General features: G+C 36.2%; 28 protein-coding genes across 57 annotated transcripts in view; 16 read left to right on the top strand and 12 right to left on the bottom strand.

The window, feature by feature from the left end:
- The first annotated feature begins 1077 nt into the window (after positions 1-1077).
- Positions 1078-10831, top strand: LOC306842691 (uncharacterized protein). The gene is made up of 13 exons (XM_079373700.1): positions 1078-1220; positions 4500-4693; positions 4780-4920; positions 5052-5190; positions 5540-6593; positions 6677-6818; positions 7571-7714; positions 7805-7860; positions 8253-8431; positions 8515-8915; positions 9031-9127; positions 10082-10265; positions 10356-10831. The coding sequence occupies exons 1-13, from the start codon at positions 1101-1103 to the stop codon at positions 10502-10504; spliced, it is 3000 nt and encodes a 999-aa protein (XP_079229826.1). The 5' UTR covers positions 1078-1100; the 3' UTR covers positions 10505-10831.
- A 5557-nt stretch (positions 10832-16388) lies between these two features.
- LOC306842948 (uncharacterized protein) lies at positions 16389-23194 on the top strand. The gene is made up of 13 exons (XM_079374164.1): positions 16389-16535; positions 17465-17670; positions 17747-17884; positions 17994-18132; positions 19309-19828; positions 19923-20064; positions 20151-20294; positions 20391-20449; positions 20534-20709; positions 21076-21476; positions 21588-21684; positions 21821-22013; positions 22333-23194. The coding sequence occupies exons 1-13, from the start codon at positions 16416-16418 to the stop codon at positions 22473-22475; spliced, it is 2478 nt and encodes an 825-aa protein (XP_079230290.1). The 5' UTR covers positions 16389-16415; the 3' UTR covers positions 22476-23194.
- Positions 23195-28759: 5565 nt separating this feature from the next.
- Positions 28760-30674, bottom strand: LOC306842802 (regulator of G-protein signaling 9-binding protein-like). The gene has a single exon (XM_079373876.1). It carries the CDS (start codon positions 30194-30196, stop codon positions 29468-29470), a length of 729 nt encoding a protein of 242 aa, XP_079230002.1. The 5' UTR covers positions 30197-30674; the 3' UTR covers positions 28760-29467.
- Positions 30675-43583: 12909 nt separating this feature from the next.
- On the top strand, positions 43584-54418 carry LOC306842650 (palmitoyltransferase ZDHHC7). Its single transcript, XM_079373612.1, has 8 exons — positions 43584-43767; positions 45195-45271; positions 48231-48524; positions 48612-48736; positions 49567-49663; positions 50328-50409; positions 50977-51107; positions 52361-54418. Exons 3-8 carry the CDS (start codon positions 48237-48239, stop codon positions 52535-52537), a joined length of 900 nt encoding a protein of 299 aa, XP_079229738.1. The 5' UTR covers positions 43584-43767; positions 45195-45271; positions 48231-48236; the 3' UTR covers positions 52538-54418.
- A 1939-nt stretch (positions 54419-56357) lies between these two features.
- Positions 56358-59026, bottom strand: LOC306842649 (60S ribosome subunit biogenesis protein NIP7 homolog). Its single transcript, XM_079373611.1, has 5 exons — positions 58515-59026; positions 58053-58139; positions 57748-57886; positions 57383-57523; positions 56358-56914 (listed from the first exon to the last, which is right to left on the bottom strand). The coding sequence occupies exons 1-5, from the start codon at positions 58568-58570 to the stop codon at positions 56795-56797; spliced, it is 543 nt and encodes a 180-aa protein (XP_079229737.1). The 5' UTR covers positions 58571-59026; the 3' UTR covers positions 56358-56794.
- LOC306842647 (conserved oligomeric Golgi complex subunit 8-like) lies at positions 58601-66136 on the top strand. The gene is made up of 5 exons (XM_079373609.1): positions 58601-59038; positions 61104-61311; positions 63215-64033; positions 64867-65035; positions 65132-66136. The coding sequence occupies exons 1-5, from the start codon at positions 58710-58712 to the stop codon at positions 65530-65532; spliced, it is 1926 nt and encodes a 641-aa protein (XP_079229735.1). The 5' UTR covers positions 58601-58709; the 3' UTR covers positions 65533-66136.
- On the bottom strand, positions 65604-71118 carry LOC306842648 (RNA-binding protein NOB1-like). The gene is made up of 9 exons (XM_079373610.1): positions 71020-71118; positions 70473-70605; positions 70233-70366; positions 70088-70159; positions 68405-68545; positions 68055-68315; positions 67022-67119; positions 66767-66911; positions 65604-66613 (listed from the first exon to the last, which is right to left on the bottom strand). Exons 1-9 carry the CDS (start codon positions 71074-71076, stop codon positions 66347-66349), a joined length of 1308 nt encoding a protein of 435 aa, XP_079229736.1. The 5' UTR covers positions 71077-71118; the 3' UTR covers positions 65604-66346.
- Positions 71119-71157: 39 nt separating this feature from the next.
- On the top strand, positions 71158-87099 carry wdr59 (WD repeat domain 59; the record flags this gene model as incomplete). 6 transcript variants are annotated; one of them, XM_079374057.1, is made up of 27 exons in its annotated part: positions 71161-71227; positions 71785-71834; positions 72005-72140; positions 73073-73158; positions 73505-73585; positions 73665-73702; positions 73793-73881; positions 73994-74110; positions 74213-74290; positions 74925-75081; positions 75177-75256; positions 75331-75463; positions 76173-76285; positions 76764-76928; positions 77019-77120; positions 77194-77338; positions 78173-78242; positions 78354-78507; positions 78891-78947; positions 79848-79981; positions 80144-80225; positions 81072-81184; positions 81288-81438; positions 81643-81721; positions 84483-84603; positions 84691-84833; positions 86138-87099. In XM_079374057.1, the coding sequence occupies exons 1-27, from the start codon at positions 71174-71176 to the stop codon at positions 86371-86373; spliced, it is 2964 nt and encodes a 987-aa protein (XP_079230183.1). In that variant the 5' UTR covers positions 71161-71173. The 6 variants fall into 6 exon arrangements, with proteins under 6 accessions (XP_079230184.1, XP_079230183.1, XP_079230182.1 ...); XM_079374056.1 differs by having other exon boundaries at positions 84480-84603; XM_079374058.1 differs by lacking the exon at positions 78891-78947 and having other exon boundaries at positions 71158-71227; positions 84480-84603.
- Positions 87100-90930: 3831 nt separating this feature from the next.
- Positions 90931-136685, top strand: LOC306842568 (Golgi apparatus protein 1-like). The gene is made up of 26 exons (XM_079373508.1): positions 90931-91416; positions 103232-103261; positions 104455-104541; positions 105973-106188; positions 108329-108532; positions 108837-108908; positions 109163-109349; positions 109732-109946; positions 110235-110356; positions 111296-111397; positions 112747-112900; positions 113195-113332; positions 113420-113506; positions 114108-114170; positions 114255-114368; positions 114996-115084; positions 115362-115479; positions 115680-115772; positions 117107-117244; positions 119625-119748; positions 119985-120127; positions 121023-121124; positions 129827-129934; positions 130835-130955; positions 131329-131435; positions 132917-136685. Exons 1-26 carry the CDS (start codon positions 91102-91104, stop codon positions 133082-133084), a joined length of 3417 nt encoding a protein of 1138 aa, XP_079229634.1. The 5' UTR covers positions 90931-91101; the 3' UTR covers positions 133085-136685.
- A 12649-nt stretch (positions 136686-149334) lies between these two features.
- LOC306842561 (zinc finger homeobox protein 3-like) lies at positions 149335-175682 on the top strand. Its single transcript, XM_079373501.1, has 9 exons — positions 149335-149423; positions 157247-159988; positions 160658-160883; positions 163839-163928; positions 164209-164330; positions 164655-164855; positions 166429-166525; positions 166760-172060; positions 172175-175682. Exons 2-9 carry the CDS (start codon positions 157262-157264, stop codon positions 173485-173487), a joined length of 10077 nt encoding a protein of 3358 aa, XP_079229627.1. The 5' UTR covers positions 149335-149423; positions 157247-157261; the 3' UTR covers positions 173488-175682.
- A 25583-nt stretch (positions 175683-201265) lies between these two features.
- Positions 201266-203378, bottom strand: LOC306842573 (glycine cleavage system H protein, mitochondrial-like). Of its 2 annotated transcripts, none has more exons than XM_079373516.1 (5): positions 203202-203378; positions 202961-203043; positions 202816-202879; positions 202520-202651; positions 201266-201780 (listed from the first exon to the last, which is right to left on the bottom strand). In XM_079373516.1, the coding sequence occupies exons 1-5, from the start codon at positions 203323-203325 to the stop codon at positions 201683-201685; spliced, it is 501 nt and encodes a 166-aa protein (XP_079229642.1). In that variant the 5' UTR covers positions 203326-203378; the 3' UTR covers positions 201266-201682. The 2 variants fall into 2 exon arrangements, with proteins under 2 accessions (XP_079229642.1, XP_079229643.1); XM_079373517.1 differs by having other exon boundaries at positions 202961-203040; positions 203202-203356.
- A 1690-nt stretch (positions 203379-205068) lies between these two features.
- LOC306843050 (otogelin-like protein) lies at positions 205069-249475 on the top strand (the record flags this gene model as incomplete). The annotated part of the gene is made up of 56 exons (XM_079374285.1): positions 205069-205091; positions 205180-205225; positions 205529-205607; positions 206804-206896; positions 207707-207861; positions 207941-208062; positions 208793-208998; positions 209772-209896; positions 210036-210142; positions 211333-211439; positions 211518-211643; positions 211868-211976; positions 212173-212219; positions 214428-214573; positions 214649-214781; positions 215201-215378; positions 215641-215765; positions 216127-216336; positions 216431-216596; positions 216712-216786; positions 217510-217553; positions 218144-218318; positions 218423-218530; positions 219519-219657; positions 221394-221528; positions 221679-221825; positions 221911-222030; positions 222630-222746; positions 223092-223248; positions 224228-224254; positions 224350-224523; positions 225208-225486; positions 225777-225894; positions 227526-227605; positions 227720-228423; positions 229644-229821; positions 230631-230773; positions 230866-230889; positions 230991-231083; positions 231303-231486; positions 231930-232147; positions 233490-233631; positions 233737-233922; positions 234004-234216; positions 235015-235119; positions 235204-235311; positions 235880-235981; positions 236092-236196; positions 241366-241406; positions 241521-241584; positions 241679-241857; positions 243287-243391; positions 244320-244439; positions 244525-244570; positions 248072-248151; positions 248293-249475. The coding sequence occupies 56 exons, from the start codon at positions 205069-205071 to the stop codon at positions 248491-248493; spliced, it is 7539 nt and encodes a 2512-aa protein (XP_079230411.1). The 3' UTR covers positions 248494-249475.
- Positions 249476-250709: 1234 nt separating this feature from the next.
- Positions 250710-301313, top strand: ptprq (protein tyrosine phosphatase receptor type Q; the record flags this gene model as incomplete). Its single annotated transcript, XM_079374284.1, has 57 exons — positions 250710-250799; positions 251667-251777; positions 252476-252617; positions 252704-252961; positions 253823-254040; positions 254171-254351; positions 255356-255646; positions 255723-256007; positions 256556-256825; positions 256910-257170; positions 258238-258368; positions 258596-258725; positions 259422-259575; positions 259654-259760; positions 260746-260843; positions 262239-262404; positions 262581-262841; positions 263548-263708; positions 266783-266897; positions 268538-268758; positions 270922-270991; positions 272540-272739; positions 272873-273113; positions 274792-274920; positions 275152-275298; positions 277114-277274; positions 277954-278347; positions 279389-279550; positions 279628-279807; positions 280805-280912; positions 281000-281281; positions 282604-282885; positions 287346-287657; positions 287747-288022; positions 288574-288725; positions 288818-288959; positions 289221-289502; positions 291109-291432; positions 292975-293093; positions 293177-293363; positions 293456-293697; positions 294256-294322; positions 294409-294567; positions 295792-296011; positions 296112-296185; positions 296941-297040; positions 297153-297281; positions 297899-297925; positions 298186-298267; positions 298470-298560; positions 299106-299182; positions 299295-299429; positions 299932-300057; positions 300308-300456; positions 300798-300933; positions 301043-301166; positions 301276-301313. The coding sequence occupies 57 exons, from the start codon at positions 250710-250712 to the stop codon at positions 301311-301313; spliced, it is 9777 nt and encodes a 3258-aa protein (XP_079230410.1).
- Positions 301314-308415: 7102 nt separating this feature from the next.
- LOC306843361 (IQ motif and SEC7 domain-containing protein 3-like) lies at positions 308416-331639 on the bottom strand (the record flags this gene model as incomplete). The annotated part of the gene is made up of 15 exons (XM_079374805.1): positions 308416-308829; positions 311586-311626; positions 311707-311796; positions 312287-312445; positions 313214-313313; positions 313409-313534; positions 314358-314497; positions 316106-316272; positions 316412-316534; positions 317651-317812; positions 323173-323828; positions 324864-325172; positions 325269-325386; positions 328878-328952; positions 331194-331639. 15 exons carry the CDS (start codon positions 331637-331639, stop codon positions 308416-308418), a joined length of 3126 nt encoding a protein of 1041 aa, XP_079230931.1.
- A 1068-nt stretch (positions 331640-332707) lies between these two features.
- On the top strand, positions 332708-342812 carry LOC306842811 (WASH complex subunit 1). Of its 2 annotated transcripts, none has more exons than XM_079373888.1 (11): positions 332708-332787; positions 333284-333424; positions 336165-336276; positions 336600-336746; positions 337742-337878; positions 337982-338117; positions 338207-338414; positions 338628-338807; positions 339497-339655; positions 340973-341041; positions 341126-342812. In XM_079373888.1, the coding sequence occupies exons 1-11, from the start codon at positions 332780-332782 to the stop codon at positions 341272-341274; spliced, it is 1446 nt and encodes a 481-aa protein (XP_079230014.1). In that variant the 5' UTR covers positions 332708-332779; the 3' UTR covers positions 341275-342812. The 2 variants fall into 2 exon arrangements, with proteins under 2 accessions (XP_079230014.1, XP_079230015.1); XM_079373889.1 differs by having other exon boundaries at positions 332726-332782; positions 341126-342811.
- ddx11 (DEAD/H (Asp-Glu-Ala-Asp/His) box helicase 11) lies at positions 342708-353211 on the bottom strand. Of its 2 annotated transcripts, none has more exons than XM_079373886.1 (26): positions 352867-353211; positions 352585-352791; positions 351650-351736; positions 351332-351468; positions 351206-351257; positions 351027-351134; positions 350175-350262; positions 349865-350073; positions 349632-349784; positions 349502-349548; positions 348869-348948; positions 348737-348778; positions 348567-348634; positions 347698-347736; positions 347494-347620; positions 347283-347411; positions 347091-347203; positions 346845-346917; positions 346654-346757; positions 345765-345914; positions 345627-345695; positions 345421-345521; positions 344677-344761; positions 344530-344605; positions 344180-344334; positions 342708-343104 (listed from the first exon to the last, which is right to left on the bottom strand). In XM_079373886.1, exons 1-26 carry the CDS (start codon positions 352993-352995, stop codon positions 343069-343071), a joined length of 2664 nt encoding a protein of 887 aa, XP_079230012.1. In that variant the 5' UTR covers positions 352996-353211; the 3' UTR covers positions 342708-343068. The 2 variants fall into 2 exon arrangements, with proteins under 2 accessions (XP_079230012.1, XP_079230013.1); XM_079373887.1 differs by having other exon boundaries at positions 342873-343104; positions 347283-347402; positions 352867-353204.
- Positions 353212-353651: 440 nt separating this feature from the next.
- LOC306843118 (peptidyl-prolyl cis-trans isomerase FKBP4-like) lies at positions 353652-359485 on the top strand. The gene is made up of 10 exons (XM_079374404.1): positions 353652-354088; positions 355033-355177; positions 355993-356135; positions 356242-356362; positions 356577-356733; positions 356822-356912; positions 357184-357267; positions 357362-357541; positions 358015-358254; positions 358363-359485. Exons 1-10 carry the CDS (start codon positions 353999-354001, stop codon positions 358456-358458), a joined length of 1347 nt encoding a protein of 448 aa, XP_079230530.1. The 5' UTR covers positions 353652-353998; the 3' UTR covers positions 358459-359485.
- A 3357-nt stretch (positions 359486-362842) lies between these two features.
- LOC306842575 (beta-1,4-N-acetylgalactosaminyltransferase 3-like) lies at positions 362843-384095 on the top strand. Of its 2 annotated transcripts, none has more exons than XM_079373519.1 (20): positions 362843-363152; positions 368574-368629; positions 369718-369807; positions 370662-370757; positions 371283-371373; positions 371475-371575; positions 371665-371732; positions 373236-373314; positions 373387-373453; positions 374368-374511; positions 377126-377235; positions 377338-377438; positions 377964-378031; positions 378393-379851; positions 380652-380905; positions 381057-381210; positions 381413-381485; positions 381646-381799; positions 382061-382187; positions 382387-384095. In XM_079373519.1, exons 1-20 carry the CDS (start codon positions 363020-363022, stop codon positions 382493-382495), a joined length of 3534 nt encoding a protein of 1177 aa, XP_079229645.1. In that variant the 5' UTR covers positions 362843-363019; the 3' UTR covers positions 382496-384095. The 2 variants fall into 2 exon arrangements, with proteins under 2 accessions (XP_079229645.1, XP_079229646.1); XM_079373520.1 differs by having other exon boundaries at positions 362858-363152; positions 373402-373453.
- Positions 384096-387037: 2942 nt separating this feature from the next.
- Positions 387038-390053, bottom strand: LOC306842574 (troponin I, slow skeletal muscle-like). Its single transcript, XM_079373518.1, has 7 exons — positions 390006-390053; positions 389542-389577; positions 389382-389423; positions 388642-388773; positions 388335-388424; positions 388068-388250; positions 387038-387340 (listed from the first exon to the last, which is right to left on the bottom strand). The coding sequence occupies exons 4-7, from the start codon at positions 388654-388656 to the stop codon at positions 387239-387241; spliced, it is 390 nt and encodes a 129-aa protein (XP_079229644.1). The 5' UTR covers positions 388657-388773; positions 389382-389423; positions 389542-389577; positions 390006-390053; the 3' UTR covers positions 387038-387238.
- A 3053-nt stretch (positions 390054-393106) lies between these two features.
- On the top strand, positions 393107-429678 carry LOC306842839 (C2 domain-containing protein 5-like). Of its 17 annotated transcripts, none has more exons than XM_079373959.1 (29): positions 393107-393339; positions 394199-394295; positions 394419-394505; positions 394588-394759; positions 394840-394935; positions 395104-395259; positions 395763-395967; positions 398182-398336; positions 402417-402617; positions 403988-404076; positions 405066-405174; positions 414208-414322; positions 414554-414724; positions 416955-416972; positions 417286-417477; positions 418038-418224; positions 418316-418480; positions 418598-418738; positions 418848-418911; positions 419007-419068; positions 419399-419494; positions 419635-419724; positions 419914-420001; positions 420090-420176; positions 422569-422604; positions 422988-423059; positions 426043-426236; positions 428465-428611; positions 428700-429678. In XM_079373959.1, exons 2-29 carry the CDS (start codon positions 394206-394208, stop codon positions 428823-428825), a joined length of 3411 nt encoding a protein of 1136 aa, XP_079230085.1. In that variant the 5' UTR covers positions 393107-393339; positions 394199-394205; the 3' UTR covers positions 428826-429678. The 17 variants fall into 17 exon arrangements, 16 of the variants coding, with proteins under 16 accessions (XP_079230085.1, XP_079230076.1, XP_079230089.1 ...); XM_079373957.1 differs by having other exon boundaries at positions 393109-393339; positions 422958-423059; XM_079373950.1 differs by lacking the exon at positions 402417-402617.
- Positions 429679-430754: 1076 nt separating this feature from the next.
- LOC306842682 (lipase maturation factor 2-like) lies at positions 430755-443784 on the top strand. The gene is made up of 14 exons (XM_079373685.1): positions 430755-430945; positions 431593-431846; positions 434074-434102; positions 434360-434550; positions 435445-435623; positions 435708-435846; positions 436566-436700; positions 436780-436885; positions 436950-437046; positions 439014-439196; positions 439694-439862; positions 439984-440095; positions 440433-440541; positions 442326-443784. Exons 1-14 carry the CDS (start codon positions 430852-430854, stop codon positions 442731-442733), a joined length of 2205 nt encoding a protein of 734 aa, XP_079229811.1. The 5' UTR covers positions 430755-430851; the 3' UTR covers positions 442734-443784.
- A 134-nt stretch (positions 443785-443918) lies between these two features.
- On the bottom strand, positions 443919-447370 carry LOC306843264 (inositol oxygenase; the record flags this gene model as incomplete). Its single annotated transcript, XM_079374636.1, has 10 exons — positions 443919-444044; positions 444171-444283; positions 444396-444445; positions 445201-445268; positions 446020-446129; positions 446220-446287; positions 446519-446681; positions 446913-446993; positions 447099-447170; positions 447353-447370. The coding sequence occupies 10 exons, from the start codon at positions 447368-447370 to the stop codon at positions 443936-443938; spliced, it is 852 nt and encodes a 283-aa protein (XP_079230762.1). The 3' UTR covers positions 443919-443935.
- Positions 447371-451132: 3762 nt separating this feature from the next.
- On the bottom strand, positions 451133-458678 carry LOC306842871 (protein ADM2-like; the record flags this gene model as incomplete). The annotated part of the gene is made up of 2 exons (XM_079374021.1): positions 451133-451508; positions 458608-458678. 2 exons carry the CDS (start codon positions 458676-458678, stop codon positions 451133-451135), a joined length of 447 nt encoding a protein of 148 aa, XP_079230147.1.
- A 7028-nt stretch (positions 458679-465706) lies between these two features.
- LOC306843239 (MOB kinase activator 2-like) lies at positions 465707-472149 on the bottom strand. Its single transcript, XM_079374593.1, has 5 exons — positions 471772-472149; positions 468076-468227; positions 467325-467421; positions 466604-466728; positions 465707-466515 (listed from the first exon to the last, which is right to left on the bottom strand). The coding sequence occupies exons 1-5, from the start codon at positions 471879-471881 to the stop codon at positions 466283-466285; spliced, it is 717 nt and encodes a 238-aa protein (XP_079230719.1). The 5' UTR covers positions 471882-472149; the 3' UTR covers positions 465707-466282.
- A 1900-nt stretch (positions 472150-474049) lies between these two features.
- LOC306843238 (serine/threonine-protein phosphatase 6 regulatory subunit 2-like) lies at positions 474050-492621 on the bottom strand. Of its 5 annotated transcripts, none has more exons than XM_079374592.1 (23): positions 492373-492621; positions 489839-489971; positions 488181-488440; positions 486965-487151; positions 486741-486878; positions 485469-485534; positions 485169-485281; positions 482658-482771; positions 482432-482558; positions 482196-482348; positions 481382-481558; positions 480905-480969; positions 480670-480785; positions 480476-480561; positions 480282-480379; positions 479941-479992; positions 479717-479844; positions 479484-479638; positions 479239-479401; positions 479082-479155; positions 477072-477276; positions 476853-476942; positions 474050-476778 (listed from the first exon to the last, which is right to left on the bottom strand). In XM_079374592.1, exons 3-23 carry the CDS (start codon positions 488405-488407, stop codon positions 476748-476750), a joined length of 2565 nt encoding a protein of 854 aa, XP_079230718.1. In that variant the 5' UTR covers positions 488408-488440; positions 489839-489971; positions 492373-492621; the 3' UTR covers positions 474050-476747. The 5 variants fall into 5 exon arrangements, with proteins under 5 accessions (XP_079230718.1, XP_079230716.1, XP_079230717.1 ...); XM_079374591.1 differs by having other exon boundaries at positions 474057-476796; positions 492373-492617; XM_079374590.1 differs by having other exon boundaries at positions 480282-480561; positions 492373-492617.
- Positions 492622-493749: 1128 nt separating this feature from the next.
- Positions 493750-500265, top strand: LOC306842778 (dnaJ homolog subfamily A member 2-like). Its single transcript, XM_079373840.1, has 9 exons — positions 493750-493920; positions 495620-495679; positions 495768-495997; positions 496737-496817; positions 496922-497055; positions 497135-497331; positions 498157-498301; positions 498384-498511; positions 499258-500265. Exons 1-9 carry the CDS (start codon positions 493843-493845, stop codon positions 499444-499446), a joined length of 1242 nt encoding a protein of 413 aa, XP_079229966.1. The 5' UTR covers positions 493750-493842; the 3' UTR covers positions 499447-500265.
- LOC306842779 (uncharacterized protein) lies at positions 499658-504686 on the bottom strand. The gene is made up of 8 exons (XM_079373841.1): positions 504152-504686; positions 503775-503915; positions 503209-503275; positions 502569-502758; positions 502161-502454; positions 501235-501339; positions 501070-501161; positions 499658-500374 (listed from the first exon to the last, which is right to left on the bottom strand). Exons 5-8 carry the CDS (start codon positions 502305-502307, stop codon positions 500302-500304), a joined length of 417 nt encoding a protein of 138 aa, XP_079229967.1. The 5' UTR covers positions 502308-502454; positions 502569-502758; positions 503209-503275; positions 503775-503915; positions 504152-504686; the 3' UTR covers positions 499658-500301.
- A 10875-nt stretch (positions 504687-515561) lies between these two features.
- The window catches only part of LOC306842754 (uncharacterized protein), a 10032-nt gene continuing 3570 nt past the window's right edge, over positions 515562-522023 (top strand). Inside the window, exons 1-14 of the mRNA XM_079373811.1 lie at positions 515562-515789; positions 517083-517182; positions 517593-517801; positions 517903-517959; positions 518046-518138; positions 518688-518774; positions 519218-519328; positions 519416-519586; positions 520240-520330; positions 520422-520528; positions 520700-520900; positions 521046-521177; positions 521470-521548; positions 521948-522023. The exon at positions 521948-522023 is cut by the window's right edge and continues 118 nt beyond it. Coding sequence (XP_079229937.1) covers positions 517089-517182; positions 517593-517801; positions 517903-517959; positions 518046-518138; positions 518688-518774; positions 519218-519328; positions 519416-519586; positions 520240-520330; positions 520422-520528; positions 520700-520900; positions 521046-521177; positions 521470-521548; positions 521948-522023 — 1508 coding nt within the window. The 5' untranslated portion in view covers positions 515562-515789; positions 517083-517088. The remainder of the gene's footprint in view (positions 515790-517082; positions 517183-517592; positions 517802-517902; positions 517960-518045; positions 518139-518687; positions 518775-519217; positions 519329-519415; positions 519587-520239; positions 520331-520421; positions 520529-520699; positions 520901-521045; positions 521178-521469; positions 521549-521947) is intronic.

Here is a 522023-nt window from a genome sequence, read left to right as displayed (position 1 = left end):
TAATTTTTCAGGTTTCTTTGGTAAATAGAATAAATTGCATTTTTTAAAAAATTCAAAATAGAAACAGTTATTTTAAATAGTAAATTTTTACTGTACTTTGGATCAAATAAATGCAGGCTTGGTGAGCAGAAGAGACCTCTTTAAAAACATAAAAAAATCTCATTGTTCGTAAACACATGCATGTATACATATAATTTTATTTCAGTTCATGATTATTTTATTTCATGTACTAAAAGTTTTTATGGTTTTAATTTTAGTTAACTATAATAACCCTACTGTGCACTACAATTACTGGCTAAGAAACAATATGTCTAACTTTGATTTTGCTTTTATCTGTTTTCAGATACTTACACCGAACCAAACACCGCCACTGCTTCCAAACCATGTTTTACATTTAGATTTTCATATATTGTTAAAAGCACAATAGTACTTTTTAATCTTAACAACTGGTTTTCTTAACAGAGAAATGGAAATTTAATTTAAGATCAGAACATGTTTCATTCACCCTCATGGAAATGTGATGATTGACAAGCGGCCTGGTGAAAATTACACAAAGATAAGCTGCGGATTCAAAAGAAGTTCAGCATCATTTACTGGCTGTATGGAAAATCATTTGCTCATCCAGCTCAACTGGTTCATTTTCTTTCCTTTTCAGGGTGTCATATGTAAACATTACCAGTAAGAACAGAAATAAAAATCATTTCAAAGACAATGACAATGAAAAACCATGAAAAATGTTCAAAGAAATGTTCAATGAAAAAAACAAATGAGACAACTGCGAGTTTGTGGTCGCATTCTTTTGCATATGCAATTAAAATGTTTTTGCAAATAAAAGAAATTAAATGTTATTCATTCTAAGATATGCAAGTCCAAGAATATGTTTGCATATGGTACATTAAAATAAATATATTTCAGGTTGAACCTAAATTTGCGGTATGTCCAACTAAAAAAAAAATGTTGGATGCTATTCATTCTTTATCATTCATTCATTGTTTTCCTTTTCTGGAAATCAGGTCAGATTATAGACTGTCATTTCCTCAATCAGATACAATAAAACAGAGAGCTGTTCTCAGATACAGAAGACATCTCTTCTGATCAACATGTCTATCACCTCTCTGCTCTTGGCCGAGCTTCTGCTGGTCACCACGGTGACAGCTTCACACTTCTATGGAGGCTCAATGACCTTCAACCCAAGAAGGAATCATGATGGATCATATAAGGTGAGAACTCCTGAATTATAACTGTATCAATAGCAGCCATAGTCCTTGTTGAATTAATTATAATACACTGTAAACAAACTTTTTGATTTATTTGCATTTTACATTTATGCATTTGGCAAAAATAAATGCATTTTAAAATTTACTTAAGTAGTTATGCCATTTTGTTTTTGAAAGTTAGATTAACTTAACAACCAAGTTAATATTTTAAGCTTTGTAACCTTATTAAAAGTTATTAACCACTTTCAGAAATTAGATACATGTGCCACATCTTTGTGTTGCAACACATTCTCTGACAATAATTCCTTAATTGTTGTATGCTAACTTAACATCGTATTTTTATATTCGATAAACATGCATTTTGAAGTTTGGTTACACATATGCTTGATAAACAGTAATTTCTACTAAAGCCATGTGTCAACCTCTCTCAAGTACTAGCTATTTGGATTAAAAAATGCTTTTTTAATCTTAAAAAATTAAAAAATTAAGAAATGTGCAGTAACTATCGACCGATCTCTAAACTGCCTTTTATCTCTAAACTTTTAGAGAAAGTAGTTTTCTCACAGCTCCAGTTTTATTTGAATTCTTTTAATATTTTGGACATGTTCCAGTCTGGCTTTAGATCGTTACATAGTACTGAGTCAGCTCTGTTCAGGGTTACAAATGATATCTTGCTTTCTCTAGATTCAGGCTCTTGTGTTGTGCTGGTTTTGTTAGACCTGAGTGCTGCATTTGATACCATTGACCACAACATTCTTCTTGAAAGGCTAGAATATATGGTAGGTGTCAAGGGCACTGTACTAAAGTGGTTTGCTTCCTACCTCGAAAAGAGGACTTTTTCTGTAAATTTAGGAAATTGTTCCTCGCCATCTGCGCCTGTATTGTTTGGTGTGCCCCATGGATCTATTTTGGGACCTTTATTGTTTTCCCTCTATATGCTCCCCTTGGCCCTCATTTTTCAAAAGTACAACATTTCATATCACTGTTATGTAGATGATTCTCAGCTTTACCTCCCAGTAAGGCTTGACACCACTGCTCCATTTGATGTGTTATTGGAATGTGTAGATGATATCAAGAGGTGGATGACAAATAATTTTCTGCAGCTAAATGAGGATAAAACAGAGGTTTTAATTCTGGGTTGTCCGGCAGATTTCTCTCCTGCTTTGAAAGCCCAGTTAGGTCCTCTCTCAACGAATGTATGCAAACAAATCAAAAACCTTGGGGTGATCTTTGACTCTTCACTATTCTTTGATAAACAAATTAGTGCGGTTATTAGAGGAAGCTTTTTCCATTTAAGATCTATTGCAAAGTTGAAGAACCTTCTTTCAAGCAAAGATTTAGAAGTTGCAATTCATGCATTTGTAACATCACGATTAGATTATTGCAACTCTCTTTATTGTGGTCTTCCTCAATCTCCTCAATCTCGATTACAAATTGTTCAAAATGCAGCTGCAAGACTGTTGACTGGGTCTAAAAAGAGGGATCATATTTCTCCTGTTTTGGCATCCCTTCACTGGCTTCCCATTAAGTTTCGAGTTGATTTTAAGATTCTTATGTTTGTTTATAAGGCGTTGTCTGGCTGTGCACCAAGGTATATCTGTGATCTTATTGTGCCATATTGTCCTGCTAGGGCACTTAGATCTTCAGATCACTTGCTTTTAAATGTGTCACGAAGTCGCTACAAATTAAAGGGTGATCGGGCCTTTTCTGTGACTGGGACTAAGCTTTGGAATGCTCTTTCTTATCATGTGAGGTCTGCTTCTTCACTGGACATTTTTAAATCTACTCTGAAAACACATTTTTATTCCTTAGCTTTTGGAAATTTGTAACTGTTGTTTTTTATAGTGTAGTCCTGCTATGCACTATGTACAGCACTTTGGATACATTTTTATTGTGTTAAATGTGCTTTATAAATAAAGGTTGTTGTTGTTGTTGTTGTTAAACTTGAATATAACTGCAGTTTGTTAAATGCAATCAACAAAACTGAAGAAACTAATCACCATAATGGTGACATAAGAGGTGGTTCAAACAAAACACCTCTTTATACACTCTTTATAAATGTGAGGATTAATACAAAATGCGAATGCAGATTCTGTCAGTGAGCACCTCAGAAATCCAGCTTTCTCCGCAGTGACGATTCAAAAATGGCTCTGATTAGACACTGCGTTCATAAACTCAACGGAAATGTGTGTAATTGGTTATAATGCTCAACGGTGCGTAAAACGAAAGCTGATGCAACTTAAACAAATCTACTGTAAATTGCAATCCCGCAATCAACACTTTTTATTCATTTCACATTCCACTTTAATCATGACAGCCATAATAATAAAGCCCTCGTTATTTCCGACCCTGCAGTGTAGTGTTTTATAGTACAATTCAGAGATGTTTGCACTTCTTAGAAGCTAATTTTGACAGCCAACACATAAGTTTAGAAACTTACTTAAAGGGGTCATCGGCTGCAAAATTCACTTTACAAGTTGTTCGAACATAAATGTGTGTTGGAAGTGTGTGTTCACATCCATCCTATAATGATAAAAATCCACAGTGTGTTTTTTTTTTAAATCCCTATTTAAATCCCTAAAATCCCCTTTCTCAAATCAGGCTGTTCTGAGACTCCTGTCAGAATGACATAGATCTGTACAGACCGCTCCCACGATAGTTGATTGACACAACCATCTTACCTTAGACCGCTCCCTGAGTGAGCTGTCATCAGTCCACCATTGTGTCGATTCAGGTGCAGGGGAAGACAAGAATGTCTCAGATTAAGCGATTGAGGCGTTTTGTTGTTGGATGTAATAATGAACATAGCAGTCGTCATTTACTCCCGACATCTGAGCCGCTGAAGACGCAGAGGATTATGTTTGTTTGTGAAGGGAATGCGCCCCCGATCTACCTAAATGCATCTATGTTCACACGAATCATTCGTGATCCAGCCTCACCTACAGAATAAGTGAATATAAGGGTTTTTAATGAATCTTTGCAAATCACCTTTCCTAATAATGTGCTAATTAGCAAATTTCACGATGAATGCGGCTCAAGTAAACAGTCCCTCAGAGAGCGGCTCGGAAGAGAGGGGCGGAGTCAGCAGAGCGAATTTGCATTTTAAGGAAAATGCTACAAAAATGGCTTTTTTGGCAGGTTTAAAAAGGTGTTTTTTTAACACTACCCATTGAGAAATTTTAACCAAACTATGTTACAGACTTTTCATTAAGACCCTAAAGAATCATATCAACTTGGAATCCGATGACCCCTTTAAGTCAAACTATAATTAAAACATTACAGGTTGAGCTTCGCTTCAAGACGACCTACCATTCCTGTTATGGATATGATTACTGGCCGTGCAGCTCTGGAGACTGTGGAAATGATGTCAGGACTGTGATTGGTAAAGTAGATTCAAGTTCCAACGGCGGCAGCTGGTGTGAGTCTGAGGGAGTGATAACAAAGATGGTTTCCACCAACAGCCCATTCCAGCTCCTGTAAGTAAATATATTTTCAAGAACAGAATCATTCACTGCAAAATATCTAAACAAAATGTGAATATGAAATGTCCATGTTTCAACAGCAAAAATGGTTGTTGCTGGATCTATAACACAGTCTCATATTCTGGAGACTGGAGTCTTCTCACTTACATTGACCTCGGTGTGAGATCGGACACCTCAGAGCCCAACCGATCACCTATATCCACAACCCTACCATTTGTCAGGTAAATCAGCTGTTTAACAGAATTAATGGATGCTTATAGTGTCAATTCATTTATTTTTCATGATGTGCATTCAGCATGAAAAAGTAATGCATTTCTTCACATTAATGTTGCCGTATTGTTTTGTGTTGCAGAGTTCCTCAGAACTGCCCAAGGAGGTACAATCTTTTAGCCTTTGATCCTGATGGTGACCATGTTACATGCAGATTTGGACTCAGGCAAAACCAGGAGTGTGGAATCTGCAACCAACCTGCTGGTTTTACACTGAATCAGGTGAAAAAAATATATATAAGATATGAGAATGACTAAACCAGGCATATAAAATTTATTCCAGATGGGAGGAGGGCAGTATGGTCAGTGTAAGAACTATATGCATTTATAAACATACATATATGCAGTAAACTATCAAATCCTTTGAAAACATCATTTAGATAAAATACTGCAAGTATATTAATACCTTTGAGCAACTATTTCAACTCTTGATAGCTTGACCTGTTGTCTTATGTCTGGGTTTACACATGTACATATTTGCCCGATGAACTACACACAAGCGTTTTACTTAAATATTAAAGTTATACATTTAATTTTTCATTCACACTTTTTTATTTTCTTCAAAATGCAGCATAACTGTTCTCTGTCATATTCGCACACATCGGTCCGTGGAGTTTATTCTTTTGAGCTTGTGCTGGAGGATTTCCCCATTCGCAAGATTACTCTGTCCTACACCAACCAACATTCAAAGGAAAAATTTCCAATCAGTTTCATCAGAAACCAACGTGCTATCAATTATTATGGAACTGCTCCAACAACAGATTTTATAACAACCACATTGTTACCTGATACAACCACAACAACACTTGAGACAACTACAACACCACCTGAGACAACGACTATGATACCTGAGACAACTACAACACCATCTGAGACAACAACTATTATATCAACAAGCAACACGCCACCTGATGCAACTACCACAACACCTGAGACAACCACCACAATACCTGAGACAACCACCACGACACCTGAGACAACCACCACGACACCTGAGACAACCACTACGACACCTGAGACAACCACCACGACACCTGAGACAACCACCACGACACATGAGACAACCACCACGACACCTGAGACAACCACCACGACACCTGAGACAACCACCACGACACCTGAGACAACCACCACGACACATGAGACAACCACCACGACACCTGAGACAACCACCACGACACCTGAGACAACCACCACGACACCTGAGACAACCACCACGACACCTGAGACAACCACTACGACACCTGAGACGACCACCACGACACCTGAGACGACCACCACGACACCTGAGACGACCACCACGACACCTGAGACGACCACCACGACACCTGAGACAACCACTACACCACCTGAGACAACCACTACACCACCTGAGATGACCACCACAACACCTGAGACAACCACAACATCACCTGAGACAACAACCACTACACCTGAGACAACCACCACGACACCGACACCGACAACAACCACAATGATACCAACGACCACGTCTGAACTTACTACAACCACAATAGCCACTACTACACAAACAACAACCACGTTTCCAATAACAACTACTGCAACAACAACAACAACAACAACTTTGGCACTGAGCAAAATACCTCTTCAGTTTTCGCTTCAAGGTATGTTTGGAAGTTTAGTGTAAAGTATGTTTCAGAATTATCCTACTATGTTTGATTAAATATATACTGTGCATATGTTTCAGTTGATGGTCCAGCACCATCTTGCACTGAGGGTGAATATCTACCACGGTTTCTCCATCCAACGCCACATCACGGAGAACAACTCCAGGCTCGTGTAAATCAAGAGCTTGAGATCCGAGTAAAAGCTTCTGCATCTTTTTCAAGGTGTTAAGAAAAAACTTTTTATTAAAAAAATTAATTAAATCTTAGTTTTTAAATTGAATTTTGAATAGCATATTATCATACTACTACATATCTTTGCTATGCAAACTACTTATATTATTTCTGGCAGATATAAAGCTATGACAGTAAGAGCAGTAGTATAGTATGTTATTCCAAATTCAGCCATGTATTGGTGTGCAGTGCTCTGTGCCGCCTGCCAGAGGGCAGGAGGTTTTGGTGTCTTTGATGGTTTTGCCCAGATATGGAAGTCCACACCAATATTCTGTTGTAGCCTATTCTTGTCCAAATTAGTAGCTGCCCAACAGTGTTGGGGAAAGTTACTTTTAAAAGTAATGCATTGCAATATTGCGTTACTCCCTAAAAAAGTAACTAATTACGTTACTTAGCTACTTTTTATGGAAAGTAATGCGTTACATTACTTTTGCGTTACTTTTTAAATATGAGCAGTGCTTGATTGTTTTTAATACAAGTTCTAATTATAGAAAATGTAAAAGCCCTTTCACACCAAAAAGTGTAATGAATAGGCCTCAGGCTGAAGGAAAAGTAAATTCCCGTCTGTAAATTAGAACGCAGGAGAAGAGGGTTCAACACTCTTCAGCAATAAAAAAAACAATGAAGCACAATTGTTAGTTTATCTAAAGTCATTTTTGCTTATTAGTATGATTGAACTGGATCATCAAAGGTCAGCAGCAAAGACATTGGTTAATAAAATGGGTTTTTTTGTTGTCATCTAGAATCATTGATGTCATCATTAGTGGACCTCTAAACAGCACAAAGTATGAAACCACCACTGGAGAATACGTGATTAACTGGACACCAACTGCAGAAAACTATGGCCAACACTTTCCATTTTGCTTCATCGCTGAAGGACAGCATGGGTATATTTTACTAAGCGAATGTACTTTTGAATTTTTTTACGACTTTAAAATCACATTATGATAGCTGATACAAAACCTTTCTATTTTAAGATCTAATATTTACCAGTCTGAGATGAGGTGCGTTGTTGCAAAGGTGAATGCTAAAGGTAGGTGAATAAGTTCATTTAATTCCGTTTTATGATAATGCAGACCCAAATGATAATGGCATTCATGGGTGAAATGAAATTAATTAAATTGTGAAAGAAAAATGTCATTAACTTTTTACATGAAATAAAAATTGACATATAGTGTCTTTTAGTCCATATTATTTAAAAAATCATCAATAGTGTGCACCTAAAAGTTGACAAAATTAACCTTTAGTAAATATACACATTTCAAATGTACAATATTTACCTTCTGGGAAACCAGAACACAAGTTTTAATGGCTCATCTTGCACAAGACACTTGTCCTCTCCCATTTGAAGAAGGTGTTTAAATATCCTGCTCAGAAGAAATATGTACAGTACATTTTAATAGCTATGATTATTGCTGTTTTCAGGACCTGAGGCAAATGTAACCTGCACTCAAAACTCAATGTCAGTGACAATTAAGAGATCCTCCATCAAAAACCTCCATGGGGACCACTTGAGACTGATAAATCCGTCTTGTCGGGTTTACACTAACAGTACCCACCTGTTCACCAACACACTTCTAAACGACTGTGGGACTCGGATTGAGGTGAGCAGTTTATAATCAACATTTACAACCAGATCTTGTGGATTCCAGAGCTAAACTATTTCACAACTTCTGTTTCTTTGTAGGAGAACAATAATGAACTCATCTTCAAGAATAAAATCATTACATTTGATGATCCCAGGGACATTATAACCAGGAAGGATAACCTAGAAATTGAAATCCTGTGCAAGTATCAGAAAAGGAGCAATGTTACGCTGGAGTTCGATACTCACAGACCACCAATCAACATCTCGGAAAAAGGTTTTGGCACATTCAACTATCAGTTTGAGTTTTATGCTTCTGCAAATTTCCAGACCAGCAGGGGTCCAGAATCTTACCCACTTGAGTACGATGTGGGTGATAAGATCTTCATGAAGATCGAGCCCGTTTCTCCAGTCCTAAACACTGAGATCTTCCTCGAGTCATGTGTGGCTACACCTTACGATAATCCCAGTTACCCAGTCTCCTATCCCATCATCAAGAATGGGTGAGATTCGACAAACATTACTGATCATTTACACTTTTTACTCATGCCAGTGTTACATAATGAACTTGTCTAATCAGTGTATCACACAAATTAATCAAGTACTTTTTTATTTCAGATGCATTGTGGATGAAACGGTTCGGTTTTTCTCAAGCCACCAACCATATGTCCAGTTTGAAATGGAGACCTTCAAATTCATTGGGTTTCATGACCAGGTTAGAGTGGCATTTAGTCCACACACACACACTTAATAAAAAATACAGTAAAAACAACAATGTTGTGAAATATTATTACAATTTAAAATATCTGTTTTCCTTTTGAATATATTTTAAAATATAATTTATTCCTGTGATGCAAAGCTGAATTTTCAGCATCATTACTCCAGTCTTCAGTGTCACAAGATCCTTCAGAAATTATTCATGCAGCTCAAGAAACATTTCTAATTATCAATATTGAAAATAATTTTGTGGAAACATAACTTTTTCAGGATTCCTTCCTGTATGTCAAAAGAATAGCATTTATTTGAAATAGAAATCTTTGATCAATATAAAGTGTCTTTGCCAAATAAAAATGTTAATTTGTTAAAAAGAAATTACTAACTCAATATTTCTGGTTGATTGATTAATTAATTATTTTCCATACAAGTGTGGGGGTGATGCATTACTAAGAACTGAATTTTTATATAGGCCACACATTTTTTTTTTTTTTATATATATATGTGAATGGAACATTTTACAACAAACTTTTGGTCGCCCCCTAGCTCATTTTTTTATGAATTTTAATCATATTAAACATTTCATCATTCATTCTGACACCAAATGGACTATTGACACTGTATTTAGCATGCGGTGACTTTTTGCTGGCATGCAGTTGCATAACAGGCCATTAACATGATTTTAAAGGGACAGTTCACCTTCAGTTGCTGGTCCCCACTGACTTCCATAGTATGAAAAATAAACACCATGTAAGTCAATGGGAACCAGCAACTGAAGGTGACCTATTCCTTTAAGTGTTTTTTCTGAAAGTGAGGTTTCCTCTTATATACTCTGATAGAGACTCCATAAGAGAATTTATAAGTATCTATAAGTCAAATAAAACAGAAATATTTGTTTAACCCTGCCTTCTGTCACTGTCTCTTGTCTTTTCGTCTTTCTCTCTTCCCTCTCTAGGTGTTCATCAGCTGCTCAATCATCATATGTCAGGCCAACAATCCCAGCACCCGCTGCTCTCAGGGCTGCTTCAACAGCACAGTCGCTCCACCGGCCCACCACCATCACAAAAGAGATGCTCCCATCCAGACCGGCAATCACTTCATCTCCCAGGGGCCCCTGCGGCTGAAGAGGAGCGTATCACGTAAGCCAAATCATTCATTCATCTTATGGAACAGATGATTGTACACTAAACAAATGGTGTTAACCGTTTCATCCTTTACTCACATTTCAGAGGTCAGCGTAACCCCGGGTCTGAATCTAAACCTGGTTGTCGTCGCTGTGTGTCTCATGGCAGTAGTTGTGATGGTGTGTGGAGCGATCGTCTACAGAGCCAGAGGGCAAAGGATCAGATACAAACCCCTGCCATCGCAAGACTTTTAGTCATGTCAGCTCTGTTATTTATTTTTCAAAGCTTTTTTTCATTTCAAGCTGTCCGTTTTAGCCATCAATTTACAACCAATTCAATTCAGTTAATTTGTGTAATTACTAAAAACTGCACAGAAGTGTCTGTGTTTTTTGTGTGTTTTTTTCTTTTCATATAGTCCGATGTTTTTGCAGTTTTATATGTTGGTAAATACACTTTTTATTTCTATGTATTATGTTGGTGTACGGGGAAAAAACCCAGTGGAAACGTGTCTCGTTTCTTTTACACTAGAGTGTTACTATATTTTACTTTCTGCATTAAACATTTTGATTCATCATGGCTACAGTTATTGTGTTTGTTCAAATTATTAGGTTCTTCTGATTTACTTTTTAAAGCCATTTCAGAACAAATGCAGGGTTGTTTCAACCCAACTTTGGGTCAGATAGGGACTAACCCAATTTGGGGAAAAAAAAAAAAAAAAAAAAAAAGTATTTTAAAAATTTAACCTAACAGTTAGGTGGTTAGTCCATATTTGACCCAACGTTGGGTTGAATCAACGGAGCATTTTTTAGAGTGTGCACACAGTAAATTGTCATATTACTTTGCTATATTACCCAGCTACTGTGTAATAATATAAGCACTGACACTAGATCTAGTCTCACAGAACCAGACTTGCAATAGATCACAAATTAATTCAAATAATAGTGCAATAGTGCATTAAAATAATGTCTCCATGAAAGGTTATAGAGGTGAAACCAAACAAATGTACCGTCCAAACATGCCAAAATAACCACATTTGTTTGATTATTGAGAGACCTTTGGTTGTTAAACACTGTGAGCATGACTTTGTCAACCACGCATGTGAACAAAGCTTATCTTCTGATCTGCCTTTTAAATAAAAACACAATAACTTACTAAGAAAAAATGTTTAGACAAATGAAACAACCACGACAAGATACATTTCTTACTTGATAAATCTAAGTGTGACTGTACAGTTCTATACAAGAAACCAAATAAAAGAGCCATACTCACAATACTGAGATAAAGAAAACATTAGATTGGGCTTCAGTAATCTCTGTGTCCTGGACAAAGGACAGTGTTATGAACCAAGTCTTCACCTTTTTTCCCCCCCCAAGTTCAAGAATTTTGAACTTGACAGTCAGTATGCATTTTAAATCTTTAAGACAGATTAAAACAGTAATTTGCCTTTTTACAATGTCAGGCAAATGCTTTTTTTTTGTCTGCCAGTCTGGCTAAGATAACTAGATAACTTTGACATAGACAATGCAACGCAGGCTCGGCTTCATCCAGCATGTTTGCATTTTAATTGCTAGACATTTGGCCTCTGCGCATGTTAAATGACAAGATCACAGAATAGGTCATGATGAATAATACAACCTATGAATCATTAATTATTATTGTGAATTGCAGTACTACTTGATACTTGGCATGCAATTTATTTTTAAAAAACAATTTTGTTGTTGCTGTTAGTTTTATTTTTTCTATGCTGTGTTGGCGCTTACATCCAAATCAGTTTTTAATATTTGTCAAGTATAACATTTCTACATGTTCAACAATTCAGTCAATTTGAATTTGATGTTGTACAATTTAGTTTCTGCAGTAAAATAAACCAATCTTTCTGAAAAAAAAACTTGTGGTGTTTCTACCCATTATGGTGTTTTAGCCATGATTTCACTATTGTTTTTGGAATTTTTTGACCCCAGAATCCCTGAATTTGAATAGTCTCTCTCAATCTTTTCTGACCTTACTGTCCAGTTTCAGTGATTTTTTTTAATGCAAGCCACTGTTTCACATTGAAACATGTTTTCAAAATGAAGCATATGTGATGATTGAAAGAACAGAACTGAAAAAACTAAAAGAGTTGCTATGTAGCACTCCCTCATGCAAAACATCAACATCATTCAGTTGAGCCGCAGAAATAGGACACGCAGCAGGTATCTGACAACACACCTGTTAAAGACAATGGTTACTAATACATTTCTCCGGCCGGCATTACAAAACGGCTTGGTTTTTATTTTAAGACCAAACAAATCAATCCAACAGCTGAGCCCAAATTTTATGCATTGGTATTTGTCACATTCTGTTCCGGTGTTTGTATGTTGACCTAGTGTTTGCCTGTTAGTTACCAATTAAGTTCACCTGTTTTTCATTTAGTTTCCCTTGTGTATTTAAACCTGATTTCTATCTGTTCATTGCTCCGTGTCATTGTTATTTTACGTGGTGACGCTTTACTAATGTTCCCGTTATCCCCTGGCTGTTCCAGTTGGATTTATTAGAGACCATTTCTGTTTTGTTCTCTGCATCATGCGCTTACTACAAATCTATCCTGCGCTTACTATGCACCTATCCTGACCAACTTTACAATAAGGTGTGATTTGTTTGCATTTAGGCATCATAAATTGCTCTGGAGGGCGAGTTTGACCGTCGACCTCAACATCTTGTTCAAAAAGCTTCCCAAAAGTTCTAATGCATTGAAAAATGACTTCATGATAATTGATAATTAACTTATTGTAATTTGTCAAGTTCATATTAGTTAAGTTCATTTATAAAATAAAAAAAAATTAAATATATTGTTGGTTAATATAAATTTCTTAATGTACAGTTTTAAACATTTCAAGTTGTGCAAATTAATATAGATATTGGGTGGTGATGGCGCATGTGGATAAGACATGCCTTTGGTGTGAGAGACCCGGGTTCGAGTCCACTGTGAGACACCAATGTGTCCCTGAGCAAGACACTTAACCCCTAGTTGCTCAAGAGGCGTGCGACCTCTGACAGGTATAGCAATTGTAAGTCGCTTTGGATAAAAGCGTCAGCTAAATGAATATTGCAAATAACATTATGAATGAACAGGAATTAACAATATTGAAAGTACAAATTATGATGTAGGAAAAAAGGTGATTGGTATAAAAATAATATACATATAGCCTTCATAACCCAAGTCAAATAAAGTAGAAGTGACTGGAAATAAAAGCAAAATTAAACTGTTCTTCACATGGTTATTGTCACAAACAGAAGCGGAAACAACAGGCGAGTGAAACCGGATGATTTACTGAACAGAGGATGTTGATCGTGCGGAGAGACTGGCAGGTAAGGAATCCGGAGAGAGAAAGTGCAAAAGGGTCTTAGCTGTAAACTGATCAGAGTCCTTTCTTTGCAGGAACAACGGAGAGCGGGAATCAGGATCAAACCAGGAACTGAGACGGGGAAACGCAGGAGGATCGCTGGAGAATCTGGAAGGTAAGTAGCACAGGTAAGTATAGCTGGGTCTGGTGACTGTTCAAGGTCATGACCGGTAGACTGGACAGTGAGTGTCTATGGGAAGCGTGTATTTAAAGGGAGCTGATGAGTGCTGATGAGTGACTGCAGGTGCGGGTGATCAGAAGGCAGGTGATTGTTGTGGCCAGTGACTGAGGTGGCTGTGACTGTGAATCCCTGACAGTTATTCAGTTTACACATGATAACAATAATTGCCTCAGGCAAATGTGGAGGGTTGGATTTACTAAATATTGCATTGTGTGCAATTTTTCAGGATTAATCACACACCATCAAAAATCTAGTTTAACTAGGTGCTATTCACCGGTAATCGCCCTGCAGCAAGCCTTTTTTATTAAATTATCATCATTCATTTCCGCACAAACACACTTTCAATCTATGTATCTAAAACAAGCATATCTAACTGAATTCCACTTATGAATAACTATCAAGGAAATTATGTGAATAATGAATAACCTGAACACATGCAGTTCTTTCTCAAAAGCACTCATCGTTACAACCTGTAAGATATTTTACATGGCAGGTTGTCAGCAAATGGACTGAAGCAGTCTGTGAATATGATGCTTCAGCCGTGAGATTGAGAACAAAGTAACTCTAATGTTTAAAACAGTCACGTACAATTCTCTTTATGATTTATAATGCTGTAATTCTATTGTCATGAAAAAGGCTTGGCCCAAGCTGTAGTAACAGGCTTATTATTGTTATGTCAATCAAAATACATTGAAAAGACTTCATTGTTAATTATGTAAAGAATCAGGTTTGATTTGTTGACAGTTTGATAATGCATATCATAAACTAACAATAGACAAGTACTTTTACAGCATTTAAAAATATTGTTACATACACAGTTTTGTAACTTTTCAAGTTGCATAGATTCTGATATGAACAATGAATACAGATAGTAATTGTGTAAATTATGTAAAAAAAAAGTTTATCATAAAACTAATGCATCAACTAATGTTAACAAATTGAATGTTATTGTAAAGTGTAACTGCTATTTTTAGAGATCGAATGCATATACATAAATAAGCAAAAAAATAAATGTTTATATGCCGTGACACTATTAAGCTATATGACAACACTGTGCCTGAGCAGGTAATTAATTGAAGTGAAACTAAAGTAAAAATAACTAAACACAATACACTTATTGCTTAAAAGGCTGAATAGGACAAAGGACTAGTATTCTTGTCATCATATGGCATTCATCAGATCTCATTAATATACCGCTTATAAGATAACCTAAATACTCAAAATTACAGCTCTGTATTCTGCCATGAACACAGAAATTCTCAAAAGTTGTTTTTTTTTCCTGCAAGATCCGTGTAATTAAATGTAATTAAATAAGAAGGATTTGGGACGTCTCGGCATAAATTTTGACAATCGGCATAAATCTGGTCCACTTTGCAACCTATTTTTGGCTCACATAAAACACGCATAGATAAAATGTAATAAAATAGGTGTTAAAATTCATTAAATGTGTGTACACTTTATGAGCATTTATTTCTTTCAAAAAGTATAAAATATCAATTATTTTACTGCTATTAAAGCATTAAACACTGAAAATAGACATGGATAAATAAGAATTGAAATACTTATCATTTTTAACAGCACACATGTTCATAATGCAACATTTTGTTTATAAATAGTTATTATGTATGTTAGTGTGCATTTGACAGTGCTATCCGAGTTTCATTTCTAAATAATAATAGAAACGGGTTATTTCAGATCTAGATCATTTCATGTACCCTTGAACCTGTAGTACTTTTACCAAATTCTGAGCAATCGATAGTGAAAGACTCTTTGACCTCTCCGGTCTGAAATTATCAGATTACAGGTTTTACCTGATTGTATTTACATTGTTTTCTGCAAAAAGCTTTTGCTGTTTCATCACTGGCACATCCACATATTCTTCCCCTCAAGCTGTATTTTTAATATATGATTTTGATTTTAATACAGTCCTGTCTTTCCAATTGTTATACATTTATCAGCAAGTACTCTGCAGTGTTTGAAGTCCTGAGAAATCCGTTTCAGATCGCTGTATGTTTGAGATTTGGTCTTTCACTGCACTGTGGGTAAGGCAGGTGGCGTTTGAGAAAGCAAACAGCTATTGTTTAAATGGATGTATATCTTACGTCAGGTCATTGTTATGTAGGAGTGCTGGCATTCAGGGCAAAAACTAATAGATAATAATAGAGCTAAAAAATTCAATAAGCTACTCAAGTGGTACTTAATAAGGGAGAGATATCCATTTTTGTGATGATATTTTATTTTTAACTCAAGGAAAATATTATACAGTATTTGACATTGAAGCTGTGCAATAAAAACAAAATGTAATTTTCTAGAGCATTTTGCCCCTAGTGGACACTCATCAATGTCATACTTTACATGTGAATGAAGAGGTGTGTGCTTTGTTAAGTGAGTTCTGATCAATGGCTAGTTTCAGATTTGAATCATGTGACTTCTCAAAAGAAGCAAGTAACTACCCTCTTATTTTTGTGTGTGTGATTCAATGCATCGCACGAGAATGCTTTTTCAACCCATCCCTGAATTCCTGCTCACCTGAGATGTATAAAAGCAGGTGCTCAGCTCCATTTCAGCAGGTGAAGTGAGATCAGTGGCTCAGGTACCAAGATGTCCTTGGCTGTGGTGTTGAATCTTCTGCTTCTGGTGTCCATTGCTTCAGCAGGACACCATTATGGAGGCTCAGTGACCTTCAGCCCTAAAGGGACCAATGCAGATGGGAGCATGAGGGTGAGAATTTATTTCACATTTACATTTAAAAAGTGTGGAATTAAGCAATGCATTATACGACACCTCTTCATTTATCAAATTAATAAAAAATAAAGGGTTGTAATTTACTAAACATATTTTACAACTGCTTGTTTGTAAACGTTTTATTTTGTTTTAGTTATATTGATTTTTAATCATTTAATCATTATTTTATTATTCAAAATGTATTATCAATTCACTTTTTTCCATCCCAAAAGTGGTCAAATAATAAATGTATCCTCATGCATTCTCAACCTACATAGTAAATCTTTAAAAAATAATAATAGTTACCGCACAATATAATATTTCTGAAAAATAAATTCCACACTTGTTTTGCTCCTCCACAACATATTTCATAAATGTTCAAATTAAAATCATAGTTGGTTATTTCAGGCCAATAAGCTAAAATAATATTTATTATATTAAATTCCATTTATTTTCCATGTTCATAAAATAAAATAATTAAATGAAATTCTTACTCTTAAGCTGCACTGAAATGTATCAGTCAAAAGATGTGGAGAAGCAATCATGCAAATAAATCAGATAGAGAAGGTATAGAAATATTTAAAATTTGATTGGTTAAAATAATGTCATAATATTTATCGATGAGTGTATTTTTCGCTGAACTTTAACATGCATTGGCCAAACAGATATATAGATATAGATATATCTAATGTATAATTTATACAGATATATATAATTTGATAAATTTAATTGAAAAAATATTATATTGAAAATGACATTATGATTAGTTTTTGTGCATTTTATTGATGATTGATCTATATAACTCCTAACATTAGGAGTTATATAGATCCATCATCAATATATATATATATATATATATATATATATATATATTATATATTATATACATACAAAACCTCTACCAACAAGCATTCTTCTACCAACAGGTTGAGTTTCGATTCAAGCGAACCTATGACTGGTGTATTTCTAGTTGGTGGCACTGCGCCTCTGGAGATTGTGGCTATGAATCCAGCAGTGTAGAAGGTGAAATCGATCACAGCTCTAACGGCAGAAGTGGTTACAGCAACAGCTGGTGCCAATCAGAAAATGTTGTCACAAGAAACATCCACGGAAACACACCCTTTGACCTGCAGTGAGTAACTGATTTTTTTTTTTTTATTATTGAAATGTTAATTCAGCATATTCTAAAATACATTATTGTATCACAGGGACTCCTCATGCTGCTGGGTGCCCACAGTGAACGGTGTTGATTATTGGTTCCTCCAGACACACATAGATCTAGGCATAAGAGCTGATACCAATGAACCAAACCGATCACCTCTCACCACTACTTTACAACTTCTACGGTAACCCATATATTTATTCAACAGGTTTCTATGAACAAGATTAATCACTACAAAAAATAAATATATATATATATATATATATATTTATTCATTTATTTATTTCCATTAGTATACCTCAAAACTGTCCACGTAAATACCACCTGATGGCCTATGACCCAGATGGTGACCAGGTCAGATGTAGATATGGAGCTCAGCAGTATGTCGAATGTGCTACATGTGACCAGCCAAGTGGTTTCCATCTAGATCAAGTAAGAAACATACAAAATATTGCCAGAATAATTTGATATATACTGGTGTGTTTTCATAATTTTGAACCGGTGGGGAGGACAGAAATCTGTGGCTGGATCTAGGGTGAAATAGGGTTATATCAATCTGGCTTTTTGAATGACAATCCTAATCAGAATGAAAAATTTGGAAAAAATAATACTATGTTATATAATAATTATAATATAATAATATATATATTAATAATATAATAATACTAATATGTTCAAATAAAACAATATTAAATAAAAATCAGAATACGCCCTTTTATATAAAGGATTCTATGACATACCGACCGAGGAGAACATAAAATGCTTTATGCGTGAAATGCGTTAGGAAAATGTTAAATCGTTTTAAAATCTGTTCATTTAACCGTTGGAACAAAACATTCATCAGAATGATTCGGTCTTTGCAAGAGAGCAATTTAGGAGGAAATCATTCACTAGAATCAAAATTTCTAAAGCTACAACTGAAAGAAGGAGAACCGTTTTAAATGAACCAATTCACTAGAAATGCATTGGAAATAGTGCTACATACGAGAGAGAGAGCATGTGCAGTTGTTTACCTCCACTCACTCTGCAGTAAAGTAACGCGAATACGGTATTAAAATAGTGATCGTTGCACTACCCCGTTATTCCTTCCAGATGCTGCATTCATAGAAATATGGTTAAATACATTCGTTGAAAAAAAACAGCTAAAACCAGCCTAAGCTGGTTGGCTGGTTTTAGCTGGTTTGAACTGGAAGTAGCTGGTTTTAGCTGGTTTCCACGCCTGGCTAGGCTGGTCAGGCTGGTTTTAGCTGGTTGTTCCAGCTGGTCTCCAAGCGTGCCCAGCTAAGGAAGTGGCCAAAACCCCTGTAAAACCAGCCTGCTGACCAGCTAAAACCAGGCTGGATGACCAGCTGAAACCAGCCAACCAGCTTAGGCTGGTTTTAGCAAAATTTTTCAGCAGTGTTACATGCGCGAAAAAGGATTACGCTAGACAAAAAATATTTTTACACAACAGATGTGATTATTTTAGTCATCTGATTTAATTTCAAAACCGTTAGTAACATATATTCTAATTTCTGACAGCTTTTGACCTAATAAAAGCTTCCAGAATGGTTTTGAAATAAAACACAATGAACATCCACTAATCTGAACATCTCAATTCTTCATTAGCTTGCCTGCACACTGGACTACAGCTATGCCTCTACAACAGGCGTCTACGGATTTGAGCTGATTGTGGAGGACTTCCCAAGGAAACACACCACTCTGGCCTATACTGATGGCTCCAGCTCGTACAGATGCGCTCTGAGCGGTGGAAGACACAGTAGCTCAATTAGCGTGACACCGTACCCATGGTATTACCAAAGTTCCACAACTGTACCATGGTGGCAACAAACTACTCCTTCACCGTGGTGGTGGTGGTGGCAACAACAACAGTCCACCACCACTGCACCTACAACTCCATCATGGTGGTGGCAACATCAACAATCTAGTACCCCTTCACCGTGGTGGTGGTGGCAACAGCAACACACAACCACTGCTCCAACTTCACCGGCCCAATGGTGGTGGTGGCTACAGACCACGACCACAACCACAACAACAGACCCATCTCAAGAGTACACAACTTCCATGACTTCACATCAGCGGTCTTATGAACCTTTCAGCAAGCTCCCTCTGCAATTCAGTGTTCTCGGTAAGGCTTTCTCAATGACCAACTAAACTAAATCACAAAGTCATCACATTAGTAGTGTGCCTAATGTTGGTCGTTCTAATTTGAATCATTGCAGTTGATTCAGCTGCTCCTTCCTGCACCGAGGGACATTACATACCTCGCTTTGTGTCGCCAACTCCACGCAATGGAGATGAAATCCAAGCTGTGCCACTCCGTGAAGTGGAAATCCGGATTAAGGCTGCAGCAGCTTATGCAACGTAATGCACATGTGAATGCAATCAATGCATCCAGTTATTTAAATTATTAGATGGGTGTATAACACGTGTTTATTTTTCATTCTCAGGGTTACTGATGTCATCATCAGCGGTCCTCTGAACATAACTAAGCATGCTTTGAGCACTGGAGAGTACGCCATCAGATGGACACCAATGAGGAATGACCTCGGAGATCATTTCCCTGTGTGTTTCATTGCTGAGAGCGTGAGCGGGTGGGTAAACTATTAATCATATTCAAAATCTAGCAACTAGAAACCTTTCAGTTGAACTGAATTTCAAAAAATATTCTGTTTATTATTCAATTACAGAAGCAGCATTTATCAGTCTGAAATGAGATGTATCATTATCACCGTTGGACACCAGACTGGTTAGTAATTTGCTTTTACTTGGACAACTATGTTTTGCCAGCACAATTTTGGTAATCAATTCTAATGATTGATCTCATTTACAGTGGAAGCAAATGTGATTTGCACCGCAACCAACATGGTTGTTGAAATTGAGCAGCTGTACTCCGTCAGGCTCCACAAGGACTATCTGCGACTCAATGATCCTGCCTGCACTTTGGACTCAAACGGCACTCATGTGTTGGCAAACATCTCCCTCAATGCTTGTGGTACCATGCTTGAGGTAAAGCTCTTCTCATGGGCTCAAAAGAAATGAAGAAATTAACAAAAAATTAAATGTTTGTCATCAATTACTCATCCTCGTATCCTTCCAAACCCATTTTGTTTCCCATCTTCCATGAAACACACATCAGAACTTCTCTTCTCCAAACAATGAAAGTAGAAAAAAGCACCATTAAAGCATCATGTATGGTCCATATGACTTAATTTGTGGTATTTTTTGGTGCTTTTTTGGTAATAAGTACCATCCGCTTTTATTGTATGGAAAACAGAAGCTTAGATATTCCGATTGGAATGGCATTGTGTGTTTAAAAGTTTCATTTAGGCACAGTAAAACCATTAATATTTCATACTCCATTTCCTTCTGCAGGAGGATGAAGAGTTCATCATTTTCAGGAATGAAATCTTCTCAACCGATGACCCAAACAGCATCATTACCAGAAAGCATGAGGTGGAGATTGCGTTCTCCTGTCGTTACGAGAAGAAAAACAACATCTCACTGGAGTTCACTGCTCGGAGACACATAACCACCATCACCGAGAAAGGCTTTGGTACCCTCACCTACAGCTTCGGAGTCTTCACAACAGCAAACTACCACACAGAAATAGACGTGACCGCATATCCAGCAGAGTATGACCTTGGGGAGATGATTTACATGCAGATTGAATCCCAGTCTACAATCAACAACACCGAGCTTTTCGTCGAATCGTGTGTCGCAACACCATACAATGACCCCAACTACCAAACATCCTACACAATCATCCAAAACGGGTAATTAACCATGAGCTGCAGACCCATTAGCACAATCAAATAAATTTTATATATTTATATATATATATATATATATATATATAAAATGTCTACATCAATTATGTTCCTCAGGTGCATCTTGGATGAAACTGTTGAATTCTACACAAGCCACCAGCCAATGGTCCGCTTCGGCCTGCAAGCCTTCCAGTTCATCGGAATGCATGAGCAGGTAAGAACTAATTGATTGCATCATGATGAAAGCAGTTTAGCAGTGAACATACTGTACAAAAACATAATGCTGCTCCTGACCAATCAGAATAGAGTATTCCAGACAGCCATGACTTCATCTCTCTCTTTCTCCCTAGGTGTTCATCAGCTGTTCTGTGATTCTGTGCGAGGCCAACAATCCCAGCACCCGCTGCTCTCAGGGCTGCGTCAGCAGCACAACCGCTCCACCATCCCACCATAATCACAAAAGAGAGGCTCCCATCCAGACCGGCAGTCACTTAGTCTCCCAGGGACCCCTGCGGCTGAAGAGAAGTGTAGAGGAGCGTGAAGGTAAAACCTCAGAAACAAGACAACATATTCATTTTTTAGAACGTAATAATATTTGAAAGGGGCATTAAATGTAGTGTTACATTTCTGAAGTCTTTTAATTTAATATAAATTAAAATATATATATTTCAAATAAATTCATTTTATATTATATATTTATTATATAAAATATAAATAATATTTCATTTATTTAAAAAAAAGATTATATGTATATATATATATATATATATATATATATATATATATATATATATATATATATATATATATATATATATACATTATACAAGATGTATTAACCACACCTTTGTGTTTTCCACAGTGTCCTCCACGATCTTGAACCTGAATCTGGTTTTCATTGCCGGATGTGTCCTTGCAGCTGTCGGCATGGTGTGTGGTGTTCTCATCTACAAAACCAGGAAATCAGACGTCAAATATCAGCCTCTTAAATCAGATGAAATTTAATATATCTTCTCAAAGTCTACAAAAAAATGTGTCCTCTTTGCTCTCTTAGGGAAGATTCTGGCTTTGAAACACTTGGTTGATATTTTTTTATTATTCTGTTTCCTTTTTAAATATTGTATTATAATCCACAATGGTTGTTAGGGTTATTTTTCATAACTGTCTATTAGTGTGTATCTCTGTATTGCACTTTTTAGATTGCTGATGCCAATAAAAAATATAAGGAAAATAAAATAAGTGTGAGATTGATTTAAAGAGAGTCTAGATGATGCATACCCACAAAGACAAACAAATGAACATACCTCTTGTATTTTTATTTTAGGCTATTTTCATTATCGCCATTTTTTTAATGCAAGTAACATTAGAAATGCATGTATAGAGTTGCATTCTAGAACTAGAATGCATAAGAAATGCTTTCACACCAATCGAATTAATCAAAATCAATGCCAAATGAGCTCAACAGATAAAATAACCATGAAAATATTCAACATATAGCATGATATTTATAGAATGTTGTAGTATTTTAAAGTGTTATCCTGACTGAAATGGCAGCCTTGTGTTGTACTGATATTTCTGGAGTCAAAATAAAATAAATATATTTAAATTGAATGAAAATATTTATGAGACTGATGACTGATCCATTGAATCTTACCTGTTCAAAGGAAAACACCTTTCACACCAATCAAACAAATCAAAATCAATGTGAAATGTATTCAATATCCAAAAGAAAACAATATAATATATTATGTGTGTGTGTATGTATGTACATATTTAATTCAGTAAGGCTTTTTTAACCCTAATCAGCATGTGACCCAAATAAAACAAGTTTTAACTATAACAAATGTGCCAGTTCAATCCCTCACAAAGAAAGCTGTAATTAGTTATGGGGCAGATCGTCATCAGGTTGAAGCGCTGATGTTATGCTGAGGCTACAGAACAATTGTTAAAGCAGCTTCTAGGGTGATGGCGTGACTGGGAAACTCGAGGTTGTCAGCACAACACAGCATTGTAAGGAATCAATCAATCAACAATTGTTACAGTATGTTTATGTCTCCATGACGAAACGATCATACCTGATCATACGAGTCCTTAAAATGAAAGAAAAAATGACCAACGACAAATTTTTTTTTTTTTTGTCTTTTTCTTTTTCTTTTAAATGCATGGCAGGAAAGCACAGTCTACAGACAGGCATTCCACTCACTTGCATTCAGGCACAAAACACTATCAACACGAAGAATCTGTGCACTCTATTTAATAATATTCACAGATGGTATGGCAAAAATAAGTTATGATCAGGGTGAGAACTGCTAAGTAAACTTACACTCACTTAATAGCAAGTCCTTATGCAGACTGGCAATCGTTTTAGTTATTTTCCATCAAGGTGGAATTTTAAACTGGATCTATTGTATTGTTTTTTGTTCTATTATTTTTCATTTATTAAGCTGTCAGTCAATGTCAGACACCGAAAAGACTGTCACTTACTTTATTATTACTGTATGTCACAATGCCATTCTGCTAGTGAAACGTACTTGTAATGTATTAAATAGAAATGTAAACTCAATGTTCTGAGATTATGTAAAGCAGGAAATCCTTTCGTCTTATTTTGGATTCATTTCAAACCCAATACACATCTCAATAAGACTCTCAATGTAAAATACAGAGCTTTTTGAAACTGCCTGATATAAGTACAGGCTTTCTTCAGGTTTTATGAAGGCAAATCCTAAAGAGTTTTTAAGACCAATTAAAGAAAAGTTAAAGAATAAATTGAAGGGAACACAATACATCAATAGGGTCTCTGTGAACACAATCAATTCTTCACATTTCAAATTTGAAAAAAACAACAACTTACAACTAATCGTCATTACTTTTTATACAAAAATAGCTTAACTAGAATATGGAAATAATACTTTTATCTTGTTTGCCAGTGAAAATGTCAAAAACAAAAATTTAAATCAAGGCAGACGCAAAATGATAAAAAGTCTTGTTTTCTGAGAAATGTATCAAAATTAAAAAAAATAAAAATTTAATTCAAAGGGAAAACAAGTTTTCGTTTAAGACTTTCTGCTCCAATTTAAGATCTTTTAAGGCCTTAATTTGTGGAAGGGTAAATTAAGGCTCACGGAAACCCTGCAAGTAGGGTTATTCAGGTCCAAAGGACAATTAATTGTAGTTAAATCAATTGTAGTTGTGATCTCAATCTTCTCTGAAAACAATAGTTTTCCACCCGTTCAGTCTGAAATTCTCGGTTTACAGGCTTTACCTGATGCTTTCCATGATATTCCATTTCATCACACAGTTCCATCACTGTCATGCTGCATCCTTCATGCAAAGCAAAAAACAAAAGTGTTAGTTTCATCTAGTACGTTTAAAATTAGTATTTGATTTCAAGCCTAATGCAATTCTATGCTTCCAACTGTTATGTCAATGCATCAGCAAGTACCTTTCATTGTCTGCAGTCCAGAAAGAATTTCTGCTTGTTTGTTTTCAAGTTTTGAATTCTTGGTAAACCTGATGATATTTCAGAAAGCAAACAGGCATTGTCTAAATGGATTTATATCTTATTTCAGATAATTCAGTTCCTCACGTGAGAAACTGTAAAAAGAGCAAAGAAAGCAGGAAACGCTCTCATATACAATAACCTACAATCAGAGATTGTAGATTTTCCAACCCACAGTGAACTTTGCTGTCAGACACAGGACATTTGGCACTGGACTGCAATAAATGAAAGAAAGAAAGCAGGTAGTAATTCTCTGAACCTGTTAAGCTCTACTGGAGACAATAACATGCTCTGCAAGTGTGTGAGGAGGTTTGCTTTGATGAGTGTGAGTTTCACATTTAAACCATGATTTCTCAGAAGAGGGTTTAAGTTTTAATACCCGATTCAAAAGACAGGTATACAATACTGTTCAAAAGTTTAAGGATGGATGAGATTTAGGTATTTATTTATTTTTTGAAAAAGTAGTCATTTATCATTATTTCTATTTCAAATAAATGCTGTTCCTTTGGAATTATATATTCCTCTGAATCCTAAAAACTATATGGTTTCCCTGAAAATATTAAGTAACACAACTGTTTTCAACATTAATAACAATAAATATTTCTTAAGCAGCTAATCAGCATTTTAGAATGATTTCTTAAGGATCATGTGCTTTAATCGTATAAATTGTATATGATTTAATTCTATTATTGGGCTAATATTGCATGGTTTAATCCCTAAAAGAAGCAAGCTATGAGATCTCTATTATGTCTTTGACATTTAACCCTGATCCACACCGCAGTTTATTACGGTAAAGAACTGCCCAGTTAAACAAGAAATGAATGCATGACAGACAAATGAAGTGAACTATTGTTCTTTTTATTTTCACATGCCACTTAAGGGCAAGTAAATAGCTTTACAACAATAGATTGGTATCAGGAAACCACTGTCAAATAAACATATAAAATGTGACGTGCAAATGTGACCTGAACGTCTGTGCTGATTTCATAGAAGAAGAAAAAAAAAAGGTTCAAATATGAACATATCAACATCTATTAGAGACTGCTAGAGACGTTTATGAGAGGAAAAAAAAAATTCCTTTCAGTGATGATAACTATTAGCTCTGGAAAATTATTTTTGATTAAAATACTGATTAAGGTTTCAACTCAGTCAATTAAATTTTCTCCTTCAGTGAACCTATTAAATTTTCAGTCAAATTAAGTCCTTGTATAAGGAGAAAGTTCAGTTTTACAATCTCTAGCAGTAGCCCCTCACTGCAGAACAAAGATCCAGGGGGCGGGGCTGGAGCCACATCTAGGGGGATGGAGATTGGTTGGTTTGGGGGTGGAGATGGGGTGGGTTTAGGGATCAGGGGGTGGAGATGGGTAGGTTTGGGGGTGGAGATGGGTGGGTTTAGGGATCAGGGGGTGGAGATGGGTGGGTTTAGGGATCAGGGGGTGGAGATGGGTTGGTTTAGGTATATGTAAGGTAGGAGGAGTTGGATCTGGATCCAACCTCGCCCCCTGGATCTTGTGTTCTGTAGTGAGGACCATCTCATCTCTAGGACCCATTTTTCAACAATTAGGTTCAAAACTGAATAAGACAGCTATCTGCTACATATCTACAGTAATACTGTACTATATTTCAAATGTAAAAAAAATGAAATACTATCAAAACAACTAGATGAAGTGTTAGCATGGACTGTGTAAGATACTGCAGTGAATTCTGAACAGTATAGAGCTGTCATTCTTGTTTTGTAAATAATTTTTCATATAAGGAATAATGCTATCTGTTGTAAGTAATTTTAGCTCAGTGTTTTATGAACGACAATGTTTGCTGGGTGAAAACCTTTGCTAGTGTTATTGAAGAGTGACTTGAAACCTGTATGAAGTGATTTGATAGTTTTAGTGCATTTTGGATGCAAAATGTATTTTGGATAAAGGTTAATAAAAATATATTTTTTAAAAAGGTGCAAGTGCACTATTTTGTATTTGTCCACTAGATGGCAGGCCAGCATTTCAATGCTTTTAAGACTAACGGTACATGCAGCAAAAACAAAATCTATAATAAAAAGTGTTGTCATAAATGGCACTGAGCAGCCATCAGTACTTTGTTAATATTATCATTTTAAGTAACTTTTTACAGAGTTGTAGACACAGTTATCACACTTGACCAATGGATATCAATCTATGACCTTTCTTGACACATAAAGGTTTCAGATTAATTTGTTTAGAAAAAAAGCATATCATCTAAAAATGTGCATGTTTTTTTTTTCCAGGTCTGACAATCAAAATATTACAACCCTCTAAGATTTCCTGATTTTTCCGCATGCATATGACCCTATATTTAAACTTCTATCAAACCTAAAATTGGAATGATATGGTAACGAAGTCATCTTTTAGGCTTATGACATTTAATGCAATCTGAAAGCATGTGTATATTCTGTCCACCTGTTTCAAAAAAAGTAGGACAGCAGTTATCTTTCTATGGAGTTTCAAACTAACCTGATTTGTTATTTCTGCATTGTAAGAGAAATACTGTTCAGCTCATATACTGGAAAACAGTAAATTGGCAATATCAAATCAGCAGAAGACCAAAAGTAAGATTTCACTTGATTATCAATCATCATTCTTATTACACGTGAGTATATAACAAATACAAAGTAAACAAAACCTATGTAAAGTAGTTGAATACCTATACATAAACTGATGCATCCACTGGGATTTATGCCCAAACTTCCAAAAGCTGGAAGCTTTTGCAGATTATTGTGATCTCAATGTGCACTAGCTAAGTATAAAAAAATGAGTTGTTTTAATGGTCACTAAAAAGAAAACTGCAAAAGTGGCTAATTTGCCTCCCATTTGTTGACCTAACACAAAGACAAATAAAGAAATCATCATATATACGGTATATACCATGTTTACATGCATTGCTGCAGTTTCAATTCTCTCAGTCTTTCCTAATGAATGTTTGATACCTGCTGGATATGTAACTTGGCCTTTAAATGGCATCGATTTTCTTACCTGACGCTCCATTCTAGGGCGCCACTTAACAAGCAGTTGTTCCAATCATTATGGGCTCCTGAGCCACACGGCACGGCGGGAGACTAATTAATCGATCAAACTTGGGTAAAAGCTGGTTATATTGTAGATGGAGATGCTGATGATTAAATTAACAGACTGAGTTTCATCACTTTGGAAAATTTTTAGACAGACTACATTTTTCATGCACTTAACAGACATATAATTTAATTTACATGAGGAATGGTTTTATGAACAGAAAACACACAATATTAGCATTAGGCAGTAAGGGATGCATTGTGCACAGCTCAGTACAAATCTTCCTTTGGTTTAAAGAGGACTAACTGCTAATCACATTAAAGTCAAAAATCAAATACAATGTATGGTCTGTGCTGAGGTTACGCTGTAAGACCATGCAAGTAAATTGGATTTTGAATTCTTCTATAAATACCTTTTTAATTAGTTTAGCCAGAAGTATCTGCCAGCAATACTTAATCATGAAGCCTGAAAATAAACTAAGGGGATCAGAATTTAAAAATAACAATGACTAAATAAATTTCACTCAAGATCTGATTGCATAAGATAATCAGCTTTAACATGGTTTTCTAAAGTGCCTCTGAGACACCAGAGACCAGTCTATATGCTTAAATAAGGTTAAAGAAAAGATACTATTTAAGGTACCAGAAGGCAGTATGGAATATGACACCACCCATATTGTGCAAAGTATTCAACATTAAAGGTGCTTGATTAACAGAACAGCCTAAAAACCCAAACAAAACACAAGCATCATTTACTTCATTTATTATAATAAATATATTGTATAAACACTAACATGAGTACAATTCATATACAAATAAACTATAACAGACTGTTTTTCAGAACACACCTAAGGCCCATTTTCAAGAGCACAAGCAGTCAAAGATGGGCCATCTTCAGATACAAAAACCGAAAGCTTGCAGTTGGACTAAAAAGAATATCTTGGTGTGAAACCTCAGGAGGTCAGAAACACAAGGAGCAACTTTAAATATATCACCTATACCTACATAGACTGTGAAACAAATACCTTTAAATGCACAACCCTCTGATACCTACTCTGAGGGTCACAAAATTTGTAATCTTCAGGTTGTAGGTATTTGCCAAGTGGTGAAACTGCAAGATAGTGAGTGACAGTTAATTTAGGATTCAAATTTGCTAAAATAAAAGCTTTTATGAGACAATCCCACTTTTGATTGTGATATGTCCAGTTTTTACATTCATGGGTTGAGGAACCAGTCACGATGGACCACCAGAAGAGTTTTTATTCCTTTTGACTATTCCCTTTAAACACTGATGCATGTACAGCATCTAATACCCATCATCGAGGTGATCTGCTTATCTCCACACCAAGAGCCTCAAATTACATCCACAATTTCACAGGCCTACCATAGCAACGTGTTGCTTCCTCCATAAGAAAATCTAAACATCTGAGCAACAGTCATCCAGATAACTATCGTCATCCATTATAGATTAATCACCAGATACCCCAGAATTCCAGCTATGAGCAAAACAGCGGTGAAAATGATCCCTGCAAATACTTTCATCAACCCAGTTTCTCCTTCCACCGTTTCCTTGGGTTCCTCCTCGCAGATCGAGATGACACCAACCGATGAATTCCCAACGCTGACGGTGGATTTCAACTCGGCTCCCGCCTCTTGCTTCGCCTCGACTGCCCACGGCGCCACCTGGACCTTCATCTCCATCTCCTCCATCATCTGGTCCACCTGAGCGATTTCGGTCTCCAGCTCTTTGAGGTCCACCGTGTCGATGTTCGCGTCGGCTTCGTACTTCATGTTTTGGACGCTCATAGCTCGAGCCGCGACGGTGGTGGTGCTGCCTGTCATTCCCGTCTGGATGAGGTGTCTCGTCGGCACTTTGAGAGGGAAATCCTGCCCGATCTCCAAGGACCGCTTCATGTCCACCTCCAGGAGCTCCATGCTGCTGGTGAAGAGCACCCAGAGGCGCTCGTATTCAGCTCGATCATCTTTATTGATGTTTTTGTCCTTCAGAAGCGCCGTGAGTTTAGTCCTGTTGGCCACGGCCAGCTCCTGTGCTTTCTTTCGGGTCTTTTTAAGTTCCTCTCGGAGGTTTTGGGAATCAGATGTGCTCCCCAAAGCGATGACCAGATGCCTGTAGCAAGCTGTGACTTTGTTGAGTGCGTCCAACATGGTCTTGCATTCGTCTTTGCCCATGTTTGCAGGGAGATACGGATAAGTTTTCACCGAAATCCACAAAACTAGTGAAAAACGCGCTGGATGATAGTGTCTTTTAATTTCCACGGGAGCAGAGCGGTCATACGAGTGCACTCACCATCATCATCATCATCGCAAATTCCTCACCATCCATGTTCCCTGTTGATGCAGACAGACAGCAGCAGTCGGGCTTATCACTAAATGGATCCCTAAACGGCTTTAGTTGCGCTGCCGGAGATTAGAAAGCTTCAGTATGCCCGCATCAATTTAAAACGTCGCCTCTCTTCTTCTTTTTGCGCAACGTGCATGCATTTGAAACATAACAGGTGTTCATTTTAAAACTCCAAACAGAACGTTACAAAGGCAGCGCGATGTAAACAAACCCCCGAACGTTCTAAACGCGCCGGAGCTGTTGTCGGTGATGATGCTGATAGTGATGCTGATGAAGATGCCGAGATTTTCAGATGGCAGCGATCCGTTATTCGCCCGTCATCCGTGATACGAGCTTAAATAGGAGTAAATGCTTGCCAGTGAAATAACCTAGCACTCACATCCTGGAAGATCAGCTAAACCTGTCGCGATTGGTTGGCCGATACCATTTGATACCGTTTTTTATAGGTCTCTTAAAAGTATTTATAAGCACTGTTTGGAATTTAGTTTTTTATATACCAGCAGCTTTGTTATAAAACAATTAATTAAATTAGGCTATTTAAAAAATGCTTTCATATAACATAATATAGAATAGCCTATAATAAACAGTTCGTGATGCCTCTCCACTGTAAATGTGTTGTATTACCATTACACTGATGGCATGGCTGAAAAGGTCTGAATCAAATATAGTTGTTCCTTTACTCATTTGGATACATCTCAAGTAGTTTTGGAACACCTTACAACTTAAACCCAGCTTGGAAGTGTTGATGCTGAGTGGCTTATAGGGTTTATTTTGTTAACAAGCAAAGCTTACTAGAGCTTAAATTCGGGATTTAACTGAAATTGTGATTTTTATTTTAGATGCTGCAAACAAAATAATTAGCACTTTAAGAGCTGTGTGCATCACATCAAATAGACCCTAAAAAGAGATGTTTTTAAAGAGATGCACAATTTTGACTGAGTTCCCCTCTGAAGCAGCTGTCCCATGAGGACTACACAGATGGAATAGCTTATACTTTTAGATACAGGCTTGTCCAACAACACTAGTACAACAACCAAAGCTTTTAAAAAGTCTACGTTCAACTTTTGCTGTATTTTAAAATAAAAGTATTTTCAAGCCTATTTCTGGTCCTTTCTAGTCTCTTTGTTTATCTCAAGGTTTTAGAAGCACTGATTTTAAACTTAAAGGTATGTTACCCAAAAAACTAAATTTTGAAATCATTTACTCACCCTCCAAATCTGTGACCACAAAATCAGTCATAAGTGTCAATTTTTCGAAATTGAGATGTATACATCATCTGAAAGCTGAATAAATAAGCTTTCCATTTATGTATGGTTTGTTATGATAAGACAATATTTGGACGAGATACGACTATTTGAAAATCTGGAATCTGAGGGTGCAAAAAAAATTGCCTTTAAAGTTGTCTAAATTAAGTTCTTAGCAATGCATATTACTAATAAAAAAAATATGTTTTGATATATTTATGGTAGGAAATTTACAAAATATCTTCATGGAACATGATCTTTACTTAATATCCTAATGATTTTTGGCATAAGAGAAAAATCAATAATTTTGACCCATACAATGTATTTTTGGCTATTGCTACAAATATACCCCAGCGACTTAAGATTGGTTTTGTGCTGCAGGGTCCCATTTGAGTTTCTTGCTTTTGTTGAACACTAAAAGACTATATTTTAATTAATGTTGTTAACCAAACAATGTTGTTTATGGTAGTCATTGTAGACTTTTTTCCATACCATGAAAGTCATTAATTTTCTTTCCCAATGTACAATGTTAATTAAGATTTCTCACACAAAAATGTGATGTTGTGATGTAGCTTTCTTTACCATTTCTTTCTGACCATAGAAAATTATTAATGTTATATTCTAACTGTGTGAGTCATTCATTCCCATGGAAGAATTTGTCATGTTCATTTAGGGTTCTTTAAAAATGGAAAAACTGAATTGGACAAGTTCTAAGTTTACTAAAACTAGAAATATGATTTTAGATCATCATATGTGTTTTAAGTGCTGTGTCTACCATTGTATGATTTTCAGTTAAAGAACTAGGCTTTGTTTTCAATATGGGTCACTTTCACTTAATCACCATTGGCAACCACTCAGCCATGTGCTACTTTCAAAAGCATCTCATTTCAAAACATCTTATGTCAGATTGTGTCTCTCATTAACAGACAACCACTTGTTTGATATAATGAAACCAGAGCCAGAGTACTAGATATATTGCTCTCCATGAGTACTTGTGCATTGACAAATAATATGGATTTCATAAATAGACAGAAAGATTTACATAAATCAGTCTATAATCTATCTATCTATCTATCTATCTATCTATCTATCTATCTATCTATCTATCTATCTATCTATCTATCTATCTATCTATCTATCTATCTATCCTATTTTATCGCACATTTTTGTTCAGTTATCCCCATGTTCAATAAGATTATAAGTATTCATAGAAATAATTGGGGTGAGTATTTCCTCTAAACTGAATGAGAGAGCATGTGGAGTTGAGAATGCCAAATATATTTGAATAAAGGATTAGTCATGCATTAATAAGAAGGAAATATTGATTTTTGTTCTCATTTTACCCTTGCCTCAGAGCATATGTGCAATGGGAAGAATCTGTGCTGCTATCACAACTGTCGTGAGCAGGATCCCAGACTGGGGCAACCCTCAGCTGCAGCTTTGCTTCTGTTATGTCACTGTTGTCCCTGTGAGAAAGACGCCTCACCCCAGGTCTGCTCCAGCGGGACTGTCTCTGCAATTAGCTCACTGGGAGATGCTCTGAATAAAAAGCCACTGCCAAATAACAATTAATTTACAGACTGCCTCTGCCTCATTTTAATTGATAATCATAGTGTCTTTAACATGTTTGTAACACTAATAGATATAGTTCCCTTCCAGTCGAGTTGCATATTGTTCTACTGTACTATAAGAGCCGTGATGAGACTTCACCTGCTGGGAGACCCAGAGGAAAAAACCTCCACGTTACCCTGCTGTGTGAATGCAGAATAGTATATGCCATTGCAACTGCTGCCCCATAGGGTGAAAAACAGCACGTCCCTGAGTTGGCCTCCGATCACATCTGCCAGCTGTGCCACCACAATATGCCCACCCCAAGAGACTTCACATGTAGACTACATATACAGGCCTAATGTATCATGGTATTCTTTAAAATACCATGCAAACACCATGAACATGGTAATTATTCAATATTTTACCAGTTTGTAGTAGAAAAATACAGAAGGACCACAAATTTAATTCGAATGTAATTTGTTAGAGAAATGTTTTTATACCTACTTCAAGCAAAATGTTAATTAATATGCTACTGTTCAAAAGTTTGAGGTCAGAACATTTTTTGGAAAGAAATTAATTATTTTATTCAGAAAGGATGCAAATTGATCAAAAGTTTCAGTGAAGACATTTATAATGTTACAAAAGTTTTCTATTTCAAATAAATTAAACTTTAAAGAATCCACAAAAAATATTAAGCAGCACAGCCATTTTTAAAACATTTATAATGAGAAGAATTTTTTCTTGATCAGCAAATCAGCATATTAGAATGATTTCTGAAGGATCAAGACTGGAGTAATGCTGAAAACTCAGCTTTGTGTCACATTAATTAATTCAATTTTAAAATGTATTCAAATAGAAAACAGTTTTTTAAATTGTGATAATATTTCACAATATTATGCAGTTTGTAGTGTATTTTAACATTTCAATCAAATAAACACAGTCTTGTTGAGTAAAAGAGATTTTTATTTATTTATTTATTTTAAATCACAGATTTAGCTTAAATAAAAATCTATAATGATTTGCATTCATATTAATGGGTGGTTATTTAGATGTTAAATAACACTTTAATTATTATTTATTTACTGAATGCATTTTCCTAAATGTTTATTTTATATTTGTATATATGTGACCATGGGCCACAAAACCAGTCTTAAGTCGCTGGGGTATATTTTTAGTATTATCCAAAAAATACAAAATTATTGATTTTTCTTTTATGCCAAAAATCATTAGGGTATTAAGTAAAGATCATGTTCCATGAAAATATTTTGTCAATTTCCTATTGTAAATATATCAAAACTTAATTTTTGATTAGTAATATGCATTTCTAAGAGCTTCATTTGGAAAACTTTAAAGGCAATTTTCTCAATATTTAGATTTTTTTGCACCCTCAGATTCCAGATTTTCAAATGTATAAATTTCAATTTCGAAAAATTTACCCTTATGACTGGTTTTGTGGTCCAAGATCACATATACATATATATACTGTATATATATGTGTATGTGTGTGTGTGTGTGTGTGTGTGTATGTGTGTGTGTGTGTGTGTGTATATATGTATGTGTGTGTGTGTGTGTGTGTGTGTGTGTGTGTGTGTGTGTGTATATATATATATATATATATATATATATATATATATATATATATGTATGTATGTATGTATGTATGTATGTACAACCCGAATTCCAGAAATGTTGGGACGGTTTTTAAATTTGAATAAAATGAAAACTAAAAGAGTTTCAAATCACATTAGCCAATATTTTATTCACAACAGAACATAGATAACAGAACAAATGTTTAAACTGAGAAATTTTTCTCACTGAGAAATTGAGCACAAAATGAGCTCATTTCAAATTTGATGCCTGATACAGGTCTCGAAATATTTGGGATGGGGGCATGTTTACCATGGTGGTAAACCACATGCTCAGGGAAAATGTTGCTTGATGTTTAATAGCTCTTCTCCAGTGGATGGAGAAGTGACCTGAAATACACCCACAGCAGGAAACTCTTAGCCTTGGAGAGAGCAAATGAGTCCACAAGCTTCCAGCTGCTTTCCTGTCATAAGCAATAAGGTTCGTATTTGCAGGTTCTATCCTTGGATGTATTGAATTTAAAATGCACTTTTTAAAGGGATAGTCCACCCAAAAATGAAACTTCTTTCATGTTCAGCTGCTTTAGAGCAGTTGCTAACAAAACTGAAATGAAAACATGGACAAAAAACACAATGGAAGTTAACAGGAATTGAAACTGTTTAATGCTTCAAAGTATCTTTTTTTCATGTTCCGCAGAGGAAAGAAACAGATTGAAACATGAGGCCGAGTAAATTGATGGAATATCTTTTTTTGGTGGACCATCCCCTTAAGTTTTTTGACCTGATCAGCAACCCTGTAAAGAACTTCCAGTAAATTCGCTATGGAAAGTATGGCACATTTGACTGTGCCGAGCCGTAGAAGCGTGTTTACTGGCCCCTTGGGGCACTTAAACATTTGCAAAGGCTTACATATTAATGAGAAACACAGAGCAGAGGAAGGCATACGGTTGTGAGTGTTTACTCAAGCAGCTTCACAGTAGATCATATATTGAAACGGTACAGAAAACATGCTAATGCACTATAAAGATGGACTTTGACTGAGGAGTCACCAGCCCAAACCACAGCATGATCTGCACATGCTGTAATCCAGATTACAGGTTACTAAAGGCCCCTGGATTAACACTATAATGCTTACTAATGCCCCTTTTAATGGAAGTAGCCTTTTCCTCACTCATCTTCTGACCATGTGAAATGGCTTCTTCAGATCAAAGTTTTCAAAAGGGATAGAGCACTTAATCTCAGGCCGGAGGATATCAACAACCAGCAAATACATTTACGTGAATTTACAGTACATTCAAGTGAATTGACGTAATGATATGCAAACACATCATTGTTTTCATGTGGTTGAAAACACTCAAAAACTCTGTCCAAAATATGTATTTAATATATATGAGCCTTCATATACCAAAATATATTTCAAAATGTTAAATATTAAAAATCATGGCTGATATGAATTCTAATTCATTTGTTACATGGAAATGCAGAAGTTGATTGCATTGTGGGAAATGGAAATGAAAAACCAAGCTGCACTGATGATCTCAAATGCAGTAGTTCTTCCGAATATTTCATGCATACAGAAAATCCACATACTATGCACAGAACTTTAGATTAAACATGTCCATAAAGTGCTTCTAAATATTCTGTTCCGAGTTTCTTCCTCTAGATATCCACATAGACTGCAGTGAATATTTAGAGTTCCTTTTGGAGTTTTTGAGCGTGCATTAAAAAGAGATGACTGTTTTAAGAAGAAAAAATAAAACAGCACACCAGTCAGACGAAAAGAACGGTAAAGGGAGTGCTTGTCTTCTTTACTGAATTATTGATGCCACACTCCAGAGATTCACAGACTGTGTAGTTCCTGGCAGAGTCCTACACGCAATATCTGACCTGGCGTAACCGGAGATTCACGTCACCATACAGTGCCATGTCTGGATGTCTTAATGACAAGCCTCATCGTGCCATTCAAACCCAAGGTAAATCTCGTTTGCTTTTTTAATCTATTGTTAACTCATTTTGTCTGTTTGCACAAACCCTTACATACCCCCTTATATTCATACTCTAACTTATACTTTAATGTAAATCTGTTCTCACAGATGACCTTGATGCCACCTGCAGTTGCATTATGAACCTTGACTTCTCTCCACTAAAAGGGATCATCTGGACGGGAGACGAAGCATCTGTCAGTGCCAGTTTTAGCACTAATCCGATCTCATCTTCACCCGCAGATAGCTGAGAACTTGAGGAGAGAATGAAAAGCCTCCTCTTGCCTCATTCCATACTATCCAATGTTCGTCTTGCAACAAACGGATATGGTTTATCCTGTGTCATTCCAATCACATGACAAAAGATTTCAAGAACAACCTGTACTTACGCTCATAAAAGATGGGGCATATTACAGTTTTTCTCAGTCGCTTTGGTGCATTTCTCAGATCAGAATTGAAATTCTCAAAACTACCTGTTCGATCTTCATATCATTGTGTCACTTGTGCATATCATAAAAGCAGTTTCTCATTTCTTTGAACAAGTTGCAAATGGTACATCCATGCAAATGATTATGAACAATTATCTGCTGTTTCCTACATTATCAATTGCTTATGTCATGTTGCTCAAAATGTATCATATAGATCTCTGTGCTATTGTCTTACCCCTCAAAACATCTAGTCATTAGGTCATCGCATATGTCATTAAATGCAAAATGGTTGATCCTTAAGTTGTCATAAACTGTCAAGCATATTTTCTACACATCTCTATTAGACTTTTTGTAAATGTGCCATGAATTGTGCAAGTGAATCTTGACTCTCACTAACGAAGAGAATATAGATCAACCAATTATAAACCAATTCTCTGAAGGAGTATCTCATGACCCTTCAATTGGCAAGCATATAAAGACAGAGGACAACACAAAATGTACAAATTCTGATGATGGATGAACATCCAGAAAATGATCAGGAACAACAGCCGAGAGGAAGACGAGGAGTAAGGATGCATGGAAGTGTACAGAGGCAAAACAGAGGAAGAGGAAGAAGAGGCCAAGGACAGAGGTGCATATCAGATGAAATAATGTTGTCAATCATGGCCTTACGATGGCTGAAGTGTGCAGCTAAATATTGGGAGATCGACCATATCCTCAATAATTCAAACATGTTAAAACAGTCTCTTTCAATCAATAGCCCACATACAGTAATGTGTAAATTTGTACTTTTGAAAGGAAATATGGCATAAGATGTGCAGCCTTCTGCATTTCAGTAAAGTAACTGTCATCCAAACTGTTGCCATAGTTTACATCAGAACATCCCTCCAGAGTACACTGTTATATTGACAACATGACTAAGCAATTTGACTGTCTTATCCGTACACAATGACACAAGGACTTGTCATTCTGATGGCACTGACAGGTTCATTGACACAGATATTTATTTTTGAGAGATGAACTAAGTATTTTGAGCAAGAGACTGGCTTTTGCAGGTAATCCATGGTGTTTTGCTATTTGTACGAGTTGTTTTGAGAAATGCACTTACTGTTTTGCAGATTTTGAACTTTTACAGATTTTACAGATTTTGAACTTTTTTAAGAGAGAGAGTTTAGAAAACATATCTAACACTGTGCACTAACCAAATGTGATGCAATAAGATTCCAGCAACAAGCAATTTGTTTGTCCACACCAGATGCAAAATGTCCATGATGCCCATTTGTGACTTTTTATCTTACAGTTCAGACATTTTTCTTAGTGTCATTTCATTTATGTGTTTATAACTTATGATTCTGGCTTATTTTTTCATAATTCTGACTCAGAAATCAGACTTTCTTTCTCTCAATTCCGAATTTATGTCTTGCAAGTTTGACTTTTCCTCTCTGCATTCTGAGTTAACATCTCAATTTTTTCCATTACAGAATAGAAAATAAAATTCTGCCTTTTTTTCACTGGGCTTATATAGGCTATCCTTTTTTTTTTTTTTGTAAAATAGCCAGAAAAAAATCTTAACTTGTGAAATAAAACATGCTTTATTTTTTATTATTTTATATAAAATAGGCTACAAAATCAATCAAAAATCACAGCCAATTAGAACAGCGTGTGGGCAGAGTCTGTTTGCAAGCACACTGCACTCGCACCTAATTCATAAATATTAAACCATTTTAACATTATTTAAAATAAATATACAGAGTGACTGATGCAATCATTGTTACGGAATACATTGGTTCATAATCACTGTTCATGTTTCCTTTCATTAACGATCTGAGGCCTAGTATATGATCCATTGTTGCTTTCATTGTGTAACTATAAAGGTTACGCAAAATTATATTCAAACTCACATTAGATACAGTCACATAGCACATAGTCAGTACCTGACATTGTCATTGTCATAAGGACAAATCCTCTGCCTGTGGGCTATAAAATGAAGGTTTATTAAATACAAAATGCATACATTTAAATACAAATTTAAATAGCATTTAATATTTGATATGATAAGTATGAATCTAAAATGGGTTTGGTCAATAGTCAGTAACATAACTGTTAATTCTGGTTTGAAGCACATTTGCTGTTTGCTGATTTACAATATAAAAACCATGTTTGGTTGTAAAAATCAGTGTACATATCCAATCTAGCAGTTTGAGAGACCATAACAAAACCTGAAATATTAATTCAGAGGGAAACATGATGTAAGTGTCATATTACTCAAGAACTGTCACTCAAATTATTCACTGCAAAAACGGCAAGCATCTCATTTACATGAAAGAAAAAGCAGGGCATAACTGCTGGACCTGAATTTTGTGCACTTTTGTTTGTGCACGTGCGTTCAGTTCTGAGCACAGAGAATTAACTTTGTCCACAGAGGCTGTTTTTGAGAGGTTTATATAGGCTTTTAAAAAAATAATTAGCTCTGACTCGTTCTTCTAAAACCCAGGTTTTTCATGCAGAGGGGCTTGTGGCATTGGTGGGATGTTTAATAATTCAGGTTTAGTCAAAGATGTTTTGTGCAGACTGTTACAGCACTGCCACCTGCCACGCCTGCTGTATCTGAGTCATTATGAGCAGAAGCACTCACTGCTCACTGCTGCTTCAGTTTGGCCAGGTGACAAAAACATTATCACTTCAATGCACCAGGCATACTACAAGCAGCATGAAACAAAAGAGCAAGATGAAGAGAATTATGACGTGCCGTTAATTTCACACAAGATTTTAACATAGTAAATTAAATATTTTAAAACTGAAATGACCTTTGATCGGATCCAAACACACACACACACACGCATGGACGCATGGACGGATGGATGGATAGACAGATAGATAGATAAAAAAAAAATTCACAATAATTTCAATATAGTCCACTTTAGATAACTCTCAGTAGGGTAGGTTTAGGGTTAGTAGAATGAGTTGACACATACTTGCAAAGTTTCTCATAGTCAGTATGTTATGTTGTATGTAAAGTGTTAGAAGATATTAAGCAGACAGTCTAATACTCTAGTGACTGCTAGTTGGCATGTAGTTGCAAAGTTACTTACTGTTAGTAGAATATCTAAAGTGGACTATCGAAATAAAGAGTTACCCAATAATCATGTAAATTCTAATATGGATGTTTTATTTATAACAAGACCCATATAAGTGTATAATATAATACACATAAATTAGAATGTTTTATTTGAGAGTTTTCTAGGTTTGTAATTACTCCTCTAAAGAAATGATTTCAGTATGATCATTTAAAAATACAAAAATAATTTAAAATCATTATAAATTAAACACAACCATTTAAATAAGTATTTTAAACATTTTAAATGTTATTTTATATAGAATAGAATAAGATTTTATATAGAATAGAATAGAATAGAATAGAATAGAATAGAATAGAATAGAATATTCTAACACGGGTGTTTTATTTAAGTTTTTTTTAGATTCTAATACTGTATTAAAGCAATTACTTTAACATGATGTCTTTTTTTTAACAAAATATGTACAAATAGTATAGTATCATGTACAAAATACATTATGATTTAAATTGTATTATAATACTATTTTTTTACATTACAGTAACAAGATTTCATAGAATAAATTATCTTTTAATTAGATTTTTTTTAATATATATATATATATATACAAATATTCCACCATCATGTGCAAATACTTCCCAACTAAAATAAGTATTGTTTATTTATTATTAAAATATAGTTTTTTGTACATTACAAAAGAAACAGGCTACTATATTATACAATATATTTAAATTCTAATAATGATCTTTTATTTGAGAGTTTTATAAATTGTAATTAGAATTTCATATGATGATTTAAAAAATAGATCAGTAAATAAAAGGCTGAATTATTATTTGGACTGGACTTGATTTTAGGCTGAATGATGTTCTGGTCAGGTTTCATAAGATTACTGATAGAACCATGATAAACTTTTATATAAATCCCAGGGTGATATTGCTAATATATGGGGTGTGTTTTAGTGGGTGCATGTCTGTGAGCTGGATGAGCTCTGCTCTGATTTGAAATGCACTGAGGATGATGTTGTGTTAAGCCCAGCTGTTGCTCATGCAGACACTGTCAGACGAGGCCTGACTGTTCCTGAGCAGAGGTGCAGTCTGGGAAACGGAGAGAGCTCCTGTCCTGCTCGCATGCTTCAGCCTTTAATCTGCTTTAGCCTCTGCCAGCGCGTGGCTGTTGACTTTTATTTATTTGGTGCGACAGAGCAGAGGATAACTGTTGGGCCACACAGTTTAGGGGTGGAAGAGGAAACGGTTTACCAGGAAACGGTTTAAGGGAAATATTCATAGAAGGACACTAGTGATAAGCCTGATGAGGCATTAAAAGCACCAAGAGGCTATAAAGGACATGAAGAGGAAAGATCACGAAGCATCGTAATCATACCCATCACCATTACATGATATCTCGATGAGGTTATGATTCATTGTTATTTAAGATGATCTTCATCGATACTCGAATGAATCTGAGAAGTCATTATTTAAATTATACATGGGTTATGCTTGTATATATGTGTCTATCAATACAGTGACTTTTCACTTCGACAAATAAAGGGAAGGTTTATGAGATGGAGATCTGTAGCGCCACCGCGTGCTGAATCAAGTTCATTCACCCATAGGTCTTTCTGAGTAGGCTTATTACCAAGTGATAAAGTACAGAGAAATTAGAGGAGAAATGGGAATACTAGGTCAAAAGTGTATTTAATTAAAAGTGTATATCTAAAAACATGCTTTAAAAAAGTAAAAAACCAAACCAAACAAAAACATTTGTGACAATATTTGTATATTAGCCTACTATTAATTCTGTTAAATTGCTTACGTTCCTGTATAAATGTACATTAGCATTTTAAATGCATTTTTTATTTAAATAATATTTTACAATTAAGCTTTGATAACTGTAAAACTGTAAAGCACCCAATTTTGCACAATTGTCTCATTTCAGTGACTGTGTTCACGACACATGTCAGTTAAATTTAACAGTGTTACATATATATATATGTGTGTGTGTGTGTGTGTGTGTGTGTGTGTGTGTGTGTGTGTGTGTGTGTGTGCGTGCGTGTGTGTGTGTGTGTCTGTGTGTGTGTGTGTGTGTGTGTGTGTGTGTGTGTGACCCTGGACCACAAAACCAATCATAAGGGTAAATTCTTGTTAAATTGAGATTTATACATCATCTGAAAGCTTAATAAATAATCTTTCCATTGATGTATGGTTTGTTATGATAGGACAATATTTGGCTGAGATACAACTATTTGGAAATCTGGAATCTGAGGGTGCAAAAAAAAATAAAAAATACTGAGAAAATCGTCTTTAAAGTTTTCCAAATGAAGTCCTTACCAATGCATATTACTAATGAAAAATTACATTTTGATATATTTACAGAAGGAAATTTACAAAATATCTTCACGGAACATGATGGCATAAAAGAAAAATCAATACTTTTGATCCATACTATGTATTTTTGGCTATTGCTACAAATATACCCCAGTGACTTAAGACTGGTTCTGTGGTCCAGGGTCACACACACACGCACGCACACACACACACACACATATATATATATTAGTGCTATCAAATGATTAATCACGATTAATCGCATCCAAAATAAAAGTTTTTGTTTAAATAATATATGTTTGTATACTGTGTATATTTATTATGTATATATAAATGCATGTATATATTCAAGAAAAATGTTATGTTTATGTATTAAATTTATTTAGATACAATATAAAATATAAAAATTTGAATATATAAATTTAAATATTTTGTAAATATATACTGAATGTGTGTGTATTTATATTAATATATACATAATAAATATACACAGTACACATACATATATAATGTAAAAAAACGTTTATTTTGGATGCAATAAATCGCGATTAATCATTTGACAGCACTAATATATATATATATGGATTTCAAATGAACAAAAAAGGTCAAATGTAGGAATTCAAATTAGGTGAGAATAATTCAAACAATGCTATATTGCTCATTTTGACCAATTTGGTCCCATGAAAAGTAATGCTGAAATAATAATTAGCCTTTTACTAATTGTTATCCAGTGGCAGACTATGGTATAAAATGTATTACAGAAGTTCATATAGTTGAAAATGTCACTTGTCTTAAATTCAAGTGTTGAATCCACGTTACAATACATTATATTAATTTGGTCCTTTGCACATTTGTCCCCTTTGAGGCCCTTCTCTTAAAAAAATAAAAAATCATCGTAGAATTTCCACTGAGACAGAAAGTGACCTCCCTGGAGGTCCTTATTAAATCAGGAGGCTCCCTGCGCGCTGCAGCGCTCCGTATCCGCCGGTAGGGGTCCGCGGCGAGCGGCGTGTGTTCAAGCCCGTCACTCATCGGACAGCAGAAGCAGCAGTAATGATCGCACTGGACTCCGGAAGTGTGTGTGACCCTCATCAGTATTTCTCACCTAAGAAACCGTTTAAACAGCTCGAGAAATGAAATGATCTCTTTATATCTGCCCATCGCTCATCTGAGAATCGCAACTGGCGGATAAAAGCTGATTTCGCAGGCGGTAAGCGAGAGAAAATGCTCAGTATTTCGATAAAGAAAGTGAATCATGATGATGTTTGTATGGCTGCGATTTAAATGTGTTTTACTGCTTTATAATGAGACTGTCAGAATAATTAAAGAGTTTATTGCTAATATATTACTTATAATTAAGGCAGGTTGAAAATATTATAACCAAACGATGAATTAGATGAAGGGTGTGACGGGAGATTAATCTTAAAGAGAAATAAACACATATATAAGCGTGTTATTATGATGGTTGCTATGCGAGTTTACCAAATAAAAACAAGTAATGATAGTATACAGGCTGATTTTGTGCCTGTTTATTATTTTTAGCTGCCTGGAACAAGTATTGCAAATCAAAACACATTTCCTCATAACAGGCCAGCATCACTTTCACTTTGTGTGTGAATGAATGAATATATTTGAACGTTTATGAATGTTTTGGGCTTTCAGGAACGTGGATCCTTTGATATCAGGGCAGATTTTTTTATTTAGTTGCGTCTGGCTGAGGGAAACTGTGGGGTTTTAGCATTATCTGATCTGTTAAAGAGGTGGTAAGTGAAACTGAGGTTTATTTATCAGATGGTAGGCTCTTAAATAAGCATCTTTTTAAACTAACTTTACTCATGAAGGACTTAAAAAGATCATTTACATGAAAATGTCATTATGTTATGATTTGCACACTCTTATATTACTTTTTTCAGTCAATAACAACAAGTTTGTTCTGATATAAACCTTCATTGCACATTTACTCAAGTATATGTATGTATATATATATATATATATATATATATATATATATGCATACATACATACATATATGCATGCATGCATGCATACATACATGTATGTATGTATGCATGCATATATGTGTATATATATATATATATATATATATATATATATATATATATATATATATATATATATATATATATATATATATATATATGTATGTATGTATGTATGTATGTGTGTATATGTATAAGCGCAACATATATTTCATGACCCTTGGTTAAATGCAGTATTTTTCAAATTGCATGTGTGAGACATTGTGTAACCTAGTGTTAAAAGTCACTAAACAAAACAAATTGTAATTATGTTTGACAACATTTCAATTAATATAGCCATAGAAAGTTTTTTGCAAGAAATGATCAGAATTAGTTAAGGACATTATTAGAAAATATCAAATTAAACCATGACGCATAGTTGAGCCTGTGTGTTATTTTAGGTTGCAGATTTGACTTTGTAAAATATACAGCTTGTTTAAATATATATATTTAGATGATTATTAGAGATGAAGTCTAATTTTGAGTAAGGCTGAAAATAAGGCTCTGTGCATTGCCCCGCTTTCTGACATACTTTCATTTCTTGCCGTAGGTATAATCACTTTTCCCATGATTCTCTGTATGTGTGTGTCCTCTACAGGCTCCAGACTGTGGATGCCTTTGAGTTCAAACCCAACAGGGTTCGAGAGGATGTCATTGTGAGGGACGCTCTGCTTGGTGAGTCATTTGCATCACTTGAACAAACCCCTTACACTAAGTAACAAACTTTTAATTTGTCAGAAAAGCAAATATGCGCAGGTGAGCATTTAGTGTAAAGAATTTCCCAGTATTTTAAGTATGTTTTCTGCTTTGGAATGAGTGTGCATTGTCATTTTTGGCACTGACCAGTCACATCTTGCTTTTAGGCTGTTTGGCCTTTTGTTTTATAAGCGATTTGCATCTCAAAAGTATTTATGTAAATTAGATGCTAAATTTCAGCCCAAGTTGAGGATAGAAACTTCTTCCTTGTTTCTTTAACAAAAGACACCAGATTGGCAGTGAAGTTCCAGTGATACCAGGATTATAAATGGTTTCCACAGCATTATAAGAGAGCTTCATTTTGAAGGCGACACCCCCCCGAGCCTTTTACACACTGACAAAAATATGAGGCTTCTTAGATTTGGACTTTCACTGTATTTGTGTCTGTTTCCAGTGGTTGGATTTGGGAATTTAAAATATTTAGTGGGTTATTATATTATTTAGATATAAGTGCATGCTTGATTCAAAGTACATTTCTGTTCAAAAGTTTGGGGTTGCTAGTCTCTTTCCATCACCAGGGCTGTGATTATTTGATGAACAATACAGAAGAGTTTTCTATTTGAATATATTTTCAAATGTAATTTATTCCTGTGATGCAAAGCTGAATTTTCAGCGTCACACAATCTCTCAGAAATCATTGTGAATCGAGGTTATTATAGTTAACTTAAACTAAAAACATAAAAAAAAAAAAATTTTTGTTGCTTAAAATAAAAAAACAACTTAAAATAAATTAATAAAAAAAAATAAAAAATAAAAAACTTTTTTTGCCAGAGCAGTATAACTTGATGTACTGAAAGAATTTACTTAAACTTTATCTTAAAATTTAAGTAAATTCAAGTCACTGTGCTATTCTGGTCTATATATATGGCACAAGTCTTTCCTTAAATGGAAGGTAATGGCATTTTTGAACCCATTTTTTAATTTGCCATAAAAATGTACATTCAATCATTTGGAAAAGTAATAACTTATCTTTCCTTAAGACACAATTTGAGGTATAATTTTATGTCTGTTGCAACGTCAATTTCAATTTATTTATAAAGCACAACTAGTACAATTAAAACACAGACAAGGTCACAAATAAAAATGCAAAACACAGGGCAAAGCAAATGCAAATCATGAATAAGCCAGATAAAATAAAACATATTTTAACCTAGATTTAAAAATGGATAGTGCATTTCAGATTTGTGTAGGAAGACTATTCCAAAGTCTCGGAGCAGCTACGGCGAATGCTCGATCACCCCAAGACTTGAGTCTGGTTCTAGGACCCACTAAGAGCCTTAAGTTGGCAGACCTAAGTGCTCTTGCAGGTTGGTGGTCTATCAACAGATCCAAGAGGTATGAGGGTGCTAAACCATTTAAAGACTTAAAAACCAATAAGAGCACCTTAAAATTAATCCTGTAGCGCACAGATAACCAATGTAAATATACAGTGTAATATGCGCTTTCGAGCTTCCGTCAGGACTCTGACCACTGCATTTTGAACCATCTGGAAGCAGTTTAAGGAGGACTGACTGATCCCCAAATAGAGAGAGTTACAATAATCAAGCCTCGTGGAGATAAAATTACAATAATCAAGCCTTGTGGTGATAAAAGCGTGGATTACTCTTTCAAATTAATTTTTACCAGGGTCTGCAGCTGATAGAAGCTTGACTTGTCTATCAAGCTTTAAGGCACTGTTCAGCACCACACCCAGATTTTTTACGTACGGCTTTACATAAGGTGCCAGAACACCAAGATGTAGATTTGGTATACTGTGTGTATCAGAAGAGGTAAACCCCACAATCTCTGTTTTACTCTCATTCAGACTTAAAAAATTTAGGGACATCCATGCTTTAACATCCAAGAGGTAGGCGGCCATCGGGTCTAATCCATTCTTATGTTTCAAAGGAAGATATATTTGTATGTCATCTGCATAACAATGATAATTTATACCTTACTTCTCAGAGATAGATCAGAGGGAAGCATATACAAGGAAAATAACATGGGAGCTAGAGTAGAGCCTTGAGGGACCCCACAAGTGTAAGGTACAGAGGAAGAGTGAAATTTGCCAATATTAACTGAGAAACTCCTGTTCGTAAGATAAGACTGGAAACAATTTAAGGCTGAACCTCCGTCCACTACCTGTTCTAAGCAGGACAGAAGAACATTGTGGTCTACAGTATCAAAAGCAACACTCAAGTCTAAAAGTGCCAGTGCTACAGAATCTCTAGAGTCGGTAGCTAAAACAATGTCATTAAACACTTTTAAAAGAGCCGTCTCAGTGGAGTGAAATTTTCTCAAGCCTGATTGGAACGCATCAAAAATTTTGTAAGCGACCAAGAAACTTTGGAGCTGATGAAAAACTTTCTCTATAATTTTTGCTAAAAATGGAAGATTAGAAATGGGTCTAAAAATTTGATACATCAGAGGAATCTAAATTAGACATCAAATTCTCAAAATGGGCAGTAGTAAATGTGATATTCACTGTAGTAGATTGTTACATTTATGTTTATGCATTTGGCAGATGCTTTTATAAAAGGTCACTTCATTGCATTGAAGGATATAAATTATATCAGTTCATGCATTCCCTGGGTTGCATTGCCTTGGTGTTGCTACAGTGTAAAAAGAAACTAAAATTATTGGAGTACGTTTTACAAGAAAACGTTTCAGTTTTTCTACTTCAAAATGATTTAATATCTTACTTGGCATTTGTATTTGTAACTAGCAATGTCAAAAAAAAAATCACTGTAGTGCCATGCGCATGTTGTATTGCTTTCCAGTTCTCCTTTATCTATACAGTAACATTATAGACAAGCATGTGAAACAGTGTTATGTCAGGCTGGAACGGCGATCCAATGGGAGTCTTGCTCCTCCTACTCACCCATTCCTCTCTTTGCAGGTGAGAATGCAGTCTTCAGGACACCGGTTGAGGGATGTGGAGCAGCACCAGCCCCTGCTCAGCGGAGGGGAGGAGGAGGTGGCAGCAAACCGCGTTTGGTTCATTCAGGACAGCTGCGGGATGGTGTGCGCCGTCATTACCTGGTTTCTGGTCATGTACGCAGAATTCGTGGTGAACTTTGTCATGCTGCTCCCCTCCAAAAGCTTCTGGTACTCTCTCATCAATGGCTTGGCGTTCAACTTCCTGGCCATACTGGCGCTGACGTCGCACCTGCGAACCATGCTGACGGATCCGGTAAGAAAGGGCTGTTATTTTAATTAAATGCGGTAATGTACATTTTATGATGGGTGTTATTGATGTGAGGTGTGCCGTGTTTATCAGGGAGCTGTTCCCAAAGGTAACGCCACTAAAGAATACATGGAGAGTCTGCAGCTGAAGCCAGGAGAGGTCATCTACAAGTGTCCAAAATGCTGCAGCATTAAACCAGAGAGGGCACACCATTGCAGGTATGACCAACATCTGATGTATTGCAAAGCTTTTGCTAACAGTATTTTATCTGTACATGGTCACATTCTACTGTGCACATTTGTGGCATTTTTTTCCCCTCTTAAAATGTCAGACCAGGTTCTAGCACCAAAACCAGTTCAAATGTCAATTTTGCACCCTCTTTTTAACACTTTTTACAGTACTTAGTTCCTGTATTATTTTGACTTGCGTGTAAAATTACTTATGTTATGATTGGCTGATCTTTTTCCATTTGGAAAGAATAAAATCCTCCATTTCAAGTTACTAAATACCACATATGCATTAATATGAAATATGATTGCAGTTTAAAGTAACTTTTTCTATTTGAATATATTTTAAAATATAATTTATTTCTGTGATCAAAGCTGAATTTTCAGCATCATTACTCCAGTCTTCAGATATCTTCACACGATCCTTCAGAAATCATTCTAATATGCTGATTTGCTACTGAAGAAACATTTCTTGGTATTATCAGTGTTGAAAACAGTTTAGAAACCTATCAATTTTTAGGACTGTTTGATTAAAATAGAAATCTTTTGAAACATTGTAAATGTCTGTACTGTTACTTCTGGTTAATCGAATGCCTCCTTGATGAATAAAAAATATTGTTCTGTTTAAAAAAAAAAAATCTAGTAGTGTACTGTTGACTAGGGAGGAATAAAAAAAAAATAAAAATTATTTCAAAAGAGCCAGAAAAATCCTGTTTTGCCTTACATATCAGTGGCATATTAGCCAAGCATCAGTGATTTCTAGACGTTTCTCGTCTTGTTTTATAACTGCCATGGTCTTTTCTCCTGTTTGTTTGTTGTAGTATCTGTAAGAGATGCATCAGGAAGATGGATCATCACTGTCCTTGGGTCAACAACTGTGTGGGCGAGAACAATCAGCGATTCTTTGTCCTCTTCACTGTGAGTGTGTCTGATACTGCTGTTTCTTCTTTTACAATATTTTGTGGTGGAATTGCTGACCCTCTTTTGCCTTAGTTTCAGAGAAAATATGATTATGAAACGGATGATCTGTTTGCATGAGCATAATCATTAATCGGTTCTATATGTCCAGTGCAGTTATTTGTTTATATTGTGATCTTTGGCCGTTACTACTTTGATAACTGTAAAAAAAAAACTAATTTTATGGATTGGCTAATGTACTGTATTACTTTGAAACAAATGTTTATTGTGATCATTACTAATAAAAAATGATTTAATTAGTGTTTTATTATTGTAAGGCTTAATGAAGGTCAGTGGACCGAAACGTCACTGTTTTTGGTTAAAAAAAAAATCTACATTTAGCATGGACTGATAGTGTGCGGGATAATTTTTACTGATTGGATTCCACATCGTTGTTGGAGCGTTTTTCCAATTTCTCAGGTGTGCTGAGTTTGTGTTGATTGATTATTGTAAGGCTACCATTTATACTCCATATTGCTTTATTGTCCTTAATCTTACTCTGATAAATGTTACAGGCATCAGTGTACAACAATATTTAGAGGTTTTAATCATAAGGAACCAGCATTTTAAAGCGTTTCACATCATTTTGAACTATTTAACTTCAGTGTGTTTTTCTTCTTCCCAGATGTACATTGCCTCCATTTCATTGCATGCACTGTGTCTCTGCGGTTTCCACTTCTTCACCTGTGTCAAAGTCCAGTGGAATGGTGGGTAATAGACATTTGAGATTGTCAATCCATTACTGGAGGACAGATGATATCATGTCATAAGGAGTCAAGTGCAAGACTTTGACATTCAGTGTGCTGTGTCATTGCAGGCTTCTTTTGCTCTGATAAGCCACTTTAAGAAAACACTTTGTAATCATTTTTGCCTACTATATGCTGTTTATAATATTACAGTTATATTCATTGTTTCTAAATCTTATTTTCCTTACATATATTTACAATAAATGTATTCATAATTAAATTAAAAACATATTTTATCAAATGAAAATATAAAAAACTTTTTCACCAAGAATGTATACTGTTTTTTTTTTTCTTTTTATTTGCATGTACAGTATCTACAGTATGTAGTTGTTTTTTAATTGCATATCACTAAGAATGTATTTGATACTTTTTTTTCTTCTTCATTTTCTTTCCACTAGAATAAAATACATTTTTTTTTTTTTTTTGTAATCTGTACTACTGTTCTTTTACTCCTCATACAAAGCACTTGAGAAGTTGATGTCCAGCATTGGCTTTGACCGATGTTGTTTGTTCTCCTCTGTTCTGTAGAGTGTAGTGATTTCTCTCCACCTGTGGCGGTGATGCTGCTGATTTTCCTGTGTCTGGAAGCACTGCTGTTTCTCACCTTCACTGCTGTCATGTTCGGCACTCAGCTTCACTCCATCTGTAACGATGAGACGGTAAGTCGACTTCCACAAACCTCCAGAAGTCCTCTGACCTGGTTACTACCATTACTTCTGATGGAACTGAACTTTTACAGCCATGGTTGTTTTATTATTTATTGCTATGCATTATACTTATTGAAAAAAGCAACCCTGCAGAATTATTTATATTAATATTAAATACGTGACCCTGGACCACAAAACAATAGCAATAGCCAAAAATACATTGCATGGGTCAAAATGATAGATTTTTCTTTTATGCCAAAAATCATTAGGATATTAAGTAAAGATCATGTCCCATGAAGATATTTTGTAAATTTCCTACTGTAAATATATCAACTTAATTTTTGATTAGTAATATGCATTACTAAAAACTTAATTTGGACAATTTTAAAGGTGATTTTCTCAATATTTAGATTTTTTTGCACCCTCAGATTCCAGATTTTCAAATATTGCCCTATCATAACAAACCATACACCAATAGAAAGCTTATGTATTCAGCTTTCAGATAATGTATTAATCTAAATTTAGAAAAAATTGACCCTTATGACTGGTTTTGTGGTCTAGGGTCACATATGTATATATTCAAATATTATATTTTATTTTCATTGTTTTAATCACAAAAATAACAATTACAAATAATTGATGTATAACGAAGGTACAATATTTCTCAGCTCTACAGTTCAAATTTGCTGAATTTTAGTTCTAATTTATTAATAATAATATATTATACATTTATAGAATAAAATATTTTTTTATTTTATTAATCAAAGAAAATAAAATTTTTATTTTAAAGCAGTAAAAAATATATTTTCAATTTATGCTACATTATTTCTCAGATCTATATATATATATATATATATATATATATATATATATATATATATAGACACACACAGACACATGAATATAAAATATTTGTTTACTTATTATGTTAATCATATAAATTAAAATGATCTATTTTATGTATAAAGCATAAAAATATATATTTTTTAATTTTATGCCGCATTATTTCTCAGATCTAGTTCAAATTCACAGAATTTGAGTTAAAAATTATTTATACAAATATATATGTATATATTAAAATATTATATATTTTTTATTATGAATCATAAAAAATAAAAAAAATTTATTATGTAAAATAAAGCAGTAAAAGTAAGATTTTCATTTTAGGCTACATTATTTCAATTAAATTTCTCTGCTTTTGAGTTCTGTAACAACGCTCTGACTGTACTAGCCTTAGCTATACATTTCTCGCTTGACCCGCACAGGAAATCGAGCGACTGAAGAACGAGAAGCCCACGTGGGAGCGGCGGGTGCGGTGGGAGGGGATGAAGGCTGTTTTCGGCGGGCCGCCCTCTCTGCGCTGGTTCAACCCTTTTGCTGGACTCCGCCTTCAGGTTCTGATGGTTCGCGCCCGGAAGAACGGGGCCGAGTTCTCAGTCTGAGTGAAGAATGCTGTCTATAAGGCACTGCCGTCTGCCTTCATGCCTATTACCCCCCTCACATAGGACATAGGACTCCTTCCTTTAATGCTGAAGCAGGTTTGGAGGTACTACGGTGAAAACCTGTTAAATAACTGATGTCGCTCCTGGAACAATGAGGCTACGTCTCGATACAGCCTGTCTGTGTCCACACATTAATACCTCGGATGGTGGATCATACTTATGCTCATATTGTCTTCATGAACATTCACACTCACGGGTTTCTGATTTACTTTTCTTTTTTTTTTTTTATTGTTGTTGTTCGGAAATTTACAGAACATTTGAAGGGTGTTGATATCCGTTATCCAGCCTGAAGTAATTGCATCTAGAGCTACCGTGCGGCAAAAATAATGGTTGCAATAGTTGTTTAAAGAAATAGATCATAAACCAAAAGGAATGTGTTTTGCCAAAAAAAAACAAATTCTTATGTGAATCTCACAAAAACTGTCAGGAAATGCCCAGGTGGTCATACATCACCTCAAAATCAAAAGAAAAAAATAAGAAATTATATTGTACTATTTTTCTTCACCTAGGCTATTATTTTTACATTGAAAGTAAATATTTAATTTGCATTATTGTAAGGCAAAAAATATATAATCTATTATTTAATATGTTAAGTATTTATACATCATGCTTTTTTGCACTGAACATAATTTATGCTAATTTTAATTTCTTTATTATACAAATGACAGTGAGATTTGTTTCACACTACAGTAATGAGAATTTGTTTAGTTGCTTGATGCACAAAAATCTTAATTGCAGATAAAATGAGCTTTGTTTTCTTTGTGAAATATAATATTTATTTCTTTTGATTTTAGAGCAACTGGTCGTTTCCTTGTGAGATTCACTTTCTTAGGTGTTAAGAGCTTGCGGCTGCTTTAGTCACCTTGTCTTTAGCACATACCCTAAACGATAAAGTCGTTTTTAAATATTCTCATCTTGTATTGTAGAGATAATAATAGCCTCATTCTGTAGTCTTGAAATTAATGCTGATCCCACAAAGAACTTGAATGGACGGCGTGACTATATATAATTCTCACATTGACCTTAAGCTGCTCTGTGAGATAAATAAAGACAAATCACATTATGGCATACATAATTAAAGTACGTCCTCTGTGCACACGAGGCCCACGGCTGAGCCAGGAACTCTAATTAACGTGTAGATTACAATTTTAACACACGGCTGTAAATGAGCTGACGTGGATGGGCGCCATCCATGTGGAGCTCGTCAGTTTGCTGCACAATTCACTGAGGCTGGCTATCACTTTGTGTTTTATTCTGTGTTTCTCATTGCATCGTGTTTTTATTGTCTTCTTCACTTTTATCGGTAGATTGCTTTTACCTTTAGTTTAGAGAATCGTTTCATGGTGACCACTAAGTTTTCCTGGTGGAAAATATTTTCATCATATAAAGCTGGAACTTGTTTGGCAGGGTCGAGACAATCTGTGTGTGTTGCTTTGTTTTTCAAGGGAACCTCACAAAATCTATCAAGAACAACTTTTTGACCCCCAAATGAAATGATAAAAAACAAGAAATTATATTTTGCATAAAGACAATCAGGCCCTTTCCCACAAATTCTCATTAATATAATATACTATACTATAATGTAAATTATGTGCTTATATATATACACACACACACACACAGGTGCATCTAACAAAAAATTTGAATACGGTGAATTTTTTTTTTTTTTTTTTTTTGTAACTTATTTCAAAAAGTGAAACTTTCATATATTCTAGATTCATTGCATATAAAGTAAAACAGTTTTTTTTTTTTTTTGATGATTAGAGCTTACAGCTCATGAAAGTCAAAAATCCAGTATCTCAAAATCTATCTCTCTCTCTCAAATAATAAAATCTATATAAAATATTGCAAAGTAATACATTTTAAAATATTTTAAAATTAGTGATCAAACTCCATCGCACACCTGCAAGTAATAGGTGCGTAGGACAAAGGACCAACCAGGTGGATCGCCTCAACAATATTATTTATTAAAAAATATTTTAAAATAAAATAAAATTACATCTTAGTATTTTTATTTACTCTCATTAATTTTTGCTGCTTAATTAAAAAAAAATCATCAGCTATCAAATATAAAAATCATCATCAGTCAGTCCTGATGTTCCTAAATATAGACTTCATTTGCTTTATGTAATATATATATTTTCTCTTTTGATTTTGGTGTCATGGATATGTTTTTGACTGGCGTTGTGAGGTTCGCCTTGCTGTATGATTAGAAAATTTGTTATTTTTACTTTAAAAAATATATATAAAATATTAAAATAAATAATGGCTGTACATGAGGATTATAGCACAGCACTAAAAGGCCAGTTTGGATTGGTCTAGATAGATTTTATGAGGCGTAGAAAACCACTCCATTTACCAAGCAGAACAGATGCATATGTGTGTTAATGCTCTCGGATATTATGTTTACAATATTTGAATATGTATTGATGCTTTGGTTCTAGTATCACAGCCATTCAAGAAGTCCTGTGTAAAAGATGAAGCCAACTGCGTTTGAACAAAAAAGACTAGAGATAAATGGATATTGAAAATTTGAGCAAGTGTGACATTTGATGCTAGATAAATGATTATAGATTAAATAAAACTACAGAATTAGTAATGCTTTTGTTACTCTGCCATAAATATCAGTGTAATTCCAGCATTATATTTATGTTGCAACGAGTAATGAGTTTTTGTGCCAATTTTGTTATTCAGCATTAATATAATGACTGTCATATGGCAATGAAACCTTGTTTTAGACATTCCCTTCTCATTATTATGATTGGCTTTTCATGCATCGTAACTCTAGACTGGCTTTGTGTGACATTTACTTTAAAGAAACGTTTTGAGCCTTTCTAAACAAGTCTACGAGTTACTCGTTTTTCTGTAAAGGGAATATGTACTATATGCAATCCCTGAAGATCATGTTTTGAATTTGATAAGAGAAGACTTGCCTTTTATCAGCACATCACTAAGAATGTATCTCATGCTTTTTACACAATGTGTTAATTGGGTAAAAGAGGGAGTTTTCTTTGCATTAGAATAATTAGAGTTTTGCATTCTGTGCTATTATTACTACTGCAACAGTATTTGCCTGACCTCAACTATTTTTAAAACATGCTTAGGTAATTTTAGATGATACTTGACTGTAAAGAGGGATGTTTGCTCTTAAATGACCTTCATTAAACTCAGAAGAATAGCATTGGGGAATAAACTATTAGATATGTTATTTCTTGGTGGTTCGACCAAGCGTATTCCCATCATCAGTCTGATACGATCAGCAAAATCGGGTAACTTTGTCTCCAACTTTCACCTTTTCCCCACATTAGAGCTTTCTAGTGCTGCAGGTCTCACCGAGCGGGAAACGGGTCATTAAATGTCTCAAAGCTTCAAGCTCCTTTTAGCAGTGTCTGAAATGTTGGAAACAGGGTTTACAGCCAAAAAGCAAAGATTCTGTAAAATTGTCTGTAATAAATGGTGTAAACAAATATTGTTCTGATACTTTCAAGTGTCATAAAGTTATGATGTTCTTTCTTATGTAAAGTTATTTTACATAAAGTCATTAGATTTAAAAGCTATTCAAGCCTAAACCTGTTTTTTTTTTGTTTTTTTTATAACTTTTTTTCTATTTTAATATATTTTAACACGTAATTTATTCCTGTGATGCAAAGCTGAATTTTCAGCATCATTACTCCAGTCTTCAGTGTCACATGATCCTTCAGAAATCATTCTAATATGCTGATTTGCCGCTCGGGAAACATTTCTGATTATCAATGTTGGAAAAAGTTCAAAATAACATTTATTTGAAATATTTTATTACCAAGAATAACAAACATCTGGGGGGAAAACGCACTTTTCATTATTTGTTGCACCCTGTTTAGCAAATCAGTTTTCCTTTGTTACTAAACACATTTTTTTAACTACTTTGTATAAGATTGGTCTGGTTTGATCTGGTTTTGTATGGTACTACCCAGCCGCTCTGTATCATTTTAAAAATCAAAAGCATGTAATTCATAAAATCCCCAAAAATACTGATATTTCAAAACTTTGAAGTTTTACTTTTTTTGTATTTCTTTGATGCAGACATGTCACAAACAAAATATGTTTAAACACTGAAAACTGCTTGGAATTTAAAGTTGGGAAAGTCTGTCAAACTTGTGTAAAAGAACATCCAGTCACCAGAATGTAATGAACTGTCCATGAGCATTTTATATCCTCTTATGTGAGCGTGTCTTCACTTCTGATGTACTCGCCAATATCAGCCTGATGGAAAACCACTATGGACATGGGGTCGACCTTCCTACACTCCTGTGTGGTCTTCGCTGCCACTCCAAAGCCCTGAAGAGAGATCAAGGTGGTGAGAGCACCATACAAAATAACAATACTTTTCTTAAAGGAACAGTTCACATAAAATTGTACATTTGCCTCCCCCCAGGTTTGAAGAAATGTAGCATTCCTTCACTTGCTCACCAATAGATCCTCTGCAGTGAATGGGTGCCGTCAAAATGAGCGTTCAAACAGCTGATTAAAGCATCACAATTTTATTCCAAACATGCAGCTTTTGGCTTCACAGGACGTTAACCGATGGACTGGAGTGGTGTGGATTGTGATGTTTTTATCAGCTGTTTAGCACCCATTCACGGCGTAAGTGATCTAATGCTACGTTTCTCCAAATCTGTTCCAATGAACAAACAAACTACATCTTGGAGTAAATTTTCAGCACATTGTTTTATTTTGGGGTGAACTATTCCTTTAGCATGACCACTGTTGCTCCCTCTTGAGTATTTTCAAACAAAATAGTCTCACCAGCGGTACATCAGCCATGGAATACACCACCACTCCTTGGTACTGTGTTGTGTTTTCTGTGATTCTCCCCAGGCCAGACTTCATGATGTGGTTTCCGTACAGGAATGACTGCTCTGATCCCGGTTTCACCCACACCTTAAACTACAATGGCACACATGAGGTGCATTACATTATGAAATATGATATACTGTATGCACATAACCAGTCAAAAGTTTGTTAGTGTGTACATATATACAGACATAATCAAGTCACATTTACTTATATTGTGCTTTATACAATACAGATTGTTTCAAAGTAGCTTCACACCAATAAAAAAGAAAATAACTGTTAATATTGGAAAATACAAAATCAGAATTAATATGTACCTTAGCATATGGTGCAAGGAAATCGAGAGCAGTGATGTGCAGACGGAACTTCTGTGTTTTTGTGAACTTTCCGAAACACGTGCCAACTGATACCAGTTTATCTCGGGAGATATTTGTAGCCAACTTCAGAATTTTTTCACTAAAATGGAAAAGATGACACAAATAGATTACCATTCAGTTTAATGCACATTCATATTTACATTAGCATTAAATCAAACTGGCTACAAATGAATAGGAAACTTCCACAGGAAATGTTTATGGAGACCATATTTAATAGGAATATTAAAAACAGCTGACAACCTTACCTCATATAATATACTCGATCATTATGAAGTCTGAAACAGTAAGACCCATCTGGTCGATCAATAAGAAGTTTGATATTCTCCCCAATGCTAGAAACACAAAAATTGGGCGTACTTCATGCAATTGCTATTAAAACATACTTTAAATCTCATTTAAAATAACCCTGGGCTATATTATGCAGCACACATACACAATACTTATATATACTTATATAAATAAGACCTGTAAATAAGTAAACATTGCCAAAAATAATACAAATAACAGATCATAAATATTATACAATACATATAAACAACGATATCTCCTAATATTATACAATAATATAATACATTTATGATAAATAAAATAAAATACATCTTAAGAGTGTAGTATAGTTTTTGTACATGACATGATGACACAATCAAGCTAAACTGTTGTTAATACATTCCTGCTCTAACTGAGTCTTCCCGAAACATGCCACTTACTATTTGGAGAGTTTCTCAAACATCGTTTTTGTCTCTTCGTCTGTTAACGGACGCATGATGAAAGTAATAATTATATTCCTGCTAATGAAGCTCGAAGCGCGTCAGCCACGTGGGTAGGGTTCAGTCCGTCGCACACCAGTGACGTCGCGCCGTTTAAATAAAGTTTTTGTATTGTTTTGAATCAACGCTTCGATCATGGCTGCCGTAGACGTGGAAGATGAGAGTATCCTGGCCTCGATCTTTAAAGACAGCTTTCCTGAGAACTGGAGGGAGAAGCCGGACTTCGCGGCGTATTTGTCGCAGCTGAGCTCTTGCGGCGTGGATGAGCTGAACCGGGAGCCGGAGCGTCTGGCGGAGGAGCGGGCGCAGATCCTGCAGCAGACCCGAGAACTGGCCTTCACCAACTATAAGACGTTCATCAGGACCGCGGACTGCACACAGCACATCTACACCGACTTCAGCACGGTGGAGAACTGCCTCTCCAAACTACTGCACAAGCTCCCCAGCTTCACCGAGAGATGCAGGTCTGTGCTTCAACTCTGTCTGTGCAGGAAACAATGGAGGAAGGAAGATTAGACCGGTTATACGCCGTTTTAACATTTAATCTATAAGCCATGCCAGTATCTATTTTCATGCTACTAGTACTTATTCATTAGCTACTAGGCCTAGTACTTATTCTTTAGGAACTAGTGTTTATTCTTCAGGAACTAAGTTAGTGTTTATTCTTTAGGAACTAGTGTTTATTCTTCAGGAACTAGTGTTTATTCTTTTGGAACTAGTGTTTATTCTTTTGGAACTAGTGTTTATTCTTCAGGAACTAGTGTTTATTCTTCAGGAACTAGTGTTTATTCTTTAGGAACTAGTGTTTATTCTTCAGGAACTAGTGTCTTTTGTGAAGTTACTAGTACTTATTCATTAGCTACTAGGCCTAGTACTTATTCTTTAGGAACTAGTGTTTATTCTTTTGGAACTAGTGTTTATTCTTTTGGAACTAGTGTTTATTCTTTTGGAACTAGTGTTTATTCTTTTGGAACTAGTGTTTATTCTTCAGGAACTAGTGTTTATTCTTCAGGAACTAGTGTTTATTCTTTTGGAACTAGTGTTTATTCTTCAGGAACTAGTGTTTATTCTTCAGGAACTAGTGTTTATTCTTTAGGAACTAGTGTTTATTCTTCAGGAACTAGTGTTTATTCTTCAGGAACTAGTGTTTATTCTTCAGGAACTAGTGTTTATTCTTCAGGAACTAGTGTTTATTCTTCAGGAACTAGTGTTTATTCTTCAGGAACTAGTGTTTATTCTTCAGGAACTAGTGTTTATTCTTCAGGAACTAGTGTTTATTCTTTAGGAACTAGTGTTTGTTCTTTAGGAACTAGTGTTTGTTCTTCAGGAACTAGTGTTTGTTCTTCAGGAACTAGTGTTTGTTCTTCAGGAACTAGTGTTTGTTCTTCAGGAACTAGTGTTTGTTCTTCAGGAACTAGTGTTTGTTCTTCAGGAACTAGTGTTTGTTCTTCAGGAACTAGTGTTTGTTCTTCAGGAACTAGTGTTTGTTCTTCAGGAACTAGTGTTTGTTCTTCAGGAACTAGTGTTTGTTCTTCAGGAACTAGTGTTTATTCTTTAGGAACTAGTGTTTTAGGAACTAGTGTTTATTCTTCAGGAACTAGTGTTTATTCTTTAGGAACTAGTGTTTATTCTTTAGGAACTAGTGTTTATTCTTTAGGAACTAGTGTTTATTCTTCAGGAACTAGTGTTTATTCTTTAGGAACTAGTGTTTATTCTTTAGGAACTAGTGTTTATTCTTCAGGAACTAGTGTCTTTTGTGAAGTTACTAGTACTTATTCATTAGCTACTAGGCCTAGTACTTATTCTTTAGGAACTAGTGTTTATTCTTTAGGAACTAGTGTTTATTCTTTAGATACTATTGTCTTTTGTAAGGTTACTAGTACTTATTCTTTAGATTGGATACTAGATTAGTTACTAGTCTTTTGTAAGGTTACTAGTACTTATTCTTTAGATTAGATACTAGTACTTATTCCAATAGTGACTAGTATTTTTTTAGTGCCGTCAAATGATTAAGTGCGATTAATCGCATCCAAAATAAGTTTTTGTTTACATAATATATGAGCGTATATTTATTATGTATATATAAATACAAACACATGCATGTATATATTTAAGAAAAATGTTATATATACTGAATGTGTGTGTGTTTTTTTTTATATATATATATATATATATATATATATATATATATATATAACACTGAACACAAACATATATTATGTATTTTGGATGCGATTAATCGTTTGACGACACTAAATATAATTTTGTTAAGAAAAATTACAACTAGTACTATTACAGAAAATAATGGAGGAAGTAAAGATAAATGATTGACATATTAGTTTGACAGGTTATGTGTTTATTGATTTGATAGTGTATTTATGTTTGTTTTTTATTTTATCCATTTAAAAAAAAATTGATTGCGTGAATGAACAACATTATAGCTATTGTAACTGAAAAGGAATATATATATTATATAAAATATGAACAATACTTGAAGCAACTGGTTTCTGTTTTGTCATTTCTTTGCAGAGGTTTTATAAAGGAGGCAGAGGAGATCAGCATCAGCAGGCGTATGAACAGCCTGACACTGAATCGACACACAGAGATCTTGGAGATTCTGGAGATCCCTCAGCTGATGGACACGTGCGTGCGTAACGGATACTACGAGGAGGCGCTGGAGCTCGCCGCTTATGTGAAGAGACTGGAGAAAAAACATTCATCACTTCCTGTCATTCAGGTACATCTGATACTGTTCTGCACCAGAAATCCAAGATGATTCATTGTGTTTTACTATCACCTTTTTTCCAGGAAAATCAGTCACACTGGGTTAAAACTGCACTCAAAAAAATGATTATCCAACACTGTTCAGTTTATTTTAAAAAATAATTTTCATTTAACACCAATATGTTAAGTTTCCCATTTATACAATTGCATTGTGTTAAACTGACTTGAAACAGTTACGTTTTGGCTCAACTCAATATTTTCATTTTGAAATAACAAATGATTTTACTTGTGTAACTAGGAAGTGGATTTCCCCTCCCCATCATGCTTTGCACAGGGCTGGATAAGCAGAGTAAATCTTGAAATAAAATGTTATTTTAGGCATTTTTTTATTCAGATGATAAAATTGGGAGACTTGTTAATGTTTAATGCTCTTTTATGTTTGTATTTAAAAGAGTTTCTGGTATGTTATTGTTTTGAGGGGTTACCATTGTAGTAAAGTGTAGAGCATGTGCTTGAGTGGAGGACCTCCTAACATGAAGCAAAGTTGTTTTAATAATAAAAAAAACAACTATGGGCATGCCATGGATGAAACAATACCAGCTTATGCTAATGCCTAAAGTTAAGTAAATCCAACAAATCTTTCTTTTTTTTTTTGAGTGTAGAAGGATGTCTGCCTGATAATTTATTTTCCAGTTAAACGTTTTAGTTCAACAAGAATAAAAAAAATAAAATAAAAAAAAATCACTTCAATGTATCAATTTCATTTACACTATATTTGATAAAATTGAGTTGGCCCAACTCAATTACATTTCATCGCATTAATTAGTTTTTTATGAGTTGGGGCTACACATATTTATTGGATGGAAATCCTGCCCTCAATTAAATTGAGTTCATAGAATGAATAATTTTTTTGAGTGTGCATTGTTGAAAAAAAACCATAGTTAAGTCGTATTGGTGTCTTCTAGGGTAAATAATGTAAAATTGTGGTATCTAAAATGTTTACAAACACTATAAACATTTTAGTTTCCTTCACAACAAATGCTTTAAATTTAAAGAGAGAGTTCACCCAAATTTGCTCACCCTCATTTGTTTCAAACCAGTAAGACTTTCTTCCTTTTGAACACAAAATAAGATATTTTGAAGAATGTTGGCAACCAAACAAATGATGGTAGCCATTGACTTCCAAAGTATACAATAAAGAATTCATTGACTTTGGTCAACATTCTTAAAATATCTTCTGTTCAACAGAACAGAATGCATACAGGTTTGGAACAACTTGAGGGTGAATAATTAATTACACAATTAAACTTTTTGGGTGAACTATCGCTTTAACCTCTATTCAGAGCAGGATTGAAAAGTATAGACAAAATTTGATATAAATGCCAAGCTTAAACAGATTTAGTCAAAAGTGCCTCTGAAACTATCAGTTTGTGAGAAATGCACTATACAAATAAACTTGGGCTCACGTATATGGAGGACCAAACCTGCAAAGATTTTAAAGACATAAATGTGACCCTGGACCACAAAACCAGTCATAAGGGTCAATTTTTCAAAAGAAAAATCAATAATTTTGACCCATACAGTGTATTTTTGGCTATTGCTATAAATATACCCCAGCGACTTAAGACTGCTTTTGTGGTCCAGGGTCAAATGTAACAGTAGGAAAACAAATAAAGGAATAAATGGCTAGATAAAACAAACACAATTCAATTAATTTTAAAATAAATTTAGTCATTCATTAAATATTGTGTATATATTTTCCATCACTTATGATAATGTAACAACTTAAATTCCAGAAAATATGATACATTTGTTGTGCTCTTTTATAAGTGATAAGACTATAAAATGGACAATATAAATGACAAAAAAAAGGCAAATATTTCTACTAAATAATATTTCTGTTTGTGTTCTTTTAGGGAATTGTGCACGAGGTTCGACTGTCTGCTCAGCTCATGCTGAACCAACTTCTTCAACAGCTGCGTAGTAATACACAGCTGCCGGTTTGCCTGCGCGTGATCGGATACTTGCGCAGAATGGATGTTTTCACCGAAGCCGAGCTGCGCGTCAAGTTCCTGCAAGCCCGTGGAAGTTGGCTTCGATCCATTCTCGCCGCCATCCCAGGCGAAGACCCGTACTTCCACATTACCAAAACCATCGAAACCTGCCGTGTGCACCTTTTTGACATCATCACCCAGTATCGCGCCATATTCTCCGACGAGGATCCGTTGCTGCCGCCCGGCAGTCAGGCGTTGAACGAGAGCGCTATCTTTCACGGATGGGTGGTGCAGCAGGCGGCGCAGTTCTTGGAGACCCTCGATCGGGACCTCCAGCGTGGGGTGGGAAGCCGTTTGGACTCTCTGCTCGGCCAGTGCATGTATTTCGGGCTTTCCTTTAGCCGGGTCGGGGCAGATTTTCGTGGCCAACTCGCTCCCATATTTCAGCAGGTTGCCATGGAGACGTTCCGGAAGGCTATTCGGGAAGCAGTGGACAAGTTCCAAGAGGATATGAACTTGTACACACTAATCTCTCTGCCATCGATACTTGGAAGCACCATTCCGCCGGCGGTCCCGAGCACCCAGCCGGGCACACTGCAGCCCCCCATGGCCCTGCTGGATTTCCCACCTCTAGCCTGCTTCCTCAATAACGTCCTGACAGCCTTCAATGACTTACGCCTGTGCTGCCCTATTGGACTCGCACAGGAAGTTAGCAGATGTGTCGAGGAAGCCCTTATTAAGGTAATTAATTACATGAATAATATGTTAGAAATATACACTACAGGTAAGTTGTTTCTTATGGTTATAAAGGCTGCCTTTATTTGATCAAAAATACAGTAAATACAGAAAAATTGTGAAATATTATTACAATTTTAAATAGATGTTTTCTGTTTGTATATATTTTTTTTAATTCAGAAATCATTCTAATAAACACATTTGGTTATTTTTCTTATCAATGTTGAAAACAGTTTTCTTTTGGAAACCATTAAACATTTTCTTCAGGACTCTTTGATGAATAGCACGTTTGAAAGAGCGCCATTTGTTTGAAATAGAAACCTTTTATAACATTCCTTAACCTTTACTTTTGATCCATTTAATGCATCATTGATAAATAAAGGCCTATTCACACAAAGAACGCTAACTATAAAACTTATATATTACTATATTACCCTCATAAGTAATGTTATGTTTATTATAAGCATGCTCTGTAGTTTTGTAATCTGTAAAGCAGGATGGATTCTGATTGGCTGTCAATGTTTTTTTATTAATCCTGCATCACTTGGAAAAAAGCACTCTGGAAGGGATTCCAACTTATTGTTCCAATATTGTATTCCAGTATCATTCTTCTTTGTCGTTATTGTTAAAGTTGTGATGTGGACTAGCATGTTCTCACAGTAAGATTGTTTGAAATTTTATAGTCACCATCCTTGGTGTGATTTTTAATAATTTCTTTAAAACAAAAAATTGAATTCAAATGGACTTTGAGAAGATGGAGACATATTTACTTTGCTTCCTTGAACAATTATTCTCCTGTTTTGAAGCATTCTGATGTAGCAATGTTATTCTATTCTCAGGTGACCAAGCTGATCCTGGTTTTCCATCGAGCTGAGGAATCTGCCTTCAGTAGCCGTGAACGAGAGTTATTCGTTCAGTTCTGCAGTGCATTTGCTGAAGACATGGTGCCTTTCTTGAACCGATGTTTACAAGTTCTCTTTCCTCCAGCCCAGCTTGCTCTCATACTGGGTAAATATCCTCAGGATAAAATAATTTTTGTCCCATTCCAGAAATAAAAACCGGTTGCAAACACCATTTGATGTTGATCTTGTATTTGTATTGTAGGCGTTCCGCCAACCCAGGTTTATAAATATGGCAGTCTTGGCTGCATCAATGTGACCGTGGTTCTGGAGCCGCTGGAGTTTGTTCTGCCCCAGAAGGAGCCCGTGACCTCTGTCCTGGATCTCTGCACTGATCTGAGCAGCCTGACCACAGCTGAATCAGATCCCTCGACTGCACTCAAACCCGCAACCCCTCAAGAAGAAAAACCTGTACTGTCTGAACAACAAGAGCCCGTGTCAGCATCTGATCCTCATCTTTCTCAGAAAGAGAACATTTCTGCTGAAGCAGTCAGTACCGAGCAAAACAACCCGATCCTGGAGCCTGAAATTAACTTTGCTGTACAGGACTTGACAGAACCAGATGATTTGTCCACAACAGATATTAATGTTGAGATGTCAAAATAATAAAAAAAAACACTACATTGCAGGGTGTTTTGATAGCAAATAATCATCTTGACATACTTTTACCAGGGCTTGGTTTGCAGCTTTATTTGGAGACGGTAATGTAAGATGTGAAAAAAGTTCATTGAATCACATTTTCTATGACTTACAGAGGTCCCAAAATGTATTTGGACACTTAAGTCACAATTAATATCTGAATGTCATTGCATTAGATAATAAATGCCACTTCTGTTGATATTTTATTAACAAAGAAAGATGCACTTTTAAGGAAAACATTTTACATGATGACATGAACGGAATAAAAATTCATTTTGGATTAACCATTTTAACTGTTTTAATGATCTATGGATGAACTGTCCTTTTAAGTTTAACTTAAGTGCACATAAATCGTTGTGGCATCTGTATGTTCTTGTAATGTATTGCATTTGACTTCTGTTGTATGTTTTTTTTTTTTGCTCATTTTCCAGGGTGTTTGGGGGGGGGTTATTTAAAAAAACTGGAAAGAAAATATGCAGCTTGTTTCTGATATTTTGATATTCTTTATATTATAGAGTCAAACGTATTCTATTTTTCCCCATAAAACCTTTAGCAGTCTGCATGGAATCGCAAATAGTCTTTGCAAATTGTGTCTTTATATCACATAAATTAAGATTTCCATATCCCAATTTCAACTGGTACAAGGGTAGAATATGGAAAATATTTTGTAATATAGAGGTCAAGAGAAAACTGAAGTGGATCGTTCAAATAAATCACCAAACATTTTAATTCAATGTTTAGGGCATCCAGTCCACATTCTGCAGGTAGTGCGAGTACACAATCACTTCTTAACAAATTTTTTGCGTGCTGCGTTAGGATTTGTTCGCCGTCTTCCTCCTCTGGTCTGGGTGTCCTGCAGTTGTAAGCTCGCTGACCTGCTGTAGATATCATGCTCGGAGAACGGAGAGCTGCCAGCCAGGTAATCTGGGTCAAACACATTAGTCTTCTGACGAGCCTTTTTAGACAATCTCTGCTGGGGGAAATGCTGATCGTCCACCAGGTGTGGGTTGTTGGCGTGTTTTCCTCCTTGTGGCAAAGGCAAAGAGTACTGCAGAGGATGAGAGAAGAGACAAACCATAAGTACATGATAACTAGCAGAGATTTACATGACACTATTCAAGCAATACCTTCCAAATACCTAAATTTCTAATGCATTTAGCTCATAAATAATGTAATAAATAACATCCAAAGCATTACTCACCCTCTTTCCCTTTGGATTCAGCACTTTGGGATTCCTGGAAAAATGCATCTGCATGGTGCCGTCCTCATTAATGCTGACTGCAACCTTCTTCAAGGTGTTGTTCCCACAATTTGGACAGAAAGATTTGTTCATGTTTGTTGTTGTCCTAAAAATATGGAAACAACAGTGTCCATGTAACACGCATCACTTATTAGTATAAATGTGTAATTATTCCTGCTCCAAAACATTATTTACCGAGGTGAATCCATCACTCACTTGAAGCAGGCATGACAGCGCAGAATGTAACTCCTGGTGTATTTAATAAGCATCCCATTAACAGACAGCACATGCAGTCCAATCTGAATGAGAACATTCTGTCAGGAAAACAATGAGACATTAGGTGTTTGTTACAAAATAATGGAAATAATTGACTACATTTGCTTAATGTGCATGATTAAAGGAATCATTTTGCTTTATTTTACTTGCTCACAAATGGATCCTCTGCAGTGAATGGGTGCCGTCAGATTGAGAGTCCAAACAGCTGATAAAAACATCACAGTAATCCATATGCCTCCAGTACATGAGTTAACATCATGTGAAGTGAAGCTGTGTTTGTAAGAAACAAATCCATCAAGGCGTTTTTGAGTTCATAATCCATAACACTTCTTCCAGTGAAAAACTCCATCTCCTGTTGTCCTCTCACATCAAAACCATAGACATATTTGTTTTGAACTGTTTTTGCTTGTAAACGCTGCTTGAGTGGTGCATATATCTCTTTTCATTCAGATGAGTTAACTTTTTCACTGGAGGAAACAATATTATGTATAGAGTACTTGTATTCTACATGGAAGCAATGATTTGAAGTTAAAAACATCTTAATGATAGGTTTCTCACAAACACACAGCTTTTTGCTTCACAAGACATTGATGTACTAGAGTGGTATGGGTTACTGTGATGTTTTTGTCAGCTGTTTGGACTCTCATTCTGACGGCACCCATTCACTGCAGAGGATGCATTGGTGAGTAAGTGATGTAATGCAAAATTTCTCCAAATCTTTTCTGATAAAGAAACAAACTCATCTCCATCTCGGATGGCTAGAGGGTGAGTACATTTTCAACAAATTTTAAGTTTTGGCTCAACTATTCCTTAATTACGTGCACATAGTTTTAATGAACAATAATTGCTTTCTTAGCTTTTCTGTGCTAATGTAAACAAGGTTCACGATTGTGACAATATGATATTATAAAATATGTGAAAAACATGTTTTAATAGATTGTTTCCAATATGTCTAATCAATGACCACAAGTACCTGCATGGCAAAGTCAGTGGTCACGCAGCCCACTTTGACATCTGCTGTCGGTGCCCAGTTACCAGCATCCATCTGGACTTGCTTTATGTTGCTGGGAGTAATCCAACCTCCACCATCATCCTCCTCCTCCTCATCGCTGCTTTCTTCTTCCTCAAGTTGGTCTTCATTTGAGCCATCGTGTTCTTCAGATTCAGCCAGCTGACTGTCAGCGGACAGGTCAACAGACTCTAGTTTGTCTGTGACTGTGATGGCATCTGCAGCCTAGACAGAAAGAAAGAAAGAAGGAAAATATGATTTCTTCTTCTCTAAAGTGACTCTGGCAGCGTTTTGGATGTTGTAAGATTCCTCACCAGCAGTTCCAGAATGTCATTCTCAATGCTGGGCAGAGGACTCCTCCAAAACTGAAAGCTGTTGAATTGTGAACTATCGGGGTCTTGTGGCTCGTTTGTTGTAGGTGGGCTTTGGACAACTGTATTTGGATTATTTGATGACTTTTGGAGAAAAGAAGCAGAAATTAATAGGGGCCCTTAAGGTAGATCAACATGATTATTATTATTATATTAGCCATCTGCTGTCTATGTACAGTGGGGAAAAAAATTATTTGATTCCCTACTGTTTTTATACGTTTGCCCGCTAACAAAGAAATTATCAGTCTATAATTTTAACGGTAGGTTTATTTGAACAGTGAGAGACAGAATAACAACAAAAAATAAAAATAAAAAACATTAAAAAAGCTATAAATTGATTTGCATTTTAATGAGTCAAATGAGTATTTGATCCCCTATCAATCAGCAAGATTTCTGACTCCCAGCTGTCTTTTATACAGGAAAGGAGCTGAGATTAGGAGCACTGTCTTAAAGGGGTTGTTACCTGAATAAAAGACACCTGTCCACAGAAGCAATCAATCAGATTCCAAACTCTGCACCATGGCCAAGACCAAAGAGCTGTCCAAGGATGTCAGGTACAAGATTGTAGACCTACACAAGACTGGAATGGGCTACAAGACCATCGCCAAGCAGCTTGGTGAGAAGGTGACAACAGTTGGTGCGATTATTCGCAAATGGAAGAAACACAAAATAACTGTCAATCTCCCTCGGTCTGGGGCTCCATGCAAGATCTCACCTCGTGGATTTTCAATGATCATGAGAACGGTGAGGAATCAGCCCAGAACTACACGGGAGGATCTTGTCAATGATCTCAAGGCAGCTGGGGCCATAGTCACCAAGAAAACAATTGGTAACACACTATGCTGAGAAGGACTGAAATCCTGCAGCGCCTGCAAGGTCCCCCTGCTCAAGAAAGCACATGTACAGGCCCATCTACAACTGCACCGCATCAAAGGGACGATGGACGGGGCCATGTACCGTCAGGGCCAGGGCATTGAAAATGGGTCGTAGATAGGTATTCCAGCATGACCATGACCCAAAACACACGGCCAAGGCAACAAAGGAGTGGCACAAGAAGCAGCACATTATGGTCCTGGAGTGGCCTAGCCAGTCTCCAGACCTTAATACTATAGAAAATCTGTGGAGGGAGCTGAACGTTCAAGTTGCCAAAACTACAGCCTCGTAACCTTAATGACTTGGAGAGGATCTGCAAAGAGGAGTGGGACAAAATCCCTCCTGAGATGTGTGCAAACCTGGTGGCCAACTACAAGAAATGTCTGACCTCTGTGATTGCCAACAAGGGCTTTGCCATCAAGGACTAAGTCATGTTTTATGAAGGGGTCAAATACTTATTTCACTCATTAAAATGCAAATCAATTTATAACTTTTTAAAAATGTTTTTCTGGATTTTTTGTTGTTATTCTGTCTCTCACTATTCAAATAAACCTACCATTAAAATGATAGACTGATCATTTCTTTGTCAGTGGGCAAACATACAAAATCAGCAGGGGATCAAATAATTCTTTCCCCACTGTATATTTGCTTTTTGCTATAAAAACACCAGCATCAAACTGGAAAAAGCCATGGATATTCATTTACAATAACATTACTCAAATACAATACTCGCATTTGCAAGTAATGTCTTACTTTTGATGGAAAATGGAAACCTGCAATGCCAACAGGAGTCTCTGGATGTCTCTGTGTACTGCATATTTGGACCTGAAATGCAAACAGAAGAATAACAATGTTGAATGAATGTGAATTAAGATCTGAATTAATCAATCATCAGTACCTTTTTCTCAGGTTCTTTCTTCAAATGCTCAGTTCCCACATTCTCAGTTTCCAGTTGATAAGTCAGAGCCAAGACCTTGATGTCTGTGGCTGAAAGACTGGGATAGTCTCCTGTCTTTTTAGCAAATTCTGTAACTGGGATTCAAAGTAAATCTTTTTTTTTTTTTGCATAACACACTTTCAGCATTCAAATAAAGGCATTCAGCATAAGAGCATTAGTAATAGAATAAGTCATTATTACCAAATTTGACGTGCTCTGGAAACGGTTCTTTTAAATTGAGCTTGTATGGCAAAAAAGCCAAACTCCTTTTTGTTGGTTTATCCCGAATTTCATCAACAACATCCTTCAGGGTATAAATGTTCTTTCCAATCTCCTAAAACAAAACACACACACACACACACACACACACACACAAACAATGTGATAACAGACACAATTTTCTAATTTCACAAAAATATTATACATATTAAAAATATTAAATTATAAATTATTATGACTGAATTAATTGATGCACCACGGTAAACTGCAATCCAAACCACTATAAAAACACACCAAGATACTACAATGGTAGAAAACCACGATTTTTTGTTAGTGTGTCGCCTTTATGTAATAAAAAAAACACAATCGTGCCTACATACAATTTATTAATTATTTATTATAACTCCGCAGTACAGCACACGTGCCAGTTCTGTCATTTATCCTGCGTCACAGTCATTAAAATTGACATTTCTGAGCAACAGTGTTAAAATAATCAAATAAGAAGCCAATGTCATCAACAATAACTCACTTGCAGAGGAGCCCTTTTGAGAAAAGCGCCAGCATCAGCCACAACATGCTCCACCATGATCGCCGCTGCACTGTATGACAACAGCGAGTTCTCGCGAGATTACACGGTCGTCCCGTTAGTATCACGTCATTTGTTGACGTTCTGGTGGGTGAAGATGGCGGCCCGCTGGAGCAGTGAGAATGTGGTGGTGGAGTTCCGAGATGCACAGGTACACAGTCACTACACCTGCATGCATGCATTAGATGCGTCAGAGGAGTAGTTTTCACGAGCATTAGAGCAATAAACGTGCACAGCTGTCATGTCAAAACTGAGCGACGTCTATTAAACTTAGATTTGAATGACATTCTTTGTTTATCAAGGTGTTACCTTATAAACCTACCATGGTGAACATAGTATTTTCAGTATTACAATAAACATGTTGTTAAAAAACCTGGGAAATTGCATGGGATATCATTAATAACTGGTTTAATGTAGATATATTGGCTTTAGAAAGTATATGGGCACACTTAAAATGTCTGTATACCATTGCATTGATATAAAGTATCAAATCAAGTGTGATTTTTTTTTTAAAAGATAGCACAAGTACAGTTTACAGTTATAATGTTTATAAAAACTGAACCAGAATATGCAGCGACAAAAAATGCAATACATTTACAGTGGCATGCGAAAGTTTCTGCAAGGGGTTCCCAAACTTTCGATCCCCACTGTAGAAAGGCCAGGGTAAGGAGAAAATGACTATTTGAGGGTGATGTGTTGTGTTTTCAGGCTACAGCGATGTCAGTGGACTGTCTCGGCCAGCACGCTGTTCTCTCTGGGTTTGTGCAGCCTCGGCTAATATCACATCCTCGTGTGGAATTATAAACACCATCTGTAGCTTAGCTCTATACGCTGAATCTACATCCTGTTTCTTATCTGTTTATCATTTTGCATGCATTGTTTCACCACACAGTCGATTTACTCTTTCACTTGTGAATGCTTTGAACAGGAGACGATTCTTATATGTTGTAAATTTGGAGACGCCGTCCGAGGCTCCACGCAAAATCAGCCGCCAGAGCAAATGGGATGTTGGGACAGTCCAGTGGAATCCACACAAAACCGAGGCCCATTTATTTGCAGCATCTGTACGTAAAGAAGATTTATGACTGTCATATTTATTGTTTCACATGCATGCATAATATTTATTTAGTAACACCCTACAGTAAGTTTCCATTAGTTAACATTAGTTGATAGTGCTTTCAAGCGATTAATAATTTTGTTTACATAATATACGTGTGTGTACTGTGTATATTTATTATGCATATATAAATACACACACATGCATGTATATATTTTAGAAAAATGTTATTTATATATGAAATAATTTATATGAATATAAATATACATGTAAATGTTTTCCAAATATATGCTCGTGTGTATTTATATATACATAATAAATATACACAGTACACACACGTATATTATGTAAACAAAAACTTTTATTTTGGATGCGATTAATCGTGAGCACTAATAATGCTGGGCACACACCACAAGATAATCGGGCTGATTTTGGGCCGATTTCTCCCCTTCCGACAATCCTAGGTAATGATTATCCTGGTGGTTCTGAAGGTTATCTTATCAGATTCCCCAATCGAGAATCGTAAATATGCAACATGTTGAATATTTACGATCAAAAATCCTGATGTGGGAGAGGGAGGGGGGGGGGCTCCAAGGACACCACACACTATAGCAGCAAAATGCTTAAATCTAGGATTTTTTTCCCGTCATGTTTGTGGTCTCACATTTTCACATTTACAAATCTTTTAGTGTGTACCCAGCATTATTTGACTACACTTCTTAAGAAGAACTAACAATGAAAAATGCTTCTAAATCTGTTAAATTTACAAAATATCTTCATGGAACATGATCTTTACTTAATATACTTAATATATTTTTAGTTTTGACCCATACAGTGTATTGATGGCTATTGCTATAAATATACCGGTGCGACTTATGGTCCAGGGTCACATTTTATGAATTTTCTGTATTGTAAAAATACATTTTGTCATCTCTGCAGAGTAACCAGCGTGTCGACCTGTACGTTTGGCGTGATGGATCCGGTGAACCACATACGTCTTTGCAAGGCCACACACGTGTTATAAGGTAACACAGATGGCGTCAAGCTACTTAAGAAATGCTGCTTAAGAAATCTGATGATTTTGTCTTATCCAAACAATGACAAGAAAATGAAAGGTGACTTTATATATTCACCAGATGTAAAATATACTGTTGCTCAGCTCTAAGCTGCTAAATTGTAGACAATTAGGCATTAAAGTAATATACTGTAAACATTGAAATTATGAGACTCAGAAAAAGCTGCTTTGAACAAACAAAGTGTATTGTGAAAAGCATTATATAAATGAATTGACTTGAACTGAGATTGTTAATATTCTATTCTAATATGACAAATAATTATAATAAATAACTTGCCACTCTTTTACGATTTCAGTGATTTGGACTGGTCGTGGTTTGAACCAGAGTTTCTTGTCACAAGTTCTGTGGACACATACATCTACATATGGGACACAAGGTGAGTGTGGACAAAGAGTGCATGATGAAGCCCCCCCCCCCCCCCCCCATATTTTACACTTTTCTTTTTTAATTTCCAGGGACACTCGAAAGCCAACAGTGGCTCTGTCTGCTGTGGGTAAGTGGAAAGAGTCCAAATCATCAATTTATGCAACGTCCATTCTTATATTTATTGTTTTTATTTAGTCACAATTCGTCTGTATAATAGCTGGAGCCTCTCAGGTGAAGTGGAACAGACGGAATCACTATTGTTTGGCGTCAAGTCATGATGGTGATGTCAGAATCTGGGACAAGAGGGTGATTATTTTACTTGCTGCATCATGATTATAAAATCATCATTGGTATCAGTTATCAATCAATCAATCTTTGTTTGTCTGTTAATCTGTCTGCTTACTGTTCTGTGCTACAGAAACCAAACACAGCTGTGGAGTATGTAGCCGCCCACCTGTCAAAGATTCATGGTCTGGACTGGCACCCGGATAACGAGTACATCCTGGCTACTTCCAGTCAGGACAACTCTGTTCGGGTGATTTCAATCACAATTGTTGATCATATTGTTCACATTCTATTATTCTTCTGCAATTTAACGTACATGTGATTCTGTGTTTATAATGATTTACTCCAAAAGTTCTGGGACTACAGACAACCCCGGAAGTACCTTGATATCTTGTCATGTCAGGTGCCTGTGTGGAAGGCCAGATACACGGTACAGTTTGAACCATTATTTAAATGTTCAATTTAGGTATAATAATTTTTTTTTCCAATGTTGCCGTATTGTTTATTGATGTTATGACAGTTACAGTTTTTGAAAGATATGACTCATGGTCATCAAGGCTGCATTTGTTTGATTAAAATACAGCAAAAAAAACTGTAACACTGCGAAATAGTATTATATTTTAAAATAACTGTTTTATATTTGAATATATTTTAAAATCGAATTTATTCCTGTGAGGCAAATCTGAATTTTTGCAGGATCATTGCTCCATTCTTCAGTGTCGCATGATCCTTCAGAAATCATTCAAATACACTGATTTGCTGCTCAGGAAACATTTTGCATTGCAAACATTTTTGCTATAATAATAATTAATTGCAATAATAACTGAGCATCAAATCAGCATATTAGAATGATTTCTGAAGGATTGTGTGTCACTGAAGACTGAAAAAAATTACTGTATTTTTTTGACCAAATGAAACTTCTTGCAAAAACATAAAAAATTCTTAATTTTTGTCCAGTAGTGTACTTTTCCCCCTTACACTTGCATTATGTGTAATTCTAGTAAACATGAATCAGCATATTATAAAGTACTGCACCTGCACCCTCTTCCTCTCGTGCTGTTCAGCCCTTCTCTAACGGCCTGGTTACAGTGATGGTTCCTCAGCTCCGGCGAGAGAACAGCCTCCTGCTGTGGAGCACACTGGAACTGAACAGTCCTGTTCACGCGTTCGTGGGCCACGACGATGTTGTGCTTGAGTTTCAGTGGAGGCCGCAGAAAGAAGGTGAAGGGAGAAACCAGTAGATGGTGATAATTCTGTGAATGAGTGCTTCATTTTGACACGTATTATTGTCTTCCACTGTCCATTCTGTATTTTAGGTTCCAAAGACTGCCAGCTGGTCACGTGGTCCAGAGATCAAACCCTGAGGATATGGAGAGTAGATCCTCAACTTCAGAAGGTGATGCTCAGAAAATGCTTTCAGTACAGCTGGTGACTTTATGTTTGAGACTGATGGGCTCATGTGATCTGTAGCTGTGCTGTGCCAATGACATTGTGGACGAGTTGATGGAGGGCTTGACTCTCAACACAGAGACGGAGAAAACTCTACGGTCCCCAGACTCCGAACCTCCGCTCAGCCCTGGATTCACAGCGGACAACTCACAAGGTGAAAAAACGGATAGAATAAAATAGACAGAAATCTGCACAGAAAGTAGATTTGATGGATTTTTATGACTTGAAATGAGTCAATAATTATGTACTGTATAACATATAAAAGTGTGCCTGTCTGTCTATACCTTATATGTTATAATATATAATATTTTTACTTTTATTTATACTATTCTGTTATATAATATAGACATACTGTATAATACTTATCAAAAGTTTTTTTCTAAATTAGCATATTAGAATTTCTGAAGGATCATGTGACTCTGAAGCAATGACTGCTTAAAATTCAGTTTTCCATTACACAAATAAATTATAATTTAAAATATATTCAAATAAAAAACAGTTCTTTTAAATTGTAATAATATTTAACATTTTTTTTACTGTATTTTTGATCAAAATAAATGCCACCTTAGTGAGCATAAGCGACTTCTTTCAAAAAACATTTAAAAAATCATACCGACCCCAAACTTGAATGGTAGAGTGCAGAATGCAATATATGAGATGCACATAAAGTCATTTGTAATCTTTTTTTTAGAGCTTTTTAACTAATATTAAAAATGTATTTTGGATTAAAATTATGGACTGAATATTTAAATAATTATAATTGATTATTTTTCATCCCATTCTCCACATATGGTGATGTGAAAAAAGTGGGTGTTCCAGTCAGATCCTAGTTTTATTGAATATAAATTACTGTCTGTTCACAGATCAGTTTGATGGCCCTCAGTCTGGTGGTAAGAATGACGTACCAGGTTTGCCTCAGACTCTGCAGCAAGAGTTTTCTCTAGTCAACTTACAGATTCGCAACGTCAATGTGGAGGTCAGTCACTATGATTCCTGTAAATGTGGTGCAACAAGGAATGTTTAAACTAGGGCTGTGCAATTAATCCAATTCGATTATCATGCACTTCTCAGTAAATCGCCATCACCTGCTTTCAGATGGAGCGACATTTACTACACAGAGCCGTAGCTAGGCAATATCGCGTTCATAATCACAGACGAATCACCTTCGATTATGAACGTGATATTGCCTAGCTTGTCAGTGAACTATGGCTCTGTGTAGTAAATGCCACTCCATCTGAAAGCAGCTGATGGCGATTTACTACTAATCATGAAACCGGCTTTACTGACGAGATGCGCATGATTATCGAATTTGATTAATTGCACAGCCCTAGTTTCAGCTAAATATTGAGATTAATTGTCTGTTATGTGGTGTGTCATGTTGCACAATTCTAATAAATGGCATGCAATTATAACTGTTAAACATAAATATAACAGTGAAATTATTATTCTTGTAGATGGATGCTGTCAACCGCAGTTGCTTTGTGTCGGCTGACTGCGGAGCCAATCGCGTTCGTCTTGTGGTAAAGTTTCCTGCCCAATATCCCAACAACGCAGCTCCATCTTTTCAGTTCGTCTCTCCGACGAACATCTCATCTTCCATGAAGACCAAGATACAGAAGGTTGAAACTCTAACGCCCATCAAGCTATCCTTGACATTTACTCAAAGCTTTAGACAATGTCATGTTGAAGCAGCGTCATCTCTTTTGTAGATCCTGACAGATACGTCACTTCAGAAGGTAAAGAGAAACCAGAACTGCTTAGAGCCATGTGTTCGACAGCTGGTGTCTTGCTTGGAGTCAGATGGAGTCATGGTGAGTGAGAGTTACTTTTGTAGTTATTTTATGCAAACACTGTTTAAATCACTGTCTACTATTGGATGTCCAGGAGGATGGTACAAACCCTTATGTGCTCACCAATCCGGTGACTCCTGCACTTCCTGCTTTCCCTCGAGTAACCAACACTTACGGCTCGTATCAGGACTCCAACATCCCCTTCCCACGCACCTCAGGGGCGCGCTTCTGCGGGACAGGTAGTCTGGGATAAGATTTAATTGTTGTCCATTATGCATGAAATTTTGTTCATATATAAAATGAAATGTGTAAAACATTATATATATATATATGTGCTGTCAGACGATTAATTGCAAAGTTTACATAATATGTGTGTACTGTGTATATTTATTATGTATATAGAAATACACACACATACATGTATGTATTTTGAAAATATTTACATGTAAATATTATATTCACATAATTTATATTATATATAAATATATTTCTTAATATATAAACATAGCATATTTTTCTGAAATATATACATGCATGTGTGTGTATTTATATATACATAATAAATATACACAGTGTACACACATATATTATGTAAACAAAAACTTTTATTTTGGATGTGATTAATCGAGATTAATCGTTTGACAGTACTAATATATATATATATATATATATATATACACTACTGATAAATAGTGTGGAATAATAAAACATTAACATATTTTTAGTCTCACATGCTCACCAAGGCTGCATTTGACCAAAAATACAGTAATATTGTGAAATATTATTGCAATTTAAAAGAACAGTTTTTTATTTCGGTATATTTCACAAGAATTAATCGCATTTTAAAATATATTCAAATAGAAAATTGTTCTTAAATTGTAATGATATTTCATAATATTGCTATTTTTTTGTTACTTTTTTATTGTTTGTATTGTTGATCAAATAAATGCAGCCTTGATGACCATAAGAAACTTCTTTTTTAAAAAAACATAAAAAAATCTTAATTATTCCAGACTTTTTTTTTTTTTATATGTAAATGAAAGACATCAATTTCAGCTTAATGTGCTTATTAGGTTCCTTGGTTTATTTCACTCGGCCCATATCTATGCATCGTACGGTCCCTCCGACTGAACCTACTCCCAGGTGAATATTCAATCCAGTTTGCTTGCTGTGTCTTAAACGTGACACGTTATGTTATATTATTATATGACAGTTTAGCACGTGTCCTAAGATGAAGTCTGTGTGTATGTGCAGGTCTCTGTCAGCTCTCTCGGCGTATCACAGCGGAGTGATGACGCCCATGAAAATGCGAACGGAGTCTCAGACCACCCTGAGGTTGTACAGCGGGAGCCCAACACGCACAGACAAAGACCAAGTGTCTATATCGTCCTTTTACTACAAAGAACGGGTGAGACTTGTCACATAGGACTGAAATCAGACCTGGCGGGAAGCTTGTTTAAGCTCATTTATATTCAGATGATTTTATTGTATTTTATCTATTTATTTTTATTCTGCCTGTCTGCAGACAGGTTTGCAAATGTGTTTTACTTTCAAGACCTGACTGTATTGTTCCTCCTTGGTTAAATAACATTTTTTTCTACTTTTTGTTCCATTCTGAGTTGTTATTCTTGCTTTTCACATCCCACCCATCCACCCGCTTGTTCCACCTGTTCAAAAGCACCATTTTCACAGTTCATTTGCACTGTTGTTCTCTGTGCTGTCTTTCTCCTGTTGAGTTTTGGTGGCATGTGTCCCTCACTTACGGTGCTGTGGTCTGTTTTATCCAATCAGAAGCCCCCTCTGTCTGCTCCCCGCCGCTGGTCTGTGCAGACTATTCATGACTGTCCGGTATTGACCTCCGCCCCTCCCTCCCACTTATTCTCTCTCTCATCTACTTTCTCTAATGCCAAATGTTTTGTTGCTTTAAAGCATTTCATTCACTTGCTGTCATACATTTCATGTATGGCACATCACAGCTCACCATCTTGCCCTAAATTTTCTCTTTTGAAAAAATTCTGTACTAATTTAGCAGGTGTTTACAGATCATAAAAATGAAATATCATCCCTTTTTTCTCTCTTTCAGTGAAAAGTACAGCAAAAAAGTATATTCGTTAATAAATATATAAGTATATCATTTAATAAATCAAATATATGATAAATCAAATATTTAGTATTTATTTATTACTTTATTAAAGTTTTATTAAATATTTTAATTTCATGGCTGCTACTGAATATTCATGGTTAGTAGATATTCTTGATTTACCCACCTTTGGCAAATAATTTTAGACCCTAATGATATTTCACAATGAAGCTTTAATGTCTATGTTGATCTTAACAGCTTAATGTTTTTTTAGTGCATTTAACAAATATGAAGCATTTAGAAAAAGATAATTTAATAAATAATTATAGTAATTCTAATGATAACATTACATGCATAATATATAAATAATAATATATATATATATATATATACATACAGTGCCCTCCAATAGTATTGGAACAGTAAAGACAAAATTGCTCTGTTGGCTGTGGCATATTTGCAAATGTCTTGACTCCACAGCCAACAGAGCAACTTTGTCTTTACTGTTCCAATACTATTGGAGGGCACAGTATGTGTGTATATATATATATATATGATTTATAATTATATTCTCAAAAGGGGTTTTTCTCATACTGAAAACCATAAGATTTATTTATTTTGATCAGAAAGTGACTGATCCTGTTGTTTGTCATTATTACGGTGTTCAGAAATCCCGCCGCTGGAAAGGCAAGCGAGAGGGAGGAGACTACAGCAGCAGACCCATCAAACTGGCTGGAAAAGTCATCATCCAGGAAATCTCGTGTCTGCTTCCTGTGCACAAAGCCCTCGGGGAGACATACGTGTATGTTATGTTTTCTTAGAAATACATTCCAGGTCATATTTAGATGATATCTGTCTCATTAGTAACAGCAATAACTCACAGCATCAACTGCCAATACTGTGACATACTTTTGTTCAAATGTCATCTTGATCCTCAGGGTCTTTTTGTTTTTCTTCACCTTAGGCTAAATGTTAATGACATACAGGACACGTGTCAGAAGAATGGGGCGGCGGCCTTAGCTGTGGGCCGCAGGGATTTAGCAAAGGTATGTAATATCAGTCAAGTGTTTGGAATGATTAAGATTTTTTTTAAATGTTTACACCAGAATAAACACAAAATATACACTGTTTAGAAAGCATAACAACAAGATTTAAATATTATGTGTTCCATGAAAGTAGTGTGATAAAATCACCTACATATACTGTACTACCATCAAAAGTTTGGGGTTGATAGGATATTTTTATGAAAAAAGTGCTCACCGAGGCTGCATTTATTTAATCAAAAATATACTAAAATCAGTAATATTATGAAATAATGTTACAATTTAAAATAACTTTTTTTATTTGAAAATATTTAAAAAATAATTCATTCCAGTCTTCAGTGTCACATGATCCTTTATAAATATGCTTATTCTTATTCTTATTAATGTGCTGCTTAATACTTGATAAGTCTGGAGTCATTTTTTTAAAGAAATTAATACTTTTAGTAAGCAAAGATGCTTTAAATATCATTAAAGATATTTGTAATGTTACAAAAGATTTATTTTTTCAAATAAGTGCTGTTCTTTTGAACTTTCTGTTCATCAAAGAATCCTGAAAAATATATATGAAGGTTTCCACAAAAATATGAAACGGCAAAAAGCTGCTTTCAGATTTGCATCACAGGAATAAATTACATTTGAAAATACATTTATTATAAATTGTAATAATATTTCACAATATTTACAGTTTTACTGTATTTTTAATCAAATATATGCATATGCTTTGAGCATAAGAGAGTTCTTTCAAAAGCATTAAGCATTCTTAATTATTCCAAGGTTTTGATCTGTAGTATATTTGTGGGCACAAGCCATTTTTACAGCTTTTTTCATTTCTCCATGCTCTGTCTCTAGGTATGGGCGCTTGCCTCGGCAGCCACGAATCTTGACCTCAGTCCCGACCCTGACCCTGATGCTGGAACTCCCTGGGCCAAACACCCATTTGGGCGACATCTGCTAGAGACATTGTGAGTTGCAGCTTTTAATCGGTGAAACCATCAGAAGTGCATTATGTACAGCTATTAATTGATGAACGTGTCCTTGTTTTCACATTGTCTCTTTCCTCCACAGGCTTGAACACTACAGTCAGATGAGTGATGTTCAGAGTCTGGCCATGTTGTGCAGTGTGTTCAGAGGTCACGGCAGTCCTCAGGAATATTTCACTCTACACGGACATCAGCAACCTCGACCGGCGATCTTCACGCAACACCACTCCCGCTACGTAAGTTTGAAAACCTAACTCATCAATGTTTGGATTCTGTAGGAATTCATTGTGTCTTTTCAATTAAATTAGGATCAGTTTTATATTTCTTTCTTAAATATGTTGGAAATATTCATGTTTATCAAAGAGGTTGCTTTCAGCTTAATATCTGTGACCTGCATCTGTGTTTATTTGTTTGCTTTTGTATTATTAATGCTCCTTTAGCCCAGTTTCACCTCTAGTTCTATCACATCCGGATCGTGTTCAAGTACATCAGACTCTGCAAACACTCCGTGGACCCTGGGTGAGAGATCATGAGTTTATTCTTAATTACATTTCAGTGTTAAGTGTTTATGAGAGAATCATCATGTGTCTATTCAGTGTGTGTGTGTTTGACTATTCAGAGTTGTCTATTGCTTGGTTTAATGTTTTTTGAATAACTGAAATGTTTCTGATGTAAGAAAAATCTGTGGTATACCTAAATGCTGGTCAGCATTCATCAATATACAAAAAAAAAAAAGTTTGGAATAATTAAGATTAAAAGTAGTCTTTTATGCTCAACAAGGCTGCATTTATTTGATAAAAATTACATTAATAGGCATGTCATTAATACAATTAATTGATTCATTGTAATTAAAAAAATTATGATTGTTTTATTATTTATAAATAACTATAATACTTATTTGTTATGTGGTGTGATTAATAGAATTCATTTATTTCATGTTAATGATGATATTATTATGATGATGCATGAAATAAATATTATATATATATATATATATATATATATATATATATATATATATATATATACATTATAGTAATTATTAATAATATAGTAGTATTTTCATTATTTTTATTAGAAATGATGATAACAATTATTATTAGCAATTTTAGAATTTTAATACTAGTAAACATTTATCATAATATTAATAGTGCTGTCAAACAATTAATCAGGATTAATTGCAACCAAAATAAAAGTTTTTGTTGACATAATATCTGTGTGTACTGTGTATATTTATTAAGTATATATAAATACACACACATACATTATATATTTTGAAAATATTTACATGTATATATTTATATTCATGTAATTTATATTATATATAAATATATTTAATATATAAACAACATATTTCTCTTGAATATATACATGCATGTGTGTATTTATTTATATATATATATATATATATATATATATATATACACATAATATACACAGTACAAACATCTATATTACGCAAACAAAAACTTATTTTGGATGCAATTAATCATTTGACAGCACTAAATATTAATATTATTTATAAATAATAGAATATTAATAATAATCTGAGAAATTGAATAATTTACTAATATAAAATTTACATTATTATTCTGTGTAATCTATCAATACTATATATTTACTGATTTCTTATAAATAACATTAATATTGTTTTCACAATTAATGAATACATTAATGCCCAATCAGTTACACATTCAACATTACTCACCCAAAATGCAATTTCCCCCTGTTAAAACATAACTGTTGTTTATCACACCTGAGTTCAGTTTCTCTAGCCACACCCAGGCCTGATTACTGCCACCTGTTCGCAATCAAGAAATCACTTAAATAGGACATGAAGTAGACCAAAAGATCCTCAAAAGCTACACATCATGTTGAAATCCAAAGAAATTCAGGAACAAATGAGAAGGAAAGTAATTGAGATCTATCAGTCTGGAAAAGGTTATATAGCCATTTCTAAAGCTTTGGGACTCCAGCAAACCACAGTGAGAGCCATTATCCACAAATGGAGAAAACATGGAACAGTGGTGAACCTTCCCAGGAGTGGCCGGCCGACCAAAATTACCCCAAGAGCGCAGCGACGACTCATCCAAGAGGTCACAAAAGACCCCACAACAACATCTAAAGAACTGCAGGCCTCACTTGCCTCAGTTAAGGTCAGTGTTCATGACTCCACCATAAGAAAGAGACTGGGCAAAAATGGCCTGCATGGCAGAGCTCCAAGACGAAAACCGCTGCTGAGCAAGACGAACATAAAGGCTCGTCTCAGTTTTTCCAGAAAACATCTTGATGATCCCCAAGACTTTTGGGAAAATACTCTGTGGACTGACAAGACAAAAGTTAAACTTTTTGGAAGGTGTGTGTCCCATTACATCTGGCGTAAAAGTAACACAGCATTTCAGAAAAAGAACATCATACCAACAGTAAAATATGGTGGTGGTAGTGTGATGGTCTGGGGCTGTTTTGCTGCTTCAGGACCTGGAAGACTTGCTGCGATTAAAAGGAACCATGAATTCAGCCGTCTACCAAAAAATCCTGAAGGACAATGTCCAGCCATCTGTTCGTGACCTCAAGCTGAAGCGATCTTGGGTTCTGCATCAGGACCATGATCCAAAACACACCAGCAAATCCACCTCTGAATGGCTGAAGAATAACAAAATGAAGACTTTGGAGTGGCCTAGTCAAAGTCCTGACCTGAATCCTATTGAGATGCTGTGGCATGACCTTAAAAATGCGGTTTGTGCTCGAAAACCCTCCAATGTGGCTGAATTACAACAATTCTGCCAAGATGAGTGGCCCAAAATTCCTCCACAGCGCTGTAACAGACTCATTGCAAGTTATTGATAACGCTTGATTGCAGTTGTTGCTGCTAAGGGTGGCCCAACCAGTTATGTTTAGGGGGCAAGCACTTTTTCACACAGGGCCATGTGGGTTTGGATTTTGTTTTCCCTTCATAATAAAAAACTTCATTCAAAAACTGCATGTTGTGTTTACTTGTGTTATCTTTGATTAATATTTAAATTTGTTTGATGATCTGAAACATTAAAGTGTGATAAACATGCAAAAAAAAAAAAAATCAGGAAGGGGGCCAACACTTTTTCACACCACTGTATGTCTTCAGCTAACATTTTAAGAATAATGCAGTTGAATTGTACCAAAATTATTCCGCATCATGACAAAAAGTTTTAGTTCAGAGTCTGTTAGTAATAGAACTGTTAGAGCAAACATCTCCATAACTTCTGATCATTGTTGTGAAATGGATCTTTATCTCTTCCAGTAGGACGTGAATCAGAGCATGCTCCTCCCTGGGGAGAATCGTCTACAGATGACTATCGCTATGCAAACCAGATATACACCGACCCCCGAGAACGAGAAAAAGAACAACACGACATGAACAAAAAGTGAAAGTCCTGTTTAGCCAGTGACCCTTCCACACATCACATGAACACTGCATCCCCAAATTCTAAAGCGGTGCTTCTGATCCACAGATTACTGGACCCCTCCAACTCCTGGCAGTTTGACGACTTCAAGAAGTGTTACGGTGAAATCCTGCACCAATGGGGCATGAAGGACAAGAGGGCAGAGGTGCTCAAATTTGTCTCCTGCCCTCCAGAGCCACACAAAGGCATAGGTATGTTAAAGATCAGGGTTCCAAACAGCTTCTGGGACAGACTCTCAGACCGCCACAGAAAAGGGTTTCAACTCACGTAATGCACGTATAAGTGAACGTAGAAGTAGATATGTGCATTTTCTATTGTTGTAAAAGCACTTATAATTAATTTAAAGATAATATGAGATATAAAGATGTTTAAATTGTAGACAGTTCTATAAAAGCTTCTGGTTATTTTTATTTGTTTTGTGACAAAAAAAAAAATCCAACCTATTTTTTTTTTTTTTTACCTATATTTACCCATAAAAGACTCTTAGATTAAAAATCAAAAACTGATTGAAGCTGATTGTATTGCTGGCCAAAATGGGCAGCAATACAATCAGTTTCAACACAGATTTACACTACACAGACAAATTAAAAACACTTACATATCACAGAGTCATCTTCCATTTCCCAAATAACTGTTTTAAAATTATCCAAAGACAGCAAATTTTGCAATTTCAATTTCGATTGAAGAAGATTCCAGTCAGACGGACCTAAACAGCCACAATTAAAAAATTATATTATTATTATTATTATTATTATTATTTGGTGTGTAATTAATACAACTGATATACTATTTATTAGACAATTATTGTTATTTATAAACAGTAAGAATTATTATAATACTAATAATAATTAAGAATTTTTATAATACTAATTTATTATTATTATATTACTAGTCATTTATAATTTAATAATTATAACAGTGATAATAATAATAATTTGAGTTTAATTTCTAATAGTTAATTATGTTGGTTTGCACAAAAATATGAAGCACAACTGTTTTCGACATTCATTATAATAACAATAATAATAATTGTATGCAATAATACAGTTAATAATCAATTTATCAGATTATTATTGTTTTTGTTATAAATAATTGTAATAACATTATTATTATTATACGAATTGATTATTATTTTAATAACAATAATAATAATAATAATTATTATTATTATTAATAGTATTAATAATGTTAGAATATAATTATTATAGTAAAAATTATTGATTATAATTTATATTAACTATGCACAAAAATCTTATAAGCATCACAACTGTTTTCAACATTGATAATAATAATAAATGTTTCTTCAGCAGGAATTCATGTGAAGTCTTGTTATACTTTCTAAACTGTATGTTTTACATTTATTCTGGTGCAAACTATTTTCTGTGGCAATCCATAAGCATTCCTTTAAGGAGCATTTCTGGAATGTCGATCAATGTTCAACTCTTGAACAAATGTTTAACACTCACATGCATCGCGTCTTTGCTCTCGTATGCAGAGTTTGGCGTTTACTGCTGCCACTGTCGCAGTCAGGCCCGTGGCACCCAGTGCGCCGTCTGCAAGCGCTTCACCTTCCAGTGCGCCATCTGTCACGTGGCCGTACGCGGCTCTTCTAACTTCTGCCTGAGCTGCGGGCACGGAGGACACACCAGTCACATGATGGACTGGTTTCGCTCTCAAGAGGTCTGTCCCACCGGATGCGGGTGCCACTGCCTGCTGCAAAGCACTTTCTGAACATTACAAACAATAAAAACGTCAAGATACGCCTCAAAACTCTTAGTACTGTAGCAACTCCTCTGTAGAGAAACGTTGAGGAACATCAGCGTCATTCGGGATGGACTAATGACTCTTCAAGTGTAGAATTATGTTCTAACGAGGAGCTGCAAATATCAACCTTATAATAGGTCAAAACCAGCCTAGTTAGTAAGTGAAATTGTTATACAGTGCTGTTTTTTGCGCTTTTATACCTGTTGATTTGAGTAGAGCTTATATTCGCTCTCTAAGGTGCCACGGAAATCGATCTGTGAAAGGGAAACGTTGCTGATTTTTATGGTTATGAAAAAATCTATATTTTTTGTTTTGATTGCTCTTTTCAGTTGAAAAGAAGATTTCAAAAGTTTTGTTTCCCTTCAGAAGAGAATTGTGGTGTTTTGAAGGATGTACAGTGTGTGTGCCATAAAAATATTAATAAATTTGGCAATACAGTGATTATTGTTTTATATGCCATTGCTGGAACTCTTTTATGAAATGTGCTCATAAAAATGTATTAACTGTCGTGACTACCTCGTAAATAAATTACATATTACATTTTTTAGCTTAATAAAGCTAGTAAGATTGTAACAAATTAGTTTACTTTGAATTTCTGTACTGAATATTGTCAACAGCTAATTTTTGAATAGCTTCTTATCATTTTTTCCACAGAAATCAATAGTCAAATGACTTATTAAAAAGTGTTTATCCAAAAGGAGTTTTCCTCTTTGAGTTTGAGGAAAAGGTTGTTTTTTTTAAGCCTCAAGCATGATTTAAAGCAGGGGTGGGGAAACGTTGATCCTGGAGGGCCGGTGTCTCTGCAGAGTTTAGTTGCAATTAGGGATGTAACGGTATGAAAATTTCTCATCACGATTATAGTGACCAAAATTATCACGGTTATCAGTATTATCACGGTATTGTTAAAATGTGCTGGAGATGTTCAAAAAGTACCGATACATAAATCACTTCACCAAGTTTCATACTTAAAAATCAACAAACAGCAAATAAAATGACTTTTTGTTTGCATAATCACTAAAACAATAACATTACCAATGAGGTCTGGATTTTAAATGACAATTTGACTGACACCAGTTTAATAGCATGTTCAAATAAATAATGTAAATGTTCAAATAAAGCTTTGAAAAAGTTTAACAAAGGTAGACCACACATTTCAGCCTTTAAAGAAAAGGGTTAAGTTAAAATGATAATTGATTAATAAATGATTATATGTATTTTATCTGCTCCATAAATAATTCTATATAGCTTATCTGAATTGTTTAAATGTGTAGAATCCACATAAGCTTGTTTTTCATCAACCGGTTAAAATTTACAGCAGGTCATGCAAATTTGGTCAATTTTTTGGCCAGACAGAAACTGCACACAGGCTGAACGTAAATAAGTGTCTGTAAATCCACTCTCTGGCAGCAGGTGGCGCTTTATATGGAAAAGCTGAATTACAGCTGATTCCTGTGAACTCCGCGAACACTTCCTTTAGGTATTACATGGAGCGAAGATGAGAACAAAATGCCATCAAATCGTTTCTGAAGACAGTCCGAACCTTCAGAGGTACATTCATATAATTAATTCATTTGTATAATTCCCTTAGCACTCTTTTAAAACCTCCCAGCTTTTCCGCCCTATTTTCATTCAGAACGAAACTACTCTGCTGCCGTGCGCTCGTGAGACTGTTACTGAAAACTCTGCTTTATGCTGGACAGTATTTATTTATCGCGAGTTGTTCAAATCACGGTAATCGAATACGGTTTTAATGATAATTAAAATATGAAACGGTAATACTAACCGTGGGGAATTTTATCATGATTTATCGTCAAACCGGTTATCGTTACATCCCTAGTTGCAATCCTAATCAAACACACATGATCCAGCTAATCAAGGTCTCCAGGAGGCAATTTTTTCCCAGGGTTTTTCAGGGTTATGAACGTTTGGTAATGCAAGAACATTCTTTACAAACGTACATCATTATGTGGCTTCATTCAGGCTTTTTTATTATGCTGTCTTGTGTTTCTTACTCATGCTAGCTCTTATTGATGTCAGCTTGTTTAGTGTGTGTGAAGTGGATTAATATGGACTCTGTCATTGATTTACAGTGAAGCAGCTGACCTGCATGCGACCCTTTTCATGCAACGTCATACTGCGAAACAGCAATATTAGACATCAGGAAGGACAAAGCATTAAGATAATGCTGGTATCCAGACACATGCATACTGGATGGGAATAGGTTATGTGAACTTTTACCATTATTTGGAAACTGTTCAATTTTTTATAATGTACGAAATGTATATTCGATTTTTTAAATCTAGCTTTATCATCCACTTAGAATGTTTATTTTAAAATGAATAAACACAGAACATATGCAAACATGTTTGGTAAATACCAAAAATAGGGAGAGAAAGACACAATATGTATTTTGTCAGTGCAAATATTACACATGTACATGCATTCATATCAATATACTGTAAATGCAAAACAATAAAGAGTGCATCATAAACTACAATAAAGTATGCACAATAAAAACATTTATGCCATGCATAAATAGCATATTAGCTTGCCAAGATTAGTCATAAATAATGTAGTGTTAAATGCTGAGGTAATAAAAGAAGCTAGATATAGAGAAGTTTCTGCTGGAATTATTGATAATAACAGGAAACTGCATGTGCTGTGGGAAAATCTGAAGAAATTATGCTGAGGGGAGACATTATAACTTTTATTTTCTCCCATAAACCAGAGGAAGTGTTTTGAAAAGATGACTCATATCAACAGTTATTGATTTCTTGTTCATGCAGATTCATGTTTGTCATCTGAAATCAGCATTTTCAGGAATAGAATAGACAAGTGACATCTGACTCAATATATATATAATCTTAAATAAGGTTATTTGTTATTATTCATTTTATTATAATTATTATTTTAAATTATATATTTATTATAGTAACAACAACTAAAACAAGCTATACAATATAACAGCAAAGAAAAACATTTTAAACAAACAAACTTAAAAATTATAATGCAGATTAAATTATGTTTTATATGTAACATCTCGAAATTACTGATCCCACTACTGCGAAGGACTAATTGATGAATATTAATTTAGTCTTGCAGACATTGCTTGGTAACCTCCTTGGAGAGTCCGCTTGCTTAACTTAATTAATATTCATGATCCATGCCTTCCTCACAGTAGGATTCGTTTATTGGACAGGTGTTCGAGGCTTATTTACAAACGTCAGTAGTCCAGCCAATCAATAAAGCGTGCTGGGCTCGCGTCACGTGGCGTCATTAATATTCATGAGCAAAGCCTTCGCCGTACTAGGTTCTCCCGGTCAGCGCGGAGTAGTGGTGGAAATTTTGATTCTTTCCAGAGACTCGTTCATTTTTCGTTCGTTCACCAAAATGATTCGTTCAGTTTCGTTCACTAATTCGTTCAGTGACCATTTTTCCATATTACACAAATACGTCAGCATGTGCGGCAAAATGTGTTGTTCAACTAACGTATTTACTTGTTACAAAATAAAAACCGATTTGGCTTCATTAAAAAGTGTGCCCTTCTCATTAAATGAATAAAATAAGTCTAAATAAGTGATCAAAGTCATTACTCTTTTTATCTTTTAAATTACACTCTTTTCGGATGACCAAAGCACAAGTGTTTTTTTATTTGTTTGCATACTAGGCTAGTTAACATTTAATTGTTTAGGCAGAGATTTACACGTTCAAATCTGAGATTATGTTAAACGAGGAGTTATTCTGTATGTAAAATATGAATATAAACAAGCGTGCACAGTACGGATACCTGTGCTTTGCATCCGCTTTCTGCTGATTGATGAACTAGATTGACAGAATGGCCGACCTACCCGGTCAACGAACTGGGTATAGCTACCAGTTCGTTCAATTCGTTCACGAACGGGAGATCTCTCTCTCGTTCAGACTCAAAACAGAGCCATCTCGGTCAATGATGCTATTATATTCGTTCGTTCGATCCAACCAATTACATGCCCCTTCTAAACCCGAGCTGAAATGCTATTTGCTGACGTGAGTCACGTGACGCAAATGAGATGGGATGACGTGACGCAAATAATCAATACTGCCATATTTTTTTATGTTTCACAGTTTTTAAACAAACAAAAGTGCATGACATGACTAACATAATGAAATATTTTTTTATTTAAAAGTATGTAACTGTTCAAACATAAAACAACAATAATATAAATAAATAAAACAAAATGATAAATAAAAAAAAATATATAAAAAAAATAAAACAATAATATAAAAAAATAAAACAAACAACCAGTTGTTCGAACGACGAACGTAATAATGAGACGAGATGTATGTATGTAACAGTTCATTTGACTCTTTCAAACTCAAAGCAACTCAATGAAGGGCGTATTCGTTCACTAGATTCAAGAAATCACATGCTCCGTCCTCGTATCATACTCGAAGGCTATTGGCTCGAGGTTTAGTCATTCTTTGACACATGAAACGGTCCAGAGCTACGCATGCGCGAAATAGCGGCGCGCTGCGGTGGAGGGAGGAATTTCAGTGAACGAGAAATATGAGTCAATGGATTACGTGAACGAGAATGATTCATTCACCTAAAAGATTCGTTCAAAAAGAACGATTCGTTCACGAACGTAACATCACTAGCGCGGAGTCTTCGGAGGCAGAGTGAGTGGAGCTCGGTTCAGCTGTTTGTGGTTGAAGATGGCGGCGTGTAGACGTGTTCAGCTGCTGCTGCTCCTCATGTCTCTCTGCCTGCTAACCGTACAGGCTCTTAAACCTCTTCCAGGTATCGGGAATGTCCATCCTCCGGCTGCCGCCATGCACATGTTCAGAGCCGCGCTACCGAACCCCGGGAATAACGCCGCCGCCGCGTCCTCCGGTGCTCAGTCTAGAAGATCCACCGGCTGGAAGCTGGCAGAAGAACAGGCCTGCCGGGACGACATGACCCGTCTGTGTCCAAAACACACCTGGACAAATAACCTGTCTGTACTGGAATGCCTGCAGGACAAGAAGGAGGTGAGCAGCACCCCTAATGATGTTGAGTGTGTATAATATAGCTAATACTTAAATAATAATAATAACAACACAACAGTAAAAATAATATAATAATTATTTAATTTTAATTTATCATTTATATATTTGATGTATAATTTTTATTATACATTTTATATGCATGAATGCATTATTTATTTGAATAACTATATTAATATTTATTATAATATTTTAATTTAATTTATTAATTATTTAATGTAATTCATTTATTATTTTAATGAATAATAATACTAGTATGTATTATTGTATAATGTATAATAAATGCATTGTATTTTTATTATTGTTTTTATTACTAATTATTATTATAAAATTGAACGCGGGGTGGGTACTTGTACTTCCTTTCATTAGGCTTTGTGAATTTCAGACCGATAAGTGAAGTAGAGAAGACACAAGGCTTTCCAGATTGAAACTATATTGAAACATTTCATTAATTATCATCTATGTATCTATTCATTTTATAGCTGAATTTAAAGACTCTGTGAAATGTCTTGTTGTGCATGGAGGTCCATAATAGCCTACCTGATGATAAACTATCATAGCATCTTAGATCCTGTTGATCTCAATTTCGGTTTGTCAGGTCTGCTGCCAGGTTGTTTTCAGCCAATCATTTGAGCTGTAAATACCATGTGACTAATTACTGTGGAGCTGCAGGAAAATGACATGATGATTGGCTCTCACAAGCTTGACTAGAGTCAGTTTTGTCATGGAGTCTTTAATTGCAGGTGCATAAGCTCGACCACAGCATCTGAATTTAAATGTAAATGTATATATAAGCATGCAAATGTTCTTATTTTTCTCTGGCTTTTAAACAGCCGTACAAGCACAGACCTTTAATATTGACTAATTTAAGAACAAGCTGAAAATCTTCTAACCACATTTGTCTTTTGTAATTTTCTGTGCCGTGCTTGTTGACACAGTGACCTAGTTGTGCGGATGAGGAAATTATTATAGGAGTAACTTTTGTTCAGACACAGCAGATGCCCTGTGAGAAGCTTAATTTTTAGAATAAAATGTGATCGGCATGATCAAACTTTCAAATAATCCAATAAAAGTAAAAAAGTCCATCTAATATGTTAAAAAATCCAAATAATAATGTAAAAAAAGAAGACCTTTTAAACACTTTTGAAGGACTCCGTGACCACGGGGAGTGCCTAGCACCAAAAATGAGTGCTTTTCTGAAGCCATGTATTTTTGTGTTATAAACCAATAATTTTTCACTGAAAATCGGCTACTACACATGCAATAACCAATGGTTTATGACACGTATCATTGACGTGTTTTGATGCAATGCATTTGAATATATGCAAATTAATTTGAATTCGAGAGCTACTTTCTCAGTGGGTAATATCTTTACACTTTATACAGTCTTTGCACAAACTATATTTGGCTGTAATATAGTCTAGTGCACAAGTCAGACTGTCCTTTATTGATCATTTTTGGAGTCCCTGGTTACTAAAAATGCAGCGCATGCATCTTTCTCATTTGTGTTCCACAGAAACAAGAAAGTCTGGCTTTATCTGCGCAGTAGATCTAAACTGTGTCTGCATATTAAACCTGAGCCATATTTCTTAAAGATTTGTTTTCTGCTGTTTTGAGCTGCTCCTCCCTGACTTCTTGGCTCTGACGGTGCACCACTTTTCATCTGGCAATCACAAGGGCCAAGGTTCATTTGCAGCTAGACATAAATTAATTTAGGCTGAAAAACATCTTAGAGCAGCAGTTTTCTCTACTAGACTTTCACAACCTGTTTAAATGTCTCTTATATCAGAGTCTCTCATTACAGTCACAGCTTTAAACCTGTATTGATGGCACTATGCCTCTCTCTCTTCAGTAATTCCGGCCTCTCATTAGTGTTGAAGCGAGGTCTTGCTCTCTGGTCCGTGATAACTAATTTCAACACCTGAGGGACATTTCAGATAGCGGTCTGTCTGAAACACGACTATTATGCGTGTCCCATTTAGGGTGTCAAATCTTTGTTTCGTTAGCCTTGAAATGCAATTGGATGTACGCTTCGAGTTCATTTCTTTTTAATCATCCATTCCTGCCTCTGAAAATGAAAATGAGGGTGGCTGAATGTCTTGCTCTGATGTATTCAGTGGTAATATGCTGGTATTAATTGGACTAAATGCTGTCTAAAATGAGCAGTATGTGCACTTTGTGTGTAGCTTGCAGAGAATCTCTGAAATAGTTTCAGATCATTTCAAATGAAGGTTAAATTTCCTTCATAAGTCCACAAATGAAAGTGATGAATACATTTACAAAAAAGGACAATTGTATTCTTCTGTGGACATAGTGTTTATATATAGAATTTTAGTGTGGTAATATATATGTATAGTATTTATTCATTAATTATTTACTTTTTGGTGGGGATTGCAATGCATGTTTGGACAAGTGTCCAAATACAGTATATATACACACTGCTATTTATTGATTTTTTTTTTTTTTTTAAAGAATTGCAATACTTTTTTTTTCAAGTATCATAGTATGTATATATATTTATAGTACTAATTTTATATTTAATTGAATTTTTTGGGAAGAATGCAGTGTTTTTTGGACAAGTAATGTAGTATTATATTGTTTTGGGGGGAGGGGTTGCAATACATTTTTGACAAATATCATGGTAATACAGTATGTATAGTATTTATTTATTTTTATTAAATTTTTTTGGGAGGATTGCAGTAATTTTTGGACAAGTTTCATGGTATTATATATGTGTAGTATTTATTAAAATCTTATTTTGTTTTTGGGGGAATTTTCAATACATCTTTGGACAAGTATTGTGGTATTTTATATGTGTAGTATGTATTTTGTTCATTTTTTTGTGGGGGGATTGCAATACATTTTTGGACATGTATTGCTGTAATATGTATAGTATTTATTTAGATTTTATTAATTTTTAGGATAATTGCAATACATTTTTGGACAAGTAGTACATACAGTATAATATTTATTTATTCATTCATTTATTTGGAATTGCAATAGTTTTTTAATTCAATTCAAGTTCATTTGTATAGCGCTTTTCACAATGTGAATCGTTGCAAAGCAGCTTTACAGAAAATTGAAGTTTCTACATTATATTTATTAGTAGCTTATCTCAAGTTGATGCCCATATGGCTGAAATGTACAGTAAAAATCAAGCAGTTTGACATATAATCAAACAGATGGTGAGCACTATTAACAACAGTAATTTTTTTTGTTTTGAATATTGTATCTTAATACGGTTCAACCCTTTGTATTTTTCTCAGTTAATAAAAAATAAACCAAGAAAAAACCCCAAAACAACAGTAATTTTATGTTGCGATCAAAATTTTAGCAAAATTTGGTTGTTAGTTTTTTTTTAACAAGTAACTTAATATGCATAGCAATCATACAGTGCAATATGATATATGCAGAGAATCCACTACAAGCTTTCAAGCCAAAAGTAACCCATTGATTTTGGCATTGCAGCAGATAGAAGATGATAATTATTCTAGCATGAATGAAACATCAAGACAAGCTGTATACTCGTCTCGCAGTCTCTCCTCCTGCACCGCATGCCAAGTTCATTTGCCTGCGAACGGTTGCTTCAGCAGTCCTGACCGCGGCTCTAATTATTGGGATAATTGCTTTGCAGAGGCTCGGTAACAGCTGTGGCCTTCTGAAGAGGTAAATGATGTCCATAAATCTCTTCTCCATCTCCCTGAGGTCAGACCCCTCCGGGTCGGTCTTGTTTGCGAAGGAACCCTTGCAAACGCTTAAAGGCGGGAGGTAAGGTGGTCGTGGCACAGCTGCAAGCACGTCTGTCTTACTTTAATTTGCATTTTTAGCAGGTTCCTCTACTGGTGGGACGCCACGGTGGGATTGTTGTAAACAAAGCAGCTAGCGTGACTGATATGAGACCCTCCCGTGGGGATCCGGGGCTGAGATCCTGATAAACTAAACCAAAGAGCTTAGCTCTTAATCAAACATTTGTTTCATATAACAGAATCGAATGAATGAGGCGATAAGCTATTGTGTCTTTGCATTTTTGCAGACTAAACGTAAGATACCATGTTTTTTGTTACCATGTTTTTGTTGGCTGTAAAGCTGTTAGTGTGGAAATATGAGTCTGAGACGCTAATGAATCTAAAATGAAGTGGAATGAACTCATTTGGTGCACCGCTGAGAGGGAGACCGCATGTTTTATGCCTTTGACTGCTTTTTAAGACACCATAGCGTGATGTTGATGTTGGTAGATGGTTACTTATTTAGATAAAACATAATGTGTTAACTGAAAAGTCTAAAAATCACAAAGGAAAAAAAAGAAATTCTATTTTGAGTTAGAAAAGGATGCCTGTTTTGTGACCAATATGACATTATTTTCATGTCAATTGAAAATGTTTTCTGATTTCTCATGAATGCTTATGTGCAAGTTTATTGTATTTAATTATTATTCTCAATTGTGATTCTTAATAGATTTTAATTTCTCTAATTCAGTAGTTTTATTTAAATCAGCCTAAATAAAGGCAATATAACAAATACTATCCTAATGTATTTTACAAAGATTTTACCATTTAAAAAAAAAAAAAAAAGATAATTTACAGATTTTACTCACATTATTGCAATAAGATTTGGTTGGGAAAATGGGATTATTGTACTGCAAAAAAAAATTCTTATTTTTTTTTTATATATCAATATTTTTTTTAATTGCAGTTATTGCAATGATTTTGTATTTCATTGAGATTTTCTTGCATTATTGTATTATCACAAAAAGATTCGGGTGGTAAAATGTGATTAATTGTAATACAAAATAATGGCAGTAATGGTTCTAAAATAAGTTGTTTTTTTTTAGCAAAATCCATTTTCCTTGTTCTGTCTTTGGAATTTTGCAATGATATTTCTTTGAGGTTTTTATCCCCTTTTTTGCATTATTGCAATAAGATTTTTCTTGTTTCATAGAGTTTTTTTTTTTTTTTTGCATCATTGCAATAAGAATTGGGTGGAAAAATGTAAATAATTGTAATACAAATTAGTGTCAATAATGGTTCTAAAAATTGGGCTTAATATTTAAGAAAAATCAAGTTCCATTTTTCTTTCTGTGGAATTTGGGTATGAAATATGATTCAGAGATGTTCTTGACAGGTTTCATAAGATTCACTTTGTAATTGGTGAGGGTCAGTGTTGAATAATTGCTTTCATTTTGACTAATGGTGCAGAAATCCTGTAATGGCTTGAACAAAGGCTGGTCACTGACAGCTGTTGTCAGAGGAAAAGCTATCAGATATCATCGTTTTGATTTTGACTGTCAGTATCAACTGTTGCAATCACAAAAATGAGCTTGCAGGACTGCAATCATGTGGTTGTTCTTCAGCCAGTCTTTTTTTAGGTTGTCATCATCAATCAAAGGCATGACATGTTTTTGACCTCTCAACTGATGTTTTGCCAACTTTTGTTGCTTTTGGATGACAGTGAAAAACTTTTTAGAATTGCCAGCCAATCTTTGTCTTCCCTGGTAAGGACAAAGGTTGCTGCTATTCTCCACCGCGGCTTTGATCCAGTCATTTAACAGACTCAAAACATTATTAAAATAGAAGTCATGGGACTTTTCTTTTAAGGGCTAGAATTCTACCTGATGTGAAGATTATTATACAGAGTGACTTCCAATTCTTTGAACTAAGTTGTCACCTAAAAATAAAAATCCTACAGGCTGTTTTCATGTTGCTAGCTTTGTCACATGAAAGATTTAGCACGCATGGCAATGAGGAACGTCTGTTCTTGTTTACCTCTGTAGTGTAAGAACAGGTGTAAAGCGTGCAGCACTCTAAATGATTTTCAGAATATTTTCATGTCGTCTTATAGTGTACGTGCAATATCAGTATGACATACAATCTGTGTGTGTGTGTATATATATATATATATATATATATATATATATATATATATATATATATATTTTTTTTTTTTTTATATATAATATAAATAAAATCATTAATCTGATCATTAATATATTACACACACACACAACAAAATGTTAACACAAAAAATGCATAAATTGTACATATATTACAATTATATCTACACAATTATATATTTTATTTATAATATAATATATACACTATAAATAAATAATTAATTCAAAACATTAAAATTACCAATAAATTACCATAGTTTAATATTCAGTCATTTTACACACACAAACACGCACTATATATTAGTATTTGTGTGCATGCATGTTTATGTGTGCATGCGTAAATGACTCCACCAAGTAAGTCTGTTTTCTTGAAAAAAAAAAAATGAAATTATAAATATGCTATATTCGTAATATACTTATTTTTTTCATTTGAGTCAGTAAAACAAACTTGGTTTTGAAAAAACAGACGGAATACTAGTGAAGGCTAGCTACAACATTTTTTACACAATAATTTTTGTTTGTACTATAATTGATAAAACAGTCTGTCTGATTTACTAGCATGCACATGATGTTATTTTGAGTCTTTATATGCAGTCTCGTTGTCTGTTGCCATTTACAATGGCAAGTTGAATGTTTTGTTCGTTTTTTCCTGCAAATGATGTCTGATTTTTAGTGTATTACCGTTCAGCAGACATATTTTTTTTTTATTTGTTGCATAAACATTCAGCTTGATTAATGGACTACAGACAGAAGCCTTCATTTGTATATTTTAATGTAATGTTTTCTCTCTTTCCTGCAAGTAGATAAAGAGAATGAGGGACCTGCTGTTTCTCACTCAGAATACAGATAAGCTCCCTGTAAAATCACTCACTCTGGTTTTCTCCACTTTCACTCTCACACATGAGGACGGATGTTTTCACTGAAACTGCAGTGAACAGAAACCAGAGCCCGTTACAGAGGCGACAGCACTAGTAGTCCTCTCTGGGCTTTTCACGTCTTTCAGAGTCGTGCTGTGATTACTGCACTTGGCAGGCCGTTAAGTGGTTGTGCTACAGCATATACTGTTAAACAAACGCATTACCACTGTTCCCACTGTGTCTGCTTCTCCTCTGACACTGCACACAGTCTGTTTAGATTTGCAGAAATGGTTTCAAATAGCGTAACAGGAATATACCAGGTTCAGTACAAGTTAAGCTCAATGGCATAATTTAAAGCATATTGTTCTCAACCACAAAAATGTATATTTCAAAAAGCAAAAAGCATCTGGTTAATAATAGCGTCATTTTAGTACTATTTATAAAATGTAATATTATGTTATTTATTAATATTTTGAATTAGCTTTTATTTTATGTTTTCAGTTTTTATTGTTTTATATAATTTTTATATTTATAATGTAAATTTTTACATGTTCACATGTAACTATTTAGGGTTAATTTATTTTTATTTCAGTTATTTTTTTTTTTTTTATTTCCGGTTAATAATTTTAGTGCTTGAACTTAAATGTTTCAGTTAGTTGCCAAAGCAAGATTTCTCATTTTTGTTCAGTTTCATTTTCATTTAATATACAGTGTATTTTATTTAAACTTTATTTAAATATAGTATTAATACAGCCTTAAAATAAAAAAAATTCATGTTTTAGTGTGAAATCACTTACTAAGCTAAATTATATCCAATTTTACAACTTGACAACAAGATACCATAAACAAAAAAAATAAAATGTCTGTGAAAACGATGAGAACAACTTAAAGTACCCCTATTATGGATTTTTGAAAATGACCTTTCATGCAGTGTGTAACACAGCTCTAAGTGAATGAAAACATCCTGCAAAGTTTTAAATCTGAAAGTCCACCTTGTATAAAGCTATTGTCTCGCAAAAGAAAGCGTCGACTCTGAATCATTAAAACGAATCCCAAGCCATTTCATGTTGAGGTCAAGATGAAACATTAGCATGTTACCCGAAACGCCCACTTCTTGGTCTTTTCGGGTTGGTCTGAATGAAAATGTAAATTCATTCTTTGCCACAAGGTGGCGCTTTTGGAGCGGTAAAATAGCTGTTTGCCCGGTAATGCTGTACTCAAAGCAGCACTGCGCTCACAAACGCTGCTTTATCAGGCATTACAGGCATCTTTATTACAGGCGAGTCGTTTGGGAGTCGTTGAGCAAATAAGGTCAAAATAAATGCATATTATAAGACAATGAAAGTGTTTTTTGACCTTGCATGCATGTCAACCTGTTGTTGGGGACTCCCAAAACCAAAATATGAACCTTTCATAACCCATAATAAGGGCACTTTAACAGCTCAAAAAATACACAAGTTTGAAATGCTTTTAGAAAATTATAAATGGTAAATTTCTGCTGTTAAATCCTTTTGAATCAGACATTTATTTCCACTTTAAATGCTTTACTGTAATCTAAATTTTTGTTTTTTAAAGGAAAATTAATTTATGGTAATCAACATTTATAATTGCAAAGAGTTTATCATAATTTGAATTTCATAATCCAGTGCAAACAATCACTGCTCTGCTCTCCTAGGTGAAATGTCTTTAACAATATCACTTCTGATCACACAATGACTGTTGATAGATGAATATTTCACGTGAAGCAAGTGCAGAAGGTGGTTTTCCGGGAGGTGAAAAAGTGCTAGAGGTAGTAAGGCTAATATGGTAGCAATGCTCTTGGGTTTCTCTGAAGGCAGAGATTTCAAGGGTGGTGTCATGAAATCACTCATCTGTGCATGAATGAGGTGAGAGAGTGCTTAATGCGTCTGCTGCTAGCAAATCCCTGACGGAGTGAAACTTCGCCTTTTTATCAGGTCTCAACCTGACTGAAGCTGGGTCTTGTTGACGATGCTTCACCCATGGCTTGTTTTCCTCTTAATACTCATGACAAATCCAGACCCTGTGCTCTACACAGAGGAGAGATTTCTGTCCCTCACAGTTGCTTTATTTACCAGAACATGCAAAAAGACGTGATTTATAAACTTTTTCAGAAAATAAATATGTATATTTTAGGCAAGGTGATGAGTATATAGTCAGTCTTTTCATAAGAGATTCATTCAGAGCAAGAAAATGTTTTTATTTTTTTCAAAAAATAGTAGGAAACGTTTTTTGAGCAGCGTATCAGCATATTAGTATGATTTCTAAAGGATCATGTGACACTGAAGACTGGAGTAATGATGCTGAAAATACAGCTTTGTTTTTTTTGAGCAAATAAATGTAGCGTTAGTGAACATAAGAGACTTCTTTCAAAAGCGTTATTAACTTTTAAATGGCAGTGTAGAGGAAGTTAACATTGTCTTACTAGTTTAAGAAGGAAGTTTTACTATTGTAAAACATTGCTCTTCCCTTTTAATTATTTGTCAGAGCATCTTATTCTGTAGTGCTGCAGTAAAACTTCTTTCATACTTAAGCGCTGTTTGGCTTTTTTGAAGACATTTGTATCAGAGCAGAATCTCACCAGGGACTGCGATTGTGATTAAAAACTCCAATAGAACAGAAAAACCTACATTTGATCCAGAGTTAATAAAGAGCTGAAGAGTTGGTTATTGTTTTTTTCTTTTGAAAGTCATAAGAAACTCGTATTAGGATGTGAGCTGTGTAAAACCTCAGCTATGCCTCTTCATTGATAAGAAGTAAGATGGATGGCCAAAAACAAGCAGACATCTTTGAGAAGCTCCTAAAAAGTTTGCATTCACAGATGTTTACAAGCTGAAAATTGTTGTGTTATGGGCAAAAATGGTTCAGGGGTTTATAATAGATTTCCTCCCACTTCTTAATGAAACAGAATGACTTCCAAGGTTTAGAAGATATATTGTTTGCATGGAGACCATTGACATTTCAACTGTTCCACCCGCCTGACTACCTCTCATTGATGTGTGATTCAAAACACATGCCTTGATATTTTTATTTCTGTAATTAATCTCAGGATGCATGAAACAAATGATCTGAAAAAGAAAAAGTCACTAAAGATTGATGTCGCTAATAAAAGCCGTAGTGATTTTACTGTGGGTCCAACAAGCAAATCCCAGCAGACTTCTGTGAACTCTTGTGAGCGATGATACAAACTCTGAATCGATAATACTTTATTGAGCCGGTTTATTGAACCAAACCGTCCAAATTCAACCTTTATCACATTAATACAGGAAAGCAAGCAATGTGGAATCTCACAGAATCAATAGATGATCCATGTACGCCCCGACTAGCCTGTAATCACAGAGCCCTGACGTACAAATAGAAATATTCTGTTCTGGCTGGCGACGAGGAACCGGATGATTGATCTGGGTGTGGTTCCTGAGCTCAAATATCGGCCTGTTCCTATTTAGGGCCTGTGCTGTGTTATGTGCTTCTGCTGTGATATCATCTTCTGATCCCCTTCGAAAACACTGACCATGAATCTGTTTAGTTGTTTTATGTCTTCTATGAAGATTTACTTCACGTTTCTTTATCTGTGTGTCTGTGTGTGTGTGTGTGTGTGTGTGTGTATACGGTTTCTTTTGAAATTGGGATGAAATATGACTTGCACATGTTTTTGACAGGGTTTGCAAGATTTACTGTAATGTTGTCTCTGAAGATGCTTTTTAAATGTCAGCTTATGAATCCCATTTAAACCCAGGAGCACATACTCATCAGTCTATGCACCAGACACCTTTACATAAAAATATTTTTGCTTTGTAAGATTTAAATTAAGATTTATTTAAAAGAACCTGTTCTTATCTCCACTAACATTAAACATATTGTGTTGTGGCCAGACTAGCAAAATGTCTTTGCTTTGATGTTCGTCTTATCGAGGGCAGCTGAAGGATGATGCATTATTGTCAAGCCATTGTTAGGGCGTTGTATGTGAATGCACATTGATTTTTGCCTGTTTGACTATGTTGTTGTCGTCCCCTGACAATTGCTAATTGCATTTTCATGCTCTATGAGTCACTCAGCAGTTGTTTACTGTGCTCGGTTAGAGACTGTGCTTATTGACAGTTAGCAGTCAGTGGTCTAACCCAGCCAGAATGAGAAGAAACAGACAGGCTGTATTGAGGGAGGAAAACTAAAGGTTTGAGAGGTCACAAGGCATTCTGCTTGAGACTATTCTTTTATCAAAGCAGATACTATATTGTGTTTTTATTTATGCTGTTTTCTGGCATTTGTGCAAGTATGTGGTTTTGTTGGTTTATTTTCTTTGTAAAACAAATGTGTTTGTATTGGAAGAGATCTAATAAACTGTTTTTGTTTGTTTTTATATTTGAAAAAATATATTTCATAAATTTGGGATTTAAAAAATGTATCAGTATCCGTTGATATTTGACAGTGTATTGGATTGTCATTTCTCCTATTTTTTTTTTTTTATCAGTTTTAGCATGTATGTTTATGATATTGTAAATAAAATCAGTCTATTCTTAAAATACATTTGGGATTTTACAAAATGTGTAAGTATTGGTGGCTGTTGGCAAGTGCATTGGATTGTGCCTTTATTTTATTTTAGTAGTAAAAAAAAAAATCTATATTTTATTCATTTGTTAAAACGTTTGGTAATTTGGCGATTTAGTAAAAGTGCATTGGATTGTGCCATTATGCCTTTATTTTATTTTTGTTTTATTTTATTAGTAAAAAAAAATCTAGATATTTTATTAATTTGATATTTAAAATGTGTTAGTATTGTTTGATATTGGGCAATTTAATTTATTTTATTTTAAAATAATATTTTATTTTATTGTTAATTTTATGATTATATTTATAAATCTTTTTGTTGTTGTTTTTACCTCCATTTACTGCCAGTAATAAAGCTTTATTGGCATGAGTAACAATTACAATTCTCAGAGCGTAAACTTCAGTATTGGAAGTCATACAGAATTAATAAAGAGAAGGACATGAAGAGAAAATGAAAAGATTATAAATTCCCTTTCTCTTTCTTTTACAGGACACAGAAATTGCTGCAGACTGCAACCATGTAAGTACTCAAAAAGGTCTGCGTTTAATGATAATTATCATCAACGTGACTCCTCTTCTTCATAGCGCCACACATCTTTTAGGGGGATGTTCCCTGTTTACCCTCTGCGCGCACTCCATTCTTTCAGAGCGATTCTTTATAGTTTTACGAGAGAATGCGTCAGTAGGATTTAGAGACCAGTAACATCAGCAAGTAATTTGAGAAGAATAATGGCCTAATCACCATCTAATGCTGGCTGCAGCCCGCAATTAATTTGGTGGGGTCCCGAGAGAGGTATCTGTTTCTGATCTCCTTCGCTAACATTCGTGGCTTTGATGTTCTCATTAAGGCCGCAGCGCGAGACCTGGTCCACAAATCAGAAACGAGGAAAATTTAGGCGTATGATTCAGGCCTGAGTCACCAATCTCATTACGCAAGACTCATAGTTGAGCAATAATTAATATAAAGAAATTATTCTGGCATTTTTGGATCTTACATTAATCAGCACTTTTAGTTAGTGTCACTGTTAATGTGCAATCACATACAGAGAGCTTTCGAGCTGTGGAGTGAGATACAGTAACTACAAGGCCATTTACTTTGACATATTTTTGTTTTGAAGAGAAATTTTCATTTTTCTCTCTGAAGGGAAATCGGTTACTTCTTATTGAGCAGTTACTTGATGCTCAAACCATAAAACGAAGAAAGTATTACTTTCTATCTTTTTAACTGCATTTCCAGACTTGACCTTAGAGGTTGACTAGAGGTTCTGCACTGACTCAGAGGAATAGTTCACTTGAACATTAAGATTGTCATTATTTACTCGTGCTTATGTCATTCCAAACCTGTACAGTGGAACATGAAGGGAAGAAATAGACTGAAGACTGCACTAATATTTTCAGAACTGAAGCCTTCAAGCTTCAAAAAGGATGCAAAAGCATCATACAAGTCATGCATACAACTAGTGTGCTCTATTTGGGAAGTCTTCTAAAGTCATACAATAGCTTTGTGTGAAAAATAGATTCAAATTTACAACTTTGTTTGCTGATAATCATTCTTTACAGTCAGTTGAAACAGTCTGATTCATAAAGGAACCATTTATACCTTGAACTGAATCAAAAGATTCACTGAAAAGATCACACTCGGAATGAATTCACAAACACCAAAGTCACATTATGTATATTTCTAATGTTTCATATTTTTAAAAATGTTTCCAGCTGTTGTGGAACTACAAGCTGAATCTGACCACAGATCCGAAGTTTGAGTCCGTGGCGCTGGAAGTGTGTACAAGCACCATGCTAGAGGTCAGTTTCTGCTGTTGTTTTGCTTTTGGACCTTTTGCTCTTTAATTCCCAAACAGTTCCCCAAGCAATCATGCTCTCATGCTTTCATGCATGATTCATGCAATCATGCTTTCAACTCATGTGTACGTGATTGTGTTGTGATTTCAGTTGGGGCTGCACAATATAACAAAATACAGTTGAACTCGCAATATGGCTTAGTGCTGTAATTTATTAAATATACGAGACACTTATTTCAGAGTGATTTCAGTTCATGATTCTGTGATTATTTAAGTGATTCAGAGTGTTTTGGTTCATTTACTGTGAATTGAGACACTGAAACACTGTTATCCTGAGCCGTGCGTGTGTAAATGAAGACCATGCCGCATTTTGAAATGCACAGATACAAAGACTATTTATTTGGCAGCAAACAATTAAATTAAAAGCTTGACAGTTTAAACTTGGAAAAGAAATTTGTTACATTTTTGAAAATCTTTTTTTATTTTATTATACAATTGTGTTATTAGTTTTATTTAACAATAATCTTAATAAAAATCATAGCCTAATTATTATTTTAGTCCTATTGACTCTTCACGGTTGTTCATGGTTACTGAAAGAGGTTTGAGTTTGATTTTGTAAGTATGAACTACCATATTTTTCAAGTTATTTCCCAAATAGAGTCCTCAAAGGAGAGTTCACACTCAAAAAAGGTTTTATTATTATTATTATTATTATTATTATTATTTTCTATACATTCTCCAACAAAATCAGCCCAATCATTCTAGAATGGTTATTCCCAATTAAGAAATTCTGGTAACACTTTGCAATAAGGTTCTATTTGTTAACATTAGTTAATATAATCTAACAATGAAAATACTTCTAAAGCATTTATTAATCTGTAGTTAAGGTTGATTCCATCATTTACTAATACAGTATTAAAATCAAAAATATCTGTTATTTAATGGACCTGAGCCAACAAAGACTAACAATAAACAGTTGTATTTTTATTAACTAACCTTAACAAAGATTAATAAATACTGTAACAAATGTAACCTTATTATAAAATGTTACCACAAATTCCTTTATTTTTTTTACATATACATTTCAGTATATATTGCTGAAAAATGCCTTTTTCCAATATCCTGCAGCCCTAATTTCAGTGCAGAGGAACCGACGTCTACATTTGTAATGCAGTGTGATTTTATGTTTGACTGCACTCTGAGCTGCCATAATGTAATTAAAATCAATCTCAATAGGCAAAAGTTTCCCACTAACCTCTTCACGAATGCGTGTGTGTGTTTTGATGCGCATTTGTGGTTGAATACACAATTTAATTACCATTAGTGAAATTGACTTGATATTAAATAAGGAATGTAAATTCTTCATGTCTGCAGCATTGATCCTTGACTGCTTCTTCTCATGGATAATGAAAAGAGCCTTAAATTTGTTTCTCAGCTGAAAGAGTGTGCAGATGAAGAGCGGGGGAAAGGCTATCTGATGTCCTGCCTGGTGGACCACCGCGTCAACATCACAGAACGCCAGTGCCATCAGTACATCACCAAGATGACCAGCATCATCTTCAGCGACTATCGGCTCATATGCGGCTTTATGGACAAATGCAAAGAAGACATCAACACACTGCAGTGTGGAAGCATCACTGTCGGAGAAAAAGTAAGCTTGCGTTCCAATAATAGCTGTGAATGCTTTGACTCCTTGCCCACTTAAAACCGCAAAGCTCTAGAATATCCCTTTGGGAAACCATAGGATGTTGGCTTGGTACCAGATGGCTCTGTGATGTAGTGACTCTGCCGTTCCCGAAATGTCCACATTCCTCCAGGCGTGCTGGAACATGGGCACCCGTTCACCGCACTTGCTTCGTTCCCCGGGTGCACTCTGCTGAAATTAAAAAGTTAACTTTAGACTTGTCTGCTCGTTGACTTAAAATAGCCTAAATAAGCTCAGACTGCCAAACATACAAGATGGCAAGTGAGGAATGAAGATTATATTTATCTGATTAGTGAGTTTAGGCATCTTTTAGATGTCTTTTAGATCACGGGTTATGCAGTAATTAAGTACTATTATGTGGCTGCCAGCTCTCATTCTGTGGTGCCTTTTGCCTTTAAATATCACTCATTATTTTGTCATTAAGTTGCATGCCTTAAATTTTGACACTAAATTACTTCGAGTGGGCATTTGAATATCATCATCAACACTATTTGACTGCATTATTTGTTTACAGTCACCTTGGATGATGTTTTCTCCCAGGCCTCAGGAAGTGTTAGTGGTTGAACGCATGGCTGTCACTTACCTTTACAGACCAATGATCTAAAATTGGAAATGTTCTTCAGCTGACTTTTAATAAAAAGTCTTTTTTTTAACTTTTAATTTTAAGTACAAAAAAAAAACTTATTTATTTTGATATATTTATATTTTTATATATAATTTTTTTATTTATTTGTTTGTTTGTTTATTCATTTTCCTCATTCTCACAGTGTTGTTATATTGTTATTAACTAAAACTATTAGTTTGAAATAAAAATAACAAATAATCGGATGAAAAAAATAAATATTAGTGTAACGGGGCGAACGAGACGAGCGGATCCAAGTGCAAGCTTATTTAAAAACAGTCAATAAACAGGCAGGGTCAAACAACGGCAAACAGGTATGGTACGGGCAAGACACAGAGCAATCCTAGGGCTAGCAAGAGTCGACGATCGGCGAACAATATCCAACAGGGCAAGGCAGAGAGATAATCCAGGTATACGAGCAGTAGTCCAAGAGAGGAGTCCAAAAGGCAAGGCAAAGGGGTAAATCCAGGAAACACGGGCAAGACTCAAAACACTAGAAAAACACACAAGGCAAGACTATGACAACAAAGTGGGTTCCGTATCGCAGCTAAAACTAGGAGAGTTATAAATGCAGAACAATACTGGAACTAAACAGAAAAACACAGAAGGCTCGGTAAGGCAGCTAACACTAGGGGAGTGATAAACGCAATACAATACTCGGCAGAGAGGAAGAGGAAGTACAGGGTTATGTAGGGTGTGTGATCAGTGCAATCAGCTGTGTGTCGTCAGTGCAATGGATGATGGGAATTGTAGTCTGAGGTGGTGTGCAAGAGTCCATGTGGTGAGCGAGTGACCTCTGGTGGTGAGTTAACGGAAGTTCATAGACCAGATTCATGACAATTAAAAATGTTTCCTTGGAAACTAGCTAAAATTATTTTATGTTGAACTACTAATATAACTACAACGAAAATAAAAATAAATCAAAGCTAAATGGAAATGTAAAAAAAACTAATAAAACTAACAAAAGCATATAAATTATTACTAAACCTAAATTATAATTAAAACAAACTATAAAAATATAAAACATATATTATTAATTATTTAATCATATTTTATAAAATATTTAACTAATAAAATTCTAAGTAATAATAATAATAATAATAATAATAAATACTATAATAGTATATAAATAATACTAAAATAGCACTGCTCTCTCCCTGCTCTTTTCTGTCTTTCCTATATAAAAAAAAAAAGCCAAAAAGCTCATAAAAAATTTTAAACAATTTTTTTTTTTTTTTTTTTTTATAACAAAAACTTTCATTCAATCATTCATCATTGTTAATCTATTTGGTTTTCACATTCTTTGTAAAATATCTCATTAGTTTACGTTTTTACTTTGTGATTCATTTTTCCTTCCTCCCTTTTATCCCTTCAGTCTAACATATATGTTGTCCCAAAACAAACCCTAACCCAAGCGGTCCCAAGGCCAAATATTTTGTCTTTTTTTTTTTTTCTTCCGGTTAGGACCTGCATTCTCAGGGTGAGGTGATTGCGTGTCTGGAGAGGGCTCTGGTCAGGGAAGCAGAGCAGCAGGATAAGACTCATCAGATCAAGGATGCCTGCAAAAAGTCCATCATGAGAGTGGCTGAACTGTCAGCGGACGACTTCCACCTCGACCGCTACCTCTACTTCTCCTGCCGAGATGACCGGGAGCGCTTTTGTGAAAATGTATGTGTCAGCTTCTTTAACAGTTTCCTCTCATCCATCACGATAACTGCAGCTTAATTTGCATACTTCTACTACTTACTACTACAAGTATATACCTTACTGGAAGGCGGTGGGTTGGTTTGATTGACAGCTGCCTCTCATGAGTCAGAATGACAGGATTAGACCACACAGCTGCTTTGTGTAGGAGGAGCCGTGGGCCGATGTGTTGATGTGCGAACATGAAGCATCGAATATCTCCCGATTGACCTGAATTGATCTGTCAATGCTTAACATTTTATACATGTTCTTTTTTTTGTGGTTGCAGACCCAGGTGGGAGAGGGCAGAGTGTACAAATGCCTGTTCAACCATAAATTTGAGGAAGCAATGTCAGAAAAGGTGTGGCACATCTTTAGTTACCAATATATTGAATTTAATACCACGGATTATGTGAAATAAACTCAAATTGAATGTAAACGTAAGCAGTTTTTTGTTTCTCAACCAAATCCATGCAACATTATGTGCATAAAATGTCAGTTTCTGATCTGAAAGTCATAGCCTAGAAGAAGCCACAGGAATGTTGGTGGTCAGTTTAGTGTATGTGTTTGTCCTGTCTGAGTGTCTGTGTACTTAATAAGCATCTCTTTCCACAGTGCAGAAACGCCCTGACCACTCGGCAAAAGCTCATTGCTCAAGATTATAAAGTCAGTTACTCCCTTGCAAAGGCCTGTAAAGCCGACCTACGCAAATACCGTTGTAACCCGGACACCAACATGCCTCGCGCACGAGAGGCCAGACTCTCCTACCTCCTCCTCTGCCTGGAGTCTGCTGTTCACAGAGGTTTGTTCATGTCATTCAGTATCATACTACAGTTGTACTCTGACATTGGCCAATATTGGCAGTCGTGGCCTAATGGATAGAGAGTTGGGCTTGTCCGGCAGGAATTGTAGGCGGGGGGAGTGAATGTCCAGTGCTCTCTCCACCCTCAATACCACGACTGAGGTGAGACCCTTGAGCAAGGCACCGAACCCCCAACTCCCCGGGCGCAGTATACTGTATATTCTGTGCAGTAAATAACGCGCTTGTATTCTGTTCCAGCCATAGTCTTTGCTCTCATTCATGCATGTTCCCCTCTTCAGGGCTGTTTATTGATTTTGCTGCAACCTAATAAGTTTGTTCATTGTTACGTTCCTTCCTGTGGGTTTTACCGCTGTCATCTCAGGCCGTACGGTGACCGGAGACTGTCAGGGTGAGATGCTGGACTACAGACGCATGCTAATGGAGGATTTCTCTCTGAGCCCTGAGATCGTGTTGCATTGTCGAGGGGAGATTGAGGCGCACTGCTCAGGACTGCACCGCAAGGGACGAACCCTGCACTGCCTCATGAGAGTCACCCGCGGGGACAAGGGCACGGTGGACAACCTCTGCCAGACAGCAGTAAGAACCCTTGGGATTGTGGGAAATGGTATTGGATATTTAATTGTAGTTTTTGTACTGCATTTATTTGATCAACAGTAATATTGTGAAATATTATAATAATTTAAAATAACTGTTTTTATTTTGAATACATTTTGAAATGTAATTTATTCCTGTGATGCAAAGCTGAATTTTCAGCATCATTACTTCAGTCTTCAGTGTCACATGATCCTTCAGAAGTCATTCTAATATACTGATTTGCTCTAGAAATCTGTTTTTTATTCATTTATTTTTTTTTGCCTCTTGTAGCTCCAGACTCTTATCCAGTCAGCAGACCCCGGTGCTGATTACCGAATTGATCGTGCTTTGAATGAAGCCTGTGAGTCTGTGATCCAGACGGCCTGCAAACACATCCGCAATGGAGACCCTATGTGAGTTATGTCCATATAGTGTAAATACTTGCATGAAAGCTTCAATGAGCGTGTTGTATTGTACTCTGTCATCAGTGGAAACTACTAAGCAGTAGGTAACTGTAGTCTGTCTCAGGATTTATTTGGGTGAGATAACACTCCTGTAGAGATTTAGACTCATTGCTTTGTTTAAAGCACCAATGCTGTCTTTCTCTCACAGGCACCATATAAAACTGCAGTGGATTTAGAGGAGAGAGTCAAATCCAATTAAGTGTGTGTGGAGTGTGTCACTCTATTTTTCTAAGAGGAAGAAAGATGAACAGGGATTCAAGCTGTAGAATGCAACTTAGTCAAGTTTACACCGTGTCTGCATTGGAAAAGGCTATGTAATACTCAAAAAAAAGTTATTTTTATTTATTTTTATTTTTATGGTGTTTGAAAATGTTTATTTATTAAATAGTTTTTTTTTTTCTAATTTATTTAATTTCTAATTGGTTGTTTTAAAATTATTATTCATTTTTCATTGATTTTTATAATATTTGTCAAATAAAATATAAAAAATGATCCTGCATCAAAATAGACTCAAATAAGGGATTTATTTGTATTAAATAAAATTATTTATTATTAAATTATTATTTTATTTATTTTTATTTTTTTTACTTATGTTTTATTTAATGTATTAATTTTAATTAAATTTACATTTATTTTCAATGACATGTTTCATGTAGTGGCAATATTGTAGTATGTGCCAGCTTATTGTTCAATCATATTTTACAGATAAAGCTGATTTGTTGAATACAAATGTACTATTTCAGGTTTTTTCTTTTATTTCTGCAGTAATGCCAAGCAGTGTTTTGTTATATGACGTTATATTTTGTTATATGACGTATGATATAAAGTTGTTTCGTTCATTTTATTTGGTGGATTAAATATTAAAAACATGTATTTGTGTGTTTGTAGGATTCTGTCTTGTTTAATGGAGCATCTTTACACAGAGAAGATGGTTCAAGACTGTGAACACCGTCTTTTGGAGCTACAGTACTTCATTTCAAGAGATTGGAAGTAATCAAACCTAACCTTTCCTTTTCCTTTCCTTTTTCCTTACCTGAAGACTAATACAAAATAAGACCCTTGAAACCCCCTCAAGTTGATGTTTTTGAGTGTGTTTGTGTAATAATAACGTTCGAATCGATTCAGTCAGTCGGAGGTCGTCATTGCACGTGTTTAATAGCTCAGCACTCGTCTGCAGTTTAATTTGTGTGCCTGATGCGACCTTCACTGTGTGTCTCTCATCTGTTCAGTTTGAAAAGGATGCCCACACAGTGCCATTATAATAAAACCATTAGATGGTCATAACTTCATTCACAGCCCATTAGATTCAAGTGGTTTTTAATTAGAACAGTTTGAAGCAGCAATTTGGTTTGATGGTCCATTGTGACAGGCTGGCTGTGTGATGCTTTGTTTGTTACAACCCTACAGAGACTGATATTCTCTTCTCTTCTCTGCTGTGACCAAATCTTGGCAAAAGGTGGATTTTTTTTTTTTTTTTTTTTTTTTTTTGGTAAACTGGTTTTAGATGCTGATTCATGCAACTAGCACTAAATGTATACAGTTAAAAAGTTTGAGGTCGGTAAGATTTTAAAAATATTTTTGAAAAGTCTCATGCTTTTATTTGATCAAATATGCAATATAATAGTAACATTGTAAAATATTATTACAATTTAAAAATGCCAGTTTTCGGTAACACTTTCGGGTACCCTTTATGTATAATGCATTAATTATGCCTTGTAATGCACTTTATAATGCATTGTATAATCTCAAATAACTAACTAAAGTTAATACATTGACACTTATCAATTCATTGTTACACTCTGCATTTTAAATTCCATTATAATTATTTAAGACAAAATATAATGTATTACAATGCCCATTATGAATAATTATAATGCATTGTACCCTTTAATAACCCTTTGCTGAATTCTCAGCATCATTACTCCAGTCTTCAGTGTCACGTGATCCTTCAGAAATCATTCTAATAAACTGATTTGCTGCTCAAGGACTATTTCTGTTTATTATCAATGTTGAAAACAGTTGTGCTGCTTCATATTTTTGTGGAAACGTTACATTTTATTTTTCACGATTCTTTGATTAATAGAAAGTTAGAACAGCAGAAATATTTTTAATGTTGAAAACAGTCATGATGCTTCGTATTTTTGTGGAAAGCAAAAAAGTTTCTTTTTTGATGATTCTTTGATGAATTGTTCAAAAAAACAATGCTATATGTGTATATATAGTTATGATAACAGACTGATTTCAGGTATTTTACTTTCATATCACAAGGTCAGAGGTTGAGGTTAAAATCCGGTTAGGCATGTGACTCATTTCTGTCTCCTGTGGATTTTTTCCTCCAGGCTTGATCCTATCTTATACCGTAAATGTCAGAATGACGCGTCCAGACTGTGCTACACACCTGGCTGGAATGAGAGCAGTGAGCTCATGCCTCCTGGTGCTGTGTTCTCTTGCCTGTACCGCCACGCTTACCGCACAGAAGAGCAGGGCAGACGGGTGAGAAGCACAAACAATGTGCATTTTAGACACTAAAGAGACTATCAGCACGAAGTCTGGTCCACCTTACAGTTTATTCTGACTAGGAGCTACCTACTACATACAGAGAACAAATAGAAAAGTCAACTGTCTTTGGTCATTTTATATGAACAAACATGTAATAGAGAGAGAGCATGTGATTTTGCATTCATCCATTGAATTTGCAAAATTGATAATATCAAAATAAATAATTGGACTGCTACTTTGTCATAATATTCATAAGTGATGTGGAAAAAAATCACTTCTGCTGTGCAGCTCACCAGGGACTGTAAGGTGGAAGTCCAGAGAATTCTCCACCAGAGAGCTCTGGATGTGAAGTTGGACCCTGAGCTCCAGAAACGCTGCATGACTGACCTGGGCAAATGGTGCAGTGAGAAGGCAGACACTGGACAGGTACAAAATGAGTTTTGGGATGAAATCCCTCAGTACATGATGAGCATATCTAGGTCATGGATTCAGAGTTTATTTTGTCTGTTTCAGGAGCTGGAGTGTCTTCAGGACCATCTTGAGGACCTGGTGTCAAACTGCAGAGACGTGGTGGGCAACCTGACAGAACTGGAATCTGAGGTACGTTTCCTATTTCACACCACAGCATGTACATAAACCTTAGAGAGGATAAGGCCATAAAGGGTGAGGGCGGACAAAACATTGCTTGTAAGATAGGATCTTCTGTACTGTTTACTGTTTGTATTTATTATATATAACATGAAAAAGTTTGGGGTCAGTAAGTAGTTTTTTTTTTAAAGAAATTAATACTTTTATTCACAAGGATGTGTTAATCTTTGATAAACAATGACAGTAAAGACATTTATAATGTTACAGATTTCAATTTCAAATAAATGCTGTTCATTGGAACTGTTTATACTCAAAGAATCCTGAAAATGAATGAATGGCGTAATGCTGCTAAAAATTCAGATTTGCATCACAGGAATAAATTTTTTAAATTGCATTAGATTAGAAAACATTTATTTTAAATTCTAATAATATTTCACAATATTAGTGTTTTTACTGTATTTTTTTATTTTACTATCTTATGCTCTCCTTGGTGAGCATAAGAGACTTCTTTCATCACATTAAAAGATCTTATATTTAAATGTATAGAATTTCAGAATTTAGGGATTTTTGGGACAAATGATCTTGATTTATGGTCATGCTGTTGTGTTTACAGGACATTCAGATCGAAGCCCTGCTGATCCGAGCCTGTGAGCCGGTCATCCAGAGCCACTGCCGCGTTAGTACTGACAGCACACACATCTAATTATTCCCTTTAGTTTTTTTAACTCTGAATTCCTCATGTCGGTCTATTTTCTCCCAGGACGTAGATGATAATCAGATAGACAGGGGGAATCTTCTGGAATGCCTGGTGCAGAACAAACATCAGAGGGAAATGAATGATAAATGTGCTGTGGGCGTCACTCATTTCCAGCTGGTAAGCCAGTCACACAACCAATTTCCCTGTTAAATTGGAATGATGACAAGTAAATGTTTTCCCAAATATCATGCTGTCCCAGCAGAGAGTGTACTGAATGGTTTTGGGATGGTTTGGGGTATTGATGGATATGTTGACCATGCTAATTAATCAGCCAATATTTGCCATTTTGAGATTGACATCACATTTTTTGAGTGAATTTTGCGTATATAGATAGTGAAAATTAGATGCTATCATTGTTATTATAGTTAACGTATACTAAAACTGAAATAAAAATATATCTATTTTAATGCACAATATCTATCCTATCTAGCCATCTAAACTATATAAACTACTAATAAATGATTAAATTACTAAAAATTTAACTAAAATCAAAATGAACATGAAATATAAAAATTAAAAATATTAATAAAATATTTAGCATGTCATTGATGCTATAATAACACTACTATCACTTTCAATAAATTGCATTATATATGATATAAATTGCATTAATTTATATAATGTTTATATAATGAAGACAGGCTGAATACGGACTTCACAGTGTGCTATCCAACAGTTCATATAGACTTTGAGATATGGGATGTATTTTTGTGTCTACTGTGTTTTTGCTTGTCTACCCTTCAGGTTCAGATGAAGGACTTCCGCTTCTCCTACAAGTTTAAAATGGCCTGTAAAGAGGATGTACTCAAACTCTGTCCCAACATTAAGAAGAAGTGAGTTCACAAATTGTGCAGCTGTTTCGAAACGTTCTGCATAAACTCTGTTTGGATTTTGTCATTCAATTTTGATGGTGATTTATTTGTTATATAACATCTTTTCATGGAGGCTTAAATCATCATGGCCTGTCTGTGTGTCTCCTCTTATTTTGGCACTTTTGCGCTCTCTCTCGCTCACACAAATTCATCCTCTTGAACCGCATATTTTTTTATCCTCTGCCTCAGTGTCTCTTTCACCTTCTTCATGTGTCATTTGGTTATTCTTCCACCTCAGGGCGGATGTGGTCATCTGTTTGAGCACCACAGTGAGGAACGACACACTACAGGATGTGAAAGATCAGCGAGTGTCTCTCAAATGTCGGAAACAGCTGAGGGTGGAAGAGCTGGAGATGGTGAATTCACTTTTCTCAAGTTAAATCACACACTCCACATTGTTCAGACCCTTTTTACTGTACTGGACTGTAATTTATTCGATCAAGGACCTAAAAGTACCATTCAAATTTCATGAAACTTTTTCATATATTACTCATGCGCTATAGTCTTCTGAAGCTATAAGCTCAGATGTCACACTCTCTGTCCCTTTCATTTGCAGTCAGAGGACATTCGACTGGAACCTGAGCTGCATGATGCTTGCAAGAAGGATATCAACAAGTTTTGTTCCTCTGTCGCCTATGGAAATGCTCGGGTAATGGTTTACTTTGATCTTTTACTTTTCTAGATAGCTTTATGCACCCACCTGCAGCTGCTACATACAGACGCATGATGAAACTTGTCCAGTTAGAGAAAGAAGATTCATATAACAAGATTCCCACAGTCGTGGAACACCTGGAGATAGTAGAAAAGTTTAAAATTGAAATTTCCAGGTCATAAAAATGCCTTTCAGTGTCATACATTGCATCTCTACCTTTTTGACTAGGAGTGGCAATTTATATTAAAATAACTAATGCAATAATTAATACAATATTTTCTAAAAACTTCGTTAAAAATGATAGAATTAGAATTAAGAAATGTCAGCTTACATTTTGATTTCTATCTGTTTTAGCTTATTTGAAAGTTTTTGTCTTATTTGAATTAATTTCATGCCATCTTGAGTTCCACTTAAATGTATAAACAGTTGCTTTAAATTTAACTTAATTTTCATTTTTAAATTAAAGTTAAAATGAATTATCGGTACCTAAAATACAGCACAAATGGAAAACTCCTCCATCAGTCTTTATAAAATAATTAAAAACACTTATTGAGTGATCATGAAAGACTGATCTATTGATGTAGAAACCCTGGGGAAAATCCTACATTACAGCCAGATGGTTTAAACCACATAGCAAATTACAAAATGCATATTATACAGAGTGGGATTGTTAAACGTTATGCAATGCCAGGTGGTTTGAAGCATGTGTTTGCACACATGCAAAATACATGTTATACAAAGTAGGATTTTCCTTGCATTTTATGGAAATACATTTTCAATGTGTAACGCTCTTAACTTTCTCGCCCAGTCCATTAAAAACCTAGTTATAGAAATGATTCGGCCATAAATCATGTTGACACAACCGTGAGCACATTAACATATGACCACACGTTTACATAATTACAGTTATTCAGTAGTCAGCAACATGGTCCTGTTTAGTCAGGGAACAGCTTAGGTTAGCTTGGGTTATTCAAAATAATAATAATGTGATCAAATATTAATGCATCTAATCATGCCCTCTGACCTACATGAAAATTCCATAAGATTTTTATTTTTTACTTTCAACACAATTCTAGCTTTAAGCACCACATAAGAAATGCATTGAAAATGTGTAGAGCTGTCTGTTTGTAGTGTTAATTTAGTGTGATTTTTATTTTAAAAATGCATTTAATCACGACTATTCACAAGAAACCTCAACTCACCTTACCTTGACAGCATAAGTGAAAAAATAAAATGCTGCAGCAATGAAGAATAGAGCCTATTAACTAACTATTGGAGAAGACCTTCATAACCTGTTTTCTTCAAGCCTCTATCTGTCCTCTTCTTCTCAGATCACTGAATGCCTCAAAGAGAACAAGAAGCAGCTGTCCCAGGTGTGTCATCAAAAGGTCTTTAAGCTTCAGGAAACTGAAATGATGGATCCAGAGCTGGACTATCAGCTCATGAGAGTGTGCAAGCAGATGATCAAGGTGAGTTGTTTTAGCAGGTAACTAACTTGGGGCAAGTTCTGCAGTTCCCTTAGGTCGTATCCTGACATTTCTTCCATTACCTAAAGCTTTCCTGTCAAACAGAACAAGCTGATGGTTATAAACGTACTCTGCATTGTTAAACATCAATAGTAATGGCTCAACCCCCATGTTTTAATGAACTTAAACTCAATAAGATCAACATGGGGCCAGAGTGAAGCGGCTGGTAGATCAGACCTGATTTGGAAAAGTGTGTTAAACATTTAAACCACATAACCTAGTCTTTGAGCTAAATAGCATTGAATGAACAAATACGCTTCCGTTCAAAAGTTTGGGGTGAGTAAGATTTATATTTTGAAAGAAATTAATACTTATAATCAGCAAGCACACATAAAAGTGAGAGAAAATACTTTTATAATGTTACAAAAGATTTCTGTTTTAAATAAATACTGTTATCTTGTACTTTTGATTCATCAAAGAATCCTGAATAAAATGTATCACGGTTTCCACAAAAATATTAAACGACACAAACAATGATATTATTAGGGACCAAGCACCGAAGGTGCGACGGCACCTATTGTATCCATTAGATTTCTTCTTATTATTCTTCTTCCGCTCTTGAGTCTATGGCAGCACACTGATAGAGGACAGTCTCAATGTTAACCGTAGCAAATTTGGAGTCTCTAACTCAAACTCTCTAGCGCCACCACTTGTCCAAAATTTCACTCATGTTTATGCTAATAACTTTTCAACCGTAAGGCACAGAAGGAAAATTCCTCTGAATCCTTGCCTCATGCCGAGTTAAATGAACTCCAAAATTAAAAAATCATAAGGTTTCGTTTTTTCGCTATTATTAATTGTTCGAAAAACCTACTTTTTCAAACTCGTCCTAGACGGTTTGTCCAATTTTCACCAAAATTGGCTCAGATCATCTTCAGACCATGCTGGCAAAAAGTTATGGAATTCAAGTCTATTCATGAAACCATTCTCGAATAACACACTAACGAATTTGACGAAAAGCATGCAAAAATGGATCTGAGGCTGTATCTCTGCAACGGATTGGCATATTGAGACCAAACTTGGTGTGTGTTATAACAAGCATGACCTGAGGCTACCTGCAGTGTTTCAGCGCTGTGCCACCTAGTGGTCTGGAGCTATGAAAAATGTATATTTTTGCTTATAACTTATGAATGGTTTGGCCAAAAATCACAAAACTCTCTTTAGATTCGGTGCATCATGGTGGCGCTATAATTGAACAAAACATGAAATTGCCATTGACTACAATAGAATATTATGATGATAAATGCTATGTTTTACGAATGCATTGGTGTACTATTACGAAACCTTGTATGTACCATCGAGACCATGACCTGAAACTACTCAAAACGTTTTAAGACACCTTGTGGTCAAAACACTTCAAATAAAGGCTAATAGCTTGCTGTGAATTTTGCCTATTGTATTGAGACTGGTATTAATAGATTCCTTGGGTCATGTTGAGAACAGTGATACCAATGTTGCCATAGTCAGCCAAACTTCCTATCCGCCATTTTGATTTTCTTTAAAAACCTACTTTTTCAAACTCCTTCTAGACCGTTGGTCCGATTTTCATCAAAATCGTATCATATCATCTTCAGACCACGTTGACAAAAACTTATGGATGTTGTGTTGATAGACCAAACCGTTTTCACATACCACTACAACGAATTTGAGGCATGATGCAAACTTTGTGTGTGCCATTGTCAACTCACACAGAACACAACACATCGATTTGATAACAGCACCACCTATTGGTCAAATGTGATAAGCCAATAAATCATATTATTGGGGGTAATATGTATTTATGATTTTTTTCCAGCCGTTTTGACTAAAATCATCGATTTTAATTCAATTACTCGTTTCTGCAGTTGGTCTGATGCTTGCTTCTGTAGTGCTTGGCCCCGTAATTGCTGCTTGCAGCTATATTTATTATTATTATTATTATTATTATTATCGTCATCATCAAATCAGAATATATGAATGATTTCTAAAGGATCATGTGTAGTCATAGTGTAGTTTAAGAAAATAATATTTTTACATTTAGCTTTTTTTTGCCACATTATATCACTGAAGAGCAGTGGTGTGATGTAGCAGTAAAGCCGAGGGCTTATAATCACAAAATTGCTGGTTCATTTGCCAAAATGGCTGAGCTATTAGCTATCTCTATTTTGCTCTTGAGTACAGACATTGTAGAGGGATTGAATCTGTCTTATGTTTGTTACATGCTAAGTGACTACATACTTGCTTTTCAAAGAGTCTGTAAACTTCCATTTGTTTCCCATAGATAGTCCAATCAGCAGTTAAATCTGTTTCTCCGTTTCTTTGTCCTTCGCAACCCTTGGTTTAGCGTTTTTGCACAGAATCGGATGCTAAAAACATGTTGCAGTGTCTGAAGCTGAACAAGAACAGTGAGCTAATGGATCCCAAGTGTAAGCAGATGATCACCAAGAGACAAATCACTCAGAACACAGGTGAAGACCAAACACATCTGCACTTCATTTACACTTAACTACAGTTAGTTGAGTTAGTTCATTTGAAACTGACATCTGAATCTCCCAGTTTTGGTTCTGAAACACTCTTTACCTCATGGCCTTGAATCTAATATTTAATGGCCTCCTTGTTTTTTTCTTTTCTTAAAGTATCTTTGAATTATTTGAACTTTTGTAATGCTAGGGTTTTCGTTTCTTTGCTGTCTATGTGTTTTCAGACTACAGATTGAACCCAGTTTTGAGGAAGGCTTGTAAAGCAGATATACCCAAGTTCTGCCAAAGCATACTCAATAAAGCCAGTGACGCCAACGAACTGGAGGGTCAAGTCATATCCTGCCTCAAACTCAAGTATGCAGACCAGGTATGTGTCTCTCTGAATATTAGCAACAAATATGTTAAGGATAATGTACAGTCAGCCCAGTATTATAACACAATTATAGTCTTGAATCATACTGAAGGGGTTTATGTTGCGATAATGACCATCTGACTGTACATTATCCTGCTTATTGCGCAACTGCTTACTTATATCATCGCTGTTACTGTTATTTATTTTAAACTAAAACTATTAAAAATTGCTTTTGGTAATTGAAATAAAATAAATATAATGAATAGATGAGAAAATAAAAAAATGAATAATCACTTAATAATAATAACAACAACAGAAATTAGAAATGTTACCTAAAGTTTTTGCAAAAAAATACTCAAATTAAAACAATAAACATATAAAAAAAATATATTAACTTTAAAAATATGTTTAACTTGTAAAGAAATAATAATTTCAGCTTAAATGAAATAAAGCTAAAATAAATTTAATTTAAGTATTACATAAAAAATATTAACTTACAAACTTGAAATATAAAAAACATAAATGATAAACGTTGACTAAATGTTTTGTTAAAATTACTATAACTAAAAATAAATTAAAGCTATATATAAGTTTTTTTTTAATTACAAAAATGACAAAAGCACATAAAATTACTAAAATAAACGAATTATTAAAAAATGCTTATTCAAAATATTAATAAATAATATGATATAGAAATAATACTATAGTAATAATGACTTTTATGGATCCAAAATATTCATATGTAAGTTGAAATACAGTTATTTTTGGCTAAATATTCTACAGAGTTGTGTATTAAACACATGCTGGTCTTTGTGTGCAAGTCAGACATGGAGGTTCTTTTATTAGCATGTGAGTGGGAGTGTTGTGATGTGGAAATGCAGACTGTGGTTAAGATTGTCTTTGTTCCCAGCGGTTGTCAGGAGACTGTGAGGATCAGATCAGAGTTATTCTTCAGGAGTCAGCGCTCGACTACCGGCTCGATCCACAGCTCCAGGTTCACTGCAGGAACGAGGTGAGTAGACACACGGGCTATGTCCGAAACCCTAGTGAGCCGTCTTTATGTGTACTGTCTACAGAGGTCAGTGTAGCATCTGAATCAAAGTTAAACTACATGAGTGGCTGATTTAAAGCATTCTTTTCTTTATCTAATTATTCATATTTTTCATTACTGAGTAATATAGAATGGACATTTCCTTTGATTCTATCTGTCAGCTCATTGCAGTGCATTATGGGATTGCATTGTCAGCTAAGGATACATACTATTTGAACTTTAAACTTCTGGCCAAACTGCTGATATAAAGCAGTATAATTTTGCTGCCTGGTGTTTTAGTGATGCCTAAAATGCTGTCTAGGTAGGGAGCTTGCAAGTGTTTGGAACGGAGCCCTTGGCCTTCAATACATAGCATCTTTATGAGATCTAACAATCTGTTTAAACATGTCACGAGTCCGGGCTGCAGTTCTTCCTTTCACCACCAGAGGTCACCATCTCCCTAAACTACACACAGCTGTCACTAACTGCACACACCTGCCGCATCATTCACGTGACACTCAGTATTCCCCATTGCCACAGACTATATAGTAACTATAGTAAACTAGAGCAGTGGAAGAGGACGTGTGTCTTTATCCTCCTAATGCACGGTGAGGAGGAGAGTTTGAGTGGCTAAAGACACTCCAAGGACCACAGCTGGAGAATTTAAGAACATAGTTGTACCTAGGGGTCAGAAAACCTTAAAAGAAAAAATTGTCAAACAGCACCTACATCACCACATGTTGTTTGGGAGAGTTTCAATAAAAAATATAGCTGCGAGCAGCGATGACGGGCCCAAGCCGTCAGCATATGCCACCCCGGTGGCATCGATAAAACGGTGCCCAGCGAGCACAAGCATCACAGTAACCCTCTGGCAGTTTGGTTTTAAGGGATACGGCAATTAAAGGGTTAATCCAAACCATCAACTCTGTGAAACACACACACACAGAACATATAAAACTTTAAGTTCTGTGAAAATATATTTTTCATTGGTAGTTGATGTTAGTTAATGCATTTACTAATGCTAACAAATGAGAAATTATTATAGTTACCAAAGCTTTTAATGATTTATAAGCATTTTTTAATGATTTATTTTTCCATTAACTAACATGAATAATTTTTTCTAACACAAATTAATAAAGTAAAAAATATATTGTTAATATTTAATGTTATTTGTGAATTAACCAATGTTAAAAAACAACATTATTTAACTGTTGTTAATTTACATCATTAATAAATATATACCATTTAATGTTGATCAAAATCAATTCCAAAATGTGTTAATATATTATTAAATTTTAAAGTTTTATCTTTTGAACATGACTATTTTTCTAATATAAAAAATATTTTGTTCATTGTTAGTTCATTGTAAGTTCATACTATCAATGAAGAATTAACATGCTGTAAAAAATATATTTCATTGTTAGTTCATGTTAATTAATGCATTCCCTACTGTTAACAAATGAGACTTAATTATAAAGTGTTATCAAAACCTTTAATGCTTTATAAGCATTTTTTAAGGATTTTATTGAGATGTTTAAACAGACCCTCTCTCTCTCTCCCTCTCTCTCTCCCCCTCCACACTCACTGAACTCACACAGTCAGTCACCCACCCAGTCACCTACCGCAAACATTAGAAGCACAGAGACAGGAGAACTCTGATAGTTTTTAAATTTTCTCCTCCGCATAGTGTATTGTAAATTCATGAAATTAATCACATATCCTCAGACTGTATTGTTCTGTGTATGTAATTTTTTATGAAGTGTTTGGAAGCTGCTCTTAAAAGAAAAAAAGAAAAGAAAAGTTTTCTCTTTTTTACTGTAACTTTAATAAATTGCCATTAAATCATCGTTCAAGATATCCTAAATCCGTCCGCAATTTAGCATCTTCAGTATTTTGGCATCATAAGAAAAAATGTTTGGTGTGATTTCCGTGTTTCTGTTTGGAGGAGCATGAATTTGTTTACAGCCTGTTTAAAAACAAAACCCACATTAAAATAAATATAGCCGACTTCCTGTTGGTCGTAGCTAATGACTGTAAATTAGAAAGTTGTCCGGATTAATAAGAACAATTTATGTACCGAGTTTGGTGTCTGTAGCTATCATTATATATATATAAACATTAATAATTATATACCATTTAATGTTGATCAATATTAATTCCAAAATGTGTTAATATATTATTACATTTGAAAGTTTATCTTTTGAACATGACTATTTTTCTAACATTAAAAAGATTAATAAATGCTTTAAAAAAATTGTTCTTTGTTAGTTCATACTATCATGGAAGAATTAACATGATGTAAAAATATATTTTTCATTGTTAGTTCACGTTAATTAATGCATTTCCTAATGTTAAGAATTGAGACCTTATTTAATGATTTATAAGCATTTTTTAAAGATTTTAAAAAACAGACCCTCTCTCTCTTTCTCTCTCTCACCCAGCTCCTCAATCCACACAGTCACTCACACAGTCACTCACACCCCACCCCACCCCACCCCTCACTCAGCTGCAGGCTGACAGGGATCTCTCACTCAGAAGCAGTCTAAGAGCTCTCTGATAGTTTTTAAATTTTCTCCTAAGCATAGTGTATTGTAAATTCATGAAATTAATCACATATCCTCAGACTGTATTGTTCTGTGTATGTAATTTTTTATGAAGTGTTTGGAAGCTGCTCTTAAAAGATAAAAAAAAAAAAAAATTATCTTTTTTACTGTAACTTTAATAAATTGCCATTAAATCATCGTTCAAGATATCCTAAATCCGTCCGCAATTTAGCATCTTCAGTATTTTGGCATCATGATAAAAAATGTTTGGTGTGATTTCCGTGTTTCTGCTTGGAGGAGTATTAATTTGTTTACAGCCCGTTTTTAAAAAAAACCCACATTAAAATAAATATAGCCGACTTCCTGTTGGTCGTAGCTAATGACTGTAAATTAGAAAATTGTCCGGATTAATAAGAACAATTTATGTACCGAGTTTGGTGTCTGTAGCTAAAACTAACCCCCTCATTTTTGACAAAAGGTGGCGCTATAGAGTGTCTCTTCCACGCCCGTTTATGAGCTTTTTCCAGTGTCTAACTATCATTAATACTGATATGTGTGTTGAGTTTCATGACATTCTAAACATGTTATCTGCCTCAAAATCACCAGAAACGAATTTTCAACTTTGACACGTTGCCATGGCAACATAATTTTAGATATCAATATTCCCTTCACAGTTTTACATCGGCCGTGTTTTGACATTATTCTGGTGAAGTTTGAAGCAAATCGAGGTAAAAGAAGATGCTGAATTCAAAGCATTTTGAAAACGACACACTTCCTGCAGCCAGTTGGTGGCGCTATAACTTTCAGTCATAATAGTCACATCTATCCGATCGGCATCATACAACGAACAAATCACTGAAGTTTGATATACATCATACAATGTATGTGGACGTTATTAGGCATTTCCTGGGTCTCATTTTTCGCCATAACTTCATCGCCTCGCCACGGGCAAACCGTTCGACATATCAAAAATATCTTCGCAATTTAGCGTCCCCAATGTCTTGAGATCATGTTCACCTAGTTTGGTGGCAATCGTATGGAAATCCTCAGAGGAGTATATCAAATTCCAGAGCATGCGCTTTTTAAACAGCCCTGAATAGCCGACTTCCTGTTGGGCGGAGCCTATGACATGCTGCGCGGAAGTTGTTCGGCTCAATGAGTTCTATATGTGTACCGAGTTTCATATGAATACGTGCAAGTATGTGTGAGCTATACATCAAGCTTTCTGACAATTTTCCAGGGGGCGCCGTAGAGCCCCTGTGCCACGCCCGGGTCCCAGCCTCAGCGGCGTCCTAATGGCCGCAGGTTCCAACGTGCGTGCCAATTTTCGAGAGTTTTCGGGCACGTTAAGGCCCCCAAAAGTGCCCGGATGATTGAAATAAAAAATAAAAAAAAAAAAAAAAAAAAAAAAAAAAAAAATAAATAAATATAGCTGCGAGCAGCGATGACGGGCCCAAGCCGTCAGCATACGCCACCCCGGTGGCATCGATAAAACGGTGCCCAGCGAGCACAAGCATCACAGTAACCCTCTGGCAGTTTGGTTTTAAGGGATACGGCAATTAAAGGGTTAATCCAAACCATCAACTCTGTGAAACACACACACACAGAACATATAAAACTTTAAATTCTGTGAAAATATATTTTTCATTGGTAGTTGAAGTTAGTTAATGCATTTACTAATGCTAACAAATGAGAAATTATTATAGTTACCAAAGCTTTTAATGATTTATAAGCATTTTTTAATGATTTATTTTTCCATTAACTAACATGAATAATTTTTTCTAACACAAATTAATAAAGTAAAAAATATATTGTTAATATTTAATGTTATTTGTGAATTAACCAATGTTAAAAAACAACATTATTTAACTGTTGTTAATTTACATCATTAATAAATATATACCATTTAATGTTGATCAAAATCAATTCCAAAATGTGTTAATATATTATTAAATTTTAAAGTTTTATCTTTTGAACATGACTATTTTTCTAATATAAAAAATATTTTGTTCATTGTTAGTTCATTGTAAGTTCATACTATCAATGAAGAATTAACATACTGTAAAATATATATTTCATTGTTAGTTCATGTTAATTAATGCATTCCCTACTGTTAACAAATGAGACTTAATTATAAAGTGTTATCAAAACCTTTAATGCTTTATAAGCATTTTTTAAGGATTTTATTGAGAAGTTTAAACAGACCCTCTCTCTCTCTCCCTCTCTCTCTCTCTCTCTCTCTCTCTCTCTCCCCCTCCACACTCACTGAACTCACACAGTCAGTCACCCACCCAGTCACCTACCGCAAACATTAGAAGCACAGAGACAGGAGAACTCTGATAGTTTTTAAATTTTCTCCTCCGCATAGTGTATTGTAAATTCATGAAATTAATCACATATCCTCAGACTGTATTGTTCTGAGTATGTAATTTTTTATGAAGTGTTTGGAAGCTGCTCTTAAAAGAAAAAAAAGAAAAGAAAAGTTTTCTCTTTTTTACTGTAACTTTAATAAATTGCCATTAAATCATCGTTCAAGATATCCTAAATCCGTCCGCAATTTAGCATCTTCAGTATTTTGGCATCATAAGAAAAAATGTTTGGTGTGATTTCCGTGTTTCTGTTTGGAGGAGTATGAATTTGTTTACAGCCTGTTTAAAAACAAAACCCACATTAAAATAAATATAGCCGACTTCCTGTTGGTCGTAGCTAATGACTGTAAATTAGAAAGTTGTCCGGATTAATAAGAACAATTTATGTACCGAGTTTGGTGTCTGTAGCTATCATTATATATATATAAACATTAATAATTATATACCATTTAATGTTGATCAATATTAATTCCAAAATGTGTTAATATATTATTACATTTTAAAGTTTATCTTTTGAACATGACTATTTTTCTAACATTAAAAAGATTAATAAATGCTTTAAAAAAATTGTTCTTTGTTAGTTCATACTATCATGGAAGAATTAACATGCTGTAAAAATATATTTTTCATTGTTAGTTCACGTTAATTAATGCATTTCCTAATGTTAAGAATTGAGACCTTATTATAAAGTGTTATCAAAATCTTTTAAAGATTTTAAAAAACAGACCCTCTCTCTCTTTCTCTCTCTCACCCACTGCCTCAATCCACACAGTCACTCACACAGTCACTCACACCCCACCCCACCCCACCCCCACCCCTCACTCAGCTGCAGACTGGCAGGGAGCTCTCACTCAGCAGTCTAAGAGCTCTCTGATAGTTTTTAAATTTTCTCCTAAGCATAGTGTATTGTAAATTCATGAAATTAATCACATATCCTCAGACTGTATTGTTCTGTGTATGTAATTTTTTATGAAGTGTTTGGAAGCTGCTCTTAAAAGATAAAAAAAAAAAAAAAATTATATTTTTTACTGTAACTTTAATAAATTGCCATTAAATCATCGTTCAAGATATCCTAAATCCGTCCGCAATTTAGCATCTTCAGTATTTTGGCATCATGATAAAAAATGTTTGGTGTGATTTCCGTGTTTCTGTTTGGAGGAGTATTAATTTGTTTACAGCCCGTTTTTAAAAAAAACCCACATTAAAATAAATATAGCCGACTTCCTGTTGGTCGTAGCTAATGACTGTAAATTAGAAAGTTGTCCGGATTAATTAGAACAATTTATGTACCGAGTTTGGTGTCTGTAGCTAAAACTAACCCCCTCATTTTTGACAAAAGGTGGCGCTATAGAGTGTCTCTTCCACGCCCGTTTATGAGCTTTTTCCAGTGTCTAACTATCATTAATACTGATATGTGTGTTGAGTTTCATGACATTCTAAACATGTTATCTGCCTCAAAATCACCAGAAACGAATTTTCAACTTTGACACGTTGCCATGGCAACATAATTTTAGATATCAATATTCCCTTCACAGTTTTACATCGGCCGTGTTTTGACATTATTCTGGTGAAGTTTGAAGCAAATCGAGGTAAAAGAAGATGCTGAATTCAAAGCATTTTGAAAACGACACACTTCCTGCAGCCAGTTGGTGGCGCTATAACTTTCAGTCATAATAGTCACATCTATCCGATCGGCATCATACAACGAACAAATCACTGAAGTTTGATCTACATCATACAATGTATGTGGACGTTATTAGGCATTTCCTGGGTCTCATTTTTCGCCATAACTTCATCGCCTCGCCACGGGCAAACCGTTCGACATATCAAAAATATCTTCGCAATTTAGCGTCCCCAATGTCTTGAGATCATGTTCACCTAGTTTGGTGGCAATCGTATGGAAATCCTCAGAGGAGTATATCAAATTCCAGAGCATGCGCTTTTTAAACAGCCCTGAATAGCCGACTTCCTGTTGGGCGGAGCCTAAGACATGCTGTGCGGAAGTTGTTCAGCTCAATGAGTTCTATATGTGTACCGAGTTTCATATGAATACGTGCAAGTATGTGTGAGCTATACATCAAGTTTTCTGACAATTTTCCAGGGGGCGCCGTAGAGCCCCTGTGCCACGCCCGGGTCCCAGCCTCAGCGGCGTCCTAATGGCCGCAGGTTCCAATGTGCGTGCCAATTTTCGAGAGTTTTCGGGCACGTTAAGGCCCCCAAAAGTGCCCGGATGATTGAAATAAAAAAAATAAAAAATAAAAAAAAAAAAAAAAAAAAAAATAATAATAATAATCCTTAGAAGAACAATAGGGCCCTGCGCCTTACTGGCTTGGGCCCTAATAATCCTTAGAAGAACAATAGGGCCCTGCGCCTTACTGGCTTGGGCCCTAATTATCCTAGCTCATCCAAAAGCAAACTCCAGCATATTCAGTTATCAGCAGGGGCGTGCGTGTCTACGTGGTGGCCAGGGGTGGCACCGGCCCCCCCTGAAATTTGCTTGGCCACCCCAGGTGCCCCCCCTACCAGATGTCTTGCGATAGGCTTGTTTTTAGTTAATTTCTAACTGCATCTGGCGTATCTTGGCATGTGTAGGCAGCTGACTAGGGCCGCTTTCTTCTCTTCTTTATTCATTTTAGGCATTTTAGCGTGATCTAAATGATAGATGTCGAGAGCGCATAATGTTAACGCGATCATGTAATGCGCGAGCACGAATCTCTCCACTCGCAAGCGGATTTCCTTTTATTTAAAATGCTCTAGACACGCCCCTGGTTATCAGACACGACTGGAACTTCAGATGGGACTGGCTTCTATGGTCAGATGAAACAAAAAAATTAGCTTCTTGCCAGCAAACACTCGAGGGGTTTGGTAAACATAGGGATAAAAAGTACCCCATGTGTACAACGAAATATACTGCTGTATTTTTTATGTTGTGGCCCTATATTTCTGCTGGAGGTCCTGGATATCTTGTTTAGACACATGGCATCATGGATTCAATCAAATACCAACAGATAAAAAATCAACAAGTGACTGACTCTGTTAGAAATCTTATAATGGGCCATGTTTGGATCTTCCAACCGGACAATAATCCAAACACAAACCTCAAAAACAACACAAAAATGGGTCACTGAGCACAAAACCAAGCTTCTGCTGGCCATTCCAGTCCTCTGACCTGAACCCTGTAGAAAATGAGTGAGGTGAACTGAAGAGAAGAAGCACCGTCATGGAGCTGTGAATCTGAAGGGTCTGGAGAGATTCTGGATGAAGGAATGGTCTCTGATCTCTTGTCAGGTGTTCTCGAACCTCATCAGGCATTATAGGAGAAAATTTAGAGCTGTTAAACTGGCAAATGGAGGTTTCAAAAAGTATTGAATAAAAAGCTGCCGTTAATTGTGGTCAATGTGTATTAGAGAAGAACATTTATTTCATAATGATATTTCCCCCCATTTTAAATTCTTATCCAATGAAAGGTTAGATTTTTGTGAATTTGTTTCAAATAAAAGATCAAAAGGATTAACAATGCAGATTCATTTTCACAGCCGCCTTTGATCATATTACCAAGGGTGCCGATATTTTTGGCCATAACTGCCATGAGCAATCAAGCAGAAATGGTGTGAAATGGGTCTCTTGATGGGTCAGTAAAGAAAATTGACCATGATCTCTGGGTGGTATTCTGCTGACTGAAGGCCACATGAACAAAGACAAGGCAACCTTTAAAAAAGAAAATGGATATTTTATGTTTAGTCACTTGGTAACATGTCTGTGTGTGTGTTAGCTCACGCAGCTGTGTGCAGAGGAAGCTGCCGCGCAGGAACAGACGGGTCAAGTGGAGGAGTGTCTGAAGAACAACCTACTGAAAATTAATCAGGAGGAGTGCAAGACGGTACAGAGCACATCCTTAAACATGCTTCATCTGCTACACACTGCTTTCATCTGTATCTGTTGCTATAGAAACACCATCAGTTTTTTACCTATGGTTGCATAGGTATTAACATTAGATGTTAGATTTATATATAATACATCTACCTCCGGTTTCACAGACGAGGCTTAAAGGGTTAGTTCACCCAAAAACTTTCTTTTTTCAGACTAATCCAATCAGAGTTTTATTAAAAATGGTCCTGGCCCCTTCAATGGGGTAAGCGGGTGTTTGTTGTCAACAGTTCAGAAGACATGAAATAAAGTGCGTGCATCTGTAATAAAAACATGCCTCACACGGCTCCGGGGGGTGAAAAAAGGACTCCTGTAGCGAATCCATGCGTTTTTGTAAGATAAATATCCATATTTCATACGTAATAAACCCTTTTTTTCCAACATTGATAATAATAAGAAATGGCAGCAAATCAGTATATTAGAATGATTTCTGAAGGATCACGTGACACTGAAGACTGGAGTAACGATGCTGAAAATTTGATCACAGGAATAAATTGCTTTTTAAAATATATTCAATTAGAAAGCAGTTGTTTTTTAATATTAGTTCACAGTATTACTATATTACTGCTGTATTTTTGATCAAATAAATGCAGCTTTGGTGAGGGTTTGAAAATCAATAATAAACTTACCGCCTTTTGAACTGTAGTGTACTTATTTAAACATCCAGTTAAACAGAACAATCATAATCTAGTTTTTCATCCTCTCTTTTTTTTGCTGCTGTCTCTTTAAGAAACACCTTCACATGTGAAATAAGCAACAGTCATTGCACTCACACACAGCTATATTAATCTGACTTATCCAGGTTGAGTGTCTGCATTTCGCTCTTTCATTTCATCCTCTTCTCCACATGTAGGAGGTGTTGAACATGCTCAAGGAAAGCAAAGCGGATATATTTGTGGACCCTGTCTTACACACGGCCTGTGCTCTGGATTTGAAACACCACTGTGCAGCCATCAACCCTGGAAGAGGCAGACGTGAGTGCGGCTATTGTTTTTTGTTTTTTTGCATATTACACAATACATTGACACTATCAAAATTTTTAAAAAGTCAAAATTCAAAACTGAGCATTTTCTTCTTTATTAAATATCTTGCTCCACATAGCTGCATATTAAGCCTCAAATATCTTCTTAATGTCACTTCTTACATTATTTCTCACTGAATTTTCTGTTTCCCAGTTAAATGCATTGTAAATACATTTTGTGTTTAATTCATGATGCCCAGTTAGGATAACTGGGTTGAGGGTCTATTTGAGACTAATGGAAAGACAGAGAGATGGTGTGTTTACCATGTGTTTTTTTTTACTCTGTAATTTGGAGCTCCTGACTCCCTGTGTTTGTTCTTTCCCAGAAATGTCCTGTTTGATGGAAGCTCTGCAGGACAAGCAGGTGCGTCTACAGCCTGAATGTAAGAGAAGATTACAGGACCGCATAGACATGTGGAGCTATGCAGCGAAGGTCAGTACACACAAACACATCCACATCATCCAGATGGATAACTATTAAGAATTTTTCTTAAATATATTTACCACATAACAGACCAACATCTAGCTGTAAAGGATGTCTTTTTTTGCAATATCATTAATAGTAGTAGTAATGTGATAATAACAAGAACTGGTTATATTAAGATAAAATTGTCTATTAATAATAACAATAAACAAGAAATTACAGTAAAATAAATAGTAATCATTAGTAACAGCATTCAGACATTATTATTATTATTATTATTATTATTATTATTATTATAATACAAATCTCTATAATAAAATCATTGACATAAATTATTATAATAATTATTAATGCAATAATAGCAAGAATAAATTATTTAATTCAAGTAAATGTATCGTTATTATTAATATTATGTAATATTAAACTAATATTAATGCTGACAGATGCAATTGTATTAAATAAATATTTATTTTTAATATTATTTTACTATTAATATTAGTATTGAAATTTGTTTCAATTGTTACTGTTACAATTACATATTTTATTAGAATTATTATCTAAATCAAAAAATTATATTGGAATAATTATTGTCATTATTATTATAAATAACTTAAGAAATTATATCAAAATAAATTCCTGTTCTGACAAATATATGCATGTACTGTAACGGGGCGAACAAGACGTGAGACGTGCGGATCCATGTGCAAGCTTTTATTAATAAACATTAATAAACAAAAAACAGGCAGGGTCAAACAACGGCAAGCAGGTATGGTACGGGCAAGACACAGAGCAATCCTAGGGCTAGCGAGAGTCGATGATCGGCGAACAATATCCAGCAGGGCAAGGCAGAGAGATAATCCAGGTATACGAGCAGAAGTCCAAGAGAGGTGCAAACAGAGTCCAAACGGCAAGGCAAAGGGGTAAATCCAGGAAACACGGGCAAGACTCAAAACACTAGAAAAACACACAAGGCAAGACTATGACAACAAAGTGGGTTGCGTATCGCAGCTAAAACTAGGAGAGTTATAAATGCAGAACAATACTGGAACTAAACAGAAAAACACAGAAAGGCTCGGTAAGGCAGCTAACACTAGGGGAGTGATAAACGCAATACAATACTCGGCAGAGAGGAAGAGGAAGTACAGGGTTATGTAGGGTGTGTGATCAGTGCAATCAGCTGTGTGTCGTCAGTGCAATGGATGATGGGAATTGTAGTCTGAGGTGGCGTGCAACAGTTAGTGTAGTGCAAGAGTCCATGTGGTGAGCGAGTGACCTCTGGTGGTGAGTTAACGGAAGTTCATAGACCAGATTCATGACATGTACAAACACATTTTTAGTTTATTTTTATTATTAAAAATGTTATACTTGATATTTAGTAGTAGTATTATTATATTTATGAACAACATTTCACTTTGAGAATGTACCCTAAAGAATGTTATCCCAGGTTTAGCTAAATTCCTTTTAATGAGCTCTATTATGTGATTTCCCAGGTGGCACCAGCTGAAGGTTTCTCGGACCTCGCTGCACAAGTCATAGCGTCACCTTCGAAGAACTACATCCTGTTAGTGATTGCGCTGGCCGTGTCAATCCTCTTTCTCTTGGGGCTGCTGTGTGGCCGCATCATCAAACGTGTGATCAGAGAGCTGAAAGACAGGTAGAGCGAGGATGCCGCCCATCTGCCATTTCACGCATCATTTCCTGCCCTCGCTGTTCTCTGTACTTACACCTGCGAAGACTCTGGGAGCCATCAGTGGACCTTCTGTGGGCCGGTGCCATGTTTGGAACCCTCTCGAGCCCATCCTGCCACTGAAACCCACCTCAATCCAAACATACAAACTTTGAAACACTTCTCAGACAGGATCAAGATCTTTTGGGGACATTATGCCTTGAGTATATGTTTTTTAATTTTGTTTTGAGAGCGACAGCCTTACTTCTTGACTGTAATATGGTCATGTGTCAATGCAGTATTTTTATCGTTTTGTCTTTTTCCGTTTTTTTGAGAACGATGGGGCTTTATCAGCAGCTTACATGAAAATTCAGAAGCCGTCTTTATATTTGTTTTTCACTTCAGTTTTTTAAAATCACAAGGTGGAATTCACTTTGGGTGGGATTAGTTTGTGTGTCTCCTGAATGTTTTGGCACTGGGGAGGAAAGAAGGTTTTTCTATATGAATATGATGAACTCTAATGATCCTGACACATGAAACGCTGGTCTGTATTAGTCAGGATAAAGACGTTTAAGATACATTAGACATCAAGTGCTAAACTTGCAAAGTATGACATATTAATAGACGGTTTGACAGTCAAGGCGGAAGGCGGTTTGATTATCAAGGGCGAAGACAAACAGAATAATATTAAGCACGTTTTTGAGTGAATCTCATTAAAATATGTTCATGCTCTAATAAATAAATATATATATATATATATGTATATATATGTATATGTATGTATTTATATTTGTTCATGACATCTTCCCCCCCAGAATTCCCATTACATCTGCACATTTCACTTGAGTTATTGTAATTCCCATTATTCACAATATTTTTTTTTTATTGTTGTAATGCATTACTTTCACTGTTTTGTTTTTGGATTTATTTAAATCAACAGAGGCAGTACAACAAAAGAAAATAATGTTATGTCATATAATTTTCTTTGAGCACAATTTATTTTTATTTTGGTCTGAAATATGACAAACATGGTCTTGGACTGGTTTTGTGAGATTCCCCTACTGATATGAGAATTATAAACGTCTGGTTTGCACAATAATAATGCATTAGATATTAAATGATTAATATACGAAGAGTACAAAATTCAAATAGACCTGTACCTCTGTCAGAAGGTTTAAGGTTAAAGATGGTTTGATCGTCCAGAGCCAAGTTTCCTGCGGACCAACATTGTGACTGAACAGGACTATATACCCTGTTACATGTATTTTTTTCAGAGGTACTTTGAATGTTCACAGGACGATTGCACTTTTTTTTAGGTTTTGTTGTGTTTGGCTTAAGCCTTATTTATTGTTTACAACAAATGTGCTGATCTTGGTTTCAAATTTGCGTGCCTCTGTGCGTGCGTGCGTGTGTGTGTGTGTGTGTAGAGATAAATGTATTTCAGAACTATTTCATAGCTATGTTCTAATGTTGCCTTGTCTCTTTCTCTGTCATACCAGTGAAAGGAAACATTCATTAGTCCCCATGGATGGTGGCTCTGTATTTTTTTCAAAGCTGAACCCACAGACATCTCTAGTATGAAAAGGAATGACATACTTATCTTTTAAATTTGTTATTGAGTTACAATGACAATAACTGTGATGATTATATGCATAACATTTGCTGAATACAAAAGGTTTTTCTAAAAGTCGATGCATGCTTTTTCCCAGATCTCATTCTGTATAACCTCATATATGCGTTGCTTAGGAAAATGTAATTGGGTGATTCTCTTGAAATCCTGTTCAGGTCATATTTTATCCCAAAATTATTTTTTAATCAAAGTATTTTTACAGTTAAACCAGTTGTCATGAAAATAATAGTGCAAAAACTGATTTTATACACACACACACACACATGAAATATGATCAAAATTTCACTCCAAATTAATAACACGAAACACATTTTGCACTATTATTTTGATGGGTTTTGTTGGATTCACCCTTTCATTTTCTTGACAAGAGCTGTACCACTATAGAGAAGTTTTCTATGGATTCAGTTTTCTAAATCCATGCACGTTTTTATGTGCTGTCTCTCAAAGTGTGTAAAGCTCTATGAAACTAATTTGTCCAAGGTCCTTGTATTAAAGGGATAGTTCGCCCAGAAATGAAAAATCTGTCATCATTATTCAACTTCATGTTGTTCCAAACCTGTATGCATTTATTTCATCTGCTGAATGCTGTATTTTGAAGACGTTTCAGTTTGTGTTAACTTGTTGTATTTTTGTCCATACAATGGAAGTCAATGGGTATCGAAATGGGTATTCTTCAAAATATCTTCTTTCGTGTGTCTCTGAAACGTTTGGCACAACACTGAGTGTGAGAGTAAATTTAAATTTCATTTCTGAGTGCACTATCCCTTTAATAGACTGAAAAATATCTCAGACTCCAAAATTTGGGAACAGAATATTTCGCTTCAGAGCTCGAGAGGCCACAGGTGCACTGCTTACCTCTAGCATTGATGACCTCAATGTTATTCTGTAAATAATAGATCTAATGAGCAAATCGCAGTGTCTGAGATTTCTGCTTGATTGAAATTTGAACTGTAAAATTTTCTACTGATCATATGATCATGTTTGACTATATATTGTAGATAAGTAAATGTTAAAAGTTACGTTATTCCAAAAATATTTCTCCAAATTCATGTTTTTTGAGACTGGTCATGATGGTCTGTTTTGGTTTGACTGGTTCTATTCATTCTTTTTTGTTAGGTTGTTTCTTTACTATTTTACATATAACTGGTTTATAGTGGAGTTTTATCACATTGATTTGACTGTAAAAAAAAAAATCACAAAGCTGACAGTGACGGGTCATAGATTAAAACTCAAAGTGAGCCTGTGTTCCGTTCCATCTAGACTCTGTACTAGTGTGGAAAATAAGTGATCCTTAAACGGTTTTGGAGGAGGTGCATGGCATATCAAGTCTTTCCCACTTTCTCTTTTAAGAAAAAATATTTTAGCTTGGACAGTGTTTTTTTTTTTTTTTTTATACGCTTTTTTTTATTATTATTATTGTGCACAATTCACGTTGCCAGAGATTTTCGGATTCAGGCGAAATTTTTTGTTTATTTTTTTTCAACTTCAGCTGAATGTCACTTCAACTTTTGTTTCTTTGGGTGTTTTGAAAGCATCTTTTGAAGCCACAAGCGAAAGCAAAATGACATTGCAGATCATAGTGCAGAGCCAAAGATGATCCTGCTGTGTTTAAAATGGCCTTTCTCTGCTCCTCTGGACTGGAAGCGGCTCCAGCGTCTGCTGGACAGCAGTTTGTCATGTTTCACATTAACTGCAAATGGACTAAACATCGTAAAAGGTTATGGCTGTGATATTTTCTCAGTTTCTTCATTTTGCCATGTAACATTAATGTGACAAATCAGACTTTTTGTTGGCTTCCCTAATTCTGTACAGATGAATTATCAGTTTAATAAAATGCTGTAGATTTTCTTAGCATTCTGTTTTGTTTCCAGTTTTGTTTTATTCATACGGTATGTGACTCAGAAAACATGATTATTAATGCAGTTTGTTATCAGCTACACAAAAATTATAAAAGCACTTTCTAACTGGCCTTGCGTTGTTAATTCTATTTAATTCAATTCAGAGTCCATGAAACATGCTATATGTCGACACTGATTTTAGAACAAACTTGTTTTCTAAAGCAAATTCAAGGGATTGTTTTGCTGAGAATGTACTTGCCCTCAGGCCATTCAATATGTAGAGGAGTTTGTTTTTTCATTGGAACAGATTTGGGGAAATGTAGCATTACATCACTTGCTCACCAGCAAAATCCTCTGCAGTGAATGGGTGCCGTCAGAATGAGTCCAAACCCTAATCCACAAGTAATCTTTATCTGCTGTTTGGACTCTCATTTTGACGGCACCCATGCATTCACTGCAGAGGATGTAATGCTCAATTTTGTCCAGATTTATTCTGTTGAAGAAACAAACTCATCCTACATCTTGGATGGCCTGATCTTGAGCTTTTCTCCTTACATCAACATGTCAGAAATGCCACCTATTTAAAAGAAGACACGATAAAAGAACATCTGCATTGATCTATGGTTGGTGTCTCTGGATTACATAAAATAACTAATTAATAATCACAGATGAGAAGTTTAGGATGCCTCATTACAGTCAGTATAGCGGCAGACACTGCAGAGATGTTCTCTGGAAGATCAGCAGTACAGTCTTAAAAATACAGCTTGCAGAAAGTAAAAAAAACATGACATTTCAGTTCATATGGTTAAAGATGACCTATTTCGACTTTTTTTTCAAAAAGAATTCAGTTCGAATCCAACTGAACACACGATGATTGCTAATACAACTGTACCAGGCCTCAGGATTGCTGTCGCTTGGGCTGCTGCCATCAATTATTATGATAATGAAATATTCTATGCATAAAATAATGAGGCACTTGTCTTAGTCAAAGCCAGTCTTCCTCTGCATTAAGAGGCTTATGTAACCCAGGAGGGCCTGGATAATGAGAGTCCCAGAACTCAAAATGGCAAAACATGAATATCAGAATGTCTTGTGTTTGTCTCCTTTGGCTTTAGCAGCACTGGAGCTGCATGAACAGAACCTGATGATGATGTTCTCCAGCATGATTTGAGATGATCCACAGAGCATCAGGGAAGCAAGAACATCTGATTATCTGTACAAAGAGTCACATGATCATGAATGTGTATTTTGCTTTACTTTACGTCGTAGTGTTTCTTTGCTTTATGTTTCAAAATTCTAAAACGGTTTAGCCTAAATTTGATTTTGTGATATCGAGATATCGAACTTGTGATATCGAGCATCAACCAAAGGTTGCTTTTACTGTCGCCTAGTGGTGTTTGGACTGAAATCCTTTTATAAATGTGGCCAAGGTTTGTGATGGACCAATGGGCAAAGATTAATGACATCAATCCAGAACGGCTTAGATATAAATAACTACTGGACAGCCATAAACATCAAATAATTTATTACCCACTAGTCATCTGTCATCCATCCATCCAGAATTACCAAGAGCTCAATACTGTCTGTCCTGCAGTCTGTTCAGCCTTCATTGTTTTCTTTATTTTTTGCAGAACGGACATCAAGAACAGATTTAGCCCATATGATGAAACGTGCAATTTTGCTAACTTTTTGTTATCGGTGATAAAGTGTATGAGCTAGTTAGAAGAATATATCTATATAGTGCAAAATCTGAGATGATATTATGAATATATACCCAGGTAATATTCTTACAAAAAATAGGTAGTAACACTTTTTCACTGCATTATCTAATATAAGAGAATCTATGCAGGGTGGACACCAAAAATAAAGATTTTTATTACAAAAACTTGCCAATACACAACAAGGCAGCTATACTGGCTTTCTTTTTTTTAAGGATTTGTCTTTTAATTCAATGCCACAAGAACAAGAAGTAGGTTTTACACAGTCACTTTATTAACAACATTAGCTGACATGGAAAAAAAAAAACATTCATTTCTAAAACATTGTGTTTCTTTCTTTCTTTTTTAGTTTGTTCCAAAAGGTTAATGGTTAATTTAAAGGCATTTATAAAATATAAAAAGAGAGCGATTTGCAAAGGTATTTTTATTGAAAAACAAATAATAGCATAACAATTGCATGTATTGTTCTTTACTTTGCAAAATGTCTCTCAAAAGAAAAAAACATAAAATACAAAGATTTCTATCTTATACCCTATAGTTTTCTGTTACTATAGGTTTCTAATATATTTAGTCTTTTTGGTTCATGTAGCCTTCCCTTTTTTCTAAGCATGACACTCTCTCAAAAGCCCCGCCTTCAGAAGACATGTCAGCCAACCCGATGTCTGCACAGCAATGACTGACAGGCAGAGAAAGCTTCTAATTGGCTATGAACTCTTTTGTGTTGCATGCAATACTTTGGCCTGTAGCAGTGGCAAGTTTGTTTTGTCAGTACACCTATTTCAGTGATATCAGTCAGGTAAAAGGGGCATTTTATGTGTGGTGCTTCAAAAAAACAGCATCTTTAAGACATTACCTTTGGTTTCCCTGGAGTTCTCAAGTCACATTTATTTCCAAACATTTAAATCTGGTTTAGGATGCACAGAGAAGCATGGCAGGTGTGTTTATCTCTGTTGTATGGTTTCAACATGCATCTCAATCAGTCAAAATAAAAATGAGTCTTTGTGATTTTAGCTTGTAGTGAGCAAGCTAACTCATTAGTCTAGATCAGCATGCTGTTAAACGATTGATTACCTTGACAACTATAGCTTCATGGATGACTTTTCATGGCACTTTTTTGACTTTGACAGTCTTCACCTTCTAATTCCTTGCACATTTTTGGTGCCCAATGGACGAAAGAAAGTTAAAGGGTTTGGAACAACATGAGGGTGAGTAAATGATGAAATTTGCATTTTTAGATGATCTATTATTTTATTATATTTCATGCAAAGTAGTTTATTTTACACATTTTTGGTGTATTATGTGAATACAGTTTTAGATTGATGCAGTTTTGCATATATGTGACCCTGGACCACAAAACCAGTCTTAAGCCGCTGGGGTATATTTGTAGCAATAGCCAAAAGTATATTGCATGGGTCAAAATTATCAATTTTTCTTTTATGCCAAAAATCATTAGGATATTAAGTAAAGATCATGTTCCATGAAGATATTTTGTAAATTTCCTACTGTAAATATATCAAAACTTAATTTTTGATTAGTAATATGCATTGCTAAGATCTTCATTTGGACAACTTTAAAGGCAATTTTCTCAATATTTAGATTTTTTTTGCACCCTCATATTCCAGATTTTCAAATAGTAGTATCTCGGCCGAATATTGTCCGATCCTAACAAACCATACATCAATAGAAAGCTTAATTATTCATCTTTCAGTTGATGTATAAATCTCAATTTCGAAAAATTGACTGGTTTTGAGGTCCAGGGTCACATATGTCCCCTTCATCCACTTTCCAGCATGCACTGGAGTTTGAATAGTTCATATGATTACATTTTGGCCCTGTTTGCTGGTTTTATTCACAGTGTTGTTATTGATTTTGTTGGCATGTTTAATAGTCTGGTGGTGTCAGGTAGAGTTGGTTCCTTTCTACAACAAAATGATCATTTATTTGATTGTTAACTTTGTGTTTCATGTGTAACATGATGTGTTTTTTGAGTATAGTATATTAAGTGATCAATGTTTATGTGTCGTTGGCTTAATGCTTTTTGAAATCTATTAGCATTTCTAACAGAAAGCCCAGAAGACACAAAGTGCAATTGTAATTAGTCATTGAAAGCCATTCAAAGTATGTGACCAAGAATATGATCTACTTGCAGTTTTAATGACTCACTTTTATGAACCTTATTTGATTGCTGCCAAATTGTAAAGTGTTGAATTATACTATACCATTTTAGTGACAAATTATGAGTTCAAGAAAAAGGTCATTTATTATTCAACAAAACAGTAAAGAAAATGCATTAAGCGTATTGTGACAGGGTCAGTTTCAGTCTTTCCTCCAGCAGATGGAGCTCTGTGTACAGATTTTACTCACTTATTTTTCTCCACATTTTCATGTGAAACAGCAGCTCGTGTAATTTCTCACTCTGTCAGTGAGTTTAACATATAGTTTATCTTAGATGCATATAAACCCCAAATTCTGCAATAAAACGTTCTCGGATCCATTCTCATCTAATTCCAGTCCTATATAAATCTTCGCCGTCTGTAACATTTGCTTTCTCAATTTTTTTTTTTTTTTTGGATTTATTTTTTTGGGGGATTTAAATCTGTAATCTGATTGCCATTGTTATTGATGAATTGGCTGAATCTAATTAAATAAATTATGCAAAAAACAAAAATGCATGTTTATTTGCTTAAGCAAATCATGTCTGCCCTTCTAATTACTATTTTTTACACCGTTTTTATTCCTCTGCAGTGCTGCTTTAATCTTAAATCATAGGACATTTATTTGTTTTCTTTAAATAGGCTAATAATTTGAGCATGCATGTGTTTGGAGATGTTGCATTTGGGGCAGGGGCGCAGTTTACTTTGTTCAGATATCCTATTCATCAACAAGAAGTTTAATTTAATTCCGCCTTTATTTCTAAAGAATTAATATTGAGAGAATGCAATGGATGATTTGATTTTGTAAAACCATCGGAGTCACACGTCGGTGAATCAAATGTCTTAATTTGATTCGTCTTCATAAAAAAACTTTTAATAAATAACATTTTGAGTACACAACAGAAGGTGAGAAGAACGGGATGAAGATTAACTTTTCAAATATTTTCCAAAGGGTACCAATGTGACACACAAGACATACAAAATATAAGCTTCAAAATAGGCTAAGAAGCGTAGCGTATTAGTTATACAAATATAATTATCTATTTATTTATTTTGAATTATAATTATCTAAAGCATTTGTAAAACAGAATTAAGTTGAAGGTGTTTAAAGAACGAACGAGCATTTTATTGACAGGTTAGATTTATTCTCATTTCACCAGCTGTTAGCAATATAGTTATAATAATAATAATAATAATAATAAAAGCAGAAGAGCATCACCTGTTAAATATAGTTAGATTTGCCTAAAATTTGAATGTTAAAATGTTAATTGCTGAATCAAAGGCCCGATATCAAATTATAGTAATGTTTGAATCGTAATTATACGCTGCATTTTAATTCATTACATTTCAGCACGTGGCGCAGATGTTAAAATGCATGAACATTTAGCCTAAAATAAGATGAAATTTTGCAGGTAGAAGAAGAGGATTCCCAAAGTTTGTTAACATCTGCCTCTTCTGTTCTTTAAAATTCCGATTTTTCCCCGAAAAGCTGATCCTGTCATTTATAATTAGGCTACATAATATAATTCGATCATATACCAAAACACAACGGGCTGTATCCAGATTTCTGTCCTCTTCACGCGCAAAATCCGACAATTAAAAATATGGCTTGATAGTCTCCAGATATAAAATATAAAAGAGAATGCAGAGCTATGTATATAATATAATCTTCATATATATGTGAAGATGATATTAAAATACTACAGTAATGCAATGACCTTTCTGATCCTGTCCGATCAATGCATGGTGATTTCCAGTCAAGTTCATGTTCACAGCACCTGAATCTCATCTAGATTTTTATAGAAGCAGAAGAATAAAAGCAAGAAAGCTTAAGAACTTACTGTGATGAAAATAAAGATATTTTTTTCCAAAGGTTATTTTACGTCATCTATTTTTTCAGGCTGTTATTAATTTCACATGCTGCATCAATAAAAGCCAGACATAAGGCCTGGTGTTAACACAAATAGGCTATCAAATACACATAAATGATGCAACAGAAAACAGTGTAATGTAAAAGGACATTAAGAAGCAATCAAAATGAAAATAAATGTAGCCTTCTACAGGAACCGATAAATATATTCATAGCATGGACATTTATTTACAGTTTGGACTTACCTAAAAAAAAAAAAAAAAAAAAGCCAGAGCAGAGCAGAGGGCTTGTGGTTGTCCTTTCTGGTGATTTTTGAGAGGTTTGAGGAGCAGACGCTGTGAGACCGGGTGTCGGGCTGCTGTTTGAGGTTAAGGTCACGGGGTCAGCAGACAGACAGCAGTCAGGGGCTTTAACCGCACAGCACATTGGATGTCATATGGAGGGCAGAAATTGGGTGGGTTAAATAAGGATTTACAATTCTATGAATAGCATCAAGATGCTTCAATCTCCACAATTTGACATTTTGAGCAGAGCTGTGAAGATAAGAAGTAAATGTGATTTTTGTTCCATTAATGCAAGATTAAGATGAATTTTCATAAATGTGTCCGTGTTCACCAGCACTTTCTTTCTGAATTTCTTTCTCTGAATTCTGAATTAAATAGTACATTTGCATAATAAATATCTGAGTTAAATATAAATTCATATCTATAAACAGCATCTGCGGCATACAATCAAAAAGAATTGTAAGTTTGTATAAAAACAGAATTTCATATGATTTTCTATCTGCATTAATTATGTTAATTTTGAATGTTTGAAGTGTTTATATTTTGCTCTGACTTTACTGATGTACTTTCTATTTCAATAGCTACACTGAAAAAAATGGTGTAAAAATATTCACTCAATAAGTTTGCTAGTAAATTTTACAAAGAATGGCAAGGAACACATTCAATTAAAAAGGAAATTTTAAAGTAGAAAACTGAAGTAGTGCATTTCTTGTCAAATGTATTACAATAAATAAAATACATATAAGTACATATAAGAAATATATTTGCCAAAACAAAAATCATCAGTCAGTCAGCAATAAATGCTAATAATAATTTTCAATCCAAATGACAGCGAATATTCATTATAATACAGATCAATCTAATGTCATTCAATATAGCGGTATTTGACAGAATTTAAAGGCCTCATTCTAGATATAAAATGTGTGAATAAACCTATAACTAACATCTTAGAAAGTTAATATATGTCTAGACTGGACTACAGCTTACAGTTGACTGAATCATTTATACATGCATATGTGTTATTTTTAGATGTGATTTTGTCAGTCCATCTTTTTCGATTTTAGAGGCTCTGTGTTGAACCCCAGTCGTTCTCTCCAAAAACTCAAATAGAGGACCGTGGTTGCCATATCAACCGGCCACCTGACGTGTTACTGTGGCAACAGCAGTATTAGACAGAAACGCTTATTAGATGTCCCATCTAAGGGTGAGAGGGAGGAGTGAAGGTGGTGGGGTGAAGGGACATCTAGATTAAAAAGGAATGAAACAAGGAATAATACTGGCTACTAATGCTATAGAGGAGTGACTGATAACAGCTAGTTTCAAATTGTGCAGCGGATATTAATTCCTTATAAGAGTATTAACCCTTTCACTGCAGCACTGCTCTGAAGTAGAGCATCTTAAGGCAGCGAGAGGCTCGCTGATATGGAGAGGGTGACATTTGTGTCCAAAGAAAGAGGCAGTGGTGAAGTGTGTTGGAACAAATACATGTGTTGGTCACAGTGCATATTGCTTGTGTCACTCCCACAGTTTGAATGATTTTTAATAACTATGACAATTATATTGCTGAACAGTACGTAACCGTGGTTAGTACTTCTGTTGTGAACTCCAGTGTTGGAAGCATCTTCAGGGGTGATCTCTCATTGTCAGCATAATTCAAGAATATTTTATTTGATTTATCCCAGAATATTCATTTATTTATCATTTAAAATATATTGACAGCAAGGTCACAGTCTGCAAAAACATTAACAGTTTCACACTTTGACTACCATTAGGTGTATTCTTAATGCATTTTAAACTTCTGGATGATTCAATTCTTTTTGATTGACAGCATGCTAGATGCTGCTTATGGATATGAATTTATATTTAACCCAAGTAATTCGTATAAAAATGACCCATTTAAGAGAGTTGTGATTCAATGCCATATTAATGTCCTTGTGATTAAATGCACCATTTTTATTTTATTTTTTTAGATTTTTAAAAAATATTTATGTGTGTAGATAGATAGATAGATAGATAGATAGATAGATAGATAGATAGATAGATAGATAGATAGATAGATAGATAGATAGAGATTGTATGATTGTATATATTAAGATTGCACTAGTATAATCTTTCCTTTAGAAAGGAGCAAAGATATTCCATTAATTAATAAACATTGTTTCTGTAATTGATTATTGCTTTATTAGAAGAATTCTATAATGATAAAAGCTACATATGCACTAGACAAGGAAATCAAATGTAAATTGAATAATGCAAAAGATACTTATATTAAACACATAAAAGCAAGTTAGCTTTTTAAAAGTAGCAAAGATAGTTCATTATTTAATATACATTAATGTGATTGATTAATATTTTATTAGAAGAATTTTATAATGGTAAAGGCTAAATATGCATTAGACAAGGAAATCAAATGTATATATAATAATGCACATAAATAATGCTGCTAAAAAGGCAAGTAAAGAATTAACATAACACATCAAGTACCCTGAGTGTGTGTGTGTGTGTGTGTGTGTGTGTGTTTAGCCTGTTGGGGTAATTAACCCACATTAGATTAATCTACGAGGGTGGCATTTGTATCACAATGAAAACGGTGACCCCCAGCACTGCCGTGGGGCACACAGACATATAGAGGTCTGGCAGCGGGCCAGACACACACGCGTGCATAAACAAACACGCATGCATACGCACACATTCACACAAGCAGCCGAGATCCAAGGCTTTATGCATTCAGATCCATCCACTACAGAGGTAAATATAGCGTGATTGATTTCACTTCAAAACATGCAATTTTATTCTCCTAAAATGGGAAAATGCATAGTGTTAAGTCTAATTTCATAAGAACAATGCATCAGTGTTTGTACTGATTCCCAAGGCAACATTCAGTAATACAGAATCTAGCAAATCTGGGGTAAACATTCCCACTTGGATTATCCTAATAATTTCCTTCCAAAAGATTCAAATCCACAGTAGGATTTACCAGCTATTGAAACTTTACCCCGGATCAATAGCGACTGGATTTAGGGCTCTTGTGTTCGGTTATCCTCACAACCTCTGAAGATCCCGAACACAGGTATCACATCAGGAACATAAATAGGATTTCCCAGCAGACATGTATTATTCCAATTCCTCTTTTCCAGCTGAGAAATAGTGTTTATGCAAAGAGGCTCACGCCGTGGCCCACATTCCAGAAATGATAACTGCTTCTGGGGTGTTGAATTGTTTTACAAATACATATATATTCAGCGTGAGTCATGTTATTACAAATTTTCTTCAACAAGACCTGGCCTTGCTGCTGCCACCCACATTTATGTAAAGCACCTTTGGCTTAAGCATATACATTTACACATTTTACAGACTAGTCCCTATGAATAATTTAGCAGAATTTTTGATTTACCTGTTCCAAATAAAAGATTTAAGCAAATCCTTGATTTACAAAGATGGTTATGTGATAGAGCTCAACATGTTCTAATCACCAAGATAGAATCATAAACAATAAGAAAAACTGTATTTTAAAGATGCTTCTTTTTGCAGGTATTGCTAGATGCAAATAAATACAGTACACTTTCTTTTTAGCTTAACAAAGTGTGATTTAAATGATCAAAACGAAAAATTGTGTGCAATTCTGTATCAGTGCAAAAAATAAGATTTACAATTAAAAACAAGTACTAAAATTGCAACAGCCCTGGGATATGTGCTGTTTTTCAGTCTGTTTGTTTTGATTTTTATTGACCTGAGGGTAACAGATGATATGCCGGATGGGATGCTGCAAGCTTTTTTAAGGCAGCGGGTCCTGCACAGCTCCTCTAATGAGAGGAGCTCACAGCCAATAATCTTCTGTGCTGTTAACCACCCTCTGAAGCGCTGTCTTTTCCTTGGCCTTGCAGCTAGCAAACCACACTGGAATGCAGTAGGTCAGCACACTTTCCATCGAACTTCTGTTGAAGGACACTAGCAGTTCTTTACCTAAAGCATTGTTTTGCAGGACTCTTAAAAAATAAAATCACTGCTGTGCCTTCTTAATCAGCATAGCTTACAGACTTGATGTTGAAGTATAGCTAATAAATGTTGTTACTTTAATGTTTTACATATTTAGATATCCCAAAGAGTCTTGTTTGCTTAATGCATTTTTACACATTTGTTTTCTGTGATGTATTGTAAATCGATTAGATTTTACTGTGCTGGCTTTGGCATTGTTCAGTAAGAGAAATAGAAATGTTCTGTTCTATAAGCCATTGAAAATGATTGCAGCCTTTAGGTGGCGCTGCAGAAGCACCTGCCGCTATCATCATCACCTCATTCTGCTCATATGGTCATCGAGCACATTTGTATACTTTGCCAGAGTCCTAGAAACATTCAAGTTGATTTGTGACTACATGAAAAATAAATTTAAGATGAAAACCTTTTAATCATCACACTGACGATCTGCGAGCATGTGGCAAAAACTAGATGTTGCTTTTTTTTACTCCTACTTAAGAAGTCTTTCAGCATTTCATCTTTTTGCTTGCGTACAAAACACATGTGCCTGTTTTGTTTTACTGGATATGTGTTCATTCTAAGCTTGCATATTGCTCTAATTAAGAAGTATTATGAAGCAAAAAAAAGCACAAACCCAACATCTCTCTGAAGCAGCAGTGAGTGGTGTGTTCCTGCAGATGGATGAATGCATGAATCAGAAGTTGTTGGTCCATCTGTGGCTGATGAATTCTGTTCTTTTGTTCATAAAGGCTGTTCAAGGAAACGTCATTATATGGGCTTGAAAATGACCATGATTCTGCTGCTCAGCTAATGCACGTGTATAAATAATAAAAACTCTCCTATTTTATATAGTGCATGGAAAAAACGGTTACTGCACCTAGATTTTGTGATGCACAATATCTATAAATGCATAACATTTAAAAATGCACAAATATACTGTGTTTATATTATATAGGCTACGGATTGTCCCCCGTGCAAATATGAAATTCACGCATCATACTTTGGATTTATTTGATTATAATAAACTTAGAATATGACAATGTGTGTGACCGATAGTACATGACAATCATATTTTTGTTTCCCTTTTAATAAAAAATGCTTTAAAAAATCATTTTCATTTGCTTCTATTTTTTTATTTCTATATTATAGTAATAATAATAGTAAAATATTTGCATTCTCCACTGGATTCTCCAATGCATAAGTTTAAGGAAAATATGCAATTTCACATTTAAGTTAGAAAAGACCACCAAATATATTTCGTGCATATTAAGTAGCAAAGATCAATTCTTTATGTAATGCAGGGTCGGTTTTTATGACAAGACGGAAACGTTGACCATAACAGCTCGACAGCCATTCAAGCACGCGCGTGCACGGACACTCACTCACACACACACACACACACACATTCACAAAGAACACAAAAGAATTATCATGACAAAAGACACAAGTAGAGTGAAAAACACTTCAACACTCGCTCCTTTCATGTAGAAGTTTTAATGGAAACAATTTTCTTCCTGCTCGTGCACAGATGAAACATATGCCATGTGCTACTGGTAAAATATTGATGCGATTATTATTGAGATGTTGTGTATAAATGCCATGCTTCTTTTACTCGACCTTAAAGATGTTTTTCATGCATGCTATTTATATACGCATTTTAAATGTGTTTTACACGAAATTGTAATACGCTGGACATATTATTTCCTTTTGAATATTTTATGAATTTGTTGTTGCTGCTGTTATTACTGCAATTATTAAAAATTAATAATAATAACATCACTTATTTATTACATTTGCATTTCTATTTACACAATATAATCTCCGAAACCCACTAGGCTATTTAAAATAGGTTCAGAAAAAAATAAATAATATATATATATATATATATATATATATATATATAGGCTATATATATACAAACATTTCTTTTACGCAACGCTTTAATGGAGAGACGCTGGGAATCAACAATATACACTCTTAAAAGCGATTTTTACATTTACTTAATTTAAACATAAATATGAAATTTAGTAAATGGAGGCCTGTTTATATTTCTGTATTCATCTCCGAACAAACGACGACTGCTAGAATAATCCGCTCTGTTGTGAAGCTCAAGTTTACAACTAATACATTTGCATTTATTATATTAAATATCGTATTTAGCTACATTTCTATCCAAAGTACAATCAATAAATCTATATTATATTTTAAACATAGCCTAAATTAACTTCTTAAACTTTCCACGAGCCCTATTGATTGACAGAAACATGTTTATATATATATTAATAATATAATTTTTAGAGCATGCATAATTATATGATTATAACAAAACACTGCTGTCCCTGCATACTCATCATGTAACTAAGTATTAAATATTTCTGTGAATGTTTCTTCCCCCCTCTTTATTGTTTGTTGTTTATGTGCAAATGTAAAATTGTCCTATAGTCTAATTCCATCACCCCCCCCCCCCCCTCCCCTCTCTCTCTCCTCCCTACATCTCCCTCCTCTCTCTCTCTCTCTCTCATCCTGGAATCTTATTGATCCAGGAGGAGCTAATTATCTCTTCCCCTCGTGACTGTGTAATCAGCACATGCGCAGTGTGTTAATTCCAGCCATTTTTTGCACGAAAGTAATTAGCAGGAATAAAGACCGGACAGATTTTTTTTTTCACTCTCTCCTCCTTCCTCGAACCGAAGCCAGGGCGCGTCTGTCGTCTGCGGTACAACCAAAAACAAACCCTTTTAAATGCTTTAAGAAACAGTCAAATACCTCGTTTAACTTCAGCAGCATGATGTGTGAACGCGTGCATCTGTGCGAATGGGATCTATAAACCTGTTTACTGGAATACAAAGCGACGCGTCCAAATGTAAGTTAGTCTCCGATGACTGTTCTTCACCGATACAGTTGATTCTCTGCTCACTTTACGCATTTGTTTACGCAGCATGTATAAACAGTAACACTAATGAACTACATAAAGCATGCTTATTTTGCACGACTGCTTGTTTTTGCTGTTGTTCTTTACTAGTTAGTCATGACATATTCGCGAATGGAAAGCGCGTCCTGTTCACTTTCTTCGATGTCACTGTTTTTCGCGAGTTGAGTTTGAAGTTAGAAAATCTCTTCTGGTGCTCTCCTACCTGTTTTCTCCCAGAGTTGTCGCCCTCTTGTTAGTCGCATAAGAAAAAGACCGAAAGGCGTAAAGTAACGTCCTTTGTGTGTGTGCTTTTGCTTTGACGAGTGCTCTTGTTGCTGTTGTGCATGTCAGCACTGATGCATCAGGCTCGTTTTCAGCGAATGCATCAGTGTTGGTTCGCGCTACGAGTCCAGATCTTCCGTGCAACGATACGGTACGAAGTAGCTGCCCGAAGCCTCTGTGCGTCCTTCGCGTAGCGACGCACTTGCGCGCGTGTATTATTTATAAAGATACGCGGACTCAAAGGTGCAACTTTTTGGTTTTGCGTCTGAAATGAAGCGAAGAGCGAGTAAGAAGAAGAATTAAGGTGGACCTGATGTCCTGGGCATGTTTGGTCAAGCCTGCTTGGACTTTTTTCTTCAGCTGTGTGTGTGTGTGTGTGTGTGTGTATGTGTGGGTGTGTTCTCCCAAGAAGTTAGTTAAATATAATAAAACCTAAAAGTGACTTACAAAGGAAGAATATATTTTATTACATTCTAAAATGCAAAAATAAATTATAATTTTATGTAAAAGTTTATGGTATGTTTACAAACACAGAGGAGGAAAATGTTTCTGGAAATTATCAATGATAAAATGATTCATAAACTTAACGTTTTTTATTAGTTGTGTATGTGGTAATTTTAATTATTATATTTATTAAATCTGTATAAATATATAGTATGCCCTCTTTTAGATAAACGTGTTGTTTGAGTGTGTGTGTGTGTGTGTGTGTGTGTGTGTGTGTGTGTGTGACCGACTGACCATGTGTTTGGGTATTGTTTTCTGTCCTTTTGTGAATCTGTCACAGTGTGACAAATAGTTTCTTTTTTATTCATTATACAATAGTTTTTGGCTTAATAGTTGAATAGTTTGTTTTTGAGCAGCTGGGCTCATAAAAGCAAGCACTGATTTCAGGCTTGATTTAGAAACAAAAACATTTTGAGAGTAACTTATTTAGTCATTTTGCTTCCTTAATATTGGAATATTCACTTTTAGAAATGAAATAAATACAACTTCACATTTCTAGGTATAAAATCAGTGCTTGGAGTGAAATGGCGTGCTTACACTGGAGTTCTACAGCGAGCTTCAGGACCAGATACAAATGAAGCGAGCACAGACTCTTTCTTCTGAGAACGCACACAAACACAAGGAGATGGTGTGGGGTGAAAGAGGATTGGCTCACAGGTCAGAGTTCATAGAGTTAGGGAACCGGGTGAAAGGAAGAAGATGGGATGAAAGGGCACAGAGAGAGAAGAGAAAAGTGGACTCAAACAGATAGTGCTGAGCCAATGAGAGGGTTTGAAGGAAATTGTTCACGATAGGGTTACTGCATTAACCAAATTTAGTGGATGCACTGTAAAATATCAGAATATACATGATAAATGTGACCCTGGAGCACAAAACCAGTCATAAGTAGCACGGGTGTTTGGGTCAAAATTATAAATTTTTCTTTTATGCCAAAAATCATTAAGATATTAAGTAAAGATCATGTTCCATGAAGATATTTTGTAAATTTCCTACCGTAAATATATCAAAACTTAATTTTTGATTATTAATATACATTGCTAAGAACTTCATTTGAACAACTTTAAAGGTGATTTTCTCAATATTTAGATTTTTTTGCACCCTCAGATTCCTGATTTTTTATTAGTAATATGCATTGCTAAGGACTTAATTTGGACAACTTTTTAAAGGCAAATATTTATTTATTTATTGCACCCTCAGATTCCATATTTTCAAATAGTTGTATCTCAGTCAAATATTGTCCGATCCTAACAAATCATACATCAATGAAAGCTTATTTATTCAGCTTTCAGATGGCAGTTTAAAAAATGAACCCTTATGGTTTTGTGGTTCAGGGTCACAAATTTTTATTTTTGTCACTCATATACAATCAGAAAAATATAAGTCATATTTTAAGGTGTGTATGAAGGTTGTTTTATTTATTAGATGTGTTAGTGTAGTCTCTAACCTTGCAGGAGAGTGTAAAGATTGTGTAGACGTTGTTGGGTTTGTAAATAAGGTGTTGCCACATCTGAATAATGAATTGTGTGTGTACGTTTGTGAGTCTGTGTGCACACACTGCCTTCAGGGTTTGACTTTTTCTGTTTATCATAATAATAGCTGGGGTTGTGGAGAAGTGAGGCACATCGGCAGATCAGTCACTAAGGCCTCTCAAACACACACACACACGCTCACTCGCACACATGGAGACACTCACACACACACACACACACACAGCCAGAGAACAATGCAAGGGGGCCCAGCCTGTCAGTTCAAATTCTGCTCTCCATCCACACCTTGAACAGACTCTGTGTGTGCGTGTGTGTGTGTGTGTGTGCATGTGTGCGTGTGTGTGTGGAGGGGAGAAACGAGGGTGATCAGTGATTCTGCCTCACCTCCGCGTTACTGTCAACTCTCACCAGAATTCACTGCAAATATTGAACTATTACACTGTCTGCTTTAGTCCAGGCAGAAGGAGGTGGGCGCTGTTTGCCGTGGCTGTTGAATATATAGATTGAAGGAATAGTTTATAAAAGGTGCATAAACCGCAGTCATGCAAAGGTCAGTGGGATTGTTGAACACCTTTTCTCGGAAATGGACTGGAAATGGAGACAGACGGCGCCTGTAGTGAGCAAGAGAGATTTTGCAGAGTGTTTTCAAATAGTTTCTGTAGGGGTTCTGTATATGATTAGCATTTTTCTTACATTTATGGTTGGTTTTATTGAAGGAGAGAGGGAAAACAGCTCTGCATGAATATTTGGTCTCTTACACACATCCTTAAATACTATTGTCACATTATGTTTTTGCAGCTTGTATTTTCAATAGTTATATTAGTATTTGGGTAGTTGACATGTTAAACTACATCTGAAATTATACAATATATACATAATAAAAAAATGTGTATAGTATAGATATATATTTATATAATATGTATTAAAAATGAATTATTTCTAAACAATGTATATATTGTTTAATTTTTTCATGCTTCAGATTTCAACATAAAGTCAAAACTAGCCCTGTTTACTTAATGCACGAGCTGTTGTATTGTTAACCAGTAGTTACATGGTTATTTAATTATTGTTTATAGTTTAGCAAAAAGGCAATTCTGAGTTTTTGCAATCAATTAATTTCTAATGGATAATATGATGTTATTTGTCCACCAGCCATTTTCAAGTCAGTAATTATCCTCCAACAGAATGTAATCTCTTGTCAGTTTGTGAGGTTGCATAAATCATGGGTTAATACCACTGATTAAAAATATACATATAAAACATATTTCTTTCCAGCTAGTCTATTCCATTTTTGTTTTGCATGTTATTCAGCTCGACAGGATTATGATCTGTTAAAAGGAGTTAATCTTGCACAAACGTTTTCTTTTCCTTTCGCATTTCACAGTGCTTATACTCGGGTAATGAATGCAGGATATTTACATGAATAATCCTTACAGATAAAAGCTTTAGTGCACAGTGCCACTTTCCATGAGATGTGTGTAACAAGTGCTGCATTTTGACTGTAGAAGAGCAGCGTATACAAGCGTTTCCCATGCGTCGTCAGAGGCACAAGATCAAGTCAAATGAATAAGAACTCTTTCAGTGTAGCATTGATTTCATAATCCCGCTGGATCTTGCTGCAGTTTAGATCAATACGTTTACATCACGCTCAGACTTTCACACTAGAAACTGAAGCGTGTGTGACTTACTGTAAGCATGCTGACAGAATGCATCAGTGTGCATGTGTGAAACATTAGCCTACGTTCCTGCCTGTTGGAAAGTGATATTCGCAAATGCAATTATTAATACATGCCTAATTTTTAAGAAGACAGCTGTCACAACACTGTCACGGTCCTGCTGTATCATCAGCATTACCTTTTGACCTTTGACCCTACATTTTTGTCAGTCACTTCCTTTTTGTATGTCATATAGGAAGAGCATCAGCATTTTACTTCCTGTTAGCGTATTTGTTCTTTGCTGGTTGACCAATCTAGAAACATTTTAAAGCCTCGGTTTTCTAAATTATATAAGTAATACATTTACTCTCACACTTTTTTTTTCGTCCACTCTTTCTTTTTTTTCCTCACTATCTTTCTCTCTTTCTTTTGAAGTTTCGCTCCTGAATGGGCTAGTGTCTAATGGAAATGGGGCATTAAATCAGAGATCAAAGACAAGCACACAGCAGAGAGGACAGCTGTCTAAATACAGTGGGAGAAAATGTGTATGTGTTTGCGTGACTGCGAGAGAGAAGGGAGAGGGTGTGGGGTTAGAAGGTTCAAGTTTGGTTTCATTTGATACTGTCATTTTAGAGTTCGACCCTTGTAACAGTTTTCATTCTTGTCTTCATGCATTCATGCATGTCCTTAAAAGGATAAAAATAAAGCAAAAGCTGGCATGAAGACTGAGCACACACAGTGTTTCAGGTGTTGTTGTTTTTTACGATGTTTCAGGTACTCTGTAGTTTAAATATGTGCTGTGTCATGTTGTAGGTATGTAAAGCATGTTTCATGATTATTAGTTGTCCTGTATGGTTGTATCTGTACAATAGTATGTTTGCTGTGATACTGAGGCAACATTAGATTAGCATTAAAGCAGGAAGCCGAGCTCCTGAATCAGCAAACTACCCTGTGAATGTGAAATCACTCTCTCCAACAAAACAGCAGTGCTTCCCACACAATATCGTCCTTTTTTTTTTTGTCTGTCAGATTAAGCACTTCCTTTCAATGGTCAGAAAGGTCAAGCCAGGAGGTCAAGCTAAATATTAAATGAGCTATTTAATTTATATGAAGTTTGCAAACTTTCTTGCAACTTTCTATCAGTAAACATGTAAACATCAAATTAAAATGAATAAAATAATACACTTATATGAGTAACATTAGTGACCAGTTAGTTTGATTAGTTTGGTAACTTATTTATCACAGAATATATTTTGGTTAGACTTTATTTTAAGGTGTTATTGTTACAGTGTAATTATGCATTTACGTACTGAGTAATATTAATTAACTACATGTACTTACTATATGGTTAGGATTAGGATTAGGGTTTGGTTTAGGGTTACTTGCATGTAATTATACATAATTAATTGTTAGGCTTATAGTGTTACCTATATATATATATATATATATATATATATATATATATATATATATATATATATATATATATATATATACATACAGTGGTGTGAAAAAGTGTTGGCCCCCCTCCTGATTTTTTTTTTTTTGCATGTTTGTCACACTTTAATGTTTCAGATCATCAGACAAATTTAAATATTAATCAAAGATAACACAAGTAAACACAACATGCAGTTTTTAAATGAAGGGTTTTTTTATGAAGGGAAAACAAAATCCAAACCCACATGGTCCTGTGTGAAAAAGTGTTTTTTTGGCTGAAGGTGTTTGGTGATGAGTTTTTGGCTCAAGGTCTGCATATAAAGTCACACCAGAGGTGTTCAGCTGGGACCAGGACTTGGCTTTCTGCAGACCAGTCAAGTTCTTCCACACTGACTGAATCAATCATGTCTTTTTGAACCGTGTCTTATACACAGAGGCACTGTCATGTTAGAATAGAAAAGGGTCCTGTCCAAACTGTAAACTTAGAAGCACACAATTCCCTAGAATATCATTATATGCTTAAACATTAAGATTTGTACTCATAGAAATTACTAAAGTAGCCAAACATGTTCATTAGAAGGGGGTGACCCAATACTTTTGGCAATATAGTGTGTGTGTGTGTGTGTGTATATATATATATATATATATATATATATATATATATATATATATTTGTAATTAGTTTTTTAGTATTTGATAAAAAAAAATACAGTACATGAAGTGGGATTATTTATTTAACATTGTAATGTTGCAAAAATTATCCAAAATATATATATATATATATTTTTTTTTGTGAGTGCCATCAATGTTAATTTATTTTAGATTCATGTAGTAACAGGGATTGCCCACAAGATGTGGATACATTTTATGCTAGATAATTTAGTCACTCGCAAAATGATTCCTGGTCTCAGTTCAATGCAGACAGTTTTCCTGTATATTTGTGTGTGTGTGTGCATTATGGTTAGTGCTGGTACTGTTAGTGTCAGGGTTCATTTTAGGGTTAGTGCTGTTTTGTTTAATTCTCAGCCAACATCTTGGTCTTAATCTACACACGCTTCTAGAGAGTAATTGGTTTAAGATGTGTCTTGATTCCAGCTGTGTGCCCCCTATCAGGTATCCCAGAGAGATGGGTAATTAACCTAGCAGCTAATGAGATACACCACTAATTACACCACACACACATGCACACACTGAGCAAATAAGACTGGATGTTCATCGATCTGTATAGGAAGTCTAGTTTGTTTCAGCATGGCAGTCTGTTTATGAATATGTATCTCCAGCACTCCGTGTTTGCGGAGTTCATTTTTGAAACATTGCTTTTGGCCTTTTAAGCCTGTTGTTTTAGGTCCTGTTTGATGTTAAATCAGTGAACACATCCTTTAGCCTGGTGTGCTAGCATCCTGCTCTTGCTTCCAGTAAGATGCTTAGCATTCACACTATTGATTTTCCCATTAGCACTTTAGCCCCCTCCAGTAGAGAGGATCAGAGAGAGCTCAATATAACAGCTTGAATCTGAGTTCAAGAATCTGCACTCTTCAACCTAGAAACAGAGCAATTAGCCCCCCAACTGCAATTCACAAACCCTATACTCTCCTCAGACACCTTCTGCGTACATGCTTGTTGTTTTTACACTATTTAGGTGACTTAACTGTAGATAAATCCAGTAATAACTGTAAGCACATTTTAATTATTTAGCTGTAGCCCATGGTGTAACCGCAAGGCAGGCTTACGTAGCAACATCATATGTTTGCGCATTTGTAAAATGTACCAGCAGCACAAGCTTACACAATTAAAATGCCTGTCCAAATGTGAACCTGTTTCTACTTAGCATTAATGCAAATTGCAATTATTTTAGGTACCTAATATAAGGTGAACCCTGTTGTGAAAGGCTGCATTAATATATTTCAATTGAATTCACTTCAGTTGCTTTACTAATCAAGGCCTGTGGGGGCCGTGTCTCTGGAGAAACCTGGGACTAGAGTCAATAGGGAACTTATTCCGGAGGCGCTGTCACGGGGCAATCCCCCGTAGACACGGCCCTATGTTCTGCTCAGTTGCCTAAAGGGAAATATAATGCAGATGGAGGGGGGATGGGGGGAGCCGAGACAGACAGAGACATTTAATTGAGCAGATCTTGGTGATTCCAGGAATTGTCTCTCATGTAATATTCAGCTCTCGGTAATACAGCTTGGCAAAGAGCTATTGATCACAGTCTAGACCTCTTTCTTCCTCCCTTCAGCATTCCAGGGTTGCTTGTCTCTGAGTGGTGACACTAAAGTTTGTTATGCTGCTCAAATGTAAAATACTTCATATGTTGCTGTAATTATGTAAAGTGCAAAGTGATTTTGAAAATCTAAGTTGTGATTTGGATTCAAAATTTTATACCTTTTCTCTTTCGTTCTCTCTCTAGGCCAGGGTGGGATGAATGTGCTCAGTAGCTCAGAGGATGGAGTGTTGTGACTCTGTCTCCAACAATGGAGCCTCTGGCCCCCACACACAACAGCCTCCTGGGCTCTGCAGACCACTGGCCCCCAGTCCACTCCTACTGGCCAGAGATCAAGCCATTCATCGGAGCACAGCAACTCTATCCAAGCAGAGTGGACCAGTGGGGCGGGCTGAGGAGGAGAGACTTGCAGGGAGGCATGAAGAAAGAGTTAGGAAAAAACAGGTTAATGAATGTTCAACCAGAGAGATGTTAAAAGATGCAGCGGAGAGGGAGAAGGTAGATGAAGAAGAAGAATGTGATGATGTGGAGAGGCCTATTGAAGAGATCCTGTACCAGCCTGATGGGTCTGCCTATGTGATGGAGAGTAAACTTACAAGTGGTGTGCCCTCCTCCTCGTTAGGTGCCCCTTCCTCCATCGTTAGAACCTGTTACATTTCTTCATCTCAAAGCCCCACTCCACAGATTTTTCGTGTCTTCCAATTACATAACCCTGACAACAGTGATGGTATAGCTCTGGTGACCCGCCAATCCAAAGATAGTGCTCCTGACATGGCAGGATCATCAGAGACACGAATGACATGGTCCGGTCTAACTAAACCCATCCTGATGTGCTTTCTGTGTCGGCTGTCCTTTGGCCGTACACGCTTGTTTAGGGCTCATGCTTGTCGGCAACACAATATCACCTTCAGTGATGAAGAACAACATCTGCTCTCTTTAAAACACACCTCTGCCATTTTACAGCCTGCCGGCCCAGGCAACCGGCCACTCCTCTGTTTCATAGAACCAAAAAGGAATTGTGAGTCTGTGGTACCATTGAACCTGGCATCTTTGGCCTCTGGGAACAGCACAGAGGACACGGCAAGACGGAAAGAGAATGAAGCCTCTCTGACCTCTAAGCCAGGTCTCCCTCTCCTGCCCTCTCCACCCAGAACCTCCCCTGCTACCTCAGTACCAAGCCCTGCCAAAGACCCTTCAACCCTGGGAAGAGAGGGCACACAAAGAGGCAAGGAGGACGAGATAAAAAAGAATGGAGGAAGTAGTGAGGGAGGAGAGAGGAGATTGTTTTTAGAGGTAGGCAGCACTGTAGATAACGGTGCTCACAGTATTAGCAGCAGTAGCGGACAAGAGCACATTACTGAAGCTGCTCTGTCAAACCAAAGCATTTCAAAACCTCCAAACTCTGTAACAATAGCAACCAGCTTTATGAACAACACCAAAACCCTTACAGACTCTGAGTCAGAGTGTGGAACAAGCTTTAACTGCCACGACCCTGCACCTGCTTCCCTTGTTGTGGTTAACCCGTCCACTGTCACTATTATAGAACAACTTGCTAACCAAGAGAGTGCCACAGCAACTGAACCAAATGACCAGTTAGAGAATGATAGCGCCATAGCAATGGAACCAACCGCCAGGTTGTCTGAGGATGACAGACATTCTGTCACTCATTCTGACCTGCCCAATAATCATAGCCATTCCACGTCCCCTACACTTAGTCCAAACTTAACCCAGACTAGTCAGCCTATTCTTGAAGAAGGACACTCAGACACAGCCTCTAGAGGAAGGTTGGTGGTGGCCGGTGACGGAGGTTTCGTTGCAGTCGGAGACGATGTTCAAGGATCATCTTTCACTTTTGGCGTTCAGGCCTCTCTGGTACACACCAGAAACTCCTGCAAGACATTGAAGTGTCCGAAATGCAACTGGCACTACAAGTACCAGCAAACTCTTGAGGCCCATATGAAGGAGAAGCACCTAGAGTCAGAGTCCGAACAGTGCCCGTACTGCAGCAGTGGGGAGAGCCACCCACGCCTAGCAAGAGGCGAGACGTATTCTTGCGGATACAAGCCCTTCCGCTGCCAAGCCTGCCAATACTCCACCACCACTAAAGGCAACTTGAGCATCCACATGCAATCGGACAAACACCTCAACAACATGCAGAGCCTGCAGACGCAGTCACATGCGCACAGCCCAGCATCCCAGCCCAATCCTTTAACCCATTCGCATCCTACTCTCACTCACCCCACCCAAGCCAGCTCGCCCTCTCCATCAAAGCTCCGGGGACATGCGTCATGGCGATGTGAAGTCTGCGACTACGAAACCAATGTGGCACGGAACCTTCGAATCCATATGACCAGTGAAAAGCACACGCACAACGTGCTTCTACTGCAGCAGAACCTGGCACACATGCAACGTCAACGTAAGCACAATGCCACCGAGCTTTACCGCCACTGCCAACCTCAGAGTAAACTGCCCGATGCCATCACTCCTCTGTCCTGCAATGAAACCTCTTCACAGAAACTCTTTGAATGCATTTTATGTGGCTGCTTTTCTTGTGACACTCACGAGGAACTTAGTCAACACCTGACCATGCAGCGGTCATTACCCAATTCCTACTGGAGGAGCACAACAGGAGACACCCATCATTGCCGCCTTTGCCATTACGCCACGCCTCTGCGAGCTAACTTCCAACTGCACTGCCAGACAGACAAACACGTACAGCGCTACCAGCTTGCTGCACACCTTCGAGAGGCCAGTAGTCAACATGGAAACACAGAGGAGGAGGAAGAAGAGTGGCGTCTTAGGTGTGTTGCTGCTGGAAGTCAGGTGCAGCTCAGGTGCAATGCTTGTGACTACGAGGCCAGCAGCTTGGAGAAACTGAAGCTACACACCATGAGCTCCAGACACGAGACCAGCCTAAGACTATTTAAGGTAAATCTCACAATTCAAAACCAGAAACTCTTGTGTAGAAAAACTCAGGGGCCTGATATTCCTGTCAGTAGAATTCACAATAGCCCAAGATGCCCTGAGTGGCGCCATTCTTCCCAAGGCCTTTAAGGCCTCTTTGGTAATTGAGATGGATTGCATGTTATTTTTTGCCTCCTGCTAATGTGGTCCATTATCTCAGCACATCTCTAATCAGTTTAGAGTTCTGTAAAACAAGTGGACTGGTGTTTGTCACTGTGGATGTGCTTTCGTGTCTTTAGTGTTTGCATGTGATGTTTCACTGGGTTCATTTGCTTTGAATCTGTCTGCTCCGTTTTCACCAGAGCTCAAACATAGGGAGAGATTTAACGTTTATTTGAGCAAAGCTTGTTAAGTAACATCTACATAGGTGTTTTTACAGGGCTGTATTGATCCTTCATTGATCTATATTGTGCTGTCCACATTAGAGGAAGCCACATATTGATCATTTATGACTACATGGTCAATATATGGTTTCCGCTAAAGTACTTGAGTATGTTTATTTACTGGTGTTGAAATGTGAGCTGGATGAAGTAGAAGAGTGTTTTATTCATTGATTTAACTTCTTTTCTTATTTCCTTCCTTTCACTGTCACACATGCATACATCTTTAATGTTTATCTTCACTTTCTCTCAGTATTTGCAGCAGCTGGATGGAGTGGAGTCTGAAGATGTCTGGCTGCACTGTGTGCTGTGTGATTTCTCCACTCAGAACAGCCTTTCTTTAGTGCAGCACTCCCATTCACTGAGCCACCAGAGAGGGGAGGGGCTGCTCAGACTACAGCGAATCCAGAAGGGTCTGCAGGATGAGGAGGAGCTTGGCGCCATCTTTACAATCCGAAAAAGCCCTGCTCAAGAAAATGGTATGAGACACACATGCACAGTCGCTTTGAAAATCATAGAAAACTGAGTAAAGTTCAAGGCTTTTGCAAAGCACCAAAAATGGTCTTTTCAAACCAGTTAGTTTAAAGTCACATTTTAAGGGAGGAAAATGAGCAGAATCCAACACACTCATATGCTGCGGCGCCCGGGGAGCAGTTGGGGGTTCAGTGCCTTGCTCAAGGGCACCTCAGTCGTGGTATTGAGGGTGGAGAGAGCGCTGGACATTCACTCCCCCCACCTACAATCCCTGCCGACCCGAGACTCAAACCCGTAACCTTTGGATTACGAGTCCGACTCTCTAACCATTAGGCCACGACTTCCCATGCATTTGTGTGTGAGAGAGAGTGAAAAAGAAAGAGAATGAGTGGTGTGCTTTTTGTACAGAATGGTGGGAATTGATTTTGTTAATTGACTTGCCAATAATCACATTTGTAACATCTTCACTGGCAAGAAAGAAGCTAAACTAGAGGGTTAGCCAGTCAATGCAGCCAATAAAGGCGCAACCCACTAACGAGCCATGAGTTAATTAACATTCTCCAATTAACATTTTAAAGGAAAGGCACAGTAAAAGCCTAATATAGATTTTTTTGTTATTCACATATGTTATTTTATGTGTTAATGTTATATTTGAATCTTTTTGTTCTGTGTTCTCAATTCTAACTTTTGTTATATTTGTTTAGTAATTGTTAAAATCTTTACTCTGCAAAAAAAAAAAAAAAAAAATCCTAAAGATGAAAAAAAAAAAAGAAAGGTTAAAAGACAGTATACTAGTGTTATATTCACGATGAACAGAAATGGTGACATGCAGGGTACAAGAAAAGGTTAGCAGCCAGTGTGTCGTGCATAATCAATGCTGAAGTCAGTGAGTGAGAGTTGAGTAGCTGTTTTAGTGTGAATTTGAACCTGTAGGAACATCGGATCAGTGCTGCTTCCGACCTGCTGGAGCACCGCAGCTGAATGGCTGGTTATTGATCTCTGTAGGAACACCAGGGCATTGCCTAATTTATAATCAATACTGGATCAATGCTGCTGAGCATTTGTATATTGATCCCCGGGACGAGTAGGAAGTGCTGATGAAGTGTGTGTTGAGTGTGTTAGCATGTGTGGGTGCATCTGATCACTTCATTACTGGCCAAAATGACCTCACCACGCTGAGCCATGGCCATCTGTTTTGTCCAAGACGTACATGCGGGAAGAAGCGCGCACAGATGCATCATGGCCATTCAGAGTGAATGAACGTCCCACCTTTGAGTTTAAAGTGGATTTTGCAGCTTCAAAATTAAAATATTTATGCATTTGATAATTAAGTTTTCGTGATTGGATGTAAAACATGTTTGTCTAAAACAAAATTCGGTTACATTTGGATTATTTTTGCATCATAAATTTACCAAATTTAGTTGTACTATTTTTCATAAAATGTATAAATTGCCATTTTGTCACTATTTGAACATTACATGCAACATAATATGAATTTTCACTATTTAATGATTTTCTTCAGTGCTATGTATATTTGGTTACTGTTGTTCATTAATGCCTATATTTATTTTAAAATTTTACATTTATTTTCCATCCTTAAGCTTTTTTGTTGTGATTTTCCCTGTGCTATGCTTAACAATAGACTAATATTTTTGGTCAGGTTCAATGCGGTGTGTGTGACTTTGAGAGAATGACTGAGCGAGAGGGCTCAATGGGGCGGTTGTAACTAGAGCGGATTTGACAGTTTCAGGTTATGTGTTCTGTGTTTATGGGTGTGTTGGTTTGATAGGAAATCAATAGCGTGTCTGTCAGGATAATTGGTGTTCAGATGGCCTTTCTCGCTCTCTCTCTCACCCTCTGTCATAATCACCTTCTCAAAGAACCACCAGAAGATACCTCGGCCTGCCTTTGATTGGTCTGTTATGACAACCCTCATGCATTTTTTTTTTTGTTTCCACTTGCCCCCCTCCCCTAGTACCACAATCGCCCCCCTTCCCAAAACCCACCCAAATCAACTCTGTTCTTCTTTTCCCTTCCCCCACATAGCAGAACAATTACTCTGCTAAGAAAGCAGAAAGGCAGAAAGCAAGAGAGAAGAGGATGAGGAGAGGGAGGGAGGGCGTTGAATGGGGTATCTGGTTTAGTGTGTCCCGAGGCTGTGTGTTTTGTACCTACGGAGCTCAGCCGAAGCTTTTAGACGCTGCAAAAGAACAACAGAGCATCATTGCGCTTTTTGAATTTCCAGCTCTGGATTCTTTTTGATTGTAGAGTTTCGGAGCTCATCTGCAGGATTAAAAAAAATAACAAGCCAAAACTGAATGCTGTTATCAAAATACTGTCGGTAAATGTTTTGGATATGCAGTCAGTGCAATTTTCAGAAAAAAAGCCTGTTTTTGCAAGAAAGCTGCAACTAGTCTCAAACTGAGCACAATGCAGAGACCTATTGTATAAAGATAATTTTTTAAAGCCTGTCATGCCGGCATTGTTTGCCAATTTGTGCTTTGAAACGGACTCTTTGTGTGTGACCCTCCTGACCTCTGCTGCATTATCTTCCTCCTGTGACTTTTCAAATCCCCACAGGTCAAATGAAGCTCTGCTGACACTGCCGACTTTAACGCTTCCTCCTGATTTTCTTTTCTCGTATCTCTCTTTGTATGTTTTACTGTAGAGGATCAATATTTTTAACTTTTGTGTTAATCTAAAGTAGATTGTGTACATCATTACTGTATTGTGTCGGTCTGTCTTTGTGCTAATATGTTTGAGCAGGTTGGTTGGGTCTCTCCGAGCTAGTGGAGACTGACCCCTATAGGTTTGAATGTGATTCTGCAGTCAAACTTGTTTTACAATAGCACATGTATGCAAAAGATTTCATGCAATGACTAGTTGTCTAGTAAATCAAATGGAGAAATGTGATGCACTCTGAATTTCTCGCTCTCTTTCTCTTTTTTTTTATTTTTAAGGAGATAAGAATGGTATGGACTCTCCCACTGAGGTTACAGCTAACCACGAAGACAGAAATAAACATGGAGACAGAACAGAAAAAAAATCAGGTCCTTAACAAAATCTCCCTGGCAAAACAATAAAAAATGAAAAGATTGCAACAGTGGTTTTGCATTTGTTATTTCTTCAATGCCTAGATTTTGCATTGGATTAATTATATTTCTTGTTAAAATCCAAAACAGTAACTTATTAATATTAGCATACAAATATTATTATGTTTTCCCTGCTGTCCATGATCCCAATTGGGAACCACTGTTTTACAATAAGCTTAGTGTTGTAAATAATGTGCGCCCCTTTTGAATGATCTCTGTTTGCTGCTGCTACTCACAGAGGGGTTTATTCAAATGGAAGTGGAGCAAAGTGAGTCGTCTTCCAGTCCTAAGCGTCCGTCATCTGGATCTGACGAGTCAGTTGAGCCCTCTCCCTGCAAACGGCCACGAATACATCAAGAGGTCTGCTGCAACACACTCTGCGCTATTTTTTGTTTTTAGTAAAATGTACCATGATACTGCCATGTTATTTATCTTTACAAGTTCTTTAAAACCACGGATAAACAACACTGGCCCATCATTACTTTTCTGTACAACTAGCCGAATAATAAAAATGAGTAGCTGTGCATAACTGTGCATTTAATACCACTGCATATCTGATACAATCACTATACATTGTGCACGAAAAAAACAAAGCCTAATATTATTTAAAGGAAGTGGATACTGCAAAGACAGTATGTAGTTATTGTATCTCTGTAAATATTTCTGTTTTTTTCTCTCATTCAGATGCGGCAGTGTCCATTCTGTCGGTTTCGTCATACTGATATTGAGCGTCTAAGGAGTCATGTGATGAACCAGCATGCAGTTCAGCCTGCTGTCCGCTGCCCACTGTGCCAAGACACACTGCACAGTATTGCCCTCTTGCGTACCCACCTCACACATCTGCACAGTGTCACTGCAGACTGCACTCAGAAGCTCATCAACACGGTGAGGACAAAAAAAGAAACACAGTCTGCATGTACTATGTAGATTTAGAATTTTTTGCTTCTATGTATAGTTTGTAATTTTGTAAAAATTTTAAGCAACCTGGGATTTTGGAACAAAACATGTGTCCATTCCAGCCACAATCCTCACTGCCTAGTAAAAACATCTAAACTCCCTTGAAACAAAATAACTTAAGAATTGATTTAAAACAATAGATTTTGAATCACATTTTTTATTACAAAAATGTACAGATATAAAAAAATATATATTTGTACATTTGTTCAGTTTTAAGGATTTGTATGTTTACAAGCGGCCAAATAATTAGCTACTTGGCTATTTTTGATTTATTGAGAATTTGTATTACATATTGCATAGTGCTTGTGAAATTGTTAAATTATGCAATTTTGTGCATAGGCCACATCTTATTTGCTATAATTATTATTTTGGCTGTCAGCCATGCTGCTTTCTAGATATTAAAAAAACTCAGTCTAACACTATTTCTATATAAGGTGTAAAATTGTTTATGCAAGAAAATGTTCAGCACTGCGTGTATGTATGTGTGTATGCGGAGGGGTGTTCAGACCCTCAGTGACTCCAGCACGAGCGAGCGGAGACAAGTAACGACATTGAGTGGGGGAAGGGAGAGGTAGCTGCCTCAAATCCAATGAATATTAAAATGAGCTTTTTTTATCTGCAGAATATAAATTGATACTAATGCACCCAGAGCTTGTTTGAACCCCAAGCAGACATGCCTCACTGTTTCTGAATGGTTGGACATTTTTTGGCAATTCAGTCAGCTTGCGCTGAGTGCTTTTTCTTGCGTAAAAGGCTTTTCTGTCTTTCTTTCCATTCATGAGTTCTCCCCTCTCCTATCTTTCTTGGTCTTCCTTGCCCTCTGTTCTGCCATCTCTCTTGATTTCTCTCTTCGGCACTTTGCGTTCCTCTGCCCCCTTCCCCAGACGAACTGAAATACAGTAATGAAAATAATTGTGCTTCATTAGTTCTGAGCTAGTGCTAGGTGATTTTCGTTATGAACCGTGCCTGGTAATTATGTTCTAAATTAAATGTGACCTTGAGGAGGACTTGTGTGCTTTCCTCATGTCCCTTTAATACAGCACTTTCCTGAAATGGTGTGCTTTGTTATGGAAATAGCAGCCATTTTGTTTGGTTGCTCTCCCTCCCGCTCCCCCCTTAAAGTTGCATTGATTTACACATTTTAAAGTTGAGTGGGTACAGAAGGAGCGAAGGAGAGGGAGATAAATAAAGTGTCTTTTTTTACATCCAAAGTTAGCTAATTGTTGTCATAGACCAAAGAGGGCTTCCATTCATACTTAACCTTTGAACTCCTTTAAGTGTTGGTTCATGACTGCGATTCCATTTTGCCATCTGAAGTTAAGGGTCTATTCTCTCGCACCATGCATCGTTAATGCACACATGTAGCAAGAACACAGCATAATGATCAATCATTTTCAGAGATAACAATCAAATGACTTAATAATGAGATTTTGTGGATTAATTAATCCACAAAATGGATTTATCAAACCTATTATGATTTCTTTTTTTCCCTTGTGATCAGGTGATTGCTTCAGACGTGCTGCCAGAAAATATGTTTTTACCAGAACACAACTCGGATACACAGCCGATAAATTCTAATGAAACAAAGAGACTGGATGGTTAGTATAAATCTCATTATGTGTTTGATCTTTATTTTTTAATCTAGGTTGAGCATGGTTCTTTATTTGTCATAATTTTAAATAAGGGCAACAGTTAATATCTGACTAAATAATTTGTTCGAAGTTAATTTATCAATATTTGTGCTTGGTTTAATTACCAAATTAAATTAAAGATTTTCTTAAAATTAATTTTGTCTCATGAAAAATTCACAACTATCCTTCTTTTTTCTTTAGAAATTTCAACCGATGCTGAACCTGAGAGAGGTACAACACCTCACTTGGAGACAGCAAAAATTTATAACCAACCGTCAGAAGATGCAGAATCCACAAAGGAGAACAATGCTGCTTTTCCTTGTTGGCAGAAAGGCTGTAACAAAGTCTTTACATCCTCAAGTGCACTCCAGACACACTTCAACCAGCTCCATAGCCAGAAATCTCAAACAGCAATATCTGATCGCCACATTTACAAGTACCGATGCAATCAATGCAGCCTAGCATTCAAAACCCCTGAAAAGCTGCATCTGCATTCTCAGTACCATGCTATCAGAGCTGCGACCATGTGCTGCCTCTGTCAACGCAGTTTTCGTACAATGCAGGCCCTTCGGAAACACCTTGAGACAAGCCACCTGGCGCTAAGTGAAACCCAGATACAGCAGCTTTACGGTGGTTTAATGATGAATGGTGATACCATGATCTCCGGAGACCAAACTTTTGGTGAAGAGGAGGGATTGCCAGAAGAGATTGGGATGAAAGATGATGAAGAATGTGATTTGGAGGAAAAACTAAGTCCTACAGACAACGATTCAAGTTTGGTTAAAGATAATGTTGAATGTGACCCTAAACAGCTTGTTTTTCCTATTAGAAAAGGTCCAAATATCACAATGGAGAAATTTCTGGATCCATCGAGACCTTTCAAATGTACGGTTTGCAAGGAATCTTTCACCCAGAAGAATATTCTCTTGGTTCACTACAACTCAGTTTCACACTTACACAAACTTAAACGATCTCTGCAGGACACGTCAACTGGCTTGCAAGAGCCTGTCAACAATGCAGACCACAAACCATTCAAATGTAGTATTTGCAATGTAGCATATAGTCAGAGTTCAACCTTAGAGATTCATATGCGCTCTGTCTTGCACCAGACCAAAGCTCGTGCATCTAAGCTTGATTCATCCACTTCTAATACTGAATCTGTTGGCCCTCCCCCAGGCAAGGCATTGTCCAACACTTCTGCAACCATGAAGCCTGCTACTTCCTCGAACAATGCTGGTCTAAGCCACCAACAAAACATTGAACTCAGTGGCACACCTCCAAACCCAGACACCAGTCATCCTTCAACATCTGACATGAGGAATAAGTTGATAAACATGATTGATTCAGCTACCAAGCAACAACAGATGTCATTACAACAACAGCAGCAGTTAGCCCAGGCTCAAGCCCATCTCCAGCAAGAGCTCCAAAAGAAGGCTGCTCTTCTTCAGTCCCATTTATTAAATCCTGCACTTTTACACCCTTTTCCTATGGCAACAGAGGCTCTTCTTCCATTCCAACAGCAACAGCAATTGCTTCTTCCTTTTCTTATTCCAGGAGGAGAGTTCCGCATGAATCCAGAGGTAAACCTTAAAGGCTCTGGGCTAAGCATAAACACATTAAAACCTACTGTAAATGAGGATACTGCTGAGTCTTCAAAAAAAGATGTCCTAAAAAATAGTTCTAAACAGAAACTAAATGAAGATCTTGCAATTCATCCTGAAATGGATGAACAGAAATCCAATGATCCACCACATGAGAAGGACACAGATGGACAGAACATTAATGAGGAATCAAAGGAAATTGATAATGTAGGCACCAGTGAAAAAACACATGATCATAAATCTCAAGAAAATGAAGACCTAAACAAAGAGATGTCAACCAATGGGGAGAGTTTTGACAAGTTTCTTCCACCCAGAATAGCCCATGATGCAGCCGGGAATGCTTCAAAGGCTTTGCTTGAAAACATTGGTTTTGAGTTAGTCATGCAATACAATGAAAATAAGGAGAGATATCAGAAAAATCTTACAGAACCAATACCAAATGATGGGGATGTGTCTGACACTAAAGAGGTGGATCATTCGGATGATATGGAGAAGCTAGAGTGCGAGTCTTGTGCGAAGCTTTTTTCAAATGCACTAATACTAAAGAGCCATAAAGAGCAGATTCATCATTCCATATTCCCTATCAAGTCATTGGAGAAATTTGCCAAAGACTACAGGGAGCAATACGACAAACTCTTCCCATTGAGACCTACCACTCCAGAGGCTTCTGCTGTCTCATCTCCTTCACCTTCCCCTCCTGCGATTTCTAATTCTTCAGTGCAGCAGCCACAACAACTACAACAAGCAGTGCAACCAATTATTCCTGCCTCTACACTCAGTCCTACTCCTGCTACTGTCTCCACCCCTCATGTTAAAGCTCCATTAGCTCAAATTCCATTACCCATGGAACTGCCACTCTTCCCCCCACTCCTAATGCCTCCCATACCTTTGCAAGCTTTAACTCCTCAGGTCCCTGTCCATCTGCCCCCAGTGGAGGCTGGATTGACTCCTGATTTGATGCAGCTTTATCAACAGCAGTTAACTCCAGCCATGTTACAGCAACAAAGTAAACGACCTCGAACCAGAATCACAGATGACCAGCTTAGAATTCTGCGTCAGTATTTTGATATCAACAATTCTCCAAATGAGGACCAAATCCATGAGATGGCCAACAAATCTGGTTTGCCACATAAAGTTATAAAGCATTGGTTTCGGAACACTCTATTCAAAGAACGCCAACGCAACAAGGATTCTCCCTATAACTTTAGTAACCCCCCCATCACAACACTGGAAGAAGTAAAGGTGGATTCTAGACCACCCTCTCCTGAACCAACAAGACAAGAGATTTATGGGAGTAAGAGGTCCTCAAGAACCAGGTTTACTGACTACCAGCTAAGAGTATTGCAGGATTTTTTTGATGCCAATGCATACCCCAAAGATGATGAGTTTGAGCAACTGTCTAACCTCCTTAATCTTTCTACCCGTGTAATTGTAGTATGGTTTCAAAATGCCAGACAAAAAGCTCGGAAAAATTATGAGAACCAAGGAGAGGGAGGGAGGGATAGTGAATGTCGAGACCTATCTAATGACCGCTACTTTCGTACTTCCAACAACAATTTCCAGTGTAATAAATGCAACATAGTCTTTCAACGCATTTTTGATCTTATTAATCACCAGAAAAAGCAGTGTTACAAAGATGAGGAGGAGGAAATGCAGAATGATCTGAATGAAACCGCAATGGATTTTAAGACTGAGTGTCATAGTCCAATATCTGGACCCTCTTGCTTTACACAAGCAGCTTCTTGCTCAAGCCCCTCCAGTTCCTCTGTGTCTAGTTCTAATGTGAAGTCCACTGATTCTGATCCCATACACACAACAAGTCTCACTGGAGAGCTTAAACAAACAAATGAAGCATCCTTTGACCCAAAACAGGCTGTTAGTATCGACTCTGAGTTTGAGGAATTAAAGAAAAGAACGCAGCAGCCAAAGCCTCTCTGTGAGGAGAACCAAAATGTAAGCACAGAGATTCCCTCTCACCCACCTCCTAAACAACAACAGATTTCCTGCACATCTGAAACAAACCCAGCTCCATCACAGAGCTCCAAAACTATTTTAAGTCCTTTAGAGATTCCTTCAACTGAGCAACAACAGAAACCGGCCCAGGATATGAGCCCTTACCACTGCATCCAGTGTAAATTAAGCTTCCCCTCATTTGAACATTGGCAAGAGCACCAGCAAATGCACTTTTTTACCCAAAGTTACTTTCCCACCCCACCGTTCCTAGATCGTCCTGTAGACATGCCTCTTATGCTGTTTGATCCTGCTAATCCTCTACTTGCAAGGCATCTGCTTTCAGGAACAATTTCCAAGATAGTGGCAAATCCACCTGCAGTGACCACTATTCCTGATTCAACCATAAACTCTCTGAAGAGGAAACTTGAAGAGAAAGCAGGATCCAGTTCTATGGAAAATGATTGGGAAAACAATGGGGAGGAACCCCAGCGAGACAAACGTATGAGGACCACTATAACACCAGAGCAGCTGGAGGTTTTATACCAGAAATATCTTTTGGACTCCAATCCAACACGCAAGATGCTTGATCATATCTCCAGTGAGGTCGGTCTCAAGAAAAGAGTGGTTCAAGTCTGGTTCCAGAACACCCGAGCTCGTGAGAGGAAAGGCCAGTTTCGCGCACTGGGTCCATCTCAAATCCATCGTCGTTGCCCATTCTGTCGAGCTCTCTTTAAAGCACAGACTGCTCTTGCTGCCCACATACGTTCACGTCACTGGCATGAGGCAAAGAATGCAGGCTATAGTATGGCAATACCTAATACTCAAGATCAGGACGGTTCTCAAATAAAATCTGATCTCTTTGATTTTGCCAATTATTCTCAGTTTTTTAACTCCACTGATGATGTTGACTCTCCAGCATGCAAAAGCAATGACCTGTCTTCACATCAGCAGCGTCTGAGCCCAAAACCTATTAAAGGTGAGGGTATGGAAGATTTTGAGATGCCTTTCGTGTCAGTTTATCAGAATCTTGAACAAAGCAAGCTGAATAACTGCGACGCAAACACAAACACGGCCCATAACCTTACAACTGATGAAGGAAATGACTCTCTAGAGGCTAACCATGGCAGTATTGACCACATGTCTCCCAGCACTGAAAGAGAGGCTTCTTCTGAAAGTGATGAAAAGATGTCTTCTGGATTGGTTAGCCCTGCAATGAGCTTTAATGCTAAAGATTTTGATAATGATTTAGTCTTAGATTACAGTGAAAATTCCAGTCTGGCTGATCCAGCTTCACCATGCCCTGGAAGCTCTAACAGTCAGAGCTTTGATAATGACAGACACAGTCAAAAACGCTACCGCACTCAAATGACCAACCTACAGGTAAAAGTGCTCAAAGCATGCTTTAGTGACTATAAAACCCCAACAATGCTTGAATGTGAAGCCTTGGGCAGTGACATTGGACTTGCCAAGAGGGTTGTTCAGGTGTGGTTTCAGAATGCTCGTGCCAAGGAGAAAAAGGCCAAGCTTAGCCTTGCAAAGCAATTTGGCACAGAGAGTACTTCTATTGATAGACCTAAGACAGAGTGCACTCTTTGCTCTGTTAAATACAGCGGCTGCTTGTCTATTCGTGACCATGTCTTCTCCCAGCAACATCTTGCTAAAGTTAAGGAGGCCCTGGGTGGCCAGATGGAGAGGGACAAGGAATATTTGAGTTCGGTATCTACTCGTCAGCTGATAGTGCAGCAAGAAGTGGATCATCTAAAAAAAACAAGTGATGTTCTGGGAATTGTCCAACCACAAGCTATACTGAGCTCAGTGGGCTTCAACCAAACTTCTCTTCACTGTCTGAGCCAGTCTTCAATGTACTCAGGTCTGCAGATGCAGACCACTGCAAGCCTACCAGGTGGTAGCAGCACAATGACTGAGGATTTTTCTTCCATAAAAACAGGTATGTGGCTAACCTACACTTTGTTTTTAATTTACTTAAATTTCTTATTAATTTGCAGTACAACAATTCTGATCTCTTGTAATCCATACTTTTATGCATTCATTTTTATGTAAGGTACCAGTGACCCTCCTGTAAATGAGCTGAACTGCAAGCCAACCACGATGCTCTCTTCTGCCATATCAGCTATGGATGACAAAGATGTAGTTAGCACAACCAACTCTGTCTTGACCCCAAAGACCACGGAAAAAGAACTCCAGTTTCCCAAAGAAAATGACACGGAGAGTAACAGGATTCCCACAAACAAGCTTGACAGTACTCCATTGGGAAATGGTACTCGTGCAAATTCTTCTTGCAAAAGTAAAGAGAAGTCAGACACTTCCAGACCAACAGTATCTACTCCAAGTAATGGAAGAGAGTATGCCATGGACCCAAGTCAGCTACAAGCTCTTCATGCAGCAATGAAAACTGACCAAGCTGCTCTACTCCCTAGTCACCTCCTGCCCTGTCTGATGCCCGGTTTTCCTCCACTTTTTTCTCCCCATATTCCCACACCAATGCCTGGAGGCCTCCTGCAGCCCATGTTTGGCATGGATAGCATGTTCCCATATGGTCCAGTCTTGCCACAGGCTCTAATGGGGCTGTCCCCAGGCTCAATTCTCCAGCAATATCAACAAAATCTGCAGGGTGCACTGATGCAACAAAGACTGCAGCTGCAACAGAAACAGTTAGTGCAGCTACCAGAGAAACCAAAACCTAGCCCAATCTCTGCTCGCCTCAATGCAGAGGACACAGTTTCATCCAAACATGACAAGAAGCAAGGCACACAAACTGGCACAGATTCCCCTTCCATAAACTCTGTCAATGCTAAGCAGCCAGAAGTGGACAATAACTTTCTTCTAAGCCACTGTATTGTCTCCAAAACAGAGTGTAGAGCAGAAGGTAAGGATGGTCACCTTTATGACTGTCTCGCCTGTGAGGTGTCTCTTACTGGGAATGCAGAGCTCATCAAACATCTGGAGTACCCTCAGCATAGACAAAGAGTGGCAGAGAAACTGAATGCCAAAGAGCATGCTTCTCCTCGATTACCTCACATCAGTCCCTCATCTACCTCTCAGTCAAACCCATCCAGTGAACAGAGGTCTTCTACAATTGCCCAGTCTTCTTTAGGGACTCCTTCAGAAACCTCCATCCCCAACCCAACCAACTCTGACCAGCCCGATAGATGTCTCCAAAGCTCGCCCCTGACTTCAGCTTTACCTGAGGCTTCCCAAAGCTCACCGGCTTCTCCCTCAAATCATGTTCTTTCGCCTTCAATTGTTACCTCAAGCCTGACAAGCCCTGCAAAGACTTGTCACGTAAAACCAATAGACTCTGTGGATGGGCGTTGCGACAGCAACGAGTCAGAGGAGGGACAAGACTTGACATAATATATTAGAGCAAGAGGTTTGATGCTTTCCATAACCATTGTTTTTATGGCTTGGACAGTCTCAGAAAAGACTCCATGGAAAAAAAAGGAGGAAAGTTGAACAAAACGTCTCCACTGTAGATTACACTTGGGGAAAGCTATGACCCAGAGCTAGTTTGGCAGACTGTTTTAAAAGGACTGAATACTGTAGGATCCAACTTGCATTAACAGTGCTTGTAACCAAAAACAAGTGTCAGTAGAATGTTTTTTCCATTTCAATATGCTGGTTTTTAACTAAAACGTGAGTATATGTAAACTGTTTGGAAACTAAAGGGTGCACAGCTAAAGACTGGTGAAGAACCTAAGATGGTTTCATGATTACCTAACTAACCAAAAGTCTGTTTATAACATGTATGTTTTAACAGACACTCATAAAACACCCACACTATTTTTTGCCCTGTCAAGTGTTAAGATATTATATTATTGGCTTAATGAAGTGATGTAATGTATTTTGATGTTGTCTTCTCTCAGGTCAACAGCTCTCAATTTTGTTCTGTTACAAGACATACCAATAGAAAATATATGAAGCCCAAAAGAAATGTGTAATGAATGAAAACGTCCAATTCTGATTTGTTTTCAAAGTCCTGAAATTGCAACTAACTTCTTTTTTCTTGGACATGTACTTGTCCAGACACAAAGCGCATTGCAGACCGTTGTAAATTGTCTGAAAATATGATTTAGTTGTTGTTGTTTTTTTGTTTTTGTTTTTTCGAAAAATGACAAAAAACATTCTGTGTTAATGATAGATACATGTATGAATATTTTGGTGTTGCGTAGATTGTTGAATTCAAATGACTTAATTGTATGGTAGGTTTAAAACAAATTACTTGTATATTTAACTTTTGTATTGTCCCAGTCAAAGACACTTGAGGCTGTTTAGCCATGCTCATGTTAAAACATAGCATTTACCCTCTAATGCTGTTGAAAATGGTCACTGTACAACCAACTTCCTCTCCTGCACTGAGCCAAGTTGAAAGACCCTATCTGTGTATGAATTAGATCGATGCACATCTATAAGATATTTTCTATTTTTGTTGTCTTCTAAACAGAACATTTCGATTGTGCACTTATTTTTTTTTTCTTCTTTTGCCTTCAATACTGTAATTTCACTTTTAAGACAGTAGGTTTTTTTTTTTCATTTCTTCACTACATGGTTATTTTATTTCTTAACATTTCTGCACTTGCTGAGACTAACAATAATTACAGTGATGATATTATGAAACAATAATAACTTACAGTATTGCTTTAATGGAAAATCCAAAGATAAAGTAGTCTTACCATTGGTGCATACAGAGGATGGGAAAAAAACTTTATACTTTAGAAAATATTACTGTTTCTAAGGAATGGAAATCTTTTTAGATGATGGAGCCAGCTACAAGAAAACTGTTTTAGCTAACTTATTAGAACATTTCTGACCTCATATATGAAACAACCAGAGAACCAAAAATAAAAACAAAACAAAAAACAGAAAGCTTACTCTGAAGATATGGGACAGCACTGTTGTGCAGCCATTGTAGTTTGTATTATAGAGGTGGAGATTACACAGTTTGCTTCTCTGTCTGGCCTTTCTTTTTGTCTGGTTATCTCTTTTGATTTTGTTTCTTATTGTTTGTTCTACTAAATGTACTGGGTCTAATTGTTGAGAAAATAGAGTGTGCTGCTAATGTAGGTTTGTACTAAGATGCATGCTTGATTTTGCTTTTCGCTGAAGCTTTAATGACGACCGTCAGTAGCCACAAACCCTGTCCCCGTTCCACTGCAGTTGTGTCCACACATGACTGTGAAGACTGTGACTCTCCATGAACTACATTATGTTCTCCTCTTAGCCAACCAATGTTGAAAACCAATGATGTTATATTTATACAAAGTTTGCATTCCAAATATCACATTTGTCATTTCAATTGATTTTGTGTTTTTTTTTTCTCTCTCTCCATTGTATTCTTCTAAGGGGACTGTAACGTATGCTCTCACTCCTGAGTCTGGACCTGCTGTGAGAGACTGTTTACTCTGCGTGTTCCTGGAAATGTTATTACTGTAGCGATCGCCAAATAATGTATGTTCATGATGCACTTGTGTTTATTCATGTGACTCACTGGGCTAATGTCTCCTGTCCTCTTATATACAAGCATTCAAAGTTAATAAAATCTGTTTCCTTTTAATAATTTGACATGTCTTTATGGTCCTTGGAGCACCCAGGGAATCTCCGTCTTTTTAAAAGACTTTTTGACTCGCGTGCCTGACAGATTGTAGGTTGCAAGTAACACATTTTCACTGAAAATGCACACCAAATTTGTAGTGATCGAAGTTCTGTGATTTGATCATGTGCGTTTCTGCTATGTCCTTAATCTGATTGCATGCACCCTACTATGCTGAGGCAGTGTAAAGGAGACGGGCAATCAGCCAAAGCACTAGAAATCAATGGAGGTTAAACGAGACAAAATCAATGCAGCTAAAGTTCAAACTGAGATTCAAGTTCATGTGTATTAGCAAGAGACCGCATTGATAACAGTGTTGACTTGTGCTCAATATATGTAATGCACAGGGTTAATCAGAAAAGTAAAAAGCCGAGAGCTTGTGTGATTGCGTATCGTGCTGGGAGATGAGGACTAAATCACATCAAGTCTCTGAATGATTTCTGCACATCTCATTAAGAGAGGTACAGGAGGGTGATGGGCAGCACTGTATAGAACCACGAGAGCTTTTGATTGCGTTTCGAGGGTTCATTTTGGACAGTTATTATGGCCACTATTCCAGGGCTTCAACATATATTTTAATTAGGCTTTGCTGCATATTTAAAGCAGGAAAAGGGAACTCGAGTGAGGTTTTTTCCAGAGGTATTCGCACCCAAAGAGCTTCACAGCCGTGTTCATATAGCACTTACCTGTACTGCGCATCATAATCCTGACTGAGCTGAGGTAAATCACGGCGTAAACGAATCAATACGCACTAATTGTTTTTTATTGTACAATTAGTCTGCGGCTTTGCGGAAAACAGAGACCATTTCCTACTAATGACTCGTGCATCTGCGTATTCCTTCATCAGGGTGGCGTGACGCAGGTTCGAGTGGGGGCTGCACGGCATTGGCTGCCGACGAAGGTTAATTGACTTTGCGTTTAACATGCTAAATTATTCCAGTTTGCCTGCATGGCATTAGGGTCTGCAAGACTCCCTCCTCCTCAGCCGAGGTCAGCCCGGACCAGTCATTAATTAAACTTGTGACATTTAGCCAGATGAGTTTCCTCTGAGTGAGGATGATATTATTAATATTAACGGCCCTGTGTGAATAGAAGCTGTAACCGACCGTGTTTTTTTATGGCATCAGAGAGATTGGATCTTTCTCGAGCAGCAGATTTTAAAATGAAAAAGCAGGATGGGATATGGAGATCCTGCCTCGTGCATATTTGGCGTCAAAGCTAAATGTGATGCGTCAGGCGTTTTTTGTGCATGAAAGCTTGTTCTTTGGAAGATGACTTGAAGAGGTTTTCTAGTTTTTCTCTTTTCTGTAAGGCACTTTGAGAGAATGCTATGCAAAACTACTTGCGTTTCATGCGTTTTTAAACAGCGTAGTGCAGCAGACCACGTGTTTTCCTGCTTAATGGAGAATCATTTCTGTAATTGCCAAGACCTAATACATTGAAGATGCAATAGCGTCATTGGTTTTGCATGTCGACATATTAACACGGAGATCATTTGTAAAAATTGCATGAAATGCCAAGCCCACCCGTGTTTCGAAACAAAGTGGATTGTGGTACCTTCAGAGAGACCCTTCCCCCATCTCATTGGTTTTAATGCTGGGCAGCGCAGGGCCGTTATGAGCATTTCAGCTCCTCTTGTGTTCTGATAGATGGGCTCTGCTGATACATGATCTATGATGTATGCGGAGAAAGGCCAGCTCATCTTTATTCATGAGCTCGGAGCTGTGATTTCCTCTTAAAGAGACAGAGCCTCACATCCGCTGCACCTTTCTCTGGCTGCTGCTAATGTGTTAGGACGTTGTTGTAATTTTAAAATATCACCAAGCCTCTTTAAGAGCAAAGACGATAATGAATAAATGATTCTTGTTAAATAGATATTGTTTGCTTCAGATTTCATGAATGTTTTTCACAGAAGATTAGCCTGTAGCGGCATTATCATTATTTTTCAGTTGAGCCATTAAGAGATTCACTGACTGTGTGTCATGTTGTCCCTCTCCAGTGAAGCAGGTCGAGGCAGCTATAATGGTCTCCCAGAATCAGAGAAAGTACGGGCTAGTGCTCGCTTCCGATTCATTAAAACCACTACGGTGTTCCTTAAGACAATTCGCTCCCTTAGCATGGGAGCGTTGAGAGATTGGAGCAGCAAATTCTGCCGTGGATACATGCCATCTTCTATCTGTATTTCATTTAAGAACCCCATTAGATGCAAAACCGCAGGACATCACCTGTTATCTTTCTATTTCTGGAAATAGGCTATATTGTTTCTGTTTTCTCGCGCGCGCCATTAAAGTATGCTTTCCCGCAGTAGACATTTAGAGGGGAACCTGCTAGCTATCTGTCTCTGAAATGACTTTTTAATGGCCGACTAGATTTGCTCATCTATCACAGGTCTGCGGCGCTCTTGATTCTCCGATAAACTCAAATAGATTCAGTTACTAATGTTCACACAGCCGCCATTGCACTGTTCCACATGCAGTTCTTTACTCGACATGGCAGAGAAATTCATCTGAGTGGGTTTTTCTCTTATTGAATCGTTCGCTCACAAAGTCAGGTTGCAAAGTAACAATAAATAGCTGTGAAACCAGGGCACGCTCATAAGGGAGATGTTGCTCTAGCAGTTTTATCCCCCAAAAAAGTGCTTTAATGACATTCTGTCAAAGCCTCAGCAATACTTCAATACCGTCAAATCTGTGAATGACTCAAAACACAAAAACATAGCCATATTTTATATATTTGAGTTTTTTTTATATATATTGTAGAGATATTTTTAACCCCTTTATTGTAAAAATATGGAAAATAGTGCATAAGTTGCATGGCATGTTTGTCATTTTTCAGGCTGATACTGAGAATCACTGTCCGCTGTCATTGTATGGAAAAGAGTTTGTGTTCCACAAAAGACAGAAAAACATATGGGTTCCATATGACATGAGAGTGAGTAACTAATGAACAACTTTAATGCTATGCATTTAACCTTGGGTATGGCATGTAGGTGATGAAGGATAAAAGTCACTAAAATTCTGTTTTCTTTGGAGATTATATTATTCTTTTGCGATTATATAATGTAAGATTTGTTTTGAAAGAAACTCAAAAGAAAGAAACATTTTTTTAGAAAGGGGATTAATTAAACTGATTAAAAAATTGAGTGAAAGGACAGACATTTATATTTTTGCGATTTATCAAAGAATCCTGTTTTTAACATTGATAATAATAAGAAATCATCATATGAGAATGATTTCTGAAAGGATCATGTGACACTGAAGACTGGAGTAATGGCTCAGGAAGCTTTGTGATCACAGGAATAAATTACATTATAAAATAAAAAACTGTTCTTTACATTTTAATAATATTTCACAATATTGCTGTTTTATTTTTGACAAAATAAATGGTAAGCATAAGAGAGTCTTTAAAAAAAAATTAATCAGTAGTCTAGGTTAATATTTACAAATTGGTTGCTTTTTTTGCATAATCAATGCTTAAAATATAAATAATTGTATAGTGTATTTAAAATATAATTTATTTATTTTTTAATTTCATGTATTGTGTCTCGAAAGTTGTACTGCAGCATAACCTAACTGCAACCAAAGTTATAAGTCATAATGCTTAGATGTTATGAGCATGTTGTTTGTAATATTGTGAAACGCAGAATGCCACATCCAAACATTTGCTGACTAAGACACCTTTCCCCCCTGTTGTGGTTTGCGCTGTCAGTTTGACACGGTCGCTGTATAATATTTTGGGTGAGCATCTGTTTCTACAGGGCAGGAACTGAGCCATCATGTTGGTGGAAAGGGAGCGTAAGGGGGGCTTTTTAAGAATCAAGCCTGTGAAATGAGATGCTAATCAGAGGCAGCAGGAGCATGAACGGGCTACGCGTGGCTGCCGTGAATATCTCGCACTGATATGATAAATTATGCTAAATCTTTGACCCTTTGACCTTGGGGAGTCTGGCATATGAAGGTTGGTTATATGGTTTTTGAGACCCTACACCCTGCGTAGGCTGTTGTTAGTTTAGGATTTAGAAAGTGGTACAGGTGGGCATGCTACAGGAAAAGGTGGGCAGGATGGAAAGATGTACAGCAACAGTGAGGAGGGGTCTATCCAAATGAAGTCATTAGCATAAGAAAAGTATGCAGTGTAGTGGTTGCGCTGAGCTGTCCGCACTTGATAACAGCATGAAGTGTGCCAGACAAACACACACTTAATCGTACATGACATCTCACCAGGTGGTGGCCAACACCACATGTCTTTCCCTCTTTCTATTTTTACCCCCTTTCTTTTGGTTTCTTAAAAGAGAATAAATCCATGAAGCACCGTTTGTCCCTCAGTAATGCTTTGACTCGGTCCATACAAAAGCTTCGGATTAGGGCTTATGCTGGCTTCTGGTTTCTGTCTTATTGTTTACCACATCACCGGCTAGCCTGTGCCATTCGCCGCAGCAGAGCTAATATGAAAATATTTTAAAACAATTTTATATTAGAACCCCCTGCATACACACTCTGTCACTTCTTCATTATATATGATGGATAGCCCAATTTAAAAAGCTGCTGAGGGAGTCTAATTTAGGCATGAGATTTTTAACGAGATTAAACATTTCACATTCATAGCGGGTAATCGATGCAGACATTTCTATCATACGTAGACCTTGCTGCTCCAGTGTTTACATACAGATTTAAATATATACGTCACAGAGTAATTACATTAAAGTCACATTGGAGAATGGTCATTCTTGGGTCTGGAGGTCGGACGCTGTTTTGCACTTTATTTACAAAATATTTAGACGTTATGATGAACGTAGGTGGTGAGTGGGAGTAATATTTAAAGTGCAATTATTAATTTCCTTTCACTTTCCCTTTTCCATCCAGTCTTGTTCTTCTCCTCTCCTTCCCTTCCCATTTCTGTCCTCCAACTGTGTTTGTCGTTATATTTCTGTAATGGAAAATTTCTAATTTTCCTAATCTCTCCCCAACGCCACGTGCAGTCTTCTCTTTTCTTTTATGGAAAATATTGCAGTGGTCCTCTGGTGGCCTGTTGGCTGGGGCATGATTTATTTGAGTTATGTGTGGATGTCCAGTGTAGAATAGCCCATTGTGCGAAACACAAAGAGGAAGGCCAGTCTCTGCAGCCAGGCAGATGGCACATCCTGGAATCAGAGACAATAGTCTTTACCCTGAGTTCTATTAAAGAACGCTGCATACTAATCATGCATACATTAAACTGGTGGCCGGTGCTGGACTTTACATCCTCTGAAACATATGGATTGTTTTATGCCTCAACATCTTAAAATCTCAATTGTATTCTCCCAGAGTGTTTTTTCTGAATTTAATGCATTGGCAGAGCATTGGCATGGAATATCATAGTACATTATGTGATTAAAATGATGTAATATACATCATAGATCATTCACTTTTATGAAAGAAAACAAATGCAATACATTTTTTTAAATATTCATAGAAAATATTGGTATTAAATAGAAAAATGGAATGCATCATCAAAATAAGACCAAAAACAGCCTTTTAATGTGCAGTGTACTGTGCTTTTAAAAAAATATATTCTTATAATTAAACATAAAATGAAGTAACTGCTTCAGAAACAGTGTGCTTATTGAAACTACACCCTCGTTTCTCGTTGTGCCGTCCTCTGCCCCTCTCCCCTCTCTCTGCAGGTGCACGAGCAATTTAATGAGATGCAAATGAGATATGCATACAGCCAATCTCATGTGCCATGATTAAGCGCAGGATATTAACCATTCTCTCTCTCTCTCACTCTCGCTCGCTCTTTCTCTCTCTCTTTTCATCTAGTAAATCCCATCTTCGTTTCTGTCACCCCATTGCAGGATTGCTGCAGCAGAAATATCTACAAAATTCAATGCGTTTGTCCTGCGTCTTGGTACGTGGTGCATTGAGGAGAAAGATCCTTTCAGATTTCTGTGCAGTTTCTTGCATTTTGGTGCTGCTGAGGGAGCGTATCCTCCATTTTCTGCACACCCCCCTCCACTGTTGCCTTATTCCCTCTTCCTTTGACACACCCCTTTTGTGTTAGTGTAAGAGTGTGTGTGTGTGTGTGCAGTTTTTTTTTTTTGGCATAATCCATTTACATAATAAAGATGAGGTAAAATTAAGATCCCCCACAGGAGTAAAGAAGAGAATCCCAGCGATACAAACCTCATTAATACAGCGCCATTAGCATATCCGTACATAATTGTCCGCAATCGGTACAAAGAAAGACGTAAAAGCAAAAAACAACAGGAACCGCAAATTAAACAGCCCATTTCACAAGGTTATTAACGTCTAATTTGAGCTTGATTATCGAAGGTTACGCTGAAAACAATGCCCGTTTCGGAACCAATCCTGCGTCGCTTAACGAGAACGATACCAACGAAGGATTCAAAGCACAAAGGTGTGTAAATCCCTTCCTTCGGAATGCACAAGAAGGAAGAGGAGGAGAGAAATCTGCATTATTTATACTCCTCTACAATGTCAAACGCATCCAGTGAGGGACTGAATTCTCTCACTCACTCTCTGAGCGGCATCCTCTTCTCTCTGACTCAACAGGAAGTTTTGAACTAGCATTCAAGCACAAAGTCACTCATTACTGTGCATGTGATGGTTTAAGGTCCTCTCCTTGCTTTTGGAAAGCTCTAGTAGGTCCATAAAACTGCAAAAGTAGTGCATCCTCCTGGTAAAGATCATCATGGTAGCACCCGCCAACATGTATCCTTTTGGTGTTCCCGACGTACTACAAAAAGTAGTTCATTAGTGCAAACCATTCTTTTTTTGCAATAGAGAAAAGCCATATTCCATAATGACTTCGCGTTTTGATCAGTCTGTTGAGTCACTGTACGGTAAGTCAAGGCCTGCGGTTTCTTTAGCTCCTCCCTCTTTGCTTGGATCCACAGTTGTTTTGTCTTCTGCCTTGTCCAACAAACTTGTTTTTGAACAGCAGACTGTTTTTTGATTCTTCCTTTTCTTTCCATTTAACCTTATTACAAACCCTGTTGAACGTAAAGTGCCATCGGCACAGAGTCGGTGGAGTTACTGCTGGCATGCGTATCGCTGGCATCCGCTGACATTCCTTCAGTCTGGGTTGCCCATCACTTTTGTTCTCCAGTTCCTGACACATTCCTCCTCACCAAATCTGTCACACTAATTAACCCAACAAACTCTGCGAGTGTTAATTAAGCTGTCGGATCACTGTGTTTTTCAATCTTGTTTTGTATTTCGTCCCTAGGGCTCTTTGTCTTTGCCAAGTGGCATGCGTCGGGGGCTGGTTACCGCAGGAGCATGCTGGCACTCTGCCATTCCCGAGCCACCGCCAACTTCCCAGCGGCATACGGCGGCGCAGAGATCCTGGCATGCTGCCGAAGGTTGGTGCGTGCCAACGAGAATAACAAGACAAGTCACATATCTCCATTATGACAAAGCATATGCCGTCGTACCCACGTCGAGTGGCATCGACACTGGGGCATGTGCTGCTTACTCTCAAGGGGACGTGCCTACTTATAGCCTGGCACGGTCACGAAGGAAACGGTGAAACATAGGATGGCGAAGCCTGCGGGAACCGAAATTACGAGGTCTTGGCGAAGAGATCTGTGCTTTTCTGAAACAACAAGAGGATAAAAGGTTCGTTAAGAGGCACCGCATCAGTTTATCGCAATGCGTTGTTCGCTCAGATTTGCATACTCACACAGTTGCCATGCTGACGAGCTGGCGGACGGATCTTCAAAAAGCTCCAACTTTTTGATGCTCGGGAACATTTAATTTGGAGAATTGGCAGGAGGGTGATGCCTCTCTTTTCTCTCGTTATCTGTCTCTCCTCCTCTCTCCTCTGTAATGCCACCCTGTCTACACGCCCTCTTTGGCACCGGCGCTGAGTGGATGGCACTGTGCCAACCTCGCAAAACCATGGTGTTCATTCGCCACTCTGCGTCGTGCCCTTCCCCCCCACACACCCTCCCTCTTCAACTCTTCAACCTTTTTCTCTTTCCATCCCTCATTCAGTCGCTCTACTTTGGATCCATGTGCTCTCTTTGATGGCTGAGTGGTAGAAATGATTTCTGATATGTCGAGCACTGTGTTTACTTCAGCATTCATGTCCGTAAAGTGTGCTACAGTAAATTTCTATAGCGTTTTCTTGTCGCTGCTCTTCAGCTCTGATGTGCCTTTTATTTCTTGCTATTCAAAGATCACAAGTGTGCTTTTATGTCCCTTATGATACTCCACTTCCAGAGGCACCCAAGCCTGTTCGCTGGGCCCCAACAAGTTGTTCTCCCTTCTGTTCTGTTTTCTATTCTTTCATTCGGTGAATCTAAGCATGAAGCGTTTCGCAACAGGAGGTCAGTGCGATGCAAATCAAGCGGATTAGCATATCATTTAGTGGAATGCATATGCAAAAATGTGTTTTTAGCTTTGAACAATTCAAAAGTCTCTTAATGTGTTTCTTGATACCTCTTTCTTTTTACAATCTCTAATCTCTTCTCTCTCTTCTCTCTCGCTCCTTTTTTCTCGTTTACCCTTCACCATTTGTCTCTAAGGGTTTGTACAGGGGAAATGCCATGCCATCAAGATTACCAAGGGGTATTGAGAGTATTTCAAGGTAAAATAGTCTGCCTTGTGGGCATGTCTGCCCAGCTGGGCATCAACTCCCAGTACACAGAAGAGAACTAATGGATGTATGGCACACATACTGGTGGAGGAAACACTCATAGTTTTGTTTTCTTCTTGGCAGTAGAATGTATTTATATTAATAAGATTTTTAAAAAATTGAATAACCTTGGAAATTATGATTTCCAAAGGAAGGGGAAATTGCAGAGAAGTGCAACTACAATGCATCAAACCAAATTTTGTTTGCAATATGTACTTAGAAGTGCATATTTTTCTCTCTCTTTTGTATTGATTATAATTATCCATCCATTGTATTAATTTTTTTATTGCTTAACCAATAACAAAATATTTTTTCATTTTTACAATTCTGTACAGTATCTTGCATTTTTTTTCTTAATGTTTTATTTTTTTATATTTTATGAGCTATGTAAGATAAATAACAGTAGAACTGGGTTATTTATCACTTTGATGTAAATGGTTTCTCTTAAACATTGCTTTTACTATCATAATAGACCCTCAAATGCAAAAAAGATGTATATTTTGACGCGATTAGAAAAATGAGGGCCATCTAAAATCTTGAATATGAATGAATAGATGAGAATATTAAACACAATTTAAAATTCCAGGCATGATTTATTATGCCAGTTTAATTGCATCAAATTGATGATTTATGTCCATGATTCAAGAGATGTCTTTTAAAATGGCTAATGAGGTCATTATATTGCACGTTCATTTCTGAAATCTTTTGGCTAATTTGATAATGCCCAGTGTAATATTCTCAGTCCCATTTAAGACATTTGACCATACTTGCCAGATTTCCCTTCGAAAATATTAAAAGTACACAAAAGTTGTAATGTGACACGTACAAACATATATATATATATATATGTGTGTGTGTGTGACCCTGGACCACAAAATCAGTCTTGGTCGCTGGGGTATATTTGTAGCAATAGCTGACAATACATAGTATGGGTCAAAATTATAGATTTTTCTTTTATGCCAAAAATCATTAGGATATTAAGTAAAGATCATGTTCCATGAAGATGTTTTGTAAAAGTCCTTCTGTAAATACATCAAAACTTAATTTTTGATTAGTAATATGCATTACTAAGGACTTCATTTGGACAATTTTAAAGGTGATTTTCTCAATATTTTCTTTTATTTTTTTTTGCACCCTCAGATTCCAGATTTTCAAATAGTTGTATCTCGGCCAAATATTGTCCGATCCTAACAAACCATACATCAATGGAAAGTGTATTTATTCAGCTTTCAGATGATGTTTATTTCAGAAAATTGACACTTATGACTGGTTTTATGGTCCAGGGTCACATATATCTGTGTAGCTCTATAAATTAATAATTGATAATAATTTATATAATTGTATATGTGTGTGTGGTGGGGGGGGGGATTTTAATATGAAAACAATTGCACTTTGGTTCATTATATTAAAAGAGCTCCTTTGTGTTTATTTTAGTAACTTCCTGTCAGTGTGCACTTGTTCCCTATGCCATTTGCAGTGCCCTTCGGACTGAACGGATGCACTTCCTGCGATTTAAAACGATGACCGGATATGATGTTTGCTTTGGCAGGACACTGCTGGGGGAACGAAACATATCAAATTCTATGTAAGTTTACTCATAATGCCACACGCATACTACCATATTTGTTGCATAACCAGTACATACAAGTTGCATTAAAAACTGGGGGGGGGGGGGGTGCTTTAAATATGGCTACTGAATGAATGCAAATTGAGATCATCCACATACACACTTGCTATATGCACACACATTTAAGTGAGTAACAGTAATGGGAGCTGGAATATAAATGGCCATGGCCGCCTTGGAATATAAATCACATTTCCCATCAGCCTCTGCTCTGACCTCTGACCTCCGCTCTGATATGGTGTTCAAGAAAATGTATTTGTGTGAGTGCGTGTGTGCGAGTATCTCTTGGTCGATAACTACACGATCTCTGCTCTTCTACACTACATTATTCTCACATCTGTCCATTAGCAGGGCCGCAGAGAGTAAATCTCCTCACCTACACACACACACACACAGAGAGAGGTGTGATATTACTGTAAGATCACCGTGGAATAAAACTTACCATGCATGTCACGGGGCTGTCAGGTAGCGTTTCCATGGAGATCACCAGCAGGTGTCTTTATTATGTGCCGGTATCATGTTTGTCAGGCTCTTGCATGTATGTGCGTTGGCATGTTCGCTCACTCATGCACAAATAGATGTGAGCTTGCAGTGCTTTCTATTTTAAGACAAAAGCTTTCCACACAGGACAAGCAAACCTCCCGCTTTTATTTATTACTTCATATTCCTTCAGAACAAATGTATAATTTCGGATCCATCTTGCATTTTATTTCATTCTCCTTCCATTTGCGGTGGAAATACTTCAGGGCAGTTTTGTTTATTGGAGTTAATGGCTGAATATTAGGAGCTTCCCTCTTTCAAAATGTATTCCGCTCCGAGCTATGGAGTGTGTGAAGTCAACCTAAACTCAAATGAATATCATTAAATCGGTCTTAGCTCTATGAAACAACAACAACAAAAATATTCACAGAGAAAAATAGCATTGCTTATTCATCAGCCATTATCTAGCTCATACTGATGTTCACTGGTGGAACCAAGAGGAAACATGCAATATTAACAGATCATCTACAGCACCAAAATATCATAAACCCACCTGGTCCTGATTACAAAGAATAGAACAGAATAGAATAGAATAGAATAGATTAAGAAAATGTATGCAATTGTATGCACACGACTAATAAGTGCAGGAATTTCATCAGCCATTATCTGTATTCTACTGATTTTTGCTGGTAGAACCTAGAAAAACATGCAGATTATTAGATTATCTGGAAAATATTTCCAGATAATCTAAAGCACAAAATTATCATGAATCCACCTGGTCAATAGAATAGAATAGAATAGAATAGAATAGAATAGAATAGAATAGAATAGAATAGAATAAGAAAGTGTATGCAATTATATGCAAATGACTAATTAGTGCAAAATTTTTACAGTCATGATCTATATTGTACTGATATTTACTGGTGCAACTGAAAGGAAACATGCAATATTACCAGATAATCTAAAGCACCAAAATATCATAAATCCACCTGGTCCTGAGAATAGAATAGAACAGAATAGAATAGTATAATGTATCTAATAAGTGGAGAATTTCATCAGCCATTATCTATATTCTAATGATTTTTGCTGGTAAAACCTAGAAAAAACATGCAATATTTACAGATAATCTAAAGCACATAATTATCATAAATCCACCTGGTCCTGAGAATAGAATAGAATAGAATAGAATAGAATAGAATAGAATAGAATAGAATAGAATAGAATAGAATAGAATAGAATAGAATAGAATAATGTATCTAATAAGTGGAGAATTTCATCAGCCATTATCTATATTCTAATGATTTTTGCTGGTAAAACCTAGAAAAACATGCAATATTTACAGATAATCTAAAGCACATAATTATCATAAATCCACCTGGTCCTGAGAATAGAATAGAACAGAATAGAATAGTATAATGTATCTAATAAGTGGAGAATTTCATCAGCCATTATCTATATTCTAATGATTTTTGCTGGTAAAACCTAGAAAAAACATGCAATATTTACAGATAATCTAAAGCACATAATTATCATGAATCCACCTGGGCAATAGAATAGAATAGAATAGAATAGAATAGAATAGAATAGAATAGAATAGAATAGAATAGAATAATGTATGCAATTGTATGCATATATCTAATAAGTGCAGAATTTCATCAGCCCTGATCTAGATCGTGTTGATTTTTGCTGGTGAAACTGAGAGGAAACATGAGATTATAACAGATAACCTAAAGCAGTATAGAATACACAAAGGGAATATAATGTTCACAAATGTCTAATAAGTGCAGAATTTGCATATTAAAAAAGGAATGCGCATTTATGGAAAGTTGTCCTGCAGTGTGATACGTTTTAAACAATTTTAAACAGTGTTTTTCTAATTCATTTTTAATTATGCATGCAGTGTTTATGTCCTCATGTTAATTGAGAACCTACATGAAATATTTGTACTTTTAAAAATTAATTTGTCACACCGCAGGATTATTTAAATTGAGCTAGTGAAGGCAGGGAGGCAATTAAACTGGTGGGGGGGAGAAAAAAATGAGCAGTTACAGCACCTAAGATATACACTTTGTCTTATATCTAAAAACATTAATAATAAACGAACACTTAAATAATGTCATTGTGCCACATACAATTTGATTCTCTAATTGGCTATGAGTACAAACCACAATGCTATAACCACAGAATGATGACTACTTTTTAGCTTTATTTTATTCTCTTTTTATTTCATGCATTTGGAAAATGGCATTAACCAAAGTGACTTGCAGTGAGTTCAGTCTTTGCATTACTTTCCCTAAGAATCAAACCCATTACTTTGGCTTTCTTTCCACATTTCAAAGTATACGGAACCCTTTAAATTATTATCATACAGTCAATGTTCATGATTCCAAATCCCGGTACTCCTTCAAATTTATTTTTGGTTTATGACTTGCTCTCTTTGTCCTGCGTTGAAGCAGAAGCTTTGATTTGATCTTCTGGTCTATTTATGTGAGAGCACTGCAGATTTACACCGGCCTGAGGTTAGGACCAAAGCAATGAGAATATAGCTACTTAAATACATGCAGAAACAGCACTGGAAGTGTGTATGTAATCCATGTTTAATCCTGATCTTTTCGTGACCTTCTCAAAAACTTCTAATCAAGAATCTTACATCAATGACACGTTGTTATTATTCATGCAGGCATAAGAAAAGAAATTAAGGGAAAATAATATTACTTGTATCACAAGGAAACCCCCAAAATAAACTTAAAGAGGGTCTGCGCTCGCACACTTCGTCTGAAAAACACAGGCAGAAATACAAAAAAACATAGTGTCCCTGGAGGGCAAATTACATGGTGTTTGAGTGTGTGTGTCTGTGAGATGCTGCAAAATGAAATTCCGCCTATAGGGAGTCAGACACGCGCTCCAAGTGAATAGAGGAGAACAAAGGATTACGCTCTCCCCTGATTCCTCTTGTTCTGCCTACAGTTGTTACTCTGTTCATTTTGTTCTTGCTATTTTTTCTTTGTCCATTTGTCCTTTTCTTGCGTCTCTAACAGCGCCTCTCGAAAAACACAGAAAAATGAGCACATAAACACAAACACATACTGCTGTGACAAAAAGTCACAAATAATGTCTGACATTTTCTGTCCTCTCTTTCTCTCTCTGTGTCTCCGCAGGCTGTGATTCAGCTGCTGTCCTGTGGATGCTGCACTCACTGTCAGACAGTGACCTCCAGAGGACAGATAGAAAGCTGCAGCCTGTGCTAGTTGGGAGTCGACTCTGCTGCTGCAACCTCATTATTTGAGGAATAAGCATTAAACTAATGCCCTGAGACTGTGAGGATAAGTATACCGAATGCTTTTTTATGTCCTAGAACACTACCTCTAGATGTTTTCTCCAGAGATGCTATACGAGGTCACATCATCAGCTCCACTGAAAGCCAAAACTTTAAAAAGCATGGTGGAAAAAAAACACAAGGAATGTTTCCAATGTTATAATAAGAATAAATGTTTACATTATGTGACAAAAGGCTTCTCAAATTTATAATTAATGTAGATTAAATTGTCATTCAATTATGATACATTTTAAGAAACACAAAACCAAGCCTATTTGAGTATAATAACACAATACCTAATATAATTAATTCAGCACATTATTAAATAAAATACATTATTAATAATAATGATTATTGTTATATTAGTAGTAGTAGTAGTATTTTTACTATTTTATTATTATGTTAATAAAGCTATTAAAAATAATATTAATAATTAGAGCTTATAAGAGACAGATACACAGACATATACTTACTGTGCATGAAAACATGCATAATAATAATATACAGTCTGTTTCAGCAGTTATAATATTATTATTAATAGATAATATGTATTAAAGCTGGTGACAACTATATTATCAAACAATGATAATCATAGTAATTTTTATAGTTATTATCATTCAGTCTATTTAAGCAGTTCTATTATTATTATTATTATTATAGATGTATTACAGCTTGTGTTAACTGCAAACTGTAATACTATATATTTTTTTGTTGCAGTCTACACAAGCTTTTGGATACAAAATCCTCTGTTTTCCTCTTTTCCAGATCTGTCACTTTAAAGCCTCATTTAATATGACTCTCTCTCTCTCTCTCTGTCACCTTCTCTCTCTTTTCCCCTTCGTGCGTCCTTCCTGAAAGGCAGCAGTAATGTGATTTCAGTAATGTAATTTGTCTGCATGTGTGCGTGTGTGTCAGTGTGTGGACAGTGAGGAGGAACCTGATCCAGGCTGGATGATTTATGATGTTCGTTCCACTGTTTTTCTAAAACACGTTTCTCTTCATTTATTTTTAATCTTCAGAGCGATTAGTTCTCCCTGTCACCTGCTATACAGCGTCTGAGCGGAGCGTTAATGAGAGAGCCAGAGAAAGAGGCTTAAGAGAGACAGATGCACAGACATTAACTTACTGCACATGAAAACATGCAGAACAGAATGCATAGGAAATAAAGAGCAAATAGTATGATTGTTTTTGTCCAAGATTTTGGGTTGAGGCCATCCAGCACTGGAGAAAGATGTCACCTCATATGACTCTGAATCAGCATTCACTCAAATCAGAGGTCAGACTCAAAGCAGCCATTTGAAATCACTCCCTGCGTTTCCATGGCAACATGCTCCATATATGACTCCACTTACACGCCTTGATAGCTTTATTTCCTTTACTCATCTTTTTATTTCCCTTGATTCCTTCCACTCACTGCAAAGCGTGTTGTTTGACAACCAAGCGTTTTCAGATGTGTTCATGTCAAGTCGCTTGTGTCAAAGTAGCTTTACAGTGATAAATAGAAAATAATATTTTCATGTTGCAAAATTCATAAATTATGAAATCAATTCAATTTAATATATGAAGCAGTTCTAGATAAAACAGTAGTCAATATTCAGCTCGATTCAGTTCAAGTTTTGTTCTCATCTAATAGTGTCAGTGCAGTCAATTTGATATTATTACAGAATATTAATTCAGTCGTTAAAATGTAAAGGAATCTGCACATTGTTACGTAGTTGCTAGTTGCTAAAATGTTGTAAATAAGATTATTTGAGTAGGTTTTACAAGAAAATACAATTTCAGTGTCATGTTTACTTGCTGTTTATTTGTAATTCTTTACTAAATTTAATAGCAAAATTGTATATATTTAATGAAATACATATACACATATAAGAGCATCTGCTAAATGACTAAATGTGTGTGTACACACACAAACACACAAAAATTATGATTTAAGCAGCTTTATATTTAACGTAGTATTAATATAGCGTTTTTTTTCACATTTCTTCTCATAAATCCTTCAAAATTGTCCCTGTTTACTTCTAGTGCCTCATTATAATCCTGATTTTTTTTTTTTTTATGGTTGGCCTACTAGCCACAGCCATATCACCCTGCAGCCCAAGACAGGTTGCCCACTGAAGCTAAGCAGGGTTGAGCTGGTCAGTACCTGGATGGGAGACCTCTTGGGAAAACTAGGTTGCTGCTGGAAGAGGTGTTAGTGAGGCCAGCAGGGGGTGCTCACCCTGTGGTCTGTGTGGGTCCTAACACCCCAGTATAGTGACGGGGACACTATACTGTAAAAAAAAAAGCACCGTCTTTCGGATGAGACGTTAAACCGAGGTCCTGACTCTCTGTGGTCGATAAAAATCCCATTCTCGTAAAGAGTAGGGGTGTAACCCCGGTGTCCTGGCCAAATTCCCTCCACTGGCCCTTATCAATCATGGCCTCCTATAATCCCCATCCATTTGATTGGCTCTATCACTCTCTCCTCTCCACCTGTAGCTGGTGTGTGGTGAGCGCACTGGCGCCGTTGTGCTGTGGCTGCCGTCGCATCATCCAGGTGGATGCTGCACACTGGTGGTGGTTGAGGAGAGACCCCCACATGATTGTAAAGCGCTTTGGGTGTACAGCAATACACAATAAATGCGCTATATAAATGCATCATTCATTCATTCATTCATTCATACTAGTGGCATATATTTTGTAGTAATCAACATCTGTCGATTAAGATTAACTTGTGTTTAATCCACTAACATTTTCTTTAAAAAAAATATCCAAATCTAGTTTATTTGGGGTTATATGTGACATTTCGATTTTTGTTGTCACCCAATGAAGTGGTGAACTCTCAGTCTCTTTCTCTCTAATCGGCCCTTCACTCAGCAGCTGCTGAGCTTTAAATAAAGAGCTGATCAGATCATACGATGAGGTCAGTGGGACAGAGCGGAGGGAGGTGGTGGGGGGGGGGGGGGGGGGGGGTTCGTCTGTATTGATCTGCTGTCTGTTAGACTTGTTCTACCATCTAAACATTATTGATTACACTGTCCTCAAAGCTCCCTGTTCAATTTTCATTTTAAAGCTATTTGTTCCTCTTTAGAAAGGCTTTAGTCCACTTGTAAGTCAATACACATGAAAGAAAAAGATAGTAACACATTGTTTTACTTCAATTGCTGCATATGTGTGTCTCTGTGTGGGAGTATATCTATGTCTGAGCTTCAAAGAGAGTCAATGGATATGTTTTAAAAGAGCACTGAAGCCACTAAGCCATTTTTATTGCTTAATTATTTAACCAGTAAAAATATGTATTTGTACAGTATTGAAGGGTTGTCATCTATTGAATAGAAATAAAAATTATATGAAATAATTCTAAATTAATTTGAATAGTATTGCCTCTGTGGCTAGCAATAACACTATCACTTCACTGCACTTTTCTGTCTCCGCAAAACACTTCAAATATCAAAGCTATAAAAGCTGTGAAATTGCAAGCCAGCAAGCAATAAATAAATTACAAAATTAAAATAAATAAACAGATCCCAACAAATAACATTCTTAATCATATACTTTATTTATTCGATTTTTTGAAATTGTATATTAATGAGAATAAATTAGGCCCTTTAGAAAATAAAATGTATTATGATTAATTATTAATTTAACTTATATTAAAATATATTTTTTAAATAAAGGGATGAAATGTTATTCGGGATAGACTTTTTTTTGCTACTGATTATTGGCAAATTAATGGATGAATACCCAAATGTAAGCTTTTAAAATTATGTTTTATTAAATCTACTTAAGTCAAAGGTCATCGTGTGTCTGTACAGCATGAGAGAGACACTTACAAAGATAATTATAGAAAATGTTTTTGAAAAGTCTGTTTCTCTTCCTAAAAATGCCCCTGATTGATTGGCTCTCGTATGTTTGGATTAACACGTGCCACACTTGTGGGGGAGGAGCAAATGTAAAATGCTCGATCATGATTGGTCAGACAGCTCATTTAGCACCGCCCCTCTAAAGGCTCTGGAGACACTGTCATCATGCTTCTTCTACTAAAGTTTATGTAGTTAATGTAAGTAATAAATTCATCATTATAGCCAGTGTCGGAAATTAAACAAATGGGTGTGATATAAGCTAAAAAATAAAGCGGTGTTGTTGATGTTACAGTCGGTTATGAAAGCCCCGCAGCAGCTGCTTGTGTAACCTGTCGACCATCATTCATTCATTCCTTTCGTAACGCGGCTCGCGGATACATTGTATCTATCAGTTGATGTTTACGACGCAAACTGTTACAAATGATTATTATATATAATATATGATGTAGTTTGTATATTCACTGCGGATTTGCTCGAAGAGAATGTCTACAGGCAGAGATATGAAGTCTCAGGTCCGTGAACTGCTGAGAGAGCTGATGTTGGGTCGTGAGGATCCGGATGGGTTTTTCTGTCTGTGTTTGTCTCTGCTGGGGGACACCGACACCCAAACACACTTTCTGGACATAATCAGACCCCTTTTATCTGGACATGAACATATACACAGTCAGCTGACTACAATCTTCCTGCAGTACTTCTCTAAGGTAGTGTGGATTTCATACTGTACCAGTCAACGTTTGGATATCTATCTATCTATCCATCTATCATATACACTAATAATATATATGTAGCCTATATATATATAATTGGAAATGTTTCTTGAGCAGCAAATCATGATTTCTGAAGGATCATGTGACACTGAAGACTGGAGTAATGATGCTGAAAATTCAGCTTTGCATGGAGGGAATAAATTGGTTTTTAAAATATATTCAAATAGAAAACAGTTATTTTCAATCAAATTTTTGATCAAATAAATGCTGCCTTGGTGCGAATAAGACACTTCTTTCAAAAACAAACAACAAAAAATCTTACTGACCCCAAAGTTTTGAACAGTTTGTGTGTTTCTGTGAATTGCTATTACTTTTCTAAGCTAATTAAGATTTATAGACTTCATCCACTTTTAGGAGTCTGGGGCAATTAAATAGCCACCGTAGCAATTGTGCAGTAAGACACCAAAGAATACTTTAGCAACCATATAGCAGTGCCCTGACAGCCACTTACTAGCCCCTAGCATGATGGCGGCAATGTTTGCATGGGCAAATACCACCAAAATCTTCTAAAGTGTTAGTTTCTTAAAAGTTTCTACATTTATTTGCAGGTATCGGCTCTGTCTCTCACTTCATGAGTTGTTGCCAGCAGAATCCTGGCAGTGGACTCCACCCCCGCTGCCCTGCCTGCTCCCTCAACATGGCCACAGGGATGCCTGCTTGTTGATCTGGGACTGGCACGCATGCCACGCAGGAAAGATGGCACAGAGGTGAAATATTCAAACCAACGCTAACACACAACGCTTATGTTCATCTTTCTTATGTTAGACAAGTCAGTGTTATTTTAGTATCGTTGAGATACTATTATAGTTTTTATTAATATTTGAATCTTTTTGTTTTTTAAGTTTAGTAAAGGTTTTAGTAATTTTATTGAACTTTTGTTGGTTTTTGTCATTTTTTGTAGTCTTGTTATATATGTCTATATAGTTTTTATTATTATTTTATTATATTTAGGTTTAGTATACATCAAGTTAAAGTAAAAGTTTTTTAATATTTTATTTCAGGCAAAAAAAATGTTTTTTAAGATTTAAATTTTAGTTTCAGTATAAGTTTTAGTTAACTATAATAACTCTAGTTATTATATTGTAACTTCAGTATACTAATTAATATCACTATTTTTTATAAATATTTATGCTTATTATGTTTATATTGTTCATGTCTTAAAATAAAGAATTTATACTGATGCTGAAATGTGTATCATGTGTCATATAAAACAATATTTGGATAATAATTTGAATTTACTAGGATGAATTTGTTTCATTATTATCTAACCATCAGAAAGTACTGTCTTTATGTAACAGTTTGTTAGTTTACATTCACACAGAGTGCATTTTTCTTGAGACTTGAGAAACGTTTTTTGACATTTAAACTTATTTGAACTTGAGCACTGCATTGTTTTTAGCGTTGTGTTGTGTGCAGGACATGCAAGGTGTAATTGTAACGGTCAAAAACTACCGTCTAACACGTTTACATACTGTAGAAAAGCAATAGAAAAGTAGTGCAGTTGGATGCAAAAATTGTGTTCTGAGTCTGCATGTTGCCATTTTAAATGATCAAAGTGCTTTTGTGATGTGGTATTGACAGATTGACTGGGCCATGAACATTCGGAAATCATGGGACTTCAGTGAGGAAGGAGCTCAGGCCCGTCTTGAGGCCTTCCTGCGAGATGGTAAGACATATTTTTAGGCCGCATGTTTTAATATAGCCACATTACAAGCACATCCATCATTTTGCATTCATCAATTGACTTCACTGTAGGTGTGTACCGTTATGAGAAGGAGTCAAGTCGTGCTGATGAGCCCAACACCAGCTCTCTCCATATCTGCATTTTGGGCAGCTCAGTGCACGCAGCCTATTATGGGATGCCCGTGGAGCTCGCTGCAGACCTCCCAAATTCCAGCGCAAACTGGTCTGGAGGGACCTGGCGTACTGGCAGCTGTGCCTTTTCCCAGACCTGCCCTGGGAGTCCCTCAGGCCACCGTACTAGGCAAGATTCATATTTATAACACTGTCCTGCTTCATATTTGCTGACTGAAATCCAATACTGGTTTCTTAATAGTTTTGGGCTGCTGATTCCAAAACTTGTGCCTGTTTTACAAATCACACTTTCTCACAAAATGTGATGCATTTCATAACATTTTTGCTTTCGACAACCATTTGTAAGGTGAAGAAGTCTTGTATTATCCCTTAATCAGCAGAAAAAAACGCCACAAAGACATGATTCCAATAAGAATGGGATTCTGGCTTCAAACCAAGTTACTTGCTGAGGAGAGAAGTGCTATTACTTGATCAGATTTATGATTTTTGCCTGTCGGATAATAAAACAGGCACTCACAACCTCATCCTAGAAACTTAGCGCCATCAGAAAATGTATATATTTAGTTATGGGATTATTGTTACATGTTACGTTTGTAATTACATTTGCATACTCAAATGTTGACCCATGTGTAGGCGCTGTGTTGGAGTTCAGACCCTGTCCATCTGAAGGCATGGCAGCATGGAAGGACAGGATACCCGCTGGTAGATGCGGCAATGAGACAGCTGTGGCAGACTGGCTGGATGAACAATTACGTGAGACACGCGGTGGCCTCCTTCCTCATCGCTTATCTGCATTTTCCCTGGCAGGCAGGATACCGCTGGTTTCAAGTGAGACATACAGAAGACATTAAATCCTTATTCTTATAATTATTTAGTGATTTTTGTTTTCTTGCAATTGTGAGTTTGTGTCTCACAATTCTGACTTTTTCCTCATTATTGCAAATTTATATCTTGAAATTGCATTTATTATTTCTGAGAAAAGTTGCAAGATGTGAACTTTTAATTATGAGAAAAGTCCCAATTGCAGTCAGATTTTTGAGAGAAAAGTCGTTATTTCAAGAGTTTATAACTTGCTATTTTGTGATATAAACTTGCAATTCAGAGATATAAACACACAGTTCTGAGAAAAGAAGTCAAAACTGTGAGGGAAAAAAAATCAGAATTGTGAGATAAAAGATGTAATCTTTTATTATATTTAAATTTTTTGGCCAAAATAAGCTTTCATAATAATGTGATGCTACAGCTAATGCAAAACCTCTAACCATAGGTACTTTCACGCCAGAGGAACCTTTTCATTGTTCCTAGAACTATTGGCTGAAGTTCCCGATTTTTGGCGTGTTCGCACTACAGGAACATATTTAGTTCTAGGAACTTTGTTTGGGGGAACTAAATTAGCTCCTACTTCAAAGTAGTGTCTAAAACAGTTCTATAGGAACTACCAGTGACGTACATGTACACTAATTGGTCAAATGCATATATAAACACAAATAATCCAATTGCTCTCACTTGGGAGAGGGCTATTTTGACTTTTTATCCAGTAAGAAACCACCTAGCAACCAGCCAAAGTACCCTAGAAACCAAATAGCAACATCCTGGCAACCATCTGCAACATAGAAGCGTTGTGCCACCGAGTTCAGCATTCAAACACTGGATTTCTGGTTTGTTGATAGAGAATGTGTCGACTTTATCAGAAATGGCCTGTAATGATGACCATCCAACAAGGCATCGCAACACTCTTTCTCCATTTTACAGGACACGCTGGGAGATGCTGATGTTGCCATAGATGCCATGATGTGGCAGAATGGAGGAATGTGTGGACTGGATCACTGGAACTTCGTGATGCACCCTGTTGATGCAGCGCTGACCTGTGACCCCTATGGCACCTTTGTGCGACAGTGGTGTCCTGAACTGAAAGCACTTCCTGATGACTTCATCCATAAACCCTGGAAGTGCCCAGCATCAGTGCTGCGTAGAGCAGGTTTGTTATACTACGTAATCTGTTCATGGTTTTTGAAACAGATTAAATGAGATATACTGATAATATCACATGCAAATGCTTCAAGGTCATTTTAGAGTTTCATATTTATAGTGGTCAAATAACTCAAAATCCACAAGAATCCAGCAAAAATGCTGGGCAATTTCCAATTAAACGTGTGTTGATATACGGATAAACCGGTAGAAATTTGACAACCATTTTTATATGCCATTTCAGTGTTGCACCGTTACAATTTTTTTCTTTTTATGCTTATTAAGCTGTGCCCATTTAAACATTCAAGTGATTTTTTTTTTAGCAGTTTTGGCTTGATAACACATAAAAGACAATTCAGCTAGCTCACACCATCTTCTAACAGACGGTTTTCTGTGTGCACATGTATATAAAGTTGCTGGTTAATAGATAGCATGTGTGTTGTTGTTGTTTTTTTTTTGCATTTTATTGAACTTGAAAGGTGATGAATAGGTTTAAAAAACCCTTTAAAATTATTTTAAGCAATTTAAGCGCAAATACACACAAAAGAGAACTGTGTTCGCACACTGTTTTGAAGGACACCCAAGTGCAAGCACTTAAAGGCCCCTGACTAGGGATGTTCATTTCAGTTATTCATAACCGATTATTAACCGTTAACCGACAAGATTATTTTAGATTAGAATTTAATTAAATTAGAAAGGATAAGTGTCTGTGACCCGTTAAAAATAGGCTACTATAACGTTTTTTCTGGGGGATTAATTTTACATGCGCAAAAAGAAGCAAACAACAGAACAGGAGGATTCACATTACGCACCTGCAGCGCTTCTGCAAACTAAAATAATAATGCACTGTGCAGCATCCAGTGTAGACAGCATCATTATAATGACATATATAGTGTTTTCATGGTCGTGTCCGGTGTAGACACGGTGTAACATTGGTTTTACTTTGTTTCACAGAACTAATCGTTGCCTGGGTTGTGTAGGCTACGTATGTGTGGGGCGGAGCTATCAAAATAGGGGCGAGAACCTTTTGGGGTAGGGGCGTGTTTGTTTTGGTGATTTAAAATATCAACATTGGCTTCCAGAAATCGCTTACCCCACCTTTAAAGCGAAAAGTAGAATTTGGGAGAAAATCAAAGAATTGTGAAATATTAATGTCATCTAAAATATTTTTAATATTCATAACGTTACCTTATTTCCAGCAAAAATTACTTTTGTCAAATAAAATTACTCATATTGCAATATAGGATTTTGGTTATATTGTCCACCAGTAAGTTTTATCACTTGGAAAGACATCACATTATGGAGATAAAATGGGTTGGCTTTAATTAAAAACTAAATCTCATTTATACTATCTGTCCTCACTTTCTGTTCGCAGGTGTGGTTTTAGGCAGCAACTACCCAGAGCGGATCATTATTGACCTTGAGGAGCGACGTGCCCAGTCTCTACAGGATGTTGCGTCAGTGAGAAGGCGTTTTAGGAAGTTTGTAGACCAGCGATCAGGCTGTGACATGGTACCTGTTCCTGCAAGGCTGGTTCAGGAAGCTCTGTTTTCATTGTCACATGACCTACTGTACCAGTGTCAGTTGGGTCACTTCACTGCTAGTCTCAGCCCTCAGACGTCACGCCCACAGAACGTTGGCTAAACGTCTAATGCATATGGCACACTTTTCTGGAAACACAGGAATGTCGAAGTCGTAATCTGACTGGTTGAATTAAACCAGATTTCCGGGAGACGCAAGTGTCACGTTTATATTCGGTCCGCCAGGAAACAAAGATGCCGTGGCGCCAAACCCCCTCACGAAAGAAGAAACAACGTGAGACTACTTCACTGCCATTCACAAATCCTCTCCCGTGGCCTCATGGGATAGTAGTGTCCATCAGATGCACACCTCACAATGGCTGTGTTCCACTTCACTTTTAGACAGACACTCGCAAACTTCCCTAAGCACATCCCCTCGGGGGAATCCCTGCTGCCATTTTGAAGTGTGCTGTGCTCCACTTCCTGAAGTGGATGAGGGAATTTTATATGGACAGACCCATGACCCCTTGATTTCGACTGAGGGAGCAAGTCTACTTAATATGTACTTAAGGCCACTCCATATACCCCAATGGAATATGATTGTGACACCACCGCAGATCACGTTTAATTTACCCATACCCCAAACAACTCTATGATATGTGAATTATTTTTTAAATATATAAAACAGCCCAAGCATGCCTGTATACATATTGAATGCTGCATCAAATAAATTTGTAAGGGAAAAAATGTAAATAATAAATCAACTCTATAGTGGATTCCAAGGGATCAAGAGCTTAGGACGTACCAATTCAAATGTTACACAAATAGTGGTCACTCATGCAATGTAATCAGTCAATCGAGGGAATGGCATAAAAAACAAAGTGGAACGGTGGAATTGTCAGTCATCTGGATACTTTTCGTCTACTGTTTTTTAATTAATATCAAACCGGACATGCATACATTTGGCGTACTGTTTTTGTATACTATATAGTATGGAAGTAGGTATATTTGGACGCAGTTACATTGTTTTAATTTGGAATATTTGGTTGTGTAGTGTATTCCAGCCCTTAGTGCCTTTAACTTTACAAATGTTTTACAGACTTAAGAAAAATAAAAGTAATACAAAATGACCTATTTAGATGGACTATTATTATTGCTTATGTGTTCATATAATGTATCATCACTTTTCTAAGTTATCAGACTTATTAGGTAGATATGACAAAGTTATTTTACTAAAATCTAGAGATCAGAAGACCAGACTTTTGACTTGTTAGCAACTATATTAAGAAGCAAGTATGATCTGTTTTGATTTAATGTTGGCTATAAAAACAGCATGAGCAAATTTCTTCTCCTGTACAAACACATCCATCATGGTCTTGGAAACTCTTTGATATTGAACATATTTATGACTTAAGCTTTGTTTTCTTTAAAGGTATTTTATGAAAGTGTACTAAAAATAATTCATTTGCAGACATTGGGTTCTTTATATTGTAAATTGGAACTCTGTGAGATGCACATTTGGCATCAAAAAGCAATATTTCTAATGTAATAAAACCATTTAAAGCAGATAAGTGTTTTAAATGTTTAATGTTGTTAATTATGTTAATCACTTTAACTCAGTTACGAGTCCTTTCATAGCTGTCCTCAGACTGGACATTGGGTGACATTCGTACTTCCACATTTTATTTGTAGCTTATTCCAAGCAATGACAAGCTTTTATAGGAACAGTATAACATCTACAAAAGAGATGAAACTGTTACATAGGATGTGCCTCATACAGTAACTGGCTCAATCCAACCAGGTTTGCTTGTTGTTTTGCAAGCGAAGCGCATCATTTTGTGTCCATGTGGTCCCCTCCAGTGGCTGGGTGTGGGTGGATTGGAAAATGCAATTTCGGAGAACATGTAAACTAAATCAACTACTATAAACATTCCTTAATTGACTGTTTTTAAATTCTCCCCCATATGCAACATGCCAGCAGCACACTCTAGTCCACTATAGATTTGATGTGTCTCTCATAAGCAGCTTCATCCATCAGTCCATCCAATTCCTCAGGAATAGATACGGTCATCTTCATCAGCCAGCCTGTGAACAAAACACACACTTAATAAAGACAAAATGTATTTTTTTATAAATAACTATTACTTAAATCTGATCACAAGACTTAAATGTACTCACCCTCAGGCCATCCAAGATGTAGATTAATTAGTTTCTTCATCTAAACAGATTTGGAGAAATTTAGCATTACATCACTTGATCACCAATGGATGCTGTGCAGTGAATGGGTGCCGTCAGAATGAAAGTCCAAACAGCTGATAAAAACAACTAAATAATTTAAGTCCAGTCTATCAATAATATATTGTGAATCAAAAAGCTTCATGTTTATAAGAAACAAATCCATCAAAACCAAAAAAATAAGAGGACAACAGGTGGTGGATTTGTTTTCCTGCAAGAGCGTTATAATGGATTATGGACTCGTATTTTAGAGTTAAAATTATATCTTGATGGATTTGTTTCTTACAAATATGCAGCTTTTTGCTTCACAAGACTGATGACTGATAGACTGGAGAAGCGTGTATTATTGTGATGTTTTTATCAGCTGTTTGGACTCATTCTGACGGCACCCATTCACTGCAGAGGATCCATTAGTGAGCAAGTGATGTAATGCTACATTTCTCCAAATCTGTTCCGCTGAAGAAACAAACTCATCTACATCTCGGATGGCTTGAGGGTGGGTTCATCTTCATTTTTGGGTGAACTATTCCTTTAAGTTGAAAGATTCCAGGCCAGTTTGAGTCCAAATGAGTTTGAAGTAATGTCTCACCATCTTTATAACAAGATTTGTTGACCAGTCCTGGGTTGTCTGCCAAGGCTTTATTGACATCTGTCACCTCCCCCGTCAGAGGAGAGTACAACTCACTCGCTGCTTTTACACTCTCCAGAGCACCAAATTCATCTGGTACAGATATCAATAATAAACAATCAAAATAATAATTGAGTACAATATGTGCTTGATTTACTACTAACAAATAACTGTATTTTGTTATAAATAGCTGCACATTAATATAAGAGCACATTTGCAGTAGGATACAAGTTTTTCAAAAGCAGCAGAATAGTTACCAGACTGTGATAACTTTGTACCAACTTCAGGGAGCCCACAGTACACCACGTCCCCCAGTGCCTCCTGGGAACATTATAAACCCATGACAATACGGTCCAAAGACAACTCTTCCTATAAAAATTAAGCTTTAATAAGCAGTCTAACCTGTGCAAAATTACTGATGCCCACTGTTGCCACACCACTGTCCACGCGAACCCACTCGTGTTTGTCTGTGAACTTCAGTGCTGCTGAATGACAGAGAAAAGGAATCAAAGGTGCATGTAATACAGTTCATTCTGAGTTCATCACTATCATAGTATCTGATCATGATTGCAACATCAGTGCACCGATAAACAGATCTAAACTTTCACGCGAGTCGCCTGTAAACATTCATAAGTTTGAATACCTGCGCAGAATCGAGTGGTGGTGCTCAGGGGTCTTTTATAGCATGTCCTCGCCAGCAGTCTAGCTGGAGTCAGAGAGGAGGTCAAACTAACAGAAGCACATCGTAATATTGTGCACATCGCCATTATTCCCCGTGCGCAAACATTAATGGGCCGGCGCGCCTCGATGATGTCATTATTCGAATGGCATATGCGCGCCAAAGTGTGTTTGAGATTGTGTTGGCGGGAAAATGTATCTAGTGAACAATAATTTGTCTTATACGTGTCTTGTCTATCTGGATAGTCGAAAAACAACATAGGCGTTATCTTTTTAGGCAACAGCATAAGGATATAGCGTTTATGTATAACGTAAATATTGTAAAAAAGTGTATATTTCTAAATTTTGTAACCGGGTACTATTTTAATCACATTTTGCGAAATTCACATAAAAAGAGCGTTTAGTAACGTTACAAATAATCCATATAGCATCTTAATTATCACAAAACTATAGATATAAAGTTTTGAAATCGCATTATTTCCTAATTAAGGACAGCATGCTGAAGTAGAAGGAAGTAAAGCAGGCCTACCCATTTATCAGGATTCATATAATGCAGAGAAAGGATGATAAAATGTATTTTGATATTTTAACTATTTAGCAAATCTGTTTTCTGAAAGATTAATGGGTTTGTACACAGTTGACCTGCTTGTTTTGTTTTAAATAGGCGCCAAAGACATGTTATAATTAATTATAAAGACAGAAATTTCCTTAAAATGTTGACCCTTTGAAAATTAGTCAGTAAAAAGTGTTTGTTTATTAAAAGACGGGCACTACTTGGACAGTCTCGAGAAACCCCCTCCTTTCATCAACTCTTATGGGAAAATATAGGCTATAGATAATCATCTCCATTGACTGTGCTGTCTAAACCATTGTGAAGTTAAACTAAAGTTGTGTTCAGATCTATATGTCAGGTAGATGAGTTACCTGCGCGCAGGTGCGCTCCGTCCTCCTGATGCAGGTACATCCTCCTCCTCTGACTCTACAGAAGATGGACGTGTATCCTTCACTACTCTGGGACAAATCACTTTAGTTTGTTAATCGTACCTCAGAGATTTGACCTTCATTAATCTTATAAGAATCTGTTTCTGAATCGATCCTCCTAAAATGAAACAGATTTCTTGATCTTTGAAGGACGCCCGTCGCTCTGAGATGAACGAACAGCGGGACATTCATCTGCTTTCACTCTGTACACTTTTCATTTTCAAGCTATTTGTGCTTCAAGGTAAGTGTCATTTTAATTTTGAATAATTTAGAATTTTATGAATTAATAATGTACACATTGCAGTTAGCCCTTATAAAATCTACTATAGTACCATAGTTTTCCTGAAATATTATTTTTTTTATTCTACATTATTTTAGTCATAATGCATTCAACAAAATGTCTTACATAAATCTTAAGCATTGAAAAACTTTGAAAGTGTACTAAGCATAAAAAAAATGTTTTGATCCTGCTGTATTTACAGACTAAACTTGATTGGTTTATAAATATGCATGAGTTTTATTTATATAATTTTGCTTTTGACAGGATTTATTTGCCAGGAATCAAACTCAGAAAATAAACTACCCAGGTATGTGGTTTTAAACGTATCCTGTTCTGATGCTGATGATGGCTAGGTGTATGATCATAATGATTTTAGATTTTTTAAACATGTTGAGCATAGATTGCTGTTTGATTATACCTTTAAAAACCGATGAACCCTATCAAACATCCGCTATTACATGGAGGTTTTGAGCAGAGAGACAGTGTCAAGTTCTACGTGCAATCACTGATAAGATGTTAAGTGTTTGGTCTAATGTTTTACGGTAACCATTAAACCAGTTCCTTGAGAATCATGCGGTCCATCAGCGTGACTGTGTCTGTATGGCATCTTAAGTGTTTCTGAACCTTTAGTCTCAAAGTCGCCGCACTTTTAATACTGCTCTCTTTGTGCCACTTTTAAAAGGAGGGTTAATGCACTGCGGCAGAAACGGGATCTCTTCCGTGAAGAGGTGAGTACACCTAAGAGAAAGCGACAAGGGACAGAGTGGAGTAACTACACACACACACACACACACACTCACAAATACTGAGATACACTCTCAGTTCTGACAAAGCTGTCTTTGTGAAGTTTACACAAATGCTACAGCCACTGAAAGCTCCACTCCCAAATGTCTGCAGTGGCAAAACCATGTGAAGGAATGCCAAGACAAGGTTCACCAACATGGCTTAGTGGCTAGACATGGTACTGTTGCCACTATAAGCCAATAGACCTACGCACTTGCAATTCTTAGTACTGTTTTTTTTCTCTGCAGACCCTTAGCACTGTGCTGTCTGATTCAGCTCTCCCACGAAGAGTTCTTCATAATTATACAGCGAGAGATGCATCAACAGGTATTTTGTATACTGTGCACACACAAACACATACGATTTGCAGAGATATGTACAGTTTGCATGCTAGAAATATCAGTTATGAAGTTATATTTCAATAAACTAATGTTTTGTGAAGTTACGCCATTGTCAGCTTCATTGTGAATCAAGCTTTGTGTGATTTGGTCATCTGAAGCCAAATGATTTTAGATTAATTTTTACCAATAATTAATCAAATTTAAAGGATAAAGGATCGTGCAGGGTTATTATAGTTAGCTGAAACCATTAAAAAATGTTAGTTGAAATAAATGTTTCAATAAAAATAAAAAACGCTGAAAGAAAGTATTGAAAAAATCTTCAAATTACAGTGTAAATAGAATCTATAGCGATTTGCACCTAGTGTAAATGGCATATCGCTAAGAGAATACTGCTATTTTATTGCTATTTTCACTTGAAAAATAGCATCTAAGATTAATAAATGCTGTAGAAGTATTGTTCATTCTTAGTTCATGTTGACTTAAGTAGTTAAATAGGCTAATGCTATATATTTATAAAACTATTATGAAACTAATGAAATATTATTGTAAAGTGTTTCCAAAATATTGTTCAAATTGTTACTGCCTTTAATTATTATATTGGAATAAATAAAAAAATGCTTATAAACACCGAAATGTATAATTAGTATCTAAAATATTTAATAAAATAATGTTAATAAAATACTAAATAGATTTATATTTGTTAATGTGACAATATTAAGTGTAATGGGGACATGAATTTATATATTATAATTTACTATAATGGTATACTATAATAAGCTATAATAGTATCTCAATGATGCTAAAATAACACTGTATCCAAAAACTAGTGGTCAATTTAATGGTTAGATATTTAAATTAATTATTTTGCTGAACTCTAGATGAACAAAGAAATAAAAAGGAGCAAGAAACAAAGGGTTCAAAAGTACAATTAAGTACAAGTTAATTAAGTTCAATTCAAACAGTTGGAGGCTTTGAGTAGGAGACCCCAAAATTGAACAGTGAATTAGTAATAAAAATTAAAAAAACGACTATATGATTCTTTAGACTGCCAAGCAAAGGAAAATCAAAAATCTGTCCCAACAAAAACACTGGAGCTATTCACCATCAGTGCTTGGCCTATAATTTTATGTTTCATATTAATGCTTTGTGCAATGTACCCTTTTTTGTTTGTTTGTGTTGTAGAATACTGTGGGTGTCTTAATGGGGGCTGGTGCCAGGAGGAAGGGCGCTGTGATTGTGCTCAGTTCCAGGGTCTCGGGGATCGCTGTCAAATCAGTAAGAAGCACACATATTAAATTCAAAATGAAACTTGTCTCCATGTAATTATAGGAAGGTACGGTCTGATATTATCACCTGCCACCCAGTGCTGACCATTAAATGTGGATGAAGGAACCCTGAATTTAATTACTAGAATTCAAGTGGCATTACTCACTGGTTCAAGTTAATCTACGTGACTATATCTTACTGCGTTTGGTAGCATTGGATTACAGATGTTCTGGGAATAGATTGCTTTTCACAAAGAGCTCTGTATGTGTGTTTAATTAACCATGCACTATAAAGCCAGGCAGCTGGTATGACCAACAGATTACTACGTATACAATATTCATATAAGCTATACTGATTACATGCCCAACAGGACATTGATTAAATGGGGCACAAATATCGAATTAAATGGTTGAATAATCACTAACAAAAAATATTTGTTTCCATGAAAATATTAAGCACAACTGTTTTCAGCATTGATAATAATCAGAAATGTTTCTTGAGCAGCAAATCAGTATATTAGAATGATTTCTGAAGGATCATGTGACACTTAAGACTGGAGTTAGGGTTTCTAAAAATACAGTTTTGTCATAGAATAAATTACATTTTAAAATATATTAAAATTTCATAAAATAATACATTTCATAGTGTTACTATTTATACTGTATTTCTGATGAAACAGATGATGAGCAAAGGAGTCTTCTCCAAACCAGTGCACATATTTGTAATAATTCAGTGCCATAATTTTATAGTATTACAAGGACCTACCACCACAATATTTTTCTTTTGTATAGGAGATTTTTGTCTTTTTTTGTGTGTCAGTTCCCAACCAAGGTCAGGACAGGGATGGGATTTGCCGTTCATGGGGTCAGCATCATTTTGAGACCTTTGATGGAATGTATTACTACTTTCCTGGAACCTGTTCGTATATCCTGGCCAAAGATTGCCATTCCACAGAGCCCCAGTATACGGTGTGGGTGAGTTACAGCTGCGCCAGGTCTGTTTGCTATGTTTTTCTTTTGATACCTGCATTGCTAATTTATTTCTCTTTGGCAGGTTCATAACAGTCGTTCATGTAGAGGTTCAGTGTATTCATGTCCACGTGGTCTGAGTCTGTTCTTCCCAAATGAAGAGGAAATTTATATTAGTAGTTATCAGGTGCTAAAGGGAGGACATAGGTGAGTTTGGACAGTTTATTCATGTTAAATTAATACTTTTATTTAGCAAGGATGCATTAAATTACTCAAAAGTGATAATGAAGACATTACAAATTATTTCTAAAATAAATGCTGTTTTTTTTGGTCTTTCTGTTCTTTAAAGAGTCATGAAAAACTTTATCACAGCATCCACAAAAATATTAACCAGTACCTTTTTTTACATCGATAATAAGAAATATTTCTTGAGCAGCAAATCAGCATGATCAGAATGAGTTCTGAAAGATCATGTGACCCTGAAGACTGGAGTAATGATGCTGAAAATTCAGCTTTGCATAACAGAAATAAATCACATTTTCAAATATATTAAAATAGAAAACTGTTCTTTTAAATTATCATATTTCAAGGTACTGTTTTTACCATATTTTGGATTAAATAAGTGTAAGAGACATCTTTTTAAAAACCATTAAAAAGTCTTAACGACCCCAAACTTTTTGAAGAGTAGTAAATCATGGATGCATTAATGAAAAAACTACAGGTATTAAAGAAAAAATATGCTGATGGAAAGATAAATCATTCGGTTTGTGTATGTTTTGTCAGGGAACATTCGAAACCTTGGCCACTTTTGGTATTAAACAGATTTTAGGTCATGATTGCATTATGATGATACAATATCCAAAAATGTCCCAGGCACATTTCAATATTAAACTTGATCAAATTCTTGTTTTTGTCTGTTTCTTGTGCATTTATTCAGACTGACTCTGCCACAGACAGTGCGTAATGTTTTCATTGAGCGCTTGGCTGACTATATACTGGTGAAGAGCACGTTTGGCTTCTCTCTGGCGTGGGACGGGAGCTCTGGAGTCTACCTCAAAATGACCGAAGCACACAAAGGAAGGCCTTGTGGTCTGTGTGGAAACTATAATGATGACGGATCAGATGATCTCAGCAGCAGCCGCGGTGAGACAAACAGGCCCGGATACACACTCATCATCTCAGTCAGCAGCAAATTCAGGACAATTATATCAAAGCTGAGCAGAGTTGGATACTCAGTCTGAACACTGCCATCTCACTGTTGTCTATTTAGAGATGAGTTGTTATAACCCGAATTCTGGAAATGTTGGGACGGTTTTTAAATTTGCATAAAATGAAAACTAAAAGACTTTCAAATCAAATGAGCCAATATAATCCGCACTGTAGATTATGAGATTTGCAAAGCCTTTTTAATTTAATGTTGAGGACCGCGTTTTTTAAAAGTATTCCACAATCTTTTTATGCACTCTTTCACTGATTGGAGAGCCTCTGCCCATCTTTACTTCTGAGAGACTCTGCTTCTCTAAGACATCCCTTTTATAGCTAATCATGTTACAGACCTGATGCCAATGAGCTTAATTAGTTGCTAGATGTTCTCCCAGTTGAATCTTTCTTGCTTCGTTGCTCCCGTGCCAACTTTTGAAAAATTTGAAATGAGCTCATTTTGTGCATAAAATTGTAACATTTCTCAGTTTAAACATTTATGTTATCTATGTTCTATTGTGAATAAAACATTGACTCATGTGATTTGAAATTCTTTTAGTTTTCATTTTATTCAAATTTAAAAAACGTCCCTACATTTCCGGAATTCGGGTTGTACATTTTAGGGACAATTTAATTTTTAAGAAACAGGATTTGATCATTTCTGTTGGAACAAGTGTATTATGGTGTCCTTAATGCTTTGCATTTTGCACTGTTAGGTATAGTCTCTGATGACATTGCTGAATTTGGGAACAGCTGGGCAGTAGATTTGCCCCAAGAGAGACCCTGTCCTGAAGTTGATGATGATTTCCCTGGACCTTGCTCATCTGAGTCAGATATGGATGTACGCTTTCACGCACTGCATAATGGGTTTGAGCTGAGCTAAATGGGTCTTAGAATGTATGATAGTTAGAAAATATTTTTGATTATTTAACTTAAAATGCGTTTTAGCAACTTTTCCTGTTTGTGTGTTATCTGGACAGGATGCCATTGAGAAGTGCAGCGCATTTCTTTTCTTTCCTTTCATCTCCTGCCATGAGAACATTGACCCAAATCCATTTGTCGCCAGCTGTGTTTCGGACATGTGTGTGTAAGTCAAGTGTGGTTCTTTTGTCTAAATGGTGTAACTGAAGTTGAACCCTGCTGAAAAAAACAAGCTAAAGGTGGATTGCTGATCTTAGCTGGATTAAGCGGTACTAACTGGTCTCCCAGTCAGACCAAACTGGTGTTTAGCTGGTCAGTTTGCTGGTCTAAAAAACACTCAGGCACAGGCCTTACCAGATTTTGCTAGACTGAGAGATCACCTTAGACTTGTTTGATAGACTTTTTTCATCAGTTATATCTTATTTCTATAATATTATGGGACTTATTAATATTAATTTTCAGTTTTCAATAAATATTTTAGACATTTTTAATTTAAGTAATTTATTACGTTTTTAAATATTAATTACATTTATTTTTATTTCCATTTTAGTTTTAGTCATTTTAGTCCTTCGGTTTCAACTTATGTGACAACAACATTAATATTTTTAATAGTAATAGATCCTTAAGAACACTGATATAAAACTTCTTTTAATTTTCAGCAATCTTTGGATCACTGGAACTTTAAGGCCAGTTGTCTTAGAACTAAATTCAGTAATTTGATCTTTTGCAATTATTAGCTTAAAATGTGGGAACGTGACTGTAGAAAATAAACATAGTGAACTTAAAGTCAGATGACTAATTGTAGCATACTAACAGTATTAATATTAACCTTTGTGCTAATGTTAATTTTGAACATTTCTGTTTCTTTAATTAGAATAAGCATTTCTCTCTGTCCTTCTCCCTTCTTGAATTTTTTTCTCCGAAGCTTATTTCCAGCATTCCACACCTCCCAATTCTAACAGGATTATGTTAATTATAGTAATGAAAATACCTTGCATATGGCAAAAGCCGCAGAAAGAGTACTTGTTAATATATGTAGCCTATACTATAGGTATGTGTGTGCATGCATGTGTTTGTGCTTGTACTAGAATTTGTAAGAGTGTGTGTGTGTGTGTATTGATTACAGTGATGAAATAGCTGCTGGAGTTTATGAACAGATTCAGACTCAACTGTTGATTGAAGAGATAGTGAGAGGATCATGTTGCAAGAGCGTGTTGAACTTGCAGCTGTAGTGCTCTTACAGTCTCATATCACCATATTGAAAGAACTGACTTTTCCACTATGTTCTTTCTTAGAACCGTTTGTACTTTTGGATGTTTAGTGCTTATTAACCTTTAATTTTTTTTAAATTTATAGGTCTGATGATGAGGAGACATTTTGTCGGACTCTTGTTGAGTACACCAGGGCCTGTTCTCATGTGGGATACCCTGTCAGAGAATGGAGGGACAGTTTTCCTACATGTGGTCAGTCAGCTTTCATGTCATAAAGGAAATGCATGCCATAAACTTTGCAGCTTGTGATGTGATATGATTGTATTTCAGCGGACAGATGTGAGGATAGTTTTGTCCACAGAGACTGTATCAGCTGCTGCCCACCTAGATGCACGTTTGAGAAAGAGTGTTTGGGAACCAATCTACACTGCCTGGATGGATGCTACTGCCCAGATGGTACAGTAAGACCAATAATCACATGCTTAAATGGGCATAAAAATCGTAATATTTGTGAATGTTTGCTATTATAAGCACTACACAAATAAGCAGTTTAGGGCACTTCAGAATGCATGTTGCAGTTATTTGTTGAACAATTTAACTTTAGTATGATTTTAGAGACTCCTTTATACTACAGTTAACTTCTTTTACTCATGGCTCTTTTTCTGTCTGGCTTTTCTCAGGTTTGATCTTACAGAATGGCACCTGTATAGCAGTGTCTCAGTGCCCCTGTGTGTACCATGGTACACCATATCCTCTTGGTCATGTATTGGAGCAGGGCTGCACTGTCTGGTTGGAAACATCACATTTTTACTCTTTTACATCTAAAACACCAAACAAAACTTATTTCTTTCTTTTTTTTTTACCTATAGTTAACCGTAGTAGCTAATAATAGAAAACTTCCATAACAAATTAACTTGTCATGTGTTAAATTAATGAATCATTTAAATCAATTAATGAATTAATCTAATGTGAATTACATTTTCAGTATCTGTATGGGAGGAGTGTGGAACTGCACAGAGAACAATTGCACTGGTAAATAAAAGCCTTTGTATACACAGTTTTACAGAATACCATACCAAAACAGGCATCTTTGTATTTTAAGTATAACACAACTTCTAAGTTCTTTTTACCACGATGTTTTGATTAGTGGTCGACCGACGTTGGTTTTTTGACAGCCGATGCTAATATCATGGAAAGCAGGGTGACCGATGGCCGATATAATTTTATTTATTTTAATTAATATTTAAGAAATTTGAAATAATTTGAACATGGATTAAAATAATAAATGTGTAAAATAAACATACTTGTACTTTAGACGACAAAGTATTTTTTACAAATAAATAAATATATAATTAAAAAGGAAGTAAACACTGTAACCAACTGGGCACTCAGTATTCTGGGAAGTTTGTGTGCATTGGGAATCATATTTTTTCAAATAAAGCCAAGGTAACACTCCTTTTACATACAGCACACAGTGAAAATGACATGAATATGACAGTGGGCAAATGCATAAAGCACAGCATAATTTGAAATCACGAGTTTAAAGTTTAAAGCATTCAATTCGCACGGACCGACCGTCACGCAGAGAACACGCAATCATGCAGGATACAAATGCACACTTCACAAGATCTCACAACTGGATTCGACTAAGTTTGCAAGGCTTGTGAAATTAAATGTTCATTAGTCATTCAAAGATTTGTTTAAATGATGTAAATGCTTATTTGCTAAATGCTGACGGCAAACGAGAAAGTATTATAACGTTTGCCTTTCTATTACTACTAATATAAATGGGATCGTTATAATACTTTTTTGTATACATTTAATTCCTTTGCTTAACAGTTCTATCTGATTATTAGACAGAACTGTTAACGACGACAGCGAACAAGAGGGAGAACGTGAGCACTGTGTGCTCAGGTGCTGCCGCTCTCAGCACTGTCAAAATAAAGGTCCCGCCTCGAACGCATCGGCCAAACAGAAAAACTTATCGGCTAATGCCGATATTTGAAAAATGCCCAATATCGGCCGATATATCGGTCGACCACTAGTTTTGATATAGCTTTCTACTGAAACAGTTGCGTTCGCCCAAGAAACTTTCTTTGCAAGAAAATGGAAATGCTAATTTTTTTGTGCAAATACAAAAGTTTTACGAGCAAACAGAACATTTCTCAGGTAACGCAAAACTTTTCTTAGTAAATGCAAAGTTTCACATGCAAACATAAACAATTTTTTTCGAGTGAACACAAAAGTTTTGTGTTCAAATACAAAGTTTCTTGGAGGAGTGCAAAACGTTTGTGAGCAAACTCTTTGGGCAAATGCAAAGGTTTTGTAGGTAAACGCAAATGTTTCTTGAGCAAACACAAAAGTTTTGCAAGTAAACCCAAAGTTCCTTGGGGTTAACGCATTGTACTGTATATGCAAAGTTTCTCAAGGGAGCGTAAAACGTTTGCAATGAACACAGTCTATGGCAAGCCGTTTTGACTTTTTTTCATTCTCAGGTTATGAATTCTTGATATCAATAATTCAGTTTTACTAGTGACAATGTTAATTTCTGATATCAAGAATTAAATTGTTGATAGCAAGAATTCAATTGTTGATATCAGAAATAAATTTTCACACATCAGAAATGAACATTGTCACTAGTGACAATTAAATTGTTGATATCAAGAATAGACATTTTTACTAGTAAGAATTGTATTTCTGATATATGAAATTGGAATTTCAACTAGTAAGAAATTAATTCTTGATATCAACAATTGATTTTGAATGGCAGCCTATGGTGACATTTAACTAGTGAAAATACAATTACAGATATCAACAATTTAATTCTTGATATCAACAATTAGCATTTTAAGTAGTGAAAATTGAATTGCTGATATCAAAAATAGCCATTGTCACTAGTAGAAATCTAATTCCTGATATCAAGAATTAGCATTTTAACTAGTAAAAACTGAATTGTTGATATCAAGAATTCATATCCTGAGAATGAATAAAAGTCAAAACGGCTTGCCATACACAGTCTTTTTGTGTGCGAAAGCAAAGGTTTTGTTAGTGAAAACAATGTTTTTCAGGGAAACTCAACTTTTGTAAGCAAACATTCAAATATAATTTTTCCTCCCATCTCATATTTTTGTCATCACCATCTTCCCTTTGGGGCTACATAAGCTAAAAAGTAAGCGTGTTTTCAAAAATTATTATTATTTATAATTATTAAAATTTTTATTTATTTTTTTTAACCCCCAGCGGAATGCACAGTAATGGGTGATGCACATGTGACCACTTTTGATGGGCGGATCTTCATCCACATGGGCTCTTGCCAGTATGTGCTAGTGAAGAGCCGTGGCAGCACCAAGTTTACTGTGACACTGCAGTACACCGCCTGTGGAGAGGTAAGAAGAGTGTTTCTGGGGATGTTTGGCATCAAGAGGTTTTGTTTGTGTTTAATGGAGTCTCTCGTCTCTCAGTCTCAGGAGCACTCTTGCATCCACTCAGTGGCTCTGGTGGTGGATGAAGATGTCACCAGGCAGGTCACTCTCACCAGAGAGGGGGAAGTTGTAATTGGGGCCAGTATGGCTGTCAATTTGCCTTACTCAGATGGTAAGGTTCTCAGTTTTACATCAGCATTGGGGTACTTTAATAGTAAATGTATTCTAATGGCAGACAGCCTATTCATTTTGAGGAACGCAAAACTGTGAGGGACAATCCTAGAGTATATCTAATTTTCTCATTTATACTAAAGTCCATTATCTTTTATTTCACATATCTAGGTTCAGTTCTGTACGTAGAAATGCAGTAATAAATATACGTTTAGTTAGTTAAAAATGCTTATAAATAGTAAGATTAAGTAATAAAAGAATACAGATATAATTAAGAATAGTAAAAAGCTATTAGTAGAGCAATAAATAAATGAAAAAATAACCAAAAATGTTACAATTACACATTTAAATATTTTATGTTACTTGAACAAATATTGGATTAAATTGTATTTCCCATTTGTTTGTTTTTTTGTTTGTAAGACATGGTAAACGTTCGCCGGCTGACATCTTTGTTTGTGGGTCTGCGGTCTGTCTTTGGCCTGAGGTTTCAGTATGATTGGCAGGGTGGACGAATCTACCTTCAGCTAGACAGCACCTGGATGGGCTCCACACTCGGCCTATGTGGGACCCTCAATGGAAACCTACGGGATGATTTCCTGTGAGAAACGGAGGCTGATCCTCTGAATTTCTTTCAGCAAAACATTTTAAATGTCTTTCAATAACTTCCTGGGTTGCATTATGGTGTCTCTTTTATTGACATGAGTGTGTGCTTGACATGAGTAGGTTCAATTCCCAGGGAGTGCATGAACTCATAAAATGTATACCTTAAATGTGATGTTAAGTCATTTTTAATAAAAGTGTCTGACAAATGCATAAATGGAAATGCTTGATGTGTAAGTAAATATGTTATTATCCTCCAGTTCTCCTGCTGGAATGATTGAAGGAACCCCACAGTTGCACATCAACGCCTGGAAAGTGTCTTCAGCATGCATAAGCCCTGTTAACATTCCTATTATCGACCCCTGTGAAATGAACCAACAAAATGGTACTTATGCTGTCACTTTGCTTATTAGTTACAATATTCATCGTTGTCCCAAAAATTTGCTCTGAGGGTACAGAAGAGACCAAAACGTACATATGTGCAGATGCTTAGTTAGAATTTATTTTACTATAAGATTTTCTTAATTCTACATATTTAATTTTCTACTTACCGGGAGCTCTTGGAAACCATACCAAACTCCTTGTGTGTTTGCACACACTTAGTGATTAAAGTCTATTCTGATTCTGATTGTTGTTAGATTCTGTGGCCTCCTAATCAAATTCTAATTAATTTATCTATCCTTAGCATTTAATCTGATGTTTCATTTCTAGACTTTCATGTGATGCTAAAAAGGATTTTGTTTCAGTGTTTTATGCTGCCCAGTGTGATGTGCTTTTGGAGGAGGTGTTTGCGGCATGCCATGCATATGTTAGTCCCAGCGTGTACCACCAGCAGTGCCGCTTCCAGGCCTGTCGATGTGGCAGTGCCTGCCTCTGCACTGCTCTGTCCCACTACGCGTACATCTGTAACAAGCATCATGTCACCATCAACTTCAGAGCACATGTCTCTGAGTGCGGTTCGTTGCTCATACCTACATCTCTCTGTCTGCCTATCTCTCTGTCTATTGCATGAGTATGTTTAGGAGGTCATTTGTGAATGCGTGTGTGTAGGTATGGTGTGTTTAGGAGGGATGATGTATCACCCGTGCACATCAGCATGCGGGAAGACGTGTCAGTCAATCAGCAGTGGTGAAGTGTGTGATGGCGACTGTGCTGAAGGATGCAGCTGCACAGAGGGAACATTCTACGATCACGCTCGCCAGCGCTGTGTGCCGCTGTACGTCTGAATACACCAAATGCCAACAACCCCACCCTTGCCTTGTAATTGCTGAATACTAGCTTATAAAAGGGCATAGTTTCTCCTTTTCTAACTGGGTCTTGTTTCCTTTCAGCTCCCAGTGTCACTGTTATTTCATGGGTTCAGTCTTTCAGCCTGGTGAAGTGTCCTTCAGCTCATCTGGACCATGGTGAGTGTGTGGACATGGAGGATTTTGTTGTGTAGGTGTGCATGTTCTGAAGAGCTGAGTTCATATCCTAAACGAATCATTTCCCAATCTTGCCATTTTTAATTATAATAATATATTGCAATATGTGACCCTGGACTACATAACCAGTCATAAGGGTAAATTTTCAGAAATTGTCATTTATACATCATCTGAAATCTGAATAAATAAACTTTCCATCGATGTATGGTTTGTTATGATAGGACAATATTTGGCAGAGATACAACTATTTATTATATAAATTATTAACTATATTATATAAAATCCAAATATTGAGAAAATCACCCTTAAAGTTGTCCAAATGAAGTTCTTAGCAATGCATATTACTAATAAAAAAAAAAAAAAAGTTTTGATATATTTACAGTGGGAAATTTATAAAATATGTTTATGGAACATAATCTTTACTTCCTAATGATTTTTGGTATAAAAGAAAAATCTATAATTGTGACCCATACAATGTATTGTTGGCTATTGCTACAAATATACCCGTGCTACTTAAGACTGGTTTTGTGGTCCAAGGTCACATATTATTGTTTTACTGTATTTTTGATCATATAAATGCAGGCTTAGTGAGCATAGGAAACTGGTTATCCATATATAAGAATGTGTGCTATTTTTTTATTTTTTATTTAACCTGTATATTTTTTATAATTTATTTTGGATATTGCTGTGTTGATTTTTCTTTAGTCTCTGCAGAAATGCTCGTATGGAGTGTGTCTCTGAAGAGAGAGGTAAATTTAATTTTTTTTTATTTTTTATTTTCTCCATTTCATCAGTCTTTTGACCCTCTATTTACTTTCACCTCTACTTTCCCCGGGAAAAAAGTGTTTTCATCTTAGAGGGTCAGCAGTACATTCCTCAGAGGTAGCGCATTGAGCGGACTGAATGCTGGAGAGATCTGAACCTCAGATACACATGCACAAAGAAAGAGGGAGACTTGGGGGTTGGAGATAGCAAGTTCCATGGTTTTCTTTTTTTTTTTTGTCTCTTTGACTTTTTTCCAGACTTTTTCAAATGACAAAATACTAAGACATTGCTCATTTGCTAGATTGACTGTGATTTAAAATATTTTAGATTGAACTGGTTGCCTGTTAACCCTAATTCCTTTTGATAATTATTAGTTATCATCAAATGCAATCATGCAATCATCACTATTACTCATACTCGTGACTATAGATTTGAACATAGCCCTAACTCAAATTGCTAAGCATTGACACATAACTCGTTCCGCATTGTTTTAAATGCCACCTGAAGTCATGTGTCTTGTTGAAGAGAATGGAAACTTACTTTCAACCATTCTCTTGCCATCCATTTTTTTCAGAGCCTGAGAGAGGAGATTGTCCCAATGGAAAAGTCTACTATAGCTGCAGGGGTCAGAGTGGGCGTGGATCTTCAGGTATGGGCGTGGCCTGTGAACTGACCTGTCGAAACCTGATGCTGAACCTGACCTGCCCTCCCATGACCCCATGTGTACCAGGATGTGGATGTCCTGCTGGGTAATCGCTGTTGTCTTTGCATTTGGAACAAATGTTTTGAAAAGTATGCGTGTCTATTGACACCAGAGCATGTAATGTTACACCATCTTCTTCAATTGGTGCAGGCTAGTGGCTCATAATGGAGAATGCTATTACCCGGAGAACTGCCCCTGTGCATGGCTCGGTCTAGAGTATCTCCCTGGAGAGACAGTGGACACTCCTTGCTACCGCTGGTCAGTTTGTTTTAGTGTGCTTAGCTTCCATAATTCTGTTTTCTGTTAATGGGTCTTCAATTAGTGGAAATTTTCTTTTCCCTGTCTGTGTGTCTAATTACTATTTCCAAATTAAGAGTGTTGAAAGGTTATAAATGACAGAATCTCTTTTAACTTTTAAAACATGTTTTGAGCACCAAATCAACATATTAGAATGATTTCTGAAGGATCATGTGACACTGAAGACTGGAGTAATGATGATGAAAATTCAGCTTTGCATCACAGGAATAAATACATTTTTACATTACATTTTTCCTGTTTTGATCAAATAAATGCAGCCTTGGTTAGCATAAGAAACCCAAACTTTATATTCTCCCAAAAATACATCATCTGAAAGCTGAATAAATAAGCTTTCTGTTGATGTATGGTTTGTTATGATAGGGCAATATTTGGCCGAGATACAACTATTTGAAAATCTGGAATCTGAGGGTGCAAAAAAAATCAACATATTGAGAAAATCACCTTTTAAAGTTGTCCAAATGAAGTTCTTAACAATGCATATTGCTAATCAAAAAATTAAGTTTTTATATATTTACAGTAGGAAATTTACTAAATATCTTCATGGAACATCTTTATTTAATATCCTAATGATTTTTGGCATTAAAAAAAATCTATAATTTTGACCCATACAATGTATTTTTGGCTATTGCTACAAATACAAAAGCGACTTAAGACTGGTTTTGTGGTCCAGGGTCACAAATGTCATTACCATCACAAGTCATAACAAAAAAATGCACACCATGATGCATTATAACGAAATTCAATTTATGGTTGGTAAAGGCCATGATTACATCTTTATTCCACATTTGATATTTGTTTTAATATAGATGAAACACAGTTAGAAAAAAATATATAAATAATCAGGAAAGCCACTAATTGAAGAATCATAGTGTACAGTAAGTGTGTATATTTAAGTAACATTTCACTTGGTTTCTCTGGCTCTCTCCAGCGTGTGTCATCGTGGGTTCTTTAACTGCACCTATTCGCCATGTCCAGCGGTGTGCACCATTTACAGCGACCGACATTACCACACATTTGATGGCCTGGAGTATGATTATGTCAGCGACTGCCAGGTCTACCTGGTCAAGGTACTTCCTGAGTGTGCGTGTTTGTGATTTTGGGTACACTAGCACAAAAAAAAGCCAAAATGCAGACCTATAAATCTAATATTTGTTTATTTTGAAATTAGAGACTTTGTATGAAAGTTTGGGGTCAGTAGTAAATTCAAATGAACAGCATTTTTTTGATGTAGAAATCTTTTGTAATCATTATAAATGTCTTTTTTTATCGATTTTAAAGCATATAATACTTGGGTATAATGTATTTTACAAAATCATATTCACCCCAAACTTTTAAATGGTATTTACCATTTTTAGGTTACAGGCATTAATGTATATTTCCCACTCTCCACTGTAGATATAACCATTGGTCATTTAAAAAACCCACAGTGGTCGACAGATTTACCATGGTTTCTGGACATGTACCATGGTTATAGTGCTTTTTTGTGTGGGTAAGCTTAAATGTAAGAGTAAGCATATCTTTGTGTACAAGTGCTGTAAAACGGTGATGATTGTTTGCCTTGTGTGCTGGTCTTAGGACCAAGTGGAGAGGTGCTTACCAGTTTGCCTTCAACAAAGGGTGTGTTTAACCAGTTGAACGTGTTGCACCTTTAAACCGAAGAATTTTTAACGAAGGGCCAAAGAGTGTGTGCTCTCACACGTTGCAGACTTCAGTAGGGACGGATAAAGTAGCAGGAAAAGAGATCTGCTTTTACCGCCACTAATCTTGGGAAAATCAGAGGGGATTTTTAATTAGAACAGGGCTGTGGTAATGGAGCCAGAGTTAATGTCAGTCCCAGCACAGAAACTCAGCAAAGAGCCGCACATAACAAAGAGCAATCTGTTCCCTATCAGCCTACGCAATGCAACCTGCTACTGCCCTTAATGACTGAGAAAGTGTGTGTGTGTGTGTGTGTGTGGATGCTTAAGATGCAGGTGAATAGACTTTGGTGTCTCCTAAAGGCCAGTGATTCTCTGAGGAGTCTACTGATCTACCCGGGGGACAGACTTTTCCATCATGACAAAAAGAAATGGCTTTAGTCACACACACACACACTTTTCAATGTTAAATGACTTTCTCTTGTCCTTGTTTAATATGCAAATATACAGATCTATAATTAAGACATGCATTGGTAGATTTCCTGAAGAGTGTAAACAAAGTGGCTCTGTGGTGCTTTCAAAACATTGTTTGTTTGAGAGGTCTGACATAACATCTTCTTGCTCAACCAATGAGATGAGACTGGGGTGGGATTACCATTCAAAAGATTAAGTCTCTTATACTCACCAAAGCTGCATTTATTTGATCAAAAATACAGTAAAAACAGTAATATTTTGAAATATTTTTACAATTTAAAATAACTGTTTTCTATATTAATATTTTTTAAAATGTAATATTCCTGTGATGCAAAGCTGAATTTTCAGCATCATTACTCCAGTCTTCAGCGTCACATGATCCTTCAGAAATCATTCTAATATGCTGATTTGCTGCTCATAAAACAATTTTTATTATCTATGTTGAAAACAGTTAATATTTTTGTGGATTCCATGACTTTTTTTCAGAATAGAAAGTTCAAAAGAACACTATTTATTCGAAATTGATATCTTATTATAAATGTATTTTTGATCAATTTAATGCATTCTTGCTGAATAAAAAGATTAATTTCTTTAAAAAATCTCAAAGAAAGGTGTTTTTCAGAGGTAGAAATGATAAAGTGTCATGTATCAATTGCACACTATAGTTGCGTCAATCTTGTATCTAAATGTAGAGTGTTGGTGAGACGGAGGTGTCCATCATGGCTCAAAATAAAGATTGCTACGAAAGTGGCATTGTCTGCATGAAGTACCTGCTCATCTATGTTGGACTTACTAAAATCTACTTCAGTGACAACTCTGGTAAACCTGTGAGTAAAAGACATATCCCATCTATAGCTGATTAATGGCACATTTGTCCTTCCATAAACTAGGAGACTGGTAATTGTTTCTATGTTATCTTGTAGTCTGTATGTACTGTAGGCTGTGTTGATTTGAACTGGTTTGTGTTTGTCCTCCAGAGCACATCTACTGTTGTGGGAAGAGGATATGAGTTTCAGCTATGGGGTGCAGGATACTACACTGTGGTCCACTTTCCTGCTCAAGATCTGACCATTTTATGGGACCGCAAGACCACTGTCCATATTCGTGCTGGACCCCAGTGGAAGGTCAGAGTCGTTCTCTCTGAATCAGCAGTATAGTTTAATACTCTATAAACCGTTTTTCTTATAATGTATTTGACTGTGTTTTTAGGGTCAGGTGAGTGGTTTATGTGGAAACTTTGACATGGTAACAGTTAATGACATGACCACTGCTGGACATATGGAGGTCAGTAACGCACAGGCCTTTGGAGACAGCTGGGCTGTTGGACAGGTATGACACTTCAGGATACTATGAGACTGGATTGCACTAAATATACACTATTGTTCAAAAATTTGGGGTCAGGAAGATTTTTCTTGAAAATAATTTTTTTCAGCAAGAATACATTACCGGTAAGTTGATCAAAAGTAACAGTAAAAAAAATGTATGCTGTTCTAAAAAAACTGATTTAAATGAAAATTAATTTTCATCAAAGTCAAAGTTGCATCAAAGTTTCCAAAACAAAAAAAAATTAAGCAGTACAACTATTTTCAGCACTGATATTAGTTCTTGAGTAGCAAATCAGCATATTAGAAGGATTTCTGAATAAATTAGATTTTAAAATATATTAAAATAGAAAACTATAAAATTGTTAAAAATTGAAAATTATTTTAAATTGAAATAATATTTCAGCTTTTACTGTATTTTTGAACAAATAAATGCAGCCTTGGTAATTATAAAAACCTTGTTTTAAAAAAATCTCACTAACCCCAAATTTTTGAACCGTAGTGTAAAATGTTACTAGCGTAAAATCATAGTAAACTGTACTGTACACTGGAGTTACACTTGAAGTTTAGATTGACTAAACCGCTTTCATGTGTTTGTGTGTGCAGTGTGAGAGCGACTTTGTAGTTCGCAGACCGTGTGAAGGAGATCTCAGTCGGCAGCCGTATGCTAAGCGGGAGTGTGGCCTTCTCTACAGTGATGTATTTGCTCCATGTCACAATGTGGTGAGCAGCTCTCCTCTGGGGTATAACAACACATTTGGCCTACAGATAAAAAGGCCACGTCTTACCCACAGCCGCACACAGGCTGGAAAACGGCATCAGATAGACACACACACTGTCTGCGATGAACCATCTGATAGAAAATTTGAGATGTTTTATGCCATTCACAATCTGGCCACTCGGGGGCTGTAAAGGTTTGAAAAGATAGAACATTCCACCATCAACACATTCAGGTGGAAGTCAATAGTCCTGAGTGTGTGTTGTATAACCAATTGTGTGTTTGTGACAGGCTAATTGGGATTTTAGAGATCCATGTGTTGTGTGTAACTAATCCTTGTGGTCCCAAAGGTGGATGTGACCTGGTTTTATAAGAACTGTCTGACGGACACCTGCAACTGCAACCGTGGGGGTGACTGTGAATGTCTGTGCACCAGTATTGCAGCATATGCACACAAATGTTGTCAAAATGGTGTGACCGTGAACTGGAGATCCCCCAGCGTGTGTCGTGAGTACAAGCACACACATGAGGAAGCAAATTAACTTTTGACCCCTTTGTGCTGTCTGTCATGAAGGTTAATGGGTCAAAGACGAAAATGGGTTTTCAAGCATCAAAACAATTAATGTTTAATACAACTTCAAATTAGAATGTGTCCTGTTTAATTAAATTTTTATCTGAGCAAAAATTTATGACTGTCATACATTTTTACCTTTTATTTCTAGAAGACACCCACTTAAATGTCATTCAGTGTAACAATAGATCATATACCAAGAAATCTTGTCAGGCATATTTAGAACCAGAATCATTAGATGACATTAAAAGACTCACAGAATCACAGTGCAGCCCCCAAAACTAATAAATTGTCATTTTAAATCTTTACCAATCTTTGCCACTATCCTACAAACCACTAGGTTTTACCCATTTGTCAGGAGTTAAGTTTTTAATCATTTAAAATATAATGAAATTTAGTATGTTCATATTTTCTTTTGTATATTTTAGTAAGTACAAGTCAGAATGAGTATGTTATTTCATTTTTACATAAATCTGTTACGCTGATTGGCGATATGATACCCATATTTTCACCCAATTTCATGTTCACAAAATTTATTTAAAGTAGACACTTAACTTGCATTTAACGTGCTTTCTGTTTATATAAAATAAGTTTTTAAATTTAATTTGATGAGGACACCAAAATGATATGTCTTTGGCCCTAATACCCACAGACAAACAATCTTAACACTCCTAATGCAAAACTAAACCAGCATTCAGTTTGTGCTTTTCAGAACTGTTCCTCTTTGCTGTCAGGATCTGTTTACATAATCCGACTTTGATTCCGTATTCTGTTTCAGTTGCAGATTTGTCACATTAAAAAAAGTTAAATGCTCCGCTAATGCTGTTTCATGTTGCTTTTCAAGCTGGTAATGTTGAAATGAAAACTCATAATACAACATGATTGCGGCTAATATAAGTATTTTTCTTTTAACAGCATATGACTGTGAATATTACAACCAAGGTAAGAATGATTTATTCTGTTTATTTGCCTAGAATACTTCTGTAAGCACCAGAAGATCTTGGCACTAACCTTTTTATTTATGTATGCTTGTTTAGAGTTGGGAGAGGGTCCGTTCACTCTGTCCAGCGCAGAACAGAATGACTCTGCATGTGTGTTTGGGGCAAATGTGAGCAGTGGTGAAGTGTTTCCCCTTCTGAGGACCAATGCTCAACCCAGCACCATTTTCCACTTCATGATCACAACTGGACTATATAAGGACCGAGCTTCCAGTAAGCACATACTCTTCACTTCAACAGCAAAACAAATAAGTGAAAGAAATCACAGAAGAAAAAGATTAAAACTAATATGCAATCAAACACATGCTTAAATGCAAAATACAATGACCTGGTGTTGTCATTGGATTGGAGTGGATCTTTTTGCATTAAATGCTGCTTCACACAACTCTATGAGCTATGAGTCACTTACGATGTGGATTTGAAAACGCAATGCACAAACCACATTCCCAAATTTCTGACGAGAATCATTTATTAATCCCTTGTCAGCAAAAGAGAATTCTCTGCGGTTTTCTGTCAAAATAAAAGCTCTATATTTATTTGAAAGCAAATAAATTAATATTATATTAGTATATTAATATTAAATAAAATAAAACAATAATATCAATAATAATATTTTTTTATTTTACAGTACGATAGTATTAATTGCTATAGTAATGTATTTCTTAGTTGATTTCATTTTTATAATTGAAATTGAAATTTTATTTTACATTACAATAGTATTATTGCAACTGTAATATTTCTTTATTGATTTATTATTTATAATTTAAATAATAATAATAAACAACTGAACGAAATCGACCAGTTTCTGAAAAAAAAGTATACATTATCTCTGCCATTTATTTTTAGGCTGAATACTAGCATCTATTGATGTTTTTTTTTTATTTTGCACTGTTTCAGGACTTCCTGTTGTATCACTGGAGTCTGCAGAGAGGCCCAACTACTTTCTGTGTGTTACTGGGAACCGTGGGTTACGATTGGAACACTGGCAGCCTGGGGAAGAGTTCAGACGGAAGGCGACCTTCATCCACCACCAGGGTCTGTGGTTACCTGGGCGATCGTCTTTTGAGTTGCAAAGTCAGAAGGGTGTCTTCCTCACTCTCTCTCATACGCATACACGTGTTCAGAACTACGACCACTCACACACCTTCAAAATCAGCAGCAGTTTTATCATTGAGGGTAAGACCGTCTGCAAATATCTATATATCAAATACGCTGTGCAAATATACATTTTCTTATCATCAGGCCCTACACTGATTGTGGAATGGATATAGATATAGTGCAATGTATTAAAGAGAGCAGGCACACTTATTGGAAATGTGGAGTTTTGCTGATGCATGTCATATAAGCTCATATTACACCAAAAATACACTCGAAAAGCTCCTATAAAACAACAAGCTTACCAACCTCATTTGCAGTGCTTTCTCTAATGTCTCTAACGTTGTGATGGCTGTGTTCCTGCATTTTAGAGAGCAGTTTTGTGATCCCCTACCGCTTGATGTGCGAGTGGAAGTATCATGCATGTGCCAGTCCATGTGTGAAAACATGCAACGACCCCGATGCCACACACTGCCAGTTTTTACCTCCGTAAGATCATGTGCATATGCCAATACAATAATATATGTGACAGTTATACGAAAGGTGCTTGGTAAGGCAGGTGTTATACATTGTCATGTTTTACTACAAAATCAAAAGGAAGATATTTATGAAAATGAAGTTTTTACACTGCAAAAAATGCTTTTCTTACTTAGATTTTTTGTCTTGTTTCCAGCCAAAATATCAAAAATACTTAAATACTTAAAAAAAAAAACTTATTTTGAACAGAAAACAAGATTATTTTGCTTACCACATTGTCAGATTATTTAGCTTGTTTCAAGCAAAAATTCACTTAAATTTGACTTGTTTTTTCTGAAAACAAGACAATAATTTTTACTTGTTCAGAAAATCCTTCTTGATTTAAGAAATTTGAGATATTTTGGATGGAAGCAAGACAAAAAAATCTAAGTAAGAAAAGCATTTTTTGCAGTGTAGGACTAAGAACGGGGCCTCAAGATGACAAAAAAGATTTAAATTAATAAATTATTAATATATTAAAATAATCAAACTAATCTAATTTAAAATGCAAAAAACACTTGAAATCTAGATGTACACTGAAATTTATATTTATGACATATAAATAAAATATAATAAAGGTAAAATAATTTTATTTGAAAAATTAATAACCTCAATAACTTGTTTTCAACTGAAGAACACACAGTACAGTTCTTGAAACTTTCGAAGTCGATGAATCATGGCTACTGAATTTAATTAAAGTCAACACTCGCAGATTTTGTTAATGAAAAAACTTAATATAAAACAAGTCTCTTTATCATAGAGCCTTCAAGTCAATAAGTATGAGAACCACTGCTTTGGGAGCATTAAGAGTTTTGCTCTGTGACATTATCATGGCAGTTAATCACTTAATACACTTAAAAGCATACTTTTGTTACAGTAATGAAAATCATCAATGAGGATTATAAAGTAAAATAAAGACTAAATCAAAAAACTAAATTAAAACATCTGGACACACTGCAGTAATGTTGGAGTGAGAATGTTTGTGTTTGCATGCATGCATGCATGTTTGTCATTAAAATCAGGTCACAATGCATAACAAAATGTTAAACAGGCTACATGTTCTTGATCAAAATCCAATTTGTGACCCTGGACCACAAAACCAGTCATAAGTGTCAATTTTTCCAAATTGAGATTATACATAATCTGAAAGCTGAATAAATAAGCTTTCCGTTGATGTATGGGTTGTTAGGATATTTGGCCGAGATACAACTATTTGAAAATCTGGAATCTGAGGGTGCAGATTCCAAAAATCTAAATACTGAGAAAATTGTCCAAATGTAGTTCTTAGCAATGCATATTACTAATCAAAAAATAAGTTTTAATATATTTATGGTAGGAAATTGACAAAATATCTTCATGGAACATGATCTTTATTTAATATCCTAATGATTTTTGGCATAAAAGAAAAATCAATCATTTTGACCCATTCAATGTATTTTTGGTTATTGCTACAAATATGCCCCAGCGACTTAAGATTGGTTTTGTGGTCCAGGGTCACATATTAGGAGGAAAATATGACCTAGACATATTATGAGATTCACACAATTTCTTCAGAAAAAGTAAAAATCCACAGCTTTTGTCTTTCACTGTCTCATCTGGTTTAGAGTTGAAGGTTGTTTTCCACGTTGTCCCAAGTCTATGCTGTTGGACGAAGTGACCAGGCGGTGTGTTTACAAAGAAGACTGTACGTGTGAAACAATCATTCACATCACTTTCATCATCATCCTCTCTTTTAGAAACATTTATGCACACTGTTAGATTTGTCTTAGCACCTCTGTTGTTTCTGATGTGCTTGCAGGTGTGATACTATCCCCAACTCCGACTCCTTACATGTTCGTGACCCAATCAAACAGAACCACAGCGGCTCCATCGTCTGCTCCTACAACCACAACTACAACCACAACAACTCCCTCCACCACAATGGCAACACCAAGCACCTCTCCGAGCACAACTGCCAGTACTACAATCATAACTACACCTTTGGAAGCAGAGGATTTAATTGGCAGCCCAACTACACCCACATTACCACCAACCACAGTCTCTTCAACTTTGGCCACCACCACCTCCACTGAAACTCCCACAACTTCCTCTCCACCAATCACAGAACCTCCTCTAGTCAGCACTGCCCCGCCAACCACCACAGCCACGCCCACTACAGAGCCCATAACAACAGTTTTTACCACTTTATTATCTACCTCAACCACAGAGGTGCCAACCACACCCGAGCCCACCACTGAACCAGAGACAACGTCTCCAACAACCACCGTCCCGCCTGCTACAACCACCACTGTCATTACAACCGAGACCACAACTTCAGAACCGACTTCAACAACCATCACCACAGAGACAACATCTGTCTCCACAACAACCGAGGAGCCTTCGACTACCACAGCAGCAGTACCAACAACCTCTGAGATATTGCCTTCACCCTCCCCTTCACCTGAGACCGCAGGAATAACAACAGTGCTTCCTCCGTTCCTTCTACCCACAGGGCCCTGCACGGTAAGAGTTTGTGTGCTAGGGTTGGTCATTCTTATTAAATATTAAAATTTGATAGTATTCAGTGATATTCATGGTAAAATATACTTTAAATATGGAATGGAACGATGTTTGTAATGTTCAGTTCTGTTAATGGTTTATGAATAAGCAGTGAATGAATGAGAGCCATAACACAAATACATTCAAAATGATACACAAAATCATTTTCATGAATTTAAATAAAGAAAAAAAATTGATTAGTTTAAATATTTTAAATCGAAATATTATAAAATGTAAAACTAATAAAAATTGCAAAAGCTCATAACAAAATTAGTAAAACTTAAACTAAAATTAAAATGAAATCTGACAATGTAAAAATAAAAGCTAAAAATGAATATTATAATAAGTATATAAATAATACTAGAATCACTCTGTTGTAAACATCTCAACAGTAAACATCATGGCCAGTGTAGTTAAATTGTTGAACGAATAATTCTGTAGACATTCTTTTTAATAAATCGGTCAAAAACAACCACACAAATCAGTCTCGATGTCGTGTGTTGATTAGTTTGAATCAGTTGAATAACTCACTAACTGAATCAGAGAATCGCTTGTTGACTCACTCCTCATTAAAATGAAGAAATGAAACTGAATAAAAGCTTTTACTTAACTGTACGTCCACCTAAGACTTGTCAAGTCTCGTTACACCCTTAAATTGGTGTAATTAGTCAGTGGTTCAGACAACAACTTGCAGGTGAAGACTAATTCCTAGTATGTCTGAGTGTTCTAAGAAAAATATGTTTCGCCAATGATATGTTTTGACTAATCTTTCCTGAGATATCAGTGATGAATTCAACAGAGTTGACGTCTCCCATCTCCCTCCCTGACCTGGATACCTCTCTGACACATTTACACACACATGCTCATAAATATTCACATCTTCAAGATTAGTCGGTAATCCACATAGGGTGAACACTACTTCCAGTCTTAACTCCTTGTTCTTGAGTCATTCCTGTCCAATTGCCAAGATACTGATTTCCTGAGGGAAGAATCATGAGTTAAGATGCGGTACAGTGAATAATTGATGAATCTGTCATAATACAACACAAGAACAGGCATCAGAAAAGACAACTGATCAATGCGTACTACCTGAAATCACCCCAAGATGCCTTATATAGTTTTTGGTGGTGGAAAGGTTTATGTGCTGTCTGTCTCATGAACGTCTCTGTTTTGTATCCATACAGCCTCCATATTCATTACGTGTGGATGAGTGCAGTGAGTACATCTGCTTTAATGGACAGCTGATGCTGCATAATTCCTCTCAGCACTGCAGATACAACATCAGCCAGCCACAGTGCAACCTGCTGGGTACACCGATCCAGATCAACACAGACCCCTGCTGCCCACTGTGGCAGTGCCCATGTAAGACATACACACAGAGCTTTGAGCTTTGCTCTAGATGGGAGGTGTTTATATCTGTGGTATTTTAGTAGTAGTTATATACTATTATAGCGTTATTTTAAGTAAGCTTATACATATATATATATATATATATATATATATGTATGTAATTTTATTTTTATTTTTTAGTTATTTTATTTAAAAATATATTTTTTTTTAGCATTTTTTTTGTTTCTACTGTATGTAGATTTTATTTATTTTCAACTTCTTTAAGTTAGTTGCAAAGGCAACATTTCTAATTTTAATTTTTTTTAAAGTTTAAAAGTCTGTTCACACCAAGGATGGTAACTTATAACAATAACACTTAACATTAACACTAGGCTATACAGTTTTAAAAATCATTCTAAATTGATAAGAATATCCACAACTATAATGATAATACCACAGAGAAATTATATCATTGGGATCACTTTCAAAATGATTATTTCCAGTTGATGAATGCTATAAACCTTGACAGCCAATCAGTCTCCATCCTGCTTTAAAGAGCTCAAGCATTTAAAGCGGCAGATGACAAAACTGCAGCGCACGATTATAATAAACATGATCATGCGTTGGTGTGGACACTAGTAAAATTATCTTTATAGTTTTCGTTCTTGGTGAGAACAGGCCTTAAGTTTTTCCATCTAATATTTATATTTTATTTTAGTCACTGAAAACTATTTCATAGTTTTAGTTAACAATAACAAGACTGATTAAGTTTAATAAAGCATCAGAAACATTAAATGCCTTATTGGCTTTTAATGTTTGACTGTGTTTGTGTGTGCTGGCAGGTCGCTGCTCTATAATCTCTGACCTACGTGTGATAACGTTTGATGGGAATAATGTGGCTCTGTATGATATCGGTTCTTATATTCTGGTTCACCTGCCCAGAGAGAAAATAGTCGGGCACATTGAGAAATGCCCAACCAGTGAGGTAACCCCAAGCTTTCACTCTCCCATGAAGAAATGTACTGTCTTCTATATATGCTTTTCACATTTTATTAAATGCTTGACTTTTGCTTCCAGAGTGTGAACTACATCAGAAGACCTGTAAGTGTGTTGTTAGCTTATTTATGTTAAAATGTTATCTACTGTATTATAATCATCCTAATGAGGATCACAAGCTCATTTACCTTCTCTCTTCCTGTTAGACACCCTCTGGTGGAACCTCTGGTCTGTGTTTTAAGAAGCTTAACATTACATTACAATCGTACAGAATTATGATCAACCGCTTGGACCGGAAGGTAATGCTGGCAAGATTTTACCTGTTTAGTCATGAAGTTATGTTGTTCTAAACACAAAATGCAAAGCTGTATATTTAGTAGCTATTGTTTCAGCAGCCAACTGAGAAAAATCCAAGAAAATGGATCAAAACTGTATCATAATTCATGAATGCATCTATGCTTAATTGTGGCTCATTAAAGTGATTTATGTTGTTGAGTAACAATGGTTTGATCTGACAGGTTTCGGTGAATCAGATTACGGCACGGCTTCCTCTTACAAGGCAGAACCTCCATATTGATGACACTGGGACCATGTACATCATTAATACACCTGGTGGGATCAACATAAAGTGGTACCACAGCACTGGCATCATGGTCCTTCAGTTCACGGCTCCTGATAACACCTCCACTAGGGGGCTCTGTGGTCAGTGTGTTGTACTTGCACTTTGTAGATAACTGTGACCATGAAATCATATATGTTCTTGTTTACTTTCTTAATCAGTATCTGTGATATTATTGTGCACAAATCATCAATGCATGTTTGTGCTAAAGAAGAAAAATGCTTTTTATAATCTTTCATCAAAATGTAAACTTTTCTGCTGATGTAATCAGGTTTCATGGGTGGGGAAAAATATTCATAAACAATAATATAATATCCTACTTTTCACAATATGTCCAAACCCAGATAAAAAAATGTCCCACCCAGCATGAATATTTATTTAGTTTCATTCTGAAATATGTCACATTCTAGAAGCTAAATGTGTTTTTTCATGTTGCTTTTAATAATTTAGCAGCCTTCGGTCATTTGTGGTCATGTAAGTGTGTTTGATGTATATTGTTACCAGCGTATTTTGTTTTCTTTCTCAGGATGTTGTGATGGTAATCCAGCTGATGACCTGCGGCTGCCCAACGGTACAGTGGTCCGGGATATTGAGGACATCCCAGCATTTCTGCACGGATGGATGGTGGATACGTCAGAGGATACAGATTACTTCCGCAGAGTGGGAGACAACTGCACCACCGGCAACTGCTCCAAATGTTTCACCATGCTCAACCAGAGACCTTTCTCTAAATGTCACCACAAGGTACTACACACAAGCTTGAATACATATTCATGTGCAGGCATTGCTTTTAATAAGCAATTTGTAAATACTGTTGATCAGCGTTAGCTATAAAATCTAATTTAGCTTGTTCACATTTTAAATAATTCAATAATCATTACATTTTCCATATACATAATTTGGCCCGTATACTGTATTAACTCTATATTTTACCCTTTGTCCTCCCATTTTCAGCTATGTTGTTATTGCGGACTAAAACTTTAAACTATTACAAATCAGTTATAATAATTCAAATTCAAAAGCTGAAATAAATATAATATAAATATTAGATTAAAAACTTATTTAGAAAAAACTTAAAAATTGTAAATGTTGCATTGGCAACTGAGATAAGTTAATACACCGAAATAAAAGTAAATACAAGTTTGAAGTTTAAAAAGTTGAAGTACTGAACTTACTAAATCTTTACCACAAACGCTGCCTAAGGAGAGTGAGAAGTATCATCAAAGACTCCTCTCACCCCAGTCACAGACTGTTCACTCCTCTCCCATCTGGGAGACGTTATAGGAGTCTTCGCTGTCGCACCAGCAGACTCAGGAACAGTTTCTTTCCATCAGCTGTCAGCCTACTGAACTGCAATCTCAGGCGCTGAACACTACATCCAAGATGGACCACCTAATGGTTTAAAAAACAAAACAAAAAAAACTGCACTGTTCAATAAGATGTCTGCACTCCTCACTCACAATGTTCTTATTGTTTCCTCTGTTATTTTGCACATTTCTGATATTTTGCACATTTCTACCTCCGGATGCCATTAAGGTCATTGGCCATATATAAACATATGCTACTTGCATACCTCACTTTATAATGCACCTTCTGTTTATACTTCCTTGCAACCTAAGTTGTATGTATAGTCATTTGCACTGAGCTATTCTCTCGCCCTCTACCTCATAACTTGCACTATGTCATAAAACTTAATGTATATACACATATTTATTTATATACTTTGTTATTTGCACTTCTGGTTAGATGCTAACTGCATTTCATTGGCTCTGTACTTGTACTCTGCACAGTGACAAAGTTGAATCTAATCTAATCTAAAAAATAAATCAAAGCAAAATAGAAAAACAGTAACAAGCTCATAACAAAATTACTAAAACAAATTAAAATGAAATATAAAATAAAAGCTAATTCATAATATTAATAAATACTATAATAGTATATAAATAGTACTAAAACAACATACATTTTTACTTTAATTTTAATTTAGAGAAATTTCATCCCCACAGGCTTGTGAAAGTTCATACATACCTTAAATGTGACTTGACAAATTTTATATTGGATTATTTTTCCAAATGTTGTTTTGAAGGTTTCTCCAGAACACTTCTGTGATAAGATATGGGCTGGTGACCTACATTATAAAGAGCATGAGTGTGACTTCCTGGCTGCTTATGTGGCCATTTGTTACACGCATCAGATCTGTTTCAGCTGGAGGAAAAGCAACTTCTGCCGTGAGTGTGTTTACAGATACTGTTTGGATGCATTTTCAATGCTTATTTTTTGACTGGTAGCATATTTTTTCACTTTTGCATATTTGTATGTGTTTGTACATGCAGCACTCAAATGTCCTCCTGGCAAAGAATATAAACCCTGTGTGAATACATGTCAGACTCGGACATGTCAAAACCGAGATTACTATGAAGAGAGCACCTGTTCTTCTATCAGAGAGGAGTGCGTTTGTAAAAGTGGTTCCATCCTGCACCGAGCAGACTCTGCCTTCTGTGTCACCGAGGACCAATGCGGTGAGAATGCCACTCTATAAATTTGCTCGCATGAAAAATAAAGTGCTGTTGTGATAATGGCTGTTATTTCCATGTGATCAGTGTGTACGGATAACGATGGTGCTCCACGCGCCCCGGGTGACGTGTGGAACGGTTCTCTGCGTGGATGCTGTCTGTTCAAGTGTCTGGAGAATGGTAGTGTTGTTCCTGTGGAACCCGAGTGTAGTTATGAACCTGCTTCGCTGTGTGAGAGGGAGGGAGAGTATGCAGTCGATGTGCTGGAGGAAGGAGTCTGCTGTCCTAAGAAGATTTGTGGTAAAAAAAAAAAAAACACATGGATGTATAATTCACAAATCCATCAGAAATAGTATACCATCCTGGCACATTTGATGTACTATTTATTTTTATTTATTTTTTATATACTATGAGCTGGAAAGCTCTAATCTCTCATAATAATCGCACATACAATATGTACTACAGTTCAAAAGTTTGGGGTCATTTAAAAAAAAAAAAAAAAAAATTATACTTTTACCCTGCAGTTGTGCATTAAGTTACTCTAAAATGGCAATGAAGAGAATAAATGTATCACAGTTTCCACAAAATAAAAAAAAATTGATCAGCACAACGGTTTTCAACACTGATAATAATCAGAAATGTTTCTTGAGCAGCAAATCAGCATATTAGGATGATTTCTGAAGGATTATGTGACACTGAATGCTGGAATAATGATGCTTAAAATTCAGCTTTGCGTCACAGTAAGTAAAATTTTAAAATGCATTACAATAGAAAAAAATTAAAACATATTTCACAATATTACTGTATTTATTGTATAAGAGATACAAGAGACTTCATTCAAAAACATTAAAGTTGACAAAAATCTTCATTAGATACACGCAAAACATTTAGATTTTATCTTTCTGCATGAAAATTATTTATCCTGTTTGTTTGTTCCCTTTGTCTTTTTATAAATGTTTATTAATTTTATTTTCCTGTTTTTGTTGATGTTGCACAAAACATCCTAATAAATAATGAAACAAATCAGATATGCACATAAAAAATGTACAGTATTTCCTAGAAAATATGCATGACTGATGCTCGTGTCTTTGTGTGTAGAATGTAACCTCACCATCTGTCAGACTGAAGTGCCTAGCTGTGAGAATGGAGACAAGCTGATGATTGGCTACAGCGCTCTGTCCTGCTGTCCTGAATACAGATGTGGTAAGAGCTCATGAAATCCTTCTTCTGATTGGCTGTTTATTTGGTCAGTGGACAAAGGTTAGACTTCTGATTGGTCTCTGTTAGAATGTGATCCGCTGGCATGTCAGAGTGTTCCTGCCCCAATCTGCAGAGAAGATCAATTCCTGGTGGAGGTCAGAGGGGCACACGCTTGCTGCTACAGCTACATGTGTGGTAATAATATATTATAAATACTCAAATACTACAGCTGACATTCTCATCTCTATGCTGACAATACATTAATTTTTGTATTCAATTATAATTAATAATAAAATAATTATCAGGAGGTTATGTTTTTTTAGTATTTAATTATACTGGTACACACACACACATTTAATTTAGTACTAAACATATGTACTAAATATATGATTTAAAATAATTCAAAATAGTAATTGTGAAGCCTGTATATAGTTGTCACGGTGCACACACAAGGAGGATACAGGGCCATGCAGACGAGGAGTAGCTGTGAGAACAGACAGGAACACCGGGGAGTAACGAGTAGACCAGACCAAATCAAACTGAATGGACAGGACTATAAATACACAGGATAATCATAGATAATGAGACAAACACAGCTGGACAAGAATTAACTAATAATCACACTAGACAAGGACAGGAAACAAACCAAATAAGGAAACATGAGGCGGGAACACATGACACACACGACAGAGGTCTGACAATAGTATATATAAAGATATAAAATTATTTATAATTCAAATAATAATTTGAATATGTTTTGCAGTGTGCGAGTCCTGTATTGACCCTGTACCAGTCTGTTTGCCTGGAGAGATACTGGCTGTGGATGTGAACACCACTAATCACTGCTGTCCACAGTATCATTGTGGTAGTTATAACAAACACACTAGCAGTCACTGTACTGAAGTGCCCAGTCATTTTGTTTCGTAATGAAAGTAGAAACATGACGTGTTTAAAGGATGTGTTTTGCTCTTTCAGTGTGTGATATGAGTCTGTGTCCTGAGCCCAGTGTGAGTTGTGCTCCTGGAGCTGTGCTGGTGAAGAGACCTGTGCCGGACAGCTGCTGCCCAGAGACACACTGCGGTACTGGACACATGCACACTTACATAGATATCTAAACAGTGACTTCCCGGTGACTTCTTTTTGTTTTTTAAGATAATCAAGATAATTTATACTTACTACAGAATAACCCTCAAATTCTCCTTTTGACGTTTTAGAAGACATTATTTTGTCCCTTTCTGCACTATTATTCCTTTTGTGAATATTTATTGTTTTTTGTTGATTTGGAAAACCTCTGTGGACATTTTTTCAACCGTTCTCTCCTAAATAAAGCTAAACTAAAACATGCACAAGCACACAGATAGAGAAATATTACACTAAAAAGTAACATGCTTGTGTTTTGGCACGAGTATAGTGTAAATTGCAAGATACTCTTAGTACACTACCGTTCAAAATTTTGGAGTCTGTAAGATTTTTAAAGGGGTCATATGATGCTATTTCAATTTTTCCTTTCTCTTTGGAGTGTTACAAGCTATTCATTCATAGATAGGATCCCTAAAGTTGCAAAGACTAAAGTCTCAAACCCAAAGAGATATTCTTTATAAAAGTAAAGACTTGTCCACTCCCTCCTAAAACGGCTCATTCAAACACGCCCCCACATGTCTGCTCACTGTGTGGGAAGATTTGCATAGCACCGCCCAAATGTATACACAAAGAAAGAGGGCATAATTTTTATTCTCGCTGTAGTATTGTTGCTGCCGCCGGCGCCATGTCCTGGAGATGCCGTTTCGTCGCGAAAACGAAAGTACTTTGTTTGGGCTTCCAAAAGAGGACACAACTAGAAATCAGTGGTGAAGTTGTATTTACAACACTTTTTCCAGAACAGTTCAAGCCAAATATTAGAGTGTGTGCAGCATAATTTACGGAGGACTGTTTCCTGAACCTGGGAGAGTAGCCTACAATGCCAGGTGTGCACAAAGGCTGTTTCTATAAAGTGGGGCAATTCCAACTTTGCAAGGACAGTCTGACTCACAGCCTGTAAGTGTTTTCTTATTTAAAGAATTTGCCACTGACAATTCAAACGCGAGTTTTGAGCAGTGTAGAGTAGCATTTGTTGTTTGTCGTTTCTCCGATCACAAATGCAGACATGGTAATGTTTACATGGCGCGATGCAATGCGACGTGTAAAAAGACAGTATAAGCCATTAAAATCTGTAATTATGTCCCCACTGGATGCAACAAATGCCTTGTTTATAATGGGTTTGTAAGGTCCACACATTTGGCCCAAAGAAGGTATCCAATGCTGGATGAAGGTTTCCTGCGTGTTTGGTCTTTTCAATGCGCAAAGTTCTTTAAAATTCTAATCTAAATCCATTTTATTATTTAATCTGACTCCATTTTATTATGATCTCGTATTTAGGTTGAAATGTAAATTGGTTGTTTGTCTATTTCCAATTAGTATTCTTCTGATATTTGATTATTCTAGTTAACTCTTTACTTTATATTTACTCGTTTATTTCGGGTGCTCATGTCTCTAACAAGGATACAACTTAATCTACTAGTGTCAATAATTACAGAGTAAAACAGAATAAGATCAAATGTAACAATTTATTATCAGTCATGTAAATACTGTATGCATTATGCCAATTACACAGCACTTCAAAGAGATCAAATCATATCAATACAAAACATCAAATAAATCTACGAGTAGAAGATGCATACCTGACATTATAGAAATACATATGGCTCGTTTCCACTGAGCGGTACAGTACAGTACAGTTCAGTACAGTACGATTTGTTATGGGTAACCCTGATCAGGCTTGCGTTTCCAACAGTACCCTTTACTTGATAGGCATGGTGTATGCCCGAAAGTAGCGATCGACAATAAATTGTGACAATAAGCAGAACTCTGCCTCTTTTATGTCAGTTTTAATGAACAATAATAGCCATTATAAAAGTATAAGTACAAAGTATACAAAGTAACAGATGAACATATATTGAGAAACAGTTATTATCTGTGTGAAAATATAAAAGTATAAAATACACTGTTATATTTTTTGTGTGTGTTTGCGCACTCTGATGTAATAAGCAGAACACAGCGGAACGAGTGAAGGAAAAGCTTTATCCCCTAGTATAATGCAAAAGTGACTGATTCTGGTAAACCAATCAACTTCTGCAGTGAGTTTAGCTCCACCCTTTTGGTACCCTTTGCTGTGCTAAGTACACCAACAAAAGGGTACCAAAAAAGTGGTACGGTATGGTTCGCTATTTTGGTACCATTCACAACTTCTGACAATGGAAACGGACATAATTGCGTACCGTACTGTACCGAACTGTACTGCTTAGTGGAAACGAGCCAATAGTGTGAAGTATAGAGACACACCACAATACGGGCTTCTGGCTACAGAATTGCCCGATCCTTTTGCCACATTTCCTTAAGTACTTCAGACCAAGACCCCCGAGATGGAGACAGGAGCTAGCAATTGGAATTTGCATTGATTGAGTTAACACCTTTTGGGACAAAAGGTAATTTTGCATGAAAACCACTGGGAACTGACCCGCCCTCTACAGTGTGCAAAATATCTTTGAACTCTTAGGATCTGTATTACATTTTAGTTTACTTATAAGAATGAGACCATTGTACCAGTCGCCCTGAGACAATTCAAATGGTACCAAACATGACTGTAAATATCACTTGCATTAATGTAGAACATTACATTCTACTATTGACCATTCTGAGTGAGTTGAGTGAAGGGAAGGAAGGGGATGAAAAGGAACTGATCCATATGTGAGAGGCGTTTTCCTGCATTTTCTCTCAGTGGGATGTGGAGACAGATGTCTGTATGTTAATACACTGTGTGTGTGTTGTCCATCTCAGAAGTTCAAAATGTCTGAAGTTCTGTAATACTTACAGGTTTTATTGTTTTTGTCTTGTCGTCCCGGGACACAGCATCACAATACGGTAAGGGGCGTAACATTTGTTACATGCTTGAGGTATTCGGCCAATCACAACGCACTGGATAGCTGGCCAATCAGAGCACACCTCGCTTCTCAGAACGATGAGCTTTGTAAAAAATCGACACGTTTCAGAAAGGCGGGCCATAGAGGACCAACAGTAATGTACAAACCCGATTCCAAAAAAGTTGAGACACTGTACAAATTGTGAATAAAAACAGAATGCAATGATGTGGAAGTTTCAAATTTCAATATTTTATTCAGAATACAATATAGATGACATATCAAATGTTTAAACTGAGAAAATGTATCATTTTAAGGGAAAAATAAGTTTATTTTAAATTTCATGGCATCAACACATCTCAAAAAAGTTGGGACAAGGCCATGTTTACCACTGTGTGGCATCCCCTCTTCTTTTTATAACAGTCTGCAAACGTCTGGGGACTGAGGAGACAAGTTGCTCAAGTTTAGGAATAGGAATGTTGTCCCATTCTTGTCTAATACAGGCTTCTAGGTGCTCAACTGTCTTAGGTCTTCTTTGTCGCATCTTCCTCTTTATGATGCGCCAAATGTTTTCTAGGCTGGCCATTTCAGTACCCGGATCCTCCTTCTATGCAGCCATGATGTTGTAATTGATGCAGTATGTGGTCTGGCATTGTCATGTTGGAAAATGCAAGGTCTTCCCTGAAAGAGACAACGTCTGGATGGGAGCATATGTTGTTCTAGAACTTGGATATACCTTTCAGCATTGATGGTGCCTTTCCAGATGTGTAAGCTGCCCATGCCACACGCACTCATGCAACCCCATACCATCAGAGATGCAGGCTTCTGAACTGAGCGCTGATAACAACTTGGGTTGTCCTTGTCCTCTTTAGTCCGGATGACATGGTGTCCCAATTTTCCAAAAAGAACTTCAAATTTTGATTCGTCTGACCACAGAACAGTTTTCCACTTTGTCACAGTCCATTTTAAATAAGCCTTGGCCCAGAGAAAAACCCTGCGCTTCTGGATCATGTTTAGATATGGCTTCTTTTTTGCCCTATAGAGTTTTAGCCGGCAACGGCGAATGGCACGGTGGATTGTGTTCACCGACAATGTTTTCTGGAAGTATTCCTGAGCCCATGTTGTGATTTCCATTACAGTAGCATTCCTGTATGTGATGCAGTGCCGTCTAAGGGCCTGAAGATCACGGGCATCCAGTATGGTTTTCCGGCCTTGACCCTTACGCACAGAGATTGTTCCAGATTCTCTGAATCTTTGGATGATATTATGCACTGTAGATGATAACTTCAAACTCTTTGCAATTTTTCTCTGAGAAACTCCTTTCTGATATTGCTCCACTATTTTTCGCCGCAGCATTGGGGGAATTGGTGATCCTCTTGCCATCTTGACTTCTGAGAGACACTGCCACTCTGAGAGGCTCTTTCTATACCCAATCATGTTGCCAATTGACCTAATAAGTTGCAAATTGGTCCTCCAGCTGTTCCTTATATGTACATTTAACTTTTCCGGCCTCTTATTGCTACCTGTCCCAACTTTTTTGGAATGTGTAGCTCTCATGAAATCCAAAATGAGCCAATATTTGTCATGACATTTCAAAATGTCTCACTTTCAACATTTGATATGTTATCTATATTCTATTGTGAATAAAATATAGGTTTATGAGATTTGTAAATGATTGCATTCCTTTTTTATTCGTAATTTGTACAGTGTCCCAACTTTTTTGGAATCGGGTTTGTACAGTATGTGGGAAATAATGTGTTTATAATAATGTGAACCTTAAACCACATAAATACATTGCATTACACCAAATACACAAAATAATGTTCTTTTTAGCAACGTCGTATGACCCCTTTAAGAAATATTTTAAGAAATAAATATTATTTAGCAAGGATGCAAAAATTTATCAGAAGTGACAGTAAAGATATTTGTAAATGTTCTATTCATCAAAGAATCCTGAAAGCACAACTGTTTTCAACATTTCAGCAAATCAGCATATTATTTTTCTGAAGAATCATGTGGCACTGAAGACTGGAGTAATGATGCTGAAATTTCAGCATTGGATCACAGGAATAAATCACATTTTGAAATAAATTACAATAGAAAACAATAATATTTTACTATATTACTGTTTTGAGAAGTAAATGCAGTCTTGGTGAGCAAAAAAATGAAACCCCATACTTTTAAATGGTAGTTTATGAATCAAAGTTCCTTGTAATGCCATCATTTTACCATGGTATTGCCATACAAGTATTTTCTATATACTTACAGTTTCATTTGTAACATTTGTTTTTTTTAGAATGTCAGTGTCACAACGTTACACTTCCTGTCTGCACTGCGGTGAGTGTTTTAAAATGTATTCTGTGTGTGAATACTGTGTATATATAGTGTATTTTGTTGCCATAGTGAATTCTCCTGTAACCACAGTGTTATAATGTGACCTTTGTGTTAAAGGGTGAAATGAGAGTGGAGGAACCAGACCCCGGCGGCCCGTGTGGATGCCCACTGTATCACTGCAGTAAGACTCACTAACACACTCCAAATGCCACACTATTCAATGAAACTGAAATACAAGTGCGTTTTTATGTGTACCTGTGTGTATGTGTGTGTAGAGAAGGCAGAAGTGTGTCTGTTTCAGGGCGTGACGATATTGAATCCGGGCCAGTCTATGGTGCAATACTTTGAGGGGGAACTGTGTTACACCGTTCAGTGCCTCACACATAAAGACCCCAGCACCGGGTTCTACGCCATGGAAGTCACCACTGCCAACTGCTCTGAGAAGTGTGAGCCTGTAAGTCACATGACTAATGCAACTTTCAATATATGTATTAACAGATACTTCCAAAAATATGAAAAGTGTTGCATGATTTTCCATTAAATTCATGAAAATGAATTTGAAAAGGGATGTAAGATGAAATAACATAGCTCTTTTAAACTTTAAAATATTTCAATGTACAATATAGACTAGGGTTAGTCCAGTGGCTCTCAAACTTTTTTGGTCACGCCCCCCTTTAAACCTATAAAAAAAATCTGGCGCCACCCTTTCCCGAATCCCCATCTCACCTCCGACTGCCAAATAATTTCAATAAACCTTATGAAAAATTAATGCTTTTTTAATTTAAAAAATCTACAGTGGAAAAAACACGTGCAATACTTGAAACATTGAAAAATGGCATATAGAGAATAACTGTTATTATTATTATTATTATTATTATTAGTCTCCCTGTAAGTTTTTTCATTTGTATTTATTTATTTAGTTGTTTTTTTGTTTTTTGTGGGTTTCATGCTGTCCGCTGAGGCATAGGACACTCACAGGCCTTTCCTCCTCACCAATGAAATTAACACTGTATCTGCACCGGATGCGAACGGCAAAATACATTATAATCAGTGACACTCTTTACACTGGATTTTTCTTTTATACCAAAAATCATTAAGATATTAAGTAAAGATCATGTTCCATGAAGATATTTTGTAAATTCCTACTGTAAATATATCAACTTAATATACATTGCTAAGAACTTCATTTGGACAACTTTAAAGGTGATTTTCTCAATATTTAGATTTTTTTGCACCCTCATATTCCAGTTTTTCAAGTAGTTGTATCTCGGCCAAATATTGTCCTATCATAACAAACCATACATCAATGGAAAGCTTCTTTATTCAGCTTTCATATGATGTATATATCTCAATTTTGAAAAATTTACACTTATGACTGGTTTTGTGGTCCAGGGTCACATATTTTCTGCATTTAGCTTTTGAATAACCAGCACCTGCCTGGGTCTGTGCGACTTCATCTATGGCTTTTCTCTTCTCTTTCACACACCGATCCATCTGCCATTCAAAGTTACATCCTTTGGCTGTTTACAGTTTTATTTTTCTGCTGATGGCCCCCCACACTTTGAGATCCACTGGGTTAGTCATAACAGTGGTGCAGCACCAGTTTCAGCCATCTAAGGGTTTTGGTGCAAGAACATTTTAATAACATTCAATAAGTGGATTTTATGGAATAAACAATGCTTCTGAAATGTAGAATATGGCCTATAATATATTTACATTGAATTTTCTTCTATAGTGTTATAAATTTATTATTGATGTATTTGTTTTGCATTTACATTTTTATTTATATATATATATATATATATATATATATATATATATATATGTATGTATGTATGTATATTTTTAATATTTTAATAATTTTTGTGTTTTTCTTACTGTAGCATCAGGTTTATGTACCATCATCTGATCCACATGTGTGCTGTGGCTCCTGCAAAAACATCTCATGCTCATATCCCAGTGAAAACGGGACTACAGAAGTATTTATGGTAATTGCACTCACTGTCTGGTGCTTTTTGTTAACATATAAAATCATAGTCAGAAAAATCTCATTTTTGGAAATGGAAGAGTTTATTGAACCTTCAGACAAAATAGTTTTTAAATCTATATGCATATGAGTATTTGATACATCAGACTTTTATGGCTCATATAATATGATATAGGAGAATATGGAGATCATTCTCGAGGAGGAAAAACACCTCAATATTATTCAGGGGCAAAAATATGCAATTTGGTGCAGTTGCTGATATTCATATGACCAAAACGTAAGATGAAATTCTGATGCTTGTAATGTGAATCACTGAGATCTTTATAGCAGTATAGCAGATATGAATTGCATCTAAATATTATCATTATTACTATAAATATTACTAAGTAATATTTAAATGCTAAGTTTTATGATCATATAATATACAAAGATAATTGACAGATATACAAATAAACATTCCTCAAAAGCCTGATATGTCATTTTTGATACATTTAAACATGATTTCTCTGAAAAATTAAGGACCTAAGTTGCTTCAGCCCAGCAAGTGTTCATGTTGAAACACTTTAAGTAAAGATTTCAAAGCAAAAAGACCCGTGAACCACAACCTGAAGGGAGATGTTTTTTACAGATTTTGATCATGCTGACAGTTTAGAGTCATTAAATATGATCCAGTATGCTGTATGCAAACTTGCTGCATTTTGAGAAAAAAAAATGGCAAAAACATTATTCACTGTATTTGTGAACATTTTCCCCTTTGAGGATGTGCACAAATGGATGTTTTGTCAGATTTTCTGGGGGCATTTTTCAGTAAATTTATTGCTACTGTAGGTCAAAAACACACACAAAAGCACTTCATTGTTTTCATGAAATCCAAAAAGCCTAAGCCTCAAATGCATTAACCTGATAGTGTATTTTGATGTGGTTTGCAGGCAGGAAGCTCATGGGTGGCTAACTGCACACGCTTTGACTGTATGGAGACTGCAGTAGGCGCAGTAGTTCTGGCCTCTGGAGTGGTCTGTCCTCCTTTCAATGACACAGAATGTATTCAGGTCTGACTAAAATCAATGTATTCTTATAACTTTTCTGTAACAGTTTGTGTTGTTGTTGTTCTAACCTCTGTGCTTTGTGTTTCAGAATGGAGGCATAGTTCAAACGTATGTGGACGGTTGCTGTAAGACATGTAAGTAAGAGTGTCTGGGGCTGGCTGTGCTTTCTGGGAATGCTGGGGGCTGTTTTGAACAGCATGATGGAGAAGCAGTGCTGGGCTTTACTAGCTGCTGGTTGCATTGTGGTTAGAAGCTCCCTGTTGTCCCGTTGAAAAAATGAGTGCTGCTGTACACATCTTATGGGCCTCTTTCATTCTTTTCTTTTCAGTTTCAATTTCATGTGCTTTTCCTTGTTTTCAATTCTCTCTATAATACAATGAGTGTACACACCATGATCTAGGAAGGAATTTATATATTTCAGCACAAAACAAAGTGCTTACGGGGTTTTTGCTATATGGTTCTCCTCTCTATGCGTTCTTAACTTTATCTTTGTCTTTTGTGGCTCAAGCTGGAGTTTGTGCTACGGGATTGGTGTTTGTGGTTTTTAACTGCCTCTTGTCAAAGCTTGGTGCTATGTACAGTATAAACAGGTTCAGATGAATGCAGAATCAGAATTGTACAGTAATAACTTGTTTGAGTTACCAGTATGGGTTTTTCAGTGGCCCATGTTTCAGGTTTTGATCAGCTTAATCACATCAAATGATATTTATGCTAAATCTGGGTTCTCATATTTTTGTAATGTCAAGAAATTTTAAAATTGTCATATCTAAGCCTAAAAAAGTAATGGAAATTGATCAAATCTAAAAACAAGTTGCAGAAACATAATCAATTTTAATTGTCAATATAAAATTCTGTTTGTGTTTAGCTCTAAAATATATAATAGGCTTGTAATTTTGTGAGAGAATTCGTTATTAAATGATTTTTAAAAAATCCTTATCCAGTTGTCTTTAATAATTGGGAAAATAAAAGGTTTGGGAACCCTGTATTTTGCACAAGATTTCATTGACATGCACAAAAACAAATATCAACCAAATATTTGTGCATTTATTATCTTGGATTACATTTTATAAAAGCGTAATCCTAAGTAGATCAATATATTGGTCTATCACTAATAATAATAAGTGCATTATTATATTTATATACATCTTGCTGTTAAAAAATTGGGGCCAGTACAAGTTTTTAAAAGAGGTCTCTTATTCTCACCAAGGCTGCATTTATTTGATCAAAAATACAGTAAAAAAAAGCAATATTGTGAAATGTGTAATAACTAATTTTAATATAACGGAAGATGTAATTTATTCCTGCATCATTACTCCAGTCTTCATTGTCACATGATCCTTCGGAAATCATTATAATATGCTGATTTACTGCTCAAGAAACATTTATTACTGCTGCTTAATATCTTTGTTGAAATCATGATGCATTTTTTTCAGGATTCTTTGATTAAAAGGAAGTTGAAAAACAGCATTTATTTGAAATAGAAATTGTTTGTAACATTATGAATTGCTTTACTTTTGATCAATTTAATGCATCCTTGCTCAATAGAAGTATTAATTTCTTTAAAAAAAAAAATGACTGACCCCAACATTTTTGAATAGTAGTATATGTATTTTTGCATTACTTTTAAACCAAGGAAAGGATATTGGAAAATGCTGCATGAATCTTTTTTTTAATAAACTATTAGATAAGAGCCAGCGGTCTTGATTACATTGGCATGGCATGCTAGAGGGATTCAGAGGTGATTTTGAGGAAAAATTCAACATGTCTGGCATGTGCCTTCGCTGGCTATGTGCTATATTTGCTTCCATTAAACTGGTATGTATTTTTTGTGTAAGCGGTGGGTCTGTGCATCTTTGTACGCATGAGGGGCGCAGGTTTGTGTGTGTTCGCACTGGTTTGGGGCTCTTGCGTTTGTGCTGCGTGCTGGAAGCTTTACGAGCGACTTCAACCAGAAGAGTTTGATATCACCTTGTGAGTTTGTGAACCTGCCCCTGTGTGTTTCTCAGGTGCTGGACTTGGTTTGTTGCCTTTTTCCGTTAGTCCAGTAACACCCACTGCTAGTACTAACTGTGATACAGGTACTCACTCATCTACTGAATTATCTTTATCTGTGTCTCATAACATTGTGTGTTTTGAAGAAAATATTTTACACTTATCACTTTCAGTCTTGCCATTATTTTCTTTTAGTTTGAGTGAACTGATTGATTAAGTGTGTGAGACATTTTGCCTGTAATAGAAATTTAATTGAATCACCCTCGTGTTGTTTCAAACTCTTACACTATATTTTTTTCTGTGGAAAACATATTTAAAATTTCTTAAATATCATGCACCACCCTTATGTTTAATTCAGATATGACCTGCATTTTTTGGCAGGTTTTGCAGCAGGTTTGATATTTATTTTTATTACCTTTTTTAATATGAATATATGTATTTTTCTTATGTTTTCTTATTAAAATAAAAAAAATTCCCCTTAGGTTTTACAAAAAAAAAAAGTCTTAATGCACTGAAATGTAATCGACTTTTTTATTGAATATTTTAATAATTCTTTTTAATTGTTTTGGGGGAGAGACTTGATAGCATAATGAACTTTCATTGAAACAATATCAATATTGTTGTGGAATGACATGAGGGGTGAGTAAATAATGGCAGAATCATAATTTTTATGAACTGTTCCTTTATAAAAATTATGATACTCGCACTCATAAACATCTGTGTAAAATTCAGACACAACTGCATTGTATACACACTCATCCGCTGTCTCTCCAACCATCTCAGACACACAGCTATGAAGTCTTGATTTATTTCCTGTAGAAACCCCCTGATAAATCTTCAAAACCTGTCCTCCGTTTGAACCTCCAGAATCCCTGTTTCAAAATTAATGGGCTTGAAGTTTATAACACTCACACACTGCCCTCAAAAGAGTTAAATGCCTTTCATTTTATCATTGTTTTACAAACAAAAATGACATATGGGTGAAAAGTTCAGTTCTCAATGGTGCTACTTGATCATTTTCAGACAAATGTCACCATGGTAACTAACATGCCAATCAAGTGGAGCCCCCAAGGTGCAGCAATAATAGTCACTGAGCCTGCTGTGTTCTTGTGTGTGTGTGTGTGTGTGTTTGACTCATTGTTATAGCTGCATTTACAAAGATTAAACTCTACTTGGTTTAGCTGTCAAAACCGGCGACAGCTGAATACGTATCATAGATGAATATTCCAAGCTTGTGAAAATGCAGTACTAAACATCAATACGTTTTTTAATATGTATGTTATTATTAATAATGTTGTATTAAAATATCACATATATTGTATAAGTACTGTATGAGTATGTTTAAAGTCAACGTAATGTCTTATTGCATGTTCCTGAACATATCGCTCATTCTTCCATATATATATAAAACAGTAGGTAATGCCGTCGTTCTGAAATCAGGCCAAAAAATATTTTTTTTTATATATATTTATAATGTAATGCTAGTTAATGTAACGTTACAGCAATAATAAGAAATAGCCAAATCCAGATGTGTCACATTCCAGAAAAAATTGCTTATTAATATAGTTTCATGTTGACTTCAAACACAAAATGCTATGTTTGTGTGCATTTGTAAGTCACATTTTCTCTGTGTGTGTGTGTAGGCAAAGAAGATGGTAAAACCTGTAAGAGAGTCGCCATCAGGACCACCATCAGAAAAGATGACTGTAGAAGTAACGCACCTGTAAGTGTGAAAGAACGCCACAAACACTATTATTCTCTCTTCTGTTCTGTACTATTATTTATGAAATACAGCAGAATAGAGTGTAATTCATCCTCTGAAGTGTTTACTGTTAACATCATCTCTCTTTATTTTTCTCTTCAGGTGACCGTGTACTCATGTGATGGAAAATGTCCATCTGCCACCATCTTCAACTTTAACATTAACAGTCATGCACGTTTCTGCAAGTGCTGCCGTGAGAACGGCCTCCAAAACCGCATCATTCAGCTGTACTGCACTCGAAATGCCACTACGGTGGACTACTACTACCAGGAGCCATTGGACTGCTCATGCCAGTGGAACTGATTCCATGCGGACTGTGTGCAGTAAAGTTAAGATCTCAGTGAGAGCACTAGCTTGACGCAGACAGGCCTGAATCCGACTGCATGTACAGGACAGTATCTGTAAAACGGCAAACTACTACTAACACAATCACTGTATTTGTTGTGTCTTTGATAGCTATAATTTATCTGTAAGTACAGTAGGTTAATCAAACATTTATTCGAACAAGAACAACAAACTGCTGTTTAATTGGTGTATTGTTTAGATTTTAGTATTAACGGTTGTTAAATGATGAGTATTATTAGAATCATTATGTTCTATTAACATTTTAAATACATTTATACATTTTAAAATCTTTACTTTTAACCAAATGCTCTATTTAAATGGCTACTTTGTGCTTTTTTATTAACTTTTTGAATTACAGAGAAAATAAACAAGCCAGTCTTAAGCCCTGTTCACATCAAGAGTGATAATCATAATTATAACTATAATAAGTTTATTCGCGGCCAACCCAACACACGATTTCAACATTGTTTATTATAAGCACGTATTTCAGTTTTGTCGTAGGCCATCTTAAATCTCTTCAAAACAGGATGGATTCTGATTGGCTGTCAGAGTCATCATTCTGCATGTGATTCCAACAATGTTGTTTTTCTGTGCTGTTATTGTTATAGTTGAGTTGTGCAATTCTTTTAAATTAAGAATTTTTTTAACCTTTAACGTTATTGTCTTTTGTGTGAACAGACCTTTAAAGTAGGCATTTGATATTTAACGAGAAATCCCACACAGTTGCTTGACAGGCGCATCCATCACTCACTAGTTTTGTTGACACTTCCAGTGGGAAGTCTATGTTTATGCCGTATCTAAAAAACATAACGTGATGAACTTGAATTTCCATACTATACCCATAATGCCAAAAACAAGTGTACTAAAACTGTATAAGCCTAAATATGCTTAGCATATAGCAAACTGCCTATAAACCTGCATGTTATTGTGACTGTTTTTTAAATAATAAAATAAAAATACAAAAAAATATATTTTTTCCATATGCACTGTGCAAATCAATTTTTGATTTACCAAGATATTTAGTAATATTCCATTCCATTAGCTACAGAGTAGTATACAGCAGATACGAATCGTTCAGAAACTGTCGAAGTTTTGCTTCACCTTTGTGTGAATATTCCATTTAATTTCACTGTAAAATTACCAAACAGAATAAATAATCAGTAGACACAATTGGCATGTATCTTGGCCTCCATTATCCGGAAGTGTAGGATCTTCACCCCGATCTAATTCCAGCAGTGATTTATTAACTACATCAGCCCACACATGACTTGAGTTATATCCTGCTGAGTAGTGTTTTGCTTTCAAGTCAGGTAATTAAAATGTTGGAGAAGTTCATCTCCTCCTTTGCGAACATCTGCTGAATCAGAATTTAAAGGAATGTTGTGAGTCCACAGAGAATAACATTGACTTGTCACTTTATTTGTACAGTAAAAGCAGTGAAACCTTAAAATACACACTTCTAAAGCTGCCAAATTAGAAATATTACAAAGCTGTATAGCTCAAATAACATTGATGTAAGTTCTTTAATAAAAAGCTGCATTTTTGCTTTTACATTTGCAATGCAAGTGATTTTAAGGGCAGTACTGTATATACAACTTGTATTGACTCCCAAACATTACATAATGTGTGTTAATGAATTATTCTTGACAGCTAATATAAATAGTTTTGAGTTTCTCATCGGATGATGTAATGCATGTAGGAGTGTAGTGTGGGATTTTTGTGTCTGTTTTATTTTCTTAACGTTTAACGCAACTCCGTGACTGACCCTGCATGACTTTAATCGTCTTGACAACCTGTACTTATTTCGATTAGGTACAAAAAGAAAGAAAATATGGGGTGGAGAGGCTGTCTGATCTGAATGAATGAGACGCAGAGCTGCTTTCGGGAGGAGGAGTGGTTGAATCCTCCAGTGTGGGGTTTTGTAGTGTTGTAAGATGCTGGCATGGGCATCTGGAGTGGCAGGGGAGGCGTGTCCTCAAGGAATGTGGGGTATTTTTTTTGTGTAAACTGAACTGAGCCAAATTTTTTGCTCTAAGATGCCGCAGAGTCCTCTTATGACCACAAAGACTGTTTTAGGATGCTGCTGAAGTTTGACTGACCATACTATTGTAGTGTAGGCTATTATTACAGTGCAAGCTGCAAGGCTAAAGACTGTAGTGTTTTGCTTTAAGGATATGGTGTCGTCTATGGACACTGGAATTATGGGATGGAGCTCCATGGAGAAAGTTCTGGCATTGTTTTGGCAACTTCTGAACTTCTTTCAGGTAATAATTTATTCAAACTGTTAATTAGATTGCATCATCTTCAAGTTATGGAAAATGCATGTGCTGTAAATTGCTGTGAAGGAAAAATTTTTCTCTTTCTGAGAGTTAGAGTTACGTAAGACATGCTGTTTGTGTTAGAAGTGGGAATAGTTCTTTAGAAAACTTGAACATGAAATCAAAATTGACTCTGTTTGCTGTCTTAATAAATGTCCCTGTGCCTTTATTCATTAATGCATGATATTCCAAAGAGAAGCTGTTCATCTTTGCAATCTTTTATTACAATCTAATAACTTGCTGTGCATCTGAAATGCCTTTCCTTTTCGGCTGACGCCATCTAGGCCAGAAATAATGTTAATTATTTGCCAAATACAATTTTGTTTAATTTTTTTATTTACTGCAGTAGTCATTGTTTTAGGAAATGCAGCATAAATCTAGGCTGATAAAGTAATACAGTTTCAATTTCAAGCTTTATTGTCATTGCATCGGAATGCAATGAAATTTCAGAGACTACACACATAGGTGCTACAATATGATAACCACTACATGTAATCAAATCCATGTAAAAAACATGAACAATAAAGTGCTGTTCTAAATACAGAAATTATGAACTGTGAACACTATTTACAGTGGTAAATAACGGTAATGTAATTAATATTGCAATAATACTTTTTACCATTGGAATAAGTCTCTTTTCTATTTTTAATCATCAAATGCATCCAGAAATACAATGCATGCAAAAGCTGTTTGTGAACATCATTTCATGTTGATTTTATAGATAGCAGTCATGAAAGTAGTAATATTAAAGCTTGATAGAAAACGATCTGCCCTCAACCCTATGGATTTTTCTTTCCTCTTGTTGTCCTGCAGGCTTTCAGCCTTCCATGTTCCAGAGGTCCCTCCTCTGTCCATGTGCAGGTGGCGTTTCAGTGTTTTCCATCTCGGGCAGATCATTTTTATACACTTTTATTGGGAAACAAGGTGCGATGCAAACACAGTCCCTCTCACATGCTTACACACTCTTAAGAAATGTTCTTTACTGGCATTAATGGTTCCATGAAGTTTTTTAAACATCTGTGGAATCTTTGAATCTTTCCATTGGACAAAAAAAAAGGTTATTTTGATAATGAAAATGTTCTTCACACTAAGGGAAATGGTTCTTTTAAGAAATGTTCACTGAAAGGTTCTTCAGGGAACCCAGAATGGAACTTCTTTGGCATCTCTGTGCTGTAAGAGTGCACACTGATAATATTGTGACCCTGGACCATAAAACCAATCATAGCACGGGTATATTTGTAGCAATATAATACATTGTATGGGTCAAAATTATCGATTTTTCTTTTATGCAAAAAATCATTTGGATAAGATCATGTTCCATGAAGATATTTTGTAAATTTCCTACCATAAATATATCAAAACGTAATTTTTGATTAGTATTATGCGTCGCTAAGAACTTCATTTGGACAACTTTAAATGTGATTTTCTCTTTTTTTTTTTTTTTGCACCCTTTAGATTCCAGATTTTCAAATAGTTGTATCTCAGACCATACATCAATGGAAAGCTTTTTTTATGCAGCTTTCATGCGATGTATACATCTCAATTTCACAAAATTGACCCTTATGACTGGTTTTGTGGTCCAGGGTCACACATGATTAATTGAGTCTCTCCCCCTCTGTCAGGTGCTGAGCAGTACTGCAGTGTGTGAAGACGAGTGTGAGTGTGTGATGAAGTTCAGAGCACCACAAGTTTCTGAGAAGCTGGAATTCAGTCTACAATCATACAATGACACAGAACTGCTGGATGCAAGGACTTTCCACCTTGGTAACACTGAAGACAGAGGCTCCAACGGCACAAATGCACATGTTGTGGCTGTGTTTTAATACTCTTGTTTCCTCTGTTGTTGTTAGCTCCTCTTGTGACATCCTCTTTACGCATGAATGTCTCATCCACAACTGCCGTGTTCAACTGGCCTACACTGGATGATGGAGATGTCTTGGATGTGTGTTTGGATGAGCACTGTTGGGTTGCGTCCCATTTTCAGCCATTCCACCAGGTGACAGGGTTACAGCCTGGGCGTCGTTACAATGTCAGTGTGGCAAAGAAAACATTCGTCCCTCATCTCCAAATTAATGTTACACAAAGCCAAAAGCAGGCCATAAAGACAGGTATGTGCACATACACATACCACGAATAGTGAATGAATTGCTAATGTTCTTTGGATAAAAGCATCTGCTAAATATGTAAAGGTAAACGTCTTAAAACGAAAGTTGTTAAGTAGAACCAAAAAGGCTTTTATTGGGCCTGATGCAAATTACTGTTTATTGTCCAGTTATTTAGAAAATTACAACTTTTATGAATGAAACTGTCTTGAGATTTGAGATTTTTAGTGAATAATTTTCTTCCAGTATTTCTCACAAAAAAAACAGAAGACTTGCAATATAGTGCACAAGTTGTATGGAATGCTTTTATGGTGCTTATTGTTCATTTTGAGACAATACTACATATCACAATAAAGACAAAGACTGACAGTGTCTAAAACTAAAACTTAAAAAAAAAAAAAAAATATTCATGAAATTAAGTTGAAATAAAATAAACTATAAACATTAGATGAAAAACATGAAATGTTGCCATGGTAAGAAAAAATAAATAAAAACTAAAAAACTTAAAGGTAAATATATATTTCCAAACAGATTTAGTTAAAATGTATTCATGGAAAATTTGACAAAAGCACATAACTTTATTAAAACAAACTAAAATTAAAATGAAAACAGAAAATATGATCAATTAAAACTAAATCAATATACTAATAAAAAAAATATGGACTACTTTCATGGTCTTTAATGCTATACCAGACCATATAATATTATATTTGATTAAATAAATCACCATTTACTTTTGTTGTATGAAAAAGTGTCAGTCATACTGATTTGGAAAGGCAAACATTTCAAGAAGATGGAAAAAGTATATAAATAGTAGGAAAACATGTAAAGACACCCAAACACTGATGTTGTAACTTCCTCCTGTAGGTCAGTGTCCCGTTGGCTGGCTTGCTGTGGGATGGAGCTGTTATAAGGTGAACCCAGGGTTCATGTCATGGTCTGGAGCGAACCAAGCGTGTGAAAGATCAACCCCAGGGTCACATCTGGCCAACATCAAGACAGATGCAGAGTTTCTATCTATCATATCCGTCTTAGAATGCTATAACCATCTTCTGCTGCTGTGGACAGCTTTAAATGACCTTGAGGTACATGGCAAACGCACATGAACACTATAGAGACTGTTGCACACTTTTTTTTTTGTTACATACTTAAACTTTTAAAAATAGTATGTGCTATGCTAGTATTTCATTCAGCCTGTGTTTATAATATCCGCAGACAGAAGGTGATTTCCGCTGGTCTGATGGCTCTACCTACAACTTAAATATTGAAATGACATCATCGCTTGCACCCAATCAAACAGGCTGCGCTGCGATGCAGAAGAATGCGACCGGAGCGGGATACTTCTTCACTGCTTTCCTGTGTTACCTGCTGCTCCCCTACATTTGTCAAGACGAGTGTGAGTGAAGGAGAGAGATACTGAGTGTAGTTACTCTCACTGCGATAAGGGGGATGTGATTTACACAAGCAGGACATGTTCCTCGATCAACATCTACTGTTGTTCCTGGAAAAAGAGGTTGGGTTGGAGTCAGGATTGATTGGGTTGATAGGAATGTTGTTCCTGGACCAACAAAGCATGTTGGTCCAGGAATATGTCCTGTTTTGATAAATCAAGCTGTGCGATAAGCATTGCTTGGTCTGGACTGAGCATTTTCAGAGAAATGGCCTGATGAATACTGTATTGCTCAGACGTACCATTTTATCACCGTCAGAGTTTTTAAAGTATAACATTTGTCTCAGATGTTTCTCCCATAATTAATTTCTCCTTCATAATAAGAAAAAATGAAAGTAGACTCAAATGAGACAAGTTGACCTAAAATAAAAATAGAGGCATAAAACTATATAGAAAAATTCATTAATTGAAAGAAAGCTGAAATAAAATATAAATAGTAGATGAAACCTTTGCAACTTGAGTACTAAAATTACTAAAACTGAAATAAAAAATAAAGCTAAATTAATATAAAGTCCAAAAAACAAGAACTAAAAAAAATGATAAAAGCACATAATAAAATTACTAAAACTTAAACAGTGAACATGAAAGTTTATATTTTGAAGAACGTTGGTAACCAAACAGTTTCTGGTAGCCATTGACTTCCATAGTATTTTTTGAGAAATTAAGAAGCATAATGCCAAAATGGCACCTTCAGCCCATCTCTGAGTCTGTATTTTGTAGTATGGACTGCTGGGTAATAGTACACTGGGATGTCTACACCAAAGGGACCACTTGTAAGGGACACCCCATGGTTTTATGTAGTTTCACTGATCACCACAAGACCATGTGCCATATGGATGCTCTTAGTCTACATTTTCTCTCTATTTGAATTGCTGTCTCACAGAATTATTTGAGATCTTAAGATTTAATTTGGGAGTTTCTTTTAGATTAATTGTATGTCTCTGTTTCAGTGTTGCAGAGCAACAGTGAATGGCTGTATCTGGAGAGTGTGTGTGAGACAGAAGCAGCATTTATCTGGTCAAATGAATCTCATCTGGATTTATCTGCTGGTTTTACGCTTGCTCTACAATCAGAAGATGAATCAAAGGATCAAACCGTCTCACATATGGTGCTCACAAACACTCAAGACATAGTGAGAGTTCAAGGTCTCTCTCCTGGACACGTCTATCATTTCTCACTGGTTCTTACACGCCCCAGTGGGGCATCTCAAACACTTGGACCTATTTTTATTGCCAATACAAGTAAGTCTCTGTTTATAGTACCAACACATTAAAGGAATAGTTTACTCAAAAATGAACTGTTTTTGTAATGTTGCAGAGCCAAATCCTCCTCAGAATCTCACAGTGACCGCTGTCACGTCCAGTCAGGTTGCGTTGTGTTGGAGAGCCCCTGATTCTACTCATAACGCTCGGTTTGAGCACTTCATCCTGCACTGGGTGGATCTAGTCTCTGGCAGAGGCCATGCCATTCACTTGGACAAGATGAATCGGAGCGCTGTGATTGGTGGGTTGAAGGCGTATCATGCTCACAGGATCACAGTTGTGTCTGTCACAGCTCAAGGTGTGGAAAGCTCTGACAGTTTGTCCGTGACTGTTATCACAGGTATATTTTGCAATGCATTAAGTGTGTAGGAGATATTGAGGGGTGAAATCACTTTTGCGTGCAGTAAACCATTTCTTATCAACGTCCCAGTTAACAGGGAATGTTCTCAGAATTTTGGCTAATGTTCTGGCAAGGTTCTCCCCTAGTTGTGAACAAATGATCTTACAGTAAAGTTTTTATGATTTATTTATAATAAATTATTTATATAACTTATTTTTAATTTATTTAATAATATTAAATATAAAATTGTATTTTATTTTTTTATATATTTAGTTTACCTTTGCTGTCATCTAATGTTTACTAGATTTGGCAAATTTCATTTATACCTTGTGCAAATTACTACTAATTTTAGCACTAATTTTGTCATCTTATTTGGCGTAAAAAGAATGTGTTGCTAAAACAATGTAGACAGCGCGTCCAAATAAGCAGATGCTCATAAATTATTTCTCAGTGAATTCCCCCCTCAATTAGGTTTGAATCATTTGGGTTTTCACTTGCCCTGTTATTGAGATCCACAGATGTTTTGTGTGTGGATGTGTGTGTTTCAGAGGTTAGTCCTCCACGCAGGGTCTCAGTTGATGCTGTGGGCCTGGAGAACATGACTGTGTGCTGGTGGCCTTCACTGGGCGAGGAAGTCAATGAGTATTACATCCAGCTCCACCCACAAACAAATCAGGCTCAAACTAGAGAATTCTGGGTAAATGGCTCCACCTGCATCTCTCTTACACAGCTAAAGTCAGGTGGGACATATGAAGTGGGAGTGGCTGCAGTGAAGGGCAGAAACATGAGCGTAGTGACAACCATACAACAGACTCTAAGTATGTTTAATTTCTGTTTTTATCTTCCATTTCCTCCACGATGCTTTTTCAGTCTACAAAATGTATTTTTGATTCTTCTTTCAGAACCTGATAGCATCCAGATAGCTGTCCCATACAAAGTTGGCACACACTCTGTGGAGCTCTTTGTGCAGATGCCCAGAAACAGCATTTATGACGGCATCACCATTACTTACCAGAATAATCGATCCTGGACACCAGTGTCCAAAGACAGCACCATACTGTTGCTTGACAACCTGAGTCCAGGAACACAGTATGACTTTAATGTGTTTGTGACCAGCAGAAACACGAGCAGCGAAGGCTTTGCTCTGCCACCTGTGAGGACCTGTGAGAAAACATTTAAGAAACTTTTACTCTTATTGCTGAAAAAGTACAATACTAGTCAATAGTTTGAGATATTTTGGAAGGTTTTTGAAAAATGTCTCTCTACTTACCAAGTCTGCATGTATTTGACCTAAAATGCTGTAAAAACTGGAATATTGTGAAATATTATTACAATTTGAAGGAACTATTTTGTATTTGGATATTTTAAAATGCAATTTATTCATATATGAATTTTCAGCATCATTAGTCATATTATCCTTCACAAATCATTCTAATATGCTGATTTGGTGAAAACAGTTGTGCTGCTTAATATTTTTGTGTAAACCATGATACGCTACCATTCAAAGGTTTTGGGTACTTAAGATTTAATATTTTAATTTTAGCATATATGAATTAAATTAATCAAAAGTGACAGTAAAGGCATTTATAATGTTTTTATAATGATAAAACAATCATGGGTTCCACAAAAATATTACGCATCACAACTTTTGATAACATTAATAATAATAATAATAATAAATGTTTCTTGAGCACCAAATCAGCATATTAGGATGATATCTGAAGGATCATGTGACACTGAAGACTGAAGGAATGATGATAAATTCAGCATAATTACTCCAGTCTAAAATTTTCTAATATATTCTAACAGAAAACATTTATTTTAAATTGTAATAATATTTTATAATGTTACAGTTTTTACTGTATTTTTGATCAAATAAATGCAGCCTTGCTGAGCATAAGAAACATTTTTTAAAACATTTGAAAAAATGTTAATGATTCCAAAATTTTGACCTGTAGTGTATGCTCAGTTGAAATACTAGCATACTGATTATTTTATACTGTACAGTCAAATTTTCATTGACTGTATGCTGTGTTAAAAAATAAAATTACATAACCCTCCATTGTCATATGATCTCATTACATTATTTATTGCAACAAATTTCAGATATAATCTTGAAAATAAAAGTTATTTTGCACTTTAGTCTAGTTTTACACAATGTGCATATTCAAGTATATTATTCCGAACACAGTCAAATTGTTAAATATTGAATTTATTTATTTATTGACAGGTTTGGCTCCTCCCACTGATGTGCGTGCTGGTGTTGTGACCGACAGCTCTATAGAGATCCTGTGGGATGGGGCTGAGGGGGGCGGCCACCATTATGAGGCGCTGTGTATGAACTGCGCTGATACTGTCATGGTACGATCCTGTGTATGATGTCGGTGTTTCTTCTTTTACATACTATAAATGATAACATTTGGTGAAAGAAATACGTTTTCTGATCCCATCAATGGGATCACCAACATAACTTTTTTGAAACTGCAGTGAAGATTTTGAAGTCAGTATTTTATGCTGTTCTTAAATCTTAGATACTCAAAGAAGGGGAATATAGTTTGTTTACTACTTTGTTGTTTGTGTCTTTGTAGGTGCAGAAGGTAGTCGACACCAGAGCAATTTTTAAAGACGTGATTGCAGGAAAGCTATGCAACTTTTCAGTCCGAACCGAGAAGGAGTTTTTCAGAGACAGTCTGGCTGTGATTATCACCATAAGAGCTGGTACACATACATTCACACAAGCTCAACTACATATGCTGCCATTCAAGAGATTGGGGTCAGTGAGATTAGTTTAGTTTAGTATTACTTTTATTTACACAGGATCTATTAAATTGATCTAAACTGACAATAATTAAATCATTTAAATAATTCTACTTCAAATCAATTCTGTTCTTTTGAACTTTCTATTCATCAAAAAATCCTGAAAAGAAAAATATCACCATTTCCACAAAAATGTTAAAGCATCACAGCTGATTTCAACATTGATAATATGTTTCTTGAGCAATACATCAGCATATTAGAATGATTTCTGAAGGATCATGTGACACTGAAGACTGGATGCTGAAAATTCAGCTTTACACCACAGGAATAAATTACATTTTACAATATATTCAAATAGAAAACAGGTATTTTAAATTATAATAATATTTCACAGTATTACTGTTATTACTGTATTTTTGCTCAAATAAATGCAGCCTTGGTGAGCATAAGAGACTTCTTTCAAAATATTAAATAATCTTAACCCAACATATTTAACCCAACTTGTTTACTTGTTACTGAAATAAAATTAAATTTTTGAAGAGAAAAATGAATACATTTCTATGTAATTTCTGGAAATGACAAGTGTCATGACCATAGGAATCTGTTATAACTTTTAAACGATAACATTGTGTTTAATTGCCTTGAGTGTTTTTGTAGCTCCCAGTCCGGTCACCTTGCTGCCGGTGCAGAGGACATCAGCGTCTCTCAGCGTGCGCTGGAGGGCCGGCTGGGGGGTCTGTGACTCATTTATCCTGTCCGTCAGAAACTCAACCTTTATCCTGCAGACCAGTCAAAGTGCGTCTGATGACAGGTGCGGATTTAGATCAGTTATCTGCCCTGAAGATTCATTCTGAGAGAGTTTTGATCTGTGGCTTTCTCTCTTTCTTAGAGCATATCACTTTGACACCCTGTTGCCTGGAAGTGTGTATACTGTTGAAGTGAGCAGTGTCAGCGGAGACAGGCGAAGTTTACCTGCTGCTGTAAACGCTAACACTCGTGAGTGTGACTGCACTTATATTGGTACTAAACTTACTGTCTCACACAGATTCACACATTAGCTCTATTCCAAAACATAGTGCCTTGCTGTACTGCCTCCAAAGCAGCATGCTAGCTGAAATCAAACCTTATAAATGACTCATTTGTAACAATCCTCTGGGGTAGCAACTCCATTAGCATCTACTTATATACACCAAACAAATAGAGCTCTTCATGTGAAACCAAGTTGAATGTTAGCATGCCACTAAACTAAGTTGATACTACCGTAAACATAAAAATACATTCAAATGTTGAGTAAAATAATCTATTTTAATTTCCCTGATCTCTTTATTAATAGTTTTAGGTATTGAATAAAATGCACACCACTGTTCAAAATTGTTACAATGTTTTAATGTTTTTTTTAAAAGAAGTCTCTTATGCTCACCAAAGATTAATTTATTTGATAAAAAAACTGTAATATTATGAAATATTATTACAATTTAAAATAACTGCTTTCTATTTAAATATATATTTGATATATTTTTAACTCCTGTGATGGCAGAACTGAATTTTCAGCATCATTACTCCAGTCTTTAATAAAAAAAATGTATTATTATCAGTCTTGAAAACAGTTGTGCCGCTTAATATTAACAAACAGCATGTATTTGAAGTAGACTATCACTTTAGGTCAGTTAAATGCATCCTTGCTGAATAAAACTGAGCTTATTGCAGTGCATTCTGGGGTTGGGTTTCCTGTGAAATATGTATGTGATGTTGCACTTGAATTGGTCATAAGAAGGGAAAAATATCATTGAGACATGAGGATGTGCTCTTTTGTATTTTGCACCATGTTGCAGACAAACTTCCTGACAGACTATTTAGTTAAAATTATGCCGTGTGATTTGGAACACCCCGTTTCTTATAAGTGCCTGTAATGCCTTAAATGTCATCTATGTAGGTAGGCATATATCATCTATGTCTCAAAATGGTCTTTTTTGTACTTCAGTTCCAGAACCTCCTGACAACCTCACTATCATTGAACAGGAAGTGAGCAGCATGTATGTGATGTGGACTCACCCACTGGGCAAAGTGGATGGTTACAGGGTAGGGTGACTTTTTGTTTATCCAATCAGCATTGACATCCACATACTGAAGGGATTTGGTCATTGCATATTAAACATTAGATTTTTGCTTGTTTGTTTACTTGATTTAGCAGTTGAATAGAAATTAATTGAAGCAGTTATGTGAAATGGGAAGTCGTGGCCTAATGGTTAGAGAGTCGGACTCGTAATCCAAAGGTTGCGGGTTCGAGTCCCCGGCCGGCAGGGATTGTAGGTGGGGGGAGTGAATGTACAGCGCTCTCTCCACCCTCAATACCACGACTGAGGTGCCCTTGAGCAAGGCACCGAACCCCCAATTGCTCCCCGGGCGCCGCAGCATGGCTGCCCACTGCTCCGGGTGTGTGTTCACGGTGTGTGTGTGTGTGTGTGTGTGCATTTGTTCACTACTCACTGCTGTGTGTGTGCACTTGGATGGGTTAAACGCAGAGCACCAATTTCGAGTATGGGTCACCATACTTGACAATACGTCACGACTTAACTTAACTTAACTTAAATGAGTTATAAGTTTGTGTGTATTGTAAGCATGACTAGACTAGTATCAGGGCCTTTGCACACCTGTTAAAACTTTCATAACGACCGTCTCAGCTGAAATGTAGCCTAGCAACAGCCCCTGTGCTCGGGTTTCTGCCTTTCTCATAATACATGAGCGCCAATCCTTCATTATACCTTACAAACAGAAGGAAGGTATTTGAGTGTATGATGTAAAGATGCTTTTTGTGTAATGTAAAGTCCCCTTGAATAACCTGGGCCAAAGTGACTTTTCCAAGGGCTGTGATAATGATCTTCCCACTTTCATTGTCACTCCTATTCTAGATGGTCCTTGCCATCATTTCAGAACTTTATTGACTGATCTATTTACATTGTTTTTTTTACATTTGTTTGTCATTTTCTTCAAACTACTATTCAAAGGTTTGGGATTTGTAAGATTCGTTCATGTTTTGGAAAGATGAACAAATGATGTTTCAAAAAATACAGTAGAAACAGAAATATTGCGAAATATTATTGCAATATAAAAAAACTATTTTCTATTTGAATATATTATATAAAATATAATTTATTTCTGTGATGCAAAGCTGAATCATTACTCCAGTCTTCAGGTTCACATGATCCTTCAGAAATCATTCTAATATGCTGATTTGCTGCTCAAAAATGAAAATGTCTTATTATTATCATTGTTGAAAACAGTCATGCTACTTCATATTTTTTGTGCAAACCATTATACTTTATTTCAGGATTCTTTGATGAATAGAAAATTCCAAACAGTATTTGAAATAGAAATCTTTTGTAACATTAATGTCTTTGCTGTCACTTCTGGTCAATTAAATGCATTCTTGCTTATTTTATTTCTGTTGCTTTCTTCTCGTTCAATCCTCTTTAGCTTCAATATGGCTTTGCGGGTGACCTCCCTCTGCAGCACCAGGTTGATCTTCATGGCGACAGTTTCAGGATTCATGACCTGACCCCAGGAAGTGATTACAGGTTTGAAATCCAGTCCTTCCTGGGGTCAGATTTCAGCGAGACCACATCCCAAAACATCTCTACTAGTAAGAATCTCCCAGTCAATATTTCTGAAGCAGTGTCCCTTCATTCTGTTCTTAGTGATGTTTTCTACTTTTGGTATCATTAATAAATACAGATACAATGCACAAACACATATTAACAATTAAGGTCATTCTTGATGGGGTTTTTTTTTTTTTTTTCAACTAATTTTATATTCCAGGGCCAGCAGGTGTATGTTCACTCTCTGTGTCTCACGTCAATGGGACATCCGCCACAGTGTCATGGGAACCAGCCACTGGTCATTTTGATTTTTATAGAGTGGCGGTTAATAACAGTTCTCATATCTGGATATTAAATGTGAGTCCACACTCGCAGGAGGTCATTGTCAGTAGCTTGTGGAATGGCTGCTCCTACAACATCACTGTACAACGCTTCAGAAACAACATCAGTGGAAACGCCGCCACAGTCACCATACATACAGGTTTGACTGTTACCCACAATACACACAATACACTTTGCACAACTGAAGGTACTAGTTCCTGTAAAACTGTTTTAAAACAGTTTGTATTGTCAATTAAAGCTTGAATTGAGCCAAACATTGAACCAAACTGAATCAATTTGAATTGAAGCTGATTCTAATTGCATTGAACTGAATAAAGCCTAAATGAACTGAACTGAACTGAACTGTTTTGCACCAAACTGAACCTTAACTTAAATTGGTGATGAATTTTTGGCTCAAGGTCTGCATTTAAAGTCACACCAGAGGTGTGCAGCTGCATCAGGACTTGTCTTTCTGCAGACCAATCAAGTTCTTCCACACTGACTGAATCAATCATGTCTTTTTGAACCATGTCTTATACACAGAGGCACTGTCATGTTAGAATAGAAAAGGGTCCTGTCCAAACTGTTGCTATAAAATTAGCAGCACACAATTCCCTAGAATATCATTATATGCTTTAACATTAAGATTTGGCATTAATTGCATTAATTGCATGAATTGCAAATTTGTTTAAAAGGTGCTATATAAATAATATTTGGTTGATTGTTTGAGTGAAACTGAACTAACTTTAATTTAACCATACTGTACTGAACTGAATCCAATTTTTAGCAAATGTCTGCCTATGAGTTATACTGTATGCATGCATTTGTATGTTTTGTATAGTGAAAAACCAAAATCTGTGTTTCAGTCCCTGCCAGTCCTGAGGGGTTGAGACTGATAAGCGTGTCACCTCGTGCTTTCTCACTCCGCTGGTTGGCATCACCTGGATGTGATAAGAACTACATGGTCCAACTGCGTCCTGACCACGGCAATATCAACATCACCACCACAGCAGACAGCAGCGTCCAGGTACACACACACACACACCCCCTGAGTCACTGCTCTCCTGCAGCCATATGCCAGGTGTCAGGTAGAAGAGTATCTGTGTCAGCTGGGCGGAGTGTGTGGAGGAAGGTTGGAGAACAAGGGAGAGAGTGAAAGAGAGAGAGAAGACCGTTAATAATAGGTTTAACAGTGGTGGAGGGACTAGTTTGTTTCTGATCACTCACATACCACCGGTTAGTTAGCCCGTTCACCCATCCAGCAGCTCTCTCTTAGTGAGGGGCCATCATGCCATCCTGTCTGCCCCTGCTGGTTTCCCTGTATGCGGGTCTCTGTTATGTTCAGGTAGGCTTTAATTGCATGCTTGCATTGCATGGGTTTTGCATTACATGACATGCATTACGCAGGCTTTTTAATCATGCACCAAATTAAATAGTTAAGTTGTGTCATTCAGAATTGTATTGAAGTTAAATTATTTAGAACTTCAAACATTTTTTTTAACAACATTCATCATTTTAAATTCAATTTCAATACAATTCTGAATGACACAACTTGACTATTAGTACTTGTGCCATTCAGAATTGCATTGAAATTGAATTTGAGATGTATGTTGTGTAAAAATTTTTTTAGACGTTTTAAGTAAAACAATAATTATTGGAGTACATTTTACAAGAAAATACTATTTTAGCTGTTCTAACCTCAAAATTTCACATTTAATTCAGTGTGTTACTTGCCATTTCTTCGTAATTATTTGTGAAATGTACTAGCATTTTTGAGTTAAATTTGTTTCAAAGTAATTCTACACTGTTTTTTTTCTAGTGCAGCAAACATAATTGTTTTAAGAAATAAATTAAAATGGATGGTTGTAGTCAATCAAATGCCACCTGTAGACTTTTCTAATGTATATTTGATTATATTTACTAAATCAAACTTATATTAACATAAAAAAGAGACTCATTTCCCAGAATGTTATTTACCCCAAAGCCTTTAAGATGGAGCATTTTATTTTCTTTAGTTTTCTTTTCTTTTGATTTGATTTTCTTTTATTATTTGATTTTAATTTCATTAAATTTTAATATTATACTTTCTTTTTTCTTTTCTTTTTTTTCTTTTTTTTGTCATTCTGTCATTTCCGGGGTGTTTCAAATGAATTTCAATGACATGACATGAATGATTTCAAATGAAAATTCCTACTCAGGAACTTAAAGGGTGACAATTTAGATTTTCTGCAACCCTGTGAGACTGATTTCTTCCCCTAAAACACACAGACTTTGTTCTGTTAGAGACACAGAGGGTGAGCTGGTGAGATGGTGAGACGCCACACGACCTTAGAGGAATTTTTCAACAGGCTTGCATTTCTTAGAATGAAGGGACATGACAATACTGGCACACAAACAAAGACTTGAGTGTGTGATAAATATCACTGTGTGTTGACTGGTTTGTGCAGGACTGTGTGTTTGGAAAGCATTGCCATTTGACATTTTATTCTCTGAGGTATTCATTTGTAGAGCATTCATAAAAGTTGCCATCACCAATCAAAATTTCCTTTTAAATTTAGATGCTTTCTGCAAATCGTTTTCCATTTACGGTACAACTGTGGGAACTAGAAAGTAACTTTCTTTGAGCTCTTGGGACCAGCTAGTTAAATTGAAAAATGGCTCAGAAGAGTGAAATTAGTTCTGAGAAGCTCTTGGTATTTGTCTCTGTATAAACTTATATGGTTTATATTTTGCAGTGAAATTCATAGAAGTGTGGCTTATGCATACATACCGGTTATGTAATGCATGTAAGCATGAATTAGGTTTTGCAGTCTTATCTTGTTTTACTGGTGTTGTCAGGCTATTTTATCCTCAGGTCTGATAAAACTATTGTCTTTCTGGAACAAGTGGTGTGACTGTGACATCACGTATAGTAATTTAGCCTACCGCTGTTGCATTACTCAACAAACCTTGTGTTTGTGAACATGTGACAGAAAATGACAAGAGATGTTTTTGTTATATTATATTTATGAATAAATGATTTCTGGTGACACTATAATGCCAAAAATCCATATCATTTGAAGTGCATGCTAACTCCAGAAGATTTGTTTGCGAAGAAGTGTGTATGTGTTTGTGGGAGTGTCTGAGGCGAATGTATTATTAATGGTATCTAGATGTTTTTGAAGGCAGTTTGATCTATGATGGTATTTTGAGGGAATATTGTGATGTGTTTGATTAATGTGAGTCATTGTCTTCAGTCAGGCATAGCCAGTGCTATTAGAATCACATTCATATATCCGATCATATTCAAATTGTGGTTTGTTGATTATCTTGTGCTGACATTTTGGTTTTACCTGAGGTTTATTGCATAGTATATTATGCTTCAGTCTTCTCAGAAGAGATGTGACTCAGCAGACATTGTCATGCACTGAAAATGAGCCTTTACTAACTATATTTGAAAAAATTCTACTCCATTCAATACATTTTTTCAATTATTTCTTGAAAACAACTTTATTTTTTTAAATCCCTGAACTTTAAGGTGCAAAACAACACCTTCAAGATTTTATCATTGCAGTGGTCAATTGCATATTTGTTTGGCATGGGTTTTGTGTTACATGACATGCATATAAATACTAATCATATACCAATTAAATTAGCAGAGATTAGAGTGCCATTAGATCAGATTAGCAGAGTTGTGTGCCATTTAGAATTAAAATTGTAATCAATATTTGAGATGCCATCTATTAATATTTTATAGATTTAATATATCCTATCATAAAAGCTTATTGTAAATATTTATTAACATTTGCATATTATTGCTAATCAGACTTTACTTTTTTCGATTTTTTTTTTTTTTCACAAATGACGCATTAACCAATGAATCAAGATGTTGTCATATCACCTCAAAATGTGACCGATTTAAATATTTAACAAAAAAATAAAGTGCAAACCATTATAGTGCCATTTCATATGATCTAATATATAAAATTGTTATAGAAAAATGTATGGAATTATGCCTTTTAAAAAATGTTGACTGAAACAGCAAAGGACGTGTCTGTTACCATGTTACGTTGGTTGTAGATGTGTAACTTGTATATGTATTGTGTTTATTCTGTGTTATAGGCTCAAGTGTCCAGTGTAACCCCTGGCACATCATACACTGTGACGGTCAATGCGGTGGCCTCATCAGGGTTCAGCTCACCTGTCAGCCGAATACTCGTCACCACTATTGAATCCTGTAAGTCTGTGTGTTCCATTCTTAAACCACTATTCTCATCTATATATATATGTATATGTATGTGTGTGTATATATGTATATATGTATATATATTCCTTTAGACTTCCTCCTGAGATATTTACCTGTTGTCAAGTAAAAAGGGTTAGATTATAATCATACACATACAACACTCTTTAAAATAAAGGTACAGTGTTGCCATAGAAAAGAACGATTATGGGTTCCCAAAGCAACTTTCAGTGAGCAGTTCTTAAAAGAACCTTTTTTTTTTTTTTTTTAGAGTGCAGAACATTTGAATAATCTAAAGAATGTTTTTCCACTATAAAGAACAATAGAAAGATTCCACGGATATTAAGAGTTCTAGAAAATATGATCCTATAATTGTTTTCTTTGCAGTATCAAATGGTGCTATATAGCACTAAAAAGTGGTTCTTGGCTCATAATCATAGGGGAACCACTTTTGGTGCTATATAGCACCATATCTTCAAAGGTAAACAGCACCAACAGTGGTTCTTTAAAGGAGCTTAACAGGTTCTTTGTACGGCAGTGGTGCTATATAGCACCTTAATCACCCCAAAGAACCACTGAAGAACCGCTTAAGAACCATACAGGAGCTTTACAGGTTCTGTATATGGTAGTGGTGCCAAAGAACCATTGAAGAACCGCTGAAAAACCACTGAAGCAACAAGATTTGGTGCTATACAGCACCAAAAGTGGTTCCCCTATGATTACGAGCCAAAGAACCACTTTTAGTGCTATATAGCACCATTTTTTTAGAGTGTACCATTAAGTACCATGCGAATACCATGGCACATGAATACACCAATCATACAGTACTGTTATACATAAAAGCACCAACTCTGTACCATCTCTGTACTACTGTATTGTTTTGTGAGCGTAGAACCAGTGACGAAAATTGAAAAGTGAAACCCTTAGAGATCCATATGCACTTAGTTCCATTTGAAATATGTGTGTCTGTGTGTGTATTTATGTTTGCATAATTGATGCTGATTCCAGTTAGCAGGCTTTGATAGGTCGGTATCAGATTCCCAGGGTGCTGTTTGCTCGTCCCTCTGAGAGTGGCATGGCCAGGTCACGCTTTCTGATGGCTTTATCTTGTTATTCTCCTAAATTGCTAACACCTCCACAACAACAGATTGTTGTTAGCGAGCCAAACACCTTCTGAAAGACCTCTAAATTTGATAATGACCTGGATGATACTAAATCTAGGTCAGAGCAACAATATCCGTCCTGCTTCATTGCAGAAGAAGAGAAAATAATGGCAACTATAAATGCAAGAACAGTGAATTAAAATGAATTGTGTGTAAAAACTACATAAAATAATTGCTGTAATTAACCAATTAGATTCAAGTATTCAATAAAGCTGTCATAAAGTAGGATAAAATACTGAATGCATTATAAAATAAAACTTAAATTCTAGACAATGACATCATTGAATTCAATAATGAAGTGGCTTTAACTGAAAATTGAGTGTTTAATCTTATTATTATATATTTCTGACACTTTATCCTCTGTTAAGTGCTGTGACACAATCTGTATTGTTACAAGCGCTATATAAATAAAGGTGACTTGACTAAAATGCTTAAATTAATTCATGATTTGTGTTATCTATGTGTATGCAGTACCTGCGGCCCCCTCTAAGCCAGAAGGTGAGCGGGTCGGTTCCACTGGGATCCTGCTATCCTGGCGGATGCCTCTCGACAACTCAGTTCACTCATTTGTCATCAGATACAAGGAAATGTGTCCATATCCTGACCCTACCTTCACTGAGGTCACCAAGAGCTTGGATATCCCAGAAACCCTGCTGAACACACTAACCCCTGGAGCCACATACAACATCAAGGTGCACGCTTGAGGCTTCACACATTTCAATTGTTTATTTGATAGCAAAAATGAGAGAAAAGCACAAAAAATACCTAATGTTTTATGTACACATATCTTTGCCCACAGCATAGATTTTCAAATATTATAGGAACAGAATATCAAGCTTCCTAGAGTGTGTGCATAACACATTTGACTACAATGTTTTTTATGGAAATGTGTTTTAGGAAACTGTGAAAAGGAACTAAAGTATCCTGCATCATATTACATAATAATATTATGAACTACCATTTAAAAAATTGGAGTTAATATTTTTGTAATGTTTTTGAAAGAAGTCTCTTATGATCAGCAAGACAAAAGTCCAGCAAAAACAGTAATATTGTGAAATACTGTTACAGTTTCAAAGAATTGTTTTCTATTTGAATATATTTTAATATGTAATTGAGGTAACACTTTAGAATAGGGAACACTTATTCACTATTAACTACGACTTTTCCCTCAATAAATTCCTAATTTGCTGCGTATTAATAGTTAGTAAGGTAGTTGTTATTCTTGTGATGGCAAAGCTGAGTCTTCAGTGTCACACGATCTTTCAGAAATCTTTCTAATATGCTGATTCGCTGCTCAAGAAACATTTTTTATTATTATCAACATTAAAAACAGTTGTGCAGCCTAATGTTTTTTTGGAAACATTAGATTCTTTTGATGAATATAAAGTTCAAAAGAACAGCATTTTTGTGTTATAAGTCCTTTGTAACATTATACAGGTCACTTTTGATAAATATAATAATAATAATAAACTTTATTTTATATAGCGCCTTTAAAAGTTGCATCTCAAAGTGCTTTATAAAAAAATCACATATATGCTAACCGGAAAAATTCGTTTTAAGAGAGGATTTAAAAATACTAAAAGATTCAGTCTGTCTAATTTCAGTAGAGAGAGAATTCCAGAGTTTTGATATAATATAATATAATCCATGCTTGGTGAATAAAAGTATGTACTTCATGCAAAAAAATTAATTATGAATGGTAGTGTATATTTAAAACAACAGAACTACAAATGCATTGATAACAAAAGCTACAAAATAATACAATTATAATGTCAGTGAGCATGGCTGTAATAAGGATAATTTTGCTCAAGGAGCAAAATTGTAATAAAGGAAACACTTGAGGTTGAATCACTTGAAGTGGATACTTCAGTGGATAGTTTATAAATGCCACAAAAAAGCATCCTCAAAAACTACTTTTAATCATGACAGGTCTGCCTCATTGAATACTCGTAACCTGGTATGAGGAGCACAAAACCCAGACTGATTAAACACGTGTTTTCTCATAATATGCTCACTTTTCAGGGCAGAGTGTCCTAGTACACACTACTAACAAATTCAGATGTGACGTCACGAGAAATGCACTTCTTAAAGATTCCCAGTTCTAGAGATTTTTCCGATTTCTTTCCAACTCTAAAGAACTCCAGGCCTCTTATTGAGGAATGGTGCAACATCACACAGTTCAAGAGCTGAACTACATTATTCCCCAAGGAACCGGAGCTCTTCTAAAGGCAAAAGCATGACCTGCTGCTTAAGTGCATGGAAATTATTGCATTTATGGATGTTACTGATATTATATCCAGCCCATGTGTATATGAGATGTTAGATCTTCCTTTATTTCCCTTTTAAGTGTTTTGCGGTGGTCATTGTGGTGTATTGTTGTATCACCTCTAATGAAATAGCAGCCTTTTCTGAAAATGCTGTTTAACTCTATAGGGAAGGTCCAGCGTTCAGCAGACACTACTGGATTAACTGTCCATGGGAAAGTTGCCAGTGGCCTCTATTCCATTGATCCCACTCAATAATTTATCAGCTGTGAATTATTCATCTCCTATAGAGAACTCTGTATCCACGAGGGATCTCTGTTTTCCCTCATTTGTCTCGTGAATTCATTGGCCGGGTACACCATGAACTCTGAATTGACTCTCTCTTGTGCTAGCATGTGTTGTACGTGTGACAGTGTTTGATGGATCTGTTGTCTGGAGGAGATCATCTTGCATTGGAATCTTCATTCGCAGTGTTTATATAAGCACCTCTGCTAAGTCATGGTGATAAATCAACCAGACGTTCTTATGCTGCATGCGTTTGGCTACAGTATATTGCTTTTTAAAAGCTTTTCTTCTGTCTTTTCTCTACAGGTTGCAGCAGTAAACAAAGCAGGAATTGGACCTTTTAGCCAGTCTCTGTACTACAAAACCGCAGAGGCCCGTAAGCAACATCATATATTTTACATAAGCTTTTTGAGAAGCCCTAGTGAGCCTCTTTGCTGTCTTCAAAGGCAGCATCTTGAGTAACTAATTCAAAATGCTCTTCATGGACAGCAGCTTTGTTAATGGTTACTCATGTGTAAAACACGAATAGCACTCCTCCTGTGAAGCGCATTTTGATACTTTAATAAGCACAGAAATGCACAACCAGTATTGGGTGAAATTGTACATTTTAAATAAATTGGAAAATTTTTAGTATTACATTTTAACATAAAAAAATTCAAAAATGAAACCAAAACATCTTTGAGAGCAAGGGGGCCCCCTGGTGTTTCGGGGGCCCTACGCAGCTTGTGTATTCTGCGTATAGGGGGAATCGGCTCTGAGAATAGCCTATTGACTACTCTCAATATGCCAAAAAGATAAACTAAAATATCTTTATTTATCTATATTTACCTAGGCGGCTGCCTAGTTCGCCTATATGCACTCGCCGGCCCTGGTCACAAAAATATTAAGCAACTATTTTCAACAGTAATAATAAGAAACGTTTATTGAGCAGCTGTCACGAATCCGGTCTGTGGCCTTCCGCCTGATAGCCACCAGAGGTCGCCCTTCCATCGAATTGACTCTTGCACTACACTACTGTTGCACGTCACCCACGGACTACAATTCCCATCATCTATTGCACTGATGACACACACACAGCTGATTGCACTAATTACACGCTCACCTGAGAACTATTACACACACCATATAAAACACATTCAGTTCCTGATCTAGTTGCCGAGTATTGTTCTGCGTATAGCACTCCCCTAGTGTTAGCTGCCTTACCGAGCCATTCTGTGTTTCTGTTTAGTTCCAGTATTGTTCTGTGTTTATTACTCTCCTAGTTTTAGCTGCGATACGGAACCCACTTAGTTGTCTTTGTCTTGCCTTGTCTGTTTTCTCGTGTTTTGATTCTTGCCCGTGTTTCCTGGATTTATCCTTCGTCTTTCTGTTCTCTGTTTGCCCCTGCTTGGACTATTGCTCGTTTTCTCAGATTACCCCTCTTGTCTAAACCCTTTGGATATTGTTCACCTATCGATGACCCACGCATGCCCTCGGAATACTCTTGTGTCTTGTCCTCAACATATCTGTTAACTGATGTTTAACCCTGCCTGTGTTTTGACCACGTCTCTGTTTAATAAAAGCTTACACATGGATCCGTACGCTCTGTTACAGCAGCAAATTGCTCAGTATTAGAATTTCTGAAGGATCACTGAAAACTGGAGTAATGATGCTGAAAATTCAGCTTTGATCACATGAATAAATTACATTTAAAATATACATTCAAATAGAAAACAGTTGTTTTAAATTGTAATAATATTTCACAATATTGCTGTTTACTGTATTTCTGATTAAATAAATGCGGCCTTGGTGAGGATTAGAGACATTCAAAAACATTAAAAAATCTTACCGACCCCAAATTTCTGAATGTACAATTTCTGAAAATACATTGTATGATTAGTTTGTGTATGTGTCCTGATCCATGTGTTTATGTTCAATCTCACAGCCCCTGGTCTGGTGTCAAACCTCACAGCGTTTGCTGAGGATCACACATCAGTGTTAGTGACATGGTTTCTCCCTGTACGCATTAATGGTCTCATCACTAAGTTTGCAGTGAAAGTCAAACATGCTCGAACAGGCCAGACCATCCGTACGCTGGAGATCAATGCAGAGGACATCATGAACGGAGCCCTGCCTCACTGCAACGTACGTTTGTACATGCATTAATGAAGATTCAAAGTGATACAGGACAGCTGAGTCAAATTCAAACCGCAGTGGTGTATGCATTGATCTGTACAATTAGTTTCAGAGTGTTTATGTGCATGTATGTGTCTTCTAGGATGCAGCAGACATCTTATCTCGTGGAACTCCAAGCCCGTCTGAGTCTTCCCTGTTGACCTCTGCTGTGTTACCCACTGTTACGCTCTCAGCCGTACCTCCCGCCTCCATCTGGAGTTTTCCAATCAGTGTGAAGATTGAAGAGCTCCGCCCCTACACTCCCTACGTGTTTGAAGTCTCTGCCTTCACCAGTGATGAGGAGGGACAGATCGCCAGCACTATGGTCCGCATGCCAGAGGCTGGTATGTTATCACACATTCACACTCTTAACCAATTTAATCCCAATTTTTTCCCAGACATGAAAATATCCAAATTATGTGTCATTAGTAACCCTTTGAAATAATCAATAATTCTTTTTTTTATTTTTTTGGGAAAAGTGTGTGAAAAATAGTTTTATGTTCGGTCACAATAGTGGGATTTGGAGAGTACTGAAATCACATATTTCTGCAGTCACAAAAATTGTTATACATCTTAGCTCAGCTATTTTAAACTGATTGATCACATTCTATGGTTACTATTATGCATAAAAAACCTTATGCAACATTGATAGGAGCACTGAGATAAAAAAACTAAAAAATTCAACCATCACCGCATTTCAAAATTGTTACTTTTTTCTAAAATATAACATCAAATTTTTATTTCAATGCTATGAGTATTGCAACATCATTATTGTCAAATTTTTCTAACATTTGAATTTTTAATTTAGTGCAATATTTTGTCATTGCAACATTTTATTTCACTAACAACTGCCATTGGATTATATTGTAAAATAAAGTTCACCATTATCCCACCGGTCACTATTGTGACCGTCAACACGTTTACTCTATTCTATGACCACACTCAACAAAATTGAACATATGCAAATGCATATATTAATACTAGACACCCTAAAGATAATATGTACCAAAAATCTTTGTCATATCTTTAACATACTTTACTAGCCTTTTGTTTTGGAGCTTTGATGCATCCATCATCTGCTCAAGGTGCAAACAGTAAATAAACTGCTCTGGTCATGTGACAATTTGCACTAATCATGTGAAACGGCACATATTTAATTGAGACCCTTTATTTGTTCCATATTTGCAGGAAGTGCACTAAAACATCAGTCGGTACGGTTTGTAGAGCTTTATAAATGAAAAACTTTTTTACGGTCACTACTGTGACCGGTGGGATTAAATGGGTTAATTCTCAAATATGGTATATCTATACTACTGTTCACTAACTTTTCAGTACCATTTTATGTATAATGCATTATAAAGGTATTCATAGTGTATGTTGTAATTCATTATATCTTTTCATAAATAAGTGTAGCCAAAGTTAAAATGCATTATAATATTTGTAGATTCTTTGTTGCATTTGAAATTGATTGTTTGTGTTTTAATGCACTATTTTTTCTAAAGGTGTAAAAATCAATAGATAAGTATTATAACTATGGTTACAATTATTTATAAGATCATTCAATGCATTATAAGCATATGCATTGAAAGGCATTATATACTGCTTTTATAATACTTTTATGATGCATTATGTTTGAAAGCTTTAAGTAAAGTGATTTTTACCGATTAATGCTTTTATTCTGCAAGGATTGTAATATATTAATTCACAATAATACAGCTGTACTTGATATTTTTGATCAAATCAATGCATGCTTGGTGAGCAGAAGAGACTTCTATCAGAAGCACAATAAAACAATATTTTGAACAGTAATCAAAATTGCAATTCTATTCAAAAGTCTATATACTCTAAATATCTCTGTTTGTGCATGATTCATTAATACATGTTATAGATAAGTTCATTTCTATTGCAAATACCATCTTAATCTTGTTTTATCTAAATAAAAAAGAGTTTTAGCAGTGATACGTAATCTCAAGTTTTTGTAACAAAGCACAAATGTAATGAAAAAAATAATGTGTGTTGCAGCCCCTGAAGACCCGCCTCAAAATGTGGTTTTCAGAAACATCACTTCTAAATCTCTGTCTCTAACTTGGGACCCCCCAAAGATCACCACAGGAAGGTTCAGCTATGTCATCCAGCTCCACAGCTCTGAAGGTAACACTTACTAACACCCCTTGACCACCAAACCAATTCATTCACTGTTTAGCATTCATATTATCTGACAGATACCACACTGTGACAGGAGCTTTACATGACACAAACCAGTGAGTATACGATGCTTTGTAGCCTTGCGTTTAGCACACATGCTCCAGACTACTTCATTCAAAGCACATCCTCTCATATGTCTTCTCTTAACTTTGTGGTGTATGTATGTGTGTATTTCAGGGGTTATTAGTGAGAACAGCACAATCGAACAGGCGTTTATGTACACTGGACTGACTCCATACACACAATACTATATCCATGTGATGGCCAAATCAGCAGGGGCCACAGGACCGGCAGCAGTGATCAACATTACAACGCTAGCAGAAGGTAAAATACATATACACACACAAATTTACTTGCTACCTAAATTAAGGCTTACCGTGACGTCATACTAACCCCTACCCAAATCTGAACCTCATGAAAGAGAACATTTTTGCATTTCTAAATTTAAAAAATATATATATTTAATTGTTTATATTATTTATTTTTTTACTGAGTATGTCTCCATTTTTCTCTTAACCTTTAAAAGAAAACATTAAGTAAATTTTTTTTTTATTTTTTATTATTTTACTGAGAATGTCCCCATTTTATCAGATTTAGCCAACTTCTGAGGACACAATTAGTTTCTTTACTTTAGATAGTAAAGAAACAACTTGTGAGTGTAAAAAATTTATTTTCACCCTGATTTTGTCTTTCTCTGATTTTAATTTGTCAGCTGATATTTCAAACCTTCAGACATGATATAATGTTAGATAAAGTTGAACCTGAGTCAGTATAGCATATACTTCAGCTGATTTTATTCAATGAAGACTGTCAAATAATAGTTAAGTTAAACAAAACCCACTTTCCCTGTATGAAAATATTATTGCCTCATACACAATAACCAGCTGAACCACATTTAGCTGTGCTGACTAGAACATAAGCATCGAATCACTTTAGATACTGCTGATGTGCAATTGCTTTTTTTTCTTTCTGCATGACCCAGCTACACTTTAGTTGTGGTTCATGGATGAATTGCCACAAATTTGTTTTGTGTATTTTCCGCTACAGTGGAGAATTAATGGTTCCTTCAGACATCACTTGACCTCCACCATGACTGATCGTTGGTGTCATGTGTTTTCTTAAACTGTGTCTGTGTATGCTTGATGGTGACATGGGAGCCACGTCATCCAAAACAATTCAATTTTTGATTCATCTGTTTGGAGAACAGACAGCTCAGGGAATGTGTAAGTGTTTGTGACTTCTGTAAGTGTTCAGACTCATTTACATTTACATTTATTCATTTAGCTGACGCTTTTATCCAAAGCGACTTACAATTGCTATATATGTCAGAGGTTGCACGCCTCTGGAGCAACTAGGGGTTAAGTGTCTTGCTCAGGGACACATTGGTGTCTCACAGTGGATTCGAACCCGGGTCTCTCACACCAAAGGCATGTGTCTTATCCACTGCGCCATCACCACCCCTAGACTCAGGGGTCAAAATAAGTGAGAGGTATAAATGAGGTTTATATGTAGCTGGCCTGGGTGTAATTAAGTCTGTCTGCGAAGTCAGCTATTTCTAATTATACCTTTAATTGAGTTAATTTAGCTGGAGGAAATTACTTTCTCATACACAGCCAATTGGCGCTGAATAAGAAAATGCTTATTAAATGCGTGGAAAAACAAGAAAGGTTATTTGTTCACTTAGGGTTGCTTTTATCTAAAATTTGATTTTGGTTCAAGGCCTCAAAGCATCCAATGCTATGATAAATAAAGGGCTGCATGTTTCTCAGCACTGGATTGTAGAAATGGGAAAATATATCAGCTGTTCCCAGGACATTAATAATCCAACCCTGACTTTACATGGATATACACTACCATTCAAAATATTTTTTTAAAGAAATGAATACTATGATTTAGCTAGGATTCACTAAAGTGATCAAAAGTGAGAGTCAAAATGTATATTTGTCTAGTCGACTGTTCTAGTCGTTTGTGATTTAAAGCTCTCTTTTGTCATTTTTTGTGCTTAATTTTATTTTAAAGCATGTTTTGCCTTTTTTTTTTTAATTTAAAGTCATCTTGCGGGCCTCTTGGAACAGTGCCAAGACCCCTGGTTAAGTTTATTGTTAACTGTATGTGTGTGTGCATTTATTTCTCTGTTAGCTCCGAATGCTGTGTCTCATCTGACAGCAGAGGCTGTAGACTCCACATCAGTCCGTCTGTCCTGGAAGCCCCCGAGCCAACCGAACGGACTAATCACACACTATCGGATACTAGTGTTATACCGCAGTACTCTTGTACAGGACATCACCCTGCGAGGACAGGTGAAACACGCTAAACACACTAAACACACACACACACACACTCAGTCACACACTCAGTCACACACTCAGTCACACACTCAGTCACACACTCAGTCACACACTCAGTCACACACTCAGTCACACACTCAGTCACACACTCAGTCACACACTCAGTCACACACTCACTCACTCACTTACTCACTCACACACACTCACTCACTCACTCACACACACACTCACTCAGTCTCACACTCACTCACTCACACACTCACTCACTCACTCACTCACTCACACACACACACTCACTCACTCACTCACTCACTCACTCACTCACTCACTCACTCACTCACACACACACACACACACACACACACACACACTCACTCACTCACTCACTCAGTCTCACACTCAATTCAATTCAATTCAATTCAATATGTGCTTTATTGGCATGACAATTGTTACAATGTATTGCCAAAGCATAGTGTTTACATTAAATTTTACACTCACTCACTCACACACACTCACTCACTCACTCAGTCACACACACAAACACACACTCACTCACTCACTCATTCAGTCACACACTCACTCAGTCTCTCACACACACACACACACACACACACACACACACACACACACACACACTATTACTGTATTGTGTTTAGTTTAGCTTTACTGATAATATGTCGTTGTGTTACAGAATGCTCCACTTCATCGTAATGCGAGGTCACTTGACATCACCACGTCATCTGCGTTCCTTCTCACCTCGTTTCCCGCTTTGGGTCGTGATTTTACCAACACTGATACGGAACTGACCTCTGACCTTCCTCTGACCCCGAGCACCCCCCACACATCTCCACCTTGGCTCACAGTGACCCACGACAGAACTGATGTATCTGTTGAAGCTGAGACTGAGGCTGTGTCCGAGGAACCTTTGACTGAACTTTCAGCTGTCACTCGAGGAACTGACCAACCACCATTGGTTAACTTAAGCCCCTCCCAGCCCCGTCGCTCCACTAGGGCGGTGGCTACAGACTCCACCCAGCAGCAGACGAACCCCTCAACAAGAGCTGCCACCACTACTGGAATAGAGGGTAAATAACTGTTGTGGTGACTTGGATACTAATATTACTGTTAAAAGCACAACCAATATAACAACTCATAATAAGTCATTTATATTAGGTATCCGTAAGTTTAAATATGATTTAAAATCTCCATAGATAAAATAATTTTTTTAGCAACATGAAGAAACCTGTTATGACAGACCTACTTTACTCTGTTCATTTAGAATTATTTATAAACTATTATAGTGGCAATGAATATTTAGAATTAGCTTTTATTAGTTTCTATTTTCAGATTTTCAGGTTTCATTTTAAGTTTAGTTCAAATAGTAATTTTGTTATGCCCTTTCATCATTTATATTAGTTTAATTTTAGTTTCCATCTTTTTCAGCTGCTGTTTTTTAAGATTTATGCATTTTATTTTTCCAGATTTGTTTCAATTACCAAAAATTATTTTCATGGTTACAAATTTGTTAATAACAACACTGACTGAAGTATAGACAAAAATTGTGTGTTTTTTCCCCTACTTATTTTCCTACCCATAATCCTAAAGATTAATCCACCAATCAGAGAAGTCACTGTCATCATGAAAACTGGTTGAAATTGGTGAAAAGAGCAGTTGTGACCTGTATTTTTTTTTTTTTTTTACATTTTTATATAAAATATTTAGTATTTATAGTTAGATTTTTTTTATTTACATTTTATATAAAATATAAGTATTTTATACAAATCTTAATTTTTGTATTAATTTATTTAAATAAGTATGCTATAGTCCTTACAGTAGTCCATGACGTATAGTAAATAGTTTTATATTTTACCATCATTTATTTATTTGATCACTTAATTCATAGTGCTTCATGGGAAGAATTTTCTCAAAGAATTTTGCAAGGTTGTTGTGCTAGTTCATGTGCTTCCAAAAATTCTTTATCGAAGGTTTTTTTTTTTTTTCATCCCAATGGAGAAAATTTTGGGGAAAATTTCTTTATCATGGACGCTAAAAAAGGGGGCAGTCATTTTTGCGCTCCGTTGCTTTTGCTTTCTGTTTTCTGATTGGTTGTGCTTTTTAATTAACAGTCCTACCTGCCACTGAGGAGACAGCAGACCTGTCGTCTGATCACATCATGTATGTGGTTAGAAGACTGAGTCCTTTCACTGAGTACACATTTAGCGTGACGGCAAAAAACATCATTGGAGAAGGACCTTCCACAGAAGTTACAGTCAAGACAACTGAACAAGGTAAAATACATTCAGACTTCTGAGTTGAAGTAAAGTAGTTACATACAACTACAAAGTAATAAAGTGTTTGCCCACAGTGCCCAGCTCTGTTCAGAACGTGTCCTATCAGAACCTGACCTCCACCTCCATCCGTGTTACTTGGGAGCCACCTCTCAACCCTAATGGCAAGATAACTCACTACACTGTATATGCACAAAATCTCCTTACAAACCAGCAATTACGACAGATGGCAGACACCACCACTGCAGTGCTCACAGGTAACGCAATAACAAATACAGCTTTCCTGTAGCTCAAATAGTAGAGCATGGTGCTAGCAACGCCAAGATCATGGGTTCGATTCCCAGGGAAAGCAAGAGCTGATAAAATGTAAAAACTGTAACTTGAATATCAGTCGCTTTGGATAAAAGCATGTGCTAAATGTAAAATGTAACTACACTATAATTCAAAAGTATTTTTTTTTTTTGAGAAATTAATACTTTTGTTCAACAAGGATGCATTAAACTGATCATACATGATTGTAAAGACATTTATAATGTTCTGAAAGATTTATATTTCAAATAAATGTTGTCCTTTTGAACTTTCTATTCATTAAGGAATCCATAAAAAAAATGCTCCATCAAGGTTTCCACAAAAATATTAAGCGGCACAACTGTTTTCAACATTGATAATATTAAGAAATGTTTCTTGAACACCAAATTAGCATATTAGAAGGATTTCTGAAGGATGATGTGATACTGAAGACTGGAGTAATGATGCTGAAAATTCAGCTTTACATCACAAGAATAAATTGCATTTTAAAATATAGTACATTAGAAAATAGTTATTTTAAATTATAATTATATGACACTGCTTTAACTATGTTTAATCAAATAAATGCAGCCCTTGAAACTTCTTTCAGTAACATAAAAAAGTGTTCCAAAGCTTTTGAACAATGTTGTACATCTAGTGTATATTTGGGCACTTATACCACACTTTCTAGGACACTTTGAGGGGAACTGACTTAATACATCCACTAAAAAAATCACCAAAAACACCAAGTGATTTAAAAAACATTGAGCAAAAATTATTAAAATTAATAAATTTCCAAGAAAACACCATTGCATTTGTTTGCGGATTCATCCTGCTTGGATATTTTACATCTAATGCAATGATATTTAGACATTTCTAAGTCTGACCCTGACCACACCACAAGTCTGAGGTGTTCAAATAGTTTTTGAGGCCACCGTAGAACACTATATATGCTCATATCCACAGGTCTGGACAAGTACAGCAGTTATAAGGTGCGTGTGGCCGCTTCTACTGCCGTGGGGGAAAGTCCACTGACCGATGAAGACTACATCTTCGTTATGACACTAGAGGATGGTATTGAGCCAGTTATGTTTCATATACATACAGAAGCACCCTTAAACACTTTTGAAATCTCTTAGCATGCTTCCATCTGTCTTTCAGAGCCAGATTCACCCCCGCGGGATCTGGCCGTAGTGAAAACCACCTCCTCCACTGCTACTCTCACCTGGTCTCCGCCAGAGAAACCCAATGGCATCATCCACCTGTATGAGGTCTCCTACACCAACGGCACATACAGCAACACAGTCAACAGCACATCACCCAGTGCCACACTGGGCTACCTGAAGCCATACACACACTACAATGTGACTGTCCGTGCGTTTACGCTACACGGACATGGAAACCAGATTTCTGATACTCTACAGATGCTGTCGGGGGAGGATGGTGAGTCATTGTGTGTGTGTTCATTTTTAATTGAAAAACTAGAAGAGGCATACAACTTTAATCCAATCTCATCCTGAAATCCCACACTCTTTCCCTTTCAAAGGGTTCCTACAATTAAGGCACATTCACACATACAGTGATTAAAGTCTTGGTGCTGTTTGATTTCTAGTAGATGTTCCCGCTCCAACTCTATCAGGCATCAAATCATGTCAACTCTAGTGTCTTTACCCCAGTCGCTATTCGCTCATTGCGTCTCTAATTCAGTTTGCATAAAGTTGAATGTAAATCGCATTAATAAAGATGAACGACTTTCGGAAACTTTGTTGCAGCAAACGTACTTTTAAGCAGCAAGAACACATTAAATTGATCAAAAGTGACAGTAAAGACTTTTAGAATGTTACAAAAGATTTTTATTTCAAATAAATGCTGCTCTTTTGAACATTCTTTTCATCAAAGAATTCTCAAAAAGTATCACAGTTTGCACAAAAATATAATATTTGTGTGACCAAAATCAGTATTTTTAGTGTCTTTTGCATTTATCTTAAAAAAACCGAGCTGGTATCGCCGGCGATACAGCCCACCCCAGAGGGTTAAGCAACATTGATAATAATGAGAAATATTCTCGAGCACCAAATCGGCATGTTAACATGATTTCTGAAGGATCATGTGACGCTGAAGACTGGAGTATTAAAATATCTATTTTAAATTGTAATAATGTTTCACATTATTCCTTTTTTTACTATATTTTTGATCAAATAAATGCAGCCTTGGTGAGCATGACTTCTTTCAGAATGATTAAAAAATTTTACCGACCCCACACTTCTGAATGTTAGCGTAATGAACACCTTCATTCATAAAAGCTCACATCCCAGCACACCTGCTCTGATATATTGAGCCATGGTGCTTATGCAGGTGATTTAAGTTTAAATCTTAGTCATTTCTCCTTCTTCTCCCCTGTCCTCTTTGTACTGTTTATTATGCTGAAAATTCAAAAACATCATAAAACAGGCCAAAAAGGGAGTGTGGCCTAGTGGTTAGTGCATGAGCTCCAGCATGTTGAGTTATGGTACTCATGTTTCCTTCCTTTTATTATTTCAGCATATTAAGCTGCTTATGTGGGAAATGCAGATTCTAATCTCATTCCCCCTCTCTACTGTTACAGAAAAAGTTAATTAATTAAAAAGCCCACTTTAATGTTCTAATATTATTTATCACATGCATGAGAGGATTGTTTTATTCGTATTAAGTGATTTGCAGGCTGATATATGTTTTGCACTAAGCACCGACTTCATCTTAATGAGCTCTTTAATGGTTTGTTGCAGTGCCTGGCAGCCCACCTTATGATTTGACCTATGAGAACATCGGATCCAGTGAGGTCAATGTGTCATGGTCGCCCCCGCTTCTCGCAAATGGCATCATCTTGTTCTACAACGTAGAATACTGGAATGCCACACACAGTCTGAACCAAACCACACACGTGCCTTATGTCATCCTGTCCAACCTGCGGAAGTATGCGCGCTACCGTATCAGCGTACAGGCCGCCACACAGGTCGGCTTGGGAAACCACACGAGTGAGATCCTGAACATCACCACACTGGAGGACGGTGAGTGTTCGGTTTTAACAAACGGACCTTGTGGTGTTTAATTGAGCTGTTTTTCCTTTTTAGGTTCAGTCTTCATGGTGAATTTATCAGGATCTGGGTAAAGATTCAGAAAGTATTAAGGTCACACTTAAACATTTCTTCTTTTTTACAGATTCTCAGAGGTCTGCGCGCAGGAAATTAGAGTGTTTTATTATTTTTAACTATTTTTATTTCTCCCACAGGACATTTCTGAAAGCAATCTGGGAGTTTTATGGGATTTTTTTTTTTTTTACAGTGTTATGGATCAATTTTGCCTTTAAACCAAGTTGAATCTTTCTACCTCAGGAGACAGAACCTACCGACAATGCTTGTGTTTGTTCCTCTGTGTTTGGTTGGTTAGTTTTTCCATTAGCAGCTGTCAGAATGGACAAATGTGGATGCCGTTCCTGGCATGGGAGACATTCTCTTACATTTACTAACTCAAATCACTGTCGTGTTCGAAGAGTAAAGTCCTTTTCCACAGTTTTGGGTCTATAATAGCTGTTTTTCCTGAACAACAGTACCCAGTTCCCCTCCTAAATTCCTAATCGCCAGGAAATTGTCTGATACTGAGGTAGAGTTGTCCTGGAAACCTCCCGAGGAGGCCAACTCTGAGATTTTATACTACATAGTGAAAGTGTGGTAAGTAAAGATGATTTAAAATCAGTTTTTACCAAAGACCTGGCTTTTGTCATACACGACTGAAACTAACATTTGTGTGCATGTATTAGGAATCTGAGCTCTGAGTTTGTCGCCAATGTGACGGAAACATCAGTGGTGGTGAGTGTGGATGGAGTGGGTCAATATAATGCCTCCGTGAGCAGCTGGACTCGACTCGGAGATGGAGGAATGTTGATTTACATCACGTTCAGTACCATAGAATCAGGTGAACACAAGCACATTCTGTCATCATATACATGTTTCTAATGTGAACGCACGTATGCCTCATTTTGGCCAAAAATTATAGCAGCATCACAAGTATCCTGGAATGAACTTTGAAATCATTTGGAGATGACGGAAATATCAGATTTAAATAAATACATTGCATAACAGTTATAAACTACATCAAATAAAAACCACTTCAATCAGCTGCTCAAATAAATGCAACCTTGGTGAGCTTAAGAGACTTCTTCCAAAATCTTACAGACACCAAAACTTTGAAAGAGTATATTTTACTTTGTACTAAAAATATATTAATATAACAGAACATTTAACTTCTTTCTGGATGGTTCAATTCAGTCAGTTAGAAGGTTTAGTTTCATTTAGTCTAGAGAGAGCGAGGCAGCTCACTAATTTTGAAAAAGAGCCACAATATCATGAAACAGCATTGCCCTCATAGTCATAAAGATAAATGCTTTTTCTGTTTTGCAGCCCCCTCTGACCCTCCACAGAATGTATCATACACACTCCTCACCACCTCTACAGTGCATCTCAGCTGGAGTCCTCCAAACCAACCCAACGGCATCATCCAATACTATACCATCTACTACACAGACAATACAAAAAACAACACAAAGTATACACAGGTACTGTTTATACAGAGTGTATTGATCTTTTTGGAGACACTAAACATGATAGTGTTCTATTTTCTATTTAAATATATTTTAAAATGTAATTTATATTAAATGTATATGCAAAGCTGAATTTTCAACATCACAACTCATTTCTTATCATCAATGTTGAAAGCAGTTTTTCTGCTTAATATTTTTGTGGAAACTGTGATCTGTTTTTTTCAGGATTCCTTGATGAATAGAAAGTTTAACAGAAGTCTTTACTGTCACGTTTAATCAACTCAATGCAAAATCTTTGTAATATGTTTTTTTTTTAATTAGCTGTTAACTAACTTGATTGGCTGTCACTGGAAACGTGTCGCACCTAATTAGCAGACAGTGTAGTCTAACTGCAATTTACTGTAGATATGATTTGTTTTAAGATATGAATTAAGATATTATTAACCTTTTAATGTTGTTTTTCTTGTCTTGATATCCTCATTAGATAAAATACCTTTGGCAGGTTTTACAATCCCGATTAGTTGTGCAGAAATCAGTAGAAAAAATGCTTTTGAACATGTAACATTTAAAGGAATAGTTTGCCCCAAAATTTTAATTCTGTCATCATTTACTCACCCTCAAGTTGTTCCAAACCTGTTTGAGATTCTTTCTTATGTTAAGCATAAAATAAGATATTTGAAAGAATGTGGGCAACCAAACAGTTGACGGTAGCCATTGACTTCCATAGTATATGAAAAATACTAAAGACTGAATCAGTGGCTACTGTCAGCTGTTTGGTTCCCCACATTCTTCAAAATATCTTATTTTGTAATCGACAGAAGAAAGAAACTCAGGTTTTGAACAAGAGGGTAAGTAAATGATGAACCACCACGGTTCTTTTTGTAAAGGATTTAATCTCTAAGAATTGCTAGACCAACTCAAATACACACATTTTAAACTCAGAATGAAATGCTGATTCAGTCGTGCAGTCAATGACCATGTTCTCTTTCTCTCTCTTTAGACGGTTCTGGGTTCAGAGCACTGGTTGGTGTTGTCTGATCTGAGGGCAGGACATGATTACAGTGTATGGATGAGTTCCAGCACTTCTGTTGGTGATGGGGGAGTGTTCAGTCCCCATCTAAACTTCACCACGTTAGAGGACGGTCAGTCTCCTCACACACTCAGGGGAGAAGCGCAGCTCTGCACCACTTTTCCAACAGATTATGATCCAAAAAAATCACACCGGAACTCATAAACACACCCACATGCATGCGCACACACACAGATTCAGCACATTTTGTGAAAGGAGACAACTTCCTTCAAGCTGCAAACTGGGATTGTTGAGCCCTCCCCACGAGACCGAGTGTCTGATGTCAAAGCCTTTTATTTGTCGGTCTCTAATCTATCCCAGCTTGCATTTCCTCTCACAGGATTTGTTGAAAATAGAAAATAGCACGTTGCTGTAAGTTTCTGGGTACATTATGTAACATGTTATATATTTGTCTTCGAGAATATTGTAAACGTGTCAGTTTGACTTAAGAAATATTGTAAAACTTCCTGTTTGAGAGCAATTGAAGACTTTTTTGTCTCCTGCTTCTCATATGTTTGTGCTGAGAAAAAGAGCCCAGTAATGTCATGTATCTCAAAAGAGATCTCAAGTTGTACTCAGATTTGCCAAAATCTGCAGGTCAGAGATCTCAATATGAACTCATGAAAGCAAATGATCTGAGCAGCTGCTACTTTATTTTTATAGCTCTATGCTTTTATTAAATATATTAAATATTAAGTATTAAAGAGCAATATTTGAACATTAAAATTAATTATTTCATACTTTATATGTTTATTTGAATATGTTAACCTGGTTTCAGAATCTATACCTTGTGTCAAGGTTTTATGTAATAGTCATAACAAATCGTTTTTGTGTGATTTTGGGAAAAACGGTGCAGAGGTGACCTTCTGAGACAGATGAAGGTTTTTCTCCCCGGTTGTCTGAGATTTTGAAAGTGTTCTATATGAATAAATAATGCCATGGTCCTGTTTGGCTCTTTGTGCGTGATTGTGTCTGATACTGCAGTTACTGGAGAATCACCCAGCTTCAGCAGCTCAGTTCAGCCCAAAGCAATATCTCGGACACAGAACTTGCTCCAGACGGATGATTGTCTAACACAATCAGCCTGTCTCTTTCTGCTTCTCTCTCCTTTTCTATATCTGTGATCTTGACTGACAGACAACTTTTGCAGATGCTGTGGCGGAGTTTATTTACCATTTTTCACTTCCACAGATTCCCAGATGTGTGTAATTGCTGAATGTCATGTCCATGTGTGTGTTGTATGTGTGCTTTTGTATTTTTTGTAAGAATATTTTAATCTCTAGATCATTTATCCTCACTGCTTTTAATCATTATAATATTATTGTTGACTGGTTTGAATCGTTTACTGGTTTGGTGTTGCAGTGTGCCATTTATGCTTTATTTAAGCATAAATTAATTAAATATATTAATTAAAATGATAGTTCTTTGTACATCTAATGGGTGAATCTCAGTTTCTGGGTCATATTTCACACGAAGTTTTAAATATATATATATTATATATTAAAATAAAATCCTAATTTGTTTTATTTATTTATTTTGCATAAAGTCAATTTTAGGACCTTTTAAGATTTTTTATAATCTTTTTTATGATTTCTGATCTTTATGAAAACGTTTTAAGAGTCCGTTAATAGGCTTAATTTTTTTAGGTGAAATATGTCCTAATATTGCAAGTTTTCATGAGATGAAGCCTAATTTTGTTACTTTAGACTGGGGAACAAAGCCTCATTCCATTTCTTGGTTGCACATTGAACCAACATTTATTACTTCGACTGCAATGATTTGTTCCCCGTTCTAAAGTGTAACCGTTAGCCGTTCTTCACACATTATTAATTGTATCTCTTCTACATCCTCCCCCTGTGCAGTGCCGAGTGGTCCCGTCCACAACCTCACTGCTACGATCTATAGCTCTACGGCTGTAGTGATCAGCTGGGACCCTCCTCTGGAGCCCAACGGCAGAGTCTTCTATCAGCTGAGCCTCCAAGAGGCGGGTATGACCCACCTGTCCATCAACCGCACGGTTAACATCACCATCACCAAAACTACCACAGACAACATCTACCTTTTCACCAAGCTCAGGAAGTATTTTCCCTACATCATAAAAGTCACCCCGGCAACCAGTGCAGGATCGGCCGTAAACCACACTGCAATGCTACACCTGCGAACAGATGAAGATTGTATGCATAACTTCTTGTTTTTTTTACATGCACATGTATATAAAGCATACTTACTGATTGAAAACTATTGTGTGTCTGTGTTTTGACAGTCCCAAGTTCTCCTCCGTTGCCTGGAGCTAGTAGGAATCTCTCCAGCACCTCCATCCATGTGTCATGGTTCCCCCCAGTAGAAGCCAATGGGGAGATCATAGATTATTCTATAGCTTTACAAGGTCCTGGGACCGTCAACAAAACCTACACCACTGATACACACCTAATGCTCTCGGAACTCACTTCATTTACACCTTACAATCTCTCAATCGCTGCGGTCACCCGCATAGGTGTCGGCCCCCCCGTGATTATTCCACTGCATACTGATGAAGCAGGTCAGAGATGCATCTTTATTGTTTTTCTAAAGGAACTGATCTGTTCAAAATTTAAATATTTAAGTTAGAATTTGAATGTGGAGTTTGTTTGATACTTGAACATTTAAAACAAAAATTTGAAAAGTCTTTTGTTTTATATTCTTGCTTGATTGTTAAACTTTAAATCTTTTCTTTTAAAATTTGAATTTGGAATTTGTTTGCTATTTACATTTTTTAAACGGAAATAGAATTTGAGGTCTGATGTTTGATCTCTAAAATGTAAACTTTTGTTAAACATTAGATCTTTAAGCCATGGCTTTAAAAAAATGTGTTATAAACATTTTGACATTTTAAAATGCACACATCAATTTTGTTATAAACAACACAAGGGCAATAACCCTAAAATGGTAATTACTTAAGTCTTGCCTTAAAAATGTAATAAAGTTTGACATTTGAAAATTGTAATTTGAAATCTGAAGTCCTAATTTCAAAGCTGAATATCCTACTTTGCAAATTCATACAATTATAAATGTGCAGACTTAAATGTCTTATGTGCTTTTTTGTGTGTCCAGTTCCAATGTCTCCACCACGTGATCTGATTATTTTTAACCACACTGTGAATTCAGTATGGCTTCAGTGGGAACCAAGTCCAGAGCCAAATGGAATCATTCAGCACTACGGATTCCGAATACTTGAACTAAACACATACACTTTCAGTTATCAGGTAATTACACCCCTATGTCTATGTAGTATGATTATGTTCTCACATTTTTCTCTGTGTGTAAATTAAACTTCATATGCCTCTGTTTACCCAAGAACTCATCAGATGCATCCACACAAGCAGAGCTGAGTGGCTTTAGACCTCATAATTCATATGAAATCAGTGTGTGCGCATTCACTAGAGCAGGAAACGGGGATCAGTATAGCCTGCCTGTCGTATTCACCACCAATGAATCAGGTAATACACCTTCAGAAGTTATTCTAAATATGCTCATTTGGTGCTCATGACACATTTCTTATTATTGTCAAATAATAAGATCTTACTTATCAAATGTAAAAAAATTAAATATTTAAAAAGTTTCAACTTTAGGTTTTAAATAATTAAGTCTTGGCTTTGAAATTGGAATTTGTTTGATATTTTATATATATATATACAGTCTTAGCGATCAAATGAAGGATAAATGAAGATAAATCTGTGGTGTTGGTGTGTATGTTTCAGTGTCAGATGCTGTCGGGAATCTGACCTGCTCTGGATTGGATTGGAATTCAGTGTACATGGAATGGGAGCTTCCGATTCATCCTAACGGAGAGATTCTGTACTACCTTATTCGCTCTGGAGATCTAGAGGAGGAGGCTCATCCTCTCATGCTCACACAAACATTGGCGCACACTTTCATCGGCCTGTCACCTAACGTTTTCTATGTCATCAGCGTAGCTGCAGTTAATTCAGCCGGAATAGGGGAGGAAGCCAACTGCACTGCACACACTCCACCAGAGTCAGGTATCATGACTTAAAGGGATATATTTGCTGAAAATTTACTCTCCCTCAAGCCATCCGAGATGTAGATGAGTTTGTTTCTTCATTGGAACAAATTTGGAGAAATGTAGCGTTACATCACTTGCTCACCAGTGGATCCTCTGCAGTGAATGGGTGCCGTCAAAATGAGTGTCCAAACAGCTGATGAAAACATCACAAAAACCTGTAAGTAATCTACTCCAGTCCATCTCCATCTCCAGTCCAATGTCTTTTGAAGTGAAAAGCTTCATGTTTGTGAGAAATAAATCCATAATTAATATGTAATATTTTAATTCATATTTTAAACTGTTGCTCCCGGCCAAAATACCCATGGAGTCCATAATCCAATAATAACAATTCCTCCTGTGAAAAGTCCATGCCCTGTTGTCCTCCCACATCAAAATCCACTAACATATTTGTTTAGAACTGTTTTCACTTGTAAACGGTGCTTGATCTGCGTGTATTTCTCTCATAACATTTTCACTTTAGAAGGCAATATTATGGATAGAGGACTTGTATTTAAAGGGGTCATTGGATCCCCCATTTTCCACAAGTTTATATGATTTTTTTAGGGTCTTAATGAAAAGTATATAACATACTTTGGTTAAAATTTCTCAATGGTAGTGGAAGAAACACCCTTTTGACCTTGCCAAAAACAGCTCTTTTCAGAGCAAGCTGTTTTGTAGCATGTTGCTTTAAATACTAATGAGCTCTGTTCACCCCGCCCCTCTCTTCTGAGCCACTCTCTGAGAGAATGTAAACTTTAGCCGCGAAACTTGCTAAGTAGCACATTATTAGTAAAGGCAATTTGCAAAGATTCTTATAAACGACTTCTTTTGTTGGTGAAGCTAGATCACGAATGATGAGGGTGGGTCTAAGGTAAAACACCAATGTCAATCAACTATCGTGGGAGCAGACTTGGTCTGCGTGACGTCACACAGACAAGAAGATGAGAACAGCTTGATTTGAGAAAGTGGTAATGATTTTAGTAGATTAAAAAAAAAACACTGGGTGGATTTTTATCATTATTGGGTGGTTGTGTACACACACTGCCAACACACATTTATGTTCAAACAACATGAAAAAGTGCTTTTCACATCCAATGTCCCCTTTAAGCTGAAAAATGTGGTTATAAAGTTAATATGTCCTAATATGTTTATTTTGAACACGTCACAAGACATTAATTGATGGACTGGAGTGGTGTGGATTATTGTGATGTTTTATTCAGCTTTTTGGGCTCTTATTATGATGGCACCCATTCACTGCAGAGGATCCATTGGTGAGCAAGTGATGTAATGCTGCATAGAGCCCTGCATTCCAGCCCGGTCTAGCAGCAGCATGCGTACCATCAGCGCAGCTGAAGTACCAAAAAAGTTGGGCTCGGGCCGGTAATTGTGATAAGATGTTGGACAAGGGCCAGGCTAGGGCCTATATTTGAGGCCCGTGCAGGGCTCTAATGCTACATTTCTCCAAATCTGTGCCAAAAACCCTAACACTAAGTATCAAAGTATTAAACTTTGGCATGTAATTTATTCTGCACCATTTGTGGTACAGACATGATCATGCAGATTGTTTCTTTCTCTTTCTGCAGTTCCTGGTCCGCCCCAGTCACTGACCATAATGGATGTTACCTCTGACAGTGTGTCTCTAAGCTGGCAGCGTCCCGTCCATGTTCCTGGTCTGTTGCAGGGTTATAATGTAGAGATTCAGAAATTGGCAAGAAATTGTGAGCCAGAGCAGCACTTGAAGTCCTGTGTAGAGAGTGAGCTTGTGGAGTGGGTTGAAGGAGCAACCAGTGGAGTCACACTTTCCCCTCTGCTGAAATATAGAGGGTACCGTATCAGACTGTTGGCGTTCACCAGGGCCGGTGCCGGAGAACCCTCCGACTGGATCCACACACAGACACTCGCAGGAAGTATGTTAAACATGCATAAAAATATTACCATAAGAAAAAAACACAAATGAGATCTCTTTAATGTCTCGTATGTTTATCCTAGACAGCAATAGGAGATTTTTACTTGAGTTTGCCATTTGTAAGATGTTTCCCCTGAGAAAAAGATCCCAGTCTCGCATATCTTTTCTCAAGTTTCAGAAGAGATCTCAGCAATGTCAGATCTTAGTATAAACTTAAACATTTCTCATTCAGTTTTTCAGATCACTATCCAATTTGATTTTGACTCTATACGCTCACTGTATGTCTACAGTTCAGTTGTATGTTTTATTGCTTCTTAGAAAATTCTAAAGCAAGGTAGATACTTAAAATGTAGATTTTATAACTTTAAAGAAAAAAAACTTTGTATAGTTTCTAAAAAAAAAACATAAATATAATAAAACTAAAAATATAGAAGAAATATTATATAAATATATATTTTTTGGTTAATACAAATATATACTTTATTATATCATTTTGTTTTTTTTATTTGTCTATATATGCTAAAATATATTGTCAGACTTTGTTTCCCTGTGTCTTGTGTTTCCACGTGCTCCCTGTGTTTCCGTGCCCATATTTGGTTAGTTCCTGTCCCTGTCCTCGTTTCATGTCTTCATTAGTTAATTAGTCCCCAGCCTTGTGTTGTTAATTATCTAGTTCAGTCTGTCCTTCATAAGCCCTGCGTTTCCCTGTGTCTGTGTCCGGTCTGATCGTCATTCCATGTTCTTCCATGTCTTCAGCGATTCCTGAGTTTGTTTAATAAAAGTTTAAGTTTGGAAGAAGTTCCTCACCTCCTCGTTTCCCTTTTCCTGAGTGGATTGTGACAGCTATAGTATAAATGAATTTTGAAATGAAAATATATAAAATAAGGCATATAATAATGTGTAATGCATTATAATAAATATATTTATATAAATGTTATTTAGTAATTTTGTCTATAGATTCTAAAAATGGAAAATACATAAAGCAAACTATTATATAAATATATATTTATAAATTGAATCTTTAATATAAATGTTATTATATTGAATTAAATTCATTTTTTTTAATTGTCTATGGTTTCTAAAATAAAAAAATTAAACTTTAGAGAAATAATAGCAAGCAAGACAGGAAAGTAATGATGCGTGGCTTCTGTGAGCTTCACTGTGTTTGGAACATTTGTATTTCAGTTCTGTTTGACACTGCTATGAAATCTCTGCTATGTTCAGGGATCATGTGAATCAGAGCTGCATTCTCACGATTTTAGTTCCATACTGAAAATCAATGGGCAACGTTGTTGAAACGCTGCCCAATCTATTAGCTTTGATTCAAGTACTCTCAAGATCAACATTTTTTCCACACATTTTTGAGCATCTGTTTTTTTGCAGAAACTGTTCTTTGGTCTATGTGGGAGCAATATTAGAAGTGCAGCTTAGAGGAAACATTAAAGTCTCTTGAGCTTTTGAGCTACATAATTTTCCCTTGGGTTGTCATTTGCATATAGCAAACCCTTATTTTTTTCTTTTTCTCTCTATCTTTTTGTCTTAGACCCTGATGCCCCCCCTAGTGCCATATCAGCGGTTCCTTCTCCCACTGGGTTAAAGATTGTGTGGGACGAACCATCGGTCATCTCAGGGCCCACCTCATATATCATTGACATCACTGCTGTGAGTTCATAAACTTGAGAAATCTGTTTCATCTGTTGACTTTCTGAAATTTTCTACTTCAGTTTCTCTCTGTCCTCTTTCAGTTGGATGGTTCGGGATATAACATGAGCCTAGTGCGGTATTCAGAGGAAATCAGGGTGGTGGTTGTTGGGAACCTGTCTGCCTTTACCCTATACTCTATTACCATCACTGCCTTCACGGGGCAGCTTTCCAATGCTCGCACAGACGGCAAAGCATCTGAACCCGTCCTTGTCAGAACTCTGGAGGACGGTGAGGATGTTTGTGCATGATTGATTATCAGCTATCCATTGAATGCATGCATGCATAACTTATTTGTGACATTCATGGTCATGTTTTCCCAGAGCCCAAGGATCCTCCCAAAAACGTTACATTGACCGTGATCCCAGAGGAAGTGACACGTGTTTATGTAACGTTCTCTCCACCGGATGAGCCGAACGGAAACATCAGTGCCTACCACGTCGCCATCTATCGAAACGGACAACTGGACTTCTACATAAACAGCCTGTCTGTGATCAGCAACCCTAATAACACCATGACGGCCATTATAGATGGACTGAAGGGTGGATTCAATTACAGCATAAGGGTAGGAAACCAAAACCTAAACATTTGAGGAGCATTCACACCAAATTTTTTCCCTAGATTTGATTGTTTGGTATAAAGTGCATCTCCAGCCTCTTCCCCTATATGCACAGGTCTCTTTCTCGTTCATATACTGTCAGAAAAAAAAGGTACAAAGCTGTCACTGGGGCAGTACCCTGAGGTACAAAAGCTAAAAGGTTCATCTGTGTACCCAATTTACCCTAAATAGTGCATATTAGTAATTTAAAGGTACATATTAGGACTTTAAAAGGGTACCACCCCAAAGACAGTTTTTTTACCTTTTTTTCTGAGATTGTACTGAACTGTGGTACGTTTGCATCATCCGATACCACTGTGAGCAGCAGCTATTTAAAACCGTATCTAGGTAACCACAGAGAAGGCAGCTCCAAAAATGGAAAGCAATATTTGCATTAGTCTTTTAAATCATGTTTTCATTCCTTTGGGTTTAAATACTAAAACTTCACCTGCACAGAATGGTACATGTAGTTGTTTATTGACTTCCACAGTTGGGCCAAATGCATTTGTTTTGTACTTTTTGCAGATTGCAGCTGTGAATGGAGCAGGTTTAGGACCAAGTTCAGAGATTAAGGTCACCACAAGTGTGAAAGGTATGAGAAAACCTAAGGCTTTGTAAGTCAGCTGTACTATTTTGCTGAGGTGACTGTCATTTTAAGATTCTGACCGGTTTATTTAGCGCCACCCAAACCGTTGATGAGGCCGCGGGCAGCTCTGAACAACGCAGGTGTCATCATCTCTACCTCCAAGACCATCACCATTGAGATGCCTGAATGTTTCTTTACAGATGACCATGGACCAATCCTAAAAGTCCAGGTCATTGTTTCTGAACCGGCAGGTATTAAAAAAATGACATTTAAAGGGTTAGTTCACCCAAAAATGAAAATTTGCCTGTTTTACTCACCCTCAAAGCATCCTAGATATATGACTTTCTTCTTTCAGACGAATCCAATCGGAGTTGTATTAAAAATTGCCCTGGCTCCTCCAAGCTTTACAATGGGGTAAGCGGGTGCTTTTTGTCAACAGTCCAGAAGATGTGAAATAAAGTGCACGCATCCGTAATAAAATTCCGGCTCCGGGGGGTGAAAAAAGACTTCCTGTAGCAAATCCATGCGTTTTTGTAAGATAAATATCCATATTTCAAACGTAATAAACACTTTTTTTTTACAACAAAAAAGAGAAAACAAAACGCCAGTCACGAATTAGAAGCACAAAACGAGGATTTGTAAAGAAAAACGTCAGAGGATTTCTACATAAGCCAGGAGGAGACTGGATTTCCTTTGCTCCTGTAAAGAAACTCGCAAGACTAGCGTATCTCAGAGGTGTACACGTGGCACCTACGTCATCCACCTGGACGGCTTCAGAGAAGTGAGAAAAAAGTATTTATTACGTTTGAAATATGGATATTTTTCTTACAAAAACGCATGGATTCGCTTCGGGAGGCCTTTACTCACCCCCCGGAGCCGTGTGAGGCATGTTTTATTAAGGATGCGCACACTTTATTTCACGTCTTCTGAACTGTTGACGAAAGCTTTGAGGGGCCAGGACAATTTTTTATATTACTCCGATTGGATTCGTCTAAAAGAAGAAAGTCATATACACCTAGGATACTTTGAGGGTGAGTAAAACACAGGCTAACACTATTAATAATGGCAGTTAACATTTTAAGGAGATTTTTTAAAGGTATTAACACTTTTATTAATCAAGGATGCATTAAATTGATCAAAGGTGATAGTAAAGACATTATAATATTACAAAAGATTTTTAATTCAAATAAATGCTGTTCTTTTGAACTATTCATCAAATAACCCTGAAATATTTTTTTCAATATTGATAAGAAGAAATTATTCTTGAGCAAAAAGAATTTTTAATGTCTGCTGAAAATTTATCTTTGTATCACGTGAATAAATTAAATTTTTAAATATATTAAAATAGAAAACAATTATTTTAAATTGTATTTTAAATTTTTGAGCAAATAAATGCAGCCTTGGTGACCAAATGAGACTTCTTTCAAAACATTAGGAAGGTTTATTGTTATATTGTTGTTCTGATGTTGATGCAGTGATGGACCTCGGTAATCTGTCCAACTGGAAGAGTGTTTTCCTCTACCCTACTTCGCCATACCTGACCGACGAGGGCTTCTTGAACCCAAAGTGCTCAGAGAAAGCAGAGCGCCTGAGCACAAACACTAATACATACGTTATAGGAGCAGATGAGGGCTGTCTGTCTGAAGATGCCAAGACACTTTGTAACGGACCCCTCAAACCCAAAACATATTATGTGTGAGAGACATACGCACACACAACTAATCTGTGTTGTAAGTAATTTAATCCAGGAGTCTTTTTAACCAGTTTTTTTTTGCTCTTTATTTTTGTGTTGTAGGTTCAAATTTCGAGCAACAAACATCCGTGGGCAGTACACAGACTCTGAGTACTCAGATAGGGTCAGAACCACAGGTATGGACGCAAGTAGCACTCAAGCACTGTTACAGTATTAATGCACTGAGACCAGTTGTGATGTCTCGCTCACATTTTCCCTTTCCCTCTCAGATTTTCATACTTTTTTTCCTTATTTCTATTTCTAAATTATTTATCAAATACGAAAATATAATTTCATTTTAGTTTTAGTATGAGACTTTATATTATATATTTTCCCCGACAAAACTTTATATTGCTTGTTAGCATTTCTACTTTTTCATGTACACTGTTGCTCAAAACTTAGATTTTAATAAATATTTTCATATAGCTAGGACACATTAAATTGATCAAAGCTGACAGTAAAGACATTTGCAACCTTGAAAAAGATTTACAAGTAAATTATGTTCTTTTAGAACTTTATAACTTCATATTCATCATGATTTGCATAAAAAAATGAAGCAGCACACCTGTTTTAATAAGTATTGTTTCTTGAGCATCCAAAAATCATATTAGAAGAATCGTGGGATGCTGAAGACTATTCAGCTTTGCATCACAAGGACATTTTAAAATATATTCAAATAGAAAACGGTAATTTTAAAACGTAATAGCATTTCACAATTTTACTGATCAAACAATGCTGCCTTGGTGAGCATAAGACACTTACTTTAAAACCATTCAGTTACTGTCCTTATGCTCTTATACATGTACCTTCTATAATGCTGGGCTTGTAAACCAACACATTTCATTGTGAACAGGTACTGCCTGCTGGGTATAAATATTGACTGTGATTTCAGATGACCGCCTGCTGACCAGAGACGAGCAGATCATTCTTGGGGTCCTGCTGTCATTTTTCCTGGCGTTGTTTTTCATTCTGATTATATACGGATCTGTGAGGTAAGTTTAGTGTTGTTGTATATAGGAGTTCAACAACATACTCAATTAGTATTTCCCAAAAAGCATCTATTTTTCCTGTTTGACAAACTAAACCCACTCTTTCCGATCCTAGGATCCACCGCAGGCAGAAGGAAGGCGGGACGTACTCTCCACGGGAGGCAGAGATCATTGAGACCAAGTTCAAGCTGGATCAGCTCATTGCAGTGGCCGACCTGGAGCTCAAAGAGGAGAAAATTAACCGGTGAGACACTGTACACACACTGTACATGAGCAGTGGACTTTAGTTATCTGTGTTTATATGTGATTGTGTCTTCTGCTCTCTCTCTCTCACTCACTAATTCACTCATTGACTCACTCACTCACTAATCCATCCAAACACTTGCACTATCCTCTGTTCTCAGGTATTCCTCGTTTTTCTTTAGAAGGAAAGAGATTTTTGTCATCCAGTAAGTAGACAGAGATGTTGGTGTTTAGATGATGCATGATCCCATATGATATGTAGCATCAGTGTTTTCATTCGTTTTAAAGATTAAACGTTTTATTTTCCCAGTTGCATGTTGTGCTGTTGTACCTGGCGTTGAATGCGTTTTATTATGAATGAATATCTGCCTTGCTATAATTTGGGGCTGTTTGGTTTCATAATGCTGCTCTGTAGGTCTGCTCGGCTCTGTGTATTTGTGCCTGAAAGATCACATAGAATGACTCTCAGATTCTTTTATGTTTGTGTGTCTTCCTCTAATTAGATTGTGTGGTGAACTTCACATAGATTAATTTCTTATTTATCACTGGAAGTGAAAAAGTAACCTAATTTTTCAGTCCAAGGCCAATTTCATAATTCTTTACTGTCTAATGTTCCAGGCTGCTAAGTTACAGGAAATCTCTCAAGTAAGTGAAGGAGACTTGATGGATTGATTGATATTTTATTCCCTTTTTTATATTATTTTCTTGTTTTTCTTCTTCTTTCTCTGTTATTGTTCAATAAATATTTGAGTCACCAAAACAGATGATTACCATAACCACCTGCTCTTAAGAGGTGTTCTTTAGAAATAATGCTTGCTGTAGTGGTAACAGTGATAAAGATGATGATTATTTATGGTTTTGTGGATATTTCATGCTCTGTTTATCTCTCTTTAACACATTTGCAGGCCAATCAGTAAGAAATCATTTCTTCAGCATGTGGAAGATCTTTGTGCCAATGACAATGCCAAGTTTCAGGAGGAGTTTGCTGTAAGTTTTAGCATTAAAGTGTGTAGGTGGGTGAGAGAGAAAGTACTAGTGAACTGTAAAATGAGTTTCAGTGACACCTCATTCTGATTGGGCACGTAGAGTTATGTGCTCAATGGCGTATGACTTTGCTGAATACTTTCCATGGTTGATTGATTTTCTTCCTGGTGTGTTTTATAATTGGACGTTTTCTGCTGTGTTTCAGGAGCTACCGAAGCTGCTTCAGGATCTGGCCACATCAGACGCTGACCTGCCGTGGAATCGCTCCAAAAATCGCTTCACAAATATTAAACCCTGTATGAAAAAAATTAATACTGTTATTGTTTAGTAGCACTCATGTAGTTACAAACCTGTTTGACTTTCTTTGCGCCATGCAACACAAAAGAAGAGGTTTAACAATGTTAACAGGCTGTCGAGCACCAAAAAGGACGTAAAAGCACCTCAGAAGTGTCCCATATGACTTGTGTGCTACACTACCATTCAAAAGGAAAATATGGTAAAAAAGGAAAATTGTGAAATTATAGTTCAATTTAAAACACCGGTTTTCTTTTTTAATATAATTTAAAATGTAATTTATTCCTGTGATGCAAAGCTGAATTTTTACTCCATTCTTCAGTGACACATGATCCTTCAGAAATCACTCTGATATCCTGATTTGCTGCTCAAAAAGCTTTTTTGTGCAATATCCTTATTATATGGAAAAGACCAGCTCTGTTATTCAGAATTTTGTATTTTTGTTCCAAGAAAGTCATGCAGGTTCTGAGCGACATGAGGGTAAGAACATGGACTAAGAACCAGGCTTAACATACTTTTAACACATTTTTTAACATGTCTTTTTTAGATAACAATAACCGAGTGAAGTTACTGTCTGAGCCAGGAATGCCGGGGTCTGACTACATCAATGCCAGCTTCGTCTCCGTAAGTGCTCGAGATCAGCCCACATATCAGCTGGCTCTTTCTTTTATACTGCGGCTCAACTTTAATTGAATTGGCCTAAGCTCCTGTTCTGTGTCTTGTCTCTGTGTCTCAGGGCTATCTGTGTCCTAATGAGTTTATAGCCACTCAGGGTCCTCTGCCTAGTACCGTCGCAGACTTCTGGAGGATGATTTGGGAGACGGGGACCAAAACCATCGTCATGCTCACTCAGTGCTTTGAGAAGGGCCGGGTGTGTATGTGTGTGATTGAACACAACAATGTAGCTAGTCAATTAGATATATGTTTGTACAATCAAACCAAAGATTATTCAGACAGATATCATTTTTGATATCTTTTTACTAGTGGGTGCAGGACATTATAGTTCATTTATGTAAGTTAGGATAGCAAAATAAAGTAAACCTTGACAAATTATAACCAAAAATTCTTCATAAAGTGGACTGCCAGTAAAATTTATAAAAAATTGGGACCGACACTTTGACCTGACCATGTTTTGCTTAAGTGTTTTTTCTTTCATTTCTAATGCTACCTTTTTACACCACAGACTGAACAAAATTAAGCATTGCTTGGTAAATTGATATTATCTAATTGTGTACTTAATACAATATATATACATATAATAGACATTTTTTGTATTATTTAATGTATAAAACCCATTTAGATTTAAATATGAATAAAATATTTACTTTCTATAAATTTTATGCCCACCATTACATATTGGCTGTATGTTTCAGATCCGCTGTCATCAGTACTGGCCAGAGGACAATAAACCCGTCACTGTTTTTGCTGACATCATAATCACTAAAATCACAGAGGATGTGCATCCTGATTGGACGGTCCGGGCGCTAAGAGTGGAGAGGGTAAAACCTTTTGAAGTTCATTGCTAGCTAGTTGCATTTACTTGTCCAGTTAAATGGCATCCAGTTTAATTTAAAGAGAACTGTCACCCCATGTGCTAATTGTATACTCAGTTCTGCATATGCACTTGAGTATGTCTGTGGCCTTATACGAGTCCAAAAATGCACAATAACACACACACAGATGTGGGTGGTTAGATGAATGGATAATTAGGACACATTTAGCCCTTCCTCTCTCTCTTTCTCTCTCCAGCACGGAAGCTACATGATTGTTCATCATTTTAACTACACCTCATGGCCAGAACACGGCGTTCCGGAGTCCAGCTCCACACTCATCCAGTTTGTCAAAGCGGTTCGCTCACATAGAGGCCATGACAACACAACCATCGTGGTTCACTGCAGGTGCGTATATCTGCCCATTAGAGTAACAGGAAGTCTTGAGGATTTTCTCTACAGTGAGCTATCAGTGCATGTTTATGTTTGAGTCTGAGTTGCAAGTCCATTTTTGCCTTTTGTAAAAGAAAAAGCTAATTGCAACTTCATATCACACAATTGTGTCTTTATTTTTTGCATGTCATGATTTCACAATGGGACTTTATATCTCACAACTGATACTTTATAGCTCTCAGATAGGCCACTGGCATCAAAGCACTCTGGATGTATGTGTTATTTAAAGTGACCATTTTTTTTCCATGTCTTAGTTTTATAAATTGTATACACGTATGTAATGTGTGTATGTGCAGTGCTGGTGTGGGCAGGACTGGAGTGTTTATAGCTCTGGATCATCTCATTCAGCATGTGAGAGATCATGATTTTGTGGATCTATATGGCCTGGTTGCAGAGCTGCGCAGTGAGAGGATGTGCATGGTGCAAAACCTGGTAAACCGACAGATTTCACTTTGTATTGCAAAAATAGTTCCATCTCTGTAGACTTGAGTGAGATGATCATGTTCTCTTGCTCAGATGTTTGTATCTGCCTCTCTCTCAGGCTCAGTACATGTTTCTGCATCAAAGCACTCTGGATCTGCTGTCTGCAAAAGGAAACAGTCAGTCCATATGGTTTGTAAATTACTCCGCTCTGGAGAAGATGGACTCGCTGGATGCAATGGAGGGTAAAATACATCCTACAGTCAATGACGTGTGCAGTGCAGTGAAGGCTGGTGGTTAAAGATCTCTGTTTTGTCTTGATGGAAACGTATTTTGTCATGTTTGTTCTCTCAGGTGATGTAGAATTGGAGTGGGAAGAGACGACTATGTAACAGGGACAGTGTTTCCTGTCAGTCTGATGGTTGTGAGGAGACGCTCATTAAAAATCCAGACGCTGGGACTTTGGACCCTGGGGCCAAACACGCCAAGCAAAGGATAAACGAGGAATACAAGTACTTCAGAAGCAAACTGGAATATTCTCGCCTAAATGGATTGTCTCTGTCTCTCAACCTCTCATTTGCATCCACCAGACAGACTCATCCATCAAAGTTTTTTTCTAAAGTTCTTGTCCAACTTCTGTATTATTTTATCTCTCCCTAGAAAGTGGTACACCACCTACTTATGGACTCAAAATGGATCAGACACTAAAAATATGTCTGGTTCCTAAGGAAGTAGGAATATTCAGCAGGCAGGAGTGAGAAATAACAGGGGTTTTATGTCCTGTAGTCAAATGTATTATTAATGCAATTATTAGGGATGAGAGTCATAAGGGTTTTTTTGCGAAATGATTCTTTTGGTCATTTTTTATTTTATTTGGACAAATTATGAGATTATTTTAAACAGAACAGTAATTTATTTGCATGTACATAGAACATATCCTTACACCAAGAATGAAAATTATACCTATAACAATACATCTACAACTCCAATCAACAAAGAATAACGTTGTGTTTATTCTAAATACTGCAGTGACGTTTGTGAAAAAGTTGCATTGATTTTGAACATCTGGAAAAATCACTCGAATTCCAATGATATCTCATCTCCATGCTGTTATCGTTAAAGTTATGTGGACTCCGCTATTCTTTGAAAGCCCATTCACACCAATAATTATAACTATATTAGCGCCCACACCAACAAACAATAACGTTCTGTTTATTATAAGCGCTTTAAATGCTTGTGTTCTGTAAAATCGGATGGATTGTGGTTATCATTCATCAGCTGGAAATAATCGGTCTGAAAGTGGTTCTAAAGATACCGTTTCTCAGTTCAAAACCTAATTGTTAACTAAAGTTAAGTTATAGTGTGAACTAGACACGTCCACACAGCGGGTCATAACGTTATGTAATACTGTGACGTTTGGAGCTGGCGCTTTACAGTCGGTTGGGGTTTTATTCACTGTCAGTATTTTTATGGTTCATCAGCTGGAAAAAACGCCCAACGATATCTTTCCACGGCATCATTATTACAGTTGTGGTCTGGTTTGGAGTCCTCTAAGAGTAAGATTAGAACGACTTTTAAAACCACTTTATAGTTATCGTTCTTGGTGTGAACGGGACATTATGCTAGTCTAGACAGTTTGACATGAACGATCATTTACCCATAAATGGGAGAAAACTGCACTTATTTGATATGGAAGTTTAATGTCACGTGTATGTCTATGGCGAATGTTTTTCTAATCAGGAACTGTGAAGTTTGAAAGATTTCTTCACACCGCATCTATTCATAATCATCTCTGAAGTTTCAGACAATGGTGCTTTGTCATTTATTCAGTCGTAATGCTTTTGTTTTGCTACCCACCTTCATTAACGTATCCTTAAGCTGATGCAGAGTGAGGTAACACATATGTTCATTCATTTGTAAATCATAGCTTGACAAGTCGTTGATTTGTCTTTTATTGCTTTATCCATTTGTTCATATTACACAGGAACCGAGTCAGAGGAAATCCGTCATCTCAAAATTGTAAAGCTCTTTCAGAACTTATCTTTTGCATAAATTATTATGAAGCCAAATGAGTGTCAGGAGATGACTTATGGTTTTGTTGTGTGTATATTTGGAAATCAACAGTATTTGTGTTTTGAAATAAATGTATGAATAGTGTTTTCTTCTGAAGATCATTGCAAATATTTTGACTGTCATGATTTTCACTGAATAGTAGCTTAAATCATGATCTGTTCTTCACACAAAGCTATTGTATGACTTCAGGATGTAGAGCACAAGTATTTTAAGATACGTTTATGATGCTTTATTGAAGGTTTTTGTTATTTTGTAACTTTACAGCCAGAGTGTATGGACTGTCATTCTCTGTGTGGTTGCTTTTGAAGAGTGAGAGAGCATTCGGTGTGAAAGCAGCAATTCAGGACCCTGGAGAGCAGCACTGAAGCTTTCAGCCGAAACAAAGGGAGGATGCTGGGAGAACACAAGGTCCTGCTTGAGAGGAACGTTCAGGTAGGGAATGTGTGTGGGTTAAAATAAAGCAATAAGCCGTAAGGGACTGTGTCTTACTGTGATTTTACCATGAATGAGAAGTGTTGGTATGAAACAACTGTAGCAACAAAAAGATCTTGCACAATTTAATATAGAATTGATATGTACATATATATATATATATATATATATATATATATATATATATATAGTTTTATTTTTTACATTTGGGTAAGAAAATAGTTCAAAAGGTCAAAAGTGTGGGGTCAGTAATTTTTTTTAATTTTCTTTTATGTTTACCATAGGTGCATTTATTTGATAACTATTGAAAAAAAACTATATTGTGAAATATAAAAATCAATTATTTATTTGAGACTTTAGCAAATGTCTTTATCTGTTTTGCTTTTAAATTGCATTCATTTTTCATCTTACTGAGCAAAAACTAAATATTTTATTAAAATATGATAATTTTCTTATTTTTCTTCAAATTGCTTATTGGGTGGCAATTTTCTCATACGTGGAACATGGATGCAACTCCATCATCCAACTAATCTCACTTCTAATTGTGCTTTTGATGAATGGCGTTGCTAATGTTTGTTCATGTAAATAAATGCTCATGTTTATAATTAGTACTGATTTGTGAATGTCAGGTTGAATCAATATGCTATTCATATTTAACTGATCCAGTCAATAGTATTTGAGAACAATACATTTACTATATTATATAACAGCCTGCTGATTGCAGTCTTTAATGCCATTGTGTTATTTAAGCCCACTGGTATTGAAACATAAACACACACAAGTTCTGTTCTATTTTCTGCACGTTTATTGATTGTTGAGATATGATTAAGTGACATTGCATATACAGGATATGAATGTGAACGTATCAAGTGTCTTTACACTATATAAAACTTCATAATAGTGCTCAATACAAATATAGATCGTAAAAACCTATTAGATGGGACCATTGCTTTGACCACCACAAGGCCATATTTTGAGAAATTATACATGAAATTCAGCATTTTCTTTTCAGACAAATACTTTTCGCTTCTGTTTTTAAAAATTAACTTCTGGGAGTTTGAAACTGATGTCAAGAAGTTCATGTTAGACTGAAAGCATGGACTTGAGGATGGAGTTTATGGTGCATTTTTGCAAAAATGCAGTAGAGTTTCACAACTTCACAGTCAGAATACGGCCCCCTGCTGGGATTAAATGTGTCGCTATGTTCTCGGAAACAAATATGTCGCTACGAACTAATTTAATCTAGCAAATGAACAGCTTCTGGCTCAACATGGTGCGTGGAAGAGGAGCGTACGTGAATTGAACAGTCCCATCAACGTCAGGTGTGCACAAAGAAAAGACTATTTAATCAGTGCATCTCAATGAATAAACAGCTGTGCAAACTATACAATAAAGCTTTTCATTCTACTACTCTGTATGAATAAATAGATTTATAAATACATTTTTTGCTGCTTTTCTGTAATTTCTGTACAGAATGACATCATTTCCAATAATGCCTTGAAAAAAACATATGTAGATACATGTAATTAAAAACTAGTTGTGTGATTCAAAACCGAACGAAGAAAATAGAAACATAAATATTAGTGTTGTACATTTGAGATATACTCCTGATAAAAGCTCTTTATAGATATCTGCACATAAACATATGATTCTCTTATGGCATGCAATACAGAAAACATGAATTCTAAGTGGCAAACACAAACATAATCCACCAGATCATTTTAAAACACAAATGCTCCCCCCCCCCAAAGATTTTAACATAATAGTTTAATAAACATTTGAAGTGATATCTTTTTAAAAAATATACAATTTATCAGTCATAGCCTTGTAGTATACAACATTTGATATTTTCTCAGAGGTTTGATGTGCACCTGGTTTTCACATGAAGCTACCTGAGCACCAGGCTTGATCACAGTAACACGCTACAGAGTCGCTCTATAGGACCGGACACAATAAAAAGATTGATTCAGGATGATAAACTGGGTTAAAGCCGACCCCTGGCTCTACTTGGTAAACTATCTCACCACCCTCTTTCAAAATTCTCTGTTGCTGTAAAAAGTTGTTTTAAAGAAAAATCTTTAGCAAAGTAAGAAAGAATGGGCAAACACTTTAATTACATTAAAACTTTAAAGAAATAGTTAACCCAAAAATTTAAATCTGCTGAAAATGTACTCACCCGTAGGCCATCCAAGATGTAGAGGAGTTTGTTTCTTCATCAGAACAGATTTGGAGAAGGCTTTAAGTTTGGATTAAGGCTTTTTAACTTTAAACCTCTGGCCAAAATACAAAAATCTAACATCAAAATCCATCTACACAAGTGTTTTGGACCGTTTACACTTGTAAACAGTGCTTGATCTGTGCATATTCCTCTCCTCGTGCAGACGAGACCTTTTTCTTTGGAGAAATCAATATTATAGAGGGCTCTGTTTTCAATTAAAATGCCTTAATGATGGGGTTGTTTCCTACAAACACACAGCTTTTTACTTCACAAGATGTTAAGTTGGATGGACTGGAGTGGTGTGGATTATCGTGATGGTTTTATCAGCTGTTTGGGCTCTCATTCTGACGGCACCCATTCACTGCAGAGGATCCATTGGTGAGCAACTGATGTAATGCTACATTTCTCCAAATCTCTTCTGATGATGAAACAAACTCATCAACATCTTGGATGTCCTAAGGGTGAGTATATTTTAAGCAAAATTTCATTTTTGGGTGAACTATTCCTTTAATTTGACTCATTTTACAAATATTAACAAATCAATATTTGATGTACATTCAGTGTGAATGTATGTGAAAATATATCAAATGAAACATTTCTGACTATCTGAATGAAAATGAACTAACACTTTCAAGCAGGATGCTAGAAAATGTTTGTCAATGTTGTAAATAAAAGTTATTATATAAACATTTTGTTAAGTAAAAACCCCAGTTAGATTTAACCAATCAGAATTTGTGGACAATAATGAAATTGAAATTAGAGTAGAAATACAGGAAACCTATTTCTAGCAAGTACTATACGGAAATGGGTTACAGCACAGATTAGCAATTCACATTGGTCCAAAATGTGCTTTTTAAAGGACATTATGGTTCTTTTATGAGAAGAACCAAGTCAGGAGCCGGGTATCCAAACGTTTTAATGTGTTTATGGAGCTCAGTCAACACCCTCATTAGGAACAAGCTGCACGGCTCTCAAGATCAAGCGCTTCCTCCACACAGGATGGCAGCGTCCTAAATTTCTCAGCAGCTGACACTCAGGCTCTTGCCAGGATAAAAAAGTAAGTAGATGATGCCAAATACAGACAAAATCTGCAGCTTTTATCTTGGAAGTTAGAAACTCTTTAGTGGCCACATCCTGACCTAAATTTCTTCCAAAACAATTCACAACAGAGCTGGAATAATTCCCTAAAAGATGATTTGATTTGCAGCAATAAAGTCATTCATTTTCAGTAGGAGTTGGCAATTTGAATAAAGCTTAATTTATGCAAATGTGCAGTAGATGTCACATGATCCGCCTCCTGATACAGTTGGTTACTTTAGTTTAGGATGCGTACTGCAGTGACTTATGGGTGCAAATTGTTATTTGCTGCATCTAAACCAACTCAAGGGGGTGTTCTCTTTTCTAACCTAGTTATTTTAATTTTGCATTTGTTTTCAGAAATGCTGCGAGGTCTGATTTATATCCAGATACTGGAATTTGATTTCGTTTTTCAGGCTTTAACAGGTAAGACCTTTGAAAGAGGGTGGTGATTTTCTATTTCCGTACAAAACTCAATGTGAACATTTATATCATTTCAAACATTATTTATGGTGGCGTGTAGAAACAAATTCATCACAGCACTCCCTCTACACTACATCCATCTATTGTAGTTCAGGTCGGGACAACACACGACATGGGCATTTAAGGAGAAATCAAAATATATAAACATTTCATTTGAATACGGGGACATGGTGAGCACACGAGAAAAGATCTGAGAAAAAAAATCCCTCTTAAAAAAATACTATACATCTACTCACTTTAAATACACACTTTAAGGCCATGAGGACCTAACAATTGTAAGTGTAGCTTCTTTTGAGCAACGTGAGCCTAACAGGGCTGCTTGTGCTATTTTCTGTCTTCAGAAAGAGTGTACATAATAGTTTAGTTTTAAAGCAATGGTCACGTAAATATGAAAATTCTGTCATGGTTTATTCATCCGTGCTGTTTTTTTTTTCCCCCACAGAACAAAAAAAGAGAATGTTTGAAGAATGTTTATACAGCTATTTTCCATGCAGTAACAGTTAAAATTAAAAAATCTTTTTTGTTAAATGAAATAAGGTTGAAAAAAAATAAAAATATGAAATGTTGAAATATAGAAATGTTGTCTTGTCAAAAATAGTTCAAGTTGAAGTGCTAATATTACTAAAACTAAAACTGAAATAAAACTAAATTTAAGCAAATGTAAAATAGGAATAAACATAATAGTATATAAATAATGCAAAATAACCAGTTCACACTTCATAAACACAAATTTTACAGACATAAATTACATATGGCTTCAGAGGACTTCAGAGCCCACAAATTGTACAGACTGCATTTAATTGTGCCTTTTATAGTGTTTTTTAAACTATAAATTGTCTTTGTATTGAAAAAATCTGTGTAAAGATTATTCAAGATGTTTTGTGTTTGAAAAAAAAAGAAAAGAAAAGCTGTTGTGACCTCTTAAGTAGCACGGGTATATTTGTTGCAATAGCCAGCAATACATTGTATGTGTCAAAATGATACATTTTTCCTAAATCCTAACAAACCATACATCAATAGAAAGCTTATGTATTCAGCTTTCATTCAGATGACGTATAAATCTCAATTTCAAAAAAATGACCCTTTTGACTGGTTTTGGGATCCAGGGTCACATATGGGTTTGGAACAACATGAGGTTGATTAAATAAAGACAGAATGTTCTTTTTAGGTGAACCGTCCTTTTAACAGCTGTAAACTGATTTGTGTGTTGTTCAGACTAGGCTACGTGTCCCGCTGGAGTACCTGCGTTGGCTCAGTAGGTGGCGTGGAGGCGGGGGGGTCGGGGGGCAAAACTGATGCGGGTGATGATAAGGAGGAGGCGGGGGAGGGAGGGGCGGCTGCTGCTGCTGCTTGCCTGCCTCCTGTGACCTGGTGGGCGTGGAGACAGCCGATTGGATGAGGCGATGGGTGGGGTTGTGGCTGAGGAACGCCTCCACGTGGCCACGCCCAGCAGAGTCCACGACGATCACCTTCACGATCTGCTGGCACTGGATCAGGGTGTCGGGGGAGATGGTGAGAGCGGAGCCGGGGGCGGGGCTAGGCAGGACGGCCAGGTGTTGCTGAGCGCTGGGTGGGGCCAGAGGAGAGCTGAGTTGGTACGTTTGGAGCCTGTTGTGAATTGACACCTAGTTTAGAAACAGCCAGAAGCAGGAAGCGTTATCAGCCTGGCCTGCTGCACTCTCACGGCCCTCTGGTGCGGAAACACACGACAAGGCCATGCTACAGAGCATGCAGGCGGCAAAACACGGCACAAATACATACATACAGCACGGTCGGAGTGGGTGAAAGCAGGCGACGCTGACGTCCTGCAGTGATTTGGATAATTATATATGTATGTAATAATAAATATGCATTTTGTTGCACTTTTGAAAGCCATTTGTAAGGTGAAGAAGTCTTGTATTATCACTTAATCAGCAGAAAATCTGCCACAAAGACATGATTCCTGTGTTCCTCTGAGCCAGGTTACAACTGTTTGTTCAATTGTCAGCCGATTTTCATGTATGAATGATTCTGAAGACACTATTTTATGCCTAATCCTGATTTTAAGGTTAGAATTATTGGCCAGTGAAAAAAGAAAAGGCCAACATGACCCAGATGTTTTCTGCTACAAAATATCTAATAATAAAATTATTTTACAATAGTATTTTATTATAAATCATAAAAGTCAAAGTGTATTTTGTCTTACTGCAATGGCAGATTTTCTTTTTCTCCAAAAATAAATTCTTTACATTTTATTTACTGTAGTTAGTGATAAAACAAGTGCAAAAATATGCCAGGGCATGCAGGCAAAACACGGCACAAATACATAACAGCGCGGTCGGAGTGGGTGAAAGCGGGCGATGCTGACTTCCTTCTTAAACTGCCGTGATTTGGATAATTAACTGCTATCTTATGCATTTCCTTTTATTACTGCGCTGCTAATCAGGCTGTTATATTTTTATCCGTCTGTAAGAAGCATTAAAGTGCCCCTCGAGGGCCTAGACGCTCGGCAGCGAGGGTCCTTATTGCATGCTGGGTAATTTGCACCTTGTCTTGATAGACCTTGTTTGCATGTGTATACGTGTTATGTGTTTGGCATCTGGTGAAAGCGCATTCGCGTAGCCTGTCTGCCCACAGTAACCACAGCTCGGTCCTTTCATTTCAGCTCTTTTTAATGAAGTATTTGAATTTTAATGACTTCTAGTGCAAGAGCTATTGAAACTATTGCCAATGGTGTTTCTGGACGTGCATTGCAAATCTTATCTTTGTTATTCCACAAGCAATAACACCCCCCCTCCTCCTCCTCTGGTAGGCAAGTGGTTTTGGGCATACAATTTGCAAAAAACGTTTTTATTCTGTGACCTAATGTACACTACCATTCAAAGGTCTCTCATGCTCACCAAGACTGCATTTATTTGATCAAAAATACAGTAAAATTCTGAAATTATTACAGTTTAAAGTATGTATTTTCTATTTGAATCCAGTCTTCAGTGTTACTTGATCTTTCAGAAACCAATCTAATATGCTGATCATGAAACATTTGTTATTATCATAAATTGTAAAAACAGCGTGCTGCTGAATATTTTTGTGTAAACCCTGATGTTTTTTTGTTTTTTTTTCCTTTGAAAAAAGTTCAAAAGATTTTTATTTAAAATAGAAAGGTTTTTGCTGTCACTTTTGATGAATAATGCATCTATACTCAATAGTATTAATTTTTTTTTTTTTTTAAACGTGCTGACCCCAATTTTTTAAACGATAGTGTACACCTGAGTGTAACAGAATATAAATTTGTTCATGGCATCAATGTCTGCATTCAACAACATTATCTACAACATTTTCTTTAAAGGCAAAGAAAATGCTGCATGTGTGAATTTGCTTATCGGTGTGTCTTACTTGAATACCCTGTCAACATCAATTCCACTAAAGGTTTTTACATGTAAAGAATTTAACCCCACAACAACAGCAGCTATATGCAGCATTAAAACACAGCAGTCAGCAAAAACCCGAGTGAGAGGCCATAGATTACAGATCACAACGAGGGGCGGTGAATGGTGTTTTCTGGGGGGTTTTCAGTGCGGTTATTGCTCTGCACCAGTGATTGCAGTGAAGACACCGAGGGCGGGCGTCTCCATTCTGATGGACAGCGGGGTCAGAGTGAGCTCAGGGGTCAAAGGGTAAAGGGCTGGGAGTTTATCTCTGATTCTGCAAGGAGATAGTGATGATAACTAAATAGACTACACACGTGCCGTCACCACCTACAATGTTCCCCAAAAATGTGAAAACGCCTTAGGCTTTAAAATGGTACAATATCAGCATAAATACATTTTTGGTGTAAATACATTAGTATTATTTTATATTATAGTTTCTTTTTGAAGTTTATTGGGTTGGCACACCTTAATGGCTTCACTTATTATTATGGACTCATATTTTTTGCCAGAAGCAATGGTCTGAAGTCCTAATGATGGATTTGTTTCTTATAAACACACAGCTTTTCGCTTCAGAAGACATGACTGGAGTTGCATGGATTCGTCTGAAGTTGTTTTTTTTTTTTCCAGCTGTTTGGACTCTCATTCTGACGGCACCCATTCACTGCAGCAGATCCAAGTGATGTTAATCTTAAATCTCTCCAGATCTGTTGTGATGAAGAAACAAGCTCATCTTCATCTTGGATGGTCTGAAGGCGAGTACGTTTTAAGCTAATTTTAATTTTTGGGTGAACGTTTTTTAGTTAAACGTACTTTCATAGCTTATCGATACATCACTAAAAATGATAAACATTTATGCTGATATTATCCAAAACCCCACTTTGCCTAGGGCATTCCCAACTTTGGAGGACACTGTACACATGCACACACAATCTGAACATAACTTTGCACTGCACTCACGATTTACTGATACAAACCTCTACAGTGTTGCTTCCCGTTTTCTCATAAAAATCATCCCCTGCAAGCCACACAAATACACAAGACATCAAAAACAGGCAGACTGTTGTGTATAGCACATGTAAGTATTTGTGTGTGTACCTGAGGCAGAACTAGGTCCAGCGTGGATGTCTAGTTGTGTGCCGTTCTTGTTAGTTTGATTTCTCACAACCTGTTGTCTTTCTAGTTCCCCTGAGAACCACATACATAATTCACTTTAATGACGGCCACAACATTCCCCACAACCGTGGCATTCAAACCACAGAGGAATATAGAGAATTCATTATATTTCAGGCTGACCTTTAGGTAATTATGAGTTAAAATGGTAGAAATAATGTTTAAATTTATAGTGCTAATAAACAACTTAAAATGAGGAAAACATGCACTATTATATACAGTATTCTTTTTCAATGCTATTAAACTGAAAATGCTTTGCGTGTTGCTATTTTTTTGCTAGGGTGTTCTTGATGGTTGCTAAGTGGTTTCTTTAAGGACCAAGTCAAAAGTGTCTAGATTTTGCTAGTCAGACAAAACATGGATGTCCAGAAACCCAGAGTTTTTTGTATTCAATTTAATATTAATAATATTCAATTTAATTTAATACATGTGACTATCACTATCCTACTAAAGTGTGTGCTGTGAACATGAGTAAATGAGAACAGTTACAGGCGAAGGCACTCACACTCAATCCGTATTTGTTCCATCTCTGCCACCTCTGCGATGCTCTCTCTCAGGTCCTCTACAAACTTGAGCAGCTCCTCTGCGCTCTGGGAACAGAAACTCACCACCTGCTTCTTCTCCGACGAGAACGGAGACAATATCGTGATTCCATGAGGGTAATCTGTGACAGAAAGCACACATTGTATGTATGACAATGCAAATACTGAGATCTGCTCTGTAAGGTTCTGCTTTTTATTTAAAAAATAAATTCTCAAATATATTTTATAATATTGCCGCAGTTTCATAACCAAATTATAATTGCGTTTAAAGATAATGATTTTCTTTTTGATTACATAATAGTGGCAGCATATATACTTCACAGTCAGACATTTCTTTATTGAAGATTATTGCAGATTAATAATCTATTCACTGATTATTATTCACTGATTGATTGACAGGGAAACAGATGCTATATAAATAGCTTTAGTATTTTTCTTTGCTTTGAATTTGAATTTTTGCTTTATACTGATATTATCAAGAACCACACTTTGCCTTTTGGAAGACATTATGGATATGATTATTAAATATTAGATTTTTATTATTTAAAAAAAAATGAAACATGTTTACATCTGAATTTGGATTTAAAAACTAACAAATTGAAAAATATGCATATTTTAATATTGGACTTACACTCTTCAGAAGCAACCAGACATACGGTGATATAAAAGGTTGTTTGTCTATTTATTAGCTATTATTTATTCATGATTATTAAAATGCAATTTAACAAATTAAAAAATATATATATTTTTTTACTTGTCAGTCCATGGACCCCCTGTAATAATTTTATGGTCATGCAGTTGAAAACTCTGAACTTTAACTATACTACATTCTTTACCATATTAATTAATATAGTAAAATATTAATGTATACATTTGTGTTGTATTCTTACACTCATTCTCAAACAGATGAAACTGCATTCCCAGTAAGCCCATGGCCTTGCAGAACGTGTATGTGGCAGCACTCTTCTTCTTAGGGCATAGTTTGAGGATCTAGCATCACAAAACAAAAATATTTTTTCTATTTTCAGTTGTTTGTTTATACATGTTTGAATATGTTTTCACGTATGATCATGCGTGTCTCTCACCACTATCAGGTCATTGAAGAGGAACACCTCCCTCTGATGGGAGGCCTGTTTCTGTGGTTTATTCACATCGGTGACCTCATAGAGTCGACTGCAGCACACCAGCCTACGGTGAGGAACCGACAGTATCTGAGGAAGAAAGAAAGATCAAATATCGGGTGAATTCAATTCAGAGGGTGCAGTTTCCATCAGCACAGGAAATGAAAAGAGGGATGTCTGGTGCAGTAAGGGCTGAAGAATTAAATTAATATTTCATATGGAGGTAGACTGTTTTGCAGCGCTGTCATGTGAAATCTGAAATTATAGCACCAAACTAATGAGCAGTTTTAGTCTCAAGTCTCCTGTTTTTATAGCTCACGCACTGATAAATTAATTCACACAGCTGTTAGCATAGAGAGGTGGGAAAAATTAATGACCAGAAACTGTAATGTGAATTTCACTTGTTTTGGCTTTGAGCAAAGTTTATTTTTACCTCATCATGTTAATCAAACTTGAGACTGGCAATAGTTTTTGAGGTAATGGAAGCTGAAACTTATTTTAAGCTTAAGACTTGCATATGAAGTTTATATTGTTTACCTTCAGTGATTTATTATATGAATTATCGTTCTGTTGAATAGCACAATAGGATTCTAGAATTGTTTTCAGAATCATTTGCAAAATATAGAATGTTTTAGTGAATCAAAAGCATCCAGCATTTGTGTAGCACAAACGGGTCAGGTCAAGTTCAATACTTAGCGTTAGATGTTGTTGGAATCATTACAATAGTAATCTGATCTTTGGCTCAGCAAGATCCACTAATCACTGTAATGTTGAGAAGCCAGTTGTTCGGTCAGACATCTCACTGTCTCTAATCACCTTTTCAAATCTGTAACAAGCGCAAACTGAACCGAAAGGTGATGCACTTTTCACGTTTAAGTGACCTTTGTGTATAATTGGTAGAGAACTGACTCACAGTCTTCATTCCGAGAATGCTTTGCTCCACTCTGGTAACGTAGGTCACATGATCCTCGTTGGAGCGCAGCTCCCTCTGCTGAATCCGCTCGTAAATCCCTGCTAGCATCTCCCGTGGAATATCTGCGCCATCGTCCACTCCTGAAGGTGAATTTGCTTATTTATTACCTTATAACATTTTAAAATCTAATGCAAGAATATAGTTTATGTTTGGAAAACTGTACAGTGTTCTGGATTGTCTACTCTGTAATAGGAATGCATCTCGTGTTAACAAAGACCATAGTATATGGAGAAGCTGTGGAAAGCCACAGAATAAATATTTTTAAATAATTGCAATTTTTTTTTTTTTTTTATGAATTCAGATATTTTTCCTCACAATTGTGATCTCTATCTCATAATTCAGACCCCCCCCCCATCCCCCCCCCCCCCCAAAATTATATCTTGCCATTGTGAGTTGTTAATTGCAAAATGTAAACTCAGAATTCTCATAAAAAAGTCAGAACTATAAACTCACATTTGCTCACAAAAACTCACAAAAAAGTCAGAGTTTACATTTCACATTTGCGAGTTATTAATTGTGAAATGTAAACTTAGCATTCTTAGAAAAAAGTCAGAATTATAAACTAAATTCTACTATTTTTTCTCAGAATCATGAGTTAATCTTTTACAATTGTGAGTTACTAATTGTGAAAGTCTGAGAAAAAAAGTCAGATTTATAAATTTGCAATTCAGACATTTTTTTGCAAGCTTATCTCTTGCAAATTGGAGTTATAAACGGGTAATTCTGACTTTTGTCCTCAGAATTGTGAATTTATATCTCACCATTGTGAGTTAGTAATTGCAAAATGTAAACTCATAATTCTCATTAAAAAAAAAAAAGAGCCAGAACTATAAACTCAAAATTCTGGCATTTTTAAATTAGAATTACGAGTTTACATCTCGCATTTGCAAGTTATTATTTGCCAAACGTAAACTTAGGGCTCCTAGAAAAAAGTCAGAATTATAAACTAAATTCTACATTTTTTCTCAGAATCGCCAGTTAATCTCTTACAATTGTGAGTTATTAATTGTGAAATTGAGAAAAAAAGTCTGATTTATAAACTCGCAATTCAGACAATTTTTTTTTCAGAATTTCAAGTTTATATCTTGCAATTGTAAGGTATTAATTGCAAAATTTAAATTCTGAGAAAAAAAGCCAGAATTAAAAACTTTGAATTGAACTACTGGTGAGATATCAACTCGCATTTGCAAGAAAAGAGTCTGAACTGTGAGATAAAAAGTAACAATTACCTTATTTATATTTTTATTCCATGGCAGAAATAAGCTCACATAGAAAGCAGAAGTGCCACTGTGTAATTTTTCTATAGTGAGGATTTATTTGGCTTATAGAAAAGTCCCATCATAAACCAGAGCTTGATTGGCACGCTCTGATTTTGTTCCAGTCCCCATGTCTCTTTACATCTCACTTTAAAGTGCGGCTTTCTTATACAGTATGTGTTTGTTATATCTGCGGAAAGTAGGCAACAGATCAAAAACTATTTGATCAGAGACCAGGAATCCATCCAAGACACACACACACTGCCTACGCTCCTAGGAGATAATAAAAATGTCTCTTTTGATATGAAAAAATGCAAATTTAAACATGAATATGGAAAGCTGATTAAAATTGGCAAGATTTAAAATCAAATATCCGATATCTGACCTCGAAACACCAACAGGCTCTGTTTTTAATTAACAACACATAAACACCTCGTAGGTTGCGTATGAAGTCTTCCAGAAGCATCTTGCGCTCTGGTTTGATGTTGGGACTGTACATGTCTGTGTTCAGCAGAACGATGGCGAAGGCCAGGATGAAGATGGTGTCGGGGTTATGAAACTGCTGCACCACGTCAGGGTTACACATACAGTACCTCTGACTGAAAGGAAAAACAACATTAATGCACATTATAGTGAATGTTCTGCACCCAATGGATAAAATGACCATAGTTATCCTGTAAAATTGCATGTGTGTGTCTAGGAAATGACTCCCAGCACTCGTCTGTTTGTGATTCTCACCTGAATGCTTCAATGAGTCTCTCGACTTTTTGAGCTTCTCCTTGCACTCGCACATGAGCCTGAAACTTCCTCAAAGCTTCATCCAGCTCCAGCATGGAGAAATCCATCTCATCCACCACACAGCTGAGAGAAAGAGAGACCACATTAAACTCATAAATGTGCTCGGTTTAAATTAAGAGCCCAATTTATGAGGCTCCAGCACTGTAAGAAATGAAAATGTGCCGTTATTACCTTCAGTGGTTGGTTCTTAAATTATAACCCCCGATCCTGGATATGCGGTTACATTCATGCGTTGGTTAATATGCAGTAGCTAATATAGCTGTCATATTAACCCTAAATGTTAATATTACCGTTTCAAGACAAAGATACCATTTTTGCTTGTTATTTAATACTGCAGTTTAACAATATTTGTGACAATATTTTCTCATTTAGATTTATTGGCAATGACAATACTGACTTTCGTCGCATAATCATAACAAATGCATAATCTTGATAATTCTTTACATAGTTGTGTGTAAATAGCATATTTGTACATACATTTTGTATATTCTGAGAAATATGTACATTTTGTTTGTGTTTATAATTAATGCCATTTTTAAATTAAAGAAAATTTAATTAAAGAGAACTAAAGAGTTCATTTATTATTATTATTATTTGTTATAAATGCAATAAAGATTAACCACATTAATATATTTTTATGTATTTTATATATTTAATTAAACTACTACTTTTTTTTTTTTTACTATAGAAATTGTAAAATATACATATATACTATATTTTGTATCTTCATTTTGTCTATCTTTCTGTTATGTTCACACATCATTTGTCTGTGTTTACATTGTGTATATTTATTTATTTATGTTTTTTGTTATTTTTCCAGTGCATTGGAAGCTTAAAACATACTCTAACTATACTGTAATCTTACCTGCACTGTAAATAAAAAAAAAAAGTTGAGCAAATGTTAGTTTAAGGCAACCAGCTTCAGCAGATTTGGGGGATTTCTCAACTTTGTTGTATAAACTTAAAACAACAAGTTGTGAAAACTCAAAAATCTGCTACAAAAATAAGTTGAGAACTCGAGAAGTTTTTAATTCAGCTAATATAAATTCAGCATAAACATTTAGTATAAATATGATTTAGGACTACATTTTTGCCTCATCAGAGGATATGTAATTATCTTTAAAATGACTGATACAGAGAAAGCTATAGTGCATAAAACTTTATGAAGACACAACTCACTCCAACACATCTCTGTTGAACTGCCTCTTGCTGTTACCCAGGAACTCTCCAATCATCTGGCGACTCAAACCCTTCCTCTGCAACAGGAAGTGAGCCACACCGATGGCCGTGTCAGGAATAAAGCCCCTGGATATCAGGAACTGGATGCCTTTGTCTGGATTGCTGCAGGAAGATCAAGAAGGATTTAGGTGAGACAACTGATTCTCTTTCTCAAGAAGCTAGAGCTAACACTTTATAATAATATTCATTAGGAAAATTAGCTAACATTATATCATGTAATATATCATATACTGCAAGAACATGTTTACATGTGCAAGTTTTTGAAAAGACATTTAAAAATATTTTCAAATAGAAAATATTGTAAATTGTAATAATATTTCACAATATTGCTGTTTTTACAGTTCGAATCATATTTCACAAACAGAAAAATCTTAATGATTTCAAACTTTGACCAATAGCATACACAAACTAAGCATTTTAATGTTTTTGAAGAAACCATTTAACAAACTTCTGCTGTTTTCTGTCCAACATGAGAGTAGATAATATATATTTTAAAAATTGCATTCAGTCAGAGCTTGTGAAAGTTATTATGAATTGTTTGCAGAAAAAAACAGAGGATTTCTGCGTGCATGTGAGCAGGTTCGCATATGTACTGTATATTTGTTAAGAGAGATATTTATAGCTACAAGCATACAGTATTTACATGCAGATTATTCTTTCCATGCCAGTAAACATCTTGCTGACATTCTGTTCCACAGATGCATTTGTCCATATGTACGTCACAACCAATGTAACCAGGCAATAACAGCAGGACTGAGCAGCTTATATTTATGTTCACTACTCTTTAAAAGCCTGGGGTCAGTACGGTTTAATAAATTAATACTTTTATTCAGCAAGGATGCATTAAATTGATCTCAAGGGACAGTAATAACATTTCTAATAATCAAATTTTCATTTTTATCATTTATGGAAATAATCTTTTTTTCATATTATAATAAACATTATCAACTTTTGAGCAGCACAATTATTTTCAACATTGATAATAATAAGAAATGTTTCTTAAGAAGCACATCAGCATTTTAGAATGATTTCTGAAGGATCATGTGACACTGAAAACCAGAGTTAATTTCGTCGACGAAGACAACAACGAAAAATATTCAATCAACAAATCTTTTTTTCTGTGACTGCAGCAGGCGCAATGATATTACACAGTGCCTGAAAGTAGTCCCCAGCTCAGTAGCCCAGAGGTCTTCAACCCTACTCAACCCACTCTCCTGGAAAGTTTATTTCCAACCGGCTTCAGCACACCTGCCTGCAATTTTCAAGCAGTCTTGAGGAGCTTTATTGACCGCTTCAGGTGTGTTTGATTAGGGTTGTAGCTAAACTCCTCAGGATAGTGGGTCCCCAGGAACAGGGTTGAAGACCTCTGGCCTATGATATAGCTGGGGACTACTTTCAGGCGCTGCGTAATATCATTGCTCCTGCTGCAACCATGGTACGGCAGCAAAGTTCCTTGATTATTACACCGGAATGAGAGTATAGTTCCTAGCCATATCAGCCTAGAAAATCCAAAAAAAGTGGAGTGTTCCTTTAAAGGGACAGCGTTCCTAATTATCTGTGTCACCAATGTTCACCAGCAAAAGATGTTAAATAAATGCATAGTTAAGTAAACCTACTCTGTCTGAAAAATTTGTTTAATTTGTATCTCTACCAAAAAAATTTAAATTTATTCCAGTTTTTCCAAATTCAATCCTTGATTCTTATTTCTCATACGCTTAATTGATTTGGTCTAAAGAGAGGAGAATTGATGACAATTTTTGTTTGAATACTACATATAAAATAGCTTCCAAAATAAATGTTGGTAACTGCAGTTTGACTAAAAGTTGACAAAAATGCAAAGAATTTTTGTCGACTAAAACTATGAAAGACTCAAATGACAAAAATGTGACTAAGACTATTAAGCATTTTCGTCTCAAGATAAAGACTAAATCAAAAATGCCTGCCATAATTAACACTGCTGAAGACTGGATTAATGATGCTGAAAATTCGGCTTTGCATCACAGGAATAAATTACATTTTAAAATATATTACATTAGAAAAGAGTTGTTTTAAATTACAATTTTATTTGTTTCCCTCATTGTAAGTGGATTTATTGGAGAAAAATAAGTGTTCAATATGTCATGGATCCCAGTAAAAGTTTCTGGAGATTATCATTTATAATAATATTGATATTTCTTTCTCTATATTTGTCTGTTCCTAGCTTTCTTTAGTATTGGACTTTGAGATGACATCACCGAGTCGTGCATTATTTCCACCACGCTGAACATCTTCACAGGTCACATCCAACCTTATACCAGCGAGCGCACACACACATACACCCACACTCACACACACACACACACACATGCAGCACCCTAAACAAGCTACACGCTCATTATGAGCAAATAGCTGAAAAAAACTAAATTTCCACATACATCCTCAAAGAAACCTTAAAAAAAATAAGTGTCCCTCAGTCACAGCCTGAGTAAAACCATGTATGTGTGTCTGTCTCTGTGTGTGTGTGTATGTGTGTCTGTCTCTGTGTGTGTGTGCCACCTGGTTACCATAGCAACCGCGGTGCTACTCACCTCAAGCATGTTAAAGTAAATCTGATCTGAGATTTCAATTGAGTGCTGATGCACTCTGAAGCCTCTGAGGATTGGCTTTATTCTGCTTGTGTGTGTGTGTGTGTGTGTGTGTGTGTGTGTCTGAAAGAGCTACACACACAAAATGGAGCAGAGAAAGAGCCTCACAATCACCCCTGAGGGAGTATAATATAGTCTTCTTGAGTATGTGTGTATGTATACATGAGTAAGCATGTGTTTTGTCAGTGTGTATCAGCACAGAAGGTATAATGAAAGTGCACTCAACTCTTTAGTCATGGTCAAACTAACCCCACAAACAAAAGCTCTTCTCTTTTAGGGTTAGTCATTTAAACAATTCTATAATATGTTTGTTTGTTTGTGAGGCCTAAAAACCTTTAATTAAACTACAAACTTCTTTTAGAACTTTCAAACAGGTTTTTGAGAAGGCAAATTTAAAGTTTACTTTGTCATATTTAACTGGAAATGCAAAGTTTGTCAGTTATATGAATGTCTACTAATTGAATACTACTTCTTTATATTCACATTGCAGTTCTGCATCCTCATTCATATTCAGAAATTGAATTGGGATTTAAAAAGACAGATCTAGAGACAGACTAAATCAAACCGATGAAAGAAAATATCCCTTTATGAAGCAGTTTTCCTCATTAAAATAGTAAAATATGCTGTATTTTTTTAACTAAATCTATTGGGGGGGTTCAGTAACTGAAATAAAATATAAATATTAATTGAAAAACTTAAACTTACAAAAACTTACAAATTAGAAATGTTGACTTGGCAACTAAATGAATTTTAAAGTACTAAAATTACACTGAACAAAATTATAAACGCAACACTTATTTTTTCCCCCATTTTTCATGAGCTGAACTCAAAGATCTAAGACTTTTTCTATGTACACAAAAGATATTTCTCTCAAATATTGTTCACAAATCTGTCTAAATCTGTGTTAGTGAGCACTTCTCCTTTGCCGAGATAATCCATCCACCTCACAGATGTGGCATATCAAGATGCGGATTAGACAGCATGATTATTGCACAGGTGTACCTTAGGCTGGCCACAATAAAAGGCCACTCTAAAATGTGCAGTTTTATCACACAGCACAATGCCACAGATGTCACAAGTTTTGAGGGAGCGCGCAATTGCCATGGTGACTGCAGGAATGTCCACCAGAGCTGTTGCCCATGAATTGAATGTTCATTTCTCTACCATAAGCCATCTCCAAAGGAGTTTCAGAGAATTTGGCAGTACATCCAAGCGGCCTCACAATCGTAGACCACGTGTAACCACACTAGCCCAGGACCTCCACATCCAGCATCTTCACCTCCAAGATCGTCTGAGAACAGCCACCCAGACAGCTGCTGCAATAATCGGTTTGCATAACCTAAGAATTTCTGCACAAACTGTCAAAAACCATCTCAGGGAAGTTCATCTGCATGCTCGTCGTCCTCATCGTCGTCCTTGACCTGACTGCAGTTCATCGTCGTAACCGACTTGAGTGGGCAAATGCTCACATTCGATGGCGTCTGGCAGTTTGAAGAGGTGTTCTCTTCACAGATGAATCCCGGTTTTCACTGTGTTTGTGTTTCACCGGTTTACAGTGTTATTTTCGGGCAGATGGCAGACAGCGTGAATGGCACCGTGTGGGTGAGAGGTTTGCTGATGTCAACGTTGTGGATCAAGTGGCGCATGGTGGCGGTGGGGTTATGGTATGGGCAGGCGTATATTACGGACAACGAACACCGGTGCATTTGCACAGAATGCACAGAGATACCGTGACGAGATCCTGAGGCCCATTGTTGTGCCATTCATCCATGACCATCACCTCATGTTGCAGCATGATAATGCATGGCCCCATGTTGCAAGAATCTGTACACAATTCCTGGAAGCTGAATACATCCCAGTTCTTGCATGGCCAGCATATTCACCGGACATGTCACCCATTGAGCATGTTTGGGATGCTCTGGATCGGCGTATACGACAGCGTGTTCCAGTTCCTGCCAATATCCAGCAACTTTGCACAGCCATTGAAGAGGAGTGGACAACCTGATCAACTCTATGCGAAGGAGGTGTGTTGCACTGTGTGAGGAAAATGGTGGTCACACCAGATATTGACTGGTTTTCGGACCCCCCCTACCCCCCGAACCCCCCAATACAGTAAAACTGCACATTTTAGAGTGGCCTTTTATTGTGGCCAGCCTAAGGCACACCTGTGCAATAATCATGCTGTCTAATCAGCATCTTGATATGCCACACCTGTGAGGTGGATGGATTATCTCGGCAAAGAAGTGCTCATTAACACAGATTTTGACAGATTTGTGAACAATATTTGAGAGAAATAGGCCTTTTGTGTACATAGAAAAAGTCTTAGATCTTTGAGTTCAGCTCATGAAAAATGGGGGCAAAAACAAAAGTGTTTCGTTTATAATTTTGTTCAGTGTATAAATACATAAATTAGCTATAGAAATATATAAAAAAAAAACTGAAAACGTCAAAGCAACGACAAAAGAAACTAGTCATTTTCATTTTAGTTTAACTTTTAAAGTACTAAAATCTAAAAAAAAAAACTATAGAAATACAGAAAAAAAAACTAAATGTCAAAGGAACAAAAATACTAAAAGTGAAACTAAAATTAAAATTAATGACTAAAACTGAAATAAACAAATAATAATAATAAAACAAAAATACAAATAATGTCAAAGCAACAAAAAATACTAGAAGTGAAACTAAAATTTAAAATTGTATACAAATACTATTATAATAGGACTAGATTTAGTAGGTTTATAAAGTCTCTATCTGAGACTTTCAAACATAGCAAAACCTGTAACACACTAAAAAAGCCAATGTAAATGAAAATATTTGACTTTTAACCTTTGTACTCACACATTGAAGAGGTTGAGTCCAATGCGATAAAGGCGTTTGCGTGCAATATCCGTCGAGAGCGTGCCGCAGGGCGTGTCCTGACAATGTGGGTGGGGCAGAGACAGAATCATCGTCTCACATGCTGATGTCGAGGTGCTGCTGCTACTGACGGGCTCTGAGCTGTTTTCCGCAGTTTCTGGTGCAATCTGATTGGTCTGTTTCCCCTCCAGTCCCGCCCCTGCTGTCGATTCGTCCGTTCCGGTTGGCTGTTGGTTCTCTTCCTCACTGGGTGGCGGAGCTGGAAACTCAGGCTCTGCCGTAGCTGTTGATGCCAACTGGCCTGCTTTCTGTCCCCCCGTTTGGGTTTCTGAGCTGGTCTCCTTGGCTACGCCGTTACCAAGGGAAACTGACTCCAGCATTGAGGAGGAGAGGCGAAAGTTGTGGTTGTCAATTTGAACAGTCACGTCCCTGAAAGCCATCATGAGTTTACTGGAACTGCGGGGTATGTTCTCCCCACAGCCTCTCTGCGTGGCATCCTGTATGGCAGCGGGGTCCATCAGGAGCCCCTCGGAATGGGATCCAGAGGGAAGGGCCGCAGTGGACTTCTCTCCTTCCCCGTCTCGAACAGAACTCCAGCTGCTCAAAGCCTCGTCAATAGACTGCGCTAATGACTGAACCTGGCAGGGAGGATAGAATTGAAAATAATAGAATAACAAATGTAAATAAAACAAATCTAGAACATCATATTTTAATAGTACAGGTTAGAATAGAACAGAAGACAATAGAATAGAACAACATATTTGAATGGAATAGAATGACAATAACAGAATAAACCACCATATTTGAATAGAATGGAATAGAACAGAATACAACATATTTAAACTGAACAGAATATAACTAAATGTTATAGAACAGAACAGCGTACAACAAAAAAAGAACATTTAAATTGGATAGAACCAAATAAAATAGAAGCGAACACAACAGAAAAGAACAACATATTTAAGCTGAAATGAAGACAACCAAATAGAATAAATACAAATATGACTGAACAGAACAATATATTTGAATAGAACTGAATAGAATGGAATACAATAGAACAAGATATTTGAATAGGATAGAAAAACAGAATGTAACCAAATACAACAGAGAAGAGCAAGATATTTGAATAGAATAGAACCAAAAATAACAGGATAGAATAAAATAGAACAGAATCCAACAGAAAAGAACATATTTAAACTGAATAGAAAAAAATTTCAAAGATATTCGAATAGAATAGACTACAGAGTATAAGAACTTATTTGAACTGAATTGAGTAGAACAAAATATAACAGAATACAACATTTTTGAATAGAATAGAACAAAATAAAACAGAGAACCAAATAGAATGGAGTACAATAGAACAGAACAACATATTTGAATAGAACACCATATTTGAACTGAATAGAACAGAATAAACAGAACAGAACACAACAGAAAATAACATTTGAATAGACTAGAATGGAATACAACAGGGGAAAAAAACATCTATAGAATAGAACAGAACAACATATTTGAGTAGAATGGAACAGAACAAATCAAAAAGACAGAAGCAAATGCAATAGAATCAAACAAAATAACATGAATAGAACAGAATCATTTGTGTACTTGAGCTCATGAAAGACTGTAATAGAAATATTCTGAATAGATAGCAGATGTTGATGGTTTACCTGTACCTGTTCAGTGAATGTGTCCTCCAGATGTGTGAGTGTGGTTGTAGTGACCACCGGCAGTGAGGTGGAGTGTGTGAGTGGGATGCCCATGAGTGAACATCCCTCCATCAGCGCCCGTTCAGCGGAGAACCCGTCCCTCTGTACCCGAACCCTGCGCACGGACATGCGCCGCGGGATCCCGCTCTCCAGAACAGAGTTCCGGATCTTCTGGAAGTTCTTACTGAGCTGGTACTGACGAAACGCCATCTGGATCTTACAGGCTGCCCGCCGGGAAATCAGAGGACCACTGTACTTCTGCTCCAGTTCCTCTATCTGCAGATAAATAGATAGATACACAATTAACTTACTGTTTCATGCTCTTCATATCTAAGGATCATTTTGCACAGATGCGTGTCCGTTGGGTCGTACCTGTTTTTGTTTGAGATCAGGAGAGAGCTCATATTCTGGAGGATGTGAGCAGGGTGGCGCGTCATGCTGAGCGTCTTTTTTCTCATCTTTCTGTTCTTCCCCTGCAGCAGGAATCGAGCTGCGGTTTCAAATGACAAAAGTGAGCAGTGGCTGACCCAGATTCACCGTCTTTTAATCTAGACTGATCAGAACCCAGTGCGCACTCAGGACTAATTAACTCTGCTTAATTACTACATGCAGGCTTTCACAGATTTCACATTCAACGCAGCCTTCGTGGAAAATTAGGTAATCAAGCGAAGGTTTCAGATCGTCTTTCCAAATCATCATTCTTTCCAAATCATCAGAATCAGCTCATTGATTGAGACAGCAAAAATTGAATTAAATTAAAATAAAATACCATTATTCATTTTGGGTTTTTAAACTATTCATTGAATCAAACATATTAATTATATAAAAAAAACTCTGCTTCTGCAAAACTAGTTTAAATTATTTATTAAATTGAAAAATATTTGGTTACTCGAATAGTACATTTAAATTTCAGTGGATAGTTTTTGTATAAATCCCAAAGACTAAATCAAACCAAATTTCCGAGGTTAGCACCCCACACAATCTTGCGTAACCCCATACATGACAAAGCCATTTCCCTCTTATGTTGAGCTCATGAAAAAGCATTTCTAAGTGGAAAGCAGATGTTTAAATCATGAGAGATGTCACAAAGTACGGTTCTCCTGCTTAACAACACAGCTCAACCCCATTTCCATTTTCTCCAGGTTCTCTCTCAGTGTAGAAACAGGTTTACAACACACACAAGCACACTGCTGACTGCATTCACTGTCAGCACATTAGCTGCCTGGAGTAAAGGCCACTTAAGCTCTGTAAGCACTCATACACGAGGAGCAGAGAGCAGGGTTTTCTATCTGTCATGCACCAAGTACTGCTCGCCTCTGAGGAATGACAACAAATGCAGCAGAACCTTAAAAGAGAGTGAAAACAGATGCCAGGGCACACGGTCACTACAGATCATTAGGTCGCTGTACAATTGATCTGAGAACCCAAACTGAAATGTGATATCACTCATTATGTGAGAGTGTATGTGATCCTGGTAGAAGAGTTTGATGTAATTTCCTGTGTTATAACTCAATAAATATGCTTTCTCTCTCAAGCTGTTAAAAAACAGATTGTGAATGACGACAGGTTTCAAGATCAAGCAGAAACCCAGGCAGTCGATCTGTGCAAATAAAAGGTGAGAAACTACTGCATGCTTATATTTTTCTCTCCCACCAACCCCCTTTCCTGATCATTTGGGAAATAACTGGCTCACAATCATGATAGGCTTTTGGAAAAATTAAACTGCTTTCTCCTGTTCATCGATAAAATTGGCATCAATAAAACTTCATTAGTGGTGCTTACTCAGGCTTACGGTTAGTGATTTAAACAAACCTCTAACCCTGAGCATTAAACTTCAGTTCACCACTGACCCAACACCACTGGAGCTACGGATATCACCTACTCGCCACCCAAAACACCCTAGTAACCATCACAAGACCCTAGCAACCACAACCACGTAGAAAAATTCTAAAAACAAGTTTTGCACAGCCAAGCTCCACTTACATTTTTTCTACACCGTAAATCATGTAATGTCTACTGAAAAATACTGTAAAAATGGTACAGTAAAAATATTTACTTAATTGTAACAATGTATGAAAAATGGTAGTTTAACATGGCATTGTGTGTATTTTTTTGCATGTAATGTAATTTCTACAGAAACACTGTGAAATTTTTTTAAAAGTTTAACATTCCATTATATGTAATTTAATACTGTCTAATACTGAAAAATGTATGTTTTTGTAAGTAAAAAAAACAGTAGGATATTCCCAGAAGACTCTACCTGACACATCACATAGGACTATAATTAATTCTGGTTCTTTTTCTTTTATTTTTATTTTTTAGTTCATTGCATATATATATATATATATATATATATATATATATATATATATATATATATATATATATATATATATATATATATATATATATATATATATATATATATATATATATATATATATATATATATATTTTTTTTTTTTTTTTTTTTTTTTTTAGTTTTGTGCTTTTGTCAAGTGGCTTTCTATTGAACCACCTGTATTGTTTATAGGTAAATGCATATTTTGGTAGTTTAAGTAGCTTGGTGTATTAACATTACATCACTTAAATATATGTTCTAAGTTTTAAATTATACAGGCATACTGTAATATGTGACCCTGGACCACAAAACCAGTCTTAAGTCGCTGGGGTATATTAATAGCAATAGCCAAAAATACATTGTGTGGGTCAAAATGATTTTTCTCTTATGCCAAAAAATCAAGATCATGTTCCATGAAGATATTTTGTAAATGTCCTACTGTAAATATATCAAAACTTAATTTTTGATAAGTAAGAACTTCAACAAGAATTTGGACAACTTTAAAGGCGATTTTCTCAATATTTAGATTTTTATTTTTTTTTTTGCACCCTCAGATTCCAGATTTTCAAATAGTTGTATCTCGGTCAAATATTGTCCTATCCTAAAAAAAACATATATCAATGGAAAGCCTATTACCTCAATTTAAAGAAAAACAACCTTATGGTTGGTTTTGTGGTCCAGGGTCACATCTAGCAAACACTGTCACTGTATTTTTACAGTGAATTTCTGGCAACCACAGCAGCCAGTTTTTTTACTGTCAATTTAACAAAAAAAAATTTATGTTGTATTGCAGGTGAGAAACTAAATGCACTCTGACTACATGCTTATCTTGGTTCTTCCTTTCCTTTTTTGTCCTTTTTCAACCATTCAGGACATAACTGGCATGAAATTAGTATAGATTTTCTGCAGAAATAAAGCTCCTCTTTAATGTTTACCACAAAAATTGGAAAATATGATTCAGAGCTTTCTGTGAGGGTCAAAAAATAATGAGCACTTTCCACTTTATCAGTTTGCTGCAAAGACGAGGTCATGATTTCTTCAAATGTGGACACAAAAGTATAGATTTTCTGTTGTGTAGAACTGACTTCGTTTGCAGAATCGCAGTCATCATGTGCTGTTTAATTAAGAAGAGCTTTTAAGACTTGATTTTGTTGTCAACATAAAATATGCAGTCAACAAAGCTCAGATGGTTTGAAGGTCCCAAAATAGTGCAGAACTGCCACATTCACACATGCATTCACTCACACACACACACACACACACGGACTCTCTCTCCACCTGAGTGACGGTGCTTATCCATGCCGAGAGTTTTCCAGTCTATCAGACAGAGGACAGATGAGGGTTAAACTACACCTGCAGCATGCACTAACTCTCTTTCTCACAAACACACACACACTTACACTCCGCTAGCTTGAATCCCATCACCCAGAATGCCTCAGGCCAAGAGAACAGGGGCCGCAAACAGAAAACCACTACCATTCAAGAATGGTAAACTTAACCAATGCAGACAGCTGCTGTAAACAAGTAGATTCACACTCTCCTTACTGCATCAATTGCTCATATTGTAGATATTGTTTGTTTAGCATGTAGAAAGACTAACTCTCTTCTGATTGGCTCGTTACATAAGATGTTGTCCTCACCTGGAGCAGGTTAGGGAGTCTCCCTCTGGGGCCTCTGGTGCGGGACAGCAGAACTGGTGCAGGACGGTCTGGCTCCTGTAAAGGTTTAAATGAACATTACTGCAATTAAATCCAATGCAATACTATTTGCATGTTACTTCATTTTGTGTTCTTTGAACACTAGATAGAGATTGCTGTAGCTTGGTGTGGTGATTCTCAAATGGGTTTGCTTCAGAATACAGACTATTGGGCACTCAAAAGTACACTCAAACAGTATTTAGGCATAAATTGAATATTTATGTATTTGAATTGCATATTAAACTTCCATTCATTTGGATTACACAGTTTCAATGTAGACTAATGAACTGAGCCACATCTGTCAGTCATACATAAATGAAACGGGTAAGATTTCTGCACTCAGAAAGATTTCTACAAACAGAACATACCTGCGGTTTTAGGTTTAGACCCACCAGATAAGGACCACTAGCTTCCAAATAACTTTAATGAAGTTCAAAATGAAGTATTGGAGGAACAGTCCATCCTGGCAATCACAAAGCAATGGCTGCTTTAAACACTTCAGTCTCTAATTTAAGAGTCCAGGGAAACTCAAAGCTCAGTATGAGTTTTCTTTGAGCCTCCTTTGTTGACAGAACATCAAATACATTTGCTTCACACTCCAGCATAGCATGAGAACGTGAAGTGCAATTAATATAATCATATTTGCATATCACTTCCTTACAGTCCTGCTATTGCGATAATGTAATATTCATTATTAATATAACATTCTGTATCGTATGTAAAATTCACAGCAGCTTTCTTGCTTAAAAAAGTGCGTCACTACAGTTTTGTGGTCATCTTTTATGTTCGACAAGAATGACCGTTTGGAACGACATGAGGGTGTCTAACTTTAATTTTAAATAGTCACTTCTGACCAAAAAAACAGCCCTTAATTCACAATTACACTTCCTCCAGTTAAAAAGTCCATCCCCTGTTGTCTTCTTTCATCAAAATCCAATTTGGGTTCTTATCGCTTATAATCTGTGCATATTTCTCTTCTGATTCAGACAAGTTTTTCACTGGAGAAAATATTATGGATAGAGGACAAGCATTTTGTCCAGAAGCAATGGTTTAAAGTTAAAATGTCTTAATAATGGATTTGAGTGGTGTGGATTATTTATGGATTATTTTATCAACTGTTTGGACTCTCATTGTGATGGCACCCATTCACTGCAGAGGATTCATTGGTGAGCAAATGATGCAATGCTAAATATCTCCAAATGTTCTCATGTACATCTTGGATGGCCTGAGGGTGAGTAAATGTTCAGCATATGTTCATTTTTTAGTGATCTATTAAAGTGTCTATTGCAAACACTCTGGTTCACTTGCTAATAAAGATGCAACAATCTCAAAATATACCTGTCATAACCAGACAAGTTGATGATAGTGATGTGAGATTAACTTTAATGAGCTGCGTGCATGAGCATAATTGGCCCCTAAAACTGATTGGTAATGAGCATCTCACACTTCTAGTACAACTAAACGTATTCTGTCATATATGAAACAAACACACAACAAGGTAATTTGCTCTCTGACTCAGGACTAAGTGTTTGTCCCCTAAAGGAGAAGGTAATGCTACCATTAAACAAATCAGACCGGAATATATCATTCCAGTTTTGCTTGTGGGGTTCACACACACACAGGGAGTACTCTACAAATGCAGCATGAGTTGTGCACTGAAGCAGATGAGCAGTCGTAATAGACGACACACACACACACTCTGAATCTCTTGTTCTTTCTCTCTCTTACTGTGGATTAGACACCAGCTGGCGGATCAACTTCACATGCACTATGGGAATGTCACTTAAAGCCTCACTTTACGCATAAATCTGTGTGTGTGTGTGTGCGCGTGTGTTTGCATGCCAAAAGAGTGTTTTTAAGTGCTTTTTCAAATGCATTCTTGCTTCAAAATAATCAGTTGCATTAAAAACCTCTTTCTCAAGACATTTTGCCCTGGAAAGAGTGAATGTGCTGAACTAATGCTGACCTATAATAATTTTTCTTCCATTTTAGTGTGGGTTAATTTAAGAATGCAACACGTGCATTTAAGCACTGATATATTACAAACCCACATGAACATGCTGAATGTTTTTTTTAAATACAAATCATCATGCTTGTGTGATCGTGGAATTATTGATGTGCAATTGCATATTCACTGTGGCCTACATAGAGTGAAATTCCTCTGTTATGTAATCCCGATGGCGCATGTAATCTGCCTCACCGATCTCATGTTTTCCCAGAGAAAAAGACTGATTTGTTGAAAGTGTGATGAGAACTTACTCAGATGCTCGTGGGAGTCCCACAGCTCGGCACAAGGTGGCAGGTGTCTGTGGGACCAGGGACCGACAGCAGGGGTCCTGAGCATCATTATCATCTTCATCAGCAGAGTCCGGACTGGCATTGCTGGGTCCCGCAGGAACGAGCTGCATGTCCAGGGGGGAATGATGCTGCTGCTGAGTTTGGACCGGGGGTGTCTCGGCTCTGCTGGTTCGGGGCAGGCTGGAGGTCCGGGGGGGCGGAGGCGGATGATAGCGGGGAGGGTGCCGGTGATGGTTGCTGGAGTCCCGCAGCTGCCGATTCTCAACCGCTAGATCCTCCAGCCGGCGCTCGAGTATGTCTATCCGGTATCGCTGGGTTTGGATCAGACTCTGTTGGTTCTGCACGATGGCGGTGAGCTCCTTCAGATAGAGCACCGCCTGCAGAGGGTTCTCCAGGAGGCTCGACATCCCGGTGCGACGCTCCTCTTGAAAAAGCCGAGAAACTATCCGATCCAAGCGGGGCGTCTTGGTGTCAGTACCCCTGACCAGTTGCACGGGTTGATATTTAAATGGCTGAACCGAGAGAGAGAGAGACCCCCGCCTCCGCCTCCACCTCCGTGCCCAGAGCGCGCATGAAGGGATGCGCGGAGTGATGCTGATGCGAGGATGTCAAAACACAGGATTGAAGGGGGCGGGGCCGCGTTCGCTAGTGACGTCACGGGCACGTAATGAGGCGCAATAACAGTTTGCTTAGTTTATTTATCTCCTAAATATATAAATAAGAAATCTAGATATGCTTGTTTATTCATTTCTTTTTTGTTTATATTAACCGTTCATATATATGTTTTGTTAATAATTACTCATGAATTATAAATTATATAGGCTATGAATTGTATAAAATGTATGAATTTGAAATATGTACATCGACGTGGGTCCTTATTTTGTATGCCTTTTAATCTTCAAAACATGAAACACGCTTAGTGTCTTATTTTATTGTTGCAAATTTAAATTTCTGTTATTGGTTACCAAATGAAAGTTATTTTCCCCTTATTTTCAGAGTGCATTATTAGCAGCATAACTGTTCTCACTATAAAGCCAAAGCGTCAATAATAATAATAATAGAGAAAACAAGGCAAAAATCAGTTAATAATGGGAGTGGCTTACTGCTGATCAAAACGCTTTCACAACTGTCTTATATTGCCTACATGAACTATACCACACAAAGAGAAGTGACTGAAGCTGTTTAATTATTTAAGATTCCTGTGGCCTACACAAGAGGAAATACATCGTGAAAAATGCCAAATTATATTGTTAACAGCAGCAGCAATAACAACGATCATGGTGGCGATAAAAATAATAATACAAATCAAATAATTAAAAATAACACAACAGATGCTCAAAAGTCATAATGTCTCATTTTTAGCATTTTAATAAACATTTGAATAATTCCTACAATATCGATATGTAGATAAATTATATAATTTAAATTTGTTTTGTTTTATTATTTCATTATCCGTTTTTCTCCTGTTACGCGCTGACGTCAGGCGTCACGTCATCTGAGAATGCGGAAGTTTACTGAGCACCTTCAAGTAGCTGAACGGCATATAAATGGTCAGGTAAAGTGTTCCCTTTCTATTTTAACAGCGACATTTCATAGATACTTTATAGTTATCCATTTGTATTTTTGGCCGCTGTGTTTTCTTCATTGCAGGATGGTCGCGTTATGCATATCAAATGAGAATGAGTGTCGTAATCAGCTGATTTGTGTCATATTACTAGTATATTCTCTTATTAAAAGGTTTGCATTGCGACACACAACATAACCGTGACTCTGTGTGCGAGTCATCATGTGACTGTCATCCTGGATCAGTGTTTTATGTTGCTGTATTATTATAGGTTGGATCTAGATACGTGACCCATGTATCTTTGGGGGCAAAAAGCATAAATCCCACATGATATGAAATTTGAGTCCACTGAAGCATAAATATTATGTGATATTATATCAGTATGCAGTCATATTTAAGTATAGCACATCACACATATCAGCCACTACTCACAATTTGCTCATACAGATTGAATGATTCTTTGCTTTGTGTCTGTGTATGTGTGTAGGATGACTCCGAAACGTTACCTGGAGGGACAGGTGTACTCTGTACCGCTCATCCAGCCGGATCTGAGGAGAGAAGAGGCTGTGCATCAGATCACTGATGCGTTACAGTACCTGGAAACTATATCAACAGACATCTTTACTAGGTAAACGCTCTTTTGTACTGCAGAGTGCTTTTGTGTAGATCAGAGATGTAAAAGTTCAAAAGGCTAGAATCAATAATATTACAGCAGTTCACACAAACGAGTGCCCATCCAGGTCTCAAAAATAAGGATCTTTTCTATAGATGGATATAGATTTTAAGAAAAATATTTATTGCTGAACTTACATTTATGTTAGCAACATGTTTTTTAGGTAACAAAAATATATTTTTATTTTTTAGATTTTTATTTTTTATTTTTATTTTACAAAAAAAAAAAAATTGGCTATATATTATAATACATTTTAAATATGCAGTACTGCTTTTTTAAAGAAATTAATACTTTTATTCAGCAAGGATGCATTAAATTGATCAAAAGCAATAATGTTACAAAAGATTTCTAGTTCAAATCTTTAAAACGTTCTATTCCAATAAATGTTTCTTAAGCAGCAAATCAGCGTATTAGAATGATTTCTAGTAGAAGGATCACGTGACACTGAAGACTGGTGTTATGAGTCTGAAAATTAATCTTCAAATGCATTCAAATACATTAAAATAGAAAACAGGTATTTCAAAATGTAATAATATTTTACAAAATTACTGTTTTTTTTTAATTAGATTATATCAAATAAATGCAGCCTTCATGAGAGTTTAAAAATTTGAGATCTTCTCAATCCCAAACAGTATTTAAATCATTAGAATTAACAAACCTTTGGTGAATAACACATAGCAAGTATTTACGTGTGCAAGGCATAAAAACACATGTACATGATCAACAGACATAAGATGTAGTGACGAGGCAGCACTGGTCCTTTGAGGTAAGTGACAGCTCAGTCCGCTGGCCAAAAACCCCCTCACGCTGGCCCCGGGCCGTCCTTATTGTTGCGCCTGGCTATTGAAGGAGGGAGCGTGATTAGACCGTGTCAAAATAACAAAGGAGAGAAACACAATGAAAGGTGTGTGTTTTGCATGAGATGCAGTTGTGAGGGAGTGAGTGCTCAAATATGCAAATTCCAGCTGAACAGGCTGGAAAACCATCCACAGCGTTACCATGACAACATGGCACGTAGGGGTCCAGGGAACATATTTGTGTGTGTGTGTGTGTGGTGAAGCAGTGCGTTTCTAGGTCAGCTCCATTAAGCCTCTCCTTCCCCCCTTCTCTTTTAGTCATTCTTCTGTCATTTTCCCCCGTTTCTAATGGAGGGATTTTTCAGACAGTGTGTAGTGCCATAGGCTACAGAGGAGTCCACTGACTCAGTAGTGATGATAGGACTGTACACATGCACAATTACGCTCTTCAGGCTGGCGTATACTGTAACTGCCTTCTGGAATCAAGGCATCTTTTTTCCCTTTGCAATGTTTGTCCACAGAAACAGTGTAGAATGGACAAACAAAAGAGATACGCGGCTGGTAAACACAGATGGCTTGCAAAAGGTGTAATAAAAAGACGGTATAATATCAAGCCAGGACACATGGCACTGGCATAGAGCCACCAAGGTCACAGCATACGTGCTGTTTCATCTGCTAATGTGCTGCAGCACACCATTATTCAGCATGATGTTTGGAAAAGTTTGCTTCAGAGTTTCTCATTCGTGCAGGTTCTGCCGTCACAACTGTGCTCACCAAGGCTGCATTTATTTGATAAAAAACACAATAAAAACTGTAAAATTGTGAAATGTTATTACAATTCGAAATAACTGTTTTCTATTTGAATATATTTAAAAATGTAATTTATTCTTGTGATGCAAAGCTAAATTTTCAGGATCATTACTCCGTTCTTCAGTGTCACATGATCCTTCAGAAATGTCTTTACTGTCACTTTTGATCAATTTAATGCGGTCTTATCATATATCATATATGTGACCCTGGACCACAAAATCAGTCATAAAGGTAAATTTTCTGAAATTGAGATTTATACATCATATGAAAGCTGAATAAATACGCTTTCCACTGATGTATGGTTTGTTAGAATCGGACAATATTTGGCTGAAATACACCTTTTTGAAAATCTGGAATCTGAGGGTGCAAAAAAATTTAAATATTGAGAAAAACGCCTTTAAAATTGTCCAAATTAAGTTCTTAGCTATACATATTACTGGTCAAAAATTTTGTTTTGATATGTTTACAGTAGGAAATTGACAAAATATCTTCTTGGAACATGATTATTACATAATGTCCAATGATTTTTTAGCCAATGATTTTTGGCTAAAAAGAAAAATCAATAATTTTGACCCATACAATGTATTGTCGGCTGTTGCTACAAATATACCCCAGCGACTTAAGACTGGTTTTGTGGTCCGGGTTCACATATTAGTATATGTCTATTACAGGGCTCTCTGGAAGAAGAGAATGCAATCTCAATGGGATTTTCTTGGTTAAATAAAGGAAATAATATCGTGTTTTTTTAAAAACACTTATAACCTTATTTCTTACAGCACATTAAGCACGCAAAATTTAATTTGTACTTAATGCAGTATTTACATAGAATTTTTCATTCAGAAATACCTATAAAACAGAATGAGTTTATTTGTCATAGGCAGATTAAAAAATAATTTTTTGAAATTGAAATGATCAATGTGGATCATGTAAAAACAATTAACCATCAAGTAAACATACTGTCTTAAACTGGATTCAATTGTTTTAATCAACAAAGAAATTGAGAATGGCTTGAATTTTTGTGAAGTTCTGATCTAAATGTGTTCACCTGTATTCTGCAGCTATAGTTTGACTTGGTTTGATTTTGACAGGGTGTCTCAGAGCGTGGAGAAGAACCGTGCACACCTTCAGACCGTCACAGACCGGATCAAACTGGCTCAGGCCAGAGTCCAGAAGATCAAAGGAAGCAAGAAAGCCACAAAGGTGATGCAGATTATTCAGACACAGAGCGTAGAAGAGAAACTTATTCTGCAACAGATGCCTGGAGCAGAAAGTGAATATGAGTTGTAGGTTGGGCATAAGATAATCATTCAAACTTAACAAGAAAGGTATGGGTCATATTTTGCCTGAGTAACAAAATTAAACTAAGCCATTAAGATTTTGACTTCTGTACTGTTTGAGCTGTAGGAATTTTGTACTTATAATAATTGTACTGTTAGTCACTTAGGATTAAAGGACCAACTAAATGACTAATTAATAATTATTGCACTGTACCGAGTGGTTATATGTCTGGTGTGTTTGTGTAGGTGTTCTCCAGCGCCAAATACCCCGCTCCTGAAAAACTGCAGGAATATTCATCTATCTTTACAGGTGCAGTAGATCCTGCCTCTCAAAAGCGGCCGCGCTTTAAAGTTCAGAGCAAACTCCGCCCACTGGATGACAAGGCCCTCCAGGTCAATAAATTCAGTCACTTGTTTTTTAGCTCCTGCTGTCTTTCTTTCAAGTCTATATGGCTCATATTTTGTTTAAAAGAAATCATTGAAATAAATAGAAATGTGAGCTAGCATTTTGTCTTTAAATTCTCTCTATATAGTCCCGTTATAAATTAAAGGTTTGTCATAATCTGTCATAATTTGTCACTACAGTACAGATGTCGCTCACCCTTTTTAATAATTTAACTTATGTTTTTCAATATTGTTTTTGTTGGAATAGTATTAAAATAACAACTCTATTGCTATGATTTTTAGAGACAACTCTAGTAGAGACATTTGCAAATAAAATTATCAATTTAATATTTAAGACATAAAAAATATGAAAAAAATGAAATATGATCCTATTTAAGACATGAAATAAATCACTTTCTAAATGGTCCATAAAACCATTTATTGGTTTTATGGACCAATAAATCACGTTTATTTAATTTCTGATTTAAAATGTAATTAAATAAATAATACGTCATTTTTTAATTGCAAAATAAATGGACATATTGTTAAATTCATGCTTTAAAATGTAGTTAAATAAAGTAATTAATACATGAATAAATCATTTAAAATTTTAAAATACATTGATTAATGTAAAGTTATTTCTAAATGTACATTTTAAACTGTTTTCCATTTGCTTTTCTTTGTCCATTTGTCAATTGCTTTCTTTGTTGTTTTTATCCAAACCTTTTCTTTATCCATTTGTTAACCGAATAAAAAAAAGCCAAATGGATAGTTCTCTCATGGAGGCAACCAATCAGCTTTCAGCTTAATTTTAAAAACCACGCAAGCGCTTAATAATTATTAATTGAAAAATAGTTAATTGAGGATATCTGTGAAAAAGTCAGCATCAAATGATCCTTCAAAGTTTAACGCTTGGCTTGTAATGTCAAATTACAATATAAAACCATCAACACAAATTGATGTTAAAAATGTGTAATGAAATGACCCATAAATGTGTTTTATAGGAGAAGTTGATGTATTTGCCAGTATGTGTAAACACTAAGAAGCGCTCTGAAGATGAGACAGAGGAGGGTTTGGGAAGTCTGCCAAGAAATGTCAACTCAGTCAGCTCCTTATTGCTGTTCAACACAACAGAGAACCTGTGAGTACACAAACACCTACACATGTTGACTGAATGCTGCACTGCCGATGCAACCTTATTAATGCTCATATAATCATCGCTGTGCGTGTTTGTGTATTTTCAGCTATAAGAAATATGTGTTTCTTGACCCTCTGGCGGGCGCCGTGACTAAAACACACACCACGTTAGAAACGGAAAAGGAAGATAAACCGTTTGATGCACCGCTGTCGATCACCAAGAGAGAGCAGCTAGAGAGACAGGTGAGCCGCTCAGTCATACCTATAATGAAGCGATACACTGAAAACAGGATGCAAGCTTAGTTAATATCTCTTTCATGCTTTCTTCTCAGACCGCAGAGAATTATTTCTATGTGCCAGACCTGGGGCAAGTGCCTGAAATCGATGTGCCGTCTTACCTGCCTGACTTACCTGGCATCGCTGATGACCTGATGTACAGCGCTGACCTCGGCCCAGGGTTCGCACCATCTGTTCCTGCCAGCAACAGCATCCCTGAACTTCCTTCATTTGGCACGGAGCATGACGAATCTAGTGGATCTGGTGGGATCATTATTAACATTAAATTATGGCAGATTTATTATTTTTTTGAGAAATTAAATTATAATTATATAATTTTGAAAAATACAATTCATATATCATTATAAAATATTTAATTATAATTTATAAAATTATATATAATTTTAAAATATAAAAATACGTGTAATTATTTAAAAAAATATATATTATTTAACAATTAATTGTTTGTGTTTTAAGACTCTCGTTTTAGGCTTGAGGCTCCGCCCCCTCCACCTCCTCCACCCCCTCCTCCACCAGAGCCAACTCAGGTGTCAGTCCCACCCCCTGGAACATCCCCAGCTCCGCCCCCTCCACCCCCACCTCCACCTATCACAGCAGACAGCACTGATGCCACGACAAGTCAAGCCCTTCCCTCAGGTAAAAGATTAGTTTTCAGATTTATTGAATTTTTTTGCGCAGTATGTCAATGCAGAGTCAGCATAGGAAATTGCAAGTGTTTTTTTTCCTGCAAAAACTGCAAATGTGGTTAAGTGTTCAAAACCTAAATTTATTTGAAACTATAACACACTTATATTTCTGTCTATCTTTTTTTGTCCATATAAACTACCATTCAGTTTGTGGTTGGAAAGTCTCTAATGCTTCCCAAGGTTACATTTATTTAGTCAAAAATACATAAACAAATAACCGTAAATATTGTGAAATATTATTACAATTTAAAATAACTGTTGTCTGTTTTAATATATTTTCAAATGTAATTTATTTCTGATGGCAAAGCTGAATTTTTAGCATCATTACTCCAGTCTTCAGTGTCACATGATCCTTCAGAAATCATTCTAATATGCTGATTTGCTGCCCAAGAAACATTTCTGATTATTATCAGTTAAACTGTATTTTTGAGGAGACTGTGATGCATTTTTCAGAATTCTTTACTGAATAGAAAGTAACATTATAATCTTTTGTAACATTATAAATGTCTATTTTAAATTAATTTAATGTATTATTGCTGAATGAAAGAATGAATCTCTTAAAAAAAAAAACACTTACTGACCCCAAATTTTGTATGTTATTGTATGTCAACCACTTTCTTTCATGTTTGTGTGTATCAGGTATAGTGAAAGGAGCCCCTACTGATGTGGTACAGCCGTCGAACGGCCGAGCCAGCCTGCTGGAGTCAATCCGAAACGCCGGCGGTATCGGCAAAGCAAACCTCCGCAATGTAAAAGAGCGCAAGATGGAGAAGAAAAAACAGAAAGAGCAAGAGCAAGGTCAGACGCCAGCAGTGTTTACACTCTGTACTGAAAGCATACTGTCAAACAGGGTCAATTAGAGGGTGTTAACATTAGCTAAACTGTTATTAGGGTAAGAAACTTGTTAGTGTTTGCTAATGGAAGCATTACAAAAGCCAAGCCATATGTAGAAACTTTGGACCAGTAAGCAACATCCTAGCAACCCCATAGGTACACCCTGGCAACCATCCAGGATATATGTAAAAATGTAAATGCAGTTATTTTGCAAGATGAACATATTAAGTGTACAAGAGTATTCATTTTTAAAACAAGAGGAATTCATTGTGTTACGGTATAAGGAAGAGCGCTGTGGTATTTGGAAAGGTCAAAAGAGAATTTTACTTTCATTAAATCTGCCCTATTAAGCCTTTTTAAATCTGCTTGACATTTGCTCTGAAATCGACTGACTCTGGACTCACAAAGTCTCAGATATTTCACATTTTTCACTGCTATATTATCAATGGATAAACTTTGTGGTCTTTTGAATTTGCCATCTCTGAGAGGTAATTACTAATGATTTAGGAGTCGGGTGAGAGTAAATGCCACACTTAAGATTTAAACGCAATGTAATAATCTTTGCTACTTGTTATTCTCCTGAAGTATGCACTGTTTGCCGCAGAAAATAACAAAGGCAGTTGTTGTTGTTTTTTCTGATGAACACAAATGGAAATGTTTAGCAGAAAATCCAACCTGCTATTTTCTTTTCAATTAAAGTTAATGGAAACGGATGCTTTGGAGTCTCCAAAAAGGTCAAAAATGCACATTAAAAGTGATCCGTATGACTTGTATATGACTCATTTAGCTTTCAAATATTTGGTTTCAATGTTTATCAAAGTAGCTCACTAAGGCTGCCTTTTTGATCCAAAGAAAGTCCATAAAAACAGTAATATTTCTAAATATCAATGTAAAACATCTGTTTTCTATTTGAACATATTGTAAAATGTAATTGATTCCTGTGATCAAAGCTGAATTACTCCAGTCTTCAGTGTCTCATGATTCTTCAGAAATCATCCTAATATGATGGTTTCCTGCTCAAAAAACATTTCTTATCATTGTCAATGTTGAAACCATTTTGCTGCTCAATATTTTTGTTGAAACCATGATACATTTCTTTCAGGATTCTTTGATTCCATTTGAAAAAATAATTATTTTGTAATATTATAATGTCTTTACTGTCACTTTTGATAAATTTGTTTTACATCCTTGAAGTGTATACAGTCTTCTGAAGCCATGTAATGTGTAAAATTCATTGAAAAAAAAAAAAACTGTTTTATTTCCTTTTGCGTAATCTAACAGTTGGGGCAGCTGTGAGCGGTGGAGACCTGATGTCTGACCTCTTCAATAAATTGGCCATGCGCAGGAAAGGTGTGTTTAAAACCTTGGTTTTAGCACCTCAGTCTCAGTGTTTTCATCCCACCTGATGCATTTTTCACTGTGAATATTTGACAGGTATCTCTGGTAAGGGCCCGGCGGGCGGAGACTCATCTGAAGCACCTGCCAGCTCCGGCGGCGCGTTCGCCAGGATGTCAGATGTGATTCCGCCTCTTCCAGCGCCACGGCAACCCACTGCAGACGATGAAGATGACTGGGAGGCGTAACCATGGCGACCCAGAGTTGAGTGCAAAACTCAAGATTGGAGAGTTGAAATCCTCATAGACAGGGTCTGGAGATAGTGTCTCTCCAAGGAGAGTTGTGGAGCGTTGAGTGAGACGTTTGGTCTCTTGTTTTGTAACCTGAAGGTCACGTCAGGCGTGACCTTTTCAACGTCATTACATCATGACCGCGTATCACAGAACAGGCGAGCATTTGTGTTTATAAAGCATATACATTTTTTTATTTTTTTTAATGACCGATCATTTCGCTAGATAAGACCCTTATTCATCGTCTGGTATCGTTTATAGCCCTTTGAAGCTGCACTGAAACTGTAACTTTGACCTTCAACCGTTTGGAGTCCATTGAAACTAACGATATGGAGACAATTCCTGGAATGTTTTCATCAAAAACCTTAATTTCTTTTCGACTGAAGAAAGAAATACATAAACATCTTGGATGACATGGGGGTGAGTAAATTATCAAGATGATGTGTTCTATATGTCATTAAAACCCTTATAATCTGAAAGATTTTTTTATTAAAGTCAACATGACATCAAAATTCATTATTTACATTCTTCATTCACATTTTTGGTCATCCATGCTTGGTTCATCAGTGCAGATCATTTCAAAATTTTGAAAATGTAAACTTTCTAGCAAAACTTTAATATTTTTATAATATTAAATACTACTGTAATGATACTATAATACTGTAAAATAAAAAAACATAAGTATAATTTACAGAACAACAGAAAGATTACAGTATTCATTTAATTTCTATATAATACTTAATTTCTTGGCTTTCAAATGTTAAACTATCGAGCTTCAGTTTTTTCAACCATTTAAAAAAATACAAAAATCCATTTAAATATGGAAAAGATCACATCCCTGATGCATACTGTACATAATATGCATAGACTTCCTGGATGAGCTATGGTATGCAGCAGGACACATGGTATCCCATAATGCAATATGCTTGATTGTACCTTCCATTTCCATTATGATGAATGAACTGGAAGTGATGCCAACTGCCATTTTTATCATCATTTTGAATTCATATTTAACAAACTAGCAAATATTTAAAGACATTAAAAAAAAAAAAACTGGACTGAGAAAGTCAACTTGACTCAGCCTATGCTTCATTTTTGTTTCTGATTATTTGTGCATGATTTATCAAATATTTAAAAATGCTTCTTTGTAATCTTTACAAAACCAAAATTTAGTAACTTCCTCCATTTTTTTAAATGACTTTCCTTTTCATCTCATCCACACAAGCAATAGGTAAACATTAATGTTACCCACTTTAGCACGTCTTATGTTGACTTTAATAATTAATTGCACTTTTTGAAGAACATTTTTCACTACTCGTGCACATTCAAAATAATGTGACTTCATGAAGTTGATGGTGAAATAACTAATGTTCCTTAAGGAAAAAAAAAATGAATGTAAAAAGCAGGTTGTATTTTTTGATATTTTGTTTTACATGCTCAAAGATATCTCTGGTATTAGTATCTTTAGTACAGGAAATAAACTCTAATCTACTGTGATTGTTTTAGTCTGTTGGCTTCACATTTTGGATTACAAACACAGATACCAATCCAGTCTTGTAAAAATCAGCTTTAATTAAATGGAAGTCAAGAACTGAACCAAAAACACATGCTGAAATGCAGAACCTGAGGACAGAGGCGACAGAACGCCGCCTCAATAATTCACAAGGCCAGAGTAGTCCAACAAACATGCATAATGCAGGACACAGCGTAGTATTTTTACACACGCGGCTCGGCCCTGTCGAGTCGATGACCTCAGAGCGGCGGTCTCTGTCGCTTCTCCAGGAAGAACTGCGAAATCAAATAAAGGATCAGACAGGGAGCATACGGCTAACAAATCATCCTCATCCTGTCATCCTCGACTTCCTGTCATTAGACCAGACCTGCTTACAGAGAGCACAGCTGGAGAACATCTGTCTCATTAAAACAGCACCCAGCTGGAGAGACGCACACCAGCCTCTCTATCACTCTGCCACAATCACATTCTATCTATCTACTATTTGAGAAATGAAGCTGAATGCATCAAGCAACTGATCAGCTAAGAACAGAAAAAGAAAGAAAACCATTTTTTTCTCCTTTAAAATATTTTTACTTTATTATTATAAAATTACAATAATTTAAAATGATAAAGCTATATGATAATTCAAATGAATTTTAGTTCATTTTAATGAAAGTATCCAAATTAAATCAATAAATGCACACTATGTACAGTATGCATCAGGGATGTGATTTCACATTTCTATGAACTTTTGAATTTTGTAAAATGGTTTTATGGCCAAATTTGAAAGATATGAAAGCAATAATAAATAAATAAAATAAATAAAGACAGTCACAAATATTATTGTATTGTATTTTTTCTGTTGTTCTGTAAAAAGAAATAAGAATTACAGTATTAGTAGTTATGACTATCTTTATGTCTTTGATTTCAAATATTAAACCATAGAGCTTTTCTTTCCACTGAAAACCATTTACAAGATACAAAAATCCATTTAAATCTGGAAAAGATCACATCCTTGATGCATACTGTACATAGTATGCATGGATTTCATGGATGAGCTAGAGTGTACAGCAGACCACATGGTATCCCACAATGCAATGTGTTTGACTTGACTGGAAGTGATATCAACTGCAGTTTTGACTTAGTCTAAACTTAGTTGACTAAACTTGACTTAGTAGACATAGTCTACTCAAATATGAAGACATTTTAACAAAAACTGCAAAATATTAATTTCTGCGACAAATCACTTGCTGTATAAAAAAATCATTGACCACAATGCTACTGTTTGCATTTGTTGCATGCTGTTTCATGTACAATTAAAAACGAAAAAGTAGGCAGTATATACAACATACTGCACAGTACGCTTACCCTCCTGATGCTGGCGAAGGCGGGACCAAATGTCGTGTGTGTGTGCGTGCTAGATTGAATCCATTCTGGAAGTTTCTGGAGCGTGCCTGATCGGGCGTACCGGTGATCACACAGAACAATACATGCGTAATCGCCGCGATGACGGATCGCACGTCCTGCATCAGGTGAGGAGAGAAACTGAGCTTTACTCTGCTATTACTCATCTCGAAGACTGTTAGAAAGCAGATTGCACACTAGTCTTATATGAAATAACTAATAAAAGTACTATGCTAAAAGGCTATTCTGAAATCTGCATTTGTGTGCACTTTGTTAAACATGATTGAATTACAGGAGTACGGGGCTCCGCCTACCAATAGACTGATTGACAGCTTTCATGCACAGATTCTCAATCAGGGCCTTCCCAGGACTTTTACCACCAACGTGAGGCTGAAACAGAACTGAGAGAGTTAGAAGTGACAGATTTTTCTCCAAATGCATCATCCTGTAGGGAGTCTCACCATGTTCTTGTCCAGGTAAGCCATCTTCTCCTGCAGCTCCGGTGACTTTATGTTGGGATACGGCATTCCAACCATAACAATACATCTAAACACAAGCACAAAAGTGTTTCATTCAATGATTATTGTTCATTCATTTCTAGTATATTACTTATTACATACTGTGCAGTATACACTAAATACAATTTTTACAAAACAGTAAGTGAAGCAGTATGCATCAAGCATTATTTTCATATAAATAATATAGTATTCAGTAATAATAGTATATTTTACATTTATTTTAATGTTAAAGTAGTTTTTTTTTTTTTAGTTCATTCATTTTAGTACTTCAACTATTAAAAAAAATACTACATTATTTTTTATTTTTATATTTTCAATTTCTATCTTGGTTTAAGTTTTAGTAATTTTGTCGGGGTTTTCTTGAAGGTATTATTTGTTTTAGTTATTTTCATTTTTTTAGATTTAGTCATTTTAGGACTTCAACAAACTAAAAAATGGAAATGCTGCAACTACTTGAGATTATTTTGCATATAACTAATGGAAATAAGTATAAATATATCATTTTTAATAGTCAGTATCAGTTAATGAAAATTTGGAAAAAGTTGTATATGCCGTGAAAAATTCTATATTGTTTTCATGTCGTGGTGGGCTTCATTGTATATGGCACATTTGTGGTATTTATGCATACTGCTTACAGTATACATACTGCAACAATAGTATGGCATGCGATTCTGAACACAGTTTTACCTGCCCAGGTCGTCAGAGAAGTTGATTCCTTCACTCATTTTCCCTCCTACTACAGAGAATAGCAACGCCCCTGTCTGGCCACTTCCGGCATTACTGCAGCGCTGCATTAACGTAACGCACCATAACTCGTCATTTACTATAGATATAAACAGGCAGACCGTTTCTAATTTACTTGTTAGTATAGTAACATTCACACACTAACACACCTGTATACACTTGGAATAGTCACTGAGCACTTGCTCAACCTGGCTGGCTTTTTTCGGCTCCTGGAAAATCTGAAACACACAAAGAGCATCTTAACTTGTATAAACTGACTTGGCATGGTAGTGCCGGTGTTTGTGTACCTTCTTCTTAGACTCTAGCCTCTGTAGGACGCCAGTGCTCTCCCAGTGTCCCAGAATCCTCTTCTCATATTCGTAGGAGGGGAAGAAACAGACCACGCCCCCCGGCACTATGTTACAGAGGTTTGAGAGAACACGGCCCGTCTCCTCCATCTGAGACAGGTAACAGGTATAAAGATCATGCTGAACATATTTTTGGGTTATTTACTTGTTTTTGTTTTTTTAAAAAGAAGTCTTTTATGCTCATCAAGGCTACATTTATTTGACCAAAAAATACCGTAATATTGTGAAATATTATTACAACTTAAAATAACTGTTTTCAAATTTCACAATATCAAGGCAATTTTATAAAGGTAATTTCAAGGCTTTTTAAAAACCTTTTTAGGACCAAATAAAGAGAATTTAAGGAAATCAATTAAAGGGAATACAATACATCAATGTTACTTTTTAATTAATTTTACACACAAAAAATGATCTTAAAGATATGAAATCATTTTTACTGCTCCTTCTGATCACACTGCACAAAAGTGATGTTCTTCCTCAGTATTTTTGTCAAATGTCTAAAAATTATGCTAAAATGACATAAGATAAGAAATCTTGTTTTCTGATAAATGCATCAAAATGAAGTAATGATACAAAATTATCTACAATTATAAATATCTGTCCAGGTGCTCACAAAAATCAACTTAATTCCAATGAAAAACAAGCTTTCATATACCATTTACAAATATTTGTTCTTGTTTTAAAGTTAAGTTAGTCAAAATAAAGCAATACTTCATATATAAGTGTACAACTGATGATACTTTGTGGCCATAATTTAAGACAAGCAGATTTTTGTTGTGTTTGCTTGCAACCATCTGTGGTAGTTTTAATTTGCTCATGTAAGTCTTACCATCTGTGGCGTGTCTCTAGTTTGAAAAGTGAACTCCAACTGCTGTCCTGAGGGGCCGGCGCAAAGGACTATGGGTAGGATGTTCTCAGGGGGTATGACATGACCTGAAGCCATTATGCAAGAGTTACACACATAATAAGCAACATTGCAAAAGATAGCAAGAAGAAATATGCACAATACCATACACTCACCACATGAGAACTCTAAAATACGGTCTTCTGTGACCCCGGCGGAAAATAGAAGCTGCTCTTTAAAATCAGCAACCTGCAAAACATGAACACAAAATCAGTCCTGCTTTCAGAGAAATGCAGAAAGAATGCTCTACACACTGAGAGTCTTTAATATGTCCGTTTAAGGTTATGTAACTGAGACAGCTGTGTCACTGTGTTCAACAGTGCTTGTGAAGTGTGTGTGTGTGTGTGTGTGCGTGTGCTGACGGGCTGCATGGTTCCCCCAGCGATGATCACGGCCCTGCACTCCTGGATGATCTGTGTGAAATGAACTGCGGCGTTCAGCAAGAGAAACTTCAGACTGCTCTGAGAAAGACATGCTGGAGAAGAAAGGAGAATTATGTGTGAGAGACAATTTCCTGTGTGTATCCATGTGCATGTGATCGAATATTCACTTACCCTGCCTTTGTAGCATGACTCGTCCATCTTTGTTGGCGTTAGTGAGGGCAAACAGGAAACTTTCAACCAACATCATTGGAGAAGCCATGATTGGTTTGTCTTCTACTGCCATCTGCTGCTCTGAAACATCTAGAAGATCAAATCTACACTGCTTCTCTGTGTAAAACCAGGGTGTATGAGGAAGTACATGCTGACTGAGACCGGACTGTACCTGTAGGCTTGCTCTGAAGCGTCTGCAGGAAGCGTCCCAGTCCTTCTATGCGACGGTTCTCTTTGTTCTTAGATCCGGACTGTGTGTTTACACCACTGCCTTCGTATTTCTCCACAAATCCAAACAGCTACACAAGACATGGATCATCTGTGTGTGTTTGTGTTCATTTTTTAAAATGTGTCATAAATGTGTTCTCGTACTCACTTTTTGGCTGATCATGCTCTTCTCAAAATATTTCTGAACCTTCAAAAGATAGATTAAACCACATTAAGGACTCTACCAATGTCATTTTATAAATATACAGTAACATTGATACATATATATATATAAATATCCTAAATGAGAATGCTGTATTGGCAGCTATCTGAAATAAAATCAGTTTAAGATAAATTACTAAAAATTAAAATAAATATTACAAAATTAAAAATAAATATTTAACTTTAAAATTAAACTTAAAAAATGAAAATAAGAGCTAATTCCAAATATTAATAAATGATATAATAGTATATAAATAGCTGTCCAAAATGAAAGTTTTTGTTCACATAGTATGTGTGTGTACTGTGTATATTTATTATGTATAAATACACACCCATGCGTGTATATATTTAAGAAAAATATGTTACGTTTATATTAAATATCTATATATAATAGAAATTATATGCATATAAATATTTTCAAAATATATACTGTATGTGTGTATTTATACATACATAAATATACACAGTACACAGATCTATTATGTAAATAAAAACTTATTTTGGATGCAATTAATCGCTTGACATATATATATATATATATACAAATGTATTATTTATAATAATAACCAATAAATTTGGTATAGTGTTGTTATTGTTAATTTTGTTAATTAAAAGCTGAAATAAAATAAAATTGAATTATTTAATGAAAAATGAAAATGTAAACCCAAATGACAATGAGAAATGTTGCATTGGCTCTGAAAAAAAAAAAAAAAAAAGTTTAAGATGAATTATTAAAATGACTAAAACTGAAATAAAAAAATATATATATAATGTAAAAACACAAATTAAAAATATTAATAAGAGTCCGTGTAGTACCTTAAAAAGATTTATGTTATCAACTTGAGCCTTAAACAGGAAGTCATTGATTGTCAGCAGCTCGCTTCCTGTTGTGTAAAGGAATTCAAAATCAGAACACTTAATGAAGGAAGAAAACATTTAGGAGTGAAAAGTTTCTTGTGCTCTGCGTGCTGGTTGTGTTTGTTTACCTGGCTGGCAGGACTGAGTGTTCGGATTCTGACCCACTTTACCTGTTAACAGGAAACCACAGCAATAAAACAGCTAGATAAAATGAGATGGACCAAGATAAAATACACAAAACAATCTGCCACACAGCTGACCTCCAAGTGTGCGCACAAGTCCCTCCAGCACAAAGAGGATCTGTTTGATGTACATCAGATTTTTGGCCTTCAGTCGACTTCTGCAACCATACAACACAATGATATTTACATTAAATCCCAACAATAGTGTGAGCTGATGTCTAAAACATTACTTTAGAAGCTAGCAGACTTCAATTTCATTATGAATGACCTTTCGTTATGCCTTTTTTCTTTTCACATTAAAGGAAAGTTTGTTTCTTGAGCAGCAAATCATCATATTAGAATGATTTCTGAAGGATCACGTGACACTGAAGACTGGAGGAATGATGCTGAAAATACAGCTTTGAGCACAGAAATATATTACATTTTACAATATATTACAACAGAAAATAATTATTTGAAATTGTAATAATATTTCACAATATTACTGTTTTTACTGCATTTTTAAAACAAATAAACGCAGCTTTGGTAGCACAAGAGACTTAACTTTTAACATTTTTGACAGCATCAGATTGACTCATTTTCATTGTGTGAACATTCTGTTTTTGTGTTCCACGAAAGAAAGAAAGTCATATGGGTTTGGAACAACATGAGGGTGAGTAAATAATAAACTTTACCCAAAATGAGATGTACAGAAGTGTGTTGTATTTTTACCTGTAGCGCTCACAGTACTGAGAAAGCTGTGAATGAGCCCTGCAGAGCTGAAAAATAAGAAACACATCAGTTAACCACCAATCTGACCAACTACACTAGATCTGATCAGTGAGTATGTGTGTCCGTGTACCTGTGCTCCACTGATTTCTGTGCTGTGGATGGCTGAGATGGTGTCAGTCAGATTATGAGCCTCATCTATAATGACAATCTGATCCTTTAGTTTGATCCCGGACGCTTTGCGGGTGGAAGCATGGAGCAGCGACTGATATGGCAACACCACCACCTGAGAAAGAGAGAGACTGAATGCACAAGGTTGTATATGAGCCAGAGTGTGTTGCATCAGGTGTGTGTGTGTGTGTGTACCTGAGCTGCTGGTATGGCCATCCTTGTGCTGTAGTAAGGACACGTGTGTGTCTCCCGGCCGTGCTGCAGGAGCTGCTCCACATCTCGCACCTTCACCAGCACCTCGTCCCTCATCGCCATCAAACTTTCAAAACCCGAGAAGGGACACGTCGCCTTGGCAACGCCGCGCCGCCGTTTCGTCTCAGAGTCTGATGCCTTTTCTCGTTTCTCTGCAGATGGAGGTCAGAATTTCAACATTTACCTCATGTCATTCTCGCCTGATTATGTTATGTTAGTTTGAATTTGCAGAGATCGTGATGATGTTTCTGACCGTGTTTGTTTTTCTGCATTTCTAAACAGCGGTCGTTCATCATTTGGACGTTTCCGAGCCGGACGACCTCTGGATTAATGCATAGGTTCTAAAAACAGCAAAATGGCAAATATCATTTAATTGCCCGTTTATGGATGCATAAGAAATTATTGTTGAAAGCTGGCCTTGTATTGGGGCAGCATTGATTTTCCACAAAAAAAGGACAAATCTAACATTTACAAGTTAATTAAAAAGCAAAAAAAATGTAAAAGACGAATTTTTGTTATAGACACTCATTATATCATGTTAAAACTGATTATAGAATGATCATATCATTATACAGTATACTACTGTTTAAAGCTTGGACTTATTTGTTAAGAAATTAATACTTTTATTTAGCAAGGATGCATTGATTCAACTCATCAAAAGTGACAAAAAACATGCTATTTCAAATAAATGCTGTTTTTTGAATTTTCCATTCATCAAGAAATCCTAAAAAATAGTTAGCACAACTGTTTTCCACATTGATAATAATGAGAAATAGTTCTTGAGCAGCAAATCAGCATATTAGAATGATTTCTGAATGATCATGTGACACTGAAGACTGGAGTAATGATGCTTTGGAAGAAAATTTAAGATTTAAAAATGTATTTAAATAGAAAGCAGATATTTAAAATTGTAATACTATTTCACAATATTACTGTTTTTAATGTATTTTTTAATCAAATAAATGTAGCCTTGGTTAAGAAACTTATTTCAGAAACACTAAAAAGTCTCAAGACCCCCAAACGTTGGTATATGTTCAATTATTGTTAGTGTTTTTTATTAATAGTGATAAAAGAATCACAATGACAATTCTGTGTGCATGTTTACCTGTCTGGAGCCCAGGTTAACCAAGCGAACAGCGGCCCCGTATGGACTCTTCTGCACCTCGTGCACAAACTGAGCCAGCTGAGAGTGAGTTCGGCTACAGTAATAAATCTAAAGATGTAAAACATAGTGTTAAACGTGCACAAACACCAATGCAGGGTAGAAAAGGTTTTAACATGTACCTTAGTAACATGATCCTCCTCAAGATCTTCATCATCGTCCTCATCACACAGCCTGCGGAGGAAACCCTATGAGATCTCAAGGTTGGAAAACACACTCATCCAGTCATCCATAAACACAATGGATACCTGGTCTTGGGTGTGGCCTCATCATCACTCTCATATTCTGCTACAATAAGCCCCTCCTCCTCTGGATTGTGTGTCTCTGACTCCGCCCCCTCTTTGCTTAGCTGGAGTAATTTTACAGCCTCATCTTCTTCACTGGCCTGTTAAAGGTACAATAAGCCACCTGATACTTTTACTGGGTCCATGATCAACTGAAATAGCAGATCCGAACTCAAATTATTTATGACTTGTGAAGAATTAAGAACTAAATCATAAAACCTTGTTTATTTCCTGGTAAAGGTGATTTTAAAAAGTCCCAGATCCCACTGTTCACGCACTCACTTTTCTCTTCATGGCATATCTGAGCTGGGCATTGTGTCGGATCATCTCCAGTCTCTCCTCTCGCTTCTTCCGTTTCAGCTCTTCATCCTGAATGAAATTGAGGACAAGCGTGATATTTTTTAAAAACTTCGTAGACAGGAGTTTTCTGATGCCACAGACCCTCATATATGATAATCCTTGTGCGAAAGACCTGCATCATAAAATTTAAAAAGAAGCTAGATATTTTAATATATAGACAATTTGATTAAATATTATTTGGAAAATATTTGTATGTTTGTTTGTTTTTTACAATGCATTATTCAATTTTCTACTCACTATAAAACTATATTGTTAGATGTAATATTTATTTATTTGATACAAACTTTGTATTTATATTAATACAAATTTTAACCAAATTATTTATTTATAATTTATTTATTTGTAATTTTTGTATTTGTAAAGCAAGGGACCACTATCCTAAAATTTAAAAGGCAGCTATACTTTTTAAATATATAAAGGCACCATTCATAAGTAATTAAATTAAATATTATTTGAAAATAATATTTAGAATATATTAATTTTTTAACATTACATAATTACAATTTTCTACTCACTATAGCACTGTACTGTTAGATGTAGTATTATATTTATCTGATTATTTTAATCATTTTTTATTTATAATGTGAGGGACTCTCATCCTGCAATTTAACAGGCAGCTAGGAGATAAGCATGCATTATTTTATTCATATTTTGAAAATAATGGGTATTTTTGCATTGCAATGTGACATTTGTCACTATTGTACTGTACTGTTATATGTATTATTTTTGTTTATTTGTATTTTTACACTGCTTTTCTCTAAAGGTTTTCACTAGCTAGGACTCAGGTTGAAAACCCCTGCTTAGAAACACATGACTCGGTCTGATGAACTGTGAGAGGCACATAATAATTCTCGTACCTTTAACTTGTTGACAGTGTCTCTCTCTGCTTTCTTCTGCACAAACTCAGACACCCAGTCTGGCTCTGATGCTTGGCTGGAGCTGTTCTTCACAGCATCACACTTCTTCTCCGGTCCATCCAGAAGTTTAGCAGCCTCCTGTCTCTTCTGCTCCTCATAGTCTCTCAGCCATGTCAGTGCACCACATATAAGACTCAGAGATTTTCCCTGCAGGATCAAACACAAGAAAGTTTAGGCCTGCACTGTCATCTTAAATGAGACGGATCTCATGCGCAGACTGACCGTGCCAGTGGGACTCTCGAATATACCGACTTTCCCCTGATCCAGAGCAGTGTAAAGGGCCTCCATGAAGCCCTCCTGGATGGAATAGGGCTGGAAAGGGAACGGAAACCGACTACTCTTGCTCTCCATGTCATATAATCAGGATCAGGTCCTGCATACGGCAATAAACTCCTCACAGAGTCAACAGAACATGACTTAAGTTCATATCTAAACCTGTCGCTTATGTGTTAATTATATTGAGATCACAGATGGCAACAAATAAATATCCCGGGTTATTAAAGAAAAACTAGATCCGACAGCGTACACTTCCTCGCACAACCGCGCCAGTCTTCTGCTTCAGCCAATGAAAACTTCTTAGCGCTTAGGGACCAGCGTCAAATTCTACTCTCTAATGAAAACCGAAATAGATTATCACAAGCTATCATTCTTTTATTTAAACATGAGTTCTTTGAAGTCGTCTGTTTGTTTGAAATTTTATCGTACTTACACTATTGTATTTTATGATCTCACGGTTAATTTAGTATTATTTATATACTATTATGGTATTTATTACTATTTTGAATTAGCTTATATTTTTATCTTATTTATTTTTAATCATTTTATATACTTTTGTAATTCTTATAAACTTTGTTTTTTATATATATTTTTGAAAGTGTACAGTATACATTCAAATTAGTGTTTTGGAGCTAAACTCTGCATGACACTGGCCCTCCAGAACTGAGTTTGGACAGCCCTGGACTAGAGAAACATGATTTACACACCTTTTCGTTATTGACTGTAGTTAAGAGTTTAGGGACGGTGCCTAAGATTGCAGTCGGTTCTAGACGCTACTTCGCAGCTCTGGAAAGTTCGCTGAGTCGCGTCAGTTTCCAGCGGCGGGCCGGACGTTATATAAACGCCTCGCACAGCTCGTCTGTGGACTCAAAAACTACATTTAACAAGCAAGAGCCGTCAAATTCAAGTGGTGGATCACTCATTTCATTACACAGACGTGTCCATTCCGAATAGCGATATTAATCCTATTTAGCCCTGCAGACGTCGAGTCTCCAGTGATTTCTGCAAAGCCTCTGTGAGGAGAGTTGATCTATCTTTTTTGGGCTGTTTCGAAGGAAATATTCATATTAAATCAAAGATGACTGCAGAAGAGGTGGTGAATGAAGGCTGTAGCATCCCCATCGAGGGCGAAGACATCACCCCGAAGAAAGATGGAGGTGTTTTAAAGGTAAATCCTGCAGAATGAGCCGCATTGACTGTGAAAGGAGGTGTGACTGACACAATATTTCCCTGTTAGCTCACTTTACTGCAGCTGTATGCACTAAAATGTGAATAAATGCATTTCATTTGTTGAAACGTTGTTAACTGCTTTCAAACACAGCCTGTTGCTAATTTTGTAGCATTGCTAGATCTTTCTAGCGAGCTTAAAGGGACCGTTCACCCACCAAAATAAGCTTTTTATCATAATTTACTACGAATGTCTAACCAAACTTTCTTTTTTTATGTGCAACAGAACGAGATGTTAGACAAAACATTAGCTGTGGTCACCATTCACTTTCATTGCCTTTCATCTCGTCTTATACAACTATTGTCAGTATGTTTAATGTCTTTTTGTGTTTCAGAGACATAAAGTCTTTCATGTTTGGAACAACATGAGGGAGAATAAATGATGACAAATCTTTTTTTTTTAAAGTGAACTTTACTTTTAAGTGTGTTGTAATGTTGCATTATTATTTGTACAGATTAGCCACGTGTAATGTGAAGTAAACATTCAAATGTTATCTATATAGAAGTGACACATCTGTGTAATGAAATGAGGGCAGTTTATATAGCATGCTCCTGCAGGTCAGCATGTCATTTCTGGTAACTTTCAGGTTGGTGTTCTCAGATGGAAAGTGATTCAGACAGGAACTACTTGTTTTGGGATAATTGAAGACTTTCAATGTAATCCATTTGAGAAATATTAGTTTGAGTGAGCTGTAATTATGACATAAGGCACACCTATGCAATTTAAGTCATGCTTTTAATTTAATGTTTGAGTAATGTATCATAAATATAAGCATTAGGCATGAACGTTTTTCTGTCTGTGGTCTTTTGAAGATTGACAGACCACAGGTGTAATGCAGTGTGACTTACAGATTGATGATTAATCTCTTTCTCTCTCTTCTACAGATGGTCAAGAAGGAGGGTACAGGCACCGAGTTGCCTATGACCGGTGATAAAGTATTCGTACACTATGTTGGAACGCTGCTTGATGGCACACAGTTCGACTCCAGCCGTGATCGAGGAGAGAAGTTCTCCTTTGAGCTGGGCAAAGGTGGGTGTTATGAGAGCAAAGTGGATTGAAGGTTTATCTACCCTCTGACATTTAAACAGGTTGTTGACACTCTAATTTATATGTAAATAACACCTGTTGTGATTAGTTCAAGTAGCAGTTTAGTGTAAGTAGTGTCAGATCATTTCTTACATTAGTGATTATGTAATTTTGTAGGCTAACCTGGAAGTTATCATCATCACCCTGGTTCCCTTGATGATTTTTACATTGGCTTTTAGATTTTTGCAGAAAATAAGCACAGTGAGGATTCTGAACCCTAAATGCAGTCGGCAGAAGTTAAAGAGAGGCTATAAATGCACACTGACATGGAAATGCATTCTAATACAAACTACATCACAGTTTGAGAGAATAGTTTGCAAAAGCGTGATTCTGATAATGATGAGGCTGTCCCACGACAACCTCTGCAGTCCAATTTCAACATCTGTTAAGACAAGTAAAAGCTTTATAAAAATCACAAGGGGGTATTACTGATTAATTTATGCCATTGAGGAAAATGTCAAAATATCTGTTAACCACAGACTGTATTTCAAACATTTAACCAAAAGTCAGTAATTTCACTAAAACATTGAGATATTGATTAAAAATTGAGGTCAAAAATAGCATGCACACATTGTTCACCGTATGCATTTAGAAAATACGGTTAATTTCTATTTCATGCCAACTTTAGACCATCTTGAACCTAATCATGTGCATTGTGGGAATTGCAGGGCATGATGCAGTTAGAAAATTCAGAATCTATAAAAATTGTCTGGCGTGCAAGATAACCATTTTAAACCATTATTTGCTCTTTCTCACAGGTCAGGTGATCAAAGCATGGGACATCGGTGTGGCCACGATGAAGATTGGCGAGATCTGCCAATTGATTTGCAAACCGGAGTATGCCTATGGAGCTGCTGGCAGCCCACCCAAAATCCCACCCAATGCTACGCTTGTGTTCCAGGTGAGGTCCAGGTGCATGCAAACAGGATATTCTGAATAGTAAATTGTATAACTAAGAAAACTGCAAGGAGTTTGTGTATTGATGTGTCCATTTGTTTGTCTGGCAGGTGGAGTTGTTTGAGTTTCACGGGGAGGACATCACAGAAGAAGAAGATGGTGGAATTATTCGCAGGATCATCACTAAGGGGGAGGGTTACACAAAGCCAAATGAGGGTGCATCTGTGGAAGGTAAAACGCTCTTCTTATTCCTACAACACTCAGTAAATGAAGAGCAATTCATCTATGTCAGTCTGCAAGGGTCCACCGAATGAGTAAAGCAAATGTTATCAGAAGCAAATTTAATTTAAAGAAATGGCTGACCCTAAAATTGCTTTCTCCAGTGAATTATTAAAGGGTTAGTGCACCCTTTGCAGTAGTAAATTTTTCAGTTTCTTTGTGTTAGTGTGGTTGGAGGGTCGTCACGAGGAGCGCGTTTTCGATGAGCGTGAGCTGAAGTTTGAGGTGGGAGATGGAGAGGGTTTGGGTCTGCCTCCAGCTGTGGAGAAAGCCCTGCAGGCTATGGAGCAGGGGGAAGAGGCACTCTTCACCATCAAACCAAAGTAAACGCACGTTTCCTACACTTGCGCTAAGTATCTGTTGCTGTCCTTGTTATTGTTGTTTTTATTTGTGTGTGTGCATCAATCTCAGGTATGGCTTTGGAGCTGCTGGCAGCGACAAATTCAACATTCCACCGAATGCTACTTTGCAGTATAAAATCAAACTGAAAGCATTTGAGAAGGTCAGTGTTTCCTCCTAAATGAAAGCAGTGCACAGCAGAATTCACTCTTGCATTACTCAGGAAAATTAGTATAAGGGGATTTTATGTTATTGAGGTTTATATTTTAGGGAACTTGTGGGTATGTAATATATTACAATGTGTTTTCTAATTAAAGTAAAAAAAACTAATCATGCTTTAAGATTAATTACAGTCCGTAAGTGGTTAGTTAGGCTGTAATGTCTGTGCACAGTCATTGACATGAGCGGATAAGATACCATGTTCTCTCACACAGGCCAAAGAATCCTGGGAGATGAACGCGACTGAGAAACTAGAACAGAGTGTTATCGTCAAAGAGAAAGGAACTCAGTATTTTAAGGTAGAGGAAATGTCACGCACACGGTGTATTCATGTATCCCATTTTAATCTAATAGTACTCTGTTCTAGAATCTGAGTGTGTTTTGTGTGCGCAGGAGGGGAAATACAAGCAGGCAGCTATGCAGTACAAACGCATTGTGTCCTGGTTGGAGTCCAGCTTGCAGCCGGAGGCCGAAGAGAAAGCTAAACTGTTGCAATTGGCTGCTCATCTCAACCTAGCTATGTGCTACCTAAAGCTGCACGAGCCAAACCCTGCCCTTGAGAACTGTGACAAGGTAGGAAGCGAACAACATTTTTGATGCTTAAGAGCTGCAAAAGTGAATACATAAAGTTGTGAGATTCATTAAAAGTTAATAATGACCCGAAATTTGTAGTGTCTTTATTTTAAAATGGTTAATGAGAATGATCATTAATGTAAATAAGCATATATGTTCCAGGTATGTTTTAATATTTCTATTTGGCTTTTTAGATTTTTTTTATTTATCTTCATTTTAGTACTTATTTGAATTTTGTTTTAGCATTTCTGATTTTAGTTTATTTTTTTGTGTGTTTGTGTATTTTTAATCCTTATCAAGTTAAAAAGCAAAAAGTAATGTCGTCAGAGTTTCTCTTCATTTGATATTCACTCTTGAATCCTAATTTGCTGGTAATATTAAAAAGAGACCTTCATTGCGTTCTGCCAAAATGTTCTCATTTCTCCTGGTTTCTTTTTGCTTTCTGCATTTATTTTATTTTTTTTTGTGTAAAGGCACTGGAGCTGGACGCAAATAACGAGAAGGCTTTGTTTAGACGAGGAGAGGCGCTGGTCGTCATGAAGGAGTTTGACAAGGCGAGAGCAGACTTCCAGCGTGTCACTCAATTGTATCCAGCCAATAAGGCTGCGACGAGCCAGATCGTGCTCTGCCAGAAACATATCAAAGAGCAACACGAGAAGGACAAACGTCTCTATGCCAACATGTTCCAGAAGTTTGCAGAGAGAGACGCCAAAGTAAGTGTCTACGGTTACTAGCTCTTAGTCACTGCAAAAAACATTTAGCCTTCAGATATCTGTTGTCTTCTAATGTTTTTTTTTTTTGCGTGTATCTTTATTTTGTAGAAGGAGGTGGTGCAAGAAAAGGATCAGGAAAAGAAACCAAACGGTAGCGCAATGGAAATGGATGAAAACGGAGCCCAGGAACAAACCGCAGCATAATAGCGTGCTTTCGTATTATTCACTGTCTTGTCGTTTTTTTTTTTTGTTTTTTTGTTTTTTGTACGGTCTATAATATCTGTCCCTCTGAAGCGACTGTGTCAGTGCGAGTGAGGAGAGCGTACTTGCTTTGGTTTCTAATCTAATATAGCAAGTGGTTTGCTTTTGTACTGTGGCCAGACCCTTGTGGCCAGGTGTGCACTTGCATATGATTGCACAAGTGTATGAATGTTTGTGTGTGCAATACTGTAAGGCAGCTAGTCGGCCCGACTATGTTCTCTCTAAGCGATGGTAGAAATAAAACAGACTTGTTCTCCATTTGTAGCCTGTACTGCAGCCTCTCGCGTCGGCCGCAAAACCGTCGCTGATCCTTAGAAACTCTCGAGTCGCACTGCTGTACAATAAAGCGCTTTTCTGTCCGGTCACTAAACTTTACGTAAAGTGCATGGAAATGATAGCCAGGGCAAAAAAGACTGTTTTGATTTCTTTGACTTGTAAACATTTGATTTGTTTATTTCCTTTTATTAACATCTTTTCACAGTTAAATTCTGTTTAACGTATCACAACTGAAAGCATTTCCATAGTGAATCTCTGCTGAAGTCTTACAAGCGTTTTAGAGGAGAACCCATGCTTTTCCTGTGAAGAATCCTCTAGTTTCTGCTTCACTCGTTTTCTGTGTGCAGCCTTTTTGGTGAGATCGTTCTACCGCAGAATATCATCAAATTAGGGCTGAGATGTTGGCCATTTTAAAATGCAAGAACTTGAACCTAGAGCTGCAGTCTTTTTGTTTTGTCCTTTTGTCTTTTCATCTTTTTGTGGACAAGATTCCCCATGATTTCTCCATAATGGCGCTGTAATCAGATGGTGGATTGTCACAGCAGAAGAGGCTCTGTGTGACAGAGCTTAAGCAGGACAGTAGTACTGTAGTGTGGTTTGTGTGGGTTAAAGCGAGACATACAGATAGATTCTGTTCCCATGTCCTTGATGCACCTCTGATGTTGACTAGAACAATAAAACATTCAAAATCCTCCTGCTGTAGTGTCTGATTTGTTGCATTTAGTACAGTGTGACCGTAGTACAGAATGTGTCTCTCTGTCCAAAGATAAATTCTAAGCCCGTGGAATCCATAAGGAAATGGATGCATTCAATGAACCAGTACTACTGCAGTCAGCTAAAATACTGAAACTGCTACAAATTGCACAAATTACAATTATAAATATAATTTGGAAGTAGAATGTCTGAAACGGTATATTCATATTTTCTTGTAAAACCGCTAATGATCTTTTATTTTTTTTTCTTTCCTATTCTTGTTTTCTTAAGTGACATTAAGAACCATAGTGCTCACGGTCCTGGGCAACCTGGAAAAATAAGCATGATTTATCGACTTGGAAATGTAATGGAACTTACTGAAAAAATTAAGTAACTGACTTTATACTAAATATACCTTTTTATAATTTAAATCAATTTTAAGTTAAAATTGATTTCAAATTCAAAAACATTCCTGTAATCACAAATGACGGGGGAACATTGTGTAAACCCTGAAAAGCATTACTGAAATTTCTTTATAATTGTTTATTGTAATGTATTATCACTCCTAGTTTCTGTACATGAAGTTTGAAACTCAGCAGTTTTTTCATTACAATTTCAGTAATATCCCTTCAAATTCATTGTGTTATCGTGCTCTTCATTGTGTTTGCCAGTAGAGGGTGCCTTGGACTCAAAAAGGTTGAGCACCACTGCATTAGACCAATTGTTTTGATAAGTTTTTCTATGAAGCCTTCACCAATTTACACCAAAATACCATAATCATGCAAACAGCTGGCATTAGATTGAGTTGTACTTAACAAGGGCTTTGCCTTGATGGCTCTATAAAAGTATAAACATGCCAAGCATGTGTGATATATAACATTACATCTGCAGGGTGTATAAGAGTGCATCTATAGTGAGAAGAATAAACATAATGTACATGCACTGTCTGTAAGTAGAGTTTAGTAGCAATAAAAACATAAACAAGTGAAAAAAGCAAATAATGCATTGCTTCATGCTACACACAACACATGCAAGCTTTTTTAGTAAAGTGTATCTACCTGGAATCTGTGAATTGGTGTTCACACCGTCATCTGCTGGTGCTCTGCTACACCTCCACCTGAATGACAACTAGTTTCTACATTATTGTTGACTCAGCAATGTTCCTTTCTTGGTGGAATACAATGATCTAGTTGTATATGGGATACAAATCCATGTTAGACTAGCTTTGTTGATTAAACACATTTGAATGATCATTTTGAGCGAGTTTGTTTGAGTCATGCTTTGCCAACATTGACCAAATCAAACCAAATAGCCAGTAAAACATGAAAAGGAAAGGGCTTAAATCACATACTAAGTAATGAATAAATAATAATGCACAACGGTTTCTGTGATTGTCATTAGCACTATCTGGTAACCACAATGAAATGTCCCCACGGTGGAAAAACAAATTGTGTGGGGGGGCATCACAGGTTATCTCTATATTGATAAAAGCATCTGCTAAATTATAGCTTTTTACTTTATTACTCAACGTCATGTTAGTAAACATTGTATGTTAAAACAAATACAGACGACATCCAAAATGACTAAATGTTTGACTCCTATGTAGAGTAGGGGTATGAATAAAAACTCCCTTTTACTACATAGCTCAGTGAATATGAGAACGGTTAGATTACAAATAACTGAGGAGTATCAGTTTTAAATAAACTTTATATCAAAAATATAGCATGCATTTTAAGGTTAGATAAAATGTTGCACTATTAACTTAAATCAAACTGTTATATTTTTGCAATAATGAAAATGTAAAGCTTCTTAAAAAAAGCGTAATTTTATGTCACTGGCTTTGAAAACTTGAGATTTTGCCATGTCTGCCTGCAGTGTGTAACTTGGTAACACAATGGTCACTGGGGATGGTAAAGTCCCCAGGCAGATATGTTTGATTGTCAGTGTTTTATCTGCCAAGCACATCTCTGTTTTTTCTTTCATATCACACATTCAAATGTGTGCCTCAGGCCTGATCTGCTGGATGCCATTGACACTGAAGACAAATAAACCTGCATGCAAAACAACCTGCAGCAACAGTAGCAGGTCATACAGGTTTATCCAGATCAGCAGTGCTGCACAGAGAGAGGAGACAATCCCATTTTCTTGTGAATTAGCATTTGAAAAAGAAAAGTAAATATTAACATTGTATAGCCAAATGAATGAGGAAAACAAAACAAGCCTTAATCTCCTCTGCTTACATTCTATCGATCATTCTATCTATCTATCTATCTATCTATCTATCTATCTATCTATCTATCTATCTATCTATCTATCTATCTATCTATCTATCTATCTATCTATCTATCGTTCTATCGTTCTATCTGTCACAGCTACTTGTTTCGCTGCATATCTCTTTACATGCTAATGAGCTCTACTCACCCCGCCCCTCTCTTCTATGGAAGAGCAACGGCGATTCGCAAATAATTATAAATATAACTCCTTCTTCTGGAGGTGCAGCTGGATCATGAACAATGGGTACTGCTCCATCCTTGAGTTTTAACTTTTTAACAAAACCTGCCTTGAATTGTCCCTCATTCAGAAAACATTCAAAATGTATATCTGGCACAGCCAGATATAAACAAATTTAGTGAAAGTGAAGTGACGTGTGGCCAAGTATGGGGACCCATACTCTGAATTTGTGCTCTGCATTTAACCCATCCAAGTGCACACACACTGTGAACACACACCTGGAGCAGTGGGCAGCCGTATTGCTGCGGCACCTGGGGAACAGTTGGGGGTTCGGTTCTTGCTCAAGGGTCTTACCTCAGTCATGGTATTGAAGGTGGTAGAGAGCGCTGGTTATTCACTTCAAAATCAAAATGGCTTGATAATTGAGACTGTTTAGGTTTTTGGGGGATTTTTTTTTTATCATTGTAGGGTGGTTGTGTCCACACACTGCCAAGATGCATTTATATGTAAATTAAGATATTTGGCATCCAATGTTTAAACAAAATAAACAACTTGAATGATTTATTTTCACTCAAAATCTGTTGCTCCATTAATGTTCAATACATATATTTTATATAAGGTGGGCTTTAGCCCCATTGTACCCTATATATATATATATATATATATATATATATATAAAATAAAAAGAGCTTTGGAGTTGATAAAAATAATTGACACAAAATATATATATATATATCGACAAAATATAGCATTCTTTAGCTAAACAAATGAAAAAAGCAGCAATCTTTGGAGCTGACTGCAGATGAAATATCTTGAATATACAGCTGGATATCTAGTAGTAGCCTAGGTCTATGTACCTGTGATGTACCTGTTCAGTCACGCAGGGGGCGTGGCCTGCTCAACCTGTGCGCGCACTGATGTTGGAGGACTCTTGCAGACGCTGAATCACAGCGAAGGAAAAGTGAAGCAGTGTGACGCGAGATCCAGTTTTTCCTCCGGTTTTGAACTCGGGAAAGCGTGTGTCGATGATTCTTACAGCGGTTAGCCACTTCTGTGATCCACACGCAGGCTGAAGCACTTAAAGATGATGCTCAACTTCTTCCCGGTGCGGAAATTCAAGCGCAACGGCATGTATATTGTGTTTGGGGCGGTGCTGATGGTCGCGTTACTGGCGGCTTATCTGGAGTTCATGGCCATGAACGAGTGGAGCAGCCCTGGTGAGTGACATCTGATGCCCTGTCACTTAATTACAGCTAGCTGATACATTCGTTATGCACATATTCAAAATATGGTGATGCTTTACAATAAGGGTCAATTTATTAACCTTAGTTAATGGACTATGCATCACCAACGGGCAATGAACAGCATTTATTGAACTAGGTCAGGGATTCCCAAACTTTCTGGCGCAGAAACTAATTGTCCTAAAATCTTAAAAATTGTGCATGTTTACCTTTTCCTGATGTCGGTTGATGGTCACATGACAAATACAATATTTAATCTTTCTTTTAAGTGTTTAAGGCTATTTGTTTTTATTTATTATTTTTATTGGACAACTTTTTCTCGGTTGTTAATATTGCAATATTTTTTTTCAACATAGGACCTACTACTGTTCACTGTGTGTTGATCAGAAATTAACTGATTTTAATTGATATAATATGAACAATGTATTAATGGATGTAAAAAAATAACATAACCTTTATTAATTAAATGATTTTTAAAAAATGCTGTAAAAGTATTGTTCATTATTAGTTTGTGATTCTAAATGCAATGAATTTAACCTTATTCAACATTATTAATTCCATTATCTTATTCTGTTTCATTCTAACAGCTTCATACGTTCCATTGACTTTACTAAATTCATTATTATATTTACTGTTAATTAAACCAATTCCTAATAGGATTCTGGTTTTACACGCTGCCTGTTTCTTATAATATTCCACTCTACTATCAAATACATTATATTTTTTCCTAGATATAGCCATTCTGTTTTCTAATTAGAGTTTTCATTTGACTTTCTTGTAAGTACATTCTACATACATACCATTTCTAACTGCATTTCAGATTTTACGCTGAACATGCTTGGTGGTTGTTTCTGTCCCGCAGGTCTAGTTAGTTTCTTTACCCCAGCTCAAAATCAGGGTGTTTCCTATACCATTTCCAGAGTGACTCACAATGTCTCCACTGCTTTTATTTTATCTGCTGACTCAGGGACCTTAAAAGTAATGGCAATTTTTAATCATGTTTTCTCATTGGCCCTGAATTTCAAAGGTTGCACAAAGAGAAGCTTATGTGATTGAGGAAATCTGAGCGATATCAGGTGAGCTCTGACCTGAAGAAGGGGTTTGTCGTCTTGTTTGAGGTCAGTATCAGGTCAGAGGAGTAGCACCAATGTCAAACACCTGGATATCAGCCTGCTAAAAGTACATTTGAATAGCAAACTCACACTGCCCTGTGAGCGAAATCAGATTAACAAAAAAACCTGTCCGGTTGAGTTTTGAGGAGGACGCTTGAGTGTCATGAAGTTCCTTGTTCCTCTTGTATTTTTGAAAGAAATCCAGAGGAGAATGTTTGACCTACACATGGCATTGACACGCTCGTGTGAGTCCATTGGCCATGAATTCACATGCATGCCATTCCTCTGTGAACCTGCATATATTTTGGATTCTGATTTACACAGTACTTTTTTTTTATCCTGGGTTAATGTTATTTGCATATTTATAAGGTTAATGACATCAATTGGGTATGCACAATATGAATGCACGCATACCTTTCCCTCTATTAAATGTCATCACATAAATCTATTGTTTAAACTGTTAACACATTTCTTTCCTCTAACTCTGAAAACTATTGAATAAAAAATGTAATTGTGAAATATAATCTCACAATTCTGACTGTTTTACTTGCTGTTTACAGGCTTTTGTACAATGCAATTATTAAATCACTGCAAACTCCATGTAGTTAGCAAGGTTTGTTTTCCAGTGCCCGTAGACGAGATCTACACAAACATTTTGAAACATTTCAAACAGTATTTACTCGAAATGCATAAAAAAAATATTGTATTGATTATGCCAAAGCTGTTGGTAGAATTTCTGTTTTGAAGCTAACATTTGTCACACAAAACTGGTTATCAGCTGAAATGACCAAATATAGTGGCCAAACATTCACCTAAAAATGAATATTCAGTCAATATTTACTCACCATCATGTCGCTCCAAACTTGTATGCATTTCTATCTTTTGTGGAATGCAAAAGAAGATATTTTGAAGAATATTGGTAGCCAACTGGATTTGGGTCCCATTTACTCACAATGGAAGTTGATGGGACTTTGGTAACCAACATAATTCAAAATATCTTCTTTTTGGTTTGGAACAACCAACGAACTGTAATGAATGGGTGAGTGGGGACGATCTGTGAAACTTATGTAGCACGTTTATGTTTTTTTTAAATGAGTTTTATGTCTGAATTAGTACAATATATTCATGAGAAGATGCACCGTCAAATGTTTTTACCAATTCAGTTGTTTTACATTTAGGCCTGGTTTCACAGACAGGGCTTAGCCTAAGCCAGGTTTAGGCCATAGTTCAATTAGGACATTTAAGTACTTTTTATAAACGCGCCTTAGAAAAAAACATTACTGGTGTGCATCTTGAGACAAAATAAAGGCACTGATTTATTTTAAGATCAGTCAGTGCAAGTTTCTTTCATTTGAAACAGCTTTTATCCAAAGAAGCAATCAAAACCAACAAAAGAGCAACAACATGCAAGTGATATTACAAGTCTTGGTTAGCCTAATGCAGTTCTCGTAGAAAGGTTTTTTTGTTATTGTTGTTTTTTTTAAGAAAACAAGTAGATAGACCCCCGGTTACACAGACAAGGCTTAAGCCTAATCCTAGACTAAAATGTAAGTCTGAGCTGTTTCAACTTAAATACACTTGCACTGACTGATCTTAAAATATATCAGTGCCTTTGTTTTGTCTCAAGATGCACACCAGTAATGGTTTTTTATAAGTACATTTATAAAAGTTACTTAAATATCCTAATTAAACTATGGCCTAATCCTGGTTTAGTCTAAACCCTGTCTGTGAAACCGGGCCAGAATATAGAAAAAAGAAACCTAGTGTTTTTTTTGTTGTTGTTTTTTTGTTATTTTATAAGAAACAAGTAGATAGAAAAAAAAGCTAGTGTTAGTTTTACAAGAAAAGCTATCAGTTAGATCATAAAAATGGGGTCATTTTAGGGTCAAATGTGTGTTTTGTTTTTTTTTGTTTTTTTTTTATATATAAAAAGAAGACAGATAAATAAAATAAAATTAGAATAGAGAGTGGTAGAGTTAGAGGGTCAAATAAAGATGGAAGTTGTTTTGAGCGTTGAAAGCATGCAACTGCATTCAGCTTTCATTTTCAAGGGCTGTAGTTAGTAATTCATGTGGCCCAACCTAAATTTTGTCTTTGTGTTAGTTTAGTCCCACTAGGGTGTCAGTGTGAAGTGACGAACCCTTGTGACTGACCCTTGATCCTTGAATTTTTTGCACCAGCCCAGGATTTTTAGATTATCCTGAAATGTCCTTATGTTTTGTGAAGGATCATCTAAGAGCAGGTGCATGAAGCAGAAATGGAACGAGACTACAGTAATGCATGTCTCACTTTCTCTCTCCCATGCTGCACTGGGCACAGGGGCTTCTACCTTCTTTTAAGCAAACATTCCTCCAGGGGATACCAGTGGCCTCTAGGGAGGAAAGTAAAAGAAAGGATTTGGAAAATGGAGAAAGGCAAAAAAGCAAGTGTTGGTTGCGCACTAAAAACTCACTTTAAACATGCACGACATGCTGAAATCCTCAGGGTCTCTACTTTAAATACATTTGTTCACACTCAAACACTAAGGAAAGTTCACACACCACCCAGTGTGCAAATACACCTGAAGACCCAGACCATAATAGCTGGCCACCCCGGCCCTCCCTGCAGTGTGTGTTTAGTGGCGCTGGGGGTCAGGTGACCCTTTCTTCAGCAAGATGCGGCGTCATTTCCTGTACTCCTTGTTGCTATAGCACCAATGTGCAAGGTTAAGCACACTTGCACTTCTCTGCGCGCGCGCACACACACACACACAGGGAGTGTGTTTTCTTCACCTTCTGACAAGCATCAGTACATTTGCTGTAAATGTTTGCAGAGACCTTTTGTGCAAATTGACCGTTTGTATGTGTTTTGTGTGCATTTGAGAACCTCGCAACATACACTTCCCCTCTTGAGCAGGATGTTTCTCGAAAGACAATTAATCGATGAATGCCACATCGAAATTCTTATTCTTCATAACTGGAAACCTTAGTGAAACTTGAATAACTGGATTTTGCTCGTGACTTAAGGAAAAAGGTGCATACACAGGTCTACAAATGATGAAACATGAGTCTCTTTTTATTGTATGAGCAATCTGTGCTGTGTGTTCTTACAAAATGGACCCCTGTGTGTTCTTACAAAATCCCCTTGGAATGTCCTCAAGGTATAATGGATCACAAATAAACAATGTTTTTCCTTCTTAAAATGGTTAGTTTATCGTCATAGTTAGCTGTTATGTTACTGATGCACAAAAATGAATTTTTCATGAATTCGTGGAGTTTTCATTTCACTGAAAACCTAAGTTGTACTTCTTATGTTCACTCATGTTTATTTCATGCTTTAACTAGTACTAATTAGGAAGATATGATTGGTTCACATACAACTTGACCTGAGAAGGCCACAGAGATCTGTCACGCCACATTATAGAGCATCAAAACAACATTTGTTGACAATTTTCAAACCTGAAACTTTTTTTTTTCATGTTAAAAGTAACAAAGCATAAAGCTTATTGCGATTTGAGAAATGCTAATTAAACATCACTGTTTCAGTCAATGATTTCAGCCCTCCAAAACTATTCGAATTTTTGGTTACTAAAATTTTGGAACGTCATATAAAACAATAGGAGTTTACGGTATGTGTATGGTACACTCAGTATATGTGTTTAGCCATACTTAGGGAACAAAATTGTCCTTAGAAGCTTAGTAAATCTGCCAAAACTGTTGCAGTGATAACACATTGATAAAAATCCCATTTAGAAGTAGGATTAGTGTTAGTCTGTAGTAACCATAATTGACTTTATTAAAAACAATATAAGTGTGTTGTATGTCCTTGGCAAGTACTGTACATGGACAGAATGCTGCTATGAAATATCAGCACCAGGAAATAGTAATGTTCTGTTTTGTTGCATGGAGTTTTTGTCGCATGTTTATGACCGAATAAAAACCATGTGATAGTGACCTGTTTTGCAATTCATGAATCTGTAAACAGTATTGCATTTTATACATAGATCAACATGGACACTGGGCAGCCGATTTAAGCTCTGTGTGATTACTTGTAATATGGAATACATATTGTTGATTGAATCTAATTAAGGATAACATTGAAAGTGTGTAAGTTAATGCTTTCCCTCCTGTTAAAGATTAATGTGAACATGGAGTCAGTTTCTGTCTATCTGGAGAAATACAAACCATCAATGGCAATCTGACATCACTGTCCTGGATCAAACACACACACACACACACACACGGTCAGTCAGGGGTAATTAATTCATTGGCACCTTGACTAAATATTTACTCTCTTTCTCTTTCAGGTGTAACCGTCCGCAGTGAAAGCATTGCCTGGGCAAACACTGCTGCTCGACGTGCGGTAAAAGCTCACACTTTGACTCATTGTTTCATGTTTTAATTATGGAGACCAGTTATAAAATAAATTATTTTCTTTTTTTATTCAGTTTTGTATAAAACCATAACTCTTAGCAGCCAGAGATAAATATATTGTGTCAAGAAAAAGATTTGTCATGCTGATATTTATTCTGGTTGAATTCAAAACGAAGGGTCAAATTAAAGGAATAATTCATCCAGAAATGAAAATTTGCTGAACATTTACTCATCCTCAGGCCATCCAAGATGTAAATGAGTTTGTTTCTGTATCAGAACAGATTTGGAGATATTTAGTATTACATCACTTGCTCACCAATGGATGCTCTGCAGTGAATGGGTGCCGTCAGAATGAGAGACCAAACAGCTGATAAAAACATCACAATAATCCACACCACTCCAGTCTATCAGCTAACAATCATGTGAAGTGAAAAGTTGCATGCTTGTAAAAAAACAAATCCATTTAGACATTTTTAACTTTAAACCATCAGGCTAAAATAAGAGTCCTCGATGAACACTATTGCTTTCTCCAGAGGAAAAAGTTATCTAGTATGATTCGGGAGAGAAATATGCTCAGATCAATGTGTTAATGTGAGAAGACAACAGTTTACTTTTTACATTACTTGTGGATTATTGTGATGTTTTATCAGCTGGTTGGACTCTCATTCTGACGGCACCCATTCACTGCAGAGGCTCCATTGGTGAGCAAGTGATGTCATACAAAATTTCAATGAAGAAACAAACTCCTCTACATCTTGGATAATCTAAAGGTGAGTAAACTTTCAGAAATTGTTCATTTTTGAATGAACTGTTTCTTTATGTACATAGCATTGTGGGATACAATATTCCGTGCAACATTCTCTGGTTGTATACTACAAATTCTGTCAAACGCAGTAGGTCATTCCAGTATTCCTTGCATGCATAAAATTGACATACTGTAGAAAATAAAATGTCAACACATCTACGATGCTCAAAATTGTTGTCTAAGTAGTTGCTGAGTAGATTTCGCAACACAAACAAAATCAAAAATGCTGCTGGAATGCAGATGCATGAACAACAATTCTGTGTGTGTCACAGGCTCACATCTCTGAAGATCAATTCTCTGACGATAAACATGATAAAGGCACCTGGACACCAAAAAACACTCAACAGACATGGAGGGTGGAGGTAATGATACAGCCGCAATGATAGAAACATGCATGGATGGTGTTATCATAGTGTCCAAAAATGTTTTTTCATGTGCAAAAACATGGTATTACCATTTTACATGTTTAATAAACATAGTATTTCCTTGGTATGTATTCAAAAAACCAGCACCATGGTATTTTTGGTACTTTGTTAGTGTACTTTGTTTCTGTCACTCATGCATGATCTGTTGATGTGCATATGCTGTAAAGATGATGGTATTAATCCACATGAGTATGTCGCCCATGGCTCTTTCTGTGTGTCTTTTGCCGTCTTGTTAAATTTAGCAAGACTCTGTGTGTCTCTGGTGTCACTGTGCTATTTTAAACGTGACACACGAGCTGTACGTTTTTGTTCATTCTATATGTTTGTTGGTGATTTAAAAGAATGTGTTTCCAAATTATTTAAGAACTGTGGATAACATGACATTATTGATTACTACAGAAAATATCTTTGGATTATTGACTCCGAGCAAGCAAACAGTAATGCGCTTCTAATGGGAGTCTATGGGGAAAGATACTCCAGTTATATGTAAATGAATGTAAATCGTACATTTAGACAATCGCACTGTTTTACGATATTATTTTGCCTAATTTACACAGTCATTACAGGAGTTGAGATATTGGATATCACATTGCATAGACAAAGTGAAACAGTATTTGAATGTTTATTAATGTTAATGTTTAGTGTTGTCTTACCACATAGACTTCCATGGTAAGTGCATCAGTGTAAATGTTGTTTCCTTGTTTTTGCAGTCTGATGGATGAAATATATTTTATTAATATAGACTATTAGAAAGAAAATATAAATACGTGTGTGTTGTATGTTTGTTGCAGTATAAAGGAATGGCGAATCTTCACATCTTTGAGGACTGGTGTGGCACGTCTATATCTCAACTACAGAAGAATCTACATTATCCACTATATCCTCACGTAGGTGTTATATCTGTATAGATGATATATCTGTCATATCTGTACCCAACTGCTTTAAATATTGATAATAATAATGATGATGATGATGATGATAGTAAATGTTTCTTGAGCAGCAAATCAGTATATTAGAATGATTTCTGAAGGATCATGTGACACTGAAGACTGGAGTAATGATGCTGAAAATTCAGCTTTGATCACAGGAATCAATTACATTTTAATACACGTTCAAATAGAAAAGTTATTTTAAATAGTAAAACATTTTCACAATATTACTGCTTTTGCTGTATTTTAAATCAAATAAATGCAAGCTTGGTGAGCAGAAGAGAATTCTTTAAATAACATAATTCGTACTGTTCAAAAACTTTTGACTGGTATCGTGTGTGTGTGAGTGTGTGTGTGATTGTGTGTGTGTGTGTGTGTGTGTGTATAATTTGTTAATTAACGATAACAACACTGTTAACAACATACTTTTCTTTCAGTATTATATTTGTTTGCATTGTATTTGATGTTTTTTAATCTCTGTAGACTCGTACAACTGTGAAGAAACTTGCTGTGTCACCCAACTGGACCAATTATGGACTCCGGATATTTGGATACATACATCCTTACACTGACGGTTTGTCTAGCTCTGTTTCATACACATGCACACACACACACACACACGTATTCAGATTGTGTGCCATTGTCCCACTGTTAACCCTTCCATTTGTTTGGCAGGTGACTTTCTGTTTGCGGTGGCATCTGATGATAACAGTGAGTTCTGGCTCAGTGAAGATGAGAATCCCGACAATCTGAAGCTCCGCGCTTACGTCGGAAAGGTTGGAGAGACGATTGTCAAACTTACAATTACTTTTATGCAGATGCGTGAAATGCACGCACTGAATTTTGTGATTCCTCCCATTTTTAGACAGGCAGAGAATGGACTGCCCCTGGGGAATATGGGAAATACGCCAGTCAGATATCAGATCTCATTCCGTAAGTGAATGCTGCGTTTGTGTTTCATAATGCTTCAGGGAAGTGCTCACACATCTGTCCATGTTATGACCACATACCTAAATGATGAAAAAATATTTTCAGATTCAATATGTGTAGATTCACAAGCTGCTGCTTGTGTCCAGATTGTGATCATGGCACACAGGGGGAAGTCATTAAAAGTATTTTTCTGTTATAACATGATTTGTAATAGTGTGTGTGTGTGTGTGTTTGTGTGTGTAACAACTGTTGATCAAGATTTCAGATTACATTTCTTGTTTTATTGTTGTGGTGATTTTTTTTTTTTTTTTAACTTCCTTTTATGTAAAGGACTTTGAATTACCATTGCATATGAAATGTGCTATAAATAAACTTGCCTTGCCTTCAGTAACATAGTTCAGTAACATCAAACATCAAAAATCAATTATGTATCTTTAGCTGGAATCACACAAAACAAGGCTGATCCAGTAAACAAATGCTTGATTTTAAATTATGCTTTCAGAATCAGAAACATTGCTGTAGTCAGTATTGATCAAAGCCATCAAGATTTGATTGGCTAACCTGTTAGACTGTGATATTATTAGTCTGAGAAAGTAGCAAAACCACTTGATTTGAGACTCTGAATCTTTTGAAATAGTTGTAATTAAATAATTTTTTATAAACATTATTACAATATGATAGTAATATTAAGCATATTATGAAGGTATATCATATCATACTTGTTTAAAAATGGAAGAGTAGATGTATGTAAGTTTTAGTAATTGTTATATTTGTTTGTCTTTTTAATATAATAGTTTTGTTTATATAAATAATTTGACTTAAAGGGATAGTTCACCCAAAAATTAAAATTCTGTCATCATTTAGCTACTCACCTTTAAGTTGTTCTTTCTTCTGTTGAGCACAAAATTAGATATTTTGAAGAATTTGTGTAACCGTTGACAGTAGCCATTGACTTACATAATATCTTTTTTTTTTTTTTTTTTTTTTTTTTGGGGTGAACTATCCCTTTAACAGGAAAAAAATAGCATGACAGCATTTTTCTTATGTAATTATTTATTTATTAAATTTAACATTATTTTAGAATAATATAGTATATCATATATATATATATATATATATATATATATATATATATATATATATATATATATATATAATAAAAAATGTGTAAATATTTGATGTTTCATTAGAATAGTTCATTTATTTCTATTTTGTTTTTAAATAATTTCTTATTCCTAATTTGAATTTGTTTTTCTTTCTGCTGCGTCTTGTCTTTGTGGTAAAGCATAATTAGAAAGCAACTTGTGAAGTCACTATATAAGGGGAAAAAAAGTTATTTCAAATAACCTAAAACATTTATCCTTTAAGTAAATAGGGTCAATTTCATGTTTATCATTTAATGTAAAACTGTTGAGTTGCATTAGAAGCTTTACATTATAAAAGGTTCAAAGATCTGATTGTGTTCATGCAAAATTAGTCAAATTTCACTTTTTTATTGTTCTACAGTCTGCAAAAGAACAACAAATATTTCTTTGAGCTTATCCACAAGCAAAACGATGGAGGAACGGATCATGTGGAGGTTGCGGTGAGTGTGTTTACTGAGGGTGTTTGTGTGTGATTGGTGTAAACTGTTATGACAGTCTGTCTTTACTTGCAGTGGCAACTCAAACAGATCGGGAGTGGATTTTCAATCATCGATTCAGAGTTCATCTCTCTCTACACCAGTGAGTGTGTGTGTGTGTTATTTTGGGATGTGGTTGCAGAAATGTCAGGGTAGTGTTAGGACGCCTGGAATAGCTGCTCCTGTCCACACACACTCCCTGAAATAGAGCTAATGATGGGGTAGTCGCCACTGCACAAAGTGTGTGTGGGTTGTCATCTTATTGCTTCAGCTGAAGTGTGTCAATACAGGCCTTTGCATTCATTTCTGTGTAAATGTAATGCTTGCCTAGTTCTCATGAGAAACGGTGTGTTTTTGTCTTCAGACTGCAAGTTTAATTATTGCTAACTAAATCTAAAATTATTAAGAATTATTTTCATTAATTTAAAAACAGCTGAAGTGAAATAAAATAAAAAATATTATATGAAAAACTTTATTTCCTTAGCAATTAACTGAAATAAAATAAGTTTGTTGAAGTATTAAAAGTACTTCAACTCAAATAAATATAAATTAAAGCTAAATAGGAATATATTTAAAAATAATAATATAATAAAAACCAAAATTGAACGAACTGAAAATATAAGCTATTAATAAATATTTAGAAGAATATTAAAAAATAGGATTAATAGTATCATGCTTTAAAAAATTGTATGTTTGAATAGTATATATATTTTTAAAACCGTATGCAGTGTGTATTGTTTCAAACTGTAGAATCACTGATGTCATATGTCAATGTAGCATACTGCTGTTTGAAAAGGTTTACATATAACATTTAACAGATTTCTCACAATTTTAATGTACATTTTTTTTTGCAACTTTTAGCAGTTTGAACAGTCTTCTTACTAACTAGTTTGGTAGTGTGCTTTCAAACTGATGACCTAATTTTTGTATGTCACAATTTACACCGTAAAACCAGCTCTGCTGCACCAGGCCTAATTGTTTGTGTGTGTGTGTGTGTGTGTGTGTGTGTGCGCACAGATGAGGCCTCACTGAAGGCAGCAGATGTCAATCACATTCCTCAGACCTTTGCCAGTCATGTGACTCCGCCCCAGAGGTCATCTGAGACACCGCCCCATGGAGTAGACATGCTGAGAGCAGATCCACGTGACTCATTTCATCAGAGTGAGAAATTCAGACACAAACTCATATTCACTCCATTCACACCATTTTCATAGTCAAAACCAACAATGCAGACATGCTGAGCTATTAAATATTGAACTTAACATGTTAAAAGGAAACCCTTAGAGTATTCCTAACCCACATGCTGATATTTGTCATTTGTTTGGAAGTAACGTTAAAAGTAAAGATTTGAAAGAATATTTACACAACTCTTTCCATATAATGATGGATCATGTTGACCATGTCTGTCAGAATGGACTAAAATTGACAATGTGTGCATAATATAACTCTACACAGAATATACATATACAGGTTTGAAACATTAGAGTGAGTGAATATAGAATTTTTAAATTAAGAGGACCTAGCAGATGAATAGAGTTCTATTATAATAAATCATTGTTATCTGCACTTTGTTATTATTTCCCTCACTTTATAATATTTTTTGTTTCTTGTCTGTAGTTTATTGCTAGTTTTGTCATGTATTGACAAAAATCTACAACAGATCTTCAAGTTGCATGTGTACAAGCACTGCTATAAACATTAGAATATATGCAGACACAACATGAATTCAGTGCCACCTTGTGGCAGAAGAGACATTGTTACAGTGGTTCTTAGCCTTTTTGACTAAGGACCCTTTGACCAAAATTGTAAAATAATTTTAAGGTCTTCCCACCCCAACCCGTATTTTATATAATTTTTTTTATTATTATTTCTTCTGTAATTATGACAATGCTGCTTGTTTTCAAACTACTTTATATTAACAGAAACTAGAAATTTTACAATTAATTAAATTAAATTAAATTAACTACAATCCATCCAAGTTTTAAGAATTGTATGTTCTTCAATAAAAACAGTAGTTACTGATTTAAAATATATATATATTATTTTTGTATATTTGGCATTTTAATTTTGGTTTGGAGTTAGTATTTTTTAACGTTTAAAATCTATTTATTAAAAAAAAATAATGCTAGTAATTTAAAAATAATAATTTATTAATTTCAAGAAAAACTGCATTAGATGCTTCGATTTATAGAATTAATACAATTACGTATTAATTTATTTAATTGTGCATGTTGTTGTTATTATTATTGTTAATAATAACTCTTAATAATAATAGTAATGAAGTGTTATAATGATATAATGATAATGTTATAATCATCACATCTCTGAAGGACATCACTGGTCCCTTACTGGACCCCCTGCAGTTTGCCTACAGAGCAAACAGGTCTGTGGATAATGCAGTCAACATGGGACTGCACTTCATCCTGCAGCATCTGGACAGACCAGGGACTTATGTGAGGATCCTGTTTGTGGACTTCAGCTCCGCTTTTAACACCATCATCACGGACATCCTTCAGAATAAACTAACCCAGCTCTCCGTCCCCACCTCTGTCTGTCAGTGGATCACCAGCTTCCTGACAGACAGACAGCAGTTAGTAAAGCTTGGTAAATTTCACATCCGGGACTCGTACCATCAGCACTGGAGCTCCTCAGGGCTGCGTACTCTCCCCACTGCTCTTCTCCCTCTACACCAACAACTGCACATCTAAAGACCCCTCTGTCAAGCTCCTGAAGTTCGCAGACGACACCACACTGATCGGCCTCATCCAGGACGGTGACGAGTCTGCTTACAGACAGGAGGTTAAGGAGCTGGCTGTCTGGTGCAGTCTTAACAACCTGGAGCTTTACACGCTCAAAACTGTGGAGATGATTGTGGACTTCAGGAGAAACCCCCCTGCTCTCCCCCCACTCACCATCATGAACAGCACTGTGACTGCAGTGGAGTCATTCAGATTCCTGGGCACCACCATCTCCCAGGACCTGAAGTGGGATATTCACATAGACTCCATTGTCAGGAAGGCCCAGCAGAGGTTGTACGTTCTTCGCCAGCTGAGGAAGTTCAATCTGCCACAGGACTTACTGAAACTGTTCTACTCCGCCATCATTGAATCCATCCTCTGCACTTCAATAACTGTTTGGTTCAGCTTAGCTACCAAATCTGACCTCAGAAGACTACGGAGGGTAGTCCGGACTGCTGAGTGAATCATTGGTACAACCCTCCCCACTCTCCAAGAACTGTACTTATCCAGAGTGAGCAAAAGGGCTGGTGAAATCACTCCGGACCCTCACACCCAGCACACTCCCTCTTTGAACTGCTGCCGTCTGGTTGACACTACAGAGCTCTGAGCACCAGAACGACCAGACACAGGAACAGTTTCTTCCCTCAGGCAATCCATCTCATGAACACTCAACAATAAACGTGGAACACACAACTATAATACATTATCCATTCACCACACTCACTTTTTTATTTTATTTTCTCATTTCTAATTTGCACATACTTGACCTGTACATACATACATAGTTGTCTATATTATATATTGTGTTTTTGCTGCTTTGTACATTGCCTATTTGTATATTATTCTTTTATTATCTGTGTCCTGTCCTGTTGCTGTCTTTCTGTTGCACTGTGGAGCTTCTGTCACTACAACAAATTCCTTGTATGTGTAAACATACTTGTCCAATAAAGCTCATTCTGATTCTGATTCTCAAGAACTTGAACTTGATTCTGATTCTAATGTTTTTCTTGTTTGTTTGTGTGTATTTGTATGTGTAGGTCCATTATTGGAGAGGGCGCGTTTGCAGGGAGTTTTACCTGACTGTATTTATAACCCCAGCTACATCATAAAGGGATATCCTCTAATACGCTACCAGGGCCTGCAGTTTGTAAGTGCTTACACACATACGTAGTTAGAAAACGAATAAAAATTGAAGTGAATGTTGTTGTGCCTATGCGTTTGTGATCTTGATCAATCTAATCTGATGCAGGTGTACCTGACATATGTGTATCCTAATGACTACACACGGCTCACACACATGGAGAGCGATAACAAATGTTTCTACCGTGGGAATCCATACTACCTGGAAAGGTAGACACACAAATACTGTACACTACCGTTCATATGTTTGGTTTTGGTGTTTTGTTTTTGCTTTTAAAAAAAAGTCTTATGTTTGTCAAGGCTGGAATTTATTTGATTAAAATAAGGAACAACAGTAATATTGTGAAATGTTATTACAATTAAGGTACCTGTTTTCTTTTTGAATGTATTTTGAAATAAAATGTATTCTTGTGATGCAAAGCTGAATGTCCAGTAGCCATTACTCCAGTCTTTAGTCACATGATCCTTAAGTGATATTTATAATATGCTCTTTTATTTGAACATCATTTGAAATAGAAATGTTTTGTAAAACTATAAATGTTTTCTGTCACTTTTGATTAATTGAATGCATCCTTGCTGAATCAAAGTATTAATTTCGTTAAATAAAATCTTACTGATCCCAAATTTTTGAACGGTCGTGTACAGTCTGTACCTTAGCAACATCACACCCACCAATCTAGCTCTCTTTGGTGCATCTTGTGTATTATGATCTCAAATCAAATCATTTCTTTTTAGATACGGCTTCTCAAATTACATTCAACTGGATTTGCCTGAAAATGAGGAGATGGTCATCAAATACAAAGGTACAGCAAACAATGAATGCTTTTAAAATGAAGGATAACATTCACAATGCATTTAACTTCCTTAATGCAACAGGAATATTTAGTAGGAAATAATGACCTGGGCTTAATTTTATGAAATTTTGAAAACGAACACGATTTTATTATTATTAAAAATGTATTATCGTGATGAATTTTGTGCAATGAGATTAAAGATTAGAATAGGGTAATTAGATTACAATAAGTAAATTTATTAAAACATGGTAAATTTTGTTGTCTTCGACTCCAAGAGCTTGATGGTTCAGAACTTAAATTACTCTGAAAGGAAGTGTTTATTTATTCCCCATTTCAAGACATAATAATGCCTGTCTTTGTCTTCCTGTAGGAGATGGCATGCTAGGAAGAGCCATGAACGTGGGCAGAGATGAAGATGAAGGCTTTCAGAACGCTGGAAAGTATGAGGAGAAGCAGAAAATGAAAGCTATGGAAAATAACAAGGTTCTCCCGGATTATGGAGATGATTTTGATGATTATTCAATGCAGAGACGCCGTAAACTGTTTTCTGTTCAGAAACATGGCAGAATCAGAAAAAAGAGGGAAGACGGGGAACTAGACAACAGATTTCAACAGATGGACCAAGACAACCAACCTAAGGAAATCCAACAGCCACCTCTAGAACCACAGAACCACCCAGAGGAACCACAGCAGCAACCAAGAAAGAAGAAGAAAAGGAGACGTCCTGAACAAAACCAACAGGACCAACACTACCTCCAAAACCCACCATTGGAGGTGAAGAACTATGACCAGGGAAAAGAAAAAGAGACTCAGCGGTTTCAGAATAACGTCATGGAGAAGATACCTGACCAGCAGAATCCAGGACCAGCTCAAAGAGAAGATCACTTGAGGTCAGAGGTGAAACATCAAGTGGACAAATCGCTTAATAAGGATGGTAGAATTGAGCTCCACCTACATAAAGCCAAATACCGCAACAGTAGTGATGGAAATCCAAATGTTGTTGCAGTTGGAGACCGAAATATTCCCGTGGAGAACATACGAGAAGCAAATGAGTTGAAGCAAAGATCAGTCACCAACCCTGACGTGTTTGATAAGGTCCAGAGGGAACGTCATGATCTTGTGGATCGGATGGGTAATCGAAAAGTCCATCTAGGAGAACATGTGGACAAGGCACCCAAGAACTCATTAGATGAGGTGAAAGTAAAAAAGGCAAGACAGAAGAACACTGCAGATGAACTGCCATCTTTGAATGGGAATGAAGTCAAAGCTGAACCGATGAAGAGGCTCAAACACCCAAAACATAAAGCAGATGAAGCCGTGCATGTTTTGCAGGACAACCCCAAAAAGGCTGTAATAGATGACTACAATATTCCCATCAAGCACAAAAATGTGGCTCATCTCCAGATTACCCAACATTCACACCAAAACTCATCGTATAATGAGACCAATGAGCATAAGGCATTAGTCATCGCGGCTCCATCTAACAAAGAATATAACAACCGCTGGGGTCATGTGAATGATGCCAGAAAGGAAAAGGAGATTCAGGATAATGCAATACATATAGAAGAGGTTGAAGATGGAGAAGACGACTCTTGGGTGAATCAGGGTTTCTCGGAGGAAGAAGACTATGACCTCCTCAACACGGCTGTGTTTGACGTGGAAGTCAAGTGGTCTCAGACATTTCAGGTCAAACCTCTAGATCTGCATGCCTTGCGCTCCGACTGGATCGATCTGAAGTGTAATGTGTCTGGAAACCTGCTGCTTAAGGAATCAGAAGCGTTGTCTGTAGTGGAAGCTTTCATGAAGAAACTAAACAAGAAATTTCCAAGGTAGGCAGACTGTTATATTGAATCAAATATTGAATTCAGCAATTTATTCACTCTGTGAGCTGCATGTGGAATGGGATACTACCATACTGAATAATACAGTTTAAACAGCATACTGCCTGTGATTTTTATTGAAAATATATTAACCAGCATCAAAAGGGTATTTATTTAGTAATACTTTTATTCTGCAAGGGCACATTAAATTGATGCAAGACATTTGTAATGCTACTTTCCTGAAAATCCTGAAAAATAAACATTGCGGTTTCCACAAAAATATTAAGCAGCTCAGCTGTTTTTAACATTGAGAATAATAAGAAATATTTTTGAGCAGCAAATCAGCATATTAGAATGATTTCTGAAGACTGGAGTAATGATACTGAAAATTCAGCTTTGCATCACAGGAATAAATTCCATTTCAAAATATATTACAATAGAAAATGGGTATTTGAAATTGTCATATTTCATAATATTGCTGTTTAACTATATAAAATTTCAAAAATATTAGTGACTCTTAATTTTTGAACTGTAGTGTGAGCTATATTTTATTTTTTTGTTATTTTTTAAATGTACCGTTTTAAATGTTATGCAGTATGTCTCTGATCATTTGGCATGCTGATCAGAAATATTCAGATCCGCCATCATAATGGAAATTAGTCATGCAGTATGCTCTAGTTCTATAATATTGCATAAATACAGAAAACCTGTGCACAGTAAAAATGGTATGTACTGTATAGTGTGGTATTATGCCATTCTGAACATTTTAATTCATTTCTGACATTAACTGGTACTGTATGTGTGTGTAGGCAGTTCTCTCTAGAGCGCATTGTGAACATTGAGAAGAAGCCTGATTATAATCGTGGCAGTAGATATCTACTGGAACTGGACTTGCAGGAGGCATCAGGACGCCACCTGCGCCTGGTTCAGTACATCTATGTGAAAAGAACTGAAAATCAGGGTTCTCGCAAAAAACAAAAGGCTCAGGACGCAGAACTTAAACTATGCAATCCATATAGCTTCTACTGGAACCCGACTGCTACTGTCCACTTCATCGTCCCAGGTACCACTCCCATATAGAGACAGATTTTCTAAAGTTTTATTTAAGATGCTTTCTTACAAACCCTGGTGAAAAAAATGACTTGTGCATGTTTCTGAGTAGACTGTGTGAAACATCTGCATAAGGCACTGTGCGTGTTCTTGTATGTCTGCAGTGAAGAACCAGGCCCGCTGGGTGCAGCAGTTTATTTCAGACATGGAGAAGATGTACCGATCCACTGGAGATCAGAACTTCAACGTCATCATTACTGACTATGAAAGCACTGATATGAACATAGAGCAAGCACTACAGAACTCTTATTTACCCAGGTACATTTACAAGTTTATAAATGCACACTTATCTAACTCATGATCCTTCATGAGTTAGATTTCATGATCATATGGCACGTTGTCATCTCATGCTTCTGTAGCTATCATATTTTTTTCTTAACCTGTGGTAAAGTCACTTTACTACAGCTTTGTAAAACGAGACCCCACTTTGAATTCCTTTCTATTGTGTATCCCGTTTCAGGTATCAGTACCTCAAGTTAAGTGGAAACTTTGAGAGATCAGCTGGACTGCAGGCAGGAATAGACCTCATTTCTGTAAGTTTAAGACAAAATCACACACAGTGCTTGCACAAAAAAAGGCTTAAATACTTGTTCAAAACATGGCAAGATCTTCAGTGAAAAAGCAGGCAGAGCTAATGTGAGATGATGGATGTCGCTCAGTTGCAGCTTATAAAAAGGTCTCTTTCTTTCTCAGGATGATCACAGCATTGTGTTTCTTTGTGATCTGCACATTCATTTCCCTCCCGGCTTCATCGACACTGTGAGAAAACACTGTGTGGAGAGACACATGGCCTTTGCTCCGATAGTCATGAGACTGAACTGTGGCGCTACACCCCTGGAGCCTGATGGTACAGTCTTGCAAACACAAGATAACCTGATAACACTGTCATATACAACATAGAATTAGATTACTGTATACCAACACATACACTATTGTTCAAAAGTTTGGGGTTCATGAGATGTTTTTAATGTTTTTGAAAGAAAGCTGAATTTTCAGCAGTCATTACTCCGGGCTGATCTTTCAGAAATCATTCTATTGGTGGTTTAGTGCTCAAGAAACATTTCTTATTGTTATCAATGTAGAAAACAGTTGTGCTGGTTATATGCAGGTTATTGGGAGGTCAATGGCTTTGGTCTTCTGGGCATTTATAAATCAGACCTGGACTCCATTGGGGGCATGAACACCAAAGACTTCACTGACCGCTGGGGCGGAGAGGACTGGGAACTACTGGACAGGTCAGTTATGAGACAATACTCTAATATCATATTAAGAGAGTTAATTTTTAAAACATGAATCATTTACTAGATTGACTTGATTATTGCTTGTAATGTGAAAATTATTCCACTTTTCATGATGGCCAGAATTGTAATATCCCTAGTGCTAAATAAACATTATGTGGTGTGTAAAGTGCTTTCTGTTTTCTGTGGTCTCAAGGGTCCTTCAGGGTGGGCTAGAGGTGGAACGACTCTACGTGAGGAACTTCTTCCATCACTTTCACTCAAAGCGTGGGATGTGGAACCGCCAGATGCTGCGCAACACGTAAGCGTGTCAACAGTCTCGCCGCTGCTGATCAGCGGGTACCACGGCACTTTAAACCTCAGGGCATTCCAGATGTGTTCCAGATCACATCTGACTGAAGGTGAATGTGAGGTGATCGTTTAGTGGAAACACGCAGAGACTCAGGACAAAAGACGTCTGTGATGTTTGGGTTGAAGATGAGTTGTGTAACACTGTTGCATCCAGACCTCTCCGGATCATTTCCAAACTTGGAATGTTTCTCCAAAGCTAGCTATGCTATCAAGAGTTAAAAAAAAAAAAAAAAAACGTTAAAGGAACTGATACAAGTTATTGATGGCTTCGGCATCTCTTTGTTGTTGTTGTTGTCGCTTCCAGGTCAATAAAATGCCTTCAGTCACATCTGGCTGAGGATTCTGTTCTGGCAGACAGAAATGTGACATTCAATGAGATGTATATACTGAGAAAATGTGTATTTATTCAGGTAGGGAAGTGGCATGGGTGAGGGTTGACTTTGCACATTGTTAAATATGTTTTATACTGTGTGACCACTTAGGGACTGAAAGAATCAGTGGCCAAAACCAAAGAGATGTGCAATGTTCAGAATGTGTTGGTCTAAGAAAGTCAATTCATTCAGGTTAGAAATGCTGTTCTGTTTTCAAGACAATCTCACAAAGCCCGTCAAGAACATGTCTTGGTCATATATCATCCTCAAAATACAAAAGAAATTACATTTTGTTAAAAGAATACTTTTTCAGTAATTTTCATAAAAATTATGCACATTGGCCTCCCAAATTCTCATTACTGTAATGCAGACAAATAGCCATATTAAATTCAAAGTATGCATATTGTGCATATGGTAGCATTTATGCAGATTTAAAAATAAAAAATGTCTTCATATTATTGTTACTGTAATACAATACATGAAAATTATTAGTATAGATGTGCTTAATTGTCATTTAATATACTGTCATAGTACCTTCATTCAAAGCTGAATTATTATGCAAAATTAAATTTATTTTGAAGGAGGGTATGAAATGACCTAGCCATGTTTTCTGTGATATTTGCCATTTTGTAGAAGTATTGAAGGTGTTTTAAAGCTCAAAATGCTCTTTGCTCTTGGGATTTTCCAGCGTTTTCCAGCTTCATGATACATTCCAGTGAGTAAACCTGTTGATTTAGACTGATTCAACCCTGTACAGTATTACTTAAAACAATCCTAATATTCATCAAACACACAATCGGTTTCAGTTCTTTTCTATAGGTTTTTTACCTATAGACAAGTTTGTACTCTAATGAATTCCATGCAAAAAATTCCCAGTGAAAACTGCCATAAGACATGCTCACTCAGAAGTGCCTTGTGCTGTATGTAATTGGGAGGAAATCAGATGGATATATCTACTGTACGCTCTGTTTTGTGTAGGGATTTGGCGCTGTTTTTAAGAGTTTTTTTTTTTTTGTTAAAAAAAGGATGTACGGTATTGTAGATCAGACCTTCACATAGTGTGTTACTTAAAAATCAAGTTATTTATTTTTCCACATTTTGTAAGCAGCACAATGGAAATTGCCTTTTAATTCATTTATGCATATCACCAGCAACCTTAAAATAAAATGGCTCTTCAGATTTCTTCAGTGTGTTTTATTTGTTATAATCAATATCAGCATCACCCGTTTTTGAGCATTAATCAAACATATTAATTAGTTTGCTGTCTGACTGCAGCATTACATACTGTCAGTATAAACTTTAATGTTTATTATTCTCTCTATCTTCTGTCTGTTGGCATGATAGCTTCATCATTGTTCCATCACTCCATTGTTACGTAGGTTAGTCCCTGTCTGTTGTGCCAGACTCCAGAAATAGCTGCTTGTAAATGTCCATCGTTGCTGTAATAAATAACTAGACCTCGAAGAACACTTCTCATTACCGCAGCAGGATTCTCAGTATACTGCAAATGTAAATGATTTGTTTAAAGTGGAAACGGGTACATTTCTTTTGGAAAAAATGAAGGGCATTTCATGCTTGAACTGCTTTGAAGCTGCATACAATTTTCCACTGTACTTTGTGTGTTTTTCAAATATTCCCACTACTAGAGAAGACGTTTGGAAAGAAACAAAAGCTATTTGCCTTATTAGAAGTCAGTGTAAAACTGATAATTCAAGGTAAAAAAAAAAAAAAAAACATGCATGAAAAAGCATGCATTTGCTTTAAAGTGGACAAAAATTGTCACTCACCCTTTGTAAGTCTCCATCTACAGCAGTTATAAATTGTGGAGAATGTTTAAAATAGTTTTGAAAGGAAAGCTCACCACTTTAAATCAGACACTGCATTTAACATATATAGTGTTTTAAAAAATATAGCACCTAATTCCAGAGCGTCTACAAAGTTAAATGAGGTCCCTCCATCTGTTGGTATGAGCTTGTGAAGGGTTAAAATAAGAACAGGAGGCTCTGGCTTCCCTCGGAGCATGTTTAAATTCTACAAATGCCTTTTAATTTTATATGTAGGGCTATATTTAGCGAAGGCTCGCGTCTGTGCATTTATTTGGAGTTGTGTATACGTGCATCCTCGGGCCTTCAGTCAGCTGAGCTCAACACATTGTCAGTGCAAAGTACACAGATAGAAACACTCATTATCTAACTCAATTGTTTAAACTTTGACATGTTTAGAGGAGGGCTGCAGTCTGTTATCAGTGTTGTTTGTATATTCAAATTGGAATATTAGTGTATTTCTATATGCATAGTATTGAATAGATACAGCCTACATTAAAAATATGTGTGTGTGTGTGAAACTACAGCGGGTAAAATAAGTATCGAACACGTCACCATTTTTCTCAGTAACTATGTTTCTAAAAGTACTGTTGACATGACATTTTCACCAAATGTCGGTAAAAACCCAAGTAATCCATACATACAAATAAAACAAAACAAATAAGTTCAGATATTAAGTTATGTGTAATAAAGTGGAATGACACATGAAGGATTGAACTACTGAAATGTATGTAATACTTTGTACAAAAGCCTTTGTAGGTAATGACAGCTTCAAGATGCTTCTTGTATGGAGAAACTTGTCGCATGCGTTGCTCAGGGGTGATTTCGGCCCAGTCTTCAAATCATGAAGGTTCTGTGGGCCTCTTCTATGAACTCTGATCTTTAGTTCTTATTTTCTATTGGATCCAAGTCAGGTGATTGGCTGGCCATTCTATCAGCTTTATTTTATTTTTCTGAAACCACTCAAGATTTGCCTCGGCTGTGCTTGGGATCATTGTCTTGCTGAAATGTCCACTCTTGTTTCATCATCCTGGTACTGTAGGTGTTGGGACTGAAGCAGCTAATATTAATTTCCACTGACAAGTGGCAGGATTGCTTTCTAATTACTGAACGATTTCAGCTGGTGGCTTGGCTTTCCATGCCTTTTTGCACCTACCTTTCTTCATGTGTTCAATACTTTTTCCTTGTGTCATTGCATTTTATTACACATAACTTAATTTCTGAACTTATTTGTTTTGTTTTCTTTGTATGTATGGATTGCTTGGGTTGTTGCCGACATCTGGTGAAAACGTCAAGTCAACAGCACCTTTAGAAATGTATTTACAGAGAAAAATCGTGATTCAATACTTATTTTACCCAATGCATCAGTTAACAAATGAATATCTTTATTCATAAAGAATGTGTTAAATTGATCAAAAGTGATAGTGAAGACATTTCTACAAATATTAAGTAGCACAAGTGTTTTGATAATAATCAGAAATGTTTCTTGAGCAGCAAATCATGATTTCTGAAGGATCATGTGACACTGAAGACTGGAGTAATGATGCTGAAAATTCAGCTTTGCATCGCAGGAATAAATTACATTTTTAAATATATTCTAATAGAAAACAGTTATTTGAAACTGTAATAATATTTCACAATATTACCGTTTTTACTGAATTTCTGATTGAATAAATGCAGGCTTGGTAAGCAAGACTTCCTTTAAACACATTAAAGAAAATTCTTATAGACCCCCCTGTGAACAATCTATTTGTCATAGATTGTAAAATAAAATGCATTTTTAATCCAATTGTAGCCTACATGAAAATGTCTCAACCCTTTGCACATGCAGTCTAATCATAAAAAATGATTCAAGAAAAAGGTATTTGCATACTGTCCATAATACACACGTTGTACTACAGAATTATTAAGAGTGCTATGGAAGTTTCATCATGCTATTTTGAGGTGATAAACTATTCTTTCTCCACTGCAGTACATCCACACCATTGTTCATACAGCGTGTCTGCCAAACCACGCTGTATGAACTCGTCTCTTTTGTCACCCTCAGACAGGTGTTGACCAAAAAAATCACTGCCGGAGACACTGACTTCTCTTGTCCTTGAGCACAAACACACAGTCTGTCACACAGTGTGAATAATCTGAAAGAGTCAGTTGTCATCTGTTAGTGGTGAACGTGACCTCACCACCCTGATATGTAAGAGGAACCCAAACTGTCAATCACACAAGGTTATGAAGTTCTCTCCATCCAGTGTGTGTTAAAAATATCATGACAGTCTATTGTTATAATGAACCACACAATTTTAGCACATTCAACATTTTATTAACCTTAAATGGGCAAATAACATACACTGATAGTAACATTTCTTTTGAATTGCATATTGTTTATTTTTTTAACTGGTTACTCGTTTCAGGTCATTTTCTTCATTTGGATTTTACACGTCACTAATAACAAATGCACAAGCACACATATACACAATTATACATGCTCTTATATACAACCCTATTACTGTCCTCCACCAGCAGCATCAAACATCTTCTTCCTGCCCTCCATACCAGACATGGCCTCGACGTTCTTACGCCAGTCGCCCACCTCCGACGACATAACCTGACAAAACAGAAATCAAGTGTGCAGTTACTGATACTTGAAAAACTGTAAATATGTTTCCTTTATTCTCTTGTATCTCTAAAAACCTGTCAAAGATGATTTATAGGAAAATTAAAACATTTTGCAGCAAATGGGAATATTTGGCCCAATTCTCCATAATGTAATGCAAAAATTATATTATATCATATTTAAAGTTATGATAATCCCCTTTAAGAATAAAAGGAATTAAAGAAATGTCTAATAATATATCTAAAATGGATGTATTAGATTTAAGAGGGACAATGAGCTTCTACACATAAAATATTTTGCATTAAATATATATACATATGGATTTTCCACCATGAGATAAAAAAAGAAAAAAAGGTCATTTTGACTTTTTATCTCAATTCTGACTTTAAAAACTCAGAAATCGGACTTTTCTCACAATTCTAAGTTTATATTTCGCAAATCTTTACTTTTTCTCAGAATTCTGAGTTTTATATCTTGTATAATCTCACAATTCAGAGTTCTTTTAACAACTGATTTTGTCTCACAATTATGATTCTGATTATATTTCACGATTGTTTTTGTTTCTTAGAATTGCGAGAAAAAAGTCAGAATTTTGAGATAATAAGAGTCAAAGCAATTACTTTATTTTTAATTTTTTTCTATACCATGATGGAATCAAGCTTCCATAGTAATATGACTTCACATTTTTGTGAGATAAACACATTGCTTGCAGGTGTACCTTCTCTTGTTTAATGTCTTCTTTCTTCACAGATTTGAGGTTGGCTCTGAGATCCATGGAGCCCTTGTGTTTGGAGCCCAGCAGCGCTCTCATCATCTCATCCGCAGACACACGCACCTTCCTCAGGGCAGGTTTCTTAAACTTCCCTCCTAAATCTTGCACCTTCAGCTTCAGCTCATGGATCTTTTACAGACACACTGTGTTCATTACAGAAACTGTCATCTGTTATTGGTGCAAGTTTAGGAAAGATATATTTTATTTACTCACATCTTTGTTGTTTTTATTCACTTTGGCCTCAAAGTCGTATCTCTCCTCATCCACTACGTCAATTTTGGCATGGAGTTGCCGACAGAGTTTCTGGACACATACAAAATAATAATTACAAAATGACTAGTTTTTTATGATTTGTGATTTCATGATTTAAGTCATCAAATCACTAAAATAAGACAAATGGAACGTCTTGAGGTGACTGAAAAAACCTTCATTAGGAACATAAATTCAGTCAAGTGTGTTAAAGCAGTCATTTAAATATCATTATTTTAAGTAAATGTTAATGAAGTTGTCTTTCACTAACCTGCAGCTCATCCATTGAGAGGCCAGTTATCTGAAGAGGCGGAAGCTTCTCGCTCAGATATTTCACCTTCTCCTCATCACGATTGTCCTTCTCCTGTTCCAACTCATCTATGGCTCTTTGGAGCAAAAGGATCTGAGAAAACAGAATGTACTGTAAATAGGCATTCTGTAGGTTTAAACAGCAACAAATACATACTTGTACTCAGTTTATGTACCACATGCACATTTACTGAGATCTCAAAGTATAGTCAAGTCAAGTCACCTTTATTTATATAGCACTTTTAACAATACAGATTGTGTCAAAGCACTTAACAGTATCAAATTGGAGAATAGAGTGTCAGTAATGTATAAAAAAAATAATTTTCAGTTAAAGGCATTTCATTATTGAGTTCAGAGATGTCATTGTCTAAATCAGTTTAGTTTAAATAGTATCTGCTAAATCAAATTGACGATAATGCCTAGAAATTAAGTGTCCCCAATTGAGCAAGCCAGAGGCGACAGTGGCAAGGAACCAAAACTCCCATCGATGACAGAATGGAGAAAAAAACCTTGGGAGAAACCATGCAGGCTCAGTTAGGGGGCCAGTTCTCCTCTGGCCAGGAGATAATTGTTTATTTATTGTTTACTTATTGTTTTAATTAAAATTTTAAATGTATGAATGTATTTATTTCTATTTTATATTGTTGTATAGAAAACACACACACACACACACACACACACACACACACACCACTATCATACCTTCAGGGAGAGTTTTCGAGATGCAGAAATCTTAGACTTCGGCTAAAGAAAAATTAAAACAAGTTTAATCCTAGTTTTTATGCATTATATTCAGTAATTCAGCAATGTAGAGATAAATGTGCGTTTCACAATATCGTAATCACAATATACTGTTGAATACCTTGGCTTGCACTCGAGGGGCCAATGGAGCAGGAGACTATTGATGATGTACAAAAGAAAAGATTTAATACAAATACACAGTATAAATCACATTATCCTTATCAGAAAATGATTGTATAATGTTATTAAAACTTTTATCACTTTAATTATTGCTCTAATTTTAGTCTTCAAAGTTGCGTATACTGTAGACTATTTACTTACATTGCTGCAGATTTTATGTTTATTGGTGGTTGCAAAGAGAAAAGAGAAGAAAATATTATCAGATAAAGAAATATACAAAGATGTTTGTTCAGGCAATGTTCACAAAAAATAAAATAATGCATAAAACACTTACTCGTCCGCCATTGTGAAACCTATAAAATCAAACAGGTTAAAACAAAAAGAAAAAGAAACAATTATGAATAGTTGCAATCACAATGCTAAATTTAATAAATCTATTGATCTGCATTGAGGGATGGCTGCCACAGAGACGTGTGTTACCTGAGGTGTTGCCCGTGAGTCAAGACAGCTTCTGAAAGCACAAAGGACAGAGACAATTGTTTTTATGTGTGACAGGCAGCAGCTTTGTAATTTTAGCTCACAGAGACAGGAATGAGAATGAATGGGCAGCTGTCCTCAACATTTCAGAGACTGGGTGCTGTGTGTGTGTGTGTGTGTCCTATGCCACAAGGACAAAGCAATTCAAAGCCTAATACAGTAAATGCCTCAAAATACATTTTTATATGCATCTCAAATGCAATATAGCAGACAAGGCACATCCTATAATGGGAAATTGTAAAATCAAACAGGTGAGTAAAACTCCATCATCTAAAAATGACAGCCAGACACATTTGTAAATTACAGGACACACCGGGTCTTTAAGTCTGCACCTCTTTAGAGCAAATATATTACAGTCAAATAACAAGACATTGCATAAAGGAAACATTTCCGTCCATTGGTCATAGGTCAGAACGATCAGCACCTGCTCACCCTCACATGTTCATAAGCAAACCTCACTTCCATAAATACTCCTTTTAATGACCATTTGCCCACCAACCCAGGACCTAAAATATAGTTATAAATACATACTGTACTTTAAAGGTTTGGCTCACCCAAAAATGAAAATATGCTGAAACTTTAATCTCAGGGCCTCTAAGATGTAGATTAGTTTCTTTGTTCATCAGAAGAGATTTGGAGAAATGTAGCATTACATCACTTGCTCACCAATGAATCCTCTGCAGTGAATGGGTGCCGTCAAAATAAGAGTCCAAACAGTTGATAAAAACATAATAATCTACAAGTAATCCACACCACTCCAGTCCATGAGTTACCATCTTGTGAAGAGAAAATCTGCTTGTTTGTAAGAAACAACCCCATTATTAAGGCATTTTACTTTAAACCATTGCTTGTGGCCAAAATACGAGTTCATAATCCTTCAGTAAAAAAACAAAAAACACATCCCCTGTTTTCCTCTCACATCAAAGTCCTATTGTCTTTGAGAACTGCTTTATAGCTGAAATCGTATTTGTTTCATAACTGTACTACATCAATACATCGTGTTTATTGCCGTGAAGCTTCTTTGAAACAATATTGTATAAAGTGCTAATGTGTCTTGACTTGGCTAAATCCTTGACTCTTGATTGCTTTGAATAAAAAAGCTGCTGTAATTACATTTTCATCTATAATCAGGTCATGAGATCCCGCAAAACTTGTACATGCAGGTTATTTGTTTACCAAAAAGTCCTTTAGGATTCAGTGAGAAAGAACTTTGTGGTGTATGATCTATTTATTCAGTAAGCTAGCTTTCCATACGGAGAGCTAAGGCATGTTTGCTTCCCAGGCCATGTATTGACTGACTGACAGATTGTACAGATGAACAATTTCGGCAGCTTGGGGTGTCAGGAATATCTCTCATGCATCCCTCTCGCATTTGTGATCCAATATTAGCGCATTTCCACCTAAGGCAGCTCAATGAGGTGAAAACCCCTCTGATCCGAGGGGTCATTGAAAATTAGGCTGATATTTACGGGATATCAAATTGATCCTTAGAACAGAAGCACATAAACATGATACTTATCCTGCTAACACACACATGCAAACTGCATACACACAAATGATGCCACTCATACATATCCATACAAAAATAGTCTTTGATGACAATGAGTCAGGTGTGGATTTTATGTAACGTGATGCCTGCTTATGTAAGAGTTAATGTTAGACACACATTAGGTCATTTCTGGACCCGTTCACACCAAGAATGATAACTATAAAGATAACCATAATGAAAACTATATTAGCTTCCCTGCCAACAGATGATAATGTCCTGTTTATTATAAGCGTGCACCGCAGTTTTGTCACTTGAAATGCTTGAGCTCTTTAAAACAGGATAGATTCTGATTGGCTGTCAATGTATCATTCATCAGATGGAAAAAAAATCTGAATGTGAATTCTTTGGTGATTTTATAAAAAAATAAGCTGCATGGGGCCAATCTGCGAACAATGAGATGAACCCAGACATGTTTTACATATATTAATTACTTGTATACTTTTATTTATTGTTTTAGAATTATGCAGAGGTCATGTTTTCATGTCTAATACTGCTGTGTTTTTACATGAACAAGGTGATAGCGCTTACGCAGATACATTATTTTTTACAGTATTTTTTGATATGATGATACCATCCAAGATGTTATGTTTTAAAATGTGAGACAGACCAACTAATATTACAAAACATTGACAGATTAATTAAATCTGTTTCTAACAGAGGTGTCTATTCAGTAGCCTATGGTCCAATTAATAATAATAATAATAATAATAATATATATATATATACTTAATCACATCCAAAATAAAAGTTTTTGTTTGCAAAATATGTGTGTGTTCTGTGTATATTTATTAAGTATATATAAATACACACACATACAGTATATATTTATATAATTTATATTATAAATAAATATATTTAATATATAAAAATAACATTTTTCTGAAATATATACATGCATGTGTATATGTATTTATATATACATAATAAATATACACACATATATTATGTAAATAAAAACTTTTATTTTATTAATTTTATTATTTTATTAATCGTTTGACAGCACTAATATATATATTAATGTATTAAAAAAGTACTGTTTAATACTTTTTCCAAAGTATTGAGCTACACATATTTGAATGACCCATTTATTAATAAGTGCAAGTATGCCTAGGCGCTTATGCTTTACAAAAGTATGTGTTTACACATGCTACACAGGATAGCAGTGGATCACCCAGTGGGGTAGCAGTGTGTAATAATAGTAGACTAATAACAGTCCTGGCTGCACCATACACGCTTATTTGCTCTGAATGCAATGGGATTAGTCTCTGATTTTTAATCCTCAGCACTTGGGAAAAGTTCAGCGCTGATTTGTGCAGTTATTTTATTAAGATTTAAGATGGATATTACATAATGGCCAAAACTTTAGATGAAAGTGAAAAACATATAAAAAATATAAACACGCATGTGGCCCAAAAAAACACGTGTGTGTGGCGTGAATGTCCGTGACCCGGATGTAATCTGACGTTCCCGCCCCTCCCACCTGCGCGAGCGATGCGCCTGATCCTGCGTGAGTCGTTACATCTGACGGGCGAATTTGTTTTTAAAATTAGCCGCATAAACATCAACATTTTGATATGATTGCGATCAAAATTGCACACAGAATCGACGATCCGCCTTCCTGAGATCTAATTATGACAGGGGAAGCGTTTTAATCGGCGCGAGGATCGATGAAGAGACTTTAATGTCAGATTGAACCGCAAAGGTGAAACTCTGGTGAGCTGACAGGATCAAAAACACTAAAATAATCGAATTTAGCTGAACAGTTTATAACCAAATCATTAATTAAATAAGCCTTTGTGTCTAATATAACACTGCTGTGATGTATAAACAATGTGAATGCAGCTAAACTGCTTAAGTTACCGCCTGATCCATACAGAGTACGTTATATTCAATATATAAGAATTATTATCGAATTACTTATTTGATGAATGGTTTTGGTGTTCTAGTGTAATATAATACTTCGGTGATTTTATTAAAAAAATAACCCCGAGGGGTAACGTTACCAATTTGCTAACCACAAGGTGAACCCAGGGATATTATACATAATTAAATTACGTTACGTTACATTAATTATTGTATAAACATTATGCAAATGTCATGTTTTCATGTCTATCAGTGCTATGGTTTTAAGTGCACAAGATGATTGCAATAATTCAGATATATGCGTTCATTTTGTGTAATTTATGTGTGAGATGATGTGTGAGAAATTAATAATAAAAAAAATTATGTAACGTTATCTGTATTTTATAATTATAAAGGTTTGACTAAATATTTTAAAATCTAATCTAAAAATTTAAATTCTATTGATATGTATTTCTATTGAATGTATTATGTTAATATAAACTAATTATATCGAGCTAATTATTTATGTGAGTGTGTGTTTGTTTTATATAAGGCTTTCTGTATGCATCTGTAGTCTTCTGTCCACCCTCCAATCTGTCAAAGGCACCTGTTGTGATCACCTGTTTCAAACACGTCAGTGTATGGATGTGGGTCAGGTTGCTTTTGTTTTTATTTTCTGCCTTGATCCAGTGTGCAAACTGTATGTTTGTGTTTATGTATGTTTAAATAGATGAATAATGCCTGGGAAGTTAAAGGCGAAGATTGTTGCCGGGCGGCACCTGCCCGTCATGGACCGTGCCAGCGATCTCACAGACGCCTTTGTGGAGGTAAGTCAAGCATTATTCTGTTAATGAAGTCACTTTGCTATGCACATTAGATTAAAATGCTGTCTAAGTTGGATATCGGTTGTTTTTATCATAGAGCAGCACTTATAAAGCTTCATTCCACAGGTGAAGTTTGGGAACACAACGTTTAAAACAGATGTGTATCCCAAATCGCTGAATCCTCAGTGGAATTCAGAGTGGTTCAAATTCGAGGTAAGGTTATTCTAACTGTCCTGCTTTGGGTTGGATTTTTGTAGAGTCTATTCCCTATGTTTATCTTTCCTTCACCCCTTAGGTGGATGATGAGGATTTGCAGGATGAGCCGTTGCAGATAACTGTTCTTGACCATGACACATACAGCGCTAATGATGCCATAGGAAAGGTGTACATTGACATTGATCCACTGCTCTGCAGTGAAGCTGCTACTGTCATCTCTGGCTGGCTCCCCATCTATGACACTATACACGGTGGGTATCCGCAAGCAAATTTAGCCTGTAATATTAAGGAGTTCTGACTTGATTTGCTCTAATGACATGCTTGTGTTCAGGTATAAGAGGGGAAATCAATGTGTTGGTGAAAGTAGATCTCTTCAACGACCTGAACCGCTTTAGACAGTCTTCATGTGGGGTTAAATTCTTCTGTAGTAAGTATCTAGATCATCTGCTTCCGTTTCTTCCTGTACTTTTCTTTATTCCTCCAGACGACCCGTTTCCTCCACTTTCTGCACTGCTCTGCTATCCTTTCTGTCTTTATTTTGCGATTCTCAGTGAATTTTCACTCACTTTCTGGTTCTGTCTCTCTTTTTCTTCAGCAACCTCCATTCCCCGATGTTACCGGGCCGTTATGGTACATGGCTTTGTGGAAGAGCTTGTGGTAAATGAGGATCCAGAGTACCAGTGGATCGACCGTATCAGAACCCCTCGAGCTTCAAATGAGGCCAGACAGAGACTCATCTTTCTCATGTCAGGTACTAAAACACAAACAGTGTGAATGAACGACTGAAAGTCTATGTAGAAGATATGCATATTTTCACATTTTTGGATATGTTGCTAGAGGTGATAGTGTTTATGGAATTGATCGCATGATAACTGCAGGGCTGCTAGTTAAGTAATTTATACTGACTAATCGGCATATATTAACAATACTTTTATTCAGCAAGGATGCATTAAATTGATCAGAAGTAAAAGTAAAGACTTCCAGTGTTAAAAAAAATCTATTTCAGATAAATGCCGTTCTTTTAGGTTAACCTAGATTTAGGACTTTTGGAAAGCACAATATAGGCCTATTGATCTACTCTGACTAAGTGTACTTTAAGTTGCTTTGGATAAGATCATCTGCTAAAAGATGACTTACTCGAAGACTGCTTTCTGTGTCTCTGGAGACGTATGCATGTGCAATCTGAGACACTCCTGTCAATATTTTCTTGGCTCATGTGGTGTTTGTCTAAATGCATTTGTGTTTCTGATGTAGGTGAATTGCAGAGGAAGATTGGTCTGAAGGTGCTGGAAATGGGAGGGAATGCAGTGGTGGGGTACCTACAGTGTTTTGACCTGGAAGGAGAATCAGGCCTTGTGGTTCGTGCCATCGGGACAGCCTGCACACTTGAGAAAATGAGCACACTGCCTGCCACAGCCACACACCCCAGCAACTCCTCTCCTTCAAAAGACATGAAAGAGTGAGTGTCATCTATGCACACACAAAGCGTCTGTGCTCCAAATCAAGGATAAAATGTCGTTGTGTGTGTGTGTGCATATGTGCATGTCAGCATCGTTTTGAATGAGATTTGGAAATTGCTGTTTTTTTCTTACAGCTATCCTAGTTCATATGCAGTACATTAGATTAGATTTTTTTAAACTGAAAATAAGAATTGAATTTTGGATTAAAAATGAAAGTATGATATATGGGCTATTATTATAGAAATCACAACGATTCCATTGAGTTTTAATGAAAGTAAAGATAGGGCTCTTAGTTTTTAATTTCTAGTCACTGCTCAAAAATTTGGGGTTGGTTTCATTTTTGTAGAAGTCTTTTATACTAAGGTTGCATTTATTTAATCACAAATGCAGTATAAAGAGTAACATTGTGAAATATTATTACAATTTAAAGTAACCATTTTCTATTTGAATATATTTTACATTTAATTTATTCCTGTGATGCCGATTTGGTGCTCAAAAAACATTAAATTTTTATCAATGTTGAAAATAATGTTTTGCTGCTTAATATTTTCTTGAATTCTTTAATGAATAGAAAGTTCAATAGAACAGAACAGCATTTATTTAAAATTGTAACATTCTATTCTACGCAGACATTCTAAGCAGACATTTTTATTCATGGCAGTTTGTTATTGTTTAAATAATTTCTTAAAATGATCTAACATTCCTTTGGTTTTATTAAACAGGTGTTAATGCAACCTGAAAAAGAAGAAAATGCTCTACTCTGTTTTCTGTTTATATTAGTAAATGAGTATGTGTGTGTGTGTATTGTATGTTTTATGAGTTGCTGTTTTATAAGTTCTACAGAAAGGCATTCTCAACACACAAACATACCACACCTCAATCTTGTTCTCCCCTGCATGTCTTCTATGTCTCTCCTGCTCTTACTGTCTTTTTTTTGGCTTTCGTGCATGCTGCATTTCTCCTGCACTAGCATGTGTTTGTGTTAGATGGCTTAATGTTTAAATGCTGTTCAGTTGTGCATTTCCAGACTAGGCGTTCTTTGCATCTGGACTGCTGCCTTGAGTCTGTTGTGATTTGTCTCTGTGCTGTCTCGTCCCATGCCCTCTTGGGAGCTAAGAATGTTTGAACGGCTGTGACCTTCCTAACTAGACAGCATTTTTGGCGTTGTCTAGTTAGTCAGCTCACTAGGTTGTGAGACACAGCCAAAAAGGACGTTTCCTGCCGTCGGTTCTCTATGCGGTCTGCCTTGGGTGTGTGCGCGTGCATGTTCCTGTATGTCATTGTTATATGTGTGTTTGTGTTCTCTGTGAATTTACAGTACACTGTGTGTGTGCGTGTGTGTTTAAATGTATGAAATATGCGTGAATGTGTGTGTAGCTCTCCGCAGGCTGCTTCTTCCACTCTCGGATGTCGTTCCACACACAGCAGTCCCGTTCACAGTGCGAGCAGTCGTCTTTCTCAGGGCTTCTCCGTTTCCGTGCCAACACTGCTGTTCGCCGGTATGAAACCCAGACACAGGAGCTCAGAAGCCCCCAGAGCCAGGCAGTGTAGGCAGGTACCCCACGACCCCCATGACCCCGTCACGACCCTGCCACGGACCTGTCACCCCGTTCTTCATTGGCAGACAGCTATGACATCACCAGCCCCCCTCCCCTTCACCTGCCAAAGCAACCTCGTTTACAGCTTAAAAATGCCTCTGACCAATCAGTAAGCTGCATTCAGCTGTCACTCACAGAGTATATCCAATCAGAGGTGTCGGTTGGCTTCTGTGTTTTTAAGTTGTGGGTGTACGTACCTTTTGATAATTTTTAGTTTTTACATTTTGGCCTTGTGAAGGCGTTAGTCGACCCTTGTTATCAAAGCGTTGTGCTTTGGTTGGCTGAAACACGCTTCTTGTTCATCTCATTTGCATCCTGCCCCTTTTTTTTTTTGGTTTTCACAGTGTTTGATTTCCTTTTTTTTTTTTTTTATCCCTGCCCGCTACCATAAAGTGCTTTGCTGTCACTTCTTGACATCCTCACATGCTCTACCCTTTCAGCAGCAAGCAGTCAACACTTTCTTTTTTTCTTTCTTGCTCACAATCTCTTCCTCCATGTCACACACACACACACAAACATGCACACGCTCAAACTCACACACACGGGCACAGTCCTCATGTATGACCCTGTGAGTCCGTGTGTGTTGATGGAGTGTGTTCCTCCTTGCTCTGACAGGCCAGGGTTTGGGGAGGAGACTCCAGGCGTCCTGTTATCCTCAGGACCCCCCACCCCTCTGAGAGCACAAACCTTCTCCTCCTTCTCCCCCTCCAAGTCCTACAGTCGCCAGTCCTCCTCCTCTGACACCGAGCTCAGCCTAACCCCCAAAAACGGTAAGATACCCGACCCCACCTGATCTCTGGCACTCTACCAGGCTCTCTCTCTCTCTTTCTATCTCGTCTTGATTTTAATCAATATCAGCACACTGACCCCAGTGTTAAGGCTGAGAGGGAGAGGGTCTAGGGCACAGTGTCTAGTTATTTTGGTCTAGTTTTGTTTAATTCATTTATGTTTGTTGTGTTGTCCTTCCATTATTACTTTATCTGTGTGTGTGAGATGTTTATTTTTATTTAACTCAAGGCTGTGATCTCGTATTTTGTGCATTTGGAATCTGTGAATCAGCCCCATATGTGAATCAGCCCCTTCTAAAGGGGATAAGTTCTTTAGAAGAGGCTGATTCTAAAGAACTTTAGTTCTGTTTTTTCATTTTTATTTAAAGCATGTTTGCCTCTTATTTTTCATTATCTTTCCAGGGATGCAAACTGCTTAGTTTTATTCAAAATCCTCAGTGTGTTATAAAATAGGTCTCTTATTCTGTTTCATCCTGAACCAAGGAGCTTTTTTCACTGCGAGGTTAAATTATGAAAGGGATATGTGGCGGAACTGGGAAAGTGAAACCAAAACAATTGTCATGACCCCAGCGAATAGGAACGAGAGTCTAATTTGGGAAGGAAGTGATGTAGCTATATATATAGTGGAATAGAATCAAAAAGATGGCGGGGGTTTGTGGAGAACAAAGGAAGAAGTCGCGAGTGTCTAGAGTGGAAGTCGCACTGGGTTCAGCTGAGCACACACTCACGCACTGTGTATGCTGGCAAGATCGCCGGAGGGTTTCAAAGAGATCGTTATCCGAGCTGCAGGATCAGCGCAGATGCATGTGTAGTTCAGGAGCTGAAGGGAAGCGTCTTTACCTGGATGCCTTCTTTTCCTTGGAGAAAATCCACCTCCATTCGCTGTTTGGAAAACTGTTTCCCCAAGTTCACGAGCGGCCGGTCAGATGGCTCATGGCTTGCCGTAGCGCACACACCCAAAGTTCACCCACACCACATTCGCCCAAACATACGTAACGTACAACTCCCCTTAATGTGAGTATTTTCTTTGCACCTTATTATATTAATTTGTCTAGTGAAGTGGGAGACTGGAATTAATCTTGTTTGTATATTCCCTTTTTTCCTTTTTATCATTATTTACCTCGTTCATGTTGTTTTAAACCTGTATGACTTTATTTTTCTTCTATGGAACATAAAAATGATATTTTGAGAACTGTGTTTTTATCCATACAATGGAAGTCGATGGGGTTCAGTGTCATTTAACTCCCAACATTCTTCAAAATGTCGTCTTAGCGTTCTTCAAAATAACTTTGTTTGTGTTCCACAGAAGAAATTAAGTCATACAGGTTTGGAATGATATGAGGGTGAGTAAACGATGGCAGAATTGTAATTTTCTCTGAAGAGGTATTTTTGTGAAGTTTAATATTTATCTGGACTTTTGGGAAAATGCCAGAGTCTTTGCTTTTGCTAGCACAGATAGTCTGCATAAATGCATGTGCTGTGTACTTCAGAATCAAATTTAAAGTGTGACTTTTCCTTGAAGACACTCCGATTTACAGAAACCGTATGATCAAACTTTGTTCAGCGCTGTCAGTTTTCTGCTTTCCATTGTTATAGTGACTTTAAAGAATGACATGCTAATGTGCAAAAGAAACAAGGGCACGGTATAATGTATAAAACTGAAACATTTCAGTTTTATATTTTATCTTTATCCCTTTCTCACTCCCTCCTGTATTATACACCCTTCATGTAATTTACACCACCCAAAAATAATTTTAATTGATGAAATGTTGCTGTCCTAGTTCAGCTTCTATTTGTTTTCATGTGAAAAATAGCAAGAAACCCTATTTTACGTTTTCTACGTTTTTTTAAAAATCAAAATCAAAAAGGAACCCCAGAGCAATATTATCCATCTGCAGTACCGGAGGCCGCACTTTCAGGACCGCAGTTGTAGAACCGCATTTCTAGGACCCTAGTTTTGGAGGACCAAAAAAGTGCCACCAAGGCAGTATTTCCACCCAGTTTTAACTACATTAGAGTTATATAGTTTTTTTCAGTTTTATTACACCCAAACACTACTTTCTTTATTGCAGTTAAACCTGGTTCCTAGGAATGTTAAGTAATTATTGGGTCTAAGTAGCATAATATAATAACTCAAGTAAAATAAATAATAAATCATGGTATAGTCTTTTCAGTCACTAGATCAACCACATTTTCAAGTACAGAGGGAAGACACATATTCATGACGTGAACCACATAGAAAGAACTTCATGGACAACGTCTTCACTGACTCGAAAGAGAGAGAAGTGAATGAAATAAGGAACATTTAGTTGAACATGTTCTACTTTCTAATTTTAAATTTCATATTTAAAAGATCTTAGTTACCACAGAGCGCACACACATATATGATACAAAAATAATCATATCAATCTTCATACCAATTAATGTTCATAATAATATTATTGCATACTGTTCAAAGAATATATATATATATATATATATATATATATATATATATATATATATATATATATATATATATATATATATATATATTGATGTTGTGGGAACAAAGGTTCTTGAAACATTCATGTCAATAAAGCCCATCTGAACTGAGAAAAAAAATAATAGAGAGAGGGGCAAGAAATCTGAATAGAAATAACATATTATTGACATGACTTTTCCTGACTTTTACATTTTTAAAGCACAAATTGTGATGTATGCAGCAGCACTACCTACCACCTGGATGATCTCTCCTCTTTTCTCAGTTGTTTCTCTATCACCCTATTAAATTCTTCCACTTCACTGAAATAGTAAATAGAGAGCATAATCACTGCTAGGTTAACAGAAATACTGTTAACGCTTAAAAAAGGATACATTGGACATTGTGTAAAAACAATTCCATTTTCTAATCTTAACTGTGATGATAATCAGGACCAGAGAGGAAGGCCTGCTCAGCATCCTGCAGAGACAAATTCTGAAGCCCAGCCAGGCCATATATGATGGCCTATCAAAAGAAAATTGTTAATTGAAATATAGCATAAGGTATAATATACAGTAGGGTTCGAAAGGGCAGAAACATGCACAATACATTATATTGTTATGCACTTCATATAGAGTACAGTACACAGTAAATGACAATCTAACACGTGGTACTTTAACAGTCAAATATTATTATGGCCTCTCTGTTATGTCTGACTATTAAAATGTCATTATGTCTCAACCAACATTATAAAACCATGTCAAAATGAAGAGACGTACTCATAACATGTATTGTGGGGTAACGTTAAACAGGCTGACTGTGAGCACGTGACAGTTAAAACATTAAGATTATTTTAACTTAATTAAAATGGAAAAACAATGAGTAATTAACAAGCTTTCACAACGAACGTGCTACAGTTTATTGTGCTGTCAATAAGTCAACACAGGCTTATCATGCAACGGTTTCGTTAAATGAATGTGCTAACAATTAATTTTACAGCATTAGAGGCTCATATATGATGGCTATGCATTCAAGACTATTTAGCAAATCGCGATCACTTCGGCTACGTTAACTTTCCAATGAAATGCATCACAATTGATTTTAATGTTAAATAAAAATTTATTCACATTTGATACTCACACTCTGATTGTCATCCATCTTTGCTGGTCCTCTAATTCGGTAGGTGGCGTTGTCACTAAAAACCTAGGGTCCTAGAAATGCGTTCCTGAAAATGCAGTCTCCGGTTTTGCAGGTACTACTCCCCCAGAGGGATAATCCACCAAAAAATTTAAATGTCACCATAAAGAACAGTTTTTGTAGTCCATATTACTTGTGGCCAATATTCAGAAGTCATAAGGTTTTTTTTTTTTATCAAGAGCAGTTAATTGAGAATTAACCTCTGAAATGGATTAAGGACGTCATTCTGACAGAAATGTCAGTTTTGGAAAAACCAGCCTACTGGGAATAAAACCCATTTTATTTACCTCTCATCAGTTTGCATCCCTGTCTGTTGTGTGGTTCAGTCACCCCTTATTTTTTTTCTCATATGATGTCTTCATGCCTGTCCTCCCCAAACTTCTCTCTCATTCTTTCTCTGTCAGTGGGGATATTTCTGTGTCCCAGTACTCCCGCCCTTGAATCTGAATCATCTCCCCTCCCCTCTGCCCATCTGGCCCGTCATTTACGGCCAGGGATGGCCTCTAGGAGTACAACTCCTCCCCCACTCCATGTCAGCCAATCAGACACAGCCGTGCTGAGAAAGAGCGTGTCTTTCAGTGAGGAACTGCTGCTGGCGGCCTCTGGTAGGATACACCCACTGCTGTCCCCATGACCTTTGACCCTTGGTGCAGTGACTGCATCCGGTGTGACCACACCAACCCCTGTGCTGACCCCTGGCCGAATATCATGCCCGTCGCTGAATAAATCTTACTAACAAATGGATTTTTTTTCTCATTTGCCCACACACATCTTTCGGCAAATGCACTCTTAAGTGCACGTTATGATAGAACAGTGTGGTTTAATGTCTTCTAAGCACTCTGATTTAACAAAACCCCACTTGCATGCGTTTTTTTTCAGCCTGACTGCAGGTTAGATTTCTCTGCCAGTAGAAGAAGAAACTAGAAAAAAAAACAAAGCAGCGACCCTCTTTCGTCTCTTATTGGCTGGTTCCAAAAATCCAATTTCCTAGTTCCTGGGCTCTGAGCTTACGTGTCTGAATTTGTATATTAGTTGTGTTTTAATCTGTGAAAGTGTTAACTTGATGAAGTTGCCCAGCTAGTGAATGAGTAGAGCACATTTTTTTGCCACGATAAATGTTATTTCTTAAAAGTCTCTGAATGTTTAATGTTTTCATACCTGCATTACTTTAATGGTTTATTCAACTAATGCCATTATTACATTTTTAAAATGGATGTGAACATATCCAGTCTGAGTTGAGATATGTAATACGATTACACTGTCTTTATATTAGACTGCTAGTCTACCTAATAAAGTGTAGAAAATCACTTGTTGGCTAAAACGGCTATGTCCACCAAATTAATTACACTGTTGTTCAAAAGTTTCAGGTCAATAAGATGAAAGTAAAGACATTTATAAAGTTACAGAAAGTTTATATTTCAGTTTTTTTAACTTATAAAAGAATCCTGAAAAAAGTATCAAGGTATCCAAAAAAATACTACGCAGAACAACTGTTTTCTGAAGAATCGTGTGACAGTGAAGACTACAGTAATGGCTGCTAAATCTGTAATCATATTTTACAATATAACTGTAAGTAAATGCAGCCTCGGTGAGCATAAGAAGATATTTCTTTAAAAAAATCTTACTGAACTTTTGAACAAAACTTTTCTCTATATCAATTTCCTTTTCACTCCAAAACAATCACTGAAAAGTTTATAAATGAGTGATTTGCTTACATGTCAATAAATTCATATTAATGTTCAAGTAGCCAAAATCTTAATAAAGGCTTTACATAGGCTTAATAGGTTAAATGCGTCACTTTAATTAATAGTGATGATTATTCTTGTGAATGTAAATGCAGCCATGGGCACTTAGAAGAGGTGAATGTATGTGATTGCATGGGCTATTGTAACATTGTGCACTGGGTTGTTTAGAAGTGATGTGTTGTTTACAGTCTTTCATTTCCCCAAATTTCTCTCTTCTCCATCATGAACAGGAATGGGAAGTGGTGGCAGTGCGGGGAAGGAGGCGGGGCCTCTTAAAGCTCTTCTGAGGCAGCAGACCCAAACAGCACTGGAGCAAAGAGTAAGAAAAAGACACATTCACATGCATTCATATATTCACAATCAAGTTTATGCACAAAAGTGAAACTGGTGATTATGAGAATGATGTTTCTCCACTCTGTCAGTCTCTCACTGGATTTCAGGGGGTTTCGTCATCCTCTGAAGCGTTTGTTAGAACAGGGGTATGTCTGGAGAGGGCATGCCGAATGTTTTCTGATCGTAGAATCTTTCATGTTTCCCAAACTCCTCCCTGTTTGAGAACTTTGAACTGGAAGACGCGCATCTCTTCTACTGTCCTAATGACAGTCCTTCATTATCAAACCAATGACACATCAGTATTGTGACTATTGGTTTGGGGGCCATGTGGTTATGCATCCACTTCCATGGAGAATATTCTAGAACCTCTGACAGGTGCTAGGAAGCTCTCATGTCTACCTGTATCCTGTATGTTACAGTTTTGCTGTGAACTTGGTCCAGGGGTAAAATGTCTTGTAAATAAAGAAATTAATGTAAATGAAGAGCCAGAGATCTTGAAGTCTGTGTCTTCATACTTATATGGTTGAGAAATAAACATGTACTGGTAACAATTTTGTTGAGGCTTTTAATCAGGACTTCATGCATATTTATGTATTTGCATGCAGTATATCAGAATGGTAAGTTATAAGTAAAGGAGCCTCTTTTTGCTTTTATGAGCATCTTATTACCACTTGTTAAGCCACTTACATCTACTGGTAAGTCCTGATGTATTGCACTTAACAGAGTTGTTACCCAGTAAAAGAGCCTGTCTCCTACAGTGTCTGAGTCTCTGTATCTCTGCATGAGTCTTGTGTTGTGATTGCAAAATATTGACAATGTAATGGCATGACCCACAGGTTTCAATTTCTGTGCTGTAAAATCTTTAGAAAATTTCAGTGCAGAAGTTCACCTGTCTTCATGACATTTGCTAGAATGCCAGTGGGTCACCTGTGTCATTTCTGTATGATCCCTCCATCACCGTTCTGTGTGTTTCAGGAATACCCTTTCTTCACGTTGACCGCCTTCCCTCCTGGATTTCTCCTTCATGTAGGAGGCGTGGTCAGTGCGCGCTCAATAAAGCTTCTGGATCGAATCCACAACCCAGGTAAGACGGCTCATATTACGCAAGCACAAACATAAACAAATGCACCAAATATATGATACATGAACATAATTTAAAACAACATGAAATATAACTTAACTTCACTGTAGTAAGAACATAAATCAATCAGGTGGTGCATTTGAGGTAGTTTGGCAGTGTGCATGTTGTTGGTGAAGCTTTTGTTGTATTTTCAGTTTCAGTTCTTTTTACAGTGCATGTTCTGCATCACATGCCCCATTTCTTGGCCTTAATGTTTTGTTCTCTCCAGCTTAGGATACTTTGTTACTTTTGAGACCTCCAAACTCCCCTGAACATTATTTTTGCACTATTAGCACATGCACAAAAAATACTTTTTGTAAACCCGCATATACCCTTTCTAGTCTACGCTAACAGTGCATTATAGGGATGTAAATATTGGTATTAATGCAGTTTAATACAACATTTCAAATATTCGGTAACACTTTATTTTAAGGTGTCTATGTTACATGTACTTACTATTATAATAACAATTAATTATGAATAATTACATGCAAGTAACTCTAAACCAAATCCTAACCCTAACCATATAGTAAATACATCTGGTTAATGAATATTACTCAACTTAAATATAGAATTACACTGTAACAAGGACACCTTAAAATAAATTGTAACCAAATATTCTATTGTATCATATTTTCGTTTGCATTTCTAACGGAAAAATGGCAGGTTTTGGCAAGCTTCTAATGCACAGCTAGGAAATGCAAATGCTTTGTGAATTTAAGACTATATATATATATATATATATATATAAAACTATACTTATATTATAACATTTAAGTAATAATAATTGACCATTGTGTGACCATTGAGTTTATTATAATTACTGAAATTATCATTTTGTTTTATTAAAATATTAACTGTAAAAAACTGTAATATTATGAAACATAATTACAATTTAAAAGAACTGATTTATATTTTAATGTTTTATTATAATTTATTCCTGTGATGGAAAAAGCTGAAATTTCAGCAGCCATTACTCACATGATCCTTCCGAAATCATTATAAAATGCTGATTTGCTGCTCTGTTGTTATTGATGATCATTTTTTAGTGTTCTATTAAGTATGCATATACAGTCGAACCAAAATTTATTCAGACACCTGGAACATTTCTCACATTATCACATTTTATTTGCTGTAGTTTAGAAAATGGTAATAAAATATGACAAGAACTCAGTTAAACTGTGTCAGAACAAATTCATCTTGATAATGTCAAATAACTTTGATAGAAAGGTATGTAATGGATTACAATCAACCAAAAATTATTCAGCTGTTAAATTGAAGTACGCAATTAAATAGGTCAAACAATTACCAAGCAATGCTTAATTTTGCTCAGTCTGTGGTGTAAAAAAGGTCGCATTAGCAATTGAAGAAAAAACACTTAAGCAAAACATGGTCAGGTCAAAGTGTCTGAGGAATTTTTCTCAAATTTTTATCAGTTTTACTGGTAGTCCACTGTACCAAAATAAAGTGAACTGTGACATATTTTACCCAAAAATTGTTCATAACGTTTTGGGTATAATATGTCAGTTCACTTTATTTTGCTATCCTCACTTACATAAATGGAATATAGTGTCCTGCACCCACTAGTAAAAAAAATATAAAAAATTATATCTGGTGTCTGAATCATTTTTGTTTTGACTGTATACACTATTTTGAGCTGTAGAAATCTACCAAATTCAGACTCTCAATCTAAAAGAACTTGTTCGATTGTCCCTGTAAGTTTTGAAAATAATTATGAATCAGACCAAAATAATAAAATGGAACTAAATCATGATCAATTTTTTTGATGCACTGCAACAACAACAACAAAAAAATCAAATGCTTGTCAATGTGAACTTTTATATCCCTGTTGCATGCAATTTAATATATTCTTTTTTTTTTCTGGTCTCATAATGTTTCTAATTCTCATTGCCTACTCATCCTAACATTTGTCTATCCTCAGTTTGACCCATAACTCTTGTCACCTTTTGAAATGCTGCCCATTGCAGTGATTTGATTGTATTTCTTTATCACTTGCATGGATTCAGGCTTTAAAGGTGTCATTGGATGCCCATTTTCCTCAAGCTAATATGATTCTTTAGGGTCTTAATTAAAAGTCTATAACATACTTTGGTTAAAAATTTTCAATGGTAGTGTAAAAAAAAAAAAACTTTTTACCCACTCAAAATCAGCCCTGTTTTCAGCAAGCTGTTTTTAGTCCATGTCGCTTTAAGTGGACTAAAATGCTAATGAGCTCTGCAGACCCCGCCCCTCTCTTCCGTGGGGTGACGAGCAGACTGTAAAAAGTAACGTTAATCCTCTGCGTCTTCAGCGGCTCAGATGTCGGGAGTAAATGACGACTGCTATGTTCATTATTACATCCAACAACAAAACGCCTCTATCGCTTAGTCAGAGACATTCTTGTCTTCCCCTGCGCTGGGGTCGACACACAGGCGGTCAGCTCTCAGCTCACTCAGGGCGGGTCTAAGGTAAAATGGTCGTGTCAATCAACTATTGTGGGAGCGGCCTGTACAGAACTGCATCATTCTGACAGGAATCTCAGAACAGCCTGATTTGAGAGAGGGTATTTTAACCCTCTAAGCGCCAAAGTCGCAAAATTGCAACAAGACATCATACTTCATGAAATAGACTGTAGTTCCTAATATGGTGTAATATCTCATTTGTTTTCCCTACCACTAGATGGCAGCCATGTAGTACTTTGATTCTAGACCAAAATTGTTTGAGGAAATAGCAGAGCAAATGAGCTATCGTGTCATTGATGCGGAAGCAATTCAGTTCATAACGTGTGAGTAAATTGTGAGATTTGTGAGAGAAAATCGCCAAATGGCTAATAAAAAGTTGTTTGTGAGGATGTGTTGCAAATGTTATTCGCCGATTCTGACTCTGAAGGGGAATATTTGCCTTTTGGAAATGACGATCGGCCGTCTAATGATCGCGCTTCTTCCGGTACATCTTTTCCACACAATGGTTTCGCCGCGCAAGGCGCGATCGTTCACAAAGCACAAACAAGTGATCATTTCAACACTTTCCCCAACGGGGATGGGGGCGGCAGGGGTGGAAGTGGTCTTAGTGTCCATAGGAGAGCTGTTGCTCTCTGATGATCGGCCAGATTGCGCCGTTTGTTCTGATCGGTCGCGCTCTAAGAGCCGCCGGCAGACAAAGTACAGCAGTCAGTGTGGGGTATGTCTGTGCGCTGTGCCATACAATGAGAGGTTCCATACTCTCAAGAACTATAAACTGTCACCTAGATACCTGATTGGGCAGATAGCTGGTCAACTGATCAAAAAATAGGCACATATATTTTACTATGGCACAGTAATGTAGTAATAATTTACTATTTTCTCCTGTTTTACTGTTGATTTCCTCTTTTCCTGATCATTTGGAATGAGGATAAAAAGACCAAAAAAAAAACCCTTCCAAATAAATTCAAACATCCATTCAATATCTATTATTTCCTGAATATTACTGATGAACTGATCAAAAAGTAGGCTACTGTTCACATGCGTTTTACTAATGGTAATTTAGTAATAATTTAGTACTTTCTCCTGTTTTATTGTTGGTTTCCTCTTTTCTGATCATTTGGAATGAGGATAAAAAGACAAAAAAAAAACCATGCAAATAAGCTGAAACATCAATTCAATATCTACTATATCCTGAATATTATGAAATTCAAGAGGGCCACCCCTCTTGAATTTCATAATTAGATTAGTATATTTACACCCCACATAATCTTTCGGTCATGCCAAACATTTTTTTATAATTTATAATTTTATAATTTTTTTCTAATTTACTGTAGATCTCTGTCTTTAAGCCCTTTCAAGCCACAAGCTTTTGAAATCTTGATGTTTTTTCTAAAAAAGCCTGGTGCCTAAAGGGTTAAAATAGGGATTTTGTGTGTGTACACACTTTCAACACATTTATGTTCAAACAACTGTGAATTTTGCATCCGATGACCCCTTTAAGCTAACCAAGCTGAGCCATTACCTACTAATTTACATTTTGCATGCTGACATCCTAGGAATCACATAGACAGGTTGTTATTTTGTATAGTGGAGTGTAATTAAAGGGAGAAATTTTTTTAATTAAGTTCTGAACTACAACTTAGAGGGTGTCTGTTGTTTTATTTTCTTAATTGTATCTTATATGACTGCAAACACACATACACCCACAGTTGTTATTTCACAACATACAAATGAAACGCATCTACTACTACATCTGCGTATGAAAGTTTTAATTAGTGTGTGCGTGCATTAATTAAAGCATGGTTTGGTTGAAGGAGCTGCTCTTGTCGTTTTATTGGAGACGTGCTGGTTTAGAGCCTCTGACAGTGCTGCTGCATGCTTTTTTCTCCATCTCTTTCTCTCTCTTCTTCTTTCACCTCTTTCCCCCTCATTCTCTCTCCCAGACCTCTATTTTCTTCCTCTCTGTCCATCTCTTCGCTCTCGTTCTCGTGGTCACCCTCTCAGATAACACTTGTCTGACTTTGCAGTTCCTGTGGAGTGGTGTTGTCCAGTGTTGTGTTTGGTTTTCTTTTTCTTTTCTACTCTTTCTCTCTCTCTTTCTCTCTTTTTCTCTTTTTTGCTCCTTTAACCGATCTACTAATGTGGCGATTTGGCTCAGCCTTGGGTAACACCAGATCATACAAACTGCTAGACTGGAATAGTTTCACTGCAGGTACTACCCTACCCTCAGTCCTGCTTTTCACACACACAAACACACACACACACACACACACACACACGCAGCCCTTGGCAGCTCAGCTGTTACAAACTTTCCTAAATATTAATACGTATTATCGGGTTTGAGATAGTATTGAATTTTGAATATTCTCCTTTAGTAGTTAATCAACATTGTGATAATGCATAAAGGGACTGTTCACACAATAATGAAATTCTGTCATCATATACTGACCCTCATGTTTTTCTAAACCCTTATGATTTTCTTTCTTCTGAGGAGCATAAAGACGTTCAGCTGCTGTTTTTCGTAAAATTAAAAGCATAGCATGTGTAGACCTTCCACAACAGGTTTTGTGTGGATGTCGCCAAACACCACTGCAGTAGATGGAAAGGTTGTCAGCAAATAACATCTTCAGTGTCTGTCTGTACATCACAAATAGTTCAGTAAGACTTAAGGAATATAGCGCTCATGAGATGTTTGTACTGCTTGTTTGGACTTAAAGTTCACCTTCAAATGAAAATTTCCTTATAATTTACTCACCCCCATGTCATCCAAGATGTTTATGTATTTCTTTCTTCAGTCGAAAAGAAATTAAAAGGTTTTTGATAAAGAAATTCTTCATATCGTTAGTTTCAATGGACTCCAAACGGTTGAAGGTCAAAATTACAGTTTCAGTGCAGCTTCAAAGGGCTATAAACGATACCAGACGATGAATAAGGGTCTTATCTAGCGAAACGATCAGTCATTTAAAAAAAAATGTATATGCTTTATAAACACAGTCATGACGTAATGACGTTGAAAAGGTCACGCCTGACGTAGGCTCCATCTCATCCTCTCCAAGTTCAAAATCGTCCGTATTTACACGTTCAACTTGTAAACACTGACTCCGTACTTTCGCCTACGTCAGGCGTGACCTTTTCAACGTCATTACGTCATGACCGCATATCACAGAACAGGCGAGCATTTGTGTTTATAAAGCATATACATTTTTTTAAAATGACTGATCGTTTCGCTAGATAAGACCCTTATTCATCGTCTGGTATCGTTTATAGCCCTTTGAAGCTGCACTGAAACTGTAACTTTGACCTTCAACCGTTTGGAGTCCATTGAAACTAACGATATGGAGACAATTCCTGGAATGTTTTCATCAAAAACCTTAATTTATTATCGACTGAAGAAAGAAATACATAAACATCTTGGATGACATGGGGGTGAGTAAATTATGAGGAAATTTTAATTTGAAAGTGAACTAATCCTTTAAGGTGCTTGTTTTGTCCCTTTGCCTTATTTTTATGAAAAAAGAGCAGCGTGAACATTTTTTCATGCAACACAAAAGGAGTTTTTTTTTTTTTTTTTAAGAAAGACATGCAGAATTTGAATAAGAGGAGGGTCAGTAAATTACTTATTTTAATTTTACAGTGAACGTTTCCCTTAATATGTTTGAAATATGTTATTGAGTGCATATTCGCAATTAAGAAGATGAGTTGATTACACATACTTTTAAAGATTAATTAAGTGTGGAAAGAGTTATTTATGCCTTACACGGGCAATCTCAGATATACACAGACTCGCACATACAACCTCAAGCCTTTTCTCAGTAGTGTGTGTTGCATGAGCTGCCATGCTCTGTGCTTCTGTATGAACGTGTGTGTCTGGCAGCTGCTGCATGTTTTAGCTGGATGCGTGGCTGTTCTCTGCTCTGGCTGATCATTCCTTGATCTGCTCTGACTGCGCTTCACCTGACCCCTTACCCAGCGTCCCCTTCTCCCTGATCACATGACCACTTGATCTACCAATTCAGTGAAGTGGAATTAGGCAATGTTCTACTTTCAGTCATGAAAGGTCTCATGACCTCTGTGCCTTTGGCAGTGCTGCTGCCTCTGTGGTCAATGTTGCTTCCTTCTACTAAAGTAATAAGGATTCATACATAATGGATTGTGTTTGTGTAAGCTGATATCACATGTGCTCTGATATTGATTTGTAGTCATTTACCCCTTTTACACATACAGACTTTACTGGAGAATTACCAGTAAATTACCGTAAAGAGATCATGTGTGAACAGGACCTTATCAAAAATACCGGTAAATTTGTTCCGCCAAGTTGTAACATTACCAGTAAATTGCCGGAATGATGCTGTGTGTGAATGCAGAATGAAGATTACCGGTATGAGCACATACGAGTTCAGAACGCGCTGATATAAGACGTCTACTCTGGGCCAAACCAGAGCCATTGAATTTGAAAATTCAACGGCTCTGGGCCAATCATAACATTCTGAAGAAGATGATGCATTTACTCCATTCTGTGTAGTTCAGTTTAAGGTCATCTAATATGATGTCTCTGGACCAAAAGCGCTGCATGAATGTGATGAATGTTTGACACAAAAATTAAAACATGTTTGTTTACAAACACAACATCGACGGGCGCAGTCGTTTAGAGGTAATTTCTGGTTAATGACGCCACAGAATTTACCGGTAATTTGAAACCGATGTATGAATGGTGTTTTTCCGGAAAAAAGACAATGTCGTTTCCTGTGTGAATAGCGCATTTTTTAATTTACCGTTAAATTCATTCCAGTAATTTTACGGCAATTTACTGGTATTACTGTGTGAAAGCGGCTATTGTCTGGGGGGGATTGTCTAAAAGACATTTGCTTTCTTGAATTAATTTTTTTTTTTTACTCGTATTTTTCATTAATGCATCATTTTAGTGTTTTTTTTATTTTTTATCTATATGTAAAAATGTGAAAAATAAATTGGTTTTGGTGAGTAGTTCTGAAATACAAAGCATTTGTCACAAATATTGAGATAATTAAAAAGCTGCCAGAGGTATAATAAATTAATTTTGATGTATTTAAATTATGTAATATAATTTAATATGATAAAAAATGTATGTAGTTCAATAATGCAAATGCAATTCTTGGCTTTAAAGCATATTTATTGGCCTGTATATTTTATCTGTCATTGGCAGAAGTGGCCAATTAGTTTTTTTGTTTTTTGAAGCTCTGAAAGTTTTTGAGCTCTGACAGGTGCTGTTTTTCAATGAATTGAGAATTATTTATTTTTACAAAAGCAATTGAATGCTTGGTTTAGTATAGAAGTTAATTGTGGACTTGTCTATTTTTAATGAAGAGTTGCTAGTCAGCCTATGAGTGATTTGAATCATGTTATAGCAGTGGTAAGGTGAGCATCAGGCCATCATTTATTTATTTATTTTTTCCACACTTTTCTCTGCTTCTGGTCTGTTTTCTGCAGTGCACTTCTCTGTTGATGTTACCGTTATTAATCAAACTCCCTCCTGCTGTTGGCTGTTTATCCAGAATAGGATGGAGTTTGTCCTCCATTGGCAAGCATGACTGCACCAGCAGGGGAATGCTCTGCCTACTGTTGTAGATTAGTTCATGATAAGCTGTCAGTCAGGAGAATGGCAAATCACACCACTGTCCTCTTCGTCCTCACAATCATCATCATCTTCCTCATTCCCCTTGACCCTCTCCTAGTTGTGGTAAACAGGCAGGGGAGTTTGCGCTCATGAAAACCCCTTGCTCAGAGAGTGCGTGCATGTGTGCGAGTGTGTGTATGTCTGTGTGAAAGAGAAAAGCTCAGGTACTAGCCTTGTTTGCATTAGTTCATGGTTTGCTCCCTCTCTGACAATTTTGAGATTTGTCACTGTTAAAAATATATATACAGCTAAATGAATAAAACTGATGTTCTGATGAAGTTGTAAGGCCTGTTTCACACCACATGCTCGCTCAAGCTACTGCTCAATTACGTTACATGTTTTCTGATGCATAACCAAACTTTCTAGAAAATAAAGATATTTTAAAGTTCTGACTGTCAGCATTTTTATTGCTCATCATCTGGAAAAAATCTCTTTAAAAATGACTCCTACAATAATTGATATAGAGCCAAGTCTTCCAAACTGGGATTCATGAGAGAACTGCAGGGGTTTTGTGAATTGACAAAAAGCTAATAATTAAATCATAAAAATGAAAAATTATGATAAATAAACAATATTAAAATAAAAACCTTTACTAAAAATATTTACTATTTTGTTTACCGACCTAAGAGAACACACGTTGTTCAGTTTTTGAAATATTAATTTCTGTTTTTTGATCAAAGAGTTTGTTGACAAAAACACGCTTTGGGAATATAGACAATAATAATAAAGAAATAAATACATTTTAGACAAAAATTGATTGTGAGTTGTGCCAGATTTGGGAGCATCAGTAAACCAGCTAACAGGGCTAGTATGCTGCTAAAGCCAAGAAGGGATGTTTATGTGCCGGTGGTGTGCGTGATGATGTAAATACATTTGTTTCAGATGAGCCAGAGACACGCGATGCATGGTGGGAGGAGATCCGTCAGGAAATAAAGTCTCATGCCAAAGCTCTTGGCTGCCACGCTGTGGTGGGGTACAGCGAGTCCACCAGCATCTGGTACTTAAACACACACACACACACACACACACAATACTCAACTCTGAGAATGTTACTTTCTACACGCTGGTTCTCAACTGTTTTTTGACTTCCTCATATATCCAGGTTTTTCAAGATGGTTGAAGGAGTCAATTAAAATGATAAATGTCTTGATTTTTAGTTGCACAGCTTTCTCATTCTGTCATTCAGCCATAATGAAAGACTCTGATTGCGTGTGTTTTGTGTTTGCAGTGAGGAGGTGTGTATTCTATCAGCGTCAGGCACCGCGGCGATCCTTAGCTCCCGGTTCATGCAGGACGGCCCGCTGGACCCCGAACACAGGTTGTCACGGCAACCGCTTTGTGTCTTTTCTACAGGGTCAGAGAGGGTCGAGGGGGATATGGGTAGTTCAGCCTCGCTAGGGTAGGTTAATGACACACATAACACATACACACACACACACACACCTTTGGCCCCATGCTAAGGGACTCTTAAAAGAATAGTTCACCCAGAAATAAAAAATGTGATGATTAACTCTCCCCTCATGTCGTATCAAACTTCAAAAAAGGTGTACCAAGAAAATAATACATAATAATAATTCAACTTGTTTGCTATATCCCTAGTCTTCTAAAAAGTCATACAGTAACTTTAAAGAAAGGACAGTTCACCCCATCTGTTTTCTAAATAAATATTATAGATCTTGTGAACATTTTCTTTTGATAATCCAGTGCATGTCACAATATAGAAAAGATGTCAATACTTCATTTCATTGCGACTTCAACAATAAAATGAAGTCATTATTCACTGAATTTTTTCCTTAACCCTCAAAGACCAAGACAGTCGCCTGCTACTAAAAATAACTATTGTTCTTAAATGTTTAATAACTTTTGAACCGCAAATCCTATCTGAATGCATTGTAAAGCATGTGTTGTTAAGCAGAGATTCTCCGCTTTTCGGAGATCGCATTTGTGTCATTTGGATTTCAGAGGCTCCATAGCCTACGTGATTACGTCATCACATTTTGACAACATTGATTCGTCAGAAGAAACCAATTAATTTCGTTCCTCTGAGCCAAACAGGAAAGATTGTTGACCTTTAGTCCCACCCCCGTGCATAGATTGGTTCAAACTGTCACATATTCAACCAATAAACATAGGTTTTGGTCTTTTGAACAATTATTTAGCGTGTTTTTTTGGAAATTTGACCAAACGCAAAGTGAAAGTAGTGTGTCGTGCGTGCGTGAAAACAAACACAAAATAACACATTTGCCTGAGAGCACGCTCTGAAAAAGCCCAGAAAAACACAGGACAGAGCACTTTGGTATAAAACAAACCAAAAACAAGGATGAAAAAATGCATATCGGATAAAACTCTGGAATTTAGGTATTCGCGTCGCTAGGCGATGTCCCGGTAAAATTCTGACGCATTTCTGAGTTCAGCCAGCGGATCGATCCATTTGGCTGTTATATTATGTAAATAATACTTATATAGTTCATTAAAATCATTTGCACTATTTGTTTCTGTTGCACTCTGTATATTTCCCACCCATTTTGTGTGTAGTTTGTGAATCATTTGCATTTCTTGTATTTTTGTTGCACAAGACAATTTTTTTCACAACTTGCTGCACTGTTTGTGTTTGTTGTTCATACTTGGATTGAAAAAAAAAAAGAAAAAAAAAAAAAAAAAAAAAAAAAAAAAATATATATATATATATATATATATATATATATATATATATATATATATATATATATATATATATATATATATATATATATATATATATATATATATATTTATTTATTTATTTATTTATTTATTTATTTTTATATTTATTTATTTATTTATTTATTTTTTAATTGAAAATGTTTTTTTTTTACTGTATTTTGTTATTATATAACATGGTTTCCATTTTCTTCACTCCCTAAATGTTTTTGGACACATCTATATTGTTAGTAAAGTAAATAGACTTGTTCTTCACTGAAAAGCGCCTATAATAATATTGTATTAAATGGCTATAACTTGCATGGGCAATGTTATATGTAGACAAAATTTTATTTGGAAGTGTAACAATTAAAAATACCCAGATACAACTTTTAAAGAAAAAAAATCCAAACTTCAGGAGTTTCTGTTTGAGTACACAGTAAAAAAACAACAAAAAACACCCAATTATTGCTTGCGTTTTTTCTTAAAATTCTGGGAATTCGTTCATTCTTAGAGAAAACAAAGGGAAAATTGGGACGTTAAATTAGCTAGACTGAAACTTCAAGTTCTCATGTTTATAATGATATATGGCACTTGATGCTGACTGCTAGATTAGGTCGGAAAAAACAAAGAAAAGTGCAGGCGTGTCAGGTGCCCCAAAAATGTTCTAGGTCTTTAAGGCTTAATACAGTAGCTCTTAAAGTTGGCACGAAACAGAAATTGTGACATATATCTGAGTGAAATGGCTTCTTGAACAAGTAGAGAAAAAAAAAAAAAAATATATATATATATGAGGATGGTACTTGATTTGGAATTGATTGATGACTTTGTTTGTTTGTTTGCTGCGATCTTATGTGAAGGGATGTTGTTGCAAGGGGAGGAAAAGTTAATATTCTTGATTAAAATTTACAAGCGCACATCAATAAAAAAAAAAAAATTTTTTTCAAAAGGTTTGGAACGACACAAGTGTAAGTAAATCATAACTTAAATTTCATTTTGGGTGAACTTTTCCTTTAATCTCAATACTAAACAATACTAATTAAATCGGTGTGTGTGTGTGTGTTGTGTATGTTTGCTGAGGGTGTTTTTTTATGGCTACTAACCAAATTAAGTCCTGAGGGCTAAAAACATTTACCTGTCTCTGCATATGTATGTTTTATGTTCAAAAATAATAGCATCTTGACACATTTGTATGCTTGTGATTATTTTATTCAGTTTGGGTCTGCGTGTGTGGGTTTGCGTTATTGTTTATGTACTAATTGCCCTGTTTATTTCTGTTAGATTTGAGGAGGTGGTGTCCCCTGGCTGTGGGTTTTGTCACATACCCTACGATGAGTTGAATATACCGTTTCCTGCTCAGCTCATCTATTGCTGCTGCTGTCACCGCTACAAAGTGCCCGACGTCCTCTTCACCACAATCGACTTGCCTACTGAAGCCAACATCACCGGGAAGGGCTGCCTGATTCAGGCCAGGTATTACATGCACAGGACATCCTGTCCAAATGGTATATAATTGTCCTGCGTACTGCACGGTATAATGAAAATAGTATATGAAACTAGATTTAGAATGCAATGATACATTTTAAATAGCAGTGTTTAGGGCTACACATGTGATTGAAATAAAACAAATCTCAAAGGCTACGATTTAATTAGATAAACATGTGCACTGCCTATTTCAGCATGAAGCACACCACTGTTCCTTTACACGCATGCAATTCATTATTTAGGGTTTTCAGTTTCTCATTGTGACTCAGTATATAGTTAATACTTCCACATTAACCCATTGTTGCATCTGCTCTGAGTTTGAGTGACTTGTGTGACATGCATCAACCATCTTCCCACACTTTTAATGAAACATGACAATGTTGCATGTGAGTGAATTAATAAAACAGACATTTGAAACAGTTTTTGTCCCATGTGAATAATTACTTTGGATGACTGTAAAGTCAAGCCCATTGCATTGTCGGATACGGATTTCTCAAAATGTGCTCCATTCAGAAGGTCATCCGGGTATTCTTTGCATCTCACTATAGGCTGTGCCGGACTAAAAAGAAGGCGCAAGGAGAAGTGAACGCCACGGTTATTAGCAATCTTCTGCCATTTTTAGAGTACGAACTCCACACACAGCTGATGAACAAATTGAAGCTACGAGGCATGAACGCTTTGTTTGGTCTACGTATCCAAATAAGCGTTGGAGAGACCATGCTGCTAGGATTAGCGGTCAGTGTGCAATTACCAATAATGCTCAGTGCGTTTTATGTACTTTATTAAATATGTTTTCAAGCTAATAAATGTTATTTGTTGCCTCTAGTCAGCAACAGGAGTTTATCTGACAGCTTTACCCAGTCCTGGAGGAATCCAGGTTGCTGGAAAAACTCCCAGTGACATCACATACGAACAGCATATCTCCAATATGCAGAAGAAAATCAATGACACCATTTCTAAAAACAAAGAACTACATGAAATCAACCCTCCTGTAAGTACATATACACATCAAGTGTATTTCAAAGCTTTTATATTTTTTTAATTGATCCACCTGTTCCTCTTTCAAAAACACAGCTAAAACGTTTTGTCCCCCCCCCCCATTGTATAGGAGGTTGTCGAAGAGATCATTGGTTCGCCGATCCCTGAGCCCCGCCAGAGGTCTCGTCTCTTTCGTTCTCATTCAGAGAGTTCAGATGAGGTTTCAGAACTAGACCTATCCCATGGGAAGAAGGATGCCTTTGTGTTGGAGGTAAGTTGACTTGCACTGGTGGTAGGTGGATTTGAGAGATGAACATGGAGAAGCTGGAAATGCATTTTGCAGACTGAAGGATCTTTTTAATGTTTTAATACTCTTCTAGATTGATGACACGGATGCTGTGGAAGATATACATGCCCTTCTGACTGATTCCCCCACCCCAGCAGGTAAACGCATGTGGTAGACCATTGTTAGAATCTATTCTGTGTTTACTGGGCTATAAATTCACCTGTGTATGGACGTTCTCTTGTCTTCTCTTCAGGATTCTACAGTTGCAACACTGAAATAATGCCTGGGATTCAGAACTGGACTTCAGCTATACAGGTACTGTTCATCCCAGTGAACCTGTTGGTTTCTGTTGAGTTTTGAGTTCTTGAAGATGTAAACACATCAACACACCATCTGCAGTGTTCAGGAAATGGACAGTATTTGAATAAATCCAGAATGACAGCAAGAGCCATTTCAAACCACAGCACAGATATTAATTTTATGAGCAGCATTTTATATGTATATATATATATATATATATATATATATATATATATATATATATATTAACAATGAAGACAGTTACTGTTGCCCTAATATATGCAAACAGATGAAGCTATTTTGAGAGATGTTCACTCTGGAATCAAACTTTTTTTTTTTCTTCAGATGTTTTCCTCTGTGAGGGTCTTCCGCCTTAACGCCAACTTAACCAATCAGGGACTGAATAAGATTTTCAGTGACCTCTGTGAGAATCTGCTGAAGGTGAATACATTTTTTGTAGTTTCTGAGTACATTTATCTATTTTTCCTCAGTACAATCATGGTTTGATATGGACCAGCTAAACCAAATGATTTAAGTGTGTTTGGATATCACTGCTCTAACTGGATTTGTGTGCTCTGTAGAGTTTGTACTTCAAACTGCGGTCGATGGTCCCCTGTTGTCTTTGTCACTTGAACTTCACAGTAGCCATACCTGAAGATGAGCTCATTCAGGTGAGAACACACCTGACCTTATTTCCTTAATTGTTTAATATGTTATTAAGCATTCAGTTTGTGATCTTATTTCTTTTAAACAACAAAAAAGTAAGAACGAAGGCATTAAGGTCTGTTTGTCCTGTTTAGATTCATTCTTGTTCTTTTATCTCTGTCCCACATGATTGGTCGGTGTTGTTTAATTGGCAGGTGGCGGTGACAGCTGTGGCAATGAGCTTTGACAAAGAGCAACCTTTGGAGAATGGCAAACAAAGTGGGGAAAAGACACTGATAAAGTGTAAGCATGTGCTGTACTGTATGTATTGTATGTTCATGCAAGACACCTTTTTGAAAAGCAAATCCTCAATGTTGATTGTTTCTTGTAGCCATAACAGAAAATGACGATCAGCTTCAGTTCAATCTGGAGCTCAATGCTGAAACTCCTTCTCCCAATCCTCTCAGCTCCCCCAAAGGTAAACCCTGGTGAATCCTCACTTTAAAGGGGTCATATGATGCGTTTTCAAGTTTTCCTTTCTCTTTGGAGTGTTACAAGCTGTTCGTGCATAGATAAGATCCCTGTGGTTACAAAGACTAAAGTCTCAAACTCAAAGAGATATTCTTTATAATAGTTAAGATTTGTCCACACCCTCCTAAAACGGCTCATTTAAACACGCCCTCACATGTCTACGTCATTGTGTGGGAAGATTTGCATAACACCGCCCAAATGAATACGCAAAGAAAGAGGGCATGATTTTTATTCTTGCTGTAGTATTGTTGCTGCCGCCGGCACCGTGTCCTGGAGACGCTGTGTTTCGTTGTGAAAGCGAAATTACTTCATTTGGGCTTCCAAAAGAGGACACAACTAGAAATCAGTGGTTAAGTATTTGCAACACTGTTCCAGAACAGTTCAACCCAAATATTAGAGTTTGTGCAGCGCATTTTATGGAGGACTATTTCCTGAACCTGGAAGAGTAGCCTGCCAGCTGTGCACAAAGACTGTGTCTATAAAGTGGGGCAATTCCAACTTTGTAAGGACAGTCTGGCGCTTCTGACTCACAGCCTGTAAGTATGTTTTCATATTTAAAGAATTTGCCACTAATGCGAGTTTTGAGCAGTGTAGTGTAGCGCTTGTTGTTTCTCCGATCACAAATGCAGACATGGTAATGTTTACGCGGCGCGATGCAACGCGACGTGTAAAAAGACGCTATAAGTCATTATTAGTGGTCGACCAATATTGTTTTTTTGACAGCCGATGCTGATATCTTGGAAAGCAGGGTGGCCGATATAAAGCCAATATAATTTTATTTATTTTAATTAATATTTAAGAAATTTTAAATAATTTGAAAATGGATTTAAAAAATTGTCAAATAAACATACCTATACTTTAAATACTAAAAGTATTTTTTTCACAAATAATTAAATATTTAATGAAAATATAAATAAAAAGGAAGTAAACACTGTAACCAATTTCTTTGTTTAAAAGTTCTATCTGATTATTAGACGGACTTCTGTCTGTATTAGACCGAACTGTTAACGACGACAGCGAACAAGAGGGAGAATGTGAGCACTGTGCTCAGGTGTTGCCGCTGTCAGCGCTGTCAAAATAAAAGTCCCGCCTCGAACGCATCGGCCATGCCGATATTTGAAAAATGCCAAATATCGGCCAATACATCGGCCTTGGAGATATAAAGGTTGACCACTAGTCATTATAATCAGTAATTATGTTCCCACTGGATGCAACAGATGCCTCGTTTATAATGGGTTTTATTGTTTTTGTCTCATCGTGCCGGGACAAGGGGTGTAAGGGGTGTAAGATTTCTGTTACACACTTGAGGTATTCGGCTAATCACAATGCACTGGATAGCTGGCCAATCAGAGCACACCTCGCTTCTCAGAACAATGAGCTTTGTAAAAATCTACGCATTTCAGAAAGGCGCATAGAGGGGCAACAATAATGTACATTATGTAGAAAATAATGTGTTTTCAACCTTAAACCACATAAACACATTGCATTACACCAAATACACCAAATAATGTTCTTTTTAGCAATGTCATATGACCCATTTAAACTTCACCCAGTGTCCCATACAATCCTTTATCCACCTTTTTCTTGCCGTAAAAACGGGCACGGCCATTTGTAAATTCTGTGGGTCTAGCTTCCGGTCACATCCGTGTCCAGCTATTTTTAGCTGTACAATACAATACAATGCAGTTCGTTTTGCTGCTTGATATTGAAAATTTGTGTGTCTTACGATATGTATTATGTATTATCTTCATGTATTATCTTAATAATGAACATGCTGGTTTGTAGTGCGAACAGTTTTACCATTTACTGCACGTTGATATTCTTGTCGTTATTTATCTATAACAGCTAATGAACTGGAAGTCTCACCTATAGGCTTACTTCCGCGTTGAAGAAAAAGGTGGATAGCTCTTCAAATGTTTGCCATATTCCTTTTATATTAGTGCTAGGTGCATTATTATAATGCATTAAAACCAAAGCCGTAAATTACATTTTCATTACTTGAAAAAAAAAAAAGGCTAACTGAAATTAAATAATTTTTTTCTATCTGGTTCTCATTTTCATTAAGTTTAATTTAATATATAATAACTAAAGCTGAAATAAATATTAATAACTATATAGACATATAGTATAAAAAATTCAAAAATGGAAAAAACAACTAAATTACTAAATGTTTTTTTTTTTTTTTTTTTTTTTTTTAATGAAAATTATCATAAAAATGATTGAGTTCTGATATCTACATTGCACACCGGCTTTTCACAATATTAAGGAAAATCCTGTTTTCCTTGGTGTGTCCATTTAACACAGCATTGGTTTCCTGTGTGTGTGTGTGTGTGTCTCAGGTCTATCAGAGGTTGGCAGCCATCCGTCGGCCAGAGGTTAGTACCTGATCCGTTGCTGAAAGTTCTGGAAGCACCAGGGTGTTTTTTTTTTGTTTTTTTTTTCTTCTTTTAATTTCTGCTCCTTTTGTGTGTGACAGTTTGGAGTGCTGCAGCACACACCCTAGCATCATCCATTTTACCCCTTTTTTCTTTTTTTTTTTTTCTTTCTTTCTTTGTGTTATTTCCTCTACTCTTTGTCCCTCTGTTGTGTTGTTGTGTGTACGTACTTGTCCGCGGGATTTGTGACCGCATGTGCACATATTTCTATGTGTGTGTGTGTGTGTGTTCGTGTCTATCTGTGTTCGTTTCTGAATGTCTGTCTATATATATATGTGTGTGTGTGTGTCCAGCCCCCTCAGTTGATTACAGTTCCTTTGCAGACAGATGCAGCTCCTGGATAGAGCAGCTTAAACTGAAAGCTCACACCATAAGACGCGGATCGGTTAAAACAAGTAGGAGCACACACGCAAACTCGCTTACATACACAAACACATACACAATCACATAGACCCTCGTCAGAGTAAACTGCATATTTAACAGGATCTTTAACTTCAAGATGTAATCAAAACGGGCCCAGAATACTTAACATACTACCTTAATACAATATTCATAAACATTTGCTTGGTGATTATTATGCTTATTTCATTGGTGCACATTATTCCAAATTTATGTCCCACTAAAATAATACCTTGCTATATTCACATATGTATGTATGTGTATATATAATTTTTATGCATGTAATTTTTGTAAATGAGCTTAAAAATCACAATATGGAAGTTAATATGAACAAAACATTAGGTTCAATGTTTTAAATATGTCATATTGTTTAAAGTCCTAGGTCACAGGAAACTTTCATAAACGGTGTTTTATATTTTGTTTTTACAATTTTTGCCAGTTAAATGAAGACCAAGGTACATCACAGTATGACATATTATCTTCTAACCCTCACAGCCTTGTATTCATTAAAAATCAAATGTCAAATTTAAAATTACATCTACTCTGACTACGGTCTATAGTTCTACACGCATCCTTACACACTCGTACTACCATGTCTTGCATCAAAAAGTGAACGAGTCTTGCTGCCATATGCCATAATCCGATCAAACTTGATTGACAGAGTGTGAAAGTTGAGGTTGAGTCCTAGTGAGGAGCCAAGATGAAGACTATCATTCTTTCAGTTGTGCCTCAGTGATTTCATGTTTGAGCTTGCTGATGTGATGAGTATAAACAAAACACAGACCAACTGTGTCATGGGCCCATGCAGTGTCGGATATGATGCATTGATGTATCATAAGTATGGCTATACAGGTTGTATAGTCCAGGGTTGGGCGTTATAGCTAAAAAAAAAACAAAACAATTTGTATCAATATTTATGTAGATGCTCTGAAACGATAACTCAACAGCTACTGAATAAAAAAAATGTAAAAGACACATTTATTAAAAAACAGTCAAGTTATGTTTTCCACACAGTTTGTCACTAAATGAGCACAAAAATGATTAAGAAACTTGTTAAATAATTTTAATTTCTATGAACCATTATCTTGCATCTCTGGAAAACCTGGAAATTGGAAACTCCAAAAGTGTGATTTCCTGGTCCTGAAGAGTCACAGAAATTTGTAGAATTTAAATATTAAATAATACTAACATTCTTAAAATTAATTAATAGTATATTAATAGTAAACGGATGACGGATCGTTTATAGCCTTTTCTCGCAGCAGCTAGAATAATTAAATGTATCATTTTGATGGCAAATTGTAATCCAGAAAGGATTATGTATTTATGAAATTAAATTAAATTATATTCCAGTTTTAAATGTGCTTCTGATTACAGATTACACAAGATTTATATTTTAAATAAAATATTGCTTTTTGGGTTAAAAGAATTTCTTAATATGAAATTCGAATGGCATGACAATTAGATTAGGCTGTACAGAAATTGAAATCTACACGGTAATACACACTATACTCATTGTCACGCAATGCTGATGTTGTTAACATTAATAATTTGAGAATAAAGTATAACAATAATATTAATTTGCACGGTTAGATGTGATATGAGCTAACCGATCGTTGGTTGAGCGATTTATTGTAACGTTTTTTTCCTCAGTGACAGACTTGTTACCTGTTACTTGTTCAAATGGCAATATACGGTGAAAATTCTTATTTGGGTCATATATTCCAAGACGTAGGCTAGAATCTGTGATTCCTAAGTACAGTATCCGCACATATTCTTCAAAACATTAGATTCATCCACGCTGGAGCCGTGCCGGAGCACAACCCCACACACGGAAGACGATTCCGCACAGAGCTGCAGCTTTAAATAAAATAAAAAAATCGGAATGATGTAGTAATGAAAATTTCTAAATTTGTCCAGTTATGCTATTATTATTATTATTATTATTATTATTAACATTTTTATAATTAAAATTTTTAATAATTTAATATAAACAGTCATTATGTAGTCATGCTTATTTCTAAATTTGTCCTAAATGATGTTGTTATATTATGTTAAGCTCCATTGTGAAATATTTTTTGGAGTAAAATTTACTTTTTGTGAGTGATGTTTATAAAATACAATTAATGGCTTTTGTTTAACAACTTTAGTTTTAGTTATGGAAAAGTTATGGACATTCATTGCTCAGAAAGTGTGGAAACCCTGATAAACACGTAGGAATAAATAGCAGTTTTTGTGTACATATTGTTTTTACTGAAACATGAAAAATGACAAATGGAGACTTCTAAATGTTTTTAAATCAACTTGTAATGTATCAATCAACTTTAATCTTGTAATCAACTCATTTAATGTAAATGAATGTAACAGAACTGATTCTAATGTTCAAATCATGATATTATTTTCATAAAATCATTGCAGTATTCACTGTTGCTTTATTGTATGCCGTCTACAAAATAATCAACGTAAAATTGTATATATCGCCCAGCCCTAATTGAGTCCACTGACAGATAGTTAGAGCAATGTTTGGGAGCTGCATGCGCATTAGTGCTCTGTGTAATAATTGTGATGCTGCATCATGAATGATGTTTTACAGCTTTGAGATTTTGAGTTCTTTCACACTCATGATGGAAAAAGTGTCCTCCCTCCTCAAAGCTCATCATCCTCTGATTTATCAAGGCTGATTGAACGTGTGCATTCATTCTTTCTCTCCTCCTCTGTCTTTGTATTTGCATGCTGTTTATTTGCATGGTGCAGTGCTGATGCTTTGCTTTGATCACATGCTGCTGATCTGCAACACACAAATACACACGTCGTTTTTCCTCTGTCACACTATGTTTGTCTCGTCACATCCGTTGGTCTTGTACAGCGCCCTCTGAAGGCCATGTCTGGCATCTTCCCATCCCCCTCTTTCTTTTCTCTCTTCTCTTTCTCTCTACCCCTCTCTCTCTCTCTCTCTCTCTCTCGCTCTCTTACTTTCAACAGCATCATCTCTGGAGAAGGCCAGTCCGTTGCCTGAAGGTCGCTCTCGTTCTCTTCGGTCAAATCGTTCCTACTCAGGCAGTTCTGTCGCAGTCGTCAAAATGACCCCGCTTTCTTTCATTCCTGGAGCAAAGATCATCAAATACCTTGGCATCATCAACATGTTCTTCATTAGAGAGACCACCTCACTCAGAGAGGTAGCAGTCTCTCTGTTTTTAGACTCATTCAGGTCACGTACATTAAGACATTAAGTATTTTTATAATATTAATAATGCAATTGAAAATTATACAACCCGAATTGCGGAAATGTTGGGACGTTTTTTTAAATTTGAATAAAATGAAAACTCAAAGACTTTCAAATCACATGAGCCAATATTTTATTCACAATAGAACATAACAGATGTTTAAAGGGTGAAATTTTATTCTTTTATCCACTAAATGAGCTCATTTCAAATTTGATGCCTGCTACAGGTCTCAAAAAAGTTGGCACAGGGGCAACAAAGGGCTGAAAAAGCAAGACATTTTGGAAAGATTCAGCTGGGAGAATATCTAGCAACTAATTAAGTTAATTGACATCAGGTCTGTAACATAAAAGGGATGCTTTAGAGAGGCAGAGTCTCTCAGAAGTACAGATGGGCAGAGGCTCTCCAATCTGTTAAAGTGTGTGTAGAAAGATTGTGGAATACTTTAAAAACAATGTTTCTCAACGTCGAATTGCAAAGTCTTTGCAAATGTCATCATCTACCATGCATAACATCATCAAAAGATTCAGAGAAACTGGAGAAATCTCTGTGCGTAAGGGACAAGGCCGAAGACCTTTGTTGGATGCCCGTGGTCTTCGGGCTCTCAGACGACACTTGCATAACTCATCAACATTATTGACATTGTCATTGACATTACTAAATGTGCCCAGGAATACTTCCAGAAACCACTGTCGGTAAACACAATCCGCCGTGTCATCTGCAGATGACAACTAAACCTCTATCATACAAAAAGGAAGCCATATATGAACATGGTCCAGAAGTGCCATCGTGTCCTGTGGGCCAAGGCTCATTTAAAATGGACTGTTTCAAAGTGGAAAAGTGTTCTATGGTCAGATGAGTCCAAATTTGACATTGTTGTTGGAAATCCCCGACGCCATGTCCTCCGGGCTAAAGAGGAGGGAGACCTTCCAGCGTGTTATCAGTGTTCAGTTCAAAAGCTAGCATCTCTGATGGTATGGGGGTGCATAAGTGCATACGGTATGGGCAGCTTGCATGTTTTGGAAGGCACTATGAATGCTGAAAGGTATATAAAGGTTTTAGAGCAACATATGCTCCCCTCCAGACGATGTCTATTTCAGGGAAGGTCTTGTGTATTGCAGCAGGACAATGCAAAACCACATACTGCAGCTATTACAACAGCATGGCTTCGTAGTAGAAGAGTCCGGGTGCTGAATTGGCCTGCCTGCAGTCCAGATCTTTCACCTATAGAGAACATTTGGCGCATCATTAAACGAAAAATACATCAAAGAAGACCACAAACTCTTCAGCAGCTGGAAACCTATATCAGGCAAGAATGGGACCAAATTCCAACACCAAAACTCCAGAAACTCATAACCTCGATGCCCAGACCTCTTCAAACTGTTTTGAATAGAAGAGGAGATGCTACACCATGGTAAACATGCCCCGTCCCAATTATTTTGAGACCTGTAGCAGACATCAAATTTGAAATGAGCTCATTTTGTGCATAAAATTTTAAAAATTTCTCGGTTTAAATATTTATATGTTCTATTGTGGATAAAATATTGGCTCATGTGATTTGAAAGTCTTTTAGTTTGTTTTATTAAAATTTAAAAAACATCCCAACATTTCCAGAATTCGGGTTGTATAACAATATAATATTAATAGTAACAATAATAAATATTAATTTTGAATATTTTTATATTAATGCTATTAAATAAATATTTATTTTAATTAAAATGGTTCACAATTATTAATAGTAAAATGACAAATGATTATTATTAATTTAATATTATATATAATATTAGTGTCGTTAAAATGTACAATTAATACAACAAATAAAACATTTGAATAATATTAAAGTTAATTAACATTAGCAATGTTTAATTTTTTATGCGATTTAAAATAAATTATTATTAATAACATAGTATAATGACTTGTTTATAATAAGTATTGTAATAGTATTAAACATTTTTAAATGAATTCCAATTATTTACATTGATGAAAATATTGGTGGTAATATTATTTATTATGGGAAGTTGTGTTATTATGAATAATAAAAAATATGAATGGTGCAAAAATGTATTGCTTTTAATGTAATAATATTACATATTTTAACAATTATTTAAAAGTATTAAGTAGTAATTAATTTATATTCTTGGTATTATTATTGTCACATTGCATTATTTTATCTTGTGTTTTAGGAGGGGGGTGTGAGTGGGTTTCTGCATACGTTTATTGCTGAAGTATTTGCGATGGTTCGTGCCCATGTTGCTGCTCTTGGAGGAAATGCTGTCGTCTCCTACAGCATGAAGGAGTGTGTGTTCATGGAGAACCCTAACAAGAACCAGGTTAATACATGCACAGTCACATACACAGACTCATACACACACAACCCATCACTTTGGTTCATTCATGCTCATGTTGTGTGCTTTACAGGCGCAGTGCCTAATCAACGTCAGTGGGGACGCTGTTGTTTTCGTCCAAGAATCTGAACTCGAGTCGACTTCGGTACAGACACAGTCAGCCACCACACACTCCTCCAACGGTGGGGAAGGAACGTGAACTCACATACACACACTGACAAATTCTCAAGTAAACGAGTCTTAACATGAACCATACCATTTAAAACAGTGTCACGCTCAATCTACCAACCAAATCTCCAAAAAGAAGTGAAAATCTAGACCACCTTATTGGTTAGTTCTCCAAAGTGTCATATTTTAGATCCGTTAAATGGCCAATATTTTGTGTCATTTCAGAATAATGTTTTAAAATCCCCTCCGTCAGAAGCCTTTCAGAAAGGTCGTCTGCCATGTCTCTATATGTTGGCCATTGTTGTTCACATTCCATTTTGTCCAAATGTGGCGGAGGCAGCTACCAAATTCAAAAGGTCTACAAAATTCGTCTTTGTGTTTGCAAAGAGTGTGTAAATGTGTCAATGACTCTATAAATGGCCATGTTTTGTATTTAAATAAAGGAATAAACTACTGATGCACTCACATGGACATCCAGTTCAGGATTTTAAATACTGATTTTAAACAAGACACTTCCTGTCATATCCTACTGATCTCTTTAAAATCATGTCAAATGCTGGAAACATTTGTTTGCTTTCATGTGCCACAATGTATGCTTTTTTTTTTAATCATAATGTTTGGGTAGGACTTCTGCAAGGCCGGTCCAGTTCTCTTGCATGTGCAATGTCAGTTAATCATAGCAAGAAAGAGATATTTTAGAGCAGAGTTGTGTTCACCATGAACTGACACTTGAATGTACAGATGATGGGTCTGGATATGAGGTGGGCGGCTCTGTTCAGGTGTTAACTGATTTTAATGCTATTATTTTGTATATATGTTTGCCTGAGGACAAATCAAAATTGCACATTAATATGATATAATTGAATAAACTATTATTGCTCTGGTGTGTTTAGTCCTTGTCAAATTCTTCAGTTTTTAATTAACATATAATGGCTTTCTCAAGAGAATTTAATTTCTCGTTGTTCTGGTCATATTATAATTGCAATGAATGCAGAATAATTTACCCAAAACACACAGTTATGTTTGCTTTGTGAGCAAGTCCTTTTGAATTTTTTATTTATTTTTTGTCAGATACGGCAGCAAAGCCAAGACAATAATTATTTCATTCTGAGCCGCAGTAGTCACCAAACATTAAAATTGCATTTTGGCAATAATGCCCCTAATTTGGCGCATACATAAGTATATATTAAAAAAAAAAAAACTCCAGTAAAGTCTCCAAACTTCTAGCAAGTGGCTGAAATTCCCGAATCCTACCATGACTAGAGCTTCGCTCATAAATAGTAATTAGGTCATGTGTTTTTTTTTTGTTTTTTTTATTCAAGGAACAATAACATGTTATCAAGAATCAATAAAAAAAGAAAAAAGACAAATTACAACAAAACAGTTGCCAGGGGGAGGAAAGTATTAAACTTTAAGTATTAAAAAAGTAAAAAAAAAAACAAGATATACATAAATACACATGTATATATAAAATTAAATAAATTGTGAAATTCACAAACTCTCAAAGTTCTTACAGAGTCTCTAATACTGTCAATATAAATACATCAGTCAACAAAACCATAAAATTGGGTTTTTTATTGGTAGATTTACACTTATGAATGTGAAATTTAGTCAACAGAATAAGTAAATAAGTTAAGTACTGTTCCTCTTGGTCAGAAATTAGGTCATGTTGATTTCTGCTTGTCAACCTTCATAGATCTCCAGGTAAGTGCGCAACCTACTTAATATTCATGAGCCGAGTCTTACGATAGGTTCGCTCTGTAACGCCTCTTTCCAACGTCTGCCTTTCAGCCAATCGGCTGCTCTCACGGACGAGCGTCTATTGACGTAATACATATTCATGAAAAGTCAAACGTTCACAGCAGTAGGGATCATCATTAAGTCCTCCAACGTCCACATACTAACCCACACCAGTCAGCCAATCAACTTCACTTCCCCGAGCGTGGCGTAATTAATATTCATGAGCCAAGTATTCGCCACAGAGGCAGTGCTGTGCATTCAAACCTCCCTGATCTCCATCTTGAGGAGAATCCTACTCCATCTGTTTCCTTTAAAAAATGGGAGATACAAGGCTGCCGAGGCACATGTTCTTGTGGTGCCTGTCTGCTGTTTATATGTTTGCCTTCGCGTCTCTTTTCGTGCAGATTCCAGGTGAGTTTGAAGATTTGTTTACTTGCATGTTTTGAACTAACAGCACAAGTTCATCAGTGACACATGCAGGAAAACTCTTTTAGACATGTATTTTAAATGGACATGCTCATCTGTGAATACATTAGGTAAGTTAATAGTCTGCAGGATGTTTATTCCAGTACTTTCGCGGTTTAGGGAGATGTTACAGTATTTTTATTTTAAAGGACCCATATTTAATGTCTTGCAGAACTGTCTGTGCAAAGCATCTCAGATTAGATAGAGCATGTGGACGCCTGTTCAAAAACATACAGACTGTAAAATATGAATATTACAGCCATGTTTTCACTCAAGAGGAAATGCATTTAATATATGCACAAACAAACACACACACCATTATTTTTGTAAATTTATTATAGTATTATATGCAATGTTTTTGGCCATATACAGTGGTATACTGTATGTCTAGCATATAAAGTTGGATATGGTAATCATTCAGTACCATATGTCTGAGACCACATAAGCAATCTGGGACCTGAAACCTGGAAATAAAGTTTTGGGATTCTAAAACTTAAAGTAACACTATGACATAAAATAAATCTCATTTCAGATTGTGCACCATTTTTAGGTCACAAATCAAAACCATGTCCATGTGATCTCTCTGTCTTTAGGCCTGTATGGGAACGAGGGTGTGCTGCCGGGGCGGTTGCAGCTGCGGGTGTCTGGGAAGAGTGTTTTGGAGCAGCTGAAGGATTCTCCCACGCTGCTGTGGTTCGGTCCTCGGCTGGGTTTGGACACGCAGCAGTGCATGGAGCTGCTGAGTCTGACCGGAGCTCTGCTCAGTTTAATGACTCTGGCTCTGCCGGTGCTCAGAGACTGCAGAGTCTTCTTGGTGCTCTGGATACTCTATCTGTCCCTCTACCAGGTACAGACTCCGTTCACACATTAATGAAACCACTAGTGCGCTTTTCACTGGCTTGTGTAATGTATAGAGAACAGGTGGCCTATGGCTGACAGGAAAAAAAAATCCCCCAAAAGCTTCTGGCAAAAAAATAAAAAATAAAAAAGATTACACACAAATTAGTATCTGGAAACTCCTTGTACCAGGTTATTGGCTGATGCTGATAATTAAAATAATGACCAAACACTGGCCAAGTAATTAGGCCTTATTGATGGCCTTCTTTTTTTTTTTTTTTTTTTTTTTTTTTTTTTTTTTTTTTTTTTTTTTTTACACTTGATATTGTGACCTTATTTGATATTTTGCCAACAGAAATGTGTGTGTATATATATATATATATATATATATATATAATTTTTTTTTTTTTTTTTTTTTTTTATTAGGACTGTCAACGTTAATATTTTTTTAATGCAAATTATCATTAATTAAGTTTAATGATAAGGTTTGACCCCAACTTTTTGCCATTATCGCAGCGCAGAAGGAAATCATTGCCTGCGTCCCAATGTGCACGCTATCCATCCTAAATTCTATGTGATAGTAGTAATTTTCAATACTATTTAGGGCAGATAGGGTGTATAGTATGCACATTGGGATGCAGGGATTGTGTGATTATAAGGCGCCGGGCTAGACGAAAGTGAAGCGAACGCGGAGAGAGAGAGCGAGTGTGTCCGAGAGAAAGAGAGAGAGCGACAGTGCATGAGAGATATGTATATATGAGAGAAAAGCAAGAAATTTGGATGCTAAAAGAAAAGAGGAAGTCAATTAGAGCTATAACAAAAACAAAGGGCATGGAGAAATCAAGAGTTTGGAAACCACCAGTGACCCCAGCAACCAACAACGACCTGATCGGCTGAGAAAACAACAGTAGTTGATGACAGACAAATCTTAAAAGCTGTGAAAATGAAACCTAAAAGACGTGTCTGTAAAATCACCAATAACTTCCAGAAAGCTGGGGTGATGCTCTGACAATCTACTGTCCTCAGGAGACTTTGACACAGAATTACAGATGCTACACAGCAAGATGCAAACCGCTGACCAGCACCAAAAATAGAAAGGCAAGATTAGAGTTTGCAATAAAGCACAAAGGTGAGCCAGAAGAGTTTTGGAACTGTGTTTATGGACAGATGAGACAAAGATGAGCCTTTATATAAGTGATGGGAAAGCAAAAATGTGGAGAAAAGAAAGGAACTGTAATGATCCCAAGCATACAGCCTCATCTGTAAAGCATGGTGGAGGTGGTGTCATGGCATGGGCATGCATGGCTGTCTCTGGAACAGGCCCTCTCAACTTTACTGATGACTTAATGTATGATGACAGTAGCAAAATGAACTTGGAAGGGTTCAAAACCATCTTACCTACCAATGTTCAAGAAAATGCCACCAGATTCATTGGGAAGTGCTTCATATTGCATCAGGACAATGACCCAAGACACCCTGCCAGTTCAGTCAAGGAATTTATAAGGGCAAAGAAATGGAAAGTCCAGATTTAAATCCGATTGAACATGAATTTCACCAGCTGGAGAGGAGAGGAAAGGCAGAAACTCCCCAAAACAAGCAACAATTGGAATTGGCTGCATTAAAGGCTGGGAAAAGCATTTCAAAGGATGAGACCAAGAGTCTGGTGATGTCTATGGGTCACAGACTCACTGCTGTGATTGTGCGCAAGGGATCTGCAACAAAATAATAACTTTTAATCTTTTATATCTGCCTTATGTTCAACTGTCCCAATACTTATGCTCACATCAATGAGTGGATGAACTCTAAAAGTGCTGTTCTTTTTATTTGGTAAAACATGTATGTGTTGAATCACCGAATAATAAAATGTGACATTCTGTATTTTTGTCTCGTATTCATCTTTTAATCATATTTGTAAATGTCTTGACTTCACAGACAACAGAGCAATTTTGTCTTTACTGTTCCAATACTTATGGAGGGCATGGTGTAATTATATATATATATATATATATATATATATATATATATATATATTGCACAACTTAATTTTGTCTAATTTGCATTCTTTAAACTCCATTGTATCATATTACATCCAACCTGCTGTTGACTATTACCTAAAAAAAAAAAAAAACATATTTGCTGACCAATAGGTATCATAAACACTACTTATCAAGGGTAAAAATGTGATTTTAGAAGTTAATGTGGAAGGTACTGAAATATAATGCTTCTTGTTTCTGTAGGTGGGCCAGGTCTTCTTATACTTTCAGTGGTGAGTATTAGATTTTCTGTCAGCGTGTTGCTGGTGCACCACCAGATGTTTTATTGATTCACAAGTATTCTTATTCCCCAAATTGTCTGTTATGTAATGGTCTATGGCTTTGTTTAACCGCTTTCCAACCATAGCAACAAAACAGTCTTGACTTCGAGAGACACTCAGAGTGCTATTTACAGTAGTTTCACGTCTGTGTTAATAACTTCAGCACATCAGAAGCCAGAGTTCAAATGTGTCAAACTTCTTGATCTCAGGGATAACCTCTTGCTGGAGACGGGGTTCTTGGCCATTCTCATTGCTCCCCTGAAAATGCCCTGGTCTTCAAAGGTGCGTCTCCATGACGGCGTGACTTTCTGGCTGGCGCGCTGGCTGTTGTTTCGGCTGATGTTTGTGTCGGGTATCGTCAAACTGACCAGCCGCTGTCCCACCTGGTGGGGCTTGACCGGTGAGGAATCAGCTGAGATTTGAAGAATATATCTGTTTCCACATGTTCTGGATTTGCTCCTGGTTCAGCATGTATTTAAAACTACTGTTTTTACAATATGTGAGCACAGTGTAACAAAGTGTCCCACAATGCAGTGCTCTGGAGTTGATGTCTTGTGTAACAAATGAACTGGAAGCAAAATCTATGGTTTGAGTGGTTATTTTATAGTGCTAAGAATTAAAACATTTAACAGTAGATTAAAAATATATTTCACCCCCCAAAGATGTGACAACAATGTAATACAATCTTTTATAAAAGTCTCTATATTCTTATAATTATTAATGTTTATATGCTTTGAATGAGTAGGGGTTATTTTTTATAAAATGTAGGATTTTTAAATGTTTTATATATATATATTATGTGTGTGGGTTTTTTTTTTTTTTTTTTTTAAGATTAATTTGATAAAATTACATTTATTTAATACTTTCCTTTCCACTTTAATTTCCATAATTAAGCAGTATGTTAATTCTTAAACTTCTTCGTAATCTTAAATGTTTAGGTAACTGATGTCTCTACTCTGGAATTTAAAGTGAACTTTATTTACCTATTTAGTTATTCTTTTAATTTTGTTTGTATTTATTTATTTTCAGGAGAATATGTATATTTACTAATTTATCCAAAGCGACTTATATTGCATTCACGATACACATTTTATCAGTTCTTCCCAGCTTCCCCTGGTAGTCGAACCCATGACCTTGTTGTTTGAGCGAAGAAATGTTTAAGTACTAAATCCGATGGAAGTTTTGACAGTGTTTCCACTATGCCTATTGATTTTGTGTCTGAAAATAAAAATACACCTCAAATTAGTCATGTCAGTTCACTGTCGAACACTATATTCTGTTATTTTCTCATCAGCTTTGACCTATCACTATGAGACCCAGTGTATACCGACCTCTCTGGCCTGGTTCGCTCATCAGCTGCCGGTGTGGTTCCAGAAGCTCAGTGTGGTGGGAACGTTTGTTATCGAGATCGCCGTTCCCTTCATTTTCTTCAGCCCCATACGAAGACACAGACTCGCCGCCTTCTACATGCAGGTGAGCGAGTATGCATGTGTTTGATCAGAAATTGAGAAGCTCCCATGAGTTTGTGCATCAATGTAACATTTTGGTGGTTTACAGGTCCTGCTTCAGGTGTTGATCATCCTGTCTGGGAATTATAACTTCTTTAATATTCTCACCATCACCCTGTGCCTGTCGCTGCTGGATGACCAACACGTGAACTTCTGGCTCCGAAGACCCACGCCAAAGACCGAGAGCAGTATGGACACTTGCGTTACACTAAGATGTTTTTGAAAGAAGTTTCTTATGCTCACCAAGGCTGCATTTATTTGTTCAAAAATACAGTAAAAACAGTAATATTGTGAAATATTTTGTGCTGTCAAACGATTAATTGTGATTAATCGCATCCAAAATAAGAGTTTTTGTTTACATTATATATGTGTGTGGATTGTGTATATTATGTATATACACATACAGCATATATTTTGAAAATATTTACATGCATATATTCATATATAAATGTATTTAATATATAAATGTAACATTTTTCTTAAATATATACATGCATGTGTGTGCATTAATATATGCATAATAAATATACATAGTACACACACACATAAACAAAAACTTTTGTTTTGGATGCGATTAATTGCGATTAATCGTTTGACAGCACTAGAAATATTACAATTTTAAAATGGCTGTTTTCTATTTGAATATATTTTAAAATGTAATTTTTTCCTGTGATACAAAGCTGAAATTTCAGTATCATTACTCCAGTTTTCAGTGTCCTGCAGAAATCATTTTAATATGCTAATTTGCTGCTCAAGAAACAATACTTGTTATTTATTGTGCTGCTTCATATTTTTGTCTTTTTGATTTGCTGTTTTCAAATACTACATGAAGATGGAGATGTATGTGCCCTGTTAGGACAAGATGTGTAAAAGAAGCCAAAACAAGCATTATTTTGTTATTTTCCAGCATCATTGCAGACTCTGTTCTCTGGTCTGGCTGTGATGTTAGAGATTGGGACATACGCTCTGCTTGGCCACTGGACCGTCAAATACTTTGACCTGCAGGTGGACTGGGAAAACAAAAGCGTCTCCTCCAAAACAGGTGAAGCTCTCGACAATACCTGATTGAGTTCAGTTCTTGTTCAGTATGATTCATCTCTCTTTGTGTTCTTGTTCCTCAGCATTTACGTATTTTGAGTTCAACGGCTTTCTGAAGACGGTCACAGTGCCCAGTATCTGGATTGGCGTGCTGTCTCTCACATGGGAGATCATTTCCTCCATGTTTAAGTGAGTGATGTGGGTTATGTATGTCAATTAGATGGCATCCTGGTAGAACATGTTTCTGTTTCAGGTGTGCGTGTGTGAGAGGAGTGTTGTGGCGTCTCTGGAGCACAATCCAGTGGGCAGTTATGGCTGCGGCTACAGTCTCCATGTTTGCCATCAGTCTGGTCAGTAAACTTCTTGTCTGTGCTGTTTTAGGATCATTAATATTCTTTTAATAGTATTTATTAATTTTTACTTTTTTTCTGTTTTCATTAAAGTTGTCATTTTTGTTTTTAGTGACTTTTATAATTTTTTTATATATATTTGTTTAGTTTCTATTAATATTATTTTTAGCTTTAGTATTTCAACATAAACCAAATGACAATTTGTAATTTTTCCTGTAATAAACCAAGCATACGTTTTTAATGTTTTATTATATTTCACTATAACAGCACTGTTTCCTGTTCATCCCAAAATAAAAAAAAAGTCAGCATATGGTTACCTGCATGCTGTTCCAAACCTGTCTGATGAGTTAAATAGCTAAATTAATAATTACAAATTTTTAGTTATTCAAAAAAATCGATTGTGACAAAACATAAAAAAATGGACCATAAAAGTAGTCCATACATCTTTGAAGTCTCCATATTTCAAGTCTTCTCAAACCGTACAGTAGCTTTTATGAGGAACTGAAATACATTTCTGCAGTCTGTAAATTTTTTTTTTTGGTTAGAAATTTTCCGAAATCAATTTATGAGCAAGTACATAACCAGCCAGTGTTCAAAACTATGGCCTTACTTTAGCCTGGTTCACAACGGTTAGCTTATAATAATGTTTTCTAATTTGAGTGGTACTGGTTGGAATTTGTGGGAAATGTGCAGGATTTATTTGTAATGTTTTATTCCTCAGTTGGTCAGAACAAAAGTGGCAGACTTGTTACTTGTTCAGATGACAATAATCAGAATATATGACCCAAACAAGAATTTTTACTAAGACGTAGGCTAGAATCTGTGATTCCTAAGTACAATATCCACACCGGTGCGGTGACTGACAGCCACACATACTCCTCAAATCGTTAGTATCCACATAATAAAGATAATTCCGCAAATAACTGCAATTGCAGGTTTCAAACAGAGATGGAGACCGAGGCAAAACTTACGGACTGCAGCTTTAAAGGTGCAGTGTGTAGATTTTAGCGGCATCTAGCTGTTGAGGTTGCAAATTGCATCCAACGGCTCATTCCCCCGCTCACCCCTCCCTTTAGAGAAGCTACAGTGGCTGATACAAGGCTAAGTTGCTGTCGTCTGAGACCGCAGAGAGCAATGAGGTTTCTTTACAAAGGTAAATTAAGGAATTATATTTACTTAATTATTCAATAAAAAAGGTGGTGTGTGGCCAAGTATGGTGACCCATACTCTGAATTTGTGCTTTGCATTTAACCCATCCAAGTGTACACACAGTAGTGAACATACCCCCGGAGCAGTGGGCAATGCTGCGGCACCCGGGGAGCAGTTGGGGGTTCGGTGCCTTGCTCAAGGGTCTCACCTCAGTCGTGGTATTGAGGGTGGAGAGAGTGTTGGTTATTCACTCCCCCCACCTACAATCCCTGCCGGACCTAAGACTCGAACCCATGACCTTCGGGTTACAAGTCCAACTCTCTATCCATTAGGCCACGATCGATGTCATTGCTAATTTTACTGTTACTTGTTCATCATGGTGTCAGTGTTTTTCAAAGTGACGAAGCGCGCTCTGTAGAGCAGTTTGTCCATTTAGGGCTACTGTAGAAACATGGTGGTGACTTCCATGTAAGGGGACCCGCAGTGTATGTAGATATAAATTGCTCATTCTAAGGTAATAAAAACTTAACAGTTCATTATGTAAGGTCTTTATACTCCTCTGAAAACGTAGTTATGTATATTATATTGCATTTCTCTCTATAGATCATCTAAATATTACACAGTGCACCTTTAAGTAATTTATTACTGAAAATCTTGCCTTCTGCATTTTTTTTTCTAATCAATTTTATTTATGTTCAATACACATGAGTACTTCCTTGTGTCTTTCAAGTGTAGTGCACTGAATTTTAATTTTTTAAATGCACTGTCCCTTTAAGCTATTTAAAAATAATGACTCTAATAATGAAGTGTGTGTACAGGTTCCCTACACCTACTTTGAGTATGATGCACACAGTAACCTCTGGCCTGGCATCAAGACGGCGTTTGAGCTGACTGACCGTTACCAGCTGGTCAACTCGTATGGATTGTTCCGGAGGATGACTGGCGTCGGAGGCCGTCCAGAAGTGGTCATTGAGGGCAGTATGGATCGCAACACATGGACGGTCAGTTTACTAGTATTTGAGCAAGTGCGTAGTGTCCGAATTACATCATTTAATTGTATGTGAACGAGAGACTTCATGAAGAATATGAAATCATATAAAAAAAAGCCTAAAAGCTCTGCAATACTGTCTAGTAACTGAAGAGTTGAATGAATGAAAATAAAATATCATTTGACCAGGATCTTAAAGGTGAAGTATGTAGATTCTCTGCAGCAAGGAGCCCCAAAATTGCAAAAATATTAATTATTCAGAATTTTTCAAAAGAATGTCTCTACATGCACCAGCTTTCAAGGTGAAGTTAAATCATTCAGTTGGTTAAATTAAAACTAGCTACTATTACATGCACACAAATAATCTGTTAGTAATTTAACTGATGGCTCAGGAGCATAGAGGAACTTTCAGAATCTAAAATCGGATAGTACGGATTGACAAAAAGTAGTCCATGTAAACGTTTCTAATGTAGTGTTCAGTAATTGTTTGGTGTTTTTATATTTTTGCAGGAGATCGAGTTCATGTATAAGCCGGGGAACATGAGCGCAGCGCCCCCTGTGGTGGCTCCGCACCAGCCCAGGCTGGACTGGCAGATGTGGTTCGCTGCTCTGGGGCCGCACACACAGAGCCCCTGGTTCAGCAGCCTCTTACACAGACTCCTGCAGGGCAAACGAGACGGTGAGTTGACGTGTGTTCACTTCTGCATGCATGAAATTTAAATGCATCAAGTGCATCAGTCTGAACAAGATGCAGTGTTTTATACTAGACTGTGTAAATATTCCATGTGTGTGTTGAGCAGTGATCAGACTCATTCAGACAGATGAGTCTCAGTATCCATTCAGCAAACAGCCTCCTGCATACCTCCGAGCTCACCGCTACAAATACTGGTTCAGCAAACCCAAAGAGGACGGGTGAGTGCTCACCTATTGTATTTTACTTTATTTTTTAAAAAGGTAAAATGTTGCCTTGGCAACTGGCAGAATTTAAAGTTTTTATTTTTAGTTAATGTTAATTTTTACTTATTAGTTTTAATTATTTTAGCACTTCATTTTCTCTCAAAGGAGAAATGTTGCTTAAATTTGAGTTTTTATATTTTTAATACATATTTTTTTATTTTTCTTTATTTGATATACATTTATTTTAAAGTAGTAATTTTTTTTAATTTTAAGATTAATGTTTTTGGCCTCATTGGTTGCACTTTCTGTCTTTGATGACTTGGTCATATTGGATGTGTTTGTTTGTGTTTAGGTCTTATCCCCAGCGATGGTGGAGACGGGTGTACGTGGAAGAGTTCTATCCCATGGTGCACCTTGGTGACTCTTACCTTGAACAGATGCTGGTTCAACATGGTTTGAAGGTAAGAAACAAGTCTTCTGTCAAAAGTGAAAGTGTAATTAAATTGGGACACATTTTGAATGTCGATAACCTCACAGGAGAACAAACAGACCTAAAGTTCACCGTCTGTTATCTGCAGGATAGTTTGATTCAACAAACTATTCCTGTTTTTGAATCATTTGCATTGAATTTGCACAAAGCAAAGATAAAGTTCAAGTCTATTTGTATAGCGCTTTTTACGATACAAATTGTTGCAAAGCAGCTCTACAGGAAATTAAGTTTCCACAATATATTTATATATTGCAGAACCTTAATATATTTAACTTATGGCAAAATTTGGTAATTCTGTATGTTGTTTGAGCGTTGGCATCCTCTGAGGTCCTCTGAGGGGTTGGCATCATCTTTTCTCAGGTGTTCGGTCATCTCAGATCATTTAAAATACAGACACATTTAATAGGTGACATCAGGAGACACTGTGTTTGTATTATTTATAGAGAGGTGATATAATGAGGATGAATCAAAATGAAACTCATTAAAATATTGTTTGCACAAAAATCATGCCAATTTAATGCTTTGTAATATTTTTTTAATAAACATGCACTGGTATAAGCATTGATATTTAAAAAGATTTAACTATTTTATGAGCGTTATAGACCTTTTTTGTGTTGACATCACGATTACGTCACAGCGCTAGCTGGAGGCAAAACAAAGGGAGAACTGGAGGCGGCTCATTCTGGGTTCGGCCGTTAAAGTTAACCTTTTCAAATAACAATCGCAGTCCCGGACAGTGAGTGAGCTTACATATGCGGATACAATTCTGGACAAACAAACTTCAAAGCTAGCGTTAGTGAAGCAGTCAGTGGAATCTTTCTGCCTCCAGCTAAGCTCCGCCCACAGAAAAACATCACTGTTTACTAAATATCCAAACCCACAACTTAATAAAAATAAGTATTTGTCTAAAAACAATTAGAGAATGTATAGGCCTTTTATATATAGCTATATAGGAATCTATGGGCTAAACCATGGAATTGCAGGTGTTTTTCTTATTTTACTCCCACCAGATCGCACTAATCTAGCTTCAAAAATTGGATTTTAAAGGCATTGGCTCTATTTTAACATGAAATACTGCCATAATTGAAAAGTAATAGAAAATATATATGAAGAAAAAAAAAATTCAATGGGAAAATTTGATCATAATTATTGCATAAATATTAATTACAACCATGAAATTCTCTCAAAATACAAAATAAAAAATATTATTAAACAAAAACATGTTACATTGATTTTACTGGTGGGGGAAAAATGTAAAATTTTAGGTGTCCGGTCACTTTTGACCATGAAAATCACAAGTGTGACCAGAGGGGTAAAGTAAAATTAATTTTATCTTCAGTCTATATACGAAAATAGGGCAAATTTCTTTTTTCAATTAATCGTGCAGCCTTATATGACTACATAATATAATGAATACGCAAGCTAAAGTATTGGATAATAAAAACTATTTTTCATTTGTTGAGGTCAATCGCTATATTCATCTTTATGTCAGGACTTGAAAACTAGATAATTTATTTAATACAGTTTTTGAAGAACATTTCAAAGGTTTTTTAAAATGACATTACTATCCATTGCTATGATGTTTTTGATGTTCCTATTAGCTGAAGTCAAGAGAGTTGACCCTCAAACACTGTATTTATGTTTAGGCTCTGCTCTCTCCTTCTCACTCACAAACAGTCATGTGTTGATTAACAAAGATTTAACGATCTTGTTTTTGTTTTAAATGTCATCTGCATCTTTCTTTTTGTTGATTAGGATAAGGCTCCTCCGAGGCGCAGCTCGAATGCTATGCTGCCACAGTTCTTGCATCATGTTGGAGAACATGCCCGTGAGATACCAGCTCCTCTTCTGCTCTGGATTCTCTTCAGCTCGGCTGTGACCGTGTGTCTCCTCAACTCTCTGCGATCACGTGCACATCCCCACCAGCACGAATCGCTCCAGAACAAACACACAGATAAACAGGCCGCAGGACGGATGCGCTCCGATGTGGCGCTGGAGGATGAGAAGAAACATGAGGAGGATGCAAAACATGATGCACAGGAAGATGGAAAAGAGCAGGACGAAGATGCAGGAAGTGAAGAAGAACAGGAAGGAGAAATTGAAGAGGAAGAGGAAGTGAACACCGAGGAAACGGAAGTGGACAACCTCAGGAAAAGGAAGTGAGGTTTTTTTGATCATCTGAAGGCTTTAATTCCAGCTCAGGGTAATAACATCTACCCCAAAACACCAGCACTTCCACCCTCGTTGTGTCAAACATTGACTTTTCTCTGTTTTCACAGGCAGGTATGAGAGATGTAGGCAGTGTAGTGACGCTTTCATGTTTCCCAGTAGTGTCCTTGATTTTCCCACCAGTTTAGTTCAACTAAAACCCGATTGAAGGGCCACACTGCAAACAAGGGATTTTGCTGTATGGTCTTCGATTGCTTTGACAGGTAAATGCAAAACAAGGTAGGTTATTGTTTTCCCATACTGCTACATACCATATTAATAAAAGCCAGGATGTCTTCCACCATAAGAACTAAAAATAACTGTAAAACACTGTAAATTTAAATGCACATACTGGACCTCATTAAACAGAAGTGGGATTTATGTTTTTAAAATCATTCTTACATAAATGACACTTTGAATCGAATGCAACAAAATACCAAAAACAGCACTCGTTAATGTAGACAAACATTATTTTTATGAACGAAGCCCAGTATGTGCAGTGCCTTACAGTATACCAAGAGCATTAGAAATCTAGTTATCAGAAAATGACATGTTCCACTTCGACTGTCATGTTGTATAGGTGGTGTCATATGACAGGAAATGGTTTATTGGACTGTAACTGGTTATGGTCTGTGATATTTGTGTATTGTATTGTAATAACATGCTTGACCACTGAGATGTACAGCATGTTTATTGTGTTAATATAAGTGAAGATGCACCAAAAAACACTCAGCTTTAATGTTTTGTAATATTTTTAATAAACATAGAAAAATATATACTGGCACAAGCACCATTATTTCCAAAGACATTTACATTTTAAAGTAAAATTCATTTGATCTTTTAGACGTAATCTTAATATGGCATTAACAATGAATATATACGATAAAGTGTTGGATATTAATAATTCATATTTCTTTGTTTTAGTTTGTTGTAGAAAAGTATAGGTATTTGAACTGATTCCCACAGTTTATTGTATATCAAGAAATTAAAAACTTATTTTATTCATACCTTGTTCGCTTTTATCATTTTATTTGATTCTTTTATTTATTTTATTTTCTGAGGAAGATTCCAAAGTGCCAAAATGTTAGGTGGTTTCTAATTGGCTAAAGTTTTTCACCCGTTTTACTGCCCACAGAGCAAAAACTATACGTACACGTTCACCAGCGCAGTATCCCGGGGCAGTACTTATCAATGAGAGACTGATAATACGGCCTCAGACTCTCCACGTCCGGTAGTTCAGTGCTCTTGGTGTACAAATCAAACTTGCTGTCAGAGGAAAGACAAACAGACGCATGTTTTTGATCAGTGAGCGGTCAGACCTTCAATATGTGGGTCACACAGCAGATTAAACGGACACACAAACGAGCTCTCATTGAGAAACTCATGACTTACTTAAACTCTTTGACCCAGGGCAGCATCTGCTGGTCTTTCTCGTTGCATAAGTGCATGTAGTCTCCATTTGTGTGCCAGGGGTAAAAGGAGTGGAAGCGGATCATGTAAAGTCCCTGGCAGAAGAAAAGTGTTTTAAAGTGGCTTTTAAAAGCATGAATGAAAGCGTATTGTTTGTGTATGTGTGTTTATATTTGTTTGCTTTTCAGGTGAGCTCTGTGGCAGTACCTCCTCAGGGATGGTGCATTTGTTGAACTTCATTACCCGGTATAGATACTCTAGAATAGAGCGAGAAGAATTTTCATTAGTCACTTCAGCAGCAAATTCAGTACCGTTCAGCAGGTTCAGGTCTAAAATAATTTTTTGACTGCATTTATTTGAACAAAGAAACAGTAATATTGTAAAATATTATTACAATAACTCTTCTATTTTAATATGTAATTTATTTCTTTGATGCAAAGCTGAATTTTCAGCATCATTACTCCAGTCTTCAGTGTCACATGATCCTTCAGAAATCATTCTAATATACTGATTTGCTGCTCAAGAAACCTTTATTGTCACACTTTAGAATAGGTAACACTTGTTAACTATTAACTATGACTTTCCCCTCAATAAATTCTTAATTTGCTGCTTATTAATAGTTAGTAAGGTAGTTAAGTTTAGGTATTGGATAGGATTAGCACTAATGCATGGCTCATATTCTAGTAATATGCATGCTGATAAGCAACTAATAGATGTAACCGTAAAATAAAGTGTTACCACATTATTGTTATCAGTGTTGAAAACAGTTGTGCTGCTTAATATTTATTGTGGAAACCGTAATACCTTTTTCAGGATTGATGAATAGAAAGCTCAGCATTTATTTGAAATCAACATTATAAATGTCTTTACTTTCACTTTTGACACAATTTAATGCATCTTTGCTAAATAAAACGAGTAATTCTTTCAACTGATCGCAAACATTTGAATGATAGTATGTTTCACAGTGAGACTATAGATGTATCGTCATAATGGTCTTGTGTGCATCACTCACCATCATGTCCCCAAGACATCAGGATGTTATCAAGTCCACATTGTGGTTCATAAATCCCAAATTCTGTGCTGCAATGAAAAAAACATATGCCAAAACCATCCGGTAGAATACTATACGACATATTTTTACATCTTGGATCATTTAAAAATAAAATGAATATCAGATGGGGGGGAACTTAAAAGAATTAGATATGTTGCCTTTGCAAGTAACTGAAATAAAAATGTTTAATCTGGAGTATTAAAATTACTAGAACTGACATTAACATAAATTAAAGTTAAGCTAAGTATAGATGTGACCCTGGACCACAAAACCAGTCATAAGGGTCAATTTTTTTAAATTTGAAATTTATATATCATCTGAAAGCTGAATAAATAATCTTTCCATTGATCTATGGTTTGGACAATAGATGGGCAATATTTGGCCGAGATAAAACTATTTGAGAATCTGATGGTGCAAAAAAATAGAGAAAATTGTCCAAATGTAGTTCTTAGCAATGCATGTTACTAATCAAAAATTAAGTTTTGATATATTTACAGTAGGAAATTTACAAAATATCTTCATGGAACATGATCTTTACTTAATATCCTAATGATTTTTGGCATAAAAGAAAAATCAATCATTTTGACCCATACAATGTATTTTTGGCTATTGCTACAAATATAACCCAGCGACTTAAGACTGGTTTTGTGCTGCAGAGTCACAAATGTTTTTTAAAGATCCCAAAGCTGAAAATAAATTAATTTAATATAAAAATGACTAAAAGTTAGTAATATACACTATAATAGTATTTAAATGTATGTAGAAGACAGAAAGGTGTACTTGAGTGCAGGCTTCTTCCCATCCGGATTGCCTTCAAATGTTGAGTTTCTGAACACTATTGAATTCTGAAACTTGCATCCAACTGGGAATGTATCTCCAACTACAGCCCACTTAAACACACACCGTAGCATTCTATGTATTATTTATCACGGGACAGCTGTCGTAGGTTTTTACACTGATTAAATGCTTTTGTCTCTCACCTGCGGCTCCCCATACAGGGCCATGATTTTTCCGATGTCATGGATCAGACCGACTAGCTGGAACCAATCTGGAGAGAAGCTATTTTAAATTCAGTTGGATTTTAACATTTGACCAAATATAAATATGCACAAAAAGCTTTTACATTTAGAAATGGATTTCAGTCCTGAAAGTAGCCCTGCAGGTTTGGACATATTGATCAGAAACCAAAGAAACTTCAGGTATGTGTTATTGTAAAAGACAGTCTTATCTAAGTACACTAAGGCGACGTCTGTGACCTTTGTCCCCGCTGACCTCTCACCTTTATCAGGATGCTCTTTGCGGATTCCCTCGGCGGTCTGGAAGGCATGGAAAGAGTTTGGGAAGTCAACGTCAGGGTCGGATTCATCAACAAGCTCGTCCAGGGAATCGATGTTCTCCATCATTCTCATGCTGAAGTGATTGCAGTTCGCCCATTCCAGGTGCTGAAGGTCAGAGGTGAGAGGTCATGTTCAGTGTTTGTGTGTGTCATTTATCTGGGTCATCACAGAGCGACCAAATTTTAACTCCAAAGAAACACGTCAAGTTAAACAGTAGAATAAACTTGCAATATATGATTCTGTACTGTGTAGCTGATCCAGAATGTATGCATTTCCTTTAGTAATATCTGAGATTCAGAATTGTAGCGTTTATTTTGCTTATTTTATTTTACCAACCTTCTGTTTGACAAAGTCCAGCGTTTGGTACGTGTGCATCAGCTTGTACGTATTAAACACACGGTCAAAGAGAGCTCCACTCTGTGTTAGACATGTACACACATCAAAATAGAAATAAGAGGGTTTTATTAAAAGGAATGCTACAAGAAAATATGAATTAAGAATATGCATAATTCCAAGTTTTACCTCAAAGTTCCTGAATTCTGATTGGTCTTTCTCATGACTATCAGGGCGATATGCCAGAGAGGGATCCGGACCCTAGTAGTTAGAGATTGTGTTTAAGAGATACAACTAATAAGACTTAGTCTACCAATTTTCTGCATTGCCATATTATCAAAAATGGTTATTCATATATATAATAGCTATAATTCTGCTTTATGCACCGTTGAGGAAATTATGAAGCATGCATGTAAATAATAGTCTGAATGTCAGGTACATACCAGGTTCACCACCCTCATGATTCAGCTGAGAGTGTGATGTTGAGGATGAAGGAGGATGTTGTGTGTTTGGCGTCTCGGACTGCTCTATTTATCAATGCTGTGCGTGTGGGGTCTCTGAGCTGTAGTGGGAAAAACTAGTAACACTTTAACTTTCTCCACTTTGCTTTCTCTCTGGAGCCTCCAGGGGTCCCTCAGTGTGTGTTTGAGTGCTCTTTACTGAGATATCTTGGCCCAAATACAGTCTGGTTCAGAAAGGACACTCTGTACGTTACAGTGACCAAGGGATTTTGGTTTAATAGTAATTTAGAACGTGAATGAGTTACTTCATTACCATACACCATTATATTCATACATTTGTTTTAATGTGGTTTTCAGTTTTGTTTTCTATTTTGTAGGTTTTAATTTTTATCTTAATTTTAATTGTATTTTTCATATCAATCTGAATATTATCTTCCCCAAAGATTACAATTATTTTTGATTTTACTGACTCTTTTTTTATTTTATTTATTTATTTTTTTATTTTTTAACAGCGGCTTCAATGCTTGTTTAAAGACTCTTATTTTAGATCATATCTAAACTGTTTTATTTGTGCTTCACAAGAACGTTCAGAACCTTCAGATTGGTATCATGATGACAGTGATTCTTTGAATTTGACTTTGTAAATAGTGAGCTGTCAGTCAGTCTCTAGTGCCGCAAAGCACAACAGCACATTTTGGGGGATTGTATTGACAGTCTGCATGTTTGTTTTTAAGGCAGAGTTGATGTAAAGTCTAGTGTGTGTCCTTTTATGTACAGTAGGTTACACCCCTAATTTTTATTGGCTGATAGTTTGTGGGTGAGTCTGTGATGTATGTTGTTTAGAGAGCACATTCCTTTGTTTCCTCATCTTTAGCAGGACATGTTTGGTTATGCCGTTAAAGAGATGTTAAATATTATTATTAAATGGATACTATAACTACACCTTCTGCCTCTCAAAGCATCTCTTTCTATCAACAGCCATTCAAAATATTCAAACTGCATTTTTTTGTTGCATTATAGTAGATGTTTAATTGAGAATAACTCTGCAGCAAAAGTTGACGCGACCAATCCAATGTATTATAACATGCATAATGTATTCATATTTTTTGTGTAACTCTTTGTGTAATGTTTCAAGCCTGCAGCCATCAGGTGGCAGTCTGACTCTCCTGAATGGACATCGCATAAGGAGAATGTTGTAAGAAGGGGTTTCCATTGAGTTAAGAGAGAGAGCTTCCAGTAAGTAAAAAGCACTATGTCAAATTAATAGCAGGCTACATCTGAAATTCAGTATTAGTACAGTAACACTAGGCCACAATACCCAGATTGCTTACTAAATAATACTTTCATTTAACAATGATGCATTAATTTGATCAAAAGTGACTGTAAATACATTTATAATCTTACAGAATATTTCTGTTTCAAATAAATGCCGTTTCTGTCATTCATCAAAGAATCCTGAAAAACGTATCATGGGTTCCACAAACATGTTAAGTTGCTCAACTGTTTTCTTTTCAGCATTGAGAATAATAGGTAATGTTTCTTGAGCAGTAAATCGGCATATTACAATGATTTCTGAAGGATCATGTGACAAAGACTGGAGTAATGATGCTGAAAATACAGCTTGCATCACAGGAATAAATTATGTTTTAAAATATACTCAAACCATATGTTATAGTATTTCTGTTTTTACTGTATATTTGCTCAAAGAAATGCAGCCTGGTGAGCAGAAGAGACTTCTTTCACAAACATTCAAAAATCTTTCAATGGCAGTGCAACTATTTATTACAGATTGGTGCATTTGATCATATTCCAGCCGAGTCACATTGATTTTACCACATTGTTTTTATACTCAGAAGGTCACAGTGGTAATGATCTGTGCATATACTATATGTGTTTTCATTCTTTTACAGCTGCCCACATAACGCTAACAAACAAAACAATAACATTTGCATTTGTTTTGTCTATTGAAACGGCTAAATCATATTAAAATACACAGCATTGACACATAACTACAAACACTCAGTCATTATACACTTGCAAAATGTTTACACAAGCTTTTGTTAACTTACAATTAAATAACATCTCTTCCATTCAAGTCAATGCCATTAAAGGAGATTGATCATGTTGCTTTTAAAGTGCTTTGTTTAATAGAAACATTTGACCTATAAGTGAACATAAGGATAGCAGACATTCCACCACTGACACACTATGACAAACTGAAGGTGTGTGTATAAGTGTGTGAATATGTGTGTGTGTGTGTGTGTGTGTTTGTTTGGCCAGAGAATTGCTTATATTTGTCGCCCATGTTTTATTTGTATTTGTGTTTTATGTTGTGAGACTGGCATGTGCAACATCCACGATCAGACAGTGTTGAAAGTTTAAGAGCTTTATGGATGAAGATTTGACGTTTTAAAGGTTGAAATGAGAATATACAGTGGTCCCAAAAGGTATGTGGACACTTAAAGTGGCTGTGTCATTTTTCAAAGTGAAAATACTTTCTCCAATCCTAGTGTAAAGTGCAGAGACCGCTATAAGACTTTAATTTCCCCAAAGAGTGTAAACAGTGTGAGTCTGTGACGCTTGTAACATTACTCTGTTGGTCTGAGCGGCCCAAGAAGTTGACGTTGGCTCAGCCAATAGTGTGAGTTTGGGGGCGGGACTATGTTTGTCCAGCCAATGGCTGATGGGAGAAGAGCTCCGGAAACCTGTTTAAAAACAGTTATTGTTAAGATGACAAAATATCAAACCGAATGGTATCTGCAAGAAAATACTGAGCTTTTTCTCAGAACTAACTGCAATTTTTGGAGCATTTTTGCAATTTCAATCATCTTTGAACAACGTTGATAAAACTTTAAGTTATTCACTGAAAAATTAGCCCTCTGATTTCCACATTTCCGATCTCCCTTTTAAATAACCTTTGGTTTGATATGTTATCTAATTTATTTAGATTCATAAATAAGTACAGCTTAAGTGTCCAAATACAGGATGTTTACTCTTAAGATGTTCACATTGGAGCTCTGTTCGGCTTTAGGTGGCTCAGTCAAGGGCGATTTGTCCTGGCTTAGCGAGCGAGAGACCGTGTGGGTTTACTGTAAAGATAATGAAGGTTCAAGTCACTTCATTACGGAAGGGCATGAAGGATCAAAAGTGGGAAATATTAAGAATTTATTCATATTAATATTAAGAATTTAACAATTGATTGTTAAAGGGGGGTATATAATGTTTACATTTTTTTTTCTTCCCTGAGATCCACTAAGTTGTTTTTTTTTTTTGTAGTGTTTTCTATTGGCTCCAAAGTTGCTTTAAGACATTAAAGAGATTCATTAAACAATCCATGCTGAAATGAGCTGTAGGTGCTACACACAGGCAGGTTTCTCAAACTTTCCTCTCATTTTATACACTTCTCGTTATTTCCTCTGGTGTTTAGGAGTAATATCTCACATTCTCCTTACTTACTAGAAGCTTGCAGGTTAACGTTGGCGATCATACCGTATGTTAATATTAGATGACGTCAAAGTAGCAGAAGTTCATAGCGAGTTGTTTTTGTCTCAATGTTTGTTTAGGGAAAGAAGTTCAGAGTTCTTAAAATTGCAGTAAGACTTGAATGACTCTTTTATTTCAAAAGATCAAGAGAATTCGATTTCTCATGACAGGACGCCTGTAAATTGATTACGCCAATTGTTGATTGGTTGCCCGCTGGTGTCGGTGGTCTTCTGTAGTCACATTTTTGGATAGGTTTTTACTGTGTGGTCATTCATAGTCTTATCCATAACTATGTGGACTTCTGGGATTGATTGGCGCGTCTTGCCGTCCGCTTTGGCCGTTCAGCTGATAGAGACGGTGGCTGAGGTTTTGTACCTGGCAAGTGCCGAGGATGCATCCCACACGCATCAGCTGACCCTGCGGGTGACCTCGTGACCCTCTGAGGACATGCCGACGTTCCCGGAAATGTTCCCTGTTTTGATTGGCCGGTGCGTTGGTCTGTTTCGCCGGGGGTCCTTTATGCAGGAGGGCCCTCCAGACCGCACGGCGCTCTCTTGCCCCGGCACTCGAAGCTATTGAAGGAATGGTGATGGTTTCCATGGCATTATCACCCTGTGTTTCTGGAAGCTTCCCGGGTTTGCTGGGAAAACTCGATCTGGTGAGAGAAAGAGAAATTGTTTGGTTGACCACCAGTGAAGCGCATGCACACATTGTCCAGATCTATTTAATTACATCATTCAGACATTCACATAGAAGCTGACGTAGTTTAAGTATTAAATTCAGAGGCTTGGCAGCATTAAGACCATGTTAGGTGGACTATTTGGAGCCTGTTATTAATCAAGCGTTACTCTGGCTGTAGTCCAAGTTATTTGTGGCATGCGCTAATATTCCCTCGCTCTAGGACACGCACTCCTTCACGTGCTTCCCTGTCTTCAAGTCTGGCTCCTCAGGAGACATTCAGAGCATTTTTTTTTTTTTTTTTTTTTTTTTTTTTAATATTGGTAAAAATGAAACTGAGGGGTTGTAAAATTGTTAGACTGGGGTCTCCCACTGTGTTGGAGGGATTCTGTGACTGTTTGGCACTATATTTGCTATTAATTCAGTTATTTTATATGTGCATCAGTTATTGAAGGTGAAGTTTGTAATTGCTGCATCACTACACTGTATAAAATTATTTTCAGAAGTTTTAAATAAAAAAAAAGATTGTTTACAAAGTTTTTCTGCTTTAAAATTTCACATTTGATTTTGTTTTGTTTCTTTGTAATTATTTGTGATTGAATTATTAATTATTTGTGAGTGAATTATTAAATTGGTTTCAAAGCAAATCTTGCAGCAGCACATTAATTGCCTAAATAATATTATTTTCCAGATAAATTCCAAACATCTGCCATTATTCAGCCGGTCAGGTAATCCCGTGGCGTTGGTTGAGCCAGACACTCACATGTCAGATTGCTTAAACACCTTTGACTTGTGTTTTGTAGCTCATAAATAAACTGGCACTAATACCCATCATGCACCTGGCAGAGATCTACATCCCTGGCAAACCTGCAGGTGAAGGAGATTATATGAGATTTTATTTTTCGGAGATGTTTGTACTGCAGTATTCCTGAATTGTTAGCTGTTTGTACAGCATTTGAATTTGTTTATTTGAATTTTATATATTTATGTTTGTGAGTATAATAAAATGTATATATAACAAATGTTACTAAGCATGACTTGAGTATCTGTATGTATGTATTTAAGTGTAATTTCCAGTGGGTGTTATAAGCTATGTTTACGTCGAGCATTATTATGGGGTATAGGGTAATACTTTAAATCTAATCTGAATCAGATGTTTCTGAAAAGGATTAGTTTGGACTGGCTGTAGTATAACACACACATACACAATCACTTTCACTGTCCACACAAAGTTTCAAAAACATTTCCGATCACTGTGGGTTTCCGGTCATAAGGAGCATTTAATGGTTATATCATAGGTCCACTGTAAACCTTTGTTTAGCGCTTGATTTGAAGACTATGATACTATACCTTTCTACATTTCTATAAACTTTAAATTTGTTTTGAAAGAAATTCGTACTTTTATAGTTGTAATATGTAAAAAAAATAAAAATAATTAAGTCTTTTAGGTGTCAAATGGTGTAGTTATAGTATCTGTTAAACTTGGGTTATAATATGCATAATTGAGATGTGACTGAAGTAGATAATTTTATTACATGCCAGTCAGCTTTAAACTCACTTCAGCTGCACGAGCACCACTGTGAGCAGCTCCTGAATAGCTGGCATTACGTGTGTGTTGGAACAGTTCTAATGAGTCTGTAGCAGAACCGGAGATGTGGGACCGCCGGGGCTCAGGGTCAGTACCTCTCTCTCTGTGTGTGTGTGTGTGTGTGTGTGTTCTGGTCTCCCACTTGCTTGTACATATCATTAAATGTGGGCCAGAGTCAGAAAGACTGAACAAGCTCAGAATCATTGGAGTTTCCAAAACACGCTCCTCATTTAACATGCGCTACACACACTGCTTACCAACAAAACACACACTGCTTTCCCTCATGTGAAGGTCACATCAGCCTAAATGCTGTCAAGCCTTTCCTGAGCAACACACACACACCTACGTCATTAAGAGCTTTTACACTGTGTTAGCTTGATTATTTTGTGGCTCAGATATACCTGTCTGTCGTTCTGTCTGTAAATATAGGTAGTTATGTTTGTCATTCTGTATGTATGTCTATCTTCTAGCCATCGTTCTGTCTATCTGTTGTTCTGCTGGCCATTCTGTTGTTCTGTCTTTCAACTGTTCGCTGTCATTCTGTCAATCACTTTGTTCCATCATTCTGTTCTGTCTTTTATAAACCCTTCAACTTAAAGAACTTTTTTTCAAAATTGTCAAACCTTTGTCTAGCCAACATTTAAAAATGTGTTATATACTGTACAGGTCCTTTTAAAAAAATTAGCATATTGTGATAAAGTTCATTATTTTCTGTAATGTACTGATAAACATTAGACTTTCATATATTTTAGATTCATTACAACACAACTGAAGTAGTTCAAGCCTTTTATTGTTTTAATATTGATGATTTTGGCATACAGCTCATGAAAACCCAAAAATCTAAAAAAATTAGCATATCATGAAAAGGTTCTCTAAACGAGCTATTAACCTAATCATCTGAATCAACTAATTAACTCTAAACACCTGCAAAAGATTCCTGAGGCTTTTAAAAACTCCCAGCCTGGTTCATTACTCAAAACCGCAATCATGGGTAAGACTGCCGACCTGACTGCTGTCCAGAAGGCCATCATTGACACCCTCAAGCAAGAGGGTAAGACACAGAAAGAAATTTCTGAACGAATAGGCTGTTCCCAGAGTGCTGTATCAAGGCACCTCAGTGGGAAGTCTGTGGGAAGGAAAAAGTGTGGCAGAAAACGCAGCACAACGAGAAGAGGTGACCGGACCCTGAGGAAGATTGTGGAGAAGGACCGATTCCAGACCTTGGGGGACCTGCGGAAGCAGTGGACTGAGTCTGGAGTAGAAACATCCAGAGCCGCCGTGTACAGGCGTGTGCAGGAAATGGGCTACAGGTGCCGCATTCCCCAGGTCAAGCCACTTTTGAACCAGAAACAGCGGCAGAAGCGCCTGACCTGGGCTACAGAGAAGCAGCACTGGACTGTTGCTCAGTGGTCCAAAGTACTTTTTTCGGATGAAAGCAAATTTTGCATGTCATTCGGAAATCAAGGTGCCAGAGTCTGGAGGAAGACTGGGGAGAGGGAAATGCCAAAATGCCTGAAGTCCAGTGTCAAGTACCCACAGTCAGTGATGCTGGTGTTGGTCCACTGTGTTTTATCAAGGGCAGGGTCAATGCAGCTAGCTATCAGGAGATTTTGGAGCACTTCATGCTTCCATCTGCTGAAAAGCTTTATGGAGATGAAGATTTCATTTTTCAGCACGACCTGGCACCTGCTCACAGTGCCAAAACCACTGGTAAATGGTTTACTGACCATGGTATTACTGTGCTCAATTGGCCTGCCAACTCTCCTGACCTGAACCCCATAGAGAATCTGTGGGATATTGTGAAGAGAAAGTTGAGAGACGCAAGACCCAACACTCTGGATGAGCTTAAGGCCGCTATCGAAGCATCCTGGGCCTCCATAACACCTCAGCAGTGCCACAGGCTGATTGCCTCCATGCCACGCCGCATTGAAGCAGTCATTTCTGCAAAAGGATTCCCGACCAAGTATTGAGTGCATAACTGAACGTAATTATTTGAAGGTTGACTTTTTTTTTTTTTGTATTAAAAACACTTTTCTTTTATTGGTCGGATGAAATATGCTAATTTTTTGAGATAGGAATTTTGGGTTTTCATGAGCTGTATGCCAAAATCATCAATATTAAAACAATAAAAGGCTTGAACTACTTCAGTTGTGTTGTAATGAATCTAAAATATATGAAAGTCTAATGTTTATCAGTACATTACAGAAAATAATTAACTTTATCACAATATGCTAATTTTTTTAAAAGGACCTGTATATATTTTTTATGTTTCAGTTCTTTTCAGTTCTGCATTGTTAAATTCAAATGTAAAAATCCAATTCGGCATCCTGTTTGGTGGCACAGTTCAAATTTAATTCAATTTCAGGAGTTCTTTTATCAGTGAACTCTTTCCTTTGATCTAGTTTCAAGTTGTATATATTTCCTTCTTTTACATGCACTTTGTAATTGGTTTCCTTTGCATTGTGATGAAATCCAGCTTCTTATCTTAATTAGTTTGACACCCTTTGTTTTAGTTGTACACATGATTAGATAAGCAATGCCCCTATGCATCATAAATGTACACTGAATTGAATTCAGGCCAGAGAGCAGCAGCCAGGTACAGTTACTCAATCACTTGGTCCCAGCATAAGCCCTTCTAAGCCTCTGCCCCAAGCTAAAGTCCTACTGTATCACTGCTCCATTCATACACTTCAGTCTCAGGTGCTAGATTACACACACACACATGGAAGACAGCACACCGGGTGAAGAGTCTCTTGGTTTGTAGAGGACGAATAGAAGACGTATTGTGATGTTTTATTCTGAAGACTAGGAGGAAGTCTGGAAGTTTCAGTTTGAGAGAGAGATTGTTGAGAAGCGTTCCCACATTAGAGCCCTGCATGGGGCCTGAGAGAGATGTTAGCATGTCAAGTCACCTTTATTTATATAGCGCTTTTAACAATACAGATTGTGTCAAAGCACTTAACGGTATCAAATTGGAGGATAGAGTGTCAGTAATGTATAATAATAAGATTAAACGCTCAATTTTCAGTTAAAGGCATTTCATTATTGAATTCAGTGTTGTCATTGTCTATATCAGTTTAGTTTAAATAGTATCTGTGAAATCAAATTGACGATAATCACTAGAAATGAAGTGTCCCCAACTGAGCAAGCATGCACAAATACCAATCTTAATCACACAAACTGTTAAGAGTGATGTTGCAATCCACTCTCTAAATGCACATTTTTAAAAACAGTGCTAGAGGGGTTAATTTGGGGGGGGACTGCTTAAATCCACCTTACATAAATTCATTGTGCCCTTGCGTGAGTGTGTGCGCAAAAGAGGATTTAATTTCCAGTTGAACATTAAAGTCCTAAATCACTTGGTGTTTGTGTTTGTGACCTCACACTGTCTGTTTGACCTTTTCTCACATTAGGCACACACTGCATGTTCAGATTCATTCTGTAAGCACCAGGAGGGGGAGACACTGAGATGGTGTTCAATCAGGCTTTGAGATCAGAGGTGACATCATTACAACAAATGAAGTGATGCTCAAAAGGTATTTGCACACGAAGTGATACCAATAAAATTTATATGAACAAATACAATAATGCTTTTCCAGCATATTTTAGCTACTACTTTTAAGTGACTGCTGTATGTGCTTTATATATGAAGTCAGTTCCTCAACCAAAAGCCAGTGTCTAAATACTTGTTCATTTTTGCAACATTTCTATATTATTATATCTATTGTTTTACCATTTCAATTTTGTGAAACGTTTTGCTTAAAGTGTGCTCGTATAAAATGAATAGCACTTAATTCAATACTTTATATTTAATGCAGATTTTTGGAAGTATGTGTATTGTGTTGTAGGCATGATTCAATGTTGCATTTTGCAAGTCAGAGTTAGAAATAGCCTGATCCATATCATGACTAAGCAGTCACGATGGGGAAATCCGAGAAACTACGTTACAGGTGGCACGTACGTCTCTCTTGTGCTCACTGTGCCAAATGCAGACAGTCAAGTGACACACACTATCTCACAGAGAACTACAGGTCACACCCACACGCGTGCACACACACATACACGTGGCAAGCCATTTCAACATATATTCTGCAACTAACTAATATGTATTGTTGTTATTAGTCTTATTAATCTTCAGTTATACTAGTACAGTAATCCAATAGTGACTAGTATTGTTTTCAATTTCACTAGTACCCATTCTTTAGATACTAATACTTCAATTATGACTAGTATTAAATTATTAATTTGTACTTAATCTTTACAAACTATTATCTCCCTTTGCTATTAGTCACTGTATCAGTAGCATCTATCATTTAAGTTTGGCAATATTTATTTGCGGCAAAGTGGTATTGTAGGGTTAATTCAGGATAATTGGGCCATTTTCCCCAGCCATCTATTTGGAAACAAGTGTCCCAATTTAACTCAATTCACACCACCTAGTAATATTTCCTATTATACTTATTACAATTGGTATAAAAAAAACTACTTGACAAAAAAGTTATGAAAATTCACTATTAGTGACCCTGGACCACAAAACCAGTCTTAAGTGTCAATTTTGAAAAAAACTGTCAAAAAAAGCTGAATAAATAAGCTTTCAATTGATGTATGGTTTATTAGGATCAGACAATATTTGGCTGAGATGCAACTATCTGGAATCTGAGGGTGCAAAAAAATCGCCTTTAAAGCTGTCCAAATGAAGTTCTTACCAATGCATATTACTAATCAAAAATGAGATGTAAGTTTTGAGATATTTATGGTAAGAAATGTACAAAATATCTTCATGGAACATGATCTTTACTTAATATCCTACTGACTTTTGGCATAAAAGATAAATCGATAATTTTGACCCCCACAATGAATTTTTGGCTATTGCTCCAAATATACCTCATTGACTTAATTAAGACTGGTTTTGTGCTCCAGGGTCACATTAGCAATTCAAAATAAGTATTACTAACAAAAATGGTCAATACTAACAATAGATAGCCTACTAGTAATGAATGTTAAAATGGTTTGCCATGAACATGCATACTTAAACTTTAACTTAGTAATCTATGTGATGTCTGCATTGTGTCTGTTTATATAAGAGTAGCCTAATGGTAACACACTTTAGAGTAAGATTTCATTTGTTTGCATTAGTTAGCGAGAACTAACGTTGAACAATAAATCTTTCTTAATTCTAAATTTTAAAAATGCATCAGTAAAATCTGTATCTGTTAAATTAGTTAATGCACTGTAAACGATCATGATAGTTTATTAACTAACATTATCAAAGATTAATAAAGGATGTAAATGCATTGATTCGCATTTCGCATTGCTTTTGGGTAATGCATTAACTAATGTTAAAAATTAAGATATTTTGTTACCAGATTTATTTGCATACAAAAAATGCCCACAAACTCTATATATAAACCTTAGTGATCGTAATATTAAATACTGAGAATATCGATCATGGTGTTTTTATAATGCGATCGCGTCCGAGGTCTCTCACCTGTTGCGCAGCGGCAGCGCGAGTGTTTGCAGAGGCAGCAGAAACGCACAGAAGAGCAGCAGGGCTTTCATCATCCTCTACAGTCCCAGTGAATAATGTTGAGATGACGATGTTCTTCAGCTCAGATAGAGACGCGCAGCTTAAGAGAGTCGTTCACTTACAAAGTTCGTAAAGTTCTAACGAAAAGCTACTTTTAAACTTGTTCACTCCTTACTTTAAAAGACTGAATGAGTTTGTTTGATTTGGCAGGAGAAACTCTCTGTACTGACTCAGAAGTCTCTCATGGATGGAGCAGATGCTTAAATACAGAGAGGGAGGAGACACGGGTAACTCCACATGCTGCACTTCAGGCTTGAAGCAGTTATTATGAATCAGTATTCTCCTTACAGCGACTAATTAATTTCATATCACCGTAGATGACCTCTGAGACTAAATTACAGTTAGCTGCCTTATGAAAATGTTAAGGATTAATGTTAAGGGGGTTACATCTGATTTTTTTCAAACTGATTTAATTTCTTTAATAAATTGCAGTGACTGCTCTAAAATATGAAACATTAATGTTTCAGGAGTTTATAACGTTTATTCGATAACACTTCTTATATGGGTTTATGTATATGCTTTATTTTTTAAGATTAACTTTTTTTAAGCAATAGTCATAGCTATTAAACAATTTCTTATGATTTTAAATCTATATTTAATCTCAGAATGATCTAAATCATTCTGACCTAATACTGTGGTCAACCTCACAAAAGTCCTTGTTCATTGTGGAGCTAACTGTGCCATGGGAGGCTGCAATTGGTGAAGCAAATGAACGAAAAAGGCTGACGTTTTCAGACCTAGTAGCCGAAGCAGTACAACGGGGATGGCAAACCCAGTTGCTCCCCGCAGAGGTTTTGTAGCCACGGAAACAGCCAGGCTACTGAAATTGTTGGGAGTCAGAGGACAGGCCTTACAACAAGCCATTAGGTCGCTGTCAGAGGCTAAGCAACAACTGGCTGTGGATAAAAAGGAAGGATCCCAAATGGGCTGCAAGATGACCTAGAGGGGTAAAAGCAGAGCTTGGGCTGCCAGGTGTTTCTGTTGACCCCTTTGGAGGTGTCGTGGGCCTATCAACGAAACACCAAGGAAGGCAAGTGCCCATCTGATGACCCCAATGAAGTGATTATCCCTACTGTCCACTCAAGATGTTAGCAAAGTGCTGATTATTCTAAGGGATTGTACTATCAAGTCCTATACGCTCTACTAAAAGTAAGTCTGATTTTGTGGTGGCTGTGCTTCAGAAATTTAGAAAAGTAATCAAATGTAATCAGTTACATTACTTTAATAAAGTAATTGAAAAGTTACACTACTTATTACATTTTAAGTAGGGTAACTTGTAATCTGTAACCTATAACATTGCCAAAGTAACCTTCCCAACACTGTTTACAACACGCACATAAGACTATACTTTCATAATTCATGTAATATGTTGTTATATGTAATAATATAAGATTGCAAAGGTCATAAAATAAAAAATGAAGTGTATTTTGTATACAGTGGTGTGAAAGTGTTGGCCCCCTTCCTTATTTTTTTTTTTTTTTTTTTTGCATGTTTGTCACACTTTGTTTCAGATCATCAAATATTAATCAAAGATAACACAAGTAAACACAACATGCAGTTTTTGAATGAAGTTTTTTATTATGAAGGGAAAACAAAATCCAAACCCACATGGCCCTGTGTGAAAAAGTGCTAAACCTAATAACTGGTTGGGCCACCCTTAGCAGCAACAACTGCAATCAAGCGTTTGCGATAACTTGCAGTGAGTCTGTTACAGCGCTGTGGAGGAGTTTTGGCCCACTCATCTTGGCAGAATTGTTGTAATTCAGCCACATTGGAGGGTTTTCGAGCACAAACCGCCTTTTTAAGGTCATGCCACAGCATCTCAATAGGATTCAGGTCAGGACTTTGACTAGGCCACTCCAAAGTCTTCATTTTGTTTTTCTTCAGCCATTCAGAGGTGGATTTGCTGGTGTGTTTTGGATCATTGTCCTGCTGCAGAACCCAAGATCGTTTCAGCTTGAGGTCACGAACAGATGGCCGGACATTATCCTTCAGGATTTTTTGGTAGACAGCTGAATTCATGGTTCCATTTATCACAGCAAGTCTTCCAGGTCCTGAAGCAGCAAAACAGCCCCAGACCATCACACTACCACCACCATATTTTACTGTTGGTATGATGTTCTTTTTCTGAAACGCTGTTACTTTTACGCCAGATGTAATGGGACACACACCTTCCAAAAAGTTAAACTTTTGTCTCGTCAGTCCACAGAGTATTTTCCCAAAAGTCTTGGGGATCATTAAGATGTTTTCTGGCAAAACTGAGACGAGCCTTTATGTTCTTTTTGCTCAGCAGCGGTTTTCGTCTTGAAACTCTGCCATGCAGGCCATTTTTGCCCAGTCTCTTTCTTATGGTGGAGTCATGAACACTGACCTTAACTGAGGCAAGTGAGGCCTGCAGTTCTTTAGATGTTGTTGTGGGGTCTTTTGTGACCTCTTGGATGAGTCGTCGCTGCGCTCTTGGGGTAATTTTGGTCGGCCGGCCACTCCTGGGAAGGTTCACCACTGTTCCATGTTTTCTCCATTTGTGGATAATGGCTCTCACTGTGGTTCGCTGGAGTCCCAAAGCTTTAGAAATGGCTTTATAACCTTTTCCAGACTGATAGATCTCAATTACTTTCTTTCTCATTTGTTCCTGAATTTCTTTGGATTTCAACATGATGTGTAGCTTTTGAGGATCTTTTGGTCTACTTCACTTTGTCAGGCAGGTCCTATTTAAGTGATTTCTTGATTGTGAACAGGTGGCAGTAATCAGGCCTGGGTGTGGCTAGAGAAACTGAACTTTTAACAGGGGGGAGGGGGGTGGATGTAGGGGGCAAACACTTTTTCACACAGGGCCATGTGGGTTTGGATTTTGTTTTCCCTTCATAAAAAACCCTTCATTTAAAAACTGCATGTTGTGTTTACTTGTGTTATCTTTGATTAATATTTACATTTGTTTGATCTGAAACATTAAAGTGTGTGCAAAAACATAAAAATCACTGTGTGTGTGTGTGTGTGTGTGTGTGTGTATATATATATATAATACATATACATACATACACAGTTGAAGTCAAAAGTGAAAACCATTTGAACAGAGTGAAAATGTGTAAATTTTTCTTAATTTACCTAAATATCATATTTTTTAATTTAGTACTGCCCTTCAGAAGCTACAGAATGTTTCCTAGAAGACAAAATAATTTACCCTGATCTTCAAATCCAAAAAGTTTTCACCCCCCAGAGATGGAATGTTGTGGTGAAATATAAATAAAATGTAGACTTTGTTTTAAATAATTTAATGTGTTTTGTGCACAAAACACAATTTTTATTCAATATGTAAATCCTATCTGGCTCTTGGTAGGATTTCACTTTAAAACACTGGTCTTTTTTATTCAAGTATATTTGTGTACAGGAACATGCTGGTTCTCGAGGGAAATAGTTTCAAGCGTTCAGCTTATGTCAGGTCTTTATGTGGCATAAAAGAAAAATATAATTGATCTGTCAGGTGTGACGTTGTAGCTTAATTTAAAGGTCAGAGACAATAACAGAAGTGTGTGTTTGGTTTTATAGAGCTCAATGTGTCCTGTGCTCTTTTAAAGAGGATTTTGGAGAGTATTAACAGCTGAGTTGATGTTGATAAGAGTCAGTCACAGATGAGACTCCACGAGTGTGTGACTGGTGCTCGTGTGTTTCGGTCTCTCTGTTGTGAATCTAGTTTAAGGTAATTTTACAGATATACTTTGGCCTTAGTGTGATTTTTGGAGCAATGCGATTGTCTAAATTTTATATCAGCACTAAATGAGTGTTTTCGATTGTTATTCTTAGCAGCATAAAGGTCAAGTTTGTTTTTATGTCAGTGTGTTCAGAGACACGTATTCAGAGGATGTTTATTTTAACTCAGTCTTATAAATGATGTCATAAACTTGGGTGTCTCGTTATTTGGAAAAAAAATATTTTATTAGTTTAATTTACTAGATGCATTTTGTAAAAATATATCACTTATATGAAATATTTTTGTGCATTTGCTTTATTCTTTGTTACTCTTGTGACTTGTGATTGTAAATGATTTTCAGGACAAGATAAGTAACGCTTGCGTTTTCATGCAATATAAATAATTACCACTAGCCCTTGAACTGGTTTGGCTTCTGCAGACGCCTCCTGAGCGCGCGTGTGTGTGCGCGTGTGTGTGTGTGTGTGTGTGTGTGTGTGTGTGTGTGTGTGTGTGTGTGGTGTTCTGCGTCATGGGTCAGACAGCAACAGGATATGCTTGCATTCATGCCTCAGTTCTCAGACAGAGCTGCCTGCTTGTGTGTGTAAGTGTATATTTGTGTGTCTGTCCAAGTGTCTCTCTTCTCTTCATTATTATACACTATTATAATATGAAACTCAGCACAGTTTTACTATAATCCTATTAAAATAATGTTGAGAATTCAAATGGTGTATTGTTCCTGATTAAATTCAGATGAGAGCTAGATTAATCTCTGATCCATCTAAATCAGATCAATATTTCCAATTCACTCCAGATATGGAGCATTTCATTTTTAAACCATAGATGCACAAATAAACTGCATATTTTAAAACACTATTTGATATGTTATATTTTTATCTAGTATAAAATGTAATACAAATTAACACCTCCCATGAAGTTTACAAAATTTACATCAATTTCATCCTTTCTGCTGCATTTTAAAAAAAATATAAAAATAATAAATAAAACTAATCTCCAACCATTTTCTGAATGAACAAATATTGAACCATTTAACCCTGTTACCAAACTTTTTTTTTTTTTTTTTTTGTAGAAAAAGATTATTATTTTTTAAGAGTTTGAGGGTTACCCTGAAAAGTACCTCTGATCCAACACGATTTTAAACCTAAACACAATATAGACTCTCCGTTTCTTCCAAAAGCTCTTTTACAGAGTCACTGAGAGGCTGATATTACTGTAGTGTTTTACTGGAACAAGACACAGCAGTCTACTGCGCACAGTTACAGTACTTTACTGTACACCCACCCTGTTCACTCCTCCAATCTCAGTCCATCAGCAGGTGCCCTGAAAGATGAATCAACCAATCACATCTGTGCACTTATGAGATGTTTCAATGGTCAAGGCCTTTATTTCAACTTCTTATCCAAACACTGTTTCATAATGTAGTGCTAACAGCCCTTTGGAGTCAAGTCTTTTGATTAAATATGTGTGTGTGCGCGCGTTTCAAATCTCCATAACTTTAGTGCTCAGCAGATTTTAGGGTAATAGGAGTGTGTTGGTCCTGTGGTGGATGGTGCAAGTCTTTTTCAATGAGTTTCCCTTTGCTTCCCCCTGCTGGAACAACACATTTATGTTCACTTAATAAAAAAAAAATTGCATACTATCCACGCTATCTGTCCTAAATAGTATTGAAAATTACTAATATCACATAGAATTTAGGATGGATTGCATGCACATTGGGACGCAGACATAGTCAGCATTTGGAATTGCATGGTATCATACTACTCATACTATTTAGTAACAGCAGTATGCTACAGTATATCAGACTAGACCTGTGAAAAGTACAGCATCAAGTGTATTTGTTGCTCCTCCAGGAGTGTTTGAAATACTAGTATACTGCTTCTACAGCATATAGTATGTATACTCTGTATAATATGTATATTTTCTTTATATGCATGAATTGATATCTACCTTAGCCTAAATGTGTGGTATACAACAGAGCACACTTCACTGGCCTGTATCCTTCAACGCCATGCGCTTTACTTGTCATGACATGATCATTTGACTGAACTTATAAGTAAACTCATTTTTACACAAACATGGACTTAAAATGCAAAATAACGGATCTGTTAATTATTCACTCACTGGAATTATAAACATGTAATGTGGTTAGGTCATGTGACCACAGTCTAGCATTCATCAGTCTAGCTACTGTTTGAAACGTTTTGCATAGGCTACTGAATGATATAGTATTTTTTAAAGCAGTATACTGTATATAACAGTAGCCTATACTAATATACTATCTTGTGTGTTTGACAAATGTAACAGTCTCTCATCCCAAAATTTTGTTCCTTCTTACTTTGCACAAGATAAAAAAAGCAAAGTAATAAATACACTGATGCATTACAATGGCTGAATGTGATGTGTGTGTCTGTGTGTCTGTGTGTGTGTGTGTGTGCATGTTTATGTGGTTTATGAGGACACACATTCGTATAATGACATGGGTATGACAGAGGTATTACAATATGAAGGTGGTTTATGAGGACACTGCCTATGTCCCCGTAATTCAAAAGGCTTAAACATACTAAATGGTGTTTTTTTTTGAAAATCTAAAAAGTGTCCTGTGAGGGCTAAGTTTAGGTGTAGGGTTGGTGTAGGGCAATAGCACACAGTTTGTTCAGTATAAAAACTATTACGCCTATGGAGAGTCCCCATAAACCACAAAAACCAACGTGTGTGTGTGTGTGTGTGTGTGTCTGTGTGTGTGTGTATAAACGGATCTAATTCCTCTTGGGAACCATTCAGACCAGCTCTCAGCGGTGTGTATTCATGTCTATATTTCTAATATCCTCAGGGCTGTTCATTTATGAATGCTTAGGATCGAGAAGAAACATCTGATCTCTCTCTTTATCTTTCAACATACAGGAACACGAACGAACACTAAACCCATATAAGACCATCAACAGTATATTATGGCTACATTCTATCAGACTAAATTTCTAGAGGTGTTTTGTGTGAATCATTGTGATTATGTTCAACTCAGAAAAATGATGCGTGTGAAATGATACGGAACAAATGTCCATGATATAGTATCTCAGTGATGGTGTGCAGTAGCACAGACTGTTTAAATGCCTTTCTCAGTGCGTCCTGAACAGACCAATGAGATTTCAGAATGGGCGGAGCTACAGAAATAGGAGTCGCGTCTCGAGACTGGTTTTGGATAAAAACTCGGGAAAACTTTTGTCGTATTATCGCGTCGTATCTGATTAGAAAATGATGTGTTTGTGATTAATTCAAAAATACACAGTTCAAAAGTTTGAGGTCGGTAAGATTTCTAATGCTTGTGAAATAAGTCTCTTTTATGCCCTCCACAGCTGCATTTATTTGATCGAAAATAGTTATATTTTATTATTACAATTTAAGAGGTTTTGTATTTTAATATATTTTTATTCCTGTGAGGCAAAGCTGATATTTCAGCAGCCATGTTATTAATGTTGAAAACAGTGCTGCTTGTTTTTTTTTTTTTTTCTTTGATGAATAGAATAAGTAGGCTACACAATTTATTTGAAACAAATCTTTTGTAACACTATAAATGTATTTACTGTTACCGATCAATTTAATGCATCCTTGATGATATGACACATATATATGACACATTCTAATTCTACTGGGTCAAAACATCAAAGGGAAAAAGGGATTCTTCAAAATAACATCAAAATAGGAACTGCCCTAAATAGTGCACTTGATGTGGGCTCACAGTCTTGTGGTCTTCACTTGCACGTGTCCATTATGTGCCAATGCTACAGAGTGTCCCATTTGTGAATTTTATGATTCACAGGCTCATGCTGTGCCTTTTTGTGAAGACCTCACGTGTATATTCCTTGTGTTTGTGAATCAGTGTGTGAGCACGGCGAAGAGCTCGTCGATCGGTGCCGTCTCTGAAGGCTCCAGCAGTCTGAACATGTGGCTGAAGGTGATGAAGTGTGTGAAGACCGTGTTGAGGTGCGGATGTATCTCCACGGCGATGGCGTCCTGGTAGTGAACGCTGAACAGGTGAGCCAGCGTGCGGAAGAGCATCACAAAGATCTTCTGTATCAGAAACATGAATCCAGAAGGGAACGCTGAACCTAAACACACACATAAACACAGTCACTTCTGTGTGTTCAGATCATTTTCAGCTCATTAAGGCAAATTCTGATTGTGAGAACTACATACCAGCCTTGATGGGAAACACACGCTCATCTGTGAGTATCTCCTGGATGTAGGACAAGGCGTAGTCGATGTAGATGGGAGCTGAACACTTCAGTTTCTTCCCCTGTTCGTCTGTCCATTCATACAAACTGAAAAGACAAACAAACGACAAAAAATTGCAATTGCAACCATGCAATATTTTTTGCAGCTGATGATTATTATATGACTGTATTCCGTGATTAACATGTGGAATCACTATAATGATCTGTGTTATCACAGTAATCTCTTGTATATTTACTGTAATAGTGCTGCTGCATGAATTATACAGTTGCATTTTTGTACTATTCTTGGTGTTTTTGCTGTCACTGCTGTTGTTTTGTTATGTGACAACAAAGCTACTTATGTAATGATGGTTTAGGGATTTTAAAAAAATTATTTAAAATGATTGTCATCATTAGGTGTTGATATCTGTATCCATGCTTGACAAATCATATTGTTTCATACATTTTTTGTTTTGTTTAATCTGATCTTCGTCTTAGTGTAGTTTCCATCAAAATACCATATTGACTACAGAGCTACTATTGTAAAACTGTTGTGATATTGTATTGTTAACTACAATAAACTGTTGCTTAGGCAGTATTTGGTAAGGTGTACATATGCCACATTTTCTGCCTTTATTTAAGCTGTGAATTAAGTTATTAGTCTCTTTTATCTAGCTGTAATGAAGTGTGTTTGTTCTGCTCACATGTTTCCTGAGGTCTTGGCTGCTGGACACGTGGTCATTGAGCAACAATCAGACAGAGCGCTGAAGAAGAGCGTTGTGTGCTGGAAAAACGACACCGCTGGAAGAGATGGTAAGATGAGTTAACACGCATTACACACACAGAGCCTAACAAACCCACAGACCTCTGCCAAACTATCTGATGCATAGTGCAAACAAAAATTGCTTCTGTCTCATACTGTGTTTTTTCTTTGCACATACCATTTTTGTTGTGTATTTGTTTGTTTTTTTTCATTGTAAGTGGGTGGTTCCAGGTCAGAATAAGTTGAGCTACAGACCAGCCTTTATTCAAATGTTTAGATATGTGAGCCAAGCCCATACATTCCCATCATTCCTTTATGCTTTTCTGAACATTATACATATGTTGAGAAATATTTGACATGTTTCAGTCTCTAGTGTATTGTCTCAGCTCTGAATTGCTCTCTCGGATGACACTGTTGAGTGTGTCGTCATATTTTAATCACTGGGTATTTAACTGGCATTATGTGCACTCTGACTCGTGTGTGTGTATGTGTATGCGCGTGTATTTAATTACGCTATATATATATATATATATATATATATATATATATATATATATATATATATATATATATATATATATATTTATACACACACACCTAGTTTTTAAAAAAAATAATAGTTTTAATTAATTTTAATATGGTGGTTTCTGACATTAATTTTTTACATTTTGTTTGTGTGTTTGAATACTCACTGTTTGTTGCTATCCACTCCTGCTGGTCGAGGCCGTGCGGCAGGGCAGAGAGGGTCAGAAGGTCGAGATCAGTGATGCGTTTGGACAGGAAGTGATCTTTCAGGTAAGGTTTGACCTCAGCAGACGGGACTATATGTAGACTATTATTCTTTCTGTCAACACACACAGTCAACAGGATACTCGATGATAATAATCCATTTTGATAAAAGCTCTTTTTATATGCATAAATTTACACTACACAAACACTAATCAATTGTGCGCAATATGACCAGGAATGGAGGGTCAAATAGAGTCATTTTAAACATTTATGCATTTAGTAGATGTTTTTATCCAAAGTGATTTACAAAAAAGGAAAAAAGCAATTTATTAAGGAGCCAACAATATTCAAGTAGGGCTTGCTGCAGCCCACAAGATCCAGGGGGCGTGGTTGGATCCACATCTAGTGGGTGGAGATGGGTGGGTTTAGGGATGAGGGGGTGGAGATGGGTTGGTTTAGGTATATGTAAGGTGGGAGGAGTTGGATACAACCACGCCCTGGAGCTTGTGGGCTGCAGCAAGATGCTCCTCACAATATTTGTAAAATACAATGCCAGGTTTATTTGACAACTAGATTAAGAAGCAAGCTGGAGAAGAGGGGTAATGCATAAAATAAACCTCATTTAAAATGTGCTGTTATATAGCTGCATGAATATATATATATATATATAAGTATGAAGGCAGTCTGGCTTTGCGATGGGAAATGTGAAATTCTTTTGCAGTGAGCTTGTCTGCTAGATAATTTGTGTTCAAATAGTTATGCTGTTGAGCAAATAGCAAACAGTTTGTGAACACACACAGTGTGACGTTACACAAGGATATACAGGGGTTTAGTTTATCATGTGTGCACATGGGGCTGGTCGATTACTGTATGTGCTGAAGGAGGTTGTGTTTTCCGACAGCATTAGTGAGCAATCAGCACATTCTTACTGGAAAGAGTGTGGCTTTCTACTGTAGACAGCGCTTGTAATTTGCATTCATGCAAATGAGAAAAACCACACACACACTAGCCTGACAGACCACGCTGAGTGTGTGAACGAAGAGAAAACAGACCTCTGAATTCAGCCTTGAAATAACCGATAGTGTGTGTTGTGGGAGATTTGAGACGGTAGCCTTGACCTGACTGATTAAAACAGGTTGTGAGGTGGAATATCTGCCATGTGGTTTTCCAAAAACACCTGGATACTTATGTCTATAGCACACACAGAGGTTCAGCTTTTTGCTCATTACCTACTGATGTAAGCATCACCTTTTTTAAAGCTGATGAGATTCTCATCACACCCTGTTGCATTATCGCATGATTTCATCTAAATCAGTCACTCTGATGAGAGGTATTTTCAGTAAGATCCCTCAGGCATCACCTGCAGCACATCTCATCACTGTGCTGAAATACTATGTTTACCATGCCTTTAATGGACAATAGAGAAGATGTAATGTTTTTTAGTACTTTTCAAAAATAAATATAGATGCACGTATTAATTATTATTGCAAGTGTATTATGTAAATATGTTCACTTATATATGTGTGTGTGTGTTTATGTATGTGTATATATATATATATATATATATATATATATATATATATATATATATATATATATATATATATATATATATATATATATATATATATATATATATATATATATATGCAGACCTTGAGCCAAAAACTCATCACCAAACACCAATGACTTGTATTGACACTATAAGGACAAAAGTGTTGGGATACCCCCTTCTTTAGAACAGAAAAAGGCTCTAACAAAACTGTGGCAAAAAAGATGAAAATATAATTCATGCGTTTAAAAATTGTATTTCCATCTCTGTTGCAACAGTTTTGGACGTATCTAAAATGACAGTACTCTTATATACAAGTCATTGGTGTTTGGTGATGAGTTTTTGGCTCAAGGTCTGCATATAAAGTCACACCAGAGGAGTTCAGCTGGGATCAGGACTTGGCTTTCTGCAGACCAGTCAAGTTCTTCCACACTGACTGAATCAATCATGTCTTTTTGAACCGTGTCTTATACACAGAGGCACTGTCATGTTAGAATAGAAAAGGGTCCTGTCCAAACTGTTGCTATAAAATTAGAAGCACACAATTCCATAGAATATCGTTGCATGCTTTAACATTAAGATTTGTACTCATAGAAATTACTAAAGTAGTCAAACATGTTCATTAGAAGGAGGTGACCCAATGCTTTTGGCAATACAGTGTGTGTATATATATTAGTTTTGTTTGTTGTTTTCCAATTTTTGTAATGCACATTTTATGGCTGTAGTCATAAATAATAAATAGCTTGTGTAACTTCATGTTTGTTTAGTGGGAAACTTAAAAAACGAACAATTTGAATAGTTATTTTTAGTATTTCCTTGATGTGAGGTTAGATTCTATTAGATGAAGGGGACGTTAGATACAGCAGTTTAAAATATTAACAAGTAAAAGAGCCATGTCTTTCTAATTTAGAGGTGACTGACCTACAAAAGTACCTACAAATACAATGATATTTATAATGTACATACCATGTTTTTGTGCATATAATATGCGAGTGCCATGTAACTGTACACTGTAAAAAATGATTGTGATTTAACGGTAAAAAACTGTGAAAATGCTACGGTAAAAACCTGTTACATGGTTAACGGAAACGTCCTGTAAAATTTACAGGGAAAAACCGTAAACTGATGTTCCCAGAATTCCCTGCGTTCCATTTCAAATTCTGTTTGAATTTGACGTTTTTTCTTTGAAATAACTATGTTTCTTCTTAGTTTTTTCTTATCAGGTATGTTTATTAGGGTTGTATGTTACATATAATGTTGTTAAATTAATGTTTATAGCATATTTCATTTTAAGGAGTCTCACCATGATGGTGTTTAGTGCTTGTATGAATGACACTGCATCTGCACCTTCTGTAAATGCTATTGTTTAAAAGTTGCTTGTGATGGGCTTTGGCTCATCATGTGACTTTCTCATCATCACCTGCATTTGGTGGTTATCAGTGTATTTCAAAAGAACAAAACAGATTTCAGTACTTTAATAGGTTGGCATATTAAGATTATATCAGTTAAAGAAATTACGGTATTTAACTGTAAAAAACTGTAAATTTAAGTTAAAACCGTAAATCCTAAAACGTTGCTACTGTATTTTATACGGTAGAATTCTGGCAACCACAGCTGCCAGTATTTTACCATGAATTTGACAGATTTTTTTTTACAGTGTACTATTACATATCAAAATACATATGCCACGGTACTTGTTTTAAATGGCTATTTCATGTGTTTAATGCTTATGCGAAAAGAGAAAGTGTTGGTTTTATACAACATTTTCTAATCAAGCAGTGCATTTTTTCTTAAATGACCAGTTGCACTCATGCATGGGTGTGCGATATGTAAATGCACGGGTTGCGGCAGGTGTGTTTACCCATAAACCCTTGAGCAGAGGGCCCATGTTTTCACACAAACACACATGGGCTTGTAGAAGTTTCCTTTGACTTTGAGCCTTTTTCCAACACAAAGCCCAACTGAAACTACTGCTATGCTCACACACATTCTCTCTCTCGCTCTCTGAAGATATGCTGGCACTTATCTCTTCAGCAGACATTTGTCTGATGTGTGCATTCCTTATTTTACTGCCTATCTAGTGTGTGTAGGTGCAGTATATACTCACACTTTGAACAGGCTGACATTGGTGTAGTTTGCCTTCAGAGCGCTGACATCCTCTTCATCAGAGCTGCTGTAACTCTGACATCCCCCCATATCCAGGATGCTTCTACCCATTAAAGGTCCTCAGAAACACACACGCCTCATTCAGACTCTTAACACACCAATGGACCTGTCACGTAAACAAACACACCGCATGTCGTCTTCATCTACATCATCTTGGTCTACGTCCAGACTGTTGCTCCGTCCAGCATTCTTTCTGGTTTCTCGCTGGTAAATGTGTTTGTGTTCTCTCCGCTGTTCTTTGTGCGTCCTACACTTCAGGCTCAGTCTCCGGTGAAGCAGATGGACAGGTTCCACCAGTAGTGAAAAATATTTACTCTCTTACACACACACTCAAAGTCACGCCCACTTCCCCAAGCTGCCCCACCTCTTTTCACCTGAGGCACCGCCCTCTTGTACATCCAGGGGAACTTTCACTTTCAGTAAACTTCACACAGGATTGTTGTCAGTCTAGGAAGTTTTGTTTCATTCCTTTGGTTTCATGCTCATGATGACATAAGGCAAATCATCAGGTATGGAGAACCCAAACTTGCATTTGGACATTTTTAAAATCCATGAATTGTATTACATACAGTAGATATAAAGGTATTACATAGATATAATTTATGAATCATTCATGAATATACAGTGGTGTGAAAAAGTGTTGGCCCCCTTCAATTCTTGTTCAATTTTTGTCTCATCAGTTCACAGAGTATTTTCCCAAAAGTTTTGGGGATCATCAAGATGTTTTCTGGCAAAACTGAGACGAGCCTTTATGTTCTTTTTGCTCAGCAGCGGTTTTCGTCTTGGAACTCTGCCATGCAGGCCATTTTTGCCCAGTCTCTTTCTTATGGTGGAGTCATGAACACTGACCTTAACTGAGGCAAGTGAGGCCTGCAGTTCTTTAGATGTTGTTGTGGGGTCTTTTGTGATCTCTTGGATGAGTCGTCGCTGCGCTCTTGGGGTAATTTTGCAAACACTTTTTCACACAGGACCATGTGGGTTTGGATTTTGTTTTCCCTTCATAAAAAAAACCCTTCATTTAAAAACTGCATGTTGTGTTTACTAGTGTTATCTTTGATTAATATTTAAATTTGTTAGATCTGAAACATTAAAGTGTGACAAACATGCAAAAACATAAAAAATCAGGAAGGGGGCCAACACTTTTTCACACCACTGTAGGTTAAATGTTTGTTTTTTTAAATCAAAAGTTGTTAGTTAATCGTGAACTTACATTAAAAATGCTGTAAAAAAAATATTGCTCATTGTTAATGTTGGCTAATGCATTAACAAATGTGACCATATTATACAGTGTTACCGATGTATAGTAATTTTGCATTGTTAATCAGACACTGAATGGCTAAACATTTTAAAACAAATCACACATTTACAGAATAATACTCATGTTATTATTGCAATGCATCATTTCTGTGAAAAAGTGGACCTACTTTAATGTTAATATATTTTGTCATTAATAAACTTAAGGCTATGTAATGGTTGAGATCTGAGATCACATTCATATATTTTTTTAAATAAACATTTTATCTTTAAATGATTTTAAAAACTTTTTATCTTTGATTCATGTGTAAGAAATTTGTATAATAAATAAACTTGCCTTGATTTGCCAAAGTACATGAACATTACGTTACTATTAAATTTTTCACTTGTATTGAACGCAAGGCACATTATTTTTTTTTTATTTCAGCACCTTTATATTCATTTTCCCCCCACACTTTATACATAGGCTGTATGCACCATTGGGTAACAATTTACAATAAGGTCACAACTAGATTAACTGCATTAGTTAATGAACTAGCAATGAAAAATATTTCTAAAGCATTTATTAATCTTTGTTTAGTTTACTAATACACTAATCAAGTTGTACCTGCTAACATTATTTCATGAACGTGTGTTAACGTTAACTAACAATGTTTAACATTGTTAATGGTCATTAGCTGTTCATTGTAACGAAGGCATTTCTCATTGTTAGTGAATGCAGTAACTAACAATTTAATGTGACCTTTTTGTAACCCGTTACCTTTGTTTACCCAACTATTTTTTTAATTGACACTTCCAAAAAAATAAAAAACATTTAATTTTCATTATTTAGACTAGATTGAAGCTAGCTAGATGAACTATACATTGGTTCAAGGTCATTTTACAATGTTTTAGTACTAACTAGTTAATGCGTATACATAGCTTTAGGTTTTTAATTTGGAAAGAAAAAATATTGAACACACAAACCCATTTGAAATATTTATTTGTTTGATATCTGATTTTAAAGCCCAACTGTGACAACAGGTACAGTATTGCATTTTACCAAAAAAAAAAAGAAACCACCAGCATCAGTATACATTAAAAAGGCATTTGACTAAATGACAACAGACCTGTGCTCCAGTTTGTCACCATGGACAGATGCTCAAGGCAAAACCTAACAAAATATTGTACCAGTTCATAACGTACAGTATGCATTTGTGTTTTTGGGTACATGAATACATACAAGAGCTGAAAAGAAAAGAACCCAACAACAGAAATATGGATTTCACATTGCAAGTCGTGATGCATCTATTTATTCAGCTATAAAATCTTTATGGTGGAAGAAGGGGATATGAAACTAACTGAAAGAATGTGAGAATTCCAATCACAAATTGTGACATCTTGGTTTTGATAAAAGCTCAGTTCCCTTCTCGTTCATGTTCTGCTAATGCATCGGAGCAAATGACAAATCATTAACAGCAGCAAAACTAGTTAAACCCGTTTACGGTATCTGACAGGTCAACTACACATCAGGGGGAAAAATGCCTGGACTAGATTATACAGAAAAAGTGGTTAATACAGACCTGTATGTACACGGAAGACGAGATAAAGGGGAATTAGTGTCTTACCTTTTATTTCTAGTAAAGACCTCACTGCTATTCCGCAACTAAGAGGCAGTATTGAAGTGCTGCATTAAATTGAACCACAAATATGAATGACGTAACAATGAGAAAGAAGTGAGGAGAGAATAGAACCCCGTTATCCTTAACGGGAGAAAGATGGAATATTAAAGAAAATATTTGGCAAAAACAATAAGAAAATAAAAATATGAATACATTCAAGCACAGAGCCTTTCATCGATCGGTCGACACTTCTTTCCGGTCTCGCTCTTTAGTCTCATAATGCAAACACGCTCGCAAACATCTGCAATTTTAACCTACACAACAAATGACTTGTAAACTCAAAAATGCACAAAGACCAAACACCGACCGAGGGCTCTCGTTATCGTACCGCCACTAACATCCCACTGCATTTGGTATCAAAATCAAGTTTTTAAAAGTGCAAAAACAAACTGAAAACACACCGAGCCTCTTCGACATTCACATACACTCGCTCTCACAAACAGTTTGTGTGCACATTTCAAAGCTACATTACTAATAGAAAAGAAAACAAACCCAAGAAATACTATTATTGCCATCTCTCTAGATTCAAATGGACACTGCAGTGTTCTAGTGTTTTGCTAGTAATTAGTCATAAAAATATAATATTAAGTGTACATATTGTAAAGAATACACATTGACAATTCTTACTAAGACCTGACAGTGATATAGGAAGATGTGATTAAAGATATGTGCGCGTGTTAAACACCGTGTCATTCTCTTATATTTCAAGGCACACGTGCCCTCGGTTCTTCTTTTGCGCACAGACTCGTTCTGACACACAACGTTCACCTGAGTTCGTTCTGATACCGACCACAGACACAAGAAGAATTAAACGGCCTTACATGAACATGTTACAAGGGATAGTTCACTCCAAAATTTAAACACTGTCATCATTTACTCACCCTCAACATGCTATTTTCCTTCATGGGACATAAAAGGAGAAGACTTGTGCCTTTTGACCAATCAGGATGCAGCAAGTCTAAATAAATGCAAATGAGATTTAAATGCTATGATGGAGGGAACTTTTTCACACACTGTTCCACAATATTTCAGTCAATGTTGAAAAACATTAAATTAAATAAAACCGTAAAAATGACCATCCGATTACATTCTGTGAAAAAGAGCAGCGTGATCATTGTGTTAAATATCTTCTTTTGTGTTCTTTAGAAGAAAGTCATTCATGCTGAGGAGTACATTTTTACTTTTAGGTGAACTATCCCTTTTATATTGAAGCTTGTTTCTTCCACAGAATTAAAAAAAATAATAAGAATTGTGACTTTTCCTCACAATTCAGAGGAATTTATATCTTGCAATTTTATCTCAACATTTTTTCTCACAATTGAATTCTGAGGAAAAAAGTTGCAGTTACCTTTTATTATTTTTTATTCTGTGGTGGAAACAAGCTTCCATACTTTTTTATATAAAAACAGCCTACAACAAAAGAGAAATATTGAGACCTGCTCCCAATTATTTTTGCTCATATGTGTGTTTTTGTGTGGATGACGGACGGAGCTGGAAACTTAAATGCGGTGGAAACAAAAGTGCAAACAAATCAGTACCGGGCCCAAGAGCTACAGCAAACAGAGATATCGATCAAGACAGAACTCACACATTCTCATACACACAGACTTGATCTCTTGCCTGTTCTAAGTGGAAAACACTGGTTCAGAAACATAATACCATAAATCACACCTGTAGATGTACCAAGCATATTTACGCATACATGAGAATTCACTTGTGGATGTGCATTATATTCTAGTTCCACAACACTCAACAAACACACACACACACACACAGACTGTAGTGGGGTCGCTCTCACAGGGTTCAAAGGTCAATGTTCCCAACAGTGAAGATGTCTTCATTAGGGAAGACAGAGATCAACTACAGTACCGCTTATGCTCAAAGCAAAAAGACCCACGTAACTATACAGCAGACCGATGGAAATGGCAAATGCCAGAGGGAGAGGAAACACGTTTGAAAACAGGAAGCCACTGCCTATAACATTTGATGGGTGGAAACGCTGTTACATCGGGCCGTTACTACTGGAGTCACCCCTGCAGAACGATACAGAGCTATATTTAGAGACTTTAACTACATGTCCAGCAATTTCCACTGGAAAGACACTCACTTCTGCTCCTTGGGAGACTGAGTACCAGTGATGCTTCCTGTTGCTATGACATCTGTTGCCAAGCCACCTGTTGCTCTGGCATTAGTGTCACTGAAAGACAGTTGAAGGAACATCACTGTGTATATAAAGCTTTCTGAGACGTCGAGTCAATATGCAAATTTTTAACAACAATTTAATAATGCTTAGATGTAATGCAATAATGTTTCTTAGAAGTTTTACCTGATGAAGACTGCCTTCTCATTTCTTGCATCTACACTGAGTTTAACATTGTCCTTGGCATTGGCTGTGGCGATGCTCTCTGTGATGATGTTGGTTCGGTCCTTTTCTTCCTCACTGTCTGACCCACTGGAGCTGCTGTTGGACGCCACCAGAGGAGCCTTCCTCGTCCCACACACACTCCACACACACGCTGACGAGCCTTTAACTTACACAAGACACACGAGCTGAAGATACTATTTCAAGAGCATTTAGAACAAATAACAACCAAAAATAATAATTATTATTAATTATAATAATAATAATAATAATTATTAATAACACCAAACCTTTATAAGCATCTTGCATAGAAAATTAATATTATGGCTAATAGCATTTAGAGGGGAAAAAAATATTAATTTATTTATTCAATTTATTTTATTTTATTAAATTATATTAATTTATTTTGCATTATTTTATAAATGTATTAAACTTAAACATTACATTTTATTGATAATAATGATGATAAAAAATGATTATTATTATAAACATTATTAATAAAATGTAATGTTTAAGTTTAATACATTTTATAAAATAATGCAAAATTAAATTAACTAAATATTAAGTAATTTTAATAAAATGACATTATTAATATTAGTAGTAGTATTAATAACAACATTTAAATATTAATACTTATAATTATAAAATTAAAATGAAATACACAATTAATTACAGAATAAATAATGCATTACTACTACTAACAAAAATTGAATATTTCAATTTAATAAATGCATTAATTTACAATTTCAAGTACATTTAGAACAAAAATCAAAAGTATCATAATTCCCTAGCAAGAACTATATTTATTATTATTATTAACAACACCAAACTTTTAAAAGCATCTTACATCAAAATTAATATTCATATGGCTAATAACATTTAGAGAGAGAAAAGAATTTATTAAATTAAAATAGCATAATTTTATTATTATTTTAATTAAAAAAAATTGTTGTGCATTAGTATAAAGAGGAATGATGCAAAAAACACATACACATACATATATACAGTGGTGTGGAAAAAGCGTTGGCCCCCTTCCTGATTTTTTTTTATTTTTTTGCATATTTGTCACACTTTAATGTTTCAGATCATCAAACAAATTTAAATATTAATCAAAGATAACATAAGTAAACACAACATGCAGACACAACCGCCTTTTTAAGGTCATGCCACAGCATCTCAATAGGATTCAGGTCAGGACTTTGACTAGGCCACTCCAAAGTCTTCATTTTGTTATTCTTCAGCCATTCAGAGGTGGATTTGCTGGTGTGTTTTGGATCATTGTCCTGCTGCAGAACCCAAGATCGCTTCAGCTTGAGGTCACGAACAGATGGCCGGATATTTTTTGGTAGACAGCTGAATTCATGGTTCCATTTATCGCAGCAAGTCTTCCAGGTCCTGAAGCAGCAAAACAGCCCCAGACCATCACATTACCACCACCATATTTTACTGTTGGTATGATGTTCTTTTTATGAAATGCGGTGTTACTTTTACGCCAGATGTAATGGGACACACACCATCCAAAAAGTTCAATGTTTGTCTCGTCAGTCCACAGAGTATTTTCCCAAAAGTCTTGGGGATCATCAAGATGTTTTCTGGCAAAACTGAGACGAGCCTTTATGTTCGTCTTGCTCAGCAGCGGTTTTCCTGAATTTCTTTGGATCTCAACATGATGTGTAGCTTTTGAGGAGCTTTTGGTCTACTTCACTTTGTCAGGCAGGTCCTATTTAAGTGATTTCTTGATTGTGAACAGATGTGGCAGTAAAACACATTAAAGTGTGACAAACATGCAAAAAAAAAAAAAAAAAAAATCAGGAAGGGGGCCAACACTTTTTCACACCACTGTATATACATACATAATACATAAACACATATACATACATAAATACACACACACATATACTTATATATATATATATATATATATATATATATATATATATATAATAATGTAGTATAAGCATGTAAACAACTTACTTTCTTCATTTTGGCTCGGTTTATTTGGATTTTTCGAGTCGACAGGTGAACTGCATCTGGGTCCTGCATCTGAACTGCAGAACATGAGAACGTTTAGCACAGTGTCTGAATGGCATGACAATACACAATATCAAGTCAAACACAGTCCCTCTCTCACCAGCAGAAGGGCTGGAAGTCCGTGAAAGTCGCCCATCCCTTCTCGTCCGTCTCACTGAGCTGGGCAGTAGAGCTCCCCCACACGCTAGAGCCCGTATCTATCGCGATACTTGCGAAATCCCGACAGCTGAAGTCGTCCTCAAAACTCGCTATCCATCCAGGACCTGATGAGTGACAATCATCTTTCCAGTCAGTATTATATTGGATCAGCCGTATAGATCTAGATTGTGTGAGCTGTGAACGTACTTTGCGGATCGCTGGACTGCTTGTCCATTTCCTGGTTCTTGGTATTTTCTTGAGTATGTTTGGTCTCTGGAAACCACTCCATGTCAGGTGACCCCAGACGTCCGCGAGAGCCACCATCCGCCTCACTCTTCTGAGCGTTTGTCACCAGTCCAAACCTAATGAAGACGAACAGCAGTCATAGCAATGGCTGTTTTGAGTGTCAATATGTGTGTGTGTGTGTTTGCTTTATGAACCTGCTTCTGGCTTTCACTTGTGTTGCATAGTTGATTTCTTTATCCTCCCAAATATCTTCCTCCTCCTCAGCATCATCAAATGGCCGAATTCGCTCCTTCGTGCGAGTCTCAAAAATGGCAGAGCTCGTCTGAGAGATGAGAAAAAACAGGAAGGGTACAAGGAAAAAAACAAAACTTAAGAATACAGAACAAATAACGAAGAATTGGCATTGAGTAATACTCACCCCCTTATCCACCAGGTTAAATTTGATCTCTGTGATTCGATCAAACGTGGCGCTGCACAAAAACAGACAGAAACTTACATTTAAACCTGTATCAATAAACATAATAATTAAATTAAATTACTGGACATCATGTAACCATGTTTGTATAAAGCACCAAATGTAAACCTTTTTTTCTTGATTTACTGTAGGTAGGTAAACAATTTAAGAAAAGATTTTTATACAATTATACTGAACATCTACATGAATTTTATATTTTTACATATTTTAATAAATCATTTATTTAACTACTAATAAATTTAATAATGAAATCTCTGAATCTAAACCTTTGTATAGGGAATCACCTGATCCTGCCGTCATGGTCGCCGAATTCATCGTCATTCAGTCCAAACTGATCAACAAAGTTCGCCGTCATCTGCTGGATCTGATAATCTGAGAACACCTGTGTTAAGAGCAAGATGCTTATTAAAGGTGATTTGCAGATTGTAATTTTGGATGTTAAAAAACTCCCTACGATTGTCTTTGTGTGAAATCTCACCAGGTCTGCTGTGTTCGTCTTGTTAGTTTCTGTTAGCGTTTCATTCACAAACTGCTCCCAGCGTGCTTTATAGTCCTCTGGTAGATCTGTCATACACAACCATACCAAATATTTGAAGCCAAAGAATGTGTATAAGAATATATGTAAATCACCCACAAATCCATCCAAAAACACTCCCAGTGCGTGTCAGCTACCTTTTATTAGCTGTGCAATTTGGGTCTGTTCCTGTTCTCTCTCTGCATTCTGCACCACTGTGTTGGCAATCCTGGTCAGATGACCCATATAGCCTTTTCTCATGCCTCCAGCTTCCCTATTACATACGCACACGGACAGATGCTTTTATTACTATACATGTAATATAATATACAAACACTCGATCAGCATATTGACATCTCGACTCAGCTCACGTATATTTAAATTAGTCCTTACTGTGTTTTGTCATTTTCCTCCCAAGCATCCAAAATCCTCTGAACCAGCCTGCAGTCCTTCAGCAGCTGCACACACACAAACATATCATAATGACCTACACATATTTCACAAGATACATTTTCATTTCTGACAAATTAATGCCATAGGTAGCACAAATAGAATAACTTGTGTATAAGTGAAACTCCAAGCAAAAAACAAAAATGTACTGTAAACGTGAAAAAAGGAAATATATTATTTTATAACACACACACACACACACACACACACACGTGTATGTGTGTGTATATACAGTGGTGTGAAAAAGTGTTGGCCCCCTTCCTGATTTTTTTGTTTTGTTTTGACAGCACTAAAAAATATATACACACATATATATATATATATATATATATATATATATATATTATTCTATTTGCCACATTCTGTATTACTATATATGACTATACTCAAATTAAGACTATACTAATAAGTGATACTTACATGCTTTATCATGTCACAGCATGTGAACGTGTCAGATTTGTCTGAGTTTTGTGTGTGAATCTGATCTGGACTGTCATTTGTTTTCCCGTTCGGTGTCGTCTGGTTAAGGATGGCAGAGACACAATGCTCTACTTGGATGTGTAGGAAGTTATTCCAGGAGAATTTGAAAAACAAATCCTATAGAGAGAAATTGAGAGAGTAAGAAAGAGCGTCTCTTATGCTCACCAAGGCTGTGTTGATTTGACCAAAAATACAGTTTTTTTTTTTTTTTTTATAAAAAAAAAAAGTTTAAATAATTTTCTGTAACATTCTAACATGTAAATTTCTTCCTGTGATGCAAAGCTGAATTTTCAGCATCATTACTCCAGTCTTCAGTGTCACATGATCCTTCAGAAACCATTCTAACATGCTGATTTGCTGCTTAAGAAATATTCATTACCAATGTTGAAAACAGTTGTGCTGCTTAATTTTTGAGAAACATACTTTTTTTGTCTTGTCTCATAAATAGAGAACAATATTTATTTGAAATAAATTATTTGTAACTTTTGTAACAATATCTTTACTGTCACTTTTGATTAATTTAAAGTGTCCGTGCTGAATAAAAGTATTATTTCTTTAAAAATTGAACAGTAATGTAATTTAAACAAATATTAATAAATAAATAATTTCTTACAATACAAAAATTAAACTAATAACATTATCTTGAAAATACTGTCTGAAGAGTCTTAGTATCCAGAAAGATTCAAATGTAACATTTAAAAAAAAAAAAAAAAAAAAAAAATTATTTGTTGACTAGACTAAGAATGACTAATACCAGCAGCAGGTTGATCATGTTCAGTTGGCAGAGCTCAAGGTGGATTCTGGGAGCTCTGGTGTACAGAAGAGCAGCCATCAGTTTGGATGCATGCAGTCGTGCGTTGCCAAACGGCTCCTCCAGAATGCCCATCGTGGTCAACATCACACATTTCTGAGCCCAGAGAGTCAAAACATCCTTTCAGTGATTTTATTTTGTTTTTAAGACTTGTGATAAAACTGCAGGAACAGACCAACCTTGGGTGGGTTTAATAGAAGGTGGTGGAAGTGTTTTAGATGTGGTTGGATGCCCATTAAAATGCTGTTGTTTACAGTGTAAGACTTTTCCAATCCCTGAGAGCACGGGTCAATCGCCTGCTCAACACTGTTACACACAACACAAACACAACACAGTTAACACAAATACACACGCTGTAGTAACAGTGAATGTGAGATGAAATATGTCTGTGTTTGTGTTACTCACCCTGGTCTACGAGTTTCCAACAGTGTGAGTAAAACTTGAGTTACATTGACAATGCACACTTCACTCTTTTCTCCTTCAAACATGTTCTTCAATAGGGCCTCAACACTCTGCTGTCTGAAACACACACATAGCATTTAGCATTACATCATGTGCTCAGCAGTGGATCCTCTGCAGTGAATGGGTGCCGTCAGAATGAGAGTCCAAACATCTGATAAAAACATCACAAGTGATCTACACCACTCCAGTCCATCAATTAAAATGCCCCTATTATGGGTTATGAAAGATTGATATTTTGGTTTTGGGAATCCCCAACAACTGGTTGACATACATGCAAGGTCAAAAAACAGTGTCTTATAATATGCATTTATTTTTACCCTGTTTGATCAATAATTCATGTTTCCAAACCCCTCCTTTGCGTGACGCTAATCTGCGGCGATTGGCCCAATTGGTCGATTTCGTTTCCATTTCATCATGCCTGTAATGACTGACAAAGCAGAATTTGTGTGTACAGCCATTACCAGGAAACAGCTATTTTTACCGTTCCAAAAGCAGCACCTAGTGGCAAAGAATAAATTTGCATTTTCATTCAGACCAACGCGAATATCGACAATCAATCAAGTTTTCCCAGGTCTGCCTGCACAACAAGTGGGCGGGCAATATGCTAATGTTTCATGTTGCCTGTAAATGATTCAGTTTTCCCTCTTTTCCTCAAATTTGCGGCAATTCGGCATCAAACAGTTGTTTGTTTTTAGTTTGTTTGAGTTTTCCCACTTTCCTTTGCTTGTAAAAGCACCGTGCGCATTTTACTTTCACTTGGGGGGAAAATCACACAGTTTAAATAAAATAAAAATCAGCAAATACTGTGGAACGAAATAAATGAGAAACGAATGTAAAAAAAAAAACCCTTCCAATATCACCTTAGATAAATGGCAGGTCAACAGGCTTTTTAAAATCCAAAATAATTTTCTCTCACACCTCACTCTTCTGTCAGTCACCTCGGCTCACTCTCCTCACGTGTTCAATGAATTCTGATCTGTGATGCGCGACTGTCGTTCACTCGATGTGTTGCATTGAGCAGCCGTGTTCAGTTTTAATTGTAGTGTCTGTTCTCTAACTGAACTAAATGATTTTTATTACTATAAAAAAAAAATCTAAATTACGGTGAGGGACGGTGCCGCGGTGGGCAAGTGAAGTAACCGGTGTTGCGGCTTAACACCGGTATCACCGCCAACACCGTCTATCGCAGCAAGCCGTGAAAAAGTTAAACCGTTCCACCCCATTATACACTGTGCACTTTCAGATTTAAAACCTTGCAGGATATTTTCATTCACTTAGTGCTGTGTGGAAAGTCATTTTCAAAAATCCATAATAGGGGCACTTTAAAGGAACACTCCACTTTTTTTGGAAATAGGCTCATTTTATAACTCCCCAAGAGTTAAACAGTTGAGTTTTACCGGTTTTGAATCCGTTCAGCCGATCTCCGGGTCTGGCGGTAGCACTTTTAGCTTAGCTTAGCACAAATCATTGAATCGGATTAGACCATTAGCATTTGGTCATCAAAAATAACCAAAGAGTTTTGGTAATTTTTCTATTTAAAACTTGACTCTTCTGTAGTTACATCGTGTACTAAGACTGACGGAAAATTAAAAGTTGCGATTTTCTAGGCCGATATGGCTAGGAACTATACGCTCATTCCGGCGTAATAATAATCGGTGCAATGATATTACGCAGCGCCTGAAAGTAGTCCCCAGCTAGGTAACTAGTTATGATAAGGTAACTAAAAGTGCTACCGCCAGACCCGGAGATCGGCTGAATGGATTCAAAAACGGTAAAACTCGACTGTTTAACTCTAGGGGAGTTGTAAAATGAGCCTATTTCCAAAAAATGTGGAGTGTTCCTTTAACATTTTTTGAATTGAAAATCTGCATGTTTGTAATAAACAAATCTTTCAGTTAGACACTTTTAACTTTAAACCATCACTTCTGGGTAAAATACAAGTCCTCTAGTTATAATTTTTTTTTTTCTTGGTGAAAAAATGGTCTTTTCTGAATCAGGAGGGGAAAAAGAAATGCATGAAACAAGCAGAAACAGTCCAAAACATGGCTAAAAATATATGTTGGTGAATTTTGATGTTTCACAAGACTAGTTGTGTAGATTTACTAGTGTGACATTTTCATCAGCTGTTTGGACTCTCATTCTGACGGCACCCATTCACTGCAGAGGATCCATTGGCAGAGTAAGTGATGTAAAGCTACATTTCTCCAAATCTGTTCCAATGAAGAAACAAACTCGTCTACATCTTGGAAGGCCTGAGGGAGAGCACAGTTTCAGATCATTTTCATTTTTGGGTGAACAGTCTCTGAACTATTCCTAGACAAAGTTTGGTCCACTTTGCTGCTGATTCCGACAGACAACCGCCCATTTAGACAGCAAGACATCGTCTAGCTGACATGAAAAGTGACCAAGCACAGTTTGCAGTGAAAGAGATGACACACACACACACACACTCACAGCTCTAGTGTTGTGAGTAGAGGGTCGGTCTCTGAAGTCTCCTGCAGCAGACTGGCCTGATCTCTGCTCAGACGGATGATGTCACACAGCGTCTGAGATCCGTTTGACTGCGTCTGTGAACACATTCATGAATATTTGTCTTCATTCATATTTATTGATATATATTTAAAAGAGGGAATTAAATATTTTTGTTGCATGAGGACCTTTTCAGTACCAAGATCAAAAACCTAGCATCACTACTATTCAACGATGCTTCATTCTAGGTATTAAACTTTGTTTTGTAAAACTGAAGCGACTGACCTCACTGTCGCTGTGAGGGTGTATCAGCTCAATGAGTCTCTGGATCAGCCTCTCTTCATTCAGCCACTGAAAACATCAAAACAAATACACACACACAGACATTTCTTTAGTTTTGAGCACTTTTACATCCCAGGGGTTGACTTTTACTCAACATAAAGATTTTAAATCTTATTTTTCATTAAGGTTACATTAAAATTGTCTTGGAAACTTTTCACCACGCATTCATCTAATGACTTGTGTACAGATTTGATTGTTTTTCCCCATACCACAGTTTAAAAATAAATTCAGCATAAATATATTTAAAATATGAATTATTCTACGAATTAACTACGATGAGTTAAACAAGTCTTTAAATATTATGTACACTACCAGTCTTAAAAAGAAATACTACAATGCTGTTCTTTTGAACTTTGTATTCATGAAGGAATCCTGAAAAAATTAAATGTATCATGGTTTCCACAAAAATATTAAGCAGCACAACTGTTTTCTACATGGATAATAAGAAATGTTTCTTAAGCAGCAAATCAGTATATTAGAATGATTTCTGAAGGATCATGTGACACTGAAGACTGGAGTAATGATGCTGAAAATTCAGCTTTGCAACTAGGGGTGGGAATCTTTAGTCACCTCACGATTCGATCCGATTCCAGACCGATCCTTGATCTACTTTTTTCCCCCCTTAATTAATTAGTTTACCGACTTGAGAATTTTAAAATCCTTACATTTACATATCCTTACATAAGTAATTAAGTACTTTTTAAAATAATTACAAATAAAAAAAAATTATTAAAACAGTTGTATGTTAAGAATTTTAAACTAATAGCCTATAACTTCAAAACATATTAGCAAGTAGCAAATAATAAAGAGGAGCATAGAAACATATAACAAAAAACAAACAAAGAGTGCTTTCAGTATTTAAGATGTTTTCCATTCAAGAACTGTGAGTGATTTTTCTTCATCTTTCCCAGCTAAAAAACACAATAGAAGCCCAATCGAAAACATCACAGAAATTTTTATGGGTCCCATTAAAATACCATTATAAACCATTAGCTTTTTCCAGTAAAGCCATAACAAAATACATTTTTGTAGTGTGTTTTGTGCATTTTTCCAATAGGATTTAAAACTGTTAAACACATTATATCTTCTGAGATGTGCTGAAAGTGTTAATGACTTTGAATTTTAATGTCAAGGGTTCATTCTGTGATGAATATTAAACATAGTTAGTAGACAAATAAACACCTATAAATGAATCAGCAGGTTGTGTGCACTCACAGTAAGCACTTCCTGTCTGAGACAGAGAGGCTCCACGCTGCTAATGAGACGCAGCACCAGATCCATCATGGCCGACGTGTCCAAGTGTTTCAACACCTGCCCTATGAAATCCTCCTTGTTCTTTAGGAAACCAATCACCTGATACATAATGTAAATGAGCAAAAAGTTGAATGGAAATTAGCAGAAAAACAGATTTGCATGAAAAAAAAGACACGTTTGCGCACCTGCTCGGTCTTGCGGGTGATGAGGTTGCCGAAGGCCTTACTGAAGAAGGAAGCCAGTAGAGGATTCAGCGCTGACTTCTGCTCTAGGAAACTATAGAGTATGTTCATCAGGGACTCATCTCCACCAACTTTATCGTTGATGAGGGACACATCGCATGTCAACAACTCACATGCTACATTAGCATACCTGCACGAGAGACAGAGAGAAAGAACAATATATGACAAGTGGATGATTGATATATATATAAAAAAATAAATCGCAAATAAATTCAGTATATAATGCAAATTGAATGGCAGCACATGAAAGAATGCATCTACATTTATCTTATATTTACTCAATTCACTAAAGATATTTAGGAACTGAAAATGTGCGTTATCCATTGATGAGATTGTCTGTAAATTTGCGAATGGACAAAATAGAGTTAACACTACTGTTTATCATCCAAGTGCAATAATCGGCCAAGCCGATAATCTCAATATGGCCAAAAATCGTTGTTTTATGGTAAAATTTTGACTGTTTAATAGGCCTGTCTAATGACTCCCAGAGGGCCAAATTAGTATTGTTATTGTTAACTAACACTAATATTAATTGTTTCCAGTAATCGAATAAAGCTGAAATAAAATAAAACAAATACAACTGAAAAACTTACACTAAAACTTAAAAATAGAAGTTTAAGTAGAAATAAACTTTAAATGAAATAAAACAAATGAAAGCAAAAAGAAATATAAAAACAAAACAAACTAATAAAAAGGAAAAAGCTAAATTACTAAAACTTAAATTAAAATGAACAGAAAATGAAAACATAATAATAATAATAATATATTTTGTGCATGTAAATAATACAAATATAAGACAGGAACAAATATTGATTAAATATTCAGACTAGCTATGTTTAAAATGAAAATAAAAATCAATCAATAAATAAATATTTCAACACATTTATTATATTAAAATGGCTAAACATCAGCGGATTAATTAGACTAGATCATTTTAAAATGGCCAAATATCTGTTCAAGTAATCAGCCTGCTACACAATCTGTAATTGGCTAAATATCCGCCATTTAATCGGCCTGTCCAGTAATCTCAAACTGGCCAAATATTGGTCAATTAATTGAACTAAACATTAATTTTTCTCCACCACAGGCAAAGTTTCAAATCATTTTATTTTAGAGCTGCTCAGAAAGTGTTGATAATCCAGACTGTCTGGTCACTCACTTGTAGCGCAGTTTCTCCTCCCGGTCAGCAGGGGGCTCGTGCGTGATGAGGTTGAGGAGCTCCAGCATGCTGCTGTCCCGAGTGAGGAAGAGGAGGAGGCGCTGATTCTGGGCCTTGCACTCCTGCAGCACATCTTCTTCATCCAGCAGCTCCTGTAGGGTCACGTCCTCTTTCTCCAAGAGCTTCTCAATCTGAGAGGAGTTGTGCAGGTCGAACTTCCAGAACATGACTGCAGCTTACAGACGAAAGAGAGAGAGAGCCTGAGACAGAAAAAGAGAGAGAGAGAGAGAGAGTTACTCAAGCATATCAGACAAAACAAAGCAAGCTGATGTTTCACAGGGTTTGCCGGTCACCGACTTATTCACTACACTCTTGGTTAGTCAAAAACGTTGATATAGAAAATACATAATGCACCAGAAGAGATCAATGCATAAATAATGCACAGTAAAATTAACACCTACAGTATAAATTAGGGATGCACGATATTTATCGGACCGATAAATTATCGACCGATATGAGAGAAAATGACGTCATTTTTATTGCTCCGATAAATAAATTAAATTCGATAACTAGATCTGATAAAGTATGCTTGCTGGTAAATCAATCAATCAGTCTGACTTATCTGAGATTCATCTTCTTTCCGAGTGCAAGTGATTGCAGCTTTAAACTGCAGTTACTCTCAGCATGTGTTGTGCTCATTACGTCATCATTTGCGAACATGCCAGAGCTACTAAAATATCAGTTTAATCAGTGAATCTTAGATTTTGTATTCTCCTGGGTGCACAAACTGCAGATTATATGAAAATTATAATATAAAAATATGAATTTATCGGTATCGGCCATGAGAAGGACTTAATTATCGGTTATCGGTTAAATTTTTTCATATCGTGCATCCCTAGTATAAATAAAACATATTCAGAGCAGCACATACAGCAACTATTAAACATTAGAGAGTCAGCTGTAATTAAACTCTTGATGAGCAGCTTGGGAATCAATTGCATCAGTCAATTAAAGACTATTAGCTTATCTGATTTCATTTGCCTTCAGGTTTGGCCATCCCTGGACTTGTATACCACACCGTAGTGTAGGATTATATCTTTACATAAAAGTTTATAAATAAGTGAGGTTTTTTTTCACTAAATCTGTAATTTTCATTAGCTGTTTGATGTGGATGTGGATGTAAAACATCGACAGATGTAGCAGAAAACGTGGGTCCTGTTTGCATTTTATTGTCACTGGCCATAATTCTAATCTTGAAATTAGGCTTAATATAATGTTTTCAGAATCATTCATAGGCTGAGAATTGAACAAATAATTCTAACTTGGCTCAGAGTAAAACAGAAATCATGTCTTTGAGGCAATCTTTCTGCTAGTTAAAGGATAATACTACACTTCTTCACCTTACAAATGGTTGTTGATAACAAAAATGCCATAAATTGCATCATATTTTATGAGAAAGCCTGACATGCTAGAGCAAAACAGCCACTATTTTCTGAAATCAGCACCTCAAAATTAGTAAGAAACTAGTAGAAGTATTGGATTTCATTCAGCAAATATGATGCAGGGCGGTGTTGTGTGTAAAATACTTTAGTCATGATAATAATGCTGGTGTTGTTTATAATTCACCCATGGAGAATCAATGTTATGCAGTAAATTACCTTCAGTCAGATGGTGTGTGTCCTTAGTTGGGATGCAGAGACCAGTTTACACACATTGGTTTACTAGACTGAGTGGTCAGTGGTCATACAACCCATCCATCCGCAAGGCTGCCTCACATTACAACACAGGCACCTGTAGGGACCAAGACAGTCATCAAGACATGACTAAGACCAGTGAGACGAACAGTCCATCAGATGAGAGCTGAGGAAAGCGTGCCATGCACACTTCAATTAAGCCACATCACGGTTTTGTAATATGACTAAACAGTCAGGCTGATTATAAAAAAAAACACATGAAGGTGTTCTCTCTCACACACACACACAATGTTCCTTTTTAGTCTTTTAATGGGATTAATCAGCAGATATGAGGCCAGCTGCCAGACTAAACTACATCTACAGTGTCACAGACCATTACAGCACCAAATCTATTACAAAACACACACACTTATATATATAGACTTATATACAAAGACTGAGCACACACTCAGAACTGAGCATAACTATAAACAATGTAGGATATCAGAGACCGAATCAGACAAAGTTAAGACTCGATCAGAACATTGAAACATGAGAAGCTGAAATCCCAGAGGGGCCTCAAAGCTGTAACAGGACATCATAAATCAGAATTCCTAGCTCCAGCCCGTCTGAAGAAAGCCTAACCAAGCCTCTTTCACAAAACAGCTTGCAACATTAAGACAAAAGAACACTTATTGATAATCCCAATTCAAGAAGGAAATCGTCAAATTTGGGGGCAAGTAATCAAGATTGATGGTCAAAGAGATGGCCATCACATGGGTTACACGCTGGAAGTCACGAGCTTCCTTAGACTGACTTTTCCCCCACATAGAAGACGGACCAAACCGAAATCCCTTTGTCTAAAGAACATGCCTTCAGCAATTATGCGTTATTTATATATATTATAGTTATTAATTTTAATGGCTTTTTCAGCACTATATATCACATATTTCAAGGTAGACAGAGATGATAGATTGACAGACAGACAGATAACACAATTCAAAGAACGACAGACAGACAGGCAGACAGGCAGACAGGCAGACAGACAGACAGACAGACAGACAGACAGACAGACAGACAGATAGATAGATAGATAGATAGATAGATAGATAGATAGATAGATAGATAGATAGAAGGGATGGGCATTTCAAGCAAAAGTAATGCTCGAAAATCACTGGGAATTATTCGATTATTCGAAAATAGCACCCCTTCCCTGTATGCATGCACGCACGTCACGTTATTAGGCTAGTGTTGTATATTAAGTGTATCATTGAACTTTTTCCCATGGTCTACAGTTAAAAACAAAAATTTTAAATTGCATCAGCAATATTGAAATCGCAATATTTGTAGAATCGAAATTCTAAAAAAAAAAAAAAAAAAAACAACGCAATACATATCATATCGGCACCCAAGTATCGTGCCAGTATCGAATCGGAAGGTAGGTGTATCGTCCCATCCCTATATATTTACATATATACAGGTGCATCTCATTTTTTCTTGTAACTTATTTCAAAAAGTGAAACTTTCATATATTTTAGATTCATTACATGTAAAGTAAAACATTTTTTAACAATTGTGTTTTAATTTTGATGATTAGAGTTTACAGCTCATGAAAGTCAAAAATCCAAAATATTAGAATATTTCCTAAAATCAATAATAAAAAAAAAAGGATTTGCAAAACAGAAAAGTTCAAGTTCTTTAAAGTATGTTCATTTATGTACTCAATACTTGGTCGGGGCTCCTTTAGCACAAACTCCAGCATCAGTGAGGTGTGGCATCGAAGCGATCAGTCTGTGGCTCTGCTGAGGCACTATTGAGCCTTCAGCTCGTCTGTATTGCTGGATCAACTGTTTCTCATCTTTCTCTTGAAAATATCCCATAGATTCCACACACACACACACACACACACACACACACACACACACAGAGGGAGGTGTGTGACAGGGCTACAGGCATTCGATGACAATCTGAAGACTGTACAATTCTTCTCATTCCCATGTTATATTTCACTAAATTACACACGAAACGTTTTAATGATAACGAGGCGAAATCAAACCCCTGGTTGAAGATCAATGTCAGACAGACACACAGCGGCCTCGCTCAATGTTACTGTCCGTGATCCACCAATCAGAGCGCAGAGGCGAGACTCGACACACCAATCAGAACGCAGGGAATTAGCATGCCAGATTACTGGATGTAGCAAAGCATTATAAATGCCTCCACTGCCAAAAGCCCTCAAATCATATCAAGCTTGTTTGCATAAACAAAAGTAAACATACTCCGGAGCCCAAATAGCATCTTATCTATCTGATCTCAGAGTAAATGCAGACTGTACGTTAAATGAACATACACTTCAAGGTGAAAGGCAAGTGTTTAACATAATCATGGTATATTTAACCATTGCTCATATGTCACGTGAGTCCATATGCAGGTCATAAACGCTGTTCTGCTGTGTTCGACCAGCACTGAAACAGCGATAAATAGCACTACAGTGAACAAATAAACTGCTGTGAACTTACCAGAAACGCTTGGAGATGTCAGACAAACAGCAGTCTGTGAGCAGAGCCGTTCTGTAGGCTGTCAGAGGGGAAATGTGATGTTTGATTGGTGATGCATCGTCCTGCATCCATACATCCCCCGATATCCTCCCTCCTTCAGCAGCACTGGCCCCTTCAGAGCTTTAAACTGTGAGCAGAAAAAGATTTGACATTATTTCTCCAGTCAAAATGGCCGAGCAGGAGCCGCGGACGCGCATTCTGTCTGTGTGTGAACGCGCCTGGGCGCTCGGCTCGAGCTGCATAATCATTCCTTATTATACAATATCAAATTAATATATCCTCCACTATATTTATTAACATTATAATGTTGTATTAACATTATATATGTAAAATATTTTGTATAAAATTAATATAACATTTAATTTTTCCCAGGTTTTGTAAGAATATAGTCACAACTGTTATGAATATCAATATATTTCTATTATATTAGCCTATATTCGTGGGCCAGTAATGTGTTATGCAGTTACTGTAAATTGTTTTTTAAATACTTAAATGGATGCCAATAAATGCACGTAAAGACAAAAATAAACATTTAATAAAAAAAACAACATTTTTAAATATATACATAAAAACAATCGAAATATTTTCTTTTAATGATTTTTAAAGCGAAAAAATAGACATTTAAACATAACAACAGTTATCAGAACTTACTGCTATGTTTTGTTTGATTTTTATGTGCAATCATGTATTTGTATTGTTTTATCTCTTCTTCTTTGTTGGTTGAAATATGTGTCTAATATGCTCTGTCTTGTCTTTTTAACATTCTGTCAAGGGTCTACAGATGAAAATAGCCTCTTTGGCTAATTCTGGCACATTTACAGCCATGATTATTAATGTGCGTTACCCCTGTAAACAAATAAACTACAATAATAAAAAAAAAAATTAATGAACTTTAATAAACTTTAAACAAAACCTTTTTATTATTTATAAAATAAGTAAAATGTACTTAATTTCTCTTTTTGAAAGTTTTTGCACGCATATTTTTTAAGTAAAATTTAAGTATGGAATTATGTAAAATCTACTTAACTAAGTTATATAAAATTAGCAAAGCAAGTGCATTTAGTCTGGACTTGTATACCACACTGTAGTGTAGGATTATATCTTTACATAAAAGTTTATAAATAAGTGAGGTTTTTTTTCACTAAATCTGTCATTTTCATTTATTCAAGTCCCCTGAGACTACAGCATCATGTAATCAAAACTATATTATTTTGAGGTTTTAGGTCATCATATGACACACAAAAAAAAGAAATAACACAAATAAATTAAAGATATTTAAAACAGACACATAATTGTTTATCAGTCGCAGTGTGGCGCAGGAGAGTGAGCGCGCGACCCACTGACTCGGCGGCGCGCACGTGACTCACGCAGCCGGCTTTCCTCTCTCTCTCTCCGCTCCTCCTCGCGCAGCTGCTGCACTGGTCTGTAGACATGGCGAACGTCGCAGACACTAAACTCTACGACATCCTCGGAGTATCTCCGTCAGCCACCGAAAACGAGCTCAAAAAGGTAGAGACGGTATTTTCCGCCTCGCGCTTCGTAGCGTAACGAAACGCGCGTGACGCTGCATGTTGTGGGAGAAACTGGTGTGTTTTTCAGGTTGCATGCTGCTTGGATCCTCCAGTGTGGCCTTTCTTCGGCTCTGGAAATGATTTGGGGAAGGATCTGAAAGATACATAGTCAAATGCGTAGTTTGTTTACTATTTGTGTCGCTGTAGGCTGAGAGCATCAGCCAGGTGCTGCAGTACAAGAGCATTACAGTGGACGGAGATGCTTAGCTTACCAGCTGCTGTGCTAAACCTGAGCTTTTATCTGATGTGCAATGAGTCAGAGATGGTTAATGCAATACCAGCGTCTTGTTTTAGGTATATCCTCGATGTGAAACCTCGTATTTGTGTTCAGGCCTTTGTTAGAAGGTGATCAGGCTCTGGCCTCCATGCTCAAGTTATCTGGCTGTTATGTTGGCTTTTTGTTGTTGTTGTTGTTTGATCGTGTGCACACAAAGGATTTCAGAAAGCACAGGCAGACCCAAAATACTGTGTTATATCACACAGTAGATGCATGAAAGGACTGACAATGTGAATTCAAAGCCACTAGGTCCAAGAAAAGGCACAATCCATGTAATGTGCTTAGTGAAGAATAGCCTGCTAGGGTTTGGTTCAAGCATGGCTCTGAAATCAGCTTCCTTTGATCCGTCAGATGTTGGGGAAATTGGGGTCTTCGCCTCAGTACTCACAATTGGGCTTTTCAATGACCCGCATTAGTTTAATATGTAGTCAGAGATTAGGAACTGTTAAAATTGTAAAGGTTGTTGACAAGAATTAAGCAGTATGTCATGTTATACTAATATACAACTAATACATTAAATAATTTTGAATAAAAAATTAATTTGCCAAAATGCAAGACTATTTAAATACTCAAATGATTTCAATTGCATAAAAATACACACATTTATAGAAAAAAAATTATAGAAACAATTTTCACTCTTGAATTTGCTAGTAATTTCACAAGCTATTACAAAGAAACAGCAAGTAGCAAACTGAATTAAATGTGAAATTTTGAAGTCGAAAAATTAGGTAATATTTTCTTATAGTAATGTAAATGAATTCCAGTAGTCTTAATTGACAACCGCAAAAAATCTTTTTCACAGCGTACAATAGGCCTACATATATTTTTAACTGAAAACTGATGTGAAAAAAAAATCCATGTTATTTGTAAAATTCCCAGATTTTTATTTTTTATATTTTATGAAAAAAATGTATTGCCAACAAGGCGTGGAAATCTTTGATCCAGTTCAGATTCTGGGAATCAAAATTTCCAAACAATTCTCAATATATATACACTTTCTTATAAACTAGTTTACCAACGTTAAAAACAAACTATTGTAAAAAATTTATGTAATTAAGTATTGCAAATGAATAATAAATGAGAGCAGTACTAGGGTGTTGTGGGTGGTTGTTAGGGTGAATTTGGTCATTGCTAGGTGGTTACTTATTAACTTAGCTAACTCAAAAGAGCTCATCTTCAAGTCTCTGTGATATTACTGTTTCTGTGGTGCCAGTTCCTCTTTCAGTGTCAGTCTGTGGGAAATTAATATTTGTCAGATTGAACATCAAAGTTTCAAACTTAACTCTGATTAGAAGTAATAGTACTGCTGGCCTTATTAAACGTCATTAATTAGTGATGTATTTTTGATTTTTACTTTCAGGCATACCGGAAATTAGCAAAAGAGTACCACCCTGATAAAAACCCTAATGCAGGTGACAAGGTGAGTTCCCATTTTATTGAAATGTAACTTAAGATCTGAAAGCTATTAACATGATGAGAATAAAATGAATTTGACCCGTTTGATTTAGTTTAAGGAGATCAGCTTTGCGTACGAGGTACTGACTAACCCGGAGAAGAAGGACTTGTATGACCGGTATGGGGAACAGGGCTTACGAGAGGGTGGCGGTGGTGGAGCTGGAATGGAGGACATCTTCTCTCACATCTTTGGCGGTGGTCTGTTCGGCTTTATGGGCAGCCAGAGCAACAGGACCCGGAACGGTGGCCGACGAAGAGGAGAGGACATGATACATCCATTGAAGTGAGTGAATATGAAAACAAAACCTGTTTTTTTCCCTGCAGAACCTGAGAATGAAAAAATTTAAGTACTTGGAGGAAAATATGTTATGCATGACCTATTTTGAAGGGATGGTTCACCCCAAAATTAAAATTGTCATTGTTTACTCGCCCTCAAGTTGTTCCAAACCTGAATAAGATTCTTTCTTCTGTTGAACACAAAAGATCATTTGAAGATTGTGGGTAACTAAACAGTTGATGGTAGCCATTGACTTCCATAGTATTTTTTTTCCATATAATGGAAATCAATGGCTACCATCAACTTGATGGTAAGTAAATTAATGATGACAGAACATTTTTGGGTGTATGATCCCTTAAAGTCAACATGAAATCTGATCTTATTTATCTATAATGCCAAATTTACACTGAAAATGTGGCATATACACAAACACTTTAATGCTGTTCAGAGGTGGCATAAATGATTTCCACAGCAATTACCACTGTATTCTTTGATGCAATGTGCTGAGGTGGGTCTGAAAAGGCATAATTTAGTCTGGCTTTTATGCAGCATTACGTCTTCACACATAATTTTGAGCAGGCACAGAGCAGCCTTAACTGCTGTGTAAAGATGCCTTTGTATATGATTTATCTCTACACATTATTCCAAATTAAAAGAAACCTGTTGTGAGATGGCACCATAAAATGCATAAAAAAATTTGAAGTTCTTTAAACAATTTTGAAACTTTCTTTTAAAAACCTGATAGAGTGTCTTTGGAAGATCTGTACAATGGAAAAACAACCAAACTACAGCTAAGCAAGAACGTACTCTGCAGTGCCTGCAATGGGTGAGTGTGTGTGGGCAGGATTGTATACACTATTTTAGAGGGTTATAACAATTAAGTACAGTTTCTAAAGATTTTTTTTATATAAACTTAACCTTTTTCCTCAGTCAAGGGGGTAAAACGGGGGCCGTGCAGAAGTGTGCAACGTGTCGGGGCCGTGGCATGCGGATCATGATCAGACAGCTGGCTCCTGGCATGGTACAGCAGATGCAATCCGTGTGCACTGACTGCAATGGAGAGGGTGAGAATTCATTGTCATTCAGTGAACTCGGATTGTGATGGTCTGAGTACAATATTTGGATACTCGGTTCCATTTTTAGGTGAAGTGATCCACGAGAAGGACCGCTGTAAAGAGTGTGAGGGCCGTAAGGTGTGTAAAGAGGTGAAGGTCTTGGAGGTGCACGTGGATAAAGGAATGAAACACGGACAGAAGATCACATTCAGCGGAGAGGCAGACCAGTCGCCCAACACAGAGCCTGGAGACATTGTACTGGTGTTGCAGGAGAAAGATCATGAGGTAGCACACACATAATGAGCAGTGTAGAGTCAATAGTAGGACTCTAACAAACAACTATTTTGACTATCTGTTAAGTTATTGGTCATTTTGCCCAATGTATTTTCAAAGATAATGTGCACACTGAAATCTATAAATGAATTTTATAGTAATCTGTGCACACATGGTCTAAAATATAAAGGTAAGGATACATTTGTATTATTATTATTAATGATTATACGTATATAATTTATATTTTAATATATATATATAAAGTATTTGTATTTTTAATAATCGTAAATAATGCCAAATGATTATTCATAAAAGCATCATTACTTTTGTTGCGTACAAGATTTCAAATTTCAGTTCTAATTAATGTAATTTTTGAATTCATTTAGAATTAACGTACTTAAATTTAGTTGTATCAAGAATATTATTTTGATAATTGAGCTTTATTTCCTGTTGTGCTTTAATGTACACACATGCATGTGTTCTTAAATTTATGTAATCATTTACTCACCTTCCACTTGTTCCAAACCTGTATGAGTTTCTTTCTTCTATTGAACACAAAAGAAGTTATTTTTAAGAATGTTGGTAACTGAACAGTTGACAGTAGCCATTGACTTCCAAAGTATTTTTTACTATATTATGGAAGTTAATGGCTATTGTCAACTTGAGTAAATTGACAGGATTTTATTTTCCCTTTTAAAGCAACATTTTAATCACTTTCTGGCAGTTAGCATGTGCTGTTTTTCAGAATGAAAATGTTTGCATTATAAGAATATAAAGTAAATGTGTTTTTGTTGTTGTTGTTGACAGCACAAATATCTATGATGTCCTTGTTTACAGGAGTTCCGCCGTGATGGAAATGATCTGCACTTGTGCCACAGGATTGGCCTGGTGGAGGCGTTGTGCGGATTTCAGTTCATGCTCACGCAACTCGACGGCCGACATCTCGTCATTAAATATCCCCCTGGCAAAGTCATAGAGCCAGGTGAGCACCATGTTTTGTCAGTGATTTGTTCGTGTTTTTGTAGAATATGCTGTAGGAAATGTTGTTGTGTTCTCGTTGTCAGGTTCTACTAGGGTCGTCCGAGGGGAAGGAATGCCTCAGTACAGAAACCCGTTTGAGAAAGGGGATCTGTACATCAAGTTTGAGGTCCAGTTTCCTGAGAACGGCTGGATCAGCACGGAGAAACTAACGGTAAGTTTTTAAAAGTGCTGTTATTAACTAAAATCATTAAAAGAATTCTAAATAAAGCTGAAATTACATATAAATATTAGATTTAAAAGAGCTTATTTTTTGTGAGTACTACAATTTTTAAAACCTAAATAGAAATATTTAAAAACTCTTAAGACATAACAGATTTAATAAAATGAAAACTGAAAATACAAAAATAAAAGCTGATTCAAAATATTAATAGTAGTTAATCATTTTTAATAGTATATCAATGATTTATAAACTATTTATAAAATAAAATGCAAAAAAAAAAACACTGGTTTTCAAAAGTATTCAAATATTGGGTAAAATTGTAAGTTTTTTATCTTAGAAGTCTGTTTATACATCTTTGCATCAGTAGCATGCCTATGATGCCTTAAAAAGCTTTCTAAAGTAGCTTACTACGTCTTGGAGCTATTTTCTTGTTATTATAAGTTAAATAAAACCTTTTTTTTCATCTTATTGCCTAGGACATATTTCACATTTTAATTTAGTTTAACTACTTTTTAAAAAAACTGAAAAACTAAATGGACACACAAAAAACAAAAAGTGGGGGGAAAAACAACAACAAAATGACTAAAACCTTAACTGAAATTAAAATGAAAACTCATACAAACTATTAATAAAAACTACAATAGTTCCTTGATGATACTAAAATAATGCTGGAGTGTACCTGATGAAATGCAGACTTTGGTTGAGTTGCTCTGTTTCTGGTGCGTCTGCTCACGCAGGAGTTGGAGGATCTGTTGCCGTCGCGTACAGAGGTTCCTGTCATCTCAGCCGATGCGGAGGAAGTTGATCTGCAGGACTTTGACACAAGTCAGGGATCGTCTGGTGGTCTCCGCCGTGAAGCGTATAACGACAGCTCCGACGAAGAAGGTGGTCCGCATGGTCCAGGGGTGCAGTGCGCCCACCAATAGTCCCAGAATTCTTTGCAAGTTTTTTGGGGGAAGTATTACGATTCCCTTTTGTCGGACAGATTCAATCCCCACCTCCACGTTCATCATATAGCGAACCGAACACACACACACTTGCAGTATATATAGACATACACTTACACTTATTTACTGCAATCTTACCTACAAGTACACTCATTCATGCACTGATTTAAAAGAAAAGACAAGCATAACTAAAGGCAAAGCAAAATAATTTATTCATTACTACTTCATTTCCATTGTAGACTTTCACAGTGTATATGCTCTCTGAATATATAAAATTCAATGTCTGTGGGGAGACAGACTGTGTTGTTTAAGTTATAATTAACACGCACGCACACACAAATTTGTTAAAGACTGAGGCATTGTGGAGTTTCCTGGAGTTCAATAAAATGTTCAGACGCGTTTCATTATATACTTGCCAGTTATTCAGGCACTGTCAGTCATCTTGTACTGGTTTATTTCAATGGCAGGACAGAATAGCATGCATGTGGGTGACACACTCTCTACTGAGATTAACATGAAGCAAACCAAACCCAGAAGTGTTTTAATGTGCTTACTGTCTATGATAAAGGTATACGAGTCATGCAACTTCTTATTTGCCAAAGAAACACCACAATCTTCTTAAAAGATCAGCAGCCAATGTGTGCATGCATTGTAAGCACTAATATAAACCTGTAGGGGGCGGCATTCATCATTGGCAATTAGGAAAGTGTTTGAACCGTGAATACTGAATAAGTTGCTGTCGTTCAAACACCGTTACTTTTGTGCTCATACATCAATAAAGTGGATGTTTTGACTGTGTGCTGTATGTTTTTTAGAAATGGCTTGGAGTACGCACTAGCGTCCTTCTTCAGTTTCTGTCATGCGTTGAGCTGTGGGCGCAAGGAGCTCTTTAAACCCAGCCGTGTTTCTAAAAAAACTAAATGTTAGATTAGAGCAACTTTCTTTTTTTTTTCTAAAAAGACCCTCACTTAGTTTCAAACTCAGGATTTTCTCAAATGGAGAAATTTAGTAGAAGGTTGATGCTCTTTCAATCGCAAGTTGATTCGAACAAGCCTATTTCTGTCATGTTAGAAAAAAATGATGCTTTGCTAAGTCAGATTATGACATTAAAAGGTCAAAATTGTGAGATACCGAGTCGTAATTAAGGTAAAACGGTAGGAATTATGAGAAAAAAAAAATCTTATAATTTTTGTGCATTTTGACTTTGTATCTGATTAAGACAGATCATCATTTTGGCATGTCATAATTGTAACTTCTTCCTCATAATTACGATTTGTCCATTTTGGCATGTCATAATTGTAACTTCTTCCTCATAATTACGATTTGTCCATTTTGGCATGACATAATTTGACATTTCATGTCTTAATTTTGGCTTTTCTCATAATTATGACTTTTTTTTATGCAGCAGAAATGGGTTTCCACAGGTTTCAAGCACCCAAATGAGCCACAAAAAAAAAAAAACCCCGAAGACTTAGGGTATGACAGGATGAATAAATGATGACAGAATATTAATTTTAGGGTGAAGTACTCCTTTAAATGACAAGAAACACCTGGTGATCACCATCAAACTGAACTAGTCTAGCATTGGTATGTATAAGTTACCTCTCCCGTCTGGTCTGGAGAATGCAGGAGCGTTCTCTCCTCATCTGCTGGAGTTTCTCTCTTACTAAAGTTTTCTGTTGTTGCTCGTCCTCCTAGAACATTGTCAACATTTACATCATGTCCACATTGAGGTGTCTGATAATGTGCATGTGAATGTGTGTGTACCTGTCGTAGTGTATCGGTCAGATGTCTGAGTGTGTCTTCCTGTGTCAGACCCAACAGATCTTCATCTGCCTTCCGACTCTGGACGATAGCCAGTCGCTCTTGAACCTGAACAGACGGAAACACAATTCACTTACAATGCAATTGTCAACCATAAACTTTTTTTTTTCTGCCCTTTATGTCACCTTAAAATCAAAACAGATCCTACTTAATTCAGACTCCTGGTCGTGTTGTGCACAATTCATCATTGCATGTTATTCCAATAATTCTTTTTTTTCTAAATTAATATTCTATTGCACCCAGAAATGTCATATTTGGAAATTAAGATGGGTTGAAAAAGGTCCAAAAGCAAAGTATATGGCCTTTTAAACTAAATATTTCACATATAAAACACATGGAAGCCCATTTCCAACAAACTTGCACTGGGAAATTCTGATTATGACATAAAAGTAGACATTAATATGAGATACTAAATCACAATTATAAGAAAAAAAAAACTCTAAATGAATAAATACTGTATTATGACAAGTCAAAATTATGGGAGAGAAAATGAATAATTGTCCAAGTAAAGATTATATACAAGATAAAAAGTCAGTTATTAAGTCATAAGAATTTCAACTAATATTTCAACTTCAATTCTCAATTTTTTTAATTTTTAATTTACTTTTTTAATCTCAAAATTGTTTTGTCAACTCCAACTGTTTGACAGAATTATGGCTTTATATATCATAATTTCAACTTGATCTCAAAATGTCAATTTCAACTTTTTATAATTCAATTTCATAATTAACAATGTCATAGAATTTCATGATTATATAGGTTTTTGTCATGATTGTTTTTTTTCCCTCTTGTGTGGAAGTAGGCTTCCATAAACACACCACATATTTAGGAAATGTCCCAGAAATGTCATGCAGCGTGAGTTGGCTCACTCTGAGTAGCTGTCGGTCTCGGTCTCGTTGCCAGCGTCGCTCTGCTCTCCTCTGGATATCCACTAGGCAGCGCATCGTGGCCTCCCGCTGCAGCTGCTGCTCCTCACAGACCTCCTCGTTCCTCTGCTCCTGAAGCGATGCCTCCATCTCACGGGTCTCGAATGTTTGCGTGTCTGGGAAATAAACACTTGCTGGTGCTGTGTCAGTGTTTTGTAGCAGCCGTGGAGCAGTGGATGGTGTTTGCTCAGGCGGCTGGGTCTCACTGAATGTGAACTCTCCATCTCTTATGTCCTCCTGACATCAAAATAAAATACTATTTTATTAGAAAATACTAATATAAATATTATATTTCAAAAGTAATTACCTATACAGTAACTATTATAATAACAATAAATTATGCATAATTACATGCAAGTAACCCTAATCCTGATCAGAGAGTTTTGTTTCTCCACTGAAATCTCCTGAGGGTCTGTGTGTCCCTGTCTTCTCTCTCCGTCGCCATCTCTCGTCTCCATTGTGCTCTCTACATCTCTTGGGTCTCTGACACACAAGATCTCTAAATATGGAGTATCTTCTGGATCTATAGCCATCCCACAGCCTTCGAACACAAAAATGCAAAATCACAAAATATTAAGCAGCACAACATTAACAGTAATAATAAATGTTTCTTGAGCAGCAAATCAGCATATTATAATGATTTCTGAAGAATCAGGTGGCAATGAAGACTGGAGTAATGATGCTGAAAATTCAGCTTTGATCACAGGAATAAATTACACTTTAAAATGTATTTAAATAGAAAGCAATTCTTTTGAATAATTAATTTTTAAAAAATAATATTTCACAGTGTTTACTGTATTTTTGATCAAAGAGTATTTTTCTGCATTCTTTTGAAATCCAGACCGACCCCAAACTTTTAAAGGGCAGTGTACAGTACATGTATATATGATTAATAGTAGTTAATGTTAAAACACTTTCTCATATCGCTGTTTAATGCTTAATTTTTAAGGCATTATATCAATTGTCTGGCATATAAATGTTTGTCATTTACCAGTGCAGAGTTCTTGTTTTTCACCATCTGATGGCTCTTCTTGTCCCTGTTCAGTCCTCTCTCTCTCCTAAAACAGACAAAGAAAAGAGTTACTCACATTGCATTCCTTTCAATCAAATACCTAGATAATCTCTTCAAGCGAAGTTTCTTGCAGCACTTTTGGTTCAACAAAGAAATTTATTTATATCAAAAGAGAATATCTTTTATAATTTTTGGATATTATAAAAGTTATGTTACACCATACAGTAGGTTCTTCATCATTGCATGCACTGTTAAAAAATAAAGGTTTTTATTGGCATTAATGATTCCATGAAGAACCTTTAACATCCATGGAACTTTTACATTCCACAAAGGGTTCTTAAAGTGGAAACAGTTCAAATGTTCTTCACGCTAAGAAAAACATGGTTCTGTTTCAGAGCTGTTCACTGAAAGGTTCTTTGGGGAACCAAAAATTATGAAGTGAAGCCTTGCTAAAGATCTAGTCCATAAACGATTTTCTAAAAATCATGGAACACAAAGGATCTAATATGGTGAAGATTGATAATGTGCAAATAATTTGTCATTACAGTGTGAGCATTCATTGCGCTGGTGTCACGGCTGGCGTGCGCTGGTACACGTGACTGCAAAACTTCACGCAGGTTGTGGAAACTGGGTCTGTGAAGATCACTCTCATATTTGCGAAGCAATGTCCAAAGACCCTCAGGATCCTGAGAAGTGAAAGAGACATGAATTCACACAATAAACAATCTGCTCTGCACACAGGATGTTTGGTTTATTTACTACTTTGCTTTTCATATTCGTTAACCTTATTTTTATATTTGCATGATCTATTTTAGTTTAGTTTAAATTTGACAAATGCACAGTTAATCTTTTAGAATTGCTACAGTATGTACTGTGGTTCTATTCAAAATAGAAAACTTGCATACTTTTTACCGCACAGTACCGTATGCTGTATACTGTAATGCGTGTGAGATTCACCAAATCTGGCAGAGAGTGTAAAACGGTCCAGGCCTCATCATCTTGTGCTTGTGTCAGCTGGGTTAGTAAATGAGTGGCACACTCGCCCCATGAGACGTCTATCCCAGAACACCCTGGGGCGAATGGTCCAGGATAAGAACCATGTGCTTCCTGCCGAGAGGCTTTAATCTGCTGCAGGCTCCAAACACAGCTCTGATCCACCGCGTTTCCATGAACCACATCTGAAAGACAGACACGTACTGCTTCTAATGTTAAGCTACTATTCAGTTTACCCAAAAATCAAGCCCAAATCATATTCATTTGGAACAACATGAGGCTGAGTAAATGATGACGGTTTGTCAGTTTTAGATGAACTATCACTTTTGTTGTGGTGTGTAAGTTTTTATATGTATTTGATGTTTTTAACTGTTGGTTTTCTGAATGTTTCCCTCGAGGTCACTCAGGGAAAGCCTGTGTAAGATCTCCACCAATCGTTTCCTTTCTTGCTCCTGACAAGCAACCAAAAACTGCAGCACAGCCTGATGGGTAATACACAAAATAAACAATCTATAATAAAACTGTACATAACACAAGCATATGAGGCAAATATTTCAACTTTTAGGCCATTTTGGAATGATTATCACACACGAATGCATGCATTTAGTTTACTGTTCATAAAGCTGGTTTATGAGGAGACCAAATTAATTTCCCATGTTTTTCCTAAATTTCCCATAATTTTTTGTAAGACTGATACAATATTAAAAAACAAACATTAAATACTTTATTCAGCAAGGATGCATTAAATTGATCAAAATTGACAGTAAAGAGATTTATGTTACAAACGATTTATATTTCAAATAAATGCGGTTCTTTTGAACTTTCTTTTTTTTATCATAAATTCCTGAAGGAAAATGCATTATGGTTTCCACAAAAATATTAAACTATTTTCAACACTGATAATAATAAGAAATGGTTTTCAGCAGCAAATCATCATATTAGAATGATTTCTGAAGGATCATGTGACACAAAATTCAGCTTTACATCACAGGAATACATTTGAAAAAGAAAACAGTTCTTTTAAATTTTCATAATATTTCACAATATTACTGTTTTTACTATATTTTTGATCAAATAAGATTTGAGCACCAATCATGTTTTTTCATTCCAACCAACATCCCTTGAACTTATAACACAACGTACTGTAACTTCTGAACTCACAAATAGGAATTTGGAAGATTTGAAGGCAGCAAATGTCATGTCTATGTGCACACAGTACCTGTTGTGTGCAATTTCCTGTTTTCCAGCCCTGCTGTGCTCTAGCAGTGGGATCCAGTTTTTCCTGAAGCCAGATCCTGGTGAGATCCTGACTGACTGAACCTCTCATATAAGGCCTAGAGCACACAGAGATGGTTTGGATTCAAGCTTGCACACTCCGGATTTAAAGTAGGTGGATTTGTCAGTATGTAATGTTTTAAATACGGATAATGTGTCTACTTCCCATATTTAACACACTCACCATCTGTCCCAGTGCTGTCTGGCAACCAGCAGAGCCGTGTAGGACTGATTCTCTCTCTCGGATCTCCACACAGCGACACACATACTGAGATATATAACACGCAGAGCTTCCTGTCCCAATCTGTAGGAGCAATAAATCACAACATTAGCATAATGATTAACTACGCCAGTATATGAATGTCAAATTTTCTAGTTATGCATGCTCATATTTACGTTGCATTGAGTGTTGAAGGAAAGACACATTTTTGTAGGCCAAAACCAGTAAATGATTTGTTTTAGCACTTCCAGTTTAATTGTCACAAATGGATTTTTTGAATGTTTTTTTTTATTAAATGCCTGAATTAATGTTTGTGCACTGTAAAAAATAAAAAAAAATAAAAAAATTGAGCAAACTTAAAAATATAAGGCAACCAGCTTCAGCAGATTTTTGAGTTCTCTCAACTTATTTTTTTTAGGAAATGTTTGAGTTCTCTCAACTTTTTGTTGAATAAACAAGTTGAGAAAACTCAAAAATCTGCTTAAGCTGGTTGCCTTAAATTTTTAAGTTTGCTCAACTTGTTTTTACAGTGTGGTTAACACAAGCTCAAGATATTATCACATTTTATTCTACGAAATAAAATAGATCAGTAATACACACCAACTTCTGAGTTGGCCTAAAAAAATACATCATCGCTGCAACCCTTCGATTTGAACTGCATTCCCAGAATTGAGAATTTGTAGGAAAAACCATAAATTGTCATCTTCTATGGTTAGTTTTCTTCAGGTCATAATGTGTCTGGCCTAAATCATCTCTATCTGAGATATTTGAGACTTACTGATGCTTTAAGCCAATCACATACATTCATGAGAATTGAACACAATAGAATGGACCTGTTCATGAGTGCACTGATCGACTCCTCCTCATCCTGATAATGTGACTCCAGCTCTGACAGGAAGATGATAGTGGACCAAGCCTGGTCCCTAGGTTTAGATGACCAAGCCTGATCTCTAGGTTTAACACTCTCAGGACAGCCTTGCAAGACCACAGAACCACAGCTCCTGCCATATTCATCAAATATAACTCATTTGAACCACAGCTCCTACTATATCCATCAAAAATAATGAAGTAATAATGTATTTGGTATAGTGTTGGGTAATTAGTTTCTGTAATTTAACTACGTTTCCCTTGAAAAAGTAAAGTAAGGGATTACTCTTATTTTTTTAGTTACTTCTTATGTAATTGAACTTAATATATAGACTGTAGAACATTTATATACAATGCAATAATGAATTTAACATCAACATTTAAAGTCTAACCTTAAAATGCATGCTTTTTATGTACCCTTCTCACTTTAAATACATGAGTTAATAAGAATATTGGAAACACTTTAGTGTCCAATTCTCACTATTAACTTGTTGGTTATTAGCATGAATATTAGTGTTATTTTCTGGATATTTTCTGTTTATTATTACTTAAAAAGCACATATTAATGTCTTATTCTGTAAGACTTTATTCTAAATCCTTAATCCTAACTAATTCTTAAATTTAACAGCTAATTAGTATTAATAAGCAGTAATTAGCAGTATTTTGAGGCAAAAGTCATAGTTAATAGACAGTTAATAGCGAGAATTGGACCCTAAGCTAAAGTGTGACCAGAATAATTGATGTAGTTACTTGAAAGAATTAAAAGAACCATTTCATGTCTATCCTTGTATCATTAACTTGTTGAGGTTGATATAGGATTTAGAAAGTAATTATTAATAAGTAACTTTACTAATACTTTTTGGAATGAGTAATTTCTACAATAATCTAATTACACTGCTGAAGATGTAATTAGTAACTAATAATTCATTACTTTTTTAGAGTAACTTATGTATAGTATTTTGGTAACACTTTACAATAAGGTCCCATTATTTAAGGTTAATTTTAACATTAGTTAGCGCATCAACTAAAATTAACAATGAGGAATACATTTATTGGTAACACTTATGATAAGGTGTCATTTGTTAACATTAGTTAATGTATTAAATAACATGAACAAACAATGAACAATGCATTTATTACACTATTTATTAATCTTTGTTAATGAAAATACAGCTGTTAATTGTTTATTCATGTTAGTTCACAGTGCGTTAATGTTAACAAACACAACTTGTGATTTTAATAATGTTTTAGTAAATGCTGAAATTAACATGTTTAATAAAATAAATTTCATGTTAAAGAGTGCATTTAACTATTAACAAGTAAAACTTTGTGTTACCATTATTTTTAATGCATCATGCATCTTATAATATATTGTATGATCTCATGATTTTAACCACAGATATAAAACATTATAACACTTAACTATTGTTACACCTTTAAAATTTATAATGCATTAAAACATTGATATAACAAATATATAATGGCAGACTCAAAAATCAGCACAAATAACTAATACCTGTAGCACCGGAGGGCCCCGGGAAGCCCACACACCTGAAGCCAGTCTCTGTGTCTGAAAGCCAGCTCTACACACACTCCTAGTTCACACACACACTCTGTCTGATCCCACGCTGACATTGAGTCCCACCTAACAACACCTGTAGTGATGTGTGAAGGATACTGTTAAACTATTCTGTGAATGGGAGCATTTATGAAAGATTATTTGTTACCATACTCATCCTGCAACATCTCTCTGTACAGTCACTCTCTGATGACCTCATATTTGTAATATAGGAGCTGCAGGATGTCGGTGGTGCTGGGACAGATCCTGGCCGGTCGCATGATGCCAGTGTTTCTCTGAGAAAGAGACGGTAGGACACTCCAAACGCCGTCAAGAACGAGTCTGAACAGAAAGCAGGAGGTATATACGCTGATTTTATTCAATGGGATTGTGAGCAGCTGAATGAAAGAGTGTGTGTTTAAAGAGACCTGGTGTAGAGTCTCTTGGCTTTGTTCTGAAGACACAAGATACGAAACTGCTCTGGATCCTGCTTCCAGAGAAAAAATAAATAAATCACAAAAGATGCACACATACATTTAGCAGACACCTTTCTCCAAAGTGATTAACAAACGAGTGAATGAGTGCAAAGCTACAATAATACAAATTATATTATATGTGACCCTGGACCACAAAACCAGTCTTGAGTGTCAATTTTTCAAAATTGAGATTTATACAGCATACTGAATAAATAAGCTTTCCATCGATGTATGATTTGTTAGGATCGGACAATATTTGTCCGAGATGCAACTATTTGAAAATCTGGAATCTGAGGGTGCAAAAAAACATAATATTGAGAAAATTGCCTTTAAAGTTTTGATAAATTTATGGTAAGAAATTTACAAAATATTTCCATGGAACATGATCTTTACTTAATATCCTAATGACTTTTGGCATAAAAGAAAAATGGATTATTTTGACCCATACAATGTACTTTTTGCTACTGCTACAAATATACCCCAGCAATTTAAGACTGGTTTGTGGTCCAGGATCACATATTATATGATATTTTCTACCTGTTGTCTGGAGCTGAAGTTGATTGTTGAGGATTGTGTGTTTTGTTTATGATCAATTCTACCAGCCTTCAACATCTGGAGATCCCAGTACAGCTACAGAAAATATAAGCCGTTCACATCCTTGAATTTGCAACAATATAACTTCACATTTTATATAATATAATCTAATTTCACAATTTGACATGATTTTCGAATTCAAGCACCCAAAAGATCTGACAATATGGAGGTTCACTGTAAAATCCATAGATAATGTCCTGGCAGACAATCACAAGTATGTTTTTTGCTCAGATTATTTCCTTCAATCCTAAAACACAGCCCAATGAAATGCACAATTCAAAATGCAGGTAAAATACCTGTGAAAAATTCCTTCATATTAACCCATTAATTCCTTCATATGGTACATTGCAACATTTTTTTTTTTTTAAATGAATTTCTAGTTTTTAATTTCGATTATTTAGTATAAGTAAGAAAAAAAAACCATAGAAATAAAAGAGAAATATAGACAATTGAATGAAATTTAATAAAAAGACCTCTTCTTTGTTCTCACGTTGTTTCTCCATCATGAGGAGAACATGCAGAACTCCTCTGGCCGGACATGACAAGCCTCCACTCTGACCTCTGACCTGAACACATCACACAAAACATTTCTCTTTCTGCTTCTTTTCTATCTCTCTCTTCTCATTCTGAGACGGCAGGATGTTCACCTGTGCAATGGCTCTCTTTGTCTCGTCCAGGCTGGCGGTGATGAGGAAGACGCTCTTATAGAGGGACCAGATCATGTCCACGCCGACCTCATCATCCTCATGTACACCCATCGACTCACAGACCAAATGCAAACACTCTTCCATCCTAAAAAAGATGAAGCACTTCGTGTAAGCTCGATTTCATCGTCCCAAATGTCTTGAAATAATAATAAAAAAAAAAACATATCTACATACTGCAAACACAAACAACATAATAAAATGAGTTCTTGCTGTACTTCATAATCAAATTCCTTTATATAATTTAAACATGAAAAGAGAAAGTGTCTCGCCTGTTCTCTGAGTTTATTTTCATGAATGATGCATGATTACAACAAAGCCACTTCTGTTGCTGAGGAAACCGCTCGAGTCGGATTACAGAAAAGGACCTTCAGCTCAGCGCTGACCACACTCTTCCTCAGACACATCATTTAGAGATGGTACTTAAACACTAAAAGGCCTGGCTGAATCCAAGATAGCTACTTATGATAGACTTTACATTTTCTGGATAAATTTGACCATTTAGGATTTATTTTTTATTCAAGATTTTTTTAAACAGCAACCAAATATTTTAAGACTATAAATAGTACAATTATTTAAATTATATAACCACATAGTGCAAATTTAAATTAAATTTGAGATGTTCTTAAATTAAATGTTTTTAATGTGTTTATCTGGCAAAAAAAAAAAAGCAGCAAAATGGGGTTACTTTTTTGTACCGTTTTTTTTTTTTTTCAGGTGACTCACATGATGGTAAAACAAAAATCCCCCAACAGTTCATATTCACATAGTGTAAAACAAATGCGAAAATGCCTGGTAGAAAAAAAAAAGTATTGCCCTTATCTTTTCTTCTTTTTTTACTGTTTTTCACTAAAAGGGTAATGTACATAAATGAAAATGAAACAAACAGAGACTGGGTAACAGTGGATTTTGTGTAATAATGTGACAGTAAATATGAGAATACAATGTTTATGAGAATGTCATACACAAAAACCGACGGTATACAGAACCTGAGCTTGTCAATGCATCTGATGAATATAACAAAACATAACTCAAAATAATCCTGTGTCGGCACTGTTAGATTTAGCTTTTGTTGTGTATCTATTTTTATTTCGATTCACTGTCAATGTTGCAAATTAAGTGTCTTTATAACATATTGCTTATAAAACTGTGTATTTTAAGAGAGTAACAAAATATTTAAATCACAATACCAAAACAGCCAAAAAAAGAAAAAAAGCCAATGCAGATCAAATTAAGCAGATGTGCAGATCCATAATGTTCAACTCAAATTAATTTGTTTCAAAATATCAAATTAAAGAGAAAAAGTCCAGAAAAGCAACTTATGGCATGCAAAAAAAAAAAAATATTATAAAAAAAAAAAAAATGCTTTTTCCTTTTTGTACTCTTGATCTGTGGTGAGGAAAAAAGAGGTAAACTTTGTCCATCTGGCTCAAAACATCCACCTATCAGTGGAAGGACAAAATGAACTCAGGTGTGTTAACCTATAATCAGTCAGAAACACTTACACACAGCAGCACCAATGAAACAATTCAACAAAACAACTGAATGCAGTATACAGCAGAAGACTGTTTATGTGGTTTGAGATATAAAGTAAAACTTAAATGTGCTTTAAGTTCAAGCATATTAAAGTCAACACAAAACTCTATTCGTGATTCGAGAAAGCCCGTTTCCATCACAGGATAAAAATGTCCCTTAGATACCCCCCGCGGGGAGAGCGAGTGATGTTAAGAGCCTCCAAGAGGTTGATTATAGAAGAAGCATGTAGAATGACATCAGTGACATTAACAAGCCACATGCTGTATGCCTGCTAATCATTCAGTGACATGCTATACATCACGTGCTCTGGTATTACAATAGTATATGATACAGTTTCATAACTGTACCAGGAAAAAGGTTTTTAATTACGTTTTTTTATGTTTTTGAAAGAATTCTCTTATTATGCATTTATTTGATAAAAAAAAATGAAAAATGGTAATATTGTGAAATATTATTACAATTTAATTTTAATTTATTCCTGTGACACAAAGCTAAATTTCTGGCATCATTACACCAGTTTTCAGTATCACATGATCCTTCAGAAATCATTCTATTATGCAGATTTGACACATTTCTCATTATTGAAATCAGTTGTGCTACTTAATATTTTTGTGAAATACATGATATAATTTTTTCAGGAATTAAAAGCTCAAATGAACAGCTCATTTAAAATAGAAATATTTTGTAACTTTATAAATGTCTTTATTGTCACTTTTGATCAATTTAATGCATCAATTAAACACAGAATGATTTCTGAAAGACACTGAAAACTGGAATATGGCTGCTGAAAATTCCCATTTACATCAAAGGAATAAATTACATTTTAATATATATTCAAATAGGAAACCATTATTTTAATTCATAATAATATTTCAAAATATGACTGTTTTTATTGTATCAAATAAATGCAGCCGGTGAGCGTAAAAGATTTATTTAAAAAATATTAAAACAATCTAAAATCAGAATCAAAATCTCTCTTTGGGAACATCCTTGAAATCAAAATAATTTGGAAATTTTGATGCAAAAAATTAGGGGTAAAGTTGTGTTTTTTGTTTTTTTATTATTCTAATTCAAAATATGTTTATTGAGGGGTACAGTTAGTCTGTGATAATGATAATGATAAATTTGAAATTGATATTTTTTGTTATTATTGTAATGTAATTTGGTTTTCATTTTATGGGATTAATTTGTAATCATAATTATAAGTAATTCATTAATTATGAATTTGAGCATTTTTAGATATTAATCTAATGCAAAACGTTTTCTTTTAGGGGTGGGATTAGTTTGTAATAATCAAAAAAAGCTTTAGAACAATAGAAGTCAATAGGATGTTCTAATTTAGATGCTTCTGACCAGCTATATTTTTTGGGGCAAATTATTAAAAAGTTATAAAAATAAAACGTCTTTATTCACTTAATGTAAATATTTATGGTATGAGTTTAGGATTGATAAGTCATATTTATATATATTTACACTATAGGTGCCATAACCTCATCAATTTCTTTGCCTTTTTAATTAAAAAATAATAAACAAACAAACAAACTTAACAGTCCCGGTTTGACAAGTTAGTGATTTTAAAAGAATAAATATTCAATAGTCCCGAACAATTATAACTAAATATATATTAATAAATACTTTTATTTATTTAGTGTGTGTTTTTTTTGGCATGCAGCAGCGGCGGCACACATCAATGAAACAATGTATCATGTGTTTGATTGACAGCTGCTCTCACCGGTCTCTGTCTCGGTCGCATCCTGATGAGTTTGAACACAGTCAAATCATTCCAGAGAACAAGCAAACTCAGGAAAAGACCTCCAAGACTTCAGCTCCATTCTCACCAGCCAGACCAATTTAGTCAGAAGGAAAAATAACGTTTTCATTATTCCAAGAAAACATGAAGAAGAAAATGATTGTAAATATTAAAATACATTAAAAGAAAAAAAAAAATCAATACATGAAGCGAGATCTCGGATGAAGAGCTGGATGAGTCCTCTAGTCTGGTCTCGTATGACAGTGACCCCCAGACATGAAACATCTGGACTTGTTTTTGGTTGTTTGTCTGGAGGGTTCGAGCTTTTCCTGTCGCCTCCAAACAAAACAAGGCAAAGTTTCCTTCTTTTCCTTGCTCCGCGATTGAAATGAACGCAGTAAATGTGACAGTCGGAGGAGACTGCAGCTCTCTCCTGTGGTCGGTGTTTCTCTGCTCCTTTACCCTGGTCCTCCTCGTCTGCAGCCAATAGACAAAAACTACAGACTTTCAGTTGAACATTTCGGGTTTTCTGGGTTGCTAGAATGCCTCAAGTCCTCAGCTTTTAGTGAAGAACAAAACTGTTTAATTAACACATATAATATCTAATAATAGGTTATAGCCTACTCACATTATGGAATGCTCAACAGATCATGTGCATTCAAAAACGATTAAATACGAATTATGACAATATATGATATCATAAAGGTAATAAAAATGAAAATATGTGAAGTAATATACATTTAAACTTAAAAATAAATACAAAATCTACCCTTACAGTATTTTCTAGTAGTTTCAGTACCATGGTATCATAGTATAAATGGTATTCAGAGGCAAAGGAGCCAAAAACAAACAAAATAACCCTGAATTTAAATAAACGGACAATCTTTCTACGCCATGAAATCTTGATTGTATATCAAGTTGATCGGTCAGTTAAAGGAATAGTTTCTTCACGACTCATATTTGCCATTAGCAACTGAAGTTAAAAACAGCTCAATGATGGATTTGTTTCTTACAAACACACAGATTTTCTCCTCCTGGACTGTGGATTACTGTGATGTTTTTATCAGCTGTTTGGACTCTCATTCTGACGGCACCCATTCACTGCAGAGCATCCATTGCTGAGCAAGTGGTGTAATGCTCAATGATGAAGAAACATCTACTCTGAAGAACTCATCTACATCTTGCATTTTTTTATAACTAGATTACCAAGTCTTTTTTTTCCCCCATCCTCAATTTAGAGGGAAAAAATCATTTATAATGGTGATTTTGTGTGTTAGTATGACTTAGTTTTATAAAGTATGTCATTGGTGTATGTCATCTGAGACCACTCGGATAACCTTTGTTTCTGATGTCTTATTGGTTAAAACGAGGAGACTATTTCAGCCTCCTAATCTCTACCTGCCTTAATTACAGTGTGCTTCCAAGTCAACTCTATGTGTGTGTGAGTGTGTGTGAGTGTGTGTGTGTGTGTGTGTGTGTGCGCGCAAGTGCTTCTCTGTCAGGGTTTATTACAGCATATAAAGTATACACTAGGACGAGACAAAAATAGGCCAGATTAACACAAGACACAGGCTGTTACACTTTACCATCAGGATCCTGAAAACCTTTGTGTGACATACAGTACACGCTCTAACAAAAGTCCCTAAAAATACAAAATAATAATTTTGGGTTAATATGACATCATTTTTCCTGTTTTTTGAATTATGCATTTCGTTGTGTGTTTTACAGATTTAACAATTTTCATTGCTTTTCTACCAGGATGTTATATTTTTCTGTTTATCTGAGTTTTTTTTCTTTTCTTACAGTGCAGAAACATTAAGAAAGTAACATTAATGGCATTTTTCTATCTATCTATCTATCTATCTATCTATCTATCTATCTATCTATCTATCTATCTATCTATCTATCTATCTATCTATCTATCTATCTTCAAAGTCTGAAACCACTACAGAAAATTAGTTTTCAAATTTATTTTACATTTTTTCATGGAAAATTATAATAGAAACATAAATTAATTGAAAGTTGAAATGAAAATCATGACGAATTTAACTTACTGTAGGTTCACATTAGATTAGAGATCTAGAAATTGTGCAGTTTTAAATATTTATAACAGTTTCAATCAATTATATTCAAACATTTCTGTTCAATTCCAGATTTTGAATCCCAGATTTTCTGTGTGGTCCCAGGCATTTGTAAGTCACTGTATATTGTACAGAATGTGCATATTGGTTATGACACAGTTTTCCTTAAAGATTACTACTGGCCATCTTAGAATGCTGTTATCTGATTGGCCAGGAGGGAAGCAATGCTATTGGTTAGACCTGGGATGATGGTTAGACCCAGTAGAGGCATTTGTTTTGATCTCTTAACTTGGCTCTTATCCAGTGAGTTTGAACACTAAACCTCGGACTAATCCACCGCTCGCAACTCATCCAAACACTAACATGCGGTGGTCACACACATACTCTGTACTCGAACTCTCTTTTACACAGTCACATCCAAAATAAAGAGTTCTGTGGATGGTAATAATGTAACTTTGGAGAGAAAATCTGGACATTTGGACCTGAAGAACAGTTAGATGGGACAGGTAGGATGGCATTCTTTCCTGTCTTTGTCTCAAATACAATAGTGCATAGTCAAAATAATAAGAGAGCAAAGCATGACCAGGTTTTCTGGCTTGTCTTAACTTCTGTATAAGAGAGTGTGAGATGATCCAAGGACTCGTGTAATAGTCTTGTATAACTGGTGGCAAACAAAACTTTAAAAGATCTTATGCATGTTCACACATCTTAGCATGAGTGTTTGTCTTCACATTGACACAATGGTGGAAACAAAGGTTTTATACAATTATTTGACTATTTTCAGATTTTTTTCAGGCTTTAATTCACTTTTAATCCTCTTCTGTTGTTTAAAACAAGTCACGTGTGATCCAAAATATTCCAGTTATAAGACAAATGTTGAAATATAAGGATGCAAAGTCAATTTGTATTGATTTAGTTTGATAGAGCTAAATGAATAATCCTGATAATGTGAAATATTAGCAAATGTTAATAAATAAAAACATCCTGCCCAAGGACTGCAGATGCAAATAAGCTTTATAGCCAACTCTATAAAGAAATAAACTAAAAAAATAAATAAAAATACAATTCTAACAATAATTTCAAACAGTTTTCAGTTAAAGGATGTCATTTGAATAAATATGCATAAAAACATTTAATAAAAATGCTGCATGTTGTGCACAGTAAGATTTTTGTTTAATTGAGATACTATTAGTTTTTATTATTTTGAGTCATATTTTATTTTAAAATTAGCTATTTTTATTTTAGTTAAAGTTTTAGTACTTTTGCTGAGTTTATTTTTGTTATTTTTATTTTATATGTCTACATATTCTTTATTCATTTTGATTTCAGTTTAATTATTTTAGTATACATCACGTTTAACTAAATTAAAATAAGTAATGTTGCTTTAGCAACTAGCTGACATTTTTTAAGATTTTTTATATATATTTTTTATTTTATTTCAGTGAACATTTAGTTTTATTTCAAACTAAATAAGCACAGTTTTAGTAAGCTATAATAGCTCTGTGTAAGTAAGAGTGTGTGTTTGGGTGTTTGCACGTAAGAAGGCTTATCTGTCTGCTGAGAACTTCCTTACGAGATTTATAGGTCTTAAAGGAGCAGGGCTGTTTGCTAAAAAACATTTAAAGGTCATGTTACTCCGGATCCTCTAAACATAAAAGCAAGAATATATTTCCAGGCTGCATTTAGGTACATTTAAACCAGTTCCTTCTCTTGAGCTAAATTAGCCAATTCATAATAATACAGTACAGTAATGCAATATGTCATTTTTAACATACCTGTTTTTTTTTTTATCCTGTCAGTGAGAGATGGTTTTGAGGTTGATCTTCAGTGAACAGCCACTGTGGAAGATTCTAATATTCTGCCAGCTATATTCTGCGGTCAGCCGGCATTCTGTAATTGGTATAAACACACACAGAGACAGACCACACACAAAAAACAAACACACACATTTGACATGCATGCATCCATACAACTTCAATTGACCCCACACAGCTAAATATTGAGTACAACAGGCGAACACAGTTCTGAAAGAATTTTCTTCTGAGCAGGGAATTACGGAATTCCAATCCGTGCGCCACGGAACATTAAGAACAAATCAGTATCCAGGCAACAATCCAGTCAAACTAATCTGTCCGACTTTGCTGAACAACAAGCTCCTTGTAATGCATCAAATAAAACATCATCAGATAAATTTGCATTTTACCATCAACCAGACATGGAAATCACCTGACATTTTACATTACAACACACTGCAATTGGAAATATAAGAAAAATGTTATTTAAATAAATAATGCGTCTATTTTTGACAGCCAGCAATTGTGACGGTGGGCATGACGTGTTTGCCAAAGTAAAAGAGAACAGCCTGATGGGAACTTTTATTGCCAACCTCAGTTTCACTCCACAGCCATCATCCAATCATATGCACTTAAAACTTTCTGGAAAAGATGCTGATTGGTTTTATCTGGAGGGAAGAACCATTAGACTGAACTCAACATCAACTAGGATTATTGATAGAGAGGTAACATAAAAAAAATCTTTAAATGCATGCTATTACACTATCATCTTCTGTCATGATTTTGTTTAAATTGTTAATATGATTTGTCTATAATGATATTACAGATACACGGCTCAGTTTTAACAGCAACTGTAAGGTGTTACGAACATAAAGCCCTACAGGTAAATTAAATAATCTGTAACATACAGCAGCATCATTTTAGAAAACTGGACTTTTCCTTGTCAAATAAAAATAATGTTGCTGTCAGGCTGAACACAGGATCATGGTAGAGGTTCTGAACGAGAATGACAACAAACCCGAGTTCCTACAAAGATCAGTTCAACCTCTGCAGCTCAGCGAGGTAAAACAAAACAACATACATTCTCTTTGTTTGTAATGTATTGACATACACTGCTGTTCAAAAGTTTGGGGTCAATCCTTCCTTCCTTCTTTCATATCAAAAGTAACAGTGAAGGCATGTATAAAGATGATTCCCATTTCAAATAAATGCTATTATTTTGAAAATGAAGCAGCACAACTGTATCAGCATATTAGAATGATTTCTGTCGGATCGTGTGACACTGAAGACTGGAGTAATGATGCTGAAAACTCAGCTTTGCATCACAGGAATAAATTTCATTTTAAAACAGAAAACAGTTATTTGAATATTACTGTTGTATTACTGTTTTACTGTATTTTTGATCAAATAAATGCGGCCCTGGTGAGCATAAGAGACTTTCAAAAACAAATTTTCAAGTCTTACTGATTCCCAAACGTTTGAGCAGCATATTGCATTTATAAGCATATATTAAATTTAAAGTTAAAGATTTTGAAAAATTTAATTTTTTTTTGTACTCCATTCCTGAGATTTTCTCCCATCTTCTGCTGGTTGTTTGATGTGTTTGTTCAGTTGACAGCGGTGAACTCTGTAGTGTTTACAGTCCAGGCCACAGATGCTGATGGAGACACACTGATATACGTCATCGATGAAACATCAGTAGGTGAACCAATCATCTCATCAGATCCACAAAACCACAGTAGAAACCTTCTGCTAGCCCTACTGCAGCCTCATTTGACTTAAAGACATAGTTCACCCAAATTCTGTCATAATTTACTCATCCTATATGAGTTTCTTTCTTCTGTTAAACATGAAACAAGACAGTTTGAAGAATGTTGGTAACCAAACACTTGACGGTAGCCATTGAATTTCATGTAAAAAAAAATTTTTATGGAAGTCAATGGCTACCGTCAACTGCCTGTTTCCCAACAAACTCAAAATATCTGCCTTTATGTTCAAAAGAAAGAAATGAATTCATACAGGTTTTGAACAACTTGAGGATGAATAAAGGATTACAGAATTATTTTTATGAACCATCCCTTTAACTTTTCTTATGGTATATCGGCTCGATAATCTGTGGATTTGTGTTTGTTTATTTCCAGCCTGATGCCAGGTATTTTCGAGTGGACTTACCCAACAGTGGCAAAGTGGTTCTCAACAAGTCATTGGACTATGAGATCAAAACTCAGCTCCGACTGACTCTTTATGCAGTGGTAAAACACAGAGAAAACATGTTTGCTGATGATAAAAATGTGAGAAAAAAACGACTGTTATTTACTCAGAAGTTGATGTGGCTTTAGGAGACGAACACAAACGAACACTACAACACAACGGCAACAATAATCATCAATGTGATCGATGGGGACGACCAGTACCCACAATTCCAGCCTTGCACTCTTCTCTCAGCCAATCACAGCAACCGCATATGTGCCAATCCTCTGTACACCGCCAACATCACAGAGAACGAGCAGGTAAACCCTGTGAATATATAGACATCTTAATGTTTTTGAAGTCTATTATGTTCACCAAGGCTGCATTTATTTGAAATATGGTAAAATCAGTAATATTATGAAATATTGCATATGAGCTGAAAATATCCATATGTTCCAAACAAATTATACCCAATAGAAAAGAAACAGAATTATGTAATGAGCTTCTTACACAACTGTTTAATTTTAAAACAGTTTTTTAATACAGTAAAAACTGTAATATTGTGAAATAATATTACAGTTTTAAACAACTGTTTTCTATTTGAATATCTTTTAAAATGTAATTTATTCCTGTGATGCACAGCTGAGTTTCCAGCATCATTACTTCAGTCTTCAGTGTCACATGATCCTTCAGAAATCATTCTAATATGCTGATTTTTGAAAACAGCTGTGCTGCTTAATATTTTTTTTTGTTTTCTTTCCTCCAGGATTCTTTGATAAATAGAAAGTTCCAAGCATTTATTGTTCAAACAGTGTTCAGACAGCATTTATTTGAAATAAAAGTCTTTACTGTCACTTTTGACATTAAATACATCCATGCAGAAAAATAATATTTAATTTCTTTAAAAAGATACTGACCCATGGAATGTGCATGTATCTGATTCCTTTTTATCGTCTGTGTATTTGTCCCTCAGGACACTGTCTTGGATTTCTTTCCGGGTCCGATTCAAGCTGTGGATGGTGACGAGGGTCTCAGAACACCAGTAAAGTACACCATCCTGTCAGGTGCTTCTCCTTCCTCTGCCAATGAACCTTAGGGGAACTCCTGGAAGAAGAAAGTAATTTTGATTATATATGTGTGTCTGCTGTAATACAGGGGCAGATAACGGCAGATTCATCATTGACAGTAATTCTGGAGAGGTGAGGTTAACCAGACGTGTGGAGAACAGACTGCTGATCCCGACACTGAGACTGCGTGTTATGGTGCGTCAGAGTGAAGAACAAAAATGAAAAAAATTAAATACATTTAAAATAGCAAATAAATGTAATATTAAATGTAATATATAAATAATATTCTAATATATAAGAATAAATAAATAACAGAGAAACAAAGAAATGTTTTCTTTTTGAAATCATTGTGATGTTTCTGCTCAGGCAGCTCAGACGGATGACCCTCTGAAATATGCAGTAGCCACAGTTCTGGTGAGGGTCTTAGCAGAAAACAGGTTTCCGCCGCAGTTTAATCGTTCAACATACCGTGGTTTTGTCAGCGAGAGCGCAAATCCTGCCTCACTCGTCCTGACATACGGCAACAAATTACTTATCCTGGAGGCCATGGATCAAGACTTCACTGACGTACGTGACTCAACAACATCACAACATTGCAAAACCACACAACAGTAACACCCCAATGTCAACATCCTGTTTCAACATCACAAAGACACTGGTTTGACATTCATTGCATGAAATATGGAGTTATGTTTCTGTTTGTGGGTTAAAGGGCTTCAATCCCAGACTGCAGTATTCTCTAAACTCCCAACACAACAGCTCTCAGCTCTTTTACATTACACAAGAAGGACTGCTCATCGCTAAAACCAGCCTGCTACATCCCGGCCACAAATATTTCCTAGAGGTATAAGACATAAGACTACATAAATGCACTTCAAAAATATTTTTCAAAGTTGTAAATGAAACAAAAATGAGTAGAATGTTTTACAAGCAAAAAATAATATTTCAGTCTTCAAAATTTCACATTTCATTCAATGTGTTAATTCCCAACTCTTTGTGATTATTTGTGAAATTTTGTCATTTCAGAGTGAAAATTGTTTAGCCACCAAATTTTATAGGCAGAATCTGAACAATATTCCACTACTACTTTTTTTTTAAAAATGTCTGAAATAAGACAACTGATGACCGTGTTGCAGGTTCTAGCCGCTGACCTGGAATCAGGAGACACTGTTAAAGCTGCATTGCATGTGGAAATTCTTCAAAAAGGCCAACCAGGTACTGGAACATATCCAAGCTCTCTGGATTATATCTTAATTAGGAATACACAAAAAATTGTTTTACATACATAAAATATGCAACAAACTAGAAGTGAGCGATGTTTGTGCGAAGCTTGCCAGAACATACAGTATCAGTCAAAAGTTTTCTGAAGGATCATGTGACACCAAAGACTAGCTGCTTTTGCATCTCAGGAATAAATTCAATTTTAAAATATATTCAAATAAGAGAAAGTTATTTTGATTTGTAATGTTTCACACCGTTTTTTACCATATTTTGTAAAAGCTTTGGTGAGCATATGAGGATATTAGAAGACTTTTTTAAAACTTTTGACCGATAGTGTATAATAACAATACGTGGCTGAACATATAATAAATAATAACAAATGTATTGTATAAGTTCCACAGGGTCCTTTGGGGGCGGGGCATGTGTACAGCAGTGAGCCAGTGGGCAGGGCAGAGGGCGTGGCAGGGGT

This window comes from Barbus barbus, assembly GCF_936440315.1.
Source record: "Barbus barbus genome assembly, chromosome: 23".
Taxonomy (NCBI): Eukaryota; Metazoa; Chordata; class Actinopteri; order Cypriniformes; family Cyprinidae; genus Barbus; species Barbus barbus.
This window is presented reverse-complemented; position numbering and strand designations above follow the sequence as displayed.

Bases quoted from the DNA above. Each gene is read 5' to 3' on its own strand.
- LOC306842691 (XM_079373700.1), top strand. From the start codon at position 1,101: ATGTCTATCACCTCTCTGCTCTTGGCCGAGCTTCTGCTGGTCACCACG. The intron at 6,819-7,570 runs GTGTTAAGAAAA...GTTGTCATCTAG, and splicing joins GCTTCTGCATCTTTTTCAAG to AATCATTGATGTCATCATTA. The intron at 7,715-7,804 runs GTATATTTTACT...TTCTATTTTAAG, and splicing joins ATCGCTGAAGGACAGCATGG to ATCTAATATTTACCAGTCTG.
- LOC306842574 (XM_079373518.1), bottom strand. The intron at 388,251-388,334 runs GTGAGTAAATAA...TGTCTGTAAAAG, and splicing joins TGAATAAAAACAACAAAGAT to ATCCATGAGCTGAAGCTGAA. The intron at 387,341-388,067 runs GTACACCTGCAA...CTGTTTTGTCAG, and splicing joins AAGACATTAAACAAGAGAAG to GTTATGTCGTCGGAGGTGGG.
- LOC306842561 (XM_079373501.1), top strand. From the start codon at position 157,262: ATGTGCTCAGTAGCTCAGAGGATGGAGTGTTGTGACTCTGTCTCCAAC. The intron at 160,884-163,838 runs GTATGAGACACA...TTTATTTTTAAG, and splicing joins AAGCCCTGCTCAAGAAAATG to GAGATAAGAATGGTATGGAC. The intron at 164,331-164,654 runs GTCTGCTGCAAC...TCTCTCATTCAG, and splicing joins GGCCACGAATACATCAAGAG to ATGCGGCAGTGTCCATTCTG.
- LOC306842948 (XM_079374164.1), top strand. From the start codon at position 16,416: ATGTCCTTGGCTGTGGTGTTGAATCTTCTGCTTCTGGTGTCCATTGCT. The intron at 21,477-21,587 runs GTAATTAACCAT...TATGTTCCTCAG, and splicing joins TACACAATCATCCAAAACGG to GTGCATCTTGGATGAAACTG. The intron at 22,014-22,332 runs GTAAAACCTCAG...TGTTTTCCACAG, and splicing joins AAGTGTAGAGGAGCGTGAAG to TGTCCTCCACGATCTTGAAC.
- LOC306842647 (XM_079373609.1), top strand. From the start codon at position 58,710: ATGGCTGCCGTAGACGTGGAAGATGAGAGTATCCTGGCCTCGATCTTT. The intron at 59,039-61,103 runs GTCTGTGCTTCA...ATTTCTTTGCAG, and splicing joins AGCTTCACCGAGAGATGCAG to AGGTTTTATAAAGGAGGCAG. The intron at 61,312-63,214 runs GTACATCTGATA...GTGTTCTTTTAG, and splicing joins CATCACTTCCTGTCATTCAG to GGAATTGTGCACGAGGTTCG.
- LOC306843118 (XM_079374404.1), top strand. From the start codon at position 353,999: ATGACTGCAGAAGAGGTGGTGAATGAAGGCTGTAGCATCCCCATCGAG. The intron at 355,178-355,992 runs GTGGGTGTTATG...TCTTTCTCACAG, and splicing joins CTCCTTTGAGCTGGGCAAAG to GTCAGGTGATCAAAGCATGG. The intron at 358,255-358,362 runs GTAAGTGTCTAC...TTTATTTTGTAG, and splicing joins TTGCAGAGAGAGACGCCAAA to AAGGAGGTGGTGCAAGAAAA.
- LOC306842682 (XM_079373685.1), top strand. From the start codon at position 430,852: ATGGGAGATACAAGGCTGCCGAGGCACATGTTCTTGTGGTGCCTGTCT. The intron at 431,847-434,073 runs GTACAGACTCCG...TTGTTTCTGTAG, and splicing joins TCTATCTGTCCCTCTACCAG to GTGGGCCAGGTCTTCTTATA. The intron at 440,096-440,432 runs GTGAGTGCTCAC...GTTTGTGTTTAG, and splicing joins AGCAAACCCAAAGAGGACGG to GTCTTATCCCCAGCGATGGT.
- LOC306842839 (XM_079373949.1), top strand. From the start codon at position 394,206: ATGCCTGGGAAGTTAAAGGCGAAGATTGTTGCCGGGCGGCACCTGCCC. The intron at 418,912-419,006 runs GTAAACGCATGT...TCTTCTCTTCAG, and splicing joins TGATTCCCCCACCCCAGCAG to GATTCTACAGTTGCAACACT. The intron at 420,002-420,089 runs GTAAGCATGTGC...TGTTTCTTGTAG, and splicing joins GGAAAAGACACTGATAAAGT to CCATAACAGAAAATGACGAT.
- ddx11 (XM_079373886.1), bottom strand. From the start codon at position 352,995: ATGGAGAGCAAGAGTAGTCGGTTTCCGTTCCCTTTCCAGCCCTATTCC. The intron at 350,263-351,026 runs GTAAACATGCAC...TGCTGTTTTTAG, and splicing joins TTAACCTGGGCTCCAGACAG to AACCTATGCATTAATCCAGA. The intron at 344,335-344,529 runs GTAGGCGGAGCC...CACCTGATGCAG, and splicing joins AGCTGTCAATCAGTCTATTG to GACGTGCGATCCGTCATCGC.
- LOC306843238 (XM_079374588.1), bottom strand. From the start codon at position 488,407: ATGTTCTGGAAGTTCGACCTGCACAACTCCTCTCAGATTGAGAAGCTC. The intron at 480,786-480,904 runs GTAAGGACTAAT...CGTATGTAATAG, and splicing joins GAGGAAAATGACAAAACACA to GGAAGCTGGAGGCATGAGAA. The intron at 479,156-479,238 runs GTGAGAGAGGGA...CATGTTCTGCAG, and splicing joins GACTTCCAGCCCTTCTGCTG to TTCAGATGCAGGACCCAGAT.
- LOC306843239 (XM_079374593.1), bottom strand. From the start codon at position 471,881: ATGGGTAGAAGCATCCTGGATATGGGGGGATGTCAGAGTTACAGCAGC. The intron at 468,228-471,771 runs GTGAGTATATAC...GTGTGTTGACAG, and splicing joins AATGTCAGCCTGTTCAAAGT to AAAGAATAATAGTCTACATA. The intron at 466,516-466,603 runs GTATGTAGTTCT...GTGTGTGTTTAG, and splicing joins TGTGTTTCCCATCAAGGCTG to GTTCAGCGTTCCCTTCTGGA.
- LOC306842648 (XM_079373610.1), bottom strand. From the start codon at position 71,076: ATGGTGGAGCATGTTGTGGCTGATGCTGGCGCTTTTCTCAAAAGGGCT. The intron at 66,912-67,021 runs GTGAGTGATGGA...CCATATTTTTAG, and splicing joins CGCTGTCATGCCTGCTTCAA to GACAACAACAAACATGAACA. The intron at 66,614-66,766 runs GTGAGTAATGCT...CATCCTCTGCAG, and splicing joins TGAATCCAAAGGGAAAGAGG to TACTCTTTGCCTTTGCCACA.
- LOC306842811 (XM_079373888.1), top strand. The intron at 336,277-336,599 runs GTGATGCAGATT...GTGTTTGTGTAG, and splicing joins GAAGCAAGAAAGCCACAAAG to GTGTTCTCCAGCGCCAAATA. The intron at 338,118-338,206 runs GTGAGCCGCTCA...CTTTCTTCTCAG, and splicing joins GAGAGCAGCTAGAGAGACAG to ACCGCAGAGAATTATTTCTA.
- LOC306842779 (XM_079373841.1), bottom strand. From the start codon at position 502,307: ATGGAGGCATCGCTTCAGGAGCAGAGGAACGAGGAGGTCTGTGAGGAG. The intron at 501,340-502,160 runs GTGAGCCAACTC...CCGTCTGTTCAG, and splicing joins GAGACCGACAGCTACTCAGA to GTTCAAGAGCGACTGGCTAT. The intron at 501,162-501,234 runs GTACACACACAT...ACAATGTTCTAG, and splicing joins TGACCGATACACTACGACAG to GAGGACGAGCAACAACAGAA.
- LOC306842802 (XM_079373876.1), bottom strand. From the start codon at position 30,196: ATGGGCAAAGACGAATGCAAGACCATGTTGGACGCACTCAACAAAGTC.
- LOC306842778 (XM_079373840.1), top strand. From the start codon at position 493,843: ATGGCGAACGTCGCAGACACTAAACTCTACGACATCCTCGGAGTATCT. The intron at 495,998-496,736 runs GTGAGTGAATAT...AAAACCTGATAG, and splicing joins GACATGATACATCCATTGAA to AGTGTCTTTGGAAGATCTGT. The intron at 498,302-498,383 runs GTGAGCACCATG...TCTCGTTGTCAG, and splicing joins TGGCAAAGTCATAGAGCCAG to GTTCTACTAGGGTCGTCCGA.
- LOC306842649 (XM_079373611.1), bottom strand. From the start codon at position 58,570: ATGCGTCCGTTAACAGACGAAGAGACAAAAACGATGTTTGAGAAACTC. The intron at 57,887-58,052 runs GTAAGGTTGTCA...TTTCCATTTTAG, and splicing joins GATCGAGTATATTATATGAG to TGAAAAAATTCTGAAGTTGG. The intron at 56,915-57,382 runs GTGAGACTATTT...ATCTCTCTTCAG, and splicing joins CCATGGCTGATGTACCGCTG to GGCTTTGGAGTGGCAGCGAA.
- LOC306842568 (XM_079373508.1), top strand. From the start codon at position 91,102: ATGGCGGCGTGTAGACGTGTTCAGCTGCTGCTGCTCCTCATGTCTCTC. The intron at 109,947-110,234 runs GTAAGAACCCTT...TGCCTCTTGTAG, and splicing joins ACAACCTCTGCCAGACAGCA to CTCCAGACTCTTATCCAGTC. The intron at 129,935-130,834 runs GTACAGAGCACA...CTCCACATGTAG, and splicing joins ATCAGGAGGAGTGCAAGACG to GAGGTGTTGAACATGCTCAA.
- LOC306842573 (XM_079373516.1), bottom strand. From the start codon at position 203,325: ATGGCGATGTGCACAATATTACGATGTGCTTCTGTTAGTTTGACCTCC. The intron at 202,652-202,815 runs GTAACTATTCTG...TATCTGTACCAG, and splicing joins TACAAAGTTATCACAGTCTG to ATGAATTTGGTGCTCTGGAG. The intron at 201,781-202,519 runs GTGAGACATTAC...TTTTGTTCACAG, and splicing joins CAAATCTTGTTATAAAGATG to GCTGGCTGATGAAGATGACC.
- LOC306842650 (XM_079373612.1), top strand. From the start codon at position 48,237: ATGCAGTCTTCAGGACACCGGTTGAGGGATGTGGAGCAGCACCAGCCC. The intron at 48,525-48,611 runs GTAAGAAAGGGC...CGTGTTTATCAG, and splicing joins GAACCATGCTGACGGATCCG to GGAGCTGTTCCCAAAGGTAA. The intron at 51,108-52,360 runs GTAAGTCGACTT...TGACCCGCACAG, and splicing joins CCATCTGTAACGATGAGACG to GAAATCGAGCGACTGAAGAA.
- LOC306842575 (XM_079373519.1), top strand. From the start codon at position 363,020: ATGATGCTCAACTTCTTCCCGGTGCGGAAATTCAAGCGCAACGGCATG. The intron at 371,576-371,664 runs GTTGGAGAGACG...TCCCATTTTTAG, and splicing joins TCCGCGCTTACGTCGGAAAG to ACAGGCAGAGAATGGACTGC. The intron at 378,032-378,392 runs GTACAGCAAACA...GTCTTCCTGTAG, and splicing joins GATGGTCATCAAATACAAAG to GAGATGGCATGCTAGGAAGA.